The sequence below is a fragment of the Mauremys mutica genome, chromosome 6 (assembly GCF_020497125.1).
Source record: "Mauremys mutica isolate MM-2020 ecotype Southern chromosome 6, ASM2049712v1, whole genome shotgun sequence".
Taxonomy (NCBI): domain Eukaryota; kingdom Metazoa; phylum Chordata; order Testudines; family Geoemydidae; genus Mauremys; species Mauremys mutica.
This window is the reverse complement of record NC_059077.1, coordinates 49738126-50192713: the sequence shown is the minus strand read 5'-3', so window position 1 is coordinate 50192713 and position 454588 is coordinate 49738126. Positions and strand designations below refer to the sequence as shown.

Here is a 454588-nt window from a genome sequence, read left to right as displayed (position 1 = left end):
ACAGAAAAGTTGCTCCCAACCCCCTGCACACGATATGCTTCTGTTGAGTCAGCCCAGTACTTTTGGGGGAATATCCCTTACATGAACCCTAACGAGTCTGCGGGTAGCAGCAGATCATTTTTCATGTCAAGGGAAACTGAACGCGATCTCTTGCTGTTAGAACCATACAAACAAATAGAACGCTGAATAAAATTGTCGCTCACACACCATCTTCCAGCCAGAAAGGCTAGGTTTTGTCCGAGTGTGAAGGAAGCATTGTATCCCTAATTAAATAATTAAAAGAGAACGAAGGAACTCTCCTATTGTGTCTTCCAACACCAGTTAAATGGGGGAAGTGATCAGAATTGTAATCACTTAAAAAAAACCTCAACGGAGGTTTGTAATGAAAGAATATATTGGTAGTTGTCTGTGCCACATTCACAGGCAGTCCCAATTAGGGTGACCAGATGTCCCGACTTTATAGAGACAGTCACAATTTTTAGGTCTTTTTCTTATATAGGCTCCTATTACCCCCCACCCTCGTTCCAATTTTTCTCACTTGCTGTTTGGTCACCCTAGTCCCAATCCACAGCACCGAGCCAGGGTTCCCCCCTGTGATTTACTCATCTCCCATCTCTTTTGAGATTAGATTAGGCATTTGCTGTCCAAATCTCTTTAAAACGGCAGATGAAGTCACCTTTACAGTGTTGTAGTCGTGTTGGTCCCAGGATATGAGAGCATCAAGGTGCACCCGGTCAAGGTAATTTCTGTTGGTGGAAGGGACAGGCTTTGTAGTGTCACAGAGCTCTTCTTCAGATCTGGAGAGCCAGAGTATGAAGTCATGGTCAGAAATCTAAATACACTATTTTATAGGGTCTCTCACTAGCTCCACTTTAGCAAAGGGTCAATTAGTGTTTCCATTGAACACTTTAAAAAATGTATATACATGTTTATTGCAAGGCACACATCGATGTACAAGCTGGGCACAATATACCTAGCAAAGATAATACCTATCTGCAGAGTGCCAATTCCCCTGGGCACCGTGGCCCAGATTCTGATCACATTCATAGGGGTATAAATCCGGAGTGAGTCAACTTGAGACAGTGAAGATATTCTGGATTTACACTGGTTTAAATGTGATCACAGTCTAGGACCATTACTTCAAAAAGAGAAAGATTAAGAGTGCACATTGACAGAGTACTAGATGTGTGGTTCTCAATCAGGAATACCATACTGCTGGGTACATCAACTCATCTAGATATTTGCCTAGTTTTACAACAGGGTACATAAAAAGCACTAGCTAAGTCAGTACAAACTAAAATTTCATACAGATAATGACGTGTTTATACTGCTCTATATGCTATTCACTGAAATGTAAGCACAATTTTTGTACTTCAACTGATTTATAATTATATGATAAAAATTAGAACATAAGCAATTTTTTGTAATCATGTGCTGGGACACTTTTGTATATTTGTCTGATTTTGTAAGCAAGAAGTTTTTTAATGAGGTGAAACCAGGGGCGGCTCTAGGAATCGCACCACCCCAAGCAGCACACCGCATGCCTGCGGATGCTCCATCGAAGCCGCGGGACCAGCGGATCCTCCGCAGGCACACCTGCGGGAGATCCACCAGAGCCGCCTGCTGCCCTCCCGCGCCGCCTGCCGCTCTCCCGCGACACGCCGCCCCAACACGCGCTTGGCGCGCTGGGGTCTGGAGCCGGCCCTGGGTGAAACTTGGGGGTACATAAGACAAATCAGACTCCTGAAGGGGGTACAGTAGTCTGGAAAGATTGAGAATCACTGTACTAGATACAGGGCCGGCTCCAGGCCCCAGCACGCCAAGCGCGTGCTTGGGGCGGCATGCCGCGGGGGGCACTCCGCTGGTCGGCGGGAGGGCAGCAGGCAGCTCCGGTGGACCTCCTGCAGGCGTGCCTGCGGAGGGTCCGCTGGTCCCGCGGCTCTGGTGGACCTCCCGCAGGCGTGCCTGCGGATGCTCCACCGGAGCCGCGGGACCAGCGGACCCTCCGCAGGCACGTCTGCAGGAGGTCCACCGGAGCCGCGAGACCGGCGACCGCCAGATCACCCCCTGCGGAGTGCTTGGGGCAGCGAAATTGCTAGAGCCGCCCCTGACTAGATAATAGCATGTGAAACAGCACTCATAGAAAAACCTGGAGAATAAGCGTGTCTATTATTACAAAGGCCAGGTTCAGAGTTGAGCAAATTCCTGGCAGTGAATGCTATGAAAATGTGGAGGGATTTCATGCAAAGCTTTCACGATTATTGTTTCAACTCATGCACCCCTTGAGTTTCTTTTTAGTTCTGTATTTAAGAACCCCAAAGCACACTGTCACAATAGGCCATAACTCGGTAGTATTTGGCACTTTAAGGGTCATGGCTAGGTGAAACGGTCCAATCTTCTCAGGTGCGCCCAAAAATTGCCACTGGTTCATCGAAAGTTTTCACAGACTTTAGCAAAATTCAAGACGAACCTGGAGCATCAATCTACTGAGTAGCAGTATCAGCATTTCTTAACAAAAAGGCTTGGGATTTTATAAATTCTCTGACTGCTGGTAGTTAGAGAGAGAGAGAGTTTTAAAGTCTGTTTAATGCTATTGTATGTAAGAACAGATGGTATGTGTTTAAAAGTGGCCTATGCCTATGTTTACACTATTTTCATATATTGTGTAAAATAATAAAGGGTTTACTTTTACTGAGCACACCCATCGCCTATTAAAATTAATGGGAGTGATGGTCTGGTTGAAAGAAGAGACCCACAAAGTGTCTAGTTTTTAAATCCTTAAAGCTACTGTGGTGTAACAGTTGTCATAGGAGTTTTAATATGTATGTCGATACTCAAAAGTAAGCCAGGGGTTTGAATGTGTATTTTACAGACTTAAAAAGGCAAAGAAATTCACGCAGGAGCTTTACACCTGGTCCAGTTTAAACCAGCAGAAATCAGGACAACCAGCATTAGTACTAAAACTCTTATCTTCATTTTGCCTGGTTTATGGCTAAATATTGCAGCCCTAGAGACTACCCTTATGATAGACAGTCACCCTCTATACTGAGGTTGCATCAGCTGCAATGCTTCAGCACAATGTACTGATTAAAGGGAAACCTTTCACCTTTCACTCTGAATTCCCTTGGTTATGTTGGTTTAAAGGCCCATTCCCTACATCTCTCCATCCCCACCCCCCTTTGGATCCTTGCCTGTAGATCAAACATTTAAATGACATATGGGTAAAATATTTGCCAAGAGAAACCCAGTTCTCACGATGGGAATTTACTGTTCCTTGCGTTTCAGATTCATTAGTTCACAAGACGCCAACAATGCTCAGCTCCCTTTTCCGCAGCACCTCCAGCGCAGGCTGAGGATGAATGAAACTATTTTCCTCCTGCCCCTTAACGTTTTGCTAAGCTTTTTATTCGCGTATGCAATAGGAAAATCACTTTCCACTAGGAAGAACGAGGACAAGAGGGAAGTAGTTAAATGGTACTCATTATCTTAACAATTCTGTTCGTAGCCAATCCCCCCGGACGATTGAAATATTAACCATGGAGCTAAATTGGGTTATCAATGATCGAATATTATCGAGGTCAGACCCCTCTTTAGAGTCTAAACTTTTTCTCACCTGCCTGTTTTCGGCAGATCTGTTGTGTGTATTTGTTATACTTTCCTTCCCTGTCCCTAGGGAAGTAGCGCAGGGTCGGGGGGAGGGAATGAGCAGATCTGTCTTTTCATCGCCTCTCGACATTATTGCCAATTGAAGATTAAACAATTGCTCTTGGTTGTCAAATGAACCGAAGCGAAGAAACGCCAGGGAACGCCTGCTTCTCTTTACCGCCTGGCCAGAGCTCCCCTTTCCAGCTGTAGCACGGGGGAAGCACACAGCGCGGGAACCACAGCAGCCCAGAATAAAAAGCGCTCTCTGCTTCCCCGCCCAGCGCTGCCAGGTAAGAGGTGGCCCGGCTGGGAAAGGCCTGGTGCGGCAGGAGAGCACGCCAGCCACGGCAATCCCCCCACGCGAGGCGCCAGCCAGCTGCAACCCGCCTCCCGCTGCCCGCGCACTTTGAAGAGACGTCTCGCGAGCGGGGAATCCTTTCTGCAAAGCGCAGCGCCTCACGTGTGGCCTGGGAGCTTCATTCATAGCGCCGGAGAAACCCCAACGCGAGGGGCCGCCCCCTTTCCCCTCCCCCTGCCTGGCCCCGGGACTACGCTGAGCGGGGCGAAGGGGACAGGACGGGGCCTCCCGCGCCAGCTCGCTCGCTCCACGCTGGTGGGCACGAGGGGGCTAAAGCGGCAGGATCCTCCCCCAGCCCTCGCTCCCCGCATTAGAGTCAGAGCGCTGCTGGCACGGGGAGGAGGGGCTCAGCAGTCCCCAAGACCTTCCCTTTCCCTGCCTGGGCCATGGAGCAGAGGGGGCTCGGACTCCTGGGTCCCCCCTCCCAGGAGACTGGGGCTGAGGGAGCGGGGTTACTTTTCAGCTCCGTCCGTCCCTACAAATGTTTCAGCCCCGGCGGAGCGCGTGGCCAGAAAAGCCCCTCGGACGAACCCGCTCCGTTCCAGGGAGACCCTACTGTAAACACGCCCGCCCCCGCCCCATCACACCCGAGAGCGCTACATGGGACGTGGGCTCAGCGCGCTGCACGGAGAGCGAGGGGCCAGAGCCCAGCCCGTCCCTGGCGCGGCCACTGGGACGGCGGAGTCGGTCCCACCCAACGCGGGAGCCGGTTTTCCCTAGAAGGGGATTCCTGGAGGTTTCTGGCGTGGCGGCGGCTGCCGGGGAGCTCGACCAGTCAGAGACGAGAACGTTTCGCTCCTTTCCCCTTTGTGCTAAGCCAACACTTACATGCGAACTGCGCCGCCCTCCCCTCTCCCAGAGGGAGGCTTCCCACTCACTAGGGCTGGCCCCGCTTCTCGGGGAGTCCTGGAGCGCTCAGGAGTCCGAGCCAGAGCCAGAGCCAGACACAATCCACCCAGAGCCTCCTGAAGTTGTTAAAAGAGAACAGGGGCCATAGACTTGGTTCTAGTGGAAGTTTCCCTTTGAACATAAGGAAGCAGCAGAGATCTTAAACTGAGCGCTACAGAGGCACGTCGGAGGGGAAGAGGCATGAGGTTGCACTAGTGGGCTTTTGCTAGCTATCTAATTGAGGCACTTGAGGGGAGGTGTCCCTAATGAAAGGTAATTGCTGCACTGATTGCAATAGGAGATTTGACGTTCTCCAGGTTGAGGGAGGGGGATTACAACACAAATCAAATGAACGAGACATTTATATACACAGAGCCGAATTTGTTTAGGGAACAGTGTAAATGCAACAGGCATGACTCCAGTTTTCATCTCAGTACCAACAGGACTCCCAATTAGATAGTGAATATTGATGACAGCGAGAGCTTCAGAATCCAGTGTAGAAGTGGCTGGTTTTAAAAGCAGAACTCACACAGGAAGGTTTAGTGTGCTTTAAATTAAAACCATCAATGTGTATTATTCATAATTGCTAGTAATAAAATATCTTGATTGTGATAGAGCATTCTGTAAATAATATGCCCTGATTTAACAAAAAATCAATTAAATATTATAAAGAGGGCTTCTGCTTCTTTGCAGCTGCTGCTGTCTTTTCAGCAAGGGAGAAAGTGGCTATAGGGAAATAGTGAAATTGACAATCCAGAGACAGCTATTGAATGCACAAAGAAAGTTTATGTCTATCTATCTATCAAGTGTCTCAACTTTCAGTTCCAGTAATTGTAGGTATTATTTACAACTACAGTAGATAGCACATTTCAAAACCGAAATGAGAGTTTGGAGCTGATGTGTCCCTTTAAATTTAAACTGGGACAAAGGGGCTCACAACAGTAACATAGGTAAGTACCATAGCTTACTTCTGTTTCTTGTTTGCACAGTATACTTCAATCATTCGGTGAAACTTGGGGAGTGGGGGAGGAAGTGATCCACAATTTTGTCAGTCCAAGACGAAAAGAAAACAGAAGAAGGAAACTGATTTACTCTGGAGACCCTCAGGGTTTCTGAGACTGGTGAGCAGTAATGGGAAAGGTGAGGAGTTAGTCTGGATAGAAAAACAAACCTCCTTTACAACCTTTTGGTATTTTAATCCTGCTTTTATTTAGCAAACTTTTTTTTCTTTGGGACGTAGTTTTCTGCAATTGAATCAAAAGTCAGCTGAAGAAGGTGACATTTCCCTCACTATAAAATCCTCATTAAACATTCTATATAAATTAGAAGTTGGATGATTTATATCTTAATTTCTGATTCATTCTGAATATTGATTATTTTGTTTGTCCTTCTTGCTGTAAATACTTTAGGAAGATAATAACTGGTGGTAGTGAAAGCTACAAGTTAGGGTGCCAAACGTTTCCCATTAAAAAAAATCACTATTTTCAGACATTCACATGATCTTTGTGAAAAATGTTCAGGAAAAGGTCTATACTTTTTCTCAGCCCTCATTTTTTTCCCTCATTATAAAAAAACTTTAACCACAATTTTATATAATTGATTAAAAATGGTACTCATTTGAACAGGAAGCTATCTATAAATGACCCTTTGTGAGCAGTGTTTATTTTGAAATATTTGAAATTAGTTTTAACTGAACAAAGGTGTGACAATGTGAAAATACCAAACTGAGCATGTGTAGAGAAAATATCACTCTGTTTAAACAGGACAGTATTAATGTGAAATATAATCAACAAAAGTAAAATATTAAAAGTAGTTTACTATACTAGATATTAACCCTGCCAATTTCTATGGTTTTACAGCCACATTTTCCTATTTTAAAAATGCTTTTTTCTCTTCTATGTTGTTGGGTGTGAAAGACACACAGATCAGGGAAAAGTGACATTAGTAAAAATGATTATATAGAAAACATGGTCAAATGCACAACACAGGATGCAAAGTCTATTGAAGTCAATGGGCATCTTTCTGTAGATTGAGAGAGGCTTTGGATCTCAGGCCCAAAGTAAACAAACTGGAAAAAGAGAGAAAATACTATGTTCTCAAATCTCTTTTAGGTTTAGTAGTCTTACATGTTGCTTGTAACATTAAGAGGTTAAAAAATATTCCAGAAAGAAGTATAATTTTTAAGGTGGTGATGTCCTCTTAAAAATGTGTATGTCCTGATAAATGCATTGCACATGTCTATGCAACTCAGAAAGCGCTCACAATTAAATGAATAAAATAAATGAATTGTATCTTCGCCCAATATTCAGCTACTAATAACTCATGTTAGGTCTGGCTTCTGGAGCAAAAAAATCTTGTTTACCCTACTCACAAGCAGCCTCAGCGAAATCAGGACTGTTCCCCTGAGTAAAGCAAGCAGGATTTGGCCCATAAACTGAAACTCTGCATGCTTAGCCACAACCTGAGGGGATATTTTCCTGGAAAGTTTCTAGGTAATACTTTCAGCAATCCTTGAATTACTTGAGCAGATGGGCATGCATTTTTAATGTTTAACTCAAACACGGGTGAAGAGTCGGACTTCAGGCTTGGCACCTGGCTATACCTTAGTGAAAAGTAGCTTCTGCTGTAAATTTTGAAGAACTGAAAGAAAAACAGTAAGCAACTGATAATCACTTTTTTGTATGCATCAATTTCTAGTTGCACAATTAGTCCAGTGTCCCCGGCAACATGGAAATGAGTTAGACTTTCACAGTATAGTTTACAGTGCTCATGGGGATTTAGAACTTCTTCAAACAGACACAAATTTCAAATGTAAATGCACCAAAACTGACATTCCACACTTACCTCATATTCTTACATCCTATAGCTTAAATAATGCAATAAAAATACCTAGCTCTTATATAACACCTCTCATCAGTAGATCTCAAAACCCTTTACAAAGATGGTCAGTATCATTATCCCCATTTCAGATGGGGAAACCAGTGCACAGAAAGGTGAATTGACTTCCCCAAGGCCACTCAGCAGGCCAGTGGTGAGTCAGGAATAGAACCTGGCTCTGCCACTACTAAATAATAGTATTTACATCCTTATGTCTATGCCCACTTTGCATATTACTGATACATTATGATGTAATCTTTAATTACATGATCATATATTGTTTTCTTCACAGGACCCTGCCTCATTCAGTGTGCAGGCTGGATAGAAAGTGAGGCATTGTTGTGTAATGAATGAGGATGGAGCATGGAGCATGCTGGTATGTTGGTGCACAGGGGCAAGATGGTGCAGCCTGCTCCCTGCAATGCAGCAGGCCCAGTCAACAGTCCAGAGCAGGGCAGGGAGCCTGCAGGATCATGAGCTTGCATACTTCCCACCACACGTGGGTTACCATATACCCCCCCAAGGCACACTAAGGGAGCAATCCATGTGTATACTCATAGCATGCTCCTGCACAGTCACACAAGAACCTGTCACGGTCTGGACCTTAGAGTCTATAATCTTGTAGTCACCCTTTAGGAACCAAAATTCAATTCAGATAGAGCATCAGGAATTACCAAGGTCAGTTCAAGCAAATCAGAGTTCCCTGCGAAGCTATTCAACCTGGTCTCCTGGCTCTATGGCCCACAATACAGAGGGCAGCCCTCTCCAAACTCCTTTGCAGTGCCAGCTGTGGGGTGGTCATTCCCTGGTATAGAGGGAAATGAGCCAATTAGTCAGATTCTCCTCCCAGTTACAATACTGGTATAGTAGTATAGTACTGACCTTGGTGGAATTACTCTCAATTCAGTCCAATGCAGGTAAATCAGGTCTCCAGAATCGGTGTCACTGAAAACAGCAAAAACTTTCAAGACAGTAGAATTTTTTAGGTACACTCACTGTATGGTTTAATTTTGTTTTCCAATTTTATGTTTTAAAAAGCCCTGCTTGTTAATACTGTATTCTAAGCTTTGGCTCCGAACAAAGTTTTTACAGCCAAATGAGACACCCTGGGAAATATTCAGGCTTAATAATAGCAGTGCTTAGTACAGCCATCTAAGATGAAAAATCAGATGGCTTATAGTAATGTTCATGTTTCTTGCATGGCAAAATTATTCTTTACCTGTCTATTTTTACTTTGTATTTATTTGTTGGAGCAGAGAGCATTACGTTATGATAAGCTATGAATATGATATGTTTCATCTGGTAAAAGAACAAACCATAACTGATGGTTCACTTTTATTGCTGCATTAAATTTAATGATGCAGACACCAAATTATCTAAACACAGATAGTAAGTTTCCAGGACTGAGTTTATCAGAAGGAAGTCTGGGACACTCCGGCTTTACACAGCAATTGTCTATGGCTCAGACCCCTTCAAAGTGATAACTTCCTCAACTGCATGCTGGGTTGGGGATTTGTTTTTTTGTTTTTTGTTTTTTTTTGGTTTGTTTCTTGGTACTGTGTTCTGTGCTAATTCTTCTGCTCCAAAGGCTAAAGACCAGATTATGATACTTTTTCTCATGCTGAATAATATTTACTCTGTGAGTAGAACCATTGGAATCTGTGGGATTCATGGAGTAAGGTCCCTCTCAATGTGAGCAAGGTTATCAGCTTCTGGCCCTGAATTAGGTTTATAAGGCAGCATGATCTGCCAGATCTGAGTTTTTAAAGAATAGTGGCATTGTAGTTTATAGGGGGAACCCTTAGAGAGGTTCAATAGGTCACTACTCAGTTCCTTCTCCACTCTGATCTGAATGAGAACAGAACACAGCACCAAAACAAGGGAGGGAGAGAAACTTGTCAGTATCAAGCAGTCTCAGCCATAGTCAAGTGCTGTGTTAATCCTTGCTGTCTCAGACTTCCTCTGATAAACTCCATCCTGGACGCACATTATTTTTGTTTTGATAAGTCAGCGTCTGCATCATAATGATCAATTGTGGTTTTGTTCACTTGCTTTTACCACATGAAGTAGCCTTTCATAACTTTTCTTTTTTATGATATGAAGGTACTATCATTGAGGAAGGAATAAACTGTCCAGGTCTGGTTCCACACTGATAGGGCCAGCTCTTGAAATGGACTAAAAGAGATTTTCTCAGTACTCTTTTTCCTGAGCCTCTATCAGCCTGACAGTCTGACAAAATGACAACAAATGTGCACTTTGGGCCAGACTCAAATCCCATTGAAGTCAATGGAAAGATTCCCATTGACTTCAGTGAGCTTTGGATCAGGCCCAGTGTCCTTATGTTCACCTCTTCTGCAAGGCATATATGAGGACAGATACCAGTAAAATGGGACAGAAAAGCCCCAAAAGCTAGAGAAGAGGGGATCAGAGTCAAGTCAGCATTTACCTGATCTTTTGGCATCTATGGAAGTCTCCCCAATGTACCCCAGCTATTTCCCAGGAATTCTGTCTGGCGATGATGGAGTTTATCAGAAGGAAGCAGATCATAATAGGAGAGGATAAAATTTGGGTGGCTGTCATCAGAGGTCTCAATGTAATGTAGCACCGTAGTTTGTGGTGGCAGGACACAGCAAGGGGAAAACAAAGGGGCAAGAGAAAAAGTATACCTGAAAGGAGTTCATGTAACCAAGCAGGGCCATAACTAACCAACCAAAAGCGTGCATGTCAGCCTTTAAACTAGACCAGGACGGAGGATCTGAAATAGAATAAATACCCATAAACAGAGGGGCTTGTCAGGCTTGGCTGCAGAGACATTTTGAAATATTAGGTGCAACTTACAGCATCTTGGAGGATTTTTAGGCATGTTAAGAAAAAAGATTTTACACACAAGAATCTATGGATTATTTATCTGCCTTGCCCATCCAGAGGGGAGACAAAGCTCACAATAATAAGGGGAGTTTCCTTACCTCCTTCCCTGGTGGACAGATCTCCCTTTGGAGGAGAGCAGACAAATAGGAGACTCCTGGCTTCTCGCAGCAACTGTGGCTGCTGCTCCAATGACCACAGGAAGGCTGGGAGCACTATAGACTTCCCAGCTAAACACCCACTCCTCATGCTGCTCTCACTCCAGATCCCCCGACCTGATAAGTGAAGTCATGCCAACTATCCTGATTTTACTGCAAGTCTTGTGATTTCTGGTCGGTTTTCTTTAAAGCCCTAGCAACCAGAATCATGGTCCTGCATGAGAACCTCAGCTTTCATTTAAAACAAAGAAGCAAAGACTTTCTAGCCATCATTGTTGCAGAGACTACTTTAAAAATGTGAAGTGAGTGCACCTGAAAGGCACAAACACCAGAAGGCAAAGGGAAAAAAAGGACATTTATTAATTTTTTAAAATCTTATTTTAACCTTATGATTTTGGGGGCTGGGCTCATGATTTTTGAACATTTGGGGTTGGCAACAGTGACATGGGGCAGAAGCAGCAGCTGATCAGTTCCAGTTTCTGGGAACAACTCCTCTCCGAGGTGCTGCTGACCCACCCAGGCCCCTGATAGCACCCCTTTGGAGCCCTCCTAAGCTATGAGTAGACCAGGAGCATAAACAAGACTCCCCACAACATACACAAAGAAGGGAGGCTCTGCAGGTCTCAGCAAAAGGGAAAAATAGGGAATAACAAGCGCTACAATCCCAGCTCAGTCTGGGGGAGAGAAGCTCTTCCCCCACCACGTATGGAGAAGTGCTGCTGTTGGCTGTTCAAAGGAGAGTGGGGCATACGCATGCATACACACACACACACACACACACACAATACTGTTCATCCCAATGAATGGGGGATCAGTAAAGCAGAGCTACTACCATGGATGCTGACTTTTAATTTTCCCCTGGCGTGCTCCATCCCCTCTCTATGGCCCTGCCCCAACTCCATCCCCCTTCCCCAAGGTCCCACCATCACTCCTCCTCTTCCTACCCCTGCTCCGCCCCCTCCCTGAGACCCCCGATCACCCGCTGCTCTCTGCCCTCCCCGAGCTGCCAAACAGCTGTTTGATGCAGCCGATCAGCTGTGGCTGGTGGGTGCTGAGCACCCACTATATTTTTTTTTCTGTGGAGCACCCATGGAGTTGGTGCCCATGGCTACTACTGGGGGGCTGGAGGTACAGAATTCAGCTGGGAGAAAGCACAGGGGAACAAGGGAGCAGCCAGCCAGAGGTACAAGAGGGGAGCTGAGGGACAGGACTCGGGCAGCAGCAAGACACATGGTATATTGGAGGCAGCAAGGCAGAGGTGCAAGGGGCTAGTGGAAGTCAGGAAGAACATGAACAATACGAAATGGATGTGGAGGTACAATGAGTTGGGGGCAGTAAAGCTGAGCTGCTGAGGGCAAAGTGGTGTCAGAAATGTAACCTTCAAAGAACAATAAAAGGAAAAAAAAGTGTTTTGTTTACTTACCGTCCCCCACCCCTCCCCACAACCATACTAGTATTTGAGGGGTGTTAGGAATTTCTAAAAAGAGGGTTTGATGCTGACCTGTAGATGGTGTGGTTCCCTGTCCCCTTCCCCCATTTCTGTCAGAATTTGAGTTCTAAGCTGCAGAGCCATCCCACTTTGTCCCTTGCCACCACTTATGTTTGAAATTCCTTATACAGCAAATAACTTTCCTCTCTTTAGCCAGATCCCTCATTAACCCCCTTCTTTTATTAAGATTTCTATAGTTATCCACAGTGAATAATACAAACAGAATTAAATGAAACTTAAACACCATTACTAACTATATCCATCATCTGCATCTGAACTGCATTTAGAAGACTGGGAATTCATTGGGACAACAGTTTGCCTCTCTGTTTGTTCCATGACCACCACTGGCATTCAATAAACAAATAATCTTATATTAGGCTAGTAATCTGGGCTGTGCTCGAAAACTGCATTTGCTTATTATCAGATAGCAGAGACCAGGCAAAAGAAATTGTACTTCTGATACATCAAGCTCATACAGTTAGAGCAATGACAGGATTCCTTTCCACTAGGTGGTGCTTGGTTCTCTCTTACATATTATACAGTAATTACACTGTAATTGTATGGTGTTAATGATTACTGCCTACTTATTTAGGTAGGTTAACAAGATGCCACACAAAACGTTACTACAAAAGGTTTGCACACATTCCTTATCTTAGTTTCCTAGCTTAGCTTTGGCTTAGTTTTTCAGATCTTCAAATTATGAATTCTTGACCTCCCATCATTACTTTGTTGAAACTAGTCCGCTTCCTACATTATTATGAGATTTGGTTATTTCATTTAGAAAAAAGTTGCTGTAGATATGCAGACAAATTTCACTCTGAGTTTTAGGAAGCACTCAAAATCTTGAACATTCCCTATTTGATGTTCTAATACCAGAATCCACCAAAACACCATAGCAAGCAAGGAAGGAAGAAAGGATGGAAAGATAATAGCATGCTCAGATTAGGTCCTGCCATTTGCCCTTATCTGCCATCAGCCCACTGAGAATTTAGCTCCAGTGAAGACTCCAGGGTTTCAGCTTAGAAGATCCCTATGGTCTCATGATAAGAGGCTACCAAAGTGATTTAAAAGATTTTACCGGGGTTACATGGCATTCACTTTGAGGTTCAGGTTTTCACAAAGTCCAGTTTAAAAACTTAGGTCAAACTGCTGAGTTGTGCTTGATTTCAGGATGAAACTAGGCAAAACTCAGAGTTTCATCTAGCTCTCACCGAAAATATAAAGCAGCCAAGAGGTTCACTTGAGGTTAAGGTTTCCTCAATACTCAGGCTCAAGTCCGTGAACCTGACCTGACTTTCACACACACAAAATCAGAAGGCTGCGAGGATGGGGAAGGGGAAGAGAAAAGAATAAGCGAAATTTGTCTTTTCCTTAATTCAGAGGATAGGACCCACCTCCAAATTTTAACAGGCAGTGGCAAAGAATTCTCAGTACTGAGTTTACATGATATTCAGTGGTTTAGTACAATGGGACAGTGATCGAGAAAGATTTAGAAGGATTTTTTTTAGTGTGTGTGAATGCACTGATATATATTCCTAGCTGCCTCATGTGTTCTATAATATAACCAATGTAGGTACCCACTTGCCCATATTATTTGTACCTCCATGTGCCATCCCCCTATTTTCCCTTCATCCAACCCCCTTTGTTTACTGCTTTCTTCTGTGGCATGATCCTGCAAAGACTTATACAATATCAGTAATTTTATGTATATGAATAGTCCCAAGTGAGTTCCCATTTAGTTTAATGGGATTTCTCTTTGCAGGAGCAGGGCCTAATACAGGGGTGGGCAAACTTTTTGGCCTGAGGGCCGCATCGGGTTTTGTAAATTGTATGGAGGGCCGGTTAGGGGAGGGAGTCATGGTCCGGCCCCCAACTCCTATCTGCCCCTCTGGGACCCCTGCCCCATCCACACACCCCTGCTGCCTGTCCCCTGACTGCCCCTGGACCCCCGCCACCCCATCCAACCCCTTCTCTCATTCCTGATGCCCCCCCTGGGACCCCTGCCCCATCCAACCACCCCATCTCCCTGTCCCCTAACCGCCCCCGGAACTCCTACCCCTGACTACCCCCCACTGCCCCATCCAAACCCCCCTCCTTCCTGACTGCCCCCCAGGACCCCTGCCCCCATTCAACCCCCTGTTTCCCACCCGACCACCACCCCAAACTCCCCTGCCCTCTATCCAACCCCCTCTGCTCCCTGCCCCCTTACCATGCTGCCTGGAGCACCAGTGGCTGACGGCACCCAGCTGGAGCCAGGCCACGCTGCTGCCACCACAACCGCACAGCACAGAGCACTGGGTCAGGCCAGACTGTGCAGCTATGCTGCCCCAGAAGCTCACAGCCCTGCCACCCAGAGCATTGCGCCGGCAGCAGAGCGAGTGAGCTGAGGCTGTGGGGGAGAGGGGACAGCAGGGGAGGGGCTGGGGTCTAGCCTCCTGGGCCAGGAGCTCAGGGGCCAGGCAGGACAGTCCCGAGGGTCGTAGTTTGCCCACCCTGGCCTAATATCATATACTCCTCAGGGCAAGGGCCATGTATGTGTGAAGTGCCTACCACTCTGTTAAATAAATAAATAAATACTCATATTAATAACTTGCCACAGAGAAATCCCATTTTGAACTGAGGGCTGATATATCAGCCATTTATAGATTCAAACCAGAGTTTGAACAAATTAGTTTTTCTCAGAAGTTTTCATCTCAACATTCATTAAAAATTGAATAAGAAAATCTGATGTGTCTTGTAATATGTGTTTTTTGAGGGCTGGGGGGAACTTGAAAGACTGAGACTCTAAGTAGATTCTGTTTCTGAAACAGTTAACTAACATAAGCCTCACTGATTTTCTTCTGCTCCTGTTTACAAGCAGTTACTTTCCACTCTGATCCATTCAGAACTTCTGCCTGTGACTCTTCACTAGTCTCCTGGAATAATTAGTTTTTATTTACTAAAATACTTCTCTCCCCACCTTGTTCTTCAGCTTTCAGCATAATGCAGAATGCCTGCCACACACCTCTGTGCAACATGATCAATTCCGTAGTCACAAACACCAATTATTTGCTGTCAGGATGCTTTTCTTGTATGCAGTCAAGCTGTGCAAGATGAACAATGGAGCAGAGAACAAGATGAAATGGTGGCTGGATGAAAGGTGAAGGCATCCCGCCTCCCCACACACACATTTTAGGTATGCAAAGTTGAAAAACCCCAAGATGGGGAAATTTGTGAATTCTGGGTCAAATTTGGCCTACAAATGCACTAGCATAAATACAAATGGCTCAAAAGAGAGTCTCAGTGAAATATTTAAGGACAGAATTTGTCCCCTAACAGCAGAGACTACAAATTGTCATTGTACTTGTCACCATGACTGGAGAAATCCTGCAAAGTTTACCTACTATTTTATGTACATATGTCTTTCTTGAAAACCTGGAGTATCTGTCTTCTTTCCTGGCACCCTCATTTCCTTGTACAAACACCTTTTTTGTTTTGTCGTAAAACCTCCAGAAAAGCCAGATTCTTCAGTTGTGTTTGAGTTCCCACACATCAGTGCTTACAGTATCCCAGGGCACTCCTGGAGAACAGGATCTTATTCCATGGCAATATCTTTTTTCCACAGGATCCCTCTTCAAAGTCCAAGTGCCAGAGAGTAACTGGTTGTGTGTTTTGACTTTCTGCCTCAGAGGTTCTATTTCTGGAATCATAATCCTTGTAATACTACTGGCACCTTGGGGAAAACTTGTCAGAGTCAGAAGTGATTGAACTGCAAGTGCTGGTGGCTGCATTACCAATACCCTCTTTAATTGCTTGGTGTTATTGGGCCGCGATCCCTGGACACCACAATAAATGAAACTAGAATGGTGTGCACACAACAAGAACAAATGGGAAACAAAACAGAGGAGGGAGTCATTTGGGGTAACCACAGACAGGAGAATTTTACATTCATTGCCCTGTGGCAATTTTTTTCTCGACACTTCCTTTGAGATGGGACTGGAGCTGATTCCATGACAAAGAAAGCAGTGGAGCCAGGCAAGTTCTCATTTTAAACAGTAGGAGGGTTGCGGGAAAGGGAGTCCATGGGAAAATCTGAAAAAAATAAATTAGGTTTTAAATTTTGTTTTCATCCTATATTGGAACAAAAACTTGAGAACTTTTGATGTTTTCATGGGGAGCAGGGGAAAGAGGGCAAGACCTCAGAACACCCAATAGCCTAATGAATCAGGCAGAGCAGGAACTAGAATGTAGGTATCCCACATCCCAGGTGTGTGCTCTGACCATCAGGATAGACAGTCAATCTCTCTCTGGCCCAACAACTATTTAATTATTCATACAAAGTAGAACAAGCTCCTGCCCAGGAGATTGAGGCTGATTGAGATTCAAGTCCCTGCACCAAATCAGGCAGAGCACAAACTTTTGAACATGGGTCTCCTCCTTCTTAGGCAAGTGCTCAAAGCACTGAGCTATTGACTATTCGAGAGTGGAGTGCTCGCTCCACCCCAAGAACCTTCTCAGTGAAAGTCTAATCAAAACCAATATGGACTTTCTCACAAAAAAGTAGTGTTGAAGAATTCCCAAACAGCTCTATTCAGGAGACTTCAGGGAGCTGTAGCACCCTTAGCTCTGAATTTCCTGACTCCCAAGGATTTCAGCCAGTTCCTTAATGCTAACTTCTTGTATATTTTTGTTTGAGTCTATATCTCTATATACATATTATGTGTGTACTTGTATTATGTATATATGAAATGCATGCATATTTCAGAAACACCAAGAGCCCAATTTTCAAACAACAGTGTCTTATCGAGATATCAAAATGTCACAAATGACTATACACTTAAGTGTCCATTTAGAGTCTTATGCAAAACTTTCATTGACTGCAATGGGCTTAAAGCACCTAACAGCAGATTTAAAATGCCACACATGAGATTTTGATGCCTTGATTATTGAAGACCCACGTTTGAGAAGCAGGCCAGGTGTAGGAATCTGTTTATCTATTCAATTGAACACATTCAAATAGAAAAAGTCATTTTGTAGAAAACCCTTTTAAAGACAAGTACTTATATCTCCCTAGAAAACTGCAGTTGGCACCTCACACAATATATTAATTATTTTAATATGGCAGAAGTAATGAGGGGGGTGTGCTCATGTGCATGCACACTGTTACCTACTGGGAAAGTGAATGGCAGTCTCCAAGTCTCATTATTCTTGAGACTAATTATTACAGAAAAAAATACATTAGCATCCATTGGCAGAGTTTAGCTCTCAACTCTCAATTTGAAAGTGGAAAGCCGAGCCCTGTGTTAACATAGAGAAACTTTGACGAATGGCGAGATAAGCCAGCATTGATTTAAGGAAGCTTGCTGCTCCTTTCACTTGAGAGTGGAAAACTCCCATGGGAAACTGGAGACCACCTGGGTTTTCATCCTATCTACTCAAGGAATCAATGTGTATACAGCTGCCTGTCAGAAAAGGTGAGAGATGTCTTCAAATGGTGTGTTTGTAACTTGGTCGGAAATTGCACAGAAGATTGTTACTTGTCTGAGCTGGTCACTAGGACACCAGCCAAAATGTGTTTTAAACTAAAAAAAAAAAAATGAGGAAAGAACAACAAAATAGTTTATCAGTACCTTATGTAAATACATACAAATGCAAAGAGTTTTTGTGTGGTAGGGTCTATAATTTAAGTTCAGGTGCAGTCATTTGAAAAGACAGTTATCATTGAAGTCAGGTGTGGAAAAATATACTTTAGAGTGAGGTTTCCAAACCAGTCTAGAGCATTGAGACACATTTCCAAATAGCGGTAATGGAAGATGCCTGACTAAGATCCCTAAATGGATTGAAATGATGCTCAACCATTGCCCTTGTCTCAGAATTGGGTCTGGTAATGGTAAGTCAGGAATTCAGAAGACATGGGCTTAAATCATTTGCACTAAGGTCCCTTTATATTGCCAGAGTGGTTTAGAAAAGCCTTAGTGCAAATAAGCATCAGGCCCACCACATAAGCACCAGGTCCGTCCACTTACAGAACTCTTGGGCTCATATCCACAAAGATAGCTCAGAGCCAAACCCCCAGAGCATCTAGGTCCCCGTTTTAAGCTCCACTGTGATCCATAAAGCTCCTGCTCAGCTGTCACCAAACCCTGTCGGCATCTAAACTCACTCGGCACCTAAGATTTTTCAGTAAAAGTTCCCTAGGTGCCTAAGGTCATACACACTGCTGCCTCCCCCTAGGCATCTGGACACCTATCTCCTGCCTAAGCCCCAGAGAGATCCACAAAGGGGTGAGATAGATGTTTGGGCCCTGCAGGCAAGATAGGCAGGCTATCTGGTAGGCGCACTCAGAGGCAAATGGGTAGGGGAGAGAAGGGAGAGGTGATGAAAGTGCCCACCTTACAACTTTTGGCCCAGTGGTTAGAGCACTCAGTTGGGATGTAGGAGACACCCCCCCACTTGATGGTGAGAAGTGATTTGAACAGGGGTCTCCCACACCTCTCAGGAGAGTGATCTAACCAATGAGCTATGGGATAGTCTGATGTGGGGCTCGCTTGGTCTCACCTGTTGAAGCTGTTCCAATGTGGCTAGAGACTTACAGATTTACTAGGCCAGAGCGAGTGAGCATGAGAATGACTCTGTTGTAGGCTTCTGGTTAGAGCACCCAGTTGGGAGGTGGAAGTCCCTCTGCTTCAATAACTTCAATGATTTATTCACCACCACGGGCCATCGTGTTTGGAGTGAGGCAGGTGCCTAACTCACCCTCACAAAAAATAACATAGATGCCTAAACCACTGCCATTTCCAGTGTGGTGTGCAGTGTGATTAAAAAAATGGCTTGCCATAACATTACTTTCTAACCCCACTGCCATACAAATACTCCATGTGCATAAATTTGTAAGGCAATCTATAGAAGGCCAGCTTGCTAGCCAAGTAATGGCTTAGTGTCATTGCACTTTATCTTTTATACTAACAAAAGTAACCAAGATTTAAAATGTATCTAACCAAACTAATTAACTCCAGTGTAAAAAAGGCAAAGAATTTTTTTATTATGTCTCAGAGATACAAGAGCTGATTTTAAATAGTATTATGACCTTAATTTATAATTCTGTTATGATTTTTCAAACAAGAATCAAGAAAAATATCCTTTTGAGATTTAGGGCTGGAGAAGACAAATGCTAAGATGTCTTAGGAGATAGCCCTATGATATACAACTTCACTAGGATAGTAATCCATTATTCATCTCTCAGTAATACCTTAAAATCGCTTATAAATTTTCTGATGAGCTCCAGTTTAAAGAGAAGACTACCATAACCAAAAAAAAAAAAAGTCTTTGCTCTGCAAGTGCTGAATGATAACTGAATGCATCTTTGGAAAGCAAGACAGAGATTCCCAAGAAGGATGCATCCCCAATGTTATATTTTTGTACATGCACATGTGTGCTAGATGGCTTAGGGAATATGGAGACTTTCACCTTTTGATAGCAAGTCAAATGCAGCTCATGTCAACTGTAACTAAGTTCACGGCTGTTCACCCTCCTGTGCAAAGTGCACTGCTGATTTCAGCCCAATTCTTTGTCACAGCACAAAAACCTCCAGTGCAACTGGCACTAAATGAACCTTTCTTGGGAACTGCATTCAGATGTCATGATGACAGTCATGTTAAAAATATCCAAGGACTCTCAGCAAAAGAGGCCAAGGACTGAATGAAACTGGAGAGTGAATTTGCAGACGCCCACAAATAAACCCCACAAGCCAGCAAAGAAGCACAGTGGTGGGTCAGGGTAGCATGGTCTCTAGTTGAACCTTACTTATGCTTGGGTTAACAGAGAACACGAGTTTCCAGGGCTGCCAGTCCAATACCTCTCACATTGACTACAATAATAAATCATAAATAACAATAAGAAGAAGAAGAAGAAAAGACTAGCTGGCACAAATTGATGATTTACACCATGATGCTTTTTAAAATAGTGGGTTATTATTGCAGCCAAATATGGATTTGTCTATATGCCAAGTTGCACCAGTTTAATATAATGTGCGATTTTAAATTGACTTAAATCAGTGCAAAAGGCTGTGTATTTCATTTTAAACTGACCTTATTTTGGTCTAGGCCTTATCTCCATGGGAAAGTTGCACTGGTTTAATTTAAAATTTGTTCTTAAGCTGATATAGTTAGACTGGTGTAAATCTATGCGGGTACTCTTATTTTAGTTTAAAGATGGCTTATTTCAATTTAACAAACTTGTTTCTAATCAATGTAAGCTAAACTGAAAAAAGCCCATTCTTATGCTGAAACATGTGTGACAACAAGGGGCTTGCATTGGTTTAGCAATATTGGGTTAAACTCACATTAGATTATACTGGTGCAACTTCCCCATGTAGACAAGGCTTTAGTTTAAATTGATTAGGAACAGGTGTAAGATAAACTGAAATAAGCCATTCTTAAACCAAAATAAGAGTCCATCACAGAGTTTCAACTGGGTACAAGTTTGTGTATTAAACCTGTGTCTACCCAGTAACTTCCGGGAGATTGGTTTGTCCTGATGTAGGAAAAATGGATTATATTTTTATACTTACTGTGTTTAGTTAGAACCTGATTTTCAGAACCAGGCATAAAGGACTCGTACCACAGGAGTCTGAATGGAACTACGGGCTTGTCTACATGGGGAAGAATCCCACACTAGCTACTCTGCATTTAATCCCTGTGTGGACACTGTTACTATACACTCAGGCCTTGTCTACACTACCAGAGTAAGCTGACCTAAGTTACACTACTTCAGCTATGTGAATAATGTAGCTGCAGTCGACGTAGCTTAGGTCAACTTACTGTGGCGTCTACACCTCACTGAATTGACAGGAGACACTCTCTCGTCGATTTACCTTACTCTTGTTCCGGTGGAGTACTGGAGTCGACCGGAGAACACTCTGCCGTCGATTTAGCGGGTCTTCACTACATGCGCTAAATCGATCCTGCTGCATCGATCGCAGCAGCGTTGATCCTCAGTAAGTGTAGACATGGCCTTAGACTGCCTTTGCATACAATAGCTTACTGCCCTTTGGAAGTGAGTTAAGCTAAACCACCCACGGGCACTCTTAGTGTGCATGAGGAGTTAGGGCAAAGTAGCTGATGTACTTTAAATTCAAAGCTTACTGCACACTAACATCCCCAGGAAGATAAGCCCTGAGACATTGCATCTTGCACTCCACTAGTCAAATCAGAGCACTCCTATGGAAGCAAATTTTTCCCTGGCTTAAATTCACTTAAAGTCACTGCAGTTACATCAAGGATTAATTTAGTGCAGGAAACATATATATGACTGAATTTGAATTTGATTTAAACACAGAAGGCCAGATTCTGCGTCACTTATTCATGTTACATAGCACTTTATTCAATAAATGGTCTCATTGATTTCATTGGGACTATCCATGGAGTAAGATACTATTAAGCACAAGTAGGACTGACAGAATTTGGTCCTTAAAGATCACAGGATACTTTCCCCAAACCTTATGTAACATATCTTTAATTTTGTTTTCACCAGTCCTTGCAGTGGTTGAAATTGCTGTATATGCTTATTTCCTTTACTTTGTGTTTTATAGCACCACGGTAGCAATGCTAATGTAGAATGTCAAAGCAATAAGAAAAAATATTGAAGAATTTAGTACATAGGGTTTGCAAGAATAATTTTGCTGTATTTTTTTACACATATATTATTCCCTGCTTGAATTCCTAAGGGCAGAACCCTTCATGTGGCAGTAACTCCTGTTGTTAAACCGACTTTTTCTTTTTTTCTTTCTTTTCTTTTTTTTTTTTTTGGAAAGTGAAAAATGTTAGACAAACAGATATCTAGAAACTGTATTTTAGAAAGAAGAAAAGTCTCTTTCCTAGCCTATTTAGGGAAAAACATAAGCCTAGCAACTGTAAACTTTGTTATCTGTATGCGTTCATTGGAAACAGTGATCTATCTACAATAGCCAATTTCTATTCGGCTGTGAATTTTGAGCACAAGTTATGATGAAATTGTGGAGTCATTTCACTTATTAATTATGAACTAGCTACTTCCATTGGAAGATTTTTAGTTTCTTTCATTTTCTCACATGAATATATGTACAGCTGCCATTTAACAATCACATGTGATCACCTCAACTAACATAATAGAATATCATTTCAATAAACTGGCAGTGTCCAAAGGATAGTTTTATAAGGCTGCGTTTCTCAACTCACATTTGTCTCTCTTCCACTGCAAACAAATCTGAGAATGTAATTGTTGGCCAATGTTTCTGGAATCCATTTTTTCAGATTTTGAAAGGAACGGTAGCATTTGTCAGCCAGCTTTGCTTGTACGTTCCGCATGATAAAAAACTGTAACAAGATAATAACAATGTCTCTGGATAATAGGGCAGCATTAAAAAGAGCACGACCATGACGGCATAATACTTTGATTCTTTCTACGTTTGATAGAAAAGGTTTGGTTAAGTGCCAGCCACAGCCTTACAGCTCTGCTCACAATTTCTGAAAAGGTTCAACTGATGTGCAAGTGAATGGCCCCGTCCAACAGGCCCGCTGGTGGGCTGCATCAGCAGATGTTCTCTAGTTATAAATGATATTAACTCCGACCAGCCTTGTACTGTAACTGTTGTGATTGCTCGTCCGTATTGTGTATCCTATTCACAGTCATTTCACCTCATGTTATATGTGTCTTCACTACAGTAGGTCAACTGCTGCTGCTACCCCGTGGACTCCGCTTACACTTCTTGCTCTGATGGAGTACCGGAGTTGATGGGAGAGCACTCGGCAGTCGATTTATCGTGTCTTCACTAGACGTGAAAAATCAACCCCTGCTGGATCGATCGCTCCAGAGGTAAGTGTAGACATGCCCTAAAGGTACATCTATACTGGCAAAAAAAAACTCGCAACAGAAATTCTCAGAGTCCTGGTCAATTGACTCAGCTTTGCGCTACGGGGCTAAAAATAGCAGACGCTATTAACCAAGTAAATGGTCATACTTGGTCTTAGAGCCTGGGCTCTGAGACGCGCCACCCTTGCCAGGCTTCACAACCCAGCCCAAGTGGGAATGCCTACACTGCTATTTTTAGCCCATAGCGTGAGCCTGAGTCAGTTGACCCTGGCTTTGAGACTCGCAGCCCCAGGTTTTACTTTGCAGTGTCGATAATACCCAGTGTGGCTATTCGCACTAGCAGATAGCTTATTGACACATACAATTGTAGTAACTGTGCACACAAATCTTTGCCTGTAATTCTAGTCATTGGTCTGTTTGAAAACCTGGCCAAGTGTGTCCATCTTTTATTATTATTTCAAATTCCATGGCACTCCTTGTGAGGCTGTTTCTGCAGCTACTTTCCTTCCTGCCCAATTTATTTCATTCATCTTCCTCATTTTTGGATGGGAAATCCTTTATTGTTTCAGAGCCTGTTGCAGTATTCTCCTCCCTTCAAATTTTCACTAGGGCTTTATGGGGGTTTGTGATCACTGCTGATATGGCAGTTTGGTGAAGGTGAAGCTTCTCTATAGGGATCTGTAGAAATACAGAATGTATCTGTGTTTCCTATTGACTTTTTAAGTGTTATTTGTTTTTTAGTAGGTTTGCTTGTATCCTGGGCCGGGGTGTTAATGTGGTTGAAATCTGGGAGTAATACTATATTGAAGCAAAATGTGTTTTATTAGTAATAAAGCAAGATCAGAACTATTTTTGGATTAAAATTCGATTTAGGTTTTGGGTACAAGGTAAATATCAGGGGTAGGGTTCAGGTTTGGCTCTGGATTCAACAGCACCAAATTCCTACAAGATTTTTGCTTTAAAGGGAGGCAGTCTTGTAAGACCATTTGAACATTTTCACCATTTCAGGCTGAAATCTCATAAGTATAAATGTTTTTGTGAGATTTCAGCTGTCTGAGCTAAACCTAGGAAAATAGATCTCTTCTGTTTTGGATCTCAATCAGACCCCCAGATTATAGGTGCATGCTGGATGTGTGATAATTTGCTCGTCAGGTTTGGGTTTCACAAACCAAAAGTAGAGTGTGGTTAGGATTTGAGCTCCATTTTACATAGATTGCTGCCATTTGTCAGTGGCTTTACCTTCTGCCCATCTCTTGTCTATTGTTCTTATCAGATTTGTTTCTGGCCTTCTAATCTTTGTGATAGAGGGAGAGACTGTTACTTTGCTTAAGATGGTACCATGATCTGTTGACATGATCTGTTGACATCACAAACATAATAAAATAATAATACCCTTCTCAGCTTGTTAAAGGCATTTGACATACCAAAGGAGTTGATGAGTTCCATAACTTGGCATAGTTTTCATTTTAATACAGGAAAGGGGGATTAGAATGCCTAGTCAATCTTTTTGTGCAAACATAAATAGTCAAGAGCTCTTCTATTCTAATCTAATTTGACAAAGAAAATATGTCTGTATATTACGTCCATAACATACGTAATCTCAGCCCAGCATTTTCCATTTCACGTATCTTATGCCTATTTTCCTCTAAAATAATTGGCAGAATCCTCAAGGAAGTTGTGTTGCAGCATCTAAATATTTTGTTTTATTTGTCTGGTTTGCATTTGGTTTGTGGAAAACTACCCATTGCCAGGTCAATGGCCAACGGGCATTCTTTTTACAGCTGCCTCCTCCTGTTTATCTTTATCTGTCAGTAAAGTAAACTGTCTTGTGCTTGTTTAGAAACCGTTGTATCTTACACTGTCCCCTCTCTGTGCTTTTGTCTGTTCATAGGCAAGCAAGAGTTATACTCAGTTTATACTGGTACTTAAAGAGAACAAATTCTGCATGAGTAGGTAAAACTCCCATTGACTTCAATGGGAAAGCATATCATGCCAAATTCAGAAGCCCTGATAGATGGCATGGGTAAAACTCCTTTCACCCAGATGAACTACCTTAGACATGCCTAAAATGTGTAAGAGTGGGAGCAATTTAATTTATCCATTCTTGCACCCTCCTGTTCCTTGCTTTTCTTGCTACACTCCTCTGTGCTGGTCCTTCAGCCTGTTAGTTACATCATCACAGATTGAGTCTTACAATCAGCTAGATTCTGAATTCAGAGGCAATGTGTAAGGGAAAGGTGAATTATGTGCTAGTAAGTAGGTGTGAGGCTAAATGGATCTTAGGGCCCAGTTCTTCAACCTTTGCTCACAAAGGGTGGTACTTTATTGAGGAGAATAGTCCCAGTGAAATGTGCAAAGTCCCACTGCGCCTACTCAGGCAAAACTCTCTCCCACAATGGACCAAATCAGAGGTGAGTCTAAGCTGATATTATTCAGTATGAGACAGGGTTGAGAGTCAAACTCTCATGTAAGCAAGTCTAAGGATTTGTCTACACTACAGGGGTTACTATGGTAGTAACCCCTGTGTCGTAGATGCACACTACAGCAATGCAAGGACTCCTTTCATCACTGTAGTAACTCTATTTCCCCAAGCAATAAGAGAAGAATGCTTCTGTCAACCTAGCCACATCTGCATTCGGGGTTAGGTTGACTTAACTACACCTCCTGAGCCCCGTAGTTATATCAATCTAAGTTTTAAGTGTAGATCAGGCCTTAGTGCATCTAAGTCTAAGGTAGGCCACAGAGAATCTAGAAACTGTAATTCACCTCTGAACCTGGCACACTAAAGGGGAACATTTTGCCTCAGTAGGGACTGTAGGATCTTGCCCTGAGTGTACCTAATTAAAGAGCTTCCTAGTCATGTCTATAAATCTCCGACATGAAAGCTACACAATGGAAACCTAATGAACAGGGCCGGCTCCAGGGGTTTTGCCGCCCCAAGCAGCCAAAAAAAAAAAAAAAGTTGTGATCGCGATCTGCGGCAATTCAGCGGGAGGTCCTTCGCTCCAAACTGGAGCGAGGAACCCTCCGCCGAATTGCCTGCTGTGCCGCCCCTCTCCGGAGTGGCTGCCCCAAGCACCTGCTTGCTAAGCTGGTGCCTGGAGCCAGCCCTGCTAATGAATTGTTGCTATTCCACTTAATGTGCCATTTGGAGTTTGCTCTTTTAATATGTGTCACACTGTAAAATTTGGTCTCGTGTTTTCAATGTGTATGCAATTGTCTAACTGTGCTTTCTTAGAATATGGAGATAGCCAGAAAAGCGTTCTATATAAATATTATCTTGATAGTAATTGATCAGATTTGATCCATTACTTATTCCAAAAATGTTTCTCCAACTGTTAGTGCTGCAGGGACAACTTGGTATGTGAACATTGAAGCTGTGCTTGCTTCATACAATACATCCTCCCTGGTGATCACCAAAAAGATTCTGGAATTAGAACTTATCTGGCAATTTTGTTTAAGATTCATTAGGAAGAACAGATGGCAGCTTGTTCTTCTGAAGATATTGAGCTTTATAATGCTAAAAGTGTGTGGTGGGGTGGTGGTGGGGGGAGTCTCCTTTTCAGTGGTAAGTAGGACTGGGGAACACATAGGGCCAGGCTGTGATGCTGCTATTGACATTGAGTAAAATCTTGTTCACAAAGGTCCATTGAGCTCAATGAGACTACTCACGAAGTAAGGTACTATCCAGTGTGAGAAAAAGGTATGACACAGTCTGGCCTCTAGGGAGAACAGAGATACAGTTAGCAAGGGACAAAGTCCATGCTGTCTCTTACCCTTTTTTGCTCCCTGATTTTGTGCTCCAAAAGCACCACACACAAGTTCATCTCCTGCCCTAAAACTCACATCTCCCACAATGCTTATTATCTATAACCCTGCACTGAAACACATTTCATTTCCTATAGCGATACTTATATATTTTATAAGTAAACAAAAGCAGTAACTAGTAATGCATCTACGATGCAACCAGCTTTAACCGCTCACTTCTGAAGGGCTGTATTCCTCCTCCTTTTATCTGCCCAGGTACTCTCCCCATATCTGTTAGTTTTATGACATCCCTTGTCTAACTTTAGATTGTCAACCTCTGCAGACAGATAATTTTTAATATTTTTTGTAATCACTATGCACACCTATGGCATAATACTAATGTCATTTTTTTCCTGGCTATACATACAATTTAAAGGAGAAGACATTTTAAAAAAAGAAATACAAACTGATTCAGAGTGGAGCATCCAAATCTGAATTATTTTTCGATAGAACTAAGTGCAGATGCTAAAACATCTGTTCTCCCTTTGGGCTTGAAGAATCCATTGTTGGCTAGTAGTTAGAAAATCTCTCCCTGCTCCATAACGCATTTCTCACACAAGGTTTAACACTGAATTGTTAGAATCCCTCCATCAGCTTTACTTCAAAACGGATAATCTTTTTATCAAATGAATTATAAAATGATTTTCCAGACTTTCTGTAATGAGGAAGTAATGGTAATGCTGTGATTAACATTTTAATATTATTTCATGGTCTCTCTCTTTTGCCTAATACTATGAATTAAAATGTTGCCCTCTTTTCATACGAGTATCTCCCGTATTTGTAATATATAATTACCATTATCATTTGAATCACCATCATCAGCATACTTGATTTTTTACAATATATGGACAGGAAAGCCTAAGTGGAGTCTGAGCTAAAAGGTGATATTGAAATTAATGTGACTTACTCATATCCTGTGGGGAGAAAGTAGGTTCCAAGGACTCCAGCAGTGGATGGTCTTTACTCCCCCAACCCCACTGCACTGCCTGGGCAGTACAGTGTATATGAAGATACAATCTGTGGTTGCTAGTCCAGGTAGACTTGCTGCCATAAAGCCATACTCCAGAATAGTTCTAACACTAGAGTGCCATGGAAGCTGCATTGTAAGTGTCAGCTTCTGGCCCCAGAAAAGCAACAACTACTCTTGTCCCTCAGACAAAGAAAATTCCTTAAAACACATTTAAGCTCACTGTGGGAGAACAATTCTCTTTACATGTATCAAAGAAGAGATACAAAAAAGGTATTTGATTTAAAGTCAGCTCTCTGGATAGTTTTGGCATTTGTCCCCAGATGGACATCACAGTTATGATGTACATGTTACAATATGTACATGAAACTAACAGTTTTTTGGAAGACAAACACTTTTTGCCAAATCCTGAAGCTATAACTCATTTTTTTACTCACTGACTGCCATGATGTCTTTACTAAGACAATGTTTGCAAGTTTTGACCTTGCTCCTGCACTTTAGGGAATAGAGTTTATATCACAAGACCTCACAAAATCCTTACAAAGTCTTCAAAGTCTCAAGCTGAGGCCTTTCAGTCTGTAATCAGCAGATGTAGACAGCCACCATCTGGGCATGACTAAGCTAGTTTTACAGCAGATAAGCTCAAGCCATATTTAATTTTCATTTCACAATGTGCTCATATTTTAGTATGCTAGTGTGAGATGCAGACAGAAAACTAGCCATTGTGGCCCCCCATCTCCCCTAAATTGCCAGGTTTGGTATGGTAATGGACACAGCTAACTATGCTCATGTACTGGAGCAATCTTGCTAACAAAAAGTTGAGAAAGAGATGAGGGGAGGGAACAAGCAGCTTCTGGGGATGTTCCCTGAGCCAATGGCTATTACACATTTGTAATGAAATAAAATCATAATAATGGTAGCCTAGGAACACAGACATTACATCCTAAAGCACTTTACTAATAAGGTAAAATAACTTAAGCTGGTCATCAGTGAAATGCAGCTAGTTCTGGGGTAGAACATGACAACTGTTTAACAGTGCATAACAACACACACACACGTGAAACAGGAAGTTAAGATGAAAGCCATTTGCTAGTGAAGCTACAGTGGGGAATTCAGTTAGGCAGAACATAATCTTGCAGGTTAGAATTTGGCCAGAACACTAGGGTTAGCTCCCCCGAACTTGTGAACAAGTATAAAATGTATAAGGCCTACTTTTAAAAGAAACTGGCTTGAGTTTGTGCATAATTTGTTACTCAATGTTTGCACATGCAACTAGCACAACTGTCTGCAAAACTGGCTAGGTAGGCACTTAACTAGTACATTGCATGCACAAGTTTAAGATCTGCATTTGTAATAACTGTGCACACATGAAGGCAGACAATTGTATGAACAATTTATTACACAGAGGCCTCAGGCTGTCACCTTTAAATATTTGGTTCTAAATGGCCACAAGTAGTCAGGACCAAAGATTTGCAATTCACCTGAAACACAGCATCTCCAGAAGCACAGTGTCCTCTTAACAGTGGTTAAGTGGAGCAGTGGTTCAGTACAGACTCAATAGAAAGTGATTCAGGGGATGGAACTTGAGCAGCAATACTGCTGAACCTATTTGCCAGTGGAGATCTCCTGTTTACTCTTCCAACCCTCCTTTTCTTGGGTGCTGAGACGATCACACACAAGCATGGCCTTTGGAAACAATCCACTGATAAAATGCACTCACTATTTATTGAGCAGCACACCTGTGTTGTGTTCCCTTACAGCCCTCTTCAAACATCACTCTTGTTCTGTCCCAATTAGGTTGCTTCCATTGATCTGACACCATAACTTCAGTGGATGCTAGATTGGGCCTCAACATTTCTTCCCTGAACTTTGAAGTAACCAGACACCGCTTCCAGAGAATCCTTCCTGGGGTCTTACTCTGAACCCAGTGAATGCTGGGACAGGGCTGTGGGAGTTAGGGCTGTATGGATACTCATGCAGGGCAGACATGATCAATGAAACTCTCAGTTATGTGCTTCACTGAGTGCCTTGACTTCAGGAGCTCAGTAACTGTGCGCATTGTTCATCTTTTCCTGGTTTCTTAGGCGAAAAGCTTCACATGTGCAAATATCATGGAAGAAATTGCTGTAAAATATGTTTATACCAAGTTTGGAATAAATGCATCTTAGCCAGAACATTCATCACATCCTTCATAATCACTTCCCAGCTGCTCCGGCACACTGCACCTGGAGCTTGTTGTCCATCTGCTTAGCAGTGGAGACTCCCAATTTCAAATCTATGTGCTCCTAAGAACTTTTAAAAATGCTTGGGTGAAATCCCAGCCCCATTGAAGCCAATGGGAGTTTTGTGGTTGACTTCAATAGGGTCAGTATTCTACCCATTGTCTCTCCTAGTATAAGGCAATAAAATAATTATGTGCTACAATAAAAACCAATTAATTATAAACATGAGCAGACAAAGAAATATAGCCAGAAAAAAAATAAAAATGCGCTTTTGTCACTAATATTTATTGAAGCATTTTATATTAGCAATTTTGGAGGCCTTCAAAGTGCTTTTATTTAATGGTTGAATAGCAATTTTCCACTCTAGTTGTAATTGGTAAAGAACTGGGTGTAGAATAATTTCTATTTGGCACCTAGTTCTTGGTGGGAGGAGGGCTAAGTGTGTTATGATTAAATCACATGTAATAAAAGAACAAAAAGCCTCCAGCCAGCCTAAATGAGATATGAATAGTCAGTTGCTCAAGTCCTTTCCCCCTGAGCAGGGAATCAAATTCATAATATCAGGCAGCTGATGGAGGGAGAGGCCTCAGATGTGCCTCACTAACTTCAAGTTGGCATGTCTTTTTGGCATCCAAAATGTGTTTGTAAAATAGAGGGGGGGAAAGTTATTGTGAAACCCACTGTAAAAGTGTAGCTTTGTTTTCCTGGCCTCTGCTCCTTTTTGTTTTACTTCCATTTAATTTAACTGTTTACACTGTGTGCTGAAAGTAGAACACCTGACAATATCCATTTGTGTTGGAGTTTCCAGTGGCTGTCATGCAGAATGCTTTGGTGTTAGCAGCATCGTTTCTGGACTCCATTAGCACAATGAGACCCACGTCTCTCCCCAGGCCAAATAAATGGGCTTTGCAGAAGGCAAATCCATGGGGTTCAGAAGATGGAATATTCCCTTTAAAAGTTGAACTTCACATTCATTATACTCTCCCCTGACACACATACCCCATGGGTCATTTCCTCCTCAGGCTTTCTTTAGCACAGCTGCATCTGGACTATCTACTTTGTAACTGGGAATGCAGGCCTGTAGTCCGTCTACGCTGTGACTGACAACAATCAATATTAGATGCACTAGACAGAGGAAGGTAGATAACTCCCATGTTACAGATTGAGCTAGTCCTTTAAGAGACCTTAGGCCCTCCTATCAGTTTTGAATCTTTCCCCTGACTGACCTCAGGCTGCCCTTATATTTCCCAGCAGGCCTGTGCTCCCATTACAATTCATGGGCTGGGAGATGAACTAGTCACAAGCAACTGTGAACCTAGGGCTCCCTTTTCACCAGCTCACCTGTGAAAGCCCATAATAGATAATTATGGAATAACCAGTTAGTAGTAGTTAGCATATACGCGGAAGCATGAGGATTTATGTAGGTTTTTATCCTATCTGGATAAATGACAAATAAGGCTCTTGTTCTGTGTTGGATTCTGATCCCTACTTCTCAGAGTTCAGGTATAGTCAGGGGGGATTTGGTGTTTTAGCGTGAGAGCGGCTCTCTGAAAGCAAATCAACATGGGAGTCCCTATATCAGTTCCATGTGCTGCAGTTATTAAAGCAAAACTTGAAAATATGCTATAGCCTGCTACTCTGTGCATTAAATTAGAAGCAAAGTCACCCTTTAAAAAAACAACAGCATATAGTTGGCTTACTGCAGCTTATTACTGTGGAGTATCAGAGGGGTAGCTGTGTTAGTCTGGATCTGTAAAAGCAGCAAAGAATCCTGTGGCACCTTATAGACTAACAGACGTTTTGCAGCATGAGCTTTCATGGGTGAATACCCACTTGAGCTTTCGTGGGTGAATACCCACTTCTTCGGATGCAAGAGGTATTCACCCACGAAAGCTCATGCTGCAAAACGTCTGTTAGTCTATAAGGTACCACAGGATTCTTTGCTGCTATTACTGTGGAGTTACCATAAATCGTAATCGTGTTGGGCTGCTCTCTTCGCGCCTGATTGCTGCCCCAGGCCCAGTGAGACTAAACAAAATGCTCATATGATTTGTTAGTAGGAGAATTGCCATATTTTCCCAGAACCCAGCTAAGGAGGAGAGAGAGAGTGCCTACTGAAAAAGCAGAAAGGGAGGTAAGAGGATACAATATTTTGCTTCCTTCACACTCTTGCAGCACAAGGCTGATTGCCCTACAGCAGCCCAGATTAGTTTTTCATATCTGTTTAGGCTAAATATCTCAATTGTTCTGAGAATCCAGTGTTATCTTTCTAGATATTTATTTGTACAACTTGGAGACAGCTGATTTCATTTCCCATCTGTTTCTTTGCTGGCTGCGTTGTGGGAAATGCTGTGTCATAAAACTGAAATACACAGACTCAAGAAGCCAGGAGTATGCAGACATTTTCCCCACCTCACATTTAGCTGCTGAACTGTTTGATTAGAAGACTTTATGGGCAGCCTATGCTATAGCAGAGGGCTGGGTTTTTGGGTGTTCCTTGTCTACCAACATTCAGTGGCAGAAACGAAGTCAAACAAACAAAGAGTTTGGGTACGTTCATTGAGTTATAGGTGCTGTAACACAGATTGCATATTAGGGTGTTTTTTTCCCCTCTGAGCCTATGGTGCATATTGCAAACAACAGCATATATGGTTCTGTGCCTCTCTAGTGTGTAATCAGGAAAAGGATGTTAACATTGTCCTATAGGCCATGTCCCCTGTCTCTAATATTAGGTCACTGCATCTTAGCTTCCTGGTGTGTAAATGAGGTGGAAAATGACCTGGTAATTAGAGCCAGGGACTGGTTGTCCAGAGTCCTGGGCTCTCTTCACTATTCTGTGGCTGATCTCGGACAAGACACTTAATTGCCTCGGGTTACCCTGTGCAACACTTACCTCTCAGGGGTGTTGTGAAGATTAATTTAACAAATATTTATAAGGGGTTTTGAAATCCCCATATGAAAGATGCTGTAGATATGCCAATTTTGACTTCAATTTTGAAACATGAGTACCTAAAATTAGGCCCCTAAATACTTGTATTAGGCTCCCGAGTGCTGATTTAGGCTCCTACCTTTAGATACACAGGTTTGAGAATTAGTCACATGAGTACACTTGCTATAGTAACATCTAATTTAACACTTGTGGTTGGCTTCCGCATAAACTGTAGAAAAGAGGGTGGAGTGAGCTTTACTTCAGCATGTCTGGTAACAGTTCCCCGCAGACTGTATCTAATATATTGTAAGGTTTTGATTTTCCAATATAAACTTACAGCAACTAATACAGGTACAGAATGTTCTTTGTTCAGAACACTTCTCTCACAGAAGGAAATCTCGCTACCTGGCCTCTTAGCCTTACTCCTGCATGTAGTTTAGTTGATTACAATGAGGATTATATGCATCAGAGAGGTGAGCAGGACTGAGCCACATTAGATTTCACAGGGCTGTGTGCTGCTGAACCCCCAGATGCTACTATGGTGTGTCTGGTACACCTCATGGGGGGGACATTCAGGAACAAAGCAGATCAGAGGGTGTGCAGCAGAATGCCATGACTGACACCTTGAAAAGGTTGAGTTAGCAGAACTCCGATCAGTGAACTCCCATGACTGCCAAAACACCTTCCAGTAACAATAGAAGAAAGGGAGAAAAGTGACCTCTCCTCTCCATGGTTAGGGAGAAAGAAATGCTGTGTTGCACCCACTCTCTGAAAATCAGGCCCTTTTAGTGTGTCTCAGAATGGCAGTCTAAAATGGAGGTGCTCAAAACCACTAGTCACTTTGGAAAATCTTGGCCTAGGACTCCTCTGGGCCATTGTGAGGATGTATTGAACTCAGACCTGAAGCTTTCTGCTGATTCACTGTCTATGCACCTGGACTTCTGTGTCTGATTCATGTTCATTAGCCATTTTGATAAAATCTTCCTGGTTTATGTTTGGATTGACCAGTCTGGCTCTTAGAGAGACAGAATTAATCAGGGTCTGAAGAGAAACAGCAGTAGGTTTCTGCAGTGCCGTAAGATCCTTCATCATGGCCAGAGAAAGTTCATTATATGTCTTGCCTGTTGCAGTTGATGTTATTTAAGAACATGCACTGTTCATTACATTTATATTGCATAATAAACACAATTAGCACCTCTTTGTCCATGTTTGATGCAGGAAAACAGTCTATCAGCCATCCCGCATACAGGCCTTTGTTGTTAACAAGCATTCTATTAAAACAACAAATCACAAATACATGTTAATCCAGAGAAATGGAATCCATTCTCCCAATGCTGTCCCATTAAAGTGTCTGTCCTGATTAACTGCATCCCACTTTAGTGGCTTTGCCTGTACAATGAAACCAATGTTTTTCTATTTGATGCATAGAATTAGGTACATACGTCCCATTTACTTATCACAAGCTGTTTGTTTTCTCTTTACTTGTTGCCTGTGGAGTTATGAGCAAAAGTCCTCATATCTTTGTTAACAAAACATGTTAAAGGTGTCCAGGGCAGCCTTAGCTTAGGGGTGACTGTGTTGGGTATCTGTACTATTCATGAAGACCTGCAGAAAAGAGAGCAGGAAATTCACTTTATTTATCAATGGGAAACTGATATTTTCCCTGAGTACAATATGGGATGAGTATTCTTGAATTGAGGACAGAATCTCGTTAGCTTCTTGGGCTAGATGGTGGCGGAATTTGTGTGATTATATCAGGATTGGGCAGACGGAGCCTTTTCCTCGTTTGCACCCCTCTGTTCAGTGACTGACCAAATTGCAGCCTTTGTGCTCTCCCAAGTGCAACGACTACATAGGTCAACAACCTCAGGCCTCTAGCCTCTCCAAAGAGGCCTGGAGGAGGCAGATCAGAGCTAACCAGCCATGGAAGGGAGTGCACACTGCATTCGCCTCAGATGTGGCATAGCAGCTGCACTCCCCAGGAGCTCCCGGAGGCATTATTCTCCTTGTGGCACATGGCCTCCCACAGTTCCATGCCTTACCAGTACAATCTGGCCCTTTGTCTCATGTTCTATTCAAGCCAATTCTCTGCACAGCATTGGCAAGAAGATGCACAAGATGACCTAATAGTGCAGGTCTTTTCCATCTCCAATTTCTATGATGCATATGACAACGGTTTTCCCTGGCTCCTTTAAAACACTAACAATATCCAAAAATTCAGAGAAAATCTTAGTAAAAGCTGTGGTTTCTCTCTGTTACAAGCAATGGGAGTAGTACTGAAATTAATTTATTTGGATAGAGATTTCAGTTACTTTCTGGAATAGGTTGTCCATACTGACTATCTGCCTAATACAGTAACAAATATAAATGCCCTCATATATCTTTCACATATTGAGCAAATTGATGTTCATATCTCAGTGAGTACAAAGCCTGAAAGCACAAATGTCTTTGGAAAACTGTCTTCAATGGTGAGTAATCCCCCATCTTCTTCCATGGTCCTGAAATGCTGCATCAACTGAGACAAACACAACTGTGTGCGCCTATCAGCCCCTTTTCAGCTTGTACCTCCTACTCTTGGTGAAACTAAAATTGATCTTTAAAGCTACACTTCAATCACCTTATTAAATGAAAGAGGACATTGTACTGGCTCAGAAGGCAAAATGGAAACTAAGGGCTACAGGAGAAAAAGAGGGTGAATGCTTTGATCAAATCCAGGGTTCGTTTTTCAGCAGATGTAATCGGAACCATGTGCTGAAAATGGAAAACAGGATTTTCAGCTGTTCTTTAATTAACTAGAATAAAAACGATGGCCTAACTTCAGTATTTACCCAGCGGCACTTTCCATAGTGCTTACTTTTCAGGCTTAATACTATGGTAAGGAGCACTGTAGAAATGTCCAGTACATAAAAATAAAACTAAGTAAAAATATTCAGGCCCAGCAAACACTGCTGGAGCTGACCTGCAATCTGTGGAGCAAATTCTTCTGTTGGATACTCATATACAATTCCCAGTGAAGTAAACAGGAGATTTGCATGCATGCACGAAAGTAGATTTTGGCCCTTTATAATACTACTAGATGATGACACAGTGCCTGCATGATAAAACTTTAGAGACAGTGGGAGTTTTAATATTAAATGCTAAAATAATCCATTTATTCCTCAATTTATTCCCTAACTGCCCCAAAGAGAGGACTCTTTGACCAGGGCCCTGGGGCTGTAACCCTCATCTGTAGAAGGCTTGATCCTACAGAGATTTACTCATGCATTTAACATTACACACTGTGAATAATCCCATTCATTTGGGACTACTCATAGTGCACAAAGCTAAGCACTTAAATAGATCTTTGCAGCACTGGAATGTAAGTAAACCTTACTCATTCAAATAGTTCCATTCTAGTCAGTGGGACTACTCTCATGAGGAAGGGCATTGGAGCATTGAGCCATGGCTCTATTAGATTAAACAAGCAGGAAGTGTGATAAAAAACCACCAGTAGTTGGAGACAAATTGATTTACACATGCGAAACTCCCAATTATTTTAAAGCCTTTTGGAAGATGTGTATGAATTTTATTCTGTGATCAAGTTAATGGAATCATCTTAAATATAAGTTTCTTCTAATGTATATTTTTGTTGAAAGCAGCACAGAAAATATTTATAATATCAAATGCAATTCCACAGCAAAAATAGAACAGGAATAACAGTAAAAAATGGAAATCTATCTATCCTTTCCTGTCACAGAAAGGAAATAACATGCTGTTGTTCATCTTCTTTTTTTTCAGTGCGTTAGTAAACTACTCACCCAAAATATTACCACGTCCATGCTGTGCAGGCAGTATGACTTGCTCAGTACATGGGAGTCGTGATAGAATCTGGGAAAGCGGATAAACTGCAATTTATGGTTACAACACAACACGCTCTTGGAATATGCATGCCTTTGCTTTCTACAGGCAACATTGTATACCTTGGGTAGACAAGTCCCATCTGCTGCTATGCCTAGAACTCATGGTAAGTAGGCAGTCTTTTAGGATTTCAGCATTATTTCCAGTTTTTGGGGAGGGGGGGGTTTCCCCTCAAAGAAATGAGTGTTCGGGTGTTGGCCTTGAGTGGGAGAGTGGTATTTGGGAAATAAGGAAGAGGGAGTGAGGTCCAGATATTGGCAAGCATTGCGTGGAAAAAGGTTTGATGACGGTTGGAAAGATGCCAAAGGGATATTTAGGAGAAAGGTTTGGTAGAAGCATAGGCTGTGGGAAGGGAGGACAAGAGCACAAAAGCAGAAATATAATTATTGGCGTGTGGTGCAGAACAACGGCGTTGAGAACAAAAAGGCTGAATGGGAGGGATCTGAAAGGTGACTGGAAGTGGAGGAAGGATTCCAACTGAAAAGATGGTCCTCGTTTATGTAAGGTTTGTTTTATGAGGGCAAGTCCTTTCCTGGCTCTCCTTTTTTAAACTCAGTTTTGCTCAGAAAAACATTCACAATTGTTGGGGCCCCTGAGTGTGTGCATGTATTTTTATCCACTTTTGTTTTCCTACCATTTTCATTTAATTTTTTTCCTCATTTTTTCCCCCTACAGTATGGCTGGCAAGCCTTTCAAAAGGCTGTTTTGCTAAAATTTTGCAGCAATATCAGAATTATCCTGTGTCAAGGCTTTTGAATTTTAGATCACAGGACTCCCCCGCCCCCACTGACTAATAGTCTTCTAGAAAGGCAGTAATGCAAAACTGTCTCAGTCAACTGGATTGCATTTAGCATTTCAAGAGAGTCATGTATATACTCAGTAGTTTATATGTTACAAGGTACGAAGCAAGAAGAAATAATATGTTGAGCATCTAGTGTATACATTGGTTTGTATATATTAGAAAGAGTGATGGCTTTTGAGAACAATAATGGGAAAGGCCAAAATATTATCTGAGAATCAAGGTAACCTTTCTTTCTCAAAGGCATGTTTTATGCAGCAATCACTCAAGAAAACAGTAACTATTTAGTTTATTACACTTCTCTCTCTCTCTATCTCTCTTTAAAAAATGCTGTAAATCTTTCAGACCTTAAAGATTTGTTGAACAAACCCAGACTTCAAATGATGAATTGTTATGCATAAAAACATATAATCTGAGTAAGTAGTTATTTTTAAAGCATAAAACACTGCAGAAGTCCAAATATTTAATGAAAGACAGCATGTTTTTCCCACTGTAAAAGAGTTACACATTTTACTCTTCCTTAATGTACACTTATAAAGTACTGTTTCAACCAAAGAAAACACTTAATTGGGGAGTGAAGGATGGTGTTTGAGTTTTAATCTGAGTTTCTTCACTTTGGTTGCCTTCTTGAAAAAATTTCTATTTTTTTAAATTAGATTTTCTTGGTCCTGTGTTTTTGTGTAATCCCAAATTCTGCTGCAGAATTTAAACTTTCATTTCAAAATTTATACATCTCTCTCTCTCTCTCTCGGTTGCTAGGATCTTATCGTTGTGCAGAGAAACTGGATATAAACTGAAGCAGTGATGACAATGAGATTCCGTGCACAGTGGGAAAGGCCAGCATAGGAATCAAGGGATGTTGTAAAGATCTGTTTGCAGAATTTCATCCTGTCATGGAGTGTAGCATTTTAGAGTACCACAAGAAGACTTAGATTTCTTCCATATCTTATCGACAGCTATTACAGAGATCCCTTCTCCCAACCATCACTAATTAGATTGGAACAGCATTTACTCAGCTTGGAGTATAAGACACTGGACATATTCGGCCAGATTTACCCCGTAGCTATAGTGGTGGAAGAGTTCTGAGGATAAACTGGACCTCACAGCCTTTAAGGCCAAAAGGGATAATCATGATCATCTAGTTTGACCTCCCCTGCACATTGCAGGCCACAGAATCTCACCCACCCACTCTTGTAATAGACCCTAACCTCTGGCTGAGTTACTGAAGTCCTCAAATTATGATTTAAAGGCTTAAAGCTACAGAGATTCCACCTTTTACTCTAGTTTAAACCTGCAAGTGGCCCAGGCCCTATGCTGCAGAGGAAGGTGACACCCCTCCTCGCCCCCCAGGGTCTCTGCCAATCTGACACACGGGAAAATTCCTTCCTGACCCCAAATATGGTGATCAGTTAGACCCTGAGCATTTTGGCAAGACCGAAACAGCCAGAAACCTGGGAAAGAAGTTTCTGTAGTAACTCAGAGCCCTCCCCATCTAGTGTCCCATAACCAGCCATGAGGGATTTTTGCCACTGGCAGTCACAGATCAGCTAAATGCCATTGTAGGTAGTCTCAGCATACCATTGTGACAGTCTGTACCCTATTATTACCCCTTTTACAAAACTATATTACATTTTGTACAAAGTCTACTGTGAAGCTATCATTCGAAAACTCATGATTTGCTGATCATTACTGTCCTGTAAAACATGTGTGGCAACATTGCAAAAGTTATAAGATTCCACTGTATGATATTACCCAGGATATATTCCAACATATTCTGGAGGGCAGTCACAAACAAACTGCCCAGAGACAAAAGGTTAGCCAATGCCTCAGCGAGGTGTCAACAGAATCAAATGGCCCACCACCTGATTAAGTGACCACTCGTCAGCAGAAGAGAAGTAGTGGGCAAAAGATCTACATTTTGACAAAGAAGCAGCTTAAGGTTCCTGGCCACATCAAATTTCTGTCTCCTGAATATCAGCTGGAGGTGATTCTTGTGCAAAAGAGTAAAAGGCACCCGAGGTTCGAGAACTGAAGGGGCACAGCTGTCCATCGGTCCAGATTGTACCCTGGGAAATGTCACAACCATCCCCTCCATAAACTTATTCAGTCCAGTCTTTAAGCCAGTTAGGTTTTTTGCACCTACTGATCCCCTTGGAGGCTGTTCCAGAACTTCACTCCTTGGATGGTTAGAAACCTCTGTGTAATTTCAAGCCTAAATTTGTTGATGGTCAGTTTATACCCATTTGTTCTTGAGTCAACATTGCTGCTTAACTTAAATAACTCCTCTCCCTGGTATTTATAGAGAGCAATCACATCTCCCATCAACTGTCTTTTGGTTAGGCTAAACAAATGAAGTCTTTCAGTCTCTTTCTGTAAGATGGGCTACTAGGATGATCTGAGGAAAACCTTTCTCTGCACCTGCTCCAGTTTGAATTCATCTTTCTTAAACATGGGAGACCAGAACTGTACACAGTATTACAGATGAGGGCTCACCAGTTCTTTCTGTAACAGTACTAACACTTGCCTGGTCTCTCCTGGAAATGCCTCACCTGATACATTCTAGGATTTCATTAGCCTTTTTCATCCATAGAGGAATTTCACAAAAGAGAGATTGATTTGTCCCCAGGTGGCAGTATCTCCATTGACCTCATCCAGAGGTTCTGCCAGTGGAGGACAGCTTTAAATTCTGGCATTACATTTGATAGAGTTTCCAACTTTAAGTTCCAGAGAAACCTTACCAGTGAAAGCTGGCCAAGAGTCACTACGTTCCTCACATCTCTTATCCCCACAAAGGAGAGAGCTTCTTTCATGCATCTTCACATGGGCCCCCTGTGGAGATGGATACATAAAGAGTGGACTGGGTGCGGAAACTCACATGACTAGAGCACTGTCATGGATGGGTATAAACTGTTCAGGAAGGACAGGTGGGGGAGAAAAGGTGGAAGAGTTGCACTGTATGTAAGATAGCAGTATGATTGCTCAGAGCTCCAGTATGAAACTGGAGAAAAGCCTGTTGAGAATCTCTGGGTTAAGTTTAGAGGCGAGAGAAAAATGGGCAATGTCATAGTGGCGTCTGCTATAGACCACCAGACCGGGGGATGAGGTAGACAAGGCTTTCTTCAGACAACTAACAGAAGTTTCCAGATCACAGGCCCTGGTTGTCATGGGGGACTTCAATCACCCTCACATCTGCTGCAAGAGCAATACAGCAGTGCACAGACAATCCAGGAAGTTTTTGGAGAGTGTTGGGGACAACTTCCTGGTGCAAGTGCTCGAGGAACCAACGAGGGGCTGTGCTCCTCTTGATCTGCTGCTCACAAACAGAGAAGAATTGGTAGGGGAAGTAGAGTGGGTGGCAACCTAGGCAGCAGTGACCATGAGATGGTTGAGTTCAGGCTCCTGACAAAAGGAAGAAAGGAGAGCAGCAGAATACAGACCCTCGACTTCAGAAAAGCAGACTTTGACTCCCTCAGGGAACTGATGGGCAGGATCCCCTGGGAGGCCAATATGAGGGGGAAAGGAGTCCAGGAGAGCTGGCTGTATTTCAAAGAAGCCTTACTCCAGGCGAAGGAACAAACCAGCCCGATGTGCAGAAAGAATAACAAATATGGCAGGCAACCAGGTTGGCTTAACAGAGAAAACTTCGGTGAGCTTAAACACAAAAAGGAAGCTTACAAGAAGTGGGAACTTGGACAGATGACTAGGGAAGAGTATAAAAATATTGCTCGAGTATGCAGAGGTGTAATCAGGAAGGCCAAAGTACAATTGGAGTTGAAGCTAGCAAGAGATGTGAAGGATAACAAGAACGGTTTCTACAGGTATGTTAGCAACAAGAAGGTGGTCAGGGAAAGTGTAGGACCCTTACTGAATGGGGGAGGCTTAGTGATAAATGATGTGGAGAAAGCTGAAGTACTCAATGCTTTTTTTGCCTTGGTCTTCACAGACAAGGTCATCTCCAAGACTGCTGCACTGGGCAGCACAGTATGGGGAGGAGATGAGCAGCCCTCAGTGGTGAAGGAACAGGTTAAGGATTATTTAGAAAAGCTGGACATGCACAAGTCCATGGGGCCAGATCTGATGCATCCAAGGGTGCTGAGAGAGTTGGCTGATGTGATTGCAGTGCCATTGGCCATTAAATTTGAAAACTCATGGTGATCGGGGGAGGTCCCAGACAATTGGAAAAAGAAAAATATAGTGCCCATCTTTAAAAAAGGGAAGAAGGAGAATCTGGGAACTACAGACAGGTCAGCCTCACCTCAGTCCCCAGAAAAATCATTGAGCAGGTCCTCAAAGAATCCATTTTGGAGCAATTGGAGGAGAGGAAGGTGATCAGGAACAGTCAACATGGATTCACCATGGGCAAGTCATGCTTGACCAACCTGATTGGTTTCTATGATGAGATAACTGGCTCTGTGGATGAGGGGAAAGCAGTGGATGTGCTATTTCTGGACTTTAGCAAAGCCTTTGATACAGTCTCCCACAGTATTCTTGCCAGCAAGTTAAAGAAGTATGGATCGGATGAATGGACTATAAGGTGGATAGAAAGCTGGCTAGATTGTCGGGCTCAATGGGTAGTGATAAATGGCTCGATGTCTAGTTGGCAGCCGGTATCAAGCCCCGTGCCCCGAGGGGTTGGTCCTGGGACCAGTTTTGTTCAACATCTTTATTAATGATCTGGATGATGGGATGGATTGCACCCTCAGCAAGTTCGTGGATGACACTAAGCTGGGGTGAGAGGTAGATACACTGGAGGGTAGGGGTAGGGTCCAGAGTGACCTAGACAAATTGAAGGATTGGGCCAAAAGAAATCTGATGAGGTTCAACAAGGACAAGTACAGAGTCCTGCACTTAGGACGGAAGAATTCCATGCACTGCTACAGGGTGGGAACTGACTGGCTAAGTGGTAGTTCTGCAGAAAAGGACCTTGGGATTATAGTGGATGAGAAGTTGGATATGAGTCAACAGTGTGCCCTTGTTGCCAAGAAGGCTAACGGCATTTTGGGCTGCATTAGTAGGAGCATTGCCAGAAGATCAAGGGAAGTGATTATTCCCCTCTATTCTGCACTGGTGAGGCCACATCTGGAGTACTGCATCCAGTTTTGGGCCCCCCATTACAGAAAGGATGTGGACAAATTGGAGAGAGTCCAGCGGAGGGCAACGAAAATGATTAGGGGGTTGGGGCACATGACTTTTTATGAGGAGAAGCTGAGGGAACTGGGATATTTAGTCCGCAGAAGAGAAGAGTGAAGGGGGGATTTGATAGTAGTCTTAACTATCTGAAGGGGGATTCCAAAGAGGATGGTGCTGGGCTGTTGTCAGTGGTGGCAGATGATAGAACAAGGAGAAATGGTCTCAAGTTGCAGTGCGGCAGGCCTAAGTTGGATATTAGGAAACACTATTTCACTAGGAAGGCTTACCTAGAGAGGTGGTGGAATCTCCTTCCTTAGAGGTTTTTAAGGCCTGGCTTGACAAAGCCCTAGCTGGGATGACTATTTGGTGGTGGTCCTGCTTTGAGCAGAAGATTGGACTAGATGACCTCCTGTGGTCTCTTCTAATCCTAATCTTCTATGATTCTATGACTAGGGGCAGAGCAGCATAGGTAAATAGACCTAGAGTTCCAGAAACAAGCATAGAGATGCAGCTACCCATACTGAAAAATGATCAGTGTTCATATAGCACAAGCCATGTTCAACATCACATGTTTTTCTGCCCAACTCTCAGCTTGATTCTTCACACCTTCAAAAAAGTAAACATTCTCTAGGGATTTATTACATTTGTCAATTGACTGCAACACTTGCTATTTATATAACATTTTATTGGTAGAAACTAACAGCTTCTTGAGAGTGGAATTTTGAAGGATATTCAGCTTAGGCTAGCTAATTTTTTTTTTCTTCAGGCACAATGAATTCAAGCGTTTATATTTCAGGTTAAGTCATGGAACATTTTAATGTTAAAGTTGAGTCTATATACAAACATTTGCTGAAAGCATTGTCAGATCAGCGGTGAAAGATTTTAAATCAGGCAATGTCTATGAATGGATGTATGAATGAGCCTTTTGTGGCCCTGTCATTTCTCAGACATAAAACCTTTGTAGCAAGCAAAATACGTTAACTATTTATGTTTTTACTTTGTAATTTATAACATTGTTCTAAAGGCCATTGTGAGTTTCAAATGTTGTGGCAAAGTTTTTCAAAAATGGGGGCCTTAAGTTAGACTCTTAAATCCTCATTTAGGCTCCGATGTTGCAAACACTTAAACAGGTGATTAATTTTAAGCACATGAGCAATTACTCATGTGCTTATAGTTAAGCACATGCACAAGTATTTCTAGGATCAGGGTGTGAGTAGCCGGTTTTTCAAAAATGCTGAGCACCCAACAGTTCCCACTGAAATTTGAATTAATGCACAGGCTTCAGTTCAGCAAAGCACTGAATAAGTTCTTAATTTTAATCATGTGAGTAGTCCTATTGATTTCAATGAGACTATGCATTCTTAAATACTTTGCTGTATCAGAACCTTCATGGGACAAATGATCTAGTTTCTGTTAACTTAAATGGGAGTTGGAGCAGGCCCTGCCTTTGCAAGGCCCAGATCCTGCAAAAACTGAAGCCCATAGTTAACTTTACACACTTATGTTAGCCCATTGCCATGTAAGCATGCAGGATCAGGTCTTAAATCTGTAACGCAAATGAACGTGGCTTTCTCAGACAGGAAAATGTAGGCCATTTAACTTTGCCAACTAACCCCTTTACATTTACAGCTCTCAACCTGAAAAATAAAAGCAAGCAAATAAACCAAAAAATCCAGGAAAGGTGTCTTTTTCTAAATGCATTTATTGTTTTAAAAATCACCTTGAGAAAAATCAGTAAAGCATTACATAAATGGCTATTTTAAAAGGCTATGTCAGTGTCTCAGTACAGAAGAATAATTATTTTGACAATATTCAATATGTTAGAAAAAATAGACAATATCAACTTACAGCCATTTCACTCCCGAAGCCAAAAATACATCTCAGAGTGCATACTGAAGGTATGTTCATGCTAGAAAGGTGGCCTTTGAAAGCTTTAAGGAACAGCCATAAATTAAACGTATACAGGTGTTTTCCATCACAAAGTACAACTTCTAAACTAATTATTTTAGAATGAACACCTCTGTAATGCAGAGAACAGTCCAGTCCCTGGGCTGTGCTTTGTGCAGCTCGGGAAAGGGGGTGATGGTGAGGTGGGGAGGCCAAGTATAAGGTGGCTTTAAGCCACCAGCAGGTCCCCAATGTTATGTAGTGCAGCCAAGGATTGCCGGGGGTGTAGAGATCTCCTGGCCAGACACACTCCTTACACTGGAGATGGTAGCATAGGGCCTGTGATTTTAAGGCCAATCTAAGGATCAGGTCAAAGAGCTGGAATGTCCGGAGTGAAAGATTTTGATAACTGATGTGATCATACAGATAGGCTAGAATAATGTGCCATCCTCATTTACAAATAACCCTCTCTGAATAATGGCTTCAACTCAATGTGTAATTAAACTTAATGGTTTAATAGCTTGTGTTGAACAGGAATTTTGTTCTGATAGTTTCTCAGCAAAAACAGAAAAAAAGCCTAGTTAGATGTCATCAAAGAGGTCCTCTGGCTCAGCAGTGTTTTTCTGAGTTTCCAGTGATGACACATCTGATGGGTGCTTGTCTGATGCCTTTGATAGAGCAGGATCAAGTCTGGAAATGTAAAGAAAAGAAATTTATTTGAAAGAAATTTAGCTACATAATTAAAAAATCAGATACAAACACACGAAGGGAAGTTAATCCTTTAATAGTCTATTCTAAGACTTTTTGTTAAGACTCAGCATAGGATGAATACATTCTTTGAATGTGTCCTTTGTAAGACATACTAGTTACTTGCTGCGATGTCATTGGCAAAACAAGCTGATGAAATATAATCTTATAATTATTTAATCTCAAGTTGCATTTCTGTTTAATTTGTCATGACACTAAGGACACTGAAAATTACAACTCCACCTGCAGAGCCAAAATGAAGAATTTGATAAGAGTCAAGAAAGGAAAGAAATGTAGAAGCAGCTGTGCAGTATTTATGTCGGTTTCATGATAGGTCTATCGATAGCCATTCCTGCTATCACACAGAACGATGCAGAGTGAATTGCTCCCTTCTCATTCCCTAATGTTTGAATTTTGCCTGTTGTCCAAAATTTTGGCATTTAGGCATAACTTTTAGACCCTGACCTCTACTCATGTGCATTCCATGTTTGAAGTTTTATGTTAGTATACAGGTGGCTACACTTGTGATCCATGGGTGCATGTGTGTTCATGGACATTTGGCTCATGCACAGGTGGAAGGCACATGGAGCACTAGCGGAAAATTTAGGACCAGATTCTCATACTCTTACATTGTTCTGTTCTACATAGCTTCTTATACTGCCCTCATCATCATAGTATCTCAGCACCTCTGATTAGTGCATTAAGTGATGTAACTGACATCTGTGGTTCATTCTCTCTCAACTTCTCCTGGGGGACAATTGTGTGTGCAATGTAGTGTTTTGTTTTAGTGGTGTTTTTGTTTGTTTGTTTTTAAATGTACACACTACTCTGCCTTTATGTTAGAGAAGACAAGCTCGAAGAATTGCACTTTGCATTTCCAATGGAAAGTGGTGTGGTTTGTGAATGTTCTTAGTTGCTGTGGGAGTTTATTCTCAGCCTCAGACAAGCTTCCTGGGAAAGTTCTGTCTCCCACACAGATGAGTTTTACCCTTACGGTAGAAAGTTCCATTGTGCCTAAGGAACAGAATTACTGACCACAGTCTTCATCCCAGAATTTCAGGAAAACCTTTAGATAAACTGGGCCCAGGTTATTGAGTGCTTTGAAGATAAGGACCAAAATCTTGAACTCGATATTCCATGGGAAATCAGCACAGAGAGAGAGGACAGGTTTGATGTGCTTGTGGTAGCTAATGTTGCTGAGGAGACAAGCTGAAGAGTTCTGTACTTGGAGTTTCCTAAATGCTGGTGGCTTCATGCCCAGGTATATTTTATTGCTATAGTCAAGACAGGAGGTGACAAAAGTCTGTATAACTGAGGCCAAATCATCATCTGCCAGGATGGGATGAAGTCTTCTAGCCAACTGAAGATGGCATAAAGCATTAAATGCTGCTATGTGAGAGCTTAATGTCAGCAAGAAATCCAAGAGCACTCCTAAATTACAGACTGACTCAACAAATTGTGGGTGTGTAATCTTCAACCAAAGGAGACTAATCCATGGCTGAAAATTCTTCAAAATACTTTCCTTTACCCACCAGCATCACATCTGTCTTGCTCAGATTTAGCTTCAACCAGCTATTCTTCATCCATGAGCTGACCTCATCCAAGCATTAGATTATCCTGATGGTAGTCATCTGGTCATATGTGGTGAAGGACAGGCAGAGCTGTGTTTCAACAGAAGTCAGTGGAACTAATTGTAGAGGAAGGGCACCTGAATTAGGCCTATAGCCCATAATCTCTGGCCAGTAGGATTAAGCAGTCAGATTTATTCAGATACCAGTTGTTCATTAGCAGTCATCCAATTAGTGTTTTATTCTTCTTTATGTATGCTGTGATATCCAAGTTTGCCTGTTGAAAATGCACTGTCCTTTCATCACTGGGTTGGTTTAAACTATTATACCACTAAGTCCAGTACAGGACTGCATACATGTTGAGTCTGAATCCCTAGCTATCCACTACTCATATCTACTTTAAAAATTAATTAAAAACTACAAGCTTGAAAATAGGCCTTCAGTGTTAACTTCAACAATAATTGTATGCTCCATATATAAACTAATTGTTTTAGACATTAAACTTAAAATCAGACTTATAAATCCCTTGCAGAAATCTTTACATTCAACAACAACAACAACAACAAAAAGTGGTACAAATTAGATTAAACAAAATAGGTCATGAGATGAAGAACCTGGCTACTGATTAATTTTAATTTAATGGTGCTACTGATGCCTCTGTGTTTTTGTAACAACAGTTAAACTGCTGAAATGATAATACCAGGTGTGTGAAGTTTGTAAACTGAAAGCATTAGACATACAGAGGAAATACTTTTCTTATAAGTAAGACTCATATGCAAAACTGAATTTTGGCTTTAAAACTATGTGATTCATATATGCACTGAGATTTTTTAAGTGCCTGCAGTATGCTCTGTGCTGTGCAGGGCACAAAATAAGGACTGGTCCTGCCTCAATCTGACCAAAATGGAAATAATAGTGAAGGATAGCCTGCCCAATAATACAATTGAAGGTGTGTAATTCAAAAATCTGAGCAATAACATGGATTGGTTTCTTCTGAAATCAAGCCAGGGAGAGATTCTGACAAAGGGCAACTCATCCAATGCAGTGAATGCCCTAATAACAACTATGTGGGTGAAATGAGACAATCATTACACTCCCGAATGAACTCACATAGAAAATTAATAAAAGACAAAAACACCATATCACCTGTGGGTGAACAAAATGATCACTCTATATTTGAACTGTCAGTCCTCATCCTCAAAGGAAACCTGTACAACACCTTCAAAAGACGAGCCTGGGAGCTTAAATTCATAACTTTGCTAGACACAAAAAATAAAGGACTTAGAGACACTGGATTTATGGCTTATTACAACAATTTATAACCCACTGACTGTCTCCTCCCTCCCCTCTTTTTTTTCTTCCTGTGACTGCGTAGATGTTATCTAGCCACTTCATCTTGAATGATCACTTGAAATATATGTAACTACTGATGCTAAACAATCTGTTCCATATTGTATTTAGCTGTGACACTCTGAGGACATTTCCTATACCCAAAGAAGAGCTCTGTGTTTCTCGAAGGCTTGTCTCTCTCATGAACAAAAGTTGGTCCAATGAAAGATATAACCTCACCCAGCTTGACTTTCTAATACCCTGGGACCAACATTGCAACTACAACAACATTGCAAAGAGCAACTAAGTCAAATTTCAGTATAGTCCTGGATTTATGCAGGGATTAGGGACTATATTTACAACCTTAGGCAATTGGGGACCCTTATGTTTACATAGAGTCCCACTGAAATCACTGGGTCCTGCACTAGGCACAGGAGTTCTCCTGTGTGGTGCAGATTGCAGGATCTGGGCCTTAGGCCTGGTCTACACTAGGACTTTAAATCGAATTTAGCAGCATTAATTCGAATTAACCGCTCAACCGTCCACACCAGGAAGCCGTTTAATTAGACCTAGAGGGCTCTTTAGTTCGAATTCGGTACTCCACCCCGACGAGGGGAGTAGCGCTAAATTCGACATGGCTATCTCGAATTAGGCTATGTGCAAATCGAACTTAGTAGCTCCGGGAGCTATCCCACAGTGCACCACTCTGTTGATGCTCTGGACAGCAGTCCAAGCTTGGATTCTCTGACCAGCCACACAGGAAACGACCCGGGAAAATTCGAATTCCTTTTCCTGTCTGGGCACTTTGAATCTGATGTCCTGGTTGGACATCGGGGCGAGCTCAGCAGCACCTTCAATGATGCAGAGCTCTCCAGCAGAGGAGTCCATGCAATCCCAGAATAGAAAGAGGTCCCCAGCATGGACAGACCGGGAAGTCCTGGATCTGATCGCTGTGTGGGGCGAGGAGTCTGTGCTTTCGGAGCTGCGCTCCAACAAACGGAATGCAAAGACCTACGAGAAGGTCTCCAAAGCCATGGCACTCAGAGGATACAGCCGGGATACAACGCAGTGCCGCGTGAAAATCAAGGACCTGAGACAAGGCTACCAAAAAGTCAGAGCGGCAAACGGACGCTCCGGAGCCCAGCCCCAGACATGCCGCTTCTACGAGGCACTGCATGCCATTCTAGGTGGGTCTGCCACCACTGCCCCACCAGTGACCGTGGACTCTGAGGATGGGATAGTGTCGACGGGCAGTTCCTCGGCGATGTTCGCCGATGGGTAAGATGAGGAAGGGTTTGTGGAGGACGACGCAGGCGACAGCGCTTACAATACCGCTTTCCCCGACAGCCAGGATTTCTTCATCACCCTCACAGAGATCCCCTACCAACCCTCCCTGGCCGTTAACCCGGACTCAGAATCAGGGGAAGGATCATTCGGTAAGTGCTATAAACATGGAAACATTTATTTTTTAAAAAACAGGAATAAAAACTGTATAAAAACTATATAAAAACTTTTCCATATAAAACTATATAAAAAGGTCCACACATATAGGGATGGAACAGAAATCCTCTTGGGACACTTCCACGAAGCTCTCGTAGAGGAGCTAGAAAAGCCTCCGCAGGAGGTTCCTGGGGAGAGGTGCCTTATTTGGTGCTCCGTGGAAGCACACTCTTCCGCGCCAGGCCATCCTAACGTACAGCGGAATCATTGCCTCCACCAGCATGGCAGCATACGGTCCTGGTCTGTGCAGGGATTCTAGCAGCATCCTCTCTCTCTCTCTCCGAGTGACCCGCCTCAGGGTAATCTCGTTCGGCGACTGCTGCATCTAATTAGGGCAATTAGTGTACTGTTACTATTGTGAATGCTTGACTTTTACTTTGCATAGCAATGACCTTCGTTTAACAGCCACGTGTTGGAGGCCGCAGAGGAAAAGCATACAGTGATCTTTCCCGGGCACAGCCGCGAGGGGCTGGAACAGGGTCAGACTTTATGCTTTCCAGATTGCCTTCAGCGGGAGGGCACAGCTATCCATTAACTGTTAAGCAGCCTATAGTGTAGGGCTTACCAGGCCTGGCTGCTACACGGATTCAGCTGTACCGCCCCGCTTGTCCGATCTCCTGTGCAAGACCGCAGCCAATGAAAGCGTATTCCGAAATCTCGAACTTGTCCTGAGAGCTCGTGAGACTAGGTGCCCTGTATGGTCTTGTTCACAGAAACTGAGTAGACTGTGTTCAGTGTTCGCAAACATGTATCTTTTCAAGGAAATCACTTCCTTTTTCCCATCACACAGCTGCGGCTCTTTCACGAACTGCCCCGGCTTCCCCCTCACAGAGGCTGGCGCAGATTAGGCGGCGAAAGAAAAAGACTAGGGACGACATGTTCTCGGAACTGATGGCCTGCTCCAGAGCCGAGGCGGCCGAGCAGAGACAGTGGAGGGAGACCCTATGTCAGCACCAGCGCTCACACAGCGAACGGGAGGACAGGTGGCGGCAGGAAGACCAGCAGGCGACTCAAACGCTGCTTGGGCTAATGAGGGAGCAAACGGACACGCTCCGGCGCCTTGTAGATGTTCTGCAGGACCGCAGGCAGGAGGAGAGAGCCCCCCTGCACTGTATCTGCAACCACCATCCCCTGCCACAAAGTCCTGTCCCCCCCTCACCCAAAATAACAAGAAGGAGGGGCGCTAGGGGCCGTGAAAACTGTCACTGCACCTCAGCAGAGCGCTCATGTACCACACAGCTCTCATGCCATAAATTTTGAGAAGTGCTTCCCTTCCTGGATCACCCAGTCCAAAATCCAAGTTTCATCCCCCCACTGTGTAGTTGAGTATTAAAAGTAGTTTGTAGTTATTCACTGTTCCCATCACGTTTTTCTTGTCAGAAGATTTTGTGTGAAGGGGGGGAGGGGTTTTTTAATTGCATAGGACAGCCTCCATTACCAGGGTACAGACTTGGGGGCAGGATCAACAGCAGGACACACACAGGCTGCAGTCACTAGGCACCAGGGTCAGTCTGGGAGGTGTATGCTGTCCCGGGTCAGTCTGTGAGGTGTATGCTGCCCCAGGGTCCTAGCGCCTGGCATCCACAAATGGCAAGGCAGGCTGCCCTTACCATGCCCTTCCACCCTAGCCATGAGCCTCTCCGATGCCCTAAGCCCCAGCAAGAGCCCTCATCCACGGACACATACTCACCCTTCCCACACACCCCTCACCCCTTCCTACGCCCCAACCCCCAGCCCAGAGCCTGCATCCAAACTCTGTCCCAAAGACGGCACCCCTCACCCCTTCCTGCAAACCCACCCCTTCCTGCACACCCACCTGCAACCGTCCTCCCCCCAGAGACCGCTGTAGGAGCAGGAGCCTGTCATTCCTCTAGTGTAGAAGCGGTCTGTACATCAGTGCACACCGTACCCACCACAGTCTGCGTCCATGTTTCAACCCTAGAACAGGAATTCATAATTAAAGAAAACTTTGTTAATAATCAGTGTTCCATTAAATTTATTTTAAAACGTGTGTTGGAAGGGGGGAAACCTGGAAAACGGGGTATGTAACCGCAGATCGAAGTCAACAGTCACTGAAACAGGCTCAGGTTCAGCTTCTCTGTAAATCAAGTGGACAGTCATAGGTTACCCTGCTCTCCGAGGAACCTAGCTTTCAAAGCCTCCTGGATGCACAGCGCTTCCCGCTGGGATCTTCTATCGGCACGGCTGTCTGGCTGAGCGTAATCAGCAGCCAGGCGATTTGCCTCAACCTCCCATCCCGCCATAAAGGTCTCCCCCTTGCTCTCACAGAGATTGTGGAGCACACAGCAAGCAGCAATAACAACGGGGATATTTTTTTCGCTGAGGTCCAAGCGAGTCAGTAAGCTCCGCCATCTCCCCTTGAGATGTCCGAAAGCACACTCCACCGCCATTCTGCACTTGCTCAGCCTGTAGTTGAAGAGCTCCTTCTCACTGTCCAAGGCGCCTGTATAGGGCTTCATGAGCCAGGGCATTAGCGGGTAGGCTGGGTCCCCGAGGATCACTGTAGGCATCTGCACATCCCCAACCGTTATTTTGTGGTCTGGGAAGAAAATACCTGCCTGGAGACGTTTAAACAGATCAGAGTTCCTGAACACATGCGCGTCATGAACCTTGCCCGGCCACCCGACGTAGATGTTGGTAAAACGTCCCCTATGGTCCACCAGTGCTTGCAGCACCATAGAAAAGTAGCCCTTTCGGTTAATGTAATGGCTGGCCTGGTGGGCTGGTCCCAGGATAGGGATGTGAGTCCCATCTATAGCCCAACCGCAGTTTCAGAATCCCATCGTGGCGAAGCCATCTCTGACGACCTGGACGTTTCCTAGAGTTTCCTTTGAGAGCAGTTGCTCAACGATTGCGTGGGCTACTTGAATCACAGCAAGCCCTACGGTAGATTTGCCCACGCCAAAGTGGTTCGCTACTGACCGGTAGCTGTCTGGCGTTGCAAGTTTCCAGAGGGCTATGGCCACTCGCTTCTGCACACTCAGGGCTGCTCGCATCCGGGTGTCCTGGCGCTTCAGGGCAGGGGACAGCAAGTCACAAAGTTCAAGGAAAGTGCCCTTACGCATCCTGAAGTTTCGCAGCCACTGTGATTCATCCCAGACCTGCAGCACTATGCGGTCCCACCAGTCCGTGCTTGTTTCCCGGGCCCAGAATCGCCGTTCCACACCATGAACTTGACCCATTGCCACCATGATCTCCACTGCGTGGCGTACCCTGCTTTGTGAGAGGTCTGCGCCACTCTGTGACTTCCTGTCCTCACCGCGCTGCCGGAGCCTCCTCGCCCGATTTCTCAGCAGCTGACTGTGGAAGAGGTGGACGATAAGGTGCGAGGAGTTGACAACGGCCATAAGTGCAGCGATGATCGCAGCGGGCTCCATGCTCGCAGTGCTGTGGCGTCCGAGCTGTAACCGACCAGAGAAGGGCGCGAACAGATTTCCCGCCGGCGCTTTCAAGGAGAGAGGGCGGGAGTGACGGTTGAATGATGACAGTTACCCAAAACCACCCTCGACACATTTTTCCCCCAGCAGGCATTGGGGGCTCTACCCAGCATTCCAATGGGCAGCGGGGACTGCGGGAACTGTGGGATAGCTTCCCACAGTGCACCGCTTCCAAAGTCGACGCTGGCCCCGTTACTGTGGACTCAGACAGTCGAATTAGTGTATTTAGTGTGGATACACAAATTCGACTTCATAAGGTCGATTCCACAAATTCGAGTTAAGTAGATTCGAAATAGTCTTGTAGTGTAGACGTACCCTTAATTTCCCCAAGTTTCAAAGAGAGTGTTGGATCACTTATTGAAGACTTGCCTTTTGGGAAACTTAAACTCCATTAATGCAGCTGGAAAACAGCTAACTCAATGAGATAATTTCATATTTCCTGACATTACATTCAAACAGGAGGCCAGATTTGCAGCAGGTGTAAATCAGCAGAGCTCTATTAACGTCACCGGAGCTCTGCCGAGGTTTGAACCCACAATTGGGAAGAAAGTAGATGAATTACTGGATATTTCTTTCCACAGCTGAGGATGAGCCACAAGAAAGAAGATACAGATGCACTACACTACTTGATATACTAGCACAACACTGCATAGCAGTGTGGTACAATGGCATTGTATAACCTGGTGATAAAAGCATTTTCTTCTATGCAATGGGAGTCAATAAATGCCATTTATTTGAAGTGACTTAACTATTCCTTTGTTCACACAGACCCCCCCACAGGAGATCCCTGCAACACAATTCCTGATGGAGCACTCAGCCAATTTCATTTTGTAAGATCTGAAGGAGGTTGAAATAGAAAAACATTTTTGTGTGACTGCTGCAAATGCCATTATTCAAAAGAGCTTTCCAGTGGCAAGGAATTAAATATTTTTACTTGCACTGGAATAAAATCAGGTCAAAGGCAGCCAAATTGGCACAACTGCTAATCTTAACATATCATTTGCATATGCTGGGAACATGCAAAGTACTTGTACTTAGCTATGTTGGTTTATCCACCCACCAGGGTATGTTCACACTTCTATTGATGGTTTTGTTCTGGCTTCTAACATGAGATTTGAAGCAATAAATATTGCAGTAAGTTTAAAATGTTTTCCTAGAAAACGTACTCAATTTTGGAGATGTACTTGTGTCCTTGAATCCTGATGGCCTCAGCTTTTCCTTAGGTTATTTTCATAACTACTTAATGTCAGAAGGTAACATTTTGCTAAGAGAGGAGATGTCTTCCCCAGTCTTAAAGATGTGGGGTTGCATCTCAGAGTGGGGCTGAAATTTTCAATTTCAAAGGTTTGGGGATGCCTTTTCTTTGTTTGTTTGTGATGATTCATTAACAGTTTTGCACACCATTTTATTTTTTATTGATTGACAAAGAATGGCCTATTAATAGCATCATAAATAAATAACGTTAGAGGAAAATTTGATTTAATATATACTTTCTTTGGAGTCATCATAAAAAGTAGGTGGCAGTAGTAGCCCACAAACAGAAAATTAGTATTCGTTTTAATATTAAAGTTTAAACAAAGGTTTGAAATCTCAAACAGTAAAAATATAGCCACATTGCATCTAACAGAACAAAAGTTAGGAGCAAAATTTGTGTTACAGAGGCAACATTTAGTGCCAAGAGGCAAACTGATTCTTTGATTTATCAACAGTCTCATGTCTTATTGGTATTAATGGTGGCTTCATAGATGGTCCCATCTGGAAAAAACTAGGAAGGAGCATTAGGAAAGGAGTTTAGAGTAAAGGCATAGGTGAAAGCCATCCAGCCCTTTTGGCTATGTCTAAGATCCTCAGCCTACAATGACAGAATCTCCCCTTAGTGTAAGTTCTTAGTTAAAGAAAACAGAGGCATCATATTGATTGCCTGGGGCTATTCACTAAAAAGAGAGAACAAAAGTGACAAGAAAACAAAGACAATATAATGAGGGGAGGTGAAAACATCTTAATAAATAAATGCATCTAGAGTGCTATTCATAGGACTTTTTTTTCATAGCTGAATTTAAAAGTGCAAAGTAGATAAAGTGGAGTTCACATGTGACTTAAATATGATCAACTGTTCTCTCTGGTATGGGTTCCAAGGATTATAAGGTATAAGGCAGTCATTACAATTTTTTTTTAATGTAAAGAAAATCTCTCAAGAACCCGGTTTAGGTTTTGGCAGCACTAATGATTTCAGCACACTTCCAAGCAGTCATTTTCCAGATTTTGTCTGTTCTGGCATTTCTTCCTGGAAGGAAAGTGAAAATTAAGCCATAAATTTCCAATTGACCTTATAAAGTGAGAAACCCTCTCCTGGAGTCCTGAGAAACTTACTGGTTGAAACCACCAGCCTCAGAAATTACCGTTGGTGAGCTCTCCCTTCAACATGTGTCAGTAAAGAAACTGAACATTAATTCTACAGAGTTCAGTAGTCTTGGATGTAATTTCATCGGCTCAGGGAAAGGATGAACGAACAAAGTTGGAAAAAGCCCCTTTCTGGAAATGGTAGAATGATGAATGTATTAGTTAAGTCATATGACATTTAAGTTTTAAATAAGACATTGAAAGCCAAATAATTGATTTCTGCTTAACAAAGCAAAAAAGTTTATTTGGGGTATAGGAAACATATCAAGATGTTTCATTTAATCGTGGATAATCTCTATTTCAGTGCAACTTTAAAATGACATTTTAAATGCTTGACTTAGCTTTCCTTTCATTCACACCAGTGTAAATCAGGAGTAACTCCACTGAGATACACTGGTGTGAGCAGAGAATACCCCTATATCTAGCTACCTTACCATTTGTAACACATCCACTGTAACATCAAGGTAACAGTAACTCTTAGTAGAGACAAATCACTAGCAAATTTAATTTAAACTGCAGGTATGTGTGTCCATTATAACCAGTTTTTTCCCAGTGGACAATCCAAATGTTGTTGTGGGTTCACTGAGCACCAGCGTTCAGATTGTGTCCAATTCCAATACAGCTACACAGGTGAGAGTTCTCCATACCCCCAGCACACTAGCCAGCAGAGATGTGATGGCATGGGAAAGTGTAGAGTATGCTTTGCTCAAGAAATGGCTGTAGCAAAATACTCCCACCACAAAGAATTATCCATCTCCCTCCTGGAGCACTTCCTGTGCGGAGTGCATCTGCACGTCATCCCATACTTAGTGCAATGAGAAAATATCCCATGTAGTCCCAGCTAAGGTCAGCAGAACAGATTATTATGAACTTGTTGAATTACATGGTTAATGAATGATATATTCAAGGCAGAAACCACAAATCTAATGTTCAGACAGGGAATCAATATCTCTTAATCAGCCTCAACCTTTGGCTGCAAGCCAGACTGCACCTGCATTCATCATAACCACTATGGAGAGTATGATAAATCTGGAAGTTTCCCAACAAACAAAATTTAAGGCAAGCCCTTGCACGAGACACTCTTTGTTCCATGAAAAGGTAAACTATCAGTGCAGGAGCTACATTTAAATTATGCACATAGAATGAACTTTCTAAAACTATCCTTGTAAAAGGGGCAGGATGAGTTAGGAATCACTTGAAAATGATGAAAACAGATTTACTGGTTGCTGCAGCAGTTAACTGGCACATCCATTACACTAATATGACATTCATATACCTCTTAATTCTTGTCAAGATTGGTTCATATAACATTCATAAGAAGTTATTTCATAATTTAATCTGAAAACATTATAAATGTGTTAGGGACCCTAAGAACTCTATACACAAGCTTTATTAATTGCTGTTTAGACAACACTTCACCTAAATAAACAACGTCAATGCTTTTTAAAAAGACCGGATCTTGCTTGATGGCAAAATTCCCAATGATTTCACTGGTCCTTACTCGGTATAAACTACAAATTAATAAATATCCTAGGGGGTAAAATAAACATAGTGATGGATCTTTTATTTGATCAAACACACTTATGATTGCTTACTAATAAATGCTTGCTTTAAAAACTAAGAAATAGATGTAACAAATAAAAAAATGAAATCATGTTTGTTTGAGACAAGTAGCATACATTTCTGTGGTTCATTTCTACTTAAAATTGTTTTTATTGAAATAAATTAGACCACACACCTAGTTTGAGAAATATATTAGCAGCCACTGTCTTCAGAGGGAAAAATTAAGAATCCAATTCCTAAGTCATAACCACAAAAGTCATAACCGCAGGAAAACTGTAGTTTTCTTAGGAATTAAGAGCTTTTATAAAACCATTGAATTATAAATTCATCAGTTTAAACTTTAAAATTCATTTTATATGATTGGTCCTGTAGTTGGTTTAATCACATTTACATTTATATACTATAGTAAAGGCCAAATTCTGGCCTAAGATTCCTCTGGGACATAGAGAAGGAGCTGTTCAGCCTGGCCAGACACAGCACCTCGAAATTCTGAGATGGGGCAGACACAATCCCCTTGAGCAACCCTGTAGCTTCTGTGCACTGCCCAACTATTTGCCTTGCTCAAGGGCGGAGTGTATGACCCTGCCTCACTGGGCACTGAGAGATGATGCCAGGGAGACTATGAATAGGCACAATACCAGTTGCTAGATTTCGGTCTGGCCAATTCACAATCAGCCGTGAAGACACTTAAAAGGTCCACACGGCCCAAAGATGAAGCTTCTAGCTGAGAACCAGGAAGTACATGCAGGACCTCAAAGCTAAAGAACTGAGGCCAGTTTGAGGAGGATAGAGGAAACAGAGCAAATTTCAGCACCCTGATGGGGCTGTCTGTCTTCATGCTTCCAGAGCAGTGAAAGAGGACCAGGATACATAGGCTCTGCTTTGGACTTAGGTAGGGGTTCAATAGTGGACAGGGACCACATTTATAGGAGACCTCCAGCCCCTCCAAGCCAGTCTAGAGCATGCACAAATCCACTCCATAACCCTGTCAGAGCAAGCTCAGCTGTCCCCAGGAAGGTCAGTGTGGTGTGCTATTGAATTGTGCAGCAGTGAGAAACTAGCTAACCCTTGCTACTGAATAGATCACTACCTGGATTCGGTACTGAAGTATCCTTTACTGTAGGTATTTAATGCCTCTTTATCACAGTCCAGCTCCTTACTGGCACAGATAACTTCAGATTGAAATTAATTTCTGTTTTGCTGCTGAAATGTCATTATTCACATGGGGCTAGGCCTGTGAAGGGACAAAACAGAGCTTCAGTGTTCCCGGAGAAGTGCCGCAGGACTGTGACTGAGTACTCCTCCATGCACACTGAGGGTGGCCAGTCTGTTCCATAGTGGTGGATGAAATAGATTGCTGCCAGGGGCGGCTCTAGCTATTTCGTTGCCCCAAGCACGGCGGCACGCCGCGGGGGGCACTGTGCCAGTCGCCAGTCCCGTGGCTCCGGTGGACCTCCTGCAGACGTGCTTGCGGAGGCTCCGCTGGTCCCGCGGCTCTGGTGGACCTCCCACAGGCGTGCCTGCGGATGCTCCACCGAAGCCGCGGGACCAGCGGACCCTCCACAGGCATGCCTGCGGGGGGTCCACTGGAGCTGCCTGCCGCCCTCCCGGCAACCGGCAGAGCGCCCCCCACGGCATGCCGCCCCAAGCACATGCTTGGCGTGCTGGGGCCTGGAGCTGCCCCTGATTGCTGCCCTCATTGTGCCAGCCCTACTCCACAGGATCGGGCCATGACACAGCCTCTTGCCCACCCCTGATTTTGGTGTCCTGATCTGGGGTGGGAAACAGGAGTCCCTGCACTCCCCAGAGCAGAGAGAGTCAGGACTGCTATTGGGAACAGCCCATGCCCAGCTGTGTGTGGTAAAGGGAAGGTTCACTGCATGCCTATCCGCTCCCAAACACCTGCTCAATGACCACTCACTATCAGGCCCATGTTGTGCGCTACACAGTGTCAACACAACCGGGGGTCATGAGCACTAACCACCCACCAGGAAAAGTTTTTAAATAAATTCTGGTTTTCATCGCTTCTTGCCCAGTACAATCAGAGAAATAAAGCTCCCAAAGCTGCAGGAAATCCAGTAATAAGGACTAGTTTTGAAATCTAGCCTTGAAACTGCATTTCTTCTTCCAGGCCTCAATCTTTTCGATTTTTGTTTGTACTATCGAATCCTTAACTCAGGAAAGCATTTAAGTGCGTGTTTAAATCCCATTGACTTCCATGGGAACTAAGCACATGCTTAAAGTTAAACATGTGCTTAAATGCCTTCTTGGATCGAAGCCTTAGACTAACTCTTTGGATAGAAATCATGTCTTCGCACTTTCCTCTACAGTACTTAACTTACAGTTAATACTTTATAAATAATAATTAAAAAAATGAAAATAAATTCACTTTTAAGAGCAGAAGACCAGTGTTTCTCTGATATAAGGTCACCTCGTACTAACAGAGCAGGGTAACCCTATATTTATTAAACAAAGTAATGGGTACCTCAAAATAAACCTGCTGTCAGAAGGATGTAAACCCACAAACACTGAGCTGAACTACAAGATTCTTTAAAAAAACAAAATCAAAAGAAAAAAAGGCACTTTATACACACATAACTGGCATCTGTCCGAAACCTGTTCCTAGGTTAAATAAACCTTCTCATAAGGTTTGAGTTAAGAACATAAGAATGGCCATAGTAGTCAGACCAGTGGCCCATCAAGCCCAGCATTCTGTCTTCTGACACTGGCAAATGACAGATGCTTCAGAGGGAATGAACAGAACAGGGCAATTGTGAGTGATCAGTCCCCTATTGTCCAGTCTCAGCTTCTGGCAGTCAAAAATTAGGGAGACACAGAGCATCAGGTTATGTTCCTGACCATCTTGGCTAATAGCCATTGGTGGACCATGAACTAAGCTAATTCTTTTCTGAACCCAGCTATACTTTTGGCCTTCACAACATCCAATGGAGTTGTCAGTACAGTACACCAATATAACTTATAAACACATTTTTCACCAACACCATTCACCTGGATGCAGAAAGCAGCAGTGCATTCTGAATAAACCTGGAAACAGAACTGATATAACATACAGCACGGTTTTTGTACTGGGTCTGAATTCCACCTAGAATTCTTTTGGCATCCAACAGAACTGTACATCATCTCTCCCTACTCAAACTCACCCATGCTCTTCCTGCCCTGTCTTCAGCTACAGAATTCATTTTTTCTATAGTGGGCAGATCAGACCTTTGATTAATCCTGAAATGTGTATGATCATTCCTAGGGAGACTGACATCCTTATGTAAATTTCAGAAGTTAAATGTGATAAAATGGCAGCACTGGAGATATGTAGGGGGAGGAGGGTCAAGACACCACACTCCCACTGAAAAATAAATTACATCCATGGAAAAATGTAAAATTGATACAATGCAGCCAGTGGGTGGTGGATGAGAGAATGGAGTAAATAGCTGCTATAGCTGCTATAATAAGATGATGGCTTTGTCCCATCATATTGCCACCTTTTCTTGACATGCCACCTAAGCCAGGGGTAGGAAGAGGGAAGGATAGGGAAGAGGGGTAGGAAGAGGGAAGGAGCCATCTCTACCAGCCCTGCACCAGTTCAGAAATCTCTTCCACCTCCTACATCAGCTGCCAATGGATCACGTCCCCTTCACGCTGCTCAGGTGATGCAAAGGGGATGGAAGCGGGGTTGAGAATCCAGCTGAGTGTATTTACCCTGTTAATTATCATAGGGCACTCTTCTTAGAACCTTCTTGTTCTTAGCACTTTTGACACTTTGCAAGAGGTTCTAACATCTTTCCTTTTAAAAAGTAGACATACTAAAATGCCCATTGAGGAATGGACTCACCGCAACGGATTTTCATTTATTTGCATGTAGAAGAGCAACTCTCTGGAGTTCCCAGTGCTGTACAACAATTATTTATAAGACATACTATTCTACAGGTCAAAAGGACCACACACAAAAAAATCTCCATTCTCTTCAGAATGATTCACTTCTCTATCCACTCCAAAACTCTAATTGGCCCTCAGGCCAGTCTTGTTCCCTGTGCTTGCAGCAGGGAAGACAGCTCCAAATCAGCAATGACCATTTAACAAAAAAGTTTAACAAAAGACCAAAGAACTGGGTCATCATTGCCTGGCTGGATGCTGCACAGAGTGCCGGACCCTAGGAATTTTAGGAAGGATTGTACTGTCTCCATAAACAACAAAACCTCAACTAACCAGGGCCATTGTACTTCTTTCATGAATTTCACATAATATATAACAGATTTCTCCTAACTAGCTTCTCTATTACTTCTTTTTAAATGGTCCAGCCCTCTCTCTCTCTCTCTCACACACCCCTCTTTTCAATGCAGGTATTCCCCCAAAACCTTTAGTTATATAGAAACAGCATTAGATGCTCAAGTGGTATAAATCAACATAGCCCAATTGATTACAATGCAGTTATGCCAGCTAAGGATCTGTCCCAAAAGATCAAATGGAGGGAACTATAGCACGGGAGCTGGCCAAAACCACATCCGACTCCATGCTGGCACTCTGAGATTTTGATGTTTTTAAAAGAGAAGCTACACAGAGCCAACTCTTAGAAGAGGGACAACTTCAACTTCCAAAGGGTGAGCCGTAAGCCTTGCTAATGCACATTTTCTAATCCATTTGTAAATAAAATCATTGTGTAATTATACAGAAGCAACAGCCCACGAAAGTATATATATATATAGTTAGATTTTCTTTAAAGGCTTCAAGGAAATTAAAGTTTAAGAGCCCTAAAAATATCTCTGAAAATCCTTTTATGTCACTGTTTAAAGATGGCTTTAAGTATCCTGGATTGACAATTTTGGGCATATTGCAGATAATATATCTACATAAAGTAATTGATTTACAAGACATGAGTTGATAAGTGCTGCATGTTGCAATCAACTTTCTTTTTTAATTATGAATGTTCCTATTATTGATTTTTTCAGTGAATTTAGCGATCATAAATAGTGCTGGATTGATGGGCCTCAGGGCTAGACTGCAGAGAGAATGGATGCCACAGATGGCAGCAGCCGGAGCTTCTTCAAACTGCAGTGCCAATGTGCATCAATCCTGACTGGAGAGGTCACAGTAGAGATGAGCAGGCAGTTTGGTCTCCATGCCCATTCAGTGTTTGATGTCTCTTTTGTGTTCCAGGATTCAGATACCTGTCACACTTATTTTACACAGGACACCAAACAAACATCAGTGATTTTGGTCACCATGACCTCACCCAAATTAAAACTGGTGACCTAGTGGGAAATAGGTAGTGAAAGAAGATCACTTCTCAGGCCAATTTGGAATCAAAGCAACATTACAAAATCATTCCAACACAAAATTAAGATTGTTTTCCTTACAAAATCTTCTTGGGTCTATGTGTTGAACCAGATTCTGATCTCAGTTATGGAACATCAGTGTAAATTTGGATAGCTTCATGGAAGTTCACCTGTACTACACCGCTACCTCGATATAACGCCACCTGATATAACACGAATTTGAATATAATGCGGTAAAGCAGTGCTCCGGCGGGAGGGGGGGGAGGAGCGCACTTCGGTGTATCAAAGCAAGTTCAATATAACACGGTTTCACCTATAACGCGGTAAGATTTTTTGGTTCCCAAGGACAGCGTTATATCAAGGTAGAGGTGTAACTGGATATTAAAATGACAGTTCAAACCACTAACAGCAAAAGAAGTATCGATCCTTCAGAGTCTTTAACTCCTTGGTGACCAGTAACTACAGTTATTGTCAAACAAGGACTGAACTTCCTTTTTGCAAGCTTCAGCATGGTATTCTAAAGGACATTTTGTCTGTACAAGCACATTAAGGAAGAAGGCAGCACGACACATCTGTCCAACAGGGACCATATTAGGAGACTACAGATGCCAATCAAAGTAGAATAATCACAGTGCACATGTGAACCAGATGCTGCCTATGTAAAATAACCCAGGGTGTTATACAGATGAATCATTGAAAACGTAATTACACATCAGTCTCAGGTTATTAGTATCAAGGCCACTTATTTGAAACCCATCTGGTTTCATCAACCCTGCAGTACTGAGAAACAGGAAGAGAGGAACTGAAATTTTTCAAGTACAAGCCCCTCATTTGATGCCTTCACTTTTTTTCTCTGGAGGATAAATAAGTAACAATTGTATGTTCATAGTCCTCCATCTCAGAGGTAGTCCCCGTCTGCTGTCTTTCATTAGTTAAGATTGTGTCAATGTTTATATTATGAATCCTGTTTTTGCAGAAATCTATATCTTTACTGAAAAAAAGAAGTGTTCCAAGCTAAAACATGACACACAAGGTCCTGACCCTGGGATGAACTTTGATTCAGAAAAAATTCAGAAAGATCAGTTCAGATATAAATTAATGTAGGTACCTAATAGACTTACTGGTTAAAGAAGCTTTTTTTTTAAAAAGTACTACTATAAATAAAAATGGCTATTTGAAAAATTAAATTTGGCATGCAGCTTTTTATACAGTGTAATCACTGTTGGCATCTGGGAAAAATACAGAGAGTGGGATTTTTAAAAAGGTTCGCAGTTGACTTCTCTCTACTGTCAATGAATCAACTTGTTTAGGAGCCAAAGCTTACGCACTTCTGAAAAAAAAATCCCACCCAGAGTTAGCTTTCAGTGGTGGCTTGGGAACGTCAGCATTGAGGATTCAGACCCAGATTCTCAAAGGTATCCAGAGGCCTAACTCCCATTGAAATCCATGTCAGTTTGACCCCTAAATACTTTTTGAGATTCTGAGTTTCAGCCCATCAAGGGGCTGAGAGGTCCCATCTCCTATTCATTTCAATGGCAGCTGATGGTGCTCAACAGCTCCTTCAGTGAGATTCCCAGCATGTTGCAGTTTCAGCCCCGACAGACTTTTAAAAAAAAGTTTTATTACTATTAACTATTTGAGGCTTAAACAATGTTTAAATACACAAGTAATTTCTACTTACATATTTCCTGCCTGCTGGTTAAATACTATAGTTCTTACAAGCTGCATTTGAGCCTCATTCAAAGTGCATTGAAGTCAGTGGGAGACTTTCCATTGACTTCACTAGGCTTTGGATACCACATATAGAATATACTTACATGAGACCCTCTCAAAGCTCAGGAGGGTGTCGGTGGAGTCAGAGGTGCTTGAACTAGGGGTGCTGGGGGAGCTGCCGCATCCCCCTGGTTTGAAGTGGTTTCTATCATATACAGAGTTTACAGTTTTGTTCAATGGCTCTCAGGACCCCCACTATAAAAATTGTTCCAGCACCGATGCATGGAGTATATTTTTAATCTGTATTTACAGAACACACTTTGCTTTTTTCAAATGTCTGCAACTATATTGATAAGAGAGTGCTGTGAAACTGCTCAAAAGTCAACTGTCGTACACATCAGGGAGATTTTTATCTTTTTAAATGAAATAAATAAATAAAAATAAATAAATCGAACCACCCTTTTTTATGCACTATTAAGGCTGTGACACAAACCAGAAGCAAGGAACTTCAGAGTTAAGCCCAGGACATTGTATTTAACTCACCCTATCTGGTGAAATTTAAGGGTGATCTTTTAGCATTCACTTTGAGTGTACTTGCTTGTGCTTTGCTGCGTTAGAAATTAGAATTATCTGCATATGAACATACAATACCAGTCACTATAAAAAGTAATAGAATACACTGATATGTACCGAAGGGGGAGAATGTAACCTCCACATCTTCAAAGGCCATAGTCTTTGTCTGGACTGGTAGGGAAAAGGCTAGTGGCTCTTTTAAGGATTTCCCCTTCTCCAGGGCTTGCTGAAAAAGGAGGAAGGCATCACCTGGCTTGGAGGCAGGCTGGTGGGATTCAGGTAAGCCATTGGCCTCGTGCTCTGGGGAGAGTATATGAACCCTGACCCCCCAGCTCATGCCAAGATTAGCAATGAGATGTGTTCTTAGGAAGCAGTCATCAAATAATTGGGTATCAATATGCAAAACTGCAAACTGCAAAATTGAGACACAAGGTCAAAATTTAGTGCAAAGCCCTAAACTGGGAAATCTTGAGACTACTAAATAAGCAACATGAGTTTTAATACTAATTTACAATCTAGAGCTACGCCACACACTGTAAGAAAACAAATTCTATTTTTAATACTATATATTGGTAATTGTAATAAGATATGCAGGCAACAGCAATAATAGCTCTTTGGAAATCTGGTGGGAACTGATGAAAGCAATCAAGGAGGGGGCTTGGAACTGTCACGCATCAAGCTTAATGTAATTCTTTTCAGTTTGAATTTTTTTTCCAGTCTGAAGAAATAGAGTTCAAGCCATTTTCTGGAGAGAATGGGACCAGGAGAAATTGAATTGTGCAGTCTAGAAAAACCATATAATGCACTAATAAAATTATACTCCGTGTCACAGCAATTCTTCAGGAAAAAACCACACATTGTGAATATCTTTGGTGGAAAATATGTGAGATTGGTTTATTACACTGATCCAAAAGAGACTTTTACAGTAAGAGCATGAAAATTAATTCCTGGTGAACCCATTTTTTTTTAAATTATACCAATTGTTTTTTGTTTTTCCAAGCAGGAGAAATGCTCCATTTTGGAGGAAACAATGAAATAATAAAAAATAATGAGTCATTGGGTTCAGCTTGAATGCTGTTTTTATTAGCAGAATAGATTCTGGCTAAAGGAAAGTCTACAGCTGAGTTGCCACTTTAGAACTGAGCAGTACTGTAAAGCACACAGGACTTCTCAGGATCCTTTGGAACATGAGCCAAATGACCAGTTAGCACCCCAACAATTACCAAAGCCAGAACTTCATAGTTATGTGCTGATACGACACGGAGAGTAAGTAAAATAGGAACAAACGTGTATTTATGATTTACTATTTATCGGCAATATTGAAAAGAAATTTTAAAAAAAGCAGAATTCCTAAATATTTTTAATGATGATTTTTATTATTTGTACAGGTTACAACAAGCCAAAATTTGTTTTATTTATTTAATTAATGCATTTATTTTTAAAGTTCAGTGAAGTACATGGTCATGAAAAGTGCAAATTGTCAGGGTGAAAGACCCACCCTAATTCCTTTATTCATCAACAGAATAGGTACAACGTGGGCAGCATTCGTGACACTAAAGCACTGACAAAGCGCCTGATCCAAAGCCTACTGAAGTCAGTGGTCATCTTTCCATTGATTTCAGCATGCATTGGACCAGTCCCATAATGCTTAAAGGGACCATCTCTTTCCGGTACCTGTTCAGTCTACAGTCTCTCAACTGAGGCTGCCCATTAGTACAGTGTTTTCCGAGATGTAGATACCTATCTACCAGGATCTAAAATGATATAAATTACTTATTTCACATGTGCCACCAATTAGCTATCACATAACGATGACTTTCAGGCACTAATGAGCTAGGCTGGATTTGAATGGGTGGCATAGAAGTGAAAGGCTCCATGTCCCAATACCACTGACTCTCTAACCGCTCCTCCACATGTTGAATTGCCTCAGGAAAGGGGAACCTGAATGATCTTGGCTGCCCCAAGCACCTGCTTGCTCAGCTGGTGCCTGGAGCCGGCCCTGGATAGGGCTATATAAGTACCTAGATAGATATAGAGATGGTATACATAGAGAAGGAAATGATAGTTCAAGTATTAAAAGAGTGTTAATGTGCCTTCGAAACTGTTTATGTCACATCTGTTTGACTGGGGCAAAGAAGACGTGTACAAATCATAAATAAATTAGCACAGTATATCAAACACAAATGGGACTTTCATAAAACCTGCATTAATGGCTTTGGCTGGTGAAGCTGGCAGTATTTTTTTTTTAAACTTCCACTGTTAGCCAAAACAGTGACAAAAAGAGCAATGTGCTGATCTGCAGCCTAAGAGACAAGCCGCTTAAGGGAATTATTTGAAATGAAGTTGCCAGACAGACTGCAGTGGTTGAATGCACTAAAGAAAAAAAAATCAGCTTGGGGGTGCAGTCTCATCTGGACGCAAAAGAATTTGATCCCTAAAACTACAATAGAGGATGTTACTTATGGACTCTTTGCAATACAGATGTTGATTATTATAGATGCACACAACATTGTTTTGGAAGCAGCTATATTACTAACCCCTCTTCCTCCCGTTAGGAAGAAAATGCAGTAGAAGGCAGAAGGAAATGGGTGAGTTGGGAGCATGCAAGATACATAGAGTAAAACTGTTTTGTTTGGTCAGTAAAGTTACTGTATGTTCTGAAATGAAGGTGGGTAGAAATGCCTGTACTTCTAGACTGAATATGGGGATTAGAATATTATCTTGCTTCTTGCAGGAAATACAGGTCAATAGTCCAATATTATGATTATTAGGTATGAGCAACTTGAAAAGACTTAGAGTCTGGATTGGATGTTTATCAGAATCTCCCAAGTCCCCAGAAACGGGCTGAAAATCTAGTAAAAATAGATGTTCCTGTGAGATTTCCAGCCTTTGGAAGTGGAGCTTCGATCTAAAAATAAGTAGAGGCTCAGGAGGAGAAGGGGAGCTCGTATTTCCTCTTCATGAGTTCATCCATCTCTAATGCTTATACGTGTGTTTATTAAGGGTATGTCTACAAAGCAATTAAACACCTGTGGCTTGCCAGGGTCAGCTGACTCAGGCTTGTGGGGCTCAGGCTGTGGGGCTGTAAAACTGCAGTGTAGATGTTCAGGCTCAGGTCAGAGCCTGAGCTCTAGGACTCCATGAGGTGGGAGGGTCCAAGAGCCCAGGCTCCAGCCTAAGCCTGAATGTCTACACAGCAATTTTTAGCCCTGTGACCCCGAGTCAGCTGACCCAGGCCATTCGCAGCCATGCTGTTGGTCTTTTATTCCAGTGCAGATGTACCCTAAGTGTCAGCAACCAGCGATAAGTCTAAGGAAGAGTGATAGAACTTGGCCTATTGCACAAGGAAGCAAGTTGCAAGTGACTCTCTAGAGAAAATGTTTAATTTGGTGGTTTGTTATGTGTCTTGTTGCTGTTACGGTGTGTGTGTGTGTGTGTTTAATTATTGGTTAAAAAGATGAAAACTGTAGTGAAAATGTCCCTGGTGAACAGCTGAGATCAATATAAGACTAATGGCGTGAATTCAAATCAATAAAAGGAATAATGAAGCGAAAGCAGCTCTCTTTAAATCAAGAACATAGGTGGCTCAAACTCCCTGGGAGATTCTTTCCTGCTTTACTGGTGTGAGTTTACTGATCTCTCCAAGTCTGAAATCTGACTTCTCTTTGACTCACTTTATTGTCTAAAGAACAATGTAGAGACTAATCCGGCCCTGTGTTGCTTGGTTGTGCTAATAGGGAAAAAAGAACTGTAGGGCAGGATTTCAGTCTCGTACTTGAAAGTACAGGGATGGAGGACAGGTTACTGCCTCAGCCTTTGTCCCACAGCCCCAAGGATATTCATGGTCTGCCAGCTAGGGGACTGACCCAGGTGTCAGAATCTGGTCCTAAGGGATCACTAAAGTAAACCTCACTTTGTCTTCCTCTAGAGCATTGTGCCAGCACCCACTCCATAGAGAGAGACCTTCACTAAATCAACCAGTTATAACTTATAAAGAGTAGAAATTGGAGTGCCTAGAAAACCAGGAGAGGGAAAGAAACGTATAGGTCTCCAGAGGACCACCTAAGGCAAAGAAGACAGACAAATTTACATTTATAGAGAAGGTGCCATTGGCAGACTGAAGGTAGACACTGCAGAGACATGGATAGATGTGATGCTGTGGTGTTAGTGGCATGTGTCTGGGACAGCCACATTGCACATGTGTCTGAGCCACAAGTGAGTTATGTGGCTTATCCCAATTGAATGCCAATAACACCGCCTTAACCACCATGCCTCATTATGTATTTTGTTTTTTGCTTCCACCCCTGACTTCCAGCAATACAAGTGGCAGAATCTATGCACTTGCACTGCCAAAAAGTGGTACGTCTGACTGGACTAGGAGATGGCTGGCATAGAGCCATGGTGGATCTAAGCCAGGAAAGGCCAGGGCCAGGCCAGATGCCGAATAGACAGTGTTTGGTGTCAGTAGCCATAGCCACATGCCACACACTAGCAGAACGTCCAGGGGTGATGTATTGCCACCAACCTCTTCCAAGTGTGAACTCCCCTTATCATAGAAATGTAGGGCTGGAAGGTACTTTGAGAGGTCATCTAGTCCAGCCTCCTGTTCTGAGATAGGAGCATTTATACCTAGACCATCTCTGACAATGTTCATCTAACCTATTTTTAAAAACCTCCAATGACAGGGACTCCACAATTTCCCTTGGAAGCCTATTCCAGTACTTAAGTCAGGGTTTCTCAAACAGGGGTCGCTGCTTGTGTAGGAAAAAGCCCATGGCGGGCCGGGTCGGGGTGTTTACCTGCCCCGTCCGTAGGTCCAGCCAATCGCGGATCCCCCTGGCCATGGATCGCTGCTCCGGGCCAATGGGAGCTGCTGGAAGTGGCACAGGCCAAGGGACTTACTCAGCAGTTCCCACTGGCCCAGAGCAGCGATCCGCAGCCAATGGGAGCCGCGATTGGACGGACCTGCGGACAGGGCAGGTAAACACACTGGCCCGGCCTGCCAGGGGCTTTCCCTACACAAGAGGCAACCCCTATTTGAGAAACCCTGACTTAACTACTGTTATAGTTAGAAAGTTTTCCCTAATACACAACCTAAATCTTCCTTGCTGCAGATTAGGCAAATTACTTCTTGCCCTACCTTCAGTAGATACCATTGATCACCATCCTCTTTATAACAGCCCTTAACATATTTGTTAAGTCTTCTTTTTTCAGGACTAAACATGTCCAGGTTTTAAAATCTTTTTTCATAGGTCAGATTTTCTAAACCTATCATCATTTTTTTTGTTTTCCTCTGGATTCAGAGCCACAGAAGGGTTTGCTGCGTTAATAAGCTGTGCTTTTTTCTTTTCTTTTTTTGGGTCTAGTTGATTAAAAATGTCTCCTTGAAAATCCTAAAATGAATGAAACAACAAAAAATACGAAGACACAGAATTCCCAGAATGCATCTGTTGAAAAAACTGAGGAATGTTGTGTTCAGGGTTCTGGTGGGTAAAATAACACAGATAAAAGTGTAAATAAGAATATAATGTTAACAAAAATGAAAATGACAAGTGTTATGCTAAGCCAAATTCTGTCTCCCACCATGCAAAGTGAGAGTAAAGTAGCCTTAAACAGGTGATATGAAAATGGAATCTTCCAACATATCTTGCTGCCAGGTTGCTAAGTAACTGTACAGTCATTCTGTGGTTGCTCTTGCAGTCCCTGGGCTATAGTAGTCACTGCCTCCTGATATACCCCTCCTGCCCTGGTAGTCTAGTCAAGGTATACTTGTGGTGCATGGACCCACCGAGCATGTCTCCTGTGCATTGCTTTAGTGAGAACTATAGAGAGAGCCATGCAGTATGAAAGGTATACTCTAAAGCCTGACAATCACATACTATCCAAGACTGGCAGCTACTGAGCAAATTTCACAAGGATAAGTTATTGCCAACCGTTCCTGGAATAATCAACTTGCATGAGGTTATTTAGCTGTGTAGCCAGTAGGGAGTTGCCTAACCAGTTTTTACAAATTTTTCAGCCAAATCAGAGATCCATATAAAATATCCATTGCATGGGGATTTCAAGTTGGGACAGTAGGACTTTGGGTCCATAATCCAATGACCTAATTACACTAATCTACATACACCATTTTTCCTATTTGTTACAGATACAATATGAATAATATTATCTATTCACTTTCCTGAAACCTGTTGTGAAATGTTTCTGTCACAAATGGCTGCTGAATTCCTTCTTAGAGGTGTCTGCATTTCAGTGATGGCTCCCTATACTACACATATTGCCTGAAAAATACTTTGGGATCACTCAGAATTTAAACTATAGTGTTTGTTTCTTAAAAAAAGGAAAGTACATTTTAAAATGCTTATGAGATGTAATACTATGTGAAACTATTTAACATGCATATTGCACACGTCATATTAATGAATACCCTGACATCTTGTGTTCCATGACCTAATACATATATCTTAGTGGGCCTGAATTTTGAAGTCTACACACAAAAGCGCAGATGCAATGAGGCTCCTAATTTGAATAAACAATTACAGCAGTTGATCATGCAACTGCAATGATTGTACATGCAAAATATGCTCTCATTTGCATCTGTGTTTTTGAAAACTTTCTCCCGTTTGCAAAATCAGGCCCATTGTGTCTAAAAGGATACAACAATACCAGATGATAGATGATGTACCTCTGTGTAACAGGGAGTGTGTGATGTGGAAGATGGGCATTTATATTTTCATGTTTTCCAAATACAATGTCAGTAGCAAATACCAAACTACAATTTTTATGTAGATTCTTATGAGAGCAAGGCAGAGATTAGCCACTCTATCTGTAGTTATGCAGATAGCCTTTTTACTCTGCTATTTCAATACAGTTCAACCCATTACAGTACTTCTACAGATACATTTGATATAGTCTGGAGAATTAACAGCGAACTACTAATTGACAGATGATGAATGTAAACTTTTTTTTTTTAAGTATTTTCAAATTCAGAGCTAATGGTTTCAATACATTAATCCCACAATGTTAAAAGCTGCTGAAAACATCTTTTGGAGAAGGTGCATCAATGAACATGTTAGACTATTAAAAGAACCTAGTAGGGTTGAAGGATCAAATGTCTTTCTCTCCAAGGCTAATATTTAAACAAGGACTTTGGTTCATACAGTCATGATTCAACAGTTAAATAGCACTTTTGGCGAAACTAACAGTATCAAAACAATGTAAATGTTAAAATACTACTGTACATTTTTATCATACAAATTCACTCAAGTATTATCTCAGGATTTAAATAGCTAGTTTTACAATAGCAAAGGTACAGTATCTCAAGCTAAATATTGGAGACATACAGTATACAGAAAATAATTTCAAATGATAAAACTGATTTTGGAAGATTGACATTAACTGCAGAGTTAACTGTAAGCATTCCCAGGCTTCGCTTTACCGCCATATGATCTGATCCAACCTGAATGATAAACTATTTCTTGGTTTACCAGCTCTATGTAATATGAGTTTAACATGGTTGTGTCAGATATCCCATAATAAAAGAGCATACTGAAGGCATGCCTATTTCCTTAGACTACTAAATAGCCTCTCCCTGTACTGATGTCATTGTGAAAAAAGCAAGACCTTTGATTGAAAGAATTAACACTTCATTTCTTAACAAAAAACACATTTTGGACCCCTCTGCATGCCTACTTTGTGTTAGTTTTAATCCTACATAATATATACCTGAGGTAGATATTTTGCTTCTACATATTGTACATATGCATCTCATAGCATAGGAAATGATTTTTTCATAGGAAATCTGATTTGCATATAATCCTTATATTTGAGTTTTTGCCTCCTAACACACAACTCGTGATTTTCCTCCTTTCTATCCTGATGAGTTCCCTGGAGATTATATATGCCTCGACTAGCACCATGCAGGAAGCTCCCGTAAAAATGTATTCTCCATCTTCACTGTCCCTGGAACTGAGAGACATTTTTACAACCATGCTCTCCACACATCCAATCATCATCACATGCTGTCAGGCTTCACCAGCATTAATTTATCAGAAAATAACAGGAAATGATTGATTGATCTTATGTAGATATCTTCAAATTACACAACCTTCCAACCTTCTTTCCCTTTCAGCTTTTGATCCATACTCCTCTCTTCCTACTTCTCTTTACTATCTTTCCCTTTCCACTTTTGTTACTTTCTTTTTCCTTTGCTACAGTTCCTTACTGTTGATGCACAAACAGCTGAGCCAGGATTTCAAGTTTCTCCCACTTAGTGGTCTGCCAAAGCTTGTGAAAGCCCAGCATGAAGAAGCAGTTCAGTGATCCAAAGTTCCTATTGCCTAATCAGTCCTTTCACCTTAGCCAGGAGGCAGCTGTGCCTCTGCTGTGGTTTTGCAAACAACATGAATTATATGGTTGCACGTTGTAATATCAATTGCACCCCAACTTTCAGTGCTGCGCATCAAATCCCAAAAAATCCAAAGGATCAAAGGAGGATTGTATGTTGAAACTTCAATTGCTGTATTTTTACTGGAACACAGTTTATTCTTCCTAAAATCTTCCACATTAACACAATACTTCCAGGGTCTGGAGTCATTTAAACAAAAGCCCACTTTGCAAATCAACGTTTTCAAGGAAATTAGCCAAGTAATGAGACAAAGCATTTTCTCAGAGTATTTAAAAAGTTTTGTAAATATAACTTTTGACCCTGGAGCCTTAAGCTAAAACACTTTGGAAATCAATCTTGGGTTCTGGGTATTAAAAGACTTTTGCAAGGGATTTTAGACTTAAATGAATGAAAACCACTATAGACTCTGTTAGGCATTATAAAAGCAATGCAAATAATTTACTCATACGTAAATCCTACCATTTAATTTCTTGTGTATTTGGCCATTGGGATTTAAAAATAAATAACATTTGTAAATAAAAAAACCCCATCAAACAGGGAGATATAGGATTTAATTTAACCTGCAGAGCGAAATGTGAATTTAATAAGTCAGCTTAAGGGTTGTATATAGCTTTCAGCCACTCCACTTTCATTCTCATATTTTCCACTCAATTCTTGTTGATTGAAAATCTGACTGTGCATTGTACACATTGCTGGAAGTAGATTAAGTACAAACTTGCAACACTGTTGGCATAGCCAAGATTTTAATAGATGCATTTGCTGAGCTCTCCATTTTGCTGAACTACTTTCCCAACTTTCAGACAATTACTGAGGTTCAAAATTAAGACTAGAAACAAAAGCCTATTGGGTTCGCATTCCAATGAGGTTAACTCTCCGGGACAGATTAAGGCAAGCTGGGGTCCTATGCATACCAAGACACACATATACACACACAACCTGTGGCTCTGCCCACATAGCCACCTCCCCACCTCACACTCAGAATGGTAGTGACAGAGGGTCCACCTCCCTCACTTTTTGGATGGGCAGGAGCAGAAGGGGCCCCCCAGCATTTACCCCCTACAGCCAGGGTGTATTTGCTCGGGTGGGCAGGCCAAGGTAGCTCCACTCTCCTCCTGTCATACAGTGTCCTTCTGGAGTGGAGTTGGTGGGGTCCCACAGAGCAGTGGGTCTTGGCGATAACACCCCATTAGGAGTGTTCTCTCTTTTTGGGCTAGAATTTCAGGCTGTCTGTGGACTCAGACATGAATCACAGTTTCAAGCTTTTCTTCAAAACCATGAGGGCTAGAAACTTTCACTGTTTTTATAAGTGAAAGCTGAATTTCTAATGTAATTACATGGCCCCAGGAGCTGGGGCTCTAGGCACATGCCTTAATCTGGCCCAGATAACCCTCCCAATAAGGGAAGAGGAGAGCGACCGAGTGCTGCCCCTAACTGACAACAGGGTTGGGGGGATGAAAGAGGCTACGTGCCGTTCCCCCAACACATAGTAGCTAGCAGGAAGGAGAGGCAGAATGCCCCCAAACCTGCAGGGACAAGAAGTGTTCCTCTCCAGTCCATCAAAGAATCGAAGAGAATAGGAGAGATTGGACTAACCCAAAGTCTGACCACTTTTAGAATTTGCTTTGAGAGTCCCCTTTTAAATAAAGTTTTTTCTTTTTAATATTGAACATTAGATACATATACTACAAGCAGAGCTTCCTAGAATCAGGGAAGAGCAATGAGAAAATCTTCAAGTCTACCATCGGCTTTGCTGTATAGAACTAATTTGCCCACATTGCCAGCGATGGGAACTACAGAAAACTGATAGACAAGAATGCCACAGAGGTCTCCTATAAGTATAAGCCCCCTATACGATAAGGGGCTGCATGTGCAGTCCATAACAGCCTGAAGTATGACTCTATAAAGCATGCATGGCTAAGAGTCTGAAGTAGGAATTTAATGTCTAATAAAATGTACATTTTATCAGAGCTTTTACCATATTCAGCCAGATGTCCCTTACAGATCTTATATGATGTACATGCCTTAAGAGCTATGCTTTGCAGCTCTGACTCTATGCAGAAACCCTAGCAGCACTTCTCTCTGCTGCTGCTTCTAAAAGGGCACACTTGGGAACGCTCTCGATCGTATCTGCTATCTCAGGTGGACCCCACCAATGCTCTTCCCCTTCACTTGCTGGTGTGGGGAGAAAGGAACACTCAGACATCCTCCACTTCTTACACAGGCTGTTAAGTTGCTCCAATAGGTTTATGAACTTTAAGTCTTGTGAACCCCTGAAAATATGAGAAGTTTGCAAAACCCAAAACTCCACCTGGTTCACACATCCCTATTTTGTAATGCATGAGAGACATTTAGTAAACTTGCCACTGGGTTACATTTTCAAAATGTACCGTACTTGGAACCTTAATCCCATTTTCAAAAGAGACAGACACTTAGGAGCCTATGTCTCATTGACTGACTCCCAAGATGCAGTAAGTGCCTTCCTAAATGTAGAAAAAAGTGTGTTTTTCAGTCAGCTCATCTCGATTGAATACCCCATCCACTTTCCAAAGTCCATGTAAACACAATTTAACACCATTAATGGTATAACTACACTGTAATAAAAGATCCACGGCACAGCCACGGCTAACCCAAGTCAGCTCACTTGGGCTCATAGATCTCGGGCTGCGGAGCTAAAAATTTCTGTGTAAACATTTGGGCTCAGGCTGGAGCCAGGTCTCTGAAACCCTCTCCCCCGAGCATCTATGCAGCAATTTTACAGCCCTGCATTCCAAGCTCCCAAGCCCAAGTCAGCTGACCTGGCCAGCCACAGGGGTTTATTGCTGTGTAGACATACTCTAAGATTATTTGAGCTGGTTGAGTTGTAGCTAGGTGAGATTATTAAGGGGAATTAATTGGTGGGGGTAATGTGCTTCAATTGAAATTATTAACTCAGTTAAGCTAAGTCCACTGAAAAACATACCTTTTCTGCCTGTATAAACAGACCCTCAGGATATGTCTAACTGCGATGTAAGTCCAGGGTTAGCAGAACTCGAATTAGCAGACTCTGGGTTTGTTAACCTAGGGCTTGAGCATCTACACTCATTTGCACCCCATGTTAGGAATTGCTGAACCCTGGGTTCCAACCTATAATAGCCTATAATAGCTCCAGTGTCTACACTGCGTTATTGAGGGCTGAGTTCAACCACCCATATCCCAGACTTCCTACACTTGCCAAAAATGTGGCCACTCTAGTCCTTTGTTTGCGATGCAGGGTATGAAATTTTCCTGTACGCCAAACTTGACTGTGAAGACGACAAAGAAAGTCAGCCCATAGGATTGTTGGATACTTGTGGAGGACTCCCACAGCATGAGTCCGGTGGAGTTGCATCTATATTGCAAAGCTATACAGCCTAAATCCTGGATCCTGTGGGGTCCTGGTCCCTGGGTTAGCACAATTTGTGTATAGACAGAAGGGAGGTAAGGCTTGAGCCTGAGTTCTAACCCTGGTTTTACACTGCAGTGTAGACATACCCTAAGAGAGCAAAGCATGGTTTAAGAACAAGACAGGGAGTCAGGAACTCATGGGGTTAAATCCTGACTCCACTGAAGTTCACAGGAATTTTCCCACTGACTTGAATGGAGCCAGGATTTCACCACTGCATTCTAATTCCAGCTCTCACACTGCCTTTCTTGTTGGGCGGGTTACTTAACGTCTCGGTCTACCTCAGTTTTCCCATTTGTAAAATGGGTTTAGAAATACTTATTCACCTGTGGTTGTAATACCTTACAAAGCCTTTGTGATGATGCATACCCTGTACAAATGAAATAGATATATTAAGCCATCTAATCCAAATTCTGATGGTGCAGGATTGTTCTCTATTACTACTCAGGGCTGATTTACCTCTTATGCTCCCCTAGGCACAGCATCTTCAGCATTCCACCCTCCCCAGCCTCGCCTACAGCTGACCTTCATGTTGCACAGTTTTAGAGAGGGAAGGTGCCCCTACTGTGCCTATTTGGAAATCCGGCCTTGTTACTATTAGTGTTTGTTCAGTGGGATTTTGAATGAAGCAAAGGATGGGGCTTCCTCACTTCTCTTGAAACATCAGTCTACAAGCCAACAAATTCACTGTCAAACAATTTCCTGAATATTTAGCCCAAATGTCCTTTTCCTAATATTATCCCATCACTCCTTAGCTATATCCTCTTTTATTATGCTAAGTCCTCTTCCTCCTTGGTGTTTACGCTGTTCAAATATTTCTAGACTATTATCAGACTTCTCTTTTGTTGTCATTTAGCCAGGCTCTACATGTTTAACTCTTTTAATCATTCCTTGTAAATCAGTCACTCCAACCTGTTAATCATTTTTGCTGCTTTTCTGTGAACTCATCAAAATCCTTCTGCTAGTAAGGTTCCCAGATTCCATGTGACACAAGGCCTTTGCTTATTCAGCCTAAACCTGAATCAGTTTTTATTGCTATCATATAACATTCCAAACTCATTTTTAATTTGCTGTGAGCTGCTGCTCTTTTGGCATTACTGCTTTCCAATGTTTCTTCCACTCATGGAATATCCGCATCTTGGATCATTTCCCCTCTCCCCCAATACACTTTAACTTAATTAATGTTTCTACAATACTTTCAAGATAGAAAATACTATATAAATATTAAGTATTCTTATTTGTAACATGAAGCATATTCCATTACCCTTATCACATAAGTTTAACATGTACAGTCCTTGACCATGGACACTTGAGTCCCTAAACATATTTTGAACTGGACAAATTGATAGGAAATGTTTCTCTGTAGAGTATCTGTACACAAGGACTGGAGTATACATTGCATGTGTTATACAAACAAAATAAAAATGCAAATGATTCCATCATCTACTATATGTTTATTTAGCAAGAAGAGAAAGTTTAGGCGATTGTGCAGTTGTGTGAGTAATTCAGAAAGAACACAGAGAAATTTAAGACACTTTAACTACACAAGTGTGTGCGTGTATGTGTGCCAACAGTCTAACAACTGTCTGACTATCAATGACTGGTAAAGGGCATTATTCAGTATTTAGTGACATGACATCTTGTACGTGTGTACGGCATTAAGAACTACTCCAATAAATGACATGGCAAAGTCTCACCTTCCAAAAATCCTTACTCTCAATCCCAACCACTTCACTGGTGTCCACATAAATGAATATCGTTCTAAGTGGTTTATTCCACAAAGACACTCAAAATACATCAGTACCTTTTTACCTTTAATCTGAAAGGTACATAGGAAACTTCACATCAATACTCTATTCTGTAAGGTCCAAAGTGGCTTCAGCTCTCATTAAAGGAAGTTGATGTCATTAGCTACCTAACAGGATCAGGCCTTCATGTATTAGTACCTAACATGCATGTCTGAAAGGGCTGGAGAAATAGACAAAGGAGAGAAACTGGCTCAAATAAATAGTAAAATAAGTCAGGTTTATAGGGCTCAGTCTCTTTGGTCCTGATCCGGTGAGGTGCTTAAGAGTGTCCTTAAGTTTAAGCATACAAAGTAATCACTCAAATCAATGGGATTATTCAGATGCTTAAAGCTAAGCACGCGTTTTGCTGGATCAGGGCCAGAGTATTCAGCTCCTTGCATGATCAAGCATAATAGGCATTCACGCTAAACCTTGCAGACTTTGCCGGCTTTAAACAAATAATTTTGGTTTTCATTTTTGCAATTTTTCTGCCTTTCTTCAAAATCAGGTATATGGGCCATCTCTTTCCACCTATATTTCCTTCAACAAACCAAGTTAGGGTGGGCAATGCAAAGAAAATCTAGCCCTCCATTCATGTTTTAGTGCTCTCTTCTCTTTGCAACATTTCAGAGTGGTATCACAGTATAGAATATTCTTGTACATTGCCTCTCTTTTGTAGTACAGTGTCCATCTCAAGCCTCCAGGGCCAGAGAACAAATGTAATATTTATTGTTCTTCTAGATCTTGTGAAAGCAGGTCTCCTATCTGTTTCTTGAAAATCCAAGTAACAATCTCTTGTGCAGTATGGTGTAATATGTAGTATCGCTCTCATTGTGTCTAGATACTGAAAAATGTGTACATTGCAATTTATAAATTGCCCTTCTTCCCTTCTATGGTTAGTGGTCAATATGTTTTCAAAACTGTATTGCAACACACCTTCAGGTGAACTCAGCCAGCAGACTGCTTATTTTGGACATTATTTAGGCAGAACACCACACAGCCAATGCATGTGTCATGTTGCCATAGGATCAAAAAAAGGTGTGTTTGCATACCTAATAAAAATGCAAAACAGGGCTCAAAAGTCATATAAAATGTCTAGACTCTATATAAATAGCAACCAAAGCCACTGCTGCTGCTAGTTATTGAATTGCTGTGAGGAGAAAGTGTTGTTATATTCTGATTATTAATATCATTTATATAGCACTGTCTATTTACACAACATAGTGTTAAGACATATTCTCAGCCCCAGAGGACTCACAGTCTAAAGCCTCAGCCACGCAACTATATGCATGTGGGCAGGCCCTTGAACCCCACTGACTTCAGTGGAGCTTTGCAGGGGTCAGCCGGCTGGCATCATATTGCTAGGTTGGTTCCTTGGAGAGACATGTAAAAAGCCAGCAGTTTGGGGTAAGATAAAAAGACACCTCAACAGAAGTGTGTTTTATGCCCAGATCTGGAAGGAGGAGAGTAAACTTGTGGCTTGATTCTATGAGTTTCTGAAAGCCCTCAACTCATATTGACTGTAATGGAAGCTGAGAGTGCTGAGCACCTTGCTGCATCAGACCCTGGGTGAATAGGAAGGTCTGTTCCATGCATAGTGGGAGGTAAGAATGAAAGAAAGAAAAATGATAGCGGGAGGAGACCGAAGGGGCAGTAAGCGGAGAGGACTGGGGAAAGCAAAATGATGAGAAGGATCCAGTGCTTTCTTTTATCTCCAGTCCAGCTCTTTGCTTCTCTCTCATTCTGTCCCTCTCTCCCAACAGCCTTACAGTTCTGATCATCTGTGTTTCACCCTGGCAAATTTTCCTCATTTGTCTGACCAGTTCAGTGATTTTTTTCTCTCACTACTCTCTTCCTTTTCTCTTCTTAGAAAACAATTAATCTTTAATCTCCGCAAGCCTTGCCTTCTCATTTCCCAGTGTGAGGACAAGGCAATGCACTCCCTCCACTATGCATATAAAGTACCTGTATCTGCAGCTTTTCTAACTATCATGAATATAAAATGCTTTAGTAGTTGAGAAAAACTAGGTCACTGAAGGAAAACACCCTCCCTTTATTGACACAACTGTTGTGTGTTAATGTAGAGTCAAACATGGCATTAAACTAAGGCATTTTGTCAAAGAATGACTTCAGCATTTGTTTATAGGCAGAACATAGATACAAGAATCTGGCTTTGAAAAAAATGCTAATTCTTATGGCTAGCCAAACAACAATCTACACCACTCTCAGCAAAACCAGAATTCATAGCCAAATATAATGACATAGAGGCTAAGCCATCATCACAGTTGGTCTGTACTGGATTTCTATAAAACAGACACTTCAGAAGATTATTATATCCAGGGCAAATTCTCAATAAACTCTCAAGCATTGCCAAAAAGCAATAATATACACAAGACAGACAAACATAGAATCATAGAAGATTAGGGTTGGAAGAGACCTCAGGAGGTCATCCTGTCCAACTCCCTGCTCAAAGCAGGACCAACACCAACTAAATCATCCCAGCCAGGGCTTTGTCAAGCTGGGCCTTAAAAACCTCTAAGGATAGATATTCCATCCATATCTGTATTGATTTTATTTTGTGAAACCGGAATACCATCTGAATGAGAAGCTGCTTGCTTTTTTCACCTCAAATCATGAAGAACCAAGTGTACAAAAATGACAAACTTCAGAGAGACAAGGTGAGCAAGAGTAATTCCAACTAGAGATGTAAAAGAAATACCCATATGTTTTCAATGTGCCATTACCTCCGATTGCTAAGCATGGTAAAGATGTAATAATAATTAGCTGCTCCAGTAGATCTCTTCATTGTGCTGTCTTTGGAATTAATACGAAAAAGTGGGATATTCCTTTCGAAGAAGGAAAGACTAAAGAGATTCCAAAGGCAGTCACATCACTAGATGCCAAAATACCCTGGTGACATATAGAAAAAGAAAGTTCGCTGAGCTTTGGCTATTGCGAGAAAAAGACAGAAGTAGAGGCGGCATTGCCTTAAGTCTGCAAAAGAATAAATGCTTTGCTCCTAACCAGCAATGCCTGCAAATGACTCTTTGTTCTTTTAAAAAGAAGAGGCTACATAGGACACAAGAGCAAGCTGTCAAACGCTAGTTGCTGATGTCCTTATGGACAAATGCCAGTGATCAGCTAATGACAAGTTATTCCAAAAGTCTGGAAGCCCCTGCAAACAGTTAGCCACTGTTTGGCTTCTGTAGATTACATCATCTTGTGCTGTAGCAGTAAAAGCAGCTGGAATCTGCCAAAAGGAGAATTGTCATTTGTCAGTACTTGCGCCAAGGGACCTAATGTGTATGTGGAAAAGGTATATATTGTCTAGCACCATAGTACCAATGAGCAACATACTGTGCTGGAAATTTACTGTATGTTATCATGGAGTATCAGCACATCTAGGATGTGCAGTTTTCTGCTTTTGACTAATTCTGCAATTATTTTCAGACAATGCGTTCACTGTATATGTTAATAGCTCTACAATAAAAAGATATTTTAATAAAGTACAACATTTTTTTTAAATATGTGGGGCTTGATTGAGAAAGGTGCCTCAACTTGAATTTCTTTAAGTGCCCCTAAAATGACACCCACATATCAAATAGTTAGAATCTAAATGACATACTTACACCCATACATAATGGCAGGCATTCTGCTGAGGCCACAAATTGCAGGCACAAAAAAAGAAAGAGATGGGTCTTAAAAATCATGCTCTGAAAGGTCAACTTTTCAAAGGGCATCAGACATTGCATGTAGGATATTTGAAGGCACAAAACCTGCATTTGTGAGCACAGATATTTCAATATGCACAACAGGCAGAGGTGTTTATTTATATGTGTAAAGGCAAGTACTTGCACACAGTTTTTTAGAATACAATCTAGGAGGCACTATGAAATGTTGATATGAAATCCCAATGAGGAGATTTTCATCTAAGTGACTTAGAAGCACAAGTCCCAGTGAAAGTCATGAAAGTCACTGAAACTTGTGCTCCTAAATCTCCAAAATCTTTTTGAAAATCTCTGCTCAAATGTTCTGCTGTGAAAAAGGAAAAGCATCAATTTTTTAACTCTTCTCTCTCATAGTCAGAACTGCTGAAATTCATCCACAGACTTCAGGATACTAAAGTCAAATTAAAGTGCAGTTCTTTTCATTGGCATAACTTAAAAAACAAACAAACAAACAAAAAACCCTGACCCATCTTGATATTTAAAGATACTAGAATACCCCCCTTCCATCAATAATGCTCAGGGTGAGAGGGGCAACTGAATTCATCTTTAACTTCCAAAGAAGCCCTGCTCAAATCATTTGAACATTGTTAGGAGAGGGCAAAGTGAAGATGTAGCAGAAGCAGTACCTTCCTGAAGGCAAGAGACTGGTGCTGCTTCAGAGAGCAGCAGCCCAAAGGGGGATTAGGGGAAGGTAAAAGAGAACCTATAAGTCTACATCTAACAATCTGGGGAACCCACATGCCCTTCAAGATGCTTCAATGGGAGCACCTGCACTCCATCAAAAGATATGTGGGATCTTGTCTGCCTGTGTTGCTAACTCTTGTTTGTTTCCAGCTCTTACTCACATGAGCAGTCCTGTTGATTTGTTTTTAAACAGGACCGAGATTAGCTATTTACTCACCCCAAAAGCCAACTTTAAAAAAAGAGAGTGCCAGTTAGTTATTTTAAATGTACTAGTGCACTCCTTAGGAGATAACTGCCGATTGAAGATAGCATGCCAAATATCTTGGCTATGTCATTAAGGCACCCAGGACATATCTGACTTTTTTTCTTACTTGTGTGAATTTGCTACTCATGAATGTGAAGAACTAACAGCACTGGTCAGAGTGTAGACAAGGCCTGAGACAGACACATAGTGGATATACCTATGCCAACTTCTCACACACATCTACCAATCAATTCATACTTCCCACACACATACAGCAGTCCCATCCACTCCAAATGACAATATCAGAGCTAGCTCCTCACTTGAAAACGACCAGGTTAAATGTTATAAAGTTTTGTGGCGGGGTTTTGAGATGTAGATGAATGATCATAGGGAATCTGATAACATCAGATTCATTTTCACTTGGGATGTAAACAAGGATTTGAACTCAGATTACAGTTGTGAGAGGCTAGTGGAGAAACTCACTTTTCCACTTAACCCTGCTGATACTTTGAGCTTACCAGAAGCACAATCAGGCATATACAACAGTAAAACCACTTTGTTTTTATTGCACTTCAAGTCCTTATAAAGGACCAATTTCTCCCCACCGCCGTTTTAAAGAACAATTTGCTCCTGGTCAAAAATTTTGTATGCCAAATTTCACCACAGAATGAAATTTTTACAGCCAAGTTATACATTTTTGGAAAGTGGGTTCTAGGTACTAACATACCCTTAACTATTGCAATGGTAGCAGGTGTCACCATAACAAATGATATCAAGTTCAATTTAAACATCACAGAACATGCTGAAATACTTTGGAAAGTGCCACGGCTCACTAACATTTTATATGAAAGAATAAAATAAATAAAAAATCCCCCACTCCCCTCCTTAACATTTAATTTTTTCCCCCACAAGGCAAAGTAAGGAAAACAGACCCAAATTCTTTGTAATTAACGGGACTGTGGTTTTACAGCCAGACAAGAACCAAAATGTGAAAAGTTAAGAAATATACAACCTACATTGCACTCTATGAGAACTGAAACAATCTGCAAAATAACTTAAGATACATGAACATGAGGTCAACTATTTTTAATAGATAATTGTATTTATAAGCTTCTTTATCTCATGGATAAGGCATGAAACATAAGACAGGAACATTCTGACAGTTTCAAAACAACTATGTTTGTCTTCAATGTTGTTTTAACAAATATAGAAAGTAAAGTCACTAATCATATTTATGATCTAAGCAACCTTGAATAAAACCCTTGCCAGCTTGCCATTTATTCTTTCTTTTCCTATTACTTCCACTTTTCTGCAAGTCATTATAATTTCTATAACAGCAATGTTGTTTATAGCATATGGATTGGGGGAAAAAATAAGACATGTTCTACCACTATTTTTTTCTCAAATCTACCAAGGCCCTGATTCAGCAAAGCACTTTAGCAACTCCTTAATGTTAAAAATGAAAGTAGTCAGTCCCACGGAAGTCCAAGAGTTTAAGTGCTTTACTAAATCAGGACCTAAAACATTTGAACAATTTATTTACACATGGAATATTCTTAATTTACTAGAATAGTTTTCCAATTAAGTTTATTAGGGAACAATTGAACTTAGAACACTCTATCCAATTTCCACACTAAGAAAGTCCCCCAATATTAATTTAGCATTATGAATTGAATTTGGTAGGTGATACTGTTTTGTTAATATCACTTCATGAACAAAAGTTTCACGTTGCATTTCAGTACAATAAAAGGTTCTGCTGCATTATTGTCAACCAGCATAATCCAGCACCATTTGAAACACTCTTAGGGTATGTCTACACTACAAGAGTAGTTCGATTTAACTTAGGTCGAATTTGTGGATTCGACCTTATGAATTCGAATTTGTGTATCCACACTAAGGACACTAATTCGACTTTGTGAGTCCACACTAATGGGGCAAGCGTCGACATTGGAAGCGGTGCATTCTGGGCAGCTATCCCACAGTTCCCGCAGTCCCCGCTTCCCATTGGAATGCTGGGTAGAGCCCCCAATGCCTGCTGGGGGAAAAATGTGTCGAGGGTGGTTTTGGGTAACTGTCGTCATTCAACCGTCACTCCCGCCCTCTCTCCCTGAAAGCACCGGCGGGAAATCTGTTACCGCACTTTTCTGGTCAGAGACAGCGCGGACGCCACAGCACTGCGAGCATGGAGCCCACTGCGATCATCGCTGCACTTATGGCCGTTGTCAACTCCTTGCACCTTATCGTCCACCTCTTCCACAGTCAGCTGCTGAGAAATCGGGCGAGGAGGCTCCGGCAGCGCGGTGAGGACATGAAGTGTCAGAGTGGCACAGACCTCTCACAAAGCACGGGATCCCGCGCCGCGGAGATCATGGTGGCAATGGGTCACGTTCATGCTATGGGACGGCGATTCTGGGCCCGGGAAACAAGCACGGACTGGTGGGACTGCATAATGCTGCAGGTCTGGGATGAATCACAGTGGCTGCGAAACTTCAGGATGCGTAAGGGCACTTTCCTTGAACTGTGTGACTTGCTGGCCCCTGCCCTGAAGCGCCAGGACACCCGGATGCGAGCAGCCCTGAGTGTGCAGAAGCGAGTGGCCATAGCCCTCTGGAAACTTGTAACGCCAGACAGCTACCGGTCAGTAGCGAACCACTTTGGCGTGGGAAAATCTACCGTGGGGGTGGCTGTGATGCAAGTAGCCCACGCAATCGTTGACCTACTGCTCTCAAAGGTAGTGACCCTGGGAAACGTCCAGGTCGTCATAGATAGCTTTGCCGCGATGGGATTCCCAAACTGCGGTGGGGCTATAGATGGCACTCACATCCCTATCCTGGGACCGGCCCACCAGGCCAGCCAGTATATTAACCGAAAGGGCTACTTTTCAATGGTGCTGCAAGCACTGGTGGACCATAGGGGACGTTTTACCAACATCTACGTCGGGTGGCCGGGCAAGGTTCATGACGCGCGTGTTTTCAGGAACTCTGGTCTGTTTAGACGCCTGCAGGAAGGTAGTTTCTTCCCGGACCACAAAGTAAGTGTTGGGGATGTGGAGATGCCTACTGTGATCCTCGGGGACCCAGCCTACCCGCTAATGCCCTGGCTCATGAAGCCCTATACAGGCGCCCTGGACAGTGACAAGGAGCTCTTCAACTACCGGCTGAGCAAGTGCAGAATGGTGGTGGAGTGTGCTTTCGGACGTCTCAAGGGGAGATGGAGGAGCTTACTGACTCCCTCGGATCTCAGCGAAACCAATATCCCCATTGTTATTGCAGCTTGCTGTGTGCTCCACAATCTCTGTGAGAGCAAGGGGGAGACCTTTATGGCGGGATGGAAGGTTGAGGCAAATCGCCTGGCTGCTGATTACGCTCAGCCAGACACCCGTGCGATTAGAAGAGCCCAGCGGGAAGCGCTGTGCATCCGGGAGGCTTTGAAAGCTAGGTTCCTCAGAGAGCAGGGTAACCTATGACTGTCTAGTCTCTTTACAGAGAAGCTGAACCTGCCCCTGTTTCAGTTACTATTGACTTTTTTCAGCGGTTACATACCCCGTTCACCAGGTTTCCCCCCTTCCAACAGACGTTTAAAAATAAAGTTATTGGAACATTTTTAATTAACAAAGTTTTCTTTACTAACGAATTCGCGTTCAAGGGTTCAAACAGGGACGCAGACTGTGGTGGGTACGGTGTGCAGTGATGTACAGACCGCTTCCACACTCGAGGACTGACAGGGTCCTGCTCCTACAGCGGTCTCTGGGGGGAGGACGGTTACAGGAGGGTGTGCAGGAAGGGGTGGGTTTGCAGGAAGTGATGAGGGGTGTGTGGGAAGGGTGAGTAGGTGTGGGGGGATGATGGCTCTGGCTGGGGCTCAGGGCATCGGAGAGGTTCATGGCTAGGGTGGAAGGGCATGGTAAGGGCAGCCTGCCTTGCCATTTGTGGATGCCAGGCGCTCGGACCCTGGGGCAACATACACCTCCCAGACTGATCTGGGGCAGCAGACACCTCGCAGAGTGACCCGGGTGCCTAGTGACTGCACTCTGTGTGTGACCTGCCGTTGATCCTGCCCCCATGTCTGTACCCTGTTAATGGTGGCTGTCCTATGCAATTAACAACCCCCTCCCCCCCTTCACACAAAGTCTTCTGCAAAGAAACATGACGGAAACAGTAATGAACAGCAAACTATTTTTAATACTCAACTACACAGTTGGGGGATGAAACTGGGATTTGGGATCGGGTGAGCCAGGAAGGGAAGCAATTCTCATACTTTAGGGAATGAGAGCTGTTTGGTACATGAGCGCTCTGCTGGGGTGGAGTGACAGTTTTCACGGCCCCTAGCGCCCCTCCTTCTTGTGATTTTGGGTGAGGGGGGGACAGGACTTTGTGGCGGGGGAGGGCGGTTGCAGATACAGTTCAGGGGGGCTCTCTGCTCCTGCCTGCGGTCTTGCAGAACATCCACAAGGCGCCGGAGCATGTCCGTTTGCTCCCTCATTAGTCCAAGCAGCGTTTGAGTCGCCTGCTGGTCTTCCTGCCGCCACCTGTCCTCCCGTTCGCTGTGTGAGCGCTGCTGCTGAGAGAGGGTCTCCCTCCACTGGCTCTGCTGGGCCGCCTTGGCTCTGGAGCAGGCCATCAGTTCAGCGAACATCTCGTCCCGAGTCTTTTTCTTTCGCCGCCTAATCTGCGCCAGCCTCTGTGAGGGGGATGCCGGGGCAGTTCGGGAAAGAGCCGCAGCTGTGTGATGGGAAAAAGGAAGTGATTTCCTTGCAAAGATACATGTTTGCGAACACTGAACACAGTCTACTCAGTTTCTGTGAACAAGACCATACAGGGCACCTAATCTCATGTGCTCTCAGGACAAGTTCGAATTTTCGGCATTCGCTTTCATTGCCTGGGGTCTTGCACTGGAGATCGGACAAGTGGGGCAGGACAGCAGAATCCGTGTAGCAGCCAGGCCTGGTAAGCCGTAAACTTTAGGCTGCTTAACAGTTAATGGATAGCAGTGCCCTCCTGCTGCAGGCAATCTGGAAAGCATAAAGTCTGACCCTGTTCCAGCCCCTCGCGGCTGCCCCCGGGAAAGATCCCTGTATCCTTTTCCTCTGCAGCCTCCAACACGTGGCTGTTAAACGACGGTCATCGTTATGCAAAGGAAAAGTCAAGCATTCACAATAGTAACATTAAAGTAATTCCCCTAATTAGATGCAGCAGTCGCCGAGCGAGATCACCCTGAGGCAGGTCACCAGGAGAATCAGAGAGCGCATGCTGCGTGAATCCCTGCACAGACCAGGGCCCTATGCTGCCATGCTGGTCGAGGCAATGCTCCCACTATACCTCAGGATGGCCTGGCGCGGAAGAGTGTGCTTCCACGGAGCACCCAATAAGGCACCTCTCCCCAGGAACCTCCTGCGGAGGCTTTTCGATTACCTCTCTGAGAGCTTCGTGGAACTGTCCCAAGAGGATTTCTGTGCGATCCCTATATGCATTGACCTTCTTTTCATATAGTTTTTATTCCTGTTTTTTAAAAAATAAATGTTTACATGTTTATAGCACTTACCGACTGATCCTTCCCCTGATTCAGAGTCCGGGTTAACGGCCGGGGAGGGTTGGTAGGGGATCTCTGTGAGGGTGATGAAGAGATCCTGGCTGTCGGGGAAAGCAGTATTGTAAGCGCTGTCGCCTGCCTCGTCCTCCACAAACCCTTCCTCATCTTCCCCATCGGCGAACATCGCCGAGAAACTGCCCGTCGACACTATCCCATCCTCAGAGTTCACGGTCACTGGTGGGGCAGTGGTGGCAGACCCACCGAGAATGGCATGCAGTGCCTCGTAGAAGCGGCATGTCTGGGGCTGGGCTCCGGAGCGTCCGTTTGCCGCTTTGATTTTTTGGTAGCCTTGTCTCAGGTCCTTGATTTTCACGTGGCACTGCATTGCATCCCGGCTGTATCCTCTGAGTGCCATGGCTTTGGAGACCTTCTCGTAGGTCTTTGCATTCCGTTTTTTGGAGCGCAGCTCCGAAAGCACAGACTCATCGCCCCACACAGCGATCAGATCCAAGACTTCCTGGTCAGTCCATGCTGGGGCCCTCTTTCTACTCTGAGATTGCATGGACTCCTCTGCTGGAGAGCTCTGCATCGCTGCCAATGCTGCTGAGCTCGCCCTGATGTCCAACTGTCAGGAACTGAGATTCAAAATGGCCAGACAGGAAAAGGAATTCAAATTTTCCCGGGGCTTTTCCTGTATGGCTGATCAGAACATCTGAGCTCGGACTGCTGTCCAGAGCGTCAACACAGTGGTGCACTGTGGGATAGCTCCCGGAGCTACTAAGTTCGATTTGCATCCACACCTAGCCTAATTCGACATAGCCATGTCGAATTTAGCGCTACTCCCCTCTTCGGGGTGGAGAACCGAATTCGAACTAAAGAGCCCTCTAGGTCGAATTAAATGGCTTCCTGGTGTGGACAGGTGCGCGGTTAATTCGAATTAACGCTGCTAAATTCGAATTAAAGTCCTAGTGTAGACCAGGCCTGAGTTCAATAGGAACTCAGTCACACAAGGCAGCTTTATATAGACTTTGTGAGGTAATCAGCTCAATAGTAAGATCCTACAATGCACAGGTTTCTTACATGCACAGTGACAGACTGACTTGGATGAAAACTAAAACTCTGATGCTAGGGCAAGTTATGTTGTGCTAAAAACATATAAAACATATTTTATAACATATGAAATTTTATAAAAGTAGTAGCTCAGTGATTGAAATAGTGTACCTCTAATAAATAATTCAAGTGTACATAATAATCAGAATATCTCAGAACTCCTATGTATCCCAAGGGCTTTCATTTTGTGAGCAGATCTATTCATGATTATTGGCCAGGTTTGTCATATATTTTACAGTAACTCGGGAATATACACACAAAGGGCCAACACCTGGCAATATGCCCAAAAGCCAATGCAGCTGCATGTAACTGGATACCAATGTCAGGTAAGGCTAGTGCAAGAGAAATTCTGCTACCACAGTGTAGAGTGCCAGTTATTGTGGTGGCTAAATACACTCCATTATGGTATTTTTACTGTATCTCTCTACGGGAACTGTGTGCTCATGTCTACTAATTTCCATCTTGCACTTGCTGTGGATGGCAGCTTACAGTTCACTCTAAATTATGCCCCTCTTTCCTTAAACCACACATACTAGTCAAGATGTACATCCCATCATGTTATTGGGGTTATTTGCTAGCACACCCATGCCTCCAACTACTTGTACATTCACATCATGCACACACATGTGAAGAGGGATGGTTGTTTACACCGGTAATCATCTCACACTTCATATTTTACCCTGTGCTCACACAGCATCTCTCATTGAGTTTCAGCCAGCTTCAGCCACTGAAGTTATAGAGTTTCTTTGGGAGTTTTGGATTAAGACCTACAATTTTGATCCATGATCCACTTGGCTGCCAGAAAACTAATAAAGCAATATTGGAGGACCAAGTTGCCAGCGCCTCTTAAACGAGTAATTCTGAGGCTCTTCATCAAGTAGCCGTCTCTTGATATGGACATTATGATCTAGAAAGTACTGTACTATCTGATGGACAACTCTGTTGCCCATTTCCTGCTTCATGTTAAAGACTTAGGGCCTGCTCCAACACAGCACTTAAGCATATGCTTAACTTTAAGCGTACGAACTGTCCTATAAAAAAAATGCTTCAGTTAAGCTTAAGACTGAGACATGTGTGTCAGTGTTTTGTTAGATTTGGGTTTAAATTGCAGGAAGAATTTCCATTCATACTGCACTATATAAACATCAACCCACTAGCAAGTGTATGCATTTGATTTAAAAACATTTTCTGATAGCCAACCTTTAAAGAAGCTTCAAAGCAGAGTATAAAATTTTTCTTCCTTTGAAGGAAACTACTTTTAGCTAGCAATCCACGAATGAAGAGTGACAATCCACTGTAAAGAATGAGTGGTAATTTTTCTGCCAATCATAGCTGCTATAATGAAACCAAGAATTCATTCCGTTTCAATAAATTAGATGATATTCTTCTGAAATATCTCTATGCTCAGATGAGGGTTTTTTCTTAGCTTTTCCTTCATTCATATTTTTTTTCCAATGTGCTGTAATTCATGCCATCAGAATGCTCTAGACAATGCGAACGTCAATATGACTTATACATGTATTAAATCAACTGTGTTTTGCAGTTTATTTTAACATTATTTATGTGGGAAACTATTATGATTTATATCACTGTCTTTCCCAGAGCATCTACAAAAAGAAACTGACACTTTATACTGCTATGTTTTTAAAAAAACTATCCCAAATAAACATTTTAAATGGCAAACAAAAAGAATAAACTTGGCAAAATATTTTGTATTTTAGACACTGTGGGCCTCAAGTCAATGAAGTTAACCCCGTGTAAATTCAGAGTGAGAGGAAATCAGACCCAGTCCGTGAGAAAATATTATATTTTTTCACTTTAATATCTATTGGGGTGAAATAGTCCTTGGTGTTTTATACTATGATCTCTGACAATGGGCAGTACGTGGAAACTTCAGAGAAATATAAAAAGCCTACATAAGGCATGTAACCAATTATGTAATATTGCGTTTCTGTGGGGAAATTCATTCCTAACTCCCTCAGGAGATCCGCTTATGCCCCGAAACATGAGATTTAATTGTCCATATCATTGTCTTACCTTGCATAGTTAAAAACATTGCATGTCTTCACAAAGAGTGTTGCATTTAATTTTCAATGAAAATTGACTAGGCTTGGTTTATGAAGCAAAAAATATGTACGACAGCTATGATTTTACATTTCACTGGCCCACTTTCTTTGAGACAGCGGGTGTCATTAAAAAGCAATATTTATGGCACTGAAATATTTACTTTATCAAGGTATTTGCAATATTTTTATATGGAGAATAAATAATAAAGTAATTATAAAACTAAAGCCAAATGACAGGCTATTTTTTTAAATCACTCTGCACTTTAACTTTTTCTGGCCATTATCATTTAGATTATTATTATTTTTTGAGCAATGAACAGGGTTTCCCCACTTCCCCACGAGACTTGATTAGAATTGAATGATGCTACATGGAGAAGAAAATCACTTAATCACCCATTAAATTAGTTTACTAAATGAGGATCTAGCTCCCAGATTGGGGATATATCAGAAATTAAATTGATACTACATTTAATTTTAAGAAACGTTAGACCTTTTGTGGCTTAAATGGAATGTGGGATTGAAATCAATGGAAGATTCACGTGTTGAAAGTATGCAGAATCATACTTGTGTGACTATCCTGGAAATAAAGATCTGCCCCATGCACCCTGAAACATGGCTCTGGGTATTGCATATGGAGACTCTTGCACATTTGCCAGTTCAGTATGTGTAGAAATATCACAAGAACTATTTTTCTTATGAGATTTCTTTCCTTTTCCATTGAAATTTTGCAAGCCTGACTTGCAGGATTTCAGATCAAATAAAGACTCTGCCAAATTCCTAGTCCACTGTCCACAGTCACTAGTCCATTTTCAGTGGGGTATCAGGATGATGAGGGAGCAGCGAGCATTGTGTGACTCACCTCAGGGGCAGTGATAAAAGAATGTGTGAAGGGAAATACTTATGGGACAAGAAACAGGGTTAGTGTATAAAGGAGAGCAAGACACAAGGAAAGATAAGAGAGTGTTTTCCTTGAAGCTGTCAGGAGAGAGCTGCTTGTTAGATATGCACTCTAAGAAGCCTCTAGAGTCCCTCCTCTCTAGAGATTCAGACTCAGTGATAGCCATACAGTAAACTGAGATTCAGAAAAACAAAGTGAATTGTATTACTGTTTATATGCACAGTTCTCTGTTCACCCAGTGTGTAGGAAATAAGAGAGATTATCAGCAAAACATTTTAATTATCAGAATCCATATATTGAATGTCTCAGCTGATTAAAAAGAACAGAATTTATTTACACATTAGTCTATGTTAGACAGATCCATCAATAAGCAAAGAGCAGTATTTTATCTGCTTTAATTCATACTGGACCTGTCCATGGAGAGAACCATTACAATATTTTATTAATATAGGTTCAAAGGAGAGCTCTGGACTGGAACTGATTCCATCACCTAAAGAGTTTCTTTATTGTTAAGACAATGATTACACTGTTTATGGCCAAATTTAGGCTGCTAGGTAAGAGATTGAAGTCCAGGACTCCATGATAGCAATCACTGAAATGCTTCCAGTTCCATGTGCAGGGTCAGTTAGACAGGCAGAATTGCAGGGTCTCAAATGCATGGATGAGATGATGGTGTTCAGAAGAGGATTGAGGTTTTTTAGGAACTGGGAACCTTTTGGGAAAGGAGGAAGGATGGGCTCCACCTAAACAAAACAGCACCAGCAAAGCTGTTGGAAAAGCTAATGGAATGTTGGGAACCATTAGGAAAGAGACAGGAAACAAAACAGGAAATATCATGGCACCATATAAATCCATGGTATGCTCACACCTTAAATACTGCATGCAGTTCTGGCTTCCCTATCTAAAACTGATATATTAGAACTGGAAAAGATACAAAGAAAGTCAACCAAAATGATTAGGGGTATGGAACAGCTTCCATATGAGGAGAGATTAAAAAAAACCTGTGCCTGTTCAGTTTAGAAATGAGATACTGGGGGAGATATGATACAGGTCTGTAAAATCACAAATGGTGTGGAGAACGTGAATAGGGAAGTGTTATTTACCTCTTGAAATGACACAAGAACCAAGGGTCACCCAGTGAAATTTATAGGCAGCAGGGTTTAAAACAAACATAAGGAAGTACTTCTTCACACAACGCACAGTCAACCTGTAAATCCATTGCCAGGGTTCAAAAAAGAATTAGCTAAGTTCATGGAGGATAAGTCCATCAATGGCTATTAGCCAAGATGGTCAGGCACACAACTCCATGCACTGGGTGTCCCTAAACCTCTGCCAGCCAGAAGCTGGACAACAGGGGATAGATCACTCAAAATTGTCCTATTCTGTCTGAACCACCGGCACTGGCCACTGTTGGACAATGGGATACTGGGCTAAATGGACCATTGGTCTGACCTAGTATGGCCACTGTTACATTCTTATGTACTGAATTCATCTCTGTTAGGGATATAAAGTATACTAATGCTGTGCTCCCATCATTACATACTGAGGCCTTTTCTGTTATAAAGTGCTTCTGCGGCTGCTTTGTTCCCAAGAACTACCCACAAAACCTTCTTTGTTATAAATGACACTTTCAATCCAGCACTTACACAATGATGCCACTTTTCTTTTGCTTGGATTTAAGTCTGTCCAAGGTTTTAAAAGACTGTCATGTCACAGATGCCATTAAAGGGAAATGAAAAAGAGCCAGCCAGTCTTTGCTGCCCAGTACTATGGAATCTTCATTTTCAATTGTAGGTACCAAATCACAAGCACTGATGACAGCGCTGCCCAACTGCATGCTCCATTGATGAGCTAAAATACAAGCCAGTTCCCAGTTCCTCCCCAAAAAACACAGCTCCCCAATGTGGCAACGAGCCAGTAGCAAATAATCAGATTACAGGGAGCAAAGATATTACCAGAGGTGTGATAGTGAAAAAAGAAAGAAAAAAAACCCCTCACTCCATTTTTGCTTAACATACATGTATTATATCACCAGATAGTACATGCCAGCTGTGTTAGCATCAACACAGACACACATTCCTCAGCCTGTCAGAATGAGAGTCTCTCCTCCGGGTCAGCAAGTAATGATGAGGAAAGAGATCCTGTTATTTTCTGTGCGCTTGCAGACAAAACAAAACTAGTGAAAACTAGGAACTTAGGACAGGATTTGCAGAAAATCCTTGAGGATTTAGGAAGACAAGTGATTTAGGTGCTCCTGCCTGAGGTGTGAACATGTAAAAGTGCATTGTCACAGTGATGGCACTGGATGCCACTTTCAATGACCGCAGCAAAACACAGTATTCTGAAGTAAGAGAAAGGCCATCAGTTCTTTTTTTCGATAAAGCACAGAATGCAGAGATGTTTACCTTAATGTGGGGACACAGAGATTAGAGAGACATCTATCAATCACACTCTCATAGTTCATTTATGTTATGACTTATGTTCAGCTCTTTTACAAATGTGTAAGACTAACAGTCACATGAATGGCTGAGAGTAGCCCCCTAATTTTCATTTCAAATAAGTTAATCATACATCAACTTCCATTCGCATTCTTCCACCACTGTAACAGACTTTAATAAATGTGCATATGGGAGCTTGAAGGAAACTAGGTTTAATGATGATTAGCTGACTTGATGCAGAACACAATTGGTTCAGGGCTACACTGATTGCAAAGTCAGGTTCAGCTTCATATCAGCTAACTCAATTCTTCACTATAGCATTCAAACATGCCATTTTGTGGCATAGTCCCACTCTGAGAACAATAGTGACAATAACAGAGTTCAGAGTGGTAGCCGTATTAGTCTGTATCAGCAAAAAGAATGAGGAGTACTTGTGGCACCTTAGAAACTAACACATTTATTTGGGCATAAGCTTTCGTGGGCTAAAACCCACTTCATCCGATGAAGCCCATAAGCCCATGAAAGCTTATGCCCAAATACATTTGTTAGTCTCTAAGGTGCCACAAGTACTCCTCATTCTAATAACAGAGTTGTGCAAGTTTTCAAAATGGGAAATTCAGCACACAACTGCAATGAATTATAAGAGAAGCTGTGCCTTAGCAACCTGTATCCCATGCTGAAAATGTATTCCAATGTGTGACTTCACTGCCATAATTCAGAAGATGCTTCAACCTTCCACCCTTCACTCCACAGTCAGATGGCAATATTAGAGACTAATCAGGTTTGATAATGTGAAGAAAAGTTTCCAACTGTTATTTTATCATCTCATTTGGTGAACAAATATTTTCCAATCCTGACTAACACTACATCATATTGATTCATGCAATAAACCCAGGTGAAAATTCTGTTCTGTTTTCAGTCTTGAGGGTGATTTCCAATTGTGTAAAATAATATAGCTTTGAATAATTGTTGTCAAACAATTTGTAACTTCCAGTTCAATTACATGTCTGCACATGTGTGTAGCTGTTAAGCAGCCTAACTACAAATATATAAATCAACAATATGGACAATATTTGCAATAGATCCTTCCCAATCAACTTCAGACATGAAACCGCCCTACTTCACTTTTTCCATTGGCTGCACTTGGATTAAAATTAGGGCTGTCAAGCAATTAAAAAAATTAATTTTGATTAATCGTGCTGTTAAACAACAATAGAATACCATTTATTTTAAATATTTTTGGATGTCTACTACATTTTCAAATATATACATTTTAATTACAACACAGAACACAAAGTGTACAGTGCTCACTTTATATTTATTTTTATTACAAATATTTGCACTGTAAAAAACAAAAGAAATCATATTTTTCAATTCGCCTCATACCACTACTGTAGTGCAATCTCTTTATCATGAAAGCTGAACTTACAAATGTAGAATTATGTACAAAAAAACCTGCATTAAAAAAGAAAACTATGTAAAACTTTAGAGCCTACAAGGCCACTCAGTCCTACTTCTTGGTGAGCTAATCACTCAGACAAACAAGGTTGCTTACAATTTTCAGGAGATAATGCTGCCTGCTTCTTGTTTACAATTTCACCTGAAAGTGAGAACAGGCGTTTGCACGGCACTGTTGTAGCTGGTGTTGCAAGATATTTACGTACCAGATGCACTGAAGATTCATATGTCCCTTCATGCTTTAACCACTATTCCAGAGGACATGGTTCCATGCTGATGTTGGGTTCTGCTTGATAAGGATTCCAAAGCAATGCAGACTGATGCATGTTCATTTTCATAATCTGAGTCAGATGTCACCAACAGAAGGTTGATTTTCTTTTTTGGTGGTTTGGGTTCTGTAGTTTCTGCATCAGAGTGTTGCTCTTTTAAAACTTCCAAAAGCATGCTCCACACCTTGTCCCTCTCAGATTTTGGAAGGCATTTCAGATTCTTAAACCGTGGGTCGAGTGCTGTAGCTATTTTTAGAAATCTCACATCAGTACCTTCTTTGCGTTTTGTCAAATCTGCTGTGAAAGTGTTCTTAAAATGAACATGTGCTGGGTCATCATCCGAGACTGCTATAACATGAAATATATGCAGAATGCGGGTAAAACAGAGCAGGAGACATATAATTCTCCCCCCAAGGAGTACAGTTACAAATTTAATTGATGCTTTATTTTTTTTAACAAGCATCAACAGCATGGAAACATGTCCTCTGGAATGTTGGCTGAACCATGAAGGGGCATACTAATATTTAGCATATCTGGCATGTAAATACCTTGCAACGCCAGCTACAAAAGTGCCATGCTAATGCCTATTCTCATTTTCAGGTGACGTAAATAAGAAGCAAGCAGCAGTATCTCCCATCAGTGTAAACAAACTTGTTTGTCTTAGCGATTGGCAGAATAAGAAGTAGGACTGAGTGGACTTGTAGGCTCTAAAGTTTTACACTGTTTTGTTTTTGAGTGCACTTATGTAACCAAAAAAAATAAAAATCTGAATTTGTAAATTACACTTTCACGATAAAGAGATTGCACTTCAGTACTTGTATGAAGTGAATTGAAAAATACTATTTTTTTTAATTTTTACAGTGCATATATTTGTAATAAAAATAATAATATAACATGAGCACTGTGTGCTTTGTATTTTGTGTTGTGTGTTCTTCATTCATTACATACATTTAATTTGCCATGGGCACTAAATTACACTAGCTCAGCTGTACATGACGCATCAATGAAAACTCTTTCCAGCACTGCTATAAATATTTTTGGTGATTTACACTGACAGTGAAAGGACTCTTGCAGATGATTTTTTACACTTTGATTACACAATTCTAATACTTTTTCAAAGAGGCAGTTCAAATTGTTTTTATATTCCTTCATTGGTATCAAAATTGTATTCTATTAGGCAATGGCATCTTACACAGAGGTGCTCGAACAATTTTTACAGAGGGGACGCTGAAAGTGGAAACCATGTATTTGTTTGTTATTACTAGTTCAAGCGAGGGGGATGCTGCTGCACCACCAGCACCCCTAGTTCAAGAACCCCTGATCTTACATTTTTTCCATTTTCCCCTCTATAGTATTAACCCCTAAATTCATCACCATTGTCAATACTTGGGCTGTGTCATTCAGTTCACTCCCAACATTCTCAGTCACAGAGGGAAGTCTAGTATCTATTTAAGAGTTCTGAACTAGTACCCATCACTGTAACATCTGAGCACCTTCCAGATTAATTAGTTTGGCATGGCGATATCCCTAATATATCCCTATTATAGTCTAGTTCTTCTTGTCTTTAGCTCTGCATAGGGTAGGGTTGACATTGCTTGCTTGCATTTTTATGGTGGTCAGGCAGTTGGAATAATAAACAATCTTTCTGGTTATCATGCAAAAGTTTTATCAAATGAGAAGATCATCATGAGGTGGTCATATAAATTCCCATTCACTAGATTATATTTAAGCTAAGATTTTGTCACTGATATTTTTAGTAAAAGTCACGGACAGGTCACAGGCAAAAAACTTTTACTACAAATAAATGTGACAAAATAGGGTTCTGCGGGTCCCCAGACTGCCTGAGGCGGGGCAACTGCACAGGGATTAGGAGCCACCTGCAGCAGCTGGGGGCTGCGGAGTACCCTGCTGCCCATGGGGGCTGGGAGCTGTGGAGTGCTCCCGCCTCCCCAGTCAGCCAGGAGCTGCAGGATACTCCCTCTGCCCGCAGCTCCAGGGGCCTGCAGCAGCCAGGAGCTCAGGGGTTCCTCTGGGGCCACAGTGGCTGGGAGCAGTGGGGTGTCCCCACTGCCCATTGGTGCCGGGAGCTCTGGGGTACCGCTGCCCCCACAGCTCCAGAGGCCTGTGGCAGCTGGGAGCTTGGAGGTTCCCCCACCACCAGAAGCTCTGGGGGCCCCCAACGCCCATGGTGGCCAGGAGCTCGGGGTTCCCCACCACTGATGGCTGCTGGGAGCTCGGGGGTTCCCCCTCTTGCGAGGGGGTTTCCCCTCCTGGCCCCCCTCGAGCCAGGAGCTCGGGGATACCCCACCGCCCGAGTCAGCTTGGAACTCTGGGGGCCACCAGAGGTGGCGGGGGACCCTGCAGCTCCCGACCACGGCAGGCTGAAGTCATGGAGGTCACTGGATGTCACAGATTCTGTGACTTCCACAACCTCCATGACTAAATCATAGCTTTAATTATGCTCTATGTTCAGTCTCAAATTTAAAACAGTAGTGTTTATAATGAATGTATACAAATACATGAACGCACAGATTTATTTCTCATATAAATGATAACTATTATGGAAGTAATATTAAAATCAATGTAATAATTGTCAGGCTTCCCATTTCAAGAACTATAGGAACAGTCATGACATCAGTATTTAGATGGGATGTACTGTAATGCAATTTATGCTAAAGAGAGGTAAAAATAAAATAGGTGATCCAAATGCTGTGCACTATTGTATCATTTATTACAGTAAGTGTTAAATATAGGTAAAGATTGCCCTTTTTACACAGAAAGTAAAGAAAATTTTTCTTGCCTCTTTACACTGTTTTTTATTCTTTTTTAAATGTAGCAGCCTTTTTTATGTGCAAATTTTGAGTTAAACTAGTAAAAATACATTTTGAAAAGTGCATTGTCTTCTCCCTCATCCTTCTCCTTCCCATGTTGTAAACTCTTCCTGTCCGTTCTCATTTTAGTTTAAGTCCTAATCTTGCAAACACTTACTCCACTGAGTAATCCCATTGAAATCTGAAATCTGTTAAAGATAAGTGCATCCCAGGAACTAGATAGACATACTGCTTATAGGCTACTGTACAATGAATACACTAAAGGCTGATATGACAGAGGTAGTTCACAATTTATAAATTAAATCCATAGAGTCTTACACTGGAAAAAGTACACACACTATTATAAACTAAATCTAAAATCCTTAGAAAGTGTTAGAGTTATATTTACACTAGTCTATTATTATATTCAAACACTTGTAAATGTAGATTTTCGACTTAGACTCCGGATAAAATTTTCCTATTATTGAATCCTTACATTTTAGAAGCTCCCATATTTACCAGAATTGAACAATGAAGGATATTCTTGCACAGTTGCACTTACAGAGAATTTTTCCTATGAAATTAACTGAAAGCTAAAATCCCTAGAGGCCTGATTTTCAAAAGAGCACTGTGCTAGATTTTGAAACAAAACGAACAAACAGACAAACAATCAAACAAAACAAAACAAAACCAACCAAACCCTCAGCTCCCAGTTAGGCCTATAAATGAAGTGGCCAGATTTTCAAAACTACTTATCAGCCAAACTGCTGAGCTCTTCTGAGAATCTGGCCACTTATTTTGGTGCCTAAATGGGAGCTGAGTTTTTCAAAAAATGGGACATTGATAAGGTGTACTAAGGATTTATAAAAATATGGCCCTGACTTTTTACTGCAATTCAGAGGATCATATTAGCTATGTGTCTCCCATTAAAATCAGTGCGCTCTGCACTACTTTGAAAATTAATAACCAAATGGAAATAAACTTATTTTGAAAAGGAGAAAAGACAAAAAGAACATGTGACCACATGAATTTATTATAGTTGGTGGGGGAGGAATACCGCTGCATCAGTAGTCACCACAGCAGTGTGCATTGTGAGAGTGCTGAAAGACAGCTGAGAGTCTCCTGTACAAAATGCCTTTTCTTCCATTTGATGAACCAGTGAGTATTGTATCATGCAGAATATAACAGGAACTACCTACGCAGTATCCAAACATGTTATACTCACACCAAACAAGTAAATTAACTAAATACTCACACTACATCACAAACAAGTGTAACTGTATGACTCACTATACTCCATCGAGGATAAGTAAATGAACAATGTTTCTTTTTACTTATTATTTTGTAAGAAAACAAATCACATAGGAAAAATATAAAGACAAGGAAACAATTACCCATTAGACAATTATGAAAAAAGACCTTTGTGCTAAAAGGAAGTTTTTCTGAAAATACTTTGTTTTCAACACTTTCTATTCGTTATTTTAAATGTTAACAGGATTTTTCTTTTTGTGAATCAAAAACAAATGTACTATAATGTTTTATTTACAGCATCAGAAAAAAAGGACTTCTTAAATGTATGGCTCCAGCATCCTAAAGGTACTCTTCTTACAGCAGAATTCCATTCTTTAGCAAATATCTCACAAAATACCTTTCAAATGTCCTTCATTTTGTAAGTCACTCGTTTTAGATGCAAAGTCACCTGAGTTAAACACAAATTTAGTGACCCTTCACTTTTATTATTGAAAATTATTTACATCAGTGATGCAAATTCATAGAATGGAAGTTATACAGTGTTACTTACAATAAAAAAACAACTTGCACAGCATGAAGGATTTTTGCATGAATAACATTTTTGTGCCCATCATTTTGAGTCTGTGTCACGCATTGCATCCAATATTTGGCATTGGCAGGCTGAGAAAAATACTCACAAACAGCTGTGCAGCATCAGCCTCATCATCTCATAAGGCAATGTAGCTAAGGGACTATTTGGACCATTCTATTTCCATGTTCATGTAGAATGCCTCCCCAACCCTTTATACTCAGATTTTTTTATGACAAACCATACACATTTATATTGGTATTCAGGATTAAACACTAGCCTTTAAGGCTTCCACAACCCACTCTACCCCCCACTTGGATCCAGAGAGATACATTTTCCCCTTTAAATTAAAGATGGAATTATCCACACATTCCATACAGTGCCCTGAAATTTAGTGTGTATGTATGAACAGCTTTGTTAAGAATAAGGCAGGATCCTAAGAGGCCATATGAAATCACAGTTATCGACTCAGACTTTTCAAGGGATTCACAGAGTGAAGACATGTAATATTAATAATGACCTGTAGGGCAATGATCAAAGAAATAAAGAAGTCCAGGAGACAGAGGGAGAGAACAAAGAGCTATAGCTGCTCTACTAATGAAGCTCGGCAGCATAGTTAATTGATCAAATGTGTAGCATTATGAAGATATTTTGTCTTTTTATCTGCTTGTAAATTGCCATGAATACTGGTAGACCTCTATTAAAATAAATAAATAAAACATAAAAACATCGTGAAAATATGAAAAATACCAGTCTTGCCAGTTCTTCTTATCTAATCCCCCAGTCAGTCTCCAATGGTGTTCATCTCTTCTATTGTTAAATTATTTCAAATTATCTTCAGGAAGATAAACAACTTAATGGGCCAGATCCTCAGTTGTGTAAATTGATGTATTTCTGTTGACTTCTCTGACACTAACGCGATTAACAGCAGCTAAGGATCAGGCTAAATCAGTCTGTACATACTAAACAAAGTCAGATGTCTTCTATTTCCACTGTTTCAGCAAAAGATGTTTTGTGTTATCAACATGGCACTGATAAAATGACAGGAAGTTAAATGCTACACAAATGCCTAGCTACTGCATGTCACTTACATGCCTTCTTTCAGAGCACCTTGTATCATATTATTTTTCATATGATATATGAACATAAGTAACTCTCACTAATACTAACTATTCTATTCTTAATGGTTTATTACTCAAAGATTTTCTTAGGATAATGCAGAACGATTTTCAAATAAATAATTAAGTAATTAGCAAATTAAAAGCCAATTAATCCTGCTAGGGGAAAGAACCCCTCCAGATTCTCCAACCAGTATGACCACAATCCAAAACCATGACAAAAACTACAGATCAGAACAGGCTATATAGGCCCTGATCCCACACACACACTTTTAGCTGAATGGGACTGTTCATGTACGTAATATTATACAGCTGCATGTTTCTGAAAGTCAAGGCCATAGAAAAGCCACTTCTTAGCATGAAGAAGGGAACTGAACAGATAACCTTTAAAACACTGAAGCAAAACATATTTTTTATGTCTTCTCAAGCAAGTAATAAAAAGTACTGGACTAAGACTAAGCAGTTTTTACACATACAAGCAGATCTGTAATTACTGTCTCAATCCATCCCAGCGGGTTAGAGAATGAAACTTATTACCTTTTGATTGTTTGGTGGCCTATATGAAATGAGCTGATTGTCTCAATCCTAGACCAGTTGGGCAAAACAAAATTCACCATCATAATTGCACTGTCTGGCACACTTCTTGGCAACCTCAGCAGACAAAATCTCAGGACTGTACAACAATGGGGCAGAGTGGGTAAGATTGCAGTACTACTGCCTGTGTTGTTCCTGTTCTATGGAGAAACAGAAAATCTCAATCTCTGTCCAGATGGATCCTCTCTAAGCTTCTTGGATGACGACTGTCCCCAAATTCCTGGACAAAGTAAATATGTCTTTCAGCAGAAATGATCAGGAGACTATGCATCACATCATTGCCCTGAATCTTCTGTAGTCATTTACACCAATGGTAAGTGAATGAAAAGAGATGCATTCCGATTTGGCAGTGTTTTACTCCAATTTGTACTGGTGTAAATGACTATACAAAGCACAGGGCAGCAGTGAATTAGGTCCTAGGCAGTTTAACAATAGCCATAAGCAATGGGAACATTGTTGGAAAGGTTTTAATCTTGTCCTTGTGCATAGTTTTAGCCCAGTCTCTGCTTCCAGTCTTTACTAGAATGCTTTATTTTTGCTAAAAACTGTTCTACTGTGTTAAATATTTAGAAGTTTGCTGATTATCTTTATTGTAAATGTAGATGCATGTCACAGGCTAGTAATAGTTTAGATTTTACACATACCCCTGCATGCAATGAATATTAATAAAGTGTATCTCCTAACAAACGGAGGATTGCCACTTAAGTTAATACCTTGCCATGTTCTGAAGATTTACACCACTAAAGCCTTAGTGATACTTTCATATGTGCATTTCATCTCTTTTCATGCCTCTGTTCCTATCCATTTCCTCCCCATCAATCCTGCTAGCAGGGGTCCAAGTGGTATTGGAAAAAGTGATTAAAAACAGCAAAATAAAATGTCAAAACTCTGACCAAACACTCTTTTATTATTGCATTAAGGTTGTATCTTGTTCAATTAAATTTATGGTAAGGTTTTAGCTGATATAAATTTAATCTCCAGCCACAGACTTCACCTGCTCTGACTTCTCAGTCTTATTTCCTTGGCACAGAAAGAAAACAAAACAAAAAAACCCACTCTTGGATTTGACTGCAGCTTTCCCCCTCATGCTGCTGTGGAATAAGAAGGCAAGTTTTTCCCTAGGTGGGCCTAGGTCTGCATTTGGAACATGGCTCACAGGGCCCAGATATGATTTAAGACAACAGTGACTTACTCCCTCAGGGGAAGCTTATCTAGACTCACTGATAATACCACGGAGAATGACAACACTTTAGAGTAAACATACTGCTTGTCAGTGCAAGTCTGTTAAGAGATGTCTTTTCTCATAGTACTATCTTTGTATCATGATATTCTCAACCAGCTGAACTGACACAAGTAATTGTATTTTTGTTTTAAACTTTGCCTTTGCTGAACAGTATCAAATAGAGTAATTCACTTTTAAGGTGATGATATGCTGAAAATGACTAAAAATGGTACTGTGGAACTGAGGGATGAGACAGGTACGTTTAGGACTATTGGTTTCATGTGAGTAAAACTGTCTGAATCTGGGGGCTCCCTTTTTATGTCTGATTACTAATTAAGGGAAATAAAGGAAGCTCTAGTGAGGCAAGACTGTCTCCTGTAGGTCTGGGTTTTCTTTTTTGGGGGTGAGCCACACCATGACTCTGAGAGATTTCATGTCAGCATATGGGGAGCTGAAGGCCATACAGTCTTATTGTTCTCTTCAGACAAGGTGTGTGATCCAGTCCCTGCAATGCTCTAGTCTTAATCACCAGATGGCTTTAGATATGGAAATGGACAGGGCCAGTGCAACCCATTAGGTGACCTAGGCGGTTGCCTAGGGCACTAACATTTGGGGGGTGGCAACCGCAGCGGCTGGATCTTTGGCCGCCCCGGTCATCGGCGGTATTTTGGGGGCGGGACCTTCCGCCGTCTCTGTCGGGGGCGGCATTTCGGGGGCGGGACCTTCTGCCACCTAGGCAGCCAAAAAAGCTCCTGGAAATGGAACATGGAAAACAGTTATCCAGATGTACTAGAGGGATAAAGAGAGCAAGAGATTGCACTGAAGCCACAGGAGAAGGCATATCATAGGCAGTTTTTATAGATACGTTGGCTGTAATGGCTGATACCTAAGAATAGTTGACAGGAAGCATATCTAGACAAATCTAGTCATGTCCTTTCTGATCCAAGGGTGCGATTAGTTTTCAGTCTGGGTCATGGTGTACCAGAATATCCTGTGTCTAGAACTTCACCCTGTAGTGAGCATTATATTATTAACCAGGAATTAAGAACTGGATCCTTATGCTAGTCTCTAGAGAAGCATGCCAGGTGTTGGGTATAAATCACTGCTCCTCCATCTTAGACCTCTAATAATTCTGACAATAAAATTGCTTGTGTGGCAAGTTATGTTTGCTATTGATTCATCAAATTGGAATGTTCCAGGAAGGTGGAGAGAGGGCAGAATGGATTGTAATGTGCCTCCATCCCTGAGCAGATCTCAGTAGAATAAAGCCCAAAGGAATTACAAGAATGGCCATAAAATCATACTTTTAATAAATGAACACTGTTTGTGTTTTTCTACTTAAAGTTTTGCTTTTAAATCTCTTAGGCTGTCACAAATGGAGACTGTTAAAAATAAGACTAGAGAAATTGAAAACTGTTACCAAATAGAGCACTACTACTCGTAGGGCTTGCCCTGTGTGAATAATTTTTAGGTTTTGGCAAGAAATATGTGAGGGTTTATGTTGTTCCTGGCAACAGATATCTACTTCTCTGCTGCCCCTCAGTTCTACCCTTTACAAAATCCACACTCAACATCCATAATTGATGCTTTTCTAAATACAGCATGTACCCAAAATTCAGTTATTGACTTACAAAGACCTCTTTCCAGAACAATATCAGGAAAATAATGAAATAAATATTCAAATTTTGGTTCTATGGTGTTACCATAAAAAGACAATACTTTGAGTCCAAATTCCTATGATAAGCATAAATCAAACATGCAATCTTAAGTTGTGAGACTGTATGAAATTAACATTTTTTGCCAGTGATACAGCTTTCAACATGCAGCATTCTAGCTTCTATTTGATACCGTGTAAATGTGGAAGGAAACTACCACAAACGTTATTTAAGGTAACAGAACCTAGAAAGCACCATCTAAGGGTATCAATAAGATAAAATTATAAATAAATATAAAGCTACATATTAAAACTTTTATAAATTAAATTTGGGTTTGTATTACTACTATAATTATTGCTTTCACTACTCTTATTAATTTTATCATTAGTAATTAAACTGAATAGTTCCCTAATTTTACAGCATGCGACTAATTTAAAAACAGTCCACTATGCAAACAAACACCTAGAAATGAAACCACAGATTTGCCAAAGTGTTTTAACTTGTAGAAGTAAATCCAGCTGTTACTTTTCAAAATCCAGTTAAGACTGGAGAATACAACCACGCAAGCTTTTCTGACACTTAGAAACTTTGACTAAAGCAAAACAACATTTGTGGTTGTACAAGGTGAAATGACATAATTTTCCATCTAGTGTGTACAAGATGCTTAGATCAACAGTAATAGCTAGAATGGAAAGGAAAAGTGGTTGAGAGAAACTCAAGAACTGCTATCCTTTGTCTCACTGATAGATACAACTATTCACCTGAAAAAAAGAAACAAACAAAAAAAAATGTGTGAAGATTTCTACAGCCCACGCCAGTGTGTCTAAATAGCAAAAGGAAAGGAAGAGTAACACAAATGCCGGAAGAAAGGAAATTGTGTGTTATCAAAGGACTATTAATTGCTCCTAAAGTAAGAGCAATTATGATCTTCTTCCTTTTATTTACCCAGAGTTTCAGCTGTACAATCAAAGAAACATTGTGTTGGCTGTGTTAAAAGCTGTGGCTTTTGTTTCAGTTATGACCAACAAGAACTTATGGGCTTTCACTTGATTGATTTTATAGCTTGTTTCTATAGAAACAAGGAGAATAGAAGACAGGTCCCTATGTCAGCTCACATGGTTAGTAAACAGGAACAGGATTCCAAAGCACCCGACGCAGCTCATTGAGGTTTTGTTGGTACTGTTAATTGACTAGCCCCTCATGCAAGAATGACATTTGTCTTGATGGCAACTTCACTGAACTTTGAAATCTGACTTCTAATTTATAATTATTTTTACCTTTAGAGATCAATATTGTAATTCTAAAAGCAAAAGGCTCTGTATTCCCTGGGTGATCAATGGGAGGCTAGGCCCTTTAGCGCAGAGGCCATGTGTTTCTGTACTAAGTCTATGCCTCAGTAGCACGATCCCTATTCCTTGGCAGAATGGCTTGACTAGAACTTTATTGCCAGTGCTCCTCCTAGAGCTAGCAGCTGACCAGGAACACTTAAAGTGGGTTTCCCACTACAAAAAGGGCATGACAGAAGCCTAGAGTGAATTAAATTTCTGTTCTCCTCACTAATGGGTACAAGAGTGGGAGGAGATGGAAAACAATGCACATCTACCTCCTCCCTTTGCCTGCCCAGTACTGGCCCTCCTTCACGTGGATCTCCAGGTGCACAGACTGTCCTCCACAGTTCTGATGGACTGGAGGAGGGCGGGAGGAGGGCAGTGAATCCTGCCAAGAAGGTGTCCGAGTCCCCATTCCACAAAGGGAGGTGTGATCCCCATGTGAAGGATTGCCTTTGAACAAAGAACAGGGTGCATGATTAGGCTCAAAGGTTCTTTAATGTTTCTGACACAAAATCATCACTTGAAACTGCAAAGTCCTTCTTGAGAAAAGGTTTTTCACACACACACACACACACACCCTGGCAGATAGAAAAGATGTTCAAAGTGCCATACAAATAGAGAGCTCTGCTACTGACACGTACAGATTCTTCATCTAAATCTGTTCTATGCTGTATTCCTAAGCCTTGTCTAACTTGAGAAATATACCTGTTTCTTACAATGGGTTCCAGCAAAGAACACAGCTGACCTGCATTGAAAAAAACCCAACAAGAGTATTTCCTAGCCTAGACAAGACTTTATATTTACTTTTATGTCTTTTATTATAAGGGCCACATACATGAGTGGTATTTGGAAGCAACAGAGTAATGTTTGTATGAAGAGAAAAAAAATATTTTTCCTGATATTGCTTGAGTAATGCAGACCTAAATGGTATACTTTAGGGATTTTTTTTTGCATCTTAAGGGGCTGATACCAACAAGTCTACATGCCTGCAGCCTGGACTACAGGGGTGCTAATTGCAGTGCCCACTAACATGTTGCATTGTAACTGCCCCATGCAGACCTGTTAGCATGAACTAAAAGGTACCTAGCTCATGTTAATATAGCCCTGTTTAAAGTGTAGACAAGCTTTGAGATTGCTGTTAGAGGAGCAAACATTTGCATATGATGATGATACAATATTTAATTAGTATATTCTAAGAAGCAGTAAGATCAGGAGAAAGTGCAAACAGTGGATTTACATGAGGATGGATTAGTGAATTCTGTTGTGCCTAATTAGGTTTAAGAACTAAACTATACAAATTTATGACTGATTTTCTTTTGTGAGTTAAAATGATCAACCAAAATATATATATACCTTTTGAAAACAAAGGGTCCTTTGTGACATTCCTCAAACATTAACATGAGAGCCTCATCTCCTAATCGGTTTCTTAAAGAAGCATTTGAGGAAATAATCAATAAACAGTTCTGTGAAGAACGCTATTGACCTAACTTAACTTTGCTCATCTACTTCATTATCTGATTTTTTGGAACTCAGCACAGGGTTTTACCTGGAGGCAGATTACTGATTGTAGTTACGGTGACAACATCTGCTGCTGCAAAGTGCAGCCTTCTTAGTCATTCTAAAAATATTCTGATTTTTAACTGTCATCAGTTTGTAATCCATCATTTTTGCATTATATCTATTATTGGATATGCACTTATCAAAAATCAACCCTGAACTTTGGGAAAATGAAGATCTGAGCCAAAGGATGTACAATATTCACACTCATGGAGATCTTTGTTTGGTTTAGATTTTCTTGGGGCTATACAATATAATTTCAAGGAACCTCTGAATAAGGATTTTTTTTTTAAAAAATGGATTTACACCTTTTAGGAAAAATAAGGGAAGAGTTACCTAGAAATACAAGGACATATGAATGTTGTCCAGCATGTAAATACACAAAGATCATCAATTAAAGAGGTGGATAATTTATAGCCTCTGGAGATGAAGAGCACATGAGATTGTAATTGACTAGCTTTTCTAAGGTTGCTCTCTCTCAGTTAAAGCATAGCTTCAACAAGCTGGGAGAAGTATGTGGAGGAGAAGAGAAAAGTTGATACATTCTTCTGACTGTGGGGTTGAAGGCTGAGAGCCTATATACTAATTCAGGGCTCAGTCCTACAAGGTGCCAAACACTGTGGCCCTAATCCAGCAAAGTACATAAGCATGTACTTAATTTTAAGTACATGAATAGTCCCATTGACTTCAAAGGGCCAGATATGTAGAGGTATTTAGGTGCCTAAAGATCTAGGGAGGTGCCTAATGGGATTTTCAAACACGACAAGGCCAAATTTATTGATTTCAACAGGAGTTAGATGCATAGGCACATTTAAAAATCCCACTAGGCACCTGTCTGCATCTTTAGGCACCTAAATACCTTTACAAATCTTGCCCAAAGTGCTTAAAGTTAAGCACACGCGTAAGTGCTGTGGTAGATCAGGGCCAGAGTTCTCGGAACCTTACAGGACTGAACCCTAAACAGGAAAAGATGGACAACTCACAGAGAAGGTTTTGCAGAACAGCTCCACTGCAGGTTCACCAGCTTCTGTTACTTTACAGCCCAACCCCTGACCTCCCCCAAGGGATGGCTGGTGAGATGAAAGGGGAGTAATCAAGTGCTATAAAAGCCTGAACTAGCTACCAGTGAGGAAGAGAGGCCTTCTGGCTGTAGCTGTAATGAGAAGCAACTCCCAGAGCCAGGCAGCCTCTTCCTCTTTGTATTTCAAACCTGTCCTGACAAAGGCTGCCTAATTAGCCTATTTACTTTCTTTTGGTTAGTTTTGGTTTGTGTTTTTAATAAACTGGTACTTTTAACTATCACAGTTAGCTCCTGTGAGGAGCTCTCCCCCCCAAAAGTAGCTTGAAAACCATGCACATGATTCAGTTTCCTAAGGTTCAGATACGTGCAGTTCCATGCAGAACCCTTCATAATGATTTAGGTACTTTTAAGATCATTTCTCCAACTTTGCTATATAAAGTGTCGTGTTAAGTAGTCATACAAATACTATCCTGCAGCATTAACTACTCCTGGCTAAAGCTACAAGCACGGAGGGTCGGGCAATGGAAATATTAAATAATACAGATCATCTATTTAGTAGAATGCCAAATAAAGTATCAACCATAAAAGCAGCATTGTAGTGTCACAAAATATTGCCAAGAATTAAGTGCAACAGCTCCTGTGATGTTTGTCTGTTTCTGTGCTTAAGTTATTTTGTGGGAAAACAATTACTACACTTATATATACTTGTTTTTCAGTTAATATATGCACTAAATAGAAAACTGGAACAATTTCATCCTGCATTGAAATAAAACAAATTACAAAAGGGTTGAATTTGTCTCACTTAGCTCAGAATTAATGTACTTTAATAGAAGTCTCAAATTCATTAGCTTTAATTGGCACCCTCCTTCTCAGTTAACACTTACGAAATATCTCCATCTCCCACCACTGAAAAAGTTAAGCAAACACAGCATAGAACCCCTGACTCAATACAAGAGGGAAACATTTTCAAAGGGGTTGGACCACTGAGTAGAGCCTGGAATAAAAGGGCTAAATAGCTGCCTACACTCAGATGGCTGAAAAACTTTGCAAAACCAAAGAGAAAATATGGAACATATCTATAAATGCTGCTCAAGATTTTCAGAAATGCATACCCGGAGGTAGGCACCTAAATATATATTTAGTCATCGAAAAAAATCTGAGCACCCATCAACTCCCAGTGACTTCAGTGGTGCTCAATTCTTGAAAATCAATTCTCTTATTTAGGTGCCTAAATATGGATGTAAGGGAGGAGGTTTTCAGAGGCACAAATAGCAGCTTGGCATCTATCTCTCAATGAACATAAATCTTTATGCTTATGAACAATTATGAATACACATTTTCACAAAGGTTCACTGATGACCTTCAACTGCTACAGTTAAAAAGTGTGTTCATCTCTAACCAGGATGAAATACTTGTTAAAATACAGATGGTATTTCTGTGTACCTAATGTACTGTTTCTCTGCTTCTGCCTAGGCTCACATGTGGTATCTAGGCATTGCCTCTGGCACAGTATTTCATTCAAAAAGCTGTGATAAGTCTCTCCTCCTATTAACTGGACAATTTTGCAGCACATTACCTCCAGTCAATTAAGCAGGTGAATGGCCTCAGTGCTAACCTATTGAATTCACTGAGGTCCTGCTCAAATTCGTATTAATGACAATGGGAAGACTCCTATTGATTTCACTGGGAGTCATCTCAGGCTCTGCAGGAGCACAAAGCCAAAGAGAGGGAATTTTTGAGCTCAGTATTTTTTCATAGCACCACAAAGTATTTGTTTGTCCTCAGCCCTCCTGAAGCACCTGTCATAGTAGTGTCTAAGGTGCTGATTCTGTAAATTAAAGCAGTGGTTGTGACCCTCATGACTGCACCAAGTCCCATTCAAGCTATTAAAGTCCAGAGAAATTCACATGGGTGTCAGGGTCTTCACCAGTGAACCAGCTCATAGGATCATGTCCAGGGGTGAAAGTAACTTATAGGACTTACTGGTGCTGCCGGAGTCCTGAGGGGGCATGGTCTCATCTGGAAGAGCCGTGGCCTCAACTGGAAGAAGCGGGGTCTCTCAAGATTTAAAGGCCCTGGGGCACTGGCTGTGGCTGGGAACCCCAGGGCCTTTAAATCAACCCAGGGCTTCCACTTGCAGAGGTGGCTGGGGGCTCTGGGGCAAATTAAAGGGCCTGAGGCTCCGGTCACCACAGAGCCCCGAGCCCTTTAACACCCCACCCCCCCGCACACACACAGCTCCAGCGGCTGGGCTGGGGCCGGGATTTAAAGGGCTTTGGGCTCCCTGCAGCTGCAGGAGCTCCGAGCCCTTTAAATCCCAGCCCCAGAGCGGCTGCTGGAGCTGCAGGGGGGAATTTAAAGCCCTTTAAATCCCCGCTGCGGAAGCTGGTGCGGTCCGGCACGGCATACCAGCTTACTTTTACCTCTGATCATGTCTTATACACTGTTCCTGAATCACCCAGCTGGGTGTTTATTTTTTAATAATACTTTACTGTGCCAATTTACACCAGCAGGGAATTTGGCCCATGTTTTCGTAGCATACGAACATCTTGGCTAGAAGCTTCATTTTTTTTCAAAATGGCAAATGTTTCCTATAGAACCCGAGGCTTGTAAGAATAGTATACTCCAGGGATTCTGTGAAGTTTTGCTGAGAAATTACACAAAAGAGCTAATGTTTTCAGTTTATATTGTGGCTAGACTCTGGCAATTTCTCAGTGAGCCATGGGTATTTCAAGGCTTTTTGTTTTCTCTTGCTATCATTCTATTTGAATGGACTTTCTAGGTATTGAACATTAAATTAGATTGCCACCACAGTTATTCTAATTGGGTTAAACCAACTTCTTTTATGAAATACATCTTCATGAAAGCCCTAATGGTCCACATGACAGCTGAGCCTGAGATTATTAACTATATTTCCTCTTGTTCTTTTGTATTAGAGAAAAAAAGTCCTTTATTATTTCCAATGACAATTTTTTCAGGTTACGTAAAGTCAGAAAATTCTGATGAAACTCTGCCTAAATTGGAAGAGGAGGCTTTAGATATTTAGATATTTCTTTTTCAAAAAGCATAAATATTCTTTGAGGACTGTGAGCTTTCTGGACCCAGTCCTACTTTCCTTAGCTCAAAAATCTCCCACTGAAATCAGTGCCTAAGAAGTGTAAGATTAGAATCTGGTGATGGTTTGATCACATGGATCAAATTCTACTCATTTAGTCTGGTCCAGTATAGTTAAGGTAGTGCCCGTCGAAGCCACTGAAGTTAACAGGGTTGCATCCTGATAAAACAGAGAATTAGGTCCCCAATATTTATATTTTTGTATATACTCTATTTTTGATAAAACAAGCGCCAATATTTAAAATTTGTATCTATTCCAGAGCTTTTGATGAACACTGACAGTTTGGATATCTTCTGCTAATTAAACTAAAGGAATTTTCATAATGTATTGTATTAAAAACGAGTTAAGCTATTTTCCAGTTTTTCCTTACTTGAACCTTACATGAAAAACCAAAAAATGCAGGATCTATGAAGAAAATGGAATTCAGCTCCTATTTAATTGCATGGGAAACAGGGCAAATAGCATCTACCAGAAGAGCTGAAAGCAGAAATATGTTTCTGAACTAATCTGTTTATAGGAAGACAAAGTACACTGATGCAGTATGATTTTTTTAAAAACAAAACAAGCCCTGAGCAAAGCATTCTGGGAACTGCACTCATAACTGAAGTTGTGCATGTAGTGTGATGTATGTACAAACACATTTGCAAGTGCAAGATAAGTGCCCACATTTGAACAATTTTCACTATATATGACTCTGGAAGTCAACATACTGGTTCAACACATGAAAGTAAAATATTTATTTCAAATATGATAGAGAGCCATGTCTGTCCATTAAATCACATCACAGCAACTATCTATTTGCTATGGATTTTTGTCCTTGAGGCAATCTGACTCCTTTTTTTATTGGCCCATCTTTTTAACTGTCCAGGTTCTCTGTCTCCCTATTCATTCTTTCCTTCTTTTAGGCTGGCATTAGTGGGCAATTTAGGTTGGTGTTTGTATGTAATTTTTCACCTCTAGATGAGAATGGGGAGTGATATAAAACCCACCCCAGAATAGTTTGAAATCCGACTCACGGTTTCATCTATGCACAGTGACATGAGCACATCACTTACACAATAATTTTGCAGCCTAGGAACCAAAAATCCATCAATCAAATGGTTTTCCATTTGATATTTTAGTAAAATATACAGAACCATCAGACTCATCTGGAATCTATAGGATGTTTAAAGAGAACCAATTTTGCTTACATTATTTTCCAAATGCAAAGAAAGAACTATAGGTTGCAAACAGCCAACCTTCTGTGTTGATTAATAGCTCCAAGGACCAGATGTCATGCATACAATATTTATACATTGTCCTTTAGTTTTCAGAGGCAGGTATAGAAAATACCTGAAACAATATAGCAATTGTCAGACTGGCCTTTGGAGATTTATGTGAAAGAAGACTCTATTGATGAGAATGGTAATATAAATAAAAAACACATGATAGTTTTCATTGATCTAACCCACTGAAAACGTATAACCCATCAGGGTGTTTGAGAACATTTAGATGCCTTGTTTCAACAGCAATCCATGTCTGTCAGCAATTTGAATTTTAAATTCATATACTTGCTTCAGGAAATAGCAGTGGGAGTCCTTAGCAGGCTAGAGTATAAGGATGAAAAGATATGAAATCTTTATAAAAATCACTGCACCAAAGACTGTCTATTACAGCATCTGTACTCTGAATTAATGGACATATCATTGATTATATGCTGAAGAGAAAATGCACAAATATTCCAGTCATGAGGTTTTATCGCCTCAGGTTTAGAAATACATTAAACTATACTCAAGACTGAAAACATTTGTTAGAATTGTTTTCAATCATCTGATTTATTTTCCATTTTACACAGTATTTTACTGTGGTTTTAAGAATTCAATTCAGATATTTTTATTTAAGGATAAAACTTCAGATCTTCTTGTCAAAAGCCATAATAATTTTGTTGTGGCCAGTTCCTTCCCAATTATTTCCAGTGATACACAGAATTAATAAATCATTTTTGACGTGTACATAACAAAGTTTATTATGGACTAGGTGCAAGGCTGCATTAATCAAAACATGAAATAACTCAGGTGGGAGGGCCACAGCGTACTATAGGGAAATAAACACTATGGGCTACAGTGATATTGCATTGTCCCAGTGAGAGCTCCAGGAGGCATTGTGTCCTGGAGCTTGTTGGTACACAATAGCAGTGTGTTGCACAACCGCTTATGGTGTAGCAGCATGCACTCCCCTCCACAGCAGCTCTGCTTATTGGGCTCTGTGTGATGGTGGGCCATTCCATGTTGGTATGACTAACAGACCGGTACAGTACAGGCATTGCAATTATATCCATCTTTTGATTCTGCAGGGGAAGTGAGAAAGAGAGGGGGAGGAGGAAGGAAGTCCAAAGACAGAGAAGGAGTTCTTATGCACCCAATCCTTCTGTTTACTCTCTAGGACCAGGCAGCTACACATCACACATATTGTATATTAAATGAAATACAGGGAATAAGTGATGTATTAAGCACTGCACTGACTGGAAAGTTTTACAACCTGTAATTCATAACCTACCTAGGAAAGTATCTTCATATTTAGAAGATATAACAGGTCTTCTTTCCAATATATTTTGTGTTTCTCTCTCTTCATTTGCAGTTGTCTGATATTAGAGATCTCTCTTGCTTTGATTAGTAACATGCTTTCACTACAACCTGGAACTCACTTGTCCAGAAAATGAGAACTTGTTTAACAAGTAGAACCGATTCTGTAGCAACATTATATAGGTACTCCCATCTAAGTTTCACATACAGAGCAACTATAGAATTCCTTTATGTTTTAGTTTTCACATACACTACTCATGGAATTCACTTTTCAGCTAATGTGATCTTTGTTATCATTTATCTGTCAGCCTGGTTACTGGCAGTCGAGCTCATTATGGAGAATATGAAGAAGAGTGGAAATAAAAGAACAAATTTTACACTGAAAAAGTATATATACATGTAACATGAGAGATAATATATAATACCTAGCTCTTACATAGCACTTTTCTTTAGTAAATTTCAAAGCACTTTACAAAGGTCAATTATCATCAGCCCATTTTACAGATGAGGAAACTGAAGCATAGAGCTGGGTGTGATGGGTTTGATCACAGAAACCCCCCTGGGAGCTGCCATCTGATGTGCCAAGACTACCTCTGCTCCTGTTTCCCCTGACAGCTCAGGACTCCAGTACCCTGTCTTCCTGAGCCAGACACTCCCATCTGCTCCAACAAAGACTCAGGGTCTGAATTACTTGCCCCGAAACTGCAGGGTTGCCTGAAAGCAGCTAACAGAAGTGTGCTTGTCTTTAACACCCAGATGCCCAACTCCCATTGGGATCTAAACCCAAATAAATCCATTTTACCCTGTATAAAGCTTATACAGGGTAAACTCATAAATTGTTCACCCTCTATAACACTGATAGAGAGATATGCATGGCTGTTTTCTCCCCCAGGTATTAACACATACTCTGAGTTAATTAATAAGTAAAAAGTGATTTTATTAAATACAGAAAGTAGGATTTAACTGGTTCCAAGTAGTAACAGACAGAACAAAGTAAGTCACCAAGCAAAATAAAATAAAACACACAGATCTATGTCTAATCAAACTGAATACAGAGAATCTCACCCTCAGAGATGCTTCAGTAAGTTTTTTCTCAGACTGGACACCTTCCAGGCCTGGGCACAATTCTTTCCCCTGGTACAGCTCTTGTTCTAGCTCAGGTGGTAGCTAGGGGATTCTTCATGATGGCTCCTCTCTCCTCCCTTTGTTCTATTCCATCCCTTTATATATCTTTTGCATAAGGCAGGAATCCTTTGTCCCTCTCTGGATTTCCACCCCCTCCTTCTCAATGGAAAGACACCAGGTTAAAGATGGATTTCAGTTCAGGTGACATGATCACATGTCACTGCAAGACTTCATTGCCCACTTGCCAGCACACACGTATACAGGAAGACTTACGGGTAAAACACACCCATCTGCAGACAATTGTCCTGGTTAATGGGAGTCATCAAGATTCCAAACCACCATTACAATAGGCCCTCAGAGTTATATTTCATATTTCTAGTTTCAGATACAAGAGTGGTACATTTATACAAATAGGATGATCACACTAGTAGATAAGCTTTGTAATGATACCTTAGAAGAGACCTTTTGCATGAAGCATATTCCAGTTACATTATATTCACTCATTATCAAATTTTATAAAATCATATAGACTGCAACGTCACAGAGATGGGAAGTGACTTGCCCATGGTCACCCAGCAGGCCCAGGGTAAAGCTGACCACTCTGGTCTCCTGAGTCCCAGCTAAGTCTTCTATCCACTAGAGAATGCTGCTTCTAGGTTAAAACTACAACAACATACATTTAGATAAATTTAGGAAGATGATGAAAATCTAGGTACCTATTGCAGGTACTCAGACACGCAGGCATTGGCCCGCCCAAAACTAAGGGCCACCCCCTCAACCGAGGGGGATGAAAATCTGTATAGAAGTCTCAATCAAACTTTTATAATAAAACTTTAACTTGCCAGTTATGTCTTAAAGTTTCCCAGTCATTTCCTGCCTCTCTATGCAGATCCTCTCTCTGACTTGCTAAAATGAATTTTGTGTGATGTACAAAGGGTGGACTTTGCAAGAAGACTTTTATTTTCTCCTCTAACTAGGATATCAATTTTCAGCTATGACTGCAGATTTATGAGAAGGATAGCGAAGAAAGTATTTTAATATCAGATGTCAGAATTTAAAATAAAGGCCTTGATTGTGATTTCACATCAGTTTTATTCTGGAGTAATTTCACTTACCGCAGTGTAAGTGAGAAGAAAATCAGGCTTTAGATTGTAATTAAAGGATAGAGTAATCATTTTCTTACTACTCATCTTGACCATTTATACCTTTTCTTTCTGAAGTGATTCATCAAAATGCAATGTCAGGTTGTCATGGTGATTCAACATACTACATGGTAATCTGTCAGTTCTAGCTCAGAGATGCTGGGTTTAAGTCCAAAAGCTAAACCAAACCACTAATGGCATAGTTATGAGGTAGGCCAAGAAAAATCTGTAGATGTGGATTTTCTAACGTTCCTTCTTTAATTTCAGAGCATTTGTTAGTGGACTTTGCCCTTTCTTCTTGCATCCCTCATTTCTGTGTTTAAACATTTCTTAATATAGTGAAATAGTATGTTATCAAATGCACTAGGCACTGATACCCGACTTCCTCTTTTTTCCCCCTGCTTTCTGCATATACAATAATATATGGAGTCACATTTTTCTCTTGCACACAATAAAGACTGTGTAAAGCATACAGTGTACTTTTGCAAGATTATACAATGGAAGAATAATATCTGAAGATGTCAGATGATGGTGAATCAATTTATACACAGGTGCACTTTTCTGTAGATAATTATGTCAACCTATTCAATCTGACATGAATTCAAAAGTCAAACAACATTCATTTTGCTCAGCCCCACAACTGGAAAGTCCAGAAGGTAGGTAGCACTTGTCAGCATGACTCAACACAGTCATATATTTAAAAATTGAGAACCTAATTACATTTGCTATGGCTGATCCTCCAGGTTGGTGTCACTGTATCAAAGATGCGACAGAAATTGTGGCATTGTCAATATGGGAGTCCTACCTAAGACTCAGTTTTCTGAATAAATTGAATATGGTTTTAACAATCATAAGAACCATTGGAATGTTTTAAAATTAAATATTACATAATACAATTTTTCTTCTGACTAATATTGGGTTTAAATAAACAAGTTAGGAAACTGGATTAGACTCAGACAGACTAAGCCCTAACTCACAGCAATGAGAAAAGATTTGCCTTCAGACCTAAGTCCAGATGAAATCAAGCAAAATTCAGGGTTATATTTTATCATCTACAAATTTTAACAGACTGCTCCTGATGTAACCATGTGCCTCAATCAGCACTTCAAACCCATCAGAGATTCCTTCTACTGTAGGAAATACTGCCATTAAATTGATATGCTGTGAAGCCTAAACATTTTGGGGGGAAAATTTGGAATTTGGCCATGGGTTCTGACATGAAGGGGAAAAAAAGATAATTTGGAAATGCTTTAACAAGTAATTTAAGAACCAAATGATTCTCACAGGAGTTATGGGGGGAGATCCTCAGAATACCTTTGAGATAGATGGGGATTCATTAACACTTTTCTTCCTTTTATGAAAGCATATTTTTGAACCTGGTGATTGTAATAAAACATATTTAATATCTTCCTGTGGAAACATGCATCTTTGTCTCGGTAAGTACTCCAAAGCCCTTTCTTTGGATCAGTTATTTTTAAAAAAATTCACAAATTGCTTTACTTGTTTATTCAGACAGCTTGTTTTTTTCAACAATCCTGCAAGACATTATTTTCCCAGGAAATTTCCAGAGAAACACAAGCTTGGGCATGTCAATTGTTTTATATAAACAAAAGATCCTTTATCCTAATGCAGAATTCTCCTTTTCACATCTGTACAAATGGCATAGAAAGTATGGAGGAAATATATTTATGCTCCTAAACAATTTTTTGTTTGTTTGTTTTTTTGAGTAAAACGACTCATGTTTAATTAGAGGAATAACCCATTTCTACTTTGGCAGAACTGAATCAGTCTTAGGAAACAAGAGTAGTGATGCTTACATGTATGTTTTGGTGCTTTTTGTAAGTTTATTATTATTATGGCTCTAAAGATATTGGGTGAAATCCTGGCCCTAATGAAGTCAATGGCAAAACTCTCATTAGGTTTGAGTTTTTCCAGTAAGCAGTGTCTTTTGAACCTGTGCATTTACTTTGAATAAGAGCCTATTTAGGGTCCATGAAGCTTTTCTTTTTATATGTCATAGCTATGACTTATTTTCTTTCCTACCCTTTGAAAACATACATTGAAAAAAATATATGTTTTGCTTTAAGTTTGTCTTTAAAGGTTTTAGCATTTTCATTTCACTTAGGACACCAGATCAACCTGAGTTTGTAAAAAATCCTAAACAACTAATACGTGTACTTCAGTCCAATTTTATTTTATTTATTTTTGCTTTCCTATTTACTGATTGTATGTATGTGCCTGGATGATGTGATGTAGGCATGAATATTTTTGTGAATGTTTTTAATTGTTGAACAAAATAAAGAAGGATTTATTTGTTGTTAAATAATCAAGAGATTTCTCTAGCAGTATTCCATGTAAACAAGAGCTATGTATGTTTAAATCTGTTCTGTTGCAGGTTTTAATAAACCATTGTTTGCCCTCAAGGAAGGGAGGTTAAAGTTATTAACATCCTTGTACTAAGTTATGAGCATGAACATAATAGTGTAATTTCTCCATGTTTTTGTCATATTTTACATTTTTCTTTAGAAAGTTTCAAAAAAATGGACTATATACAATCCTACTGATGGTAGAACATAGCAGGGAAGAAATTGAATACTATCAGCCTGAATCTTGACACCAGTTGACAGAAACAGATGAGTCTTCCCAAAGGACCATGAAAGTGCATTTGTTCATATTGTATGGATTAGTCACACCACAAAAGTTTATGAATATTTATCCATATTAACCAGATCTGGGGATTTTCTGAGTATTATTGGTGACAATGAAACTACATGAGACTTAGAAATATTTAATTTATCGCATTCTGGCTCCATCTATAAAAGTAATAGAAAGGCAAAAGCACAATCCAGTGCCTCACACCACCCTTGCCACCATCTGCTATCTTCCCGGCTAGATGCCATCTCTGTTTCTTTTCCATGCTGCCATTTCTATGAAGAATTACTTCCCCAGACTGAAAGCCCCTCTTCGCTTCCCCTTCAAGTCCCTTCAAAGGAACCACTTCTTTTGTGAGGCTCAGACACAAGAAAGAAAAGAAAAAGAACCAAGGATTTAAAAAAAAAAAATCTAAGGTAAGGTCTTCCTCTGATCTCCCAGAGGACCTGGTCATGGTATGTTTGTGTTCTAGACTGTAAGCTCTCTGGAACAGGAACCGCCTTAATATCTGTATCCCATATGGTTTTAAGCACACCATTGGCGTTTAAGGAAAAATATAACAAATAATGACATTAGTTTAATCAGTTCTTCAATTACCTTACACATGTATGTCTACCAGCTGTTGGCCTCCTAACAGAGTTTTATTTTGATACTCATAAGTAGTTCAGTGACGAACTGCCATGAGGGAGAGGGGGGAATTTATAGGAGAAAGTGAAGCACTATTTTATTAGATACACGCCATTCCTTTAAAGTTATCTTCAATTTGATCAAAGGCTACTCTATGAAAAAATGACATTGAAATGTAATACACTGAACACCTGAGAGCCATCACATCATATTTAGCAAATGACGTGAAAAGCTTTCATATAAATAATGATGAAATCCATAGTAATGCTATAACGGAATCTACTCTGTACTGTCCATTACATGTAGGGACTCACAACACAGTGCTGAAAGCCATGTAAGAAACTATATCTAAAGATACATTGCACGATCCCAATTCTGTTGTCTTGTGCTGTGGATAGTCACTTTACAACAGTGTAAAGAGGGTATGAAATGCTAGTAATTCAGAATAGCAGCATTTTATCCCCACTTTGCACAAATGTAAATGACAACATATGGATCAGGGCAATACATGTGTACATTTAAACCCCTCGCTACACACTTACACGGATGCTAGGTAACTGCTAATATTGTTCTTTTTTTCCCCACCAGACGATCCCAGGCTGGCTGCCACCAGTAATATAAAATCTGCTTAGATGGGGATATCACCACAAGCCAACCACAACCTCTTCTCTGCCAGAGGCCTTTCAGACAAGAAGCGCAGACCAGAAAATGAGCAGATCTGGCTGGGGAGAGGGGCAGACAAAGGCACCTGGAATGTCTGATTATTTACCACACCTGCCAGGCAGCCTCTACTGAGAAGCCTCCTATGGAGATCCTTGGCAGGAACTTAAAGCTCCTCCTGTCTGGTGGAACCCTCCACAGTAGGATTTGGCTACTATGCTATCCAGGGGATGCTATCCAGGGGAGTTACTCTTCCTCTGGCACAGCTACTGCCAAGGATGCCGAGAGATGCACATTGTACCATTGGCGGAGCGGGGAATCAAAGCCACAGGGAGTAATTAAGTAATATAATGCAGTCGATGTTGCAGTAGTACTGCTTAAAGTATATCTGACCACCCCCCTTTTGTGATAAAACTCCTACATTCCTGTTGCCTCTTACCATAATAATACATTGGGCATTAAATAAAAACATTGGTAAAATAATCTTACCCAAGGTAAAAATAGGTTGTTAGAGAGAGAACGATTACAACTATTACATTTTGGTTTTGCTTTTTAAGTCCATTAACATGTCTTTCTTCCCTCCCACTCCCAACTCCCTATTTAGGCTTTACTGCCATTGGTTCCTCTCATCCCAGCTCCAAATCCTGGGGGTCCTCACATAGGCTCTCACCTTACACCATTTCAGTATTTATTCTTTAATGGAAAACAATCAAAAACTGCTTGTTTTTCCAACAGAAAATGAAAGTCAGCAGATAATCGGGCCTTTTTGTGTTTCACTTGCGCAGTATTACACTGAAATGCACGAATGTTGTGAATTAATTTGCAAACTGGACACCATCAAATTAGGCCTGAATAAAGACTGGGAGTGGATGGGTCACTACAAAAATGAATTTTCCCCTGCTGATACTCACATCTTCTTGTCAACTGTTTGAAATGGGCTGCTTTGATTATATTGGCCTCATTAGCCCTACAAAAGTGATTTCCACCCCTTCTCAACTGTTGAGAATAGCCCACTTCCACCTTAATTGAACTGGCTCGTTAGCACTGACCCCTCACTTGGTAAGGCAACTCCCATCTTTTCATGTACTGTGTATATATATCTTCCTACTGTATTTTCCACTCCATGCATCTGATGAAGTGGGCTGTAGCCCATGAAAGCTTATGCCCAAATAAATTTGTTAGTCTCTAAGGTGCCACAAGGACTCCTCGTTCTTTTTACTGAAATGCAAGTGACCCCAGCTGAGTCTCCTTTATCTCAACCATTTAAATGACTAACCCTCTTATAATGTGCTGTGCGTCTAGATATCACATCTTTAGATGACTGATATTTTCTGTTACTAGTCAGGATTTTTTCCATGTGAAATATGTTGGATATGATACACTGGGTGCCAGTAAAAGCTAGACATTTCCCAGATGGAGTGGTTAAAGCCTCATTCCTCAAGAATAGTGCATCATTTTCCATCGTGAATCTAGTTAATTGTTAGGGAACATAGAACATTTTTTGTATGGGTGTTTTTGATGGTTATTTAAAATGACAGAAAAAATAATATATCAGTAGTGCAAATATGACTGAAAAGGTAAATATTTTGGTGCAATGGCCCCAGTACAGCATCATAGGAGCTGACCAGGTGACAGAGTCAAACAGGAGCATTTTCAACAATCTTAAGCAAATCATTTAAAAAAATTCTATAGTTCAAAGTATTTTTTTCATGTAACATTTTACATCCTATAAGACATTTGATCCAGAACACTCACTGAAGTCTATATAAAGTTGATAATTTTTAGGTTAGAATGACAATAAAATTCACTAAAACATGGTGTTGCTGGATTAAATTTAGCACCTAGACGGATCAATCAAAACAGATTTTTTAAAGCTATTTGAAGCAGCTCCATCTCATTAATATATCAAAGCTTTAGTATCAAATTCCTGTATGCTGTCTATTTCAGTATCATGGCTCAGCCACTGGAGCATGGTAGTATAGGCTTTCTGTCAAACTACTCTAATCTCCTGCCAAAGCACATAATGAAAATCATAGGCACCTACATTGCCTGTTTCATCCTATTAGGAGCAATGTGAAAAGAATTCTGCTTGAGTAGCTGTCTTAGAAAATGTAGGTTTAATTGACGGCTGTTGTCAAGAGCATTTTATAGAAACCTTTATAAAAATATCACATATTTCCTGCTGTATACAAATGTGAGGATGTACAGGAAAAGTTATTAATATGTCTTTCTTTGTTGTTTTTTAATGAACATTCCTTTGTACCCACCCTTCTCCCCAAAATACTGAAAATATTGAAGTTTGTTCTCCATCCAGTAGCACAGGTTAGTTCAATTGCAGAAGGTCTTTCCTCTTTCTCACTTTAATTTACCCCGAAGGGCAGTACCTTTGCCTGCCACATAAAAATAAACCTACAGGGATCACAGTGTCCAGATGAAATCAACCCATATTGCTATGATTTAAACCACACAAGCCCACTGGTCATTCAAGAGCTGGAATACAAATACAGATTTCATACTAATATACAAGTCCTGTTACAAAGGCAAGGAAATGAGACTAATTTGCCAAAGCGGCAGACAGGAGGAAATACTGTTCAAACTTTTTAAGGCTACCTACTACTACTATACTACAGCTACCAACCCCAGTGAAATCCACTATAAATTAACCTTTTGGGGCATATAGCTTACCAGATCTATTATAATTATAATTGTGATGCACTATGCTATAGAACATTCCATCAAAAAAGTTATGAGCACAATTTTGCCAATCTTACTCATATTGAGTAGTGAGTTACCAGGCAAATAGTCCCATTGAAATCATCTGGAGGGCCACAGAATTGGGCCTGATGCGCAGCAAAAAAACAGCACAGAGAGGCTTTGCTCAGGAATTAATGCAGCTTCAGAGGCAAGAGATATGATGCACATTCTCCCCTTAGATATGTCCCCAGCCCTACAACTTCCCTTGCTTGCGGACCCCAGAGAATGGGGGAAACAGAGAAGAAATGGTGCTGCAGAATTGTCTAACATCCTTACACCTTCTGTGCAGGAGATCCTGGCCAGGTAGTGCACCTCCACCCATGGTGACAATCCCCTCTAATTATCTACCACCTGATAAAGCGATAAGGCATTCTGTCAATGACAAGGTGAGAGTCTACTGCTGAGTGGAAAGCCAGGGTGCCATAACTTGCCAAGTCCTCGGAGTTATCCCATAGCTCTATGTCTGCCTGATTTATTGCAGCTGTGTGCAGGACCATTTTAGATTTTGTGCAGCTATGCGGGTTGGGATGGCACCAGACAGCTAAAGCATGATATGCTAATTTTTCTTTTGACCATCCTTATTCTTAGTTCACCTACAAGTCAAATGACAAGTGGATGAGTACACCTGACATTTTTCATAACCTTGCATTGAACTGGAAAGACATACACAGGCCAGGTTCAGAAGATGCATGCCATTTAACCACACTCCCACTGGGTCACAAAAGGGTTAGGGTATAACTTTGAATGTTTGCATGTTTAGAATTTGGCTTTCAAAACAGCATTCACACTCGGCAATTAGAAATATATTGTTTCTGGCAAAAGTCTTTGGATAGTTGGTATTTGTTTCACTTCAGTTTTCCTTAAAATTAGCAGGAATCATTTTAAGTGATTAACAGAAATGGGTGAAATCCAGAAGGTTCAGGGCTCAGTTCAACTTTTGTACAAACGTTTGGGCTGGTTCTTATGTTATATGAATCTACTTGTCCACTTCTAGTGATTTCCTAACCTGCTGATGTTCAAACATACATGAGTATTTTTGAACAGCTTTCTAAAAACTCCATTTTATATGTTTAATTTGGTAGGAATCATTTTATCACTCTGTTTTACAGATGTTAGAGTGAACCCTGGGTGAGGTACCAGTAACTGTAGCACTTTGTCACACTATGCAGGACTGTACAAGTTCTCTTTCCAATTATATTAAATAAATACATTTAAAGTACAGAAAACTGACATGTTAACATGTAATTTCAAAAGAAAATAAGATCGATTTTTTTTACAAAAGTGTGACTGTGGTATAAACTTTATACTCTCATTGGGTCATGATAGGTTATGGTATCATTTAAACTGGAATCTAATTTCACGTGGTTACACTTTTATTGGAAAGTATTACTTCATGCATGAGACAGTAATACTGACGTCTGCATGCCCCTCTGAGAAAGCTGAGTTCCAAGATAAACCTATGCTTTTGCTACCTGAATCACTGGTGGTGGCAAACCACATTTTAAATAAACCTTGTGTTAGAACTTTAAAAATGTGAACCGCAAGCTATAAATTAAATAAATGCAGAGAGACAGTCCCAAGAGGATTCCTGACACACCACAGGCTCTCAGTGTTTTAAAGGAGCAACAGATTATCAAAAGAAGGCTGTCTAGCTACTCACATTTTCATATAAAACTAAGCAACTTTTTTAACAGAAATGTAGAACTCAAAATGATACCTGCCTATCTAAGGTTTAAAACTCTTTTGAAAGGTACAAGAAGAAAAGATGATGTGAAGGGGAAAGGCTCATTTTTAGATACCATGACACAAACTATATGCCTGACCTTGCAAACAATTACTTGCATGAGTAACTTTAATCAGGCAAGTACTCCCATTGAGTCAGAAATGAGCTCCATGTTTGTGGTGTTTTTGTCCAGAAATTCTTTGAAATTTTGCTTTTGGATTAGATTGTTGCAGTACAGATTGTACAAAATATCATACTCCAATTTGTGATGCTTCCAAAAACACAGTTAACATTTTGTCAAGAAACAGGATTCTTTTTCCTGACTCTGACTCATTGTGTGACACAGAGTAAATTAGTCTCTATGGGTTAGCTCCAGAAAGGGACTTATGCATTGTGACACTGATTGTTGGAAGACCTAACTTTAAGATGTCTAGAAAATAATGGGACTACACTGTGATTAACAAAGCCTGAGTTAGGTGCATAGGCTGTGAAGATAAGAGTGGTGATCCGGTGGTTTCTTGTATATAGTTGTTGATAGGCTTTCACTGTTTGTTGATTCTGGCACAGAAGTGTTCTAGAGAGATTTTGATGGATGGTTGAAGTTGTGGTGGAAATCTATGATAACTGATCGCAGCACTTACTGGAGGAATATCAGGACTCATAGAAACCATCCTCAAACCATTCACCACACAACGGACCAGCTTCCTCCAGGGCACAGCTGATTTCCTCCAGAAATTCTGCAACATTAACAACCTCCTTCACCACACCATGCTTGCCACCATGGATGTCACCTCCCTATACATCAGTGGTTCCCAAACTTTAACAACCTGTGAACCTCTGTCACTAAAATGTCAAGTCTTATGAACCCCCTCCTAAAAATGAATATTTCCAGGGATTTTCTCCTTTACCTGAGTATAAATTATAAAAGCAGTGATCTTGGAAATATAAAAATTGTTTTTATGACATGCTTATTACCCACTATTTATTATTAATTATTATTTATCATTACAACATTTTTATTACATTATGAAAATGGCAACACACTTCCAAGATCTTACTTTCGTAGCTTGTATCACTTTGAATAAGCCTGTTATAAGACAAGGCTCCTATGTTTCATCAAGGAGTATCAGATTTGAAACATCATAAAGGTATTTAAAAAGCCAATTCAAAGAGTTCATCCTACACAAGCATTCAGGTCTTGAGTAGTCCAGGCAAACAACACTCGTTACAACAAAGCTTAAACTTGTTCTTCATAATAATTTAAAAAACAATGCTAGCTGCCTATTTAATTTTAAAAACAGCGAAAAATATCCACCTCCCTTTCCATTTCTTATAAGGAGTCTTGAAGTTTAAATCTCCTCAGTGTTATAGAGATGCTTGCTTTGATCTGCTTAGCTCCTGGAAGTCCACGGGCTCTAGGCTGCTGGCCCCATGCTGCCCGGGGTCCCTAGGAACAGCTCTGTCCACCATTAGGGATTTTTTTCCTGAGAACCCCCTGTAACATTTTGTGAACCCCAGTTTGGGAACCACTGCTCTACATCAACATTCCTCATGATGACATTGCTGCCTGCCTCAAAAGCTACAAGACAATGGACAACACTCAGATATCCATTCCAAACACATCATCAAACTCATCCATTTCATCTTCACCCATAACAATTTTACATTCAACAACAAACACTTTGTGCAAACCATGGCAACTGCCATAGATACCAGAATGGCTCTCAAATATGTCCACCTCTTCATGGGCCACAATGAGGAAGGATTTCTGGACAAAAACACCACAAAAGCAATGATATACCTAAGATACATCAATGATGTTTTCATCCTCTGGACAGAGGCCCTAAACTCCCTCATAGATTTCCACCACAACTTCGACAATCATCATCCATCTATCACTCTCTAGAGCACTCCTGCACCAGAATCAACTTCATGGACACCACAGTCAGCTTCAACAATGCAACCCTATAGACAACTACGTACAAGAAACCCACGGATCACCATACTCACCTTCACAGATTCAGTAACCACCCCAAACACACCAAGAAATCTGTTATCTACAGCCAGGCCCTCGGATACCAGAGAATATGCTCTGGGGAGAATGTCCAGGATAAATACCTTAACACACTTAAAACCTCCTTCACCAAACAAGGACACTCCATCAGAGTAGATCGCATCATGGAATGGGCCATGCAAATATCCTGAGAGAACCTGATTCAATACAGGAAAAAAAACCCCTCTGATAGCACACTCCTAGTTGTCACCTACCACCTAACTCTGGAACCCATACAAGGTATCAGTAAACAATTACAACCCAAACTCATGGGGACCACACACTGAAAGAAATCATTCCTGAACCTCCTCTTCTTGCCTTCCAACAATTCCCCAACCTCACCACGCCCATCATCAGAAGCAAGCTCCCCACAGACCAGGACACAACAACACAAAATGGCACCAGAACCTGCCAGAAAAACAGATGCAAAACCATGTTGACAAATCTTAACTGCTACAATGATCAATACCGCCCACCCATCCCCGCAACACACCTTTCAAGATCTAACATCCAAGCCAAAACCCGAGCAATTCAGCTTCACAGGGCCTCCTGGGGCATGAGGCCCTGGCAATCGCCCTGCTTGCCTCCCCATAATGCCAGCCACTTTTCTCAGAATAACTTATGTCGCTATGGGGTGTGAAAAAAAATTATCCCCCCTGGTCAACGTAATTTACACCAACAGAAGTGCCAGTGTGGACAGCGTTATGTTGGTGTGAGAGCTTCTCCTGCCGACATAGCTATCACCACTCATTGGGGATGGTTTAATTATGTTGATGGGCGAGCTCTCTCCTGTTGGCATAGAGCGACTACATGAGAGATCTTACAGCAGGACAGCTGCATCGGTACAGCTGTGTCACTGTAAGCTCGCTAGTGTAGACATGGCCTCAATGTGGAGAAAAACTTAATGGTTACTGTCGCTTCACTGCTATATTTCTAAAGTTTTTTGAGATTTGGGTTATTTTAATGTAGAAAATATTTTTAAATTTCTGCATCCATTTAAACCAATTCTGAAATATTATTTCATGGCTTGCATTCTGAAGTCACTGTAATCAGAAGTTTTTTATATGAATAAAGAAGAACCAAGATCAACTCTTTTTTGGCTGTTTTTGTTTGCTTCTTATATTCATAAAGGAAGAAAAATAATGGATTGAGCAGAGGAGCTAGAATGAAAAAAACCTGCTCTTTGATTAATGATAAACGTGGAGTCATGGAATCATAGAATATCAAGGTTGGAAGGGACCTCAGGAGGTCATCTAGTCCAACCCCCTGCTCAAAGCAGGACAAATCCCCAACTAAATCATCCCAGCCAGGGCTTTGTCAAGCCTGACCTTAAAAACCTCTAAGGAAGGAGATTCCACCACCACCCTAGCTAACCCATTCCAGTGCTTCACCACCCTCCTAGTCAAAAAGTTTTTCCTAATATCCAACCTAAACCTCCCCCACTGCAACTTCAGACCATTGTTTTCTCTTCTGGTACCACTGAGAACAGTCTAGAGCCATCTTCTTTGGAACCCCCTTTCAGGTAGTTGAAAGCAGCTATCAAATCCCCCCTCATTCTTCCCTTCTGCAGACTAAACAATTCCAGTTCCCTCAGCCTCGCCTCATAAGTCATGTGCTTCAGCCCCCTAATAATTTTTGTTGCCCTCCACTGGACTCTTTCCAATTTTTCCACATCCTTCTTGTAGTGTGGGGCCCAAAACTGGACACAGTATTCCAGATGAGGCCTCACCAATGCCGAATAGAGGGGAATGATCACATCCCTTGATCTGCTGGCAATACTCTTATTTATACAGCCTAAAATGCCATTAGCCTTCTTGGCAACAAGAGCACACTGTTGACTCATATTCAGCTTCTCATTCACTGTAACTCCTAGGTCCTTTTCTGTAGAACCGCTGCCTAGCTATTTAGTCCCTAGTCTGTAGCAGTGCATGGGATTCTTCTGTGCTTTGTTGAACTTCATCAGATTTCTTTTGGCCCTATTCTCTAATTTGTCTAGGTCCCTCTGTATCCTATCCCTACCCTTCAGCATATCTACCACTCCTCCCAGTTTAGTGTCATCTGCAAACTTGCTGAGGGTGCAATCCATGCCATCCTCCAGATCATTAATGAAGATATTGAACAAAACCGGCCCCAGGACTGAACCTTGGGGCACTAAGCTTGATACCGGCTGCCAATCAGACATGGAGCCATTGATCACTACCCGCTGAGCCTGATGATCTAACCAGCTTTCGATCCACCTTATAGTCCATTCATCAGCCCATACTCCTTTAACTTGATGGCAAGAATACTGTGGGAGACCATATCAAAAGCTTTGCTAAAGTCAAGGAGTAACACGTCCACTGCTTTTCCCTCCTCCACAGAGCCAGTTATCTCATCATATCACAAATATCTTTTTATCTTTTCCCTTACTCAGTCACTCAACATGTGTTTTTTTATTTTGATTTGGGATCTTTCCTGGACCAACTGTCCTATATTATGAAAATTCAGAGGCAATACAAAGCACTTGGTGTGGCATGTATCTACTCGTTAATTGGCTGAGAAACATGAAACATGCATTGATGTGATCATCAAAACTTGTAAATGGAAAAGAGCACTAAATAAGTTTTAGTGTACTGGGGGTATTAAAGGATTGGGATGGATGGGAAAACAAATTAAAACATTTACCCATATAACATAGTGCCAAAATCTTTTAGCTCTGTGAAGTTAGGAGTCGTCATGCATTTGAGGATGACATCACAGTCTCTATGCCAAACATTTGCTCTCCTAATGTTATGTTATCCTCCCAAAACCTGAACATCTTCCATGTTTATGAGGGTGCATCTCCAAAAGGTGATGGAATTTGGAGGCAATTATTTTTAAAAAGGGTTTTATTGCAGAAATAAAACATTCCCATGGCAAAGTCTGAAATAAAGATTTGTTGCCAGTTTTGGTTATATTCCTACAAGATGCCAAGTATCATCAGGTAAGTACCATATGAAGCCTCAAAAGATGCTTAGCACGATGCAGGGTCAAGCCTGTAGTGAGTATAAATTACAAATGGTGAAGAAGTTTAACAATAATAGATAATGGATAATGAGTTATACTGGGAAGCTGGATAATTATATCAAATCTAAGTTTTCACATCTACATTTGACACATGGAAGAGAAATTAAATTATTACCTGAGCAAGCTGACTGACCATTCAGTCAGCAACCTTATGAAGACTCAAAATAAAGTTCAAAGAAACCAGAACTAGTCAGCAGTGACAGCAAGGAAAAGCTTCTCAATAGAATGGAAATTATATTATTACAGTTTTGTTCTTGTACCTCACCAGATATAAAGGTAATATAGAAACATAGTAACCCGGCTACATGATTTAAAACATCTGATTTTCAGTTAAGTTAGGGATTCACATACATAGTCTAGCATCAAGGGAGATCATGTGGATTTGTGATAGTCACTTTGGGTTCAAAAATAAGCATGTGGAAATGTCATGATCAGGTATACCTTTCACACTACTGGCAGACATGCCACATATCAAAAAATGCTGCAACCTCTACTGCAAAACAGTTGCACTATATATATGCAGGTACTATGTGTCCTAGATTGCTGAGCTACATTCAGCTGGGATTGTAAAAGATAATAAAGGATTGACAGGCAGATGTTAGTAAGGAATGAATTGGAACATTGCTCATCATGCGATAGCCAAGAACTCACACAGGCTCGTGGAAATCAAAGACCAGATGTCTATCCTAACTTGTTCTACAAACACAGTATGCACTGTATGTAACATCCAAAATTTTTCCCTGTCTTATATTTGTAGTTATTAACTAAAGAATTAAGAATAAATAACATAATCATCTCAAACCTTCTCCCCAGGCTTGGCTTTTCAAGCTTTCCTCCCTTCAGGACTGCTCAGCCCAAACCCTAGATACTCTCTGCCCCAGAGAACTACTCTTCCCCCATTCTTTATATCCAGTCACCTGCCTCAGGGAGTCACTAGAACCACTTCAACTTTTCCCAGTAGGATCAACACCTGCCAACAGGGAGGGGTGTTTCAGGCAAACACAGCCAGCCTGTTACAATGTCACACTGACTGTAGCTACCACAACTACATACAACTGGCCACCAAAATTATCAATTTATAGGCTCAGAACTTCAAAAGAACAGAACAGCAGAATTTGGCTTTGATTAATATGGCTGTTGAAAATAATATTTTTTCCCTAATAAAATAGGATTCTAATTTTAAACAAGCTTTTTGGCATCAAGCCATAGTTCTCTACATCAAGATAGGACATTTGCTGGGTAATTTAAAATAGCAAATTCTCTTTAATAATAGGAAATGTCTTTGTAATGTATTTGTTTCTATATCTGTTTAGACAGTTTATTATTTATTAAATATCACACATGAAAGAAGAAAATTAATATTTTCAAAACTAATTTACCACAGATCATGAAAGAAGACCAGTTTTTGAAGCAAACAACTCCAATCATTTTCAAAAGCCCTGAGGTAAGTACCATATATAATTTCACCCTCAATGATCATATGAAAATATTTCCACAAGTCAGTATCAATATTTAAGGAAACATAAAAACTTTGTTAACTGTTTATATTGCAAAATTAGAAATATTATCTTAAAGCATGAATTATTTTTGCAGTAATCATCACTTTGTCAAAGAAAGATCAGCATGAGTTGCAAACCATGCTTGGCCTATTAAAAATTCTATTCATTTTAATTTTCCTTTGTTTCAGAATCACCACTAGTTATCTCAATTTCTTCCTACCAGGACGGAAGAGTTCTGAGCCCTGCTGTTATGCCTGTTTGTCATATGATGTTACCATCAAGGAGAGAGAGCTGAACGTGAAAGAAGCCCCTGTGATGACTCCTGCAGAAATCTGCCATTTGCGTGGGTAAAAAAAGGTGTTAGGGGATGCCCACATGCCTCCCAAAGACATTTTCCAGCTAGGAGTCTAGGAATAAGAGATGGGAAATAGAGAGAAACCAGGAAGTAAAGACACATGAAAATAAACAATTTTTTAAAAATGTTTGAAAAATTTTGGATCATTTGAAAAAAAAGTTTTAGTTACTGCTGGTTCTTATCTGATCCAGTGCATTCATCCCTCTTAAACATGTGATACTATAAATACAGTACTAATGGCTACTGTTTCCTGTGGTGCCAGTTAGTCTGTGTCTCTCACCTTAATTTAATCCTTATTACTAACACATTCTTTTTTGCTTTCATGGAACTATGGTAATTCATAGATTAAATTTTAGGTTTATTTTTGTTTGCTTGACCAAGTGAATGCCTTTCTTTCAATGGCTTCCTGCAAGTTTGACTCTGAAGGTTCATCAAACTTAATAAGACCTCGGGCCTGATTCTTCACTACCTTGCTTCTTGTGTAGTCATTTATACTTGAGCAAAATGGGTATAAAAGTTTACCAAGTCAGAATGGCAGCAATTTTACACGCATTTTGCACAGGTGTAAATGACTGCACCAAGTGCTTGCAATGAATGCAATTAAAAAGGAAACCTCTATCACTCAGAGAGAGAGAGAGACAGTCAGACACAATGTTATATCATTACTTGAATAAACTTTCAAAACTCCCTTACTTTTCCTTTGCCGGTAGCTGGGTCTCATATGTAGCCACCTTAGGTTCCACTCCAACAGGTTTTTGTATCCTTTGTCTCCGTTTTCTACTTGGTGCAATATCAGTGACATCGGGGCTGTTGAGAAAGGAATCCTTCCTTGATGGAGCTGCCAAAGTGAAAGCAAAAAGACCAAAGGTTGACAAGATGCCCCAAAAGACAATGTTATAAAATAATTTCCCAGTTCTACATCTTTTCTGTGAATCTCTCTTTGCTGGTAGCATATGCTTAGATGCCATGTTAATGGGAGCCATATAATAACCTAGACTGACACCTACAAAGATGTTAGCAAAGGACTGGGAGTCAAGATTTACGCATTCTAATCCTGACTCTGCCACTTACTTGCTGTGTGGCTTTAGGCAAGATATTTAACTTCTCTGTCTCATCATCCCCATCTGTAAAATGGGATAACAATACACATCTAGCTCACAAGGGGGTTCTAAAGATTAATTAGCTACTAGGCTCAACCTTTGAGAGGAGCTCCTTTGCTGACCATGGTCAAGAAGGAACTGACTGGAGCTTTCAGAAAGCAGCATTTCTGCTCAACAGAATTTGATGTGCAATGGCTGATGTTGAGCCTGGGTTACATGCCATCCTGCTACCTCTGCCTTCAAGGGTCAAAACCCGTAAGAATTAAGGGAGTTCTGCTAATACTGCAGTAAGGAGCAAAGACCCGGACTGAGAATCGTGCATAATAGTGTCCCTAGAGAAATAGATCTTACAACCTAAACAGCAGAAATACACATATGGGGCCAATTCTTGGCCCATGCATCATTGTGGAGATGCAGCATAAACCAGGGCATCACACTTGACCCAGAATTTATATTAGAAAACCCCTTCAATTCCTAAAGGATTCATAGAGTTTAAGGCTAGAAGGACCATTAGGTTGTGTCATCTGATCACCTAACACAGGCTATAGAATGTTACCGAGTTATTGAGTCCAACACATTGGGTTTGACTCAAGCTAAAGCTAAAGACAAACAATTCCAGGCCTCAAGACCAGGGCCAACTCTAGGGAGGTGCAGGGCCCGGGGCAGAAGTGACCAATTCGTAACTTCCGGGACCATCCCATCACTTCAGGACCACAGTCCAATAATACAGCTTTCCAACAATTTTTGTCTCTGCCTTTTCTGAGCCTTTTCCCATTTTATAACATTATTTTTAAACGTGGGCACCAGAACCAGATGCAGTATTCAATTATCAGTCTCACCAATGCTCTATACAGAGTAAAATCATCTCCCTATTCCTGTTCACTTCTCCTGTTTATATCTCTGAGGGCTGCTTTAGCCCTGGCCACGGCATCACACTGAGAGCCCATTTCAACAAAAAAAATTATTACATTTTTTTGGAACAATTAAAAAAAATATTTTACTTTGTTTTGACTTTACTTAATTGTTGTTCGTTCATTTTAGGTCAAATACAAAAGATGATTCCTCCCTGAGCTCCAATAGCTATCTGATTATTTAAAGTACGTACGTGAAGACTCGCCTCTATGGGTGGTATTATTATATTATTATAATATTAATTATATTATCACCTCTATGGGTGGTACTATATTATAATAATATTATTATCCAATGTGCCTACATTTTTCTGCAAGCCTTCAACAGTCTGCAGCACATTTTTATTTAACATGCATATTTTTAATTGTAAAAGCTTTAGTCATCTTTAATTTTTAAGATAACACTATCCAGAACAGTATGGTTTTCAAGTGAAATGCACCAAATAACAAGGTGGTGACTGAGAGCAGTGATGCTAAGTGATTTCCCTGGCTGTTACCCGCCCTGATCATCTTCAGAAGAATTCATTTCTGTGTGGATGAAAGATGGGATTGAGAATGAACACTGGAGATTTGTACATGAAATTGTACACAATTTTTCTCACTTCTTCATGGTGTGAACCTTTCTTCAAAAAAACCAACACACAAACAAAGGAAACAGGAGTATGGTTTTTACTTCCTTTACTAATCTTGCAACTGACACATTGCACAATTTTTTTCATGACTGCTCTCAAAACTATGATCCTGATTCAGTATAGCACTTAAGCACATACTTACATTCAAGTACATGAGTAGTCTTATTGAAGCCAAAGGAACTACTCACATGCTTAAAATTAAACACGTGCTGAAGTGTTTTGCTGAATCAGGAACTAAAAGTTGAAAACAATGTGTATTTTATTTAATTAAAAGAGACTCACAGGCCTTGCCTAGTTATGAAGCCAATGTGCTAACTAACACATTTTCTGAGTCTAGTATAGACAAGGCACACTGTCTTTAACACATGCTAAACTGTTTGAGCTAAAACCAATGCTGTGCCACTCCTCATGCTTTAACTTGAGTAATTTAGCACACATATTAAAGGCAATGTGCCTCCTTTATACTAGATTTTGAAAACCTGTTAGCTAGCATAACAACCTCACATCTGAAATCTTAGTCATGATAAGGCCCTAGAAATTAACCCTAATAGTAAAATGGCAATAAAGCAACAGTAGCATTATTACTATTTACCGATAGTGTGTTCAGAACACCCATCCAACACCCATATGAATCCCATCTAGTTTCTCCCAACCTCAGCTGTTAAAATTATCTCCGTTGTTTACCAATGTGTATAAATAACAATAAAACGGCATACCAGCAAGACCTGCACATATAGCAACAAACTGGAATCAGGGTAAGCTTATTCCTTTAACCCTTATAGTCTCTGCTGCTGCTGCTATTCCTCTCCCACATTATTTATTCTCTTTTATTCATATCCAATATGGCATTGGGTTAGGGGCCATAGCTTTGTGTATGCGTTCTGTAATTAATTTTGGACACTTTTGATGTTGCATAAAGAGTGCACCTCTGTGTTTCCATCTGTGTAACATATAATAGTGAACGGTAAACATGGGTTCATGCTAAATGTTGCTGAACATTTACAGGCAGATCCTGCTTAACCTTACACAGAAGTCTTGCTGAAGCTTATGTGAGTAAAGTGAACATAAAATGCATCCATTGCTAGCAGCATATTACATCTGCATTTAATTTCAGATTGACAGTAGACCATAGTACTTGTAATTGAATGCAATTGGCACAGACGTTTAAAATTATCTCATTAAAAGAAAATTTGGTTTGAATGACATGTTGAAGCCAAGAAGAGGAAATATTCACCTAATCAATTAATCTGAACATCACACAATGAACAGAAATTCCTCTTCTGATTCAATTTCATGACATGAGGAAAAATGTTTCCAATTCAGATGGCACAGAAAATTATCTTATGATAAGCAAAAACATATCTGATATTACACTGAAGTATGTTTTTAAGCCAAAAATGGACACCTTCAGGTTAGAAACATTAACTGAAAAGCTGTAGTATGTTTTGAAGCTCAAAGAAACAACTACCACACCAAAGTCTTCATAATGCATACTACTAATGCATACTACAGCTGCTCAGAAATGAATTACATTCAGGCGTATGAAATCGTGATTTTTGGCTAAGAGCCAAGCAAAGCACAAGCAGATACATATCTGTTTAGTCCTTGAGAAAAGTTTATGTGGCACAATTGGACTTGGTCTTGAATCTAAAACTAGCTTTCTGGAGATTTCTCAAACTCAACGTTTCCCTCGAGTATTCAGCACATTGTAATTAATGGGTTCTTTGAGATCTCTCCGAATGTTACTTCTCAGTCTTCAAAATTGTTTTATTACAAATGTGGATGAGCATTATTAGCATTTTGCTAACAAGCACAATTTTGAGCACAGAAAGGATTAATATTTATGAAGAAAATTGCCCAGTTCATCCTGAAAAACAGCTTGTGTAAGCTTAAAAAAAAAATCCTGATATACCAGATGCAGCCGACATGTCAATTGCTGCAAGTGACAACTGATTAGAGATCAGGAACATAAAGCCTAGTTCAAGCGATAAGGTAATTTATGTGTGAATAAGATTAAAGATTTTATCAAATATAAACCTGTGCACTGCTAATTGTACCCCTTTGTAAGAGAACTATCACTGTGTTGTTTTTGTATACAAGCACAGCAGTCCACAGTCAAAAAAGGACACTGTAAAACAGAACTTAAGATGAAATCCTGCAGAACCCTCCCTGCAGTTCTGTTGTATGCATGGGTTGGGAAGCAGAAAGGCAACACAGTAGGGATTTGGCAAGCCTCTCTGTGGCATGGATCCAAATTCCACAGTGCAGTGGGGCATTGTGGGTGGGCCAGGAAAAGGCTAAGGCCTAGTCAATAGTTCTATGAACTACATGGATGCAATGGTCGCAAAATCCAAGATGGGATGGGTGTCACCTGAGCTGACCGGGGGCTCTATAAAAAGTCAGTCAGCTGGAATGGGTACATCTGATACTGCAATGAAGTACAAGATGGTCTGTAATGTCAGGATGGAAAAAAGTTGAAAACTTGTAGCATGTTTAAATTAATAAACATATATTTATTATGCCACATAGGAGCCACAGCTAGGCTGCACAGATGTCCTAACTTTCAGACAAGGGAAGGATTCTATTTCCTTAACAGCTATGCTAGTTCCCTGTGCAAAGTCTATTTTGGGGGGCTGTAAGTGGTGTGCATGAACTTCTCCCCTACTTACAAGTATATTCAAGCCTCTTAATTTGTTCCTGTGGCAGTGTGATAAATAGCCATGGTGCTATATACTGCCTTGTACTATTTACCTCTGTAGTGTTTCTGAAAACAGTCTGCATGAAAGGCAGTATACAAAATAAAACTGTAATGTATTGTAATCTAGGTGTTGGTATGTAAGTATCAAGTGCTCTCATTTTCTTTCATAATTCCTCAGTCCTGTACTGCTACAAGTAGGTTTTGAAACTGGATCAATATTTATTTAAATGAAGTGAACAGCCATGGATGCTTGTATGTATCAGTGGTTGTGGGTATGCCCATATCTTTAATGCAGAAGGCTTGAAGTTTGCGTGTGTTTGTGGAGAGGAATGTAAATTAGAAAACTGTAATAGAATTGCAAAAGGGAAAGATGGCTATTTTCCCTTCTTTCAAGTAAACTTAGCCTGGCAATGATGATAAAATACGAAGTGAATGGCAGCATTCACACATGTTTCTGAAATCAGAATTGGGCCTTTATAAACATTATTTACCAGGGTGGATTTGATTTAAATCAGGGTTTGAATCACTAGTCAGGAAGACTTGATTTAATCATGGATTTCTACATAAAAGAGCATTCTTGTTGGTTGTTATAATTTACAGCTATATCATAAAATGAATGATTGTTTGGTTATTTCGTTTACCAAAGGTAATTGAAGCAGATATTTATGAAGTCATTGGGAGGTGAAATATCTCCAATTCAACAGGTTAATCATTATATTTGGAGGATTTTCTTGCCATTCTGTATTAGGAGGAGAAAAATCACCAGACAGACATTTAAATTGTTTTATTTAATTAAAACAACGTTACATATTCTGGATTTTTTTTCTTCAACAGCAAACATATATTTTAATAAAACAAGCATATGAATTTTTTAATTTAGTTAAACATTCAAGTTTTTTAAAATCAGGTTGTTTTTGTTAAAATTGTTTTTAACTAAAATAGTTAAATAAGTATTTAAAAAACCCCAAAAATTAAATCAACTATGTCAGCCAGGTCAACAAGAAAAACTTGGCTTCTGTAGCTAACTGAGTCATCTTCACCTTCATTTTCCTGTTTGTTCATAATCTTGAAAAGAAAAACAAGCTTTCTTGCTTTTTCAGGTCCCAAATGATTTCTCAATTTGGAATGAGTTAGTTCAAAGGAAGAAAATATTCTTTCTACCCCGGTTGAAGAAGCTACTGCTGTTAAAAGTGAGATTATCACTTCAACAGTCTCTCAATCCAAGTGCTTAAATGACTTCCACCAGTTCACTGGTGTGATTTTCTTTAAAACATCATCAGCAAACATATTTCTTGAATGGTTCTTATGCCCAAACTGGGTCTCTTTTACGGCCTGCTGCCATTATAGGTTTTCCCATCTAGTGAGAGAATGGTGTGGTAGATCTCAAATCAATGAAGGCTACACTCAGAAAGACCTCAAGACTTCTGGAATATGCTGCTCAAACAGTTTCACTTTTGTTTCTACTGCCTGTTCCTCCCTTCTCACATTTATCTCCAGACTTCTTCTCCTTGTCCAGATCTATTCCGCCCCCAACAATCTTCTATTCATTGAACTTTTTGAAACTTTGCACTTTTAGAGAGATGTAAGGGACTGACTTTGTGTACACAAATTTGCAGAGGGACAATAGGGTTGAGGTCTGTTATTTCTCACCTCTATATAATATTTATTTATTTATTTATTTATTTTTTGCTGTTAAAAAGCATGTTATCTCTGGAGACACAAATCCATAGTTTGAGAACTGCAAAACTAAGCATCTCTGATGGTATCTTTTAGACTGAGCACTGAGTCCCATTGGGTAGATAGAAAGATTAACCTAAATAATCTATACAGAAGCCCCTGGAACCCCATAAGATTGGCTCCCTAATCCATGAACTATTGGAACTCATTTACAAAACTTTTCTTAAACATGACACTAATATATTGTCTCCAACTATAGCATTAGCAGGGGCGGCTCCAGGCCCCAGCACGCCAAGCGCGTGCTTGGGGCAGCATGCCGCGGGGGGCGCTCTGCCGGTCGCCGGGAGGGTGGCATGCAGGCAGCCTTCCGCGGCATGCCTGCGGAGGGTCCGCTGGTCCCGCGGCTTCGGTGGACCTCCCGCAGGCGGACCTGCGGACCCTCTGGCGAAATGTCTAGAGCCGCCCCTGAGCATTAGCATTTATAATCCCTATTCCAGGATGAGATATCTTTGAGCTATAATGTATCTTAATTAAAACTATCTTTAGATAGGTTTTTTCCTCAAAAAGCATTTTATCAAAAAAATCAGATTTAAATAAAAAAATCTGATTTTTTTTAGATCACTGATTTTTATCCAACCTGTTATTTACACACTGCTATAGCCTATGTGGAGTCATTAGCCCTTTTGAGATGGCAGAATACCAACATCTTTCTTGCTGTGAAAATATATTTACTAAAATGAATAAGGGGTAAATTTACCAGCAGTACAAGAATCGCTTTATATTATATAGATAAAAATAAAATAATAATAATAAAAATAAAAAATAATAAGATATATATGAAGGGACTGTTGACCCCTCACTAAAACTTCATGGTTTTTTTTATTAGCTCTCTCCCCAGCCCAGGAGAAAGGGGAAGGGCTTAAGAGGAGTCAGGACTCTGGGAATGACAGGGCCTCTGGCCAATCAGAGAGCTGCAGACCAGGGAACTTTGGGAAGTTGCCAACACCCCAAAACTTGCCCCCTACTCTTATTTCTTACCCCATTACATTTTGGCAGCATGAACAAGATAGGGCTGGATCCTTAATTAGTCTGCAGAGAAGCGTAAGTTTTGGCTAGTTGCTCAATATCAATGAGGAGTGGTGGTATATGTTAAAAAAGCTCCAGAAAAGCTGGAAGAGCAGGAATCCAGGTACCAAGAGCAGGCCTGGTTCTTGCAACAGGCCTGAGAGGAGAAGAGAGATGCCCAGTCCCTGGCCAGAACTGTTATCGAGAAGAAGTTTATACAGACAGCTATACTGTATATACCTCAACACCTTGCAGTCCCCGTTTTCACCGGACATCCCAACAAACCAGGAGATGTCAAAGTGGAAGGGTGGGTGGCTGACACCAGAGATGCCATGAGGATTTTGCAAGTCCCAGCAGAGGATCAGGTCGAGTTAGCCAAGCAATATATTTTGGGGCAAGCACACAGTACTGTCAAATTATGTATCTCCAGCAAGGAGAACAAAATCCAAAAAATATTTCTGGGGTTGACACAGGTTTATGTGGACACGAGGCTGAAGGAGTTTTATGAGCAAAAGCAAGGTCCTGGCAAGTCTCTTAGGGCATTCACCTATGACTTAAAAGAGAGGATGAGTGTGGCTGAACGAAGAGAGCCAACCACTGTTCCACAACCAGAGGTCCTACTAAAGGAGCAGCTTCTATGATAGCCTTTTAAGAAAGGAGATGAAGCAGAAGAATAAAGAAAATCTGGATTTAACGTACACATGACTGATGCAAGTCGTTATCATAGACTTTAAGGTCAGAAGGGACCATTGTGATATCTAGCCTGACCTCCTGCACATTTCAGGCCACAGAATCTCACCCACTCACTCCTGTAATAGACCCCATAACCTCTGGCTGAGTTACTGAAGTCATCAAATAATGGTTTAAAGACTGCAAGTCACAGATAATTCACCATTTACACTAGTTTAAACCTGCAAGCGACCTGTGCCCCATGCTGCAGAGGAAGGTGAAAACCCCCCCAGGTCTCTGCCAAACTGACCCAGGGGAAAATCCCTTCCTGACTCCAAATATGGTGATCAGTTAGACCTTGAGCATGTGGGCAAGACCGATCAGACAGATATTATGGAGAACTCTTTCCAAGGTAACTCAAGCCTTCTCCATCTGGTGTCCGGTCTCTGGCCATTGGAGATTTTTGATACTGGCAGTCGCCAATGGGCCACATGTCACTGTAGGCAGTCCCATCATACCATCCCCTCCATGAAGTTATCCAGATCAGCCTTGAAGCCAGTTAGGTTTTTTTTACCACCACTGATCCCCTTGCAAGGCTGTTCCATAACTTGACTCCTCTGATGGTTAGAAACCTTTGTCTAATTTTGAGCTTTAATGGCCAGATTATATCAGTTTGTTCTTGTATCCACATTGGTGCTTAACTTAAATAATTCCTCTCTCTCCCTGGTATTTATTCCTCTGATGTATTTATAGAAAACAATCATATCTTCCCTCAACTGTTTTTTGGTAAGGCTAAATAAGCCAAGCTCCTCTCATAAGGTAGTTTTCCATTACTCAGATCATCCTACTATCTCTTCTCTGCACCTGTACCAGTTTTAATTCATTTTTCTTAAACATGGTAGACCAGAATTGCACACAGTATTCCAAATGAGGTCTCACCCGTGCCTTGTATAATGGTATTAACACTTCCCTATCCCTACTGAAAATACTTCGTCTGACGCATCCTAGGACTGCATTAGTCTTTTTTATGGCCACATCACATTGACAGTTTATAGTCATCTTGTGATCAACCCCTACACCCAGGTCTTTCTTTTACTCTGTCACTTCCAACTGACAAGCCTCCAGCTTATAGGAAAAATTCTTCTTGTTAGTCCCTAAATGCATGACCTTGCACTTTGCACCATTACATTTCATCCCATTTCTATTACTCTATTGTGAAATGGGTGGAAGAGGAAGCAGGTGTGCCTAGCCCCAGCAGCTAAAATTGTGCTAGAACCCTGGTTCTCTCCACCAACTCCAAAAGTGGCCAGAAAGGTCTAAGTCTGGAGAATTTGAATGAGGCTGTTCAGCTCCTTGCCACACAACAGAAGCAATTAGTCCAACTCATAACAGCACAGAGCAGTAGGACAGTGAAGTCAAAGGAGAGAGCTCCCATGTCGAAGTGATAGAGTGATACATGGATGAACAAGGAAGGTACATCTCTTATTTCTGTGAGGAGCCAGGAGCCCTGGAGTGTCCAGGCAAAGGTCCTCAAGGGGAGGCTCCCTCCAACACTCCTCTGTCTAAAATAACACAACCCACCATGGGAGGTCAAGATGGCTGCTGTAGGGCAAGAAACTTTATTGGAGAATGACCCTGACAAAGAGTTTAAGGATATGATGTTTGGCAACTGTCTGGTCATGGAACTACAAGATAAATGTGGAGTTCCTTCCCTTTATTAATTGGGCACTGGTTCCATCATGAGCCAGGCTCATTTCAACCAACACTTTTGGGATCGTATGCACTAGATATGGATATGGGTTTTGTAAGGTTGACAGCAGCTAACAGACTAGGAATCCTGGTGCTTGGATGCCTTGATGTGACAATCAGACTGTTGGGACAGGTTTTGCCAAACAAAAGTGAATTTGTCATCAAGGATGCAGTTGTGAAAAGCACAGGCAAATGTAAGGGGACTGTTGGCCCCTTAGTAAAACTTTATGGGGTTTTTTTTTGGTTGGCCCTCTCCCCATACCAGGAGAAAGGGGAAGAACCAAAGAGGAGTCAGGATCCTGGGATTGCCACAGCCTCTGGTCAATCAATGAGCTCCTGACCAGGGCCTTTGGGAAGCAGTAGCCACCACCCCAAGTCAGTCTAATTGGTCAAGCAGCCAGGCCAAATAGGAAGCCTTGGCTCAGGTCCTGGCCTATGTGTGTGCTAGGGTAAGGAGAGACAGAGAAGAACCGAGGTGGGGTGAGGTGATTTGAAAGCTCACTCACCATAATTTCCAGTGTTCAGGCTCAGTCCTGGGGTCTCATGAGTAGTTGCAATGTCCCTCAAGAGGGATGGTAATTGGGTTGCAGCCTTAAACCCAATCCCAGAGTGTTCTGGGGACCCAGTAGGCAAGACCCTGCTGGTGTAGCCTCAGTAGATAGATATGGGGAAGGAAGTCCCCTGGAGATACTAGTGTCTCACTCTTGCCCACAGACAGGGAACCACACCTCCTAGCTTGTACCTCTGGGTAACACCAGGGGCAGTGACAGAAGGGTTGCTTCTCATCTCACCAAGAACACTTAGAATAAGATCCCATTTTACAATACCCCCGTTCCTAACCCAGTTATATACACACACACACACCATTTATAAAATACATGTTTATATATACATTGAAAGACAATAAAAATTGAATGCCACAATGTAATCTGTACCAGAGTTACACTTTAAAATGTTTATTCTCTCTCACTGACTTTTGAATTACATTTGTTTAATTTACAAAGAAAAAAATTGATTTTTTTACACTTCCAGCTCCTTAACTCGGCTTTGCATCTGAATATCAGATATAATTATTTGCACATCATCACCTATAATGAAAATTCTACAATTAGAACTTAGTTAACAACTCTGTTGATGTTGCATGAGCCATAGCAGAACACAGCTCCCTCTCTCCCATGCTGCATTGGCTCAGTGGTGTTAGCAGGAGTAATAAGTAGTAAAGACTTAGCTTGGCCACAAAAATAAGTAAATATTACTTGGAATACACACCGTGAGCAGATCTTTTGAGTAAGAATGTTCCAAATTTAAATACTCTATTTTCCTACCATAACCACACTTCAAATGTGTAGGATGAGAACTCTCAATACCTGTATCTGTAGAAGTTGTTGTGCAAGCAAAAATGAGTAACTTTTTGTGAGATCTGACCAGCAGAGAAAAATGATCATGGAGACATAATTCTATTTCCCTTAGTGCTTGTTAAAATGTGAAGCCTTAAGGAGTAACCAAAGACAATCACTTTGATGATTTCAGTTAATGCATTCATCTCCAAAACATCTGGTAAAGCTGCCACATGTGCTTATTTTTATATTTAAACAAACTGCCCCTTGTAGAAAATGTTTTAGAATATATATTTTAACAAGTATTTACAAATGATCTAAGGACAAATTTTGTTTTGATTTAAAGACCACTGACTTATGTGGGAAGGGGCATTGTGTAAATGAGCATACCATATGGTCCCTATTGCTTATTGTTGATAAAAACGGTACTGTTGTGGATTAGAAAAGGTATGTTGATTGTATGTGTGTATGTATATTTACTAATATACATATATCATCATCAAACATACGTAGTCTACTGAGGACCACTGCACCAGCCAGAGTGACTACGGTTGATGGCATCATACCAGACATCATAAAGTGAAGTTCCCAGATCTGGTGTAATTCTGTGAATTCACAAATCTCTGGGATGGCCATGGGGGTGATACCAGGTAGGAAGAAGGCATTCTCCCCTTCTCACATTGATGGCCAATTTAAGAGCACAGTGTGCTGGGGTGTTTTTTTGTCCATCCTGGTGACATGGCCGAAGAGCATGCCACTTTTGAATGTAGTGAATGACTGGCAGAAGGCCAGATATGTGTGAGACTATGGCATATGGAATGCCTCGATAAGATAGTCCAGGTTTCTGACCTATATGGAAATACGGGCAGTACACAGATTTGACAGGATTGTTTCAGCACAGAGACATACTTGTGTCCACAATCAAGACTCAGACTTCAGGATGGTGGAGGTGAGACCTATTAGTCATTGGACAGCTGGTTTGCTGAAACTGAACTCTGTTTTCAGCCTAGGCAGATGAACTTGTCAACATTCTCCACCTCCCTGCACCGGGTCTGGTGGCCCAGCTCCAAGATTCTGGACCACTGAGACAGTCAACCCCATAGTGTGGGTAGTACCTTGGAAACCTTGAGTGGCAGGGCTGAAATTCTCTGGCTTCTCCACAAGCAAGGCAGCAGCATCAGTATAGTCTTGCTCAGAAAACGTCTTGACCATCCTTGTTTCCTTGTGTGAGCGGAAAGTCATAACATCCAGTTGCTAGCTTGATAGAATGGTCAAATATTTCTCTTGTAAAAATACCACAATCTAACAATAATTAATGCATTCCTGTTGCACACCTGAGATTCTGTAGAAATGTGGCGAAAGCCATGAATCAACATGCACACTAGTACATGGTACTAGTGTGAGGATCATGCACCACATTTAGCTGTACATCTGGTACACCAGCTCCCTTCAGTCAGATCCAAAGTGCTGCCCTGTCAACTGAATCAAAAGTTGCTTTAATGTCCATATATGCTATGTGAAGTGGGCAGTTAAATTCTCAGTGCAGCTCAGCCAGAAGCCAGATGGTAATGACAGGGCCCACTGTTGACCATTCAGCAGTGAAACCTGATTGCTGTGGATGATGATGTCCATTAAGGACTGGCTGCATCCTGCAAAGCATAATGTGAGTGATGACATTTCCAGGGACCAATAGCAGTAAGATCAGCCTATAGTAGGCAGACTTGGTATGAGATCATATACCCTTATTCAGGGATGCTATGATGCCATATTTCCATTCAGCTGGTACTCTACCATATGCCCCCACCAACTGATGTGGGCCAGTACTCACTAGTTCCAGGTCCAACAGCACGTCCATTCCACAACGTCTGGATGGCCTTTCATACTTCAAGTCACAGAGGATCTGTGTTCATACCTGGGTCTACAGCTGTACAGTTTGCCAGGTCACATGGCTCTAGACAATCATCAACAGGTGTGTCGTTCAGCATGCTCTCAATGTATTTTTCATATATAGAGAGAGGAAATCAGATATTTCTCTTGTAAAAATACCACAATCTAATGATAATTAAATTCAGGGGATTAGTCCTCCTATTTACTAATACTTTAGTTCCATTCTAGTCTAGTCAAACACCCTAATCAATAAAAACATTGGGAAGGAAAACATATGTAAATAACTATCATAATCATATAAGACAAATGGTCAACATGCAAAACAATAAAAAAGATAGGATAATTCTAAAGCTAATTGACAAGAACAGTTAATTCTGTGGAACAATTAAACTCATTAAGAGGATAACCAAATAAAATTTTGTTATCCCATGCTGGTTTTTTGTTCCCGATGAGGCACTGTAAGATAGAACAAATTCTTGTCTGTCTACAAAAGGCAGGTGCTCTCTTTCTGCTGGGATATTTCTATGGGAAAACACTGAGCAGAAAGAGATTTGTATAGGACACAAGCACTTTACTCAAGAAAAGGTCAGCTTGGCTCTCTGAATCACCCATTTTAGGGGTACCACAAAGTTTAAGAGAGAGTGCTACAAAACCTATTCAGATTTGATATCTATTCTAAGCTCCTGAAGTTCACTTGCTCCTATCTTCTTTTGGATGATCCAAAGTAGTAAGAATTTATTAATGGTATTATGGAGACTGTTCAGAATATCATCAGATGTACACACTTCAATCTGCTAAATTTCTCTCAGAGTCTGGCTGTTGACTGATCAGAAGCTTCCAACTGAACTTGTTACTGTTTAATCTAAACCAGCAGTTCTCAAACTGGGGGTCGGGACCCCTCAGGGGGTCATACGGTTATGGGGGGCGGTCGCGAGCTGTCAGCTTCCATCCCAAGCCCCGCTTTGCCTCCAGCATTTATAATGGTGTTAAATATATTTAAAAGTGTTTTTAATTTATAAGGGGGGGGGTTGCACTCAGAGGCTTACTATGTGAAAGGGGTCACCAGAACAAAAGTTTGAGAACCACTGATCTAAACAATGTCTCTTACTCTGTAAAGTTAGTTGACTGCTCTTTCTTCAATACTCCAGTGTCTTTCTACAATGAGAGACAGCTATTTAATTTAAAATAAGTCCCTTGGATAATGTTTATTATATTCAGTTTGGGGAACTGTTGTTCAGGAAGTAAAATGAATGATGGCCTATTTGGTTCTGTCATTAATGCACTAAAGACAGTGGTTATAGTAGATTGAAAGGGACAGAGAACTCTCTCTGCCATCATCCAAGGAGTGGGAGCTAGGGGTGAGAGCTGCTCCCCAAGCCAGGGAGAAGAGAGGTGACTCTCCCTGTGGTTTTTGCAGAGGAAAAGGAGATGAACTTCTCCTTACATTAATGCTCCATTATAGTTTATAACTTAGGTAAATATATGACAGACATTGGTTTGTAGTCTCAGTCCAGTTCCTAATGGACCATTATAGTTGACAATAATTGGTACCTTTGTTGATAATCTCAGCGTGAAAGCTATTAAAGGAATAGGTATAGAAATTCATATATCTCTCACTGTTATAGGCAGTACCTTTAAATTAGGACTAGGGGGTATTAGCAAGGCAGTCTGGGAAAGTCTACCACTCTCCACACTATAGCTGTTCTGCAAATATAAGCACTTCAGCCAGAAATGCCATCAGTTTAGTACTTTTCGTGACCAATAAATCCATAAAATCATTCAATGGTCTAAAATAAAACAGATATTTATGGCTCCTGAATATTCTCCAGTAAAAGTAGCAGAAAGAAGTCTCTATTTTAATTTTAGGAAAATAGTAAGTATCACGGTTCCTTCCTCTTGCCACATTCTCTGACATATTTCATTCTTTGTATAAACACATATGTACAGTATTGTAATACCCTGGGGTCTAAAGGAGGTTTGAGACTGCTGTATTATAAATTCTGTGTCAGTTAATTATTAACATTTATTTTTATAAGTAATATCTCCATGGAAAGAGCTTACTAAGAAACAGCTGTAGCAAAAAGTTTAGATTCATCTGTACAAAACTGTATAAATTGTATCCAGTTTAGTAAGGAAGTTTACATTTACACAGTAGTGGACTGTGTTACCATGGCATCACTGGTAATGTGTGCTGAGACATAAGTACTAGCCTCTCAAGTTTGCATAGGCAATGCCTAGTCTTTTTCTGAGGTCACCTTTTTTAAACAATTCTTTTTAGAGATGTAAAAATATTTGTATTATAATTAAAACAGCCCATCAAGCCATTACCTTCAAGTGGAGGGGAGAGAGATAACCTCAGGGTAAGACAGAAATTTGGTTAAAATATATTAAAATATTTTTTCCTCAGTATTTATTTATATAGTGATCGTTCAAGTGCTCATCTGCCTCCTTTGTGTTCTTCAAATTGTCTGGTACTCTTGCCAGATAAACTGTTTGGTACCCAAATGAATACAGTGGTTGGGTGAATGGGAAAGAAGTCTTTTCATACATCAGTGGGGCTTCAGAAAGAACATAAACATGCCTTCACAAATAGCAGCAAATAGCATAAGGCTTATATATTATATATATAAACAAACTGCCAAAGGTGCTCAGCACTTGAATCCTGGTACCCATGACTTGCAATCCATGTACTGTTACAATATCTCCCAGATACCCCTCTTTAAAAACAATGCACTGATAATGTGATATTTTCAGTGTCAACAATGCATGCTTCATTAGGTGAAATATTCTCTTTCAGTAATCCATAAGAATAATGGCTGTGATTTTTTATTTTACTAATTCCATAATCCCAACAAAATACACCTATTTTTAACATTTCCATGATTTATAAATGTCTAAAAAGTAACCTTAAAAATCTTTATGTATGGCGCATGAAGAAATGTCACAAAGTCCCTAGAAGTTAATACCTGCTTTACAATACAACAATGGAAGCTTTATAGTGTGTTCAAAATCCTTCATGACATGGGTCACAGGTAGAGGCTCCATTATGAAGCCGGTGAAAGCTAAAAAACGGTAATTTTTGTTATTTGAAACCTATTAACCATTAAAGCTGCTTTCCCTGGTTTATTATTTATAGCTGCTTGACAGAACGGTTGGTAATATTGGTGGCTCAAACATTCTTGTTTTGTTTTTTGACTAGCCAAAAGCAGTTCAATGAACAGTCAGACTGTTCAGCAGCAACATGCTCTGGGCTTTCAATGTTCTATTGAAAGTCAGATTTATTACCTGCAACCTTTTCCATCTCTGATTTATGAATAATTTCAATAATTCGCAATAATGCCAGGCTGGTGGCGTTAGTTCACTTCATTGTGCTGTCATCCAGCACACCAGCACATCCAAGTTCAGCAATGACTATGTATTATGAGGTCCTGATCTGAAAGAGGCTTAGATGAGCTCATTGCTCTGAGTGTGACTATTTGCTGCATCTTTCTCTGGAACCTATTGCTGTCTTATTTGGATCCTCCATACCTACCAGGCTGGAGGTAAGAGGATTTATTAGTGGTTTCCTCAGGAGAAATTAAAGAGATTAATATGTATGACAAATAATCAAAAGAAAATTAGAGCTGTCCTAAAATGAGAAACAATCAATCATGGGAATAAAGGAAATGAAGCTTAAAAAAAAAAGCTTTGGGAAATTTTCTAGGGTGCAATCATTCAATTTCATGTTGAGAAAACTTAGCTTAAGTTTCTACAGGTAATAGAAAAACAGGCAAATATTAGTGCTTAGAACTCATGTTTATTATTGTCACCTTCCAATTTTTATGCCTTGAACTCTTCTGGTAATGCTAGTTTATCTTTCCCAGCCCACCCTGGTGACCCTGCCCCTGACACTGTGAGTGTTGGGTTTCCAAAGATCACTGTGAGGGTTATTCTAAATGTCAGGTAGTATTTCTCATTATGTCTAACCTCCAGCTGTGTGGAGTCTGACTTCTGAAAAACAGTCTTAAAGAAGATCTTGCATACTGGTAATTGTATTAATTATTTACAGATTGAAGACCACTAATAGGTTAGTGTGTTGACCCTCTATGCAAGATGGTCATCACTACTGCTATTCAAGATAAGATGTGAAATCATGCTTTGAAACTGGACTTCTGGATTAATAATAAAGGAAAGCCTAATGGTTCCTAGGAGAAATTATTAGAGTATTGTTAACCTAGAGTTGGAGTATTAACTCTATCCCAGAAGAATGTATTTAGAAAACGGGAAGCCTGAGGTGGGTAACTACTCCTTTGTCAGCTTCTTCACTCAAAATCATTATAACCCTGACAGTGAATACTAACAGAAACAAAAAGGATTTGTAAACAGTAAAGCCTTTTGATTCCTTTACTGGAATAAGTATTTGAACCCCTTTATACTTTAGTAGTCTTATCATTTTGTACCTTGGTTCCTGGAAACCTCTGTAACTGCCTATTAATTTTAAGACAGCTCTGGAAAACTGCTATTGAATTTTTTTCAATGTACTAGATTTCTCATTGGCCCTAAGATTGTGGGTAAGTCACAAAGCCTGAGTAAACAAGGGCCAGTTCAGGAATTCTTTCTTCCCCACTCCTCTTGAAGTTGGAGCCACAGTGCTGGGCACCCTTTCAGCTAGTCTGCAGATGCTTTTACCATTACAATCTATTGGCTATAGTAGCAGCCATGGCCTATTGACGTCAGTGGACTTACACTCATGTAAAACCAATGTGAGATCAGCATCAAACTCACAGAGTTTCCAGCATATGGATCCATGTTGTCCACAAATCCACTGGCTATGCTCTTGCCTGCCCACCCACAGAACTCCTCTCTGAAATCCCATGAAATTAGCCACCACAGACCGTGTCTCCTCAGTGTACAGGGCACTGAAAAGTCCACCTGCATGGTCTCGCTTCATTCTGGCTCCCTCATGGAGTAGATGCAAAGTAAGATCACTGCACTTTGGGACATCTGGAGTCTGGATACATCAAGGATATTTTTTTTTAATTCTAGTGAAATTAATAAAACCGGATGCATTTAGGTTAATAAAAGGCATAGAAATCTGTCCCAGAAACACCACATATGGTGATGAGAACATGCAGCTGTTTCACTTGGTCCAGATCTGGCAAAAACATGAATTTTGTCAGACAGTTCTAACTGACTTCACGGCAGAGGCTGAAAGCAACTTTGGCAAGCATATGGAGTCATGATCCTGGCATTTGAAAATGGATAAAGTACTGAGCCATACTTATAACAATATTGTGTACTCTCTATTAAGCTACCCTCACAAATTTTGAATTACACCAAGTTTTCAATATGTAACCTTCTGGGCTTTTTTGAATTTTGAGTAAGTGTCCTTCTGGTGCATTGCAACAAAGACAGCAGGGTCTAATGGACACTGCACTGGACTAGAAGTCAGGAGACATGGGTTTTATTCCTGGCTGTACTGATGACCTACTGTGTGAGCTTGAGACAATCACTTCCCGTTTTTGTGCCTCACTTTCCTCAATTGTAAAATGGAGATAATGATACTTATCTTTGTGAAGTACCTTGAGATTTAAGGATCCAAAGCACTAGGAGAGTCTGAGCTGAAGCATGTTAAAGTAACTGGTAGAGACTCCACTAGCCATATCAAGAGCTAGTTATTCTTATTGTAGGCACTGTTATAATAATTAGGCTTTATTAGACTTACTCCAGTTGTGAGCTCAATTGGTGGAAAGTGGGTAAAAGCGTATAAAACATTACAATAAGCTATGGCAATGAATGTTGATGGAAAGCATATGAAAAGAAGCAGAAAGACTGGAGTAGTACAAAGAAAACAGAGGCTACTGATAGCACCCACAGTGCTAAGGTTGCAATTTAAAAACAAGATGAAACTAAAATCAGAAGTCAATGGACCAAAATCGGTGTCAGAAATTAAACCTAACTGATGAACAAAATAGTGAGGGAATAACCTATTCTGCCATCATCACCCTTTTTGGGTCCTTGAAGGAGGCACATTGGGGGTCAAAATGGCCTAATAAACTCCTGGGGGATTCCCTTGGGAAAAAGCTGACAGGCATCTGCTTTGCTCCTGAGTCTCAACAATGAAGGACAGAGTCTCTAGCATCATTATGACACCCAGACCTCAGTGCACAGTGGAGATGATTGACAATCACCAGTAGACTAGCAAAGACCCCAGGGTGATGCATGCAAGAGCCAGCTTTGTCCTCTCTTGCCTTGTGTGTTCTTTTCCATCTCTCATTATCTTCTCCCTCCCCGCCTCACCCCACCCCAGCTTTTGACCTAACCCTGAGACCAGCTGCATCACCCAGCACTAGCACAATGAGATAAGATGGCCCACCCAGCTCTGCCCAGCCTTAGAAGGACTGTTGAAAGAGAGGAACCTGCCCATGCCTGTCAAATGAGCTCTCAGACTGGGTAAATCAGCCAGGGTCCAGAGCAACAGTTGTCATCACCAGCTTGCTAGCCCAGAGCATCTGTCCATGACTGACTACTTTGTATCCTGAAGACATACACAAGAAGCTGTATTTCACCCACTTTTACTATCCTCTCTCTTTTCCCTTTGTGTCTATCTGTTTTGTCGAAAACAGGAAAAGTAACCACCAAACTCACAGGGTCCATTCAAAATTCAACAACCAAACTGGCCCTTTGTTTCCATTACAAAGGGTAGTTTGACTCTAATTGATATCCTCTTTGATAAAAAATGTTCATTATGATTGTGTTGCATAACTACTCAATTTCAAAATTAGGGCTGTCAATTAATCACAGTTAACTCACATGATAACTCAAAAAAATTAATCGCTGTTTAAAAAATTAATCACGATTAATTACACTGTTAATAGAATACCAATTGAAATCTATTAACTATTTTTGGATGTTTTTCTATATTTTCAAATATATTGATTTCTATTACAACACAAAATACAAAGTGTACCGCGATCACTTTATATTTGTATTTTTTATTACAAATCTTTCCACTTTAAAAATGATAAACAAAAGAAATAGTTGTTTTCAATTCACCTCATACAAGTACTGTGGAGCAATCTCTTTATTGTGAAAATGTAACTTAAAAATGTAGATTTTTTTGTCATGAAACTGCACTCAAAAACAAAACAATGTAAAACTTTAGAGCCTACAAGTCCACTCAGTCCTATTTCTTGTTCAGCCAATCACTAAGACAAACAAGTTTACATTTATGGGAGATACTGCTGACTGCTTCATATTTATAGTGTTACCTGAAAGTGAGAACAGGCATTTGCATGGCACTTTTGTAGCCGGCATTGCAAGGTATTTACGTGCCAGATATGCTAAACATTCATATGCCCCTTCATGCTTTGGCCACCATTCCAGAGGACATGCTTCCATGCTGATGATGCTCGTTAAAAAATAATGTGTTAATTAAATTTGTGACTGAACTCCTTGGGGGAGAATTGTATGTCTTCTCTTTTGTTTTACCAGCATTCTGCCATATATTTCATGTTATAGCAGTCTCGGACGATGACCTATTACATGTTCATTTTAAGAACACTTTCACAGCAGATTTGACAAAATGCAAAGAAGGTACCAATGTGAGATTTATTAAAATAGCTACAGCATTCAACCTAAGGTTTAAGAATCTGAAGAGCCTTCCAGAATCTGAGAGGGATGAGGTGTGGAACATGCTTTCAGAAGTCTTAAAAGAGCAACACTCTGATGAGAAACTAGAGAAACCAAAGCACCAAAAAAAGAAAATCAACCTTCTGCTGGTGGCATCTGACTCAGATGATGAAAATGAACATTCGTCAGTCCGCTCTGCTTTGTATTGTTATTTAGCAGAACCCATCATCAGCATGGACGCATGTCCTCTGGAATGGTGGTTGAAGCATGAAGGGACATATGAATCTTTAGCCGATCTGGCACGTAAATATCTTGCGATACCGGCTACAACAGTGCCATGCAAACACCTGTTCTCACATTCAGTAGACACTATAAACAACAAGCGGGCAGCATTATCTCCTGCAAATTGTAACCAAACTTATTTGTCTGAGCGATTGGCTGAAGTAGGACTGAGTGGCCTTGTAGGCTCTAAAGATTTACATTGTTTTATTTTTGAATGCAGTTATTTTTTGTACATAATTCTACATTTGTAAGTTCAACTTTCATGATAAAGAGATTGCACTATAGTACTGGTATGAGGTGAATTGAAATATATGATTTCTTTTGTTTTTTACAATGCAAACATTTGTCATGAAAAATAAAGTGAGCACTATACACTTTGTATTCTGTGTTGTAATTGAAATCAATACATTTGAAAATGTAGAAAACATCCAAATATTTAAATAAATGGTATTCTATTATTAACAGCATGATTAATCACGATTAATTTTTTTAATTGCTTGACAGCCCTATCCAAAATGCTTTTATTTTTTTTAATTCTTTTTTTTCTTGTGTGTCCTAATCAATACATTTCCAAACTTTGGTATGAATTTCCTAGTTAATTTGCTGTAGGACAAAGTAAGCAATCTTGAAACTCATAACCCTGAACCGTGTTTCATGGTTTAGTGTTGCACAGTAATAGAGTCACTTTGATTCTCTGAGCCCACTTATTCCATCAAAATTAATGTAACAGCACTGCTAAACCAAGTGTATACTTAGAATACTTTATAAACAATTTTATCCACTACCTACTTTTTTTTTGATGTGCAGTGACTTCCAAAAGGCTTTTCATACTGTGAATTTGAAGACAGCATTTAAGATGTCATTATGGCATATCTGAGAATATATTGCTGCCATTAAGTCTTAATAATGGATTCAAGAGTGATGTACATAGAAGGTGCACATGTCTTGATCAGACATATGACATTAACACTAATGTTTTTATGGGAGATGTGCTGGCACAATTACAATCAACATTACAAGATAATTTTTCTATGGAAAAAAATTACAGGTAACTTTGTTCAGTCTAAAAGGTTTTTTTTTTCCTGAGAATGTAGGTATATAAAGAAAGAAACTTGAAATTATTGTTCTAAATGTTGGACGAACAAGGGAGCACTATCATTATAAAATATACTTATTGAGCACTGTAAGTATACTGTGCCTAGCCAGTAAGGTCATTGTTTATAAAGTGTTACATGGCTAATTGAAACTTTAATAATCAATTGTTATGGACAATTCAAGTTCAATGGGTCAATAGGATGGTTATAAGCCAGGTTTATAAACATCTATCAGACCTTCTAATGATGTGCTTATAACTATCTATACTACATATTATTAATGCAGTATCCTTATAATATTTATTAATCATGTATTAACCCACCTAATGTCCTGAGAGCCACCAAGGCCAGAAGCAGTATGCAAAATCCTTAACAAAATGGGAATGGCAACGTTTTGACTCCCAAAATCATCAGGGCCCACAAGACATAGCAAAATGTGATCTATTCTGTTAAATTATGCACATTATCCTCTTCCACTGAAGAATCTCTTATTAACAAGCTCTATTGTTGACCATTCCCCTGCAAAAGTGTCACAGAATTGGGACATTTTTTATGGTAGGACATGATCATCTAGATAGCTTTTCAGTAGAGAGCCTAGCTCCATACCAAGCTGCCACTGAAAACAGATGCTAAGGACTGGGTACTCCATGTCCAAAGATAAGACTGTTTTTAGAGTAACATTTCATGAAAATTCAACAAATGTATGAGAAGAACAAACAACTGTTAAGTATCAGAGGGGTAGCCGTGTTAGTCTGGTTCTGTAAAAGCAGCAAAGAATCCTGTGGCACCTTATAGACTAACAGACGTTTTGCAGCATGAGCTTTCGTGGGTGAATACCCACTTCTTCGGATGCAAGTGGTGGAAATTTCCTGGGGCAGGTATATATAAGCAAGCAAGAAGCAAGCTAGAGATAACAAGGGTTAGATCAATCAGGGAGGATGAGGCCCTGTTCTAGCAGTTGAAGTGTGAAAACCAAGGGAGGAGAAACTGGTTCTGTAATTGGCAAGCCATTCACAGTCTTTGTTTAGTCCTGAGCTGATGGTGTCAAATTTGCAGATGAACTGGAGCTCAGCAGTTTCTCTTTGAAGTGTGGTCCTAAAGTTTTTTTGCTGTAGGATGGCCACCTTAAGATCTGCTATTGTGTGGCCAGGGAGGTTGAAGTGTTCTCCTACAGGTTTTTGTATATTGCCATTCCTAATGTCTGATTTGTGTCCATTTATCCTTTTCCTTAGAGACTCAGCAAATTTGAAATAGTTGTGTGTGAGGATAAAGCCACAGAGCTCAGCAACCAGGTGTGCTGTGGCATCATCAGGGATACTGTTCCTGACAGCTTGTATTCCATCAGTGTGTGGGATGTTTGTGTAGAGAGCCTCTACATCCATGGTGGCCAGGATGGTGTTTTCTGGAAGGTCACCAATGCATTGTAGTTTCCTCAGGAAATCAGTGGTGTCACGGAGATAGCTGGGAGTGCTGGTAGCATAGGGTCTGAGCAGAGAGTCTACATATCCAGACAGTCCTTCAGTGAGAGTTCCAATGCCCGAGATGATGGGGCGTCCAGGATTTCCGGGTTTGAGGATCTTGGGTAGTAGATAGAATAACCCTGGTCGGGGCTCTAAGGGTATGTTGATTAGTTCTGGTGTTAGTGTAGGGAGTGTCCTGAGTAGATGGTGCAGTTTCTTAGTGTATTCCTCAGTGGGATCATAGGGAAGTAGCCTGTAAAATTTAGTATTGGAGAGTTGTCTGGCGGCCTACTCACACACAACTATTTCAAATTTGCTGACAATATATATCTCCAGATCAGTGGCACCGCTATGGGCACCCGTATGGCCCCACAATATGCCAATATTTTTATGGCCGACCTGGAACAACGCTTCCTCAGCTCCCGTCCACTCACGCCCCTTCTCTACCTACGCTACATCGATGACATCTTCATCATCTGGACCCATGGGAAGGAGACTCTGGAAAAATTCCACCACGATTTCAATAGCTTCCACCCCTCCATCAACCTCAGCCTGGACCAATCTACACAGGAGGTCCACTTCCTAGACACCACGGTGCAAATAAGTGATGGTCACATCAACACCACCCTATACCGAAAACCTACCGACCGCTATGCCTACCTTCATGCCTCCAGCTTCCATCCCGGACACACCACAAGATCCATTGTCTACAGCCAAGCACTGAGGTACAACCGTATCTGCTCTAACCCCGCAGACAGAGACCAACACCTAGAAAATCTCCACCAAGCATTCTCAAGACTACAGTACCCACACGAGGAAATAAGGAAACAGATCAACAGAGCCAGACGTGTACCCAGAAGCCTCCTACTGGAAGACAAACCCAAGAAAGAAACCAACAGGACTCCACTGGCCATCACATACAGTCCCCAGCAAAACCCCTACAACGCATCATCAGGGATCTACAACCCATCCTGGACAATGATCCCACACTTTCACAGGCCTTGGGTGGCAGACCAGTCCTCGCCCACAGACAACCTGCCAACCTGAAGCATATTCTCACCAGCAACACCATCACAGGACCAAACCAGATCAGCCACAACATCACCGGTTCATTCACCTGCACTTCCACCAATGTAATATATGCCATCATATGCCAGCAATGCCCCTCTGCTATGTACATCGGCCAAACTGGACAGTCTCTAAGGAAAAGGATAAATGGACACAAATCAGACATTAGGAATGGCAATATACAAAAACCTGTAGGAGAACACTTCAACCTCCCTGGCCACACAATAGCAGATCTTAAGGTGGCCATCCTACAGCAAAAAAACTTTAGGACCACACTTCAAAGAGAAACTGCTGAGCTCCAGTTCATCTGCAAATTTGACACCATCAGCTCAGGACTAAACAAAGACTGTGAATGGCTTGCCAATTACAGAACCAGTTTCTCCTCCCTTGGTTTTCACACTTCAACTGCTAGAACAGGGCCTCATCCTCCCTGATTGATCTAACCCTTGTTATCTCTAGCTTGCTTCTTGCTTGCTTATATATACCTGCCCCAGGAAATTTCCACCACTTGCATCCGAAGAAGTGGGTATTCACCCACGAAAGCTCATGCTGCAAAACGTCTGTTAGTCTATAAGGTGCCACAGGATTCTTTGCTGCTTTTAAACAACTGTTAGTGTATTTTGAGTTCAGAAATTTTATTATGATAGCATTGTTGAGTTCCCCTGTGTCTTTACAACCAGAAAATACATATACATTATTATTAAGGCTCCGTATGGGGGCTTTAAACACTCACACACTCCACTGGTAACACCATAATAGGGAATCCCCCTTTGGCCATGGTGTCTTCTAGGGAGGTTCCACTGAAAAACTAATATAGTCTTTCCTGTAAATTGTGTGAGTATGGAAAGCTCGGGATAGATGTGTATACTCTCCTAACATGATCTACACACAGTCTCATCCAACTGCACAGATCCTGGGCTAAGAGGAAAGTCCTCTGTAGGGGCAGTAGAGGAAAGGGAAAATGGTGCCAGGAAAACAACTGAGCCGCCTTTCCAGACAAAGTCTCTGAGTGGGGAGAGATTATATTAGTTTCCATATTAAAGGGGTTAATTTACTCTAAATAGCTGTGAAATCCAAAGGGAAAAAACCAACCATTTGGTGCAATGTCCATCTCATAACAGACCTGCAGAAGTTGTGTAAGATGTATTCAATAAATAGTGATTTAGGACTGAGTGCTTCTTTTTAACTAATGACTCCAATAACTGCTGCTACATTTTTAAGGAAGGAAGAATAAACTGCTTATAAATTGCTTAAAAGTAAGAATAAATCAGAGGATTAGAACCAGCAGAAACAATTTAATTCAATAGACTCCTCTATACTGAGGGGAAGGATGGGAGAAGGACTTTCCCTGAGCACTTGTCTACAATGAGAAGGAAGAGATGAGTTTCCACAATATAAAGCAGATATTAACTTTAGTGAAAGAGTATTATAGAAACTTAATATTCCTAGTGAAAGGATATACTAGGTTCATTCTGTGACATGGTTTGCCAGAGAAGAAAGACAATAAGCATCCATTATTTTATAATATTGGAAACATTTACAAAATGACATTTACTGAAGACCAAAAAGGAAAATGCATGTGATACAGGCTACACAGAGATATGTGTTAAAGTTTCATTAAAAGTAAGATTGGAATAGAATGCCAAAACTTATTGAGCCATATTCTGGTTTTGATCACAGTGCGTGCACTTAGAAACCACTGAATTCATTGGGTGTTGATTTAAAGCCAGAACACAATCCTATGTAAATTGTATGTGCTCAGAAAATATATTGTATCATTTGACTTTAGCCTTTTTCCAAGAAAGGAGAAACCTGTATAAGCATGGCTCAGTGAGTCATTTTTTTTCTTCTTGGGCAGCAAGTTGTGGGATGAAGTCCTACACAATATTCCAGTTTATACCCAGGACCAATACCACCAAAAACATTAGAACCTTTGTCTTGCAGATAACATGTTAAATCAATATTCTTTCTGTCCATCTTTGATGACTTTCTAAAAAAATGTTCAAGACCCCATGCCTGACTCTTTTCACTGGACCATATTCTAACAATCCTATCACGCTGAGTAGTACCTTATTTCATGAGTTAGTCCCATTAACTATAATTGGATCACTCATGGAATAAGTTACTATTTAACATGAATAAGGGTATCAAAATCAGGTCCAAACAGAGTAGGGGATAGCTCTGAATGTCACCCACCATATACTCTCCGATAAATGCACTATGTCTCACTCAATAAAAAAACACTCTAATGTCCAAGGCTGAGCGTGAAACATTGCTGTTTGAAAATGCCTTCATGGCACAGGTAGTAGTAAACGCATTGAGCCAGATATTAAGCTGCCATAAGTCAGTGTAGCTACAATGAAGTTAATGGAGCTATGCTGATTTATACCAGCTAAGGATCTGGCCCATTGTTTCAAAATACACCCACTATTAAATGCACTGCATGAAAATGTCAGCTGTCAGGGATGATCTAGGTATATTTAGTCCTAGCCTCAGTGTAGAGGGCTGGACTAGATGAACATTTGAGGTCCCTCCCAGCTCTACATTTCTATGATTTTATAAAAACTAATTTTGTTCAACAGACAAACAGAGATATTTTCTGTTTCCATATTTCCTAAACAAGTAACTGAATATGATTACTGTGTAGATTGTGCAAAATCACCCCTCCCCTAAACATTAAGGACTTTCAAACATTTATACTAGTGTGTTAGTAGATGATTTCTTTTTTCTCACAACCTGTGAAGTAACAGAGAGGAGGTAAGAATTTCTCTGAATACTATCTCAAACATTCTATCTTAATTTGTTAATCTGTCAGTAATAAATTCTGTCCATCCCTGAATCTTGTCTATGTGCAGTAAGGAAGATTATGGTGATTCTAGATTGCCAGTAACCATATGTTTTCACAGTTATTCCATTTCAGGCAATACATCTTTTTCAAGCTTGAAAAATGTCAAACTGAGTTGTTTGACCAAAGGTTAAAGATCAGTCTTAAGAGGACATTCCCTACTGCTACTAAGGGCTTCCAGTTCTTGTAACTGGTATCTGTTTTTCTGCTAGCCTACGTGGTTGCACATGAAGACATTCATTTTAGAATCTCTTATTTCAGTCATACAAAAAATACTGCATATCACAATGATTTACTCTCTCAATGGCTCTTTACTACTAAAACACCTGTTATTTTCTCCTAAACTATTTTCACTAATAACAGAACTGTGTTGATATTGTTACCCAAGGATATCAAAAGATAATAAAACAAACTCTTCTATAACAGGAACCATGTTCCGATTCTCTTGATATAAATCACCATCTAAAGCAAATAATCTAGCATGAGGCTTTCCCTCAGATTAGGATTTTAAAATTTGTTGGGTTAATATTTAAAGCAAGCATGATTTACAAATGAATGCTGTTTTACACTTTTTAATCATAACAATAGTGATATGAAATCAGCTTAAGTGGCAAGGACAAGCATATGCAATTCAACTTTGTCACATAAGAGTGCTGGTAAGAGGCTGTTTTTTATATTTCCCGATCCTGGTTACATGACATGGGTCAGGGGCTACAAAAGGCTATGCCCTGTCATAAGGAATGGGTCAGTATCCATTGACTCCAGTGGCTACAGTTACAGGCTGGGGGGAGGAAATAGTTCCCAGTCACTTTAAAGTGCTATCCACATTTTGTGTTATTTATTCCAAAAGGAAATGTAAAGTTTTTCTCCTTCTTTCAAATCCTTGTTCATAATCCACTTCTTCCACAAAGCTCTGGCAGTGTTTTCACCAACAACGACTCTGTTCCTCTCCACATCTCATGCATATTTGCCTATATGAAGCTTTAAACATCTTGGGAGGAGGGACTTTATACTCTTATGGCTTTGATAGTCCATGCCATTAGAGCTACAACCACATGGAGCAGAGAGTGGGTGTTCATGCATGGTGAAAGCACTGGGGGCAGTGCACAGGGAACCAACTGATTTAAGGTTACCCAGCTGCATTGGAAGGTCCTGCTGCACAGGAGAACCCCTAACTTGAACTCATCACAGTAATGTCCTTCAAGGACCTTGTGTCAGTGGAGGATTGAACATAGAAGAGGTCTATTCTGCCAAGCTCTCTTCCTCTCTGTCCCACTCACTCCTCTCCACCCTCGTCTGCACAGCTTCTACCCATCTGGACATTTGGGCTTGGGTGGGGGAGGCAGCGAACCATCCCCCTCCTCCCACTAGACTTCTGGAAACTTATGTCCCCTTTACACACCTTCTCAATAGTCTGTAGCAGGAGAGAACATAAGAATGGCCATAGTGGGTCAAACCAATGATACATCTAGCCCAATATCCTATCTTCTGACGCTGGCCAATGCCAAGTGCTTCAGAGGGAATGAACAGAACACGCAACCCTTGAGTAATCCATTCCCTGTCATCCACTGCCTGCTTCTGGCAAACAGAGGCTAGAGACAATCAGAGCATGGGGTTGCATCCCTGACCATCTTGGCTAATAGCCATTGATGGAGTCCATCCTCCATGAATTTATCTAGTTCTTTTTTGAACCCTGTTATAGTTCAAGACATTATTTTGCTTATCATCCTTCAGATAATGGCAATTGGCTTTTTCTTTCCTGAAGATACTAATGGGAGAGATGACTGCTCCTTTTCCATAAAAGGATGCATGAATTATCCATCCAATTGTACTGAGCAGAAAGTCCTTAGCTGTTTTAAACAACTTTGTTACACTCATGTGATTAGGTTCATGGTTTTCTTTGATACAGAAGATCAGAAAGATTAAGTATTGTCACCAGGTGAGAAATGAAGCATCCATAGTTGTTCAGTAACCCAACAAAGGAGCATAATTCACTCACACAAAGCTTCCACCTATAGCCTTGACCTTACTGACACCTTATGAAGACCACTGACATCAATCTTATGGTCTACATACTCTAAGGAATGCTTGAAAAACTCTTATTGTACTTGAGAATTCTCAGTGATAATCCTCCAACCTTTGTCATGCGTCACACATGACAGAATCCTGTCTTGACTGATGGCACAAATTTGCATTCACCTTTTGGTCTGATGACGCAAATATGTCCTTGACTTGCAACAGTTGAACTGAATGTCTGGCTTAATGATTAGCTGTCTGGTGATATCTTTCATTCTAAGCATTTATTCCTTGAAAATTAGATTTCAGAGATAGGCAACTAAGTTCAAGGTCTCCAGTTTCTCCACTTTCAAATCACCTCCACCTCAGCCCACAAAGAAGAGGCAAATGTATTCCCTTCACCACATCCTGGGTCCCTGGAACCCCTTCCCATACTTCTTTGGGTGCCAAACGTCCTAACTTTTCCTCGCACGTGTAAACCTTAAGGGCAGGAGCAACAGAGGAAAGAGCTTTTCTACTCCTCTATTGGTGAAAAGGGAAAAGTACTGCCAAAGAGAGATTCATTTGCATGGATTATCTACCCACAATTCCCGTAGTGACACTTGGTGAGTCATAACTATACATGAACTCAGATTTTGCAGGGTAATGGAAAGGGAGATTGGAGAGGGGAAAGAGCTCTTGTTTTATAGCAAAGAGCTCATTTCCAAGCAGTCAGGACTCTACTCAAAGGTCCTAAGGGCTCTTGACTCCTCTCCCATGGGAACTTCATTGCAAGAGATAATGTGGACTGAGGACTTTGTTGCAAGAACTGTCACAGAGGACAACAACAGAGCTGAGTGGATTTCAGTGAGGCCCTGCCTACCCAGCACTTTATTAAAGATAAATTACTGAGTTAGGTGGTGGTGCCTCCAGGCGAGACCATACAAGCAGCTCCAGTGGGACTGGAGACAGACCTGCAAAGACTCACTTGGACTAACACTACTCACTGATCCAAACTATGAGTGGGGTTTGGGGGATGGTGGGTGGTGTGGCCAAAGGACTATTATCTTTTGGCATTTTCACTGGTGGCTGGGAAGGGAGTTAGAAGGACTACTGTCAAAGTTACTGGAAGGAGTGGGAGATATTTCACTTTTTGCATGCATGTATATTCTGTTGTTGTGTTTTCTCAAGCTTATGACTGAGTTCCCTGTCCACTAATAATGATTTTCTTGTTTGTATGTGAGTCTCAGAGTGCTTGCAAGTGGGAAAGTCGTGCCTGTTAAGGGCACCCAGGGAGGGTGCCTTCAGTTTTCAGAGGTTTCAGGATGGGGGCTTGATCTGGTTTAGTTATTTGTCAAGACATACTGAATCTGGAAGAAGGGTTACACACGGATGCTAATTTTCCCTGACAACTTCCACAGCATAACATCAAAATCAACACAAAGAACACTATGCTGATTGCATATGCATTTGTATATTTCAGTTAAAAACCCTCTGATTTTTAAACCTACCCACAACTGTTATTATTCATAGTTTTCACCAGAGTGCCACAGAAACCAACATGTCTTGCCACAGAATGCAGGGTCAGCTTACCACAGAGGGTACAGGACCTTGTCTATCAAACGATGCACCTGACATAAGCGATACTGCAGTTTATGCATCCCCATTCATCCAAAGTGGTTGTACTGCCAATAACAAAGGTGTCATAAGGTGATCCCTCATCTGGAGTGCCCTCCTGTGAGAGACCATGTCAAGATCAGTGTGCCTGCCTCAGTTTCCCCTCCAATGGTTCCCAGAAATAGTCTACACAGTCTTTGACTATAAGTAGCTCTTGTAGCATTACTTTATTACAAAAGAAAGCCCTGTGTGTATAAACCACACAAAATTAAGTCCCCAACAGTCCATCAATGTACAGTCAACGTGTTCTCTCACCAGGCTTAAGCTTTCTTAGCTCCAATATTTCTCACCATGCCTAATCCCAGCCTTAAGATATCTCTGGCCCTCTGGTTTCAGCTATCAGGCTCAGAGAGCCAGCAGGCACCCTCCCTCTACTGCTCTTCAGAGCTTTCATCCCTCTCCAGCCTTCTCTGGCCATGACTCTCTGGCATAGGAAGGTCAGTAGGTATATCCCTCTGCTGGCTTCCTGGCAATTCCTCCATCTTTACAGGGATGCCCTGTAGGGCTTTCTGCAGCGCTCCCCCCGTACCAGTAACTCTTTGTTGTTCTGTTTCCCTCTAGCTCAAGTGCCCGCTTTTAAGCCTAATAGGGGGTGCCAGATGACCAGTCACAGGTGGACTGGCCTCTTCCCTCTTAAAGGGCCAAAAGCACCCTGCAACAGTAGTCATACTTACTGAGAATCTGTAATGAATACTTGGCCTAACATAAAGCCTAATCCAGTCAACTGAAGTCAATAGACTTCTATGGTAGTTGGATTAGGCCTGTAGTAAGACTGTGTGAAGTCATTTTTTCCTCTTCTGTGCTATTGTCTCTGTGTTTCTCCTGGCCCTAATGAAGGGATGTAAGCACTTTTTCTTAACATGACATTGTTTTATTTTTTTAACTCACCTTACCAGTATCAGACTGTATTGCAATCCCTTTCTTCTGTTTATTGGCATATCTATGATATCTCTTTTTATCACAACCGCTGTATAACACAATTGTTTCAGAATGAGCCAACTGCCACCTTGGCTCCTGAACAGTGGAACTTAAATGCAAAATGTCAGCTATCTATCCTGTGAACTTCTGTAGATGCTGAGGACCACATCTTCATCTGGTATAAATCAGTATCACATCATTGTCCAAATTATACCAGCTGAGAATCTGGCCCCAATAATGCTGCCAGGTTCTTAACTTCCACAGTACTAACTATAACTAAACATTGAATGATGTATTTTTGTTGAGGGGAGGGCTAATTTATATTAATCAGTATGTTTTATTCAAGGTAATAGTAGATGGCAGAGCTTGAAGGTGGCATCATATAGATTAAAGGCACTTTTTGCTACATAAGACCATGAACAGAAATCAGAAGGATTTAGTAAATAGCTGCATTGGGGGTGGGGACAGCATTTTTAATCTTCTATAAAATGGATCATTTCTGCTCAACTACCATACAAATAAAGTATTGTTGTTTTGTTGGGAGTTTTGGTAAGCACACCTTATTACACATTATAAAATGAGTTAGCACTGGGAATTGTGACTCAGATTTGCTGTTGTAAAATGAAGGAACAGGGGGTTGCAGGCAGCCTAGAATTAATCATATTTAATGTAATCGGTGAGTAAGTGGCAGATTCTAGCCAAGGAACAAGTAATGAATAGAGTGCTTTTAATACTAATTTGGACCAAAGAGCAATGTTTAAATAAGAGTTATGATGCCGGCTGATGCACAACAAGCAGTATAAACCACACTTCATATGCAAAGATAAGCAGGTGATTTTGCCAAATGCCATAAACTGCTGAGCTTTGTTTAGCACTGTGCAAAAACATAAAATAAATTGTTATACATTGTTACTATGTTATGCCAATGAAAGCAGTCAGGTAATTACTGTAAACATTTGACCTGTAAAATAGTATGGTTTAATTTTTTGAACACACTGGCAAGTAAAATGATTTTCAAAAAAGCTTCTCTAGTTCATATTATGCTCCTGATTCGTCTGTTTCAAATAGACTAAAACCACATGCCAAACAGTAAATTGTCTTACCAATATTTCTAGGCTCAAGAACTAAGATGATAGTAATCTCACAGTTAAAATTGCTGTTTCTTTGCTCTCTGCTTGTGGAAAAGTACTTTTGTTAATAAAACTAACAGACTATTTGTGAGTATTTGATAGATTTCCTCTGCTATAGAAAAGTAGGATTTGAATGAGATAAATTAGACTCTCATTAGTGGAGCTCTGTGTTACAGGCTGCCTGAAGGGTTCCTCCCTTTTCAATCCCTGATAATAGTGCAAATTATATTCACTGATATAATTTTACGTGCGTGCCTTCAAATGGCGACTAGTTGTTTCATTTACATTTTGTTTGGCTGTCACGTATGCTGATCAGCGATGCACAAAAACTAGCATCTCAGGTCTCGTGGAGGCAGGGCTGCCCGGGGGGGGGGGGGGAGGGAAGTGGGGCAATTTGCCCCAGGTCCCGGGCCCCGCAGAGGCCCCCAGGAGAGTTTTTCGGGGCCCCTGGAGCGGGGTCCTTCACTCGCTCCGGAGGCCCTGGAAAACTCTCACGGGGCCTGGGTCCCCGGAGCTTCTTCCACTCTGGGTCTTCAGCGGCGGGGGGTCCTTCTGCTCCGGGGCGGAAGGACCCCCCGTCGCCGAATTACTGCCGAAGACCAAGCTGCACTTTGGCGGCCCCCGGAATCCTCTGGGCGGCCCTGCACAGAAGTGTTCCAGGTCTTCCCCTTTGTGTTGGCAGTGACACGTTTCTTTTAAAACACCTTCTGGGAAATGACTTCATGTTTTTATTATACAATTCTTAAAGAGAAAAATAAAAGCTTCAAAGGTATTCCTTACCATCAGAATTAGGAAGTTCTTTTTTAAAATTAAGAGCCACATAGCAATACTTTTATGCATTGATATAAATGGGAGTGATAACGTTACAAATGAAATGTTTGGTTAATGATAGTTTTTATAAAATGTGTATGTAAAATAACTGAAGGTTTTATATATAATTGAAGAAGTTAATATTTGAAGAGGTGTATTGGGAATTCAACTGTTTTTAACAGAGAATAACTGTCTATTTTTATTTATTCATATTTTACATGTTGGCATCTCTTGCTTTAGTTTTTATGCTTAAAAACCTTAATTAGTTACACTTTTTTCTTGATATACGAAAGCAATTGGACACATAAAGATACAACATTTTGAGGAATAAGTAGCCCCAGGACTGCAATATACTCTTCTGCTAGAATAATTTAAGGTTAAAATGGGTTAAGTAGGTTGTTTAGCCTATGCTGGCAACTATACAACTGTTAAAGGGAGCTAGTCTTTCATTGGGAAATATTTATTTTACTGTTATTAGAAAATATTCTTACCTTGGAGACACGATAGTTGAGAAATATACATATTACACTCCGAAGTACTAACATATGTAAACGTATATGTTAATTTATCCCACTTTATTTAAATTATGCCCTGTGTAATCTGGAGTGCAGCTGATAGACACTGTCTCTCTATAAAGTAGTGCCTGTTCTGCATTTCTCGACACTCAAAACGCCCTGGCCAAATTAAAAACAAAAAAACCCAGGTACCTAAAGTCATTCCTTATATAGGCACCTCAGTAACTGACTAGATTTTCAAAAATTTTGGATATCCAACAGCTCGCATAGGTGTCCAACTCTATGTACCTAATTTTTTTTAAAATCATAGTCCCATCTCCGAAAAAAGAAAAAAACATTAATTAATTTATAATTATGAATTGAGTTGGGAATGTGCAGAAAGATTAATCCACCTGCCTGTAATCATACTTTGCCTTATACCCATCATTCTTCAAACACAGCTAGGTTCTCAATTTCTAAAGCCGCACTTAGCAATGCTCAGGATGTACAGACCTATATTATCATTCTGTCTGACCATATACCTGCCAAGCGGAGATTTAATTCATCCTTAGTGAAAGATATCCAATTTCTAGAATACATATTATCAAATACCAGAGAATGTTTTGGGATAAATCCAAACTGCCTTTCCACATGTAATTTGTGAAGCTTGGAATCTCATGAATTAACTCTTCAGTATTAATAAAGGCTTTGGACTTGTCACATTGAATATGTGAGACTTGAATGAAATAAACAGAACAGATAAGTAACCATGTATACATTTCTTTCCTCAGTATCACGTACATTTGATTCTATTTCTCTTTCTGATTTTAAAAAAGCAGAATGGGGAGTTTATGATGCTCTTGGTTTGGCTTTGTGTCTTTTCTTCCTTTTAATTTATACAGTAAGTCAAAGCGCTAATACTAATAAAGCCGCTGCTGACAACGCCAATTTTGAAAAGTACTTCCTTCTTGTAAGGTTACTCATCAGTAGATGGTTTTCAAAAGATTTGTTATACAGAAATATAATGTGTGATTGCCTGGCACAAGGTTTTTGAAGAAACAGTTTCTCCTTGGAGCACTTCTGTTTATTAGTCAGAAATGCACACCCTAAATATGTCATATTTACCCCTAGAAACAAATAGGAAATAGCTAGGAGTTTGTATAACAGAAGATGAATTTAGAATGAATTTTACAGAGTAGCAATTTTTGTTGTTATTTATTGCTGCTGAACTGTTTTATTTTAGAACCCGTTTTCCACGTTCACAATGTTTTAGAAAGCTTTGGCACCCAACCTTGAGTGTGTGCATGTCATGTTATGCAGATCTAGGGAAAATGCCCTGCGGAGAGCTTTTCATCATGAAGGCGAAAGAGAGCTTCCAGGCTTTCCAGCATGAAAACACTGTACCTGCTTTTCAAAGATAGAAATTGTCTGGTAATGGCAGTTACCAGTGCACTGTGGCATCATGCCAAACCATTCCTGTGGATTTTTTTCATCACTAAGGACTGACATTAATTAAAGTTTTCTTTTAAAAATTTAATTTATCTACTTCAGTACTTCACTGTCAACATCTTTCATACTGATGTACATGCTGCTTCTTTGAGGATAAGAACTAATAATCCTTGGGACAAAGAGGGAACTAATTTTATGAGAGAACCTATCATCATGGATGAGAACTTAAATTCAAAAACAGTAAAATGAGCTATACAGTAAAAAGTTGAAGCACATTAATGGATTTTGGATGTAATCTAAACCCAAGTGAATGTAAGGGAATCTTTCCATTGACTTCCGTGGCTTTGGATGAAGCCCTTTGTATACAACAATTTTCTTTATTATAATTATTGTATGTATTATGGGGCTTTTGAGTTCATATACATTTGAATGAAGTTTTATATATATCACCTATTGTGCATCACAATACCAACATTTATCTTTATCGTTATGTTTCTTCTATTCTTATTTTTAAAGGGCTTCTACAGCAAATGAACTATAAAAATTGGACTACAGTACTTGAGTTAGAAAGATTAGACAGATATTTTGGAGCGGTCTGAATAAATCACCTTCTTCCAGGTTTACTACTCATTCACTGCATTGGGGAAGAGCATAGAATAAACTGACAAATTCAAAAATTTCCATTAATTCTTTGTCGCTCAAAACTTTACGGTTTCGCTTTACAATTGCTGTAGTGAGATGCTGGGTCATCACAACAATGTACTAAGCTTTACAAAATATACTACAGAACATTTGCTAATACGAACCAATGTAGTCACAACTACATTTAATGTTGTCAAATAAAATGCATGTTGTGATTAACTATTTTGCTTATTTGCTTACTCATAAAATTCAGCAATCCACAATGGTTCTTTCAGTCATCTCTGCAAATTATTGATGTTCTAGTAGATTTATTCAACAGACTGCAAGAGCTCATTCAGAGATTAGGACTTGCAATTATACCACAATGTTAATATCCATATAATAAGGAATTTGCAATAGAAGTGACAGGTGGATGCAGAGTAGGCTGTTTTCAAATGTTATTATAGCAATTTTATATTAACTCCTTCCCTAATGCAACATTTGGAACAATAGGATTGTGAAAGAAAAATACCAAGTTTGTGAAAGAACACTGTGTATGCATTTTGAATCAAAGACCTGGTGTACTACACAGATGGGAAGCAGCTTTACAAATGCAAACCCAAAGTGCCTCCAAATGTCAGGTTACAGTAGAAAGTTGATTTTCACTACAACTTAAGGAAAATGCATCTAAAATCACAAAAGAAAAATCTGATTTGTTTCATTTAAAACAAAGAAAAGAAAGAAAAGAAAGGCCAAATCAATTCCAATTACATCTTTTTTTTTGGGGTGGGGAAGGGGGGGAGGGAGGGGAAATCATTTCAGCTTGAAATGAATTAAAATGACCAAGTTCTAAACTCCTTAAAATAGGCTTTAAGAGAGAAGCCCTGACAGACGGCATTTTAGCAGCAGCAGCACAGTTGGGTGCTGTTATAATAGACATTTTTTTAATAACTTAGATCAAAGCTTAATAACCAGCAGCGTCAAGTCATTGGTGGCTTGGACTACACAAAAGAACTAATTAAATGTAAAGGGCCATAGCCTCAAGAAGGCACAACATGTAATCCCCAAAATAGGAACCTGAGCGAGAGGGCTGAAAACATTTGCACTTTACAACACTGGAAAATGGCACAATGCTCACTATTATTTATTTTGGGCATTAGACTAAGGGTATATCTACACTACCCGACGGATCAGCGGGAAGCGATTGATCTATCGGGGATTGATTTATTGTGTCTAGCGTAGACATGATTAAATCAATCCCCGATCGCTCTGCTGTCGACTCCGGAACTCCACCGTGGCGAGAGGCAGAAGCAGAGTCGACAGGGGAGCAGCAGCGGTCAACTTGCCGCTGTCCTTACGGCCAGGTAAATTGACCTAAGATACGCCGACTTCAGCTACGCTGAAGTTGTGTATCTTAGGTCAAACCCCGCCCCCTAGTGTAGACCTAGCCTTAGTTTATTACGACCACCTCTAAATGTGTGCTTATAAGCAAATTCTATAGAAATTTACAGGTGTGGAAAATCTGAGGATTCAGTGGATACAGGTTCTTTCCAGAGAGTTGCCTGTGTGCTGCAGAATATAAGCTTCCATTTAAACATGATTGTAAACCCTGCTCAGAATGTGAAGCAGTTACTCCCATAAGTAGGTTCTCTGATTTCTGCTTATGGGAGTAGCAGTTCCGCAATGTGAGTAAGGGGTTCACAATCCAGACCAAAAAAATATTTAGCCCTTCTAGTGAAGGAGATTGTGTTTACACTATAAATCAGTGCACTATTGTTTCATTTCCTCCACAACCAGCTAAATAGGACAGCACCATCAGAGATCTGAACTTTCCCTTTCCGTTCAAAGGAGCATCAGTTCAAAGGAGTGCTTGACAAGTTATGTTGTGCTCTGGATTGTCTGTGTCTAGAAGGTTGGCTACGGGTATGTGTACCCTTGAGGGTATGCAGAGCTCTTCCGGGGATACATCAACTCATCCAGATATTTCCCTAGTTTTACAACAGGCTACATGGAAAGCACTAGCGAAGTCAGTACAGACTAAAATTTCATAAAGAAAAGGACTTGTTTATACTGCTCTAAATACTATACACTGAAATGTCAGTACAATATTTATATTCCAATTGATTTATTTTATAATTGTATGGTAAGAATGAGAAAGTCAGCAGTTTTTCAATAGTGTGCTGTGACACTTCTGCATTTTTATGACTGATTTTGTAAGCAACTAGTTTTTAAATGAGGTGAAACTTGGGGGTACGCAAGACAAATCAGACTCCTGAAAGGGGTTCAGGAGTTTGGAAAGGTTGAGAGCCCATTGGAAGGGGCTGAAGCTTCCTTGTGGGCCTACACAGTCTCTAGTAGAGTGTATGATGATAGTACAACCTGAAGTTGACCACTTGGTCTTAATCAGAGAAAAAACAGTCTCTTGGCAAGCAAAAAGATGGGGAAAAAAGCATTTTTTTCTTTACCACTGTTGCTATCTGCTAGGAGCACTAATGAGTCCAAAAAGACGCTGAGACCATATCACCTTGTTGATCATGAGTAAGGCTATGAGTTTGTCACAGAGCTCACAGAAGTCACCTTCCGTGATCTCCATGACTTCTGCAGTGGCTGGTGCGCCTGGCCAGAGTGCAGCTCAGGCACCAGTCGCACCAGCCGCTGCTGGGGCAATCTCAGGCCACTGCGGCCCAATGCTCAGTAGCAGCAGAGTTTGGGTGGGGGTGGGGGGCAGGGGATTGGGACACAGGATGGGGTTAGGCAGACGGCGGCACTTACCCAGGGGGCTCCCTGGAAGTGGCAACATCCCCCTCACTCAGCTCCTAGGTGGAAGTGTGGCCAGGCAGCTCTGTGGGCTGCCTCCGCCCAGAGCGCCGGCTTTGCAGCTTCCATTGCCCATCTGCTGCTGCTGGGAGGGGAAAGGTGCAGAGCCAGGTAGGGAGCCTGCTGGTCCCACAAACCTCCTCCACCATCACCAGCTGGGGTCCTGGGCCACTGCCTGCGCACCCACCCATCACCAGTGGGGGTCCCGGGCCACGTGCCGCCGCCGCCCCTCCCCCCAAGTTTTAGTCAGGAGTATATAGTAAAAGTCATGGACAGGTCACAGGCTGTGAATTTTTGTTCATGACTTTTACTAAAAATATCCGTGACTAAAACTTAATCTTAAGTCCTTTAGAGGACAGAGTCTGAAATATAGCCAACAACTTAGTGTTTCCTTTTTCCAACCAACATCTCTTCTAGATTACCTTGGCTGAGCTTGCACCATCCATGTACTTATATATTATTATAATTTATTATTTTAATTACCATGCATTTAGGAACCCTAGTCATGGACCCCATTGTGCTAGGTGCTGTACAAACAGAACCAAAAGGTGGTCCCTATCCCAAAGAGTTTATAATCTAAGTATCAGACAAGGGAGATGAATAGACAGACAGATGGGGGAATACCAGGAAACAATGAGACAATATTGGTCACCATCATAGGCAGTGGTCTCAGCACACCGGCAGCCTTAGCACTGAGTCAGTAAGGTACCAGATTCTCATCACATTCACTGAGACTTAGTAGCTTTGTGAGCAATGGCAATGATATTGTAAATTTCTCCTGGGTGCAGTTGGAATTCTATGCACTTCAGAAACAGCAAGTAAAACAGAAATTCATTCTTCTACTGCTGGAGTGCTTTGCAATGGAAGGGGAGACTTTAAGTCTTCTCTTCCACAGGTGGAGCATTTTGCAGTAGCACCACAGTGAAATTTTCAAGACACTGGTCTGTATAATACAGCTGATGCTCAAAAGCTATTGAGCCCTTATGAAACTGATTATCTTCTTCTCATTTTCTGTCTGCTACATTCACCAACTCTCCAGGTACATTTCCCACTCACCAGGGACAAATGAGTGGATATATTTTTGCAGTCTAGAAGTAACATAGAATGTTTTATGAAGCTATACTTCTCAAATATATCTGAGGTTTCTTTGCCTTATATTAATATGCCTTCTAATCCAACCGTAATTGTCACTTTTTAAAACACAAAGTGTTAACTTAATGGTGTGCACATTTGAGGAAAAATGTTTGGATATTTCTGTCGATGCTGGCCAAGAGCCATGAATTAGGCACTGCAGTTATAAAATATTCTATAGATCATGTAGGCTTGCACTGTCCAATATTTTTATTGCAAACAATGGAAAGACCTAGATTTCTACAGGGTATCAAACTGTTGCATGGAAGGGACCCTGACACAAACCTCACATGAATTTGTGCAAGATCAGATACAGGAGCTTGTTTTATTCTGTGATTCTACTGTTACCCATGCAATGTTAAATTCCAGATCTAAATGGGAGGAAAATATAAATAAATAAATAATTGAACAGGATGTAATAGAGAGACAGAGAGCCTGGAGCACTGGGCCTGGTGCAAAACCTGATGCCTAAACCACAAGCTGTGAGCCAAAGTCAGGTCATGTATTAAAGCAAATGCTTACAAGTTCACCGTCCGATACATGAACTTAGCAAAGTTGCCTCTAACATTGCTAAAACATCGGTGTTCCTAAGAAGTACTAGTCACTAGATATTTACATAAATATATTTCAGAAGGCTAGTATAGATACACCCCAATCTAGTACAAGATAAGATCGTTTGATAGAATAGTGAATAGGGATGTTTTCTCCAAGATATCAGGACAAGAGAAAGTAAAAGCAAATGCCATGAAATATGCAAGGTGCTACATAACTTGTTTATCCCAGTTGTTTGTCTCAATCTATAAATGTTGGTGTACCTTGCCATAGCTCTTTGTGTGGCCGAGTGGACAGCAGAAAGTACCACTGCTGTCTGTGCCGCTCCTTGCCATGGGGCACTCATGGGTGAATGTACTTGTACAAGTTTTGCGAGTCATTAGGACAGTGCCTTGAGGACAATAAACCTTCCCAAGTCCCTTTGTCACTGAACTGTGCCTGTGGTCTTTCCCTAGGAACAACATCGAGGTCTGCTGAATTAGCAGTCTGCGCCCTCTGCTAGTGCTGATAATACCAGAGCTCCAAGGACAGAAGCACTAAGCAGCTGTAACAGTTTAGGAGCCTTGACAGTGCTGCAGCAACATTCTACCTCAACTACACAGGAAACATAAAGAAAACATTATTAAAAAAATAAACGTAGGTGTTGTTTGCTCCAAGGAGTGGGTGTTACAAGGAGAAGATAATACAGTCTGGGATGGCATCATCTTTTAGGCCTAAGGTCTGTGGAGCCTGAAGGTGGACTGTGTGCATCTTCCCCTTCTCTCCCCAAACCTCATCCCTGAACCACTCACCTCCTCCCCAGGGTTCATTCAGTCCCCAACCATCCCCCAGCATAGATCCCTGGAAAGGTGAAAAGGCCTGAGTAGGGCACTGGGAAAGGAGGAAAATACTGCAGAGGCATATGTACCCTTCTTCCTTGTGGGAAGGGTAGACCATGTATGGAGGAAACCTGTTGTGCCCAGAACCAGGAAATATTATTTGCCCCAACCTTACTAGATGTTCAGTGTCACAGAGTTAACATTACTATGAAAAACTTGACTTTGAAACTGTTTGTTTGTTACCTGAACATTACGTTCATGTGATTTTCTCTGCTTATTCTGAATATATCTCACTGTCACAGGCAAATGGAGTGAACATGTTTCATAGCTCAAAAGATTATGCACATGTTATTCTCCCTACAAATTCAGGCATCAAGTTCAGTCTCTCATGCTGGGCAGTTAAAGGAAATGCTACACAGATGTCTGTCATAAAAATGCTATCTAGCAGCTTCATTATTACTGGATCTAGCAAAAAGTTGATAACTTAAATCCTTTCCCTTCTCCGTGCCATTTTACTAAATGAAGGATTCCTCAAGACATTGTCTGTGCCACTGATGAAATACAGATTGAAAGCAAAGAATTATCTACTAAACAGATACTTTACCACTACCAGCTGGTCAACAGAAAATTATTTCTTTGGATAATGTCTGCACTTCACATTGTTTCTTCACTTAAATGCATGCTACAAGGCTGGCTACTTTCTAAATCTATCATCTATGTCAATTGTGTTAGAAGGTCTTCAAAAAACCTGTACACCCGTACTACAGAGTTGGAGACTAATCACGTTATGGTGCTGAGAACCTCAACTCCCACTGAAGACAACAAGCATGTGCACTGCTTTTATCTTTCTTTGATTACCTTACCCTACAGTAGAGATAAATGGCTTGGGTGAGAGAAACCATACAAAACCAATAATCCTGAAGGGAAATCCTTAAGTATGTGGTACCTGTCAGTGTAAGGCAGTTTCTCTACAGAGAGTTGCACACACAGCATTTGGCACACCAAGCTAAAAATTCGTATGATGCAAAGTTTTATACAGCGTATTGTGAAATGGGCAATCCCTATACAATGTACTCCCGCTTCTCCAGTCCTAGGCAGATTAATCAACTTAATTTTCACACTCAACTACCTGAGGCTAAGAGCATCCCAGTAAATTTCAATAAATTCTTCTGGATGTTATAAAAATAGTTTTGCTCCATTTGTTCAATACAAAAATAAAACAAAAAACTCTCCTGACTGAAGTTAAAACCATTTAAAAAAAAAACAGACCATGAACTGTTAGCAATTACATTTTAAATCACAGCAATCTTCACGTGTTCATAATGATTCCTGGAATTTAAAATGTAATTGTTGACAGTTCACAAACTGAAAAATGGCTATTAGTTATGCAAAGTATGTAATCTGTCATTTCATAAACAATGACATTTCCCTTCATTTACACTACATGCTTTTTAAAACTTCCTTTCTTTAATCTGAAATGTCAGCATTATACTCTGCTTCAATAGAGGACTACTTTTTTAATGCTTGTAAGTTGGCTTGTCACAAAGCAATTTGTCAGGTAGTGGTTTATCCTCATTATAGTTTATTCATGTAAAGTAATTGGCCTACTCACAATATCGCCAATAAGCACAGCATAGTCTATCTTACCTGATGCTAATGTAGAGGGCTGTGAGAAATTTTCACTTTCATCATCAGTGCTGCCATCATAATCTCTCTCTCTTTCAACAGCAGTTTGGACTGTAGCCATGCTATCCCTAGAACAACAGAAAGGTAATTTTCCATCTTCTATTCCTGCAACATAGCTGCTATTTCTACAGTACTTTACAGACAGAGGTCAATACTAGGTCCCTATCCTGAAGTTCACAACTTAGATAAACAAACCAGATAGATAATGTCCTAAAAGGAAGTCAGGTCAGACCGGATTAAAACAATGTCATTGATTTAACGTGTGTCTCTTGGCAGTTCCATGATTTTTTTGGTTTGGATTTTTTTTTCTAAGTAAAAGTAAATATTTCCAATCACCTCACTATTAACACTTCTCTAAGGAGGAAAGGCATTTTGGAAGAAGAGAGTTTTTAAGAAATTTGAGGAACTAGTGGAGGCAGGTTGGAGTGGGTCCGGGAATCAATTGTACTCTGACACAAAACACTATCCATTTCTACCCCCACCCCCACCCCACACCAAGAAATAATTTTGAATATTTTAGGAAACATTTACAGTTAAGTAAATCTCTGTATTCAATTTTAATTAAACACCTTTCATTGAAGCCATACCACTCACAAACTTAGCCCTGGTCAGTGCTTAGATACAAGACATTCAGTGACACCCCAGGTAGTGGCTAGTTTACTCTTCCTTTTGAGTCTGCATTTAACAAAGCACCCCATTACATATGATGGGGCATGTGCTGTTTGAAGTGCCAGCCAACTGACATTCCTCCTGCAGATTCAACTCAATATGGTGTTGTTTCTGTCCTGAACTATTGCTTCATGTAACCACAGGCTGCTGAAGAGTTCCCCGAGTAAATTCCAAAGTTGGCTGCTCTTCAGAGATGAGTGAAGTGTCCTGTTGTATATTTACTATATTGTATTTAGAGCACTTGGAAGCCTTTAGAATCTAAAGAAACTATATAAAGATGATTTATTAATTGTTATTACATTGAAACAATGGTTACACCACCATCTATTAAAACTTAGTAAATACAAATGAAACCTATGTATGTGTCAGGCACGACAACAAATACCTTGGGCAAATTAACAAATACCTTGCATGTGTTGTATCCTCTTCAGGTTCCTGAGCTTCTTTTAACAACTTTTGTAAATTTCTTATCTTTGCTTTCTTTTCATTGAGCACAAGAATAAATCTTTTGTAAAGATCTGCCTCCAGTTCTTCTTTAGCTTCCACACATTTTTCCAGCCTAAAACATAACAATAGTTAATATCTTCATATTTTACTAACAATGTTCTATAGTAACACCAGCCCTCCTAAAATATAATCGGGAAGAGAGGTACATTGGAATTGAGATTATGGATCACTCCAACTATCCATCTAGTCCAACATTTTGTCCCCCAAAAAGGTCAATAGAAACTGTTTCAGAGGAACATGAAAAAAGCCCTACAGTAGGCAGTTATATAATAATCTGCCCACAGTGAAAGTTTCTTCCTAACCCCAATTTATTAGGTTAGCTTATGTGTAGACTGTACAGACAACTCCATGTTGGATATCAGAGTTATTTAGATTCAATGGTGAATTCAGCATAGCGTGTATAATTTAGAAGGATGCACTTACTGAGATTATAAATAGAGAGTTATGGTCAAGTTCCATGGGCCCAAAATTTAAGCCTACTCATTCTGATTTGCACTTTTAATATATATTTATATACAGGAAAAAAACACGCCCTCCAAAGGTGTAGAAACTATCTTAAAATTCCAGCTGATGTTCTGGGCAACCCATACAAAACCACGTAATTTGTTAGGATTCCAGCAGCAGGTGTGTAACATTTGCCCACTCATTGTCCCTTTGCTCCTCTGAAGTCTTTGTTCCTCTGGTGCAGCAGGATATTGAAACTGATTCAGCAGAACCACTGAAGCAGGATTTGTGGCAATTTCAATTTCCTACGGCATACAAACAACTACAATGCTAACAAACCCTACATTGTAGTGTTTGTTTTATTTGAGTTGTACAGTGAGAAGCTGATATTTGAAGATACTCACATCCCTAATTTTGGAGAGTGAATGGCTTCCCCCCCCCCCATCTAATGTAAACTACATTTTAGAGGGATATCTAATTCTATAGGTGAAAATCTTAAGAGTTCTCCTGAATGACGTCTTTGCACTAGGGTCATCCTCAAGTTTTTATATGGTATCTAAATATAAAGGGGGCTTGTCTGATTTGTTTTTTTAAATAAAAAATTGATTGAACTTAAATTTCAACCAAAAATCTAAAAATCAACAAAATAAATAGTGTATAAATAAATATATGGTGTCCAGTAAATAAGGAATGGGGCCACAATATGAATAAAAAAGTCCTGTGCATTGAATGAAGCAGAGGTCTTGTGAAAAACAAGATCATCAAACAGGCAACTTTAATGCTGGTATTTTTTAGTTCTTGATTTTGCGACCTTAATTGTTTTTAATGTAGATTTGTGTGTGTAATATATAAATAAATACACATGCTAGTAATGATCTTACTGCTCATTGCAGACTTCAGAACATAGACATGGTAGGTAAATTAATAAAGCAAATAATGTTTAAATACCACAAACTAATGGACAATATCAGAACAATGTCAGAAATGTAGGTCTGGAAGGGATCTCAAGTTCAGCCCCCCCCTAAGCAGGATTAAGTACACCAGGACCATCTCTATGATTCTATCTTCCACTGGACTGATATATAAAAGAGTTGTGATGAAGAGACTAATTCTGGAAGACATGCCATTTTTCACAGTTAGAGCTTTCAAAAGTATTGTTCAAAAATTTGTGGGTTTTTATTCAATAGCTATTGAAAATCTTATGAAGTATTAACTTAGTCTGCTGTGATATGCTTTTGGGATATGTTTCATAGTTGATAAATAATTCATCTAATTTAAATGCAAATGATGCTGAAAATCATTACCATATAGATCGGTTCAACAATTCTTAAAAGAAACATCATATGTACTAATCAACTACAAGGAGACTTTCCATCTATAAATGGGAATTTTAACCACTTAATGAAACAATATATACAAAAATGTTAAAGCAAAGTACAAAGAGTCACTAGCCCTAGCAGTGACATCTTTATCCAGTTCATGGGGTGATGTCAGATTGCCTAAACCGATGACCTGATTAAATAAAAATTTGGCATAAAAGCAAGATGGTTTAAAATACCAAGCCAAATTAATCCTTGGTGTAATATCATTGACTTCAACAGGGTTGAAATTAACCATTATCTCCATTTACATATATGAACCTCATATGCAAGTGGAAAATATGACAAAGTGTATCAAATCCTTCAATGACGAAAAAGAAGACTTCATCCCCGCAATGGGACTAGTAACCAAATAAAGGGTAAATCAAAACAACACTAGCCAACAAAAACTAATGTTGTTTGGTACCATAGTAGTTGAGATCATCTGAGTTATTCAATTTACTAGTAGCAGTCTTCTGATTTAACCAAAAGGGGGGTTGCATGCAATGCAATTTCAATGAAGGACCCTTGACTCTGGAAATCACTTTTTCCCTTAATATGACGAGAGCCAAAGGCCCCAATCCTGCAAAAAGTTCTAATTGTACAGACCCTTACACCTGTATAAAATCCTACTGAAGTCATTTGGATGCTGCCACTTGGCCTTGAGGAACTATACTATATAATTCCACTTCAGGATCAGGACCCAACTCTTAATCTTCAGAGCATACTGAAAGACCTACATGTTCTCTCAGAGCCAGGGAGAATGTACATAAGATAAGAGTATCAGAGGGGTAGCCGTGTTAGTCTGTATCCACAAAAACAATGAGGAGTCCGGTGGCACCTTATGCCCAAATAAATCTGTTAGTCTTTAAGGTGCCACCGGACTTCTCGTTGTTTTCATAGGATTCTGGATTATTTATTTATTGTGACATGGAAGGACATTGTGGGTAAGGTAAGTTTGTACTATTTTATTGGTTAATTTTGTGTGCATTTTTTAGGCTTTAATGCTCATAGATAAGTGACTATCCTTTAGCCCTGTCGCTTTTTTTTTTTTTTTTAGAAATCCAAACAAATAAAAAATTGATACATTCTTCTGGTATAGATATAACCTATTAAGTTATTGTGTTTAGGAATTATTGTATTTTATTAATGTAACGATTGCAAATTACAGCAATTAAAAAAAATCATACACCATCCATTGTAATACATGAAAATATACATCTTGGAAAGCAGTTGTGCTTTGCTGTTTAGGAACATGAGTCACAAATTATACAGTATGCTGCGGAGTGGGGTTTTCTGGCTATATCTCTGCATAAGATCAACAAAGACGTTTTTCATTCTAGTACGCATCACCTGTATTATGTGAGAACTAAGCAAAGTTGGCTAGGATTACATTTCAGTATTTCACCAGCTACAAATGCAACTTTCATTGCAATTTGTCACACACTGGTGCCTATATGTGATTTGTTTCACAGAAGTCACATCTCCACAGGCCCCTGTACATAAGCTACTCATCTCAAACAAAGCTTTTAAATGTAATAAAAAAAAGTGAAATCACAAGTGAATAAAGTTAATGGCCATAGACATTTTTATTAGTCTTATTTGCACATGCTTTTCAAGTTCCATAATCGCAGCCATCTTGGAGTCAATAGAAGCATGATACTTTTAATATGTCAAGTTGGGATGATAGTTGTCAAAACACAACCACAACCTACTGAAAACAACTGGTGTTAGTAATGGTTGCCATTTGTAGACAAGTAATACTGGTGAACTAAATCAAGAATTAACTCTCCATTTCTCAACCTCTTCCATTTCTGAAGAGAGAGACAGAGATAACATGAACTAAAGAACTTGTGGCAATTATACATGTGAGGTTTTTGTACCCAAAGCCTGGCTGAAAATGTAGTCTCATATGTATAAAGCTGTCTGTGCCTTAGAATGGGTCTGGCATTTACATAATCTCCTTCTTACATTTTAGCTGCATCCTGTTCCCTTTTTGTTCTATAGCAGTGGTGTTGAATGCTGACAAGCTAATATTGATGAGTCATTTTCAAGTGATTTATTCACAGACTAAAACACCCAACACTAATTTTATGGTTCAGATTTTCTGTCACTACATTTGTCCATAATATAAATTGACAGCTTACTTGACTATAACTCATCTATATTAATTTTACTTGGTTAGTATAAAACACACACTACATACAAAACAGAAACTTATCTTTATTTTTGGGGATTTAGGAAATTTTGCTATTAAAGATTATTAGTATTATTATTGCTCTATATTTACCAACGTTACATATAATCTGTATAAAACAAAAACACTGGCTATTCTGTTTTGATATTTTAACTCACCATCCCAGTGTGTGTGTGTGTGTGCGCGCGCGTGTGTGTGTATACTCATGCACAAAGGATATTCAAGATAATCCTTATTGAATTTTCTATGTACATTAAAACACAAGGAAACTGAACAAATTCATATTTAAAAAACAAATGTTAACTAGATTCCAAAGTTATTATGTAGTTAAAAGCAGTTAGGTGGCAAGAACTCAGTTCAGTCCAGCTCCTAATTAATGGCAATGGTTTCCACAGCGTTCTTCTCTATATTTGGATATTGCCAATTAATGACTCAGGGTGGGGATATTTTATTTATTTATTTATTTTTATTTAGTGCAACAGTTCTAACTTTTACATTATAATTTCTCAATTGCTTTCAGCATATTCAACCGTAAACTAGATAGATTTGTTGATTAATTTTTAAAAAAGAAGCCTTGCAATGACACCATCTATATGGTACCTCTAAAACAGGAAAACTGCTTTACAGTTGAATCCTGCACTTAGCTGTTGGCAAGTAGAAGGCAGTTGACTAGATGGGAATCGAGAGCACCCAGCTCCTCACTGGAGATGCTCAGCACATTTTGTATGCTATATAATTGTGACTAGGTATTTAAATAGTTTAAAGTTAAGATGTAATAATCACTGTTTTGGAGGGAAACCCCTCCTGTGAATTTGTTGTGGAACTATCAGTTACAAGTGCCACAGCACTACACAACTCAAAATGGCATTTAATGCAGTGTAACACATTAATTATAAAAAGTTATGGTTTACTACACCGTTAAACTATTAAGTAGTCAAACACTACTAGTGAAGCTGTATATCTGTCATGACAAAACTTTCAGGACAAACTCTGTGACCATTTGTCACCCTACCCAGAACATCACTGACTTAATTTCTTCCATGAATATTTCTAAATTTGGCACTCTGTTGAAAAATAAAAATTAAAAAAAAAAATTAAAATAATGTGATCTTGTGCTATTTTTTTTTTAAATTTGTGTCTTCCTCCCCGCTGCCCCGCAAAACATTCATGACCCTTCTGATACTTTGACAATATAGCTGGCTTTAATTACTGTCAAATTACATCCTCTTTCCCTGTTGCCCCCTGTGGCCCCAGAAATAATCTAGTTTAAAATGTAAATCACAACTGAAACAGAAATCAAGACAGGCAAAATCAAGACAGTCATCATTAAGGGACCTATGCAGAAGAAAACGCACACTGGATTCTGCAGGAGGGGGAAAGGGAGAGTGACGATATTTCTGGCTACATAAAGCTACAATCAGCATTATATGTTAGCAGCTGAGGTGTCGCCTGCCACCTTGAAATAAGAAAAAGCCTCTACAGCTGTGTAGCCTATAAGCCGTTAGGGCCCAAAACACTATCAATAAAAAAGAAATAGGTGCATTTCATTTTGTAAATATCTTAAATATATAGTGTCCATCAGTATAACCTACACTTTGTTGCATAGGTAGACTGCAGACACATAGTTTATACGGAATATCTTATTGATGCATTTTTCAACCTACAGTCCTTGCACGTCATTCCAATCACTTAGAAGCCTTTCATTTTCCTTTTGCAGGTGCTCCTTTTTGGCATGTAGGTCTGCTATGCAGTCTAGGCAGTGGCAAATCAGCTCTTTAATGACTTCAGTTGGACTTGAGACTTTTTGTAGCTTCAGTGATCCAAGTCTAAACTGGGACAAAAGGAAAAACTGAGTTACTTTGCTGGAACTAAAAAAACACCCCAACCCCAGCTTCAATCAACTCCAGACGTGCTCTTAATAGGCATCAGCATATTGTACAATTACAATCCTTGAATACTTTCCTGTTGAAAATTACAACATAATGGCAACAAAAATAAGCCTCTTGAGTAAGTATATGGCAAGTGGCACAAAGCACCATTTGCTTATCTGTCTAACTTATTCATTTTTATACTGTCTTAGGTGCATATAGGGTATCCATCACCACAGTATCTACACACTGATAAACCAGTATCAAGAGAGACGAGTATATGCTACACTAAAAATCTGCTCCCTAAGGAAGAGAAGAAATTAACTGCAGGAAGATGCAACAAGATGTCTCAGGTGCTGAGCAAAAAGCAGTTTTAATGTAGTGCAGGCTATAGGAAAAGAATTCTGTAAGGCACTTATAACATTATTCTTATTATGCTACCTGATGAAATATCTAGAAAAGTATTTGCCACCTATTGCAATAACCAGAACAGCCATACGATAACAGAAATATGAACAAGTCAAATGACCATTATGTAAATTAATAATAAAGACTTCGGGTTTAATATAGCACCACCATTTTCTTTGGTGCTTTACAGATCTATAAGAAGGGAAGAAGCCCATCCCAGGAGTTTTCCCTCTAGGGACCCTCTACAACAAACCCTTAATAATGCAAGTAGTCCTTTAATCATGCAGACAGTCCCAATTACTTCAAATGGGATGACTCATATAAGTAAAGATTTACAGGATAGGGCATTTTGGCAGTGGTGGAGTTTCTTTGCTGTTGAAGATGCTATGGAAAACATAGAAATGGTTTTGTAGAATGGAATGGTTGAAAATGTAGAACAATTCTTACTAATATCAATGTTCCAATACAGAACATGATGGGAAAATACAAGATTCTTTGCTGCACACATTATTAGGTTTTTTTTATGTTAAAGTAAACTATTTCATTTTATAGTTGGGCTCGTTGTCCTGTGGAGAATCCTGACCTCTATAGGATGCAAAGAATGGTAATTCTGGCATGGCTAGCATTTGCAACTGTGGTGAAATTACCTGAAGCTTCCTCCCTCCTCACTAGATGAGGTTTGGCGGGACAAAATTTAATTCAGATCTGACAGGTCCTTCTGAGCTTTTTCTAGAAACTCACAAAAAAGTTTTACCCAGAAGTTGGGTCTGCATCTGGAGCCCACAGCCACATATGTCTCCATGCAAGGGTGTTGCACCGGAGAGATCTAGCAGAGAATCTAATGATGTCTCAAGAAGTATCATAGATGAAGGCTTATACTTTTGTAAGAGAGTTCTTAAAACAAATCAGCTTTTTCTTACCAGTGCTCTCCCAGTCTTATGGGACCTCTTCTGAGAGTACAAGAGGGGGCAGTGATGGATAGGGCTATACAGGCTGAAACAACACATGCCATTGCAGCACATAAAAGTATGGAAGAAGATTAAAAAACCCTTCCTTAGGTGAATTTTCAATCTTTTGTTCCACATAATTCTCTGGGTACCCTGCTCCAGCCATTGAGGTCAAGATCTTTTTAGTATGTGACCATTTCTAGGAAGAAAAATAAATATGGGGACACAACTTGATGGAATTTTATACAGATCGTATGTAGCCTTGCTGATAGACCTTTTTTTTCAGTTTGGGCCATGCAGCGTTCACAATCTGTAACAGAGATTCTTGTATGGGAAAGATGAAATGGCACCTCCTATATCTCATCTTGGGTGGGGGCCATGGGATTAGCAGTAGGGAATATGGGCTGTTTCTGCTATGTTGAGGGAGGAATGGATCAGTTCTGCCAAAACCTCTACAGCCTCAATGGAAACCTGAGTCATCTTACTCCCAGGGTCCGAAGCAGGAAGAGGGTTTGCTATAGTAACTCTCTGGGGAAGAAGATGGATTGCTTCTCTTGGGAAGGTATTTGTATCTCTGGAAGCCTGGAGAGGAGGATGGAAAGTGCGCCATTGCCACTCTCATAGATTCACAGATTCCAAGGCCAGAAGGGACCATTGTGATCTAGTCTGACCTCTTACATAACACAGGCCATAGAAATTCCCCAAAATAATTCCTACAGCAGGTCTTTCAGGAAAAACATTCAACCTTGATTTACAAACTGTCAGTAAGGAAGAATCCACCATGAACCTGGGTAAGTTATTCTAGTGGTTAGTTACCCTCATTGTTAAAAATGTATGCCTTATTTTCAGTCTGAATTTGTCATAGAATCATAGCATCACAGAATATCAGGGTTGGAAGGGACCTCAGGAGGTCATCTAGTCCAACCCCCTGCTCAAAGCAGGACCAATCCCCAACTAAATCATCCCAGCCAGGGCTTTGTCAAGCCTGACCTTCTCTAAAGAAAGAGATTCCACCAGCTCCTAGGTAACCCATTCCAGTGCTTCACCACCCTCCTAATAAAAAAGTTTTTCCTAATATACAAGAAAAACCTCCCCCACTGCAACTTGAGACCATTACTCCTTGTTCTGTCATCTGCTACCACTGAGAACAGTCTAGATCCATCCTCTTTGGAACCCCCTTTCAGGTAGTTGAAAGCAGCTATCAAATCCTCCTCTCATTCTTCTCTTCTGCAGACTAAACAAACCCAGTTCCCTCTGGCTCTCCTCATTAGTCATGTGCTCCAGCCCCCTAATCATTTTTGTTGCCCTCCGCTGGACTCTTTCCAATTTTTTCACATCCTTCTTGTAGTGTGGGGTCCAAAACTGGACTCAGTACTTCAGGTGAGGCCTCACCAATATCAAATAGAGGGGAATGATCACGTCCCTCGATCTGCTGGCAATGCCCCTACTTATACAGCCTAAAATGCCGTTAGCCTTCTTGGCAACAAGGGCACACTGTTGACTAATATCCAGCTTCTCATCCACTGTAACCCCTAGGTCCTTTTCTGCAGAACTGCTGCCCAGCCACTTGGTCCTAAGTCTGTAGCAGTGCATGGGACTCGGCACTTGTCCTTGTTGAACCTCATCAGATTTCTTTTGGCCCAATCCTCTAATTTATCCAGGTCCCTCTGTATCCTATCCCTACTCTCCAGCATATCTACCACTCCTCCCAGTTTAGTGTCATCTGCAAACTTGCTGAGGGTTCAATCCACGCCATCCTACAGATCATTAATGAAGATATTAAACAAAACTGGCCCCAGGACCGACCCTTGGGGCACTCCGCTTGATACTGGCTGCCAACTATACATGGAGCCATTGATCACTACCGTTGAGTCCAACGATCTAGCCAGCTTTCTATCCAGCTTATAGTCCATTCATCCAGCCCATACCTCTTTAACTTGCCAGCAAGAATACTATGGGAGACCGTATCAAAAGTTTTGCTAAAGTCAAGGAATAACACGTCCACTGCTTTCCCCTCATCCACAGAGCCAGTTATCTCCTCATAGAAGGCAATTAGGTTAGTCAGGCATGACTTGCCCTTGGTGAATTCATGCTGACTGTTCCTGATCACTTTCCTCTCCTCTAAGTGCTTCAGAATTGATTCCTTGATGACCTGCTCCGTGATTTTTCAAGGACTGAGGTGAGGCTGACTGGCCTGTAGTTACACAGATCCTCCTTCTTCCCTTTTTTAAAGATGGGCACTACATTAGCCTTTTTCCACTCATCCAGGACTTCCCCCGATCGCCATGAGTTTTCAAAGATTATGGCCAACAGCTTTGCAATCACATTCACCAACTTCTTTAGCATCCTCGGATGCTATGCATCCGGCCCCATGGACTTGTACTCGTTTGGCTTTTCTAAATAGTCCTGAACCACTTCTTTCTCCACAGAGGGATGGTCATCTCCTCCCCATGCTGTGCTGCCCAGTGCAGTAGTGTGGGAGCTGACCTTGTTTGTGAAGACAGAGGCAAAAAAAGCATTGAGTACATTAGCTTTTTCCAGATCCTCTGTCACTAGGTTGCCTCCCTCATTCAGTAAGGGGCCCACACTTTACTTGACTTTCTTCTTGTTGCTAACATACCTGAACAAACCCTTCTTGTTACTCTTAACATCTCTTGCTAGCTGCAACTCCAATTGTGATTTGGCTTTCCTGATTTCACTCCTGCATGCCTGAGCAATATTTTTTATACTTCTCCCTGGTCATTTGTCCAATTTTCCACTTTTTGTAAGCTTCTTTTTTGTGTTTAAGATCAGCAAGGATTTCACTGTTAAGCCAAGCTGGTCACCTGCCATATTTACTATTCTTTCTACACATTGGGATGGTTTGTTCCTGCAACCTCAATAAGGATTCTTTAAAATACAGCCTGCTCTCTGTCTAGCTTCAACTTCTAGCCATTGGATCGTGTTATACCTTTCTCTGATAGATTGAAGAGCCCATTATTAAATATTTGCTCCCGGTGTAGGTACTTATAGACTGTGATCAAGTCACCTCAAAGGAAATGTGAGCCATCTTAGGAAATGAGAGGCACCCACTACTGGGAGCATCCATAGGACATACCTGTGCATAGGCATGGCCCAAAAGGATAGTAGAGTCAGCCAAGGATATCTGCAAAGAGTGTAGACTCTGCCTAGTCTCTTGGAATCCTTAAAGGATTCACAAGACTGTTTTGGTATTTCATGACATTATTAAGTAACAGTCCTCTTTTACAGCTTAAGGAAAAATAAAAATAACAGAGCTTCAGAAAACACTGGCAAATTTACATGCCAAGGAAGGGTTCAGTCTGCACAGCATATCTTACTGCACAAAGAAAACAAGACTTTAAGATGGGTAGGTCATCCTATCTATCCTATTCTCACTTTTCCTTTGTTTTCTCTCTACTCTACTCCCTCTTAATCAGGAGAAGCTGGCAGGTAATATAAAAACAGTCATAGGGGGAAAAGGGGATGTAGCTTTATTTAACATTTGTTTAATGGACTGAATTACTCAGGTGCATGAAGGCTTTGCTGGATCAGATCCTTAAAAACTGCTCAGAAATGTTTTAAAGGAATTATTTGAAACAATTGAGAACAGCATTATATTAATTCTTCAGTCTAGATTTAACTTTTACTTAGTCAATTCAGTAGTGCAACTTACTGTAAACAAGCAATGAAACTATCATAAAATCACTGTCTTTAGTAAGTAGAAGATCATCAGGAAATGTGTTGAAAAGGAAGGTTTAGTCTAGCACTGGGCATGTGAACCTGTCCTAAATGTAAATGTACACTTCACAATACACAATTTCCTTTATGTTGTACAAAACTACTATTTAAGGTTATATAGAACAGATGACAAGATGAGTTTTATTTATTTTTAGAAGTTAGATTGCATTATCAGTAACCTGCCAAGTGACATTGTATTCCCTGGATATCATACTTGCCGGACAGCATTAACAAAGATAGACTTGTGTAAAGGAAACTGTTTTTCATCACTTGTAAGTCACACCAAGCCAAATGGATAAAGAATTCATGCCACACTGATACTAGACAAAGATGTAAAAATATAGTAGCACAGATAAATGGAAATGCTACCTTTCTGCCCTCTTAACTTTGATTAGAGAGAAAAGATCTAGTAAGTTTAAAAGCTTTTGCCATGTAAATTACTTGGAATATAATGAATTCAGATTAATTAAATTGTTTATTCAGCACAATGAAATGTGGTGCATCTTACAGTTTACTTTCTGTTGTCACGTGTTATGTAATGAATTCTGATTACAAGAAAGACTAACAGGAAATGAAATTTATTTCTACAGAAAGTTAATGTCACAGGCATAATGAACTATTTTATTTGTAAGATTTCAAGATAGCAAATACGATGTGATTACACTGATGCATCATCACTCTCACCCATATTTTTCATGAACTATGTAATCCCAGCCTGACAAGTGCAGTGAGGTAGAGATGAGATACAGCAAGGTACCTCCTTTCCTTCAGGTATTCTACCCGCTATGGAAGGGTTCCTCAGGGCAGACAGAGGAGGTCACACAGCAGAAAACAGTAGAGGAGCAGCAGACAACCTAATGAGCTAATCAGCTAGGACAGGGTGCTAGACATATCTCCTGAACTGCATATTGCAGCTCCTTGGAGATGAAGTGCATTAGCTAAAGCACTAGCTGGCGGTCTCTTTTTAAGTGTTCTTTTGAATGCTATGGGAGATTCTGCTATGTTCTTTGAATGAGGGTGTGATAAATGAAAGAAACTCTCTATGTCCCTTCCCCTGCTGTAAACCAGTGCAGTAAAGGGCAGGATTTAGCTGTATCGCTTTAATAGTAACTGGCCATCATGGTAAAAGCAATGAGTATTGTGCATCTTCTTACATAAAACAAGCTTAAGACAGAGAAAAGTGTAATAAATAAAAAAATCATATCTATATCCTTTTTCTTCAGCTAAGTGTTAGGTAGCAGAGTGGTAAGAACATTCATCCAATCTACATTACAGCTTCCCCCCTTCTATCATCAGTAGAGATGCAGCAGTTCAGAAAACACTATCAAGTTTTTCTAGAGTACATATGGCCCCAGTAAGATAAAAATGTCATGACAGTGACTATATGCCTTTGGTTAGATTAAGGCAAGTAAACCTTCTTCTTACAGACGCATATACCAAGTATGCTGAAGAGAGCTCTTCTTGTGTTTCCTGAATATAAAACTATCTGGTTCAATGAGCCATTGTACTGTCAATTTAACAAACAGAGAAAATGTTAACACTATTATCTGATTAAGATACAAACTGGTTTCATTTATCTTTTGCATGGAGGCTAGTGCTGACAGACTGATAAGTAATCCATAGAGAGTGATAAAACTGCTAGATTAGTTAAAATGTTCATCCCTCATTTCTAGCAATTTTTTTTGACACAAACTACTGACTATTCACAAGAGATTAGAGAGAGAATAAAGTCTCAAGCTAGTTGTACTCTGAGGTCCCATTTATTCTACAGTCACTGAATCCCAAACTGGAAAGCAAACAGCTGAAAGTACACAGACATAAAAAAAGCCATGAAGGCAGAAGTTCAAAGAATTTGAAAATAAAACTGCAGTTATAGACTAGAATACTCATTAAATATTTATACCACTGTATCTTTCAGAAGCCATTATATTGGGCATTCCACAAATACATAGCAAGAGCTAGTCCCTGCCTGAAGGAGTTTACAGTCTGTCTATTTAGGGGCTGAACTGCCCTCTCCCATGCAGGAGAAGGATAAAAGGAGCAAACTCAAACCTTGCAGATCTCAAGTGATCCACAGAAGCCAAGGCTGTCCACAGAGGTTTGCTTCTATAACAGCTCTGGAACGCATCTCTGGGGTAAATTGAGGGATAGTGCCACAGAACCTTCCCCATTTTTGTTCTGCTGATTTTTGCAATCCAGATATTTCAACACTCTGCTGGTGCATCAGAACCAGAAACTGAACAGCTAGACACAATCCATAAAAGTGAAATCAGCTACCGGTACTTTGTTTTCATTATTGATAGTGAGAAAAGTACAATCAAATGATATAAAGTGAAAAGTAATTTCAATTCTCAAATTTCTTGCAATGTTGATCATTTAAGACCCAAATCCTGCAAGTATTTACACACATACACACACACATCACTTTTCTCACATGAGTGGTCCCAATGGGATCAATAAGCCATTTGTGTGAGTAAAGTTAAACATGCAGCACTCCAGCAATCAGCTGCAGCACAGGAACTTAAGTGTGCACAGAATCAGAACCCAACATGTTACTGTAATACAGATGCCAACTTAAAAACAAAAATGATTTTTAAGCTGACATTGACCATTTACATTCATATATATTTTTTCACCACCTACGTAAAATATTTGTATATGATATCTTAAAACTATTTAGATTATTACTATTCTTAATTATTTGTAGCACACAAAGACCATAAGTGAGATTGAGGCCTCAACAAGCTAGATATGGACAAACACATAGTAAGACATAGGGCCTGTCCTGGAGAGCTTACAATCTAAATAGACAATACAGAAAAGGGAGAGGGAAACAAAGGCACAAAGCGATTAAAGCACTTGCCAAAGCTGAAAAACTTGGATTAGAACAAGGAGAGTTGGTGGTTTTGCCACTGATTTCAGCGGAGCCAGGATTTCACTCCAGGCATCCTCACTCCCAGCCCAGTGCCCCAAACCCTGCTGCTTCCTTACATTTATTTTTAAATGTTGCTGAATCCAAATAAAAAAGAAATAGAAAGAAACTAGTTGTATTACTAAGAGAGGCGGGGACAAAATCACTGATAGCTGTAAATTGGATGAGATTATGGACTGATCTTTTTTTCAAATCTGATTTAACATTGAAATATGGAAGTTGGGACCTTGCAAAACCAGCTAATAATTAAAAAATGAGAAAGCAAATATGTGGAAAATAAGCAGAAGCATCTTTATACAAAGAAAAGGAGGAATTAGTCTCTCTACAAATAACTATGGTGAGAACACACTGGAGTAAGTAGTTCAGTCCTTTGTTCTTCATTGCCAGAAAGACAGAGAGGCTGGAGAGAGTTCTGGGGAGATCAACAGAAGTGATTAAAGGGCAAAAATATGCATACAAATATGGAAGCTGGGGTCAGGTCTCACTATAAATTATGTCCTGAATTTCCTGACTAGTGTGTGATTGAAAGCTCAACTTTAACCCTGTATTAATGCAGTTTTGCATGGCTTGGATCAACTTTCCCCTTAAGAGTATAGGTTTCATTTTTCCACATTGAATTTCATTTGTTAATTTCTGCATATTACTGAAGTCTCTCTAGATCAATTCATATTTTCTTGCTATCTTTCCAGCTGGTTGCAACTCTACCTTTTATCATCTGCAGATGTAATTAATGCACTTTCTACTTCCTCTTTCAGATCATTCATGAAAGTATTATATAAAAGAGGACTCCGCATTGAACCATTAAGCACTTCACTCAAAAAGGGCCTGATCAGAACTGCTAGAGGTCCCAGCAGACAATGAATTGCCAGTTGCTGATCCATCATTTCTGTCATCACCCTCTATCTTTGGTGGTGGTGGTTTTTATTTCAAAGATAGAGTGACAGAGAGTGAGAACTCTTTAGGAACATGCCACCTCAGCTTCTCCTGAAATTATGCTCAGCCCTATACCAATAGCTTCTAGTCTACTAGAAACTTAAAGTGACACTGTCATTTCTCTTATACTCCCACCCACCCACCCACCCAAATCTCTCTTCTGATTTACTGATGACAGAAGTTCTGCTATTAGCTAACTGTAAGGGTGTGCTATGGATACAGGCTATCCTTTCAAGTAATTTACAAATATTTCATCAAACTTTCTTTTAAGTAAATTCTTTCTAAATTACTGGATGTTCAAGGGACTAAATTTATTTGAGGCAATAACTCACATATCAGTTAAGTATGATGCAATGCATTTTTGAATGAAAAAATTGCAAAACTGTACCAACAACAAAAATTGCAGAATCCTATGATCCTGGGATTAATTCTTATGTGAACTTTAAAGAGATACCTAATTAGTATATCAGGATGAAAATTTGCCATTGTTGGAAATTATCTTTAACAGATGAGGTGGCTACAGTAATCCATGCATTCATCATTTCTAGGCCCAACCAGTTCCTATCAAGGGGATGAGTAACAGTTTGGGTTTGCTGTGGTTCCCTGCTTCAGTGCTTGGACCCAAAGGTAAGAAGACTTAGATTGATATAAAGTACTACATCTCTCTCTATTTGGCCTTGACTAGAAATATATTGAAGAAAGTACAACTGGTACACAATGCAGTAGCCCATCTCCTGAGTAGAAGTATTTGAAGAGCACATATCACACCAGTACTCAAGAGCCTGCACTGGCTCCCCATGCACTGCTGCATCCAAGTCAAAGCTCCATTACTGACGTACAAAGCATTCAATGGGATTGACCCACATTACCTAAAAGATTACCCTTCTTCACCAGGCACAATACATTTACAAGAACCTAGACACATACTCAAGGAAACAAGAGGCAGAACCTTCTCAACAGAAAGCCTAAGAATGGGAAAAAGCCCTCCAAAAGAGAAACCCTAACCTTGTCATCTTCAGGTCACACTGTAAGAAAGATGACCTTTTCAGAACATCCCTCCCACGACCAGAACAGAAAAACACTTGATAGCACATTCAAAAGTAATAAACATGATTAACCAAGAATAGGACAGAGCAGGACGATAAAAGACCTGCTTACAATTAGAGTAAACAGAACACACACAAGCTCTCACTGGGACAAACTCTCTTCTGATATTACTCCATTGAAGCCAGTGGAGTTAAATCAGAAGAGAATTTGGCCCACTATGATTTTCAATATTTGTACAGCACTTAGATGCTGTACAGACAAACACTCAAATGTTGACAACCGAACAGGCAAATGGACAAGAATATTAGAGAGATTATTGTTCCTGATGAGTAATTATGTTAATATATTTGTTTGCAGTGTTGCATATTTTGGGACCAATACAGCTATAACAAGGTGAGTAAGGGAATAGCTTTTACCGAACCAACTTCTGTTGGTGAAAGAGACTAGTTTTTGAGCGCCACAGAGCTCTTCTTCAGGTCTGAAGAACAGCTTCGTGGAGCTCAAAAGCTTGTCTCACTCATTAATATATTTATTAGCTCATGATCACTTGTGCCAAGGTTTTATTATACATTATATCCCATTAGTAAGAAGTAAATGTAGGATCCTTTTGTTGGGTCTGAATTTTTGGCTATGATTTTCTCCAGAGTACTCAAGCATCTACTTGACAATCCTTTTTAGCAGTATTTGTTCCAGAAAATCTGTTTAGGGGAGTTAAACTCTCCCATGAGTACATCATCACATGGGGACGATCTTTGATACTTGGTTCAGAAACTCAGTTCTTGCTCTCTTTCAGTACTGGTGGTCTGCAGCAGCTGCATACTGCAGTTTCTCTTTTGTATGTTGTAATATTCTTAAAACTTGACACACATTAGTTTGTTGTTGATGCCATCTCCATTTTGAAACTGCATCTGGCTGCATAGGTGCTGGGACTTGAGGTGCGGAGTTTGATGCCGCACCCCCTCGCTTGAAGTGGTTTCCATTATATGCAGGGTTTATGGTTCAATGGCTCTCAGCACCCCACTATAAAAACTGTTCCAGCCCCCTGTATGCTTTTGTAAATCATTCTCAAACAGATTTCTCCACCTCTGTCTCTTTCTCTCCTGTAAGGATTATATCCATCAATATTAACATTCTAGTTATGTGAATGATTCCATCAAGTTTCAATTATAGGAGCTAAGCTGTATTTCTCTATGACGTAGAATTATCTTAAGTTCATCTTGCTTGTTTCCAGTTTTCTTTCTTGCATCTGGAAATGAGTGATTTCTTTTATCATACTCCTTTTCTTGTAGTTACTTCGAAGTTGAGCTTGTGGAGATCCCTAATTTCTTCTTTATTTCTAGCAAAATCCTAATATTTCAAAACTCCTAACAATTAGCTTTATAAAGCCTCATTCATAATTCTTGTACGCTTGGGGACAAATGTTGCTTTCCCCATGTAATGTCTGAATAAATATCCTTTCACCAGGGAAATATCAGAGGGGATGTGAAGGATGCAATCCTATACTCCAGAACACCAGCTTTGCATGCAGCAACTGTACAAGCTGTTCACTATTAGGATTATATCAAAGTCTGTAATTGCAGGTGCGACCCCTAGATTTCCCCTTGCACAGAGGAGTTTGTACTTCCAGATCCTTTTGTCACTGCTCCAACCCAACTTTCCATCTACATTGCCACAGAGAGAGCCACTGTAACACTGACAGACCAGTCGTCAGCAGGCAGGATCGAATCTCAGACCTCTGGAGCTTAGTGCATAAGCCTCTACTACATGAGCTAATAGCCAACTGGCTGTTAGCAAAGGCTGTAGAGCAAACAATCTCTTTCACTAAGTGGTCTTGATGCCACTAGATGGGACAGAACATCACACCAAGGAGATGTGTGGGTTTCACCACCACCAAGAACACCACCTCCGTGCTATGCAGTAGTGCCAATTCCAATGCATTTTGGTCTCTGGGCATCCCCCAAGGCAGTGGAGATACATTTAGGCAGTTATCAGTAACAGTGGTCTGAAATCTTACATTTATATAGCAATTGTCCAAAAAAAGCCAAAAAGGGAATCTTGGTCAGGAAACTGCCCGGCCAAGAGAAGAAATACTTTAGAAAACAGCAAATATATGCAATTAAACTAAGAAAGAATCCACATACATAGGAATTCCAACATAGCAACTCACCTTTCACCTTTTTTACAGTACAATTTATAATCAGCAACATTATGTCCTAAAGCCAGTTAGCATTTTTATTTCATTAAAGTGGAGGGAAATTTATCAGACAACTTAGATCTTAAAATATAATGTTCTCCTTTGGTTGAAATAGATTTAACACATTCTTCTAAGCCAAGCATTTTGGTGATCAGAAGATGGAAAAGCACAGTCCTATGGTAAAGGGCTCCATTCAGAGTGGATATATTTTTGCCAAACAAAGCCTGGAACCTGCAACTGACTCTGTGCAGATGTACTGCTCCGCCTGTTTGCAGTCAATTGCAAGATTGTGTCCCAGCTGACTACAATCTGGTGTGCCAGTGTGGTACGTTTAATTGCCTTGTATGGTATACCTTCTGGCTATGTAAAATACAATGTGGGCTCCGACTGTTGAAAAATAAACACTCCTCTTTTTGTAAATAAATAGCATTGGTTCATGGAACAATTTTCTTCTTTTACACCAAGCCATATTAGTGGGTACTGGTGATCATCATCCAGAAATGGCAGAAACTGATGAAAGGGGCTAAACCTGATCCAAAGAGACAACAAATACTTAAAACCCAATTAAGTATAATACTAAGCTAGAAACTGCTATGCCAAATGGCATTTTAAAAATAACATTAGTGTGTGCACAGAAAGGCTGATTATGCAGTGCTCATAAGTGACTTTGTTTAGCTTTGAGCTTGGGATGACCTTATTAGACTGGCATGTGGTAAAAGCATACATTTGAATGACAGAATCTCACTTTTAAGATCTAATAACTTTACTCAATTTGAATGACTCTTTGTCTCAAACAGGTATAATATATCATTGAAAAAATCTATACAGACTTTAAACTTGTGATGTCAAAAAAGCTAAGATCCCACAGCACTAGATTGTGATAATTCTAATACTTCAACCATTACAATTTACATCACATAACCAATAATTGCCCTGGGCTACTCAATCTCTCTGCCTCAGAGCACTCAATCTACAAAATGAGGGCAATTATGACTAATAAAAAATGAAGTTGATAATACTTGATTTAAATTAATACCTATCTAATGGAAGGATGATGAGTATTAATGCCTATGTTTCTGCTGTTTTGATCATGAAAACTGCTGTGTAAAGACTAAGTCATCTTAATAGATCATCTGCTACTCATTGTTACACAGAAATAAACATATGCCAAAAAATAGAGCTGCAGTAAAACAGAGTGTGTGTTCATGTCTGATTTTTCAGCCAAGAAGTTCGTTTTTTGGGAATATTAATTAAAAAAAGGAAAAATAACTTTGTATGGGAAGGAGCACTTTGCATCGCTCTCAAACTTCACTCCGTCACCAGCACATATTCAGTTATGCTAACTGGAAGGTTCATTTTGGCAAGATGTGGAGACTTTGTAGCACGTGGTCTAAGAAACTGGTGAGGAGAGAAGTAAAAAAATGGAAAGGGTGGGGGGCTTGGACAATACAAGTAGAAAAAAGATTTGCTTTCCTTTAAAAAAAAATTCTAATTGAAAGAACAGTTATATACTTTACAGTAACTGTGGGTCTTTGAAATACGTTGTCTACATAGACTCCACTCTTGGTGTGCACATGCTCGCTGTGCAGAAGAGCAGATTCTTTTCCAATAGCTGTGTCTGCTGGGGCTGCCCCTGAGCCCTAGGAGTCCTTGCAACCACCATGGGAAAGGGAATCAGGGTCAAGGTGCCCTCAACCGCTTCTCAGTTCTTCATCAATAAAGAATCTCAACTGTCGGGATCATTGTCATAAGAACATAAGAATGTTGTGATCCATTGTCATGGTCTGGACTGCCACCTCAATTGCATCAAGCATAGCCTAGTACCGTCATTCTAGCAGTGCACTGTCCTTCGGCCATGGCAGATCTTAGCTCCTCCAAATATTTGATGGGGAGCTTGTCTGTCAAAGAAGAGAGTGTCCCACAGCAGTCAGTTGTACTTCACCAGAAGTACCTTGAGGCTCTGCTGAGTCAAAGCCTTAGGAGAAGACCTCTTTCTCCTAACTAAGGAAGGAGAGCTCTGTCTTCCCTGGTCTCTGGAGCAGTGCCACTTGTGGTTCCCAGAGGAGCAAGGTTTCTGAATGTCCCTTGAGCCTGGGGTGACGTATCTCACAGGTGCACTGAAGAATGAGATTGGTCTCTCAGCTGGCTTCCCTGTGCCTAATGCTTGCATTGAGGTCTCCATATGTAACTGTAGTTTGCCTTCCCTAGATTTCAGAGTGCCTTTCAGGAAGGTCTTGCATACTGAGCAGCACTCACAGGCATGCCACTCGCCCCAAGCATAAGAGGCACCCTGAATGACCATCATTGACAGGGGTGGCCATTTCACAGGAGGGGCTGATCTTGAATATTGGACATTTGCCTTCAGCCATTTTAAGTTTTTATGTGGGTGGCAGCTGGTTGTGGGGGAGTTCTAGCCCTGTACTGGTGACTGGCGGTGGGGGGAGTGTATGTGTGCAGGCTGGCAGACACACTATCAATGTCCTGCTGTTTTCATAGGGAGCGTCTATCTAAATTTATCTCTTAACACCAAGAGGTGTGCTAACTAACTATTAACAAGGAGTTAGAACAATAGCTAAGAAATCTCTTGCGGATTGAAGAGATGCAGATACTACAGGGTTCTGTCTCGCAGCCATGGGTGGTAAAGCACTGAGAGTTAATTGAAGCTGCCCCACACTTTCTACCCTCAGCTATGGAGATTGTGATGGATTCCAAGGTACAGGTATGGCCTTAACAACACTGCTATTCAGAAGAGAATCTGATCTGGTGGTGTACATGGAGCACACGCATACTAAGAGTGAAATCTGTGTGGACAATCACTCCAAAAAGAACATTTATTTATGCCCATCAGAACTGGAAGCATTCTTCCACTCATATTATACATTACATTGTGCTTTCTTTTTCTATAGACACAACCACATCCATGTTTAAATGTTTTAAGTGCAGAGTAGAGAGGGAGCACTGTTAAATAAAAAGTAAAGGTATGTAAAAGCCTAAATTAATTTTAAAATTAGCCTTTTTAAATTGATCAGAAATCATTCCTATTCCAGAAATGTAAGGAGTACTGAAATAATTTCCACAGACAGAGGTGTTTTTTAAATAGACTTTATTTATTCAAATCCAATAGGAATATTTTCTGTAGATGTTAAAAGACAAGAGGCTTATTTTTTCAGGACTGAGTATACCAAGGGGATTGTATCAGACTTCTCCAACAAAACCTCACTCAGAATACATTAAGCTTGCTCCAGATACTCCAGATAAAAAATAATACTATAACGCCACCATCTTGCTTATTATCATTATTGTTTATTAAATTCCAGCAATGTACTCTACGTTGCATATGGGGCAAATATAAAGACAGTCGCTCTGTAATGTAGAAAAATTAGACTTTAATTAAGTAAAGATTTTCAAAATCAAGATTCAAAGGGATTAAAGAGATTTAAAAGCAGAAAATGTTAATAAAAAGGCATCTCCTGGGTTAAAGAACATGAACCTACAAATGAATGATGATGACACTTAGCTCCTTATATAAAGAAAGTATTGTTCTTACAAATTTGGATCTGGAAAGCATTATACCATTTTATTTCCTAAATTCATCAGCGAGTGGTCTTGATTTTTTTAAAGCTGTGCCATCACCATCTCCAGGGAAATCATTCAACAGTAACCATGACATCTGTAGGTGGGGCAAAGAACCAGTAATAGCCAGAAAACTAAGCTGTTTACATCAGTCCATATAAAAAATATGATTGAGAGTAATTAAATCACATTTTTGAGAGACGATTTATATCTTTCTTGTCTATTTTTTTTTGAAAGAACATTTGTAAGGAGAAGCATTGTATTATCTTCCTGTTTGACAGAAAATACTTTCCCAATTGATAAAAACATATTGCACATTTACCCTGGAGAAGTTTGACCATTCTGCTGACACAAATTACTACCCCATTTAAGTTTTGCTAGAAATTAAAGAAGCTTTCAGCATAAATTGCACTCACATTTGCTGCACATCAATTTAATTGCTGAAGTTCCATCTGGTTTCATTATACTGTATGCCATTATTATACCCTTCAAACACTGCTCTTCTAGTAAGCCTGGAAAAATGTTTGTGATACCATGAGCTTTATTCCCATCCCAGGGATGGAGCGTCAGATATCACTTCCTTTGTAAAAGGGGAAACAAATCACCAACATTGCTTCAATGATTGCCTTTAAGTTTCCAACTGATACCCACCTATAGTTGTAAAATTTGTCCAGATAGAGTGGATGCCCTTAAAAGGTGAACTTCAGTTTTAGAGGTCAAACTGGTTCCAGCAGCATTCCCTATTTTAAGGGGAGGGAATAGTGCTGGAATTGATAATATTTCTAAAACTGAAATGAACTATTTAAGTGTGATCACTGTATTATAGAGAGAACCTACTACCCTGCATGACTTACCATAGGAAAGCGTACCTGTTAGTGGGTATTTGAAATTTTTTTAATATGTAATATTACTCAATAATGGGAGCAGCAACGCATTTGGACTTTGTTATAAATCTGCCACCTGCTCTTCACAGGAAGACTCTGTGCCTGCATGGAGTCCTGTTGATTTCAAGGAGGCTCCCATATGGGCACAGGGGTCTGTCCACATAGTACAACTTGCAGGACGGGGTCTTATTTTTGAAGTGCTTGTGACAGGGTCTGGAGTGACATCCCTGAAGGCTGAAACACGCTACCTCCCCACAGGAGAAGTATGATACATGCAACAAAAATGTAGCCTTCCTCATCATTGTGCCTAGAAGTATCACCTCTAGTCCTTAGCCCCTGCTGACATTACTGAAACAGATGCCAATTTGTTCACTAGAATAAATGGACACAAATCAGACGTCAAGAATTATAACATTCAAAAAGCAGTCGGAGAACACTTCAACCTCCCTGGCCACTCAATAACAGACTTAAAAGTGGTAATTCTTCAGCAAAAAAAACTTCAAAACCAGACTCCAACGAGAAACTGCAGAACTGGAATTAATTTGCAAACTGGACACCATCAAATTAGGCCTGAATAAAGACTGTGAGTGAATGTGTCACTACAAAAACTAAAGACTAATTTCCCCATGCTAATTTCCCCCTACTGTTACTCACACCTTCTTGTCAACTGTTTGAAATGGGCCACCCTGATTACCACTACAAAAGTGATTCTTCCTTTTGTTGATAATAGCCCACTTCAATTGAATTGTCTCATTAGAACCGACCCCCCACTTGGTAAGGCAACTCCCATCTTTTCATGTTCTCTGTGTATATATATCTTCCTACTGTATTTTCCACTCCATGCATCTGATGAAGTGGGTTTTAGCCCATGAAAGCTTATGCCCAAATAAAATGTGTTAGTCTCTAAGGTGCCATAAGTACTCCTTGTTGTTATCACATGACAGTAACTTTTAGACACTAACAGCCTAGATTCAATTTATTCATTTAAATTCTATACCACACACTAAGCACATTACTTATTTAGACGTTACTCTCTTACACTCTAATCACCAGAGCTGTGCAGGGGGAACCTCTCTCCTGGAATCCTGGGGTCCCATACCCTCCCTAACAATGTGGGCTCAGGGAAGGGAGAAACTCCCAGCAAAGAGCTAGCCAACTTGTCTCAAGGAGCAGATGCAGCTGGAGAAGCAGCCACCTCCATTGGGGATGCTGATGTGGATCAGAACACATCTTCTTCAGTTTCAATTCTAGACGTTCTTTCCCCTAGGCTGATTGGCTGTTTGCTGCAGTGTCCTCATGTCTCCTGTTTTACACTCTCTTCTCTTCTTCCCTCTGCTTTCCTCTCCTATCCCATTTCCCTCCTTCCTCTTAGTGTACCCTTTACCTTCCTTTGTCTTTCCTTTTAGGGAATCCCCTTTTACCTTCCTGCTCTAACTACCTTTGCCTTACTATAACATTTATATTACATCATAAAGTAAAATAAACAGAAATCCACAGGGAAAAATCATGAAACTAAAGTGACATTTGCAGATCATCACTGCTCACTCTGCATGTTACCCAGTGATAAGCTGCCAATTTTTTAACAACGGGTTCCCTCCTCCCTCCAAAATTTTAACAACGGGTTCCCTCCTTCCCCCCCCTCCGTGGGGGGGGGGTCGTGCCCCATCCAACCCCTCATGTTCCTTAACACACACACTCCGAGACCCCTGACCCATCCCCCCCTTCCCTGTCCCCTGACTGCCCCTTGCCGCCCCACCCAACCCCTCCTCTCATTCTCAATGGCCCCCCAGAACCCCTACCCCATACAACTACCCCTTCTCTCTGTCCCTGAGTGCCCCCACCACCTCATCCAACCCTGCTCTTTCCTGACTGCTCCCCGGGACCCTTGCCCCCATTCAATCCCCCTGTTCCCTGCCCTCTGACTGCCCTGACCCCTATCCACCCCCCCACAACCCACCCCCTCCCTGCCCCCTTACCACACTGCCTGGGGACCGGGTCCACTCTGCCAGAACCACGACCGGCGCCGCTCGGCCCGACTCCCCGGGCCGGGCCAACGCCGGGGCCCGGCCGCTCGGCCCGACTCCCCGGGCCGGCACCGGGGCCCGGCCGCTCGGCGGCAGCCGCCGCGGGGCCCGACTCCCCGGGCCGGCGCTGGGCTGGAGGGAGCCGCGGTCTGGGACCGGGAGCTGCTGAGCCAGCCGCACCTCCCCTCCCCCTCCGCGCCCCAGCTTACCTGCTGGCTGCCTCCATGCTGCTTGTTCAGGCTTCCCGCGAACATCTGATTCGCGGGAAGCAGGGGAGGGGGAGGAGAAGGGAGCGGAGCAGGAGAGGAGTGGGCGGGAACTTTTGTTAAATTTAGCAGCCCTTAACAAGCGGTTCTAAAATGGCTGCTAAATTTAACAACGGGTTCCCGTGAACCCGTGCGAACCCGCTGCAGCTCACCCCTGATGTTACCTCACTTTCTCCCATCTTATCTGTCTTGTCTACTTAGACTGCAAAATCTTTGGGGCAGGGACCAATTTAGTGCTTAGCATAATGGGACCCCATTCTGAATTGAGTTGTCTAGCTATATTTGGAATACAAATAGTATATAATAATTACAATATTACCTGAAATAATCATTGATATATTTAAAAAAAATTAGCAACCAAACAAGGTAATAAAACTAGTTCTGTGTGTCAGCTAAAATGATTGTCTGCCAATGAATTATTTGTAGTTTAATCCCAATGCTGCTGAAGTGATTACATTTTGACTACTGTATGATAGTTTGGTCAAGCTCTAGCCAGGCTATGACTCACTATTTTAATGTGGTCTATAATCATTTTGCTAGAATCATACTAACACACACATTTTTTTCCATCTACAGTAAAATAAACTGGTTTCCTGTGAGAGATTACATGATTATAACAATCTTGAAATATTTCTCTAATTTGGCACCCTTGTACTGCAGAGAAAGACTGAAGCCCAACTTATGGCTTTACTTTTGAAACTAGATCTATTTCTAATTTGAAATGCACTGAGCACAGCTATGAAATAATTATGGTAAGTCAGAGTTTGCTTTTTGTACTGCTAAACTACTAAAATATATTACCACTTCTTCTCAAACCATTTGTGTTGGCCTCATCATCCATTTTAATATTTTCCAGTTAAAATCATTATGTACCATAATATTTTGGCAAAAGCAAGATTCTGTATTTAAACATTTAAACATTAAACATTTGTTGAAATTTGCAGTTATTTTCTAATGAATATTATGTGTAACATTCTGCTAAATAAGCCAATAACAATTTGATGACAGTTAGGCTGCTGGTGAGTTGAGACCACATCTTAACATGCTGACTAATGATGTCACATTGTTTCCGTGTACTCCTCCATCTATCTGTATCCATCTGCTGTCTCTTTTCTTATACTTAGATTGTACATTGTTTGGGGCAGGGATTTTCTTTTTGTTCAGTACCTAGCACAACAGAGCCTTGTTCCATGACTAGAGCTCCTAGCCACTATGGTTGGGTGGTTGGTAGGTAGGTAGGTAGGTAGGTAGGTAGAAAGAATGGAGTAGTTGCAGCAAAACGGCCAAAGGCAAAGCTGAAGGAATATGAATAAACAGCTCTTATCTAAGGGTTAAAGATTAATTAATACCTATTTATATTAGATATTATTAGGTAATATTTATGCTATTAATACCTTTTTACAAAGAAAGAACTTAGGGTAAAATTTTAAAAAGCCACATAAGTGAGTTAGCAGCTTAAGTCAAGTCACTTAGTCCCATGACCTGATCTTCAATAAACTAAGCAACTTTTGAAAATTTTATCCCCACATCATTTATTTTTCTACCCTTCTGGTATACATTAAATATTGAGTTTTGGTTCCTAGCATTAGTGTCATAGAGATGCACTATATCATTATTGGTTTCATTAGAAGATGACAGGCAATACTAGTGTCACTCATCTCCTAATTCTGCTTCTAATAAAAGTAATATTTTTTGATGAAAGTTCAGTTATGTTAGTTGTCATTAACTGAATGATAAATATAGAATAAAACAGGGAACTTCAAAATATAGGGTTATGATTCCACAACATAAACCATAAGATCATGACCATTAGAATAAAAAGTGTGAGTGATTTACAGTCACCAGAATTTCAGAGGAAGTTACAACCCCAAAATTCCCAGTTTGCCTGGTTTATATTTAATTCATACACCCAATATTTGTATACCCTCCTTTATACTTTTCCTGTCTGTTCCTTCATGAAACTGCCACCACAGTGGCCATTTTTGAAGTACCACCAAAATGGCTGAAGTACCTCTGGATTAACTTTTCAAAGGCTGCTGAAGTGGCTCTGCCCAAGAGTATTTTTTTCTCATTGGCTCAACAACTCTATGAACAATCAGGTACGTTTAGACCTCATTTCATAAAACCCCTCACTGCTGCATGTTTTAAAAGGCCTCTTGATTAATTAAGTAATTGGATTAACTTTAAAATCCACTAGATTTTTTTTCTACTGAACTTTCTATAGTAGTTAACTCACTGTAAATACAACATATGGGCTTCAGCCATAACCTTCAGGTCTGGATTTTGTACTCCCAAAATATAAGTGTTCAGATCTTTGGTTTTGATTTGCTCTATCAGAATTAGTTATGAAGGAATTTGGATTTGGGTTCAGATTTTGAACCTCCTACAATTTATTTTAGACTTTAACTGATTTTAGACAAATCTTTGGCTGGAAAAGTAAAGATATATTGGTGGCCAATAATACTAACCTGCAATATAGATTGAATGCTTTCATTTAACACCAAAAAAAAAAGTATGAATCCCTTTTGCTGACCTCTAGAAAGTTTCAGCAATGTTATGAATTGTTACAGATCCAGATAAATGTGCTTTTAGCCTAGATCCCCAAAATAAAAGCAAGGCCTACCAGAGTGCTGGTGACATTACTGTCAGTACAAGTTACAAGTTAGCAAAGTATGAATGATTAATATTTTCAACTTTAAAAAACCTCCACCATATTATGGGCTAGCTGCTACATAATGGGAGCATTTTAAAACTACCTCTCAATTGATCATATTCATACAAGTGAAACCCAGACTAAGAGGGGTTTTTTTAACCTTAATAAAACATAACTGAAATGTCTAGAGTAATAAATGTCAGATATGAAGAGAACTTGTCTTGGGAGCTACTTCCCTTCAAGTGTTGACCTTTAGGTTTGGGAAGTAATGGAAACTATAAAGTGCTTCTTGAATACACCCTTGGAACTAACATACCAAGAATGTGCAGTAATTTAAGACTGACTCCCCTTGAACATGCAGTACTCTGAGGGTTAAAGTCTCAATGATTGTGCTTTAGACTTTCTAGCTTGGAAAGTAAGTGTATACCCACGTGAATAAGCATGAGATAATGCCTAGACTGAGGCAAAATATAAAAGTGTTCCCAAACTAAGCACTACAAACAATTTTCCAGTATGAGTAATAGCACAGGATACATTTAGAACAACCATAAGCTGTATTGACGGTGTTTTTCTCTTTGTTTACAACATCCTTTTAGTGTCTCGACAGCATCTTGCTAAGACCTCTTTAAGATCTAAATAACTTACCAATAATAAAACTTCACAAGATGTATATTTTTTATATAAACATAGTTATGTTAACCCACTTTGGTAAATTAGAAACCTGCCTTTGAACTAAATTCACCTCCCTGAGCTGCACTATGAACATCAGCAGTTATTGTGTTCTCCCTACATATGGAACCCCTGTGGCATCAAAGTGTGCATCCCATAAATGGACCTAAGCCATAACAAATTCCCATGCCAAATCAACACAGTGCTAACTATGGGGGAAGAAACAGAAATGTAGCCGATAGAATGGAAAACACTAGCTGATACGTTCTTGAATCTATTTCACACAATATATAAAATCTGCTTAGCACTTTCAAGTCTAGAAGCTATTTTTAAAAATCAAAATGTTACGCCCACCAGTGTAAGAAAAATTAAAAAGTAATTCTATTAATTAAAAAGGGTCTAAATTATTTCCACTTAAATACATCCACTTGATTGATAATTCTGCACAATTTTAACACAAAATTGCTTTAGGCTCCGATTCATCAAGGTACTTAGTCACAAGTGAAATTTTAGCAAATACTGCTACTTAAGTTCCACGTGTATTTAGGTACTTTGCTGAATTTGGGTACTAGAGACTAAGACCAAGGTTTCAAAAATAGGAACCAACTTCATTGGGAGATGTGGGGTGCATTTTGAAAATCAGTCAAGTGCCTAAATATGGAGTTATTAGCCTATGCTTAGGCTCCTACGTTTGAAAATCTCTGCCTAAGAAGAATTCAGTTCAAATACTTCAGAACTATTAATATTTTCAAATGTAAGCAATTCATGTAAAATAAACATTTTAAAGAAGATGTCCAACTGTGAACTTTATTTTAGAAAGTTTTGAACTGAAACTATTTTTATTATTATACTTTGAGATCATTCTCTACCAGTGCTAACTGTGTTACTTGGAACTCTGCCTTTTGAGTAATTACATGCACTATACAGTAAATGAGATACCGCACACCATAATGCAACATTTAGGAAACTTTCCATTTTCAAATGTCACCTAATTAAATATCATTTTGTTGAGGCTGGACAGCACATACAGTCTCTTTTCATCCAAAGTACATATTATATATAAAAATGGTACTAGGACATGCAGTTTTCATAACATTCTAGACTCTTCCTTGAACAGTAAAGCAAACTGACTTTTGAATAAAATAAAATTTCTCCAATCAATTAATTAGTTATTCTGCCCCCCCATCCCCCAAATATCAGTCTCTCCAGCTATGGTCTCTAGAGCGCTTGCTTGTAATCCCAGGACAGCTGACTGCTTACATGGTGCTGGGTCTCTTTTTTGTGTCCAGTTGTTATAGATTACATTTAAAAGCTAAAGACACATTGCATTATTTGCAAATATTATTTTTCTATTCAAGCAAATGCATGTACGTTTCTAGAAAGATGTTATGCTATTGTGAATGAAAGGTGAGGTGCCCCATGCAATCATGCAGGACAAGGGAGGAGGCTCATGCAATGCTCTCTCAAGACGGAATCCCAACTACAATCAAAGAGACATCTAAAGTTAAGCTTGTAGGATTGGAGTTCTGAGAAGAGGGAGTTTGAAGAATTTTGTGGGTCAATGTTATCCTGTAGGGCGATCCTATTTGCATTATAGGGTGAAACTCACCATTTTCCTTATTAAAATGTGCACATTTGGCTGCAGTTTGCAAAGATCCCAAACTCAACTTTTAAACGCCGGGAGTGCAAACTTCAGTGAGACAGACTCATTGATGTTGGTGGGCTGGTACTCCGCACAGAAACCATGCACAGCTCTAACCAACATCTCTTTTCTTTAAATGAAAATAGCACAAGGAATACATTTAATATTTGACAGATGTCTATTATGTACCTTCTGGTTTCACTGACAATTTCCCCCTCTTTTGGTTATATTCATGGGTTTCTGAAAATTCACATTCAAGTTCAAAAGTTTGTATGCATCTGAATATAAATTTTTTAAAAGAATGATCATATTGAACATATTTATATAACCTTTAATTAGCAAAAGTAAGTTGATTTAATCAGAAAAGTTCTGAAAAAAATAAGGTACAGTAACAATATACGTCTCACTGGAAAGGAAGTTTCTGCTAAGGGATTCAAAAGTGGATTGTGTTTATTTAATAGAAAACACTTCCCTGCTTTTTATATGATCCCATCTGCAAAAGAAACATGGTTAACAGATACAGTATTTTAGACTAAGACCTGGTTGCTAGCAACACAAACAAAACATTTACTTTTTTTCCACATAATAAAATTATTTTCAGAAGTTGCTATAAGACTATTTAGTGAATCATGGGTTTGGAAGGCCTAAGCAAGACAATCAGGAGGGATGGGAATTTTTTCCCCCTCATAATTAGAATTCTATAAAAGTATGATTGATTATTTAAAGAGACTGTGTTTTAATGTACATTACTAGCTAGTTTGCTGAAACTACTGAGTTTCAATTCACTAAAACTGTGTCTAGACTTGCCTTGCAAAAATTCTACTCGCTCACATGCCTAGAAAATGTAATTTTTATTTTTAATGAGTAATTCCTCCCCCCCCATTATAGAATCATAGAATTCAAGATCAGAAGGGACCATTATGATCATCTAGTCTGACCTCCTGCAAGATGCAGGCCACATAAGCCGATCCACCCACTCCTGAACTAATTCTCTCCCTTGATTCTGCTGTTGAATGCTCCAAATCATGATTTAAAGACTTCAAGTAGCAGATAATCCACCAGCAAGCGACCCCTGCCCCATGCTTCAGAGGAAGGCGAAAAACCTCCAGGGCCACTGCCAATCTACCCTGGAGGAAAATTCCTTCCCGACCCCAAATATGGTGATCAGCTGAACCCCGAGCATGCGGGCAAGACTCTCCAGCCAGACCCTCTGGAAAAGGCTAACAATATCCCAACATTGACCCTTTGTACTAATTACCAGTGTGGCACGTTATTGATCTATTGACTAAACCCGTTATCCTATCATACCATCCCCTCCATAAACTTATCCAGCTTAATCTTAAAGTCATGGAGGTCCTTCGCCCCCACTGTTTCCCTCGGTAGGCTGTTCCAGAATTGCACTCCTCTGATGGTTAGAAACCTTCGTCTAATTTCAAGCCTAAATTTCCCGACTGACAATTTATATCCGTTTGTCCTCGTGTCCACATTAGCACTGAGCTGAAATAATTCCTCTCCTTCCCTGGTATTTATCCCTCTGATATATTTAAAGAGTGCAATCATATCTCCTCTTATCCTTCTTTTGGTTAAGGAAAACAAACCGAGCTCCTCAAGTCTCCTTTCATACGACAGGCTTTCCATTCCTCGGATCATTCTAGTGGCCCTTCTTTGTACCCGTTCCAGTTTGAATTCATCCTTCTTAAACATGGGAGACCAAAACTGCACACAATACTCCAAATGAGGTCTCACCAACGCCTTATATAACGGGACTAGCACCTCCTTATCTCTACTAGAAATACCTCGCCTAATGCATCCCAAGACCGCATTAGCTTTTTTAACGGCCACATCACATTGCCTTACTCATAGTCATCCTACGATCAACCAGGACTCCTAGGTCCTTCTCCTCCTCCGTTACTTCCAACTGGTACGTCCCCAGCTTATAACTAAAATTCTTGTTAGTCATCCCTAAATGCATAACCTTACACTTCTCATTATTGAATTTCATCCTGTTACTAATACTCCAGTTTACAAGGTCATCCAAATCTCCCTGGAGGATATCCCGATCCTTTTCCGAATTGGCAATACCTCCCAACTTGGTGTCATCCGCAAACTTTATCAGCCCACTCCTACTTTTGGTTCCGAGGTCAGTGATAAATAGATTAAATAAAATCAGACCCAAAACCGAACCTTGAGGAACTCCACTGGTAACCCCCCTCCAACCCGACAGATCGCCCTTCAATACGACCCTCTGCAGTCTCCCCTTTAACCAGCTCCTTATCCACCTCTGGATTTTCATTTCGATCCCCATCTTTTCCAATTTAACCAGTAATTCCTCATGCGGTACCGTATCAAACGACTTACTGAAATCTAGATATATTAGATCCACCGCATTTCCCTTGTCTAAAAAATCTGTTACTTTCTCAAAGAAGGAGATCAGGTTGGTTTGGCACGATCTGCCTTTCGTAAAACCATGCTGTAATTTGTCCCAGTTGCCATCGGCCTCAAGGTCCGTTACCACTCTCTCCTTTAAAATTTTTTCCATGACTTTGCATACTACAGATGTTAAACTAACAGGCCTGTAATTACCTGGGTCACTTTTTTCCCCCTTCTTGAATATAGGAACTATATTAGCTAATCTCCAGTCAAACGGTACAACCCCCGAGTTTAGAGATTTATTAAAAATCATCGCTAACGGGCTTGCAATTTCACTCGCCAATTCCCTTAATATTCTAGGATGAAGATTATCCGGGCCCCCCGATTTACTTCCGTTAAGCTGTTCAAGTTTGGCTTCTACCTCAGATACCGTAATGTCTACCCCCATATCTTCATTCCCATCAGTCCCTCTACCACTATTCCTTAGCCCTTCATTAGCGTCATTAAAGACTGAGGCAAAATATTCATTTAGATATTGTGCCATGCCAAGATTATCCCTAATCTCCACTCCGTTTAAAGTTTTAAGCGGTCCCACTTCTTCCTTCTTGGTTTTCTTCCTATTTATATGGCTAAAAAACCTTTTGCTATTGGTTTTAATCCCCTTTGCTAGGTCCATCTCCACCCGGCTCTTTGCCTTTCTTACTGCTTCCCTACACTCTCTGACCTCAATAAGGTAGGTTTCTTTGCTGATCCCTCCCATTTTCCAGTCCTTGTACACTTTCTGTTTTTTCTTAATCACCCCTCTGAGACGCTTGCTCATCCAGCTCGGTCTAAAACTGCTACCTACGAACTGTTTTCCCTTTCTCGGGATACAGGCCTCTGACAGCTCCTGCAACTTCAACCTGAAGTAACCCCAGGCGCCTTCCACCTTTAGATCCCTAAATATGTTCGTCCAATCCACTTCCCTAACTAGTCGCCTTAATTTAGTAAAGTTAGCCCTTTTGAAATCGTAAACCTTAGTCTCAGATGCAATTTTGTTTATCCTTCCATTTATTTTGAAACGAATTAGCTCATGATCACTCGAGCCAAGGTTGTCCCCTACAACTATTTCCTCAACAAGGTCCTCGTTACTCACCAAAATCAGATCTAAAATGGCATCCCCCCTCGTCAGTTCAGCAACTACTTGATGAAGGAATTCATCAGCTATCACGTCTAGGAAAAGCTGAGCCCTATTATTATTACTAGCATTTGTTTCCCAATCTATATCCGGGAAGTTAAAGTCTCCCATGATCATACAGTTCCTATTAGTATTTACCTCCTTAAAAACATTAAAGAGCTCTCTATCCATATCCAGGCTAGATCCCGGCGGTCTATAGCACACCCCAATCACTATCCCAGGGGACGCTCTAGTAGTTTTCTTCCCCAATGTGACCATTGCCCAAACAGACTCCGTATTATCCATTGCATTGCTAGTTATTTCGTTACATTTCACCTCATTATTGACATACAATGCTACTCCCCCACCTTTACCTTTGTTTCGATCTTTCCTAAACAGCACATACCCTTCCATACCTGTACTCCAGTCATGGCTACTGTTCCACCATGTTTCGGTTATTCCTACGATATCCGGTTTCAATTCTCGGACCAGGAGCTCTAGTTCCTCCATTTTGTTACCTAAGCTTCTCGCATTGGTGAACAAACATCCTAATTTTTGCTGTTTGGCTTCTCTCACCCTTTTCACCCAACTTGGTAGGGACACAGTACTACCAGTATGACCTGTCGGTCTAGTATCTGTCCCCCCCCCTCTTCCTTATACCTAACCCACCCCCTCTGGCTATATCTGTTGTTATCCTGTTGTTCTCACTCTCAATGTATAAATTTGGCGTGGAGAGTACCTGGACGTCTCCCAACCGTCTCCTATTATCTTGCTATTATCATCATAGCAAAGAGAAGGAAGTTCTTCACACAGCGCACAGTCAACTTGGGGAACTCCTTGCTTGAGGAGGTTGTGAAGGCTAGGACTATAACAGCGTTTAAAAGAGAACTGGATAAATTCATGGAGGTTAAGTCCGTTAATGGCTATTAGCCAGGATGGGTAAGGAATGATGTCCCTAGCCTCTGTTTGTGAGAGGGTGGAGATGGATGGCAGGAGAGAGATCATTACTTGTAAGGTTCACTCCCTCTGGGGCACCTGTCATTAACCACTGTCAGTAGACAGGACACTGGGTTAGATGGACCTTTGGTCTGACCCAGTACGGCCGTTCTTATGTAAGGCAAATAGGTTTTGTGTTGAGGCTGGTCAATTTTCATGAGAGTTTGCAAGACAGGAATCTTTAGAAAAATATGTATTAGTTGTGAATGAGAGTGCAATCTGACTGGCTTAATAAAGTTCCAACCCATCTTAGTATAGTTCCAAGGTTACTATAACAACCTATTTCTAAGAGTTAATTATATTGCTTTCAGCACAACATCATAAATCAATAATATGCTCTCACCTCGAATACTGGGTTCAATCCTGGTCACCCTATCTCAAGAGAATTAGCAGAAATAGAAGCGGTTTAGGAAAGTGCAGCAAAATTATTAAGAGGCACCAAAAGATGTCCATAGGACAGGAGTTTGTAAAATCTGAGACTACAGTTTAGATACAAGACATGTAAAAGGGATATAACGGAGGTGTACAAAAGAATGAATGGTAAAGGGAAAACAAAGGTAGAGCTCCTTTTTTGCCTCCTAGAATACAAAAAAAGGGAGCAGTCCATGAAATTGAAAAACAACGGATTTAAAACTGATAAAAGGTAATACTGTTTTACACAGTGCATTAACCACCGGTGGAACTTAGTGCCACAAAATATCTTTAAACCAACAGTTTAGCAGAACTAAAGAAAAGATTAGACCTCTACATGATAATGAGAGCATCTACAGTTTCATTAGACAGAATACAAGATGTAAAACCTTCTGAATCTCAGCGAAGCATGAGATCTATCATCTTTCAATTTTTGACTTGTATCAGGTCATAAAAAAACTCTTGGACAACTGGTTTAAATATATGTAAAATAGTATTATTTATTATTTGTTTTAGGCACATGTGGTAGGGCACTGGGGATTTCAAGTACTAGTGTGAATACCAAAATGAAATAGTCTGAATAGCTGAGTAGGGAGTGTTAGGTGATTGAATCAGCCCACACAAAGGGCAGGTCTACACTTAAAATGCTGTATCAGCACAGCTGTGCTGCTGTAGCGCTTAAATGAAGATGATCCTACAGGGACAGGAGAGAGCTCTCCCATTGGCTTAGTCAATCCACCTCCCTGAGAGACGGTAGCTATGTTGACAGGAGAAGCTCTCCCATCAACACTGTGCGGTCTACACAGGAAGTTAAGGTCAGTATAACTACACCACTCAGGGGTGTGGATTAAACCAACATAGGTCTGTAGTGTAGACCAGACCAAAGAATAGTTAGGGATGAAGCATAGTTACACAGCAGATTAACATGGCTCTCAACAGCTGCCCAACCCAAGAGAGCAAAAATTCACAAGAGAAACCAAAATGAACCCATATAATTTATTTGAAATTTGAAATTCACACCAGATATATTCTCCATTCATGATCCTAAATCCCATGTATGTGCTTCAAAACACTGCATAAGATAGTAAGAAACTTACAAGAAAACACCCCAGACAGGGAAAGTCAATGTTGCGCTCTCGATTTGCCAATTAGGGAATATTATTTTGCAGTGTTCAGTCTGGTAGGGTTCAAAAAAGAACTAGATACATTCTAGATGGAATTCTGGATGGATAGGCCCATCAATGGCTATTATCCAGGATGGGCAGGGATGGTGTCCCTAGCCTCTATCTGCCAGAAGCTGTGAATGGATGACAGAAGTTGGATCCCTTGACGATTACCTGTTCTTTTCATTCCCTCTGAGTCACATGGCATTGGCCACTGTCAGAAGACAGGCTTCTGGGCTAGATGGACATTTGGTCTTACCCAATACAGCCACTCTTACGTAGTGTTACCACGCTGTAGCCAGTGACCAACTCCTCTCAGTGACCTCTTATTTTTTTTGGCAGATCTGCAAACTCAGCAACAAACCCTATTTTAAAACCTAGGTTTAACAATCATTAAAATAGCTAATGCTCAAATAAAATGTTGAAATATTAAACATTAAAGTTTGTTCTCTCATATTAAACCAGTAGAAACTAATGACCCACTCTACAACTAATCCTGTCAGGTGCTCGCCAAACTTCCAAGGCACTTCAAAGAACATGAGCAGACACAATAACTGCCTTGTATATTATTGTTGTAATACAGATTATGTGTCGGGGTGCCTAGAGATTTGCATATGAATTGTTTTTATTATTTATATAGAACTAAATGAATATACAAACACTTGAAGAGACTAGAAATCAAAGAGAGAGAAGAATTGTTTAGATTGGGGCTAAGGTAATTAACTAAGAATAATAGAATGAAAATTCTTAAAAAGGAAAATTTAAGCTCAATAGAAGGAAAAACTTCCTAATGCTGAGGTCCAATAGACAGTGGACCAATCTACCAAAAAAAGCAGCATAAACACCATTGCTTGAGATTTAAAAATAGGCTGGAAAATTACTTGCATATACATACTGTAAGCAATAATTCTCTACTAATTGAGGAGAGGATCAGTTGATCTAATAAGTCTTTCACACCTCTAATTTTTATGTTCTCATGAATATTCACTTTAAACATCTAAAGTTAATTAATTGATTTGTTCTAAATTCTAGTTGCCAGTGAGGCATCTTCACCCCAGCTTTACAGAAAGATAAGTTTAGTGCACTGGCCCACTATGCCACCTAGCCCTTGGTATACATCTGCTTTTCTTGACCACAGAGAGCCAAATGACTTGTATCAACATGACCATGAACTACAGTGGTTATTATCTTCAAAACAAAATCAACCCTCTCCCTCCGCAAAAAAGTTAATCCCAAAACCTAAGTGTCACAATGAACTCACATAGAACATAAGAACAGCCATACTGGGTCAGACCAGAGTTTGATCCCTTCTGTCTTCCTCATTAGGATTTAACTTCCACTTTTTAAAGGACACCTTTTTGCCTCTCACTGCTTCTTTTACTTTATTGTTTAGCCACAGTGGCACTTTTTTGGTTCTCTTACTTCGTTTTTTAATTTGGGGCATACATTTAAGTTGAACCTCTATTATGGTGTCTTTAAACAGTTTCCATGCAGCGTACAGGAATTTTACTTTTGGTACTGTACCTTTTAATTTCTGTTTAACTAACCTCATTTTTCTGTAGTTCCCCTTTCTGAAATTAAATGCTACAGTGTTGGGCTGCTGTGGTGTTTTCCCTGCCACAGGGATGTTAAATGTAATTATATTATGGTCACTATTACCAAGCAGTCCAACTATATTCACCTCTTGGACCTGACCCTGTGCTACACTTAGGACTAAATCAAGCATTGCCTCTCCCCTTGTGAGTTCCAGGACTAACTGCTCCAAGAAGCAGTCTTTTAAAATATCAAGAAACTTTATCTCTGCATCCCTTCCTGAGGTAATATGTACCCAGTCAATATGGGGATAGTTGAAATCCCCCATTATTATTGTTTTTTTTTAATAGCCTCTGTAATCTCCCTGAGCATTTCACAGTCACTGTCACCATCCTGGTCCGGAGGTCTGTAATATATCCCTACTGCTATTTTCTTATTATTCAAGCATGGAATTACTATCCATAGAGATTCTACGGTACAGTTTGGTTCATTTAAGATTTTTACTTCATTTGATTATACATTTTCTTTCACATATATGCCACTCCCCCACCAGCACAATCTGTTCTGTCCTTCCAATATATTTTGTAGCCTGGTATTACTGTGTCCCATTGATTATCCTCACTCCACCAAGTTTCTGTGATGCCTATTATATCAATATCCTCATTTAATACAAGGCACTCTAGTGCACCCATCTTATTATTTAGACATCTAGCATTGGTATATAAACACTTTAAAAATGTGTCACTTTTTAGCTGCTTCCCATTACATGATGTAATTGAATGTGATTTTTTTTTCATTTGACTGAAAGATTCGGTCTTTCTACCTCTATTTTTTATACCATTGCCAACACCATGGCAGCCAATATATGTGAGCTCACACAATCAGAACATACAAAGTATGCCATAAAAATGACTGTACCCCTGGCAGCAAATATAGCTGGCTAATCAGGAAGGGTTTCTGCAGTCAGTAATGAAGCAGCTAAGGAAGAATAAGTATTTATGGTTTTTAATTTCTGAGTATATTCTGTTCTACATACCCCTGTTCTGTTTGGAATTGGCTATTACTTTTTTCATTAATCTTGATAAAGAAATTTACAATTGTGTATCAACAATAAGAATACTATGGATATGGTTTGTAAGAGTAATATACATTTTAAACTGATCAAATAAAATTGTACTACAAAAGTTAAGGAGCCTCTGCCCTATACTGAACTGCTTATTATCTAATCAGGATTGATACTACACAGAATGGTGCAGTCTCCGTCATCCCTCATCTTCCTGGGTGTGAGGGAGCTCACAATGCAATTAGGGAGCTTCACTATTTTGGATACCAATAAAGGATTTATTACTAGAATTGGTCTGATAACTACTGAGCTGGGTGTGTGCAAGCCTGGGTTTATTAACATCTGGAGCAGAGCTCCCCCATCATGCAGTGCTTCCCTGCTTTTTTGGTCCCAGAGTTCCGTATGGTTCTTGCTTTGGAATCTTTGTTCTCCATTCTGTATGCTAATGGAGATGCCTCCTTGTCCCATCTTCGATGCAGATGAGGTTAGGGGAGTTTCCTTAATTCTGTCATCCTTATCTCAAAGGTTTAGGTGTGTCTCCCACTGCCTTTTCATTGCTTTTTGTAAGTCTTTCTTCTGAGGCAGATTTGGTTCAAGCAGAGGCTGGGAGGGGTGCCTTTCATGAATCAGATATGCTAGGTTCCCCAAGAACACAGAGCTGCTAGGTAACAACCAGGAGAACTTCTGTGGCTGATTCACTGTCAAGTAGCTGAGAAATACTTTGTCTCCTGCATTCAGACTCAAGGAGACACAACTCATTGCATTTGTAACTTCATTCTTCTAAACATGAGGATGGACTTAGTGCCCCTAAAAAGGCAACAGTCAAGGATGCCTGTGCACTGTAGGGTGACTAGACAGCAAATGTGAAAAATCGGGATGGGGGTGGGGGGTAATAGGAGACTATATAAGAAAAAGACCCAAAAATCAGGACTGTCCCTATAAAATTGGGACATCCGGTCACCCTAGTGACTGCCTGAATAAGCATTATGCAGCTGATTCCAAGGGAGAGGTAATAATCCACTCTCAATTGGGAGCACCATCCACAGTTGTACCGCCTGTGCAGATTAAAGAGTATCTTTGGGCCAGCTGGCAAAAAGGCTATTTTCTTCTAGATAAAGCCTTTAGCATAGGGAAGTTACTTATGACGTTATGGAAGTACATCACACAGTAGAATTCTCTACTGTAGTATTCTCTGAAGCCATAAAACAGCCACTTAAAATTGTGCAGTTACAAAATAGTTTTTAGGAACATAAATCACTTGCCCCTACATTATGAGATAGAGAACATCACCACAGAGAACCTGACACTTTTGTCAAAACTCTCCAGAGGTAAAATAGCTCTTCCCTGGAAAACCAGACATTTCATTTCAAATCTGGAAGAAATCCTAGTTACCATGTAAACAAATACTGTATCTCAAACCCCACTGGGCTGAGCTCGTTGTGCAAGAGGTCAGAAAAGTTATTGTTTGCTTATGACTTTAAAAGTCTTACCAAAGAGCAAAGGGTTGTTTATAGCAATGAGATCACATCTCTCTCTCTCTCTCTCACTATAACTATTCTTCTTTGTATGCCAATTAAAAAGGACTCATTTTAAAGTCTGTTTTATCTTCCATTGGTTCTTTCAAAACAAAAAAACAAAAACAAACAAACAAAAGAAATGACTGAGAAATAAAATCCAAGGAGCAATAGATTTTGTCTGATTTTTCTTTTTTCAGGATTAGAAGCAGCAAATTTAGCTATTCAAATAAAGTTTAAAAAGAGCAAAAAATGAGTGAAAATTAAATTTAGTAATCCAAACATCTGGAAAGCAATCATTTTCTGATAAACATTAGAGGCCAAATTGTGGTCTGGTTAGTAAGGCAGTGCAGGAATATAACAAGGCGGAAAACTACCGCTCAGAAGTCAGTTCTGGCTACCTCCATCCTGGATTGCATTGTGGAGGGAAAGTAGGCTCCAGATAGCTGCTACATCCCGTCCTTGTGCAGGTGGGTAGGAGGAGATAGCGTGAAGACTGGGTGAAGTCTTGGTGACAACATGTCACACCTAAGTCAGGGCTCCAGTACAGTAAATCTGTGATCCTTGAACCAGAGAGAAAGCAAACACCATAAACCTGGGCACAATATTTGTGTGACCCTGCAAGAATCTCCACATGGGTGGGCCCTTGTGCCTTTGTGGAGCCCAAATGACTTCAGTAGCTTTCCATACAGGTACAGGGATCTATCCATGTGGAGCACCTGGTAGCACTGAGTTAAGTGAATTTTTATAAAGGTAAAGAAATGAACTTGCTGGGTGAGGAAAAGAGTTTATTACTTTATAAAATGATAGGAAGCTGGGTTAGGGCTTTGACGGGGGAATTTTGAAGGGGAGACTTATTTGGGCAAAGAAAACTGACTGCTACCATAGCAATTCCAATGCCTTTAAAATTAATAGGCTATTTACAATTGGGGTATAGAAAAACACATAACAGGTAGGGAAAATACTAGTATTAGATGACTTCAAGTAACGGCTTGAGACTACAGTCTATAGGCAAAATTCATTAACAGAAATACTAACTTCCTACTTATGAATTTCCTATTCTGCAGTCTTTGTAATCTATAATCCTTACACAAAACAGGGAATCACAATAACATGATAGTGCCTAAATCTCACCTTAGATTTTCTTATTTGATTGACTACAACATGAAAAACTCCCATTGACTTCTGTGGGCTTTGGATCAGGCCCATAATGTATTATCAAAAAGAAAGTTTCCTGATTCCACAAGTTCTGAACACAGCACAGAAATGTACTGTGGGTTTTTAGTCTTGTATTTAATTAGCATCTCTTCAATTGCATTAGTTACATGTCTCAGCTGATAAAATATATTCGCAGATAAAAAACTATTTGGTTTCCCTAAAATGAGTTCCCTAAAATCTGAAGATTACAATCAAATGGTAAAATTTGGGGAAAAAATAGACCCACAAATATTTTCTTCAACATTAAAGGGAAAATAAATATAAAGATGGTCATAGAATATAATCTGTGTTGAGAAAACGTAAAGATATAGAGTTAAGCACTCAAAAGTCATAATATGCCAAAATTAAGGCTGCATAGATAGCCTTAACTCTGCCTCTTATATTTCTGCATTACGATACAATCTAATTTACCTTTTTTGACAACCTTAGATGTACTTTGACCTTTCTCTCCCCCCCCAACTAACTTTGTTGTTGTAACATCCACTATAATTTCATTGTGTTTTCACATACATTTGCTTTTAAACTAATTTAGTCAGCAGCCAAGTCAATCCATGTATAGCCTAGTTTTCTGAGATATTGAGCTCCTGCAACTCCCATTTACTTCATCTAGATTTATGGGTACTTAGCAGTTCCACAAATTCAACCCTAGTTGTCCTAAATTAGGCCACCCAAAAATCAGAGGCCATTTTTGAAAATATGGACCATGGCCCCTTTTATTTAGAGCTATAGTACATGCAATTTAGGAATCCTTTGGCCGATCAATGAAATGCAGTGTTCTGTATGGTAGAATGCAGAAAATGTTTAACAGCAACACTCACAATAGTCAACCACCCAAAAAGGGCAGGATAAAATATTGAGGTTGCTGGATTGGTATGAAGAAGGGAATTACCAAAAAAGGGAATTTGGGCTTGATGGTTTGGCTAATACCCCTACTCTTTTAAAAGTGACACGAGACTTTTAATCACTGCAAGTTGTCAGGCTTTTTTTTTTTTTTTTCCAAACAAGAAGATAACCTCCAGTAAGAGCATGTTGGCCCATAACACTAGGCTAAGGTACGGCTTCAGCATTGACTCGGAGAAAAAAGAGTGCCACATATTTCATCACAAACAGCACTTCATGTAGCACATAAGAGTTCCTGAGAAGTCTGTTCCAATGAGGACACTGCTTCAGTGTCCAGCTTGAGAGATCAGATGCAATCATAGCCTGGCAGGAGATAATGCAGTAACTGTGTGGGGGTGGAGGAGGAGTCAGGGACATGAGGAGATACATGATCACAGTCTTTAAATATGTAAAAAGGTTTTTATAAAGAGGACAGCGATCAATTGTTCTCCATGCCCACAGAGCATAGGCTAGAAGTAATTGGCTTAGTTTGCAACAAGAAAGATTCAGGTTAGATATTAAGAAAAGCTTTATAATTATAAGGATAGTTAAGCACTGGAACAGGTTACTTAGGGAGTTTGTGGAATCCTTGTCATCAGTGGTTTTTAAGAACAGAACAGGGTAGACAAACACCTGTAAGAGATGGTCTATGTATACTTAATCCTGACTCAATGTGGGAAGATGGACTTCCAGCCCTACATTTCTGTGATTTTTTCCTATGGATTTTTCTAAGTCACTTTGCCACCACTGTTTCAAAAAGGTCACTACATAGTTATATTCTATGTGGTATTTTGTTGTAATCATGTAAATAACTTGTGTCACTTATAGAGTACCAGGCTGTTAAGCAAACACAAAACCCCTCCCACAAAAGATTCATTCAAGTTTCGTACAATATCAATCACTGCTACAGAACACACTGTATAAGAATTCCACCTATGGTAACTTCAACCAGTTTATGGTTCTCAGAGTCATTCTTGTTTCAGAAAGTTTGTACGTTTACAACACCTTACAATAATACACCAGCCATAGAAGAGTTTCTGATGTCAAGGGTTCCATTATATTTTTGGGTACAAGTTCAATGACAACAGCTGTTCCAAATTTAATAAAGGTGGTACTCAAGGGACAGACATTTCCTTGATTTATTTATGGGAGCTTATACAAAATGTTCAATATGTACCAAAATATACATTGTTCAGAAACGTTCATGCCTGACAGTGAAACTCCCAAGGTTTGATTCATAATGACTATTTCATGAGGACTTACAGGAAATAGAACTGTTTGTTTTAACTGCATATAGCAAAAGGTTAGAACAGAAAGATTTATGTTCCCCCAGCTACAGTGAATGTTTTGGATTGGATGGTCATGGTTACCATGTACATAGCATAAACACAGGAATATTATTTCTATAACTTTACACAGATTTTCAGATAACATAAGAACTTGTATCATCAAGTACATAGGGCCTGGGTTTTTTTTAAACTTTCATCTAATGTGTCAACGTTTATGTATATCCCATATCCCAGTTTAGTTGGAAGGGTTTTTATTTGTTTTGTTTTTATTATAGTTCCCTACCGAGAGGAAATAAGAACAAACAATAAGAATACAAGGATTCGTTTTTAAGTGGTTTCTAGCTGGACCTTTAAAATCAAAGCAGTGAATGTCCTCAGGATAGGTATACTTTTATTAATTTTTCTTTATGTCTAATTTTAATGTATGTCTATTTTAATTGTTACAATAAAGTGTTCTCAAAAAAGTTAATCTTATTATTTACTATGTATTGTATTTCCCCATTTAATACATATCTTCAACTCTTTTTAATTAGTGTGTACACTGTTTTGAGATACTTTGATGAAATGTAGAAGTACATACCATTAACAAAAAGAACGAGGAGTACTACCACTCTGAAACCTGATACCATTAACAGTGTTAGTAGAATCTATGCACATGAACCAAGAGAATACACAGTATTTATTTCTAAATATCTTAGGGTGTGTCTACAAGGCAGGGGGGGAGAGAGATAATCCAGAGCATCAAGTAACTCTCAGTATGCAGTTAACACCAACAGCATGCACATGGAACACCAGTTCCGTTTTCAGTTTGCATCACATGAACACACGGCAGTGCTTTGCTGTGAAGTGAAGGTGTAGCATTCATGGCGGGGTCTCCTATAGTCCTTTGCTTTGTTGCTGAGCAGTGTGCATCCTGGCATTGTTTTTACTAGGAATTGTGGGAAGCCAGGTGGGTTGAAGTTTTTAAAAATATCCCATGTTTCTGGTCTCTCTTTCCCAGACTTCCTTTCTGGATGGGCTTAGGCCATCTTCGAATTGCTGTCTGCCAGCATGGACCCAGAAATGCACCATGCCATGATGGTGGCAAGGGCAAATAGGCACATGCTGCTTGAGCGGTATTAGAGAAGTCAAAACTGGACACATTTGGGACTGGATTTCCCCCATTGCACTACTGAGCAGATGATGCAGGTGCAGAAGAACATCCTACAGCAGCAGCAAAACACTTTGTGGCAATGGCAGCAGGACAAAGATGAAAAACTGGATGATGCCAAGCTGTTTGAACAAAAGGACTGGTTCCTGGATCACCTACATGGCATTTAGCACCATTTTTGGGCCCGGGAAACATGTGTGGTTTGGTGGGAGAAGATCGTTCTGCAGACCTGGGATGCTTAGCGGTGGCGGGAGAACTTTCTGTGCAGAACTGACCCTGGACCTTCAGCAACAGTGTAACAACATGCAGTGCCCTACAACCAGGGCCGGCTCCAGAGCCCAGCGGGGCAAGCCCCTGCCTGGGGCGGCCCTTTCCCGGGGGGGCGGCAGGCTGGGCCGGCGGACCTGCCGCAGTCATGCCTGCGGGAGGTCCACCGGAGCCCCGGGAGCAGCGGACCTGCCGCAGGCATGACTGCGGAGGGGACGCTCGGCCGGCGGCTCCAGTGGACCTCCCGCAGGCATGACTGCGGACGGTTCGCTGGTCCCGCGGCTCGGCTGGAGCTCCCGCAGGCATGCCTGCGGCAGCTCAACCGGAGCCGCCGGACCTGCGAACCGCCCGCAGCTGCGGGAGGTCCAGCCGAGCCGCGCGACCAGTGGACCCTCTGCAGTCATGCCCGCGGGAGGTCCGCTGCTCCCGCGGCTCGGGGGCGCCTCCCGGGCATGACTGCTTGGGGCGGCCAAAAACCTAGAGCCGCCCCTGCCTACAACCATGAGGAAACATGTCTTCATTGCCATCTGGAAGCTGGTCACCTCAGAACGTTACCAGTCTGTAGCCCACCAGTTCAGATTCGGGAAATCAAATGTTGGGGCCATTCTCATGTAGGTCTGCTATGACATCGATAAGGTGTTGTCTAACAATGTCATAAATCTGGGCAATGCTCAGGAGATTGATGGCAGCTTTGGGCATATGGTGTTCCTAAACTTTATTGGGGTAATTCATGGAACCTATGTGCCTATCCAGGGGCGGCTCTACGAATTTGGCCGCCCCAAGCAGGGCGGCATGCTGCAGGGGGCACGCTGCCGGTCCCGCAGCTCCGGGGGACCTGTTGCAGACGCGCCTGCGGAGGGTGCGCTGGGAGGGCGGCAGGCGGCTCCAGCAGACCTTCCGCAGTCATGCCTGCGGGAGGTCCACCCGAGCCGCGGGACCAGCGAACCCTCCGCAGTCATGCCTGCGGGAGGTCCGCTGGTCAGCGGCTCCGATGGACCTCCCGCAGGCATGACTGCGGAAGGTCCGCCGGAGCCGCCTGCCGCCCTGCCGGCAAAATGCTGCCCCAAGCGCGCGCTTGGCGCGCTGGGGTCTGGAGCCGGCCCTGTGCCTATCATTTGCCTCCCGCACCAGGGTGCAGAATTTATAAACAGAATGGGGTAATTCTTCAGGGTGGTCCAAGAAGTGGTTGACAACCACAAGAGGTTTACAGATATAAATGCATGATGGTGTGGAAGGGTGCATGATGCTACAATCTTTTGGAACGGAGTTCTAGTTAGATTAATGGAAAAAGGACTATTTGCCCCCAGACCACAGTGGACATTAATGATGTGGAGGTTGGTCTGGTTATTCTGGGAGACCTGGCTTATCCACTGATGCCTGGCTAATGAAGTCATACACAGATTGCTTGGACAGAAGGAAGGAACATTATAAATATTGCCTGACTAGTTGCAGAACGGTAGTGGAGTGCGCTTTTGGCTGCTTGAAAGGCAGATGGCACTATCTATGGAAAAGGTTGGAAGCAGCAGGAAAAAACATTCCAACCATTACAACTGCATGTTATGTTCTACACAGTATTTGTGAGAACTGGAGAGAAAGTTTTACTTATAGGTGGGAGGCCAAGGTGCAGATTAGCTCAGTGGTTCAAGCAGCTTGCTAGGCACCCCATAGAAGACATTAACACCAGGAGGATTGCTGTCAGGGATGCATGTTGTTCATATTTTGAGTCTCATGCCTTAACACGTTAGCCCATGGAGGGGAGTGCTGGCATAGAAACATTGAGCGCACTGGGGTACTGTGTATGAATAGTGGAAGTGGAATGTTCCCCACGTAATTTTGTGAAACCCTATGAATTACTTCAGCTTTATTTAAAGGCACTTGCAGTAAATGCAATAACTCAAAAATAATGCTTTGTAAACTGTTTTTATTATGAAAAGAACAATAAACAAAAATAAAGTCTTTGTGGAACCAATGGAAAAACAATATTTTTGTATTTTCAAATAAATTTAACTAAGCAATCTACTAACTAACAAACTATAAACAAACATTTAACTAAAGCAACAGTAAAAAGAAAAAAAACTAAAAGTGCAACAGTAAGAACATTGCAAATAGAACAATTTGGAGGTTGGGGGTGAGGGAAATGCTTGAAGTTACAGGCACATATACGATTTCTCTCTGGCTCTTCCTTTCCGCATGGGTTCTGGGGTGAAGTGCCATGGCTCAAAATTGTCGGGGGCATTGCAGGGCTCGAAAGAGATGGGCTCCCAGGTGCCAGTGTTCTCAATGTCCAGAGGTTGGTTCTGAGAGGGGAATGGCTGCAGGGAGCACTGCTGTGGGGGTACAGTGGGTAGGCGCTGCTGCTGCTCACAGTACCAACTATTGTGCAAGGGCTGAAGGTCCCAGATTACAGGACTGCAGGCCAAGCAGAAGCACGTTTTGGAAGAGGGTATTGTGACTCAGGAGAGCATCTATGAGTTGCCTCTACATCTCCCTTTTTCCATGCTCTCTTTGGTCCTGGTGATGCTGTCCTGACTCTTGATGAAGTTACACTGGGGGGAGGAGGGAAGAGGGATGACTAGGAGGCAGAATTTGGTCCTATCCAAAAAAGTAAAGGGCAGACCAGCAAGATACGTTGTGAAGTTATTCACCAGGACAGTCCCTCCCAGAAGTACTTGAGTAGTGGAAGGGGCTTGCAAGATATAATAGGGGGGATGGGTGCATGGCTTAATGTGCGAAACAAACAAACAAGCAAGCAAACAAAAATTGAGCAAATTCTGTCTTAAATTCTGCTGTATGGCATAGAGAGTACACTTATAAAGTTTGCAGACAATACCAAGCTGGGAGGGGTTGCAAGTGCTTTGGAGGATAGCATTAAAATTCAAAATGAACTGGACAAAACGGAGAAATGATCTGTAGTAAATAGGATGAAATTCAATAAGGACAAATGCAAAGTTCTCCATTTGAGAAGGAACAATCAGTTGCACACATACAAAATGGGAAATGACTGCCTAGGAAGGAGTACTACGGAAAGGGATGTGGGGGTCATAGTGGATCACAAGCTAAATGAGAGTCAACAGTATTACACTACTGCAAAAAAAAGCAAAAAAAAAAAAGCAAACATCATTCTGTGATGTATTAGCAGGAGTGTTATAAGTAAGTAAGTCATTCTTCTGCTCTAATCCACACTGATTAGGCCTCAACTTGAGTATTGTATCCACATTTCAGGAAAGATTAAATTAAAGGAAGTCCCAGAGAAGAGCAACAAAAATGATTCAAGATCTAGAAAACATAACCTATGAGGGAGGAGTGAAAAAAATGATGTTTGTTTAGTCTGGAGAAGAGAAGACAGAGGAGACAGAACAGTTTTGGTTTTGCAGTTTTCTTTGTGCATTTAAGGCACTTCTGTGGTACTGAGGCAAATAAGGGTGGGAGGTATCAGGAGTTTTAAAGAACATAAAACATTACAAGGAGGAGGAAGAAAAATTCTTTTCCTTAACACCTGAGGATAGGACAAGAAGCAACGCGCTTAAATTGCAGCAAGGGCGGTTTAGATTGGACATTAACCAACCTGACAGGAAGTTTTTCCTAATCACTGGAATAAATTGTTCTGGAATCACCATCATTGGGGATTTTTAAGAGCAGGCTAGACAAACAGCTATCAGAGATGGTCTAGATAATACTTAGTCCTGCCATGAATGCAGGCAACTGGACTAGATGACCTCTTGAGGTCCCCTTCAGTCCTATGATTATATGCAAGCATTTTCAAACTGCATTTACTCAGTTTGATCTGGTTTAAAACCCGTGTGTAGACAAGCCAACAACTTATTATCACTATGCTCCATCCACAACCTCTGTAATTTTATCCTTGCTGGAACCTAGATCTGAAATGTTTAGCACTGTATTTTACAGCATTTTGTTTTTAACCACACAGTCAAAAACCCAGTGTGAGAGACTGCAGAGACACTAATCCAGTCCCCAAGGTCCAGATATTGAATCACCTTTCCTTTCCTCTAAAGTATAGGGCCAGCAGCTGAAAGGACAGTAGGAGAAAAATCTTTCCAACTATCACAATATTTGCTGTTTTATTTAAAGTTCTAGATCCTGGAAACGAAAGATTGTGAGAATCTCAGCTTCTATTTAAAAAAATGAAAGTTTCTTTGCAGAGAAAAGCTTGAACATATGACCCAAGTGGCTCAAAAAATAGAAAGGAAATAAAATGATCCCAACTTGTACTTTTTAAAATGTCATGATTTTTAAGCCATTCATGATTTTGGGGTCATGATTTTTGAATGTCTGGGGTTGACAATAGTGGGAGAATACCTGGTGGGAGTCGGAGCTCACTGCTCTGGCCTCAAAGGTTGGGTTGATTCCCACACTGGGGAAGTATTTTTGTTTATTTACCTTCTTTTGATTTTCTGTGACATTTCCTGGGGCACCAGGAATGTGAGTCACCTTGTTACTCCCTGCCTCCAGCATAAGGGAGTCTTGCCTGTGCATGGCTGAGTGTCAGCTTCCTAACACCACTAGCTTTTTCGCCACTCACATACTCTCCTCTCGGCTATGTCAGCCCTGTCTTCAGCTTGCAGGTTAACAAGAAGTGCACCCCAGTCCCTCTTGAATCGTTCCCTTGTGACATCCAGCCTCTGACACTGGCTACTCATGATGATTCCAGATCCTCTGCCCTCCCCACATCCCAAGGGTGCAGTGTCCAGTTTTACCTTAAACCACCACTCATGTAAACCACACAGCACTTGGGAGCACTTTCATAAAACAAAAGTAGGTTTATTTAAGAAAGAATAAAGATTTAACTAAAAGTGAAAGAAAGTGATGTAAACAGTTACAACATAAAACAAAAACAAAAACATAAAACAGAAGCCCGGGCTAGCCAGCTTTCTCCCCAGAGTTCAATCCATTGCAGAGCTAGCTAACTTCACAAGAACCAGGATCCAAACATTCATGAAAGCACCCCTCTTTACAGGGTTTCCTCAGTGAATGGATACAAAATGCTTCTCCCTCTTCAATGTTATATTGAAAACACAACCTTTTGTTTTTGTTTACATATAGGGCGAACCACTGTGTTGTAAAGCTCCTTTTTCACCTCCAAGTGGTTTTGATCCTGGTCACTGTCTCTGATGGTTTTCCATTAATAGTCTTGAGACGGAACAAGGCTAGACAACTGAGCCTTGCAATACCCCATCGGCTAAATAGGAAGGAGAGAACTCCTCCTTGCCTGAATGGGCCATCACCAAGACGTTACCACTGGTGACCAATTTTTATTCCAAGTACTTAAAGCATATTTTCAATTCCTCACATATTACTCGCAACAATTATGAATCTAACATGTTACGAGGTTTCTGTAGATACTTTACATATTACTCTTTATGGATAATTATCCTGTAAGACATGTGTTTGGTCTAGTGAGTTTGTCAGGTCTGAGGTGAGAGAGCTGTTTGCAGAGAACAGGAGACGCTTTTGCCAAGGAGTCTCAGTGTCACACTCTACCACTGGTCAAACTTTACTGGCTGTTCCTGGGTTTTGTTTCTGCTTAGTCATCTTATCAGTTTATACCCTGATTATTAAAAATGAGATTATTAGAGATATATTCTGTCTGGCTAATGAAATACAGGAGTCACACAGCTGATTCCAAACCTACTTCTTCATATTCTAAACTGCCAGCTTCTGCTTTTAACAAAAAGAATGACAGATGTTCTCATTAAGGCAAAATGCAAGCACTAAGACAATTCCATGAAGCATAATTTCCAACAATTAAATTTGTAATAATATTAGTAAATACTAAGAATATACAAGTTAAAATTATTTATTTAGTAGTAAACATTTATCATACTGTAAGTTTTAATTTTACATCTACTCTTTAATGACCAGGAAACCACTATCTAAACTACAATTCAATACATTTGATTCCTGTGCTTAATTGGTATACCCCTGATTAATACTCTTTTATGGATAATGGCCTCTATCATTAGATGTTGTACCACCCAATGTAGTGACTCAGGGCATTAGCTAGTAGCAGTGAGTCGCTTGGTTTTCACCAGAACTTTCATGGTGTGGCTGATATTTTTGCTCAGGTTTTTCTACTGCTCCCTGTGTGTCACTGCTTCTCCATCAGAAGTGTCCAAAGCCACTCCTCAGAAGCACCCACCTGCTAATAAGATAGGACAAAGCACTGTCTTGACCCATTTAAATTTGGATTCTTTACCAATCAATAGGTGGCCATTATTGTAGATTTGCAAGGTTCACCTCTCGAACCCCTTGCTCTTTAAGGGCTTGTCTTCGCTGCAAAGTTAACTCGAGTTATAACTCAAGTGCTGACCCTAACACAAGTTTCATCTACACACAAAATTCCTAATATCAAGTACAGTGGTGCTTTTAACTCAAACTGGCAGGTCCATTGTGGTACAGACTGAGGTCCAGTTAGCACAACTCATAAGCTGCTAACATGACTACTCTGCAGTGCAGACACAGGCTAGCTTCATTCAAGTACCACCAATCATCCAAAGCCTTCCCACAATTCCCCAGTGTGCCAACAAAGACCAGACAAGTTCTCCCACAAGTCACTGGTAAAGAATTCATAGAGTGGCTCTTCTTACTGCAGTGCAAAGAACCAGAGAATATATCCCCCAAAAGTTTTACTGCTACCTATGAATGTGTGCAACACTAGTTTGGACACAGTAGCTCGTGTATTATTTTGCAGTATGGCCATGCCCACTTGAGGTAAGCTAACTCAAGAGAAGTAACTCCAGTGTAGATAACTTAGGCTTTGGCTACACTTACACTTCAAAGCGCTGCCGCGGCAGCGCTTTGAAGCGCTAAGTGTAGTCAAAGCACCAGCGCTGGGAGAAAGCTCTCCCAGCGCTGTCCGTACTCCACCTCCCTGTGGGGAATAACGGACAGCGCTGGGAGCCGCGCTCCCAGCGCTGGGGCTTTGACTACACTGGCGCTTTGCAGCGCCGCAATTTGCAGCGCTGGAGAGGGTGTGTTTTCACACCCTGCTGCAGCGCTGCAAATTTGTAAGTGTAGCCAAGCCCTTAGTTAACTCTCCAGAGAAGAAATATCCTTAATCTGAAAGGAGACAGAGCTCATTGAAGCATACTCCCTGTATCAATGAAGCTTTTTACAATATTCACGATGCTGTTTCTCCATATAAAATCTACTGTATTTAATATAGTGCTTTCCCACTGATGATATAAATATACAATACAATTTATGGATGGAAAATGAAGAGAGTTGTGGTTTAAAATGGATTTTTTACCTCTTGTGAAATGGTTACACGGTATGTTGTGTGGATGCTTAGTATTCTCTCTCTGTTCTTTAAGTCTGAGAGCCAAGAAAGAACGAACATTTACATTATATGGAATCATGATTCCCTGGGTCACAAGTTTAAAGGAAACCTTTTTTGACGATGTAGTGACTTTTAACTAAGACATCTCTCTCCAGCAACAAGACAAATAGCCTGTTTGTGGTAGACATAGAAAGAACAAAAGTTAAAGCAAATGAAATGTAGACCACATTCATAATTATATTAAAAATCATAAAAATACTCAGGAAGATCCAAACTTCCAGCTTCCATGGTGCAGAGCCTGCAGGAGATCCAGGGAATGCCTGGGTTCCCATTTCACACCCTGGGGGCAGGAGGCAGATGCTGCCAACTAAGGCTGCCACCCAATACACAAATGTCCAACTTCTCCTAACAGAACGGACATATTAGGTAATAACATGCGCTAGAAATGGCAGTGAGAGTTTCTCTCCACCTGACTGACTTCTTTCATTCACTTGTACTACTTATGAGGAAATAAACAATGACAGCTGACATAACTGCCACAGAACTGATCAGAGTTTGTGTCCAAGTTTTGTCCCTCAGTGCCAGGATGAGCAGGGACCGGGAGCACTGGGAGGTTTGTGTTGCTCTGGAGCTATCCTCTAAAGCCAATCCAGAAACAGCAGACATGAAAGCTGTATATTCCCTTTTTACACAGAAAAACAAGTTGGCCAATGCAGAACCTTGAATGGGAGAATTTAGCGAACTGAAGGAACACTTCCTATTCCTAAAGTAAAATAAAATAAAAAATAATGGAATAGGGACCATGAATAGGTTAACATGCATAGAGAGAAAATTATAAACTTTTTAACTGAGCAACTTAAGTTAAAAAGATATTCTGAATTCATAAAAGAAAAAGGAACAATGATACATATTAAAATATGGAAAGAGTTTGTTTTGTGGCCTTATGATGGCTGAAAAGAAGAAGTCCAAAAAGAAGTCCTTATAATTCAAAAGTGTTGTGAAGACAGCAATGATGCAAGCTTTTCCGTTGTTATTGTACAGTCAGTGAGTGACCTAGAGGAACCACCCTGTCTTGGACTAAGCAGAAGCCTCCACGCCAGCTAAGTCACAGGCTTCTTTTCAGCAGTAACAACCAATTGCAGTTGCAGAATGTTTAAGGTAGACACAAGTCCATTATAAATTGAGTTTGCAACTGTCTGGTGGTAAAAAGAAAAGCCATCAGTTTTTTTTCTGGCAGGGATTCTAAAACTCTGATTGTGTAAGTAAATCGCAAGGGTGGCAATCATTTTAATTTTCATGTTATAATCCAATAAGCATTGTACCATTATACCACTGAAAGACAAAGTTTGGAAATATCAGAGAACAGGGCCATTTTTATAAATATTTAGGGCTGCGGTAAAACAATCATTATACTTTGTAGAAGATAATGCTTTTAAATGAACTAACTACTCATATGATAGATTTTAGAAAGATCTTTTTTCAATGGTGTTTACTGTCTGGTTTCCATAGGAATATACAGCCTGTTTGTTAAATATTACCGGCTGAGCACATTAAATAGAAGGCACTTTTTTCCTCAGCTTTATACTGTACATCTACTAATTGTTCCAAGCCAAAACGAATACAAGAGGTTGAATGTGTAAAAAACTAATATGATCCAAAATGAACGCTAGCCAATCCTCAGCACAGAAATGTCAAACTACAGCTGTTGCGGCTTAATGCAGGGACACACAGCCTACTTCAGCCCAGCGTCTCTCTGCCTTTCCCTAGAGCGGAAAGTAGTCCATGACCTAATATGTCAGTTTTGCTTATTAACGTATTTGCTTATTAACGTTAACAAGAGGTATGACCTGCTTTACGTCTTTGTTCCCTCATAATCTACATCTCATTCTTACCCAACAAAATGCACAGTAGTCCTCTTGGGAACAAAAGTCTCATACACATCTTTCAAAGACTTTGAAGAATTGTTCAATAAATTAGTATATTATATAGAAAATAACATTCTAGAAAATTGACACTCTTTGTAAAATAGAGCTGTCCACAAAATGTGCACTATATGGAAGTAAAATCTAATTTACTAATAGTGTATTAGTTTGTCCTTTTGTCTTTTAAAATTTAATATAAAATTCTCGCCATTGGGCAATAAAAATAATATATAATAATATAACAGTTTAAAAAGAGTAGTCAAAGTGCAAATAAATAATGGCCAAAATAATGGCCACTGTTTCTACTGTGGCTGTTTTAAAAGTATATCTTAAATGTAATTTCCCATGCAGAAAGTTCAATCACACAAGTAGATTGAGAATGAGTGATGCAACAGAGCTTTGCAAATGGGATTTGTAAATGTCTGAAAGTCTTTCAATATTGCTCTCTTCATGTGATGCTATATGTTAGTATAGATTCTAAAAAGCTAAAATCTTGAACGGATTTGTTTTTTGTTTTGTTTTTTGACATTTTATTTGCCCGCCCAGACTCAGTGCAAGCACAGCATTATGTGGGTCTCCTCGCAATGTTTGCCATCCTGTAGGCATCTGGTGCACTGGTCCTACAGAACTTGAAACCTAGCATGACAAAGATTCTGAGGCTACATTTAAATCAGTCTCAACATGGCTGGTTTGAGTGTATCCAGAATGGTTGGCTATGTTACTGAAATTCATTTCAATTCAATTCAATAAAATAAGCCAACTCTTTCAGAAGGTCAAAATTGTCAAGATCAAAATATTTCTCTCTTCCACTAATGATCTTTAAACTCTTAAATCATATTTTAATTAAGTTATCTTAAAATTCCATTTTTACATTTTCTCACAGCTTTAGAGAGTCAGACTTACTTTCTTAATACAGCAGAGCATGTCACTCATACATATATACTTTAAAACTTCAGAGTAAGAGTTTTGTAAAGTTCATCTTGAAAGAAATTAAACCATGTTTAGACCATTAGAGGGGAAAAAACTGTGGTTCCATCTTGGCAAAACATCATATAGAATACCCTGGAACTGGTATCTCACACAGTAAAATGCATGGACCTTGAAAGTACATACTAAAATTATTATACAAACCATCATTAATAGGGGAAGAACTCCACCAAAAACAAGGACAGTAAAAAACTATAGGGTGACAACAAAAGCAAGATGATGAGAATTATACATGGTTTGAGGGAAATATAAAAAGGTGTTTCTGCTTTCATTCAGCTTGAAATCATTAATCATGCAACTCTTAGCAAAATCCATGGGCATTGCACAGATAAAACACCATACAACCCTTTGAAAATGCACCCCTATGTGTCTACCCATTCCAATGTAAAGAAAGAGGCCAGCATTAGAAAGCCAGGAAGGATGTTTCAGAAAAGTTAGATATATTCTGACTGGCAATTCTGCATTATTACTTAAAATACTGGGGGAGAGATCCAAGTATCCCAGAATATTACAATAAAAAAGGTTGAGAACAAGCTCAGAAACTACCTGAAATATACTTTTAAGACCTGAATTTGACCCTTTGATAAAGTGATTATGGACTGAACGCTTTGTGGAGGCATTATATTCAAACTGGGGGGGGGAGTTTGCAATATTTGATTGGTGGCCTGGTTTTGGGAGGAGCATGGGAATGGCATACTCCTCCCAAAACCAGAACAAAGCACAGATGACTTCAATACTGAACAAACCAGCCATACCCTAGGATCCTTAGGCTACTAGATCAGAACCAGTTCAGGGAGCTGCCTGCATCTCTTGTGACTATGCCCAGGAGAGGGTGATTTCCCCTTCCCTCTCAGAACCTCTTCACTACTTCCCCTTTTCTATTCCCGTCTATGTCCAAGTAATCACATTTGTGGATCGCTCCCTTTCTAGCTGGCAGGATAAGCAACTTCTCTGGTGCAGGGCAATCACTCTAACGGGTTCTCTTGGAAGCCAATTCATGCTCTCCCTGCTATAGGGTGGGGTATGTACACCCCATCACACTTAGATTGCCATTTCTACCATGCCATCTACAAGAATAAGCCACCTAGCAATGGCTCATCCTGAAACAAAACAAAATTCAATGTTTCTGAATGATTCAGAACCCTCAAGTTGTTCACATAACTGCAACCAAGAGAACTGTTATGACCTTATCCTCATTCCAATTTGCCACATCTTGTCTCAAATTAGATCATAAACTAAACTAGGGACGGTTTCTTCCTAGGTGTTTCAACAATCCCCTTTATGGGTGATACCACAATATAAACAACAGCTAAGAACTAAGTCAGTACTTGAATGAAAGATCTCCAGGGAACATAAGGTGCCGCAGACAAGTGTTCTTTGCTCAGTCAGTACTAAGCTAGTGCTAAGGGAGACTGTACAGAAGGTGCTGCCTTTCAGATGAGACATAAAACTGAGGTCCTGACCACTTGACTTAGGTCCTGACCTCTTGTAGTTAAGGATTTCATAACACTTGACAAAAAAGAATAGAGATGTTAGTCCCAGTATCCTGGTCAAATTTCAAATTTCTGTAATTACATTTTATCTATCTACTGTCTGATTTTTTCCCAGAAAATAAGTTTTCACTTTCTGTCCAAACAAGAGTTTGTGCTGTTAAACATTTGACACATTTCACCCAGGTACTGGCAATACTTGACAGGTGGATTACGTGATCTGTGTGTATAGTTTTGTTTACTTTAATCAATCTGCAAACATTTTGGGACCTTAGGCATGAAAAGCATTTAAGTATGATTATGCTGCTGCAGATAAAAAGTGTAAGTATGGTGGTATTAGGACTCCTATTACATTTTAATATTCTACTACTCAAATACTTGCAAACTGCTAGTTTTCCATTCACAATTCTCTTTGTCTTTAAAACGTTCAATTTCAGATATTTTGCATAAAGCACAATTAGGATTCTGTAGACACATTTACTGCACCAAGTTTTAAATATTGCTCAGATATTTCTTAATTGATCAAATAATTTAATCTGCTTTCATATAAGTAAATAGCTCACCAGTTTCCTCATGATAACCCATTGCCCTCTCCACCATTCACAAAGTACACTTGTGCACCTCTTAACCTTGCATGTCAACACAAGTGACTCTGCATTACTTCACTTTGTAGCTGACAAACAAACCTTGCAAGGACATATGAATATAGAGTCAAGTAATTTTTTAAGGCACTGAAATGTGTGGTTTCCAGTGTATTGCATATCACATGTCTTCCATTACTTGCATTTCTTTACAAAGCAAAAACTTTTATGGCTTGTCATTCATGGAAAAAATAATAATCACATTGTGCATATGTGTGAGAGGTTATATGAGTATTTACAGTACTTCAGGAGGCTGAAATCCTGCAGAAGGATAGCTAAAAACAAAAAAAAGTAGCCTTACATAGCCAGCTATTTGTATGCTTCCCAGCTCCACAGTGAGGCTTAATAGTAAGATGGGATACAGGAAAACAACACTGAGGTTTGTTGCATGGATTGGTTCCTGAGTTAGAGTTACTATGGTGCAGTGTGCAGTTACTGGTGAAAATTCATAGTAACTCTAACTCAGCAAACCTTGATGCAACAAACCTCGATGCCAACTCTGCCCTCATATCTACACCAGCGACACCATCACAGGACCTAACCAGATCAGCCACACCATCACCGGTTCATTCTTGCACGTCCACCAATGTAATATATGCCATCACATGCCAGCAATGCCCCTCTGCTATGTACATCGGCCAAACTGGACAGTCCCTACGGAAAAGGATAAATGGACACAAGTCAGATATTAGGAATGGCAATATACAAAAACCTGTAGGAGAACACTTCAATCTCCCCGGACACACAATAGCAGATTTAAAGGTAGCCATCCTGCAGCAAAAAAAGTTCAGGACCAGACTTCAAAGAGAAACTACTGAGCTTCAGTTCATCTGCAAATTTGACACCATCAGTTCAGGATTAAACAAAGACTGTGAATGGCTTGCCAACTACAAAAGCAGTTTTTCCTCCCTTGGTTTTCACACCTCAACTGCTAGAAGAGGGCCTCATCCTCCCTGATTGAACTAACCCCATTATCTCTAGCCTACTTCTTGCTTGCATATATATACCTGCCCCTGGAGATTTCCACTACATGCATCCGACGAAGTGGGTATTCACCCACGAAAGCTCATGCTCCAATATGTCTGTTAGTCTATAAGGTGCCACAGGACTCTTTGCTGCTTTTACTAATTTTTACTTACAATTACAATCCTTATGACCTTCAAGGGGGGAGAGAGGGGAAAAAGTGGAGTTCAATGAAGAGTATGACAATCTAATTAAAGAGAAAATCCATACCTGTAACTTTGATTGTATTTATTTGCTCCTATTTAATTATACAGTATTTAGAACTTTAGCAGCTTTGTTCACAGTCACATAAAGAGAAATTCCAAAACTTTTAGAATGAGCCATGAATAAAGACACAAGATTAACTCTAAAGCTGAGAGTCTCCCATGCAACAAAGCACGCAGCAAAAGCATACTGCCAAAAGGCCACAGATGTACACCACATGAGCTGCTAAAACTTGATCATGAGGGGGTACAATGAAAGTTCTTTGGTCACAGTGCAATCACGTAATTCTAAGGTGCACTGTGCATCTGTTATATATTTATTTAGGTGTTTTTTTAAAGTAGTAACTTCAGAGATATCTAAACAAAGGAGCGTCTACTAGAAAAAGCATAGGGGAAGAACTCCACCAAAACAAGGAGAGTAAAAAACTATAGGGTGACAACAAAAGCAAGATGAGGAGAATTATACATGGTTTGAGGGAAATATAAAAAGGTGTTTCTGCTTTCATTCAGCTTGAAATCACACTTTCATTTTAATGATGGAATTATATATTTCATCATTAAATCCATACACTAGTAACAAGGTGAGATTTTACCAAGGATGGGAAGAGAGGCCTTTTTCTGTTCTCAGTTACTCCACTTCAAATTCAGAATACCCACTTCCAGATTTATATCCGAATGAATTTCTCTCCTCTTTTTATTACAACATGAGATGCTGTCTGCAAAAGGTGCTGAAAACTAGCTTTCACAACACTGCTTAATTTCATGTGACCAGTTCAGCAGGAAATGGAAATCCATTTGGGTTAAGTCATTGCGAAAGAGAGGTGTAGAATCTTTATGGTGCAAGTGCAAAGCTATACTGAAACACAGACTGGCTGGCCCAGTAGCCAGTGTGAGGCTCTCCACTATCATATGCAGGACCTTAATTCCTGACCTTTTCAGTTCAGTTTTCAATAAGCTACTTAAAATGTTTTGAGCCTAAGGCCTGGTCTACACTAAAAAGGGGGTTCGAATTAGGGTACGCAAATTCAGCTACGTGAATAGCGTAGCTGAATTCGAAGTACCCTAATTCGAACTACTCACCCGTCCAGACGCGGCGGGGTCGAACTCCGCGGCTCCAAGGTTGACTCCGCCACCGCCGTTTGCAGTGGTGGAGTACCGGAGTCGACCGCGGCGCTTCCGGAGTTTGAACTATCGCGTCTAGATCAGACGCGATAGTTCGAACTCCGAGAAGTCGAACTCACCGCGTTGACCGGGACGGTAAGTGTAGACGTACCCTTAGATTCACATTAAGTAGCTCAATTCCAATAGCATTGTCAGAATTCAGAAACTTCATCAGAAAAGGTTGAGGTGGAATTGTTTTTGATGGCATTCAGCTAACACCAAAAAAATATTAACACTTTTAAAGAAAACTCAAACATTTTAATGTCGTCAAGAAAACAGCTAAGGGATCCAGGCTGTTCCACGCTATCATTTAATATTTTATAACACAGTTCACTGATATTCACTCAGTTCACAGCTGACCATCCAAACTTAACTTTGTCAGCTCACATCTGCAAAAATATACACAAAGGTCAAAACAACAAAAACACCAAATGGTACGGTTCAGATTTTCAAAGCAGACTATGGGATTCAGTCACACAACTTCCACTCAAATTAAAAAGAGTTGTGTGGCTAAACCTACTAGTCACTTTTAAAATGTCAAACTAGGAGATTATAATAAACAGATTCCTTGACCTGGAAATGGGATTTATACTCTCCTAGTGCCATTCCATAACAATTTCCAGTGAAAAAAAAGAGATTTTACTCTTAGCTACGCAAGTTCAAACCGATCTGCCTGTAAATAACAACGCTATTGTACAACAATGTGGTAAATGCCTTAATATTTCAGTCAATAACTACTGTCACTGCTGCCAGTTATTTCTTTGCATGAAGTAGAATGAAGTGAGACTATTCTGACAAATAATTGAAAACACTCTAAAAATATCAACACACACTTAAAGGCATTTGTTTTCTAGCAAATGTTCTAAAATTAGTTTCCTTGTTAAAAGGAACGAATTGATGGAGAAAGTCAAGATCTGTCTTCTGTAGCTGTCAAATTGATAATGAATGGAAATTTTAAACACATGATGTGCAACCAGCTATTCTCCAAATACAAATGCTGAAGAAAACCAGATCTTCTCTCTCAAGCAAACCTCCTTGATCCATGACAATCACTGCTGGCTTACTTCACTGAAAATAGCACTTCTTTAGAATTGCGACTGACAAAGGGATGTTTATTGTACAAGATCAACTTAAATACCTGATTTGATAGGAGGTACAAAAAGTTCATTCATCTTGATCAGAGCATGAGAAGACAATGGAAGCTGCAGTACAGGAGTATAAGCCTGACCTTGTCTCATTTACAACATTAGATAAAACATCTTTCAAAACTACTTAAACATGTCAGTATTTTAAAACACAAGTGGATATTAAAGGAAAGAATGGATGTTACATAAAACGGATGTGTGCAATGCTGATAACCTTATGATAGGTTTTAAAAATGTTTATTTAATTTTCTTTTTCAGAAGTTTTAACGTATCCATACAGACATGTTCAAATACAATGACAAAAAACAGCAGGAGTATATATTTAACAAAAACACAGTATGCAATATTAATAGATAAATATTCCTGACCATTGTAAGATAAATAATTCCCTAACAAGCCCCATAAAAGGGGAGAAGCATCAGAAGCCCAATCTATCTGGAGTCAGTTTGTAATGCTCTCATGAAAGACCAAGTATCTCCAAAACTAGATCTTGTGCCTTTATAGATTTTCCATGTGGGCAGGGTTGGTTAGCTCAGTTAGACAATCCAAGATTGTGGGGGGAATAGCAGATTTCCATTTTTGCAAAATGATTCTTTTGACCATTATAAGTGGTTTCCTGGCATTGCTCAAACGGGGTATATCTTCTAGAATGCCCAAAACACAGTGGCTTGACATGAGAGAAACCCTTAAACTGGCCACCTTATAAAGAGCACCACATGCTTCCTTCCAAAACATGGATATCTTTTGACATTCAAAGACTGTATGAGGCAGGTTTGCACTGAAGCGATCACATCTCCAACATGTACTATGTGGGGTGAGTCTAACTTTATGAAATTGCTCTGGAGTCTAATAATATCTGTTTAGAATTTTGTTCTGAAAGAAACACAAAAACTGGATGTTCTGTGTATATTGCGCCAAACATTATCTTATCTGTCAGAGGAAATGGAGATGGTTAGCTCCTTTCCCATTTTTCTTTTATAGTATAGTAAATAGGCTAAATCAAGGAATTCAGTCATTTGCATGTTACCACAAAATGTTTTTGACTAACATACTTCTTAAGGTGCAAATCAAGTGAAGTGTTATTCCCCAGCTCCTTTATAATTTTGAGTCAAAGCTTATTGCAGAAAGGACCTTGCTCAATTGGCAGCCGATATTTATCATGAAGATATGTGAAGGAAGCTAAAGATGTCCATTCAATAATATCTTTTATAGTTAATAAGACCTTGGTAAACCACACAAATTTTGAGCTCTTGGCAAATTTAAATAGGGGATTATTCCAGATTAGCATGGAAGGAGAGTTGGTGTGGTTAGACGTGGTAATGAACTTGATTTTCTGAAGAACACTCAAGAGGATGTAAATTTTTTTTCCTTAAAGGTGCAGGCAACCATTTCAAAAATGGAAATGCACAGGGATTGCACCAAAGGGATTAACACTCTAATTTTTCTTCAATCTCAAACCACATTGAGGTTTGGGAATAGTTAGTGGGAGAGAACCATGGTACTTTTCAATTAAGATTTGTAATGAGGTGAAATAAATACAAGTCAGGTAATCCTATCCCCCACATTCCATAAGAATTGTACAACTATTTATTCTTGTGAAAGTTGAAGCAGGAAATTTAAGTGGAATTAAGCTAAATATACACATTAATCTTGGTCCTATATTCATTTTAATAGCTTCTATCTTTCCAATAAAGATATTAGTAATGAATACCATTTCTCCATGTCTTTTGTCCCTTCTCTGAGTAGGACATCCATGTTTGCAGATAATATCTTTGATAAATTAGAGAATATCCTTATGCCTAGGTAGGTTCTCATTACATGAATGAAAGGAGAATGACTGTATTTGAGATGGATTTGGTCTACCAGTCACCTGAGACTTGTTCCAGTTTATCCAAAATCTTGATATCTCACAGAAGTAGTTCACTGCAGATAGTGGAATGGAACACAAAGGATTTTTGACAGTGAGTAGACTATGGTCTGTGGATAGACTAATCTTGTACTCCTTATCCTGCATGGTAATTCCTTCAATGGAGGGTGTCTGTCTGATATAGGCTGCTACAGGTTCCGTGGCTATGTCAAATAGTAAAAGTGACAGAGAGTACCACTGACATATTCCTCTATTTAACTGAAAAGCAGAGGAGAGAACATAATTTGTCAGAACAGAGGCAAGGGGTAATTTGTAATTAATATCAATCCAGATCAGAAATTTAGATCCAAATCCTAATTTTCTCAGGATCACTTGTAGGTACGGCTATTCCATTGGACTGAAGGCCTTTTCAGCATCTCACGATAAAATAGCAGCTAAAACATCATTTGTTTGTGCCTGGTGGATTAAGTGGAATATCTTTTGAGTACTGCCAACCACTAATCTGTGCGAATAAAACTCACCTGATCTGCAAGAATGATTGATGGAGCAATGCTGTTTAAGCGTGATCTTTGTCAGAATTTATAGTGTTTAACAGAGAAACGGGGCAGTAATTGCTACACTAGCCTTTTCTTTTTTTTTTTTTTTTTTTTAAGACTTGGGTAATTATCATTAACCTCATGTCTTTTGTAAATATTATTTACATTATTTCCTTTTGTAAACATTTCATTATAGACTTCTGACGGTATAAGTACTAATTGATTGATAAATGTCATAAAATTCTGCTGGAATGTCATTACGCACAGGTGCTTTGCCCGAGTTGAGTGAGACAATTACCTGCTTAACTTCTAGTAGAGAGATATCTTCCTCCATATAACCAGTTTGAGGTAGCAAAAATGTATTTAGGGTAGCCCCTCCCTGAACTGGTTAAATAGATTGCAACTGAATTCACCAGGAGAGGAATAAAAGGATTGTCTGTTAATTGTATCAGGTTCCAGTACGGAAAGACCTGCTACAGCAAAAAGGATATAAATTTATTGGATGAAGCCATTTTAATTTTCCACTCTAGGACTTTGCCTGCTTTATTTCCCCATTCACAATGCCTCTGTTTAACTCTATTAAGCATGAATTGATTTTGGTGGATACACATTCATTTTATTTTATTTTGAGCTAATGAGTGGAAAAGCTCATTATTCTGTGTAATCTATTTTTTTTCAAGTGTAGCAACTTTCTTTGCCAAAGCATTAAGCAATATTTTCCTTTCTTTTTTCTTTTCAAATGAGAATTTTATGTGTTCGCTCCTTAATGTAGCCTTTAAAGCTTCCCATGAAGTTGTAGTAGAGGAGATAGTATCTGTATTTTCCTTCAAGGAGCTGGTAATGGATGTTTGAATCATCTGAGGAAATTTAGGTATATGTGTTTTAACTTCCATCTTGTAGATTTTGTAGCACTATGACCAGTATCTCTGTGAAGAGAAATTGGAGCACGATCAGAGATGGTGATATTACCGACTTCTGCCTTCAGAAATGTGTAGCAGGTGCAGGACAGTGGTGGAATGTGCATTAGCTGGCTGAAGGCAAGATGGTGTTGCCTACAAAACCATCTGGGTGTCAGTGTGGTCAATGCCATCCATATGATTGCAGCCTGCTATGCCCTGCACAACATCCGCAAGGGTGAAGGTGAGTATTTTCACTTGGAGTTGGCTCATTACATTGCTGGCTTGTAGCCTTAGGATAGGTAACCAGAAAGTGCACCTATCAAACCAGGTCTGGATCCAAGTGGGCAAGGGAAATAAGGGATGCTATGTGGTACATGAAAATAAGACTGCTACAACTTTTAGCATTTTTGGAATGTCTAGAGCTCTCATTTGTGGGAGATTCTGTTCAGAAGTTGCTTGCTGCAAATTTTGCAAGACCAGAGAGACATTATGATAAGATAATTTAACAGTCATAACAATTTTTTTTTAAATTTGGGCCTGGCTGAGCAGGGATATGGTAGTGATGGAGGGGAGCAGTTAAAGTTCTAGCAAGGACTCTGTTACCAGTTTTGGTTATGTTTTTTTCAGGCTGACCAACCCCTTGAAAATATAGATCTCTTACAAGTACCAGATGGAAAAGAAATGTAGCATTTCAAGCTAGTGGTAAGGTTCTATGAGGGTGGAGTTCCATTTCCAAAGGAAATTTTGAGGCTTCGGTGGTTGAACAGCATATCACTGAATGGAGAGATTTGGTTAGATGGTATGAGCAAGTATGCCCTCCCCATTAATTTAATTGACCAACTAATTATCATAACCAACCAGGAGAGGAAGAAAATTAGGAGAAACATCAACAGAATTCTGAACCAGGATGTAGAGGACAGAGTTGGTTCAAACACCCTCCTCCACCAAGCTCTTTCAGCGTCCCAAAAATGGACAGACCGCAAAGTATAAGGATGATGTCAAACCAAACCAATAGCTCTCTTTGACAAGGTAACAAGCCTTGTGGATTCAGGGGGAAGCACTGGATGTGGCATATCTTGACTTTAGTAAGACTTTTGATACTGTCTCACATGACCTTCTCATAAACAAACTAGGGAAATACAACCTGGATGGAGCTACTATAAGGTGGGTGCATAACTGGTTGGAAAACTGTTCCCAGAGAGTAGCATCAGTGGTTCACAGTCAAGTTGGAATGGCATATTAAGTGAGGTCCCACAGGGATCAGTTCTGGGTCCAGTTCTGTTCAATATCTTTATCAATGATTTAGATAATGGCCTAGAGAGTACACTTATAAAATTTGCAGACGATACCAAACTGGGAGGGGTTGCAAGTGCTTTGGAGGATAGGATTAAAATTCAAAATGATCTGGACAAAATGGAGAAATGGTCTGAAATAAATAGGATGAAATTCAAGGAAAAATGCAAAGTACTCCACTTAAGAAGGAACAATCAACTGCACAGACACAAAATGGGAAATGACTGCCTAGGAAGGAGTACTGCAGAAAGGGATCTGGGGTCATAGTGGATCACAAGCTAAATACGAGTCAACAGTGTAACACTACTGGAAAAAAAAAAAGCAAACATCATTCTGGGATATATTAGCAGGAATATTATAAGCAAAACATGAGAAGTAATTATTTTGCTCTACTCCACACTGATTAGGCCTCAACTAGAGTACTGTGTCCAGTTCTGGGCGCCACATTTCAGGTAAGATGTGGACAGATGGGAAAAAGTCCAGAGAAGAGCAACAAAAATCATTTAAGGTCTAGAAAATATGATCTAGGAGGGAAGATTGAAGAAAAAAAAAAGGGTGTGTTTACTCTGGAGAAGAGAAGACTGAGAAGGGACATGATAACAGTGTTCAAATACATAAAAGGTTGTTAACAAGTAGGAGGGAGAAAAATTGATCTCCTTAACTTCTAAAAATAGGACAAGAAGCAATGGGCTTAAACTGCAACAACGGCGGTTTAGGTTGATTATTAGGAAAAATTTCCTGTCTGGGTGGTTAAGCACTGGAATAAATTGAGTTGGGAGGTGGTGGAATTTCCATCACTGGAGATTTTTAAGAGCAGGTTAGACAAACACCTGTCAGGGATGGTCTAGATAATACTTAGGGTGGGACATTCAAATACCAGAACTTCTTCCCCCAAACTGAAGTTAAACACATTCTAATTCATGGTATATCCTCAACGACAATTTTATTGGCCCTAACCACCGGATCCTTAGCTAGTGATGTCTCCCTCTCTGTGTTCGTCCCCGAACATGTCCTCAGATGATTCATCAGATTCTAGGCTTCCAAGTCTTCAATTTGATCCTGTTCTTAAGATTCCATCATGGCAAAACCCACTTGATCTGAAAATAAGATCATCCAGGTTGAGGATACCACCATCGGTGACGATGGTAGGCTCTGACATGGGACATTGAAAAGCACCCAGTCAAGCGCCTCATAGCAAGGACACATGGAGGAGCATATTGCCAGTTTCTACCCATGGCCTTGTGTTACAGCTGCTTCAGATGCTTTATCTGCTCCTGGCACTGCAGACTAGTCTTACGGTCTCTCCCCAAGTTGCATGTTTAAAGGCTTTGACTGTGGCCAGTGAGATGGGGTTGGGCACCTCCATATGTCTCCACACACAAAGAGCCTGCAGCACAGACATACGATCTGGGATAGTCTCAGGTGTTTGGTATACAGCCAAGACCAAGAATAGAGTGAGGCAATGCAAACTGCTTGAAAATTTTAATCAAAAGGTGAAAAATTCTAACAGCTCTCATTGGTGATAATGGCTATTGGGGGGACAACTAAAAAACCTATATCCACTTGTAAAAAGTTATTTAACTAAGCCACCAACAATCTCATGGTCCCACTCAACTCAGTCAAAAGATTTTTCTGCTTCCATTCAGACCAAACCATGAATGTCACCTTGGTATATCAGTTTCATCCTGATCAATGAGGAAGGGCAGGATTACATTCTCGTTCAAAGGGAAACAGTGTGGGATATGCACAGCTGTCAGGATTTTTGGAGAAAGGAGATAACCAGTCATCAAATCTTGAGTGTGAGAAAGAGCCCTTAAAAAAAGGACTGGCTGAATATATTTTTAAAGTCACAGATGTAACCTGTTGTACCAAAAACTTGTAAAAAAAAAAAAACCCTCTGATATTCATACTGACTTATGACCTTACTGGAATTCTGCAGAGAAGCAACAACAATTTTCTTCAACTAGTATGACTAATCCAATGTCCCCCTACCTCCATCCTCATCCCCGCATCCCCACACACACACTCTGTAGGAATCATTCAATCTGATAAACTCAGAAAATATAAACACTGCTGTATTGTCCGTGGTTGCCTAAGAATTATGGGAAAATTCTGAATACGTTTGTATGTGTCGTTTATTACTTGTGCCATCAGGACCTTTGCATTGTTGAAGTCAATTTTTGACCCTCTATGAATTAAGGACTCATTTTCTTGATTCATTAACTTTTAAAAGTTATGATTAACAGTAAAAAGATGTTCATGAGATTCTTCCTTCAAAAGTGGACTTTTAAAGCCAACTTTATTTGTGAGAGGACTTTGGAAACTTGGCTTTTGCCTCGCTAGCAATAAACATAACCTCTAAAAGCTTCTGACTGAGTTTCTCCCACAGGTAGGCATGATCATCCCTATAAAACAAATCTTGATGGTCTCCCAAAAAAGTTGTGGGTTAATGTTTGAGATATAATGTTTGAGTCTCTTTAAACTACTTTTAGTGGCATAGTGGCCTTCTAAACTAGAAGACTGTATTTAGAAGAGACCCATTATTAGCCCTCCAGAATCCTGAGACTATTTTTAAAAAGCATTTTGTCCTGCTGTATGGTTTTAAGCATATTGTCTAAATCCACATGTGACGTTATGAGTATAACATAATATTTCATTGAAAGGTGACAGGGCCAGAAAGAGTTAATTAATTCAAAAGACTGACCTGACCCATGGCCGAACTTTAGAGACTGGATGGGAAGATATGTAAATGAATAGAGCTTTGAAATGCAGGCCTGTATTGTTAAAGGTAGAAGGGTAGATGCTTGCTCAAGTCTTGTGATATAAGCAAACAAGTCTTGTCTATTGCTATAGCTTTGATTCAAAGATCAAAAAAGGAGTAGTAATATTTAGGAAGATACTTGAGTGAAATAGTATTATTGTCTACATGTCTCTTTAAAAGTTGTGGTAATCTGTATCTGAACTGTTTAATGGATAAATTACCCTATGCTAATTGCCATGATGTTTAGGAGAAGAAAAGTTAAGCATATTGTTTTCTCGGGCCAAAAGGCTGCAGGAAATGTACAAAAATCCTGGGACACAATCCTTCTTCATCTCAGATCTGCTTTGGGTTTCAAGAGGGAGAAACCTTAAGCCACAATGATTGAGATTCCCAGTCACTGACTGGAGTCACCCTGAATAACGACATTGGACTATAACCTATGGACTATTTCTAAAAGGACTTTTGGCAACTCCAAACTCACTTCTGCTATGTACCTGAACCTCAAGAATTGAATTCAAGTCTGTATGTATATTGATCTTGTAACCAACACTCTCTCTCTTTTCTTTTTTAATAAATTTTAGTTTAGTTAACAAAAATTGACTATAGCGTGTATTTTGGGTAGGATCTAAGTTATAACTGAACCTGGGTGTGTGACTGATCCTTTGGGGTTGGAAGAACCTTTTCTGTTATATAAATTTTATATAAATATAATTTTTTCAATAATCATCATCATATCTGACGTGTGTCTGGATGGAGGTCTGAGGCTGGGCACTTTAAGGGAACTGCGTTGTTTGTACTTCTAAGTAACCAGTGAGATACTATAGAAGCTGTTTTGTGCTGGCTTGGTAATTCTAAGTATTGGAATATCCACCAGCTTTTGGGGTTTGTCTGCCCCATTCTGTTTGCAGTTCACCCTGATTGAGTGACCTCAGCTGGCTCCCATGGGCAGCATCGTCACATCATATAACACTATCCTAATTTGTGCTAACAGGGTTTGGGCTACTAGACCCATAGTTAACCTTAGTTAATCAATACTTGAGCACAAAAATTAGTTGAAAAGTGAAAATCATGCTTCTTTAGAGGTAACTGTCTCTAGATAGCTATTAGAGAAAGAACTCTAATCTTTGAAATGGGCCTATCATGGGATACTGCCCTCCAGCACAGATTCACAGATTCTATGAATGCCCATTTGTGGCCCCTTGTAGCCCTTCAAGTGCATTGCACTCAGCGCCTCCTCGGTTCTTTCAATTGACTATCCAGATGGAGGCTGTGCCAAAACACATGCCTCCTTGTGGGATCTGATTTATTAAGTCATTCTACAACGTTTAACTCACTCTGTTAGTTGCTCCAAGTCACCCCACTCTAAGTCCATATAAGAGTCCTGGTCCACTCTCATCACAGTTCAGAAGACACACCCCACATTCCCACCCAACACCTTTCCTAGAGCAGGGGTATTGCTCCCTCAGAACAGGAGTCCCTCAGCGCTCCCCTTTGGAGCTAGGTCATACGTTCACCAGCTCTAGGGCTCTAGCCAGCTCTTCCCTCAGTTGGCCCCTTTTCTGCATTTAGTCTCAGGTTCAGGGGATTCTGAAGGCCCATCTTTTCCTGCTGGTGTCTGCCCTGCTTTGAAGGAGGAGGCAGCATTTATGCTGGTCCCCTTCTCCCAGCTCATCTCAAACAGCTTCGGTGCGAAGGAAGCCTTGCCCCAGCCTCTCCACAAGACTCTTGGCCTTGGACCCTGAAAGACACAGTGATGAGATTTCCTCCCAAGCACCACTTATTCCCAATATCGCTTCCTCTCTATCAATACATCTTAGGTCCTTGTATGTGTGTATATAGCTCTCTCTACCTACCTCAGACATTTCAAAAACTCAAAGGGCCACACCAGAATGGGGTGGGGTGACCACTAGGCACCACTACTCTGAAAGGGGCAAATTACGGCAGCACAGGGCCTAATCAGGCAACTCTTGGAATAGATTATGTATAAAGTTAGGAATTATGACACACCAAAATCTCACATTCACAGAGTATCCTACAACTGTATAATGAAAAAGCAGTGATTTGACTCTGGTGTCGGGGGGAGCCCTAATCTGTGCTTTTGGGGGCCTTGACAGAGGATCTAGGGTCTATCAAAATTAACAAAAGAAATGTTAAAGAGTCACATCTAACTATCTCTGTGCACAGCAGAGTCCCAGGCTGAGCGTATGCAGCCAGAGGGCATGAGCTAACTCCTATAAAAAGGAACAATGGTATAGCGCAAAAGTCAATCACCATATTAAATCTAAAGAAACAAAAATATCATCATTGGTGACAGAAACAATATGGGGAAATTCCCACTGGTAATTATGAAATAACACACGTGACCTTCGCCCCCAAATGAGACTTCTGATCCAAGATTCTTGTATAAATGTGAATGAAACCTTACCCTCTTGGGTTAATGGATTCTAACACCTGAGGGAAAGATGACAGGCCAGGAGGGATATGTCTGAATATGTAAACCAGCCCAATCCAAAGGATTTACAGTGAGTCCTGGACAGAGGAAGAGTTTACTTGAAATTTGGACACGAGTCAGAAGAGAGAAATGTTTTCATGAGATGCAAGCAATTCATTTTTCTTTTATAGTCTGTAACTAAGCTGAAGAGGGCTTATCTAGTTTAGTTTATGCAAAGCTTAAATGTAAATATGTTAAGAAACTTGTTTCTTTTCTTTTAATTCCATTTGTGTTTTTAATAAATCTTGGTTTTTTTGTAAGGATCCCTGTTGTATGTAGACATCCCTGGAAAACAGAGAACCCCTTAACTTCTAAGGAGAGGTCAAGAGGGATAAAAAGCCTTCTGGAACATATATCCCCTCTCAGTCTTGATCAAACTTGACCCTCTGAACCCCTCAGTCCCAGCCCAGAGCACCCTGCTGCATCCCAAACCCCTCATCCCCAGCCCCACCCCAGAGTCTGCACCCCCAGTCAGAGTCCTCACATGACCCCACACACACCCCAACCCCTTACCCCAGCCCAGAGCCCCCTCCTGCATCCCAAGCCCCTCATTTCTGGCCCCACTCCAGAGCCTGCACCACCAGCCAGAGCTCCCTGACCCAGCCCGCTGAAAATGAGCAAGTGAGTGAAGGTGGGGAGAGCGAGCAACAGAGGGAGGGGGGATGGAGTGAGCAGGGGCTGGGGCCTCAGAGAAGGGGCGGGGCATTGGCGGAGGGGTGGAGCACGGGCAGGGCAAGAGTGTTCAGTTTTGTGTGAGTAGAAAGTTGGCAACTCTAAGGCAAACACAAGAAAGAAGCCAAAAGACCAAACAGGAGATGAGAGTTGATAGTGGTGTTGGTCAAAGGCGCATACATATTGCATAGTACAGTTTGCTTTGACCAAAAAACCAAAAATGTCAATCTGAGAAGGAGCACTTTCACATGAAATGGGAGACAGAGTTCCAAGATACTTGCTCCTTTTTTTATTTTTTCTTCCTTTCTTTCATTGCACAGAAAGATAAAATACTTGGCTTACTCAGATTATGAAGTATTGAGATTTCCAGTTCACATAAGTGGTGTCTGTTGGCCAAAAATTAAGTGGGTCTGGCTGCATTTGAGCACAGTTAGAATCCTATTATTTTCACATGCTAAATAAATATCTTTTATAGTTAAGAGGTCAGATTTTTAGCCCATTGATCATATTGGCCTAAGAAAATCATTTTTATGAATGTGGAAGCAGAACAAGCCAGAAATGTATATAATAAAGACACTGGTCTGGCTCCAGAGTGTCCCCTCCACACACGCACACACACATGTATTGTGAATTACAGGCCTGATCTACACAAAGCCACTCTAAAATAACACAATCAGTTAAACCAAACAGATTTACTTAAGATGATGCAACTTTATGTAGATACTTTTACGGAGGCTTAAACCTGGCTTACATCGGTTTAGGTATGCAAGTTAAACTGAAATAAGATGGTTTAGACTGATAAGGGCATCCACACAGGTTTTGTAGCAGTTTAATTAAATTAGGTTCTAATCCTACTTCAATTAAACTTGTGCAACTTCTGTACGTAAACAAGCCCTCAGTGGTGCTCCCAATACAAACCCCAAAAGAAACACGAGTTTACCTCAATCCACTCCCAAAGCACATATCCAGATAGAGAACAATGTAGACACAAGAGAAAGGATGGCAAGAGCACAAACCAAAACCATTTCTGAGTCTAAGCTGCACCTTTGCTCTGTCTGCCCTGCAAAACTGAGCAAACCCAGAGTATGCAAAAGATGCCATGTCCACTTGCCCAAGAATGCTGCCCCCTTCAAATCTGCCATTTCTAATATTCTTATCATCATGCTCTCTCTGCACTGAATAAATGGTGAATATACAAGACTTATCTACTAGTTTGATATCTAAAATATGTATTCAAGTATTTTAATTTCACAAGATTTGGGTAAAGACAAATGCAAATAAATAAAAGTAAAAGCAACAGGAACTCTGACCGACATTAGTGGGGACAGAGGAGATTTATCACACAGTTCCATAGTTTTATGGGATTTTTTTTAAAACTACTTCACCACACATTACTTAATATTTTAAACAAGTTGCTATTAAGCCATTTGCACATTACAGAGAAGAACTAACGGGTTGAGAAAAGTTTCACAATAGGAAAGAATTTCAATATCCAAGACAGGATACAACCTATGGTTGTGAAAACCCCATAAAGAATGAAATACGAAATCATGGAATGTATTTACTGTAGCTTAATATAATAAGATTAATGAAGACACAGCTTGCCTTCATCTCTTATAATATAAACTTGTCAAGATGTGCATTTTAAATGGATTTCTTCAATATTACCTTCCCTTAAAAAAAGTGTGCAGCAGAAAAAAAGGTAATGAGTTTAAATTTTAGCTGAAACTTTTCCTGATGTAAGAAGACAGCTGGTGGCTATAAGGTCCAGACTTCCTTTTCTGTACCACAGGAGTCTCCATAATTCTCTAGATCTAGAAATTAATTTTCCCATTAAAAAAGAGATGGTGTTTAAATTTAAAATAAACAGTAAATAAAACATTCTTTAAAATGATCAACCTCAAATGCTAATTGATATATGTATGAAGGAAACAGAAATGAGAATCAAGTATCAGAGGGGTAGCCGTGTTAGTCTGGTTCTGTAAAAGCAGCAAAGAATCCTGTGGCACCTTATAGACTAACAGACGTTTTGCAGCTAATGCTGCAAAACGTCTGTTAGTCTATAAGGTGCCACAGGATTCTTTACTGCTTTTACAGAAATGAGAATGCAAACTTCATTTCTTCTGGAGCTCTTTTGGATGTGTATTTCACTGCCTCAGAAATGTATGGACCATTGAACTATAACAAAAGGAACACTTAGAAAAAGGTAAAAATACTCTACTTCAGTATATCATAAAAGAATGTATTGTGAGCACTGAACAGCAGTTAGTTCAAATGAAAATAGTTGTCCAAGTAATATACAAATATCAATTTGATAGACCAAAGAGCATATATCAGAGTATTAACAAATGAAAATCCAAATAGTTTCCACAGTGCCGTTGATAAACACACATTTTGCCTCATCCTACAGAAGGATGGTACACAAAGTAAGTGTACTTAACCTTGAACTAACCATCAAGTTTGAAAAGCTTTTGTGGCACCATCCAAAAGTTGCTTGGACTACCCTTGAAGAGGGGATAAATACAAAGAGTAAGGGTTTTGTTCTATCACCACATGAGGCCAAATCCTGATCACCTTAAGCCTGGTCTACACTAGGCGTTTAAATCGGTTTTAGGAGCGTAAAACCGATTTAACGCCCAACCCGTCCACACCAAGAGGCCCTTAATATCGATATAAAGGGCTCTTTAAACCGGTTTCTGTACTCCTCCCTAACGAGAGGAGTAGCGCCAATATCGGTATTAACATATCGGATTAGGGTTAGTGTGGCCGCTGATCGACGGTATTGGCCTCCGGGAGCTATCCCACAGTGCACCACTGACCGCTCTGGACTGCAATCTGAACTCGGATGCAGTGGTCAGGTAGACAGGAAAAGCCCCGCGAACTTTTGAATATTTCCTGTTTGCCTAGCGTGGAGCTCCGATCAGCACGGGTGGCGATGCAGTCCGAAATCAAAATAAAAAAAGAGCTCCAGCATGGACCATGCGGACGTGATCGCTGTAAGGGCAGGCAAATCCGTTCTATCAGCGCTCCGTTATAGAAGATGAAATTCAGAATCATTTTTAAAAATTCTCCAGACAGAACCCGGAAGTTCCAAGGGGCGGGGGAGGCTGCGGGAACTATGGGATAGCTAGGGAATAGCTACCCACAGTGCAACGCTCCAGAAACCGACGCTAGCCTCGGACCGCGGACGCACACCACCGAATTAATGTGCTTAGTGTGGCCGCGCGCACTCGATTTTATAAAATCTGTTTTACAAAACCGGTTTATGCAAATTCGGAATAGTCCCGTAGTGTAGACGTACCCTTACTCATACAACCAGTCTCATTGGACTCAACAGGAGTATTCACCTGAGTTAGGAAAGCAGTTTGACCCATTATGAGCCATTTTCTCCTTTACACTCATCACCATAGGTGCTGGGACTAGGGGTGCGCGGCTTGAAGTAGTAATACCAACCAAAATACCTGGTTTCTGCCTTCAGCACCCCCACTATAGAAATTGTTCCAGCACCACTGCTCACCACATAATTCTCCATAGACAATAGAAACATAATTCACTAAGTTATTAGATTTGGACTACCATACTTTACAAATCAAAAGCTAAATCATGGACCTGGAATAACAGATGTTAATTAAGTGGAAAATCTTGATTCCAAGGTGTTAGCTATATGAATGCTGCCTCTGTTAAGATCTGTACTGCAAGTCAATAAGAATATAACTGTTCACCATGTATTTTACTAAAAATTACAAGCAGAAGGATTCAAGAATTCAGTATACTTTTGTCAGCTGCTAATTGAAACCTAAGTAAAATATATCTTTTTCGTCCTGAGACCAAGGTATATTTCATGAAGCTAATGATGAAATCTACTTGAGGTCAGAGAGATCTGAAATAAGATCTGATTCTTCTTGGATTTATTTAATGTACAAAGCTTCTGTACTGTTCTGTCTCATGAAAATAAAGAAATGGGACATGTGTTGAAGCTAACTACCTCTCTACCAACCTTTTTCCTTATCACATGCCCTGAAAACAGTTAGACACAAAGGTGACAATATCTGCTGCCAGCCAGACCACTTATGTGTTCCAACTTTTATCTTTCAATTATAGATAAATACATATGAATTTAAGCATTTTACAAATATTAGTAAAATCTTTACCACATGGAAATGAATTTCCTTCCAAACTTGCACTCCTAATTAAATTAAAGTTGTAGTTTAATGGAAAATGTTTGCATATTGTGAACTTCATGTTTTAAAGGAGTGCAATCTGAAATCTAGAATTTTTTAAAAATGTAGCTCACTATTACTAAATTAAAAACATTATCTTTTCTGACCAAATGCTCAGTAGCAGTACAAAAACCACTTCTATTCATATACATCACTGTTTTGTTATCTTACAAAAAAAATATGATGGATACAATATGATGCAATATGAAATATGATGTTGCATTTTATGGATTGTTATTTGATGGTAAAAAGAGAATAGAAGTTACTCTTTACGTTCCAAACAGTAAATTGTCCAGCAGAACAATTCTTGTCAGTGTTTAGAGACCACCACAGAGAAAACCACAGAGACTGGGAAACAAACTTAGAAAGAACTTGGTCATATTAAGGACTTGATTGTGGATTAAAGCCACAGACTGTGCTAAAGGGGAGTGCAGAGAGGCCATTCTACATTTGGAGCACATTCTGCAGGGGCAGTTCCGCCACATTGAGAGAGAGTACTTAAAAAAAAAAAAAAAAACCACACCCACTGAAGCTGCCCAGACTCTGCTTTTAAGGAGGCTAACACAGCTGTGCACAATACCACATTATGGTATTTGTATGATCTTTGTGGAAAGGCCTCCTTGCAGCTTCTCCTCCCCATATGATTCTAGGGGGCCGGCCACCATCTGCCTGTATACTTTTTGAAAAATGCATGTTTTGCTACATTCATACAACACAGGACTGACATTAATATTTGGAAATCCTAGACTGATAAAGGGTTTGAAAATACCCACATTTTGGACAAGTTCTGGGATAGCTAATGAAAAAGACAGCTTTTGTGAGAACAATACGCAACAGTTAACATAATATGTTTTGTCAACTTCTAAATTTGAGGGACAGACAAGAAAAGAACATCCAATGAATATAATAAGGTAGGATTGTGAAATCCTTGAGCTCATCCATGAAAGGAAGAGAAATGTATAAAGGTCTGTGTGGCTAGATCCCTGGATAGATGCCTGGCAAAAAGACCTGCCATTGAGTCAGTTTCAAGCTTCTCTTTCAGCAAAGAAATGGCAATATCCCTGAGAAACCGTTATGAGAGATTATGGATATATTTGGAAGCATCCAGGCTGGGACATCTAGCCTTTGACCAGTCTTCAGATCAAATAAGGCAAAGGGGAGAAAAACATTTCCCAAAGAAACTATTTCCAATGAGGAAAGAGGCTCACTGAAGATACCCAAGCCAACTCTAGGGATATTTGAGCAATGAGTCTGTACTGTGTTGAGCAATGTAAAGAGCTCAAAAAAGTTAAACAGTTTTCTCTTGCCATAGGACAACTGAGCTGCAAAAGGACTGACTTGGCAATGCAAGTGGTATTGTTAGAACAGAACATTTTTATTTTGTATATAAAATGACTTTGCACACTATATATTATTCTTGTTGGCATTTGAATGTTAGCAGCACACCATTTCCTACTCAGTTTGGTTTAACTCAGTGGTTCTCAAACTTTTGCACTGGTGACCCCTTTCACACAGCAAGCCTCTGAGTGTGACCCCCTTATAAATTAAAAAAACGTTTTTATATATTTAACACCATTATAAATGCTGGATGCAAAGCGGGGTCCGGGTGGAGGCTGACAGCTCGCGACCCCCTCATGTAACAACCTGGCAACCCCCGGAAGGGTTCCGACCCCCAGTTTGAGAATCCCTGGTTTAACTAGTTTGGGCATATTAAATATCACTACACTAACTTTTCCCCTTTTTTCGGACTCTTGTATTTACAGCAAATTGTAGGTGGCAAGACCACTCCTCATTCATCACACAGAATTACAGTTTCACATCTCTAAGCGAATTACGTATTCCTGCTCCCTGAGTTTCATGTGCAGGCATGAGTATTTTCTGATTACTAGTAGGGGCCTCAGATTCCATCTCCTCATAGATGAGCTAATACTGTAACTTGAAATACTTAGCATTCTTTCAATATTATTTGAATATCTATTCTATGTATCAGGTGATGTACTGTGATCCAATTAAGAAACTATTACAAAAGGAGAGGAATAAAAGCTTGTTCTTTGATAAAACCAATCTCAGGTACACATCAACTGTGAATCAATTTTACGAATGCTGCTTTTGAAACACTGAGATCTCATTTTCCTATTATGAAACTTTCTATTGAGAGCAATGCAAAGCCCAGGAAGACAAAATATCCTATCCAGCTCATCCAAAAGCAATAAAAGTTCTCTGTGATGGCTATGGATCCTTTTAATCAGAGACGCTGATTTTGTGAGTTCCCAGGAGGTGCTTGACCCTTGCTTCACCTCAGGCCCTGCCCCAACTCCACCCCTTCCCCGAAGCTCCCATCCTGCCTCTTCCTTCCCCATTCCGCCCCCTCCCCTGCTCCTCTCCCTCCTCCTCAACGCCTCCTGCACGCTGCTGAACAGCTGATCGTGGGGGTGGGAGGTGCTGGAAGGGAGGGGGATGAGCTGATCGGCGGGGCCTGCTGATGGACAGGAAGCACTGGGGGGGGGGGAGTTGGAGCTGATCCGCAGGGCTGCTGGTGGATGCTGAGCACCCTTTCCCCCCCCCCCCCATGAGTGCTCCAGCCCTGGAGCACCCACAGAGTCGGCGCCTATGACTTTAATGTTTGGGGCGCTGACCAAAATATACAGGAATTTAAAGTTAGTATGAGCAAGGCCCAAATCTAAAATAGACCTAGTAGCACCCTATGAAATCAGTTCATTAGGGTTAGGAAAATATATTTATAATTCTAAGTCTGGCATCCTACCAATTTTGTATACTGATCTTTCTAGCCTTTCCATAATAGAGGCCTTGATTAAAGCCCATTGTTCATGAAGGGAAATACATGCATTTCCAGATGGCATAAATGTGCTGCAATGGCTAAACAACATTTGATGAACACATGCAGTCCTGGCAAAATGCCAGAAACAAACCTTTGTGTTATATAAACACTGTCTGGGAAATCTGAGATAAATTATACAGATAGATTTACATCCATATGCCTGTAGGTATCCCTAGGTTCAGCCCATCCTCACTCCTACCTCTAAACTATAAAAAAAGGATTGGCACTAAGGGTCAAACAGAGTATAGTAAGAGAATTCACTTAAAAGGGTAGGACAAATTATTCAAGACATCACTTTAACTTCTCCAAGAAAAATCTTCACTGCTTGAGAGAAAATGAGCCTGAATCCTGATGCCTATTTCTGATCAAGCATTTTAAATTATTAGTTTACAACAAGGCAAGGCGTTGCCTGCTTTATGTTTTCTGGATGCTGTTTTAACTTTTCATCTCAAAAACTTGGTAAGTTATTAAAAATATTTTTCCAAAATGTGAATTTTGCAGGTTGTTCTCCCTTCAATCAATAGATCTAATTTATTAAGTAGGCATACTGGCCAGTGACTGGAATAGCACAAAGAAGTCCAGTCTTTTTAATGGTAGCTCGCTATCTGCTGTGATAGTAAAAGTTTTGGTTGTGAAAAATGTCAGTGGACTGTCTTTATCGGGGCAGCTCCAGGCACCAGCAAGCCAAGCGCGTGCCTGGGGCGGCAAGCCACGGGGGGGCGCTCTGCCGGTCGCTGCGAGGGCGGCAGGCAGGTTGCCTTCAGCGGCATGCCTGCGGAGGGTCCGCTGCTCCCGCGGCTTAGGCAGACCTCCCGCAGACGTGCCACCGAATCCGTGGGACTGGGGACCTCCCGCAGGCAAGCCACCGAAGGCAGCCTGCCTGCCGTGCTTGGGGCGGCAAAATACCTAGAGCCGCCCCTGGTCTTTATTTTAACCTGTGATGAGTCCCACACAATCTAATATGCTCCTGAAATTCTTAGAAGCAAATGGAACTGCCAAGAGCTTTCTGAGAAAAACAGACATAAGAATTTCTTAGAAAAAGAAAACCAAATTAATGTTGTCAGTGCTAAACATGTTTGCAATATGGGCTAAGGACACCAACAGAGTCTAAAATCTGACAATTTACGTAAGGAGCTCATTGCAGTCACTACACCAAGCGTTCACCTAACTTGGTATTCTCTTACAGTCAAGTCCATGGATCTCCTGCAAGTCCATACATCTTGCATTTGTTTTAGAACCCTTTATCAAGCTAGGTATTATCAGAACAATAATTCATAGAATACCTTCAGAAAAAAGCATCTGGTGGGAATAATTTTTTATAAATTAAGGACAACTTTAGTCGGAATACATTTGCACTGTTTAGCACACACTGCTAAGTCACTAAGGAACTGTCTGACCAAATGTGCATGTTTCACATCTGTCAGCTAAATCAGAATTCCAGATGCAAAAAACTACCATTGAGGAACACTATCTCAATTTGTGTCACTCCCTGGAGGAATTTTGATCCACACACCAAAGAATGGATTCTAGCAAGACAAATATAAACAGCAAGGATGGAAAGGAATTGTTTGGTCATCTAAGGAGAGTAACTAAAAGTGGAGCCTGAAACTGAACCAAACAAAATATTTAACAACAATGAGAACTGTTAAACTGTGGAATAATATCCCCATTGCTGAAGTCACCTGAAATTGAACAGGACAAAGTACTCAAAAATATATTTATATCAATCAATCCTAAACTGTCAAGGATGTGTCATTACTGATACCAGTTCAGGTATATGTGTTACATTAAACATATATAAAAGGCAGGTTATTGTCAGGCCTGGACAAATTTGTGAAAATTTCACAATTGTTTTTTAAGCCAAAACATTTCAGACTGTTTCAAATTGTTCATCTTTTTAATTGCAAAAAACAGTTAAAACATTTTCAAAGACTCTCTTGCAAAATGCACTATTGCCTTGAAATACTGAGCTTTAAATCTTGTGCATTCAAAATTTCATCAGAATGTACCATGGCAACCATTTCTGGCCATTCTGATTTTTGGAGAGAAGGTAGGGAGGAATAGAATACCACAAACCACAACACACATATTCACTTACAATAGGTTATTAATACAGAAATGGACACACCACATCAAACAGGGATGGAAATAGCCAGGGACACAGGCTCTTTGGCTCCAACTGAAGATTTGAATCTCTCTCTAGTGATTGACAGAGTGGGTGGTGGCCCTGGTGGAAGTGGCTGCTCACATTCACATCGCTACATACTAACTGACAAGGAGCAGGTCGTGGGATACTTAGGGTACGTCCACACTACCCGCCGGATCAGCAGGTAGCGATCGATCTATCGAGGATTGATTTATCACGTCTCAACTAGACGCGATAAATCGATCCCCGCCACACTCCCCGTCGACTCCAGAACTCCACCAGGGCGAGAGGCAGAAGCAGAGTCGACGGGGGAGCCACGGCAATCGATCCCATGCCGTGAGGACAGGAGGTAAGTCTAAATAAGATACGCAACTTCAGCTACAAGAATAGCGTAGCTGACGTCAACATATCTTACATCGACATCCCCCTTCTTCCCCCCCCCCCCCCAGTGTAGACCAGCCCTCAGAGTTCTGACTGCTTAGCAGGAGGAACAGGTCTATCCTCCCACTGTGTAGCCAGAGACAGATGTCCTGCAGCTCATAATGCAAGTGGCTGGGATGTCCATGAGAGCAGAGTCAGTTGACATAGGAATCTGCTCTGCTATAAACATCAGTAGTGTTCCTGTATGGTCCTGCTACTATGAGATCCTTTTGTTCTTCAGTATTGTCTCCCCCATGGTGTTGTCATCTTGCAGAGAACCACCAGTGGTCTATTAATTCTCACCTACCCACACTCCTTTGCTAAATGGGTTGCCCTTCTACTGGTGTTGTCAAGAGAGCAGGATGAGACAGAGATGTCACTGGCCCTGTCCAATGTTCAGGGATGGAGGGGGGAAAAAATCAGCTTCTCTGCACACAGCTTCTCTCACATCGGGTGCTGTTGTTTTTTTCAAACCAACTATAACTTGTTTATAGAAAGCGAATACAGCAGTTATGTCCCATGAGAAAATGAGTTAAAATAGCTTCTACTGACCCTCCTGACCAAAACCAATCACAACTAACCAACCTAAACCCCCATATCCTAACAAACCAACCCAATTCAAATTTTAAATAGTAACACATTTGTCACACGTGTGTCAAATGACAGTCATCGTAACAGCTAACAAAAATAGTCAAATGAAGGTCGGTAGAAAATTTTAAAAATGCAAAATTCCTTCAGTTAAACAATTACAAATAGTTTGCCTGGCTCTAGTTACTGTGAATTTCAAGCTATATTTGCAAATAACTGATGCAAAATGACAGGGTGCCTCTACAAATGAAGAGGGTCCTATTAGAGTTGTGTGTGTTATGTATAAAAAGTTAGGCTGACATCCTGGCCTCACTGAAGTCAATGGAAGTTCTGTCATTGACTCGATGGGGTCAGCATTTTACCCTTAGTTTGTGAAATGACTGTCAGACATTTAGTTTTAAACATGCTTCCATATATAATTTTGCCATTATTCATTCTCTCTCTCCCTTTATTTAAAAACTTTCCCACTTTTAAGATATCATTTTCTAAAGCATATTTTACTCATGATTAGGGCCCTACCAAATTCACGGTTCATTTTGGTCAATTTCACAATCACAGGATTAAAAAAAATTGTTAATTTCATTATTTCAGCTATTTAAATCTGAAATTTCATGGTGTTATAACTGTAGGGATCCTGTCCCAAAAAGGAGTTGGGGGGGGACGTCGCAAGGTTATTGTGTGTGCGCGGGGGTGTTGTGGTACTGCTACCCTTACTTCTGTGCTGCTGCTGGCGGCGTTGCCTTCAGAGCTGGGCAGCTGGAGAGCAGTGGCTGCTGGCCGGGAGCCCACCTCTGAAGGCAGAGCTGCCACCAGCAGCAGTGCAGAAGGATGGCATGGTATCGTATTGCCACCTTTATTTCTGAGCTGCTGCCTGCACAGCTGGGCCCTCAGTCAGCAGCTGCCACTCTCCGGCCACCCAGCTCTGAAGGCAGCAGTGCAGAAATAAGGATGGCATGGTATGGTATTGCCACTCTTACTTTTGAGCTGCTGCTGGCAGAGTGCTGCCTTCAGAGCTGGACGCCTGGCCAACAGCCACTGCTCTCTGGTCACCAGCTCTGAAGGCAGCATAGAAGTAAGGGTGGTAATATCGTGAATAACTTTGCAATCCCCAACCCCCTGCAACTCCTTTTTTGGGTCAGAACCCCCAATTTGAGAAATGCTGGTCTCCCCGGTGAGAGCCGTATAGTATAGTGTAAAAGCACACAAAAGACCAGATTTCACATTCCGTGACACATTTTTAGTGGCTGTGAATTTGGTAGGGCCCTACTAATGATTTCTAAGCCTGATTCACATTACTCACATTTTACGCTGAAGTCAGTGGAATAAACACCAATATAAAAGGGGAGCAACACAACAGTGAATGTCTTTATGCTTAGATGACAAATCCTTCAAACAGGTGTCAAGATAACACTGTTCCAACTACTTAGGTGGGTCTGGGAAAGAGTGATATGAAAACAATTCACTTCTTTAATTGCTAAGCAGGAAAACCTTTAAAAAGAATCAGACGTCTATGGGTAATTAAAAAAGGAAACATTCAGAAAATATTTTCTTACAATGCAAGATTACTCACGGATTCAGACTGGCCCATGGGATATATTTATTTCTATTTTAAATGTTAGTTTAATATTATTTTTATTTGACTTAAATATTTTCAGTTCTGAGCCATAGAATAATATTTATATTTTCAAAAGGCCAGATTATCTCATGGATTTTTCCCCAAATATAGGTTGAGAGTCTTCAGTAAAAGTCTACAAACTATTTAAGGGTTAGACCCTAAGACCTTTTGTAGACTAGAGATTTTGGTACTGTTGTAACTCGAGTCAATTGACTACCAACTAAATCAGCTAACAAGGCTGTGAATGCTAAACTAGACACTCCACAAACTTTTTTCCTGGCCATGATTCAGAGCTTGTCTACAGGAGGACACTCAGGAAAATTAAGGCAAATTAGTTAATGGTGTGGCATTAATTAATATAAATTAACCCTCCCAGCCCCCAGTGTGGATGCTTTCATTCAGGAATAAAGCAATCAAAGGCTATGTCTATATTGCCCCAAAGTTCAGACCGGAGGAGGAGGGAATATAGGAGAGCACACCAAAATGCTGCGCCGTAACTCCCCTACGTGGACGCTGTGGGCACAAATTAAAAAATTCATGGTTTGCATTAACAGTCTTCTTCAAACCAGACTACATTAACACAAACTAGGAACCTTTTTGTGCTTGCAGCATCCACATGGGGGAGTTACAGCGCAGCACTTTGGCCCACCCTGCTATTCAGACCCCATCGTCTGAACCCTTAAATTGCTGTAACTTAATCCATATCCAAGACAGATTCACAGTTTAGAAGAAATCACAATTCTATCCATATGTTGCTCCTGGGGTGGCACAGATAAGTACTACCTTATACTTGGGGCTCAGAGTCTCCTCTCAATCCAGCTATAAGTGAGTCGCAACAAACATGCATGCACAGGGCACTAAAGTGATTTTCCACAGTCTTCCAACTTGTGTAACCATTAAATAAATGCACAGAAAGAGAGTGTAAAATGCTACCATTTACTCAACTACAGTATTGCCATCCTCAAATGCTGAAAAAAAAAATCAGGCTGTTTTAAGAGGACTGTTTTAAACAAGATAAGATTTTTTTTAAGTAATATATTTAGGGCTTGTTTAAAATTTGTCTTATGTTTTTTGAGACTTTAGGACTCACATTTTCCAACTTTGCACTGCAACATTAAGTCTAGAAGTGTATCTATTTTTTAAATGAAAGCAAAGTTTCTCACATAACAAGACTCCAGGAGTTGAGGCTTAAAACAAAATAATCACATGTAGCATTTTATTCCCAATTTGATGGTAACCATACATCTAAAAAGACAAGGGCATGAGAACCAAAGCAGTTATTACTATGTGTCATGTTGCAGCGTAAAGAGTGGCTAAAGAAATCCAAATTTCAAGCACCAGTCCTTGCCACAGAGCGTGAAGGCATATGGTGCAGAGCCAGTAGATGAAAACTGGTGCATCTAATCAAATTTAAGGGACCTGATTTGTCCACTGCCTCACTTCCTGTGCCGTCATGTAAATGGAAAAATCAGGCCCCTTAAATTTGATTAGACTTTAAAACAATCCACTCCTTCAAATTTCAACTTTAAATTTACTAAAGTGTCTTTCTAGCTCCACAGAAACTCCCTTTCTGACTGCTCTGCACAGGACACAGCAGGTGCATTTTCAAGCTCCTAAAGAATGAAAAATAGCTACTCCATCCTGCATCCCACTAAAATGCACAAAAGGGGGCCTGAGCCCCACTTGGACACATTCCCCAACTATGCTGCTGGTGAAGATCCAAAGTACAGCTGATGAACTTCTATGATTCAAAGAAGAGGAGCTCCATACTGCTGACCAGGAGTGTAATATCAGGAAGTTTTGTTGATGTTGGTATTTCTAGCTTTTAAAATTTATACTTGCTGTTTGCAAGTTTTTTGCAAGCCAACAAATTTCTAAATCTTGGATAGTGAAGCTATTTTTCCCTTGTATCCCCAAACTTACTCTTTTTAAAAACTAGACAATTGAATACAGAGATTGTAGAAACTGTTTTTGAAACTATATTACAGTGCAGTGGTTAAAAAACAGTATGCGTTTATGTGATTTCAATGGGACTGCTTATTGATTTTGATCTGGTGAGTAAGGATGGCACAATCTATTTCTATATTAATAGAAAATTAAGGATGCATGGTCAACCTCTCAAGTGATAAAATATTCAAATATATATTGCATCCATGCCCTTAAGTCTGCACTTTGTGCAGATATATGGTACAACTTTTATATCCTATTACAGGAAAATATAAAGACTCATAGACTTTAAGGTGAGAAGGGACCATTATGATCATCTAGTCTGACCTCCTGCACAATGCAGGCCATAGAATCTCACCCACCCACTCCTGTAACAAACCCCTAACCTATATCTGAGTTACTGAAGTCCTCAAATCGTGGTTTAAAGACCTCAAGGTGCAGAGAATCCTCCAGCAAGTGACCCATCCTCCACACTGCAGAGGAAGGCAAAAAACATCTAGGGCCTCTGCCAATCTTCCCTAGAGGAAAATTCCTTCCCGAACCCAAATATGGTGATCAGTTAAACCCTGAGCATGTGGGCAAGACTCACCAGCCAGCACCCAGGAAAGAATTCTCTGTAGGAACTCAGATCCCATCACAGACCACTGGGCCTATTTATCTGCTAACAATCAAAGATCAATTAATTGCCAAAATTAGGCTATCCCATCATACCATCCCCTCCATAAACTTATATATTAAAAACATTAACATTGCAAAATCAAGCACTCAAAAGTTAAGAAATGCCAGATTTACGATTGCCTGCTTTCAGTTCTGGTACCCAGCACCACAGTGGTCCAGAGCAGAATTTTCAGGGAAAGTCCTGCTTAGCCCCAGAATGGCATATGCTCAGTCACTCTCTGGAGATGGTATATGCACAATCTGGCCTAGTCTAAATGTAGGAGCTGTGACTAGTTGGTGTATGCTCAGTGCAGATGGAATCTTCAAAGAATTAAATTGCAAGACTACCAAAGCTACCAAACATGTATGAATCGAGATTTTCACAAAGGTTTATAACTTGGCCAAATTTGGGAAATTTCTTTCATGGGAATAAGAAAATAATATCATTGTTACCCCCTGCAAAATTTCAAGCCTCCGCTCCAAAGCATGGAGTCACTAAAACTTCTAAAGAATAGTCCTACAACCAATTTGTTAATACTGGCAAAACAACGTATTTTACCCGAATCTCATTCTCAGAAATGAATGAAACATTTGTACAGAAACATTAAAATATAAATAAATAAAACTAGTCTGAAGGAGACACCCAGCGTGGAAAATTTTAGCCTGAATGGTTAAAGTTTGGGAAAGTAATAATCAACTGAAAACTAGGTCTTATAATGGGAATCATTGGGCAACCTTCACTACAGACATAGCTACCTGTGCCACCTATAATGATCACATAATACTTACTAACTTCCACAATATTGTATAAAAATAATTTCTACAATCTTTGGGCCTGCTCCCACTGAAGTCACAGAATTTTGCCTCTGACATCATTGGAAGTAGAATTAAACCTACTAAAAAATGTTACACGTGTGTTTGTATCATATGCTACTGTATATATGTCAAGCAGAGTAAAAATTTTCTAGTATATATAGGCCACTGAATATGTCAGGGACAGTTAAATTTTCCGGTGTATACAGGCCACCTAAAGCTGCCAATCAACAAAGACTTATGCACCTGCTTTACTTTACGCATGAATGATCCCATGAAGTCAATACAAAATTGGCACATTAATAAGTTTTTGCAGGATAGGGGACTTAGTGATTGTAAGCTATTTGAGGCAGAGACTGTTTTTTCATTGTGTGTGGGGTGTGTGAGTGGCACTAATTCCCAGATGGGGCTTCTAAGTACTACTCCAATGCAAATAATAAACTAAACAATTGACAGTTAACTACAAAGCTAGCAGTTTCATTCCCTGGATAGCAACTAATGAAGACTGCTCAAAGTCTGTATTTGTCACCTTGTTTTCTCATCTGTTTCAATAAACATTTTACAAATAATTAAAGACAATCCTAATTTAATTTTGAAACATATTGTACAGCTTTACTGTTCTTATTGACTAGTCTATAACCTTACTAAACATTTATTTTGAACCCCTGACTTTTTTTAAAAAGTTATAAATTATCAACACATTCTCTCTAGCAGGCCTTGAGCTACAGACTGAACATTAAAGAAGTATGGTATATTTTTCTCTGTTTTTCTAGCTCTGGGTTATTTCATTAGTTTTTCAGTACTTAGACATCTTCAACTACTGTTTCTTGATATGGTGTAGGTACAAGTTTTGACATTTTTCTGAAAATTTCATTTAGAGTCGATGAGTTATTTAGAGTTTCTAACTATCAGAGGAGTGAAGTTCTGCAACAGCCTTCCAAGGGGAGCAGTGGGGGCAAAAAAACTAACTGGCTTCAAGACTGAGCTTGATAAATTTATGGAAGGAGGGGATGGTATGATTGGACTGCCTACAATGGCATGTGACCCACAGGGTTGGCTCCAGGTTTTTTGCCGCCCCAAGCAAAAAAAAAAAAAAAAGCCAGAGTGCTGCCGCAAAAAAAGAAAAAAAAAGAGGGCCGGGGTGCCACCCCAAAGGGCCAGAATGCTGCCCCTTGAAAAGTGCTGCCCCAAACACATGCTTGGGATGCTGGTGCTAGAGCCGGCCCTGGTGATCCAGCTGTGACTGACAGTAGCAAAAATTCCCAATGGCTGGAGACAAGACACTAGAAGGGGAGTGCTCTGAGTTACTACAGATAATTCTTTCCTTGGTATCTGCCTGGTGGGTCTTGCCCAGGGTCCAACTGATCACCATATTTGGGGTCTGGAAGGAATTTTCCCCCAGCTCAGATTGGCAGCATACGGCACTTGCAGGTTTAAACTAGTGTACATGGTGAATTGGAAACTTGAAGTCTTTTAACCATGATTTGAGGACTTTAATAATTCAGCAAGAGGTTAGGAGTTTATTTCAGGAGTGGATGGGTGAGATTCTGATCTTAAAGTCTATGAGAACTGCAATTCCTTGTCTGCTCCTCCCCCACTGCACCCCCACTTTTCAGATTAAAACTCATCTTTCAACATCAGATCTTTAAACTGATTTCAGTCTCTGTCCACTGCCCCTAATGTTTAGGGAGCATATCCTTCATTGTGATTAGGCTTATATCAACAATATTACTTTATACTTCCTTCTATTGACCACAAAAACCTCATTTCAGCCGCTTCTACCTGTGGCCTTACCCAAAGTTCATGACCATAGGTGAGGATGGGGACGTAGAGTGACCTGTACACAGAGAGCTTCGTCCAAGAACTTAGCTCCCGCTTTACCACCATGGATCAGTACAGTGCCCACATCACTGCCACCACCTCACCAATTCGCCAGTTGATCTCATGTTCCCGCTAGCCAACACTCAGGAACAAGACCCCTAGATACTTGAACTTTTCCACTAGAGGTAGCTGCTCCCTCATCACCTGCAGACAGAAGTCCACTTTCTTCCATGAGAGGACCAGGACTTCTGATTTGGATGTGCTGATTCTCATCCCAGATGCTTCATGCTCAACACTGAAACATTCAAACATGCGTCGGAGATCGCAGTCTGAAGAAGCAAGAAGAACATCATCTGCAAACAAACAGCAGAGATGCCACCTCTGAGTCCACGTACCAGATGCACTCCGCAGCTCAGCTGCGCCTTGGTATCCTGTCTATGAAAATCATGAACAGAAGTGGGGATAAGATTTTGAATGAACTCAACTTAATGCCAAGAATACAAACACAACTCTCACTCTGAGAATAGAGGAACCGGATGGCATGCAAAAGCAGCACTGGCACCTCATACCCCACAGCACTTCCCACAAGACATCTCAGGGAACATGGTCATATGCCTCCTCTAGATCTACAAACTCCCACGACCCCATGAGTATCTGTGAGAGAGCATGGCTGGGATGGAATCCTGCATTGTTTCTCCTAAATCGAAGGTTCAACTAATGGGTGTAACCTCCTCTCCAGCATCTTTGCCAGGGAGGCTGAGGAGCATGATCCCCTTATAATTGGAACACTACCTCTGGTCTCCTTTCTGAAAGACTGGGACCACCACCCTGGTTTGCCAGTCCAGAGGTACTGCACCTGCCTTCCACACAACATTGAAGAGGTACATTAACCATGACACCCCAACATAGTCCAATGCCTTGTCCATCCCTGCTGCCTTACCACTATGAAAGTACTTTACCGCTATATCGACCCCAGCATCAGAAATAGATCCAATCTCACTGTAGGTTTCCGGTGCTGCCTCCTGAAACAGAGTTGGAGTTGAAGAATTGCTCAAAATGCTCCTTCCATCTCTCAACGATCTCCTCAGTTGAGGTAAGCGTTTCACCACCCTTACTGAGTACAGCCTGGGCAATGTAATGCTGACCCCTCCTAAGGTAGTGAATGGTTTACCAGAACACTTTTGAGGCCATATGGTAGTTATTCTCCATGGTCCCTCCAAATTCCTCTGAAGCCTGAGCTTTTGCTTCAGCGACTGCTACAGCCAAGGCCTCTTAGCCAGCTGGTACCTCTCAGCTGTCTCAGGAGTCCAGTTAGTGAATATTTCTTGGAAGGCCTCCTTCTTCAACTTCACAGCTTTTCTCACCACTGGAGTCTACCAGCGGGTCCTAGGGTTGCCACCATGACAGATACCAACCACCTTCAGGCCATAGCTTCTCATGGCTGTTTCAACAATTGAGGCCCTGAACATGGTCCATTCACACTCAGTGTCCAAGACCTCACCCAGAATGCAGGAGAAGTTCTTCTAGAGATGGGAATTGAAGTATTTCTGCACAAGGTTTCCAGGTGACTCACACTGATTATTTGGGCCTCCCGTATCTATCTGGCCTGCGTCCTGTACGTTGGATCCAACTCAGCACTAAGTGGTGATCAGTTGCCAGCTCGGCAACTCTCAACTCGAATGGCCAGAACATACGGCCTTAGGTCTGACAACAACTATGAAGTCAATCATCAATCTTCAGTTCAAGGTGCTCTGGGACCAAGTACATTTATGAGTAACCTTGTGTTCGAACATGGTATTCATTATGGACAATCCATGACTAGCATAGAAGTTCAATAATAATTCACCTCTACAGTCCAGACCAGGGAGGCCATTCCTCTCAATCATTCCCCTCCAGGTATCTCCATCATTCCCCATGTGAGCACTGGAGTTCCCCAATAGAACTACAGAGTCAGTAAGTGGCACTTTATTGAGCACTGATCCCACTGTCTCTAGAAAGGCCAAGTATTCTGAACTGCTATAAGGTGCCTAGGCACAAACAACAGTCGGGGTTTACCTCTCTGAGACCCAAAGTCTCATTGAGGCAACACTCTCATCTACTGGAAAAAACTCCAACTGCTCAGCTCCGAACCAGACGCTTGTTAGTATCCCCACACCTGTCCAGGGCCTCTCATGCAGGGCCACTCAAGAAGTTTGTTTCCAGAGCCAATGCTATGTGTGGAGGTGAAGCCAACTATATCTTCTTCCACCAACTCTGGCTCCTTCCCCACCAGCAAAGTAATGTTCCATGTCCCCAGAGCCAGTTTCCACTGTGGAGGGCCAGTTCGTTGTGCGGCCATTATGGCACCTCACCCAGTCCTCACCCTTCGCCTCATTCACATGATTTATTTATACAAAACAATCCTAACTCTCTCACTTCTATTATTTTAAAAGTAAGGGTTCTACGACAACATTAACTTGGCCATGTTGCACATATTTCTATCCCTGTTTATCTTTTTAAACACGCCATCTATTTATCTAATTATAAACAAAAATATATTAAATAGCATTTCTATAGAGAAAAAGAAATATAAATATGTACAACATGGCAAGTTAATGTTCTGGTAGGAGCATTATTTTACATTATCTCATTTATTGTTATTTAAGCACCTTAGAAGCTTGATATTCCAAAAATGCACAGAACTGAATAACGCTGTTATCACTAAACATCTGTCTGTTAAGTGTGCAAGACCTTTAAAATGAAATCTAAAGGATTTTTTTCCCCATTTTTTAAGCAAAGGTATATCAGAGTTATTCAAAATATAAAAATATTTGTACTAAGTTACACAAAACATGCACAACAATAATTGGGTATGCAAGTCAAGTATTTTATAATTGCTTTTAAAATTACATGCCATGGGGATAGGCAAGTTTTCTTTTAAATGTCAAACCCTACAACATCTCAGGAAATCTTCAGGTATACAAGTATAGTATAACTGCCACAAATTGCATTAACCTAAAAAAAAAATCATTCATAAAACTTGTATAGAGCTAAAACATGTCAACTGAGAATTTAAAACTAGTACAGACTTTACTTTAGTGAAAGCAAAAGTTAACAGCACATTATTTTGAGCTTTAGGGGGTTCCTGCATCTATTGAGACATAAATACCTCCCCTAGAGCTGTGAAATTCTTGCAGAAGAGAAATGTAGATAAGGTACTTGCTGTTCTGCAAGTTTAGACTGTTATGCTTCCTTATGAAGAATATGGGAATAAATTTTTGTAGCAGAGTTAAAAAAAAAAACCCCACAGACACACCACACAACCCACTGAGTAATCTCTTTTGCAGAACATCTACTGTCTCCAATATTTTTCTAGGGAAACCAAGACTTTCAATAGACAATGATTTAAAGTTTTGCCTCTTCAAAGGAAAGTGATTCTAACTCAGCAGTACAAGTAAAAGTAAACCTTGATTTCTATACAAAGAAAGGCACAGCACATATTCCAAAATGGGAAAATCTGAAATGCAATAATAAATAAAATAAATAATAATAATTTCACAGACAATACAATTAATATTACCAGTGAGGAAAGGACCACAGGCAAGAGATAATGCTGATTTGAGAGTTTTATATATTTTACTGTTCTTAATGTATATTTAAAAGTGCTATGCTTTTCTAATAATTAGACCCATTTGACATCGATGGAAAGAATTATCCAGAAATTATAATCACTAAAAATATTGTACAGTTTGAGCACATCAGGTGTAATCAGTGTTGAGAATTTTTTTTTCCTCACTCTAGCACAGCAGCCATGACAAGTAGGGAGAGGGTGGAGGAGAATGTATTAATACCAACCTTTTTTTCCCTTTTTCTGTGCAGCCTCACCTTTTTCAAAAACTTATTTTATCAGTATTTAAAATCTCCTTCATGAAAGCAAAAACATAAATTACATGACAACAGTTAAAAAAAGAAAATGTCACCCTCTGTGAAATAAGAAATTTTTGCGTGCTTTCAAATACAGCAAAAAGGACTCTTAAAACTTAAAAATCAAACCAAAATAAAGCTTTTATAATTCAGGTCTGGAAAGATGACTTACCTTTATATTCACATCATGCAGGAATACTTTAAACTTCATAAAGTATGCGTTGGGGAACAGAGGGGGGAGGGAAGAACCCTGTACTGCACAGAAGTCTTTCAGCAGGCAAGCAATGTCTAACAGTACAGTAGTAAAATATTCCTGGACCAGATGTCTTAGAAAAAATCATTCAGATATGTTCTCTTATCCTCAGAAGGATGTAGTTAAGAGTAACATACAGTAAATTACCTTTACACTGACTTACCAGTTCATCATCTTGTCTTTGTGCAATATTTCTTCTTTTCCCTTTCCATTTTTAATTGAGTAATTAGTTAAATTGCCTGGGAAACTATCTGAACTCTGAATGACCTTTGTTACCCAAACAATGCATCTTCAACCTTTAGAGCTAAGCACCTATTCAAACCTTGGATCAGGACTTCAACATTTGGGAAATTTTTAGAACCATTCCAATTCTGCTTAATTCACTCAACACATTATGATAAGTTAAATTTAATGCACATATATCAAGGTACTTTAACCATAATGAAATTACAATGATCTCAGATTCCCTGAACTATATTTTAGAACCCACTGTAGAAATGTTGCCATGGAAAACTAGAGAAACAAATAATAGCATTTCTTTCATCAGCCCAATTAGTAATGGAGTTTTGTACCTAGTGCTGGAACTTCTTAGGTTAACGTCTTGCCTATTTACTAATTTTCCTAATAAGCAAGGAACAAATCTAATACCTGCCACATTAATGTGAAAAAGTTTGCTAGCCCTCCAATGTTGTTTATCAAAGGCTATTTAATCAATTTAATTGCCAGCTTCAAAAAGAGAATCTTGCAGGAATTCCATTATTTATCATATGTGGAGTTACTAGCTAAAGTACTTGGAAAGATTTACTTGCAAGTGGTCACCTACTTAGATCAAGCACTAAATCACTGACTCTGTGATGATGTTTGTTTAGGTGGCAGCAGTTTAGCTGGCCAAGTCTCAATGGCTCCTTACTGAGCTGTGTGTGTGTGGCCCATTTTGCATTGCAGCTGGCTTGACACACAAGTCCCACTGTATACCAAACCTATTGTTATTTTAATGTGACTCTTAACAGTCTCCTTTGCCCTTACCACCCTAAAAACAGCTCCTAAGAACAGTGTGTTCAATACCCTGTGGCAAAGCCACCTGTCATAAAGAAAATAAATTGTATAATTTAAATTAACTGGCACAATTATCAGGCTGAGATGCAGCTAAGACAAAGATTTCCAATATTTTGAGACAAATATCTTCTTTGATCACTGTTTCAAAAGACTAACAACAAAGAACACAGTAATAGTTCTGTACAACAGACCTTTTACGGTTTTTCCTTGTGTCTAAATAAATTATATTCCTTATTTAGAAAACTGCTTTCAATCATATGCTACTATGAAATTATAACATGACTGTGTCTATAATAGAAGTATTTCCTAAGACTTTGATATGAAATATTTGGGACAACTAGAAGCTTTCCCCCCCTGCATATAAAAAATTAAGATACAAGTGGCACAGCCCCTAGGAAAACCTACTACCTTACAATGAAGAAGCAGGGTCAAACCAAACCCACCCCCTCAATCCCTCCATGTTGCCTGCAGTAGTGTCACACTGGGTTTACTGTCTACATATCTAGGAGCAGAATGCCTTCCTGCACTCTCTCTGGGTTGAGTTGGCTCCCTCACAGTCTTCAAGGGAGAGCTGTACCTAAATAGTGTTGAACTACAAATCACAAATAGTGATTTGATATAAAAAGATAAAATACAGGTTGAAAAGTGTAACATTTCTAATGATCGTCTGACAAATCAATTGTTTTAAAAATTAATCTCTGTCCAGATTTATTTAAATTTATTTGAATTTATTTAAAGTTTACTCCCATACACAAATCAAGGACCAGTGGGATTATTCTTCCCTATCAGTTAGAAAATGCAAACCAAGCTGATCTAAAACAGCTTGTTTTTTTACTTCCCCTTGGCCAGAGGATGTTTACAATTCTGACTGATTTTTTTTTTTAAGTAGACGTGGAGACTCATCTGTCAGATTTACCACTGTCAAACATTCCATCTAGACACCAAAAGGCAACATAAGCCCTGAACAAACAACCTAGGGCATCTAAAAGGAAAGGGCAATCCTATTTTCATGCGGTGACTTGCAAAACCTATATTAACCTTTCTACCACTTTCCAGATTTCTATGTGGGGCTTTAGGGTGTGGATATTACTTCCCTAGAAAAGTTTAGGATAATCAATGCATTGCTATCTAGAGGACTTTTATGTCAAAGATGTTCTATATAGGCAACCAGAGAATCAGACTTTTGAGATGGAAAACACCTATTAGGTCAGCTAGTGTACCCCACTACCAATGCAGAATTGTTCACTCCAGTGTATTTTCAATTGCTTTGTCCGGTCCAGTTTAAATGACTCAGGCAATGGGGTTACCACCATTTCCCTCAGCAAAACACACACTTCCACAATCAAATAGTTTTCACCATTAGAAAATGTTTACTAATAATGAGCTTCTATTTTCCTTTTCTTAAGTTCATCCCATTATTTCTGAATGTACTTCTCTGGACCATTCTACACCAATCATTATTTGGCATAGGATACATTTTAGTTAATTATATTAACCAGGGTTTCCTTAGCAAGATTTTAAAAGGTAAATATTGCCATTAAAATACTTCAGAACACACTCTTAGGAATCTCGGTTTTGCTTGTGGCTATAGAATCCACATGCTTTCAAGTTTGTTTTTTTTATTAAATCACTAGTCTTAACCACCACTCCAATAGTAGATGAGAATGCATTCTTTCTGCTCCAGTTCCATTATGCTACTCTCATAGAAGGCAATAACAACACTCCCACTGATGTCACTGGGCATAGCATTGGGCACCAAATGTACAAACTTTCAAACAGAACACCACAGAAACTCTTGAAAACGAGTAATAGCATTTTCAAACTCTTTTTAACCTATGAATATTCACTAACAGAAACCACCCCCTAACAACTAGAAACCAAATGGTGTTGATACTGAAGCTAACATTTAATTTACAGTAAAAGCAGTCAGAATATGGTCAACAATTTTAGAAAATACACCTGGATCATTTTATTCTTAAAAGTCAATATTCAGTTCTTTTGGCATTGAAACTGTGTTTGCCTTGTCCTTTATGTGTGTGTGTGGAGGGGAGGGGTGAAAAAGACCCAAGTGAATGGCTTATATTATTTATGTTAAATAAGACAGTTCATTAAAGACCCAATTCTGCATGCAATGAGACTTCTCATGTACATAATGTTAGACAAGTGCATAAATGTTTACAGAATTGGGGCTTAAGGGCTTGTCAATTTAGACTGCAAGCTCTTTGGGGAAGGGATGTGGTTGTACAGCACCTAGCGCAGTGGGGTCAATGACTAGTGCTCCTAGGTGCTACAGTAATACAAATAAATAATATTACACAGAAAAAAATAGGTCAATAAGATACGACAAAAAGCCACTTAAATTCTACACAAGGGTGTCCACAGGATAGTTATATTGACATAGCTATAGCAGTACAGTTACTCCTTTATAGTTCGGTTGGCCAATTTTCCTGTATGGGTAAGCACTTAGGTCAATAAAGAAAGCAATCAGGGTACTATCATCATCATCTACTGTTAATTCAAAAATGTAATTTTATTCCATATAGGCTAATCAGGTGGTCGCCTAGGGTACCAACTTAAATGGGGCACCAAATTCGAGGAAAAAAATCAAATTAAAAAAAATGAAAAAGAGGGGGAAAAAACAAATAAAATAATGAAGATGTCATTATTTCAATTCCTGTGCACATAGAGGGAATGAATTATAATTCATTTCTCTACACTGCTGAGAATGTATTAATATGTAAAATGTTTTATTTACTGCAAAAATAAATAGTATTTTAGAGAATTTTTTTTTCAATTTGCGACATAGGGTCAAGATGACCCACTCCACAATTCTGATGAGCAATAACTCAGCCACAATTAAACAAATCCACCAGCGGCAAGAGCTTCAATGTTAGTGACACCTAACTCGAATATACATCAAGGTTGCATAGCCAGAAATTCATGAAGAGCGGAGATATTGTGAATCAATACATGTCAAACGGTCATTTTAACACACATCACAGATAGATAAGAATCGAGCTAATACTGTGAAAAATTGTGTTTCTTGGTGCCAAAGAATAAAGTCTTTCAGCATTATAAATCGAAATGTTAGTATCTTTAAGCATTATTAAACCTTAACGTTATTATCGGGCTGTATAATTATGAACTTTTCTTTGTAATAACTGGTTTACCTGTAATAAATAAGGTCCATAAAAGAAAAGTAACAGTGTTAACGCTTAATAGATTACGAAAGTGACGACATCACATTCCAAGCGGGTAACCGTGAGAAAGGGGATTACTTTCCAAACAACCGGTGTCGTGTTATAACGTCGAAAAAGGTCATTTTGTTTCTGTGTAAATGCTGTAACTAACAGTTTTAATAGGTAAATGAGCATATGTTACTAATCATTGAACCTTTAAGCAGTGAAAAGATGTGTTGGGATGGCTGCAATGTGGGTTAAAAATCACCAACCATGTGGTGTGTCAGCCATCCTTAACACTATAATGCTTACAGTCGGTAGCACAGTACATAACAATATTCAAATGCCCCATGGCAGAAAGAGGAAAAAGAAAACCCTCAGGAGCTAAGTATCGTAAACGAAAGGCTGAGAAGGAAAGGACCAAGAAAAACAGCAGGGATCGTTCCTGAAATATCTTCTCTTTAATCCAAATATAGATGGAAGCAGTTTACAGCATCCAGATGAAGGAATTTTACTTGCAGAGGAGGCTAGCTCACATCTGCATGGAAGTAGCTTGTAACATCAAGATGAAGGTATTTTACTTCGAGATGAGGGTAGCTCACATCCACAAAAAAGCAGTTTGGAAACTCAAGGTGATGGAAACTTATTTCTAGATGAAGGCAGCTCACAGCATCAAACTGATATGGAAGTGGAGAAAAATTATTCACCTTCAGAGGCACATGCAGAAATTGAAGTAAATGAAGTAGAAGGAAAAAAGGATGAGGAAGTTACAAACAAGTTACAGTATGGGGTCCCAGCTTCATGGCCCAGAAGCGATGACACTGTGCGGCAAATTCTTGTGGAACATAGACCTGAACAAGTTCATGAATTTCCCTTCCCTAAGGATGGAAATAAAAGAAAATTCTCTGCTCAGCATTACAAAAAGGAAACTCATTAATGAAGAAGAAACTGGTTACAATATTCAGTGTCGAAGGACTCAGTGTTTTGCTTTTGCTGCAAGTTGTTTAGAAATCAAGCAATTGATACATCACTTACTGAAAATGGTTTGAAGGACTGGAAAAACATATCTTCAATTCTCTCTTCACATGAAAGTAGTACAGAACATTTGGAATGGTTTCAAAATTGGAAAGAACTTGAATTATGATGGAAAAAAAAGGAAAAACTATCAATGAAGAAAATGTATGTGTGATCAAGGAAAAAGAAGAATATTGGCAACAAATATTAGAGCTTCTGATTGCTTTAGTGAGAGTTCTCGGTGGGCAAAATTTAGCATTCTGCGGCCGTGGTAGAAATGAAAAGTTATATACTCCAGGTAATGGAAACTTTTTTAAATTTGTTGAATATCTAGCTTTGTTTAGGGTGACCAGAGAGCAAGTGTGAAAAATCAGGACGGGGGTGGGAAGGTAATAGGCGCCTATATAAGAAAAAGACCCAAAAAATCAGGACTGTCCCTATAAAATCGGGACATCTGGTCACCCTAGCTTTGTTTGATCCAGTCATGAAGGAGCATCTACTGATCATGAAAGACAGGTTCATTACCTTGGAAAAAATATGCAGAATGAACTGATTCATATCCTAGCAAATGCCATTAAAAAGAAAAATTGTAGAAGCTGTCCATTCTGCAAAATACTTTTCAATAATACTGGACTGTACACCAGAGGTGTGTCATGTTGAACAAATGACAGTCATTCGTTTTGGGGATATAGAAAAGTCTGCAGATGAAGATAATGTTGAAGTGCTCATAAAGGAACATTTTAGGGATTTGTACACTGAAGGAGATGACAGGAGCATTTATGACTAAAACTATTCTACAAGAGCTTAAAGCAATGTCATTATCTGTTGAAAACTTACATGGCCAAAGCTATGGTAAGGGGAGTAATACGAAGGGTAAAGACAATGGTGTGCAAAGGAGAATGATGGAAATCAATCTTAGGGCCTTTTTCATTCCTTGCAGTGCGCATTCTCTGAATTTCATTGTCAATGATGCTGCTAGATTCTGTTTGGAGGCAAGCAGTTTCTTTGACCTGGTGCAATGTGTTTATGTGTTTTTCTCAGGCCCAACACACCGTTGGGAGATTCTGACTCGCCATGTGAATTCTCTAACTGTGAAACCACTTAGTCAGACAAGATGGGAGAGTCACATTGATGCTTTGAAGCCTCTTCACTATGAACTTGGAAACATTTATGATGCCCTAATTGAAATTTCTGATGATACTACCTTTATTGGATCATCTGGCAATACGGCACGTTCAGATGCAGAAGCTCTTGCAAATGGCCTTTCCAAGTTCAAATTTGTGACTTTACCACAAAATGAGCATAATATCCTTTTCGAGATTAGCCTCACTAGTAAGCAGCTTCAGGAAAAGAACTTGAACATACATTCTGCTATTCAAAAACTGCAGGAAACTAAAAATATTCTGGAGGAATTCAGAAGTGATGAAGGGTTCAAAAGAACACTGGTAGATTCTCTCGAGCTTGCTGAAGAAATAGACTTTCCGACAGAATTTGAACTAGAGACAGTTTACATTTGGCAAAAGAAACAGCAGTTTTCATATGAAGGATGAGACACACCCATTCAGAATCCAAAACAAAGGTTCAAAATGAATTTCTACTTCGTAGTCCTTGATACTGCTATTCACTCGGTTGATGAAAGATTTCAACAGATGCAGCAGCTAGAGTCACTATTTGGCTTTCTATATGATATCCACAGCATGCAAAAGTAAACAGCAAAACAGATAAGAAATTTTTGTATAAAACTGGAGTCGGCATTGACTCATGAAAATTCAAAAGACAGTAATGCTACAGATTTGTGTAGTGAGCTTCAGGCTTTTTCAAGACGATTTAAGAAACATTCCACTCCTGAAGAAGTACTGAAGTTTGTTTGTGAAAATAAACCCACAGACAGTTTTCCAAAGATTTTTATAGCTCTACGCATTCTTTTAACTTTGCCAGTTTCCGTAGCTAGTGGGGAACGTAGTTTCTCAAAGTTAAAATTGATAAAAACATATCTGCATTCAACAATGGTGCAAGAGAGACTTGTTGGACTTGCCATAATGTCAATAGAGCACGAAATAGCTAGAATTTTCCAAACTTAAAACAAGAAAAGTCATGTTTTAAGAGCACAGAGAGTTTTTTATTCAGAGTGTTTTGTAAATACAGGTTAAAGTTCATTGAAGAGTTTTCTTATTTCTTTCTAAATTGGATGTGGTGGTAATGGCAGTTAAAGCAGGATAGCATAACGGATGATTTTGGATTTGGAATAATAAAAATTATAATTAAAATTTTAATGCATTTTTATTTTAAATCAGACTGAAATATCATCTAGCTGTCATGTACAAATCTATTCTGAAAAATTTGTGTCTCTATTCTATCTGATCTCAGAAACATTGGTTGGAGAGACGAATAAACCGAATAATTAAGCCTCTGTTTAAAAAAAAAAAAAAAAAAAAAAAAGCTTAAAAAACATTAAAAAGGAAAAAAGGGGCAAAAAACTTCAGCCTCGTTCTGCCCTCGGGGTTTGGCAGCTAGTCTAGGGCCGCCCCTTCTATTCCTGAAGGAAGTCAATGGAGACACTTCAGCAATCAAAAATACACTCAAAAATTTAAAAGCATGGATTTTTCTAAGTAATGACAGAGAAGAAATGTTTAAATAAAAAAAGTGAATGTTGATCATTACAAAAGCATTCTTAGAAAAGCACTCCATTCTGATGAGCACCATCCATGCCTCTATTGCTTACTGTATTAAAAAAAAAAAGTCATCTCTCTATGGTCACAAGCAACACACAGCATGAAAGAATGAAAGCAGAAAAGTAAAATACTGTAACAATACTATTAGTGCTTCAATTAAGTTCTGTTTTAACCAGTTTGTCACTCTTCACTGCCCACAACTGATTTTCATTTGGGCTATACTGATGTCAGAAAAATATATATCCAAGGTCTGAGCAAGTTTTCATGAAACAATGGGAAAAGCACCTGAGCCCCATTACAATAGTATTTACACTACTTGCAGAAAGGCTGCACCTTCAATGTAGATAGAATAGGCAAGGTATGTTAGACATGCAGGTGTGACCAGAACTTGTATTTGCATGAGCAAACTAGGTACCTGTGTACCTAAGTACCCATTTTATACCTCTTAAAGACTGTATTCTGTCTGGTAACTCACATTCATACATAAAACATACAAGTGAGATGACTAACATGGTTGTTTTTAATTTGGCTAAAGTAATACTCTATGTGTAGTCACATCTTCCAAAAACAAAAAGGAAAAAATAAACATTTCTGGCCTGTATGTTGAAGCTGATGGATTTAGCTGAAGTCTGCTCTTCAGCATTTTCAATTTAATGAAAACTCTGAGTAATCTTGCCCCTATTTAATGCTTTAGGATAGGGCTTTCAAAGCACTCAGCATTGGCTTAATTCTGGTGCCCCAGAAGTCAATGGGAGTTAAGCCAAGAAAATCCCACCATAATTTATAAAGAAAAAAGATGCAAGTACCAACTCCTTTTTCCAAGTTTGTGTAACAAAGCAATCATTACCACACTTCTCTAGGAAAATAAAGCAAATTTGACAGCCAAGTACCAAAGAAAAAACATCTTAATGTTTAGGCATGTTTCTGTAATGATTTTGCTACTCATCAAATCGTAAAACTGTATTGAATTAATAAAAGTAATCCTATAATTGTTCTTAGTAATTTAGTGGATTTTTCTCAAATGGTGATGATTGATTACATAATGGGGAATGGGAGCTTTAGAAGCAGTGGATTTACACAAAGCATACAATGTAGCATTGTAATTATTGGAACTCATCACTTCCTTTAACAGAACCTATATTTTAAAATAAAAACAGCCATGCCAAAAGTCTCTCTTTGGCTGAAAGGAATACATTTAACTAAAGAACTATGTAATACTTTTATTACACGTCAAAGAACTGATCTCCCAAAAGGTGGAAATGATAAGAAAGATTTCAATATATACAGTGGAACTTTCAAATTACGAACACCTTTGGAATAGAGGTTGTTCGTAACTCTGAACAAAACGTTATGGATGTTCTTTCAAAAATTCACAACAGAACATTGACTTTATACAGCTTTGAAACTTTACTATGCAGAAGAAAAATGCTGCTTTCCTTTTATTTTTTAATAGTTTACATTTAACATAGTACTGTACAGTATTTGCTTTTTTTATTCCTCTGCTGCTGCCTGATTGCATACTTCTAGTTTTAAATGAGGTGTATGGTTGACTGGTCAGTTCTTAACTCTGGTGTTCATACCTCTGAGGTTCTACTGCATAGCAGATGTACATACACAATCTTTTTAGAGGGAATAAAGACATATAAATACCCATTTCACAGTAATTACAATACTGAGACACGGCAATAAGTTCCAAACACAAACTACCACAGGGGTACCATAGAAAAAGGAACGTAACCCTCAACCTCTTCTTATGTTAAAATAAATAAAGCATATATATTGTTTCAGTACAAGACCAGACTGCAACACCAATCTGAACCTATCCTGTGCCTGGAAAACATACAATTACTAAACTTTTAGAACAAGTTATTAGAGGAACACACACAAAGGAAACAGCAATCATATTGACAAAATAGGGTTTTGATGCTACAGCTGTTACATACTCAAGACTCAAATTGGCAAAGAGTTCTGTGGCACCTTATCAGGCTAGAGATACCTGATTCTTGCTTGCATATTTATACCTGCCTCTGGAAATTTCCACTACATGCATCCGACAAAGTGGGTATTCACCCATGAAACTCATGTTCCAATATGTTTGTTACTCGATAAGGTGCCACAGAACCCTTTGCCACTTTTACAGATCCAGACTAACAAGCTACCCCTCTGATACAAGACTCAAATTGCGACCAATGGGACTTCCAAGAAGGGAGAGGCCACCACATCAACCTCAAGGCTCCAGGCCTTTTCCAAAAGGAATTTAAAAAGGTCCTGGAAATATTTCTGTTGTTCGGTTTTGTGAAAACTTATTTTTATAAAATCTCAATATTTTGCACCATACTGGAGTTGACAGTATCTATTTAACTCAAGTATCTGAGGAGTAGCCGTGTTAGTCTGGATCTGTAAAAAGCAAGAAAGAGAGTCCTGTGGCACCTTATAGACTAACAGATGTATTGGAGCATAAGCTTCCGTGGGTGAATACCCACTTTGTCAGACAAGCTTATGTTCCAATACATCTGTTAGTCTATAAGGTGCCACAGGACTCTTTGTTGCTATTTAACTCAAGGTTTTTGTTACAACTTATCAAAAGTACTGGCCATGTTTTTAAAGAGATAATTTTATTAAACTGAGTGATGTGCTCAGCAAAAGGCCTTTTTTCATATGTATTGCACCAGATATGACTTTTTACAACATGTAGTGTTACAGAAATACTTACGGAAACATCTTTGAGATTTTTTTCATATGAGAAATCACAGCTTTCCACATTTTCTTCATCTTTAGAAACATCAAAGTTGTACATATTGGCTGGGCCTGCTCCCAATACTAGTGCTTTCCTCAGTTCTTCAACATACTTCTCCCTTTCCATTTCCATGTCATCGGCCTCCTTAGAAATCTCAGCTTCAGACACTGGGGGAGGAGGAGGAAATTGGAGAAGTCTAAAAAAAAATACACTTTAATTCTGGAAATATATACTAATATTAAAAGGAAGTTATTATTAAAAACTATTTAAAAAGGTAAATCAAATTACTATTTTTAATTAAAACTAACATCTCTGAATGTGGTTTACCACCACTTTATCCCAACCCTTTTGCTTAGCTAGAGCAATGATAGATTAACTTTTCAACAGCAAAAGAGAGCGCCGAATAACTTTATATGTTGTCTTGTATCCCACAATTTTCCTTGGGGGAGGGGGAAAGTTCTTCCAAACTCCTAAGAGGTGGTGGCCTTCACTACACTTATTTTCTACCCTCACATGTTCCTTATCACCTTCTCCAAATTTAAACTTTGCAGTTATTACCAATCTAATGTCTCTCAATTCAAAATAAAGGGGTATCACTAGAGACAGGTGAACCAATTCTTATTGGGTCAAATCCAAACCAGCTGAAATCAAACGGCAGAATTTCTATTGGTCTCAACGTGCTTTGGATGAAGCCTCTTGTGAAAATACTATTTCCTTTTTCTAAAACACTTGGGGCCTACAAAGGTTCAATAAAGGAGAAATCCCTCTCAGAGGACTGAAGCCAGCAACTCCTTTCCTGTTCAGGCTAGACATGAGTTCCTATGTACTTCTTTCCTGCCTCCTTCCTCCCTCCCTACCCTTGCCCCATAAACTGAAAGACCAGGTCACCAGGCTTCATCCCTTCCTCCTGCTAAGATTACCCAAGCACATTCACTCCTACCAGAATCTGACCACCCTAGCTTCTGCTTATTCTCCTCTTCTGTCTTCAAAATCCATTGCAGGCTGCAGTTAACTCTCTATTGGGCTCAAGCACTTCCCACAGTGAATTCCCTCACACCCTTGAGCTTTAACCACCCCAATTTCATTCCATGCTAAAATGTGACAAAGGATTATGGAGGCATTGAACATGATGCGCCTCGTATGAGATTTCAGGCACAAATATTTTGGGGTTTTAAAAATATAGCAATGAGATTTACAGTAATTATTTGCAATGTGAGTGTAACTGACTCTCCACAATGGGAACCTCTCCCCAGAGTCCTGCTGCCAGCAGAGAAGGAATATGCACAGACCTCTGCTCCAGTTGTCATGAAGTTATTACGGGTGTTTAGAATTTCTCTTGAAACAAAAATCTATCTGTCTTCATAAAATATGCATCTGTTTTCTCTTAGTTTCCCATTTCTCACTTGTTAGCATCTACCTTCAGCATCAGTAATAGTGGGATTCAAGCCTCTCTGCAGTTCATATGAAAATAATTCAGATTTTATCATTCTATTCAAAAATGTTTTGCAGACTAATTTAATCAAATAGTAAGAGTCTGGTTTGAGTTCTAATAGTCTAATTTTTCTTGGCGTGCAAGATCTATTGTTGAGCCAGATTTCTCTGTACTCTATTGTATAAGGATGTATAAGGACTCAAATGGAGGAGAGAAAAAAAATGCACCACACTTTTTTAAAAAAGTATTCCACCTGGGTCAGATCTAGCCTTATTCTTTAGGCTATCAATGCTCTATGCTCTTTATTGGGTTCACAAGTATTTCACTTTCCAGTAACAGCACCAATCTTCTGCAGAACATGATAGACAGTCATTTTTCTCCATTTGGGACTGAAGGACTACCCAATATTTGAGACCGTGAGGGGGGAAAGAAGAGTGATAGCTTGTGTCAGACTGAAATAAGTTCTTAACACCGAAGTGAACCCCCAACTGAAAAATATCTCATGTAGTACTTTAGTTAGCTGTATTTCTTCCTTCCACAAATCTCGTCTTGATGACTGTTTCACCTCAAGAGATACACTTGCATACATATCCTGATCATGCAGATGAAAACAGAAGAGCTTTCCAAGCAAAGAAACCATGTTGAAATAGCCTCATTCTTCTCTTATTTATATTATTGACAACATAGGTTATCTGGTATTGGGCAATGGAAGCACTACTCGTCAAATCATCAGTCATCCAAATGTATAACAGTGGGGTGAATGGGCAATTATTTGCTACACAGAGGTAGACATATCTTCCCCCACAATTATTTTTAAGCAGTTTTGCACATCATCAGCATTGATAAACACGAGTTCACATCCTTCACAGCTAGTTTCAATATTTTCTGTGTTTTTTTTAAACACACACACATACACACACACACACACGCCTTCCTTGTAAAGGTGGTAACTATACCTATTCATGAGCTTTGACAGAGTATGGAAAATATGTAGACACTATACATTTTAAAAAATTTTAAGTCACACAAGGGGATCAGGTTTTCAAACAGAGAGTAGTAATGCATTTTCACAGGTATGCATGCATTAACTGGAGATTTCCACACAAGAAAGCTAGATAGGGACCTATTTGCCAGACGTGCAAATCAATCATTTTTGCATGCATATACATTTGGTCATGAATATTTGCACAAATAAAGGAATTTTCTGATTGAAAATCAGATCCAAAATATTTGCAAGCTTTGAAAAAAGAAGCATTAGCAAAACTCACAATGATTAATAACAGTAATGTGTTTCTTTCTTTTGCACTTGTAATGGGTTAACTCCATGCCCTACAGAAGCTACTATCTGTTTAAACAGAGTGAATTTGTAAATTCTGCTTGGAGACAGGAAAAGGAAGTTAAAACACATCAAAGTAAGTAGTTCAGAGATAGCAGAGGAGGGACTGCCTACGTTCTGTTCTGCTCAGTATGACCTGAACAAAACATACTTGAGAAATTACAGAATTTACACTTTTAGTAAGATCCAGGTAAAAACACAAGGACCTTTCAACACTAAGTTTATAGAAAGGAACCTCACCAGGATGATCATGCAGGCATGGGGAATAACTGATATCACGGTAGTCTCAATAAGGTTGAGTTTGCCCAGCATTTTAGGAAAACATCTAATATAAGTCTATAGCACCATTTTATGCTCGTAAAATCTGGTATAAGGCAGGTCAGCCATTAAAGCCAAAATCCATGGTGCAATCTGAGGGACACACAAAAATAGTGGAGGGATGGGGAACCAGGATTGAGAATGCATTAGTGCTATAGCTGCACTGAATAGGACATAAAAGTAGTGGGGAAAAAGGAAAGGGAACATATCCTTATTCCCACTGGTGGTTGTACCTGTGACATGAAGCTAACTCTCTTTACCAGCTGAAGTCCCCTGCACAAGGAAAAGTTATCTGTTCTGTAGGAAGCTTGAGCTCACAGGTATACAACTGGTCAATAATACTCTTCATCAGGCTAGCCGGGATCATATTAAATATCCTTTAGTACCAAGGTATCACTGGTTCATAAAATAAAATAGCTACTTGTCATAACTATAAAGGGAAGGGAACAGCCCTCCTGTGTACACTACTATAAAATCCCTCATGGCCAGAGACACCAAAATCCTTTTTACCTGTAAAGGGTTAAGAAGCTCAGGAAACCTGGCTGACACCTGACCCAAAGGACCAATAAGGGGACAAGATACTTTCAAATCTTGGTGGGGGGGAAGTCTTTTGTTTGTGCTCCTTGTTTTGGGAGTTGTTCACTCTTGGGTCTAAGAGTGACCAGACATCAATCCAGGCTCTCCAAATCTTTCTGAATCAGTCTCTCATGTTTCAAACTTGTAAGTACCAGCCAGGCAAGGTGTGTTAGTCTTATTTTTGTTTTCTCAACTTGTAAATGTTACTTTTTGCTGAGAGGATTTTACCTCTGTTTGCTGTAACTTTGAACCTAAGGCTAGAGGGGGTTCCTCTGGGCTATATGAATCTGATTATCCTGTAAAGTATTTTCCATCCTGATTTTACAGAGATGATTTTTACCTTTCTTTCTTTAATTAAAAGCTTTCTTTTTAAGAACCTGATTGATTTTTCCTTGTTTTAAGATCCAAGGGGATTGGATCTGGACTCACCAGGAATTGGTGGGGGAAAGGAGGAGGGATGGTTAAATTCTCCTTGTGTTAAGATCCAAGGGGTTGGATCGGTGTTCACCAGGAACTTGGTGAAAAAGCCTCTCAAGGCTACCCAGGGAGGGGAAGGAGGTGTTCCAGACACTGAGGAATCTGGATGGTGGCAGCGAACCCAGATCTAAGCTGGTAGTTAAGCTTAGAAGTGTTTATGCAGGTTGCCACATCTGTACCCTAAAGTTCAGAGTGGGGGAGGAACCTTGACACTACCAAATAAACAGGGATGAAATTAATCTCAAGTAAAACAAATAAGAAGGTAGCCAAATAATGCTTATGGAGGCATTTAAAGAGCTCCAGGTGGGTCTTCTGCAGGGGTGGCTCTAGTTATTTTGCCGCCCCAACCACAGAGGGTCCGCTGGTCCCGCGGCTTCAGCGGACATCCCGCAGGCATGCCTGCAGGAGGTCCACCGAAGCCGCGGGACCAGCGGACCCTCTGCAGGCAAGCCACCGAAGGCACCCTGCCTGCCGCCCTAGCGGCAACCAGCCGAGCGCCCCCCGCGGCTTGCCGTCCCAGGCACGCGCTTGGAGCGCTGGTGCCTGGAGCCGCCCCTGGTCTTCTGGCATTACACTACTCACCTTAGCATGATAGGAGTTTCCCTCTCTCTTACACTGGAGAAACAAGACTCAAAACTGAGAATCCTTAAGTGATGGTATCTTTAAAGAATTCCATACAGATATCATATACACCATCTTCACTTACAGTAAAGGACAATGGCAGATTATAGTATTTTATAAGTATTGCAGCACTACAGGAAACACAATCATATACAACAATGATGAATACTATAGGTATGTCTATAAATAAGCAAAGCAATGCTGTGAACCATGTATGGCAAAGAACTGGGTGTAAAATAAAAGAAAAGTTAAACTTTTAAATTCAGTTTTGGTGAATTAAAAAAGGAAGACAAGCTTAGATATTCTAGATATGAAATAAAGCAAAAAGAAAGAAAACAGAATTAAACAGAATATAGCTCAACATCCCTGCAGATTTTAACGCACAATAAAATAAATTTGATTAATCAATAATTCCTGTGATGGATATTGTGTACTGTTGCTTATTAAAGCACAATTAACAGCTAATAAGACATGATGAAGTTGACAAATTTTTTCATTTAACCTCTTAGCTGAGCCAAATTAAAATAAAATACTCTGCTGTAAAAGTTACAAGATCTGTATTTGTAGCTCAGCATACAAGACCTTCTGGGAACACCATTTTTTTTTATTTGTTTTACTTGGTTTATATTTTTTGTAACAACAACAACAAAATTATTTTTTGTTTGTTTTACAACCTATTGATAGAGACTTTAACGTACAGAAAAAGCCAAATCATGGTGCCATATACAAAGTTAGAATAAAAAAAGGCCTTTGTGTGCCACAGTACATTTGAGAGAGAAAAAGAGAGACACACACAGACAGAAAAGCTGGGAAAAAAGGGGGACAAAATCCTCCCAATTCAGGGGCACAATTTTTTGCAACTGCACAGGTGGCCATAGCCAGTGCAACCCAGTACCCACAGTGATAGTCCAGTGGATCCACGCAGTACACTGGATATGCCTCCAATACTTTCTTGTCTTGCCTGCAAACTACCCACCTCCATGTTCCACTGGAGACCTAAAGGAACCAGCTTTGTATCCTGGATAATGAATTGAAAGTGTTTTTTCCAGATTTTTTAAAAGCACGTTTTAACCACATTGAGAACATAATTATACAGTCACTATGAACCAGGAAATATTTTAACAGTTGCTTTTTTCCCCAAACAAATTCTTACACTTTGCACAACGTAAACACCATTTCTAAATGTTCATAGTAGCAACTGCTATAGTTAGTTTATATATGAAATTCTATAACAACCCTCTTTTTCAACTGTTCTAAATTTTTTTCAAAATCCTGTTTTATATTAAGGTAGCAGTCACAATATGCTAGGCATTATACAAACTAAGACCCAATCCTACAGTGACTAACCTTGCACATGTGGGCAGTCCTACTGAAGTCAATAGAACTACTCATGCATTACATTAAAGCACATGTGTAAGTTTTTGTAGGATCAGGGATATATAGCAAGACAGTCTTCACCCTACAAAGCTCACAATCAAATACAAATAACAAATAAAGGATGAGGGAAAGGGATAAAATTTACAATCCAAAAATGTTTTTCTTAAGTTTTAAATTGTACCCAACAGCCCACAGCCTAGCCATTATTAGCTGGCTGCTTTCTTATAAATATTGCAGTGGAAGTAGATCTTGATGAGGAATTTAAAGGAGGAGAGTGTAGTGGCCTCACATGTTTGTTCAGGATGGACAAGGGACAGTATGGAAGGAGGTCTGGACATCAGAAACAGAGGCCAAGTGCTTGTCACCATTGGCAGAGTGTGCAGGGGGAGTGATGCCACAAGAGACAAGTGGGATAAGCAGAGAGTGGCAAGAAAAAAAAATAGGTAAAGAAATTTTGTTTTCAACTTTAAAGTGATTATTTAAAATAATGATTTGAAGATTGAGGAAACAAGTTACAGTATTATTGAGGAATGAGTCATCACCAAGAACATACAATCATTATTTGTGGGCTATAATAAAAGGATCAATGGGATTTTCTTTTGTAGATGTTCAATTATGTATGTTGAACATGCTAGATTTGTATATCAGAGCTGTAAAAGCAACAGGAAATCTTGAGTTTTTTTCAGAGAAATGTAAGTTATAAATGGAAAGTCTCTATAGATCAATGGTTCTCAAATTTATTTGATTGCGACCCTCTTTTTTGTGTCTGTAGTTGCTTATTCCCCTCGCCCCAAACACATATACCACCGCCCAGCTCCGAAGGCAGAGCAAAGAGCAGCAGCTGCTAGTGGGCATCCAACTCTGAAGGCAGCACCATGCCAGCAGCAGCACAGCAGTAATGGCGGCAATGTGAAATATTTGTTAATACCACTTTTCATAGCAGATTTAACACCCCATTGCTATCCTTACTTCTGCGCTACTGCTGCTGCCAACCAAGGGCTGACAGCTGGAGTCCCGCTGCTGCCTCCAGGTGATGGACTGAGGAGGGTGAAGGATGTAGAGTCCAAGCAGCGGGGCTCTGGCTGTTAGCCCCAGGGTGGCGGGGCTCCGGCTGTCCCCTTTATCCCATCCCCCCCAACTCCTGGGTATGCACATTTTCTGCACAAGCCCCAGCCACCCAAGGCTGACAACCAGAGCGCTTGTAAAAAAAGCACACAGTTCACAGTTGGGAGGCCCACCCCATAGTTTGAGAACCACTGCTATCGATCCTTTAGTCCACCTTCAAGTCAATACAATATTGGGTCATACAGTATATTTTGTAGGACTTTTGTCAAGTTTCTCTATGGTTTTACATTTCTTAACCAGTGAGGCTTCCACCACTTTTCATCATCACACTAGATCCGTAAGAACTAGAAAAGACCAATCCTTCAGCAACTCTTACTCATTTCCTGACCTGGCTTGCCAAGCACAATATCCCACAACATGAGAAACTGAAGGGATTTCCCACTGTTAAAAAAAAAAAAAAAAGTGACCACTGCTCTCTCCCTCAAGCAAATAGCTCCAAAACAGCTGAAATCTGAAACTTAGAAGTTGAGATGTGAATAGTCTTGAATATGCTTCACTCACTTCGAAAGATGGTCTTAAACAGTTATTAATTTCTGAAAATGTAAGACTAAGCACATGCAGTAGAAAATCTTACACTGTTAGCTGTGCACATAAAGGGTGAGGTCGTGCACATGCAGTTGACTGTGCTAGTTAGTTAAGGGAAGTTTCAAGATCAACTCCTGAAGCAAAAGAACACTGAAATCTTGAGAGGTTTAAAAGTCTCAAAACAAGGCATGTTGTTGCTTGTTTCTGCAGCAAACAGCTTAGCTTTGGAATAAGGATAACACAGCCACATTCATAGCTACACAAAACAACTCATTCTAGAGCAAAGGGATGATAAGCTCAACTGGTGTAACCAGTGGAGCTTGTAATATAAATAAGGCGCTGATCTGCGGGGTCTGCCAGCTGTGGAGAAAGCAGGCAGCCAAACAACATCATAGTGGAGCGTTGCACAGCTTTAAATGAGCACGTTCCCTAATTGATCAGCAATGTAACAATGAAACAACATTAACCGGGACGACTTTAAGTGAGGAGTTACTGTAATTCACAAGTATCAGAGGGGTAGCCGTGTTAGTCTGGTTCTGTAGAAGCAGCAAAGAATCCTGTGGCACCTTATAGACTAACAGACGTTTTGCAGCATGAGCTTTCGTGGATGAATACCCACTTCTTCGGATGAAATTAGCTTGTCACAGTTGTTCAAAGAGATTGAGAAGTTGCCTTGTCCTGGGGTAATGTCACAAGAAATTATATTACTGGGAAAAATATAAACAACTATTGTATAGCCATGTGTTAAATTAATTAGTATTTGTTTTGACAGTTGAGTCTTTACATAGATTTCAAAGATAGATTTGAACAAATCCCATGACCCTCCTTCCTTCCTGACTAGATAGAGGGGGAATCTGGAAGCTTTCTTCTGATATAACATGTGGTCACAGAAGAAGTTAAGAATCACTGCTCAAAACCCAATGGAAAAGAGTGTATAATTAAAAAAAACAAACATCTTTTCATCTTTTGTTTTCAATATTACCTGTCCCAGTCCATGCTGACTGACCATCGCTAAGTGTTATAATAAAGCCACTGCCTAGGTCTTTTTCCCAAGTGACTTGTAGAAAATATATTGTGCTTGGCTCAGAAACTGGATAAATTCTGCTCACTTTTTTCTCCATTCTTTAGTCACCTGTTTTGGAAACAAAAGAAAGTAATATTGTGTTTATTCCATTTCACAACAGATGAATTCCCAGCTGCCCATTGAAGGCCCCTTGCACCACCAGAATAGCACAAAGGAAATTTAGTAGGGTTGAGGAATTGGCCTTTAAAGTTTAAGGGCACATGAGGTTCCAGATGAGTGTTTGCTTTGGATTCGGGTCTCTGTTGCCAGGGAAGGCTTGGACATGGAGGACAGCATGCAGGGAGCAGTAAAAGTGTAGCAGTGGGTTAGAGGACAAGGTGCCAAAGCAAAGGAGACAAGATTAGAAAGTGCCTCCAAGAATAGACCTCAAGTCCATTTCTCCTTGGTCCCCATTGTTCCCAGTAAAATAAAACCACAAAACTCTAGACCAACCCCAAGTTCAGTTTGGTACCTCACCGCGAAGGGTTCTTTTCTTTGGATCCAGACTTTTCCCTTATGCTCCTTCGGCCCCTCAGGTCCATTATCACCAGCCACTAACCTAACATACCCCAAAACAAGCCATCTGCATTTGCACAGCCTAACTGATTAGGGTGACCAGGTCTCCAGTTTTCAACCGGAACACCTGGTCGAAAAGGGATCCTGGTGACTCTGGTCAACACCACTGACTGGGTCGTTGACTGTCCGGTTGGTGGTGCCATGCAGTGGGGCTGGCAGGCTCCCTGCTAGCCTCTGCGCTGCACGACTCCCGGGAAGCAGCCGGCATGTCCTCCCTTAGGCTCCTACGTGTAGGGGCAGCCAGGGGACTCTGCACGCTGCCTCCACCCCAAGCACCACCCCCGCAATTCCCATTGGCTGGGAACCACAGCCAATGGGAGTTGCGGGGGTGGCACCTGCGGATAGGGCAGCGCGCAGAGCCACGTGGCATAGGAGCCAGAGGGGGGACATGCCGCCGCTTCCGGGAGCTGCTTGAGGTAAGTGCTGCCCAGAGCCTGCACTCCTGACCCCCTCCCAGACCCTAACCACCTCCCCCAGCCCTGATCCCCCTCCCTGATCTCCCCTCCAAACCCCTCAGTCCCAGCCCACAGCACCGTCCTGCAACCCAAACCCCTCATCCCCAGCCCCACCCTAGAGCCTGCACCCCGAACCCTCAATCCCCCACCCTGTGCCCCAGCCCTAATCCCCGTCCTGCACTCTGAACTCCTCATTTCTGGCCCACCCCGGAGCCCACACCCCCAGCTGGAGCCGTCACTCTCTCCTGGATCCCAGCCCAAGTCAGTCTGGTGAAAATGAATGAGTGAGTGAGGGTGGGGAGAACAAGCAACAGAGGGAGGGGGAATGGAGTGAGCGGGGTGCGGAGCCTTGGAGAAGGGGTGGGGCAAGGGTGTTCAGTTTTGTGCGAGTAGACAGTTGGCAACCCTACATCTGATGCCAGAGAAATCTGCCAAAGGTAGCCATGAAATCTTGGTCACATATAATTTAGTTTTAAAGTTTTCTAAACATGGATGCAGCTAGCCAATAAAGTTTTTTGTGCCAACTTTATTTTACCTTTCAGAGCCCCTCGTATTTAAAACCTATGAAATTTCCAGAGAAAACTTGTTTAAAATAATTAAAGTTGAAAGGATGCTAAGATTTACTACAACCAACATACAACCAAAAACATTTAAATCTTCCTACCATAAAAAAAAAAAAACCTTAAGTGTCAAAAAGTCTGGAAATGCACAGTTAAGAAATATAGGCAATTCCCCACTGCCATATAATAACTGAACATTCACCATCACCCAAATGTACATCATCTGGAATATGATCACTGAAGAGCCAGTGTTCTATTGGATGGAATATTGCCATTTAAAAGAATGCTATCAAGCTCCGCTGCAAAACAGAAGTTACAGTGGATAGCAGCAACAGCAAAGGGAATTTAAAAATGAAACTGGAGGCTGAAGCTGCAGCTTCAGGAAACGGACTTTATGATACTGTGGTGGGTTTTACAGCCCAAAACAAAAACAACCTAGTAGTCTGCACTTTACTTGAGACCTTTTAAAATTCACATTTATTTATATATCATTGAAATACGGGTCTTTATTAATTCTCAGCTGCCCGGTATATTAAGTATAGTATTTAGGCTTGCTACATATACTTTCCTACCACAGAGTAGACTCAGGTCTTACTGATTTTGTGATTATATAGACATTCATTAACATTGCAAAAGCCATGTGACAAGGCAGTGGCACTATGTAGAGCAATGGTTCTCAACCTGTGGCCCATATGACATCCTCAGGGCCATACAGATAGTATTGGATGTGGCTCAGAATGGTAAATAGGTTGAGAACCACTGATGTAGAGCCTACCCCCACAAAACAAATTATACTTGCAAGAAATGGGAGTAGTCTGCATGGGATGCGGAACGCCTGCAACAGAGACATCACGTGCTACAATGCTCTATCAAGCCTTCAGTTTTAGGTGATACAAGAAGTTATTGTGGCTGATTTCAGCTTAGTCCCCCAGGGGACTGTATTCTACATTAGAAACCCAACAAAAGATGTGGGATAGGTCTGAACCTCTGATCAAAGACTAAGTTTGAACTGAGATTTAATCACTGCTCTAACTCTGCAGAAGGATGATCTGACAGGAAGTAAGAGGTAGTTTTAACTCCAGTTGCCTGCACTGTATCTGACCTTTGTTCAAGTATGTGTCTTAAAGCAGCTAGAAATGCCATTCCCTTGTCCTAACAAGTGTAAAGTATTCATAGAAAAATGAAACACAGGAATCTTAGATTCATTACTGGTGCATAAACAAGTATTAATACCTAGAAAACAATTCCCTTGCCAGTAAGGTACCTTGCTAATACCTTGGTGATAACGTACCTTTCCATACCTGCTAAGACTGAGTAGTTGATCTTCAGAGTCCTTAACTCATTAATTTCAATACCAAATAAGTTCCAAGAGCTAATCAAACTATGATACATACACAGATACTTAGCTAAATCAATTAAATATTAAATTCAGTTGTTTATATTTTCTCTACACAGCAATAAGACAATACACTGTAAAAATGTTTTGTACAGCACTGATACGAATTCCTTGTTGAATTTTGGTTGAAAGCCTACAATTGTTTATCATTTCTGACAATACTCTGAATAGCTGGTAAGTGAATATCTTTTTGAATATCTCATACATACAATGAGCTGAGTTTATTTTCTTCAGTTTAAAATGTAAACATATGTCCTTAGCAAGCTACAGAGGTGTTTCTCTGCTTTGGCAAATACAGGAATAAAGAAAAATTCAAAACCAGAACTTATAAATAGGGTGACCATACGTCCTGTTTTGGCCGGGACAGTCCCTTTTTTAAGCCCTGTCCAGGTCCATCCCAACTCTTTTTTTGGGGCAAAACTGGGCATTTGTCCCATATTCTCTTGCCAACTGATGATCAGTTGGCAAGAGAAAAATGGGACAAATGCCCAGTTTTGCCCCCAAAAAAGTGGGGTGTAACCCCTAGCGGGGTGTGGAGGAACATGTTGGGGGAGGGGAAGTGGCAACACCTGCCCTGCGTAGGAGGGAGGACTAGGGAGAGTAGCTTGGGCTTTGACAGCCATGCGCAGGGGGAAGACGTGAGCTTTGGGCTGGCCCCATGTGTAGGTGGGCAGAGGGAGGTGGTGCTCGCACAGCGGGGAAGCGAGGGGAGACACCACCAGCCGGCCCCATACAGTGTTCCATTTTCCTTTTGGGAAAATATGATTATCCTATTTATAAATAGCCTAGAAATGTCAACACTGTGACTAGGCTGAGAGGAATAAGCAAATTTATACACACTAGATGCCATAAATTCTCTTCATTTTCAACAAACAATGACAAGGTCATTACCATCTTCAGCTGTAAACTACCACTACTTGTATTACTATAAATGGCTATACTGTGAAAGGTACATAGAAGCCCGAAGCTCAATTCACACTGAAAGAATGCTGAGGGCAGAGAGGTTACTTAAAACTGATAGTATAAATCACAGCTGAATTGATCAGTCTAAACCAGATTCTTTTATATTCCATTCCAGATTTTAAAAGATCAATATTTCACTCCTGAAAGTGTACAAAAACCTATAATACATTCTACTCTCCCCACCACCCCCAACACACCAAGCAGCAAAAAACAAAAAGGTAGGGCATGGAGGTCTGTAGCAAGTCACTTGAAATGACTGGCTTATGGCGGAACTTCTTGTTTTAAGTATGTGTGATCCAATATCTGCCAAGATAGGGTGCAACAAAAAGCATGTGACAGGAAATACTGGTCAATGTGTGGGATGTATATGAACGAATGGGATTCCTCCCCTTTTCCCTCCCCTGCTCCCCCCAACTTTTGCTGCCACAGATTTTTCCTTTTGTTTTTCTGGTTGTCCTAGAGTGACCCAGAAACCTGCAAATCTTTTACCAAGAATGCTTCCTGCCACGGAGTAAGAGAGATTTAAAAGGACACTGTACCTTTGAGAGAACTTCGGAATTTGGGAGCTCTTTAGTTCCTCTGATGATGAAAGGTTAATTAAAAGGCTGATTGTTAAAACCTAGAGAGAGAAGTTGTACAACATATTGAAATATGCATTAATAGATACCTTTTGTTGTTTGCATTTTTGATTGTTGCTCCATAAGCAAACATGCGGGTCAGTAAAAACTATTGACACTGCACACCTTCCTTTCAATTTGGAGTTTCCTAGGTTATGTCTACACTACAGCTTATGCCAGCAGAATTTATGTGAACAAACCACCCCCCTGAGCAACATAAGTTACACTGACATAAAGGCCAGTGTGGACAGTGCTATGTCAGAGGGAGACATTCTCCCGCCAATATAGCTTCTGCCGCTCGCAGAGGTGGTTTCATTATGCCGACGGGAGAGCTCTCTCCTGTCAGCATAGAGTGTCTTCACCGGACATGCTGTACGTGTAGACATGCCCTGATAATGGTGGCAAAGCTAGAGACTGGGGCCAGATCCACACCACAGATGTCTGCTGTCAGAGCTATGTTGATCAGCGGCATAAAGAGGTGAATAGACATGCCTGGAGCTTTTTATACAAAAAGATAGCCTGAACTCTGATCTTAAGTCCTATAGCCCTCAGGAAAACTCTAGCTGAATAACTGTGTGGGCAATTTATTTAATATGATTAATTACCAAGCAAAAACCTTGAAACAATGTAGTGTTACTAAGAAAATCCTTGTAATGAACAGTGGTGATGAATTATATAATCTGGGTAGAGTCAGATGAGGAAGATGTGGTTAATTCTGACTGTAAAAACAAGTGTGGGCGGAAAATGTGCCCTCTGATATAAACCACTGAAGACCCTCTGCCCTTCCCCAGCAACTCAGCCATCTTTTACTTTTCCTTCCACATCCCCCTTTCTCTCAGTGTGCCACAGAGATAAGCCCAATAGAAATACAACTAAAGTTAATAGCAAAACTCCCACTGACTTAAATGGCACCAGTATATCACTTACAGATCACCTGGCTAGCTCAGTCAGTAGAGCATCAGACTTTTATTCCAAGGTTCCAGAGTTCAAGTCCCTGATGAGGCAGTGTGCATTTCCCTCGTTGCATGTCCCAGAGCTAAAAAAGTTGTCTCTTCAGAGCCCTCCTTAACATTACTAGTTTGCCAGAGGCTGGAGTGGGCAGCAGGGGATGGATCACTTGGTCATTGCCTGTTCTGTCCATTCTGTCTGGGGCAGCTGGCATTGGCCGCTGTCGGAAGACAGGATACTGGGCTAGATGGACCTTTGCTCTGACCCAATATAACTGTTTTTATGTTCTTACACCAGATTATTACACTACCATTTACATCGTTATTTAATGTGGCCTAGAGATTTCCATCGGGGTTACACCTGCTGGTAAAAGATCTGAATGGTACCCATTCATTGCTCTGGCCTTCTTAAGGTAAACATATTTTATATTTAAATCAAAAACGGTTACCCATTTAGCAATCCAATTGCTGTTTCACAATTCCTCATTTTGAAAATTCCACCATGCTAATATAGTGAGCAACTAAATTTAGAATATTAGTTGTTGCAATAATTTGCATTCAAAGACGATTGATAAGGTTTACAATGAATCATGCATATTTTCAGCCACGAGATTTCCTATGCAGATCCACACAGATCACGAGTGGGAAAAATAAATCAGTGGGCAGACTTTAGTCATTGATGGATGAAAGCACAGTGAGTTTTGGTATTTATGTTATAGACTGGTCAAGAGAACCTGTTACTACAGTAAGAACTGAGGTACACTTGCAAAATAGTGAGGAAGCTACCGCAGTGTTTATCTGCCTTCTGCCAAAATATTTCCTCAAAGAACAAACAAAAACAAACAACATAAGAGTGTTCACTTAGGAAGAGTGGTGATTTGGGGAGGAGGGACAGTCTAGTGGTTCATTAACCACACTGGAATTTAGAAGATCCAGATACAACTTCTGATTCTGTCACAAATTACATTGAGTGACTTTGAGCAAATCACTTAATGTGTCTTTGCCCGAGTTCTCTATCTGTAATAAAGTGAGGACAAGACTATTTCTTTTCTCCCAGCCTTTGAGTGGCCCTGATCTTGGCTGGGGCCTCCAAGCACTATTGAAATACAATTAATAATAATTAGATAAGACAATTTCTTGACTCTATATAAATCAAAGGCCAATTTCCATTCTCTTTAACCCCCATTCGCCCTGCCACTATTTCTGAGAAGATTGATTCCTTCCCACAAAGGCCAATAAGCTTGAGCTATATAGTATATTCACCACTACAGAGTTAAAAATCAAAGTAAATGTTGTGGCTCTTTATTTTATAGCAAGAGTAGTCCATACCCTATGTATCTGAGATTACCATTGCAGATTGCTTAACTTTGCAAAGGAGCAAAGCACCAGTCTTGCATGGAGCTCCATGTGGATGAAAGTGTGCCCACATGAAGCCCTACTACAAGAGCAAGGGTCTGCCCATTGAATGACTGGGATCTATGAGCAGATGAGAAAAGAAATTAAGGCTGCATTGCAGAGAATATTTTCCCCCACTTTTCTTTTCACACATGTAGAATACTGGTATTAATACAATGTATTGTACTCTAGCTAATGCACTGTGGTAGATTTTGTAAAAATAATTAAGTTTTAACATGAGACCTAATTACCAGCATTTTGCTATTACAGATTTGCTGCAAAGTGGAAAACAACTGCAATGAGTTAGTTAGAATTAGGTTTGCACATTAGTAAAGTGACAATTAATTAGATTCATTTTTGCACATTAGTAGGTAAAGAATATGAATATATGGCACACATTGAATGACTATCAACATCTAATCATCCAGTTACTAACAATGATCATAACCATAAAGAGAAAAACAGACAAAAAACTAGGTTTGCCAGAATATTCTATCTTTCTTTCTCTTTCCTTTCCTTTGAGCCAAGCACACAGACAATTGTATACTACCTCAGCTGACCTATAAAACTAACTTATTGGAACCAATAATTCAGGGAGAGGAAGCTTCAAAAGTCTGCAGCTGTGTACCTGAGGGCTTGGCTACACTGGAGAGTTGCAGCGCTGGTGGAGGCTTTACAGCGCTGCAGCTTAGTAACTGTCCACACCTGCAAGGCACATCCAGCGCTGCAACTCCCTGGCTGCAGCGCTGGCTGTACACCTGGTCTGCTTGGGGTATAACGAGTGGAGCGCTGGTGATGCAGCGCTGCTCGTCAAGTGTGGCCACACACCGGCACTGTTATTGGCCTCCAGGGTATTAGGAGATATCCCACAATGCTTTTAACTAAATTACTCTCTTTGTTTTGTTATGATGCCTCTCTTTGTTTTGTTGTGAACTTGGGGCTCCGGGAGCTGCTTATCTAAAAACAAATTTGGTTCGAATTTAGTTCGAATTTGGTACACAGCTCTTGTTTGCTGTGATCAATCTGTAACTGACTGTGAACAATCAATTGAGATAACCCACTACCTTGCTATGAATGAGGCAGGCAGGGGGATGAGTGTTTGCTTGAGGAGAGAAACGGGTGGTGGGGGGGAACGGGGAGAAAGGGAGTCTGTTGGAGCAGCTGCTTATCTGGTCTGCAGGCTATTTGCAGTTAAGAGTAAATGAGGGGTCGAGGAAATTTTCAGATTTTGCAAGGCAGGGAGCTGACACAGAATTTGCAAGGCACGGAGCTGACACACAGTGTCGGCTCCAAAAATCCACACTCTCTCTCTCCCCCGCTCCCTGTCACACCCCACCCCCCTCTTTTGAAAAGCTCGTTGCTGCCACTTGAACGCTGGGATAGCTGCTCATAATGCACCGCTCCCAACAGCGCTGCAAATGTGGCCACACTGCAGCGCTGGTAGCTGTGAGTGTGGCCACACACCAGCGCTTTCCCTACAGAGCTGTAACTCCCAGCGCTGCACACCTGCAAGTGTAGCCAAGCCCTAACTGTCTGAATCTTATGAATTAGCTAGATACTCACAGGGCCACAGAACTGTCTCCTTGACAACCCTAAAACAATGCGAAGCCCCTTTTTACTTTTAAAATCCCCCTTCCTAGACAAAATATCTCTTAACCCCAATCTCTTTATCTCCTTACTATATTCCCTCATCACCTAACATCGTTCCACGTAGCAAGCCTAGGTCGCACTGCACAGAACTATGTTCTAATCTGAAGGACGTATCTACCAATCCTTGCTAGAGCTTCTGCCCAATGGGTATCAGTGGGTGAAGGCAGGGTATGTTACTGAGGTCTGGGGCTCCGAGAAGGGAAGATTCTCTTAAGGATATCCTTATTTTAACTGATTAAAATAAAAGGGCTGTAAATATTTCAGTTTAACTGCAAGTTACTGTGCTTGCTTCAAAGGTAAAAAACAGGCAATCACATTTCCTTGTTTTGTGTTGACATAGATTTTGAGCCTGCAATCATCTTCATGTAGTCAAACCCCTGCACCTGCATGGAAACGTAGGATTGGGGCCACGGTGCACTAATTTTTCCATTATTATTACCTTCCATTGCCATAAGTGCAGCAAATATAGGAGAATGGTTTATTTAAAAAAAATAGTGCTTTGGTTAGCACTAATCTTGCTGAAATCATTCAGTCAGAAGACAATTTCCTATGATTTATAATTAGAGGTGGGTGACATTTTTTCGCCAAACTTTTTTTTAATTTTGAATATGCACATTCAGATCAATCAAACCATGTGTCCCATTTGCTGAAAACAATCAGAACATTTCATTTAGACATTTTCAAACTGAAGTGTTTCAGTTTAAAATGAGTTTTTGTTTTGAATTTTACTTCATTTTTTTTTTAAAGAAAAAGTTTAAAAACCTCAAAACTAAGAAAACCAACATTTTGTTTTTGGTTAAACAAAATAGTTTTTTTAAACTCAAAATGATTTTTTAAACCTCAGATTTTTAGCTCAGCCAGAAAAAGGAAAAAAAAAATTGCAGCTCCTTTCCCACCAGATCCCTTTCCCAGTTATGAAGAGATCCTGGGTACTGATTTATTTTCTTTTTTAATTTGGGGAGGAGGGATATTCTTTTTTAAAGCATTCTTTATTTTAAAAAAAATCATTTCAAAATTAAAGTTTTTCTACTTCCTAGCAGTGTTTAAAAGTGTCCGTGAACAACAAACCCAAAACACGCTTAGTCCCACCCCTTCTTGCCCCTCTCCTTTCTCCCTAGAAACACGCCTGCCTACTGTCTCTTCAGTTGCACTTTCAGATTTGTTGCTACTCTTACTGTTAAACATTTTCTTTTAGAGCCAAGAGAAGGGGGGTGATGCAGAACAGCACATGAAAAGGATGCTAATGACCAACCAAACAAACATGGCTGTCCAATGCACACAAACAAACAGGAAAAAAAAATATTACAAATCAAATCATCTTAGGGGTTACTTGTAACAATGATGGGTTCAAAATATTCAGATGGAAATGTGATTTTCAGTTTCACAGGTTCTGTTTAAGTGTCCCAAGTGATGGGATACCCATTTTTTTGCCTGGAGACTATCCTGAAGAGATCCAGTAGATCTCAGTATCAGGAAGCTTTCCCCTGTTGTTCTGCTTAACAGTTTTTTTAGTATCATCCGGCTATTCCTAAACAACATTCTACTGCTATTAATTAGTGCTTTTCCATCTTCTAAGTGTTTTGAAAATATCTAACTCAACAATATAAGTTAATAACCATTACAAGACTCAGCCATTAACTGCCAGACTCAGGCTCTCTTTAAGAATCTTTCAAAAATCATGTTACTCCTACCATAACTCTCCACTGTAACTAAATTATTTTGTAGTTTGTTACTTTTTCATTGTACAATAGAAAAAACATTATAGGCCCCAGTCCTGCAAACACTTACCCGTGTCTTTAACTTTATGCATATAGTCACTTCAGATACATAAGTAGTCCTTAAAGGTATTCCAAGGTACTCCTCATTTCTGGCTGTAACTAACTTTGATGCTAATTGTGCCTCATAATAAGAGTCTGTAGCAATTATGAGATCACATATACCACCACATGGTGGACCAGACACTCAGCCGGTGCAAATAATCATAGATCCACTGACTTCAGTGGGGCAGAGTGATTTGCAACAGCTGAGGATCTCTCCCTATGACTTCCATGAAACTATTCACATGAGCAAATGTAAGCAAATGCTTAAGTGTTTGTAAGAACAAGGTCTTAGCAATTCAATTAATAATTAAAAATGTTAATTATATATGTGTCACCTATATTTTAATACCTAAATAAACACTTTGGGGAGAATGATTTCAAAATTTTAAGAGGTAGCGTAGTGAGAACTGAACTGTTAAAACCAGTTTCACCTTTCAGTTCTTCATATATACAGAGAGATAATAATACTGTTTCGAATGCTTAGTATTCCTGACACACTGGTCAGCTGAATAGTGAACTTCTCTACCTTCACAGCTTGATATTGTAATATCCATTGAAGCTTCTCAGAAATGGTTTCATGGAAATATACTATTTTACCATGCCACTTCAGTTTAAGTTACTGAAATCAGCCCTTTACTATGCAGTATAATAAACATCTATGAGATAATTACAGCCCGAATGGAGTATCTTGGAATGCCTTTAAAGATTCAATAACATTGCTCCTGTAGTCTCTGAATTCACCAGCTCTGTAAAATGAGAACAGTCAGTCTTCTTTTCCTCCCCTGATTGCTATAAAGAAAAGCTTCAGAAGAACTGATTGATTAGGGCTATAAGAAAGCCAGTGTTTTGTTCCTAAGGGCACAGAAGGTCGCACTACATCTCAGCACCTCACCATGTAATAGCCAAGGAGCTGAGACAAGCCTGCAGGTGGGGACAGTTGAGTCCCACCCCAAATGTGTAAATCAGTAGTTTTATTGAGGCCAGAACAGTTGAGGATTGAGCTGTTTATCTTTAGCACTTTGTGTCTTTGGTGTTTGGCTTCTATGATCTATATTAGGCAATGTTTCTTTCTAAGGGAAAAAAATCAGCCATTGGCTGGTTTGCAATTGGATTGGGGTCTACTTTTTGAACAAACACTGTACACAGTTGCTTCTGAATAAACAAGACACTTTTTAAATTAGTTTACAAAGAATTTTGTACGATGTTTTGGATAGCAGTAGGGCATAGAGCAGAAGCCAACTCCCCTAGGTCTGTTCCAGCTATCTACAACAGTGTCACTGATAACATTTTGAACTTTGAGCTTTTTATTTTAATTTATACAGAGCCAGGGCTTCCCCCAATCCCCCAAATTGCTTTTGCTGCAGGTGTTTTGAACTGCAGCAGCTATGCATGGAAACCTACCTACAGATTAGAAAGAGCTACTGTACATTTCTAATGGAGCAATTAACTTAAGTGCTTTCTTGTTAAGAAAAATAGGCCACTATCTGAAGTGATTTCAGAATAAAAGATTAGCACACAGAGCACACTGCTATTGAATTCAGTTTGATCCCTGGTGTCACAGTTCAGTTTGACCATGGTAGAAAATGAGAGTCTGGATCTGAAATGCGGGAGGTGAGAAACTCTTTTGTGGTTTAAGAGAGGAAGAGAAGCCCCGATAAAGGGAATATAACATACATTTATAAATACACTCAGACATTTAAACCAGGAAAGAAAAGCACGTAGATTGCTTTCAGTAATCATTTATTTGTGTTATGCCTGGTCTTCTGATTTTGCAGCACAAGTATTTCTATTGCTTTTAATCAAAGTTTCCATTTTAAACTAAAGGTGATGAATAGAATCTAAGGTTTTAAATGGAGAAATAGAACAAAGGTATAACAAAAATTCTGTAACTACAATATCTCAATTGATTTACAAAACTTCCCCTAGTCATTAGCAAATAGTTTAAGATATTAGCCTAAAGCAAGAGGAAATTCTTACTTCATGTAAAGTGGCTGGGCCTATAAGTGTCAATAAGAGTAGAGCATTCTTGAAGTATCATCTCTCACAAAACAAGCCCTCCATGCTTTCAGGCAGGATATTGGTTCTGTCTGAAACTCCCTTCAGCTCCAGTTACAGACCTTCAAGTGGAATTTAAACATACTTTTCACAACCAAAGAAGAAAGATTTCAAATGCCAGGATTATTTATTCTTTAGATGAAAAGAGTTAGGGAGGACTTAACTGATAGATTTCAAATTATACTGAACTTAGAACCGAACAGTCCCTCATTTTTACACTGTTCCATATTAAAAGTGCAAAGGGTTTCTTGATTAATCAATAATTTAAAATGCCCCTACAAATGAAAGGAGTAAGAGTCAAACAGTACAGCTAGAGATAAAAAGTTGGCTGAATGATTTACTAACCTAGCAGAAGATTTTATTGCTACCATCTAAGGCTTTGATCCTGCAAATTAATCTGTATCAACAGAATTACGTTAATGTGTTCTGTGCAAGCCCAAGAGTCTGCCTACCTGGATGCAACTGCAGGATGGAAGCTTTAGACACAGGTGGACTAGGGATTTGTGGGGTCCTGGGCCAGAGCAAGTGGGAGGCCCCTCCCTACCCCTTCAGTCCTGCCCCATTCCCCCTGCCACACTGCTGCCAGGAAAATGGGGTCAGGTCATGGGGGCTTGCCCTGCCCCTCCCCACCCAGTATTCCTGGCAGGGAGCAGGGTTGTGCAAGCCCCCACACCCCGACCCTACTTCCCCCAGGAGCACCAGATGGGGGGAGGGGCAGGGGCAAGCCCCTGAGCCCTGACTCCATTTCCCACTCGGGTGGAGCAAGTCGGGGTGCAGGGGTGCCCATTTTTTCAGGGCCTCTCAATTGGCCGGGGCCCCTGGGCATAGGCCCATTGGCCCAGTGACTAATCTGCCACTGGCCTTAGATAGTACCAGCTGAGTATCAGAGAGGTCACTGACAGATCATAAACACACGCACAGTTTTGCACAACTTTCAAGGTAAAGTATTTTGGTTTGTTTGCCTTCCCCTGAAACATGAGGCATAAGCCAAAGCCAAAATATCAGACTTCATGAGCCAACTTGATGTGCAAAATTTCCTACACCAGATTTGTAATTTTCTAAATAGCAATTTCCCCTAAATACCGGTTCAGTAACCCTGATCAAGATTGTATTGTCTCTGCAGTTTTGTTGTTCCTCCTCTCTTTAGGTAGGAATAGTGAGAGCATGCCTGTGTAGTGCAATGGTCCTAGTCATCTGGGAGAAGTGTGGGATTGATGATGGGTTTAAGAGTCAGATAAGGTCAGTTACAAAATAGAAAACTTCTTGAAAATCTGGAATACTCATCATCCCACAATCTTTGTACAAGTGTTTCTATAACACTGACCCACACTCTGTAAACAAAGGAGAGTCAATGTTAGTTACAGCCTAAAATGGGTCTATTTAAAACAAATATTTTCAGGGCTTTTGAGGGGCTACTAGGGAGCCCCTCCTCTGCCTCAAGAGAGCTCCTTCTCAGCCCTGGTCTACACTACAAACTTATGTTGGTATAACTATGTCGCCCTGACCAAGGCTAGATGGGAGGGCTTCTCTCATCAACATAATTATCACCTCTTGGGAAGGTGGAGTACCCTCGCTAACAGGAGAATCTCTCCTATCAGCATATGCAGTGTTCACTAAACACTACAGCAGCATAGGTGCACTACTGCAGCGTTGTAAGTGTAGACAAGCTCTCCGACATAATCTGAGGGAAAGACAGCAAAAGTTAACCCAGCTGTGGAATGTGAAGCTTTTTAGCTGCTGTAGGGAAAGGGGAACAGGATCAATTCTTCCCCCCCACCCCCGCCACGCAGCCAGCAGAGGCACTGGGGAAAGATCAAGCAACCCCATTCCTCGTGTTAATACAGGGGATTAAGGAAGGATCAGTGTTTCCCACCCTTGAGGTAGACCGCATACAGCCATTTTGTATCACAGCAGATGCTGCAAAAAACTAAAGCAACCTTCTCTCCTCAGAAACAGAACGTTGCAGTCACCAGGGGAAGATAAAACAGGGGGAAACAGCGAGAACCACAGCCAGCCCAGCACTCCAGCCAATGGGAACTTTATCACCCAGGCTTTGATCATCCCTGCAGCCTGGAGGCAAGGTCATCCTGCTACTTCTCTCTTAGCTTTGAAGCATCAGGTCCATCCCACTCAGATACTGCTGGATAGATAGGTGGGAGTCAAACAATTGGCTCAATGTGCCCAATTCCTCTCTTAGGGCTTGTCTAAACAAAGAAGTTATACAAGCATAAGAACTTAAAGAACTACAGTCAGACTTGTATAACTCTCCTTGTGGACACGTCTTCCAATATAGGAGAAGGTTTTTTTAAAAATTTACTTTAGGCATTTTGGAAGCAGCTCAAGCTAAACCAAAAAAGACATTCTTACTCCAGAAAGGGTCCACATGGTGAAATTACACCAATATAACTATAGTGGTTTAATTATAAGGGTATTACTCCTATGTAGACAAGCCCTTCTTCCCACACTCCCAGAAGGAGAAGCCCTTGAAAGCACCCTTCCCAGATTGCATTCTCCAGTGGGAAAGAGATCTGCCAGGAAGGCACTACAGGAACAGGAAGCACATAGTAGATTCAGTGCCCAGCCAGCTGGTCCCTAGTAGCAGCTAAATGGCTCAGGGAAGTGCCCTGATGACTGAGTGAGGAACAGGGAATATGAATACAAGGTATTTTTAGACAGGATTGCCCAATTGCCAGCAGCTGTATCCTAAATTAGCCCAGACAAATTTATACGCAAATCTAAGGCCATGATCACGCTACCTTATCTCGGCAAAATGTATGTTGCTCAAGGGTGTGAAAAAAAACACTGCGCTAAGTGACATAAATTTGGCTGGCAAAAGTAGTAGTGTTCACAGCACTATGTCAGCAGGGGAGCTTCTCCCACTGACATAGCTACCGATGCCCCGTGGTTTTATTATGTTGATGGGAGAGCTCTCGTCTATCGGCATAGAGCGGCTACACGAGCGATCTTACAGCAGCATAGCTGCACTGGTACACTTGCGGGTATCACTTAAAACACAAATTTCGGAAGTTTGTCCCAGAAATCTGAGATTTCCTTGAGAGAAATAGAATATGTTAAGTAATTCTGACTACCTGGACACAGAGTAAAATTAAGTCAATTCATACAACTGAAATCTTTGCAGATGGGAAAAAAAAGCAGTTACTTCATTAGAGAACAATTTGGCTGCCTTACAAGCTTAAAAAGAGTGATTATTCCCCTATAATACTCCTAAAAAGACAAAATGTGAAAGGATGATTTTTAGGAATTGGAAAAAAGAAAAGGAAACAGTGCTGTATTGTATCAACAGGAAAAGTAAAGGGGAAGCTCTGTCATACAGCTCTATTAAGCCTACATACAGCATAGATTCAGAAAGGCCAGGGCCAAGGCCAGGAATTCCTGAGATCTAGTCACATTTCTGACAATCTTCCTATGGCACTGGAACACTCCTCAATTTCCCCATGCCCAAAGAGGTGCTATAAAGATTAAAAAATTGAACAGACTTTGGACAATTAAAAAGTACTAATTATGTATTAATAGTATGCCAAGTTTTATTTGGCTTCCCAAATACAGCTTTCTACTGGATGAAATGTTATTGTCAGCCCTGATCAAGTGCTTGTGTGTAGGCTTGGTAGAATTCAGATATGATTTTGATGAATAATAATGTCTATTGTTAAGCATTTTTTTTGTCAATTTAAATGTTCACAGTTTTGCAAAATTCTGGGGATGAGGGGGTCAGACAATTATTGAATGACAGTAGATGTTGAGATTCAAAAAGTTAAAGTTTCATAAAACTTTTAAAACACAAACTGTCAACATCAAATGTCAAAAATATACAAAGTAAATATCCTTACATGAAAACTAGTAAGTTCTAAGCAGCATTTTTCTTACTTTGTCTATCTGTAAACTTCAGTTATCATTGGAAATATTTTTTCATCAATTTGTGTGTGTGTAGAAACCAATATTTACCAATAAAAATCTCATCTTTACAGGACTAAGTATGTGTGATAAGCCCTAAGAGGTAGCAGGAGAGTGGTACATAAAAGGAGAAAAAGGAAGAGAGATTTAGATGTTGGGAAAGGCTAGAGGAAGAAGAAAACACATAAAAAGAGGGGAGGAGAAAAGGTATTGAATCTAGTGGAATCTATTAGGTTCTAATACCATTGTCAAGCATGGTGCTGGCTGATTGCACATGGCATTCTTCATCTGCCAGACATCAAATTCAGGAGAAGCCAGCTGTTTCAAAGACAGCCATAAAGAATAACATGTACAAAAGCACCTAAAGAGCCTGACTTTCAATGGACCTTAGAACTCAAAGGGTACGTCTACACTGCACACTAAGCCCAAGCTCTGACTCAGACTTGAGCCCAACCCCCCCCCCCCTTCAATCGAGACACAACTCAGTCTGACTCAGGTCAGAAAACACTAAGGATCCAGGTCCTAGCAGCCTGGTAGAGGATGGGTCAGAGCATGAGTCCTGCTTTGACTCAGGTCCAAGCAGCAGACCCAAGTCAGAAGGTCTGCATAGCATAGGCACCGACTCCGTGGGTGCTCTGGGACTGGAGCATCCACAGGGAAAAAATGGTGGGTGCTGAGCACCCACAGGCAGCTCCTCTATCAGCTCCCCCCCGACTCCTCCAGCACCTCCTGCCCACCAGCAGCCCTATGTATCAGCACCTCCTCCCTCCCTCTCTCCCCCCGCCTCCTGCCCGCCGCAATCAGCTGTGTCACTACATGCAGGGAGGAAGGGGGGAGAAGTGTGGATGCGGTACACTCGGGAAAGGGGGAGGAAACTGGGTGGGAAGACGCAGGACGGGGCAGAGCAGGGGTGGGAAGAGGCAGGCAGGGGTAGGACCTTGGGGGAAGGGGTGGAGTGGGGGTGGGTCCAGGGGCAGAGCCAAGGGTCAAGCACCTCCAGCAGTTTGAAAAGTCGACACCCATGTTGCATAGTGCGGTATGGACACATTAGCACAGCTGAGAGACCTGAGGCTAGCAGTAAGATTGAGTTTACAATGCAGTGTGGACCCTCAAGCACAAGCTTGGAAACACCGCAAAATGGCAACAAACATGATAGAATTACGTATGATAAAAATGAAATTAAGAATTTTAGGGCTCGCAGAAGTTTGCCTGGTTTGTCACCTAATACATTAATCAGCAAGGTTTGGGGCCAATAGAACATTTATGCCCCAATTCTGCAATGAGCACTGATTTCAGTGGGGCTCTGTGTACATACAGGGGTCTGCCCTTGTGGTGCACAGTGCAGGAATGGGGCCTTATACCAGAGTATCATTCACTTCAGTGGGTATTGGATCAGGCCCCTACAGAATCAGTTAAAACAGCCAAAGGGAACTGTCTATTCCTGTGCCATACTGCTGGTACCTCAGATCTGGTCAACTTGATGTCTACTTATTGTGCGTACTGGGAAGGGGGGGAAGGAAAGAGGATGAAGAGGGGAGAGAAGAGGGTCTTCAGGAAAAATAAAATATGTGTATAAATTTTCAATCTTTGTTAAAGTTCTGCATGCAACTCAGGGTTTTTCAGTAAATGTCAGCTCACTGTTTTGCTGATAAATTTTTCTGACACTTTCAAAGCTTAAAAAAAAACACCCCAAGAAACTTAATCTTACAAAAACGTAATCCCCCCCAGACACTGGATACCAAGCAAGGGGTAGTATTTAAGGAAGCTGGCTCTTCAATATTAGTTTTTCTTCACAAGCATTAACGAATGTTTGATTGCACCTCAGTGAAAAGAAAGTTGCAGTCCAACAATTGTATCAAAGACACAGCAGGGGCATATTAAAGGAAAACTGCTATTTGGCTTGAACAGAGAGGGTAGTGAGGTACTTATTAGGAAAGTATAGCACAAGATTGCTTCAATATTCTATCAGCTATGAGTGATAATTTATCCTTTCCAACAAGGCAATTATATTGAGCACTAGCATCTAGTTCTGAAAGTGTTTAGTGTCAAGGTCATTGTTTTCATGTATACTATGTGACCAGTTAAGAGATGATAGCATAGAAAATTGAGCAGAAAAGGAGGAGAAAATTGGGAGAGATTTTTGTTAGTTTGCATTTTTCTTTTTAAAAAGGCAATTTTGCCACTTTTCCATAACATTTTAGAGACCTCATATATTATACAAGTAAAATCATGTTAGAGTAGCAACTACTTAACTTGTCTTTCTAAAACCAAATAGCATGCAGCTCTGTCGCTAAATTTATTGGATATTACTGTAAAGTATGTTTTGTCAAGCAAAATCTTATCAGTATCTCTTTATAGTATTTGACTGTTAGCAAACTACTTATTTAGAAAAGGGCCTTGCAGTCATTAGTGCACAGTTCTTTTATATGTGCTTTTACTATGCATGTACTGAATAAAGAAAAATGAAAAAATGCAAAAAGTTGATTAACTTTTCTGTGATTTTTGCCCTAAAACTGAACTATTCAATATATCACTAACCTTAAACTACTGGACACAGAAAGGATATTTATTGAGTCTTGAAGAGTAAAGTGCAGATATTGTTCTTCCTGGACATTAGTTAAATGTTTGCAGTGCATTCAGCATTACCAAAAAGCTTTTTGTTCCAGTTTTTGTAAACCCCTGCTGACACTAGCTGACTGAGGCCTTGTCTACACTACAGAGTTTTATCAGTAATTAAAGCGCTCTACTTAAAACCGTGGTTGCATGTCCACGCTAGCTCCTTGTGTCGGCAGAGCGCATCCACACTAGCAGCTCTTGCATCGACACAGAGAGCAGCGCACTGTGGGTAGCCATCCCACTGTGCAACTGGCTGCAGGGTGCTTTGGGAAGGGTTTGCAATGCCTCATGTAGCAGATACAGTGTCACATGATGCTGGTTTCTCAATCCCATCTTTCTATGGTCATTCTACTAGATTGCCAGCCATTTTTCAACTGAAGTATGTGGAGGAGTATGTGTGACAGGGAATGTGTGTGAGTGTAGGAGTGTGTATGTGACAGACAGTATGTGTTAAGGAAGTGTTGGTTGTGACAGGTTGAATCACAGAACTCCCCTTGGGAGCTGCCACCTGATGTTACAAGACTGCCTCTGCCCCTGCTTTCCCTGCCAGTTTGGGACCCCAGCACCCTGTCTTGCTGAGCCAGACACGCCCATCTGCTCCAACACAGACCCAGGGTCTGAATTACTTGCCCCAAAGCTGCAGACTTAAATGAAAGCAGCTTACAGAGGTGTTCTTGTCTTTAACGCTCAGATGCCCAACTCTCAGTGGGGTCTAAACCCCAAATAAATCCATTTTACCCAGTATAAAGCTTATACAGGGTAAACTCATAAATTGTTCACCCTCTATAACACTGATAGAGAGAGATGCACAGTTGTTTGCCCCCCCCCCAGGTATTAACACATACTCTGGGTTAATTAATAAGTAAAAAGTGATTTTATTAAATACAGAAAGTAGGATTTAAGTGGTTCCAAGTAGTAACAGACAAAACAAAGTGAATTACCAAGTGATATAAACTAAAACACAAATCTAAGCCTAATGCAGTAATACAACTGAGTACAGGTACAAATCTCACCCTGAGAGATGTTTCAATAACTCTCTTTCACAGACTGGATGCCTTCCTACTCTGGGCACAGTCCTTTCCCCTGGTACTGCCCTTGTTCCAGCTCAGGTGGTAGCTAGGGGATTCCTCATGATGGCTCTCCTCCTTTGTTATGTTTCACCCATTTATATATTTTTTGCATAAGGCGGGAATCCTTTGTCCCTCTCTGGGTTCCCACCCCCTCCTTCTCAATGGAAAGACACCAGGTTAAAGATGGATTCCAGTTCAGGTGACATGATCACGTCACTGAAAGATTTCATTACCCACTTGCCAACACACACATATACAGGAAGACTTACTGGTAAAACAGAGCCATCTGCAGTCAATTGTCCTGGTTAATGGGAGTCATCAAGATTCCAAACCACTATTAATAGCCCACACTTTGCATAATTACAATAGGCCCTCAGAGTTATATTTCATATTTCTAGTTTCGGATACAAGAGTGGTTCATTTATACAAATAGGATGATAACACTCAGTAGATACGTTTTGTAATAATACCTTACAAGACACCTTTTGCATGAAGCATATTCCAGTCACATTAGCATATTTTCATAAAATCATATAGAGTGCAATGTCACACTGGTGTTGGGGGAGAGCGAGTGTGTCAGCATGCTCTCTCTAAGTTCAGACAGCAGTTGGAAGCAACCAGTCCTGAGGCAGGGGGAAGAGAGGACCACCACCCCAACACCAGCCACCACTTCACTCCCTGTCTTTGCACATCACAGGGTCCCCCACCCCCGCAGCAGCAGCTTGCCTGCTATGTGTTCCTAGTGCCAGACAGAGCAGGATTGAACATTAATGATTTGCTTTTTGCTGACAGAGTGGAGTGACATACTCAGCTGTCCAAACTTCCAAGAGCTTTGAAAGGGGAGGGGTGCATGCAGGGTAAGGTGACCAGACAGCAGATGTGAAAAATCAGGACAGGGGGTGGGGGGCAATAGGAGCCTATATAAGAAAAAGACCCAAAAATCAGGATTGTCCCTATAAAATCAGCAGCAAAATTCAAAACAGTGAGGAAAGCAGTCATGGCAGGCATTGTGGTATAGTGGGGGAGGCCAGTTATAGTGACATAATGAACGGCAGCATCTACACTGACACTTTGTTGTTTTAACTTTGCCACAAAAAGCTTTATGCCTTGTCAAGGTGGTTTTATTTTGCCAACAAAAGTAGCATTGCAGTGTGTACATCTCCACTATTCTGTGAGCAAATGCTGCCTTTTGCTGACAAAATTGTGGCGTAGACAAGGCCTGTGCCAGTAAAGCTATCAGCATGCTGGCTTACAGCATGTGTGTCTAAAGGAAACAGTTTCAATAGACCTGGTGCTATGTCCTAGCCCTTTCCCTACTAGCAAGGCCTTCTGGTGATCACCTAAGGTTGCCAACTTTCTACGCACAAAACCGAACATCCTTGCCCTGCCCCCTGCCCCGAGGCCCCATCCTTTCTGAGGCCCCGCCCCCACTCACTCCATCCCCCCTCCCTCGGTCGCTCGCTCTCCCCCACCCTCACTCACTGGACTGGGGTAGGGATGTAGGAGGGGGTAAGGGCTCCAGCTGGTGGTGCAGGTTCTGGGGTGGGACAGGGGAATGAGAGGTTTGGGGTGCAAGAGGGGGCTCAATGCTGGGGTGCGGGAGGAGTTGCAGGGTCCAGGAGGTAGTCTGGGTGAGGGAGAGGGCTCAGGCAGGGGGTTGGGGTGTGGGCTCTGGGAGGGAGTTAGGGTGTGGAGGGGGTTCCAATCTGGGGCCGGGGGTTGAGGTGTAGGAGAGGGTTCAGGTTGCAGGCTCCAACCGAGCAGCACTTATCTTAGGGGGTTCCCATTTGGCAGCACAGTGTGGCTAATGCAGGCTCCCTGCCTACCCTGGCTCTGCGCGACACCCAGAAGCAACCAGTGTGTATGGCTCCTAGGCGCAAGGGCGGCCAGGCAGCTCTGCACCTGTGGTTCCTGGCCAATAGGAACTGTGGAGCCGGTGCTCTAAGCTTCCCTGATCGCCCCTGCACCTAGAGGCCACAGGGACATGCCAGCCACTTCCAGGAGCCATGTGGAGCCAGGGCAGGCAGGGAGACTGCCTTAGCCCTGCTAAACCGCCGACCAGACCAGCGGTGCTGACCAGAGCACCAGAGTCCTTTTTCGACCAGGCGTTCCAGTCAAAAACCGGATGCCTGGCAACCCTAATCCCACCTCCAGATAAGACTTCAAAAGCTTCCCCTATGCTGCATATAATCAAATACAAGTGGAGTCAGACTCTGGGCTGTCCTGAAAGTTGAACTGCTTGAAGGCTCATAACTACATCACAATCGTGTGCAGACAATAACCCAGCCTGAGCCCAGTAATGTTTTAACACCATGAAATGATTTTGTTTCTTGCATGATTATAAACCATAAACACGTTTCAGAGTAGCAGCCGTGTTAGTCTGTATCAGCAAAAACAATTAGGAGTACTTGGGGCACTTATAGACTTAACAAATTTATTTGGGCATAGACAGTAGATAAGAAGGCAGTCAGATGATTGATTGAGGCAGTCAATTGCATTTATTGATGAAGGATTGGTTTCTAAAAATAACTGCACCACAATTAACCATACACATTTCTCCAAGATATAACTGCTATACCTACTCTTAGGGCTTTTCTACACAGCAACACACAGGAGAATTAAGACAAAATAACTAAAGCTGTGAAATTTAGACAAGTAATTGAAAGTATATACCCTGTGTAAATGTTCTCTTTCAGAAGCAGTGTGGCCTGAACATACCTATATAGGCAAGCCCTTAAACAGAACTTAAAAGGCTACCACTGATGAATCACCAGAGGCACTAGTAAATTACAACAGCACTCTTATCTCCTCTCATCAGAAATAAGCACTGGATTGTGCCAAGACACGGGGTGAAAAAAGGAAGCCTGTCTGTAAGGCCTTGTCTGCATTGGGTTTTGTGCACTGGCATAGCTAAACCGGTGCAAATCCCTAGTGTACACACACTACACTGGTGTAAAAATTGACTTGCGATGGTACAGCTGACCCTGGTTTTAAAACATTTTTTGTCATCTAGACAGACACTGGTGCAAGTTTTTTGGTGGTTGTTTTTTTTTTCTTTTAAAGACTGAAGCAGTGAATCTACACTAGAGTTTGTACTGTGTAGCTACCCTAGTGCAAAAACTAATGTAGCCAAGTCCTTAATCTGGGGGGAGGTGAGACAAAGAACTAGGGATATATCTGTACAATAAAACAAAAGTGTGGTTGTAGTGTGGGTAGGTATACCCATGCTATCTTTAATCTGGCTAATGACTTCAGTATAAGCTAGCAATCCACGTTCATACCAAGAGTCTCTGGCAGGTTTGTACTGGGATTAATAGCTGCAGAACCTGTGCAACCACCTCTTCAATACTCATTACCTGTGCTGGTTAGCTTTAAAGCAGTGCAGGTATGCCTTACAATCACACCTTTGTTGTACAGACATACCCTGAGACTGTCTGGAAGAGTCTGGGGGAGGGTGAGAAAGCAAGACAAAAGACAGAATAAAGATGGAATGGGATATGATCTAACAGCAGTGAAGGATGTGTTTGGTTTTTTTAACTTCTTCAACTCAGGTTTATTTTCTCAGACTGCTGTACATTTAAATGGTTCTAGCTAGACTTTAAATAGCATTAGCTAGACTTTAACACCTGACTGAACTGAATAGGTGATCTACTTCATACTTTTCCTGCTGTTTCAGTTTTTATGGAGAGACTTTTTCCATTACATTGTATTATATTAGCCTAGCAAAAATCTCATGTACAAAAGACTCTTTCCACAACAAGTAATTATTAGGAATGGGTATTTTAAAAAAGCGAAGAAAAGTTTAGATTCTGTAAAATAGATAAAACTGCAGAAAGACAATGTAGTCTCTTTTTCCACTGCTCCAACTAATGATAGTATTAAGGATGGAGAGGGGAAAACGTCTATAATATTGATTTTATGTTTATATTTGAGTTGCAAGTCAGTAAGTAACTAACCTAGCTATGGTGATAATTCAATATTCTTCAGCTGTGTTTCTGATTTTAAATTAATGAATCTGTAATAACGTAACTGTTAACCTGTCTTGTTTAGAAGTGAGGTCTGATACACTTGGGCCTGGTCTACACTAGGGTGGGGGGTCGAACTAAGGTACGCGACTTCAGCTACGCGAATAGCGTAGCTGAAGTCGAACTACCTTAGTTCGAACTTCTTACCTGTCCAGACGCCGCGGGATCGAAGTCCGCGGCTCCCCCATCGACTCCGCCACCGCCGTTCGCGGTGGTGGAGTTCCGGAGTCGACGGGAACGCGTTTGGAGTTCGAACTCCGAGAAGTCAAACGCTACCCGTCGACCCGGCCGTAAGTATGGACGTACCCTTAGTTTATTCAAAGACCAGAAAGTCTATCCTGTTAAAACAAAAGTACTAATTCTTTGAATGTTAACTACTTTTAAGAGTCCAGTTCAGTAAATCAATAAAGATACCTGAAGAAGACAACAGAATGTGTGTCATTTAAGATAGTGAGTTGAGTTAAACCAATAGATAGGAAACAACAAGATGGTTAATACTTTGATCTTGGATTTAAATATTTGACTCTTGAACACTTTCCCAGTTACCCAAGGAAAGCGAAAGGCTGAAGGGTTTTGGGAAAATTTGTTAATGTGAAAAAATGCATTTTAATTAAAAAATAGTAGTTACAAACCTACTCCTACTCACCCTACAGCCATGAACTATGGGAGGGAAAAAATATATTATCCTATGTAATTTGAGACCTAAACACAACAGATTATTTTAGGCCCTGATCCTGCAAACCTTGTGAATATGCTTAACTTTAGACACTGTGAATAGCCCCATTGTTTTCAACTGAACTTTTCATACTGCATGCAGTTAAACATCTGCAGAACTGGAGCCTTGGACTGTAAACTCTTTAGGGCAGGGAACATACCAGTGTATCTGTAGAAAGTCTATGCAGCAGAGCTCTGATCTTGGTCAGGCCTTCTAGGCATTTTATGAAAAAAGTAAAATAATTCAAAATAGCAACCAACCATGGAATGTTTGAAACTAAACTAATTTGAAACCTGAACCAAAGACTGGTCTACACTAGGCGTTTAAACCGGTTTTAGGAGCGTAAAACCGATTTAACGCCACACCCGTCCACACTAGGAGGCACCTTATATCGATTTTAATGGCTCTTTAAATCGGTTTCTGTACTCCTCCCCGACGAGAGGAGTAGCGCTAATATCGGGATTAACATATCGGAATAGGGTTAGTGTGGCCGCAAATCGACGGTATTGGCCTCCGGGCGGTATCCCACAGTGCACCACTGTGACCGCTCTGGACAGCATTCTGAACTCGGATGCACTGGCCAGGTAGACAGGAAAAGCCCTGCGAACTTTTGAAATTCATTTCCTGCTTCCCCAGCATGCAGAGCTCATCAGCACAGGTGACCACGCACAGCTCATCAGCACAGGTAACAATGCAGTCTCCTGAGAATCGAAAAAGAGCCCCAGCATGGACTGCACAGGAGATACTGGATCTGATCGCTATATGGGGAGAGGATTCAGTGCTAACAGAACTGCGTTCCAAAAGACGAAATGAAAAAGTATTTGAAAGAATTTCTAAGGCTATGACGGATAAAGGCCACAGCAGGGACTCAGTGCAGTGCAGAGTGAAAGTTAAGGAGCTCAGACAAGCCTACCAGAAAACCAAAGAAGCAAACGGAAGGTCCGGGGCAGGTCGAAAAACATGCCGCTTCTATGCTGAGCTGCATGCAATTTTAGGGGGCTGCGCCACAAGTACCCCACCCCTGACCGTGGATTCCGAGGTGGGGGTTGTAATCTCTGCCATGGCTGAGGATTATGCAGACGGGGAAGATGAAGATGAAGAAGAGGAGGACGACCTAGCAGAGAGCACACAGCACTCCGTGAACCCCAGCAGCCAGGAGCTTTTTATCACCCTGACGGAATTACCCTCCTCCCAGCCCTCCCAAGCAACTATCCCAGACAATGACGCCATGGAAGGGACCTCTGGTGAGTGTACCTTTGCAAATAGCAAACATTGTTTTTTAAGCAAGCGTTTTTTAATGATTGATTTGCCCTGAGGACTTGGGATGCATTCGCAGACAGTATAGTTACTTAGAAAAGTTTGTTAACATGTCCGGGGATTGAGAGGAAATCCTCCGGGACTTCTCGATGAAGCGCTCCTGTAGGTACTCCAGAAGCCTTTCCAGAAGGTTTCTGGGCAAGGTAGCCTTGTTCCGCCCACCATGGTAGGACACTTTACCACGCCATGCATGTAGCAAGTAATCAGGTATCATTGCATGGCAAAGCATAGCAGCGTATGGTCCCGGTGATTGCTGGCATTCAAGAAGCATCCGTTCTTTATCTCGCTGTGTTATCCTCAGCAAAGTGATATCGTTCAGGATAACCTGGTTAAAAATCAGGAATTTAAGTAAGGGAGATAGCCATTTTCCTACTGGGTTCGTGGACTGCAGCAGCTTAAAAAAAATCCTTTCCTGCACGTAGCCAAGCGGGGGGAGGGGAGGAGTGAAATGCCAATGATCTTTTTTGTGTTTGGTCAGCGGGGCTTCCCCAAGCTACCAGCCACGCAGTGGGGGGTGGGGATGGGAAGTGTGTTGATTAGCAGGGAGCTAGCGTGGTATTAGCCATGCGTTGGGGGGAGGGGTAAATCACTACAGAAGCCGAAAGACAGTGGCTTACCATGGCCGCATGCAAGCTGAATTCTGATGCCCGGACCTGTGTCTGTGAGATCTGTAACTCCAGAGCTGCAGGCACTCAGTATTAAGATGAAAAATGCGACCTTGTAGGAAAATCACATGTGCTATGTAAGGTGAATAGTGCTGTTCACTGTGAAAGAGTATAACCATTGTTCTGTAAAATGTATCTTTTTAAATATTTCTCTCCCTCATGCAGCTGCAAATTTTTCAAGCGTCCCTCCTCCATCCCAAAGGCTAGCACAGATAAGGCGGAGGAAAAAGAAGACGCGAGATGAAATGTTCTCGGATATTATGGAAGTTACACGCAATGAAAGAGCTCATCTGAATGAGTGGAAGGACGTGGTATCAAATTACAGGAAAGATGCCAGTGAACGTGAGGACAGGAGGGATACCCGAGATGAGAGGTGGCGGCAGGAAGATCAGCGGTGGCGGGATGCAACTCTGGGGCTGCTGCGTGATCAAACTGACATGCTCCGGCGTCTGGTGGAGCTTCAGGAACGGCAGCAGGATCACAGAGTGCCGCTGCAGCCCCTGTATAACCACCCTCAACCCTCACCATGTTCCACATCCTCCTCACCCAGACGTGTAAGAACGCGTGGGGGGAGGCTCCGTGCACCCGCGCACTCCACCCCCGTGGACAGCCCAACCAGAAGGCTGTCATTACTGTGAAATTTTTTTAATGGCCTTCTCCATCCCTCCTATCCTCCTCCCAAACCACACCCTTACTTCTCTCCCTCTTTTTATAATGAATTAATAAAGAATTCATGATTTTTAAACGAGAGTGACTTTATTTGCATAAGTAAGCTGTACTCGAAGGGGGAGGGTGAGTTGCTAACAGGGAATGAGTCAATCAAGGAGGGGATGGTGTTCATCAACAAACACAGCAGTCACACTGTACCCTGGCCATTGATGAAGCTCGTTTTCAAAGCTTCTCTGATGCGCACCGCTTCCTGGTGTGCTCTTCTAATCTCCCTGGTGTCTGGCTGCGCGTAATCAGCAGCCAGCTGATTTGCCTCAGCCTCCCACCCTGCCATAAAGGTCTCCCCCTTACTCTCACAGAGATTGTGGAGAATACAGCAAGCAGCAATAACATAGGGGACATTGGTTTAGCTGAGGTCTGAGCGTGTCAGTAATGTGTGCCAGCGCGCCTTTAAACAGCCAAATGCACATTCCACCACCATTCTGCACTTGCTCAGCCTGTAATTGAACAGATCCTGACCACTGTCCAGGCTGCCTGTGTATGGCTTCATGAGCCATGGCATCAAGGGGTAGGCTGGGTCCCCCAGGATAACGACAGGCATTTCAACATCCCCAACTGTTATTTTCTGGTCTGGGAAGTAATTCCCTTGCTGCAGCCGTTTAAACAGAGTAGTGCTTCTGAATACGCGAGCGTCATGAACCCTCCCTGGCCATCCCACGTGGATGTTGGTGAAACGTCCCTTGTGATCCACCAGTGCTTGCAGCACCATTGAAAAGTACCCCTTCCGGTTTACGTACTGGGTGCCCTGGTGCTCCGGTGCCAAGATAGGGATATGGGTTCCATCTACCGCCCCCCTACAGTTAGGGAATCCCAGTGCAGCAAAGCCATCCACTATGGCCTGCACGTTTCCCAGAGTCACAACCTTTCGTAGCAGCAGCTTAGTGATTGCTTTGGCTACTTGCATCACAGCAGCCCCCACAGTAGATTTTCCAACTCCAAATTGATTCCCGACTGACCGGTAGCGGTCTGGCGTTGCAAGCTTCCACAGGGCTATCGCCACTCGCTTCTCAACTGTGAGGGCTGCTCTCATCTTGGTATTATGGCGTTTCAGGGCAGGGGCAAGCAAGTCACAAAGTTCCATGAAAGTGCCCTTACGCATGTGAAAGTTTCGCAGCCACTGGGAATCGTCCCACACCTGCAACACAATGCGGTCCCACCAGTCAGTGCTTGTTTCCCAGGCCCAAAATCGGCGTTCAATGGATAGAATCTGCCCCATTACCATCAGGATCTCCAAAGCGCAAGGGCCCGCGGTTTGAGAGAATTCTGTGTCTATGTCCTCATCACTGTCATCGCCGCGCTGCCGTATCCGCCTCCTCCTCGCCTCGGTTTGAAGGTCCTGGTTAAACATATACTGCACGAGAGTGCGCGAGGTGTTTAAAACATCCACGATTGCGGTATTGAGCTGAGCAGGGTCCATGCTTGCTGTGCTATGGCGTCTGCACAGTTCACCAAGCAAAAAAGGCACAAAACGGTTGTCTGCTGCTTTCAGGGAGGGAGGGGTGAGGCTGTACCCAGAACCACCCGCGACAATGATTTTTGCCCCATCAGGCACTGGGATCTCAACCCGGAAATTCCAAGGGGCGGGGGAGGCTGCGGGAACTATGGGATAGCTACGGGATAGCTACCCACAGTGCAACGCTCCAGAAATCGACGCTAGCCTCGGACCGTGGACGCACACCACCGATTTAATGTGTTTAGTGTGGCCGTGCGCAATCGATTTTATACAATCTGTTTTGCTAAACCGGTTTATGTAAATTTGGAATAATCCCGTAGTGTAGACGTACCCTACCACTACATAGATAGTATAATCCCTTTAAAAAAATCTGTTTAACAGCTACCACCTACATCGCTTTATTCTCAGCAATCTTCACTTTTTTAACAGTATTAGGGCCCATTCTTGAGCAAGTAGGGCCATTCTCTTCAATGGGAACATTCATGGTAATGATCATGTAAGCTTCATCTAGGCTAGAATTTAAGGTGTGATATTATTGGGTTAGTTAACTAACATGCTAACATCACACCTTAAATCATAGCCTAGACAACGCCTCAGTGTTTTCAAGACTGGGTCCTTAATTTTCAGTGTATTCGTCACTTAAGTACTAAATATTCCATACACAGAAAAAACAATTTTTCAATCTGTGCAATTAATTCCTGTTTAGTTTGCAGTTACATTACCCTATCGTGAAGTTTCAAATGTTATTAATACTATATAGCTCTCTAGTGTTATGCATCGCCCACTGCATTTTTAAGCATGTTCACATAAAGCTAAAATCAACTTTTATTTGGTTTGCATCAAGCAGACGAAATCATGATAAAACTCCAACTAAAATAATGTATGTTGTAAGCCATGGTGGGAAAGCCTTAGAAAAAAGTCCAGTATTGCCAGTTGTCAAGATTTTATCACTAGTCTCATGGTATTTAAAGCAGCAGCTCCACGAGTCCTCTGATTATATGAACAGCTCAGTTTGCATTTACCCCAAAAAAGTAAGTTTCTAGCCATCATGTTTGCAGAAAAAAACTTGAAGATATGACTCAAGTGTAACATAAAGGCCCAAAAATCAATCATTATTTGAATCAAATGATTCAATCTATCAAATCATTTTGGAGGCCTGGGTCATGCTTTTATAACACTTGGGGTTGGTGATACTGATATCCTTAGTGTAGACAAGATCTAAGAAAGGTATTTCCTAAATTTAAAATAGATATATATTTTTATCTGTGTATGAAGAAATGTATTTTCTTGACAAAGGATAAGGGAAAACAAGTTCTCTTGTTCTCTCTAATGGTGCATTCAAGAGGCTACCAAAACAGAGTCTCATATCTTGAGAATTTCCTTTGCCATCTATCCTAGTGGTACTCCAGTGAAAAAACTATTGATTACATATGTATATTGGGCGGGGCAGAGCGGGGGGAGGGAAAGAGGCAAGGGACAAATTTTGCTCTCTGATGTGCATCCATGTCTCCCATTGAAATTTAATTCTTCAGCCCAGGCAGTCCCCAATTGCATCCATAGGCATTTTAAGTTATACTCCCTGTATTACTTTTATCTCAAGATTAATTTTCATGTAGTGAAATTTAATATAAATCCACACAATTTGATTCTAGCAACATTCTAAGATATTCTAATTTGTTCAGATACAAAAACCTGAGGAAAGATTAATTGAAAAACTTCCTCCATAAGCTGAACACAGCTGACTGCATATAGAAAGCCCTGTGCTCCCTCTTTCCTGTCCAGTTACTAGGTTGAAAACAGTGGCCTGTAAGATCCTTTTGTAGACCTATAAACAAACAATCCCTTTCATAATCATTTGCCTTATTTGTAAAAACAAATGCAGCTTGTGATAGGATAGACAGCCTCACTTTTCTCTTGCATTAATTTTTTTCTTCTGATATAAACAAATAATTTGGCTAAATTTTTGTCCTTATGCAAAGTTCTCATTCCCTCTGTCACTGTGTGAGTGAACCAATTATAGCTAAAGATCAGACCTTTTTTTTTTTTTTTTGGGCCATCTCTGATCTATCCATCTGGTCTGTTTTAGGACTCCCATTCACACAATGCTAGACTGAAAACTCATCTACAAGTCTGTGTAGCAGATGTAGGATTGTTTGTATTATTCCAATGAGATAATTCCCAAAACTTTCAATCCCTCAGTACCTTTTATCAAACAATCTTTTGTAAGGTTACTAGGATGTCTCTGAAGGGAGTAACTGTGGTGGTCTCTGCTTATTCGATGAAAATACTTTATTGTGTAAGTCAGAAGTTCTCTCCTTATACTGAGTTAATATTCATTAGAACCTATTGCGTTATATTAGCAAACTACAGTAACTTTTTAATAATTTGTTTTTGAATGTCTCCTAAGCTCACGTCAATTTGCTGTCATAAATAATCCAGTAAGTATCTCACTTATGACAGAAGGAAAAAAGGCCTATATCATGGTAACAGCTTTAACATTTATTTCTAGTAATAATCTTTGCACTCGCAGAGCCTTTCCTCCAAGGAATCCAAAAAAACACTTTACAAAACTACATATCTCAATTGCAGAGTTGGGGCGGGGAGGGGAAGGAAGAAGCACAGAGAAGCTAAGTGACTTGCACAAGGCCACACAAGTCAGTATCAGAGTAAGGAACAGAACTTTTTAGTGCAAAATTTTCTACCTTTTCAGATAATTTTAACCTTTTTTCCTAAAAGGCAAAAACAAATTGAAAAGATAATTAACAAAATATTTGGAATTTTCAAAAACTAATGTGCCTTTCTGCTAAATTGCTTTACTCTATTTTCTTTCTTGTAGAATGCTGCTCTTTGGGATGGTCTGCACTGGACTTCAAAGAGCATGCTGAAGCTGTTTAAATATGTGGCTTGTGATACCATTATTGTCTATTTTAGAAATAACCTTCTAACTTAGTTGTGTAGTGGGACATAGTCTAGAGCATGATTAGTACTTATTTATGTGCATTATTTTCTTCTTCTATCTTTTTCTTAGTAACTACAACCACCATGGCCCATTCCTTGCGAGGATACAGCTGAGGAAGTCAACTGAACCTTATTACCCAGACAGATATTCATACCAGCTCAAGATAGAATTTGGGCATAAACTTAGCTGATTTTACCTACCTTTCCAGAAGTAGGACATCCTTGAATCTGGCTAAATCTTATTCCCCTTACTCATGCAAAACTCTCATTGGCCAATAACAAGATCTGGCATCTATTTCCCACATGCCAGAAAAATCCTTTGAAGAAAGAAATTTAAATTGAAATTTCTTTACTAGTTTGACAGATTAGACTTATGAGGTTCAATACCCACAAAATATAGGTTAAGGAGTACATTTTAGCTAACATCGTACTTAGAATATGCACCCCAGAACAGATGCAAATACAACCATCAAAAGTCAGTCACATCCAAATGGCACAGAAAGACAAATGTGTGCTATGACAAGGCATCCAGTGAGACTCACATCATGGATACACAGATATAGCACAGTAGTGGGTACAATGGAATAAAATGAAACGCAGTGGTCAAGGTTGTTCATTTAAGAGGTAAGACATCACTCTTGTACAATCCTCTGTTAAACAATGTCCAACAGTCTAGGTGCTTTGTTCATATTATGAGGTATGAAGCAATATAATGTCTTTGGGCCAGGTTTTTCAAGGTATTTAGACATCTAAAGATAGCACAGGTACCTGTTACATTTTCAGAAGCTCACTGAGCACCTATCTTCATCTTTAGGCACCTAAACAACTGAGAAATCCAGCCCTTTGACACTTTATGCTAGGTACTGAAATACTACAATGAGGGGTACACTAGAAGCATACATACTATATATCATAGCCCTTTGGAAATTGCACAAACTGATGTATAGCATATCCAACCCAGTCAGCAGTCTGGTTACTACCTGTGTGCACATGTGCTAGAAAGTCTCAGACATATTTGAATTGCATTTTCTGTTGGGAAAGGGCCTACCTAATGGTATAAGGAATATGACACCTGCTGTTCCAAACAGCATCATTCATACAGCCATTAAACATGTCATTGCAACATTCTCTGACATATAGCTCTGTGCCCCTATATATGCGGCGGTATAGTATTGTGCCCAGGAGTCAACACTGCAATACATATTGCTGCACTGCTGTGATGCTGATGCATAGCTATTGTCTACATCTCTCTCTCTTATGGTATATCAACTTACAATGTACTTGCCATAAGTCATTGCAAATTTTTGTTCTTCTAGCTGTCCTGGGTTCAACAATTTGTTGACTAAACTAGGTAGGAAACATCTAGCTGTTTTTGCAGTAAACCTTATGAAGGGCCTCAGCACAGCTGCCTTCTTCTGACGCCATCTGTGATGTCCTTAACTGTTGCGAGCTCACTATTAAATTTTCATGAAGGAATGATGCCACTTGTGGTCGCACCTGCCTGCCACTGACACTAAACAATCTATCACAGCTAAATACAATGTGGAACACTCTGATTATGTTTCTCAGACCTGAAGAAGAGCTCTGTGTAAGCTTGTCTCTCTCTTACCAACAGAAGTTGGTCCAATAAAAGATATTACCTCACCCACCTTGTCATTCAACAAAATAAGCAGTTGTAAGGGGGAAAAATTCAATGTTATATACATGACTCCTGGTCATAAATCTGAGTGACACAGTCTGAAGCAAGCAGTTCTAATCAGGTGTGTAGTCATACTACTAGGCTTACACAGCCCCCATGTGTATTCCTATAGCAGAAGTATGTTTTTTCTGGCTCAGAATAAATTGTGGCCTATACGCTATTCATTGATTTATAATTTGAAGTTGCAGCAAGCTACATGAACATGTTTTTTATGCATTTCATGACTTATTTTAAGGCAATAAAAACTAGTGATGGATGTGGTATAAAAATATGAACCGATTTACATAAATCACACCCTTATTCCCAGCTTTAGACCTGCTCATGTAAAACTTGCAGAGTTTCACACCATGTCTCAGGACGTACTGCTTTCTCAGTATGCAAAATGATTGTTCTGCCCTTGTACATATGCTCTAGAAAACAATTGCACATACATATGTATCTGTCATGTCAAAAGCCCATGGTATTTTTCACTTGAGTTTCATTTTAATTACTATTAATCTAAAACAGCTCTTCTCCCTCTCAAGATCCTGTTAGCCTTTATGAAAGTAGAAGAAAATGCTAGGGGCGAAAAAACTACATCATGTACAACTTGACACGTGTTACTCAGGATTGTGTGTGCATTTTACAGCAACTTAAAACCTTATTCTCTCTATAGACACTTTTCAGCAAATTCTTTGATATGCTCTATTGCTTAAACAATTCAAATGGAACACAAAACAATCTTTTCACTTTCAGCTGTATTTGACAGTACAGCTAACAGAGGAGTTTCTGTTGATTTTTTTTTTTATTACAAAACAGAAACCAAACACCACTCATTAAAACTGGTTTATTTCACTCTTTAAAAAAACAACAAAAAACAAAACAGGCAACTGGTATCTTTTATGCCTGCATTTGGATCAAAGAATGCGATCTCACCAGATGTCTCCACCCTAAGCTAGACACAGTTAATATTTGGATGGGAAAACTTTGAGGAAAACTGCTGCAGGATGTGGTGTTGGTAGTTCATAAGTGGCACTCTTCAAATCTGCATTGAACCTATAGGCCCTCTTCAAAATTAGGTGCCGGATGAAAGAGTCACTATGGATTTCATAATCTAACAGGCTTCCTAATGCATGTAATGATTTCAGTGAGCCAACAACGTAAAATAGCACCCTGGGCAATTAAAAAAATTAAGATGTTTTAATTAATTTGTGCCTTTTAATAGTTAGTTGTGAGTAAATGTGTTGTAGCCCTGACACACAAATATTATCTTTATTCAAGCATTTCCAAGTTGGCATCACCATCAAGTCTGGCGCATAAACTTAAAAACCCCCACCAAGGTAATATTTCCATAAAGAAAAGGAGGATAATGAAATGAGCAAGCACACAGGAGCTGCAGTAAGACCTGAGCAGGGGAGACTGACCGATGAATCTGCTTCTTTCTAAGTCTACTCTGCTGTCTCATATGCTTCCAGCAGTGACAACGAGAATCATTCTAAATTTACTTGCAAAACGAAACCAGTTCTTAAAATACCCTTTTTTGTGCTTCATTAAAACAATGGACTTTTTATTCCTCGATTCATCACATTTTACAATAAAAATGCAAGTCCCACTGTTGATGAATTCACTGAGGCTGTGTCTACACTGCCACTTTCAGCACTAAAACTTTAGTCATTCAGGGGTTTGAAAAAAAAAAAAACCCACCCCGAGTGACAAAAGTTTTAGCACTTAAAGTGCCAGTATAGACAGTGTTTTAATCAATAAAGCTACCACCCGTGGTTCACGGTGTTTATTTTTTATCGCCAGGAGAGTTCTCCCCAGCAATAAAGCATGACTACACTGCCCATGTCACAGCGCTGCCATGGCCGCACTGTAATGTGGGCAGTATACACATACTCTGAATAAAACAAGTAGAAGATGTTACCTCAGCACTGTAGTTCTACATTTCTGAGTCACACTTACAATGAAATGATTTAACTTTATGCACTTCACACAAGAAATAACCATGCAAGAGTTCACAAATACTGTATCATGGCCATGGCGCAAAGCACGATAAACTAAATCTTTAAAGGTTCCCTTGTCTACTACAGGATACCAAGCAGTTCTACTATGAGTTAAAAAACAAGTCAAGGGAAAAATCAGATGCATCCTTTAAATCAGAAATGTCCACAAAAATATATTAGAGCTGCCCCTATCTTTTCAAAGAGCCAGGCAGGGTTTTAATCACATGACTGCCAATTACAGTTCTTGGATTTTGTATCTATAACTTGTTCAGTTTGAAGTGAAGCAACAAGATGTTCTAGGATAGGTTTCTCATGTATGAAAAAAAAGTAGATATTTATTTAGCAAATGGGAGCTGGTGATATATAGTCCTACAGATTAGGACAAAAAGATGACAAATATTCCATTACGATGGTAGTTTACAGCTGTTAAACGAAATGGAATATCATTTGCCAGTAAAGATCTGCATCTGTATATATGAATCTTTGCTTGTTAACTTTAGAAACACTTTGCCCAGCATTGAACAGCAAGAACTCTTCATTTGCAGGTACTCAGCTACAATCAAAATGAGAGATTCATTCTTCATCTCAGCAGCTTTTATCCTAAAAGGGCAAAAGGAAGCCAAGTCTGATGCATGTGCACAAAGTGCACCCATACCATTAATGTAAAAGCAGACATCTGAGCCAATGAACCGAGCAGGGCTACCAACTGTAGCGCTTCAGTGTAGACATTACTTATGCTGGCAGGAGGGGGTTCTCCCATTACTGTAGTTAATCCACCTCCTAGAGAGGCAAAAAATTCTTCCATCAACCTAGTACTGTCTACACCAGAGGTTAGGTCAGCCTAACGATGTCATTCAAGGATGTGGATATTTCACACCCCTGGATCTATGCCAATGCAAGTTCCCAGTATGGGCCAGTCCAGAGGCTAGGGAAGAAAAAACCCTAGCCCCACAAAGTCACGGGACCTCCTGGTCAACCTCCTCCTCGCCCTGGCTAAAATGGCCATCTACACAACCAGGGAGAGGCGGTTGGCCAATGGAGGCTCCTGCGACTGTGGGGCTTGTTTCCGGTCCTTAGTCCATTCACGTATCCGGGCAGAGTTCCTCTGGGCAGCGTCCACTGGCTCCCTTGACGCCTTCGAGGAGCAGTGGGCGCTGTCCAGGGTTCTCCGCTCAGTGTCCCCATCAGGCTCCCTTCTTATGACCCTTTGACCGCACTCCTGTCCCTGTTCTTTTATTAGTTGTCCCCCGAAATTAGTGGGTTTCTGAGGTCCTGTAGATCCTCCCCTTAGGCTGGGGGGGATCCTTTAGCACTGGGCGGGCTTCTGCCTGCCCAGTTTCCCAGAAACCCCATAGATACAGCCTCTCATTCCCCGGAAACCCAATAGGTACCAGGGCTTGAAATGCTACCACGCACAGGCCTGCTAGAGCAGGGGGGGGGGGCAGCACAGCATCCCAGACGCTGCCCCCCAACCCAAGCAATGCTTCTGGGATTGCCCCCATGCTGCTGCTGCCCGTAGACCCTGCTCAGACGGGGTCAGAGAGGCGAGGCCTCGGGCACTCCCCTCCCTCTGTCTCTGCTCCCACCCTCAGAAATCCCCCCGTCGCTGGTGGTGGGAAAGGTGCCCGTTACCCCACAGCTCTGGTAGCCCCTGGGAGGCCCCTGCCCTTCCCCTGCTTCAGTTATATCCTCCCCCGCCCCGCCTGCCAGACAAGGCGGCAGCCCGGACGCAGTGAGCCGGCTGCTTCTGTTTCTCCGCTGCCCCGGCGGGCGCCGCCAGCACCACGACGAGGGCAGGACGCGACCCGGGCCGAGGGCAGGCCCGGGCCGCCTGCCCGCAGGCTCAGACGGAGCGTCAGCACAGCCTCCCCCCGGCTCCCGCGGACAGAACCCAGCCCCTGCCGGCCCGTGCGCGCCTCACTCCCTACCTCACTGCCCCAGCCCGCTTCCGCCTTCCCGAGCCCCGAAGAGGCGGGGCCTTATTGCAGCCAATCAAAACCGCCGGCTGCCGCGCGCAAATACAGTCTTGCACCTCCCAGCCCCACGCCCTCTGACAGCCGCCTCCAATCAGGACGCGCAGCGGCTCCGATGACGTCTGTCAGTCACGGAGCGGCACTTCCCCGACCAACCAGGAGAAAGCTAAGCACCGTCCCTTCCGGTTCCGCCCCCTCGCTCGCGGAAGTGTGATGTGGCTGGAAGCGGGGCGCTATGGTAAGCACGGAGGGTGCTTGTCTGCCTCGCCGGCCGCGCGGCTGAGCCCCTTCCCTGCCTGTCCCTCTCCCCCAAGCTGTGAGGGGCTCCGACCCGTCTCTGTGAGTGACGCGCGTGGCTTGCGGCGCCTGCCCAGGCCCCCCTCCCACTTCAGCAGCCGAGCTGGAGGCTCAGTCTCGTGTCCGGGGCGGCGCGGCTGCTCCTGTTCTGCGCGCGGACCCCCCCCCGACCCGGCGGCTCCATTTCGGGCTCAGGCAGCCCGCGAGCCTGTCCCGGTTCGGTCACCAGCGCCTGGTTTGAAAAACTAGCTAAGAGCGTGCTTGTGACGTCACTCAGCAACCCAGGCGGGAGCAATCTCTCACTGGCCCCCAGAACTAGCACGTGATGGGTATCCGCTTATTTGGTTATCACCCAACAGCCTCTACTCTGGCCTTGGGGCTTTGACATTTGTATCTTGGCTTCATTTCTTTAAAGGGCTAAATATACTTAGCCCACATTTCCCATTTGTCAGCTGGCAAGTGGATTCTCGGTAACACACCGGTGACTGATGTTTCTTTAAAATAATGTGGGTAGTTAGAAAAGTGATTATATATGTGGACTTGCACCTGAAGCTAATCAATAAGTATTATTAATGACTTCTGGTTCTGAAGGATTTTTTTGTTTTTACAGTGTGAGAATAGGGGGTCAAGGAATAGTATTTATTTTGGGGTCAGAATTAAGGTTGTTACAGTTTGATAAAATATGCATTTCTGTGCTGGATATGGATAAGATGCTTGTGAACAGTGTAAAATTATTGATGTAATTACTACTTCCCTTGCTTTTAAGTGTTTGATGTTAATGTGAGTTAAGTAAGAATGTCATTCATTAAAATAAATCATCATGCTTATGATACCTTCTGAGTTAGTGAAGTACAAGTTGACTAGTCTCATCTTGGTGAGTTTTTGTCAGGCTGTAGTTCCTGACAGTGATAAGGTATCACTTTCTGTCCACAGCCCTGCCTTATGGTTCAACAGAACTTGTATCCTGCTTGAAAAAAGGGGGTGAAAGACCTAAAGAGGGTTTCCAGCCTGTGGATCATGACCCCAAAAAAGAGTCACTAGGAGTTGCTTGTGTAAGCATTCCTTGGCAGATCTTTCTGATGTGCTGTGTCTTGTAGGCAGAGTGAGTAAAGTGTCAGACAAAGCAGTTATCTGCCTGACGTGGTCTCTGAAAATATATGGACACTATGGAGGATAAGCATAAGTGAAGTTTTCCCTTTTCGCCAGAAGCCTGGGAGAGCTATCGAACTTTAGCATCTTTAAGACTTTTCCAATGGCACTTTGAAGGATTTGAGGATGTTGGATCATAGAAAGGAAAAAATTGAAAACTCCTGCCCTAAAACATAAGCTAAGATAACCACATTGATTTAAGGGGTCATTTAATTAGCTAAATTTGGCTCTTTAAGTGCAAAACTGAAGAAAAAATCTGGGATCTATGTCTACCCTGAGATTAATTTTTCTGTAAAAGTAGTAGAAGTCCAAGTAAGGGCGTGTTCTGCATAGAGCAACTACCTAGAAAAATCTTGTTCTGACCACTGAAACATACTGCTCTGAAAAAGTTGAGCTATGTGTTCCAAGAAGCCTAAAGGAAATTGGGGGATGGACTTTGTGATTTCCTCATGCTTCGCAACAAAGGGAAGGGATTGGGGGCAGTTCAGGCAGGTGATGAGAACTGCAAATCACAGGGAGCCTTAGGCTCTGAAGGGAAACCAGGCTCTGTTATGGCAGATCCTAGGACTATGAAACAGGAAGCTGGCCCTTCTGTGGTGCTTACCTCTGGTAGCATGACTGTGAAGAACTATGCTATTGCCTGTTGCTCATCTGTGAAGATCATCCTGTAGAGCTAGAAGAAATGGGCCATGTTTAATGTTAGTGTGATGAGCAGAGTCTTTCATTGCTGTGGTGAAAGACTTCCATAGTGGGGAGGTGCTGGAGCTTTTCCCCACAGCTGCAGCCTTTCCCTACTGCTTGTGTGTGTAGAGAGCCATGTACGGTACATACATTAAGGGTTCAGGCGTGTCTTTACTCACCTAAGCCGTGCCTCATGGTCTACACCGCTATTTATGCCCATGCTACAGGTGTGAGAAGTGCACATACATTACCCACTGCCGTAAGTAATGTGCAGTATAGACATACCCTTAGTGCGAACTGGGGAGAGTAGGATGGTCAGGACCACTTACATTCTACAATTCTGTCAAATTTTGCCACAAAACTCCACAGCCTAGAAACAAGGATGTCAGTAAAAGCCAAACATCAAGTTTCTAACTTTTGTGATTGTGGGGGAAAGGACATTCCAAATATGATTTGAGTGTAAACTTAATTCATTATGGTCTTCCTGAAACTGCAGATAGCTTTAAACAGTAGTTCTGTGAGTGGGAACTGCTCCCATCCATCTAAGTAGGACTATTGACTTTTAAGTCTTATTAATTATTGCCTTTTAAATGCCAATATTAACAATTTCACTATTTAACGTTTTAGCAAAAGCAGTCAGTTAATGTGCTTGATCATTGTTATTAGCTGCAGTAATAAACGTAGATGTGGAGGGGCCACGGGTCGGCTACTGACTTGAGTTGCTGATGTGGGAATCTTGGGGTTCAAACCCACCAAAAAATTTCAAATTTCTACCCTGTTCACAACAGGGGCGTGAAAGAAGAGGGGCGTCCTATTCCATTGCCAGATGTCTCACCTGCCTCCAAGGTGCTAAATATCCAAACCACCAAATCTTTCCAGTGCTTCTCCCTGACAACTTCTGCATTGCAGCCATATATTGTTGATACAAAAAACTGTTGTAAACTGAAAACCTCTGTTTGGATGCAGTGTAGAATCAATGCAATATCAGAATAAATAACACAAGGCTCCAGCTTCTCAGTCATGCCAGAGTGATCCTTGGTGCTCTTGGGATCAGGATAATGCAGGTATTTTGAGACACCTTTATGCTCCCCTAATCCTCAGGGCTGCTAGAGGCCATTCTGGCCCTCGGCCTGTTTTAGAGGATCCTCGGGGCTGCTCTAAATTACACACACATACAGTGGTTCCATAGGGCTATTCCAAGAATTGTCAAAACACAGCACAGTTAGGCCATGTCCCCAGTAGTACTTCATAGGAGTTCCCTTATGCCACGGGAATCCCTAACCAGATGTTGAATCTGCTTTGTGCTGATGGTGCTGTGCAGATCAGGTGGGGATACAGGCAGGATCAAGTCCAAGGAATTCTGTACTCCTTGTTTTCATGGAAATACTGAACTTGCTCATTTTCATATGTTCAATAAATACTTCACGTTTTTAAAATTTACTTTAAACTGCTACAAAATGTCCAGTTTGCCACAGAATTCTGCACAACTCTGGTTTAAAAATCAAGGGCCTTAACACAGAATGGGTGAGGCTTTGTCTGTGGCACTTGGTACACATTGTAGTCTTTAATTCTGGGAAGATCCCCCTTCCTCCAGGGATGTAGTGAGAAGGTTTTTCAGTGGCAAGTGTGAAAGTCATCATTATTTGCCTGTGGTCATAAAAATGGTGTGTATTTCTGAAATTGGGGTGTATTTAATATTTATGCAACTTGTGATGAATTCAAAAGTAGCAGTAGTTTTGGAAAATACTGACAATTCTTTGGAACTCTCTATTTTACACAATCACTGGATCCAATTTTTTTTTTCATAACTTCTTGGACCAGTATGGTGCATCCTGACAAGAACATTTTATTATTTTCATGTTTCACATGTTAAAGGAAATGTCTTTAATATTTAAGAAGAACTAGATGCCATAATGCAAGGTCAATATATTCATCCTTAATTAAAATTGAAAGTTTCTTAACCTAATTCTTGAGGCATGTAAATCATTTTTTCCCTTAAAAAATGTGAAGCGCACCTAAAATTACTTTTGGCTTAATAGTTAGGCTGTGTGTTGGTGCAATTGGAAGAAAGATCTCTTTACATCAGTGGTTCCCAAACTTGTTCCGCTGCTTGTGCATGGAAAGCCCCTGGCAGGCTGGGCCGGTTTGTTTACCTGCCGCGTCCGCAGGTTCGGCCGATCGCGGCTCGAGTTCCGTAACTTAGGTCAAGTTAGCCCCATAGTGTAGACCTGCCCACATAAAATTTACATGAGTAACCAGAATACAAAGCTTATATGTTAACCCATTGACCCCAATTTCTTAGAAGAGGACTTTTCTCTGAATACTTCCCTACTTGAAATATATTAATCCCTTCTTCATTATTATTTTCTGTTCTGCAGTAGCATGCTTTCCAATAGGCATTCAAAATGAAATGGTCACTTAAAGAGGAATCCTATTTTTAAACAAATTCGGAAAATTATCTTTGGGAGTAAAATATTCCGAAAGCAAGGGTATTCAGAACATTAATAACTCTTCAAATTTATTAATTTCTGCTCCCCAAAAAATCACACTGTCCAATCTGTCTCCATTCCTTCTCTGAATGCATCATATACCCAATGAATATAAATATTTTAAATCAATTAGCAAAATAGCATCGTGCTATAATATGTGCTGGGTCTATAGTCCCGCTGGAGACATTGTTCAATAGCTGTAACATGACCTCTAACAATGCATTATTATGTGAAAGTAGACCTTACTGATGTAACTTTGCGGGAGCTCAGGTGGAGAAAAAAATCAATTTGAAATTAGTTGAATTGAATTCCCCTTGTATTATTGATATTTGGGTCGTTTCACACACAAATGCATCTGTGTATAGATATAGATATTTGTTATTCATCTTTGTGAAAAAGCTGCTGTATGGGAAAGGGAAAAAAAGTTCCTCCCACATGTTTTTCAGAGTAGATTAGAGAAATGTAGAATTCTGTGCACATATTTATTCATTATTTCTAGCAGTGATTTTAATAATTTTTCTTTATTCTCATAATGGGAATAGTTTCTATATATTCATTTCCTATTACAGTTTTAGGAGTAGAACATTGGAAGTTTACTGTTATTTTTAAAACTGACTACTTTTTTTCCCCTTTCAGAAAGTCCCTCTTCCCAATGGAGAGCTCTGAATAACATGGATCCTTTTTCAGCCCTTTCACAAAGGGTTCTGTTTATTAAAATTTTATGTGGGTTGATTTCACCTTTTTATACGATTGGGACTGTGAATTGTACTTCTGAGTCATACACATTTTAATGTGGATTTTTTAGGACTTGTGTGTACATTTTAACAGCTGCTGTTTGATTAGATAGCTAATATTGGCCAGGAAAAACATCCAATATAAGGTCTAATCACTCATACAGAAACTGGGATTTATCAGTTTTGTTCAAACCATCACTATCATCCTTCCCTTTTAGCTTTTCTCAAGATAAAATAATAGTATCATAGAAAGTGATCCAACACACACACAAGGTTTTCTTTGTACCCTTTGTCATTTAGGCATAAGCCTTAACTCTGTCTTTTTATTACAAAAATGGTCTTATAAAATTTCTATGCAACAATCCATTTTTGTAGTTATGTCTGTTTAACAAATTGTTGGTAGTTTGGCAAGTCATAGTGATTTTTGGGAAAATTGGCTTGATGGCACTGCAGTGGCCTGTCTTTGACAGAGGACCTAACTGTGAGACTGACCCCCTAACTCATAGGGTAAAAGCCTGGCCCCACTGAAATCAATTACATGACTCCCATTGACTTCAGTAGGGACAGATTTCACCCCTATTTCCAAAGAGTGGACATTGAACGTTTTCTTGAAATAATATTGTTACTTTACCCATTAGGGTGCTGCTTACAGTGGAGAAGCATTCACAGCAAGTTACAGCAAAAGAATGTCTGTGTTATTATTGAGGCCTAAGGTGTTCTGTGTTAAGCTGGTCTGAATCTAAATTTTCCAATAAGATCCTTTGATTCTTCAGCATTCTGGTGGAAATTTTTCATCAACTTCCAAAAAATTTATAAAAATTAGATTTTCATTAAATTAAATACGAAATTGAGTAATTGCATCCACAGAGTACCCCCGTGTTGTTTACTTTGCTAGTGCAAAAATCAGAATTTAATATCTCCACCTTTTCAGTTTTTTATACGCCATTTGGTATTGATAATGCACAACTACATTGTAAAAGTCAGGGGAATTAGGAGGTTTTGGTATCTGGGGAGGTCTGGAAGGCAACTGGTTCAGCTTCACCATAGGTTACAATAATTGGCACATTAGAGTAGATGGGGCACCCAGCAGATAACACCATCTCACCTAACTTGACGTACGCCTTCCCTTAGTGCAGCGGTGGGCAACCTGCAGCCTTTCAGGGTAATCCGCTGGCAGGCCACTAAACCGTTTGTTTACATTTGCACAGCTGCCCGCAGCTCCCAGTGGCTGCCATTTCCGGCCAGTGGGAGCTTTTTCTAGTTCAGCTGAGGCAGCTGGTCCTTTGGAGACTCTTATGTGCATCAGGATCCCTTGTTCTGTCTTGGGGCTTTGGTGTGCCCCAGTGTCCTCAGGGCTGGCTGCCATGGTGTTTAGATAAGGACTCTGATATGAATATATTTGAAACATTTAATTACAATGTATTTTATCTTACCCAGATGAATATATACAATAGTTATCTCTGATGTCTCACTCAGTACTGTAGCACCTGAGTACAAACAGATTTGCCTAAAGCAGACAATCAGTTTGAAAGAATTTCTTTCTGTATGTTTTCCTTGTGGGGTATGCTATGGATTTCTTAACTATTATTGTATTACTTATATGTTCAGGGAAGTAATGCTAGGCCATTTTTCAGGCTGTTGTTTTGAGAAAGTTACTCCAAAGACAGCTGTCTTGCATGTAGCTCATAAAAGGTTAAGATTTTTGATCATTTTGATTTCCAAGGAAAGCATTCTACAGCTGTGGGCTAGCCACTGGAAAAAGCCTTGCTCTTGCAAATTTCACCCAAAGCGTTAACAGCGTCATTGCCCTAGATCATGGGTAGGCAACCTATGGCACGTGAAGACTTTCAGTGGCACTCACACTGCCTGGGTCCTGGCCACCGATCCGGGGGGCTCTGCATTTTAATTTAATTTTAAATGAAGCTTCTTAAATGTTTAAAAAACCTTATTTACTTTATATACAACAATAGTTTAGTTATATATTATAGACTTGTAGAAAGAGACCTTCTGAAAACATTAAAATGTATTACTGGCACGCAAAACCTTAAATCAGAGTGAATAAATTAAGACTCGGCACCACTCCTGAAAGGTTGCCGACCCCTGCCCTAGATGATGTGAGAACAGTCCACAAATATTTATAGACAACCACAAGGAGAGGGGAATAATTTAGCGTAGTACATGGGAATATAGATAGTGGGGCCCTCTCTGTATTGTGAATTTGCTCCAATTCCTGTAAATGCTTACCAGCCACAGATGTATAAAACCGGAGCACAGACAAGGAAAGCCACAATGTGCACTGGTTGAGCTTTTCCTTGTTTAAAATCAGGATAAGCTCTACCAAAGCAAATTCCTTGTCTGCCAATGCAGCTATATCCATGGCTCGCCATCAGGTAAGAGTGTGCCCTCAATCCTGCGTTGTAGACAAGGCCTAGGAGTAATATTACAGCACCCTTTCTTCCCTTCTGAGCTTTCTTTATAATAGGACACAGGCTCATGTGACCCTATATAAGCCAGTTACTTGCATGTGAAGTTTTAAAGGTAGGGCAGTATTTAGGTCACGTGACCCCAATTCAGCCAATTAGATTTAATAATTCCAATGTATGTAATAAGCGCAATATTAAAAATATATAGTTAAGCTTTTTGCAAAAGGAATCCCAAGTCGTGTTTTGTTATAGTAGCTTTTAATTATACCAGTGTCAGCACTTGGATTTAAAATTCCCTTTTCTATTATTTTGTCTTAGCCATAAAAATTCCTTCAGAGCTGAAACCTGAACCTTCGCCTCAGTCCAGGGATGAATTTTCATTTTCAGTTTTTAAGAAGAGTTACGACTTTTAAATTGTACAATAATGTTTTTAAAATGTAGGTATTTATCATTTTAAGCCATGTATGTATTTATAACTCAAAGCCTTTTTTAAAATGGAATTTTTGTAGTATTTAATCATATTGGTGCCTTAAGCTATTAACATGGGGAACAATTTAAAAGTTCCACATCTGAGGCCTCAATATGAGCTACTGCACCTCTTCATTGATTATGGCAATTAAAATGTTATGAGCAATATAAATGTAAACTAGGATAAATTGTGGACAATGAACCAAATCTGAATACCTGGGCTTGATGCATAGGGATTCCGCAGGGACTGCAGAAAGGAATCCTCCTTCCAAACTGTAGAGCATCAACCGATCCACCCTGCTGGAATGGCCCCTTTCCAATCTACCCCAGTCCTGGTATCTCTCCTCTAAACATGTGAATGATTAGTACGTACCTGAGGATGCACCTAGCTTGACCTAAAAGCTATTCTGTGGAGAATCACAGGTAACCTCACACAGCTCTGTGCCTTGGCTTTCAGATTTTTGCTTTCTGCTGAATCCAGGTCCTTCTACTCTTGCAGGGTCAGGATTAGCCTTAGTGTTCATTTGTGGTAACCTTAATAATAATAATAGAGTTTGTAGCAAGTGTAGTAAGATGAGGCCCTGAAACATAAACTCTTGTGTCAGAGTCCCAGTCTGAGGCCTGAAGCCTGAACCAAAGTTAACCTCCAGGCATTGCTAAGCAAAAGCTGGGCTGTGAGCCAGAGGCGGGCCCCACTCACAGAAGTTGGCAAGAAGAGGGTTGTTAGAAGCAGGAGCATTCACATATAAGTGCTAATAAGAGGAACTTGTGCCAAGATGGCACCTGGACATGCCGAAAGGAGGACACTCCACAGACATAACAAGGAACAGGCAGGTGCATCTTAAAGACAGGGTCAAAAGGACAGCATGATGGATAGATCTGTTTGAAACAATATGATCAAAGAAGGAGACAGAACCCTAATGAGCCAAGGGGCTGTACTTCAATATGTCATTAGGGATGGGTAATCTGTCCTCTAACTATATAAAAGTAGGTCCCAGAGTGCACATCTTTGTCTGGCCTAGGGGGCAGTGGAAAGTCCCGCCACTGACTGAGCCAGTCCATTGCCAGGGGGCACAAATTAGTAGTATGTCTTGTAGAGTCTACAGGAAACTATTACTGTGCTTCGTTTGACAATAAACCTGGCTCAGGTTCCTTTGTACCTTATTAGAGTCTGTGGTCTTTGGGGGGTGTCTCGGGATTTGCTATGTCAGCTATCTGCGCAGAGCCGGGACAGCACACAGAGTCGCACGCAGCCGACTTATCATCATTGAACAAAAGCGGAGCACCATACTGGTAGCTACGGACAACAGCAAGGACTTAAATGTTTATCATGGTTGGGGGTAGTGATGAATGGCAAAAATGTCAAGTTTCAGAATTTAATAAAAAAAAATTTTTTTTTGGACAAGATTTCTTCTACTCTACATTTTTAAAATGGGTCTCTCAACATAGTTTTCATTCTGAACTTCTAATTCATGTTTCAGCCTTGTCTTCTTTTTTGGGTGTGGTAAGTTTTTCCTCTTGTCATTTGTACAAATTCTATAGATACTGTCAAATGCCTATCTACTGATAATACCTAAAACCTCAAAAAATTATCATAAAAGGTTATTGACCTTTTGAATCATTTCATTTGTAACTAAAGCACCCCTGCCTTGCTCTCTAGCTAAGTCAGATGGGTAGCAGTGTTAATCTAAATCCACAAAAACGAGGAGTTTATGCCCAAATAAATGTTAGTCTTTAAGATGCCACCGGACTCCTCGTTGTTATTGTACAACATGAACATTTTTTTCATTCCACTTAGTTCAGAAGGGTTTGATTCCTGATCTTTCTCCCTTAGCCTGGCAGAGATGAGAATTGAGCAGAGGTAGAACATGTATGTCTTTGTATACTCCTGGGGGAATTCTGCGCATGCACAGAATTAATGTCTCTCGCAGATTTCCCTCCCGCCCCCCCCCCCCACAGAATAATACATTCTGCTGGGGAGGCACTGCAATTACAACTTACGCCCACCAGGGGCTGATGTGGCACCAGAAGAGAGGGCAGCCAGTTCAGGGCTGGGGCAGCCAGCCAGGGAGAGGGAAGGGAAGGGAAGAGGCTGCCTTCCTCACAGTGCCCTGCCTGTAGGATCAGGTGAGGAGGCATGAGATATGTGGGGGAGGGATGGACAGAATGGGATACATGTAGTTGATGGGAGTCCCACAGACTGGGGTTCAGAAGGGCTAGTGGGGGGGCAGACTGGGTTGGGGGCACAGGAGCTAGTGGAGGACAAGATTGAACCAAGGGCTGAATCGGTGTGGGGGTGCAGGGAAACATGGGGATGGGGGAAAGGGGCAGATGTGCCTGACTGGATGGAGAGGCTGGGGTCAGCCAGGGTCTGCATGAGAAGACTCACCAACTCCCTAACAATCCTTGCACTGCCAACCCCGCCAACCACCCTCCCCCGCACCCCACCGTTCTATACTCTTCCAATCCGTACCCAGCAACCCTCCAGGTTCACTCCCAGGCTCCGCCCAGCAGTTACTTCCCTCTCCCTCAACTCCTCCTTTACCCCTGACTCCCTCAAGCCTTTGCACTGCTTCCAAGTAGTGCTGGAAATACATTTCTGTTAAAGTTCTGTATTAAATATGCCTTGTAAGGAATCTGTTTGTCAAAAAAACCCATTTCTGTTGTCTGTATTGTTACAGACATACTTACTAATGGGTATTTTGAAATAAATTGCCAAAATAATTGAAACTAGTGTACACAGTATTAACTAGTCTTTTATAATGAAGCCTCCTGGGTCTAACAGGAGGGAAAAACAGGTATTCAGACAGCAATCTTTCAGGAACCTAAAACCCCAGAAGGAAGGAAAAACTTAATTCTCTACTTGTTTTGTCCTTTCTGGAGTTGAGAATAAGTAAGAAGTTAAAGCATAGAGAAAATAAAGCAGTTAGCAATAAGCAGTTGTCTAATATACTTCCCACAATTATCTTCAGTGTAACAGCATATGCTGTTGAGTTAATCCAAATACTAGCTGAGCAATATTAAGTAAGAAGCAATAAAACTACAGTCTTAGATAGCTGAAACATTTGCACATAGTAAAAAGAATCAAATTAAATAATTTGAATCTATGACACTATGAATCACAAGCAAGAGGCTGACAAATGTCTTGTTAGAAAACGTAACTTCCTAGTGAGCCCACTACAAAGAAAAATGCACCACAGAGGTTGCTAGTGTTTTATTAATTGAAACATAGTGGCTTGGCACTAAGAGCAAATTCACATCAGTATAGATAATGTACTTGCTTATGGAAATATAGAAAGTCATAAGTGAAGGTTCGCTCTCCTCTATAACATCTGCAGTTTCAGAAAGGGTGCTATATTTCTCATGCCGGCAATGGTAATCCCAGTCTCTGGTTTGTGAATAGATAACACAATGTCCAGACAACATACTGAAAAATTAAGTGCATAAGATGAATTTGCTGTGTTTTATCAATGTAAGTCAGACTAATAAACTTGGTAATTTTATATTTCATTGTTTGTTTATTTTTTTAACCTATAGTAAATGGTTTTTAAATAAATATTTCCCAGAGACAAGAACAGATTCTCAAGAATCATTGCAGGTTCTTATGCCCTTTAGGCAGTTAATTAAAATCCTGACCAAGTGTTAGATTTTTACATCCCAGTATCTTAATTAAAATACTGTGCCTTATTTGTGCAATATTTACTATACAATTAATACCTTGAGAAATGTTATTTATATTAACGCCACCTTTGAGTTTGAGATTAAAAGATCATTTGAAAATGGTAACTGTTTAACACTGATATGACATTAAAAGACAACTGAGTAATGCTTTTGGATTGTGTATGTTTTTTTAAATGATCGGATTAATGTAAATGAATTGTATCTATTCTGCAGAAGATCTTTTTTATGTAGACTGCTGATCTTGATAAAATAATATATGAAAATTTGAATGGCTGAATGGTTCTGTTTTTCTTAGTGGCAAATCCTCTTTTTGACGCCCCTCCACATAATTTGTGCCTTTTATTCTGGGGCTATGACTGCTTTGTCAGTCAGTCTTTTTCCCCTCGTTCATCACCTACTGATGCAAATCACAGTTTCATTTACTTTTTGGCTGAGACAAGACAGTATCTGTATTCTTTAAATCTGAGGATGCGATTTAGGGGTTTCTCTGAATCAGCTCGGGACCAGGTGTTGGAGCAAAGAAGTAAGGTACACCCTTCCACCCTCCATACCAAATGTGTGAATAAATGCTGAGTTAGAAACTAAAAATCTTGAGATCACTTAGGCATTGTACATTGCATATGGCTGACACAACCCCAGTGAACCAGCCTTGTTTAGAAGAGCACCCATTTTTAAATGAGTATTGTCTACTTGCTCTCTGTTGTGCGTGTGTTTAGAAGGGGCAGTGGGAGACTTTGAAATGGCTTGTAATGCAAAAGTGTAATTTTTTTTAACTTTCTTTTTTAGTCTGCAATCTTCAACTTTCAGAGCCTACTGACAGTAGTCTTGCTGCTCATATGTACCTGTGCTTATATCAGATCCTTGGCTCCCAGCTTACTGGACAAAAATAAAACTGGGTATGTTAATAAGTCTAGTTGCTTTTAAAAAAAAAATTTATAGATTGCTCACTTTGTAACAAACTGTGTATATCATTTGTGTATTCACACAAGTTGTTTAAGATAGATTGAAATTTTGGTACTAAGCATTTTACATCATCTTTACATACTTCAGAATATAAGTCAACAGTGTTGTAGTTTGTTCATCCTTACAGAAGATTTTTCTCATCTTACAATTAAAAATGCTGCTGACATAAATGGGCATCTCATAAAATGAAGAGGATAAAATGGCATTTGCAAGTGACCATGGAATTTTATAGTCAAGATTTCTCTCTCTCTGTGTGTGTGTGTGTGTGTGTCTGTGTGTGTGTGTGTGTATGTGTATATATATATATATATATATATATATATAAACAAACCCTAGCAAATCTTGCCTGTAGAGCTATTCTGTAGATTTTTAACTTTCGACCTAAACAGGTGCTTATTAACTTAAACTCTAACAACTGAGCTATAGAAAAAGACTTATTTGGTCATCTACCAATTTTTCTACTTCCATTTATTCTCACAGATGTGCATGTACAATGTCTGTGTGTTTAAGGTGGGGATGGAAAGAAAGGGGGGGAACCTTTTTATTATAGTTCTATTAAATTAAGTCCTTGAGAGTACAAGTGTGAAGGAAAATAGTACCACAGAGAGTTAAACAGTTAACTAGGAATTCAGATTAAAATGAATTTTCTAAATATTTTTAGAAATATCGAACAAAGCCTTATTATCTCCATAGAAGTGAATAGACTCTCATGATGCTGTTTTAATCTTTCAAAGATAAGGAACTTGCCTTAGAACTAGTGTTGCCTCTAAGCTGCACACCTGCATGGCTGTACAAGAGTCAGTCAAATGCCACACACTTGATTAGTAGAGCCGCGCACGTCCGGCGACTTGTGTTCAGGTGCCCCTCCCCATGCTGCTGTGCTGCCACACTGCTCCTGCCCTCTGCCTTGGAGCCCTTGGCCAGCTGCTCCCAGGACCCTCCTGGTGCTGTGCACAGTGGGGGGGGGGAAGGGGCACTGACATCAGGGTGTCCCCCTCCCCAACCCATGTACCCCATCTCCGCAGAACAGGAGTGGGAGGACAGGGCTTGGGAGTTACAGCTGCTTGAAGCCGCTGCAGTCTGAATGAGCCTTCAGACTGGTGAGTGCGCCTGTGCTTAAAGAGACAGTGCATGGTCTTTCATGCACTTCTCCAGCACCTAGCGCACACACACTCTGTCTCTCTCACACACGCAGTCTCTGTCTTGCATGCACGTGCACACATACTGTCTTGCGCTCACACACACGCTCTCTGTCTCTCTCTGTCACTCACTCTCACACACAAACACACACACACACAGTCTCACATACACACCTTCCAACACAAACTTGTGGTGGTGTTGCTGTTACTTTTTGGTACTTCCTGCAATACACACACATTCTCTGTAGTTTTATTCTTGCAAAGTGCTGTTATTTTAGTTTTTTGACTGGTCTATGCATTTCATCATTTTATTTATCTCTTATGCTTAAATTTAATTCTTTGAGTAGTGAGTTTTAAAATGCCTAACCTGTCCTGGCTGGAGCAATTATCCCTATGGTATCTTTAAATAAATAAATAAATAAATAAATTAGATCTAGGTTTTTTGTTTCTACTGGTGGTGCACTCTGCACATTACCTCAATATTGGTGCACGTAACAAATTCATTCCACACCTGGATGGAATAAATTAGAGGGAACATTGCTTAGAACAACTCTGGAAATTTTCTACTCTCCAAACATACAAATGGATTCTTGTTGTTTTAATTGGATTTTGCTATTGTTGTCCTCCGTTGCCTCATTAGGCAGCCAACATGTATTATCCACTTTGAGTCTTAAAGTCTGGTTCTATTCTGAAAAATGACAGTTTGAAAAGGGCACTAACCTATTTAACAAATTTTCTCCATCTGTGTACTCCAAGTCATTTCAGTATTTCTATTCGTATTTATTACTTATTTCTGTTAATATTGCTGGGCCAACTGTTGTGGGACACTGAGCTGGATTCTGTTCCAGTTGCTTCTCAACAGAATGGTAAATGAGGTACCAATTGCTGGGCTAAATTGAGCACTCGTTTACACATATGCAACCCATTCATCAATGGTGTTTGAGCCAGGAAGAATAGAGTTTGATATTCAGATCCCATGTTGAGTTTGCAGCCTGTCATTTAAAATACCATCTTTTTGCTTGAAAATACAGCCAATTTGATCTGGAAGCCATTAAGAACAATAAATATATATTATCCTGCTGTTTCTACATTTACTTTTCAGAACGGACCAATTTTTAAATAATTTCTTACTAAGAGGATTGCATTTGTAAAATCCTTAAGAATGATTTACTCTGTGATGTGGCTAGAATAGCTCTTATCACACTGGGGTTTTCTTTTAACTTGTACTTGAATGTCTATATAAGAAGATACATTAGCCTTTTCCATTTGGAAAACTAGTATGAAAACATTTGTCTGTCCTTACACAAAATCATACCATTACCATTGTCATGAGGGATTTTTCTTGACATTAATAAAGAAGGAAAGACATGAAGATTTACTGAAAGATTTTTTTTATCTAAGTTTCTGCTAATGGAGGATAAGACAATAGTCTTACACAGAGTGTACACAGTAAGAAGTTAGAATATTTATTTTACTGATTAAAATTCTAGTGCTGTTTTTGGCATGTAATACTTCCTTTAATCTGGAGCTACTATGTTTACTCTTGAAGCAAATCTCTCTCAAGTACAATAGAACTGCCTTATACACCAGAAATGTTTTCAAAGGGTGCTGTCACAGTGGATGACTTAAGCGTTTGATCTGTAGGTTTGTATTTACATAGATGTTGGAAGTGCCATTTTATTTTTGTTATATATATTGAATACTTTGTACCAGAAAATGAAATTTCATTGCTTCCAGGCCAACACTTAGTTTCCTGAAAGTTAGATATTTACAAAAACTCAACATACTGTAAAACCCCTGTCCCTTTGTGCTAGAATATTCCAAGCTTAGTTGGGAATGTCTAGACATACTGGATAAAATGAATTCTAGTGATATTTCATCTTACCACAGAAAAGTATGTACCTCATTATGCCTGCTCCAAATTAGGACCAGCAAAATATTACTATTTCCTGTTCACTGCTCTTGAGAAATGATCAGCAGTATTATTTATTAGCTACATTTCTGTACTAAGAAAGAAAATTTGGATCTGTTGAGTCACTGTTACTTTAAAGACAATCTCGTCTTTGATGTATGAGAGATGATACAGCAAAGTGATATGATATACCCCCGTAGCCTGTAAGAGGCCCCTCGTATTTGCTGCTGGATTTTCTCTTTGCCAAAATAGTATTGAACTGTACCTAGCTAATGCAGCAAAACAAACTTTTAATAACCTTTTCTTACTCAGAAGTATCTTGAGTAATCCCATGTGCTGTATCCTTCCTGTACAGTGGTCTTTCTGATACCATTTGGGATGATGGGATGGAAAAGATTCCATCCCATCACCCACTTCAGGATTTTTACGCCTCTAAAAATGAAGCAATTTGTTTTCATCTGCAAACTTTTTAGTAACAAATAACTATCATTTCAACTGAGTACAGTACATTCTTCCTCTCATCAGTTTCAAGTGATATCTATCTTTCTTGGGGTGCCAAAGCTTTTAAATTGTGTGTCACCGATACTCTGCCATTCTTCTGAACATGCATCTGGACATATTGTTAAATCAGTTTCGTAAAGGAAAAGCCTGAAAAAGGCTTAACTTGAAGGAACTCTGTCAAGGTAAAATTTGGCCCCATATCTAGATTTTCAAATAAGTTTTTTGGAAAACATGACATCAATAGTAATGTTTCCATGATCAATTAATTTCCAACGAAAACAGATTTGGTTAAATGTAAACTTTCTTCTCTTGTGTTTGCAACACAAAAGGTGTAGCATTGTTATTTATGCACCTCAGAAAGATACTTTCTCTACTTTTATTGCCTAAATGAGAGGAATGCAGAGTAAAGAACATAAACATTGGAAAAAAAATAGATATAAAAAAACCATTAGGAGATGGGCATGTGAGCAAATACTGTAAGTTTCCCCTAACAGGTTGGCAGAGCGCTATTTCTGCCCTAGCCCTTTGTTGGCAGAGATTACCATTTGTGTTGGTGTTTTGGGAGGGCAAGAAAAGAATGAGTTCAAATGTTTTAATTTGATCAAGTCTTCAGAGGTGAAAAGTTAGTGCTCTAATACACTGCTTCAGTACGGAGAAAAAATTTGAATAGTGAATCATGCATCAAAGATCATTTAAATTATTTTTAAATTATCATATATTAAATGTAGAACTTTAACAACTTTCTATATATCTATACAGATTATTGGGAATATTCTGGAAGTGTGCCAGGATTGGTAAGTGTGTTTTTTCTCCTTGGCTCTGATAGCTAGCTCAAACTCTTTCCATAATGCACAATATTATTTCAGTGATTATATGTCTGTGTATAGACATGAAAAATTTATACTCGCATATCAACTTAAAATGCAGGATGGTATGAGATCCTGTAGGATTTTGGAGGACTGGTTTTGTGATTGCAGGTTTCTGTAGTGCTAAGTGGACTTGTTGCTGTCCAGCACCCCCTTCACAGTGCTTATTAATATCTACATTGTTAAATTTACAAAATCTTTTGGACTAGGCCTTATTAATTCTTTATATTACATTATTACATATTATTTCTTTTGATTTATAATAAATGTGTGCAAAAATTACCTATGTTAAGAGTTATTGCCCATTAGAAATTCTAAGTGTAAAGTCTGGCTTTGGGGAGTAATTTCTCAATAATAATAAAGGGACCTGGAATTTTTCATGTAGTAAAGTTCTATTTCATCATAAATAACCTTTCCATTGTCCTTGGTTAGCTTCTCTACCCTTTTCAGCTATTCTTGAAAAGCCATTGGTGCCAAATGGCAAGTATAAAGAGGTTGGTGAGCTGTGACCTAGAGGGGAATTTTCACTTTAATTGAAGTCATAATTAATTTAGCCTTCCATGATGCCAGTTGTGGTTAACTTTATATTTCAAATATCTTTTGGGGAAATGATACAGCTCAGTGGCAGTTCTGTGTGGGTGTGACAAGTAAAGAACAATCAGGTATACTTTTCTTCTGTGAATAAAATATTTAAAAGAAACATGAAATGCTATAGTTTAGATTGTACAATATATGTATAGCCAACATATACTTATTTGTGTAGCTCTTGCTAGTTGCCACCTCAAGTTTAAATGAAAACTAATTGTTTCAATTTTTCTCGGTCTAGTTATTTAAATGGTAAGAAGTATTTCTCACTATAAACAAAGTGCTGGTGTTGTCTATCTTGCCCAAATGAGAGGTCATATGTGACACTGACATCAGGAAACTCAGTGTAGGAGACTGCAAACAATTTTCTTTTCTAATTCAACACAGTGGAACACTTGCAATCAAAACTTGAATCATTAAAATATTTAGCTGAAATATTTTTCTGTAGCCCAGTGTTTCCCACAATTCTGAACCTGTGGATTGCTCTCCTCTCTCTGCAGCTCATGGAGGTGGAACAGTCTGGCCACACCCACTTTGCTCCTAGTTTCTGCAGTTTCTCTGCCTCCACAGCAGCAGACAGTGGCAGGGCCAGATTAACTTTTTGTGGGCCCGGCGCCAAACATATCTGTGGGCCCCCATTGGGGAAATAGAGCATGTGATGGGGTCCGCAGAGCCAGGGGCCAGTTGGGGGCAATGAGGCGCAGTGCAGGGAGAGTGGCCACACTCAGCCCAGCACAAGGGCACTGTTTACAAACCCACAACTGCTAGACTCACACTGGCCCGCACATTCCCCGGGCTGCCAGCGTGCCCCTTCCATACTGCCCTCCTGCCCAGTGCCCTGCCCTTATGCCCAGCACCCCCTCACCCAGAGGTCCCTCCTGCTGACCTCCCACCACAACTGCACAGCACCCTGCACATCATACCCCCTGCACAGCTCCCCTGCCCACAGGTCTCCTACTGTCCAGCACCCCCTTCACAGTCCCACCATCACAGCTGCACAGCGCCCCATATTCCTGAGGGAATTCTGCATCAAATTCTGTGCATAATATTTTAAAATTCTGCACTTTTTTTTTTTTTTTACAATAAATAAATGTGGAAGCTCCACCATGGCAGTGAGGAGCACAGGCCACTGAGGTGGGAGAATTCCCTGCAGCCTCCCCCACCCCCCTGGGACAGGGACTTGACAGTGAGGCTGAACCTGACACAGCACAAGAGCCATGCCTGCCACAGAAACACCCTGGGGCCCCGCTCCTTTTGCGCCAGGCACACCAGATGTGGGCTGGGAGGCTCAGCCTGGCAGCAGGATCCAAGTGCAGAGGGACTTAGTGGGGGGGGGAATACAGATGGGGGTAAGAGGGTTCTGTGTGGGGCAGTCTGGGTGCAGGCAGCTCAGTGGGGGATCTGGATGCACAGGGAGGTTCCAGGTGCAGGGGCAATGGGAGTCTGCATGGGGGACCAAGTGAAAGTGGTTGGAGCTCAGCAGGGGGTTGTGTGTGTAGGTGGTTGGGGCTCAGTGAGGAGGGTGTCTGGGGGGGCTCATTAGGGTGGTACAGATGCAGGGGAGGTGGGGCTTGTCAGGCTGAGGGTTTGATGAGCCTGCTTAACGGGGGAACCCCAGCTGCTGCCAAGGGGATCCACATGCTGGGGCCCTGCTTCCCCCATCCCATCATAGATGCTGACTTTTGGGTTTGCCAGTGGGTGCCCCATCCCGGCTCCACCCTCCTTCCCAAGGCCCCAGCCCCACTCCACCCCACCCCTTCCTGCCCCCGCTCTGCCCCCTCCCCCTAGGTCTCCTCCCCTGAGGGCCTCCTACTCACTCCTTTCTGCCCCCTCCTGCCTTAAGGGCAAGGTGTGTGTGTGTTGGAGGGGAGGGGGGCTCAGCTTCCTCCAACTGGCAATTTTCAGCATATTTATGCACTTTTCATATTCTACTTATTGATTGTGTGTCTATCGTTGGTATCTTAATGTCGTCATTTAAATAGTCATGAACTACATAATTACATTATCATGAATTAGTGTATTAAAATTACACTCAGCTACAAACTCTCTTTACTAACAGCCCAATTTAAAGTCATTACATTCACTCTGCTTCACACCTGCTTGGGGCTTCTTTGGGAGCTGCAGGCCACAGAGGGCAGTGGAAAGGTGGCAGCTGCAAGGGACAAGCAGTGAAGAGTCTTTCCCCTCTCCCTGCCCCTTTCCCCCTCTCTTGTTTCTTCTTTAAGTCCTTGCTCCTTTTCCTGATATTTCCCCGTTCTTGCTTCCCACCTATGTCCTTTTTCCCATCTCTCCCTCTACTCCCCCTCCTGGTGGCTCGGTCTGATGCCTGGCCCACCCATGCACTCAAAGTGCAGAGGAGGCTCCCCCTCCTTGGGGTAGGAAGGGTTGCCTAGTGGTTAAGGGACAGGCCTGGGGGCCAGGTGTTCTGGGTTTGGGTCTCTGCTCTGTCACAGACTCCCTGCTTAGTCTTGGGAAAGTCACTTTACCTCTGGGTGCCCTAGATCTGACCTGCCAAATGCGGCTAATGCTGACCCTGCCTCCTAGGCTAAATCCAGTCATGGCTGTGTCACGATGGGGGGAAATGACCATACCAAGCTTGGGAGATTTGGGCTGAATTTCTCCACAGCCTGAGAGTGAGAGTCAGCTCCACATAGGGGGGGAACGGGAGAGAGAGGGACTCAGGCCAGCTTCAGGGATTCAGCCCTGCAGCTTCTGCCAGTAGTGCAGCTAGGGGCTTCAGCGCCGCATCTCCTCCCTGGGTCAGGGCTTGTTCCTCCCCCTAAACAGCCACTTGATGGCTGCTGTGGCCGGAGTGGAGCCTGAAACCCTACAGGTGGATGCCATGATGGCCACCAGCCCAAGAGGTGCAGAGCGGTTCCTGGTGAGCAGGGACGGGGCTGGGGTGGGAAGAGGTGGGGTGGGGGCAGAGCAGGGGCTGGAGCTTTGGGGAAGAGGCAGAGGCAGCAGCCCACCAGGGGATTGGGCTAGCCGGGTCCCCTTCTGACTCTGGGCATGGCATCACTGGCGCCATGGTAAACCTGGTACTGGACAGTGGTGATTTCTTTTTGCTCTCACCCTTACTCCTATTTTAACTTCTCTGCCCAGTTTTTTGGGCAATGGGGAGCAGTGTTCTCCCACCTCGACATTCCTTTTGCCTGGGTCGGTTAACCCGTTGGGGTATAACCCTTTCTGAGCCCCCACTGCAACATCTACCTGCAGGCTCTTCTTCACCTTATAGGCATGGCAGAACAGCCAAGAAATTACCAGGTCAAATCCAAACATTGCTGTATATATGAGGCAGCTTTTCCATGCTCAGCAAATGGTGAGTTGTGCTCAGCCTGTACCTGGCCTTCATCCTTAACTCCGTTAGGTCATGGGGCTCCGAGTCAGACAGGCAGGTGGAGTCTCCTACCCACCAGGGCAGCCACAACTCCAGCGAAACAAAAATGGACTAGGAACTGCAGAACAAAGCAGGGAGAGGCTCCAGAAGCAAGATGGATCTGGACCACTCAGTTCAAGGAGTAACTCCTAAAGGTCCCCTGCAGTACAAAGAAGTTAGGTTTGGGGGGGCCACCAGTTCCCTCCCTTTCTTCAAGTCTTATAGTGGATCTTGAGTGCCCTGGACAAAGAAACAGAGCTTTTCATCAGTCTCTCTCCCTCCCAAGCCGATCAGGAGGGCTCTGACAACAAATTCCTGACTTGCTGGGGGAATGGGACCCAGTGGGGGAGGATTTTGAGACATACCTCTTGAGAGGTCACTAACTGTGAAAGCCCTCATTAAAGCTACAGCGGAGCTTCTGCGCTCCCAAAGTGTGCTAAAAACCTTTTTTTAAAATGTAAAAGGTTAAAATTCTCCCTCCCCTCCTCTGATGAAGGTGAGCTGTCTGGGTCTGATACCTGAACAGGCCGCTGATGATAAGCCTCAGTAAATTCCTCCCTTGAGGCTGCAATACCTCTTCAGTCTTCCTTCGAGGAAGTGATTAAGAATGAGTGGAATAACCCTGATAATGGCAAGTTTAGGGCAAACAAAAGTGACCTCAGACTCTATAACATTCAAGAACCAAAGGGCTCTATTGCTGAAACTCCGAAGGTTGATGCTACTGTAGCATCCCTCACTAGGGATACGGTTATCCCCTCAGAAGAGGAATCTTACCCTACAGAACCCACGGATAGAAAGATGGAATCCACTCTCAAAAAAGGGTTCTGAAGCCGCCTCCTCCTCCACCCTCCGAGCCTCCCTGGCAGTTACTTGCTTTGCAGGAGCATCTATTTCCTGGCTGGAAGATCTCAAAGCCCTTAATGAGAGAGATCATCCTGACTTTGACTCCACTTTAAAGAAAGTCTCCCTAGTAACAGCATTTGAAGTTGATGCCTCAATAGGTGCAGTGAGGTTCTTAGACCAAGACATGGCTTTCACTGCAGTAGCCAGGCATCACCAATGGCTGTGTCCCTGGAAGGTAGATACTCGTTCTAAGTAGATATGGTGGTTGGCCACGTTTACAGGCTTCCTCCTTTTTGGTGAAAAGCTGGATAAGGTGTTGACTGACAATGCAGCAAAATCCAAACAGTGTCTCCCTTCCCCACTAAGGACCCTCAGACTAGAATATAGACAGTGCTTCAGAGAGAAGCTCTCTTTTCGCTCCTCTTCCTCCAGAGGTACCAGAAAAGGGACAACAGATTCCCCAAGGAAAAAACAGTAGAATCAAGATCCAAAGGGAAAGTCCAGAGGGATCTGCCACCCTAATCCACTTTATGACAAAGGTCACATAGGCTTCTGCCTTATGCTGAAGCAAGGCAGGATTTCCCATTTCCCAGAGAAATGGTTTTCATTGACCACAGACAAGTGGGTTAGGGAAATAATGAGCCAGGGGATATCCCTTCAGACTGAGTCACCACCTCATTCATTTGTTATCCAGTCACCTATTTCCAACAACCCCTAAAACACAGTCTGATCCAGAACAAAATATCTCATCTTCCACATATGGAAGAGATATAGTGAGTGTACTCTCAGAAGAAAGTTTCTTCGAGTTCTACTCCATCATCTTCATTGTACAGAAGTGCATGAGGGATATCAGGAGGTATTCTCAACCTCAAAGGGCTCAATAAGTAGATGAAGAAAATTAAATTTTGGATGGAGACTTTGACCTCTATTGAGACATCCCTATCTCAGGAGGACTTCTTCATTTCAGTAGATCTAGCAGACGCATATCTCCATATCCTCAGCAGACTGTGCAATCACAGACTTCTGAGGCTTGCCTGCAGCAGGAAATATTATCAGTACTGGACATTCTTGTTTGGCCCCACACAGCCCTCAGGTTTTTTTTACAAAGAGTTTGGTGGTGATAACAGCCAGACTCAGGTTTCACAGAACTCACCCGTATCCTTTCCTAGATGACATCCTGATCAGTGCTCCATTGCAGTCAGCAGCACACAGGGCCATGTCTCCGAGACTGAATCTTCTCCATGCACACAGCTTCATCTTCAGTGCCAAGAAAAGTTCTCTGATTCTATCCAAGAATTTATTTTCTTGTGCCAAAGCTACAGAGCTTATCATACACTATGCCTCCAACTGCAAGGGACTCCTGATGTTGTGCATAGGGATCACTTCATCAACATAATCACCCATCAGAAGTTTTCACACCTTCATACTAAAGATGTGGGACCACTCCCCAGAGCACATGAAAGATAAAGTATGGGGTTATGATACAGATGTGCATCTATCTGTATGTACCAGTGTGGGCTCAGACATTGGTTTTTTGGTCTCATACAAGATTTTATATTTCTTTTGTCTGAGAAAAATAAGTTATTAAAACATTTCAGCAAGTTCACTGTGTGGTTTGGTTTGATTTCCTTCCCGTGGATTGTTTCCTGGCATGGTAGGTTGCATCTTGGCATTTCCGCTGTTCTTCCCCTCTTCTCCCTCCTCCCCCCCCCCCCCCAACATGATGTCATGACATACTCAGTGTAGGAAAATGGCTTTGGAGATGTTTATGAACTATTATCAAATAAAATGTTAGAAGATATGCACAAATACTTCCACCAAAACGTAGGCTTGAACAAATCTAGTGTGCATTCCCCTTTTAACTAACTTGCAGAGTAGGTGTAAGCAACCTTTTCATATTCATATATATAAAAGCCTTGAAAACAGGCAAGTGGTTACGTATTTACAAAGTTGTGCTAAAAGCTGTTTAAACATGCCACATGGTGATCTCTCTTTCAAGAAAATTAAGAGCAGGAAAGTAAAACTCATATAAAAATTGTAATACTCTGACCTGGAGAAAGTGTACTTCCTCATAAATGAATTTTAAACACATGAAAGTCCAGACATTAATTCACTCAGTTATTGAGTGCCAGATGATGATGAAGTCTTGTAATGCCATTGTGGTAGCCCCCATTACTTATTGGAGGTGTCACTGAGTATTTTATTTTTCTTTTGCAATGGCAAGATGTGTTACTCAAAATTGGAGGATCTGTATATGATACTCCTGAGGGCATTCTGTGCCAAAAAATTCTGTGCACAATATTTTAAAATTCTGCAAGTTTTATTTGTCAATAAATAAATGCAGAGGCTCCAGCATGGCAGTGGGGAGCACAGGCCACTCAGTGGCTGCACGAAGGTGGGACATCACCTTCACTTTCAATAATGTCCTTAATAGCAAAGGAAATTTAATTGGGCTCCATTAACAACAAACAGTGTCAACTCTGTGCCTTTACACTCCAAAATGATTAAAAATGACAATCTTCTCTCAAAGATCATTCTTGTTTTGTTACTGTATTCCCAGAGTCCTCTCTCTCTCTAGTTTGACCACGCACTCTCATGTAGGAAGCTCTTTTTCAGCAGATAGCAGAGAGAGAACTGTCAATGAGCTAGATGGGGTGGTGCTGAGTGGATGAAGAGCAGAAAACAAATGCACCACTGCTCCCTTTGTTGGAGGATATAAATATAACCACCCTATAAAAGGTTGGGGTGTGGCTAAAGTATATAGTGATCCTTTGCCTGTTCATATTCCACTCTTTTTTTCATATCCAACTTTCTCATGCTTTGAGAGGCCCCAATGACATAAAATCAAAGAAGTGTAGGACCGGAAGAGACCTAAGTAGGTCATCTAGTCCAGTCCCCTGCACTTAAGGCAGGACTAAGTAATAACTAGACCATTCCTGACTGATTTCTGTCTAACCTGTTCTTAAAACTCTCCAGTGATGGAGATTCCATAACTTAATTCTGGATCAGAGGGGGAAGAAAAGTCTTCCTTGATCTACACCGCAATGAAACCACAAAGAAATTTGTTCATTGAATGAATGTAACTTCATATAGAGCTGTGATTGTTGTTTATTTGAAGTAGTGCAAACAAATAGTTCAGGGTTATAGAAACCTTTGACATAATTAGAACAGTAGCAATAGTTGGAAGAAATGTTTCTGCAATAGATATCTCTGGTCACTCTTTGTATTTTTAATTGTGTTCATCATTTTGAACTAAAAATGTGTGGGCCAGATTCTCTCCACCTTCTGGCTATATTATGCCTTTCTAGCAGCACAAAGGAGCTGGAATCTGGGCATATCGAGTTAGCTGCAAACGTCCTCTGAGAGCTGGCTCCTACACCACTCCTAGCCTGGGTGCAGAACAGTTCCCAACCTTGGCTCAGGACCCATTTGTAAATGTTTATGGCCTGTCGCAACCCTGTAATTAGTCTGCAGGTGGAGGCCCCGGGGCAGAGCCGTAACTAGGCATTTTGGTACCTGGGGAAAGCAAGGATATTTGAGCCCCCTACCAGAGGCAATGCATGGGAGGGAGAGGCACCTGGGGTCACATGCGTCTCCAGATTTTTTGGTTGCCACCCCCCCAACCCAGACAGACTCAACAGCCTGCTGAGGTGAGTCGGGGGTGTAGGTGGTGCACCCTCCCCGAACCCCGCTGTCCCACACCGCCTGGCGTCACTGTCCTGAGCCCTGCTGCACTCGCCCTGCTCTGGTTACAGCATACCGTGGGGGTGGTTTAGTCAGATCCTGCCCCCCTCCGGGGGGGGAGGGGGTTGAGTCCTGCCCATCATTCACCCCACAGGGGCAGCTTCTGCAGTTCTTGTGCTATGGGGCTGGCTGGGCTTGGCTCTCTGCTGTGGGCATTGCAACCTCTAGGGTTGCTGCACCGCTCAGTTTTGGCCTTGACCCCCGGACTGGACCAAATGTGTGAAAGTAGAGTTGTGACCTGGTTCATGAGGTTGCAGTGTCACTCACTCAGATTTGGCCTACCCAGATTCCTTGCATCATGATGACTGGGCCAAACCTGAGTGGTGCTGGGACACCAGAGGTTGCAGTGCCTGGAGCAGGGAGGTAAGCCCAGCCAGCCCTGTGCGATAGGCGCTGCCACATGGCCCTTTGAAACAGTCTGGTGACCCAATTTTGGGTCCTGACCCACAGATTGAGAAACACTGGTGTAGAGGGTGTAATGGGAGGGAGCATGGCCAAGCACTGATGAGCTACATCTGTTCTCACCGGATATAGAGCAGCTGGGGAGCTGCTTTAAGCTCAACTGTGCTGAGACAGAGCTAAGCAGAGATTTGGGAAACCATAACTGGCTTCTTGATGCCCTCCTCTCTCCTCCCTCTTTTGCCAAGGGGACCTTGGATGCAACAGCAAATCTGCCTCTATATCTTTCACTTACAATATTCCCCTTCTCCACCCTCTCTTGCACCTTCCTTCAACATCCTAAAGTAGCTGCATTCACATTCTTACAATACTTTCAAGAGTAACTACTGAACATAATTTTCTATTTTACTAATTTAAACAGGATTGTAGTCATTATATAATACATTATATTAAGCCAGAATTAGTTAGATATAATGTCTGCCTGCTCCTGTGGTGACATCTGGTCAGTAATTCACTTTAATTCTTTCCCCCAGGTGAACGGAAGAGTCCATATGTGGCTGTGTGCTGTATAGTGATGGCCTTCAGCATTCTGTTCGCACAGTAGCAATTTGAAGAATGTCAAGAATATCTTGCTATCAAGTTAATGGCTTAACGAACTTTGGGCAGCAAAAAAGATGAAAAGCATGACCCCTCTGTCTCTCTGTTGCATGTATTGGATGGGCCAAACTTTTGGCAAGCGTTTCCTTTTTTTTTTGTCTGTTAGTGGACCATGGTGTACAGTTTAACAACATGTAATTCTGGAATTGAAGACCTATATTTTGATTACGTAATGTTAAGTTAGTAGTATTGACACTGATGTTATAAATTCTGCAAAGGTCATTTACGTGCATTGTATATTGGATTTCAAAGTGGTTATTTTTAAGCCATGCAATTGAAAACAAAGTTAATAAATATACATCAGTTTGAGAGGTCTCTTTCTGTGTGCTTAAAAAGACATTACTAGAAAAGGAAGACGAACTCTGATAGGAATAAAAAAAAATCCACATCATAGAATGATTACAGAAATGCATTCACTTCACTATTAATTCATTTAATAAATTCCTGTGTATTTCATGGCCAACACATTTATGTACACTAATCATACTACTACTGGTTTAAATTACATCTGCAATTTTAATACTTTTTAAAAAAACTTCTTATACAAATATGCAGTAATAATCGATGCAGGTCTTATCAAATTTAAAAATAAACTATTTCTACAATTAAGGGTCATCATCATTGCAAATCATGTAGCTTTGTATCTAACTACCTGATTAGAATACACAAAGTTGGGTGTTGTGAGCTCAAACCAGTATGTATAAACTACATGGGAATTTTTAGAAGGTGAAGTTCTCCAAATATTTTCAATACTGTGCCACAAAGGAATTCTAATGGCTGTACAGATGAGTATTTGTTAATGAGCTGTTTAGTGCATAAACCCTTTCTAAACTGAAGATTTTATGTAATCTAGCCATTCATTTAACTGTTTGAGCAGCCTTGTAAGTGCCAATGTTCTAAAGGGTAAGAAGAGCTACTGTCATTAAATTAACTGCTGCATATTAATGCTTGCATTTTGGGTTTATTCCATATTTCTGCAAGCTTTAGTCTTTAAAAAACTATCTAGTAACTTATTTTGATAGCATGCCTGAAAGGCATATTTATACTTAGTGACATAAAATTTTTTGCCAGCATTTGAGAGTTGTCACCATCAGTATAGGCATTTTGAAAAGCTAAGCTGCGTAATCAGAATGAGCAAGGTGGCAATAACAGAAACTGGAAGATGTACAGAAGTCACTGAATTCTTGTTAGAAAAATACCTTTCAGTGGCTACAGATGCCTAAGTTGCACTGAATGCAAATTGCTCTGTGTCTCAGAGAAGAAGTGACTATTTGACACCAGTTAACTGTTATACAAGCAGGCCATAGGTATAGCCAAGCTGATGCTATCATGCAGTTCTGAATGCTTAGATTCATTTTTCTAGCTACAAAATACAAATATAAGTAAGACTGAGCAGTTGAGAATGGGTCACATTTTTGGCTGCCATTTGCTCTAACCTATGCCAAGCAATTGGTTTGGTATGCAGCAATCCAAGATCAGAAGATTACAAAGGTGAACTTTGTGACCATTTCACATGCCCTGACCTGTGCTGTGTGTGTTTTGTCTCTGGTCCCCAAAATGTGGTCATATGTTTAAATTTGAGCTCCAAAAAGCAGTTTAAGTTATGTGGTTACAGGTTTTCTTTTCCAGAAGATTTTTAGAAACAAATAAAAACCCTTCTGTTGCCTCTGTCACATGTAAATTATGCATCCCAACAATTAAAGAATTATTTGATAAAACTACTGCATGTCTCCTTATGTTAAGAGATTCACATTTAATCTGTTGTTTTTACAGAATTCCAAACTTTTTTTTTAAATGTTTGATATAACAATGATATTCTTGTACAGCCCCACCTCATCTATGGAACTACCCATTTAAACATACTAGTTCCTAATATTCCCTACTATTCCAAGCCACAGTTTTAACCAGATGGTGAAGCAATCCAAACAATGTTTGTTTTTTTCATGCTTGAGTATCCAGAAACATAGCAAACTAATACTGTACTTCAAAAGAGCTCTCTGGGAAAATGTCTTTTTATTTTTCCTTTCAAAACAGTTAATGTTACTGGCCAACAAATTCAGAAATAAAAACTTTCTTGGACTATGCATTGTATTGCTTCATTTTAAAATGTTTGATACTTTATGCCTACAAATCTAATGCCTACAAATTGACATGCATCTGACGAAGTGGGTATTCACCCACGAAAGCTCATGCTTCAATACTTCTGTTAGTCTATAAGGTGCCACAGGACTCTTTGCTGCTTTTACAGATCCAAACTAACACGGCTACCCCTCTGATACCTACAAATCTAATTAACATTCTTGCTGTACAAAATACTTCTACATATTAACTGTGCTTATATCCATCTGCAAATTCTTGACATTGGTTCCCTCAGTGTTTTATAGGAAGGACCACTGAAATCAGATGTCATTTATGGGACATTGTTCCTATGCTAGCTGCATGTTGGCTGAGCAGTTCTGCTTCTGCAGCAAAACCAGAGAAATTGAATTAATGTCTAACCAGTTGCTAACAATGTACATATTAAGAACCAGTAGGGGATCCACATAGCACAGTCTGTTGTGCTATGCAGTGAACAGTGCCACCTATTCTTAAGGTTGGCCATTTCTTCTCATTGTAAGACCTTGTTTCCAGTTCCTTTTAACTTTGCCAGACTTTAACTATTGAGGTTGAAATGTGCTCTAGCAGGCTGATTTTCTGGGGAAAGTTTTTCAGCCAAAACAGTTCAGCTCTCTCATAGAACAAGGATAGCAGAAAATGTTGTTTTACAGTGTTTTTTGTTTTGTTTTGTTTTAAAGAAAATAGACATTTTGGTGAGATGCTTCCTGGTCTGTCCTGTGCTCTGAAGCCCCACCCTTCCCCCATTAGGCAACATGTGGGAGAAAGGATCTTGACTCAAATGCAGAGGGGAAAGAGTAGTTTTGGGCATGGAGGTGGTGGAGGGAGAGACTTGAGAGTGGCTAGGGAAGTAGACCACAACTGAGAGCTAGGGAATGGGAGGACTAGGAACTACTGAGAGGGGAGATGAGCAGGTGGGGGGGAAATGATCTGACAAGCTGGATTTTGGGGGCAGAACAGGGACTAATTGGGCAAAGACACTGATCGAGAGAGAGAACTTCTGGCTGGAGTGTGTGGTGAGTACTGGAGTTAGGAAATGCCTGCTAAGGTCGCCTGTAAACATTTATTTGGACCTCTTGTGCATATGTATTAAATAATAATAATTGGAGATATACCAATCTCCTAGAACTGGAAGGGACCTTGAAAGGTCATTGAGTCCAGCCCCCTGCCTTCACTAGCAGGACCAAGTACTGATTTTTGCCCCAGATCCCTAAGTGGCCCCCTCAAGGATTGAACTCACAATGCTGGGTTTAGCAGGCCAATGCTCAAACCACTGAGCTATCCCTCCCCCCTGTGCTACAGTCTTTAATTATTGATCACATAACCATTTTTTCCCCTATAAGACCCCATTCAGTGCACAGGATTTGACCAGCTCTGGCTTCTTACATGAAGGGTGGTGATTTTGCTCAACCCATAACAAAAACATTGTTTACAAGTGACATTAGCACTTCTGAAAAGCCCCAGATTAATGGGCCTGGAGCATGAACCCTAAAGAGACTGGGACTCTTTAGCAGTAGGTTACATGAAGCACTGAAAATTGTAGTGTTTGCCCTACCAATACACTCCTTCTTTAAACTAGACTAACTGCCTTGTCAGGTAAAAGTGTTTTCTTCAAGCCCATGTTATCTTTGGCCGAGCTCTCTCAGACTCATGAGAGCATTTGTGTCAATATAGGTAAAATGACATTGTCTACTGGGAACAGGATTTAAACCAAATAAATTTCACATAGGCCACCAAAGTGCTCTTAGATGATAACCTACACTGTTCATTACTGAGCTAAATTGGTTTAGTAGTTGCCTTTTAAGGGTGAAAGACTATCCCATTACCAATCAACACTTTTTTCCTTTTAGACTAAAACATTATTTGATGGTAAAGACTCACATTTCTGAGCCTTTCCTCTGATTCTCTGTCCAACCATGGGATGCAGATGTGAACATTTTCTCCTCATTTTGGAAGATTGAAGGGAGAGGAATGGTGTAAGTTAGGATGCACCAGAGATTCCTGTCAAGAAACTAGTTTTGCTACAGATTTCCAAAGAGAAATGATTGCTTTTTTTAGAAGCTACTTTCTTCTCAGTATTCTGTTATGCAATGGGATTGCTAACCTCTTATTGTTAATAGTCCCTTATATTTGATGGGTAGGACGATGCATCAGAGAGCTATTTCCAAAGCACTTGTGTGGGACTAAGCACCAGAAACAAAATTAAAGTTTACTTTTTTTTTTTTTAAATGAAAGGCCTAATGCAGCATTCAAATTCTTTGCAGTGTTTATTTTAGCAATATCCAAAATGATTTGTGAAGCAGATGGTGGCGGTCACCTCGTGCTGGGATGGTCACAGAAGCAAAGAAGAGCCACCAACTCGTCACAACAAACTTTTTTTCAAAAATGACAATACATGTTAAATATGCATGCCAATCTTTCTATTACCACCATATTAGGTGAACAATTGCTGTTGCCACATAGCTATTGAAAGACATGGAGAAACAGTCTATTCCTGACATACACCAGGCTATGCTTTCTATACTTATTGCTGATAGAAATACTGTGGTTGTTGAACTGTGGTGCTTTTGAAAAAGAAAACAATGTTCACTGAAAAGGTCCAGATTAGAAATAACTCGGAAATTGCAAACCAACAAAAAATGTTTTGGTATTTGTTCTAATTGTCTCTGCCAAATGAAGTCTGCTTGAGTTGTTTCATCAGGTAATTGGCCTTAAAGTAACCATGTTGGAGAGGCTCTGTGTAGTCAGATGCATTCACATGTTTTCAGTACATACACTGAAAACATTCAGTGGTTCCTAAGCATGCAAAACGTATGGGGGAGAAGAGGGAAGAGTTAAAGATGTCACACAGTGATAAAGAGTGAGGGGAGTGGAGAGGTTTGGGAGGAAAGGTCAGGAGTTCAGTTTTAGCTATATTAAGCTGGCAACAAGGCATCCAGGAACTGTCAGAGAAACAAGATGAGATATGTAGGTTTGGATAGACAGAGACAGGTCAGGACTGGAGAGGCAGATGTGTATGGAATTAGCATGAAGATGGTAAGTGAAGCCAGGATAGCCAATAAGATCACCTACAGAAAGGATGTAGAGAACAAAGGAGTAAGGCCAGGACAGAATCTGTGAGTCAGGGGAGGATGGAAATACGTGGACCTACAGAAGAAAATGCAAAAAATGCTGCCTTCCTCTGCAGCATGGGGCACGGGTCACTTGCTGGAGGATTCTCTGCACCTTGAAGTCTTTAAACCACAAGTTGAGGACTTTAGTAGCTCAGATATAGGTCCGGGGTTTGTTACAGGGTAGGTGAGATTCTGTGACCTGCATTGTGCAGGAGCTCAGACTAGATCGTAGTGGTCCCTTCTGACCTTGGAGTCTATGAGAGGCAGGAGAACCATAAGAGGCTGGAGTTAATAATACCAAGGGAGGACAAGATTTCAAAGAGGGTATGACAGACTGTGTCAAAAACAATAGGAAAGTCAGGGAAGATGAGGATGAAAGAGAAGCTCTGAATTTTGGCCACACAACATCTGTGTGAGAAGTTTAGAAGAATGGAGATGATGAAAGCCTGCCATAGGGAATCCGGAGTGGAATTAGAGAAGAGGAACTTAAATCAATGGCTGTAGGTGATGTATGTCTAGATGTGAAGGGACAACGGAAGATGATATGGTAGCTTAGGAGGCAAGTGGGGTCAAGTATGGACTTTTTTTTTAAGGGGTGAGTCAGATCAGCATATGCTTATACTGTGAAGGGAAGAAATAAAGAGGGGCTGAGAGTGGAGATAAGGGAATGGTTGGTCTCACTAGAGTAGATGGAGGAGCTAATAGGAGGAGAGCAGACAAGAATAATCAATATTGGTAAAAGTAGGCGCGGAAGGACAGGCGAGGTGGGAGGTCATGTCATGTCTTGTTAACTCTGAAAAAGTCAATAAAATACTGTGAGGGGATGGAGGCATGTGCAGCAGGTGAAGGCCAAGATGACGACTAGATGACTGAGCTTGGGCATGGTTGTATTCTGTGAAGGTGAGTAGAAAAGTAGCACTATTTGACAAAAAGGGTGGTGGCAATGAAGGAGATAGGACCACATCTGTAGTGGAAGACGTTCACCTGGTCATGAGATTAATTCCATTCAGGCAGCAGAATGAAAGCAGTTTTTAATCACTAGGCAATTTTGTTTGAATTACATCAACCATAGAAAGTCCATTTGTGATTAAATGCATATTTAAATTCGGATAAAAAAGCAACATATTGCAATAAGGCAACTTATTTCCTTCATTATTTCTTCATGGTAAAACTTAGCCCATGGTGTGAGCTTGGTTAAGGATATGAAGCCAAACTGAGAATCTGCTGACAATTTTGGGCTGGTCTACACTGATAAGTTACATTGGCTTAGCTACCTCTCTCAGGATTGTGAAAAAATCCATACTCCTGAGAGATGTAGTTAAGACAACGTAACCCCCCATGTAGACCTGCCCCAATTGTCAGCATGCCTGTAGGGTTAGGCCCTGCATAAAAGACAGTTGGGGTTAGAGGAAAGATGCAGGTGTCCCAATAGCCCAGTGGCTCAGGCACTCACCTAAGATTTAGGATACCCAAGTTTGACTCCCTTCTGTTCCCTATTTGGAGCAGGGACTTGAGGCCAGGTCTCCCACATCCAAGCAAGCATCCTAACCACCAGGCTACGTGGTATTCTGGAGTGGGTTTATCTGCTTTTTCCACAAGGAAGGGCTCATCTGGCTTAGGCCCCAAACTCCAGGAGAAGGTTCATGGCTCAGAGTCTCATGAAGAGGGAAGTGCCTATCTCTAGCTTATCCATTTGGCACCTGATACCCAGATCAATGGGAGTTAGATACCTAAGTGCCTTTGTAAATATGGGCCCTAAACTCTGCATTTCACTCCTGACTAACTTAGGTGGGTCCCTGCACTGCTTGCTGGCTTCTAAGAATCCCTTTTCTTAGGAACTTATTTATTTGGGGAACCTTGGCACTGAGAATTCAACTATGTAACAGTGCAACATTTGTGAATCTAGCTCTAGACTCCTAAGCCTCATTGATTCTCATTGGGAGGAGTCAATGGGACTTGGTAACGTAAATCACTTAGGTGCTTTTGACAGTTTTACCCTATCAAAGAATATCAGAGTGGGAAGGGACCTCAGGAGGTCATCTAGTCCAACCCCCTGCTCAAAGCAGGGCCAATCCCCAGACAGATATATACCCCAGTTCCCTAAATGGTCCCCTCAAGGATTGAACACACAACCCTGGGTTTAGCAGGCCAATGCTCAAACCACTGAGCTATCCCTCCCCCCTTGAACAAGGCTGTTGCAGAGTTAATTTTTCTCAGATGCTGTGGGCTTTCTTTTTGAAAGAAGTATTGTCTGGGAAGAGAGAGAAATGTTTTTAAGGTGAGTTTGAAATGGAGGATCAAATAGTCAGAGAAATACAGGTAAATTCTTCCAGATTAGCATTTCATGCTGCAAAGGAGAAATTCTTCACCACCTATGACAAACCTACACTCAAGGGAAGAAGAGGAGACAAGTGTAACATGAGCAGAGGGATTAAGGTAGGAAACGTGATGTTGTGGTTGACTCAGATCTGGGTTCAATCATCAGCTCTGCCTTAGATCTCGTGTGTGATTTTAGGCATTTTGCACATAGCGAAACTGAGGCACACAGAGGTTATGTAATTCAACCAGTACGTCAGAGGAATTCTGTGACAAATGAGATTGAAACCCAGATTTATTCTTTTACAATCCCATCACCCTTCTCAACATAATGCAGAAAGGTGAGTGTGTCTCAAACTTGGAAGCTGGACTAGACACGATAATGCTGTTTCTATATTTCAGTTTAAACTCAGTGCTTAGTGGTGCAATACACTTGTGATATCATGCAAAGATTTCATCTCATAGGTAAAATCCTGACAGATGACGTGGAGTTTTTTGGATAAGCAAAAGTCTTTGCGTCCTTCCCCAAATCCAAAACATACAAATATTAACTTTTGTGCACAGCTACACTTCAAATTCAAAATAGTGATTTAGGAAGGTTGTGAAAGAGGAAATTGCAAGAGTCAAGCTGGGAAATGAGTAAGGCATGAATAAGAATTTCATCAGAGACAGGGTCAAGATAAGGATTTAGTCTGACAATGTTCTGGAGAGACTGATAAGCAAATATGCAGACAAGGGAGATGCAGGAGGAAAATGTCAAGTTTGTGACTAAGAATGATCCAAGATTTCTGGCCTTGGAACAAAGTTACAGTTCTGTGAATGCACTTACTACATTATTAACTAGAACGAGTGTGAGCAAATGGAGTTATGTTGTAGCCAAGAGGTGAAATTACAGTATGGTAGAGGAAACAATTACTCTTATTGTTAGTACTGTAAAGTATTTACTTTTCCAAACCGTTCACAAATTGCGTAAATCCAGGGAGACTGAAGTTCTGAGAGGTACAGTACTGTATTTAATTCCAATTACTATTGGACAGTACATTTGTGTCAGATACATTCTCCAGTATTATGAAAATGGAGATGTTTCATCTTCAGAAATTAAGTCTGAAGGTAATTCAGGACTGAGTAATAACACTGGCCAAAAGACTTGATTTGTCAATAGATGGCGATCCGTTAGGCTGGCTCTTCAAGGAGGAGGCTATAGAATGGGAAATCCTCTGTGGACATTGACAGCAAGGATGTAATCTGTTGCCACTTCAAGATGTTGTCCTGGCTCAGAGTGTCCTGGCATGACATGTTTCCTCTACACAGAAGCAACCTGCAGTACTCCTTGTAAAACAAATTACAGCAAAGCCCCTGGAAACTCCACTTGAGTTATGCTTCTGTTGAAGTTTCTGTTCAAAATCTTTTTTTCTAGCATTTCAAAACTCAGTTGTTAATATGTGCTGTAGCTAAACTCTGATGAATATTTTTCCCTAATCTCCTTTGCAATTAAAATCCTATTTAAAATTTGGCAAGGACTTTTACAGTTATTTTTTCAGTGTGATGATCAGTGTTTTCCCCCACCGCTCCCATTAACAATAAAAATAAAGTGGCTGGATCTTAAAGGAATGTATACACTTTATAGTGCACTTCAGTGACTGAATAGCATGTGAAACTGAAGCTGTGAAAAACTATGGTGTATGGCTCAGTAAGGTGGTGGGAAGAGCAAATGTAAATAAATTTGCACTGGGGTGTTTAACAACTGAAGGTCTCAGAATCTGTGTCAACAGGGAAGAAGACAGGAGCAGGACTTCACCCTGCCACAGACCTACACGCAGTATGTTTCATACAGTTCTGTTTGTGTGTTTGACTTAAGTATTATTTGTTACATATGTGCTCTACCAAATGAGGAAAAAACACTTTTTTCTCTTGTGCATTTGTAGAAATTTAGATACTGGTTATGGGCATGGCAGGAACACCTAGGCAATAGAACTGACATATTGAAAGTGTAGCCTATAATGTTTAGCTGTTTGAAAATAATTTGAGTGAGTTTTATAATAGGTTCTCACATTTGTTTGGCTAGTATAAGAATGTAATCGCCAAGAAATAATCCATTGCTTTAATCTCCTCTAAACAGTTCAGTATACTACTGTATTCTGTTATTTGATATTTAGAGATGGGCAAACTGCTTCAGATAAAATATTAATTAAATGTAATGAGCACCCACCCATCAGATGCTCAAAAAGACCCATTACCACCCATAAATTAGCAGTAGTTTTGTATGAAAACTATCAATTAATCAAGTTTAATCTGAAAGACCTTTCCCTTTAAATGGGTTAATTTTTTTTATATCACTACTCTTAGTCAACTTTGTGGCAAGAAACCACAGAAAACAACCATTTAATGGGGTCCCTTATTCAATGCAAAACTCTGTGATGCATCTTACATATTACAGTATCTGACAGAGCTGTGTAGATAATGGATATTTAGATTTGCTGGCAATTCCAAAACTTGTTTTTTGTTTTAGGTCAAACCAAACTTTTTCCAAGTTTTTACCAAATCAAAAAGTCATTTAAAAAAGTGTAAGTAGAATAAAAACATTTTACTTGACCTAAAATGAAAAAAGTTTTTTGTTTTGATTTTTGAGCTTCGTATTTCTTAATTTAAAATTAAAGGAAATTTTAAAATGAAAAAAGTCAGTTAGAAACTGTCTAAAACAAAGCTTTTCCCTTTAAAAAAAACTGGAAAAACTGACATTCATTACATGTTTTGGTGTCATAAAATCTTAATTATTCACCAAAAAAAATGTTGTCCAAAAACTTTTGCCCAGCTCTAATTTGATACTTGCATGAGGAGTTTTGGAGGCCAGAGGCCATAGTTCTACCAGGTGAGTGGCAAGGGAACTTCTTCCCCCTCAAATCCAAATGAGTCAGTTGGAGCTCTGCAAAGCTTCTGTCAGATATAAGTCACTATGTATACCTTGCAGCTACATACTGACTTCAGCAAATTCCCCCCATATCTGGGTAGCTCATTGTTTGGGGCCTAATTCAGATCCAGCAGGACAACTCCACTGGCTTCTAGCTTGATCTAGAAACTAATTCAAAATTGAAACTTAGTGTGCCTGATTTCTCATTATTCTGTACCTTTTGTTGGCATTTCCTCCGCTGCAAAGTGAGCGAAAAATGCTACCAAATCACTACAACATGTGAAATGCTTATATTTTTCTCTTCAGCATGTACAATTACTAGTATATACGATGCTCATCTAAAAGAACACTTGAAGAAAGAGTTAGAGTGAACATGATTTTAATGACCAAATGTCCTATTGCATTTAAAAAAAAATACCAAAAAACAACCCCCCCAAATCCTTCTGTTTCTAAAAATAGAAGATTTTTTTTTAAAACAAAAATCAGGCCCCAATGTAGAAATATTCCTTTTCATTCTAAAGTCTTCACAGATGGGCTTTCCCACATACAACACGCACATAAATAACCTTCCAGTGGTGCATCAGGGCTGAAGAAATGTCCAGTAAAATGATAAATGAGTTTGGACACCACAAGCATCATCCCCAGTGGAGTTATAAGGAAATAAATAGTAATTTAAAAGTACTGGCAAGATGCTCTTCTACATATGTAGTACCACTAGCATATTTTAAATATGTATCACTGCCCTGAATAAGCCAGACTAGACAGGTGCATTAACAAGTCAGATTCTCTTAATGTTTTACTTCCTATTAAGACCACATACTGCTTTTCCTCCCAACCACCCTTTTAATTAGTAAAGTAGACAAGGGAATGCACTTGATCTGAGTTCTACCGGAAGTCCCATCAGTTTACTCAGACTGGTGGGACTTTTGGGAGAGGTAGGAGATAGCCTTTTATAGTAATGTACCATTTTTGGTATTGAACTATGCATAATTTATTACAGACAAAATATCAATAGCCAAGATGGCATTTAGAACTATTATTATTCATATTGTCATTGGCTAACACCAGTGGGGTGTTACAAAGCACAAAATGCAGACAATCCTTGCAATGGAATCCAAGCAAGGGTTCACGAACACTGAACACTGTCCTTCTGCCTCCTGCTGTGCTGTGCCCTCTTCCCTGAAACCCTTCCTCACACAGAACTTGAATCTTTCAGTCCTGAGGAGGAATATTTTTGGATGGATTGGTCAAAGTCTATTATTGTTCATTAGACCTGAGTTCAGGAAAAGACCTTGCTATTTTGTCATGGCAGTAATGCAGCCTGTCTTTTCCCTCCACTCCTCCACCTCCAAAAAAAAAAAAGGAATGAAGGAAAGAAACACAAGCGCAAGATCTCCTGACACAGCTACCTTTGTGCCCATGGGTATATAACTTTCCAAGAAATCCTCTTTTCTGTAATTCCCTTCCAAATCCTGCCACTTCTTCCAAAATCTGATCTTTTCCTTCGGTCTGCCCTTGGGTCCCATCATTTCACATCTTGATTAACGTAACCCTCTCCTTCTCTCCAACTTCCCAACGGCCATGCCATTCTCACCTCCACAATTCATTCAAAATGCATCTGTGGCAAATCAATAGTCTGACCACATTGCTCTCCCCTTCAAATCCTGCTACTAGTTTCTTACTTTCCCCTACCTCAAATACTACTTCTTACTTTAAAGGCTGTTCACAACTGTGCCCTTGTATACTCAGCCGCTCCCACTCATTCATCTCCACCAATTATGCCAGACTTGAATGTCAATTTGCCTGCTTCTCCCACTAAACATCTCTGTGCTTTTCCCCCCATGCATGAAATGCTCTTACTGAACTGATCTCTCTCTATTCCCTCAAATTCATTGTTAAAACCTACTCATGAAATGACACCTACAGGAAATAAGCTAACCAGTGATGGATGACTGAATGGTAGTCCGGGAAAGACAGATTTGATTTATTCACAAAACAGTGTGGAAAAGCTTTTGAATTATTTGGAGCTATCCCAGTTAACCTCTGTACCCATGTGATCTTATTCAGTAACTCTTGCTTTCTGCTCTTTGTCACACTCCTTCATTGCATCTTGTTTCACATTTGGCAGTAAACTCTTCCTGTGTGTTTACTTAGTGTCTAAGCACTGTGGGTCTCTGAACCTGGGTGGGACCTTTGGGTGCTATCACACTATAAATTGAGAGTAAATACAACAGAAATTAAGGGATTAATAGGCAGCTGGTTTAAAACAAATATAAGGAAGTTCTTCACACAATGCATCGTTAACCTGTGGAACTCATTGCCAAGGGATGTTATGGAGGCCAAAATTATAACTGGATTTAAAAAAGAATTAGATACATTTGTGGACGATAGACCCACAAATGGCTTTTAGCCAAGATGGGCAGGGACGCAACCTTATGTTCCAGATTTCCCTAAACCTCTGACTGCCAGAAGCTTGGACTGGATGACAGGGGATGGATCACTCAAAATTACCTTATTCTGTTCATTTCTTCTGAAGCACCTAGCACTGGCTGCTGTTGAAAGACATGATACGGGGCTAGGTGGACCATTAGTTTGATGCAGCAAGGCCATTCTTATGCTCTTATGAGAGCTGACTGTGATTTTCATTATTCTTTTTGTTTTTATGCTGCTTTTCTCCCCCATTTCATTCTCATGGCTTGTCAATTTTAAGGCACCTCTATATGGTAGAGTAATGTGCTGTATGGCAGTAATTGTGCACCCTGCTGGCATGTTATAATGTAGCACTGTTTGAAACAGTACTATGTTAAAGCACACTAGGGAACTTCTAGTGCTCACCAGCAGGGTCTACAGGGGCCAATTAATGTACATCACGTTAGTGTATTTTAGAAATCACACCCCAATAAAGCACTTTATCCCACCATGTAGACAAGCTCTTAGTACAACATTCAATAAGTTTCTGTGGCTAGAAGCTGCTTACAGCCAAATGTGCTTGAGACTCTCCTCACAAGCCTAACAACATAATTCAGGGATCTCTTCAGTCTTTTTTGATTATGGAAGTGGAGGTTAGCATAAGCCCAGATGGAAAGTTATCAACCAGAAATGCTTTGTGCAGCCAGCAAGCCACCTGGCAGGTAATCTCTATCCTCAAGCACCAGAATAGTTACTATTACTCACATGCAGCAGTCTCTCAATTAAATATAGAGCTACATACTGCCAATACCTGTGCTGACCATCTGCCCAGCCCTGGCAGGGAAGAGTGTGCACCAACAGAGGATGGAGAGAGAGAAGAACATTACATGAGGATGATGAAATGAAAGTTTAGGCCCTTAGGTTTTTTTCCTTACCCCCCCCCCCAGTTTCTTTTCTATGTCTCTTTTACTTGTTTGGATCCAAGACTGCCACACTTGTGCAGCTGCTTCCTACCCCAGCATGTAATGACCACTGTAATCCACTGAAAATGAAGCATGTCTTGCTTTTCCATGTTTATTCCCCTTCATATCGTGGAGTAACGACCTGGCTGGCTTGCAAACCTTGCAATTTGGTAGAATGATTCAATAGGTGTTCACAGAAATCTTAGCAGAACAGACTATTCCTTGACCTCATTCAGTCTACTCACCTCACACTTGGAACGTATATTTGAAAAGGAAAGCAGGTCACACACCACAAAAGTGCTGCCTCTGACAAGTGTATTATATTTATTTAGTATGCCTTGGTGAGGCTCTGCATTGAGTGTATACAAACAGACCTCATCTCTTCCTGTCATAATAACGTACAATGTAATACCCAGCCCAGTGTTCCAATTCTGTGACCTATGTACTAGGAATAGAAGCATGGTACTCCCTGATTCCATTACCAAGTAATTCACTATTCTTGGAGGATCATTCATCAACTCCTTGCTGAGCTAGCAGCCTGTGTCTTAACAAGCCCAAAAGCAGCACCTGCCCTTTATCAGCCTCTAGGTTCAGACTCCAGATGGAGAAGCAGAAATACAAAGAGTCTTTTAAGTCTAGTGTTAACCCCATCAACTAGTAACATCTGACTGTATAATACATGTCTGCTGTGGTCCTTGTCTCACAAAAAGATTGACCTTGTTATTTGTTTGATGAGGCTAGAGACTTTCCCAACTTTAGTACCCCTCCCCCCCCTCAAGATTATTGAATATTAATAATGGTGTTTGTTCATCTCAGAGAGTTTGAAAAAAGGAGCAGAAATGGGGCAGAGAGAAACCCCCCAATGAAAAATCGTGTGAGGAACAGTCCGAAAGCAAGCAAAATGTGTGGGCTAGCTCCTGGCCCTCAGTATGGGCCATTTGTGCAGTTTCATCATGTAAAGAGGCTATAAAACCAGTTTAATAACTTGGAACTGCCCAAAACAAGGGGAAATTCTTGCTGGAGAGTCCCAGGTCCATTCAGTATCTGAATATATCACATACAAAAGTTAAGTTAAAAGAACATTAAATTTATTAAGTCAAACACTCAAACATTAGGAAATTCCAGAATTAAAGTGGCCTGTGCAATCTTAATTTGGCCCCCTTTTGTGTATGCATTATTTAGTTACTTGATCACATTACTTTTCCACAGGATTCCTGCCTCATTCAGTGCACAAGATGGATTATACTGACTTAATGAGTAACTATTCAATATTTGTTTTATCTGAATTATTCAATGTGCTGTCCTCAGCCTTATTCACTGCCACTCTTCAAGCCCTTTTCCAGTTTCACAATTATTAATTTCCTGGGGGGATTCTCTAGCACACTCATCACTGTAGTATCTTTGTTCTTCAGAAACACTAATACATTTATTTTCACAACTCACCTGCGAAGGGAGGGAGTGATGTTATCTCATTGTACAGATGGGAAATGAGGTACAGAAAAATTAAGATCAAGGGAGTCCACTAATTTTGGGTGCCTAATTCAAAACACCTAGGCCCTGATTTTTTTCAGAGTACTTGGCATTATATAGAACTTTTTATGTTTAAAGCACTGTTCCCTTTGACTTCAGCTGTAGCTGTGAGTGCTCAGCACTCCTGCAAATCAGACCTCAGGGGCTCAAGCTGGGTACTCAGAAAATGAGGAATACACAATTAGAGAACCACCTGTGAAAATACAAACCTGCTTGTGTATGTATAGTCACGCTAGCAGTGTAGTGGCAGCAGAAGCCCAGCTGAGCTTTCAGGCAGGTTTATACTTGCCTCAGCTGGGCTTCTATTGCCACTACCATTGCTACCGTGACTACACTACTGTTTATACATGCGGTAGCATGCATGTGTGTACACAAGCAGGGGAATCACACCCCTAGCTTCTAGTGTGGATGTAGCCTTAGCCAGGAGACCATGCTTTCTCTTCCTGCAACCCCTTCCTCATTCACTACACGCCTTCCAACTTCTGCAACAACTGAGGCAGAGTCCTATGGATGACAGTCTTTTTACTACATAACCCTGATTCACCCCAAAGCTTGTCCATTCTGTGCACTGAATGAGGCAGGATCATGTGGAAAATACAGTACATGATCATGTGATTAAAAACATAACATATGCTCAAAGGGTCCAAATTGACAACCGAGGAGATTGACGCTGCTGCAGTTGATGCAGCAGGTGTCGATTTAGTGGGTCTAGTGAAGACCCACTAAAACCTGCAGATCATCCTTCCAGTTAGCTCCCTCTTGAATAATAGGTTACCATAAAGCTTAGGCCCTGGTGTGCTCAGGAGTACAATGACCTTGGCTTCTCTCCACACATGGGGGATTTCACCAGTTTTAAGGATGTTGGTGAAAATCTGCATCATCCATTTCTTTGCCAGTGGACAAAGTTATATAGGATATCAGGATAGATGCCATCTTTTCCTGTTGCTTTTCCCAATTTCATGGTTATATCAATCTCCTTACTTGTGAAAGGTCCAGACCATTCGTACACTGGAGTGCATGTGGACATCACCTGCTGAAGTTGATGTTTGACTTGTCTTCAATTTGTCCGCTGGCTGTTTTGATGTCCACAAAAGTTTAGCATTGACTTCTATTTGTGACCTAGAGGCATGTGTGGGATTTGCAGCCCTCAGGTGTCTTAGCAGGTTCCAGGCACATCTGCTCGAGGTGTGAAGGTTAGACCTTCTATGCATTCAAGCTACTGTTTCCACCTTGCTGCAGTGATGCCAGGAAGGCTTTTCCAATTTCTGGGTTTCTACACTCATATCTATGGAGGAGCTCTTGGCTCTCTGCAGTCCAGCAGGGAGTATACAATGACCTGTGTCCCCAGGGGATATTCTTCTTTGTGTTGCTGATTAGGAGGGCAGTAAAATAGTCACAAATCTTTGATGTTGGGGGCATTTTGGAGACTGTTGAAGGCTTTTCTGAAGTTTTAGCCTGGCTCAGGTTTTGAGTAGAGAACTAGGATTTGAATGCCAATATGGATCAGTACTGGTCAGTGCTGGCTGTTTGGGAAGTTATCAAGGACTATTTGTGATGTAGGTATCTGTGTACCTGTATCATCTTTACAGATGAACATCAGTCCAGGGCAGAATGGAAAGTGAAATGCTGTTTTCCATCAAAAAGGGGGTGTATATTATTTGCTGATGCCAAGTGTGTCAGTTCTTCACCTGCAATGTTGTTTGCTGTATAGCCCCACTGTGTGTGGTGACAATTGGTCTCCCACAAATACAGCAGGGTTCTGTGTGTTCTGCAGAGCTGGTTGAGGTCCCTGTGCACCAAATGGTTTATATACTTTAATGATGGTTAGCTTTCTGATGCGCAGAGATTGTAGTTGTTTCTTTGTGTGCTATAGGAGCTAGAACCAAATTTGTTGATCTCCTGCTTTATGTAAATTGCCAGCCCATGTTTTGGCTGGTAATTGCTGGCTGTGAGGTTGTAGCTATTGATTTTGTAGCAAAGGGCTTTTTCTTCATTTGTGACATGGGTCTCTAGTGACATCAATGTTAGTCGTATTCAGCATTTTCTCCAGTAAGTCACACTTGAACTGTGCAAGCCCTTCAACATTCAATTGTCAGATCTTTACCCCAGGACTGATCTGCCTAGTACGTTGGCGCTGAGAAAGCAGGCTTATTCTGTTGCTCTTTTGACTGAGAGGTCGACAGTCGACTAATGTCACCAAACCAGTAACAGAACGTCCACAGTTGATCTCCTGGTCAAAAGAGCAACAAAATAAGCCTAAGCCTCTGGTTTAAGTGAAATAATGGCCAATATATATCTGTGTGAACAGCTTCTGAGCCAGATAACATCAATTGAAGTTTTGTTTGCCAGTGTTTGTGAGAACCTGCATTTCTAGACCTCAGGTAATGGTAAGTGGAGTCTGATCAGACAGTATTAGTTTGACTAAGATTCAATGTTTATAGTACTGTAGTTTAGCAACAGACTTGCTGGGATAACAGGGAAACAGCCCAACGAGTCCAATTCTGGACATCACATTGCAACATTTGATTTGAATTGTGCAAGTGAGTGCACAGTTTCTATTAGGTTATTCTTAATATCATATTGGAGTAGGATCTTACTTTCTTATCAGGTAAATAAAACACTTTAAGAACATTCAGTAAACCTCAAAACATGCCTGTTTAATAGGTATTAGCTCAGTTTTACAGACTGGGAAGTTGAGGCACAGAGAGGTTGAATGGTTTGCCCCAAGTCACACAACACATTGTGGCAAAGATGGGGAATAAACACAAACTTGTCTGATTCCCAAACTAGTGCTCTAATCACTGGCTATATTCCTCCAATACCTGGGAATGGTAATTTTGATCTTGTGGCTAAATTACAGAACAGAAATCAGAATGTCAGTGTTTTATTCCCGCTCTGCTGTCACCTTGCACAAGTCTCTCAGGGCCAGATTTTCAAAGGTCTTTAGGTTCCTAAAGGTGCAGACAGGTATAGACAGCTATTTTTGTATTTAAATCCCACTGTTTTCAATATAGGTTAGGCACCTAAATAACTAGAGGATCTGGGCCCTAGTGGGATTTTTAAAATTGCAGTTGAATCTAGGGCATCCGTAGGCCCTAAATTCTTTTTAAAATCTGGCCTTTAATCTCTCTCTTGCTCAACTTCCCCATGTGTAAAAGTGGGATGATAATAATGCTCTCCTACTTCACATGGTTGTTCTGAAGCTTGATTCATTAGTGTCTGGAAAGCACTGTGACCTCCTGGTATGGACGGTCTTGTAGAAATGCAAAATATTATTGTGATGGTCAGCTCTTCAGACAAGGAGCTGTGCCGTCCTTTTGTCTTGCACAGCCTTGATAACCCAACCAGCAATTAATAGTAAGCAGCACTGCAGCTGCATTTGTGTTAGAAATGAATCAGCCTATCACAACCTTTACACAAAAGGAGTACAATTTGGGCTATAAACAACTAGTACTAAAACGCTAACCAATAGCCATGGGCATTTCAGCTGAAATTTTTAATATTAGCTTTTGCATAAGTTACTGGATATTAGACTAAATACCAATCAGCACAGTAGCTGAAAGTGAGAAGTAGGAAGCACAATGGATATATTAGAAATATATACTAAGACAATCATTAGTGGTAAATTGGAAAATGGTAGAGATGTGCACTAAGAAAGAAGTACCTCTTATATCAGGTGCTGGGTCAGGTACTCATGTAAATGACAAGTGTTAAACAGCCAATGTTTAAGATAAACAAGGTAACTATGTTTCTGCTCTGTGCCACTTAACCTTGCAATCTTAAAAAGGGAAATAACCGTAACAGTTAGTAATAAGTTACCTTACCATGGCACCTTACATTGTTGTCTGAGCTATTGGTGGTACGTGGATTATCTTACTGATTTACTTTCCCCATTTAGCACACTGCAGTTTGGTAGGTGCTTGTCCCAAGATCAAGCCCAGTTTTATCAGGATTATTGCTTTGGGAGCTCTGTGGGGGATGGCCACACCACACACACTCTGGGAAGATTTTTTTTTTTTTTTTATAATTGCAAAAGTTTTATTATGACCATGATTAGTCCTAACACCCCACACAAGTAAAGTGAGCTAATACAACCCTGTTAATATATCCTGCACCATTACATGTGGACACGCACCCCCTCCTTTAGGAGAGCTCGAAAGGCTGAGACAGATCCTAGTCTACTTCCAGCATGCTGACGAACTCCAGCGGCTTTATCCAAGGCCAGATGTTTTATAGGCCTTGATGATCCTTAAGCATATGTATGAATAGCTCCTCCCTCCTATGCCATATCTTAACTTCCTCATCCTCATGATGTTGGGGTGTCCTTATCCTATAGGTTAGTATATTAATTAGATTAAGCTTATTTGCATATACATCAATCACATTACTATGGTTACCTGCAGCTAGACATCTGCTAATCTTCCCCTCCAAAAACGCACTACGCTGGTACAAGCTGCCTTCTTGTGGTTACCTGTCTTCAGTTTTCTTTAATTCCAGCACTTGTGATTATTACAAAATAAAGTCTGATGCCATCTTGTGACTTAAGGTCATTGTTAGTTTGTTTACTTATGATGACTTAGTAAACAACCACTTCTACTCAGGCTATAAGGCCTTGCACTTATGCTAACTGTGTCTTACAAGAACAAAAGCTGTTCTTTTAGGTCTAGGCCTATAGATCTCATGTGTTGCTGCATTGATATTATGTTTACCTAACACCCAATCTGTGGGCTACATCATGTTCAAATGCTTTCCACACTGTGGGCCAGACTCTGGCTGTTCAAAGAGCAGAGTAGCTCCAACAAGTCACCTGGGGAATCCCCACATAAAGGTAAAAATCCTTGGATGATGTAAAGTTACCATAGCTGGCTTCACATCATCCACTTACTCTTCTCTGCCACCATCAGGCATTAGGGAATTCCTGGGCAGGCTGGATGCATATCTGACTGGGACAATTACTGTGTCTTGCTTTGAATGGCTAATACAGTGTTATTAATAGAGAATTTAATAAGTAATTACCTGTTTCTTCACTCAAAATAAGTGTTTAAATGATCAATTTTTGTGGGAGAAAGCAACACTGATTTAATTTCCAAATATTTAGCAATATACTGAATCAAAACAAGTTAAAAATCAACCATTTATACCTGAGGGCAATTTTGTGCATATACTTTTGAGGACTTGACCCTGAATGTAGTATCTTTGGCTCATTACACAGGACTTGTATTGGTCACTAGTGGACTGATTCAACAGAATTACTGCCTCAATAAAGAGATTCTTTCCACACAAAAATCCCTGAAAAACACTTTGGGGGAAAAAAAACCCACTTTCATTGTTGGTAGCCTTAAAGAGTGATGATTCTCTTGCAAAAATTTATGTCCTTAAAAATTGCCTTTCACAAACGTGTCCTATGTTACCACAGAACACACATGAGGAAGTGCACTAAAAGAATACCCAACTGAATACTTTATTTTTCTCCAAAGGTGCTAACTAATCTTAACTGTTCTTGTGATTTACAACTGTTTTAATAGTAGGTTTATTGCCCTGTGCTCCTGTGTATGAAGGAGACAGATCATAGCTCCACACAGGAACTTATGTATGCATTGAATCTTTAATAGCATGGAACTTGCACCAGGAAAAACACGCTTTTATCAGCCAAGAACGTTGGCAGGAACATTTTGTATGCAAATGTAAGACACATAATTAGAGTTGGAGTCTCTAATCCTCTGGAGTTTTAATTTTGTTTGCATTTTAAGATTTTCTGACTATCTTGTGGCAAGTATATGAAGCATGTTCTCTTCTTGTGAGAATGGAGTTAGCAGCAACTTTTGATATTTGAAGTTTTATTACTGGTCATATATCATCAGTCTGTACAAGACCCAAGTAGTTTTGCTTTGAGTCACAGCTGTTTGGCTAGATCCTCCACTGTTGTAAATTTCTCCATTGAAGTCAGAGATGGGCAGATTTAGACCTGCTGCAGATCTTACCTGTTCTATTTAGTGAAACCATTTACACAGACCAGACTAGTTTGTGAGACCAACACCCCATTATTTCTATTTTTTTGAGGGGGGGGGAAACCCATCTCTTCACCCTCAGTTCCATTTTCCTAGCTGGCATTTCTTTGTTCTCAGGTATTTGACTATAAAGCTGCTGTCCCCTTCCTAAGGGGCAACTCGTATATTGTAGGTTGGCCTAGATCCAAGTGTCCATGGCATTTTTACAGAACTTGATAACCTATCAGTAGATTTGGCCCACCATTTTCCTCTTATTTTATCTCACACACCAAGAGCATTTCAGCCTAATATGGAAACAATGATCCTGTTTGTAAGAGCAATGAGGACCGGGCCAAAATGTAGCAAGTCTTCTCATGTCAAAAGCAGGATGCAGGAGCCTAGTGGCACAAAGCACAACTGCCGGGCTATGGTGTTGCTCCTTCCAAATAATTTATAAAAGGCCTTAAAATAAAAAGGGACCCATGATTTTTAGACAGGTTATATTTAAGGTATTGTTTTCCTTGAATCTATTGCTGAGGTAACACACCCCCATTCAATCTGGTGCTCTGCCCCACCTCCATGGGTGGCTGGGTCACATATAGTTGATGAGCCTACTGCAGCCTTGGTTGAGTGGATCTTTTCACTCAAACAGTAGAGGCTCATGGTTTTAAGATCCCTGCTGCCAACAACCCACCCAGGAGCAGAGCTTAACAAGTGGCAGCCTGAATAGGAATTTGAGCTGCATGGATGGATGAAGCTCAGGAGGAGCTTACCCAGCCAAGGGGACTGTGTAATCCAGACCCACTCAGTGTAGCTCTCTGTCCCCCTGATAATCCTGTATCCCTGAGTGGGTCATTAACAGCAAGGATCTAACCTGGGACTTTTGGATCTTAAAATGGGATCCTCTATCGCCCAAGCTATGAGAGGAGACTCAGACCTGTGTTCCCTCGAGCAAGACAATGAGACCAAGATTTTTTCGAACATGGGTGCTTAAACTTAGGCACCTAAATCCATACTGAGGCACATAAATAAATGGTCTCATTTTCTGACTGTCAAAGAAGTCACTAATATAAATCAATGCTGTTTTGCTAGTGCTGATTGCTTGCAGGAAAGACATTGGCTTCAGTTTCCGAGGATGTACTTGTGTTTGTCTCACTCTTTTGTTTCCTACGTGGTGGGCCCCTTTCTATGAACAGCCTTCAAGAGAGATTCCGTGAAAACTGTGAGGCCATTAGGGAAATAAATGGCATAATTACAAATGACACAAACAGTAAATGAAAGCCGTTCCTTCCTCCAGTCCTTTACATTCCTAATGACTCAGATGAGTGAAGTGTCAGAATTCATTACATTCAACAGCAATGAATTCTTCAGAGGTTAACCAGTTCTGTGTTTGTAGAGGCTGGAAAATAAGAAACTGCCACCAGCTAATAAGGGGACAATATTTCTCCCCATTTCTCCCCTGGTAGAAAATTTCATCATGTTTATTTCTAAGCAGGCATGAAAAGGGAGATGAAAGAGGGAAATCTTCCCCGTTAAAGAATGAGACTTTTGTTTATGCTTAGGGATGGGGGAAATTGCAACAATAAAGTTGTTTCCAAGATGCACAAATATTTTTGCTTCTTGGTGAAGCAAATGATCAAAAAAAAAAAAAAAGAAAAGAAATAAAGTGAGATAGGAAATATTTGTCCATCCCTGTTCAGGAGCTGCTTGCAGGAGAAAACAAGACACCCCCTGCTGACAATCAGCCAGCTATGTCAAGGATTAGATCAAGTTTCTCTTGAGTTTATACACCTTATCTTCCTGCTTTCCATCTCAGAGGGAAGGGTGTAGAGGAACTATTTCATTCTCCCATGATAAAAACCAGTAAGTGAGGGGGAGGGGAAAAATGGGAATGAAGGGCCTTTCTAGCCAACGCTAACCAATATTCCTAATTCCCATCCTAGTTTAGTTGATGTTACTTCTGGGATTGAGGAGGCAGGCCCATAAATGTACCCATTCTCGTCCAACCTCTTCATGGAATGCCGTTTTCCATCTTCCTCAACTCTTTACAGGGTAGCAAGTTGGCTGCCAGTATCACTGCGTGCGTTGTTAGGGGCAGAAAGGCAGAACTACTGTTCATCCACATTTACATGGAGGTATCTTGGCTTGCTTTCTCCCTGTCCTGCAGCAGCAGGAATAGAAAGAAGCTACCTTGCCCCCATTGCTTCAACTTCCAGTCATTGGATCATGTTATACCTTTCTCTGCTAGACTGAAGACCATTATTAAATATTATGAAATTAGTTCCCCATATCTATATGTATAGGCTATAATCATGTTACCCTGTAACTTTCTTTTGGTTCAGCTAAATGGATTGAGCTCTTTGATCCTAATTACCATAAGACATATTTTCTAATTCTTTAATCATTCTCATTGCTCTCTCTGAACCCCACCAATTTATCAACACTCTTGCTGAGTTATGGGCACCAGAACTGGATATGGTATTCCAGCAATAAAAATTGCACCAGTGCCAAATACAGAGGTAATATTACCACTGTTCCTACTTGATATTCTCCTATTTGTGTATCCCAGGATCACATTAGCTCTTTTGGCCACAGCATCACACCAGGAGCTCACATTTGAGCTGATTGCCCACCCCAGATTTTTCAGAGTCACTGCTTTCTGGGGATGGAGTCCGCAATTCTGTAAGTATGGCCTACATTCATTGTTCCTAAATCTATACATTTACTTTTAGCCATATTAAAATGCATAGTGTTTGCTTGAGTGCAGTTTACCAAGTGATCCAGATCACTCTGAATCAGTGACCTGTCCTCTTTGTTATTTACCACTTATAACCAAAATTGGGTGATTGATAAAAGTGCTAAATAGAATAGGGCTAAAAACCAATCCTTGCAGGGTGGTACTGGAAACACACCCGGTCAATGATGATTCCCCATTTACAATCATATCTTGAGATCAATTAGCCAGTTTAGTCCATTTTAATGCATGCGGTGTTAATTTTATGTTCTAGGTTTGTTTCTAATCAAAATTCACATAGTATCAAGTTTCCTTCTGAATCATCTTTGCTGTTTGTAATAACTTTGGTTTCATATAAAATCCAAATGGGCTTTTAATATTTTTGTATTTTGTCTCCTGGGCTTTTTGGAATATTGTGCCTCCCTTTTATATTTTTGTGCTTAAAACACTCTAAAATTACAAGAAGTTTCTATTTGTCTTTATAAGCTTTCATCATTTCCAGCAGAATAGCAAAACAACACAGAGTACTGTTTAACAGTGTCTATCACCAGCACAACTTCAGAAAAACCAAAACACTCTTTTCAACTGTCTCACTGAAAACATATGTATATAGGTATATACTGCAGTAATATTTACATGTAAGCTGTAAGAAACTTTTAGTCTTTATGTGAATGTAGAAACAGTGCTCTAAGAGAACCAGATCCAAGCGCTGGTTTAAAATTCCATGCCATCATAATTAAGCTGACAGTTTGAATAATGCCTAGTCAAATGTTTATATTTTAATTTTGTCAGAGACTGATGTGTGCTTAATCATTGTTGCGCCATTAACTGCAAGTTGAGAGCACATACAATTGTATTTAATTTTATTCCATTTTTTATTTACTTTAAAATACACTCACCTGGAGATCTTGGCAATGGTGCAAAAATAGAACATACAATATGCCTGAGGTACACAGGGCCTAAACTATTTAGAGCTTTATAGGTTAAAACCAATATCTCAAGTTGCTCCTAGAAATAGAAGCCAGTATTGATCATGGAACATACATGTAAATTTGGACTAGTGGTAACTGCCTACGGGAGCAGATCAGGAATAAGTCAAAGACTTCTCAATGCTAAAGTGAGGATATGCAAAACATTGAAGCCTTGTCTGGATTAGCAGTGAAGTCATGACCCCACTGAAGACAATGGCAAAACTCCCATGGACTTCAGCCGGGTAATAATTTCACCTCAGATCACTAAGCCTGAGTTTGATTTCACACCAGTTTTACACTACTGTAACTCCACTAACTTGTTAAATTACTTCCAATTCATACTAGCATACCTGACAATAGAATCAGAGCCTCTGAGCTTAGAGTCCTAAAGAAAATTAGAGTCAGGGAATTCTCATTGTCAGCTTTGAGTGTAATAATTAAAGCTGAAAAGAGTTCAAGCCAAGGGAAGCACCCAGCCAAAACCAGAGTACGCCATACACCAGGAAAAATTACGCATAGCTGAGAATTGGTGTCAGTAACAGGTGTGTTGAGACTAGAATTGTAAGCATAGATGAGAAATAATTGCTTTCAGCACCATTTGCGACACCATAATTAAAGGCTCCCAGGCCCTGTCTATGCTATACGGAATTTTAGGAAAACATCCCCATAGTGCTATCTCGGGTTCAGCTGAACTGGTATTCGCACCAATGGGAGCTTAGTGTAGCTAAGGTTCCTGTGGCCAAAGCCATTTCTACCACCATGTCAATTAAACCTGCTGCTCAACAGCTTTAACTAGCATTTTTAAGTGCCAGAAGCAGCTAGAGTTGTGTATATTGAGCTCTCCCTGGTGCTACCCCCAGTCAATGATTCAACGGCAGCATCAGTGAGAATTCTTTTCTAAAATTCCCTAGTGCAGATTGAACCTACCAGTGAATGTGTATTACCGCCATAGCTAGAGGAGTTTGGGTTTTTTAGCTTATGTTGCAACAGTTTATGCTTTTAGCTCTGGAGGTCCCATTCAATCCCAGGTATGGCCGGTATCACACAGAGCCCAAGCATCTACTAGTACTGTAGGCTAATAGTGGGATTTGCAAAAGCACCTACATACCTATGAGTTACAGATATGCATTTCAGTCTCTGCACATGTATACCTTTTATAGATATAGATATTTTAAGGGTAGAAGAGATGATAATTTAGTATGACTTTCTGGTCAGAGGCTATATAAAATTTCACTCAGTTCTGTATTGAGCCCAACCATATCAGTGTGCAGTTTAAGAAATCTTAAGGATGCTCAAGTCTCCCTTGGACTATCCCCCCACTTGCCATTCAGGACCCTCATTGTCCTCCTCATCTCTTTGTGGTTAAGGATTTTTTTTGTCAAATTTAGTTGTCCCAAGGCCTTATATCAGTCGTAGGTATCTAAAGCAGATTTCCAGCTTTAGATCAATTTCAGCTGCGTTAGACACTGCTGCAGAAATAATTTGAGTTAACAAGATACCAGGAAGGCTGGCCATGGTCTGACAGAATGCAGGTGCTGATTAAAGCTGTAAAGGAACTGAAATGTTTGTCCCATGGAAAATGGTGCATTTCCACAATAGTTTTGTCCTGAATTGGAACAAAAAGTCAAATGCAAAATTTTCCGTGGGATGGAATTTAAAAAAAAAAAGATTCTGAGCAGGGAGCCAGCTGCCCAGCGAGACAGGGAACCAGGCAGCCTGCCTACCTGTCTGCCAATAGGGCCCCCTGTTGAAACTTGACAGAATTGACACATTCCTGCAGAATGTTTCAATTCCACCAAATCAGCATTTTCCAACAGAAAACTGTTCCACTGGAAAATTTATGATCAGCTCTAGTTATGCTGCAGCAGCTGAGCTAAGCACAACTGCTGCCTTCTGGTGAGTTTTGAAAAGAGAACATGCTTCAAGTTTCATTTCTCTATAGCATGGGCCTGGTTCACATTTACATGTACTCCCAAATCAGTGAGGTGGGGGCTTTAAGGGGTCTTCATGTGGGTGGGAATGGAATTTATTCCCCCTTTATGGTCCCTTTATAATGCCCCCTTACACAGCGAACAAAGAAAGTCAGCTACTATATCTTTCTTTACCTGTTCACCTTATGATTTGGGTCTGGATCCTGCTCCCTTTGAAGTCAATGGCAAAATTCCAATTGCCTTCAGCAAAGCAGAATTTGGGCCTGGATCCACAGAGGAACTTAAGTGCTCTGATGCTGAGCATTGCAAGATCCCACTTTTAGGCACCTATGAAACCACTGGAACAACAATGGGATCCACAAAGCCTGAGTTAGGTCCCGAGGCTTCCTGTACGATGAATGGGGAGAGGTTGGTGCCTTAGAATGCCATCCACTAAAGTCAGCACACTAGGAAGGGAGCTGCCTATGCTACTAAATGGGAGATGTTGAGGAAAGCAGTGTGTCCTAAGTCCCTAAATTCAGGCAGCAGGCAGGCATCTATCTCTGCTTGTGATGCACAACTAGGAGCCCCTCTCATGCAGTCCGGTGGCTCAGGCACCAAAGTCTTTACTTGTTAGAAAGACTTAAGCGCCTGCCTCACTCCACACAAAATGGCATGAGGATGAGGCCATGCTCACTTTAAAACTTTTAGCCCGGTCATTAGAGTGCTTGCCTGGAACATGGAACACCCAGGTTCAATTTCCCTCTCTGCCTGATAGGGAGAAAAGTGGAAGACCGCTATTCAAAGCCTCTGTCCCACAGCAGGCAGGAGGGGTGACCTCAGGGCCGGCTCCAGAGCCCAGCGGGGCAAGCACCCGCCTGGGGCGGCCCTTTCCCGGGGGGGCGGCAGGCTGGGCCGGCGGACCTGCCGCAGTCATGCCTGCGGGAGGTGCACCGGAGCCCCGGGAGCAGCGGACCTGCCGCAGGCATGACTGCGGAGGGGACGCTCGGCCGGCGGCTCCAGTGGACCTCCCGCAGGCATGACTGCGGACGGTTCGCTGGTCCCGCGGCTCGGCTGGACCTCCCGCAGGCATGACTGCGGCAGCTCAACCGGAGCCGCCGGACCAGCGAACCGCCCGCAGCTGCGGGAGGGCCTGCCGAGCCGTGCGACCAGCGGACCCTCTGCAGTCATGCCCGCGGGAGGTCCGCTGCTCCCGCAGCTCGGGGGCGCCTCCTGGGCATGACTGCTTCGGGCGGCCAAAGTTGTAGAGCCGCCCCTGGGTGACCTGAACCCCAGTCTCACATTCCAGTGAGTGCTTTAACCCCTGGGATGGAAATTAGAAGGTGGACAGTGCCACTACCACTACATCCTCCTAGATTTTGTATGGGACTCAGGGGCGGCTCTAGGAATTTGGCCGCCCCAAGCACTCCAGTCCCGCGGCTCCGGGGGACCTCTTGCAGACGTGCCTGCGGAGCATCCGCTGGTTCCGCGGCTCCGGTGGAGCATCCGCAGGCATGTCTGCGGGAGCTCCACCGGAGCCGCGGAACCAGCGGACCCTCTGCAGTCATGCCTGCGGCAGGTCCACCGGTCCCGCGGCTCCGATAGACCTCTCGCAGGCATGACTGCGGAAGGTCCGCCGGAGCCGCCTGCCGCCCTGCCGGCAAAATGCTGCCCCAAGCACACGCTTGGCGCGCTGGGGTCTGGAGCCGGCCCTGATGGGACTCAGTCTAGTAGGCATGCTCAGAGCCACCTACTAGATGCATATTCCTCTGGTGGATTGCACTGGGGCTTAGGAAGGAGATGGGGTATAGATACCCAGAGTAAGAAAGCAGTGTGCATGCCCAGATGCAGAAAATTAGCTCTTGGGGAACTTTTGCAGTGGACATTTAGGCAATGAGTGAGTTTAGGTGGCTACAGGGCTAGGTGGTAGCCAAGCAGTAGTTTCATGGAACGTAGTGGCTCCTAAAACAAGGAGTTAGATGTTTAAGTACTTTTGTGGAGCCAGGCTCTAGTGACTAAAAATTTAGTCTGAATGCACAATATACAAGTAGCAAATGCTCATAAAATTCTAAAATTAAAACCAATTTTCTTTCAATCCAGTCATCAGTAGAGAACATTCAAAGCTTGAGTTTCAACTTTCAAACTTTGTCAAAAACATCTAAATATATGAGGCTAGGATATGTTAAACAACAAATATTTCCCACTGTCTCATAACTCAAATAGTTGAAGGAATTTTGCTCAAAAACATTCCAAAAAGAGCTCTCCCTTGGAAAGAGACTGACCAAGGACAGGAAATCTCAACCACAATGGTGAATATTTCAGAGTTATGAACATGTTAAAAGGAATTTTAATGAAAAGCATTCGCAATCTGAACTGGTGTAGTCACCACCAGCTTGACCACTGTAATTAATCCTTTGTCTCTTTTTATTTGTTTAAACACAAGGAAAGTTATATAGTAACCAGCAGGTGCTGGGAGAGAGGACCCCAGTGTTGAGTGTAAAGAAAGTGTGACATCTGGTGCTGAAGCCTAGGACACTAGTGATTTTTCAAGATACAGTTAACATGCAATTGGGAATGTTAGCAATATAAGTATACATACTGGTTTTTTTTTTTTAAACCTTGTAGTATCCTGGATAGATCCCTTTTCTAGCCCTGTCCAGAATTTGGGAGCAAGCAAGAAAGATCCCACCCTCAAAGTTGTCTTTCCAGTGGGCTCAGAGAATGCTTGAACACCACTTTAGGAGTTGGTCAGGACTCTGTAGACCTCTGTACAGCATAGACATGCTTGTCAAAATTGTTATATTGTAAGTACTAGTTGAGATTTACAAAACTGGACTAGTGGATTCAGCCACACAACTGCTATTCATTTCAGTGGGAGCTGTGTGGCTCAATCCTCTAGCAGATTTTGAAAATCTCTACCATGGTGGCTTTTTGGAACCCAGTCCTGCGAAGTGCCAAATATACCTCATTTCCATTGGCCCACACAGCAGCTGAAGGCACTGATTCCCCATTGTAGGCCATTAGTGTATATTAATACAAGGAGCTCACAGGAACCTGTTACACCATTAAATTTTTTTTCATAGATGCAAATATCTGAAGTCAACTAATAGGGACATTAGGGGAAATTAGGGACTGATCTATGATCCCTATTAAAATTCATAGAGCGAGACAGGGTTTTTTCTAAGGAACAGAATGGGGAAAAGGCAGAATAAAGGCTAGTGATATCCGTTCCTCAAGGTGGCATAAATTAGTGCATTGCTCCATGATGGACCAATGCTGAAGACTATCCCTCCTAATTAGTAGTTTGCACAAAAGACCTTTCATTAAAGAATGAACCCAAGTCCCTATCCCAATTGAAACACGGAATTGGTAGGAAATTTCAGCTGCTGAATTGGCTAAAATCAATAGTTTCTCAACTGAAAGCTGCCATTGAGAATAAGGATTACACGATGCAGTGGTGGTAAATTTTAAGTATAGAAAGCAGCTGAGGTCCAAATGCCTATTTTTACCATGGAAACTCAGGTCTGATTCTGAGCTCATGTATGCTGATTATAGACGAGCATAACTCCAGCAAGTCACTCCTGACTTAAAAGAAAGCAAGACTGGTATCAGTTTACCATAATGCCCTTTCTGTGGGGGAGGGGGGAGGCTGGGTTTGGTGCATACAAGACAAGCCTGATGTTGTACTGGTGTGTATAGCAATGAGACTGAGAACCAAAGATAGTAGCAAACATTGAAATCATCTGAGACATGGAGCATTAAGGATCAGATGTTTGCAACGTAAGCCTGACTGCTGCAAATATTTAAATGGCTAACCCAACTGGCACTGGTTGCTATGGGAAAGAAGGGGGCTACAGTTTGAAACCATCCACATGTTCTGAACACGGAAGAAGCCAACCCCACATACTCTTTAGCAACCGAATTCTATTGCCCAGTCGTGTATGATGTGTCACCATACCGGCAGGCACTCAATATAAAAGGCAAAATGCAACCTTGTTCCTAAAACACATGTGCTATCTGCTGTGAATTGCTTGATTCTCTGTGAAAGGGTCTCCCTTTTGTTCTCAGAAATGTATCTTCTTAAATTCGACTCTCCCTTTTCCCCCCCCTGCAACTGCAACTGTTTCTATGCTTCCATAACCCAGGGACGGAGTTGATATCGCAGATTAGAAGGTGAAAAAAATGCACTCATGACGACATGTTTTCAGAGCTCATGCAGTCCTCCCGCACTGATAGGACACAGCTGAATGCATGGAGGCATTCGGTGGCAGAGGCTAGAAAAAGCATACAGTGAGCATGATCGGAACACGCAGGAGGAGATGCTGAGACTAATGGGGGAGCAAATGGACATGATCAGGCATCTAGTGGAGCTGCAGAAAGGGCAACTAGAGTACAGACCCCTCCTCCCCCCTGTATCCATTGTGTAACTACCTGCCCTCCTTGCCAAGTTCCATATCCTCCTCACCCAGATGCCCAAGAATGTGGGGTTGGGGAGGCTCCAGGCACCCAGCCACTTGGGATGGCCCAAGCAACAGAAGGCTGTCACTCAAACAGATTTGATTTGTAGTGTGGCTACAATAAGCAATGTGGCCTTGTCCTTCCCTCCTCCCCCACCCCAGCGGGCCTACCTTTTACTAGTCAGCGTTATCTCAAGTTTTTATTAATAAAGAATGAATGGATTCAGAACAATAGGGACTTTATTTCCTGTGCCAGCTGTGATCGAAGGGGGGTGGGGTAATTGGCTTACAGGGAAGTACATTCACCAAAGGGGGCAGCTTTGCATCAAGGACAAACACACACAACTGTCACACTGTAGCCTGGTCAGTTATGAAACTGTTTTTCAAAGCCTCTCTGATGTGCAGCACACCTTGGTGCACTCTTTTAATTGCCCTGCTGTCTGGCTGTTCAAAATTGGTCACTAGGTGATTTGCCTCAACCTCCCACCCCACCATAAATGTCTCCCCCAACTCTCTCAGATATTATGGAGCACACAGCAAGCAGCAATAACAATGGGAATATTGCTTTTGCTAGGGTTTAACCTAGTCAGCAAAGAGCGCCAGAGGGCTTTTAAATGGCCAAAGGCACATTCTACCACCATTCTGCACTTGTTCAACCTATAGTTGAACTGCTCCTTACTGCTGTCCAGGTGGCCTGTGTATGGCTTCATGAGCCATGGGAGCAAGCGGGAGGCTGGGTCCCCAAGGATAGCTATTGGCATTTCAACATCCCCAACATTAATTTTCTGGTCTGGGAAGAAAGTCTCTTCTTGCCAGCTTTTCAAAGTCTGGAGTTCCGCAAGATGTAAGCGTCATGCACCTTTCCCAACCATCCCATGTTGATGTCAGTGAAATAGCCCTTGTGATCCACCAGTGCTTGCAACACCATTGAAAAGTACCCCTTGTAGTTTATGTACTGTTTGGCAAGGTGGCTCCATGCTCGCTGTGCTATGGCATTTGCACAGACAACCCAGGAAAAAAAGGCACGAAAAAATTGTTTGCCACTGCTTTCAAGGAGGGAGGGGAGACTGACGACATGTACCCAAAATCACGTGACAATGTTTTTGCCCCCATCAGGCATTGGGAGCTTAACCCAGAATTTCAATGGGCGTGGGGGGGACTGTGGGATAGCTACTTACAGTGTCCCACTCAGAGAGTCAATGCTAGCCACGGTATTGAGGACGCACTCTGCCGACCTAATGCGCTTAGTGGAGACATGCACGATCAATTGTATAAATCGCTTACTAAAGATTGTCTTCAATAAAATCGACCTAATTTCATAGTGTAGGCATTCCCTCAGTTATAGTAAGATAGAAATCTTCAGCATAAGCAGCAAAGAATCCTGTGGCACCTTATAGACTAACAGACGTTTTGCAGCATGAGCTTTCGTGGGTGAATCTTCAGCATGGTTCACAAGAAAGCCCAGTTAGCATCTGCCACTGATTGAGGAGGTATTTGAGAAGATGCTTTCTTAAAGCCCCTACACACTAGAAGTAGAATTGCACACTAGACTGGTTACCTGCCATGATCATAAGCAAACTAGGGTAATGTAGCCTAAATGAAGTTGTGTGTGCAGCTGGCGGGGGGGAAGGGAAGTAGTCAAGGAATAGTTATCAATTGCTCACTGTCAAACTGGGAGGACAGCTCAAGTGGGACCTTCCAGAGTCTACTACTAGTCAGTATTTTCATTAATGACTGGGAAATGAGGTGGAGAAAATCCTTGTTAGATCAATTCTCCAATTTAACAAGATGAAATTCAATAGGGAAAAGTACAAAGCACTACACCTATGAAGGTGGGGGTGTGTGTGAAACAAATGCAGACACAAAACAGGGTATAACTGGCTAAGCATCAGCACTTCATGAAAGTGCCATATTGGGGGTGGGGGGGTTACAGTGGCTCGCAAATTGATTGAGCTAAAAATGTTATGCATTAGCACAAAAGAAGGCTAATATTCCAGTGTATATTAAGAAGAAAGTTGTATAGGGGATATGAGAGGTGGTAGTGCCACTCTGCTCAACACCAGTGAGGCCTCAGCTGGAATACTGTATCCAGGTCTGGGCACTGCATTTTAAGAAAGATGTGGACAAACTGGAGGGTTGAGAGGAGAGCAATCTGACCTATGAGGAAAGATTTTTAAAAACAGGGGTGGGGGCATATTTAGTCTTGAAAAGAGAAGACGTGGGTGTGTGTGTGTGTGTGTGTCTGCAACAACTGTTACTGCTATGGTATCTTCAAGTGTCAATACTTCTGGAGAACTACTTTACCAGTTTATCATAAACCAGGTCATATGTTCAGTCTTGGATGACAAATTATTTCCAACTTTGTCACATGGAATTGCCAGTTCTTGCAGTATCAATGGTTCTTTCTACTGGGAATCATCATGGAACACTAATTAGGGCTGGAAGGGACCTTGAGATATCTAGTCCACTCCCTGCATGGAGGCAGGGATGGTCTGAGTATGTTTGGTCCTAACATGAATGTGTGCAACCTGTTTTTAAAACCTCTAGTGAGAAGGATTCCACAACCTCCCATGGAAGCCTATTCCAGTATTTAACTAATCCTTATAGTTGGAAAGTTTTCACTAATATCTCCTCTTTTGCGGATCACTTTCAGTGATTAGAGAACAATTGATCACCATCCTCTCCATAACAGCTCTTAACATATTTGAAAACTTATTGGGTTCCTCCTCAAATGTAAACATGCAATTATCTCAGTTTCCTCATAGGTCAGGCTTTCCAATCTTTTTTGTTGTTCTGGAATCTCTCCAATTTGTCCATATCTTTCTTAAAGTGGGGTGCCCAAAACTGGACACTACTCCAACTGACGCCTCACCTATCCAGAGTAGAGTGGTACCATTGCTTCTCGTGTCCTACCTACAACACTTCTTAGTACACCCCAGAATGATTAGCCTTTTTGCAACTGCACCACATCTGTGAACCACACTACTCTCCTTCCCCCTCCCCTGTACTACTGCCTAGCCAGTTATTCTGTTTTGCAGGACTTTGTTCTTCCTAGGCATTGTATTGTCCATGTGTCTATTTAATTTCATAATGTTGAATTCTAATGCTGTCCTCTAAAGTGCTTGCAATTGTTCCCAGTTCTTTGTACCTCTGAGTCTACTCCTGCTCACAAATTTCTTTGATGTCAAATTCATGTGTCCAGAATACAGCTTCTCTAGATCTCTTTGATATGATCACTCCCAGACTCCTTTTGTGGAATTGTTCCAATATTCTCCTTCCTCAGCAGGATCAGTATTCCCTGCAAGAGCACACCTGAAATCACTGAAAGCTCATTTTTCTACTGGGAACATGAAGATAGAAAGTGCTTATTCTCTCTTCCTTTACTTATAGCTTGTATTACTGATTCCAGCATTTCATCTTTAGCTGTTTGTCACATACGGTATCTGGAGACATATGGGATGATTGAAGACATCATCATTAGGGCTGTCAATTAATTGCAGTTAACTCAAAAATTAATTGTGATTAATCAATTTTAATCACACTGTTAAACAATAGAATACCAATTGAAATTAAATTTTTCATATTTATATTGTATTCTGTGTTGTAATTGAAATCAGTCTGTATTTTTATTGCAAATATTTGCACTGCAAAAATGATAAATAGTATTTTTCAATTCACCTCATACAAGTACTGTAGTGCAATCTTTGGTGTGAAAGTGCAACTTTAAAATGTAGATTGTTACATAATTGCACTCAAAAACAAAAGAATGTAAAACTTCAGAGCCTACAAGTTCACTCAAGCCTGGTCTACACTAGGCGTTTAAACCGGTTTTAGGAGCGTAAAACCGATTTAACGCCACACCCGTCCACACTAGGAGGCACCTTATATCAATTTTAATGGCTCTTTAAATCGGTTTCTGTACTCCTCCCCGACGAGAGGAGTAGCGCTAATATCGGGATTAACATATCGGAATAGGGTTAGTGTGGCCGCAAATCGACGGTATTGGCCTCCGGGCGGTATCCCACAGTGCACCACTGTGACCGCTCTGGACAGCATTCTGAACTCGGATGCACTGGCCAGGTAGACAGGAAAAGCCCTGCGAACTTTTGAAATTCATTTCCTGCTTCCCCAGCGTGCAGAGCTCATCAGCACAGGTGACCACGCACAGCTCATCAGCACAGGTAACAATGCAGTCTCCTGAGAATCGAAAAAGAGCCCCAGCATGGACTGCACGGGAGATACTGGATCTGATCGCTATATGGGGAGAGGATTCAGTGCTAACAAAACTGCGTTCCAAAAGACAAAATGAAAAAGTATTTGAAAGAATTTCTAAGGCTATGACGGATAAAGGCCACAGCAGGGACTCAGTGCAGTGCAGAGTGAAAGTTAAGGAGCTCAGACAAGCCTACCAGAAAACCAAAGAAGCAAACGGAAGGTCCGGGGCAGGTCGAAAAACATGCCGCTTCTATGCTGAGCTGCATGCAATTTTAGGGGGCTGCGCCACAAGTACCCCACCCCTGACCGTGGATTCCGAGGTGGGGGTTGTAATCTCTGCCATGGCTGAGGATTATGCAGACGGGGAAGATGAAGATGAAGAAGAGGAGGACGACCTAGCAGAGAGCACACAGCACTCCGTGAACCCCAGCAGCCAGGAGCTTTTTATCACCCTGACGGAATTACCCTCCTCCCAGCCCTCCCAAGCAACTATCCCAGACAATGACGCCATGGAAGGGACCTCTGGTGAGTGTACCTTTGCAAATAGCAAACATTGTTTTTTAAGCAAGCGTTTTTTAAATGATTGATTTGCCCTGAGGACTTGGGATGCATTCGCAGACAGTATAGTTACTTAGAAAAGTTTGTTAACATGTCCGGGGATTGAGAGGAAATCCTCCGGGACTTCTCGATGAAGCGCTCCTGTAGGTACTCCAGAAGCCTTTGCAGAAGGTTTCTGGGCAAGGTAGCCTTGTTCCGCCCACCATGGTAGGACACTTTACCACGCCATGCATGTAGCAAGTAATCAGGTATCATTGCATGGCAAAGCATAGCAGCGTATGGTCCCGGTGATTGCTGGCATTCAAGAAGCATCCGTTCTTTATCTCGCTGTGTTATCCTCAGCAAAGTGATATCGTTCAGGATAACCTGGTTAAAAATCAGGAATTTAAGTAAGAGGGCCATTTTCCTACTGGGTTCATGGACTGCAGCAGCTTAAAAAAAATCCTTTCCTGCACGTAGCCAAGCGGGGGGAGGGGAGGAGTGAAATGCCGATGATCTTTTTTGTGTTTGGTCAGCGGGGCTTCCCCAAGCTACCAGCCACGCAGTGGGGGGTGGGGATGGGAAGGGTGTTGATTAGCAGGGAGCTAGCGTGGTATTAGCCATGCGTTGGGGGGAGGGCTAAATCACTACAGAAGCCGAAAGACAGTGGCTTACCATGGCCGCATGCAAGCTGAATTCTGATGCCCGGACCTGTGTCTGTGAGATCTGTAACTCCAGAGCTGCAGGCACTCAGTATTAAGATGAAAAATGCGACCTTGTAGGGAAATCACATGTGCTATGTAAGGTGAACAGTGCTGTTCACTGTGAAAGAGTATAACCATTGTTCTGTAAAATGTATCTTTTTAAATATTTCTCTCCCTCATGCAGCTGCAAATTTTTCAAGCCCTCCTCCATCCCAAAGGCTAGCACAGATAAGACGGAGGAAAAAGAAGACGCGAGATGAAATGTTCTCGGATATTATGGAAGTTACACGCAATGAAAGAGCTCATCTGAATGAGTGGAAGGACGTGGTATCAAATTACAGGAAAGATGCCAGTGAACGTGAGGACAGGAGGGACACCCAAGATGAGAGGTGGCGGCAGGAAGACCGGCAGGAAAATCAGAGGTGGCGGGATGCAACTCTGGGGCTGCTGCGTGATCAAACTGACATGCTCCGGCGTCTGGTGGAGCTTCAGGAACGGCAGCAGGATCACAGAGTGCCGCTGCAGCCCCTGTATAACCACCCTCAACCCTCACCATGTTCCACATCCTCCTCACTCAGACGTGTAAGAATGCATGGGGGGAGGCTCCGTGCACCCGCCCACTCCATCCCCGTGGACAGCCCAACCAGAAGGCTGTCATTACTGTGAAATTTTTTTAATGGCCTTCTCCATCCCTCCTATCCTCCTCCCAAACCACACCCTTACTTCTCTCCCTCTTTTTATAATGAATTAATAAAGAATTCATGATTTTTATACTATAGTGACTTTATTTGCATAAGTAAGCTGTACTCGAAGGGGGAGGGGGAGTTGCTTACAGGGAATGAGTCAGTCAAGGGGGGTGGGTGTTCATCAACAAACACAGCAGTCACACTGTACCCTGGCCATTGATGAAGCTCGTTTTCAAAGCTTCTCTGATGCGCACCGCTTCCTGGTGTGCTCTTCTAATCTCCCTGGTGTCTGGCTGCGCGTAATCAGCGGCCAGGTGATTTGCCTCAGCCTCCCACCCCACCATAAAGGTCTCCCCCTTACTCTCACAGAGATTGTGGAGAATACAGAAAGCAGCAATAACATAGGGGACATTGGTTTAGCTGAGGTCTGAGTGAGTCAGTAATGTGCGCCAGCGCGCCTTTAAACGGCCAAATGCACATTCCACCACCATTCTGCACTTGCTCAGCCTGTAATTGAACAGATCCTGACCACTGTCCAGGCTGCCTGTGTATGGCTTCATGAGCCATGGCATCAAGGGGTAGGCTGGGACCCCAGGATAACGACAGGCATTTCAACATCTCCAACTGTTATTTTCTGGTCTGGGAAGTAATTCCCTTGCTGCAGCTGTTTAAACAGAGTAGTGCTTCTGAATACGCGAGCGTCATGAACCCTCCCTGGCCATCCCACGTGGATGTTGGTGAAACGTCCCTTGTGATCCACCAGTGCTTGCAGCACCATTGAAAAGTACCCCTTCCGGTTTACGTACTGGGTGCCCTGGCACTCCGGTGCCAAGATAGGGATATGGGTTCCATCTATCGCCCCCCTACAGTTAGGGAATCCCAGTGCAGCAAAGCCATCCACTATGGCCTGCACGTTTCCCAGAGTCACAACCTTTCGTAGCAGCAGCTTAGTGATTGCTTTGGCTACTTGCATCACAGCAGCCCCCACAGTAGATTTTCCAACTCCAAATTGATTCCCGACTGACCGGTAGCTGTCTGGCGTTGCAAGCTTCCACAGGGCTATCGCCACTCGCTTCTCTACTGTGAGGGCTGCTCTCATCTTGGTATTATGGCATTTCAGGGCAGGGGCAAGCAAGTCACAAAGTTCCATGAAAGTGCCCTTACGCATGCGAAAGTTTCGCAGCCACTGGGAATTGTCCCACACCTGCAACACAATGCGGTCCCACCAGTCAGTGCTTGTTTCCCGGGCCCAAAATCGGCATTCAATGGATAGAATCTGCCCCATTACCATCAGGATCTCCAAAGCGCAGGGGCCCGCGGTTTGAGAGAATTCTGTGTCTATGTCCTCATCACTGTCATCGCCGTGCTGCCATATCCGTCTCCTCCTCGCCTCGGTTTGAAGGTCCTGGTTCACCATATACTGCACGAGAGTGCGCGAGGTGTTTAAAACATGTACGATTGCGGTATTGAGCTGAGCAGGGTCCATGCTTGCTGTGTTATGGCGTCTGCACAGTTCACAAAGCAAAAAAGGCGCGAAACAGTTGTCTGCTGCTTTCAGGGAGGGAGGGATGAGGCTGTACCCAGAACCACCCGCGACAATATTTTTGCCCCATCAGGCACTGGGATCTCAACCCGGAAATTCCAAGGGGCGGGGGAGGCTGCGGGAACTATGGGATAGCTACGGAATAGCTACCCACAGTGCAACGCTCCAGAAGTCGACGCTAGCCTCGGACCGTGGACGCACACCACCGATTTAATGTGTTTAGTGTGGCCACGCGCACTCGATTTTATACAATCTGTTTTGCTAAACCGGTTTATGTAAAATCGGAATAATCCCGTAGTGTAGACGTACCTTCAGTCTTACTTCTTGTTCAGCCAATTGTTAAGACAAACAAGTTTGTTTACATTTACAGGAGATAATGCTGCTCGCTTATTTACAATGTTACCTGAAAGTGAGAACAGACATTCACATGGCACTTTTGTAGCTAGCATTGTAAAGTATTTACGTGCCAGATATGCTAAATATTCATATGCGCCTTCATTCCAGAGGATATGCTTCCATGCTGATAACACTTTAAATGCTCTTTTTTAACATTTAAATTTATGCTTCAACTCCTTGGGGGGAGAACTGTATGTCCCCTGCTGTTTTACCTGCATTCTACCATATATTTCATGTTATAGCAGTCTCAGATGATGACCCAGCACATTTTGTTCATGTTAAGAACACTTTCACTGCAGATTTGACAAAACGCAAAGAAGGTACCAATGTGAGATTTCTAAAGATAGCTACAGCACTCGACCCAAGGTTTAAGAATCTGAAATGCCTTCCAAAATCTGAGAGGGACAAGGTGCGGAGCATCCTTTGTAAGTCTTAGAAGAGCAACATTCCGTTGTAGAAACTACAGAACCCTAACCACCAAAAAAGAAAATCAACCTTCTGCTGATGGCATCTGACTAAGATAATGAAAACAACATGCATTGGTCTGCACTGCTTTGGACTGTTATCAATCAGAACCTGCTATCAGCATGGACGCATGTCCCTTGGAATGGTAGTTGAAGCATGAAGGGAACATATGAATCTTTAGTGCATCTGGCATATAAATATCTTGCGATGGTGCTATGAAAATACCTGTTTTCACTTTCAGGTGACATTATAAACAAGAAGCGGACAGCATTAACTCCAGCAAATATAAACAAAACTTGTTTGAGTGATTGGCTAAACAAGAAGTAGGACTGAGTAGACTTGCAGGCTCTGAAGTTTTAGATTGATTGTTTTATTTTTGAATGCAGGTTTTTGTATATAATTCTACATTTGTAAGTTCAACTTTCACGATAAAGAGATTGTACTGCAACATTTTTATTAGGTGAATTGAAAAATATTTCTTTTGTTTTTGTACAGTGCAAATACTTGTAATTAAAAATAAAGTGAGCACTATACACTTTGTATTCTTTGTTATAATTGAAATCAATATTTGAAAATATTGAAAACATCCAAAGTATTTAAATGGTATTCTATTGTTTAATCACACGCTTAATTTGTTTAATTGTGGGACAGCCCTAATTATGTTCAGAGGTATGATTTCTACCTGTTCCAGATCACATTGTGTATGGACAGATTGAGAATTTGCTTTTGAGAGGTTGGAACTCCAGGATCACATCATACTTCTATATTCTGAAGAGTAGTCACTTTGTCCTTACTGGTGCTTCTCCAAATCCTATTTTAGGAGCAGTGATTTGTGATTAGTTTCTGCTTTGAAGCTACAGCCATAGAGAAAAACATTAGTCATGAATATCCATGTGCCAGACAGACAATGTGTCTTTTTCAATTTGTGCATACATCTTTTCTGTATGAGACTGGCAATCACTTAGTTCATGCTGTCCAAACAGTGCGACTCCCAGCCCTTCAAGGCTGGGAGTCAAAATATTGCAGGTCTGGAGCAAATGTTGGAAAATGCTTTAAATCATTGAACTCTTTCATGTTCTCGCATCCAGGCCCATTCAGTGTCCTTGTAGAGGAGAGGTCTTAGGTGAGTTGGGTGAGCAGTGTAGTCATGTTGAATGATGACAGTATGTTTATAGCTGCCTAGCAGCCTTTTAATTCCCTTTATCTTCAGATCTTGGTATATTTAGTATTTCCTGAATCTTTGATTCATTGGGAAAGATTCCTTTGGGGGCCAGTCTCTCATAAAACTTATTTCCATTTTTTAAAATTTGACATTTGGCCTTGTTCAGTTCAAAGTTATTAGCTCTTGCAATTTCCAATACTCTCCTCAGTCATTCTTGATGTTCTGAAGCTTTTACCTGCTGTCTCTTTCCTTCCAGACTCTTTCACTGACATTTGTAGCTACGCACTCTAGTGCGGACAGACAGTGCCTGTTCTCCATTGCAGTATATAGCTACAAATACTGTAACATGCCACCACTACCAGTGTGTAGCATAGACATAGCCTCTGACACTTGTCTTGTCAACCTTTAAGTGCTCCTTACATTTCAGTTTGTTACTATATTTACCTGTGGCCCACTGTCGGCGTTTCACAAATGCCATGTGTACATTTTAATTAACCAATCATGATTTTTCATCCTCTATCATTGTGCTTAAAATAGCTCTTCAGGTGAGGAGTCCTTTTGCGGGCTTATTACATGAACCTTCCCACTTTCTGTGCTCAGTTTAGCATAAAAGGTAGGTTTATTATAGCTTCTAATTGCCAGAATGCTGCACATTGTGTACGCATGTTGGTTGCCTCATGGCTGACGGTGTACCATGTTTCTGACAGGGGCACCAGTTCAGATTTTTTTTGGAGGGGGAGAGGAGGTGAAGAGGAAAGTGAGGGGAACTTTTAACCATGATTCCAGGGGTTACTTAGGCACCTGAAAACTAGTGTGGGGTTTATGCTTTTTTCTTTAATACAGATAACTTGTGTCAAGTCACTTAAGGGACACGGGTTAGGTTTAAAATTAATGTATATTCTTACTTTAAACTCACAGGTCCTTGCCCTAGTACGATGTTTCCAAACATTAACAAGCTTGGTGAACTGACCCCCAAAAAAAAGTGATGTAGAAAAAAAATCTAGATTATTTTCTAGTTGTTTCAATTATATTCAAGAGTTATACTGCATCTGCCTGGGCTTCTAAGGGTGTTAGACTAGACACTGACCTTAAAACAGGAGGGAAACTGACACTTTCAAGTCACTTTCATAGTATGGCCAACCCCAAATTTAAAAAAACAGGCTTACTAAAATTTTACACATAATCATGATTTGGTGTTTCCCTTCTGCTTTGAGCCTTTAGGGTGCACTGCGGTCACATTTTGAAGCTTTCACCATAGCCACAAGGGCTAAAAAATTCATTTTTCTTTAATAAAGGCTGAAATCATCATATCCACTTGACTCCAGGAGCTGGGCTTTAAGGAAAATCATCATCATGAGAGTTGGCAACACTGCAAAAGTTTCACTTCTGTTTAAAGGCTACTTACTTTCCAGAAGGCTCTTAAATACAACACTACAGTGATTGTGGTTCAGTTCTTAGAGGGAATATTTAAAACCAAACACCAAGAAACTTCCATATTTTAAAGTTGAGAAAAAAATTGAGACTTCTGATATCTATCAGGGCTACTGTAGGCAGAAAAGAAGAAAAAAAGGCACAGGGGCTCTGGGCAACTCTTCCTCTTGGAAAAAAGTTGAAGGGTTAAATCTCTTAGTCCTTAATAAAATAAAATTTCTATTGCCATCAGCATCTCCACTCATAGATATAATGTGCTTAATAACTACACTTCTACCCCAATATAACGCAACCCGATATAACACAAATTTGGATATAACGTGGTAAAGCAGTGCTCCGGAGCGGCGGGGCTGCGCACTCCGGTGGATCAAAGCAAGTTCAATATAATGCGGTTTCATCTATAATGCGGTAAGATTTTTTGGCTCCCGGGGACAGTGTTATATTGCGGTAGAGGTGTATGTACTTCATACTTAACTATCTGAGCCATCTTATCTAAGGCTATACATCTTATACACATTGGCTCAGGAACTGCATTTTCTGAACAGTGCTGAGCACACAGATGGTGCCCAGTGAATAATACAAATCATGACAATAATTGTTGACTTTATGGACTCTTTGGATGCAATTCGTTTTGTTTTGAAATAGGCCTTGTTATAGCTGAAACCTTAAGAATGAGGCATAAACACATCTGATACTCATTCCTTCCTTTTCTTGAACTCAGAACAAAACAACTAAATCATCCTAGCTAGGGCTTTGGCAAGTCAAGCCTTAAAAACCTCTAAGGAAGGAGATTCCACCTCCTCCCTAGATAACCCATTCCAGTGCTTCACCACCCTCCTAGTGAAATAGTTTTTCCTAATATCCAACCTAGACCTCCCCACTGCAACTGGAGACCATTGCTCCTTGTTCTGTCATCTGTCACCACTGAGAACAGCCTAGCTCCATCCTCTTTGGAACCCCCCTTTCAGGTAGTTGAAGGTTGCTATCAACTCCCCCCTCACTCTTCTCTTCTGCAGACTAAATAAGTCCATTTCCCTCAGCCTCTTCTTGTAAGTCATGTGCCCCAGTCTCCTAGTCATTTTCATTGCCCTCTGCTGGATGCTCTAATTTGTCCTTTCTGTTTTGGGGGGCCCAAAACTGGACACAATATTATAGATGTGGCCTCACCAGTGCCGAATACAGGGGAATCACTTCCCTCGATCTGCTGGCAATGCTCCTCTCATCTGATACTCATTCTCTCCCTCTCTCCTTCCTGACCTCTGTGCTGCTTTTCATGAGGTCAATCATGACATCCTTCCCAATCCCCTCAGACTACTTGCTAGAGTCTCAGAACTGGTCTATCAGTCTCCCTCCCCCGCATCCCTGTACAGCAGAGAGAAGCTAGTCCAGTGGCCATGAGAGCCCTGGATTCTACTTCCCCCATGATCTCAGGCCAGTGCCTTAGGGAGAGTTTCAAAGGTTTTTAGGCACCCAAAGATACAGCTAGGCATCTAAGTGGGGTTTACAAAGCACCTAACCTTCTAGGTGCTTTTGAAAATCCCACTAGGTACTTAAATACCTTTGAGGCAGAGAGATTAAGGGCCAGATTTTCAGTGCCCCATCTGTACAATGGGTATAACAGCACTGATCTACCTCAGAGGGGCTGTAAGGAGAAATAAGTTGCACATTGTGAGGCACTCAGATACTATGGTGATGGGGCCACATAAGTACCATAAGTAGAATGGAAACTTCTCTATATCATTACTAGCCTTTTCCTGGGTTTTAGTCCCTTCTTTTCAGAATGTAACCTTGGCTCATAGGGCTTAGCTGTATTTCTTCTGAATCCCCTGAATTCTCTTCAATGCCCCTCATCCCCTGGGATTCCTGTTTTATAGGCTCATCTGACTTCCAGATCCTTAATTTAATTACCAGCCCTTTATCTTAATCACCCTGCCCCTGTTTGTAAACAAAATACTGACTCCCTGCCCCAGGGGCACATGCTGGAAGCAGCACCTCTTCTCTGCAGAACTCCCATTCCACACTAATGCTGTGCTGCAGTTAAGAGCTCCACCTGAGAGCACACCACCTGTATGAAACTTGGGGGAGGGGCAGGGGGGACAGGATCCCCTCTTACCCCCTGAAATGGCATCCCTGGTTTCATAATTTCTATGAATTTTTCCCTTGCTGGTTTAGCTATAGTGCTCAGTCATGTATCCTGTGCCTCTCTAGGCTTTGTGTTTGTTAATTGGCATATACTAATCTCCCTTAGTAACCAGGTCATTATGAGAGAGGGTCTTAATATTCTGATTCAGAAGACTGACTTGTTGTAAGTATGACAGACAGACTCCTCTGTTCCCCCTTCATTCTGTATTCTGCTCCTAAGCATCTTTCAAAAGAGATCCTCAAACATTTTCATTGTTGCAAAGTTCTCCCACCTCTCTTCTCTCCCCTAACCCCAGCTGTACAGCATGCATGCAGATTCTATACATCTGATGAAGTGGGCCATAGCCCACAAAAGCTTATGCTCAAATAAATTTGTTAGTCTAAGGTGCCACAAGTACTCCTGTTCTTTTAGCATGCATTGTAGACATCTAGGGTTTCCACTACCCTCCACTGGGAAGAGCAGAACAATCTTTTGCTCATCTTTCAGTCTGTTTGCCACTAGGGCTTTCATACACAGTTCAATTTGCTGTTTGAAACTTTTCTGGACACATTCAGCATTTTCCTCTTATTCTCAAGGCCTGGGGGAGGGGGTGGGGCGGGGAAGAGTTAGCCTGTGCAACTGCAATCTGTAGCCACCATTGCAATGTTACCTCTTTCACAGGATCTTCCAACATGCTGTGCCCCAGTTCTGGGACCCGATAATATCTCATTGATGATCATACCATGACGACAAGAGAAACCCTTTATCATGAACAGCAACTATATATGGAGTGAGGTAACAAAGCTTCCTACTACTTTCTGTAGCTGCAGCCTGTAACTGCCACATTCTGAGATGCTTTGTTTCTGCCCTAGCAGGAAGTATGGGTCACAGGAAACCAGAGTGTACAGGACATGAGTCTACACATCCTGGAGGACTTTATGGTACAGTTATAACCTAGACCTAGCAAATGGAAAGTGTTTATAAGCACTTTCTCTACACACATCCCACCTCCCTCATTTATCCAGTATAAATTCAAGCCACACAGCTATTCACTGGACCATTTGAAAAAAAAAGCAGCCCACCACCACACTACACACTTCAGGTATTTTAGTCTTTTGAATGAAGTGGGATTCATAAGTGCCATTTCTGTCTTTTTGGCACTTGTGCTTTACAAATAACAAGGCGTTTTTTAATCTAGTCTTTCAAAAAATTGCAATATTTGTTTCTATAAGCAACTGTTGGTATTGTGCAGACATGCTGCATCTATAAATTGGTCTGAGTATTCCCATGGGCTACATCAAAAAATGAATCCTAAGTGCAAACATGTCTATAGTTGGATGTTACCAATTGCGCTAAGAAAAATATTCTTAAGAATAAATATCTAAATACAAAGCTGGCCCCTCCCTGTAAGAAGGAATCTAAAAGCACAGCCAATTACCTGACTTCAATGCTATTGTTTGCATAACAGTTTCATATTAATATGGGCTTAAATTCTTTACTCACTAATCCTGAGTCCATCAAATTTCCTTTTTAATATAGTTTTAGGCATGGGGGTGTTCTCTCTTTAGGTGACTATGAATGCTCAGAGTTTGACAGGCCACATGTAGTGTATTCAAATTGGCAGGCCTGTACTGAACACAATATAACCCTAAATGTTAACAGGGAGAGCCATGAGGAAGTATGCTATTTTCTCAGCAGAGACACAGCTTTGTTAGTCATCTATTAAGCTTTTTTAGTAATTTATGATATGGTATTGATGGAAACAATTAGCACCATATTCTTTATTGAATGTTTTCCAAATGGATGATTTACACTTTGACATCTGGCCTGCGGTAAGGGTCTCAGCCGGTTGCATTATTACTGTGGCAGTCTGGTCAATTGTATGAGGGGAAATATTCTTAAATCAGAAAAAAAAACAACCCAGAGGTTTAATACCTTAGACAGGATTGTCAAGTGTGGAGGCTATATGGGGTGGAATGTTAGGATACCTCTACTACCTTAATTAATTGCTAGGTCTACTGAAATGCATACAGTCCCTTGATACATTTTATAGGTTTTACAAATTTTGCTGTTGTAAAAGAGACAACTGCAAACAAGTACAGCAAAGACTGACCTTTTTGCTAGCTATCAAATTGATAATGCTATTTTAAAAAAGTTCCAAATACACACATGTATGTGATATGATAGGAACAGATCAGAATGTCTTCTGTGGAGGAGGAGAGTGCCCCGCTACTCTCTCTAGTAGAAGTGTGCCTACAAAATAGTGCCTAGAAGAACCAGCTGACAATATGCACTTTCAAAAGGTCATCACAGGAGGCTATTAACAAGCGTAAGTAATAATTTGAGAGGTTAAAGCAGGGGTCGACAACCTTTCAGAAGTGGTGCCGAGTCTTCATTTATTCACTCTAATGTAAGGTTTCGCATGCCAGTAATACATTTTAATGTTTTTAGAAGGTCTCTTTCTATAAGTGTATAATATATAACTAAACTTTGTTGTATGTAAAGTAAATAAGGTTTTTAAAATGTTTAAGAAACTTCATTTAAAATTAAATTAAAATGCAGAGCCCCACGGACTAGTGGCCAGGACCCGGGCAGCGTGAGTATCACGGAAAAGCAGCTCATGTGCCGCCTTTGGCACGCGTGCCATAGGTTGCCTACCCCTGGGTTAAAGGAAACTGTCATATCAAACTGACAGACACAGAAAGTAGTAAGAATAGGCACAAAGCAAAAGGTTAATAATGGGGGTCCCAAATGCTCTTTGCTAGAATAGTGGTGTGGCAATATTTGCAGATAATACACATATTTAGGTTAGTCAAAACTAGAGAAGACTGATAATAATGCCTAGCTCTTTGCTGTCCTACACGTGTCGGGGCCTTCTCAACAGGACATAAGATATGCTGGAATCCATAATTTGAACTACTCTAGGTTCTAAGGTCCAGATCATGTCCAACCCCATTATACACAGGAGTGAAAGGATTCTACATACATGGATCTTCCCTCCTCCATATGGAAGAAGATTTTGGGTGCCTCCATAGCACCATCCCTTCCACCTCCCCAGACCCTTCATAAGATCCTTCCCACTGTGCCTGGGCTCCAAGTTAATTGTATCTCTTACTCAGTAAGAGACTCATTAATAGTGTGGGCATCATCTCTAAACTGAAGTGAATGCTTACAAATACATTCACAGTGACCATCATTTTTTGGGGGTTACTGTGTTTGTGTTATCATGGAGCAGCTTTAACTTGATCCTCACCCAACTACAGAAGCTATCTAGATAGCTCATTTGGGTCAACTTCCCCCACCCCCATTATAGGCCCTTGCTCACGTTCTCAGCAAGCATTATAAATGTACAGCAAAAGAAATCCAGCTGGCTGAATAAAAAGTTTACATAAATTAACAGAATTATGACAACTTTTCATCTAAACGTGTGTATAAGTCTGGCTAGAATAAGACCTTGTGTGTTCAGGCTTCTATTAGAAGATTCCCTAGAGGTGTCTACTGTTCTATCTCTGGCAGGGATTCTGCAAATGTAACAACGCATCTACTGATATCTTCTGTATTGAGGAAAAAAAGAGATTAGAGTTTAAGACTATGGCTATACAGTATTCAACATATGACCTACATATCCTAAAATACTGAAATATCTGGAAAAAAACCCACAAAGACCTGGAAATAATGGGGGACTTTAGCTATCCAGATATCTGTTGGAAAAGTTAGATGACAAACAAGTGTTCAATAGGTTCTTGGAATGTATAGGGGCAACTTTGTGTTTCAAAAAGTGAAGGGAGTAGCCAGAGGAACAGCCATTTTAGACTTCATTCTGGCTAGCTTTGCTACCAATTCCTTCCTGTTGAAGGCAGAAGGCAATTTGGATGAAAGTAATTATGAAGTGATAGTTTTCATGATTCTAAGGAAGGCAGGAAATAAGAGCAGCAAAATAAGGATGATGTACTAAAAAAGTAGACTAAGATTCAGAACTGATTGATAAGGTCCCATGGGAAGAAAAATATCTAAGGGATAAAAGAGTTCAGGAGAGTTAGCAGTTTAAGAGACTCTATTAAAAGGCATAATTGCAAACTATCCCAATGCAAAGGAAAGATAGGAAGAATAGCAAGAGGCAATCAGGAGCTATTTAATGACCTGAAAAATCAAAATAGAATCCCAAAAGTAGTGGAAACATGCACAGATTGCAAAGGAGGAGTATAGAAAAAAAATAGCACAAGCACGTAGGGACAAAAATTAAAAAGGCAAAGGCACAACATAAGTCACACCTAACAAGGGACATAAAAGGCTATAAGATGATTCTATAAATTCTTTGTCTCTTGCTCTTAATGTAAAGTGTAGGTCCTCTACTTAGTGGGTAAGAGAGCTAACAGATCAAGAAGGCTGCGGTGTTTGATTCATACTTTGCTCCAGTTGTCACTGAAAAGATTAACTGTGAACAAATATCCATCACACTATTAACAAAGACAGGAAAAGATGTTGTTAAAGAATATAGACAAGTTGAATGTACTCAAGTCAGCAGGGCGTGATGAAATTCATCCTTGAGTACTTAAACTAGCTGAAGCAATCTCAGAATGGTTAGCAGTTATGTTTGAGAACTCATGGAGGACAGGTGAGATCCCAGAGGACTGGAGAAAGGCAAACAGTACCTGTCTTGAAAAATGGGAACAAAGATGACCTGGGGAGTTATCAAAGTTAGACTGAGTCTGGCCAGGGAGCCACGCAGTGGACCCTCCACCTGGCCAGCATGGGGGGCCCAGAGCAGCCCCCAACCTATGTCCCTGCTCCATGGGCCCCTGCTCAGTGCAGGTGGAGGGTCCACAGCTCCCCACAGGTGTCTGTGCAGTTCTTACCATATCCAGGCTGTGGCCCCCCAAGCCAGACCTGGGTCAAGATAAGAGCCACACAGGCAGCTGTGGACCCTCCTGCCCACAGTGGGGGGCCCACAGGGCAGGGATGCAGGCAGGGGGCTGCTCTCAGCTCCTCCAACCTGGGCAAATGGAGGATCTGCAGCTTTCAGCCATCTCTGGCTTCCAGCTTGGAAGGGGGTGGGGCCTTAGAAGAGGAGGGAACCCCTGCCCTCTCACTTTTGGGAAGACTCTGCTGCCCTGCTCCTGCCCCCAGTCTTGCTCCTAACACTATATACCAGAACTTGCAGTGTGAGATTTGCTTTAGTAGGAACTGCAAGTTTTGACTCAAATGGCTTAGAAATGTCTTTCTTGTTAGTAATGAATTTTTGTAATCATTGCCTCCATTTCTTCCTTCTGTCTCAGCAAAGTGATACCTGAACTAATTATGTGAATATTGCAGAAATAAGCCTGTCCTTCCATGCTCTGTTAATTTGTTTTCTTATCTATATGTCAATGGAACATACACTTTGAATTGATGAGTGTTTTAAGATGGATAATAAAGAAAAATGTTAAGTGGTTCTAACCTTGTCATCTGAAAATCCAAATCAAAGAGGAGCTAGATACCGAAATCCCAATAATGCAGGGGGGTTTGGTCATGTTAACTCTGTAGGCCATGAAAATCCCATCTATGTATCCACATCTTCGTGGTGCACTGAGGACCTGATTCATGTTGGCTGAACAAATACGAATTATTGTACCATGAACAAACTACTTAGCTAGTCTGTAACAAAAAGTGCTCTTCACATCCAGTTTTAAATGTACATTCATGAATTCTGATGAATCACTGAGCCCCACTGTTGAAGGACCAGATTCTGGTCTAAGACGTGGTACACATTTGTGTAAAGGCAGAATTTTGCCAGATTCGGTGGCCAGCCAGCAAAATTTAGCCTACCTTTTCAGAAACCATGATAGTAGCCATTGATTACCTGTTTTCTCCCTGTTTGGCCAGCAGATATTCTGAGCATTCAAGCATGATTGGACCGTCTCACCTTGTATGAAGTGCAAATCATAACTTCAGAAAGGGTGAAATCCTGGCCCTACTGAAGTCAATGGCAATACTCAAATGCATAATACTTGTCAATGTCTCAGTTTTCAGAGGTAATTTATTGTTTGAAATCCTTCAGTGAAGTTCTGCTCCCCCATATCTTTTTATATGTATGGGTTGACTAGAAAACAGCTCTTTGAGCATGGGTGTTTCCTATGTGAAACAATCTGGTTAATTGTGCTTGGTCAGAACTCACATGGGATTGTTTGTTCTGACTGGATCAGTGCTCAAGCTTTCAATATTCGAGTACAGATTGAGAATTTAGTTTCTACAAAAAGTGAATTCAGTTATTCATGAACATTTGTATTACTAAGTTTCAGTGACACAAAAGCCCAGAGCACAAACCAGAGGGGTGGGATCATGGGTGAAGCAGTCTTTTTAAAACAAAACAACAACCAAAAAAAAAAAGTGTTTGCAATATTTGTCTGGTTCTGCTACCATGATAGATGAACTGTTCATGCAAAACACTATGCTTAGGTTTACTGGACTAGATTAAGCATTGATGGGATTGCCACTCCACTTATTTATCTAAGGACTCTAGTGTCATTATCTGTTCATTGTATACAAATCTGCAGAACACAAGTATGCTATAGTGTCTGCAAGTTGACACCTAGAGAGAATTTGGCCTTCACGGTGCTCATTAGGGTTTGAAAATGAGTGTATCTTCTAGATCAGAAGATATAAGCATGCATTTGTAAGAGGATGTTTGTTAGCAGAATATCTGCAAATGGAATAATTACCACACCATATTCTTGCTTTTTTAAAATTATGGCTGTACAAAGGTTTCGTATGTCTCTCACTAGACGTACCAGGAAGACTTCTCTGTAGGTTGGCTGCACTTCACAGTACAGTACTATTCTGAATAGCAGTGAGATGGAAGGAACAGCATGCTAGTATGGAAGGATGTACATACTGCTTCTTTTATTTACTCTGTAATAAGGATCCAGGCAGAAGAGGGTCTGGGAAAGGTTCAAGGAAAAAACAACAGTGAAGCAGAGAGACAGAGCAGCTTTAGGAATAATACTGTGATAATCTTCTTATACTAACAACATTTCTTGTTCAGGGTTAGAAGAAAGTGACTATTTACCCTTGTCTCATGACAAGGTCTTGACACACAAGCTTCATGCACCCATAACACTTGACAGCCTACAAGTGTTAAATAATTCAGTAATGATAATAGGATGCAGAAGGGTGACTCACCAGCCAGCATGCCTCCCCTCATGGTTTGGCATAGCATAGGCAGGCTCTCTTCTTCAGGCATCCCTGTTGACAGCTGCTCCAGCCATTCAGCAGTTTGCTTCTTTTGTAACTCACCCTCTGGCCAGGTCATGTTCAGTCTCAACCTTTCCAGGTGAAGGGAGAATCCCACAAACAGTTGTCCCATGACCTTCGACCAAATCTTCAGCCCTAACTCTAGGCCCAAGCAGAGGAACCCTGGCCAGGGACCCTGTTGCGAACATTTAAGGTCTAATTAATCAGGTTTCTTACTGCCTCCCTGGAGCACTTCCTACCTCAGCCTGCCTCTAAGCCCTTTTCCTCAGCCCTTCTCTGGGCTCCCTCCTCCACAGACATTTCACCCCATCCTAAGTGCTACAGAGTTCTTTCCAGCTCTTGTACCAACCAACCAACACCTCCCAGGGCTCCCCCCAGTTCCTAGCTATCTATCTTTTTCCTTTGGAGACTCACCCACAAGTTACCTCAATGAGATCTTGCTCTTTTAATCAAGGCTCATCAGAGGAGCTCACTCCACCTGCAGTTTCTTAGGGTCTCCTAGCCCTTTATCAGCATTCCTTTCTCAGACGGAGACCCCTAGGCCAATTCTCCTTCTGGGCTCTCTGCCTCCCTTTGACTGTCCTGAAGTCATTCTGCACTCCTCACAGCTGAGACATATGTCATTCAGCCACCAAGCTCCTTTCCAGCTGGCCTGAATCCTAAATTGGGCATGGTTAATGCTCCAGGTACACCTAGGTATACTAATTGCTATCTGGCTCCACTTCACTCTCTCTGCCAATGTGGGGTATATGCCCCAGCACATATGAGCACACCAAGCATCAGTTTCCTCTAGTGCACAACTGATCTTTCCTAGCTAGTAAAAAGCTCCCTGACAGAGCAGCACTGGATTTATTGAAGGAAGCCTTAGTCTCCATACTTTAATTTAGAATAACCAATATAATGAAGTATTCTAATTATCCACTTTAAAGTTGCAATGTAGCAAAGATTGAACCATATTTGTTCTCTTTCCTTTAGGAAATGTTAATAGGAAACATTTATACTTATTAGAGACAGCAAACCCATGACTCAGCAGTATTTGCAAAACCAGCTTATAAAGCAATCTGTGTCTCCTTTCCCATTTCTAGCTGTTAATACACAAAGGAACAAGAAGCCTGGATGAGAGTCCTATAAATGTTAGCTGTCTAAAGCCAAGCATATCTGCAAAAGAGATTAACTGTGAAATCCACATAAGCATTTAGGCCATGTTTAGCATAGGAAATAGAGTCTCTCATGGAATACATTGAGGGACAGGTTGCACACCTCAGACAAAGAAAAGTGTTTGTTATAACAAATAGATCTCTCTCTATAGAGATTAATCTGTAATTTATTCAAACAAGCACAAATGGAATTGAATTAGCCTCCCCCATTTTTGGCAATCAAATCATGTGAACCGATCTAGCAGATGAAGAGCCATATCTGGTCCTAATTTCCCAATCCAATACCAGATGTTGTTTTGAAGTTACATTTTCCTGCAAGACTACTCAACTACAAAACAATAACGCAGGCGTTTCAGCTTCTGTTTCGGCACCTCATCATGGTTATTACCAAATATTGAGGCAGATTTCATATCTGTAACATTGCCAAGGATTCCTATGGTGGTCAAAAGGGGATTTGCAATAGGGTTAAATTATGGCTGTAAACCACAGCCCTTTGTGGGATTAGGGCAACTCCTAGAGACTGTGTGTGTCTGATGTAGGAGCATGGACCAGGATGACTCCTGCTACGCTTTTTGAAATGGTGAAGCATATACTCTGCCCAGAGAAGGCTACTTGTGCTGAGTATGCAGGGGAGGTAATGGGAAAGGTCATGGCTCTCTCCTCTTTTATTCCTACCCTTTGGGGAAGATGTACTGCTGACAGCTCTAGCCTCCAGCTGTCCTTGTGCTCCCAGGGCCGGATCACTGTGCTCACAGGTTCTGAGTGCCCTCATTTCCCATAGAAATGAATGGGAGTCCCACATTCTCAGCACTGCAGAATCAGCTCTATGGAACGTGAGGACTTTGGTTGTGACTAGCCCTGGGGCAGGTACACAAAGGGAAGACTCCTTGTGCCATCACAGCTCCATACTGAGCTAATCCCAGGTAGCACTTAACCCTCCTATGTGTATTCTTAACTTAATCTCTACAAAGAAGTTGAAGTTAACCCTTCTGAATGAACTATACCTTAGGGATGGTAATGCAATGTTCTCTCTCTCTCTCTCTCTCTCTCTCTCACACACACACACACACACACACACACACTGCTTATATATTTTTGTTATTTCATAGCATCTGGGGAGAAAAGGGAAGACTTTCACAAAAGCCTAGTGAGGAGTCATTACTTGCACAGACTTTCTCTTAAAAGGGAGTTGCTTCTGGCCTGCTTTCAGATCTGAATGCTGAGGATGGAACTTCAACTGCTGATTAGCTCTTTCGACTACAAAGATACCAGGAAAAAGATGATTGGATGCTTAATAAAACAGACTTACCTCTTAAAAGATCTCTTCACTCTGAAGGCTCCAAGTTTCCCTTCTGAGCATTACAAACAATTGATTGTCATTACTGGGTCAGACTAACAATACACAGAAGTGTGTACCTACAGGACACTAGCTACTACTATAATGGTCTGTTTAACAGCCACTTTGTACTCTGCTTGTGGAGGTTCAGTACATTTGAGTTTAAATGTAACACAGCCATAATGGATTTTAAACTTCAGTGTAGTTAAAAACTATATACTACAATGGAGTTAAAATGGGTGACAGGGGATGGATCACTTGATGATTACCTGTTCTGTTCACAAGGCCAACTCTAGATTCAGTACTTGCCAAGAGGAAAAAGTTCCATTTACTGAGCCACCAACATCCCAGTTGATTAAAAGTGTCGCTTAATAAAGTGGAGTGTTTATTCCTCATAGATTCCAAGGCCAGAAGGGACCATTGTGATCACCTAGTCTGACCACCTGTGTAACAGGCCCTAGATAAAAATAATTCCTAGAGCACATCTTAATTTTAAAATGGTCAGTGATGGAAACTCCACCACAATCCTTGATCAATCATTCCAATGCCTAATTACCCTCTCTGTTATAAGTGTCCAGTCTAAATCAGAACACAAAGTCGCATTTGCACTATTTCCCTTATGTAACATATTAAAAGCTTTCGTGTTCAGCGTCAGCAGCGCTGTCAGTCAACATTCAAACCAGCACTCTTTGTGCCCTCTCTGAACTGTTATCGGATTCGGTGCTACAGAGGCAGCGTGATCCAGTGGGCAAAGCACTAGAATAGCTATTCTCAGCTCTGCCACTAATTTACCCAACCTTACACGGCACATCATTTCACGGCTCTGTTTCCTATCCTGTCCTGTGTCTGTTTAGATGATATATAAATTATACACTGGGGTCCAGGTAAGAAGGAGGAGACGACAAGAAGCAAAGAACTGCATAAATATTCTGCAAAAGTAGAATATGTCAATAAATCCCCTGCTATTTCATTGTGCAGCTTTGAGAATATTTATAAACATTTTGCTAAAAATATGACAATTGCCTGTTCTGTATCACTTATCAGTATACCTGAGTTATCCGTAAAGAGAAGAATAAAGTGGGGTGTTTATTCTTCATAGAGTCCAAGGCCAGAAGGGACCATTGTGATCACCTTGTCTGACCTCCTGTGTAACAGGCCCTAGATAGAACACCCAATAACTGTCCTTCAACTGTTTGTGATTGTGAGGGAAGGGAAGTCCAAGAGACTTTAGGGGAAGAAGAGCATTTCTAATCTCCTAAAAGAAAGAGAAAAAGGCAAGCACAATATGCTGATCAATGGAGGAACAGGTTAAAAAGAGATGACTAAGGAAAGAAGACAAAGCACCCTTCTAAGAGATTATCATTATTTATTTCAGTAGCAGCTCTGATTGGCACCCCATTGTGTTAGGCTGTCAGGATCCCAACAAGGGCAGTCAGGGTCAAGGGTCAGAGCAAGGGCAAACCTGAGGCTGGGATTAGCAGATAAATTCATAGTCAGGTCCAGGACAGGGTCAATGCCAATGGTCAGAATCCAAGTCAAGTTTCAGGGTCCTAGTTAGGAGGCAAAGTCCAAATCAAGCCAAGGTCAAGCCAGGAATTCAAGAGCAATCACCGTAGCTACAGAAAATCTACACTGTTACGTGAGCACCTTGTGGAATGCCTCCTTTGGTTTATATAGGTCAGGGAAGCCAATCAGGAGCTATGAGGCTGCTGTATGTCATGTCCTTGAGGTGGAACATCCCATGATCTGTGTTCACATGGGAACTGGAGCACAAGGTAGTTACAGTTGCTGCTGGGTGGCAGCCTAGAGGCATCAGTTGCCTAGTAAACAGGCCCTGGGTTCTAGACCTGTGGGGCCTTACATTAGTACTGTACAAACACAAGTGTGAGGCAGTCCTAGTGCTGAGGAATTTACAGTCTAAATAGATTAGGAGGGAAACAAAGAGGTGAGGTGTCTTTTCTGAGGTGACGCAGCCAGTCAGTGGCAAAGCTGGGAATAGAATGTGTGTTTCTTGAATCCCCAAACAATCTAGGACAATAAAGCAGCAGCAATGGCACATTTTTTCCTTGCCATTGTAAATTCCTCTTATTCTTGTTGTCTGTGTATTCATGAATGTATTTGTATCACTAATGTCTTTGATATGCTCTGTGATGCCTGGAAAGATAATGCTGTGTTTTGTTGCATGTCACAGCTGATACTGCTCAAGCCCAAATGTGCCACCAGTGGTTTGTTTTGCTGGTTTATTGGGTGTAAGGATGGCCCTTGGGGATCACATTCATTCATTCTTGTTACATCTCTTCTTTTGCAACTTTGTATTGGTTTAAAAAACCCTCTGGGCTGCATGTGGCCCCTTCCTGTTCTATGTTCCTATGGCTGAACTAGGTTTATTTACTTCTGTCTCATCTCTGATGTTTGTGTTTGGCCTCCATGCCAGTGGGCAGATTTTCTTGCAGATCTGTACTCAATCACCATGGGTGTCAGCATCAACCAGATCAAGAAGGTGGACACACAAATTATTTCCTAACCTATGCGCTGTGTCTCACTCTTATAGATTGTTGCTTTGGTTTTTACCACTGCTGGTCTTTCTGCGCCTCTCATTTCTTTTCCAGTCAACACTTCCTAGTGAATAATATTTCTTGCTCTATGAGCTCCCACATTCCTGCACTCACATAGCCCATCACCACAGTGTCACTGCTCACAATCATTAACATATTAATCCTATCAACAGCTCTGTGAGGTAGTGTGTCATTATTATCCTCATTTTATAGATGGGGAAATGACGCTCAGTGAGATTAAGTGACCCATCCAAGGTCAAACAGGAAGTCTGTCGCAAAGAAAAAGAGCTGATCCCAAGTGTCCTGGTCCCAGGCCAGGGTCTAGACTATCCGTCCTCTCAGCTACCTTCTTGTACAAAGTAGAGACACCTTCTCATTCTGTTAATTGGGAGTTTTGCCTCAGAACATATTTAGGCATTAGGCTGTGAATGTGCTATGCCGATGATGTAAAAATAAGCACAGAAATATTTAAACTTACAGAAAAAGGGAGGCAAGTTACTTCAGTAGGTCAGGCATAGGAACAAGAGTCATGAGTCGTGGGCTCTATTCCATTTTTGGACACAGACAGGCTGTAACCTTGGGCAAATCACTTAGCCTGGCTTTAGCTCAGTTTCTCCATCTGTAAAATGCTGTTGCTGCTATTTAGCCCCTTCTGCAAGGCACTTTCAGAGCTACAGGTGAGACAGTGCTAATTCTGTAGTATTGTTAACCCTTTCCTAACTGGCCTGTTGTACAGAGCAACCGCACAGGCTGTTTTATCCCTTGTAACATTCCAGCCTGCTCCCTGCAATGTGCTGGGTGCAAAAGGGGTGGTGAGGCCACAAATCCACTTTCTGATTGCACCTCTCCAGCCCTGTATGGTGTGATATTCCTTTCCGCCCCCATGGAGTGTGTTGGGAGCAATCACCGTGCTCCCCCAAATGCCGGGACTGCAATTGCAAGTACAAGGACTGTGGGTTCTCACCTGGGTTGTACAAAAATAAGAGAAAGCTTCTGCCTTCGCACACTCATGTGAGAAGCAGCCACAATCCAGGCCAAAATGAGTAATTTATGGAAAAGCTTTTAAACTAATTGAAAATATAACAGGATCTTTGGTACAAGCATATTGTTTGAAAAAGCAGCCAAACATGTAATCTTTGGTGAAAGACTCTTGTTTAAATATTTTGCCCTCTCCACCTTGATAGTTTGATTCAGTCCAGATGTGTTTACTGTATCACTGGTGTGTATTTCCTTTCTGCCTCCAGCCCTACTCCAGAAACCAGTCCAGACAAGATCCTTGGCTTTTCCTCCTTCTTTCTGTCTGAGATCATTTAAATCTGTTTTCTCCCAATCTGTTTGATCACATTACCCTTAGAGATAGGAAAACCACAACAGGTATGCTAATTCAGCTTGGACAAGCACCCAAAGTTTTGTTGCTTAGCCAAAATTAACCCAAATATCCAAGTATCCACAGTTTTTTAGTCTGCATATTTGGGCTGGTATATAACAATAGCAGTCTTTCAGCTTCTGGTTTTGCTAAATAAACTCTGAGAATAGCTTTTTTGTGACACTTTGCCTCTGATCTCATCCAGAATCAGGAAGTGCAGAGGTGTGCGGAAATAAAAAATCATTTAAATAAACAAGTGAACCAAACTTTTGAACTGCAGAAAAAAATTGGTTTGGACTTTGGCCAGAGATTTGGGGATGATTTGTGTTTCATCCAAGTCAGCGTATTTAACTACATATTATTGCCTTTGTTTTCTGTGCACAGTACCCTTAAATTCTTAAAGACTCTACTGTCTGCCCATACAAGCAGGCACTTTGTATCCAGTACAGTGCAGACTGTCACAGAGAAGATACACACCAAGTGTGCTCTCGAATGAGGCCCTTACTTTTGGTATTCCTTCTTTGTTCTCATAATATAAAAGATAAAGGTCATTCTGGCTGAAAGTTAGTGGTTGCTCTTTATATAATGAAAAATGTAACCCATATTGATTTCTTGCAGGTGGGGTGGGATGCACAGCCCTTTCTGGCACTGCACTAATGCACTCTTTGAGCTGGACAATAGGGGATATTTACAAACAGATGTAGTTTGTCCTCTTACGCCAGGACCTGAACATAGTTTCTCTGTGACATGTCCATTCTTTACAAGCAGGGGCAGGGCAGAATTAAGAGAGTTGTCACATCTGAGCGCTCACTGCATGCTGTTGACAGGCCACCAGCTCAGGGGCATGAATCTAAAAATGTTTTGTGTCTCTGAATACAAAACACATTTACCGTCTTATACAGTAGAATCTCAGAGTTCTGAACACCTTGGGAATGGAGATTGTTCATAACTCTGAAATGTTTGTAACTCTGAACAAAACAATTATGGTTGTTCTTTCAAAAGTTTACAACTGAACATTGGCTTAATACAACTTTGAAACTTTACTATGCAGAAAAAAAATGCTGCTTTCTCCTCCCCTTTTTTTTTTAGCAGTTTACATTTAACGTAGTACTGTAGTGTATTTGCTTTTTTCCCCCCCTCTGCTCAGAGGCAGATTAGGAGGTTGTGGGGCCCTGGGCCAGCGCAAGTGGGGTCCCCTCCCCACTCCTCCTGCCTGCAGTTCCCCATCTGCCATCGCCCCTGGTGCATCTGCTGGGGAGGGGGTTGGGGTGCATGGGGGGCTTCCCCTGCCCACCCAGCATTCCTGCTGGGGAGCAGGGTCAGGGTGCAGGGGCTTGCCCCGCCCCGCTTGGCAGGTGCTCCTGCCAGGGAGTAGGATCGGGGCACAGGGGGCTTTCCCCGTTCCACCTGCCGGGCCAAGCCTCCATCTCCCAACCCCATTCCCCAGGAGAAGTGCTGGGGGGAGCGGGGCAAACCCCCATGCTGCAGCTCTGCTCCCTGGCAAGAGCACTGGGCAGGTGGAGCGGGTTAGGACGCAGGGGCGCCTATTTTTCCAGGGGCCCCGTTAGTCCAGTGGCTAATCTGCCACTGCCTATGCTGCTGACCCAAGGAACATAGTGTGAACATGCAATAGTGGTTTAATTAAAGCGCTTTACTTAAAGAGGCATAACTTTTGGTGACAAAACTCTGCAGTGTAGACATAGCCTTATTCATTTCAAATGCCAATCAACTTATTTATTCACCATTTCACTTTCCTGTCTTTCCTACATGAGGCGAGTGCTTCTCTATAATATGAAGTATTTAATTCATGATTTAAGGACTTCAGTAACTTAGCCAGAGGTTATGGATCTATTTCAGGAGTGGGTGGATGAGGTTCTGTGGCCTGCAATGAGCAGGAGGTCAGACTAGATGATCAGGATGGTCCCTTTTGACCTTAAAGTCTATGAGTCATGATGGTCCCTTTTGACCTTAAAGTCTATGAGTCTATGAGGGACAACTTTCTTAAAATCTTATGTTGTCACATTAGGAATGAAAGGATTGTGCAGAAGGGAAGAGTAAAAGCAGAGGATGCCCTAGTTCAGATGAGATGAACCATGGCCCTTAAATTACACTTTGTGTTTGACTCTCCAATCAAGCACAATGGAGTGGGAAGAATGAGAGGGAACTGGTTGCAACTCCCTGGTTCTCGGCTACCAGACTCTGACATAAGTTAAAGCAGCAAGGGAACAACTTTAACTTGAGGAATCTTGCACCAGTGGAGAATCAAACTTAGTAGTATCACACTCCACCCTAATATCCCACTCCCTCCTTACACAAAGAAAGGGATTCCAGTGAACGAAGAGGTGGAGCCATCTCTGCCACCAGTGGAATGGAAAATTCCTCTTACACAATGGTAATCCTTCAGGGGCAATCTCCAGCCCCATTCAATGGCATAAAGTGAAGTTGGCAGACTGGATAATCTGGTGGTCGATGCATAGTTTAAGATACTATTTGACAGTGAAGAATAGGTTGGTAGGTTATTGAATAAGGACAGAAGGGAATGCACTGCACCTCTGAAACTAATGATTTGAAAATTATAGCCCCTGCCAGAAAACTGGAAAAGATATATAGGGTCTAGATGGAAAATTAGGGATTTATAGGTTGTTTTTTTTGCTTTCAAAGACATTGCACATATGGATTGTGGTTGGTTACTGAGGAAGGGAAGAGCTGAAGTAAGTGGAATAGCACTCTGTAGCTGACAGCATGAAGGCAAACTGGAAAATGAATACAGAGATAAAATGGAAAATGTGTGTGTGTACTGAACAGAGTAAGACAGAATAATAGGGTTGATGAAGAGGCGGCTTAAATACCATGGTCCCTACCCCAGAGAAAGCAAAAAGATAGAAAATTAGAATCATATCCAGTGTGCTTGAAATGAGCTTGGTGCACTTGAGAGGGTGGGGCACAGGTAACTTTTTGTCATCTTGCCCCACCCCTGAGTCTTGGGGCAGTTGGGGACTGATTCAGCCCACAGCAAGTTCAAGCAGTTTTAGGGTTGCTCTAACTTATGTCAGTTCCAAGGCCTCCTAATTGTCATTCCATTGGACCCAACTGTTCCAGCCATCCCGTCTCCTATCCCCAACCTATGCCCAGAATATGCCTATGCTCTGGGGAGAAAGGGGAAGAACAAGTGCCAGGCAGCTGGCTATGTGGTTTTAGGGGGAATCCCTGGCTACTCTTAAAGCCATCTTTCCATCACCTTTACACTGGCTGTGGCCAGAGCAGCACAGAGGGATTGGAGAGGGGACCAGTATGTTTTAAAAACGTAGGCTTTTGTATTGATGCTCAGTGATTAGAAGCACTGCAAATGGTATAGCTCAGAGGTCTTCTTGTGAGAACTGCAGTGATTTTCTCCCACACTGTGCTGGTTGGCCCTTTGTTTCTTCTCCCAGTTTTGCATGTACACAATTGTGGCTTTTGTTCTGTTTTTTAATCTAAGCATCTATTCACTTAATTATTCTCTTGTAAATTGAGAGAGTCAAGGTAGGTGAGGTAATATCTTTTATAGGATCAGCTTCTATTGGTGGAAGGTACAAGCTTTCAAGCTACACAAATCTCTTCAGGTCTGGGGAAGGAAATTAGAGTGTCTGAGATAAATACAAGTTGAGACAGACTGTTGAGAATAAAATTGTTAGCTCTAGCCCTCAACTGCCCATAGAGTGACCAGATGTCCTGATTTTATAGGGACAGTCCCGATTTTTGGGTCTCTCTTATATAGGCTCCTATTACCCTCCCACCCCCTGTCCCGATTTTTCACTTTTGCTGTCTGGTCACCCTAACTGCCCACTTCATTTCAAGTGATCACCTACATGTTTCTCCTTGTGCTTAACAGTCTGTCCCAACTTGTACTTAGCTCAGACACGCTGATTTCCTTCCCCAGACACAAAGAAGAGCTCTGTGTGGAATCAAAAGATTCTTGTTTCTTGCAAATGGCTCAATGATCCATAGAATAGAGGCATGGAGTGGGAAGAGTTAATATGTTGCAAACTCTCAATAGTATGCTGCAGGAAGGAACATTATTAGAACCTTGGCACTGTGTAGTGACTCTCAGTGTTATCTTCAATTGGAAATACACATTTTTCTCACATGATATGATAGTATTTTCTGGCTTGCACTCATATCCTTTGGATTTTATGTGAACTAACAACATAAAATCTGTTTCTCATTTGACTACAGCTTTTCATATATATTTTTTTTGAGAGTGAAGTTCATGCTTATTAATGAAGATGGGATCCAACCAAAACCCCAGACTCAAATGTTCCTTAACTTTGGGACAGTTTGAAATCAAAACCCCAATCCTTATCTGCATTTTTTTTCCAAATGGTATCTTTGTAATAGGCCAAACAAAACCCCTAAATCTGAACACCTCTGTACTTCCGGGGGAGTTGAAATCTGGATCAATACCCTAATTTCACAGTATGAGCCCATCTGTACTTATCAAAAGGAAAGAACTAGCTAGATTCAGGCATAGTACAGGCAAGGCCTGTGTAGGTTTCCCAGCATACCTCTGCTAATCTTTCTGAATCCTAAATTTCAACACTCTCCCCTTCTAGTTCTGTGTCCCTTTTCAGCAGATTGGCACAATTAGCAGCCTATCTACATGGTAGCTTCTGAAGACAATACACAAGGATTAGAGACTCCCCACACTCATTTTTACTTGTGAATGGACCCAGGAGAAATTGAACTCAGGTTTTGGGAGGTGAAAGGTTAATGCAATAACTTACATGCAATCCATGGGCACAATCTGGCTTCATGGAAAGTGTGCATCTAATTTCTCATGACTGGCAAAACCCAAACGTTACGGAGGCTTTGTTTCTGCTAAGCATCCAAAAGTTTGCATAGACATTTGGACTTCTCTCACCCCAAATAGTGCCCTGGCTCCACCATCTCCAGCAGGGCACTGGTTGGCTCAGTCACTCATCAAATGTTGTTACTGAGTTGCTTCATCAAGCAGGCACTGCACTGATTGGTCACTCCTAATTTTCCTCTGGCTCTCACTGAGTGCCTCATACCTTTTATGATGTGATGGTGCAGCCCACCTGCCTTTCTAGGACTCTGCTCTTTTATTTAAAATTTGGTGCTACTCTGAAGTTTCTGTTTGTGATGCTCCCCCAGAAGTCCATGGTGCACTCTGGGAAGCATGAGCAGGTACTAGATAGCGCTTTCTGTGTAGAGCCACTAACCTAATGGGGCAGCAGGAAACTTGCACGATCTGAAGCTTCTCAGAGGTACAGCATACACTCTGGAGGACAGGTCCAAGCTGAAGAGTTATGCCATCTTTAAAACAAAGCAGAAACAGAGCCCAGCAGAGAGACTGGTAGTGTTATTTATATGACCTTAGCCCCCATGCCACATCTTGAAAGGTAAAGTGGGCAAGTGAGGAAATGAACAGGAGATTTGTTTGGTACGTGTTTGTCTTTTGACCTTTACACAACACTGATAGTATGAAAACACTATATGGGCACAGGTTTCAGAGTAGCAGCCGTGTTAGTCTGTATCCGCAAAAAGAACAGGAGTACTTGTGGCACCTTAAAGACTAACAAATTTATTTTAGCATGAGCTTTCATGAGCTGCAGCTCACTTCTTTGGATGCATAGAATGGAACACACAGACAGGGGATATTTATACATACAGAGAACATGAAAAGGTGGAAGTATGCATACCAACAGGGTCTAAATAACTATGTTTACTAGCTCCAAACAACATACAAGTCCTAGCTACATATACACACGGTTGCTCTGGCAACTGCTAGAACACAGAACATGGTGAGCACCACTGGAGGGCTCACAAATTATTTAGAGGGATAGTACCCTATTCCGCCTATGCCATGCAGGTTGCTTATTTGAATTGATCCACATCTAAAAATAATTTTTGCTTCAGATAAGGGGGATGGATGTAAACTCTGGTTAATTAATGGGTTGCATTCATCTAATATTTTCTAAAATCTTAAATTTGTATTATATAGTGCAACTCTAAAAGTAACCAGAGCATAGTTATGAGAAATAAAAATGAACTGGAATCATTTCAAATATTCAGTAATTTTACTTTTTAAAATATTCCATAACATATTTTAGCTGCCAATAGAGAAATGTGGACTATTTTCATCATTGTTTTTTATAAAATCCTTATCTAAGAAAAGGATATTTTGAATCGCTAGTCTAGCTTTCCCAATTATGGAGTCCCAAAGCACCCCATCAGGGAAGGATTGCCAAAGGGAATGTTAGGATGAAAGAGTGTTTGGATCCCATGCTTCCTAGAGGGAGGTGGAAGCTCAGTAGGTTTCAAATTGTGGCATTTCTTGTCCATTCTTCTTTTAGGGAAGGAGTTTATCCCCTTACATGAAAAAAAGAAAAAGAAAAAAAAAGGTCCTCTGAATGTATGGATCCCCATAACCTGATCTGGGCTGCTGTGTGGGGGATCTGGAAGCACTGTCTGCAAAGAGGACCTGTGCACTGCACTGCTCCCTGACCCTAATGGCTCTCTGCAGATGCAGACACTTGTTAACATGGCTCCAAAGAAATTCTGTTGCTTAGTACTTTCTTAACTGATGCCCACAGAATGCACACATCCTAGGCAAATTGCTACAGATATTTTGGTTAGATTATATCAGCAGTAATTTGTGCCTACAGCTGGTTGAAATTTTGCTTCTCTTTGTGATCAGAAATGGGGGTTTGATGACAATTAAATTTTCACGATGATGTTTTTATTAATAAAAATTTAATTTTTTTTGAAATGGAAGAGAAAATACCCCTCCCTCCATTATTTTCCCATGGGAATAATTAAAGGTGAGAGAAAATGTTTTGTCATCTGCTTTCTCTCATTTTTTAAAGCTCCCCTTTCTTTTTTCCAATGGAAAAAATAAAAAAAAAGATTTTAAAAAGAAAAAGTGGGAGTTTTTTCCACCAAAAAAACCAAACCAACAAACATTTTGAATAATTCTGTGAAATCTCACATGAAATGGAAAAATCTTCCTTCCCTCCCTAATCTTTGTGTGACTCACACCTTTCTTTGACCATCTCTACTTGTGCCACTTTGCTCTGCAGGTTTGGTAAGAAGAGCCTGCAATACAGCTTCTCTCCCTACCCTTTCCTGCCCTTACTCTCTTCCCCCTTGTGACTGGAGGTCTGGGGGAGCCAGCTAAGGTCACTCAATTAAGATGAACTGCAAAGAATGGGGCAGACAATCCCCAAAGTTGGTGGATATTTCAATACTTAGATTTACCAAGCCAGAACTAAACAGCTCTGTTATACCTCATTGGTTACTCAGAAGTCCAAAACACAGTTCCCTTAAAGTAACCCAGCCTCAGGCCTCCATCCAGATACCCAAGTCAAGAATGATAAAGATTAATGAAAATCTTATTTCATCATATAAAAGAAAAAGGTTCTACCAATCCCAGAGGATCAAACACATTACCTCCCAGGTTAATGAATATTCCAGATCTTACCCAAATACACGCTTACAGCCAATTCTTATTAACTAAACTAAAATTAAAGAAAAGAAAAGAGTATGGTTAAAAGATCAATATACATACAGACACGAGTTCAATTCATGAGGTTCAGATTTATAGCAGAGATGGTGAGCTTTGTAGTTGCAAAGAGTTCTTTTAGATAGTCCATAGATTATAGTCCAATGTCCAATATTCAGGATGTACCAGCTTAACAGGGATCTCATCTTGTGACTCAAACTTCCCCTGATGAAGCTTAAGCAGATCTGAGATGACAGGATCAGGACCCAAGGATCTTTTATACAGTTTTGCTTGACCATACAGTCTTGGGTAAACAATAGGCTTTTGATGTAACCTTCTGCTTCCTAAACACCACCAGTAATTAGTTACACAAATTAACATAGGACAATTAATGCATTAGGCAGTTTATTGCAAACTTTAAAGGGACATATAGAGAACGACATTATTGCTCCCCAAATTAATCTAAATGTTAATATTTCCTTTTGATCTCCAAATTGCTAGCTATAGTGACAGACAGGAACTGTTTACATGACTAACATTTGTAAACACACATATAAAATTATAATCAATTCTAACTTCTAACAACATAGGTTTGCATTTCAAAGTTCTAGTCTATCTACCATGTATGGCCCAATTACCATTCGCATACCTTTCTAACATGACTTTAAAGGTTGGCTTTGGGTCATTCAGCCTGCAAGCTGTTTAACCCTTTCTGGCCATGAGTTATATTTTGTATAAGATTTGCTGCAGTTATATAGCAGTGTTACCAACAATGGTTTGCATAATTATATTTTAATCAGACAACATCACATCCCTCCATCCATAGATCTGGTTCCACAAAAATAGGCTTCTACATTCTAAAACATGGAGAAAAGGAGGATGTATGGCTGGGACTCCTGATCTCCTTCCATACCTCCCTAGCCCAGATCTATGGGTTTGGGTTTCCCTCCATTTGTGGAAGTAAAGGGGAGCATGGGCTCATTAATGTTTTCATCATTCCCTGACCTGTAAAGATGCTCAATGAATGAGTCTTATCTTGCAAGGCATTGTATAAGAATGTATACAAATGCATATAAAATGCATTTAATTTTGTCATCATAGAAAGGTTATATGCAGATCTACCAGTATTATTTAATTGTAGCTTCATAAGAGAAATAGCTGAATCAAATAAGAAGCATCTTTTATTATTTACACCCTTCTCTTTATCAAATATTCAACTGAAGTGGAAGTCTGTAAGCAAAACAAACTCTCTAATCACAGAATGACCTCTTGAATGTCTTAAAATAACATATTAAAAACACTTATAAAATTAGTTACCATTTATAGCCAAACAAATATCTCCTATTAAATGCTTCTTGCAAAAGACACTTGAACTGCAAAAATCCTTCAGCTATAATATTCAAACTTAAACTGATCTTTTTTGCATTACTGGTCCTGCCACTTATGCTAATCATCGTTGATGGCTGAGTTGGCCTTGAACTTGCTTTTGTAGTGAACTCAAATCGTATAGCTACACTCAAGTAAGTATTCCTTACACATGCAAAAGAAGTCTCACTGAAGTTAGTGGCACTGCTCATGTGATGAAGAAATGCTCATGTGAGTAAGGGTTTTCAAACTGAATCCTTGAAAAAGCAATGTGTTCTACTGCAGTGCCTGTCAACCTTTCCAGACTACTGTACCCCTTTCAGGAGCTGGATGTGTCTTGCGTACCCCCAAGTTACACCTCACTTAAAAAACTACTTGCTTACAAAAATCAGACATAAAAATACAAAAGTGTCACAGCACACTATTAGTGAAAAATGACTCTCATTATAAATCAATTGAAATATAAATATTGTACTTACATTTCAGTGTATAGTATATCGAGTAGTATAAACAAGTCATTATCTGTATGAAATTTTTGTTTTTACTGACTTCACTAATGCTTTTTTATGTAGCCTGTTGTAAAACTAAGCAAATATCTGAATGAGTTGATGTACCTGCTGGAAGAGCTCTGCGTACTCCCAGAGGAGTACATGTTCCCCTGGTTGAGAACCATTGGTCTACTGAATGGAACACAGAAGCCAAGACCCCCTGTATTCTAACCTGGCTTCACCATATTTGGCAAATCAGTTATGTCAACACTTTTAGACTTGAGTTCTTTAAGCTAGTAATTCAGAATTCATATTCAGCCATGGAAGCTGGAGGTGCTCAGCATCTTTGAAAATTAGGCAGTTTCTTTAATTTCCAATCCATGGGTTAAAGTGCCTAACTTTTCGCTCAAAATATAAAAATGTGGGCCTTAACCAATCTGCCTCAGTTTCCTCATCTCTTTTAGATGATAATAATGCCAACCTCAGAAGGACTAATCCAGCAGCACAAAGTGAGCTTAAGAGGGCCCAGAACTTGTTTGTTTTCACTGGGTGGCAGTTCTTCAGATGTGCTGAAGGCACGGGGCTGACTGCTGACAGTTACAGCAATGCAACTCCATTAATTGCCAGGATTCCATATACTTCCAGAGAAATGTTTTTGGATCATCTCATCTTATGTCATTTTGGCAAAAGATGTAGAAGTGTCTATATTCTTTGACCATGAAAATGTTTATGAAAACACAAGTGTTTTCAGTATTCAGGGGAATACAGTAAGTTGCACAAATAAATTGAGTCACCTTATCATACTGTTAATCTCCAGATTCCTTTTCATGTTTTAAATGTTCTCCCCGTTATGACCTTAACTTCACACACACTAACTTCACACACCTTGACTTCACACACATATAGCAATATTTTTATAAAAACGTAGCATAGTTTAATGTAGGGGTCGGCAACCTTTCAGAAGCGGTGTGCCGAGTCTTCATTTATTCACTCTAATTTATGGTTTCGGGTGCCGGTAATACATTTTAATGTTTTTTAGACGGTCTTGCTCTATAAGTCTATATATTATATAACTAAACTAGTGTTGTATTGTAAAATAAACAAGGTTTTCAAAATGTTTGAGAAACTTCATTTAAAATGAAATTAAAATGTTGATCTTACACTGCCGGCCCGCTCAGCCCGCTGCTGGTCTGGGGTTCTGTTCACCTAGGCCGGCAGTGGGCTGAGCGAGACCTGTGGCTGGGACCCCGGCTGGCAAGGATCCGTCAGCCAGAACCCAAGACCAGCAGCAGGCTGTGCTGGGCCGGGACCCAGAGGGCTGGGGGAAGAGGGCTGGAGTCAGGGCTGGGGGCTAGGTATGTGGGGGGGGTGTAGGTGTCAGGGCAGAGGGGGGCCTGGGTATGCGTGGGGGTGCCGGTGTCAGGGCTAAGGTTGGGGGGGGGAATGAAGGAGTCAAGCAGAGGGCTGGGTGTGTATGAGGGAGTACAGGGCAGGGGCCTGGGGGGTGTGCAGGGCTCAGGGCAGAGGGCATGGTGTATGTGTGGGGGTCAGGGCTCAGGGGAGAGGGCTGGGTGACTGACCCCCTAAGAACTCCCAACCCCGCTGCTCCTTGTCCCCTGACTACCCTGTCCTGGGACCCCTGCCCCCAACTGCCCCCCAGGACCCCACCCCCTATCTAAGCCTCCCTGTTCCTTGTCCCCAGACTGGACTCTACCCCCTACCTGTCCCCTGACTGCCCCGACCTTTATCCACACCCCAGTCCCCAGCCAGACCCCCGGGACTCCCGTGCCTATCCAACCACTCCCCGCCCCAGACAGGACCCCCAGAACTCCCAACCCATCCAACCCCCCCCCCGACTCCCTGCCTATGCCAACACCTCTCCACACTCCTGCCTCCTGACAGGACCCCCAGAACTCCCAACTCATACAACCCCCGCAACTCCTTGTCCCCTGACCACCCCCTCCAGAGACCCCCCACCCTAACTGCCCCCCCAGGACCCTCCTTGCTCCTGGTCCCCTGAGTGCCCTGACCCCTATCCACCCCCTGACCTCACAAACCCCAGGACTCCCATGCCCCATCCAACCCCCCCTGCTCCCTGACTGCCCCCTCCAGAGACCCCCACCCCAACCCCCCCCCCCGGGACCCCACCTCCCCATCCAACCCACCCTGCTCCCTGTCTCCTGACTGCCCCCACCCCTTATCCAACCCCCCAGCCCTGGGCCCTTTACCTTGAGGCTCCACGCAGAGCCAGACATGTGGCCCCGCTGGAGAGCACAGCCCCGGCCCTCAGAGCGCTGCGCGCGGCGGTGGTAGAGCTCCGGGTGAGCAGGGAGCATGTCTGCCTCCCTGCGGAGCCAAACGCTGCCTGCGGGAGCGTGCTGCCCCAACCGCCAGAGCGCTGCAAGCGGCGGCAGGGCTCTAGGAGAGGGGTCGGCAGCTTGCTGTGCTCGGCCGGCGCTCCGGCCCCGGAGCGCGGACCCTGCGGCCTGCCGTGCCCGAAGAGTGGGGCCATTGGCCCACCCCGTGCGCACAGCTATGCTTCTGCTCCCTGCTCCTGCGGGGGAGCAGAGGGCAGAGGAGAGCGGGCGAGGCTGGGCAGGATTTTTAATGGCATGCTGGAGTCCGGACAGGCTCCAGCGTGCCATTAAAAATTGGCACACGTGCCATAGGTTGCCAACCTCTGGTTTAATGACATTCACTATCTGTTTTAAACAGCAACTTTATATGAAAGCATCCCTATAGGCAAAGGGCCATTGTTCAAGTTGCAGCAAAGTGAGTCTGTGAGACTCACCGCAGCAGCACCTCCTGCTAGTCATCCGGGGAATTAGCTCTTTTCCACCTCCAGAGCACCCTCTGCCAGCTGATGTCTCACCTGCCTCAGGCCCCGTGTCCCTCCCGGACCCCAGTGCCCTTTACCTCAGGGTTCTGCCCCAGAAGTACCCAACACTCTGGGTCTCCCCTCCCAGGGGAACCCCCAACCTTCTAAACCCACCTTGCCTCAGTGGCTACTACCAGTCATCATCCAGCCCCCTTTCGCTGGGACAGACTGCAGTCTGTAATGGCCACTCATCATCGGTAAGGAGGTAGGACCTGCTGCCTTTGCCTATTGCCAGGCTGCCCCTCTGCAGCCCCAGTACCTTCATAGGCCTTCAACAAGGCCTGCAGCCTGGGAGTTTACCAGATTAGAGCTCCCCAGCTCCCGTTGCCCTTCCCCAGCACTGCTCCACCTCAGGTACCTTACTCCCAGGCAGCTAGCCCTTCCCACTCCAGGGCTAAAGTGAGGCTCTCCCAGCTTCTGGCCCACAGCCCTCTTATAAGGGCCAGTTGGGCCTTGATTGAGCTGGCCACAGCTGTGGCTGCTTCCCCAGTCAGCCTGCCTTTCACAGCTGCAGCCCTCTCCTGGGCTGCTTTTAACCCTTGTTTTCCAGGAGTAGAGCAGCTGCCCCACTACACAAGTCTTCTTAATTAAATAGTCACACCGGTGGCAACATGGGAAACTTTCGCAGAATAGAAATAACTGAATCAGGAGCAAATGAGATGGTGATTCTGACCCGCCCTCAAAGGTGGAAGGTGAAAGAAGCCTTTGCCCACCTGGAGTGACTCACGTAAGGGCCAGGCAGAACTGTAGACCCTACTCAGCAAGGGGCATGCAGCACCTGTGCCACAAGAGAAATATAGGACTATAGCTCTGGCTCTCTTTCCCCATTTCCTCCCCACTCCCAAACATACCTGCACACACATGCACACAGGAGCTGCTCAGATGCATGAAGAGTTATAAGTTATACCCTAGATAGAAGCTCTGAGAAGCCTCTGCACCCAGGACATGAGAAGTGTTCTGACTCTTGGTGCTCCCCACAGGGGGACGGGGGAGATGTGGCTCCTCACTTTCTTTGATACAGGCTGCTCCCTAAATCTCCACCTGGTACTGTCCTTACTCTGTCCTTACCCCTCTGTGCATAACTGAGAAACATTCCTGAAAGTAATAAGTGGCTCCCTGCTATTCTGCTGATTTGCTCTTCAGCACCAGGGCATAACAGTTGACCTATTGCCCCCAGGGCTAAGCATGGTTCAAAGCAAATTCTACAGACCACCAGCAATTTCCTCTCCCTTCACTTTTTGATCATAGTCTCTTGTTGCACATTTCTCCTTTTCCCCTCTAGCTCTGCCTCCTCGTACTGACTGCTAACAATCGAGTGGGAAAGCACATCAAATCCCCCATTGGCGAAAATCAACTGACTTTGGCTAATCCATTTAATTTTCAACAGCCTATCTATTGATGACAGCATGAGAGCTGACATTTGCCAATAGACATTCTAAACTAAGCAAAAATCCCCGCATAGTAGAATTATTATGCAATTTAGAACTAAGCAATCTGGGAAGTGTTTTGTTGATTTTTTTGCAACTGAGAAGGAAAAAATTGTTACAACGTCCCACTTTCATATATAAAATTTAAAACTAATATATTTTAAAGACTTGTATGGAACACGGCTCTTCAGCACACAGATTTCCTGCTTACTCTGTTTGCATTAAGTCTCTGTGGAGGCATTTCTGAAGCGCTGTGAGCACCACCACCTGCAGCTAATTGTGCTGGAATGAAAAACAGTTTTCTAGGCTTGAAAAAAATAAATAACCTTTAGTCCAGGAATGGGGCCAATTTATTCCTAATCAATATAATATTGTTCAAGAAAACACAATGCAAATGTTCTATCTTCTGCCCACTTTTTAAATAAAAATGTTTTGCGGTGATTATACAATTATTTCCATTAACATTATGACATTAGCAAGCTTAGAGGTTGATTCATAGGTGCTCCTGCAATGTGCTTCTTCTGGCAAAATGAATAAGAGCATGATCCTGAAAAGTGGCATGCGTGTAAGTCAGCCTCACTCACACAACAGGGCTCAGTCCTGAGCTTCCAACACTGGATTTCAATGGAATAGGAGGGTGCTCCACGCAGTCTTGGCTCAAGTCCTATATAAGTAGTTTTGCTGAAGTCCCTCATATTAGTAACGGTTTACACCATTGGATCCTTTGATTTTCAGTACATTATCTTTGGCTTCTTTAAGAGAATAATGCTGTTTTACTGTAAATGTTATCCTGGGCTAGATTTTGTCACCCTTACTGAAGCTGAGTTTATACCTCACTACAGGTGGAATCCCATTTACTTCAGTGGTAGTACAGTACTGTTCTAACCTGAGAGATTGTAAAGACTTTTAAATAGCTTTCTGGGTGCTGGTTTATTGTATATGTTCATTATTGGTTGAAGGAGGGAGTCTATGTTTATTACTGTAATTTTAAAATGTGTCATGGAGCATCTATAGCAAAGGATAGATGCTCCTTTTTATTGAAGGAGTATATGAAACAAAATAAATAAAAATAATCAGTGTAGATAAAGTTGGCAGAATTGGACCTATAAGTAGTATAATGAAACTCAATAAGCAATCCCATGTGTAGTAATCAATGGGACTACTCATAGAGTTAAGATAGTAGTCCTTGTAAATAAGGGTAGCAAAATCAGGTCCTAAATAAGAGTAGATATAGATCTAAGCGGTGACATTAAGGTGAATTACTACAGCAAGAGAAACCCCGACAACATGAGAGGCACAACAATATAAAGATATGGGCTAAATTCTGCCTTCACAAGCACATCTCACTCCCATTGATTTAAACCAGAGACCTGTGTATGTACGTGGGGACAGAATTGGGCCGCATGGCTTTTAAAGTTGGGTGTCTTTAATGCGCTGTGATTTAAGAGAGGTTTAATTCTGTGCATTCTTGGATTGCGTGAACCACTGCAAAACAATTTGTTGTAAATTTGCTGATCTTTGTAGACTACTACAAATTATCGAGTCCCAAAGCTACTGCCACTTGAAATATAAAAACAAGCAGAATAAATTGGAAGGATTAAAGTAAGAAACCTGTACTGTAGATCTCATTAACATTACTGCACAAACAGATGGAACATATTTTGTTTTTTAAATGTACTTGCACAATCTGCTGTGGGTGTGCTGTTCAATGCACAGCAAAAACTGACACAACATTTAGAGCAATTGGGAAAATTCCAGAAGAAAATGAAGAAAAATCTTTGGAGGGTTTCACTGCTGCATTAGATGGTCTAGACGATGATGTCAAGCAAGGGGTGGTGCATAAGCTTCACCATTCCAGGAGTAACCACAGGAGACACCCCTCTGAGTCACAATTCCTCCTCTACTTACTCCTTGCTCTGGAATGAGCCAGCGTCAAATTATGACTTTCACACACTGGTTCAGATGTGCTGGCCAGCAGTTAAGGGAGTGGTTCTACCCATTTCTCACCTCTGCCTTGTCCACACCCTACCCACCTGGCCAAAAGGGGTATAAGTGGGTGTGCAGCACCCTTTTTTCCCATGCTTTTGGACTGAAGGTCTCATAGCTCCCACAGGTTTCAGTGAGCTTCTCACCCCTCATGCCCTTGTGCAGGTACTTAGGCCCAGATCCTCGAAGATGTTTAGACTTTCAGTGGAAGTTAGGAGCCTAAATACCTTTGAGGATCTGGGTCTTAGTCCATTCAAAATCACAGTCTAATCCGCTGCAATAAAGCCAGCACAATTTTAGACCTTGTTACTTCAGCTTGGTAGCTTCATGTTGATAGGGAAACAAAGCTGTACCTCTTTTGTGCCTATCCTCAACTCTTTGAGACACAGTGTCAGATGAAATGGAATGAGCTTTTCAGGAGGAAAGACACTGTTACCTTAAGTTTCCACAGCTGCCACCGTTCTAGAGGTCCTGAACTTGCAAAGGTATTCACAGAGCCTCCTGGGAAGTGTTGATAGCACCCTCCTCTCCCATGGAGTTCAGTGGGAGTTGTGGGTGCTCAGCATGTTACAGCCTCAGCCCAGAAGGAATATCAGGCAAGTCCCTAACATTGTTCAATGTGATTAATCAGGCTACCAGATAGAACAGATGAAAAACAAAGAGCCAGGGAAAACAAACATCTAGGGAATGTGATTTGGATGGCCCAAATCTTCATTACTGAGAGGAGCGACTACAAATTCCACAGTGAAACCTTAAAAAGAGACAAAGAAAGTCTCTTCAGATTAATAAAAAAGACTAAAAATTCTAGCTGTGACATCTAATAACCATCAAAAAGCTCTAAACCAGATTAATATCAGGAGGAGACCCAGCCTTGAGTCCAAACAATTCACTGTATAAGAACAGGAAGCAATAAAAGTTTAGTAGGGCTAGCATACAAGGGAGTGTGATAACATTTATCAGCCTGTGTGATTAAGGGAAAATTAAGGCCAAATACTCCTAGGGTTATAGCCTTACTAACCAATAAGATCCGTTGCCTATTCCATTGTTTTATAAGTATTTTAGGTTACAAAACCCTTTGTTAATTTTCCACCGTGAATCCTTCTGCAAGAGATTTGATTGCATTTCAGGTTCTTTCTTTAATTATACTAGGACAATAGGTACAGCATTAAAAGAATATTTTCCTGCCTTCATTATTTGGCTACGCTTATAAATAGAGAGGACATGCAAATTAAAAAGATTAAAAAGCTTTCCTCCTCATACTTCAAATAAATATTTCTCTATAGAGCAGCATCCAAACACCAATCTTTATAACGACTTTCAGTAAATGCATTGGTACCATTATTTAGAGGGACAGATGTTGCCATCCTTACTCACACTGAGTAGTGCTTTTTACTGTGTATTTCAAAAGGACAATTAGTGTAATTTGTTATATGTTTATACAGTGCTTAGGACAATGGGAACCTGGCCTAGGTGTTCTTGCAATATAAATGGTGAATAATAATAATAATAATTAATAATTAGTAATGGAGTAAGATACTACACAGAATGGTAAGGGTATTACAATTTAACTCAGAGAATGAGGGCTGAGGAGAGGAGAAAGAGAACTGGCAGAAGTTAAAGTTTTACCAACAAAGCAGAATAAACCAGTAATATTCTAATTTTACATCATCTTTGAAAGGTTTTGCTTTGCTTGTACAACTTTAAATTAATTGTTCTGTGCCATATATAGTCATTTAAACCATTGCAAAGTGAGTGCACAGAAGGGTTGCCAATCCTCCAGAATTGCCCTGGATCTCCAGGAATTAGGGATTAGTCTTTAAATAAAGATTATGTCATGTAAAGAAACTTCCAGGAATATGTCCAACCAAAATTGGCAATTCAAGTTGGGTTTAAAACATCACCATTTTGATCTGGTTGCATTTTACTGCCACTTTGTACAGGTGGAAATGACTATATGTGATTCAGGGTACTGGAGAATATAGATATATTTTGTAAGAAGATGTAAAACCAGAATTGTTTTCTTCACTACATATTTATTTAGATTCCAGTAGTATTTGGGCTATTTCTCTTCCTGAAACAGTTGGTTTAAACCTTAAATGGAAAAATATAATTCTGATGGAACATTTTCCTATCAGAAATCTTGCAGGTCTTGCACTTAAACAAACTATTATTTGTGTGACAACAGGAACTGATCCAGCAGGACAGGGCTATTTTATTGTGTAAGAAGGAAACACAAACCACTGCACATTTAAATGATATATAGGGTTAACACAAAAGTTTTAAGTGCTGTGTGAAGTATTACAACTATCTTAAAATTTGAGTAATAAAAAAATTAACTTGCCTCTAACAAAAACCTCTGAAAATAAAAGGGAAGTTCAAAATAAGCTAGCCAGAGGCATTTTGTTATATAGGGAGTATTGTCTCCTTTGAAAACAGAAAACCCACTTTCAAATGTCCTGTGGGCTAAGGATTTGTTTCTGATGTCAACAGAAGGAAAGAAAGTTTCCTTCTCATTCTTTGAAGACACATAGTTCATCACTGTCTTATCTGAAATGCAGTCATTATGCTTTTTAAGTCAATCTATAGCTCCATGGGAGGTGCTCAGCAGAATTCTTGCCCTAGAATAAAAGCATCTTTCCTAGGAAAGTATGGAATTTATGGTCCCTTGGAGACATCTCATTCTGGAATGACTTCAGTAGGGCCATCCCAGTGCTTGCCTAATTGAAGCTAAATCCAGATTGCACAATAAATGTTTGCAGTTTCTTGTGTGAGTTTGATCAGCAAGACTTTTGCAACACAGCACACTAATTCTCAGAAATTTGCTCCTTTTTTAAAACACCAAAACCATTCACTTTATTTTGGGTTCACAGTGTCTGAACTGGATTTGCAAACCAGATAAAGAATATTAGTTGATCCATCAACTAGGAAGCCCCTTCTAGTATACTCCAGCTAATAATGTGAATTATTCTGTTTTGACTAAATGAATGAGACTTGGTAAAGCTGTTAAACTATGAAATCATATGTTAAAAGTGGCTTTGGCTTGAACTGACAAAACTCTGTGTGTGCACAAGGAAAAAATGTCAGCCTATTGCCATGGAGATGAAGCTGAGAAGTCATTTTTCTCCTCTTGTTCATTGTTTGAACTGATGACAGAACTGCAACACTAACAAGCTGGCTATATCCCGGATGTTGAAAGAATATGGAATTTTGATAAACTGCTAGTTCTTAATCCCTAAACCAGTATTAATGGGTTCCCTGTAATTTAAAGAAAGGATGCACCCCCTCTATCATGCACCAGCCTCTCGCTGCAATATCTAAGGGAAAAGGCATGTCCCCTAGGACAAAGTACACGCCTGTGAAGGCTGAATAATTCCCTAGAGCAGCTGAAGGATCAAATTGATAGTCTCACTTTGCAGGCTAAGGGCATTATCTTTGCTGCTAATCTCTTGCTCTGTGAAAATCGTTTTCATGCTCTTTTCCCCCTCTGCAGCTGTTGACAATGTTGGGTGCTTATAGGGAAGACGAGAATACAAGATACATCATCATTTGACAGGCTTGTCAGGCTTATTCTAGTCACAAGGGATCAGGTCTCACCTTAAAATGTTTTTGGTGGTAATAGCACAATTATATGTCATCATCTTTTTCTCTTTAAATCAAAGAATCTTAGTTGCAGCTTAATGGGTAGAATCAAGGGATTTGGATCCTATATGGTAAGTGACTGCAGAAAGATAAGTACTTGCAACAATACTTAAATATACTGTGAATAATAGGCTGATTATATCTACCTTGATGGGACACTGACCGATAAAGTAGGTTTCAGTTCAGGAAACAACTTCTCGGATACTGTCTACTAATACTGTATCTTTATTGGGCCTGATTCTTCTCTTACATACACTGATGGGGCTCCATTGACGTCCATGTAATTATTCCTGTTGTGCATGATATCAGTGCAGAATCCGACTTTTTGCATTGAATTTAGACTATGTATCTGTCTCTCTGAATGGCTTCTGTGAGTCAGTAACAGTTGTCCACTACAATAAATCTTTGAAAGGAAAACAAAACTGCATTGTTTAACTATAAACTGTCACTGTAGAAGTAAATAAGCATGATTTATGTTTTGCCTTGAACTCATCTGGTTTCTTAGGGAAAACCTGGATTATATCTATTGTTCAGATGAAATGTAATAATAATACAAATAGTTATAGAGGAGGTTGTTTATACAAATCCCTTTCCACCATTATTGCCTTCCCCTCTTCCTCTCTTAATATTTATTTTAAATGCTAGTCTAAATGGCTTAGACTTCATTCACGATCAGACCATAACTGAACGTTGCCACCCTGTCAGCTCCTGTCAGTTCATCAAAATAAGCTGCTTCTCTCCCCTTTTACCTTCCATAATAGTACTCACAAACTTGCCAAAATATACCTTGTAAAAATGGTTAGAAAAGGCATTATGGCATTCTGATGCAGAGGTTGTCATGGGGGACATTTTAACCAAAGTTCAGCAAGCATCCGGTCATCAGCATATTAAACACAAAAAGAACATTATTGAGGTTATGAAGTCAATCACTCAAAAAGTAGGAAATACCAGAATAAAGGATGCCTGTGGAACCTTAATTTCCCCCCCACCTTGTGCATATACATTGTGATACAGTCTTTCATTATATGATCACATACTATTTTTTTCCACAGAATCTCATTCAATGGACAGGACGGATGGTACTCCCTTAATAAACAGCAATTCAATATTTTGTTTTCTTCTTGTTCAATTTGTGGCCCTGTGAAAAATTCACTGCATGCTGTTAAAATCCTGCTCTGAAGACAGAATTATTTCCTCATGGGCTTTTCTATGGAGCCCATCACTGAGTTCTTCACAAATAATAAATTTATTTTCATAACATCTCTGTTAGATGATAGAGTATTATCTCCATTTTACACATGGAAAGCTGAGGCACAGAGATATTAAAGTAAAAAGTATCCAATAATTATTGGTGCTCAGCTTGAGAGCCTTAGGATTTTTCAAAGTTCTTACCATTATATAGCATCAGAGCACAGTTCCCATTGATTTAATTGCAGCTCTGAGAGCTCAGCACTCTCACAAATCTGACCTCAGGTTCTCAAGTAGGCACCCAGAAAACTAGGAACATACCATTAGTCACACCTGTGAAAAGTTTGGTGTAAGTGACATGCCTGTTATCACATAGGAACTCTGTAGCAGAGGCAGGGATAGAATCCAGTTCTCCATGGAACACTTTGCCAGTGGGTTTCACAGCTATTTGCTGACAACCTAGAATGGTGACACCAGCAAATTTAGGATTCCATTCGAGACTCTGGATGGGAATGTGTTCTAGTGGGCACAGATCCTTCTGCCTATTACCCCTAAACTTGACACCTTCTGTCCTATCCCTCCAGCCTGTCTCTGTCCCCGTTCTGTCTGTTCCCTACCCCAGACCCATTCTCTTCACCTAGTCAGTCCCAGGTTCCTTCCCCAGCAAATCCTAATGTTTCCTCTCCAGACTCCCCATCCCAGGCTCTCTCCCCACTTGTCCCCAAACTCCTTGCCCAGTGAGGCCCAGTTCACCAACTCCCAGCTCAGCTGATCTGTCTGTCTCCCTCCCCCTGACTCCAGTTGCCTGCCCTCCATGCCTCATCGCCACTGACTCCCTCTCTATTCTAATGTCCACTCTCAGTGCTCTCCCATCTCTGTGTCCAGGTCTCATTGCTCAGGCAATCCCAGTTCTCCTCCTGCACTCCATCTCCTTGAAAAATCTGTCTCTCCTCCCTTCCCATGCCCCACTGATTCCCAGTTGACTTCCCCAGCCTGTCCCAGCCTCTATCCCCAGTTCCTCATTCAATCTCAATCTCCCTCTCCCACTCACTGTCTCCCACTTGTTCCCTGACTCCCAGTCTCCTTGCAAGCCAGTCCCAGTCTCCTCCCTCAGCTGCCTCTCCCAGCCTCTATCCTGAATCCCAGTTCCACTTTCCTTTTACAGCCAATCCCAGTCTCTTCAGCTCCCAGTTCCAGCTTCCCTTCCCCACCTCACCAGCCTCTAATTCCAATCTTCACCTCCAGGCTCTGTCCAAATCTACTCTGCCTGTCCCCTCAATTCCTGACTCCAGTTCTTGTCCACCTCCTGCTCCATGCTGCCTGTGCCCAGCAGTGGGACAGGTCATTGAGAGACAGGCTTCCTGCTTTCAGTTCCAGTTGTCAGCCCTGACCCAGCCTGCAGAAGCTCATAACTGCAGTTGCAGGGAAAGTCCTGCTCAGCCCCAGGCTGGAGGATTCTTAGTGTAGCTAGAATCTCCAAGGACTTCACCTGTGATGCATTAGCAAGTCCCTACTGAGCATCTACAAATGTTGATGTTTCAAAGGTTTACCTCTATGCAAAATTTGGGCAGATTTGCATGGGGACAGCAAAGGGCACATTCTTGACACAAAGGCCAATTCCCCACCTCCTGCCAAATGTCAAGTCCCTTGTCCAAAGCATAGAACACTAGAGGTTTTCAAAGAAAAGTTTGCCAGAATTTAAGCAGGGGAGGAATCTTTTTACCTAGCCTTTTTCTTGGAAAAGGCAAAAATGTATAAGCTGAAATCCGCCCCCCCCCCCAATTAAAATACTAATAAAAAAATCAGCCTGGGGCGGACACCTGGCATGGAAAATTTCAGCTTGAATGATTAAAATTTGGCAGAGTAATAAGCAACTGAAAACAGAATCTTACAATGAGGAGTGTCAGGCAACCTCAAGAATAGGCGGGGTTACCAGCCCCATATATCACGCTAACTATTCACTAGTCTTTGAACCTTTCGAGGTCTAAATGTAGAGTGTTGTTCTGTGGGTTTCAGATAAAGCACTTTGGCAGAACTGTCTGTCCCTGGGTTTGATTCAAATTTTTATGATTCAGCTACTTAAACATGAGACACATTTGAACCCATTGTAAAATCCCTGTGGAGATGCCACCCTTTTTTCTCCTGAATATACTGTAGCTCCCTTGGCCTGGAAAGATTTTGTTTCTATGGAAATGATGAATTTGCCTAACCCTGTCTATAGGGTTTATGACATGACAGTTGAGTCTTTAAAAATATTGCTATGAGCTGGGTGAAATCTTAAAATGGACTGAGTTAAAACCTCACTGAGACCGATGAGTGTGAACTCACACTTTAAGTAGCATAACTGTAAGAATAAGTTAATCACAAGTCTCCATCTAAGATAAAAAGGTTCTCTGACTCCACCAAGGCAGAACACAGAGGATCAGGGAAACAAACAGGCAACCTGAAGGGGCCGCTGAAAGCATGGTGTATGACCATGGATGTAACCTGTGGAGCAGGGCCGGCTTTATTAATTGCAAGGCCCAATTCGAATACCTGGCAGCGGTCCGCTCCAGGTCTTCCGCAGCACCGAAGGACCCCCCGCCGCCGAAATGCCGCCAAAGACCCCCAGAGCGGACCGCTGCTGGGTGAGTAAAAAAAAAATTCAAAAGGTGCCTAAAGCGCGGGGCCCCTGGCACAGGGCCCGATTCCAGGGAATCGGGCTAATTGGCCTAAAGCCTGCCCTGCTCTGGAGAGTGTTTGGGTCAGGGCTGCAGGCTGAAAAGACTACTCTTGGTGCTGTGAGCAAACAAAGCTTTTTGCTGCTATTTGATTCCTTCTTTATTCAGAGATGTAGGACTTTGTACTGTCTTTGTAAATAAACAAAACTGCAACAAAGAAATACCTATCATTAATTTCACCTCCTAACTGGAACAACCTACTATACCTCAAATTTTTGGCTAGCTTATCAGGTAAAAAGGGACAACACTATATTTTTCATTCTTATGTAAATATAACAGGAAGGTGTCATTAGAAACACAGGACCCAATGAAGCTCCACTGAGGTACATCCGCTGGGTCTCTGGCCTGTAAACTAGTCCTAAAGCATAGAGGAGGGAATAGCAGCGTGTTTTTAAAGCAGCTGTGCAAGGAAAGAGAACTAGTCATAGCTCTCTAGCTTTAGCTTCTCCTTATTTCTTCTCTCAGCAGGTGCAAATGGATGCACCAGAGCAGTGGAGAAGTGGATGAAGATTATTGTATTAAGAGTCTATTTACCCCTTGGGAAGCAGGAAAAGCTATCTGTGATGGGGTGTACACCCCATACTAGCCTGGTAGGGTTAAAGAGGGGCTGAGAGGCCAATTAGGTTACTGGTATCACCTCAGAAAGAGAGGGTATAGTGGCGTGGAGGAAGCCAGCTCCCATGAATTCTGATGTGAAGTTCCTCATGCCCTCAACCCTTCCAGTACCATATCTATTAGAGACTAAAAAAGCTGAGATTGATGCTAGTAGGATTTTAGGTCTTGACCTTTTGGCCACAGGCGAGAACCGCTGACACTGATTAGAGTAAATAACTTTGGCAGAGTACTTGAGCTCCATGACCAATTCTACAAACTAACCAGGCCATATTAACTTCAGTGCTGCTACAAGATTTTTCATATCTTATGAAAAATCATGTTGAACTTCACAGGGATTAAACCAATAGGGTTCTATAAATATTACACTGAACATCTATAGATTCTTATAAAAATACTAACTTTTCTACTTTTGAACCACCTATAGAATTTGATGGGCATGGTTAAAATTCTCTAAGTTCTATGGGATGATTAGGAAAAAAGCTATAGAAAAGTTAATATGGTCTATTAAATACTGTAGGACTTTCATACTTATTAAATAATGTAATTTAAATAATATTAAATAACATAACAATTATTACTTAGAGGGTCACAAATAGTCTCACTGCCACTTTTATCTTCTAAATAGATTTATTTATTGTGGGGGATTAAATTGGTGGGTTTTTTAGGTAAGGAAATATAATGAATTTGGAAAGGTTACTAAGGAAAAAGTAGGAAAACTCAAAGTCTATTATAAATATCCAGTAAATATATTGAATGAATTCCTGGTTCACTGAAATCAATGGCAAAACATCCATTGACTTCACTGGGGCCAAGCTTTCACCTGTTATCCTTCATCTGAGCATAGAAATACCATTGATATAAGTGGGAATTTAGTACATGGGTCAAATCTCCTTGATCAAGATGCTCTGTAGCAGATGCTGAAATGAAACAGCAGTAGCGGCAAATGTGTAGTATCCATTGAACAAAGATACAAGGCTCTCTATTGTGAACTGCATCTCCTAATCCAGAATGGCTAAAAATGGAAAGAAGGAAACTGAAAGTTAAGCTCAAAATCTTCAACACATTCCGTTAAGACTCTATAACAAATCTGGCTAAAAACCCTTCTGACAATAGCATGCTTGACTGGCTTCCCTTTATTTCCTCAGTCCTGGGGATTGTGATGCCTTCTGAGTGTGGTAAATGATAATATCCAACAAACCTCTGAGAAGACTCCTTAAATTTCACAAACAGAATAGATTGAAAATATCGTGAAGCCTGTCTTAAATGTTAAAACATGGGAATAATCAAAGCCCTATTCGCTAATGGAGGCAATGCGTTTAACTAAAGATCCAACACATTTTTACAGGGAAGCTTGGGGATACTTTAAGGTATGGTTCTACTCTGACACGTGACTCTGGGAAAATGTCATCTTATTCAACAAATCTGCCCTCTGTGTGTATTCAGAGTCATATCTGATTACTTTAGTGCCAAAACATATTTGTTACTATTTTAACTCCTTTTAGTTCTGCAGGAGACCACACAGCTAAGAGAAACTGAGCAGAATTCCACAACTTCTACTTTTTTGCACCATCAACAGATTACATGTTCATCAAGGACTTGTCCAAACCTCACTGAAGTAAGTGGGAGTTTTTCATTGTGCTATGTTTCAGCTCCAAGCTCCAATCAGTTACAGTGATATATTTTAAAGACATAGGAGTTGTATTGATGAACTGAGGGCCTGAATTGTCTGCGGAACTTCACCTATTGTTGAGTGATGGTGAATGGGAAAGAAAAATCCAGCTTGACTCTGAAATTCAGATTGTGTTTGCAGGGCTCACAAACAGAAAAAAACCCAGCTTTTTACATGCAAATTAGCACACTTAATATGCAAATCACGGAAGGATAATAAATAGGGAAGTCACAGTGCCATTTTTTATACTATAAGCTTTCAGAGAAGAACTGAAAAGATTGCTTAGGATGAGGAGTTTGTTAGAAGATGCAGCCTTTGTAGGTTTCACTGTACCTATGCTTGAACTCTGGAATGAAGGGGTTACCTAACACCTGAGTTGATTTGCTTGACTTATTATTTGGAAGTTCATCTGATCTTGAGTTTTTTCACTATACAATTGTATTTGATAAACCAATCACCACTGATACAAACTAGTACAGAGAAGGGCTGGATTAACTCTCCTGTGGGCCTGGGGTTATTAGATTTTGTGAGGCTCCTGTAGACAAGTCTTTTTCCTGGGAAGGTGTTTGGTGCAGGAGGGGGCTGGGGCTCGGGCAGGGGATTGGGGTGCAGGAGGAGGTGTGGGGTCTGGGAGGGAGTTTGGGTGGAGAAAAGTGACTTCTGATCTGGGGCAGGGGGTTGAGGTGGAGAAGGGGGTGCGAGGTGCAGGCTCTGGCTGGGAGGCACTTACCACAGGTGGCTCCCGGCCAGCAGCGCAGCAGGGCTCAGGCAGGCTGCCTACCTGCCTGTCTGCAATAGCCCCACACTGCTCCAGGAAGCGGCCGGCTGCTAGGACATCTCTGTGGCTCCTGGAACTGGCCAATGGGACCTGCAGGGACAGTACTGGGAGCGGGGGCAACATGCGGAGCCGCCTCCCCCCATGCCAGGGGCTGCAAAGACGTGCTAGTAGCCAGCCACTTCTGGGAACAGCATGGGGCTATGGCAGGCAGGCAGGCAGCCTGAGTGCCTCACTACACCAGAGGACTTTTAGTGGCCCATAGTTGGAGATCGTTGCCTGTGATTTATTTTTGCAGGGCCCCCCTTGAGCCAGGGCCCTGGACTGCAGTCCCTAAAGCCCCTGCCTTAATCTGGCTCTGGTTCAGAGAAACTAACAGAAATGTTCTCCTTGAGTTGAGGGGCTGAGCAAGGTGGCAAAAGTAGTTCTACACACTTCAGGGGTCAAAACCCGATCCCACTTAAAGTCAACTGCAAAAATTCTATAACTTCGGTGATAGATGGCAAATGAAATTTAATGTGGATAGATTTAAAGTGATGGAAAAACATTGGAAAAAATAACCCCAACTATACATACAATATGATGGGGGCTAATTTAGCTACAACGAGTCAGGAAAGAGATCTTGGAGTCATTGTGGATAGTTCTCTGAAGATGTCCACGCAGTGTGCAGAGGCGGTCAAAAAAGCAAACTGGATGTTAGGAATCATTAAAAAGGGGATAGAGAATAAGACTGAGAATATCTTATTTCCCTTATATAAATCGATGGTACGCCCACATCTCGAATACTGCGTACAGATGTGGTCTCCTCACCTCAAAAAAGATATACTGGCACTAGAAAAGGTTCAGAAAAGGGCAACTAAAATGATTAGGGGTTTGGAGAGGGTCCCATATGAGGAGAGATTAAAGAGGCTAGGACTCTTCAGCTTGGAAAAGAGGAGACTAAGGGGAGATATGATAGAGGTATATAAAATCATGAGTGATGTGGAGAAAGTGGATAAGGAAAAGTTATTTACTTATTCCCATAATACAAGAACTAGGGGTCACCAAATGAAATTAATAGGCAGCAGGTTTAAAACAAATAAAAGGAAGCTCTTCTTCACACAGCGCACAGTCAACTTGTGGAACTCCTTGCCTGAGGAGGTTGTGAAGGCTAGGACTATGGCAGCGTTTAAAAGAGAACTGGATAAATTCATGGTGGTTAAGTCCATAAATGGCTATTAGCCAGGATGGGTAAGGAATGGTGTCCCTAGCCTCTGTTTGTCAGAGGATGGAGATGGATGGCAGGAGAGAGATCACTTGATTGTTGCCTGTTAGGTTCACTCCCTCTGGGGCACCTGGCATTGGCCACAGTCAGTAGACAGGATACTGGGCTAGATGGACCTTTGGTCTGACCTGGTACAGTCGTTCTTATGTTCTTATGTTCTTATGGTGCACCATGGTACATTTTTAGTAATGCCGTAGATGTTCTAATCTGTTGCTCTCATATTAAACTGACATACATGGTCAGTGAAGCAAAGTGATCTATCAAGGCAATGAGGGAGAGGGAAGCATTTAAGTACCATTCCATCAGTGGCAGTGCACAGTAGATGGCAATAGTGATTTACCAGTCCATTTGTGCATTAGTCTTGCATCAGGGAATTCTGGAATCTCTATGGATTCCAAGTTTCTGGGGAAGATCAACAGTCCATGCATCTTCTGGGCAATAGGGTAGGAAAGTTCTGACCTCTGCCTGGAGGAGATGAGGCTGGACTAGATAGGAGTGAAGTTGTTATGTCTTCTTCATCATCACTAGATTGAAGATAGAGTTCCATCTGTGATAATTCATGGTAGAAGAAAGTGCAGATGGGAGCACAGAATTTCTCACAATAAATTATAAGTGTGTTTTAATGCCTTTGTTCTGCCCACAGTAAGCATCACAAATTTGTGAGAAGACACATGCATTCATAGAGAAGCAATAAGGGTTTTTTTCAGCTGTTTTACAGATAGCAGAAGTACTGGAAATCATGGTGTCCATAAACAATTTAGTTCTCACACATAATCTTCTTGTGCTGGAAAATTTCTGTTCTCCTGATAAACTAATCCTCCATGAATGTAATGTCCTAATCATTCCTGACATCATCCTATGATTTTGGGTGAATAAGAAGCAGAAACAGAAACTTAGTAAATGCCAAAGAAGTGAAAAGATACAGAAATTCATGATACAGAAGGAGAAATATTTCTTAATAAATTGTCAGAAGCTCCTTGAATAACCTTAAGGCTGTAAAACAAATTAACAAGTATGGCAATTCAAAGTTAGGTTGAACCTCTCTTTGACTCCCTGACACTGTCCTTTGCTTGCTATCTTGGGCCAGTTAACCTGCTGTCTCTGAAAGGAATTTGTGATATTACATACCAGTTTCAGTTCTCAGTTACATCCCTGCAACTCCAGTGACATCATGTGTATAGCGTTGCATGGGTGTAACTGAAAGGAGAACTTGAATCAGTCTGTGTTACACCCTGCGGTAGAATTCAGCTGCCACAACAAAAAGGCCAAATTACAATCTGTCTGACTTCTCATCATTAGAGTTCATGGGAATCCTTGAACTACCAAATGCTCAGCCCTAACAAGCCATGGCATAATTCCCACAACACTCACACAGGGTGAATAATAAGGATAATAAGCAGGATTGAAATGCTTTATTTTTAAAACAAAAAGTACAATTCAAATGCAATACATTCCTATTTCTTTTGTGAAGTATTATATGATGCATGTGGATATACTTTATTTCACTCTTCTAAAATGTAGCTTCAGGGCTAAGATGGAGAAATCTAGCACACAAAAGTCAGAAAATGTTAAGGATATGCAGAATTAGGTTAGAAATATCAACTTAAGTCTGCTCTCTGTTACCAGCTTTGCCTGTTACTTTGGGGTATGCTCAATTATTAGGGTAACTCTTCAGAGGAGGGGGGTCGTCCTGTACTTCTATCAATGTACTGCTTTTGTCATACGGAGCTCTACTTCTCCCTGATGCAAGTTCCCTCCCAACAGAGCTATCCTGCAGGACCTAGGTTCCCCAGAGCTGGGTTCTTCCAGCCCCTGAAGCGCGCGCGTGCGCGCACACACACACACACACACACACATTTACACAGCGCCTCTGAGAGGACTGGGTTAATCAGCACTCCCAAGCTGACCCCTTATATGTCACTGGACTCAGTCCAGGTCGAGCAACATTTCCAAGCTATCACTCTCATAGGCCCTTGGATTCAGCAGCCTAGGTCAAACAGCACCTCCACACTGTCACCCTCATATGCCATGGGCACTGCACTGGAATAGAGTACGCCTGAGCAGGCTGGGTTGAGCAGCACTTTTAATCTGTCACCCTCATATGTCACTGGACTCAGCAGACTGGGTTGAACAGCACTTCCAAGCTGCAACCCTCATATGTCCCAGGTTCAGCACAGCTCTATCCCCACTTTCACATTACAACTGTTCTGGTAGTAACCCCCTTGATGAGCATACCCCCACATTATTTTGGGGCGCTGCATGGATCTTTTAGCTTAGCTACATACAGGGGTGAAAGTAACTTACAGGACTTACCGGTACTGCCGGAGCCCTGAGGGGGCGTGGCCTCAAGCAGAAGAGGCGTGGTCTCTCAAGATTTAAAGGCCCTGGGGCACCGGCTGTGGCTGGGAGCCCCAGGGCCTTTATATCAACCAGGGGCTCCCAGCTGAAGAGGTGGCTGGGAGCCCCCCCGGGGCTCAGAGGCAAATTAAAGGGCCTGGGGCTCCGGCTGCCATGGGGAACCCTGAGCTTTACCGGGTGGGGGCAGCCCCGAGCCCTTTAAATCCCGGCCCCAGCCCGGCCACCGGAGCCACGGCCAGGATTTAAAGGGATCTGGGCTGCCAACAGCCACGGGAGCTCTGAGCCCTTAAATCCCGGCCCCAGCCTGGCCGCCGGAGCCACGGCCAGAATGTAAAGGGCTCTCAGCTGCCCGCAGTGGCGAGGAGCTCTGAGCCCTTTAAATCCCAGCCTGGCGGCAGGGATTTAAAGGGCTCTGGGCTGCCTGCAGCCGCGGGAAACCCCGAGCCCTTTAAATCCAGCCCCAGCCCAGCTGCCGGAGATGCGGCCGGGATTCAAAGGGCTGTGGGCTGCCCGAAGTGGTGGTGAGCTCTGAGCCCTTTAAATCCCAGCCCCAGCCCCAGCCCGGCCGCCGGAGCCGCGGGCAAGTTTTAAAGGGCTCTGGGCCCACAGCATGATCAATCAGGAGAAGATGAAGTCCCAATGGAACTGATGCAGATTTTGGATCCAGGCATCAGAACACTGACTTGAGCGTAGATAGAGGTTTTTGTAGAGAAACAACAATGATTCAAGGGAGAACACTAGATTTGTTTATGGGTACACTGATGGCTCAAGGGAGTATACCAAAGTTGTTTTGTTCAGGCTAGACAATGGGATCTGATCATTTCTGGCTATGGGCGGAGTTCCTTGGAGGGAGCCCACAATGCAATTAGGGAGCTTCACTATTTTGGATACTAAAAAAGGATTTATTACTAGAATTGGTCTGATAACTACTGAGCTGGGCGTGTGCAGGCCTGGGTTCATTAACATCTAGAGCAGCGATCCCCCATCATGCAGTGCTTCCCTGCTTTTCTGGTCCCAGAGTTCCATGTGGTTCTTGCCTTGGAATCTCTGTTCTCCATTCTGTATGCTAATGGAGATGCCTTCGATGCAAATGAGGCTAGGGGAGTTTCCTTAATTCTGTCATCTTTATCCCAGGGGTTTAGGTGCGTCTCCCACTGCCTTTTCATTGCTTTTTGTAAGTCTTTCTTCTGATGCACTTTTGGTTCAAGCAGAGGCTGGTGGTGGTGAAGGTCTTTTGTGAGTCAGACAGGCTGGGTATTGCGCCCTGGTTCCCCAAGTACACAGAGCTGCTAGGTAACAACCCTTCAGGTTTGCTTTGTAAAAGTGATGTCTCTATATTGCATTAACTGGCAAATAATCCATGGTAACATACAATAAAATAAGCTAGAATTTCTCATACAGCTTTGCAGATAGTGAAAGTACAGTGCAGATATACAAGGAGTGATATGAAAAAGCTGTGGCCTAACTCTGCTTCTGTTTAAGTCAGCGGTTAAACTCCTACTGACTGAATCCAACAATGAGCACTTTTGAAAATCCCACCTACATTATTCAGACTTCGCTTGATTTTTTTAAGTACCATTGAAATCAATATTACAAGTCAATATTCAAGAAAATTTGTTCTGTAATTTTAAAGTTATACCTGTAGAATGTCAGTAAGATGAAACATTTCACATTGTTATTTTTTTCTAAAATGTTTGAAAAAACTAGGGGGCTGTCAAGCTGTTTGTTTGACTCAGTCACACACCTGTTTCAGAAGCTACAGAATTCATGAACCCTAGAGGTTTAGGTTTACTGGAAAGGAAAGATGGACTTTTATTTAAAGAAGGGAACTAGAAGCTATGTAAGCATTTGCAAGGGCCTTAGATATTGACATCATCTCTGGAGTCGAAGGCAGCAGCCATCTGATGAGGAACAGGATGTTGCATGCATGTTGTGGGGGCGGTTTTGAACAATGACAATATGGCAAAACAATGAGGTAATGGTAGGAATGCCAGTCCATTATCTATCCCAATTCTAAGACAGAGATAAGAGTATTTGTCTGGGGCCTGCAGTTTTAATTCACATAGGGGAAGAGTGCTTCAAGGTTGAGTATAGACTGGAGCAGCCCTTGCATTGGCCCTTATCCCTTGTGTGAGGGAAAGGTGAATGAAGGGGTTATGTCAGAACTTCACTCAGTATGTATTACATTCAGTGATGATGGTTTGGCTGGGGATGGGGGACTGAGGCAATCCCCGCTCATATGTGATAACCATGGTGGGCTATTAGTGATCTGGATCTATTCTACTGCCAGGTTGATGCCTCACTAACCCTGTCTTCTTCCCCAGTTCTGTGAAAGCAGCTAATTGTTTCATACAAGTTCCTGCCTATGCTTAAACCATACATTTCATTCTCCTGTAGTGTGTAAACATATGCTTTCAAATGCGTACTAATTTTAAATTTTTGTATTATGTACTATAATGTTTTGGGGATCATCCAGAAGTAATAAGGGTGTCATCACATGCCTTGTAACTTTGGGTGTCTTAATGATATGCTGCTATAGTTCACTAATCTGACACCAGTAGCCGATCTACAAGCATAAGATCCCTTCCTTGCTGCCACCAGCCTAGTTACTTCTTGAAGGGTGACCTCAACAATCGACTCTAGTCCTGAGTCCTCCAAATCCATCTCCCGAGTTCTTAACTACCGAACACTCAGACTTCCCCTCTGGCTTATCACCGTCACAGGCATGAAACATGCCCCCAGTTATCAGTTCATTTTGGCACACACTCCACATGGTTTGCACAACAGAAATCTGCTTAAGGTAAAAATAAAGTTTATTTAATAGAAAAATCATAGATTCAAAGATGAAATAGTAAGGAAAATTCTCCTCTTTAAGGCCTTGTCTACACTGCAGAGTTTTGTCAGCAAAAGACAGCTTTTGGTGGCAAAACTCTTAAGTTTTGGCAGCAAAATAAAACCACCTCAATGAGAGACATGTGGCTTTTTGCCCAAAAGTTTTGTCGACTAAGTGCTAGTGTAGATACTGCCATTTGTTATGTTGACATAACTGGCCCCCCCAGTATCCCACAATGCCTGCCATGATCCCTCTGCTCACTGTTTTGAACTCGGCTGCCCTGCAGGCATGCATCCTTCCCCTTTTAAAGCTCCAGCAAGCTTTGACATTCCTCAGCCTGGAGAGCTCACAGAGCTGCTCAGGATGCTCTGGTAGCTGAGGAGGCTGTGGGAGAACTCGGAGGGACTCACAGAACCACAGACAGGCAGGCAGAGTGGGCTGCTGCTCGAGGGGTAAAGGGGGGGAGAGATTGCTGTGCTGTGCAGAGCTGGGGGCTGATGTGAAGGGTGTGCCCTCCCCCAGGATTGGTTATTCAGGCTGCTGTCTGAACTTAAAGAGACAGTATGCTGATAGGGTTGCCAACTTCCTAATAGCACAAAACCGAACACCCCTGCCCTACCCCATGCCCCACCCCTTCCCCAAAGCCCCACCCATGCTTGCCCTTTCTCTGAGGCCACTCCCATCACTCACTCCATCCCCTCTCTCTCCCTCGCTCACTCTCCCCCACCCTCACTCACGTTCACCATGCTAGGAGTTGTGGGGGGGCATGAGGGCTCTGGCTCGAAGTGTGGGCTATGGGTTGAGGCCAAGTATGAAGGGTTTGGAGTGCAGGCTCTGGGATAGGGCCAAGGATGCGGGGTTTGGGTGCAGGAGGGTGATCCAGGCTGGAACTGAGGGTTCAGAGGGCAGGATCAGGGCTGGGGCAGGGGGTTGGAGTGTGTGGGGGGGGAGTGAGGGCTCCAGCTGGGGGTGCAGGCTCTGGGGTGGGACAGGAGATGAGGGGTTTGGGGTACAGGACAGTGCTGTGGGCTGGGACCGATGGGTTTGGAGGGCTGGAGGAGGATAAGGGCTGGGGCTGGGGCAGGGGGTTGGGGCCTGGGAGGGGGTCAGGGGTGCAGGCTCCCAGAGGCACTTACCTCAAGCAGCTCCTGGAAGCAGCGGTATGTCCCCACTCCAGCTCTTATGCGGTGGCGCGGCCAGGCAACTCTACATGCTGCCCTGTCTGCAGGTGCTCCCCCGCAGCTCCCATTGGCTGCGGAGTAGGTTTGTTCTTCTCACAACTATGCTCTTATATACAGACTCCCCTAAGCTGTGAATATGGACCACCAAATACAGGAATAGGTTTTTCCTGAAGCTTTGGAGCAGTCTGTGAGGGAGAATACAGAGCAAGCAGGGAATGAATGAGAAGCGTTGGTTCAGACCAAAAGACCTTTACATTGGCAATTAAAACATTAAAGTTAAAGCTTCCACCAACACACTCTGCAATACCACCAAACTAATTCCTTGCAATCCCTAAATAAATGGTATAAAGTGAACAGCATTATTTTGAGCTCAATGATAATTCCACTCCTAATTTTAGTTCCTGCACCATTAGTGCCCTTTGTTATAGCCACTCTTCTAAAGCTTCCATATCAAAGGAGAAATTTTCAGTTGCCTTTTTTGGCTACCAGTGCAAAGTCGTGTTTAATTAATCTGTGTCAATGTCTGTGTTTGGGCCAGCATTGCAAATGCAGGCACTTAAATTGTACCTGTAGAAATGCACACAGACCTGCCACATGCAACCCACATTAACATGCACAAAATGTGTAATAGCACACTGAAGTAGGTGTTTAATCATCCAGCTAAGTTTTGCACGTGTAAAGCCATTCATTATTATTATTATTATTATTATTATTATTATTATTATACAATTTATGTACTCAGACGTCTCCCACTTATGAGGGGTTGTGGAGAGGGATAAAACATCCATCAAGTGTGTATACACACTGTTTTTTCTTAATAAATGTCAGCTATGATCAACTGCCCCTCTTCAGGGCCATGATTAGTTGGCTAATTTCTTGGCTTTGTCACAGTAGAAGTGGGTCATGCTGAGGTTTTGTAGGAGAGTAAGGTAGAGGCTATAAGGCTTAGGTCAGAGAAGGTGTTCCCTGTGTCAGAGTCAACATGGAAGAAAACAAATCTTCGGCATTGAAAGTCAGGACCTCTGTGTGAGTGTGCAAGGCTTGAATAATCTGTCTACCCATTTCTCTGCAGTTTTTCTCTAAAACTACCACTTTTTCCTGGGCAGCCACATGATGAATATTAAGTTGTCAGGTGACAGTTTACTCAAGCCAGAGAAAAGAGTCACAGGCAAAGCTATGAAGAGATGTGGAGACAGTATCACTGAACTAAGGGCTCTATCCTAACCTTTGATACAAAGGTGTCCATTGCTTCCTATCTTGTAGAAACAGTGAATGTCCTTGAACAAGTATGTGCAGTAACTAATAGTACAAAATATGTGGTGTTGCATACCTACATACCTTCAACCTCTACATCTTACACATGTTAGCCCCCAACTCAGTAAATGACAGCTATAGTTCTACCAGATTATGTTCTGAGAATTCTGCTAACCAATTTAGAAATATAGCCTGTTAGAGTAAAACTCTCCTGGTGACTGCATTATTTTTGAACTATAATAAATGTAGGCAGATACCAGCCTAAAACTACACTTCAGCATGTTTTACCACATTATTACTACAATACCTAGAATTTGAATCTAGTGTTCCTGTAGTCATGACAGATTTACTGTAGTTTTCACTTAATAAACTAAACTCGTATGATAACATCTGTATAGTTGCTAGAATTTTACTGCATTAACTGTAATTTAACCATAGCTTTATGATTAAAAAAATATGGGTTTGAGCCAGTGTTTTATTAGGTTGCATTGCTTGAATGTGCTCTCCATAGCAAAGTAGTCAGAGCTATGTCTATTCCAGCGCCTGGAACTGTAACATGAACAGGAAATACTACATTCAGTTACAACCACACAGGGCAGAGAGCCAGCAGCTTGTCTGTTCGCTCTTTCTCTAGAGTCCAGTCCACTGAAAGGTGAATCTGCTTATCTTACATATGGTCCAGACAGCCACAGTGATGCTTAGTACACAGGCTTTGCTCCCAAGAAACAGAAAAAGGTTTACAGTCTGGAGCTGCCTTGGCTAATTTTCAGGTTTCTTAGAGTTTCATCATCTTAAAGAAACGCTGCAGCAGAATATGAAGTATTAAAAGCTGTGCAGAAAGAGTCCCATCTGCCAAAACCAAAAATATACAGATTTGGAGCAGACATTTTAGATCATCAAAACCAGATGTTTCTTTTCACTCTTCAGGCCTGTTCACCATTCCACCTGCATCTCATGCTGAGGGAAGTATTCATTTATATGGATATCTCTTCAATGGCTTCAGGGGTGTATTCTGTCTTTCCAATACATGTATTATGATGTGCAACTATATAACTGTATGTAATGAGTGGTTCAGTCATGCTACATTTCACTACCAATTTCACATACAGGTATTAGGTGACAGCTACTGTTTGCCTAGTAAGGGGAAAGCAGAAATACATGTGTGCAATTGAAATGAGCCCTTATGCTGTTGCTCCCTATGTCTTGCATGCCAGAGGAAAACAGGAGCACTCTCTCAGGATGTTTTCAGGGCCAAGTGGAATCCCATTAGGAATTGCTACATGACTCAGTTCTTTGTGGTCACACAAACACATTGAGATCCTTTTCCTGCCCTTCAGCAGGGGATGTTTATGCTACAGCTGCCTTGGTGGATCCAGGCAATTGATACAGGCCAACCAGGGGAGAGGTCATGTTATGTGGTTAAAGCACAGAACTGGGAGTCAGGAAGGATGGTCTGGCAGTTAGGGCACTAACCTGGGACTTTGGTTCAATTCCCTGCTCTGCAACAGTCTTCATGTGTGATATATTGGACAAGTCATGGTGTTTCTGTGCCTCAGCTTCCCTACCTGAAAAATGGAGATAATAAGGCTTTGGGTGGAGGAGGTTCAATTCACACAGAGACAATAAGGAATGGACTTGTAGCTCAGACCTTGAATCTTTCCTCCTTGACAGTTTGCTATGTGGAGTAACAGTTTCAGTCCTGCTGCATCCTTTGTGGTATCTGCTAGGTCTATTAGATCTCTGCAGTCATGGTTCCCATTGCTTTCCCATACTATCCTATGTAGGACTGGTGCAGAGGCCTTATTTGCCGTGTACAGGAGTAGCAAGGTCATACTTTAGATGGATGACTTAAATGGTAACCCCAAACCAGCCACATACCCTCTGCCACCAGAGCCCAGTAGCCTTGATTGTAATCTGTAAAAGTGAGGGACACCTTAACTTAAAGTGAAAGTGGCCCTTTCTTGAGTCACATATAATTTGATTTATAACAGAATAACAATTTTCATTGTGTATCTATTAATTCTTACACAACAGACTGCAATATTTATTAACTATAAGTATGGTGTTGTGTGGACTTTCCCTTCATTGTTCGCAATTTGTTCAATGTGAGAGGAGATATACAAATACTATGGGGATGGGCAGAATAGAACATCCCTAACGGAGATAAAACACCAACGTCAAACTGACAGTGGGCTCTTTGATGGATATTCATCTGGAGAAGAAAGCTACTACATTTTTATTATCAGAGGGGTAGCCGTGTTAGTCTGGTTCTGTAGAAGCAGCAAAGAATCCTGTGGCACCTTATAGACTAACAGACGTTTTGCAGCATGAGCTTTCGTGGGTGAATACCCACTTCTTCGGATGCAAGTGCAAAAGTGCAAAACATCTGTTAGTCTATAAGGTGCCACAGGATTCTTTGCTGCTTCTACATTTTTATTAAGACTGCAAAGGGAAAATAGTTTAAAATATGAGTGGAATTATGGGCCAGATAAACTAGTTTAATCTACAAGTGGAGAATGCTGTCAATCCCAAAGAACTGTTAATGATTCATGAGAATGTATTTTTATAAAAGTTGAGAAACTTTAATTTAAAGTGTTAATTTCTGCCTCCAGACAGATATGTGCAAAATCAGTGGTAGGGGCATATGTGTATCTGAGAGCAGAGTTTAAAACCAAATTCATCTCTTGTGAAATTGATAGAGTTATATCAGGAATGATTATGTATATAGTACTAAAAATGTGCTTGGTATATTGGTATTAATTTAACCCAGTATAACCTGTGGACCTAGTACCTCCTGTATATAAGTGAGTGCAACTCAGTGGAGTCGTCTATATGTGAAATGGGCAAATTTGACACATTGTGTAAAATTTCTCCTCCTGGTACCTCCAGTAAGTCAGGGTACTTACACTACAGTTGATTTGGCCTGCAACTGTTCACTAGTCTAGGCCAACACTTTAAAATGAGGATGTCACCATTTAAGGCAGCTGCACCTGCATTTCCCCTCAGTGGTCCACCAAGCGCATCACCTCTCCAGCTTCCAGCTCCCCAGCCATTGCCTTTCTTGGATGGAACCCACGTCTTGCTCTCTTCTGACTGGGGTATTTCCATGCTGCACAGTCCCCTGCCTTCACTGTGTCATTCTCAGTAGAGACAGGCTGCCCACGACATCTGCTCGCTTTCTTTTCAGAGACTGATCAGAGTTATTGTCAGCAATTATAGGTACCACACAGATCTTTTTATGAAAGCCTATTTTATTCTTAAGGTAAAAGCACTGCCTTAAAAACAATAAAGAACCTACATATGCTAATAAGCTTACCAGAGATCATCGTAAACCTAATGTGGGCTCTGGCAGGAGCAGTCTATCAACACCCCACCCAAAGGGCTTCCTTGTGGTTTCAAGTTCATCACAGCTTCAGCTCAAAACAAGTATCCAGTCTTATGGGGCCTTAGGAGCCTCAGTTCTTCCAAACATTCCCTAAGGACTGAGGCCCTCTGTGGTACAGGGGTCCTCTTTGTTTTCTAGACCACGAAGCAGAACCTGAGCCTGTTTAAAACCAGGCTATTTATCCAAAAATCCTATCTGTTGGTCCCTGAAGAATCTAGTCTGAACTAGTATATATGAACCTCTCCTGTGGGTTGGCTTCAAAGGGGTTGATAACCAGAGGAATTACATTAACATCCCCATCTCTCTCCCCACTCCACCCCCAACTAAAGGAGTTACATACAATTCCACAACAAATACACAATTGCATTTTTAATAGAATGTACTCCAAGGGTACTAAACCTAAATCAATAAGGTTTAACTTAATTCAATAAAGTTAATCTTAATTCATAAGGTTTGTCCATGATAAGGCAGGATATTGTCAGTCTGCCACAATGGGTACCTAAAGTTAGACGCTCAAATCCATATTAGAGCATCTATTAGTATTTTTGTAGCTATTTTTATTACCATAGCACCTAGGAGCCCCCATCATAGATATGATGATCAGTTAAACCCTGAGCATGTGGGCAAGACTCACCAGCCAGCACCCAGGAAAGAATTCTCTGTAGTAACTCAGATCCCAGCCCATCTAACATCCCATCACAGACCACTGGGCATATTTACCTGCTAATAATCAAAGATCAATTGCCAAATTAATTGCCAAAATTAGGCTATCCCATCATACCATCCCCTCCATAAACTTATCAAGCTTAGTCTTGAAGCCAGATATGTCTTTTGCCTCCACTGCTCCCCTTGGAAGGCTGTTCCAGAATTTCACTCCTCTAATAGTTAGAAATCTTCATCTAATTTAAAGTCTAAATTTCCTAGTGTCCAGTTTATATCCATTTGTTCTTGTGTCCACATTGGTACTAAGCTTAAATAATTCCTTTGCCTACCTGATATTTATCCCTCTGTCATGGACCAGATCCCATTGTGCTAGGTGCTGTACAAACTCAGAACAAAAAGACAGTCCCTGCCCCAAAGAGTTGCCAATCTATATGTATGAAAAGAGACAACAGATGACCACAGACAGACCAACAGGAGAGTACAAGGAAACAGTGAGACAGTATTGGTCAGCATGATAGGCGTAGTCTCAGCACACCAGCAGCCTAACTATTGTCAAGTTTTTTGTAGGCTTCATAGCAAAGGAGGCTTTGAAGGAGGTTTTTGAAGGGCAACAGTGAATTAATTTGGAGGATGTATATAGGGAGTTCCACCCAATCCTGAGGGACGGCATGTAAGAAAACATGAAAGTGCTTGTTTAAAAAGTTGACAAAGGGGTAATGGAGGCTGACTTGGGCCAGCCAGAGGTGGGAGTGAACTTTTTGACACTGAATGAGAGATGATGAGTAGGATGGGGCTAGGTAGGGTGACCAGATACCAAGTGTGAAAAATCGGGACAGGGTGTGTGTGGGATGTGGCGGGGGCAGTAGGCACCTATATCAGACAAAGCTCTGAATATTGGGACTGTCCCTATAAAATTGGGACATCTGGTCACCGTAGGGATAGGTCAGGAAAGATCTTGAAAATGAAAACCAGTAGCTTGTGTTTTATACGATAGAGAAGTGGGAGCCGGGGGGAGTAATGCAAAGAGAGGGATGAAATGGTCAAAGGAACAAACTAGGAAAATGACCTTTGCAGCAGAATTCTGAATGGCTATCAGTGGAGCAAGACTGCATTTGTCAAGACCTGAGAAAAGGAAGTTTGTAGCAATCAAAACATGAGATGATGAGAGCCTAGCTGAGTTTTAGCTAAGTGAATGGATAGGAAAGGCCATATCTTAGAGATGTTATAGAGAAAGAATCTGCAAGGCTTAAATATAGCCTGGAAATGAGGACTAGAGAGAGGTCTGAGTTGAAGATGACATCTATATTAGGGGTCTGAATGACAGGCAGGATCATAGATTCATAGATTCCAAAGCCAGAGGGGCCATGGTAATCATCCAGTCTGACCTCCTGTCAAAGGTGAAAGTGGGCCAGTACGGCATACCATAAGAAGTGGCTATTGGTACCAGCCGTATACAGCCAACATTACAGTGCTGCTGCGGCAACGCTTTAAGGAGTCTCCTTAAAGCACAGTCACAGCAGCACTTTAACAATACTGCCACTTTTGCACCTCACCAAGGGCCACCGACGGTGGGGGGGTGGGGGGCAAAAGGGGTAGCTGCCCTGGGGCCTGGTGATTTAAAAGGGCCTGGGGCTCCCGGCTGCTACCGCCACTACTGCAGCAGCGGCCGGAACCCCGGGCCATAGGTGGGAAGATAAGATTTCAAAAAGATCATGGTTGATTATGTTAAAGGTGGCTGGCAGGTGAAGGAGGATGAGGGTGGAGTACTGGTCCTGAGATTAGGCTAAGAAGAGCTCATTAGAGACTTTGGTGAGAGCAAATGAGTGCAAGAGTTGGTAGTCTGATTGGAGAAGGTCTAGGATGGAAGAGGAGGAAAGGAACTCCAGACAGTGATGGTAAACAGTGCATTCAATGAATTTAGAGATGAAAGGGGGAAGAGAGATACGGTGATAGCTGGAGAGGCAAGTGGGGTCAATGAGCAGTCTACTTGGACTGAT

The 454588-nt window shown here is 41.1% G+C and overlaps 2 protein-coding genes across 9 annotated transcripts; one reads left to right on the top strand and one right to left on the bottom strand.

Moving 5' to 3' along the window:
- Window positions 1-44555: 44555 nt before the first annotated feature.
- XRCC4 (X-ray repair cross complementing 4) lies at window positions 44556-328400 on the bottom strand. 6 transcript variants are annotated; one of them, XM_045020685.1, is made up of 9 exons: window positions 328128-328399; window positions 295114-295193; window positions 290544-290693; window positions 281751-281941; window positions 184384-184550; window positions 178620-178772; window positions 177506-177612; window positions 134055-134199; window positions 44556-45435 (listed from the first exon to the last, which is right to left on the bottom strand). In XM_045020685.1, exons 3-9 carry the CDS (start codon window positions 290680-290682, stop codon window positions 45327-45329), a joined length of 1011 nt encoding a protein of 336 aa, XP_044876620.1. In that variant the 5' UTR covers window positions 290683-290693; window positions 295114-295193; window positions 328128-328399; the 3' UTR covers window positions 44556-45326. The 6 variants fall into 6 exon arrangements, with proteins under 6 accessions (XP_044876620.1, XP_044876618.1, XP_044876621.1 ...); XM_045020683.1 differs by lacking the exon at window positions 328128-328399 and adding an exon at window positions 300972-301064; XM_045020686.1 differs by lacking the exon at window positions 295114-295193 and having other exon boundaries at window positions 328128-328400.
- On the top strand, window positions 328282-357166 carry TMEM167A (transmembrane protein 167A). 3 transcript variants are annotated; one of them, XM_045020690.1, is made up of 5 exons: window positions 328343-328410; window positions 329403-329521; window positions 340881-340990; window positions 345369-345403; window positions 354959-357166. In XM_045020690.1, exons 1-5 carry the CDS (start codon window positions 328386-328388, stop codon window positions 355027-355029), a joined length of 360 nt encoding a protein of 119 aa, XP_044876625.1. In that variant the 5' UTR covers window positions 328343-328385; the 3' UTR covers window positions 355030-357166. The 3 variants fall into 3 exon arrangements, with proteins under 3 accessions (XP_044876627.1, XP_044876625.1, XP_044876626.1); XM_045020692.1 differs by lacking the exon at window positions 329403-329521 and having other exon boundaries at window positions 328282-328410; XM_045020691.1 differs by lacking the exon at window positions 329403-329521 and having other exon boundaries at window positions 328362-328511.
- The last annotated feature ends 97422 nt before the right edge of the window (window positions 357167-454588 follow it).

What these genes read in the sequence shown, in the direction of transcription:
- XRCC4 (XM_045020686.1), bottom strand. Translation starts at nt 290,682, where the DNA reads ATGGAGAAAAAAGTGAGCAGAATTTATCCAGTTTCTGAGCCAAGCACA. An exon ending in GCCCTCTACATTAGCATCAG is followed by an intron (nt 134,200 to 177,505) that starts GTAAGATAGACT and finishes TCACTTTGGCAG; the next exon opens with CTCCATCAAGGAAGGATTCC. An exon ending in CAGCTACCGGCAAAGGAAAA is followed by an intron (nt 45,436 to 134,054) that starts GTAAGGGAGTTT and finishes TTACATTTCCAG; the next exon opens with ACTTGATCCTGCTCTATCAA.
- TMEM167A (XM_045020690.1), top strand. Translation starts at nt 328,386, where the DNA reads ATGTGGCTGGAAGCGGGGCGCTATG. An exon ending in AGTCACTAGGAGTTGCTTGT is followed by an intron (nt 329,522 to 340,880) that starts GTAAGCATTCCT and finishes TTTCTTTTTTAG; the next exon opens with TCTGCAATCTTCAACTTTCA. An exon ending in CTGGAAGTGTGCCAGGATTG is followed by an intron (nt 345,404 to 354,958) that starts GTAAGTGTGTTT and finishes TCTTTCCCCCAG; the next exon opens with GTGAACGGAAGAGTCCATAT.